Source organism: Clarias gariepinus, chromosome 18 (assembly GCF_024256425.1).
Source record: "Clarias gariepinus isolate MV-2021 ecotype Netherlands chromosome 18, CGAR_prim_01v2, whole genome shotgun sequence".
Lineage (NCBI taxonomy): Eukaryota > Metazoa > Chordata > Actinopteri > Siluriformes > Clariidae > Clarias > Clarias gariepinus.
In genome coordinates, this window is record NC_071117.1 from 13,248,848 (window position 1) to 13,825,563 (window position 576,716).

Here is a 576,716-nt window from a genome sequence, read left to right on the forward strand (position 1 = left end):
CAAGATGACTTTAAAAGTGGCATGGTTGTTGTTGCCAGACAATAAGGTATGCCGAAGAGCTGCGCTGTACACACATAGCATGTTGACCCATAAGCGAATGTCAGAAGCAGAAGAACACACTGGGTGCCAATTTGTATGAGCTCCACAAAAGAAAATAGGAAAAACATGGCCTGGTTTGATGACGTATGATTTCTGCAGCATCAGTGGAATGGTAGGGTCAGAATTTGGTATAAACACATGGATCGATCGTGCCTTATCTCATCAGATCCAGCTGATGATGGTGGTTAAATGGTGCTGGGGATTCTTTCCTAACCCTCCTGACTCTATCACCACAGCGTACCCATCTTCTGATTTCTAGTTTCTTGAATTTAACAATGAGTTCACTTCACTCAAATGGAAGGAATTACAGTTTGTGTATTTATGGAATGAGAAATATGGCACTACTGTATTCATATCTGAATCTTATGCCTGTTTAAAGTTAGATGTGAACTTGTAGTTGATGACTTGATTATGTGTGCCAAGGATGAAATTTAATCTAACACAAAAAAAAAATTTGACCGTGTGTTTTTGTGTTTTTGGTACTGTACAGGTACATTTCCAGCGTTGGAAGTGTCAATTTCTCAGGTTAAGCAGAAACAGTCACCTTATACACTTTTGGGATTGGCACTTGTTAATCTCTGTTTCTTATATTTAGCTAGCTTGAAACTATACTGTATAATAATATATACTGTTTACTTCAATATACTAATTAAATATTCTGTATAATATATACTGTATACTTATTTAATATTATACTTATATTATACAAAATACTAATTGAATATACTTTATAATAATATATACTGTATACTTCAATATACTGGGTACTATATACTACGATTAAATTTGGTGGAAATGTGGTGTATCTCACTTTAACTGTATGCCAATCTGACGTCCTGCTTTAGAAGAAATGAAATCAACATAATGAGTTAAGTGAGGAATTCATTTCATGGAGATTTAATTAATCTCCTAACTCACAAACATGCACTTTCTGCATTATATTTCAACCCCTTAATGTATTTAATTATTTCCAGCACATTTGCTGTAAATACAGGTTTTAATTGCTTGGAATTAGTATGCTGTGATGGCTGTCTAAGGTTACTAACCCTGTCCTTAAAGACTTTAAAAAGCCTTATTTACACAATAGACCTTAGCCAGCTACACTCCATGAACACCTACCTGTCTCTTCCCTGTTGTCTGACCTTTTTCAATTTCTTAAAACACACCACACACAAGTCACCCACTCCAATAGAGCTGTTTATCCACAGAAAAGCCCAGTTAGTGGTACAGCAGATAAAGGCTCTGCTGCAGCTGGCCGTCCGTCATGATGGAGCACCCTTTCCATCATTGCCGGTGACGGGTTTCACCATCCTCCCATATTTAGCCAACCATTTCTTCTTCTTCAGTACTCCACTGGGGGACACTTAATGTACCCTGAATCTGAACCCCTGAATCTGTCACCTGCTTGCTCATGGAGCTCTACAGTCTGTACTGTGAGACAGCTGAGGAAAGTCAGAGCCAGCATCAGAGGACATGTTAATGTGCAGCTTCTCTTTGTAACTCGGGCCTTTTGTGGGACAATGGAGGAGACAGGCGTGAAGAGGAAACTGAGCCGGTGTTTTTACAGAGTCAGTTCATTAAAACAAGAAGAAAGACTGTGGGATTCATCATTGTCTTATTTGTTTCAGTGTGTATGTGTGTGTGAGTACTTAATAAAGTATGGTGGGAGTGTGGTTAGGACAAAACTGGAGAGGCATTTGGGCTTTCAGGGTTTTATGAGCTCATTCATGCACAGCACATTCCTCCAAGCATAATGAGGTGTAAAAGTCTTATCATAGATAGAAAAGAAATAAGAACAATGACATCTTCATTTAACAGCCTTCTATCAGATAGAGAACTGTTAGACAGGCACAATGTGGCAAAGTGCCAACAATAAATCTGCAATAAAAGCTGTATAGCATGTAGTTCTGCAGACATCTGAAGCCGAATATACGCCCAACAAAAAGGTTAGGGGTTGCATGTCTCCTCATTTTTACTGGTTGATTATTTGTGTATTTTAACCAAACTTTGTTTCAGAATATGACTAACTGTCTTACTCGTTGTGTCAAACTGCGTTTCATTTAAAGGCCAAGTAACACCTACCAAACACATTTCTAGCATTGCTTTTTAGGTTAAACTGTTAATGTGAGTTAAAGTTATTGGCTTGGTTCAATAAATATTTGTAATAAGTATGGAAGTATGGACCTATTCCTTAAAATGCTTTTATAAAATTACTGTGTGCATGCAACAGAAACTGCCTATAACTTGAAAAAAAACTGAACTATCCTTTTAAGTCTGTCTTAAATAAAAACTAGGTTTTTATATACTGTATGTACATTACAATAGGTCTTGGTTGTTATAAATTTCCCTGCTCCGACCGTGAAATTAGTCACCCGGAGCCAACTTCTAAAACCTTCTTCTGTGGCAAAAATACATTTCAAATTTCTGTTTTTTTACCCTTATGCCAAGTTTGCCCTGGCAAAAGCCATATGTGTTCTCTTACCATTTGTTACCGAGCCTTGTTTATTGTTGTTCATATCATGGTTTTGATCTTACTCCTGTTCTCTCACTTAGATTTTGTCTTGTCCAGTTCATGTTCTGTCTTGTCCACCATTCTGACATCTATTCTTGATCTGATTGCTAAGATTCTCCAGTTCACCTCCTTTTTGTATGACTGTGTATGTGACAAATAAAATTTGAATTTGAAAAATTTGAATTTGATATCTAGTTGACCATTGCGTTCACTGAAAATGTTGTCACTTATTTAAGATATCAGCAAAACAAACTTATTTGAGATCTGAATCATAAAGTTAGGTCTAGAAAGTCAAAAATATATTTAATGGAAGGAAACAATTATGATTATGTTGATTAGAGTAACTAAGTGCTAGCCTTTGTATACAGTTCCATGAAAAAGTATTTGCCCCCTTTTTTCTGCATATTTGTCACATGGCTATGTAATTTCCCACTTAAATGATTGAGATTATCAAACAAATTGTAATATTACACAAAGATAACCCAAGTAAATACAAAATGCAATTCATTTATTAAGGGGAAAAAATGTCCAAATCTACATTACTACTTTATTTTGCACTTGTTAAATCATAAATGAACTGGGATTGTTGTAATACTTAGTCAAATCTTACTTGCCATACCCAAATTACTGCCAGACCTGTTGAATCAAAAAAGCACTTAACCAGACCATATCTGACAAAGTAAAGCACACTAAAAGATCTATTTTTAAAAAAAGCCACACGAACTAAAGACATTTAAGAACATATAAAACAAAATAATTGAAATGTATCATTCTGGAAATGATTACAAAGCCACTCACTGGAGTCTCAAAGTCTTAGAAATGGATTGTAACAATTTCCGAAACAGTAGTGAACCTTCCCAGGAGTGGCCAGTCTACGAAAATTACCCCAAGAGCACAATGACGACTCATCCAGAAGCTCATAAAAGAACCTAGAACTGCAGGCCTCACTTGCCTCACTTTGGTCAGTTTTCTTTAATCAACAATAAGAAAGAGACTGGGCAAAAATGAAATCGTTGGAAGCATTTCAAGGCGAAAGTCATTGATGACCAAAAAAAGCAAGAAGTCACATATTTTATAAGTCAAGTAGTCTCACATTTTATCCCCAAGACTTTTGGGCAAATATTCTGTGGAGTGGTAAGACAAAAATGTTACTTTTTGGATGTATGCGTTCCACTACATCTTGCAGAAAAGCTAACACAGTATTTCATACTAAAAAATAAATTTAAAAAACAGTCAAACATGGTGGTGGTAGTGTGATGGTCTGGGTCTGCGATTCAGGATCTGGACGAGTTGCCATAATTGATGGAGGAGAATGTCCAGCCATTCATGAACCTCAAGCTCAAGCAAACTTGCAGCAAGGTAATGATCTGAAACACACCAGCAAGTCCATCTCTAAACAGCTCAGATTTTGAAGTGGATTAGTACAAGTCTGGACGAGAAATCTGATAAAGCTCCTTAAACTGGCTGTTCATATTTGTGGCTGAATTAAAACAATTCTGCAAAGAGTGTGCCAAAATTCTTATAAATAAAAGACTTATTGCCAGGTATTGCAAATGCTTGACTGCAGTTGTAATTACTTTTACAAATAGGGCTAGGTAGCTTTGGACAGCTTTTTTTTTTACCCTTGATAAATTATAGATTTTGTATTTACTTATGTTATCTTTGTGTAATATTAAAATTAGTTTGATGATCTTAAGTGTGACAAATGCACAAAAAATCAGGAAGGGGGCACATACTAATACTAATACTTAGGGGATAAAAACACTACTAAAAATACTGTAGGTTCCTTCATCTGGAATCTTTTTTTCTGATACTGATTTGCTTGCCATGACATAAAAAAATTACACAAAATTGAATGCAACAAAAAAAAAAGACGGGCTTATGAGACACAACCTGAACAATTTACTCTCAATCCGATTCAATGTAAGCTTTTTTTATTCTATTATTTCACAGTATGTCCCATATAAGCTATAATCTCTATTTAAGTTATATTGGTTTATTTTCTCATTCTTCTCGTTTTAAAGCTATTCAACATGTCAGACACCGCTTGTAAAAATAGGGAAAAGAAAACTAATTAGCCAGTTCACATAGTGTTCATGGTCGAATCACAGAAATTTGGTGATCATTAGAAGTTGAAGCCACTTAATTATAATGTGTATAAATGCAAAATCACAGCAGGAAGAATTACTTGCTGAGAGGGACTCATTGCCTAGAAGGATGTGCCATAATTGCCTATAATGTGAACGATCTTTTAATTTCAGAGGTTAACAAGGCATATCAGGGCAAGAAATAAGAAGGGTTGTTTTGTAAATTAATATTTTCTATGTTAAGTTATGGGGAAGGACAATTATATGACTCAGCATATACAAATGTATTGTGTCTTGGGTGTGATTTGTGTTATTTAATGGTGCACATTTTGCTCAGAGGTTTCATTCTTTATTTGGCCGTGTAATGTGTTCTGCTGAAAGTGGCTCTGGTTTACATCACTTTCACTTTAGGGGGAAATGTCTTGTATGCCGTAATGTTCTTTGCTGCAGATCATTAAGCACTGAAAAAAAAGAACATAATATGCCCCCAGTTTTCTGTTCATCTGCCTTTGATGAGCTTTCGCCAGGAGTAATGTAACCTCCTAATTAGAATAAAATTAGAATCTAATCATTCCATAAGCATGAAGCATGGAGAAAATGTCATGTTTCAACATGCATGCAGATACCCTGTTCTTGAATGTTGTTTAGTTGATTTTAGTGATTAGGTCATTATACTGAAAGGACAAACTTATAATTAAATTTTTGTCAAATTATAGCTTCAGTTCACAATCTGGATAAGACTGCACTAGTCATTCCTGATCTTCAACCGAACACAGATTACAAGCCCAATTCTAAAAACGTTGAGACTGTATGGAGATTTACAATAAAAACAAAAAGTCATTTCACTATTTTGTATATTAAACTCTCTCTAACATCACATTATTTAATGATTTATCATGTGAATTTAATTGTTTGATTAAAATATATGCACTCTTTTCTAATATGGTGGCTGCAACATGTGACAAATAGAAATTACAAGGTGATGATCATGCTGGTAAACAGGTGAACCAATTATGTTATATTTTACAAGGAGTTTCAAAGAGTTCAATGCATTTTTAAAGGCAACTTAAGTCTTTTTTTTTTTTTGGTTTTATTGCCAAGTTCCAACTGTCCCATTGTTTATGGAATTGTGGTTGTAAAAAAATAATGTTAGGTTTAAAGTTTGATGAACCAAATGCCCTGATTATATACAGTACATATCATGTACATCTGCATGCATCAAAGATAAAAAAAATAAAAAGATAAAGACTTTATTGTCATTGTAGTGATACAACAAAATTAGTTAGGTAGTTCTTAGAGACCAACAGCAATAGGAAATGTAAGAATAAACAAAAGAATAAACACAAGATAATTGCACGAAAATATGATAAATATAACAATATATACAATGGAATGTAGGTAAAGTGGGACCTGGATCATGCAAACATGATTGTCCATGATAAGAAAATATTGGACAAGTTATATTAATAACCAGTAATGATTATCCTTCCTGAGCTTTAATAATAACACAGGCCTGGTGTAAAGTGTTTGGTGCAGTAAAGTGTCTGGTGCATTAGTAGCAGCATGGGGAAGAGGGGCGAAGAGCCTGACCCATTAATATGTTCTATAGAAATCCAGGGAAACAAAGAGGGGGAAGTTTTATATCCAGTGAACCACAGGAAGTATTGGCATGTGGACTGAGGAAGAACTCAAGGGAAAAATGAGAGACAGAAAAGCATGCAAAAGGTCTAATATAAATTTCATGATATAAATTTCATAAAACACTAACATAAAGGAGGAAAATTAATTACATTTTATTGTTTTACATTTTCAAAAGGTTTTATATTCATTTCAGTAAGTCGTTTCTGCTTACGTTTGAGTAGAGTTCATGAAACTCAAGTGTATGTTTTGGAGGTTTTACCCATCATAAGAAGATAAAACAAACTGTGAGTGTGTGAAAAGGTTTTCTTGTTCATAAAAAAATGTTTTGATTTTGTTTAAAAATAAGGCCACCATTTAGAATTTTTTTCTTTTTAGATTTTGAAAAGCAGTGTGCAACCTTAACAGCGACGTCTTAATTCTGAAATCTTTCAGACTATCTTCCTCTCTTTCTTTCTCTCTCGCTTTCAATTTTGGTCATGCTGCGTTGGGGGTGGGGGGAGGCTGCGCTCTATATTACTCTACATATGGGGTTCCCACAGTGACAAGAGAAAATAGAATTTCTTACAATGTCACGCTATTTTGCAACGGAACTCCTGCAGCTTTGACTTAAAACACAAAAGAACCAAAAGATTTGCTCATGATCACTGTATTAACACAGTGTGTAATTGTGTGGATTGGTGTTCAGGCAACTGCACAAACTGTATGACCAAAATAATTTAAATGTTTATTTAAAAAAGATAGATAGATAGATAGATAGATAGATAGATAGATAGATAGATAGATAGATAGATAGATAGATAGATAGATAGATAGAAAATTATAAGCACATGCAGTGAATTATTTAAATATATCTTTTGACATTTGTTTAATAAATTTTAAATACATTTCATTGTCAAATTGTGTAGAATTTTTGTGTGGAAAAAAATTGTGTGGAAATTCTTCTATAGGAATGTTACCAAACATTAATAAAATATTTGTAATGAACCAATGTGTTCCAGTATAAATACTGATATGAACAGGAGGCGCTTGGCATCTGGCTGAGTTTTGGTTTTGGCTGTTTTTTGTTTTCTTTTTATTTTAGCAATTTGTCAGATATGAAGCTCATGAATGATAATAAGAGGTCAGAAGACCACACTCATTAGCATTAAAAAACATTAACATGCAACATTAATTCATAACTGTGCAACATTCATAGCCTCCTTGTTACATGGTTGTTCCAATAAATAACTTAATTAGGCCTCTAGAATTTTTTGGCGGCCATAGATTTTGTGTTTTTTAATCAAACGATTTGAAAATCTAGTCACAATACTGTATGTAAATGCTGAAGGCTTCACACTTCTGTGAGTCTGGTTCTCCACCCTCAATAACCTTTACTTTCCACTGGCTATCAGGAAGGTTTTAGTTTTTTTAAAAAAGCTGTACCAGGCTAAGTGGCATCTGACCCCTTGCTAAATTAGCCATTGCAAAGGACCTTGTAAGGAAATGAAGAAATCTTTTGTAAGTGTGACTATTTGCCTTATGTTTATTAATAAGCTCACAAAAAGACAAAAAGGAGGACCGTGCCCTGTGTGTGTGTGTGTGTGTGTGTGTGTGTGTGTGTGCTGTGTGTGTGTGTGCTGTGTATGTGTTTTTGTGCGTGGGTGGGTTGTTGACCTGCTTGTCTGACCCTCTCACCATGGGATTTAAGTGGCCATCCAAGTCATATTGTCCCTGTGGTCATTCGGATCCCTTATGCAGCTCATGCTGAGCATATATTGTAGTGCATGCTGGAGTGCTGAGGTTGTGACAGTTTCCAGATTTTGCTGTGTGAGGCTGGCAGCTGCTTCTTACACAAAAAAGTCATGCTATACATATTAGATATTGCGGTTGAAAGCTACTTACATATGTATTATTATTATTGATAATAATAATAATAATAATAATAATAATAATAATAATAAAAAACATGGCTTATAGCTTCAAATGAAAACTTTTCTCCATAGAATAATTGTGATATTGTAGGACAACATATATATATATATATATATATATATATATATATATATATACTTAAATGCACACTGTCTGGTGTCACGTGTAAGGTTATATAATTTATAATCTTCACTACTGAATTAAATGATAAGACAACATAACAGGATGGAGCTTAATACCTTCCACATATGGAAAATAAGCCGGTATATTTCACATAGACATGGGAAATCCTTTGATATCCCATAGGCTACTTGAGTAATTCTGTTATACCTATTTACTGCACAACAGCATATCATACTGCTGTTATTATTGTCGTATTCTTGATGTATCAAAACACTGTAATCTTTGATTACCTACCTTTTCCCCCTGAAGGATTAATAATATTTGGTTCTATATGACAAAAAGTTAAAAGGATAAAAGAAATGAGTAAAATATTATCTGAGGTGATGCACAGTAAAGTTAATATTATCACCCCGAAGTTTATTATTTTCTTTTAACGGCGTCTCAACCAGAACACCACATAGGATTAAACTGAATGGACTTGCCTTTAGTACCTTCACACCTGTGTTGGAGCACACTACATTACACACCAGATTGCACGTTTGAACTACTGCTCATATTCTGTGCATCTCTTTTTTCAAATTTAAGAGGACAAGTTTGCACTTTAAAACATGGACAATAACATGGGCAATAACACTGCTGCTGACACACACATTACTTAATTCCATACATCATATTCCACTCTATCCTTTTTTTTAAGTCATGAACAGTTTTTCAAACACTTCATTATATATCATATTGTGTATTTTAGTGTACTGTACGTGACCAATAAAATTTGCATTTGATTTCACATTCCCTGGGAATGAGCACATTAACACAAGCCTGTGATCCACACTGCTGTCAGATCTACTGTTGTAGAAAATTAATTAATCAAGACCTCCTGACCAATCCCAACAGCGCAGTGAAGTTCCTATTGAGTGTAACTCCTCCTACTGAACGTGCCCGCTAATTAAGGAAACTCTATCTGCACCGTTTTCTCTCCAAAGTGTTCAATGAACAAGAGCGGAAAGACATCTGCATTTCCTACAACATTTATTCTTTTTTTTCCCCTTTATTATTGCTTACACCTTTGTGTGGATGACATCATCTCAAGAGGACTGCTTCTTCCTGTAGAAGGCATCCTGGCTCTGAAGTGACTTTAAAGAACAAGAACATGCAACAAACATTTTCGCATATTCGGATTAGGAAATGAACCCCGCTTTTGATATCATGCCGTCCGTCAAAGTGAACAAGAACAAGATGATCCGTGAGGGCTTCGGGCCAAACCCTTTGGAGCGACTTCCGCCTCCCGCGAGCTCTAACAAACCCCTCACGCCTTTCAGCATCGCAGACATCCTCGGCAAACCGAGTGCAGGCACGAGCGCTCACCTGAGTGCACCTGTGCGTGTAAAGCACCGCGTCACGTCTCCTGTGAGCCAGACGTCACCTCTGTGCGCGCTCCAGGAGCTGACTAGTAAAACCTTTAAAGGTCTGGAGCTGAGTGTGCTCCATGCAGCACAGGGTAAGTCCTAATAAAGCATAGGTTAATGTACTTGATGTAACTCAAGATTGTATAATAAACAGAAAACTCAGCTAATAAATTAATCACAGAAATGTTTAATTAACCTAAAGTAAACAATGCTTTAGGACAACAAAACAGTGGCAATGAAAAAAATATTATTTTAAAAAACTAAAATAATAATAATTAACAGAAGTAATATATATATATATATATATATATATATATATATATATATATATATATAATGCAATATGTTATATTTCAGCAGTATGCTTAACTATATTAGTTTATCATCATCAACAACACCAACAAAAATAGAAGCAATAATAATAATCTAATCATCATCATCATAATCACCAGCAGCACCATCATCATCATCATCATCTTTTTAGTTATGGTATACATTTGGAACATAGTTTTTACTCTGTTATCCAAACTACAACATAAAAAAATCCCAATGTTAATTCAGCAATTATAATTAACACATTTAATTCCTTTCTATATAAATACTGTATGTGTTGACACTGTGGATTCAGTTGTGTATAAATAACCTGTTATCAAACGTGTACTTTTATATGATTATTTAAAATTATTTCATTGTTTTGCAGGTAGAGGTGGACTCAGGGTCTTTGGCCAAAGAAGCACCCCAAAAAAGCGCAGAAAGTCCAGGACTGCGTTCACGCACCACCAGATCTACGAGCTTGAGAAGCGGTTCTTGAGTCAGAAGTATTTATCTCCCGTGGACCGGGACCAGGTCGCGCAGCAGCTGGCGTTAACCAACGCGCAGGTCATCACCTGGTTCCAGAACCGCCGCGCCAAACTAAAGCGCGACATGGAGGAGCTGAAAGCCGACGTGGAGTCGGCCAGATCAGTCGGAGCCGTGCCTTTAGACGAAGCAGCCGCAGTGGGTGAGCTGGAAGAAAGTGCTACGAAAAGCAGGGGACACACGGGGACACAGTGGTCCTCTCAGCTCAGACACGAGCTGCAGAGCGCGCACAAATTGCGCATGTTGCGCGCCACGTCGTCCTCCTTTTCAGACCACACAAGTCACACTGACTCTGAGGACGAGGATGTGGAAATCGACGTGGATGACTGATTGCTCACCCGGGAGGAGCAGCGAGAAAAATAAACGACAGACTCCTTTAAATCAGCATCATCTTAATTCACATTCCCGCTCTGCTTATAATATCATGGATTAGAACTCTCATACCTGTTTCTCCATGATGTGTCTTGTGAACAAGTCGTTTTTGTCTGAATTTTTTTTCCGTGGGGTTTGATTTACTGTCTTTATTGGTTTCTGATTAAACAGAACGAATGACAATTTATTACAACTCATTATAAATATTTATAACAGATGGGTTTATTCTGTTTGTACAGTGAGAGTTTTAGAATATTGTTGGATGAAAACCTGTTACCTCTAAAAGTGCCTTAAATCCAGGCATGTATTTTTTACTTTTATAGACCCATTCCGTTTTAATGTATTTGAGAATAAAAGTATTTACAAACTTTTGAAGTTGTTCCTATTCTTGTTTTTATGATGAAAATGTATTTCAAAAAACAAAAAGGATTATTTAATAACCAATCTTTATCTAAATCTTTAGAGCTTTAAAACTAATCATATGAGTTTTTAAACTCGAGAAACTTCGTAAAATACAAAACTGCAGTCGTGACAAAACCCTGCCGTATAATTCGTAGGAACGTCATGACATGTCACGCACCATTTCTACACATAAAGGTTTTACGTGATTGGTTCCATTCACTCATATATCTATAGATTACTTTTCACATATTTGCATTATTTTATCATTTTATTACCGCCCCCCCCACACACACACACGCACATATAAATAATTAATTTATTATCATACCTCCCCTTCACCTACACCCCTGCAAACACAATTCATTAATTTTTGCATCCATTACAGTTTTTTATCACGACTTTTTCTGTCCACGTATAGTGCATGCAAATATGTTTTCTCGAATTTCTATCTTGTTCCCATCATGTGTTTACAATTTATTCGCATGATGTCACATGCATTTTTATTAAATTAAAATAATATTTCACGTGGACACGTAATATTCACGTGAACAAAGATCAAACTTTTTTTAAGGGCACAAATTCGGTATAAGAAGGTTTTTTGTTTTGTTTTTTGTTTTTTGGCCAGGTGCATCTTTTCTTCATTAGACACATTTGTCATTCTAGTTAACTAAGTGTGTACAGCCGTCGAGTAAAAAGGTGGAAAAAAGACACAAAAACTTGGGCATACTCTTTAGCAAACGCTAACTGCCGCATCTCTCTTGCTTTATTCGTTTTCGAGGCATTCTTGCTATTGTTTCTATTCTGTTTGAAAGCAGTTGGCTCTGCTTTCTTCTTTCTGTTCCCTCTATAAGCGTGTCTCGGCTTTTTGACCCGGCATCGTGTGTTTTGGCCATTCGGGGCGAAATTTATGTGAGAAACACCAATCTGGGAGTCTGTTGAGAAAGGAAGTCACAAAAACCACAAAGTTTGGGTGCAGTTTTTTTCTCTCTCTTGCTTTTATGTTCACACACAGACGAGGCCGTAATTTTGGCCTAAAAAGCATGAAGGCTGATGTGACAAGTGTGAATGGCTGAGAGAGAGCCTCCTGCGGCGCGCCATACTGAAACAAGCGCGTCCCGGCGCACGGATAAAGACGCAAACGCTTGCGGGCCATATGGTTTTTAGAAATTTCCCCACAATTTCAGACAATTTGATGGATTGCGTTAACCCTTCCTTTTAAAACCGTTTAACACTGCACAGACAAAAGGCACACAGTGGCTTTTTTGGGTACAGAGGGCATCTGTACTCATGAATGTCCGCTTTTTTCTTTTCTCTTTTTAAACCCGGCATTTTTGAACAAGTCAATGAATTACAATGAAACTCTCTCTCTCTCTCTCGCTCTCTCTATGTGTGCGTATGTGTGTGTTTGAGGTAAGCTTTATATTCTGTTTAGCTTCTTTTTTTCTTTCTTTCTTTCTTTCTCACATAAGATTGGATCCTTATTTTTGTGTTTTTAAGTGTTTGAATGACGAATTATATGCGCTAAATGAGAGGCTTATACAGTGTTCGTTAAAATAAAATAAAACTGTAAAATAAAAAAATTCAAAAAACACCCAAAATTCTATTGGTAAAAAGTTTGAGTGAAATGCCAAATCCTTTATGCCTGTTTTGGAGTTAATATCATCAAGGGTAGCAGTCACGAACAAATCACTTTCATATTTGTTCATCCAGTAGACCCTACAAAAGCATCCAGGGGCACACAAATACGTTTTAAAACTATCATTTTCCAAGGCCATTTAAATTATCAATGGCAGAACTGTTTTGTACATATGCATACTGTATATCTTTTGCACATACATCATTTGCACATATAGTTTCATTATTTTACACATTTTACACTTACTATGTACGCTAACCCATATTATATTTTTACTGTAGGTTACAGTAAACTATGGTGTTTCAACTTTTTTTGTGTTATGTTTTTTGTACATTTTGCTTTTTACATACTTTTTTTCCTTTTTTATTTTCCCTGTATATATTTTGAATTTGTACATTTATGTTATTTGTTACTTACTTGCTTATTTAGTTGTACATTAATATACTCCATATGGTTAAATTTACTGTATGTGGACACCTGACCAACTCGCCCATATGTGATTTGGATACCCCTATGTGAGACTGATGACCAAAAAAAGGAACAACAGTTGTACTGACTGTATAGCATTTCTTTGTATGTTAGAGCATTACACTTTCCCTTCACATGCCCAAACACATCCACTGTTCCAGGATGACAGGAACCCTGTGCAAGAAGTGAGCTTCATAAAGACATTTTGGTTTGCCAAAGTTTATGTGAAAGAATAAACTCCACAGGGCCATCCCCTCAACCCCCTGAACACTGTTGGGATAAACCAGAGCCCCATATGCAACCCAGGCATCCTCACCCAATATGTCATAACTAAATGAGCACAAATCCCTAATCTGTGTTATGACAATGTATATGAAATAGGCTGTATGGATGTAAGGGTCATGTGGCCACATACATTTAGCCATCCAGTGAATGTTTATCACCAGTGAAGCTGACAGAATAATTTTGACGTTTTTGATGCATCATCATCAGGTTCTGTGTGCATTGAGATTGCATGTTCTCCTCATGCTTAGTGGGTTTCCTCAGGGTACTCCAGTTTCCTCCCACAGTACAAACATATGCAGACTAGGATAATTGGTGTTCCCAAATTTCCTATAGTGTGTAAATGTAAATGGTAATGAATGCAAAGATAATCACCATTGGCCTTGACAGTAGTTGTACTAAATAGATTCTTAGATGGGTAGATAGAAGTGACAAATACTTTGACATTGTGTTTTAATTCGTTCGTTTGTTTTTATGTTTCACATAAAAACTTCACATTTTAGTTAGTTTAATAAGTGGGCGACCAGCAAGCGAACCAACCCTCACTGCGCAGAAGTTGCGCCGTCACTACGCTCATGAACACACCAACAGGAAGTGCGTCACGGCAGCCCCGATGGCGGTATTTTTGTTTGGATGCGACAAAACAAGCTACAGGAGGGGAATATAAATGCTCTCAAGAGACTTCAATATTAGCTAGTGCATATTGGCGATTAAATTAAAATAATAAAAATACACACTCGCCTGGGGTAAGTATATTTGCTCTGAACTCATGGAGTAATTTGTTTTTGCTTAGCAGCAAAGCTATCTTGCTAGCCACGGTATAAGTGGTCACGTCTTGATTAGCCTTCTAGGCGCTATGTTTTGTGCACTACGTAGGGCTTAAAGAAGGACTTTGTACACACTATTTAGTGCACTTTATGTAATATAACGCGACGTTTGAGATTTATCCCAGCCACTATTCCGGTATAATAGCTGTAAGTCCAGTAAACCTTCATTTCATTATCCAAGTGAATCAGTTGTGTAAGTTAGTTAAGTTTTACTAGCTAACAACCTTGTAAAAAAACATTTTTCTTTCGTCTAATTAAATTCTTTTTTGATGTCCACAATGACTGCCACAAAATAAATAAATAAATAATATAGAATAGATGATACAATAAAAAACAATTTAAAAGCAGCATTGAAAGATATATATATGAAAAGAATATACCGTATATGTTAGTTTTAAAAGATATGCAGCATATGAAAATATATACTGTAAACAAATAGACTGTACATACTGTATGTAAACTAAATAATTTTTTACTGAGCAGCACGCATCTGTCATCTGCCATAACTATTATTTCTAAACAAACTTAGCAAAAAGTTATACCACATGAGATAAAATAAATAGTTTAGAGTGCTCAACCTGTAGGATTTTTTTAAAAAGCTATGATATTTTACTGCCTCCAAAGTGTCCAAACTCAACTTGACAGTGAGCGCACGGGTTAACTGTGAACGTGCGGGCATGTGCGACTTATAACTTAAATTCTGGTCACTTTTCTAACTTTATAAATGTAAAGTTATTTTTTAAAAAGTCGATTTTAGAGTCGGTATAGCGATACGTGAATCATCACACAAAATAATTCCGATTTATGACTGAATCGTTTTTCCCCCATCTCTACTAAATTTTGTTTAAATAATAAATAAGTAGGAAATACAAGCAAAGAAAAATCTTTCACATAAATTATGAAAAAGCTTAATGATGGGAAAGCTTTAATGAGTAAACTAATTAAATAAAAACTTGAGCAAGGTTAATATTTTGAACATCTTATCAAGTAAATGTAATAAAAACTTTTGTTTGCATGTTCAATTGATTAAAACAGCTGTCATAAACAATACGTACAAATAATATAGATGAAAAAAAAACCATTCAGTTACATATCATGATTCATTAATTAACTATTTAATGTAACTCTAAGGTACATTAAAGGATAGTAACAAAGGTAATATTTGACAGCATGTTGTAGCTCAATCACTTGAGACGAACTTAGTTGAAATATAATAAATGCTGTTATTGTTGTACAAAATGCATTTGTAAATAGTTCATTTTAGTTGCCAGGCTTATGAATGAGACCTTTGCCACATTCCTGAACTTTTTGCAGAATTGTCCTGAATTGACCTGTCCTGTGTATATAATACATGGCATGCCTCTTACACACTTCTCTGTAAGATATAGCTTTTCAGGTAATTTTAGATTTATCAGCAATTATTTTTAATTTTTTTAAATACAGACAGAGATGGAGCAGAACAGTGAAGCTGTCATGGCCGCTGAGGCTCCGGCCTTCTCATCAGGTTTCTCTGAGGCAGTGCGAGATGAGCTGCTGGACGAGTGCGAAGTACACTTTGAAGCTTTACAAAAGGTTGTTTATCCAATAATTTTTTATGTTTTTAAATATGCACATATTTACTTGACTGAGCTCGTGAATTGACATTCAGCTTAACTAATAGTGTAGTCACGCCATTAGAACAACAGATTTTGGAAGCTTTACAGTGCAAGAATGCAAAGTATTATAGTAAAGCTGCTGCTTGTTAAATGTATTCCATACTTCTTCTTTTCAGCATCAGAATGAAATCGTCTCAACAGATGTAGGGTCTGTCAATGTTGAGACAAGTGAGGTGAGGCTCCTTCAGTACCTACTGTATTAACTGTATGTAGGGAAACACAATGTATTGTAACTGTCATAAATCTTTACATGCAAATGAGACTGTAGAGAGATTATAAATCGATATAAAGCTGGGTAACAATACATACATGTAAGAAGCTTGACACCAAAACATTAATTAAAAATATTATATTGCAAAGTACTGTAGTTTATGATGAGCTTATTGAGGATTAGGATTTTACAGATCAATATCTTTAAATTGACTAGTATCAGACATTTTTTTAATTAGGGCATTGTTTTTTGTGTGTTTGTGTAAGAGTATGGTAGTTTGTTTCAGACATCAAAAGCAAATCCTGCAAGAAAGTTCGACTGTGCAGTTCACCATACACTATAAACTGTAAGCATACACAGCATACGGTAGACTTAAAATACTATGTAATGAAACTTTTTAATCCTGGCAGGCACAGAATCGTTTAAGTGCCATTATGATGGAGCTGGAACAGTGGCAAGAAATGGAACCCAAATGTAAGTCATTATTAATGTCATTTAACTTGTTGATTACATTTGACTATCAAGATCGCATCAAAGTAGCTTTAGCTTTCCAGCTGTAAATGTAGATCCTTGTTGGGCATGAACAAGAAACTCAAAAAGCTGTCCTCTAATGGATAGAGATCTGTGGGGCAGGGAAATCAGTTTCAGTTCAATTTAGCTATATATGGCAATTTTTTTTTGTTTGGCAATTCAAATTTGTGTTGAATACAATTTTTATTTAGATACCTTTAAATTTAAGGTGGTAAAATGTTGCAGTTCCTCTATAATCCTGTATTTCCTCTATAATTAACTATTCACAAGGCAGCACGGTGTTCTGTGTTAGTAGGATCAAATTATTTGTGTATTTAAATTTTTTAGAATCCAAGGTCTAAAAATAAATTTCATATTGAATCGACGCATACATACTGTATACTGACCTTATAATATCGTATCGGTGATCCCTGCTGATTCCCATCCCTACTTCACATATAAATTATTACAGTATGCAGGGTAGAGGAGTAAAGCTAAAAAGTACTATGTGTCTGGAAAGTAGGTTTAGTATGATGAGCAGATTGTGATTAAGAGTCTTGGGATGAGCCAGAGGACAGAATTTCTGATTACAGAAGCAATTCTTAGACGTAAGTACGAACCTGCACTGTCCAGGTGAAATTATCCATTTCTGCACCAATATGAACTCTTCTTTTGCTACTGCTTTTCTGTTTACCAGTACCATCAACAAACCCTGAAGTTTTATTGGCCATCGGCAGGGAAGAGGTCAGCCCATCCTCCTTCTGAAAAAAAATTATTTGTTGATTTATTAATTGATTGATTTATTGGTAACAAGCTTTTTTTTCTTTTTCTTCTCTTGACATCCAGCTGCAAAGAGTCAACAGTGAGCTGAAGATGGTTCTTTCCTGCTCCCAAGCAAGGCGAGATGCCCTGAAAGATCTTTTGCAAAGGTGACATTACAAATCAATACATTACCAAAGTGTATACCACAGTGCTGTTGCACAGCAGTGACTTGTATCATAAGTATAATAATATATGTCTAATAATAAACTAACTTAAAATATTGAAATTATAAATCATAATTGTTGATAATATTTAAGTTTTTTTGTAAGGAGACTTTATATTACAGACATTACCAACAATTAATCAGTGTTTGTTTTTAGAGAGGAGGGATGGTATGAAGAGAAGAAGGAGGTACTCAGTGCAGTGACGAATCAAGTTGAAAAGTTGCGTGAGGAAAACCAGAAGCTGTCAGAACACAGGTAAAGAATGTTACATGGTAGTGCTGCACAATGAACCGTGGAAACAATTTTACTTTTGTACAATTTTTTGTACCATTTTTTGGTTGTTCGATATAAGTAATATTAATATATAGTATTAAGTAAATATAATAAATTATATAGTAATAAGTAATATAAAATGCACTTATTAGTTATTTATAAAGGTGTTATACGCATACTTGGGAATTAATGTTGTTTGTCAACTATTTAGGTATTTGTTCTTTTTTTTCATACTTTTGAGGTTCTAAATAAATCGTCTCAATGAGTCATCGATCATTTGTGCCATCATTTGCTGTTAGTCTAGATATATACATCTGAATAAAAAATGGTACATTTAATAGTTATATAATTTTCTAAATAATTGCATTTTTTTTATCAAATCATGCAGCCCTGTTATTAGGTAAAACCAGTCATATCATGATCATATTTACATCACAGCCATAATAACATATGATTCAGTATTTTTTTCTTTGCCATTTTTTTTTCTATTTGGCTTGATGTTACATGGATAACCTTGAAATTCACCTTGGATTACGTAAATGCAGGAGGAGGAGCATACAAACTGAATATTGCACATTAGGTTGAATGCTTTTTATATGCTTTTGTAAATGCTGAGGCAGCCATGGAACTTGTTGCAGTCTTAATTCAATCCAATCCAATTCGTCCTGAATGAGGTGTAATAGTGAATTTTGTGTTTCAATCCCGTCCTATATTCTTTTCTACAGTATTCTACAGGACATGAAGAGAAAAATCACTAAAGTAAAGGATTACCACAGCACCCTCATGGAGACGCTGAGCGACATGTTAGCCGAGCATTTTCCTCTTCCTGGTCAACAAACGGTTGGCACGAAGAGAAAACAGGTGCTTGTTTTTCCCTGTGGGTGTATCCTTGACAGCACTTTGACGTAACAGGAAACTCAAATCATTGTTCTTTGTGTGTTCTCACAGAGTGCTCTTCCAGATTATGGAACAAATCTGATCTCACTAAGTGAGATCCTTGAGGTACATCTGCATGTCAGGTTTTTTTTTATATTTGTAAAGGTTCACATTGTAATAATAAGCGGTGTATCATGTGTCAATCACTGATGTATGTATTATTTTATTTGTGTCGTGCAGCAATTAACAAACAAAACCCTGGAAACTCCTCACGAGCCCTACGTGACTGTTGACGACACCTTCTGGCCGCCGTACATAGAAATGCTCCTCCGTAACGGAATTGCAGTCAGGCACCAAGAGGACTGCAATAAAATCCGTCTGGAAATGTTTTATTAATTTTTTTTTTAATCAAGTTAAATTGGACAACACATCATGAAACGTATGTACAGTCTTTTATGATCTTGCTTTATTTTCTATTTAAAAATACAAATTGGTAAATAAAATGGCTGAAAAATAAACCTGTGTTATTTGATTATTATGAAAAAAGTTTTAAAAGTATTTTTTTTTTTTTAGAAAGACTTTCAATGTTTATGGTGAGATGTGGAGTCTAAAGCTTAAACCCATAGGCTCCTGTATAGGCTCCAGGCTTCTGTATAAGCTACTGTCTGTGTTCTATGTCGCTGACCTCTAGTGGCAAGACTACAACAAGGCAGGTGGATGTTTTGTAAATACATGAGTAAATAAGATCTTACACTATGTCTACAATGATTTTTACACACACACATGGCACAACAGGTCAATAAATAGTCAGCTTTATTTGCAAAGAACAATTTTTTAATGAATAATAAAGTTCTTGACAACTGAAAACTGGTAACAGTAAAACAAAGACAGCTCAGTAGACAGGCAATGACATCATCAGCTATCTATGTATCAAATATCTACGCATAAAATGTTTTAGATGTTTTTTTTTTCCTCACAAATAAAAATGCTTTCCGGGATGTACGCCGTCATGTGGCAGCCTGCAACTGCAAACATCAGACTGAAAGCTTACTGTGATGCTCGAACTTCCAGTCAGAAGATGTTTACAGATGCCACACTACCCAGATGTCCCGCTATTTAATCCACCTACTTTGACAAGGATGTCACAGAATCTGTCAAACGAGAACGGTTTAGTAAAGTCAAAAGTGTGACAATCAAGGTCATGCATTATTTATTTATACTTCAGCTGTATAAATAAATATATTGCTGTTATTATCCATGCACTTTAAAAATGATCAAAATTTACAGGGTGCCTAAAGAAAGTCATGATTTTCAGTTAAATATCTTTTTCATTTCTTATATTATATTTTATTATATTTCATTTATTATATATATTTTTAAATGTGTTTTGAAATCATTTACAGTACACACATCATAGATTTATGTGTGTGTGTTCACTTGATGTTAACCATGGTTTCCCAGAAAACAGGAAATACTACTGGTGGTGACCTTTGGTTGATCTAATTGAAAAATATACATGCCTGTTTTTTTTTTGTTTTGTTTTTTTGCCTTAACTTAATTTCTACCTAACAAGTTTTATATGTAAAATTAGGACATATATTAGGATACATGTCTTTTTTTTCTGGAGCCGCCATATATTTGTGAAGCCATATATAATTTAATATCAAACAAAAACATTCATTGTCATCAAAAGTTTGTATTGACACCTAATGACATGCATGTTAACATATACAATTACTCCAGAACACATTGTGTTATAATCCTGATTTTAATCACACTGTGATTTTATGCCTACACAATATCTACACATTATATAACAAAGCACTTTACAAAGTAAAGCATGGTGTTGGTAGAATCACATTCATATCACATCTCAATTTGCACTGTTCTATCCACTAAATACCCATCCTCATTTAATTTATATTAGGCACTCATTTTTAAAAATAATTCTTTATATTTGATGTTTGATTTTGTCTTCTTTTAGTCATTTCTGTACAAGCACAGGTCATCTTCTTGGGTAGTGTAAGGATGTTTTTTTTTTTGGCTTTTTTGCTCTTTACGGTGCAATTTTTAAATTGTATTTGGGATCAATACACTAAATAAACTATCGATGTATATTCTGGTAATTATTTTAATCATTAGGGACTGAGAAAACAGTCACAAACAGCAAGATGGAGCCAAACGCAGGGCATCCTTTACAGTCATGCATCTATCACATTTCTGGAACTTTCTGGAAGTTATTTAGCCCCAAACCAATGATATGGGTATTATAACATGGGTATTATTCAGCATGTGTGTGAAGTACAGAAGCAAAATTCTTAATTCAGAAAACTGCTGGTTTGCTCTTAATTTTTTTTATATGGTTACCAGAATTTGTTCTGTTCTTTGTGCACCACAGAAAAGCTTTTATTAAAATACTACATTGCATTAATAACTTGATAAGACTCTGTACTTACTGTACTGTTCAAGCTGACTTTTCACCTCGTGCGTCCTTCACCGCTTTAGGAAATAAAGCCTGTATTTTTGTTATTCAGGAATAAACCAAGTTGAATTAGTTGACCCGTCATAGGATGTATTTGCGCTTCTCCAAAATCAGTTTGAAAAAATAGTCGGAATTTCGCGGTAAAGCGGCGTCACTCATGTGCTTTCATCAAAGGGTCCTGTTTTCATCAATTACTACCAACAATTTGCACGACATACTTACTATTCTATTCCAGGATTATTAAAAAAAAGAAAGAAAAAAAATTAGACTGGTCCAGACTTCTCACCTTCCGCGTCCTTTGCATCGTGAAGCCTCACGCATGCATTTCAGGTCATGTCATTGCAAGCAAACGGGACAGGACGCACTGGACTTGCGCATGCGCGGCAAGTTGACCTTCATGGCATTATTAGTTCTCTCTCGCGCGCGTGCCCCCTCATTTAGTCGACGTCACTTTTCATGTTTTCATGATATACCAGGCTAGACAGTGGATCAGCACTTCCCCTAGACCCGACCGAACCGTCCGTTTATCTCATTTCTCCGGTTTATCTCATCATCTAATCACCGATGCACAGCAAGTGCGAGGTTGCCAGATTGGACAAACCCAAATCGTTCTGTTTAACCCCAGGATAATTCACCATGATCAAGATCAGATATAAATCATGACGAGAGACAGAACTAAATACGAATTAAAAAACTTTTTTGTCATTTTAGTTTCTTTTAATTTTAATATCAAAACCAATGTAGTAAAATCAGCAACTATCATTTAGGGATTTCTTCATGATTTCTCACCAACAGAGCAAACAGGAAGCAATAACTTGTCTTTTTTATCTTTAAAAGTTTTTTTCCCAACCTTTAGAGAATGCGTTCAGTTTATTTGCTATGTCTTATCATTCTTATGCTGTCTTTAAAAGAAAAACACAACATACACTATACAGACAAGGGCATTTTAGTGCAATATGTAACTTACTGTGTGCTATATTGAATTCTATTTTTACTTCTATTTATTGTTATTTATTTTTTTTACATTTTTATTTCTTTCATTTCATTTTCTTCCAATTTCCAATCTATTTTTTTTTTAGTAAATTAATCAAAGCAACTGTATAACCAAGACAAAGCAATTTCCCTCTGGGATTAATAAATTTTTTTAAATCTTGAATTCAGCCAATCCTGTTTTATTATTGAATCAGGTGTTCCAACTTTGTGGCAATCATTTGGGGAAGGTCCTTTACTATTCCAGCATGAGTGTGCCCCAGTGCACAAAGCAAGGACTATAAAGACAGGGTTTGATGAAGAATTTGACTGGTACGCACAAAGTCCTGACCTCAACCCCATCAAGCACCTTTGGGATGAACTGAAATGGAGATTCCGAGTCAGGCCTTCTCGTTCAACATGGATGTCTGACCTCATAAATGCTCTACAGAATGAAATGGCACAAATTCCCACAGAAACACTCCAAAATCTTTTGGTCAGTCTTCCAAGAAGAGTGGCGGCTGTTATAGCCGCTGTTAAAGCACTATATTAAAGTATATGTAATTAAATGCAATGTTGAGAAATGTTTGCCCAAATTCTATTTTTGTCCATATATTATAATTTGCACTAAATGTGCACAGTTTTAATCAGTTTAAAATAAAGTAATATTCATTTACTCATCTTCTATACTGCTTTATCCTGTACAGGGCTGTTGGGGCCAATCTATTTATCACAGAGCATGCAAACATTTTGAACACTTTGGTCATGCCAATTAGTTTAATCTGCATGTCTTTGGTATGTGGGAGGAAACCAGAGTACCCAGAGAAAACCCACCAAGCATGGGGAGAACATGCAAACACCATGCACACAGACCTGAGGCATGAACCGAACCCGGACCCTGGGGGTGTGAGGCTACAGTTTTAACATCACTGTGCCATCTAAATATTAAAGTAAGTATAAACACAATATGGGTGCATTAAAAATATGTTTATGTAATATCTCTAACACAAAACTTCATCATAAGCTTTTTCATCATTCTGCCATTATTACAGAATCTTAAAAAACATTATGTTCATTAAAAACCTACAGAATGATTTAATTTTGTACTGATGTGGCAGAAACAGGATACCTCAAACTTTTCAGGCTTCACATTTCACATCTATTTGTATTGAGTACACTTATGATTTTGCATTTCTTTATTATGTTAAGAAAACACATACAACAATTACAACAAAAATGCAAAAATATGGCCTTAGTCTGAACTAAATATCTAAGCAAAATCCAGCGTGTTACTCTAACATGGTACAACAGTACAACATTAGAAAGCATCTAATGAACATTGTTCATCGAGAACCCTGATTATTTTTGCTTTCTTGCTATATTCATGTCATGACCTGCCTAGTGAATGTGAGACTTCAGGGAATGGTGTGAAGTTAAACACTAGAAACAGGTGACAAGTGATGCAATGGGAAAGATCACACATGTCCTGGTGGAATTTGGATATAGTCTTCTAAAGCTGGGTGTTCATTTACTTGTTTTTTCAAACATGTTTCTGCATGCCATACCAGATAGGTCTGGAATAACCTAAGAGATTTATGTTGATACAGAACTGTCTAGAAATTAAAGTCTTCCGTAGCTCACAGATTCTCAACCTTTGTCTTAGAGTTCCCCTGTCCTGCATATTTAACTATTTTCCATGACTTAAATCATTACCTGATGTTTTTTAACTGATTAATTGATGTGTGATAGAGCAGGGAAAAGACGGAGATAATGGGTACAGTAGAGGGTTCTCCAGGATCAGCTTTGAGAAGCTGTGCTGTATGGGAAGAGATATTCCTATACAGTGGTGTGAAAAACTATTTGCCCCCTTCCTGATTTCTTATTCTTTTGCATGTTTGTCACACTTAAATGGTTCTGCTCATCAAAAACCGTTAACTTTTAGTCAAAGATAACATAATTGAACACAAAATGCAGTTTTTAAATGATTGTTTTTATTATTTAGGAAGAAAAAAAATCCAAACCTTCATGGCCCTGTGTGAAAAAGTGATTGCCCCCCTTGTTAAAAAATAACTTAACTGTGGTTTATCACACCTGAGTTCAATTTCTGTAGTCACCCCCAGGCCTGATTACTGCCACACCTGTTTCAATCAAGAAATCACTTAAATAGGAGCTACCTGACACAGAGAAGTAGACCAAAAGCATTTCAAAAACTAGACATCATGCCAAGATCCAAAGAAATTCAGGAACAAATGAGAACAAAAGTAATTGAGATCTATCAGTCTGGTAAAGGTTATAAAGCCATTTCTAAAGCTTTGGGACTCCAGCGAACCACAGTGAGAGCCATTATCCACAAATGGCAAAAATATGGAACAGTGGTAAATCTTTCCAGGAGTGGCCGGCCGACCAAAATTACCCCAAGAGCGCAGAGACAACTCATCCGAGGGGCCACAAAAGACCCCAGGACAACATCTAAAGAACTGCAGGCCTCACTTGCCTCAATTAAGGTCAGTTTTCACGACTCCACCATAAGAAAGAGACTGGGCAAAAACGGCCTTCATGGCAGATTTCCAAGGCGCAAACCACTTTTAAGCAAAAGAACATTAAAGCTCGTCTCAATTTTGCTAAAAATCATCTCGATGATTGCCAAGACTTTTGGAAAAATACCTTGTGGACCGACGAGACAAAAGTAGAACTTTTTGGAAGGTGCATGTCCCGGTACATCTGGCGTAAAAGTAACACAGCATTTCAGAAAAAGAACATCATACCAACAGTAAAATATGGTGCTGGTAGTGTGATGGTCTGGGGTTGTTTTGCTGCTTCAGGACCTGGAAGGCTTGCTGTGATAGATGGAACCATAAATTCTACTGTCTACCAAAAAATCCTGAAGGAGAATGTCCGGCCATCTGTTCGTCAACTCAAGCTGAAGCAATCTTGGGTGCTGCAGCAGGACAATGACCCAAAACACAACAGCAAATCCACCCCTGATTGGCTGAAGAAAAACAAAATGAAGATTTTGGAGTGGCCTAGTCAAAGTCCTGACCTGAATCCTATTGAGATGTTGTGGCATGACCTTAAAAAGGCGGTTCATGCTAGAAAACCCTCAAATAAAGCTGAATTACAACAATTCTGCAAAGATGAGTGGGTCAAAATTCCTCCAAAGCGCTGTAAAAGACTCGTTGCAAGTTATCGCAAACGCTTGATTGCAGTTATTGCTGCTAAGGGTGGCCCAACCAGTTATTAGGTTCAGGGGGCAATTACTTTTTCACACAGGGCCATGTAGGTTTGGATTTTTTTTCTCCCTAAATAATAAAAACCATCATTTAAAAACTGCATTTTGTGTTTACTTGTGTTATCTTTGACTAATAGTTAAATGTGTTTGATGATCAGAAACATTTTGTGTGACAAACATGTAAGAGAATAAGAAATCAGGAAGGGGGCAAATAGTTTTTCACACCACTGTATATATTTCCAGGTGAAATATTTGCACCTTAATAAGGAATGTAGAATTTATTATAAAAAAGTAATTTTGACCTTAGTAATACATACTGTACATACATACATACATACATACAGACATACAGACAGACAGTCAGTCAGTCAGTCCTGTGCAAAACTCTTGACCGATCCTTTCATTTCTTCATGTCACCTGAAATAATGTAGATTAAATTATAAAAATGGGAACAAGGGTTTTACTGTGACAAAAAAAAAACTTAAAAATGCTTGTTTATGTAACAACCTCAGCAGCAACCTAATTTCCCCTCTTATCTGTTCCAATCTTAAGCATTCAGTATCACCGGTATACTAATAACTGGCCTGATAATCTGTCATCATATGCACCTGTTCCTCACTGGTTCATGCCTAAAGTTGGATGATTATTTTTAATGATTTTTTTCATTACTATTTAATTATCCATAGCTCACTGTGTGGCTGAACAAACAAACAAAAATTCTGAATTAATCAGGTACAGCAACTGGACTAAAAATAAGAGGCAAAACAGACTTCATGAAGCCGGGAGAACTATTCCTCAAGAATACATTAAAATACAATATGCAAAATGTGAAGAGGTCGATGGTGGCTTAAGTCTTCCATGTATAATGGGAATCATATTGTATAAACCTGCAGCATTTAATGATACTAAAATATTGTTATATGATCACAATTACACCTGATGTTGGGTAGCAGTTCCAAGGTGCAATGCATGCTTGTGGCCAGGCAAGAACGGGCTTGGAGACCTACTGTACTGTAACTATGTTCACTTGTTACAGTAGTGAACATAGTTACAGTAATCTTATATAGGAAACTATGTTGTGACTTGAGTTGACATCATAAAACCCTTGTTATTAGACGACAGAAATGCCACCGAAGCACATATGCCTTTGTATTCATGAAAAAAGTATGGCACTGTAAGTATACAATTTAAAAACCCCAAATACACACACTCATCTGAGTAAGCTGGGGTTGTGGCCTTTATCTTATTTTGTAACCAGTTACTATTTCGTACTTTTTCCAAAACTTACAAATTTTTAGATAAAACATAAAATTTAGTTGAAATAAAAAAATATCTAAAAGTTTTCTTTTGTCCCTAAAGGTTTCATATATATGTCCTCAATGTCAATAACCAAGTCGGCCTGTTAATAAGTTGGACCTAATAAGTGGAAAGTTCAGGAATATAATTTTATGGCTCTCTGTATTTCAATAACTGGGTTATAAGTGATGATGTTTATAAATTTCTTACAATTAAAAGTTTGAGATCCCCTGATCTAATGACCCTTATATGCACTCAAAGACACGCCTTCATTCCCATCCATCTTATTCCTGTGTACTTAAGACCACGCCCATTTTTAGACCCACGGACAGGGATTTTGTATTCTACAACCTACAGCTCTATAAATATGGTATGGAATAGTGTAGGGATTAATAATGTTCTTTGAATTTTGAATCTTGAAGGTATAAATATTATAAAGCGTTGGGGTTGCTATATAGTGAATTATTGATATTTTCCTTTAAAAAAGCGAGTTAAGGAATAAATAGGAGTTAAGGACGCTGTCGCTGTCCGCGGTGCTGACGGCAAACCATTCCGGTATAATAATAATAATAATAATAATAATAATAATAATAATAATAATAAACTTTTTAATTATTTAACACGTGAAATAAAAGACAAACCCACGTATGCATTATGCTACCTATATATACTGACTTATTTCACATTGCTATATCAAGTCATATCTCATTTCTCTGTCTGTTGCGCGACACGTAGTGCTTAGCAGTGTCTGGTGCAGTGGGTTATTCCCGGGCGCCTGCGCTCCAAAAAGAAAAATCATTTCAACTGGCTAAAATACGTGTATTGATTGAGTTAAAAATATCTCTCACGTTGCTGAGAGTTCGGTCTGTTTAAGTGATGCCGAAAATAGACTGACGTGTGGGCGGACACGGGCTACTCCGAGCACAAACGACTTGGAGTGTCGAGCATCGTGATTCTTTTTTCTTGAATCGATTCTTTCTAGCACAGCAGTTTGAGTAAATTGGACGTTTTTTCACAACACAAAGTGTCAACTTGTACAGAGATCAATATTTATGGAACAGTAGAAATTAGATAAATTAATAGAAATTAATAAGTAACTTCCCAGTCAGTGCTAACGTGTAGTCTTTGATGGTGATCCCATATGTAATTCCATATGTCATATCTTTTGTGTTTAAAAAGTTTGCTGATAAGTTGTCTTGCTTCCATGTAATTTATTACGTAACCAGGGCAAAGTACACAACAAAAGTTTTCTATATATAATGAAGAAATATATTTTTTAAAATTTTTATATTTAAATACAATATTTATATCATACTCGTGTGAGATGTTATTAGTCCTAAATGGGAACAATTGGAAAGGTTTCCTATGTCATATAGGTCTAAATCTAACTATTTAACAGAACATAAATACATAAATAAATATTAAATTAATTAATATATGATTATTATTAAATATTAAAATAAATATGAAACATAAATACATATAAATACATCACACAGAACATAAATAAATATTTTATGTTCTGTGTGATGTATTACTTTCAATATAGTTTGTTTGCATTAAAACAAGTGCGTCGAAAGTGTGACAAAGGCACTAATTTTCCCAAAAGACCAAGCTGGGGAGCATGAAACTGCTAAGACAATCTTTTAAAATAATACGAGGTATCTTCTACAAATCACAATCTTTCGATAAGAATACACTTGTGAATCGATTAAAGATTCAGAAGAACCGACTCGTGAAAGAATAGCCCATTAGTGATCAGTGATGCGCCACCGAGCACACACCAGGCGCGCCCGTGGATCAATCGGAAAGAACGGAAGGAGGAGGAGTGACGGACGGTTGTCTCGCTTTTTCCCGTGCCTGTGACTTGTCCATCTCTCTCAGGATCAGCTGTAAGAACTTGCGTTAGCGTTTAGAGGCCGAGATTTTCACAAAGCGATAGGGAAAGAGCTCGGAAAGCACAGTGAAGCCCCAACGCCGCTGTCCAGCAGCACAGATTCTGTAGAGTGGAACGTGAATGCCGGAGTTCCAGCATCCGCGTCGCGTAAAGAAGATGGGCTTCCCGTAACCGGAGGTGGAGGGGAGAGGCGGGGAGACGGGGGGGTGGTTGGGGTGGGGTGGGGGGGCGGAAGAAGAGTGCGAGAAGAGAGCAAGATAGAAGATAGGGGTGGGAAAGGTGGGGAAAGGCACAAGACAAAAGCTCAATGGTGTGGGCGAGCATGAGACGCTGCACGGGAGCGCCGAGCGTGGCCTGAGGCGAAACCGCCAGTAGGACACGCACCGGAGGGAGGGTAGTAGTGAGGGAGGGCGGCGGAAGGAACATGGCCGCGTCGGTAGGGCCCCAGGGTGGCCCGCGGGCTTCCGTTCCGGCTCCTATGCCTGACATACCGGACTTGAGCCACCTCACAGAGGAGGAAAGGAAAATAATCCTGGCGGTGATGGCGCGCCAGAAGGAGGAAGAGGAGAAGGAGCAAGCCATGTTGAAGTAAGGATGAATTCTCTTTACACTCACACGCCCATTCACAAGTGATCAGAGAAAGACTCACGACGTAACATATTCCTTCTTGCATGTGTGTTAAATCGCTGTTTGTATCCCTGTTATCAATGCATGGAGTCGGTATTGTATAGACAGCCTGCAGGAGTGGAGTAGCCTGTGTGTGTGTGTGTGTGTGTGTTACAGGCTGGGATGCAGACATGGTGTTAATGTTTGTTAGTGGACAGGTTATACTTCATTAACATTAAGAGATAGAAGTGTGTTTTGTGTGTAGAAGAGGGTTACAGGTGTGGGGCTATGGGGCGTGACGCACGGGGGGCTTGAGGATGAATCATAGGCTGCGTCCTAGATCTCCAAGCTAACAGTGTAATAAATAGGACAGTCAAAAGAGCAGATGTGTTCCAGATGCTGGGTTTACACACTACAGTATAGAGTATGGTAGTAAGCCGGTCCAGCATTGCTGTAGCCGGTGTGATCAGTGTGTCTCCGTCGACATAAAGAAGTATAAAACCTCGCACCGATTCTCGTGCGCCGACGTGCGCGCACATACCACAAAAACAGTGCATAAATCATGATAGCAATAATAATAATGATCATCATCATCATCATACAGAGCTCTGTCTTCAGTAGCGGCGCCGTGCGCGCGCGGGGTGTGGTTGGCCATTTCAAACCTAATCGACGGTCTCGAGACGATGCGCGCGAGGGCGCGAGCGCTCGCATTTCCCCTTCTAATCTAATGTTCCCCACGCAAGTCCCGGTGTTACTTAGGATTTACTTAAGGCTCCCATTTCTTTTGAAGTAGTCGTGACCGTGACGTTTCCTTTCGTCCTCTTAAGCTTGGAAGCTTAAAACGGAAGTGACGTTGTATGTATGTATAGGCAGGAGGAGGGGAGGCGGGGAGTGAGATGAGGCGATGGTGTGTCATTTTTCTCATCGCCAAAATAATGACGTCAAGCCTATGACGAATGAAATTTCTATCGTTTGCCGAAAGAAGACTGAGTCATAACCGATCCTGTTTCACGACCTCCTCACACTCACGAGGTCTCCATCACAAACACAATGAAAGTGTGAAAAGAAAACCTCTGACTGTCCTGCATGCTTCTTATGTCAAAATCAGGGATGGAAAGGTGTTTATGACACTAAAACAAGTTAGGCGGGGGCGGGGGGGGGGGGGGGGGGGGGGGGCAATAGATTTAGTTATGAATCACGATTCTTTTGTGTTACTGACTCCAAAATCAATTTAAAAAAAATTAAAGTTTATGATAGAGACGAACCGGTCAATTGCTTGTTTTCAGTTTGACTGGCCATGACCGGTGATTGGCCGAAATAACCGATTCTGTTCCGGGCGCAGAAGCTTCCAAGTGACGCAACAGAAACGCATTATCAAAAATTGCACACGTTAAAAGCCTCCAATCTGATTTTCTCCAAACTTCAAACTGTGAACGAGTTATTCCCAAACCCACTTATTACCCCAGGTAACCCTAAGTATTACCCTTACTACCACACTCTTACCCCAGTCTCAAAACACAGCAAGTGCAAATTAGTTATGTGCGTTAGAAGCCCCACAGGAGTGCCTTTGTGCTTACACGCATGCTCACTGTGACGTTGAGTTTTGAGACTTTGGAGGCATTTGAGGAGGTAAAACGCTGCAGTTTCTTTATAATCCTACACGTAGTGCACTTTGGACTATTGACACATTTACTTCCAGTGTGATAGGAGTGAATTATTTGGTAAGTTTGTTTGGAAATAATAATTCTACAGGATGACAGAAATACAAATTGCTCAGGAACAATATTGCTTTTTCGCCTAATTCAATTTTAAGTTAAATGTTAACCTTTTGCATTTAAAGTTTGAATTGTTTAAATGCTGCGCTTGGTGTGTAAGTGAGAAAACTAATGTTATACCTCACAGTCAAGGTTCAAGAATTTTATTTGTCAAAAACAAGAAATCCAATGCAACAAACTCCAAAGAGTGCAGATGAAAAAAATATCTGTTAACAGTCTATATATAACTACTCCTTAAACTTTTTTAAAGGTTTAAAATTGTAACAAAATCACGGGGAAAATGTAATATCGAATTGGGGTATATAAACTAGTGACACTTATAGAACCGCAATTTTAACTGAATTGGCACCGATGTATCGTGATAATATCATACAGGGAGGTGACTGGTGATTCTTATCCCTATTTGTCACACAGTATGAGAAGATCCTAAGTAAGATTTTAACAGACAGTCAATGAATATAACAGTCAGATTAGTGGTTAGTACTGTCGCCTTACACGTCTAGGTCCCGAATTCAATTCCCACGTCAGGTCTGTGTGCATGGAGTTTGCATGTTTTTCCCATGCTTGGTGGGTTTCCTCCAACAGTCCAAAGACATGCAGATTAGAGTAATTAGTTTTTTCAAATTGCCAGTAGTGTGTGAATGTACCATATGGCTGTACAGATGAGAATAAATACGATGGTCACCACTGGTCTCCACGGTCCCTAGTTGGACCACAGAGGTTTCTAGATGGATGGAAAGATAAGAGAATGAAAAGGTTGAATATTGTCTAATAAGAGGAAAATTATTCAGGACTAATAGAGATTAGCTTTTTCTTGCTTAACAGGCAATGTTTTTATTTGCTCTTTAATTTGGAAGGAAGCTACAGTAGTTACTTAAAGATACAGTGGTCAGCACATCATTGAGAAGATGTTAAGCTGGAGCATACAGTATGTAGCTGGCGGTGACTAATGGGGTGTGTCCATAAATTTCAAACACGGTAATGCTTATTGAGTTTCATGGTCGCTCAGGCTTGCATTATATTATTCAATGTGTGGAGTTGATATTATTCAGGTCTGTGTGGAGTTTGCCTCTTCTCCCTGTACTTGGTAGGTTTCATTCGGGTGCTCTGATTTCCTCACACAGTCCAAAGACATCCAGGTTAATTGGTGTTCCCAAAATGTCCATAGAGTCTAGAGTGTGTGGCCTGCAATAGATTGGGACCCTGTCCAGGGTGTAACCGGCCATGACCTAAGTCTCCAGGCTATAGGAGGATAGGCTTCAGGCCACTGCGACCCTACACACTTTAGCAGTTGTTATCTATGCTCCTTTTTACAACTCGATTGAATTATGGCAGCAATGTGTAGTATTATGTTTCCTCTCAAGATGTCAGTAGTCACACCACTGCTGATGCCTATCATGTGACCGTCAGAAGAGAGGCATATATGTGGGGCCAGAGTTAGCTCAGTGGTTAAGGCATTGGACTACAGTTCGGAAGATCCCAGATTCAAACCCCACAACCACCAAATTGCCACTGTTGGGCCCTTGAGCAAGGCCCATAACCCTCAACTGCTCAGATGTATAATGAGATAAAAATGTAAGTCGCTCCGGATAAGAGCGTCTGCCAAATGCCTAAATGTAAATATATTTTTCATGTTGAAGTGTGCATATATTTTTTGGGCCCCTTTATGTCGACAACAGCTGTTTATAGAAAACATTTAATTATAGTCTGTCATCTCCTTTGATTTACAGAGAGATGGAATTTGGTTCAATTTTCCATGGACTTGGTTCCCAAATGCAATAACAGTAAAAGCTTTTACCATAGCATCAGAAAATAGTGAGATGACCATCTGTGTGGCCAGGAGTCAGAGCATAATTGGCTCTGTTTTCTGGATGGGGGAGGATGGTATTCCTTCTCTTGCCAAATTATATATAAGAGAGTGCTGTTAGTATTCTTCTTTAAGCGTGTTCAGCTACTTGGCCAGACGAAGTATGTGTTAGTTCTCACCTTCCCGGTCTGTAATGTGACAGGGGGAACTAGCAGTAACAGCAGCTAAACTGAGGGAGGAATGGAGCATGACAAAAGATCACTCTTAGCTAAGTGCTCTAAGAGGCACTCATATGGGACACGAATATGGTGGAACCATGCTATGAAGTCTGGTGAAAAGATGCTGACTGAATGCTTGTTGATCCGTAATTCGCCGGATGTTCCACAATGGTCAGCAAATTTTCACAGGTTGGTGTTATTCCTCAGCCAATTATCTAGCCTTTAAAAGTTATTGACCTAGTCTGGCAATTTAAAATCATTTCCTCCTTTCCAAACCATTTACTTTACTGTGATCTAAACCATTAAAGTGATCTTGACACATTACATATAAGATTCTCCATGCACAAACCTTGGTTTATTCAGTCCTTTGTTAGAAAACTAAGGAAGGATGGAGGTTGATGATATAATATTTATTGGTCTCTTGGGTGTAGGCTAGAATTGTACCCATTTTTATTCGTTTGTTACTGGGAACAGACCATCTGGCAAAGATAACCTAATAAGGTCTAGGTCTGTACAGCCTTGAGCACGGTCTAAAGTCCTCTCATTAGTAATGACTGGGTGAAATAAAAGAAAACCACTGCAGTTTGATAACAGTACCTGCTCAAAGAACATGCACAAAAAAAAAGAAGGAAAAAAACATGGTTTTCATGATTATCTGAGTGGAGTAAGATTGACCATCGTTGCTCCTTAGACTAGAACAGTCTATTTTAATCTTTGGTGCAACATAGATTTCTCTGTCCCTGAATAAAGGGCTCGTTTTTGCTTTATAACTTAAATTTACTGTGTTAGAAAATGCAAGAAAATGGGTGCATTAAATCCTCTGAAATTTTCGCTGTAGAACATGACAGTGTTCATCAATCTGAAACATTCAGCCTAGCGAGCTGGATTAGGTTGTTGGGGGTGCATTACTGGATTGTAATTTTATTGCATATACCCAGCTCATTAGTCAAGCAAGCCCCATCCAAATGCATTTTATACCAAAAATCTACAGCCCATCCATATTTTTAAAGATATTATTGTAAACAGTTTCCCACCTTCATTAAAAAAAAAATCCTTTTACATAAACAGTCTTGCCAAACTGTAAATACCATATACGTCCAAAAGTTACCCATATGTAGTTCTTCCCCACAAGCTGGAGTCACAGTTTTTGTATGCTGTAGCATTACAGTTCTGGTTCACTGGAATAAGTGTCCCAAACCTGCTCCAGCATGACGATGCCCCAGTGCACAAAGTAAGTGCCATGACATCGTTTGCTAAAGTACATGGAAGAACTCGAGAGTCCTGACCTCATCCTAACTGAACACTTTTGGAATGAGACGGAATATCAACTGCACCCCAGTCCTCCTTTCCAAACATTAATGCCTGGCCTTACTAATCTTTTTGTGGTTGAAAGAAACACAAATTCCCATGGCCACATGAATATTTAGGGGAAAGTCCTTTTTATAGGCATGGAGACTAAACACAAATTTCCTAATCTCACGTTTTTTACAACGTTAAGCTTTTAAACTAAATACCTACTGTAGGTAACATATGTATGTGTGAACAGTGTAAACTATTTCCAGTGTTGGATAGACTGTATATTCAGTTGCCCTCCAAATGGCACAGCAGATAGAAAATAACATTAGAACATGAGTACAAGAGGTCTCAAACTGTGTCCAGCAGAACAAATGTAATAAACTTATATTTTTTAGCCTCTATTTTATTTGCTAATTATATATGTAAACTAACCACAACATGTTTCACCACGGCTAAAGATTTTTTTTCTTGCTATGCAGCAAGTTTGTCATGTGACTACATGTGGTTACTGTTAATGCGGCTGATTGGTCAAACAGAGTCATGTGATTATTGTTGCTACGTCTGATTGGTGAAACACAGTCACATGGTAGATTCACTGGCTGCATTTCTCTGGCAAAAATAAAGAATATCTAATGTGTAGAATAAATGGTTAGAAAAGTAACGAGTCGAATGTGTAGCCGAATGTAGCAGAGTAAAAGTAGTTTCTTCTTCGTAAAAGTACTCAAGTAAAAATAAAAAGTATGGTGCAGGAAAACTACTCACATTGTTTTCAAAAAGTTACTTAAGTAAAAGTAACGGAGTCAATGTAACTCATTACTACACACCTCTGCATTTCTTAACCGATCTTAGTGTACAGTACTATTATTGTACAGGGTAATCACTTATGGCATTGTTGTGGCATTGTTATCTTAACCCTTTCTGCTCCAGTGATGCTATAGCATGGCTGACGCTGCCCCCATCAAGCTGGTATATGTTTAACAAAACTTTCAATGTACTTTCAATGGTCATGTTAACATAAATTGTAGTGGAAACAGCAGTAGCGTTAAGTTACTCAGGTGTAGTCCATTACTTACTTACTTAAATGTGTGTGTGTATTCAACACAAAATAAAATTACTTCAAAAACAAGTTTTAATCTTAAATCTTTATTCTCCTTAAAGGCTTTAAAAACGTCTACTAGTCAGGGTTTGGAGTGTAATAGCAACAAAGTGAGGATCAAACCATTACTGGAATGTTCAAAGCACACGTCGTCCATATATTTTATCCTCATTAAGTATCGTAAAAGGGGGCAGAACCCAAGGATGTGCTGTATATCCAAAAACAGCATATGCAAAACTTAATACTGCCTGCTATGGCTTCAGTCATTAAACATACGACACCACATGTTATCGTAGTTATCACAGACGGCCTATTTTGACATTGGGCTGTAGGCCAGTTCTTTTGAATAAATTCACTCAGTGTTTGCCTTTTGTTTTTCTAATAATAGAGCACATGCTAAGACCAATAGTGCTAAGAGATCCTATTAGATCCTTTGTCATATATTTTGACGTTATATGAGCTTGAGGCTATCGCAAAAGTACAAAAGCGGATCAGTCAGCTTAGCAGTTGACACACACAGTACTGCATTTTGATCTGCAGTCAAACTTTGATAATGCAGCATAGGGCGAATCAAATAATGTCAAACTACCTGCCTATTATTGTCAATGGTAGTTATATTATAATAGATTGAAATACCCCAGTCCAGTACCAGGTTTAAAATTCGATTAAAGCTTCAATGCCTGTAAGAATAACAGCTATTCAGAGTACACAACGACCCAAAAGGTTAAGGCCTGAGGAAAGTAAAGTGATCAGAAGTCTATAAATTGTATGCTTAAAAAACAAGAAATTATCCACACACATAATGGTGAACACACACAGTGTACTGTACGTACTGGACAAAAAAAAAAGATTAAATTAGCAAAGACTTAAGAGCCTTTAATTGGATAATTACTGCAGTGATTAATATGTTCTTAACTTGAAACAATTCATTTAATTCTAACCGATGGAGTGAGGAGCTTCTTATTTCTGAATGGAAAAAAAAAAACATCAGCCGATGTATCCCATGGTTGTGGGAATTTTTTTTTTATGAATAACATTGGCCTTCATCAAGCAAAGACAATAAACAAGGAGAAGATTGCTTAAATGACTGGAACTGGAGATCACTTAAACTCTTGATGAAGTTGCATCATACAAATAGGCGGTAGAAATCATAGCGTAATTGTGAATGAGCATTTCCACACACACAGTGTGACAAGAACTCTAAACAGCTGTGAGACCATAAGAATGAAGGCATAAGGATTGGACTTTGAAGCAATGGTTTAAAAAATGTCATGTGGTCTAACGAGTGCAGATTGATCCTGTCCCAAAACGATGGGTGCATCTCTTCATGTGCGTCCCTTCTTTCCCATGATGCACCCATCGTTTTGGGAAATCAAGCATAGTGGCCACTGGACAAGCCTCTGGAGGCAGTGTACGCAACATTATGTGGCAATAAAATGAAGTCATCTGGTGATCTGATTGTACTGAACAGGTTATCACATCCGTGGAGTTTTTCCCTGATGGATGGGCATTTTCCGGAACAACGAAGAGTCATTCTGGGAGCATGAGGAACGCATTTCCATTTCCACTTAAATCGGCCACCACAGAGTCCTGAGCTTAATCCAATTGAAAGTCTTCGGGATGTGGTGGAGAAGTATTCACAAAGTGATTCGACTCTCCCATCATTGATACATGATCTCGGCCAAAAAAGAATGCAACCTTAATAGAATAGAGTTATCGAATGCACGATGTAATCAAAGCTAAAGGTGATCGAACAAAATGTTACGTTGTGCAACTTTTTTTTTTTGTATGTGTATGATTGCTGTTATCATTGTACACAAAGCAGAATTCTGCCAGCAACACAACTGACAGGAAGCGCACATCTCTGATGCTGACATGCTCCTCGTTGCCAGGGATAATCAGCGACACCATGGAAACACGGGACCAGGGTATGCTCAGAACACTTCAAATCTTTCTTTAGCTCCAGAAGCTACCGCTGGTTTGTTTGTGGAAGTGTGAATTTGACACGTATATAAATGTGAGTCTAGTTATGCTGAGGAATAATTTGGCCTTCCCAAAACCTGAGCTCTGCCCCTTTCCTCTGTCAAGTTCCTATCATTAGTGTTACAGAACTAACCGCCATCAACTGCATTCCAGGAACTTTGAAACACAAACCAAGCTAAAAACCTGTTATTTACAGTGAAGAGATCTTATTAGGCTAGTCAGTTTTTCTTTAGAAATGGGGAGAAGGTTTCATGGTTCTTGGAGAAAAATGGTCTTTCTTAAATTATGAATTGGAGCTAGAAATAGCTCACATTTGAAACCCTATCTCTTTCACCAGCTTCAGTTGACGTTCCAAAATTCTGTCCTTTCAGTTACTGGGTATGTGTTTGCAGCCATATGTGTATGTGTGTGTGTGTGTGTGTTCAGTGATGGGAACATTTACAGCTGGACTTCTTTGGTAAACATAGGAATGATGTAGTTAGTTAATTATTATATGTGTACTTTCTTTTGACCTCACAAGCATAGATAACAGGTGATACTTCTGACCCAATAATAATGCAAAGGTTGGATCCGGTATGGCTGCTGTATGATAGGGGAAAACAATTATTGTACAATATATCAACGAAGTAAACTAATTAGTACCAGTGACAGTAATTACTTATTAGTAGTCGCTCAGAGGGCTAAACCACTGAGTTACTAATCGGAAAGTCTGTCGTTTGAGTCCAAACTCTACCAGGTTGCCATTGGGCCCTTAAGCAAGGCCCTTAACTTTATCTGTTTGAGGGGTGCTGTATGATGGCTGACCCTGCGCTCTGACCCCAGTTACGGTGGGATATGCTTATCTTAGGTTATTAGCTTATCTTAACCACCTACCAACCACTAATACAACAACATGTACAGTAGGAAGGGGCCAAAGCTCTAAAAGTAGTAGTTAAAGTAGTAGTAGTTATGCCAAAGGGTGTGCATTAACTCACACAGAATGTAAAAAAAAAAAATCTGCCGTACAGTTATGACCACTGTCAGGGCACTGAACAACATTGATTACCAACTATACAGGTGACAGGATCATGGGCACCCATGCCCACGGAGAACAAAGGCCAACCCGTCTGGTCTGATCCCATAGAAATCCTATAAAGCACCTAAAAAGTAGCTGCTGGCACCAATAGAAAAGCACCAGTACACCCATTGCACCGCAGTCCACTGCGCCTGTGGCCGACCCGGCCTTCAAACCCTCTTTTTCCCAATCAAACTGAGCTGACTTATGTGTTGCACCGGACAAGCAAGTCTGATCCACGGGATGCCATCCCGCACCCAAGGACCCAAATGATCTGCTGCCAGCAACCTGGCGCCAAACACCACAGCCAACCCCAGAGGCCCTGCACACCCAAAGTCTGCCTAGGTGGTTTAAATGTTAATGTTTTTAATGTCATGGCTGATTGTGTATACTCTACATATACATGCTGTATATAAAGGAGAAAGTGCTGTGGCTGGTAGCCAGGCAAGTACTTGAAAGCATGAAAATTTAATGGAGGCATTCTGCCTTCTGTATTCCTCATTGCATTTCTGCGTGTGTGTGTGTGTGTGTGTGTGTGCGTGCGTGTGTGTGTGTATGTGTGCGTGTGTGTGTGTGTGTGTGTGTTTATTTTACTCTGTCCAGGAAATCTTTGGCTTGTTCTGTAGACATCTTGCTCAATGCACCCTAAATGTCCATCAAATACAGGGAACTACTCTAAATCTGTGTGTACTGCTGTGTGTGTACAAGTCTGTTTAATCAGACTGTTAACCACTGTCGCCTCAGATTTCTGTTCCTGGCCCCATGAGTAGACCACGATGTGGTCTTTTGCTGTTGTAGTCCGGCCACCTCAAGGTCTGGTGTGCTGTTCTTCCGAAAAGGCTACATAACGGTTGTAAAGAGAGCATATTTGGGTTAGAGTTGCCTTTCTGTCAACTTGCTCCAAACTCACCATTCTCCGCTGACCCCTCTCACTAACAGAGAATCACATTTTCCTGTAGATTACTAGATTTTCTCTAATACTTGCTCAGTAGTAATAGTAGCTCAGGGGTAAAGGTGTTGTACTACTAATTGAAAGGTCTCAGGTTCAAACCCCAACACCACCAAGTTGCCGATGTTGATCCCTTGAGCAAGGCCTTTAACTCTTAGGTGTAAAATGAGATAAAAAGTAGGTCCTCTGGAAAAGGGCTTCTCCCAAACGCCTTAAATGTAAATGTGAGGTTAAAAGGATTTCCATTAGTATTAGAAGACTGGGAGTCTTTGCTAATGCTTTGAAGGCAGTGAACTTTGTTTAAATGATGGGAAAGTGTGAGTAAGAACAACAGAGAGTGGGTAGACCTAGAGTCGGTTACGAAAAGTACTTTATTCTATAAATACTTAAACAGCAAGCAAGCACAAACGTTTATGAGCTATATTTAAAGAATATACATTAGCTCACCTGTTTTTGGTATACTTGACATAGTTAATGAGATTTACACTTAACTTATTAACTCATCATCTATACTGATTTATCCTGGTCGCGAGAGGCCTGGTGTGTGTACACCCTAGACCGGGTGCCAATCCATTGCAGGGCACACACACTACAGGCAATTTGGGAACACTGCATGTCTTTGGACTGTGGGAGGAAACCGGACTACCCGGGGGAAACCCACCAAGCACGGGGAGAACATGCACACACCATGCACACATTCATAAATCTTACACAGACTCTGGAGGTGCACGGCGACAGTGCTCCCCACTAAGCCACCATTTACATTTACATTTAGGCATTTGGCAGACGCTCTTATCCAGAGCGACTTACATTTTTATCTCATTATACATCTGAGCAGTTGAGGGTTAAGGGCCTTGCTCAAGGGCCCAACAGTGGCAACTTGGTGGTTGTGGGGTTTGAACCTGGGATCTTCTGGACCGTAGTCCAATGCCTTAACCACTAAGCTACCCCTGGCCCCCCACCATGCTGCCTGAGATTTACACATGAATTAACATTTTAAATACAGCTGTATTTATAGGGTCTGCTGTTTTCTCTAGCTGCCTCTCTTCCTCTTCTTTCATGCCTCAATCCGAATATCCATATAACTGGAAAGGTAACACTCCGGGTTTACTAGAAATCGCAAGAAATAATTTCAAAGAAAAAAAAACAAAAAAAACTTCCCAGTCGCATTAAGATCAGATTGCTCAGTCTTTCCATTCAGTTAAGTAGTTTAGCACTTCAGCAGGCAGTAGAAGAGATGTGAAAGTGGGAAACATGGTCACTATTTCCATAGATCAGATCTTGCATTTATTGTTAGGTCTGCATCATTTGAAGTAGTCTTACTGACATTTCCTTTTTTTCTCCAAACGATAAAAACACTTTTTCTACATTAAAGGTCTATTTTTAGGAATCGAAACAAATGACATTCGTCTGCTTGTGTGTGAGAGAGAGAGAAAAATCATCAAGGGACTTCCGGTTGCACTCACCTTCTCCCAAAGGGGTTGTTTAACTTTCTGGTCACTTCCCGACTCTTTATATGCATATCACTGCCTCTATTTATTTTCTCATCCCTTCCTTCTGTCTCTATAATGCTCATTTCCCTCCTGTTCACAGGCACTCCTCTTACAGGGATAAGAATAGACACTGTATTATGAAACTGCACTTGCTGATCGATAGAGTTTTCTGCCAGCTTTTGTTCTTTGTTTTCCATCTTTGAAGTAGGAAGCGCACACATCTTTTTTTTATTTTATTAATATTATTATTATTTTAAATACATCAGAATTCATATTGAGTGTTTAATTCAGTAATCCAGTAGGTGCATTTAGGACAGTCCAAAACAACAGGATGATCGTACCAAGTGCTTTCGCTTAAACATTCATAAAATGTACACAGACAATAGCTTGTGTGTTGTGTTTTTCTAACCAGCCTTACAGTACAGTATGTGTCGAGTTAAATACTTTCATCGACATAGCCTAGGGCTTCTGAAGCATATGGAATGGCTGCCATTTGAGTTGAATAGCAAAGCAAACCAAACCGGATTTAAAGAACAAAGTCTACTTTACAATGAAACTGTCAGCGATACAATATAAAAACCCTCAGCTGTTTACCTGACAGTGGTGCCCACAGGCAAGCGCCTGGTAACATGAAGCCATATTATCACCTGCTGGATGGACAGTTTTAGATAAACTGAACTCGCGCCAGTGGATACTGGCTTTGGGAATGTGGATTACAGTTTCTCTTCTGGTGGAGTTGATGCGTCAGGTAGTGTTTAAAATTAAAAGGTGTAGTCTTGCTTCCATAAACTGTAAGGGCTTCCGAGTTCCTACAAGAGATAGGTCTTAGGCGTGGTTTGGGAAACGTCTTTGAGAGATGGAATAGCTGTTTAATGTATTCAGCATTCTCGGAGATGGTGGAGGCGGCACTCTAGAGGGCACATCTTACTGACTCCATGTTGCTCGATAGGAAGCATGTTGGAGAATTTCAGGAACAAACGCTTTGTTGTTTATTAGAATACTTGGTACAAAACCATCTTGATAAGTGAATTTGGAATTCAGGGATGTATCCTTAGATTTCAGAGGTATCATGCATTGAAGACTATGAACAAGCAAGCTGTTAAATGATCACCACTTATTGAGCTGGCTTTGTCACACAGGGGTGTCTTTTTTGGAAATTACCTGCTAAACCCAAGAGGCGTTTTGATGAGAGTTTTACCACCATAACTTTTCCATGGCCATTTAGGCATTGAGGCTAAACTCACTATATTGAAGTCCTTAATTCTTGGAGCAACAACAAGAGGTCATGGTTAAAAGCCGCAATTTGGGGAAGTCCTCAATTGAGTAATCATGCTATCTCATTAGAAAACAATGTAACTGAGGATACTATGGTTCTTAGAAACCTTCATACTGGCAAAGCTGTAGGGTTGGATGAGATTTGGCAAGAGAGTAGGTTGTGTGTTTTAGTGCTCTTTAGTGTTGCATGCTGGTTTGAATTTTGCAGATGTACTCCAGGTATGGGGGATAGGCTTCTCCCACCCCGGGATTCTTTCTCAGAGTTTGAGGCTTTGTCTGACTGGCAATATGAGCAGTTTGGCAATCTGGAAAAACCTTGCAGTGGAAATGCTGCTTGTTTGAATCAAGAGGATCCAGCTGAGGAGGTTCAGGCACTTGAATATTCAGGCATGGTGTATCAGGAATTTGTCAATGGACATATCCCAGGACAGACCAATAATTATGTAACCAGTGTTATATCTTATAGTTGGATTGGGAACATCTGAGGATCCATCAGGAGCAGATGGAATCTAGAATTTTATTGTAGGCATGAATGAATGGATTCTTTTAAAACCAAAAACATCCAAGTAAATGTCAATACAAAGAATTATTTTACTCGATAGTTCATCTTGACGAAACAAACGTCTGGTGCTTAAATGACAAGCAAGGGGTAATATTATGAGGTTCATATGAATGGATTACTAGGAAAAGAAACCAGTTGGCTTGTGCAAAGTTTAAAAAGACTGTTTTAAGTTTCACAAATTTAGTCTGTCCTTTTACACAATTGGCCAGTGGTTGGTTACACCCAGGTTCTAGGAAGTAAGTTATTCAGGGATAAATCAGCTAATATTTGTTATTAATTATATCTGCACAAATAGTTTGGTTTGGGTTTATTCCCACAATCAAACTATAAAGCAGGCATTATGATATTTTGTTGATAATAAAAGTTGGTAAATGTTATCTTAGCATATGGTGCCTATACCTGAAATGGGTTTATGTGTTTGTTTTTTCAACCGTGTCTTTGTATAACCAAGAGTGCCAACAACAATGTGAGAAAAACAGCAAGGGGAAAACTGAAAGTGAGAGAGAAACCCTTCCAAGGCATCGGCCAGGAACCAGCTGGCAGGATAGAAATAGTCCCTCCTCTTCCCTCACACTGCACTTTTCCTCCCTCTCCTCTCCTCCACCCTCTTCTTCAATCTTTACACCAACCGTCTGTCCATCCTCCCATCTCCAAATCGATCTTTTGCTCCGGTGTATTCATAGAGTGATAATTACCAGCCATGCTAAGGGAGAGCGACAGTGAGAGAGGAAGGGAGAAAACCCTGTTAGACAAAGAGGTTGAAAGAGGCAAGGGAAGAAGACTGGGGAGTACAGGAAGGAAAGGAAAAGAGCGAATAGGGCTTCCCTTATTTGGGTCTACCTTCTAAACGCTCTTCTGGAATAACCCTGCCTCAGTCACAGAGCACGAGGGCACCTTGAATGATTTGAAGATGATGATGAAAATGATGGTATTTACAGTTACTTTCATCAAAGTTAAGAGATGTTTAGAAGTAACCTGTTAAAGAGCGTTGTTTATCACCATCATCAAAAGACTAACCAGGGGATCTTTAGAAGGAATAGTGTTTATCCAGTACAGCTCCAGAGATTTGTAGAGTTTAACTCTGGCAGCCTGGGATGGCCTAAATTGTTACTGAGCATGAATGTGGATAAGAATAACCAGCTCAAACACTGTATCTGGACGGCCAATGTAAAATGAAAGTATGTATTTATGTTGATATTCATTTTTACATATTTTAAACTTGTTCGTGTTTATACGAATCAAATAATATTAAAGGCAACTGGACCTCAGTCGTACTGTAATGTTGACTTTGTTTTGCCACTCACTCTAAGTGTTCATATTGTAGAACTGATTTAATATTACCCTGTGCAGGGTGTACCCCGCCTCGTCCCCAGGCCTCCAGGCCACCCGCTACCCTGAATACATGATAAAGCCCTAAAGAGGATGAGTCAGTGAGTGAGTGATTTAAGATTATAGCGCAAATTTGGTTTTCTTTAATGCTAGTAGACACGAAAGATGGCAGTGTTTTCCATGTAATCCTACATTGTGTGCCATGGGTTTTACTGCAAAACACGCTAAAGCCATTCGGTCAGTTTAAATAAATAAATAAATAAAGATTTAGCAAAATGGTAGATAATATTTTATCCATGTTTTCTTTAAGTCAGGGTATACTGAAAGCGTGCAAAAAGCAAAAACTGCATGTTAAAGTTATTCTGGTCACATCAGTATGATTTTTGTGTTTTTTGCAAAATGCTATAAATCCACTTCCCAGAGTAATGTCAAAATCATCCTGTAGTAAATGTATTTATTATTACATGTTAGTTAAGTTTTAATGAAAACCTAGCATTAAAGGCATTTGTTGTTGCTTTAAAATTCTTTAAAATTTCATCAAAGGCATTTATCCTATTCTCAGCCAATAGTTTCCCTTCACATGACAAAATAAGCAATACAAATGCTAATTTTCCAATGTTTCCCATTTTTCCTATTAAACATGGCTGTTCACTTTTGTGTTTGCCAAAACATGTTTAAAGTCCCCAAAGGGAGGATAGAATACAAGTTCCTTTGCCCAGGAAAAAAATATTTTCCAGATTAAATAAAATTTCAACAATGGTGCAGTTTATCTCATTTTGCAGTGAACCATCATAAAATTTTACTCTTAAGCTTGTGTAAAACATATTCATACCTTGTTCGGCAACGGTGCAAGAATTTTCCTTATCATCAGTAATTACATGTCTAGCTGTACACATCCGAACAGTACAAATAGCTCAGAAGCTACTGCTTGTGTCTGAAATGCACAGATTTACAGTAAAAGGGAGTCATTATGCAAAAATTGACTTTTAATTTTTTTCTGACAGACCAATGGGTCTCAAGTGTGCATATACAAATAAAAAACATTTTTTTGTCCAGATTTGCATTGGTCAGGACTTAAACAAGCCAATTAGATTTTCCCCCTTTTGTGACATCATATAAGAAGATAACCTTTTCTTGGCTTGTGCTCAGGTCCTGCTGTTTTCTGGTGGGGTGTGGCATGACATTAGCTCATTTACATGGACACTAAGGTATAAAAAGTGCATTATCCAAGATGTATTTTAGCTGGAGCATTAGCAGACACCCCTTGGGAGAGCTGTGTTACCTTGTTGAAGAAATAGTCAAATGTAGGACATTTAAGTGTTACCATCTCAGCTTGATAGCCAAAAAGCCACTAAATTAAGTATTAAGTGGGGATTGTCAAATGTCTGATACAGAAATCCACGAGTTCAACAGAAGCAGTTTGATAGTTTTAGGCAGCTGCCCTTCTCTCTCTTTCTCTCTCTCATTCTCTCTATCTATGTGTCTGTTCCCATCGACTGCTGACATGAAGTGCAGCCTCACGGTGGTGTTTCCATGACGACTGTTGCCTGGGTCTTTTGCTACCATGACAGTTCCCATGACGAGACGGCTGACCCAAGACCCCTACGATTTCCTTATGCTCTCCACTTCTACGTAACTCACACAGGTCAAAGTTCACAGCCTGTTGGTTAACTGACCTGAAATCAGTTCTGTCGTTCTGGCATAACTAATAGAACTCTGTTGCATCAAACCCAAACTGTACTGTATTGTACTGCTTCAGTGCTTTGCGGAACAAAAACCAAAAAAATGATGTGAAAGCTGTCTGAAACATCAATCACGATCCTCCATGCTTGGAGGCTGTGAGATGTCATTTGGATCGTATATTCATACTGCAGGTCTGTTACCCATCATCACTGCCCCCCCTTACCATGCTACGTCATGGTTAAATCCCCTGTGCGTAACCGCATCGTTCAGGCCAAGACGTGCCGAAGTCACTTTAAGGCTCCAGCTACCTGGGGCGGCAGTCTGCTTCCTCTTTCGGTGGAAAGGCAGTACACTGCAAACGCTACTTAAAGGGCATGGAGGAGTGTATTGCTCTCTGTGGAATGTGGATTTATATTTGTTTGCTTTGGCTTTCCGGGGAGTTGAATTGAGTCTCCAGAGGGTATGGCGGTGCGCTACAAACAGAGGTGAACTTTTATATTTGTCTTGATGTCAGGGGTTATTTATAGCTTGTGCATTCAGGAGCTTGATATGCTGGCAAACAGTTATCTGAAGATTTGTTTAAGGGATGCAGAATAGGGTCGAATCTCTATTAATCTCCGCTTAATGAGATGGATCAAAATGGTAAAGAGTTAAGACAAAAAGGACAAGGTTGGTACAATATGTACAATGCTTGTATGCCGTTCCTCTGAGAAATACTTTTCATAACATGGACATGTCTTTTTTTTTTTTTAATGAGTAATATTGCTCCTAGATAATTCATTAAACAACCCAATGACGCTGATGTAAAGGGCTTGTAATGACTGCAGCTTTATGAGGAAACACCCAGTACCCATTAAAGAAATGATCAAGAAGTGCTTTATTAGTATTCAACTCCTGGATGGATGACCTGACTTAAAGGAGGTTGTAAAGCATCTTTTCTGTTTTGTTTTGTTTTCTCTCTCTCATCGCCAGGACGCTTCATCAGCAATTCTCGAGCTATAAGGAGCAGGTAAGGCGGATCGGGGCAGAGAACAAACGACAACAGTCCATCCACAAGGACGATGCCCCGACCTGCGGGATCTGCCGCAAGACCAAGTTTGCCGACGGCTGCGGGCACCTCTGCTCCTACTGCCAGACCAAGTTCTGCGCCCGCTGTGGTGGAAGAGTGTCTCTACGCTCCAACAATGTGAGAAACATCCAATAAGCCCTCTGCTAAACCAGTCTCTGGTGCTGTCACTGATTCATCTCGTCCACATCCACCCTTCCCTTCCTTCGTTCGTTTTTTTTTTTTTTTTCATCCTGTGCTGTGATGTCTCATTGCTTGCCCTAATGCCTGGCTTTAGTCTTTGCCAACATGCTCTATGCTTAGATAGTTATTTAAATATACACACGCACACATTCTAGAAATAGATTAGGGCGAGGTTCCAGGTCAGGCACCATCCAAAATACCACAGAAATATAACCAGCCCAACACATGCCAAGAAACGGATATCGGTTTTTCATCCCAGTCCGTTCAGAGCTGCGTTTGCCGTCACATCGGTAAAGTGTTAATTGGGGTGGGCTCCAGCTTCACGGCATGGGGTGGCATATTTTCAGCTCCTGCCGCAACCTGCTGTGGCTAAAACAAGCAACGTTCCCCTCACTTTACCTGAGAATGGACTCGCCTCTGGTCATGCTGGGTACCAATCTGCCCTGGTTCCGGCTTGCCCAGTAAGGTGATGCCCCCTGTGGTCACATGATGAATAGCATAACATTTTCAATGACTGTAGCAGAGTGGAGTCGGACGACTGTGACCACATGAGTGATTACATGCATTTTTATGCACATTATTCACATATAAAAGTGAAATCTAGTTTATTTTTTTTAAATGTTTAAATTACGAACATTCCTCTTGCAGAATGCAAAATGTGGGTATATTTTATATGACGCTTAAAATGTAGCATTGTCCATACACACCACATAGCCCTGTTTCATACCATGCTGGTCTTTCTCACTGGCATCCGCTATATCTCCCCATCCGAGAGAATACAATACTCATCTTGATACATGATCAGGAATCTAATATGCCAAAGATATTTTTAAAGCGGCCAGTGATTGTATGTGATTGATGTGAAGCGATGGGATGATAGAAAGTGATCCAACGGTATGCAAACATTAATTCATTCATTCATTCCTTCATTGATCCTCAGTACCCGCTTTATCCTCATCGGGGGGTTGTGTCGGATCCGGTGCACTTCCCAGAACTCGGTCACATTGACCTTCACATGCAGTGCATTCTTATATGGTCATAAATATTGAGTAAACATTTTGAATGCCTTACTGTCAGTGTAAGGGTAGTCGTAAATGAATCTATTACCAGATCAATATCAGCAAAGTAACTGGATTACTAGAAAGTGTTTTTAGACACAGTGTAATCCCAGCGAAGTCTTATGCTGAAGGAGGTATAAAGTGTAGACAATGTCAAATTTGTGCTAGTCATCCCTCTGCAGATTTTAAACATTTATGGGCATATTCTACTTTTTTTACTAGTTAGTGGAACTGAAGAATGTAATGAAGCATTCGACAAAGGCTCTGATGCACCCCAAACCTGCACACGTTACCTGTTTTCCTCTGTTGTTGCATCCACTCCATTTGCTTATTGAAATCTTATAGGCTGTTACATCTTATGACTCAGTAGCTCTTTCCCATCACATGTTCAATGAGATTTTACAGTAGTTATGCCTTAATCCTCTAATCCAAAATGCATCTGATGAATTTACACTTAGACCAGATCACTTAGTCCTAGGAACGTTCTTTCTCTCTTTCTCTTCCTTTCTTCATTTCTTTCTCTCTTTCTTCATTTCTTTCTCTTTCTCTTCTTTTCTTTCTTTCTTTTCTTTCCTTTTCTCTTTCTTCATTTTTTTCTTCCTTTCTCTCTTTCTCTTTTTCTTTCGCTCTTTCTATCTTTCTCTTTCTCTCTTCCTTCATTTCTTTCTTTCATTCTTTTATTCTTTCTTTCTTTTTTCTTTTTTTTTCCTTTATCTCTTCATCATTACTTTCTTTATCTCTTTCTTCTTTTTTTATTCTTTCTTTCTTTCTTTCATTCATTTATTCTTTCTTTCTCTCTTTCTTTCTCTCTTCATTTTTCTTTCTTTCTCTCTTTCTTCATTTCTTTCTTTCTTTTTTTCTTTCTTTCTTTCTCTCTTTCTTCATTTCTTTTTTTCTTTCTCTCTTTCTTCCTTCCTTTCTCTTTTTCTTTCTTTCATTCTCCTTATCATTCTTCATTTTTTTCATTCTTTATTTCTTTCTTTCTTTCATTATTTCTCTCTTTCTCCACTTCTCTATTTCTGTTTCTTTCTTTCTTCCTCCCTCTTTCTTTCTTTCTTTCTTTCTTTTAGGACAACATTGTTACATAATGCACAGAACATTATAACTAAACATCATAAAAACAGTTTATAAAATCAGGGGTAACTTTTGTATTTTTCGACTCTTATTAAAATTGTATTTGTCAGATACAAACCATACTCTGTATGACCTGCACCGAAATGCTTACACTTCTGCCAGTGACCAGAAAAAAACATAAAGTGTAAGGTAGTTTCAAACAGTTGAAAAAGTTTTCCAAAAAAATAAATAAATAAATATATATATATATATATATATATATATATATATATATATATATATATATATATATATATATAATAAAAAATAAAAAAAACTTTTTCAACTGTTTGAAAAAATGTGGATTTGATTTAACTACCTTACACTTTATGTTTTTTTCTGGTCACTGGCAGAAGTGTATGCATTTCGGTGCAGGTCATACAGAGTATGGTTTGTATGTGACAAATACAATTTTAATAAGAATCTTTTACATATATATATATATATATATATATATATATATATATATACATATATATATATATATATATATACATATATATATATATATATATATATATATATATATATATATATATATATATATATATAATGTGCAAATATACATAAGAGTAAAAGTTAAAGTAAAAGTAAAATATACACTACAGTATATAGACAAAAGTATTTGGTCAAACCTGCAGTGACTTTGTATCCAGTCACATACACTTCAATATGGACTTGGTTCCCCTTTTCGTCTTGATACGCTGAAACAGAAGATTTCCCTTGACTGGGGATAAAGGGCCTGACTGAAACACCTGAATTCAATAATTAACAGGTTTAGCCAAATACTTTTTTATTCATATAGTGTATTTCAATTAAATAAATATGTCCAAGCCAAAACATAAAGCGGAAATATGTGTATATGTGTTGTACTGTTATGTTGTAATCAACAATGTAAATGTACTGTACAATGTACTCACACAGGTAATGCTATTTAAAACTACCTTGATAGAACATAAAACATAAAATAGAACATTTATAAGCAGTGCATAGATATTTTTTAAAACAATGTTGAAGAATTGGACAGATATTAACAATCTTATGTAATACATTTATTTTTTATTAACATCAACAGTGTTTTAAATGTGCATTTGAATAACAATTCACTCACTCGCTCACACACTCTCTGTGCCACTTATCCTGAACAGGGTTGCAGTGGTGCATAAAGCCTATAACGGGGGACTCGGACCACTAGACGGGGTACCAATCCAAGTACCAGGGCGTCTCTCTATTACACGGCACAAGCACACACACTCATATGGAGTATGGGCAATTTAGAAACACACATTAGAATAATCTGCATGTCTTTGGACTGTGGGAGAAAACCCACCAAACACAGGGGGAACATGCACACAGACCCGGGGTGGACTCTCTCTATATATATATTCTTTAATTTATGCATCAGTTATCAAAAATACACCTCATAAAGGTACCATTTAAATATTACATTGCAACTCTATATTTGACCTACAGGAGGCACTACAGCTACAGTAATCACCTCCTGTTAGTCATGCGTTCGACCAGATATTTATGAACGCACAACATATGACACTACATGAAGCATTAGTAATGTCGAAAAAATGACTATTTAAATACACAAAAGCCGTCTCACTTAATCTCGTCACTTTCTCCGCCCCTTTCCATGTATAGCACATACATGTGTGGAATCAGACATCTGTCTCATCGAGTCGTGTGGCTGTTTTAGTGTCGACTGCACCCCACTTGATTTCAAACCCAGCCCTCTATTGCTCTGGCTGAACCTGAACTCTGTCTTTTTGAATACACAGACGGAGACATTGTCCTTTACTAACGCTTCCTCCCTTCTCTTCCTCCCCACCTGTCTCTCTGTCGCCTTCCTTCTCTCTCTCTCTCTCTCTCCCTCTCTCTCTCACACACACATGCACCATTTCCATTTCTCACCGTTTCATTTTCGATTTCCGATTTCACACTTTGCTCTCTTTCCCACCTGCCCCCTCCTCTCCCGTTTTTCTCCTCACCTCTTCCCGTTTTTGCCCGTCTTTCACTCCTCTCTGCTTCCTGGACTGCATGCCTCAAGGAGGATAAAGTGGTTAGCATTATTCTTCTGTTTCTATATCTTTGTGTGATGATGGGATTGTTGTATGGCTGTGAATATCCAATGTTTGCTCTGTGTGTGTATGTGTGTGAGCTGAAAAGCTCAATGTCTATCAAATCACACATGGATTTCGATATAAACTGGTTTATTTCCTTTAGTATCAGCCTCTATTACTCAGTATGGTTTTTGTCTAAAGCTATAAATGTGACTAATTTTCCTCCCATTGTCTCTTGCTCCTGCAAAGTGTCTCATAGTGAAGGACAGGGTAAGGAATTTTGGGTATCCCGGTCTCTGCATGGGGTGCAGTATCCCTCCCTTAGCTGACCGAGTGCCCCTTCCCCTCCTTGTGGCCGTTGCCGTGGAGATGTGCCGCCTTTAAAGGGACAGCCAACAGGGAGAGGTCGATGGGCACGGGCTGGCATTCCGACCGGTCAGATGTTATTCTGACATTATCAGTTGGTTGCACTTTAGTTGAAAGGACGGTGAAGCTGAAGTCCTGGACATTTACACAATTACACAAGGCAGTATGAGAAAAAAACATATATTTAAATTATAAGACTTGCTATGTTACAGAGTCCCGTTCAAAAAAAGTGCCACTAACTGACAAGAGAATGTGCATGTTTGCTGCACTTTGCCTGTGCCCTGGGACTGCAATGGGCATGCCATGAGGTCAAGGGGTCATGGGTCAAGATACAGTATATAGCGCAATCCTATCATATATTGGGTAGACGAGCAAATTTACCCTGCAATCCAATGGGCACTTGCGACTCCCTGTGCACTCCGTCTGATGTTATCAATGTGTTGTTTGTGTGTGTGGGTGTGTGTGTGTGTGTGTGTGCGCGTATCAAGTTTACTTGTTGTACTGTGTGTGTGCATTGTTTTGTGTGTGTGTGTGAAAGTATTTCATTTTGATGAAAATAAATTGTTCTGTCATCTAGCATTAAAGGTCACAAACAAACTTTAGCAATAATTAATGATGCTGTGGATTTAACGACACGCTTAACGTGATGTCTGTTTCCGAGTTTGAACCGAGCAACGGGGGTTCCTAATTAGCGCTCTTGCTGTCATCGAGTTAGACATCTAGACATGAGTCAGTGCTGTAAGCCTGGTGCGCAGCCCCGCACTTAAACCGCATGTGCCACATCTACTTACACCGTAAGTGGTCAGTTATCTCGGAGATGATATCAGGAACAACACTCTGGTGGCCAATTGTTAAAAAAAATACATAACTCAATCCCTTTGAAAAAAGGTTTTTGGCTCGTTTTTCCACTGATTCAAAATACATCCTAATACTGAATACACTGTGGAATTATCTATGGGAAATAATACCTTGATTACTTTTTCTAAAAGATTTCTTTTAAAATAGTCAAAAATTTCTGTTTTAAAATACACTGTCTGGCCAATCAATCAATCAATCAATCAATCAATCAATCAATCAATCAATCAATCAGTTTATCTATCTATCTATCTATCTATCTATCTATCTATCTATCTATCTATCTATCTATCTATCTATCTATCTATCAATTGCAGTTTTAGAAAGGTCAAATTATAGGTCTGCATCAATAAAAAAAAAACATTTAAATGTCCAAAAAACTATTTTCACATGATTAAAAACCTGAAAGTGTAGTACAGTACTGAAAGTTAGCGGATTCAGGATTGGGACTAAACAGCTGTGTGGCCGTAAGACAACCACTTGTTAGTAAGGCTAAACTCTTCAGTTTGCTAGTGGGGTGTAAAAATTGAATTCTCAGTAATAGTAAAAGGCCATGTGGTCCGATGAGTACAGATTGACACTATTCCAGAGCAATGGTACACATGCACCCATCATGCATAGTGCTCACTGTACAAGCCTCTGGAGGCAGGGTTATGATCAGGGGTTGCTTCAGTTGGGCAGGTCTAGACTCAACAACGTTATGTGGCAAAAAAATGGAGTCAGCTGACGACCTGAATGTACTGAATGACCAGATTATCACATCAGAGGATTTTTTTTTTCAAGTCCATATGAGGCATATAGCAATGACACAAACTGTGAAAGCGTTCACCACTTTGCGGCAAAATCAATGCTAAAGACGGTCTAATGATATAATAAAGTCCTAAACATTTTCTGGGCCGAAAACTATGTCCAAAGTGTCAGCATTTTGTGTGAGCACCATTGTTCTTCCACTCCTCCATAATGATATCACGGAGCTGCTGGATGTTTGACACACGGCGCTTCGCCACCTTCCGCTTGTGGACGCCCCACAAGTGCTCAATAGGGCTCAGGTCTGGAGACATACAGTACTCGGCCACTGATGAACACAAACATGATGAATAGGACATGTGACTTGCATGGTTAATGATGTACAGCTGTTATCACTCACTTTTGTTGCCAGCTATTTTGGACAATAATGGCTGTATGTTGAGTTATTTTTAATGGATAGTAAATCTATACTGTTATCCCAGCTTCATTCCAACTGCTTTAAAGCTTTATTTCTATAATATTGTCCTTTGCTGAAGTTAGAGGGGTGTACTCACTTTTTTGAGTGGGTATGTATATTTGAAGGGCATTGATTGGTCAGTGGTAAGTTTTTTGGCCGGGCAAAGAGCTCAAGCCCAGGAACACTGTCTCCAAAAACTCCCCAGATCCCAATCCAAACAACAAGTCAACAAACAAGCCCAACCCATAAAGGGCCCACCCCATAACCCACAGCATTCAAGAGATCCACAGTTAATGCCCTGATGCCAGACACCACAGCACACCCCAGAGGTATTGCGGAGCCATGCACCAAGGTGGCACAAAGGGAACGCAAAAAAAAAAAAAAGTGGTTATAAAGTGAAGTGTATGTGAGAGAGAGAGACTAGTTTAAACATAGGTAGTCCAGTGATTGTCATTTGGTCATACCTTTAGTTTACGAACTCAACACATGAACCATCTTTAGCTGACAATTTTTAAGCTAGAATACTCCTTCAAGTCTCGGTCCGCTATTACAGTTGCTTTCGCTGTTTCAGTCACGGCCCAGCTGAAAATGTGCAGACGCACTCTATCGCCGCGTCTCAGGAGTATAATTCAGTAATTGTGTGTCAGCAGATCTGTCAAACTCCAAGGAGGGAGCGAGTCATTTTTATCTTGCTTATTTCCTCTCTGGGTCTCTGAACCAAGCCCTGGACGTTTTTTTTCTTCTTTTTTTCCACTGAGCCTTCATTTATACCCCCGCTCTCCTCTGCAAATCTAATATGATGCCTTCTCTGTCTCCGCGCTTCCGATTCTTCTCCCACTCGAACCTGCTGACTTGTTTTCTGTCTCTTTATTACTTCAGTTTCCAACCCCTCTGTGATAAATCAACCATCTTCCTTTCCTTCTCTCTCTCTCTCTCTCTCTCTCTGTCTATCTTATATACACTCTCTTCTATCTCTCCATTCCTGCTTCGGTTACCATGGAGAGCTGTATTGAGCTGAGCAGGAGGTGCCTGACACACTAACACACAGGGAGGAGAAACGACTAGATTCACACTCATGCTAGCATGCACACACTTGTGTATACACACACACACACACACACAAACACACAGCTCTGTGATGTGCCCTAAACATTTCATTTTTGACATATAACACCAGAGGTTGTGGTGTTGGTTATAGGTTATACTGTATGTCTGGTTGTTTCATACAATAAAAAAAAAAATCCTCAACTCTCCATAATATCTTTAAAAGTAGCGACATTACATAAATACACACGTTTCATTTGAATAATTACCTTTATAGCTTACATGTCCATTATTTCTATGTGTTTCTTAGTAGACATGATTTAATTCTTTACCGTTTTTTCCTTTTTTTCAGATATAGACAGTAATGTTCAAAAGTTAGAACACACCTACTCATTCCTTGGGGTTTTCAGTGTTGTTCTACATAAGGAAACCCCAAGGAATGAGTAGGTGTGTTATAACTTTAAAACTAAACGGAAACTGTTATAACTAAAAATTATAAAATAACACATCTGGAATCAAGTGTTCAGTCTTTCTTCTAATTGTTTATGTAGACTTGAGGAATATTTCTCCAAGCTTGCTGAATGACTCATTCACCAGAATTTTTGGCATGTTTTTTTGGCTCTTTTTTTCAGTCCAGTCCCTGTACCCGGGCAATCGCAGAGGAATGTTTTTGTTTGTTAAGCTACGCAATGACCTTGGAATCATTCACACATTAAAAGAAATAATGTATAAACCAGTGAGAAACAGGTGCAAATGTTGACAGATGATCATGCCGGGGATTTGTATACCGGTGATGCTGAACGCTGAGTGGTTGGAACAGAAGAGAGGGGAAATGAGGTCGCTGGTGAGGTTGCACAAGTGTGTATAGACTTATAGTCTATAGTCCCAAGCCCGAATACAGTAAATAAGGAGTGTAGCGTCAGGGAGGGTATCCGGCGTAAAACATGTGCCAAAATAACTGTGCGGATCATGAAAAAGAAGACTGTAACTGTAACTGATGATGCACAATAGTGGCAGCCAACGAGTGCTTCTATATACCATATTGTATATTTGGAAAATCATTATACAGTAAGTGACCACCTCATGAGTCTGACTGAGGGAATGCCAAGAGTGTGCCAAGCTGTCCTCAAAGCAAAAGGTGGCCACTTTGAAGAATGAAATGTATGTTTGCACTTTTTTTCTTATAATAGTGTTGTTTTATAGTTTAGACTTGATGCATTCAGTACTGTTCTAGAATATTAAAGTAAGTAAAATTTTCTATACAACGAATCCCCTCACATGGGAGATAAATTCAATCCTATTTAGGAATTAGAGTCAGGGTTATAACTTACAAGTTTTTCTTCAACATTACTTAGATATTGCATAGTGGCACGGCCAACTATTACTATTGTTTTACTGTAGAACCTTATTCGACCTTATTTTACACGCTTTATTCTCATATTGTTTCTGGTGCCACCAGGTTTTCCATATATGCATAAATTTGTTCTGTTTTATTCGAAACATTCATATTTGCCAATGATAGAATTAAACATTTAGCTCAGACTCCTACTCAGTTCCACGCTTGTTGATCTCGGTGCATTTAGAATAAAGGCTAGCTATAGTGCTAGGCAGCAGGATTAGCGCAGATTGCTAATCCTTCCTGTGAGTGTATCTCTGGTTGGCTGACAGCTGTGGGCCTCTGGACATCAGATTTACCTCAGATTACTCTGGAACAAGGCCAACTGGATCCAATAAGGGCACAATGTTCTGTATCTATCTCTCTTTCTCTCTCTCTCTTTCTCTCTCTCTCACTTTTCCTCCCACCCCTATGCTGTCCTAGAACAGGCTTATCTCTTTAGAGCAGCACTGAAGCACGAACAATCCACGGGAAAAAAAAAAAGATATTTATTCGATTTGAGGTCTTTGTTACCAATTCATCCGCTCGACCATGTCGAGCACGAGGCAACTAGCATGTGAGTACTCCTCTTCGTAGAACTGACCAGCGTTTAGATGGCACATACGTGTACACCACTGTTAAAGTGTGATTTAACACTCTTCCAGATTTTGAAAGTAGCAGCTGGGTTCTGCCTAAAGTTTTTTTTTTTTTTCTTGATCGCTTTTAATGAGCTCTTCCTCAGAATCCTGTTCCTTATTTTTCCACGAAAGATGCTTTCCAATCTGCCTGCGTTTTTTTTTTTTTTTCCACCTGGGTTTTGTTCTTGCTGAATTTGATATGACTGAAATAATTGTTACCGAATAACAATGGAAGATTATATTTAGCTGGATTTATGTTGTTGTTGCTGATGCAGTGTTCTTCACTTCTAAACAAGAACTTCTCATACTCAGTTTCATGTTTAAGGCATTGATGTTTAAACTGTATATTTAATAGAGAGTCTAAAGGCGAGTACTTGTGTGTGTGTTCGGTGTGTGTGTGTTTCAATTCTCAGCGTGCGTTGACCTGAACTCAAGTGTTCTCGCATTTGACAGTTTCTCTGCATGCTCACGAACACCCTGTGCTCATTTTTAATGATGATGCTCCCTGATACTGCTCTGCCCCCTCCCGCCGGCTGCCCTCTCTTCCTCTCTATGTCTAAAATACTGTTTAAACACCTTGAACGGTATAGCGCAATGAGATATTTTCACAGAGTTTGCAGTCTGTTTTGCTTTAATGATTAATAGTGTAGAACATCCAGATCTGAGCCGTTTTGCGTCACCTGTTTAGTAGCTCAAAAACATAAGCTAGACTTTACATGGTGCATTACATAGTATCTTGTGATGATATTTAATGAGCATGGTATTGTACCAATAACTGTATCACTGCCTACAAGCTTGTTTGGAAAAGGATGCGTTTGCTAGTAGGTGAAGATTCATACTAGCTGATCGCATGCCAAATGAAATTGGCTGTCTGCGAGTTAAACTCATGAGTTTTGCTTGGAAAGGAACACTATCGACAAGGAACAAGAACATATGCTCATTACTGCAGCATTCAAGCCTGTTAACTGCAGTGTGGAGCAACACTGGATTTACCGACATGATCAATAGATTAGTCCCTGCTAAGGAATCTAAAGTGAGATGGATATGTTGGAAATTTACCCTTTCTAAGCCTCAAACATTAAAAACGCAGGAGCCGTTTGATTTTGCATTAACCCTAATAGCATCTAATCAAGTTCGACTGGTCTCCACATCACAGATGGAAAAAGGCTCAGACAGAGACAGGAAGAAGAGAAATCGTCAGGGCCTAGGTATTTTAGGAAGTCACAGTCATCCATCTTGTAAATGAACCACTGGAGAGTGCTTATTAATGCTGGAAATGAGAATAGAGGGGAAAGAAGGAAAATTAAATAGAAGAAATTTAAAAGAAAAAGATGGCCAGGTTGACAGTTTTAATCAAACTTGAGTTTTACAGAGTGTGTATAGACCTATGTTCTGTATGTATGTATACATGTTTGCCAGTTGTCCGATAATGTTTGTCTCCTACACTATATCTGTTTTACATTTTCCTACAATAACAGTCTACCTTAATGTAATTGTTCTAAAATGTATCCAAAAGCACAAGTCTAACTTACATTTAAATATACATTAAAGAGCATTAGTCACCTGCATATCCTACAGATAAAGATCCCTTCAGCACCACCTACTCCGTGTTTCTCGGCAGGTGATGTGGGTGTGCAACCTGTGCAGGAAGCAGCAAGAGATTCTTACTAAATCTGGAGAATGGTTCTCACCAGGGCCAAGAGGCAGGCCTCTGAGCTTGCCCGGCCCTGAGGTCGACCGGGACGGGAAGCTGCGTTCCAGGTCGCAGGTTACATCCGGAGTTAACCACGGAAGTGTTAACGATCTCCAGCCAGTCACTGACCGGACCAAGGGAGTAGACACCATGCCAGCCTCACGAGCAAGGAGCGAACCCCCACGAGAGAAGTATAAATGATAATACACTTTTGTAACGATGATACATTATGAACTGTAATATCAGTTAAGAACAGTTTTGTCATGTGAATGTACACATGTCATATTTCTGTATCAATGAGGAAACAGAATCTGCTTTTCTAATTAGCTAAATGGTCTTCATTTTCAAGTGAGTTTTATTTGTACTGTTGTTGGCTTGTACACTGAAACGGTAAGGGCTCTGTCAAAAGGACTAACCAAAAGTTGAAGGGTGCTAGATGGTATTAAAAAGACCTTTACTTATTTAGGTAACGTTGTTTCTCAATTTAACACTGGATAAGGGTGAAAAGTCTTGTTAGTTCAACATGAAAAAAGGTTTAAAACTTTTCATGCCTGCAATCTGGCATTCAGTAGTTTACTGGTAACCTACCTTAAAAAAGGTTATGCGTTGTAGCCTAAAGTGCTTGCAAAATATGGTTGTATGTACAACTCTAAACAGGGCTTTCTCTAATAACATTTCTCTGATTATATATTTTACTCTCAGACTTTCTGTCTCCATGTCAAATAGGAAGAGGCCAGTGTCCCTACATGAGCAGAATGGCAAGGTCATTATCAGAGGTGAGAGGAGAGTGGGACCTGGAAGGCAGTTGAGCCAGGCTTCAGAAGATCGAGCTCCAGGCGAAAGGAGAGAGAGCAGACGTCTTGAGAAAGGCCATTCGCAAGAATACGACCACCCTGGCGACACTTCCCACCCCGACCAGCGGCGGAAAAAAGAAGAAGAGGAACGGGAGCGGGAGAGGCAGCGTCGAGAAGAGGAATACCAAAATCGCTATTGTAGCGATCCCAACCTGGCCCGCTACCCTGTCAAACCTCAGAAAGAAGAACAAGAGATGCGCATGCATGCCAAAGTCTCCAAAATGCGACAAGAACGCCACCACAGCGACATGGCCATCAACGAAGTAGGCCTGGCTCAAGATGGTTGTGAGACTCCAGGCAGTCGGCTAAGCAGGAGGTCAGGAGGCAATGAAAACCGCAAGGCAATCTTGGAAAACCACCGGGCGTACTCTGTGGACAGGACCGCGGGGGGTAGTGCTGGTGGGGGGCCTGTACCCCTTCAAAAACAGGGTCACAGTGGTTCTCACATGAGCCCCGGGGGCTCCCAAGACCTCAGGGATGGACAGGATCGTGGCCACAAAGGTTACTTGGAGCCTGGCTCAGCAGCGTTATTACACAAGACCAAGCGCGAGAAAGCTGCCGAAAGTTTCCGGAAAGATTCTTCACTGAGTTCAGACCAGTCGGAGTGTCTCCGACCACCTCCTCCCCGTGGTTACAGGCCCAAACGAGGCCTCAATAAGAGGCAGATGTCCATTAGCAGTTCAGAAGAGGAAGGAGGGTCTACACCCGAGTATACCAGCTGTGAAGATGTGGAGAGCATAAGCGAAAAAGGTAGAAAAATCTTTGTCTTTGGTGTTAAATAACTTAAAGAAAGGTGAAGAACCAAATCTTTTTGAGATTGCTATAGGCAAGTCATGACATACTCATCAAACCGATTGACTGATTTCTCCATTCTTATCATTTGTTCCACTTTTTATCACTTGAAAACCATGCCTATACTTGATTTATTTATTTTTTTATGGAGCAGTAGAAGGTGTTCCAGCCTCTGAAACAGATATATCTCATGGATTCTTTGGATAAATTTTTGGAATTATGTCAGTGGCCCTGTCATGTAACACAGCAAGTGACTCACAGGATTAAGCATGGGCATGAAATTTTAAGCCTAAAACTGTTCCAAATTCGCCATTGAGTATGATATTACATTTTAGGTTCATTGGGTTAAATTAAAACACCTCCCATCTGTGATTGAGTTTCGATTTATGAAAGCTCCATCTGTTAGATAAATTCTTCTGTATTTTTTGTTTTTTAGCTTTATGATTCAATGTGTACAGACAGAACATACATGAGTACGTGTGCTCAGAGTGATCTATTCATATTATATTTTTCTGTATATTAAACTCTATTATTTCCTTTTTTGTATATTTTTATTTTTAGTGTAACTTGTACTCTAATAAAAATAAAAAATGTATTTGTAGAATTATTTGAATGTAGATTTAATTAATGGTGTTTGTTTAGTTTTGTTTTTGTCGAGACAGTTGTTAAAAGCATTTCACTGCATGTCGTACTGAGTAGGGTTGTGTGTAAGAAATAGAATTTGAATGTGAATTTGATTTGAGTAAGATCGCTCTGAGCATTTTGGTTATTGCACATCTTTGTCCTTAGTGGCCTTTAGCCTCCTACTTTATTTGGATTTATGCCCCAGTGCAGCATGATGAATGGATCGTGTTGTTTCGGAAATAGGTCTTGCTACAAGCCTTCCTAATATCATTTACCATTAGGAATCTGTTGTGTATCATGTTGTTGCTTTAGGTCAGAGCTGAGTACACAATGTCTGACACTAAATGGTTGAGATCCAAAGGTCAAACTAGGTCTGTGCCATCCCCTTTTCTCATCCTCAAACAGTACATTCGGCATTGTTAAGAACTTGGGCTTTCATCACAGGTTTGGTCTCTCAAACATTATTTCAATAATATTTACATACAGCCATGACATTCAATCCACCCAGGTTTAGATTCCCCTTGTGCCACAAGGGCAGCTCTGAGCCCCTAGGATGTGGCTGTGCAGGGGCTCTGGGGAGGTAATGTGGTGTCTGTAACCAGGACGTTGGCAGCAGATCCTTTGGGTGATGTGGGTTCCGAGGTGGAGCCTCCATGGATTGGACTTGTTTGTTCTGTGTATCTCATGGGTGCTCAATTGGATTGGGAGTTTGGAAGCTCGGTAGACAGACTGCTGGGCCCATACGTAGTGGAATATGGTGATTTTTCTATCATGGCCTGCATTAACTTTTTTCAGCGATTGTGCGGCATTGACTTTTCTGTGGGATCAGACTGGACAAGCTGGTCTTTGGTCCTTGCCGACATGGTGAGCCTTGGGTGCCCATGATTATGTGACCAGTTTGCTGGTGTATAATTGGTCATCAGTGTTGTTCAGTGTTAATGTTATGGCTAGTCTGTGTATTCCAAAGTCCATATTTGAATATTCCAGTCCTGCTTTCCATGTAGCTGTTTAGTTGTTCACCAAGTATAGAAGGCGGCACGGTGGCTTAGTGGTTAGAACTGTGATTTGCACCCCGAAGGTCCAGGTTTGATTCCTGCCTTGGGTCTGTGTGCAATGAGTTTGCATGTACTCCCTGTGCTTGGTGGGTTCCCCCCAGGTACTCCAGTTTTCTCCCTCATTCGAAAGATATGCGGGTTAGGGTAATTAGCATTCTCAAAATCGACCGTTGGGTTTGAGTGAGTGTGCGTATGTGGCATTGGATTGGCATCCATTCCAGGGTTCACCCCGCCCTGTGCCCTAAGACTCCCAAGATAGGCTCCAGGTGTTTTAAGTTCTAGCCCCTTGCGACTCTGTATACAGGATAAAGATATTCTATAGACAATAAAATATAGCATGCAATATAGCAATATTGATATTAATGACTGGAAATATGTTATAACTCACTGCGCTAATAAAGTTAGTGGCTTCCTTTTCACAGCTTTTGCATCATCTTACCTTTGTCATATTTTAGTTGTTTCTCTTTCTCTAGGTGACTGGGATTGCCATCCTTTCGACCCCACTGTATTGCACGTAAGTTTTTTTTTTCAACTGTTTTTTTATATTTTATCTAAATGATGTTATTGTGCTATAAATGTAATGTATAAAAGAGCTGTGTGATTTAATCGGTTATGCGGTTCTGTTGGTCAGTTCAATTAATTGGTGGGTTAGGTTACAATTTCCAGCCGTTTCAATGATTTAAGTAAACTTAGAAAGATTTAATGCTCTAAAATCTATACACTCCTCACAAATATTCCGCAGCTTTGGCAGAAAATAGAAAACGCTTGCAAATACTCACATGTTCTGAGCTATCTCTTCTTCTTTTGACTGTTTGTCGTGGTTGGTGCAATACTGCCACCTACTAGACTGGAGTGTGAAGCATCATTCCATCACCTTGTTCAGGACAAGGCATTTAAACCATTAACAGCACAGGTTACACAGCATTAGAATGTTTATTGGACTGGACGAATTCCTTAGCAGACCCCTGGTATAGCGGATGTTTAGTCTTTGGTTATGCACAGTCCTTTTACTATTTTGCGTGCATGTCAGTAAGACTGTATCCATCATTAATGGATCTAAAAACCACTATTGGATTTCCCCTCAGCATCCTGTCACGTGGCAGCCATCAAAAGACGGAGATCAGTTGATTGGCCGCATCACTCTGAGCAAGCGCTCCGCTGTGCCTCAAGAAGCTGGCTCTTTGCTCGGGCTGAAGGTGAGATGACAGACCACTCAAGCTAAATTGTAAATCTATGTTACATCTTTATAATGTATGTGCCTAAGTACAAGGCCAAGCTCAACTTACTTTGTTTAAATGGAGGTCGGGATCACATGACTTGATAGTATCGTATATACTAGCATTAGTACCTGTTGATGACGGGGAAAGAGTTTGTAGAAATAGTTAAAAGGTTAAAGCTAAAATAAGCTGATCAGCTTTAATGTAATCAGTGATATTATTATTTTAGGTTGAACCTATTAATAGAAAGGAATCACATTTTGTAAGGTTGAGTATCCTTGTTTACGTTGGACTTCTTCTTTTATTGTCAGCCAAAAAAACTCCTTGTTCGGTAATCAGAGAGTAAATCAAAAATGGAAAATCCAAAAAGTAGATCGTATAAAGATTAATTTTAAGATTAAGTTTAGCTTTTCTAATTAATATTTATTAGTGCAGGTGTTTGTTTACATTAAGCAAGTAGCTTATTATTAACTTATCTCAAAGTAGATTATTAAATCTGGCACATATTTAATTCATGGTACAAAAGATTGATTAAATTCTGTCCAGAATGTCGATTTAAGACGCGGCCACAGTTTGACCAATGTGAAGACAAACCCTTTTGTTTATTTACATATATAGTACAGTATGCAGTATATGTTGTATCTTACCATTCGACCATTTCTTTTAACAACTTACCGAATGCATTTTTTCTTTTCATTAGGTGGTTGGTGGGAAGATGACAGAGACTGGAAGGCTTGGAGCGTTTATCACCAAAGTAAAGAAAGGAAGTCTAGCAGATGTTGTAGGCCACTTACGAGCAGGTAAGGATTGTTTAAAATGTGTATTTGTGTAACTCAAAAGGCCGGTTATGATGATGAATCTCATTAACTTGTTATTTATGTGCTAAGTTTTTGTTCCACTGTTTGACCCGCTCTGCTAGATGGTTCTGTAGTTTGGCTAAACTGTAAGCATTTTTCATTTCAGGTGATGAGGTGCTGCAGTGGAACGGAAAGGCATTGCCTGGAGCAACCAAGAAAGAGGTGTACAACATCATTTTAGAGTCGCAGTCTGCACCTCAAGTGGAAATAGTTGTTTCAAGGCCAATCAGGTAAGCATAGCATGGCATAGCTAGTTAGCTAATAGCTAACTGCTTAGTCATACCTTATCGCTGTGTATACTGTATTATATGTGAGATAAGATCCGTATTGTAATTATTGAGATGTCAAAGGATTTATTGTAAAAAGGACTCTGATTGTAGATGGATTCCTGGAATTGCTTTTTGTTGTCATAGAATCTTGTAAATAAAGTCTTGTCCTTTGTTTGTTGCTTGATTGTATTCACCTGTTTTGTGTTTCTTTTTGATTCAGGTGTCTTTTTATATGTTCATGTTTTGTTGCTCATTATACTTTTTTTATGTCACTTTTTTTCCACTTTTTTTCCATGTTTACTCTATTCCCTTAGACCTTGCTTTCAAGTATTGTTACTAAAATTGTACCTAGATTACTAAATCAAGCTACAGTAGGAAGCTGTTTTAGTCTTTATGTTCCCCCAATAATTTCCCTTTAGACTGTTCTTTGTGTAATTCTGCCTTTTACTTTATATACAAGGGCCGTTCGAGTCAAACTGGGACTTAATTTCACAAGAATGAAATTCCTTGTGAGCGAAGGTTAAAAAATAATTTCAGCATCTCAAGCACACTACGGTGATAAGTCTTTTAGCCGCAGTAAAACAGTCGAGCTCACTGCAGTTGTTCCTGTGAAATCCTTGAAAATTGACTGATAACTTGTCACCAACTTGCAGAAGTGACCCATCGGTCTGTGGGAACTCTCTCCAAGCTATGTCCACATGTTTGAACACTTAAAGGAGTTCCTGGGAGGCCGGCGTTTCAGACATGAAGCACACAGTCCAATCATGGTTCAAGCATACTGAGAAAACTTAGTGGTATCCAAGCACTAGTGAAACACTGGGATAAGTGCATTAGTGTAGCAGGGGATTATAAAGAGAAATAAAGAGAGATTTACCTCTCATAGCTGTGTTCTGTTATTGCACATAATCAAAAGTACCAGTTTAACTTAAACAATCCGGGCAGACTAAGCAAAGAATTCATATTAGCCTAAATGGAAAAGTAGTGAGCGACATGAGAATATAAGATGGAAAATGACTGAAATGATTATGACATGTAATTTTTGGTGATCTAGTTGCTTCTTTTATTTCCATTTGTTTAAAGTTGATTTGCTTTTCCACTACATGTAAAAGATGCATTCATCGTGTTTTTCCAAAAAACATCATCAGAAAGTTTGATAGAGCATATGAGTAAGTAAACCACTCAAACTGTGCTATTGTTCCCAATGCCCGTAGTGCCCGAACCCAAAGTGTCCTCAAGTAACCTTAAGTGGATTTGCTAGCGTGTCAGCATAACTAGCCCCCGTCACACTAAACCCACTATGTCTGCAGAAATTTGAGTCAACACAGTGAGTTTTAAAAAAAAGAAAATCTGGTAATACCCTATCTCACCTATGCGGTTTTGCACGGTGGCCATAAGTACGGTTCATCAAGATTTACTGCAAATTTTTGGAGCTATGATTACGTTTCATCTTATTACATCATCTATTTAATTTTGCTGGTCCTTACAGAAGCTTTAGAACTAGACCTTGCAGAACTTCGCGGAACGCATCTCATTGTGAGTCAAACTGCATATGTAAGATAGGGGTATAAGAATCTAGTCCAACGCTTGCGCGTTGCTCTAGTAGGGCCGTGCTATACAGTATATATTATAGAAGTCTGCGTTAAGTTCCTCTTACGTTCTTCTGTCACTCACCACGTTTATGATGTGCATGCAGCAGGTTATCAGTGCGTCTATGTTACAGTATGTTCATAGAATTTTGCATAAATACTGGATCCAATTCCTCAGAAAATCACTTCTTGCTGAAAAGGACTCATCCTGGTGCGATCTGAACAGACATAATAATAATAACATTGGACCTGGTGAGCACTTGATCAGGTGTGTGACAGGAAATTAGAGGGAAACATGATAGACGCATTGAGAACCTTAAGGGGGCGTGGCTAAGGAGTGTGGACTTGATAAATGCACATTTTTCCATTTTGACTCCTAAGACTGCGTTCTCCAATATTTTAAGGATGCCATGGAAAGGTCGTGGTCTTCATTAGAGTGTGACGGGGCCTTAGCTATCTGATCCTCTGATTCCAACTATTCCCTTATTATCTAATATTCAATACTCAGTGTGTATTTCAAAAGAAACACGTATCTCTTAAAATTTTCATTTTTTGTTATTCTTTTAAAGAGAAACACCGAGAATTCCAGAGAGATCACATCCTCCTCTTGAATCCAGTAAGTTTTGTAGATTGTTTTTACATCCCAATGTTTTTGTAGTTTTTTCCTACATAAGGCCACTATACTGTATTTACCAAGTATCATTAAAATGTAATTCTAAGCATACTAACTGTGTATTCGCTGTGTATTAACTCTAATTTTCTGTCATATTAGCTGGTTCCAGTTCTATAGATGAGTCTCACAAGGTGGACCGTCCCTCCATCTCCGTCATGTCCCCCACCAGTCCGGGAATGTTGAGAGACCTGCCTCAGGACCTACCAGGCCAGCTTTCAGTATGTACAGCACTAATAGAAAAGATGATTACTCATCATCTGAAAGCACAAGGATGTAATCAAATAACCAGAAACACATGCAAGATACACTAATTAAGCATTATCACATAAGAGGAAGTGCTAAATATCAGCACAGCAGTGACGTGGTCGTAGGCACGAGGACGCAGGGTTGTATCCCAATTAGTGTTAAATTGAAAGCTAATGCACTATGTAGGGTTTTAAATCTCTTGTTCCACATACCAAGTAGTGCCCATAATCTGGGATTAGAGAGGGATTTGGGATTCAGCCTGGAGTAATTAACTTTGTAGCCTGTGTTAGACGTAAACAGAGTGGTTCAGAGACAAATAAGAATGAGGAGACAAAGTGTTGTTTAAGGTAACATAACATTATCAGGTGTGTTTTGTTGCCGAAACTGCTTCCGTGACTGGTTTTGAATGTTGTCTTCACAAAGTTGTCAGCAATCGTCTAGGATCTCTTCATACACTGAACCTAAGAGGCCCAAACCTGTTCCACCATGATGTTTCTCCAGTGCATAATCATGCTCTATGAAAAGCAACAATTTTGGCGACGCCCTGAGGTATGAATCGGCTGAAGGAATGAACCAGAATGCCGACTGCCCCCCAAGATCAGTTTTGACTTCAATAATGCCCTTGTGGCTGAATCAACACAAATCTCCACAGCCACAATACAAAATCTAATGGAAAGCCTTCCCAGAAGAGTGTCCAGGGTCCACATTCCCTTGGCCACATATTAAATTGATCTTGCAGTTGATTCATTTTCAACCCCCTAGATTTCCTCTTTGACATGAATTTGACAAAAAAAAAAAATGGAGCTTATCGTTTTACCAAAAAAAACAACTATTTTTCACTGACTGTTACAAAACACTGAACCTGGGAGCTTCTTACATAAACGTTAAATGTTGTTGTTAGTGGTTTGGCCGCTCCCATCGAGGGGTCGCCACTGCAGACCATCTGATCTGCAAACAAGGTTTAACACTGGATGCCCTTTCTGACACAATCTGCCCGTTTTATCCGAGCTTGGGACTGGCACTGCATTCAGTAGCTGGTGTTTGGGCATTGGGTGGGAATTGAACCCGGGCCTCTCTTACATAAATGTCAAATAAATAGACACTTACATAAATCTTCAGCATATACATTTTTAGGCTTTGCTGATAAGTCTTTTCTTGAAGACCTTAAGGAAAATAAGAGCAAACAGTTCTCATTGTAAAGCTGAAAAGGTCCTATGGTCTTAAAAAAATTCAAAACCCCTTATTTGAGTTACTATCTTGCTAAATGTATAGGCATGCTATAAAAAATAATAATAATAATAAATTTCACCGTAAATAACATTAATTTGCCATCTGGTAATTTTGTGGGCGGTACTGCTTTATCTAATAAAAAAAAAGTAACAGTAATAGATAATGCATTTCCATGGCCCTATTGTGAGTGTTGGCCAGTGGTCCTACCACAGTTGTAATAAATACAATAGGCACTATTGTTCTCCAAAATTCACCACTGGGCTTCTGGGTCCCTAATTGGACTACAGAGGTTCCTAAATGGATGGATGGATGGATGGATGGATGGATGGATGGATGGATTAACCTTTCAGCATTGGCAGTATTCACACTGTAAACCTCCCGCTTTTTCTTTACATGTTAAATCAAAACACAATATTAATGAACGCAACGTTATTTGAAACACCTAAAACACACTGTGGTGGCACTAATCATTCACTTCCAAGGACAACTGCACGTAATCTTTACACCAAGAGCCATGCACTTATGTCTGTGGTTTATAAGTGCATCAGCTTTCAGACCTAAAACAGAATAATGGTAATAATAACCATAAGGAATCTGAGCTGTCTGGAGATCGCGTTTCCGTAATCCAGTTTTGAAATAATTGTTTACACAGCAGTTTCTCATGGCTTATTTATTTATAACACTGTTAATTTATTTAGTCTGAAGGTCCCATGTCGGTCACAAAACATTGAAGCATTGTTTTTAAAGCCTTTTTAAATTTTTGCAGTTGAGAGAGGAATATTTCCATTTCTACCGTACATTTTAAGACTTTGTGTGGTCAAAGAAGGAGAAACTATTGAAAACAAGTTTTTCTTTTAGTATTAAAACTATTGTTGTCTATACAGATCAACTATAACATTAATACCACATACATTTAACTGAATAACATTCATTACCAATTATTTACCAATAAATTGGTGACAGGTTCATGGGCACCCATGGCTCACCCATGCCCATAGAGACCAATGGTGAGCCAGTCCCTTCCCATCCATCATAATAGCCAATGCAGCAACTTGACAAAAAAGAAAGGCACCAGAACACCCAGTGCCCCATAGCCCGCTGCACACGGGGCCCAGCAAGCAAACGTTCCGACGTCCCAGCCTCAACTCTCAACTCATACTGGGGCCAGACCTGTCCCAGTTGTTCCGGGCTTAATGTTTTGTGTTGGATTGTTTTGGCTGATCGGTGTATATGTGTATTGCTCACATCCTCATACCTCCTGTCCATGTTTTCTAACAAGGTAAAACTGTGGTATGACAAAGTGGGCCATCAGCTTATCGTCAACGTATTACAAGCCATAGACCTACCCTCTCGTCCAGACGGTCGGCCACGCAACGCTTACGTCAAAATGTACTTCCTTCCTGATCGGAGGTGAGCATGATTTGTGTGCTTATATCCACATCAACGAGACCCAAAGGTACTTTTCTGACTGGTGTTTCATCATCCGTCAAAACCCTACCCAAACCCCCCACCTGCAAATGACTGCACTTATGTTGTACCCAGTTATAACTGATGTAACCAGTAACAAACTTTCAACTAACAATCACAACCTCTTTAGTGACAAGAGCAAGAGGAGGACGAAGACGGTAAAGAAGAGCTTGGAGCCAAGGTGGAACCAGACGTTCCTTTACTCGCACGTGCACCGCAGGGACTTCCGAGAGCGCATGCTGGAGATCACCGTGTGGGACCAGCCAAGAGCGCAGGAAGAGGAGAGCGATTTCCTTGGAGAGGTGTGTTTACAGTACATTATGATGGGAAATCTACTTTTGGTAAAAATTACACATCATTTGAGATTATTTGCTTTCGGGATTTTGTAATGATAAGAGTCCCGACTTTAGAGTTATGACTTTTTATTATTAAAGTCTATTCAGATTAGATAATCCAATTTTTTTTCACTTTTTTTATTGTTTATTATGAAGCAACATGTCTCATTTAAGATAGTTTACAGTAGGAATAGACTCTCCTTCATCTTTCTTTTCCTGCAGATCTTGATCGAGCTCGAAACGGCGCTGTTGGACGATCAGCCCCACTGGTACAAGCTGCAAACCCACGACGTGTCCTCTCTCCCTCTACCCCAACCCTCCCCATACCTCCCCCGCAGACACGTCCACACCGACAGCCCCAGCAAGAAGTTACAGAGTGAGTGTCGTTCATGTGTGTATATATTTGTCATCTATAAATGCAACAAAAAAAAAGTTTTTACAGTAAAATAAGGGACTTTTATGCTAAATATGAACTGAAGTATGACTAACAAATGTGTACAAATATGTATAAAATTGAATGTACTGTAAAGAAATGGCGATGTTTCTGGCTATCCGTACAGGCCATGACTGCATTATTGTATATTCTAATTATTCTCAATGAGGTCTGTTTAACAATCTAAACTCAGAGTCATATTGGGAGATCACGAAGTTAGACTAAGATCATGACGTAGACCTGAAAACCAGAGTCACTAATCAACAGCTTGAATGCTACAGCAGAGTATTAAAGGGCCTAAAAGCAGGAATACAGAATGGTCCAGTTTTATTATAAGTCCAGTGGATCACAGTAATGAACACTCTTCTGTCAGTTATTATTTATCTCCAAAAATAACATATATTCAAGGTTTACCTGCTGCAAATACAAGGGTGGTATTAAGTGTCTTACGTGAAATAAACCTGTTGCGTGCGGTCTCCAGGAAGTACAGTACATTGTGTCCTGTGTGATGCCGTATTTTATATGCTGTGTGTGTATGTCTCAGGATCTCATCGCATCATTGAGACTGATTATGATGATGCAATTACGGTAGTGTCCTCAGGTGGGTGGGGCGGGCGGGCGCATGGTCACCGTAATCACGCCGTAGCTGTCCATCACAGGATGAGAGAGAGAGAGAAAACAGACTTTCCAGAAAAAAAGGAAACATGAGATCCATAACCGAGTTGATTATTTTTAATAACCATCCTTATATATATATATACAGTATACACGTAGTGACGCAGCAAATAACCGGAAACTGAAATCACCCAATTTATGAACCAAAATCTTGCATTGACAATTGTGTATTAGCGTCTGTCAATTACAATATGAACTCCGAGATACAGTTTGGGATGCGGCATTAGTCCTTTTCTACTGTCAATATGATGATTTTATTAGTTTGTTGTATTCATGTTGGTTATTAGGCATGAGGTCGGTCTCTCTCTCCCCCTCTGCTGGGCTTTTGTAGTAAATGAAGCTGTGACCACAGAGAAAACACTCACGAGCCTGCATGAACACTAGGAATGGTGCACAGTAGTACAGTATGTACGAGTGGCACCTCCTTCATAAGGCCTAGAAGTGTTATAAAGCTGGCAAAACTCATGTTATTAAGCAGAAATAACAGATTGTGGCGGCTTAATACACTATGATATGGGCCTTATGAGAAATACGCTGATTGTGCTCATTTTCTTTCGATCTGTTGCATGCTTATAGCGTAGTTTGCTTTAGATTCAAGCTTAACGCCTATTATTCTAATTTATTTCTATAATCTTATCCCATTTAGCGATGTGCTTTAGGATTAATGGAATTATCATCCCTACAAATGATTAAGAGCGTAGGCGTTTTGTTGCTTTTTGGCATGTCGTAGGGTTCGGCAGTTGTGCTGGTAGTTCGGCACAATCCTCTCGCATGGTAGTTTATAGTTTGATCTTTTTTTTTTTTTTTTTTACTGATTCCCGTGTATTCATTCTGGTGGCAATAAATGATACAGTGTTACGAACTGCACGTGTGATATACCAGCAGCAGAAAGGAACTCCCGAGAGAAGGAGAGGGGCAGCACTCTGACGGTTCCTGAGAGGCAAGCAACCATTCAGCATCGCTCTCGCTCCGTCTCCCCACACAGAGAGGACCAGTATAAAGGGCGTTCACGCCACACCCATGTCCCCATGCAGAGGTGAACCTCTAACACACTCACACGCCTAATATATAATCAGTGGTTCATTAACCATTACCAAGTTAACTTTTAACTGTTAGGCCTTTGACTTTTACCTGCTCAGATGTCTAATAATAGGAATAATGCCCACTGCTGGAATGTAATGTACAGTCATCATATGCTTGTTAGATGAGTGGTATTTAGAATCAAGTATTTAAGTTAATCCATTTATGTTCACATATACTGTAAATTACTCACTTACTCACTCATCTTCTACACCACTTTATCCTGTATTCAGGGTCGCGGGGACCTGGAGCCTATCCCAGGAGGCTTAAGGCACAAGACACAGGGTGCCACGCTATCGCATACACACCCATTGCCACAAACAGGAAATTTTGGAAACATCAGTTAGCCTAAACTGCTTATTTTTGGACTGTTGGAGGAAACCGGAGCATCCGGAGGAAACCCACCAAGCACAGGGAGAATTGGCTTAAGGGCCTTGCTCAAGGGCCCACTGGGGCTCGGACCTTCCGATCAGTAACCGCTGACCTTCTGATCAGTTCCCTAGCGCTCTGAGCCCCCATTCCCCCTGGTATCACATATACTGTACCTTCCAGCAGAGTGAAATTCCCACTTGTTAGGAAGCTGGGGTCAGACCACAGGGTCAGGCCCCTGGAGCAGATACTGTATTAACTTAAGATAGCCATTACGGTGGTGTAGTGGTTAGCACTGTCGCCTTGCACCTCCAGGGTCTGGGTTCGATTCCCATCTCTGTGTGCATGGAGTTTGCATGTTCTCCCCATGCTTGGTGGGTTTCCTCCCACAATCCAAAGACCTGCAGGTTAGGATAATTGCCGTTCCAAATTGAGTGAGTGTGTGTGTGTGCCCTGCGATGGATTGGCCCCCTGTCCAGGGTGTACCCCGCCTCATCCCCTAAGTCTCCTGGGATAGGCTCCAGACCCTAAATACAGGACAAAGCGGTGTAGAGGATGAGTGACATAGCAAATGTGATAAAATTACCTACATGGCACAAACAGACAGTTTACACCGGCACAGACTTGTATTTATTAAGTTATATGTTAACAATCAGTGTAATGTCATGAAAATATCAATTAATAAGAATTTATAATAATCCTAATGTAATAGTCAGAATTGGCTTGCATTCAGTTTGAACTTTAGACAGATACTAATGCAGTTACATTGATCTTCAAACAGCTACAGGAAATAATTAGCTTACAGGTAATGTCATCTCTCGGTCTCTCTCGCTCTCCTTCTTTCTCCACCCTTTTCTCAGGAGTCTGGACGAAATCCGTCAGAAACGGCATCATTCCCAGTCGCCCACTCAATACTATAATCCGCAGCAGGAGCACCGATCCGGAGACTCTGACTATGATTACTCAGAGGACAGGTACTTTAGATCTTACGTTTTCTCTCTAAGCCAAGACATTACTGTACATCACAACACTTTAATGTTCTTTCACTTTACGATCTTGCACGAAACAAACAAACAAACAAAAATAATTTTTTATAAAGCGGCAGCCATATTCTGTGTACTGTAACAATATTCAGAGGAGTTTACTGTTAGACGTTATGGGCTGATTTGCATATTGTACTTAATATGCTCGAGCACATTTTCAGTCTTTCTAACCGGAAACACATTTCACTGCAAACATGGTGAAAATCTTATCAGGATGCAATCCAGATAGCAGACACATGAAACCAGGAGGTAGAAATGAAATCTGTTACGAGGGTCTGTGTTCTTATTTGATTATTGTTCTGGTGAGAGTGCTGCTCTAAAATCACATAAACACAAAAAATGCCTGAATTTGGTGGAGAAAAACACAACGCTGATGATAAAAAAAAGACGATATAAATCAGAAAACATTATGATGTATTTTAAATACAGCAGTTGTGTTTAAAATAAGTAACAATGGGATGTAAAAAATAAAAATGGCATAAATGCATCAACATCTTGGAAACATCCTTTGATGTTTAAATACAAAGCTTAGCATCCCAGTGTCGGGTGTTCGAGTCAAACCAGGACTTGTAATGAAATGTCTCATGGATGAAGGTGTAAAACCGATTGACATTTATTAAAGACTTCACGCGCTACCTTGAAGTTGTGAACATGGTGCATCCAATTTTCCAAGTTATATGGCATCTTATATAACAATACTCATTATTCGATAAAAGACAAGTTTTTATTGCCCCAATAAACTTACTTATAGACCACCGAACTTGTTTACTGTATGTGCTACTAATTGTACTAATAAGACTAACACACCATTCGGTCACATCATACTATGTTTATACAATATCAATTCAGTGTTTCCTTAAAAATGTCTGTCATTTATTTTTTTGTATTTCTGTTCTTTTGTTTGCTGTTTACATTATTATTTTTGGTTCTGTGTCACAAACATCAAGTGAGGTCCTGGAGATGCACAGATCAATCCGGGGTGGAAGCGCTGAGTGCCTGCACACTAACAGGTAAAAACTGAGGCGGAAAAATAAGAGCTAATGGTAAAGTAAATGCATTTCCAAGAACGAAGATAAAAAAGATACATCAAAAGATACAAACAATTCTACAGGACAAATTCTATTGTAGAATTAAGAAAGACAGAGAGATAGGGAGTTCTGTTGTACTGAATATCAGCACGGGTGGGATGCAACAGTTCCACAAAAAACATTTATTATCCACAGATTATGATTTGTTTGCTTATTTAACCATTTCTTTTGCTCCACCAACACATATCCTTCTGTGACTGGCAGAACTAGCTAACCGCCACTGATGAAGCTGCCGACCAACAGTTAGCATTTGACGATTAGTGTAATTAACAGGTCAAATAGTTTTAAATTCTCTTTAAAAATGTTGAAGAGATAAACCATGGAGGTCGTGGACAATCCTGAAAATCTCATACGTTTTGCTTTATATTTCCACTTATTTCACTTATTATTACAATATTAGTTCAGTTAAATTCTGATTTCTGGGGTTAAATCCTAAATAAGTGTGCTAGGGCGTACAATCCTTTGTTCCTCACACCAAGTAGGGACCTTGAGAAGGGGTTAAAGGGGGATTTGTGAATGAGCCTTGTGTTAAAAGCTAGTTAGCTTTGTAGCTTGTGTTAGCTGTGAACAGAACAACACGGATAGTTTAGAGTCAGTTTGGAACGACTTACTGCAGAAGCAGTTACTAAGGCGACACTGTGCTGTTTAACATAATGTTATCAGATTTGTTTTCTTGCTGAAAGTGTTTCCGTGACTGGTTTTGCATGTCTAAATTGATTGCATGTTTCCTGTTTACTAATGCACTTTTTTCTTTGCCCTTTGCATTGCATGGCCATTTTTGTGTATTACTTTTAGTCGGAACTTAGCTAGACACTGTAATACTTTGCCCCCAAAGATGCCTTTGTTAGTGAATGGCATTCACAAAGACATATACAGGTAAGTTCTGACTATGCAGACAGTGTTGTTTGGAATAATACCCTCATGTGCTGCCCCTTGTGATATACAGTCATATGTAAAATTTAGTTCCCCGCTTTCAATTCTATGTTTTTTTTTGTGTAAAAACATGATAGAAATCATCTGATCATAATTAAAGTGGCTTGGTGGTGTAGTGGTTACACTGTTGCCTTACACCTCCAGGGTCTGGGTTCGATTCCCGGTCAGGTTCGTTTCCAGTCTCTGTGTGCATGGAGTTTGCATGTTCTCCCCGTGCCTGGTGGGTTTCCTCCGGGTACTCCAGTTTCCTCCCGCAGTCCAAAGATATGCAGGTTAGGCTAATTGGCATTGCCAAATTGCCCGTAGTGTGTGAATGAGTGTGTGTGTGTGTGTGTGTGTGTGTGTGCGCTGCGATGGATTGGCACCCTGTCCAGTGTGTACCCTGCCTTGTGCCCTAAGCCTCCTGGGATAGGCTTCAGGTCCCCGCGACCCAAAAACAAAAGAAAACAGAAATACAAATAAACCCAAGAGCTATATCTCAGATCTTACAGGCTTCACTGAGCATGTGAAATATTAAAGTCCATGTCAGCACAATTAGAAGAAGACTGAACAGTTGGCTTAAAAGAGTTGCCAGCAGAAACTTCTGTCTAAAATGAACATGAAAGCACGACTTAAGTTTTTCCTGGTAAAGGTGGACCTACAGGCTAGTTAGTATTGCCCACATGATTTTTTTTTCATGATTTATTTATTTTTGGATTCAATAAATAATGCCACATTGAAAAAAGTTATATATTGCTGTTCGTCTCAGGTTGTATCTTCCGAATACCCAATTTTATTACAAAAAAACAGAATTAAAAGAAGAGGCACTAACCTTTTACCACCCATCTTTCTCCTTTTAGTTCTTTTACACAATTTGTGTGGTTTCTTGATGTGTTTCCTGGTTTAACACATATATTTACATAAGGAGGTCAATACTTTAATTTGCTTATGAAATTTTTTGATTCTTGTGCTTTTTCAACATTTAATTTTTGTATTTGCATTTTGGCTTTCTTGCATGCTTTTTTTTTTATTTTTATTTTTATTCCCATGTTAAGCTCCACCCTTCCCGCATGCCTAAAGAGCAAATCGACACGGCGTCTCGAAGGGGGTGGGGTCTTGCTTCGTAGCCCCACCCCACAGCGTGTCCTCAGATTTACAGATGAGGTCAGCATTAGGTAAGATAGCTTGGTTTGGAAAAACAAAAGATTTTTCCATACAAGCATAAATAAAATGTACAGTATGTACGGCTTGAATGTACACAATAACGTCGAACAATAGACTATCCACTGAAAAATGGTTATTCGTTTTATATATGTATAACCATGGCACTTAAATATTGACAGTCGTAACGACACAGGACTTTGGTCAAGGTTGTATAGCTGGTCTGTTGTAAATCCATGCAGCTCATTAGCGGAATATTTAAACCTCCCATTAGACCTAACTGCTGAAGCTCAACTAATTCATCTTCACTGCTGATTTACCTGCAACCATCTGGAGCATGTTCTTTTGTACATCGATTCCGATTGGTCTTTGGAACTTTAATCAGCATTGTTTATTAAGGGTGTCAGGTTTCAGGGTAGTACAGTCTCACGATCAGCTGGCTGCAAAACAAACAAGACTTAAGAGAGGAAAATAGAACTAAGGCTGGATGCCAGGTGTGTCAATATACTGCACCTACAGACCCAGTTTGTGTGTCGGCCAGTTGGCCAAAGATTAAGGCCCAGTCCCAAATCATTAATGAGACGTTTTGGCAGCTAGAGGCAGAAGCTCCCCCTTCAGTGAGCAACTGGCTTAGTTTTTAAAGTTCCCACAATGCAGCATTCCCAAAAAATGTGGTTTAAACATGCATTCTTTTTAATAAACAAGCAACATTTATAATGTAGTGAATTTATATGTGAATTTACTCTTATTTCTTTAAATATCCTATTTTACCTTATTCTTTATCATATGGTTTTTTTTTTATCTTTTTGTATTATTTATTTAATTTTTGCTTCCTTCCTACCTTCCTTCCTTCCTTCTTTCCACAGTGATCTTCAGCCAGCACTGGATCGGGTGCGAAGTGCCAGTACGACCTGTTTGAGGCCTGAAAGCAGTTTCCGCTCCCCTGACAGAGAAAGGTACAAAGAAATAAAAGGCAACAATAAAAAGAAAAGGAAAAAAAAAACATGCACGCACACGCACTTTATACTGCTACAGAGTGTTCCAGAAGTAATAGCACCGTTACTAAATTACCAACAGTCCATAATGTGTCATTGTTATTTTTTTATTAATTAATCGACAAAATGGAAAATAATTGTAATGTGTGCTGCGTTTTATCACAGAGCCTCTGTTTGTTTGTTTTTTTGTTGTTTTTTTCATTTTCTGTTCGAACATTATGTTCTGCACCTGCTGATATATTTTTATCAGGCTGCACATTCACCGCTCTCAGCACTATTAAAATCCTAATGTAGACGGTGTGCAGATTGATTCTAATTTGAATGCTATAATAACAGACTAGACACTGTCCTCAGGCCGAAATGAGAGACGCCCACCCCATTTTATCTTTCCATTCAACGGCTTTCTCATATCTCATCTTTTCTTTTGTCTTCTGTTCATTTATCGCCTGCCGTGTTCAGGCTGTCAGGCAGTTTGGACAGGCCTGTGTGCGCAAAAACTAACAAGAAATCCATTGATGGTGACAGGTAAGATTTTTTGAGCATCATGTTTGTTTATTTTATTCTTCTCTCTCTTTTCTCACACCTCCTTTTTTTACTTTTTGTCTCTTCACTTTTATAGATCATGGGGGTTGCCCTATAAAAAGGGTTATACTGCTAATGTAGACTCGTTTTGAAGGACAACTACTGTATGGAAAATATCAGAATACAATATTTACATAATGTCTTGATGCACTAGGTTTGGGGCGACACAGTGGTTTAGTGGTTAGTACAGTCGCCCCACGTCTCCAGGGTCTGTGTGCATGGAGTTTGCATGTTCTCCCCGTGCTTGGCGGGTTTTCTCCCGGTACTCTGGTTTCCTCCCACAGTCCAAAGACATGCAGATTAGGCAAATTTTTGTTCCCGTATTGTTCATAGTATGTGCATGTGTGCACTGCAATAGATTGGCACCCCATCCTGAAGGTACCCTCGTGCCCTTAGTCTCCTGGGTTACGCTCCAGCCCCCACGAACCCTGTACACAAGATGAAGCAGTATACAGTAGGTCTGGAGTGATTTCCTTAAATTTTTTTTTTTTTTTTTTTTAATGCTCCCTTCATAGATGAATAATTTAATTGTTGCACTGCCTCAAAAATTTCGCCCTATTAGTAAATACATAGAAGCCGAAACTGTTATAACATGTTTTTTATATCCGTATTTAAATATTTAATTTTTTGACTTATATAAACTTTATTATTGTTTTACTCTTCTTTAAACTTATCAATCCATCCATTATGGGTCAACTTCAGAGTTGTCTATTTAAGTTTTACATCAATAATTATTGTTAATTAAAGTAAACAGATTATGCATCTGGATTTGTCTCTGATGTATGCTTTTAGAACATCTGTATACTGTAATATAGAAGTAAGATACAGTTGTACTAATAATACAATGAAATACAAAGTAGGTAAAGATTCAAAACGATTTCAAATGGTAGTGATCTGATATATTATATACAGCACTGTATTTCTCAATTTAATAATATGACTTTTGATCACATTTATTGGCTAGCGGCTTATTAAATACACTAGTAAAACACTGGGATAAGTGCATTATTGTAGCAGGGGATTATATAGAGAAATAAAGGTCGTTTTTTTACTCTTATAACTGTGATTCTGCACAATCAAAAGTCCTGGTTTGACTTGAACACCCATCATATTTAATTTCATGCAGCAAAAAAAGTGCACCATTGTATAACAAAATTTATATTGAGTTCTAAACTTGACTTCCCTAAATTCTTTGCGCATCTGATGGTTTAGTTGTCTATCCTGTGTAGGGGCCCATCACAGGGACCTTAGGGCACAAGACAGGGTGCAAGCGTGATGGGGTGCCAACCCATTGCAGGCCACAAGCACACTCACACACACACACACAGCAAGCAATCATCTGTTTGGGTTAGAGCGTACTTAAAGTAGTCCTTGGTGGAGAAGTTAATTTTATTATAATAATTAACATGCCCTATAATATATAGGTAAGTAAATGTCGACAGTAAAATCCCATGTTGAATGAACACCTTCAGAGTTCACTTGAGTCTAACACAGGAGATTTTTTCCTATTATGATGAAGTCTACAGTGATAATCCATACTGTACAACTAATTCTTAAATTATACCCTCAATATGAATATGGATTAATTTTTTTTTTATGTTGCATGCCTTGTTTTATTTTTTTGGGCTCCTTCTTCATACATCTCGCCTTTTTTTTGTCATTTCATTACTGCATCCAGGATCCAGCCCACCTCCATCCTGCGGGGCAGCAGGTGGAGGACAAATGGCCCAATCCAGCCCTTTGGGCACCCCAGCCAGGACAGGTGCATTCTGGTTAATCACAAAAAAAAAAAAAAAGATAAATAAATAAATAAATACATTTCCCAATATGACATTGGTTGCCCCTCTTTTGGCTAATTTTCAGTTTTGCAACAAGATTCAGGCGTTGGGTGCAAACCCAAATTTTCCGACTATTGTAAATAAAACTTGAAGCCTTGGTTTATAGAAACCGCAACGCAGTGTGATTGAGATATAATGGTACAGTAGTAGATCAATGGGTAAGGCATATGACTGTTAATGTGACCACCACATTGCCAAGAGCAAGAGCCTGTAAGTCAGATTGGAATCTGAAAGGAGGTGGACGTACCAAAGGAGGCTGAACTAAACAGTTACATAGCCAATGATATGTCCTCTACATTACATTAGATATATAGTATATGTATCATCAATCTCTTTCTCTCTTTGTCTGTCTCTCCCAGAGCGCACCTTCATGTTGGACGTAACTCCCCTACAGAGTCTCCCTTATCAGTGCGCAGAGGAAGACAGCTCCCACAACTCCCTGCTAAGAGCAGCAGTATAGAGCAAGGTAGTCTGTCTATCTGTCTGTCTATTTATCTGTCTGTCTGTCTATCTATCCATTTATCTATCTAATTATCGTCCTCAGCTCTGGCGGTAGATGACCGGGCTCGACAGTTGAGTCAAATCCGGGTTCCGTCATATCGGCCAGGTTCGTCCGCCAGCTCAGGCCACGAACAAGACACGGATCTGAAGAACAAGAGAGATGTGAGTCAGTTGTATACACACCCAGCTTTACACTGAGACATACAGTAGTATAGGCCATTAAGAGTACCTGTACATAACACCTCTTCATTCATAAAGAAATGACAGATTAGTCTTAAGTAGGTAATGATATAGAAATATGGCAACACATACTGTACGTATCCACAGTTATCACATTATATTCAAATCCAAATTGTATTAGATTGAAGATATGTGCAGTTGTTGATATGGTGAAATTTGCTGTAATATTTTTTATTATCAGTGTCAGCAGCTCTTTTTGTCCTGACACAGGAAAGTCAAAGACTCTCTGAAACATTACTGTACAAGCTGCATCATTTGAACTTAAGCAGGGACTGATGCAGCTGTAATTTAAGTGATAACTGGCTAAATTCAATGACTTTCTACAACATTAAATGTAAATACTGTACATGTAAATAAAAAGGTATGATCTGTCATACTTACAATGAAAATTAACATTGTTAATTATCACTGTGTTGTATTTTAATTAAAGTTTAATTACATTTAAATTAAGTGCATTTAGAAGATGTCCTTATCCAGATGTGCTTTGTAGCCTTTATCAGGCTGAAGATAAAAGAAGTGTATGAGTCAAGTGCAGACCTAAACTCAATAGAAACCAGTTGGACAAATGGTGTAGAAGGCGTTAGCGGTCAAGAACCAGTATATGTATTTCGGTTCTTACATACATTTTGTATTTATATTTCGAAAATAATGTGACACATGAATTGTACAGGATGTTCAGAGCAGGCTAGATATGATGTTTTTTAATATCTAGATGTATAAGCGGAGCTGCGATAACATGTCGGCGAGGTCGTCGGACAGTGACGTGAGCGACGTGTCGGCCATCTCCCGAGCCAGCAGTGCCTCCCGTCTGAGCAGCGCTAGCTACATGTCTGTCCAATCAGAGAGGCCACATGGACGGTTCAGGTTGGAGAAACTTTTCAAGCAAAAGCAATGTCAATTATGCACATATTTTTCTGCCTAATCAGTAATCTCAGACTTATCAAGCTTTAACATTATTTCTAAAAATGTCTGCAGACACGATCATGACATCCAATTTACTGTACTAGCATGTCAAATTTCCTCAATGCAGTGTTTTGTTTAGTTTTTTCTTTTTGCACGGCTTTGCATGCTCGTCCCCCATTATGCATGTCTTGTCTCTCTATCGTCCCCTTTTTTTTTCCTCCTTTTGCATCCTCCTACTTTGCTAAACCGCCGGGTTCAAAGGTCAAAGTCACTTGAAAATTGCAAAGGGGAGGAGAAAAGGGAAAGAAGGATCTCATGGGGGGTGAGCGGACCCGAGCAGAGGAGGAGCTTGGGAAAGAGGCGCTTCTCAGAGGAACTGAAACACCGGCGCCACACTGTGGCTGGAGATGTCAGGTAACCGCGAGATAGACGGGACCTGCACTCCACTGGGATTAGAGGAACCTATAATAACTTTTGTAGTCTGTGTTCAGTCATCAAAGTTATTTATAGGTAATAACGCTCAACTGGGGCCAGCCAATCAGGGGCGTCTGTGAGCTCGTGCAAGCAGAAGGAGCGGATAGCGCTGTCCTCTGAGTGTGTTACACCACCCCCAACAGTGCATGAGCAAGCAGTTCGAAAAGATGATAGTCTGCGGCCCTCCTGACTGAGTGGTAGTAGTAGCCTTAATGTGGAGCCCCCTAGTGGCGAAGAGGAATTGGACACGACTAAATTAGGGAGAAAATTCCTAAATAATCCTAAAAAGCAAAAAAAAAAAAAATCTTAACTATAATGGAACTATAATTATTAGATCATGAAATTGATAGGAACATCACCATCACAAGGCGGAGCTCAGACCAGGTGATTATCTGAACCGCTGGTCAAGGTGTGTGTATACAACAAGAACAAACTAAATTCCACATTTTAGATTTTCCTATAATAATGCAAAATGTTTAAGAAGAATTATATGAGTCTGTGGAGAGTCACTCTATTATAAAGTCCAGACAAACGTCTGTACAAACGTCTGGTGCTCTGGAAGCCAACTGGAGCGTTATGAGATTCTGCAGCTGGAGGCTCCTGACACACATTTGGGGAGTGGGCTGAAAAGATTTTGAGACAAATGCAAGAATTTGCTCATGTTTGGCTTGAAACAGTGTCCCCCAGCCAAAGAACTCACTTTATTACAAAGATGAATGTGATGCTTTTTTTAGTCATTAGCTAATCAGAGTCTTCCATATGAAATAAAGGTTGTCCTGTCTGAATGAGGAAATGTGTTTAGTTCCAAAGATGTTCTTCTGTAGAAAAAAAAATAAAAATAACAGTTGCATGACAGACCCAGGTGTTTGCTCTATTTGCTAAATTTCTCATTTTCTCTGATTAAATCACTAATAAACTACTTGTTCTGACTAAAATCAATCATCTGACACAACTGCGGAGGCAATACGCTTGGTTTCTCATGCTTTTCATCTCTACACAGTTTACCCACATTTTACTCACACGCCTACTTTCCTGGCACACACCACGAAGCTGTTGTTCTGCATGTGCTTAGTAGTTCATTACGCTACTTCATTCTGCTCATGTGTTTTGTTTTGTTTTTCTGTGTGTGTGTGTTCGTGTACACTGTGTCTAATCTGTCTTTTAGAGCCTTCCTTGCATGCCTCCAGTCATACATCCGATGCTGGGCTGCCGCACCATCACCTGACCCCCTTCCACCAAACCCCCTAACACCCCGTCCTTCTCTTACCCCTCTACATTCCAAAGGGGAGAAGCCCACCACCTCCCTCCCTCTCCCTACACAAAGTACACAAAGTATGACGGTTATTGGAGCTGGGGAGGGAGAAGAGAGCGTGACGGGACGATCCTGCAGCACTGTGACTCCCTCAGAGCATGTTGACACACGCGAGCTCCTCCGGAGACACAGCGCTCTGCTACACTGCTGTGTGAATAGAAACGAATCGTCAAACTAAATGATTGGGAGAAATTTTTATAACATCTACATAAAAACTCTTTCTGACAACCGACATAAATATACATAAAGGTTATATTATACAAGCTTATTCCAATAGGGCCCGGTTATTATAAGGACACAATTTGTTTCGAAAAGTAAAACTCTTTTATTACACATAAGTAAAATATTTAAAACATTTGTTTAGATTTAATTTCAATGATAAGAGCATAAAACTCAGGAAAATCCAAATATTAGAATATTTTCCATACAGACAATATAAGAATGTAAAATTATGAAAAGTAGGTTAATTAAGCATTCAACTAACACTTGGTCAGGTTTCTCAAAGCATCAGGGCCAAAGGGCATGGAGGTGATCAGCCTGTGCCATGGCTGTCATTATCGAAGACCAGGTTGCTTTGATAGCAGCCTTCATCTCGTCTTTTTTATTGTGTCGGGTGTTTTTAATCGTCCTCTTCCTCATCTTTTTAATATCTCATAGATTTTCTCTCTTTCATTGTAAAAAAAAACAAAACTTTTCCCTAATATACCTTCTATACCTTTTTAAATGCACTGTACATAGTAAGGTAACATGTTTATGTTGACACAAGGTAGTGATGAAAACTTTCCCCTGAAAACTTTTAGGGTTGTCATCCATTAAGACAAAAAAAAGGCTGTGACAGTATAACACATAATCTAAATTAGGACACTATGACAGCTGACTGCAATATAATTCTTTCTCTGTGAGCCTACATTAAGATGTTATAACAGTTGACTTTGTTATACTGTACAGTAACACTTCTGGACTGACTTCTATTAAGATATCATGGCAGGGTGACCCAGTAGCTATGACTCAGTCACAGTGATATTAAGACGTTGTCATAAAATTTTATAAATGTATGAAATCAGACTTAATTTTTTTATATTTAATTCAAATTAAATGTTAAATTTATTGCACTTAGTGTTTATGAATAGTAATGAACAGACAATGGATGATTGTAATATTTATCTTTAGATTTTAGAAACATTCATTGTTTGGCTCAATTTCTTTAATAAATTAAAAAAAACTCATTTGTCAGTTGCTTTTATAAAAAAAAAATACAAACAAGTGATTCTTAGAAAAAGCAGCACTTTTAGGTAGTGAGTAACTGCATGAAAATATTCTTTTAAAAAAAGTAGTTTAGCAAGCAGGATCTGAGTGTTCAGATTTGTGCCTTTGGGTCGCTCTCTGTTCCTGTAGGCAGGTTCGGGCCTCAGTGGGCCGCTGCATGTTAAAGAGCACGAGTGTGAGCGGGGAAATCAACACGCCAGAGCGGACAGACGGCAGCCAGTCGGACACGGCGCTTGGCACAGTGGGCAGCAACAGCAGCAAGAAGCGTCGTTCCAGCCTCAATGCCCGTTTTGTAGCCATCGTGGGCAACAGGCGCAGCCGCAGCACCTCTCAGATCGGCCAGACAGGTCAGACTTTTACTTTTACAGCTTTACCATTAGTGAGCAATTACTCACTACATGCATCATTGACCGTATAATATTAATACTGTTTAAAATATTGTCACAGTATGCTTTTCTGAGATACAGTATCACTGATTTTAAGGTCTTTTTATCATTTTTGGCATAATAATAATTGTAAGTCAGTATGATGGCGTAGTGGTTAGAACTATCGCATTGCACCTCCAGGGTCAGGGTTAATTCTTGCCTTGGTTCTGTGTGCATGGAGATGTACGTTCTCACGGTGCTTGGTGGGTTTGCTCCAGGTACGCCCGTTCCCTTCCACAGTCCAAAGACATGCAAATTAAGCTAATTGCTGTTCCCAAATTGCCTGTAGTGAGTAAGAGTGTGAGTGTGAGTGTATGCCCTGTGATTGGAGTATCAACACGTCCAGAGTGTACCCCGCCTCATGCCCTAAATCTCCTGGGATAGGCTCCCTTACAGGATAAGTGGTATCGAAGATGAATAAATTAATAATAATGGTATTATTATTATTCATTTATTATTATAAATGAAGACAATATATCAAGTTCTTTCTAATTGGATCCATTTCTGAAACACCAATTAAGCTAAATTGGTCATACTAGCCAGGAGGAAGCGGTGGGAATACTTTCCAATACTAGGCAATCATGGGTGCAAGGGGGTGGGGGGTGGGGGTTCTTTTCAATTTTAGGCAGGTGGTCATAAGGTTATGGCTGATCGATGTACATATTTATACAATCATTTATTAATTCTATTTAATCTATTTTAATTTATTAATTATATATATTTATATATCACTATATTGTTTAGTTGGGAGAGATTTATATATATATATATATATATATATATATATATATATATATATAAATCTCCCCCAACAGTGTTCTCTAATAATTTCCTGCTTACCATCTCACAAAAAAAGCTGCACTTCAATCAACTTCTCTTTAATAAACGCAACCACAGCCATTTCCTTACCCTTTAAAAGTCAGGAGTGACTCGGCGTTATTCCCTGTGAGACGGCTGGCCATGCTGGGACTGAGGTGCAGAGGCTAGCGTTTGCCCCGCTGCACTTGTTCGCTTTGAAGCCGACATAAAAGCACATTAAAGATCTCACAGGCCTGGAGCGACACTCCACTCTGTTCTGACATTTTTAAGTACAAAGACTCTGGTGAAGGAGATGAAGCTTTTTACTTCTGTGGAAGGAAAAAGCAGGCAGTTAGCTCAGCGCTGCTGGCTAACGTTTCAATTAGAAGCAAAACTGCTGCTGAGATTATTTTAGCAGCTTTAAACATTTATCAAATGCTTGATGGTTTTTCTACCATGGGTGTACATGTTTGTGAAGAATACACTTCATAACTGACATAAAGTTATATCTGGTTCTAGCTACAAAAAACAATTAGCCGCCATTACATTTCTGTAAAGATTAGCATTGCAGTGCTAACTGAGGTAAATTGAGCTTTCAGTACTAATTAGCACCAGGAGACCTTTTTTTTCATGGATTGTGCTGTCTGTCTCCAGAATCTTCCAATAAAAAGGCAAAGGGGAGTGGGACAATACAGCGGAGTCAGGAGACAGGCATGGCCGTCGAGCTGCAGCGCAACATGAGTCGACAGCCGAGCCGTGAGTCCAACAACGGCAGCATGGCCAGCTACAACTCAGAGGGAAGGTCAGACATGTTTTCTACCACTTTTATACACAGACAGAAATCAGAAACAGCCCTTCGTGTATTAAACAGTACACATTTCTGTGTTTTATTAGCTTTAGTTCTTGAGTGCATTTTATACAATGTCTTGGTTTGAGTTAACACAATATAGGTATAGGTATCTTTTAAAAATGATATGTATTACAGCTTGTTTTTTGGGTATTTTTGGTTAGGACATCCACACCGAGAGAACAAAAACTGTCAGTCAAAATACAAAAAAAGGTGAAATATAGTAGTACTCCAGATGTTGCTCTCATTGATCATTTGCCTATAACAGCATATCCCAAAGTGTTTCATTCCTTTTTTTTACCACTGCAAGTTGCCCAAAAAATATGGAATTTAATTACTTATAATGGCATATCATGTTTATACCATGTACAGTATATTAAATATACAAGCTATAATTAGTTTTTACCCCACCAGCCAGAGTTAAAAATAAAGTCGAGAAGACGTTCCATATAGCAGAAATTTTACTGACTTTTATGACTGACAGTAAAGACTCTAATAAAAGTTGATCGGTTGAATCTGCTTAAAGAAAATGTCATTATATCAATGATTAAATGCATCTTTTTGATAAATAATATACCTCAGATCATTATCTGTAAATAGCTTGTTTCTATAGAAATAATAATCTTAGTTCATTACAGCCAGCATAACTGTTAAAAAAAAAAAAATCAACACCATCTAGTGTAAGAATTCACGGTTGTGGTATAAGATGACAACTCTATCAATAGCACTCTGTCTTACCGTCCGGTTGCTGCTCTTTCAGTCCGATCTTCCCAGCCGTGAGGGTGGAGACTCAGTTCAGTGACTTTCTGGACGGACTGGGTCCTGCCCAACTTGTGGGCCGACAAACTCTGGCCACTCCTGCTATTGGTGTGTTACGTCTTTTCTATTGACTCTAAAATCTGTTCATGATAAATATTGTCATATTTCAGAATGAGATCTTGATCACGTATTTCCTGTTAATGAGCATATTACTGTAGATATATTTTTAAATTAAACTAATTCTGAAGAATCGCTGTTTTTACACTCTGAACAGGAGACATCCAGATTGGCATGGTGAACAAGAAAGGTAAGCTGGAGGTGGAGGTGATCCGAGCACGTGGCCTCATCCAAAAACCAGGATCCAAATCCCTCCCAGGTCAGTCCCTTGTAATAAAATACCGTACTGGTTATTGATGTGTTTTTTTAAAGGAAGAAATGTTAAGTTATTTATAATTTAATACACAGTTAACAGTGTAAAGTTTTGCACATTTCTCCTATTTGTTATCAGTTACATTGTTGTTTTTTTCTTAGAAATGTATGAAGGTAGATTTAAAGCTGTTGCTTTTTATTTTATTGAAAATTTTAAACTTTTTTTTTGTATAGGCTTGACTCTAATTTACTTTTTAAAGGCATCTGGTTTTAATAAAGTCAAATCTTTTAGTCTTATCGGGTGTTAAGCACAGGCCATAACAAGAGCTTTAAATAAGAGGGGCCTTTAAGTCAAACTGGGACCTTTGGTGAAAATTCTCATGAATAAAGATGTAAAACTGTGTGACAAATATATTGAATAAGACAATACGTACATGAATTATGATCCTGGCCAAGCTGGCTCCTTGAAATCCTGAAAAATCTTGATTGATCCTTGAAAATCAAAAACCTGTCACAAAATTGCGAAAGAGAGATGTGTGTGTCTTCGGGAACTGTACCCACAATCATTCACCAACACCATTTGCATATTTCGGGAACTCAGCTGGAAGTAATTGCCTCATCCCTTGTACAGTACTTACCTCTCTCAAAGTCATTTTTACATGTTTGGGATTACATTAAAGGAGTTCCTGGGAGGCCAGAGTTTCAGATGTGAAGCAGGCAGTCTAATCATGGCTATAGCAGGGGAATATATAGATAGAAATAAAGATAGTTTTTGCTCTCATAACTGTGTTTACAATCAAAGTCACACCCCTCGTACATACAGTATATTATGACATTTATTGCTATTTATTTACACTCTGGTAATAATAGGGATTTAACTGTAATTACTGTGACAAACTTCACAAGAGAGTTCACAAAAGAGAGAAAAAAAAAAAGAATATTACTGACCTCAAAGCAGTGTAAGTGGAGAAATTTTTTTTTTCTTCTCAGCTCCTTATGTAAAGGTGTACCTGCTAGAAAACGGGGCATATGTGGCCAAGAAGAAAACGAAAATTGCACGGAAAACGTTGGACCCGCTGTACCAGCAGACCCTGCAGTTTGAAGAGAGCCCCCAGGGGAAAGTGTTACAGGTGGGTCATTGTTCTACCTTTCAATGTCAGTGCACAGCTCTGGAGGAAAAGGTCAGTAGACGTAGGGTTACAGACACAGACTAAATTATTGTTGCATCTTGCAATATAAAGGCACATGGATCTATTTTTCGCAGATGTAAGTGCAATTTGCTAATACAACACTGGCATAGTGGAATGAGAGTCAATTGTCAACTTCCTTCCAGGTCATCGTCTGGGGAGATTATGGACGAATGGACCACAAATCCTTCATGGGAGTAGCACAAATTCTATTGGAGGAGCTGGACCTGGCCAGCAACGTGATTGGCTGGTACAAACTGTTTCCACCGTCTTCTTTAGTAGACCCCACGCTAGCTTCGCTGACTAGACGAGCTTCCCAGACGTCTCTGGACAGTTCTTCAGGACCTGGGGTTCGATCCTAGTGCACTAACTTACAAAGCACACCCCACACTCTCCACTACAGAAAATCAACTGTGGACATGACAGGACCACAATAAGAGGCAGAGCGGGAAAAAAAATGCGATGAACAAAAGACGAAAAATGACAATCACTCCTGTCGATTACGTTGGGGTTTGTATTGTTTCTTTTTGTTTTTCCCCCCTCTGTTGTGCGTCTCCGCGAAATAAGGCCTCTATATTCTGCCGATTCTGTTTGTCCGTGACAAACCGTTAAATTAATCGCAGCGCCGGAGCTGCAGTAAAGTTCAAAAGTAAGCAGGGTGATTTTCAAATGTTATTCAATATTTAACAGAGCAGCAGAATGTATCGATCTAGAAACACAATGCGACCTCCGACCAAGAGATTGTGGCGTCTCGAAAGAGACTCCTGTATAGGCGAGCATTGAAAGTCAAAAGGTTATGATGGTGAAAGGAGCAAGGCCATTCCAAAAAGGGATGATTTGGTGCCTAAACATCAAGAACCCAGAGCTACGGTCCGATATCCGTAGAACGTCATTGTTCCAACAGAGGCTACGTTCTCCTCAATGTTTCCTCTTCGTTTATTCTTTCTTTCAGCTAATTTCTTTTTAGTACCTCTAACACTCAAGTTATGAGGTTTGTGTTGTCTACAAAAGTACAGTGTGCATGGTGACGATGCTGAGAATGAGAAAACAAAAAAAAAAACAGGACTTGAGAAAATGTGTTCCCTAAAAACATTTCCAACACTTGATTTCGCTTTCTCATGCGTATACTTTCTATTTACGCAGAACAGTTTTCCATACGCTTTCACACCGTGAACCCTTCCTGATGGTCTATGAGTGTATGATGATGATGATGATACAGTTACAGACTTTTAAAACGCCACATTGACCAAAGACTCACAGTTCTAAACATCAAGAGGACCAAAAAGGCGTATTTGCGATTCACAAGAAGGAAATCACCAAAAAAACAACAACAAAAAAAAATAGTTCAAATAATAAGTTAACATGGCTAATAGAAAAGGGAAAGTAGTGAGGACCAGCACAATTTTAATGGTTTTGTTGATAATAAATGGTCACCACTGGCTTTCATTTCTGTCAGCAATGTTGCAATCTTTGTTTTTTATTATTATTTCATTACTAAAGAGCTTCTTTATCGTCATCTTTAGACTGAAAGCACCATTCTTCCAGCAAAAGAGTATTGCTGCCATTTACACCTTGCATTAGCGTTTCAACTATTTTGTTTCCCCATTTAAAATGCAAATAACAGCTAGCTGTTGGGTCAGTAGATAAGGCTTTGGGGTACCAAGCTACTGTACGACTGAGCAAGATACTCAACCTTCAATGCATTGATTGTATTCGGCATCAAGTGTACATCACCAAGCCGAGCGTGCAAAGGTACCAATGACCTAGCTGTCACTATGAGAGTTCTTGTAACGACTGAAATGAGTTTTGTGGTATCCCTCTAGCACATGAGATATTTGGGTTATGCCAATTTGCCCAAAAAAAAAACATCTGACAAATTGGGTAATAACACAACCTGACACCAATTACTGCAAAACACCACAAGAGGAAGATCTTGAGTTCTTATGCGAGAATTTTTGTTCAAGTGCCTATAAAATGGCTTGATTTGATTACGTTGAAGTTTTGTCAAATGGCTTGATTGAATCCAACAGCAAACAAATCACACTTAATCTAACTCAATAGCAGATTAACAAACCGGCTAAACATGCAGCCAAGTGTTTAAAGGAAATTTTCAGATATGTGAAACGTTTCGCTGCCATTTAGCTCGTTGCAATATTGTAGAAAAATGAGTGCACACACATGCACGCACGCACATATACAGACTCCAAACATATTTCTATCACATAATAGACAGATGTTGTACAACTAATAAAAACTACAGAAATAATGCTAATTAAAAAAAATAAACCCAGGACATACAAAATCTGGACTGGATGCCAATTGAACGAGCACATGATGAGTCATATCAACATTTTCACCAAATGATAAGCAAGCAAATTAAAGTGAAATTATTACTTTTTTTCCTTGTAGTCAATACTATATGTTGGCTAATTTGAGTTTGCAATTTCAAAAAACTTGTACAAAAAAATCGAAGGCATCATTTTTGTGATTTTGCTTTAACAGTCACTTTGAGGTGCATTGACAAGTTGCACAGTACAGGCAATTACAGTTTGAGTGGCATTACAATACAATTGAAAAAGAGAGATTATCTGTTTTCAGCCGGCTCTGGGATTGAGATCGTCCAATTTTTTGTAGGAGAGCGAGCATCAGATTTTTTCTCCAGAAGCCTAAGCCACAATCATATTTTGACAGCAGTAGCTGCTAACACCAGGGATGCATCAGATCGAGTATATTTTTGGTACTCGTCAACACCAAATCTTATAACAAAATTTTTAAACAACTTAGTAATTCAGCAATCAGGGTTTAATGGTACATTTTACTGCTCAAGCAATGAACTTATGCTGGGGTAAGTCAAACCGGGACTTTTAATCATGCAAAAGTTCGAAGGAATGACTGCCCATTTATTGATATACAGCGAGGGGAATTTAATCCTTTCCAGAGGCGAGTTCTTAAGGTGGGAATTCGTATTGCAGAACGCATTTTCCCATAAAAAGTAATGCAAATCAAGTTTGACTTGAATGCCACTTTTTTTTTATTATTATTTCACCATGTAAACATACTCAAGATGAACATGCTTTATTAAACATATATATAGAGATATTTTATTTAAAGACTTGTGTTATGGAAGGCCTTAATTATATCTCTTCACTTTTTTTGTATAAACATCGACAACAATTGTGATATATGTCTGTTTTAGTCACACATTATCACGTAGTATCAGATGTCGGTTTTTGGCAAATAAATACCTGTATACTGATATTCCTGTCAGTATCGATGCATCCCTGGCAAACAGAATTATCGTTCTCTCATTAAAAAAAAATGTTAAAGCAAGGTATAAATGGGGCCTTTTGTTTAGAAGTGGGGGTTGTTTACATATACGGTTACATAGGACACAATATTATATCAAATTACATATTATTTATTTTATCTCCAGAAATCTACGACCAGACTGGGTGAATTTTTTAAGATGGTGTATTATGTAACACATCATATTCTAGCATATTTTTTCCATTTCCATGCGCATGGAATTGGGTATTTTTTCAATGCTTTTTTTGTTTTGTTTTGCAGCTTAAATGCAAGCACAAGAACAATGATGTTACAATATAGGAAGAAAAGACAAAAAATAGGGAAATATTTGTATTTTGTTCATATATCAGATTTTTTTATAATAATAATAATAACAATAATAATAATAATAATAATAATTATTATTATTATTATTATTATTATTGCTATTATTATTATTATTATTTAACATTCATGGAAATAATTCCCCTATGTGACGTTCGAGATGACCATTCACATTTTGTCATTGCTTCTACAAACGCCAATCATCTGCCAAGCTACTGGCCCCTCCCACCAGAGGGGGCGGAGCAGCATGACCTATTCCGAGCTGCATGCACATTTTTATAAACAAACAAAACAGTACAACAAAAAAAAAGCTACAGAAATTGATACCTGTGTTAGTTCCACATACAGTAGGCCAGCTTGTTTGTTGCATGTACTTGTACAGTTTGCTTGTACTTGATTATAACGAGATAAACTAAGAAACTAAAGCCATTCACTCTCAGATCCACGGGGGAAAAAAACCTCCAATACTTGTCCTACATTCCGGTGATGAATGTTTTATTTTTTATTTTTCTTGCATTTCTTTGTCTTTTCTTATCCCTTTTAAGGGATATGTGGTGTACTGTAAAACTGATCATATCCTAACCGCCTTCTTTTACAAATATCTCATATGTAAATGATTCTTTACCTCCGAGACACAGAGATTAGCTAGTTATACGTAAATTAGAGTGACACATAGCTACTGAACTGAACAGGTGTGAAATACAATAATACATGCACAGATTGTAAATATGAACTAACCAATAAGTCGGTTAAGCCATATTTGCAAAAAGAGGCCAAGGATTTTCTTGCAAAAGACATCTCTGTTCCAGAGGGACCGCTGACTCGCTGGAGCTGAGTCGAGATGTCAGGACCCTCCGATAACATCTCACGCTTAGCCGGCCCGACCGCTCGGCCACAACACGACCATCTCTGTGCTTTCAATACAAGCCTCTATCTCTCTTCAAGATGCATTCATTAAAGGAAAAAAAATTAGCCAAGATCGTTTTCTTTTTTACGTGAGCCTGGTTTTCGTTTGATTTTATCAGTATTACTGAGTATAGAATGAAAAGAAAACTACAAAAATGCTGATTGTTTACAACTCACTATATGTTCCAATGAAATGAGTCAAGACAAAAAATAAATAGGATACATTTAAATAAAAGTATTCACTTGCAACACTTTTGTTTGTATAAAGATGTGGCTCAAATGATGTGTATGTTTTATATTTAAAAAAAAAAGAGTTAATTTTTATTATTTCCAAATAAAAAAGTGTGTGGAAGAACTTTTTTGTATTGTTTTTATATTTGTCCGTCTATTCGTCTAGGAACCTCCGTAGTCACACTAGGCACCTTGGAGGCCAGTGGTGACCGTTGTATTTATTCCCATTTTTACGATCATGGTCGGACCTCTGGTCAACAGTCACACATGCATTCACACACTATGGGCAATTTGGGAACGTCAAGTAGCCTAATCTGCATGTCTTTGGACTGTTGGAGGAAACCAGAGTACCTGGAGGAAACCCACCAGGAAGAACATGCAGACTTCACGCACACAGACCCCGAGGCAGGACATGTGGACATGACAATCTGCTCAACAGGGGAGATTTGGCCAGTTTACTTACAGTAGAAGCTTGACACAGTCCTTGATGAAATGCATCCTTTGAGTGCTGGCTCATTCCGCCAGCTTCCAGCTGCTACAGAAAAATAATTTTAAATAATGTGAGTAATAGCAATTGATGAGGTAATGAGGCTTGATAATGGTTGACAGTGAAGACAGACTGTATACTTTAGAAATTGAAAGTGCTTGCGTCAGTCCTAACATACTTTGGCTGTAAGAGAGTGTGATGGAAGACAGGTGTGCACAGTCAGTAATCTGGTGTATGTGACCAGTTAAAAGCTTGTAATGGTCGAAAGTTCTTGTTGGCCATGTTTGGGCACCACACTGTATTCTGGAAATTGCGGCTGGATGTGAATGCCAGTATAGACACAGCATAACCACCCACCAAAACACAACCCGTAACCATTGGGTGGCTTGAGATGCTAGTATGCTTATTCCCAAACCTGTTCAGTCCTCAATAACCAGCAGTTGAGTCTGTTGGGCTTGGCGTTCTATACTGTAGCAGCAATGGTGGATGATACTCCAGGATACCCCATGATGCCCCAGGATGCACCAGATCATGCATCTTGATCATTCCAGAGGTCAAACCTACCAGAACCTGGGTAAGTACAGTATGGGTAAACTTCCAATGCCCAGGAGGACCTGACAAAACAACCAGTTGAAGGACACAGTAAAGAGACTCAGAAAACAATCAGAGATCACCACGGTTATGATTATGATGGCAAGGTGAGGCTCAAGGTGCTGAAACATTGGACGTGGTATGCAGTTACCACCTGGCAGAGTTCGAGGTACATTGGCTTGAGCACTTGCTGAACAGGAGGGGATGTACAGGTTGATGTCTCAATGCATATTCAGCCACCTTCCCTGAAGGAGCGGATAAATTTTGAGAGTTGAGACTTGAGAGGTGTAGGACCAGGTGCTGTACAACTTTCATCCCAAATGATTACAACACTTTCCTCTGGCAAGATGCATTCATCAGATACTTCTTTAAGGGAATCTGATGAAGAATAGGACCCACCTGGCTCGGTGATGTCATTTTGATTATTTTAATCTACTTCAAGTTCTCGTGGTCAGTTTAGATAACAAAAGGGTAGAAGGCTCCTTCAGACATTTCCATCACTTCTCTAATGCTGGTCTAACTGTGAGTAGATCTCTGTTGCCTACCTTATATTTACCTTCAGCTAAAGTCATCTTACGAGAGAAAAATGCTACATTTTTTTTTGTTCAGACCTTTTGTTCAGACCTTTGAGTTAGAACAGCACTGACTCCAAACTCATAATCAGGCTTTTTCTCTTCTCAAAAACTATAGGAACTGGCTTCCACAGGAGGTGCAATGTCCCATTGTTATCAGTGGGAATGCAGTTTTTTGAAGCTTTACTCTGGTCCATGAGCACACTCTCTGGTCCAGTGATGAACCCTAGAAATACTGCTTTGTGAGTGTGAAACACCCATAAACTTGGTGTTTTTTACGCTTTAATATAGACACTTCAGGAAATGGTGGGAAACTGGTTCGCGCAGGACCGTTAACTCCTTTGCAAATTGTCAAGCCATGTGGACATGTCCATCAGCTCATTGGGGGAGATTTGGTACATGGCAGTTCATTTAGCAGCTTGACACAGCCCTTGATAAAATGCATCCTTTGAGTGCTAGCTTATTCCATCAACTTCCAGCTGCCAGGGTGCAAACACTCAATGCATTTTCGGCTGCACTTTGGCCTCCTTGTTTGAGTGCAAGCAGGAGTTCAAGTTCTGTTCTCAAGGGAAAGGCTAGTTAGTGAGCATGTTAAAGAACCGAGCTATATTTGTGTCTTCAGAAACCCCCCCTCCTGGCTAGCAAAGTGGAGCATGCCTTGCAGCATAATGCTCTTATGCTCGGCTAGCTCTACTGGAGTACTTCCAATGAGCGTAGCATCCAATGAGCGTGGCTGCAGAATGAGGTGGTGACATGGGCTGTGCTGACAAGGAGGCTTAATGTGGTGATCTCCTCAATTTCTTGGTGTTGCTCTTTAACAATCTGCCTCTGAGCAAGTAATTGTTGACGGAAGTAAAAAATTACTTCATGAGATGAAGTATTGTATCATAAACGAAGGTGAAAACAAAAGTGCTAATGGATTTTATTAAATTCTGCAATGAATCAGAATTGGAAACAGGTAACAGGAAATGATCAGGCATTTAACAAACAACATGACTAAGGCAGGACAAGACCAAGCCAGGAAACAAGAAATAAGATCAAAAATGTGCTAGCAATACAGGGTAAGGCTTGGTAATGACTGGCTAATCGGGACACATACTTTGCGTATTGCATGTGGAGAGTTTCTGTATTCTAGAAATTGAAGTTTAAAATTGAATAAAATATTGTCATATGTTCATGTCATAACAATCTTTTATTACTCATCTTAAACATAAATACAGGTATTTTAAATAATCAATATTTATTGTTAGCTATAATACGTGTCATGGCCTGTCAATTTATGTAAGCTACTAGAATCTATGCTAGACTGACTTAGCAAATTAGCAAAGTTACTTTCAAATTATATGGGGTTCATGTTTTGTAGACAGACAAAGCAGACACACAATCGTTACTGCACACAGATAGCACAGATAGTGTTATATAAAGTACAGTGTGTAGGCCATAGCAGATGACAAACTGACCAAAATCTTTTTTATCTTTTTTTTACAATGATTAATTAAATTGGATGCTTGTTTTGCAAAGTAAATAGCTTTTATTTACTCTATTCAGTCTGTGTGTGGATAAGAAGAAAAATGTGTTGCATGGGAATAGTGGACATCAGTTATAGAAATCTGCCTAAAATGTACAAAAAGTTTAAACACATGACGTTAATTGCAATAGTTTGTTCTTTTAAAGCGGCACTGTGGACTAAGTGGTTAGCACAGTCGCCCTGCAACTAAAGGTTCTGGGTTTGATTCCTGCCTCAGTGTCTGTGTACATGGAGTTGGCATGTTCTCCCTGTGCTTGGTGGGTTTCCTCCAAGTGCTCCAGTTTCCTTCGACAGCCCAACGACATGCAGATTATGCTAATTGGTGTCCCCAGATTGCCTGTAAAGTGTGAATTTGTGTGTGTGTGTGTGCCCTGAGATAAATGGCACCCTGTCCAGGTTGCAACCCACCTAGTGCACTGGGATAGGCTTGAAGCCCCCCGCAACCCTGTATAAAAGGTAAAGGGGTATACACAATGAGTGAGTGAGAGTGAGTGCTATTTCATGTCTGTTTTGTTTGTGCAGATGTAAAGCAAAGTAACTTGCAATTTTAGTCACCAGCAGATGGCAGACTTTTGTCAGGATGAGTGTTAGATGACTAGTTCAGGGTTGTCAAAGCACTCTAGGGCAACCAACACTGCCTTGCAGACACCCTATGCAATCAGTTCTGCCTCTGTTTGGCAACTTTTTCTGGGTCATTCTCCAGCCGTTTCATCCACAAACGCTTATTCTGTCATGGCATCTGATGAGCCAGCATGAATGTGCTCCAGGGACTCATTAAGCTCCAAATGTGGCCAATTACTGCCTTATTACTCGTGTCTTTTTACTGAGCAGATCAAGTCCTCACAGATTACACTCCAGACTGAGAAGATAGGATGTATTTAGGAAATTGATTAGCAATTATAGGGAAATACTTTAAAGGAGTGTTCTCTGATGCTTGATTCGAGGATGTGTGGGTGTGAATAAAAAAAAAAAAGGTACAGAATCCTAAGGATCCAATTATTTTAGGAAATGTTGGTTTAAAGGCAAATGATGGAGATTCATAAGAAATGAAAAGAAATAAAATAAAAAACACATGCTGTTTATAGGAATATAATCAACAGGAGGTGATAAAAAATGGAACAAGAAAAACTATTGAACAGGTGAAATCAGGTGTGGCTTCTGCTTTGTTGGAATAAAAACTTGCACCCACACCCACAGGCCCTTTCTGGAGAAAATTGGACACCGCTGTTATAGCAGCTATAAATTCTACTGTGTTGTTCCTTTTACCATCTTCTCTCATAGTTCGTCATGTTACCAAGAAAGTAGAAAGGTTTAATATAACAGTTTTACCTTCAACCTTTGGGTTCGACATCGGACCCAACATACACCCCTTCCCCCAGGGGATTTTAATTTTTATTTTTATTAAAAAAATTTTTTTGCAAAAGGCTGTTTCACACTAATTTTAAGAGGAAGAATCATACCAAAACAGTTTTCGTTTTTTTTCTGTTGACCAATCCACAAGTTAAACATATTGGTTGGCCTTTTATTCTTCCTCTTGTCATAGTCCATGTGATTAGTTTTCCTCGGGCCTGCAGTTACTTATGCGTGCTTGAGAACATGCAAAGGATGGGTTGGATGCAACACAAGTCTCACACAGGAGTGCGGAATGGGATTCTTTGCTTGCCAGTTACATTAAATTTAAAAAGCCCACCACTTCATCATAATATAAGATGATATTTGGGTGATTAGTGTTTAATTGGCTAGTTTTAATTTCTGGGGTTTGATTGCAACTGCCAATCCACGATAAATTATGCCTATGGCTCCAACTGTTACAAACCACTGGCTGTGGATATTCTTTTCTAAAATGCTTAATAGCAAACATTCCTTTTATGTTATTAATTGAATTTTTTGTAATAAAAATCCATTTACTGGTGTTTTAGCCATACAAGTATACAAAATATAAGTTGTTACTTAACAGTAATACTTTTATTACATTTTATTGTGAATTTGTGATTTGTAAATTTAAGCACCATGGTTGAATAATTTTTAACAAATCAGTGACCATGCAGAGTTGAATGGATTTACATCAATATCATGAAAAAAGACCAAAACTTTAGCCAAGAATGTAAACTATGATAATACTGTTATTCTAAGAAGACATAATGTATTTGGTTATTTAAGGAATTTTTGGCACTCATTTCATCACCCATTTAAAAAAAAAAAAAAAGTAGCTATATACTCAAACTTGTAAAGTTATGCGAGATGTGTCTCACCACAGTACGTCAGAGGAAGTGTGTTGTTCCTGTTGAAAGAAAAACTTAAACACTCAACTTCCGCTTTATATCGAAATAACTGGGTGTGAGACACTTAAGTGAAAGTTTATTCAACTTTCTATTTTCAAACTATTTTGGAGGGCTGAGCTGAGCTGAATTTTATATTTATAGTTTATATGTTGCAAACATTAGATATGAACAGTTGAACATCAGCAAATGTTTGACGACATTTTTATTTCTAGTTTTATAGCCCCTGCAATAAGATTAAATATGAAAAATTATGGTGGTCACACTTGTAGCTTGTTGTAGCTTTACAATACCCCTCCACTGGAACTAATTGGCCAAAACCTGTTCCAGCATGATAGTATCCTTGTGCACGAAGTACGACATGAAAGGGAAAACAAGACATGGTTTTTCAAGTTTAGAACAGAAGAACTCAGGGGTCCTGCACAAAGCCCTGACCTCAACCCTACTGAACTGGAACATAAATTCTTGAGTAAATGATCAAATCCCTGTAGCCACACTCCAAAACCCTATTAGAAAGCCATTCCAGAAGAATGGAGCTTATTATACCAGGAACAGGTTCAACTCTGGAATGGGATGTTTCAGAAATAAATATAAGAGTGATGGTCATATGGATGAATGGATAAATGGATGGATAGATGGCACCAAAGGAAATTAGAGTTAGAGTTAATGCAGCAGCATTACGTAACACCATAACAAAGATATTAGAAGTAAACAGGAATAAAAGTAATAAAATATAAATACAGTATTCAAAACTTTGCATCAACACAAATATTACAAAATGTACGAAAGTGACTTAATAAAAAAAAAGTATCCAGTCTGCATAACTGTGGAAGGAAATTGTGCATATTGTGAAAGAGATTAGTGCAACATCATGCATACTGTTTATAAGGTGGTTGTGTAAAAGTCCTAGGTACATTCAAATAACCGCTGCAAAGGAAGTATGTCTTTAATATAAAAATTTCTACATAAAAAAAACTATAAAAAACAGTAAACGATAATTCATGAAACAAAGTCAATAACTGATGACCTTTTGCTTTAAAAAAGTGTAAAATTTCTGCAGTATAAGGAAATTAGCTGCTTGGTTTTACTGAACATTCTGCAGAACCAGTCACATCCATTCTAAATATATTTTTTTGTAATATTCTTTTTTTTTGTAGCTGGAATAGTAATGTTTTGAAATCACAATTGTATTTGTTTTATCTTCTTCTTCAAGGTTTTTTTTTCTTTAAATTTGTTGTTTTCAAAGTTTTATTATTTTTGACAGTGTATATTAATACTGAAGACATAGAAATTTTGACAGAACAAATATGGAATTATGTATTCAACAACAATGTGTTAAATAATCTAGAATATGTTATATTTTTGATACTTCAAAGTAGGCAACTTGTGTACTTGTTGACTGCTTTTCCTTCACTCTCCAGTCCAATTTATCTCTAACCTTCTCAATTGGATTTAGATTAAATGCCAATCAGCACTAGAGGTGTATTTGGGGTCAGTGTCTTGTTGGAAAATAAATGATGATTCCACTACGTGCAAACCATTTGGGAAGAGATATTGATGCAAAATGCTGCGGTAACCCTGCTGGTTAAGTGTGCCCTCAATTTTGACCAACTCACCCACTGGCTCTTCTACTTGTTGTTTTTCCAAAGTAATTTTTTCTTGGCTTCAATTCAACCACAAAGGCCTGACTTACACATTTTCCTCAGAACAAAAGATGTTGAAATGCAACATCTGCATCTTGAATTCTAAGAAGCATTTATGTGTGCTCTAATCAGATGTGTTCTAAGCTAGGAGTTTCTGAGACTGGTTATTCTAATAAACTTATCCTCTGCAGCAGCGGTAGCTTATAATACATAGACGTGCATAAAGTAGTAACAGTTAATTTCTTATCAGAGAAGGTCGACACTATCCAAGTGTCCCTGATGAACTGGGTCAGGGATACTCATCTGTCTCCACTGTCTCAGACACTGTTGTTAACTTGCATTCGGTGCCTGAAAAGACTTTTGGCAGCAATCTGCTTTATTTTTAATAGTCTGACTTTTACAGTCTTCTGGGGTTAAACAGATTATTGTTTTTACTGTGGAATGTAACAGAGCCTAAGCGGCACAGATATGTCCAGGCAAAAAAGCATAGATCAGTGATGTAAAAAAAAGAAAAGAAATGCTTTTATGGAAGCCTTGCCAGTGAGTGCATGTTAACATGAAGGCTCCAGACAACAAACTGTGCATTTGGGTTTTCGGATATGTCAGGTAGAACAAAAGTTATTACTTTTATATAATGTGTAAATGTTAACACTACCGAAATATGGAAATGATGTTGCAAAAAATGATTATAGACTATTAAAAAATCTTAAAATTATTGTGTTTTTATTCGTTTTTGGTCATAGAAACATAGAAACAACCAAAAAAAAAAAAAAACATGTGTACATGTGTATCTGTGCTATTTTTTTTTGCCTATGTGCCCCACTTGTAATTTTTCTTGTCATGTTTATATAGCTTACTAAAATGAAATAAAATTCCATTTATGATATTGCCTATGTTGCGCTGAAAAAGAAAAAAAACGCTATAATGCACAATCCTGAGACCTATATATGTTTAAATATATAAATGCAGCAAAGTTGAAGACTCAAGTAAAAAGTAAGAGTACTATAACTTTATTTAATCATTGTTACTGGATGCCACCAAAGTTGGTGTGAGCGGTGACCAAATTAGATAGATAGATAGATAGATAGATCTTTTTGAAGCAGATTTTTCTTTTCGCATAAATGCATTCCTTCTTATTCTGTCTGAATGCAGTAGAAGAGGTAGCACTATATTTTCACATGGTCATTTCTGACAGTGATTTTTTAAATGATAAATTTTTACATTTATTATGCATTATTTATTATTATTACAGTATTATTGACAGTTGTGGGTGACCTGTGAAAAGAGCTTTCTTTGCTAGTTTTGCAATAATTAAATAAAAGCAGAGAGACAGACAAAGAGAGAGAGAGAGAGATTGTTTAAACCACCTGTGTGATTTGACTTTCTCTGAGGTGAGATGCACCTCTACACCTCTTTACTGAATAAACCCGGAGCTCTGATTCTGGAGGATGCTGAGGAAGAAATCGCATTTCGTGCACAACCTGCAACGAGCACGATGTACCGCTTCGAAAAGGATGTAAACACGCATGAAAACGTGCGTGCATGCGTGCGCTGTTGAGACGCAGTGTTTTGCTGCTCAAAGCAGAGCTCCTACAGACGCGTTTCCTGTGCGCGCGCTTCTCACTTCAGCGTGACAGAGCGAAAGCACGCGGCATCGATGCGCACCGAGGACCCCGCGCGACCGCTCCGAGTTTATTAAACTGATCGTCAACGACTTTGGACGTTTTTGTGTGTGTTTGTGTGTGTGTGTTTTCTCACTTCGCACGTGGGGAGGAGCAACGCGAAGACGACGGGAAAAAAAGAGCTTTCCTGGGGCATGTGCGTCTGGCGGGAAACCTGTTTCGCGTCCGGTTTTCCCGTGAAGCGTCGCGTGGAAGTGTGAGCGGCGGCGGCGGCGCACGCATGAGCCGCGCGCTCGGAACGGCGCGCACTCTCCGGTGACGAAATGCCGCGCGACCGCGGCGGAGACGAAGGCGCGTCCGGCGGCGTGCGCCTTGAGACACGCGCGACGGAGGACGTGGAGCGCGGCGGAGCTGGCGCGCGGCGCTCGGGCGCGGACGGACGGCGGGGAGAGCGCGGCGCTCGCCTCAGCCTGCTCGGCAAGCCGCTGGTGTACGGCGCGCAAAGCGGCCGCAGGAACGCGCGCTACCGCCGCCTGCAGAACTGTCTGTACAACGTGCTCGAGCGACCGCGAGCCTGGGCGTTCGTCTATCACGCGCTTGTGTGAGTCCCCAAAAAGATTTTTCTTTTCTTTTTTTTTTTTTAAATGCTTTAATCGTCAACCTGTTGCAACACTGCTAAACTCATAAACTGTTCTTTTATCATTGACTTTCCCAGTGCAACATTTTAATGTGCATCAGTGGCCCCTAGGGCCACATGTGGTGCCTTAAACTGATTTACATTTTAGAAAATGACACAATTTTTTTGAACGTGTACGCCTAGAGATCTGCAGAGCTCAACTCTGAGCCTTTCCTCTCCTCAATCCTCCCTGTCACAGCAGGGGCTGAGGATGCTTTAGTGCCATTGTTGCTCAGCATCACTTCTGGGAATGCACTTCCAGACCCAGTTTCTGATTGCACTCTGATCACACTGCCCAGTGGACTAGTTATGGGGATGCACTATGGGGATTTTATATTCAGTCCAGTGCAGTTTACTATATAAAGGGAAATTGACAAGAAATTGGTAAGAATTGTAAAAAATGGTTCTGCTCCCTTCAGCAAACCTGACCAAGCTTGTGTGTGTGTGTGTTAGTGCAGTGTGAAACACAACATTGTGAAGGCAGTGGGTCTCTGAGGTTGGATCTGAGGGTTATGTTAGTGAGAATGATAGAGACAATTTATTAGAAAATACTGGAAAGTCTAGATTTTGGGTTTAAACAAGGTTATGTAGTAGAGAACAAGAAAAAGACCATAAAGTGATCAGCCACTGAAAAAGAAGTCATGTCAAGCTGGCACAAATATGCGATATATAGTAAGTGGATGTACTGTATTTCGTCACATTAGGAAAGGCATATATGCTAGAAATATACTTGTTCTACAATGCTAGAAACCCTAGGGACAAGTGGATATTGGTCAAAGCAGGACTCTTTATTTGTTTTTATTATACATTATCAGTTTGGTACAAAAGGTGTCCAAACTAAAGTTCCAAAATATGCAATTTTCTCCTTTAAATGGTCAATATTAAAATGTTTCTGCTACTTACCGTATGCTCTGTAAATCTTTCATAACGGCTCTAATCTGAGGTGCTGTTTGTTAATTGATCATTTCTGAGGCTGGTTTTGGTCTTGCGTCCCTGGAAAGGTCTTTGAGAGCCAGTTTCATCATTGTATTTAATGGGTTTTGCAAAAGCACCTGACAATACTGTTCTTGCAAGAATTGTTCCAGGACAGCTGACCTTTGAATCTTAAAGTAAGAACTGACTGTTATGATGTTGTTGGTGTTAAATAGTTACCTAATGGTACATGTGTTATTCAATGATTTAAAAAAAAAATGTATCCAGACTTGAGTGCAAACCTTTGACTGCTACATAAAACATTTGGTTAGTTGATGCTTGCTGAGAAGAACCCACATTCTAAGGAGGAGCTGAGCATCCCTGATATACTGAAGCGTGAATCGTCATGCCAGTCAGATCCACCTTAACAAGGCCTTCAGTAGTATCTAAATACGAAAGTCCAGGAGGGCTGAAACGGCTACATCACCTCAACCAGAGCTCGAAAGCCTTTATCTGCTGTATAGGAATGTGTAATTCCCAGGGGTTTCCGAAAAACCAACATGGTTTTTCATCACAGTGGAAATCATTTCTGCTTGGTCTGGAGTATTTAGGCCTTTCAAAACCTTTGCAGTGACTCATGGGAAGATTATAATGACAGACCTGTTCTGAGGACCTGATGCATGGACATATGTAAAAGATGTGAATTTCCATTCCACACACTCTTCTTTTTCTTAGTACATGAGATAGAACTCACTGGTTATTTAATATATGTTGTTCTTTGTAATCCTGGCATTGAAAAAAAAAAATCAAATTCATGAGTAAACAGAGGTTGACAAAGGACAGAATAAAGTGAAAGCTGAGAAAGTTGTTACTTCAAAGTTACCAGATTTTTTTCCGGTAAGCATATTGTTCCAAACGCAAAACCCTGAACACTTTATAGAGAAACTTTTGTGCAAGCGTGCTTAAGTTATTTCATTGTCCTTGACACAAAGGATAAGTACTTCCTCTATTGAAGTACCTTTCAGCTTCTGAAAGCCAGGTATGCTTCAAAAAAACCCTGCGCCAATTGGCTTCTTTTATGTAGAACATCTGCATTTGGCGTGATTGGACTCTTTTTTCAGGTGAATATTTATTAAGCCTTGCTGATTTTCTTGGATGTTGTTTTATTTGATACACGCATAAAGAAGAAGGAAGCTCAGGCTTGCTTGGTGTAAGACTTACAGTGGATTTATTTCATTTTTTGTCGATGGAGCAGCATGTGTGTGCGCTGATATGTTGCATAGCGGGGTGCTGCCAGACCTGCCTACCCCTCCTGTTCATCCCAGCTTCAAGGCGTTCTGCAGTATACAGGCACAGTGCAGGCTTTGAGTTTTTTTTTTTTTTGCCTTAGGATGAATAGCCAAAGTAAGAGGGGAGGAAGAAATGTAGCAGGAGGAGAGTGTAGCAAGAATACAAGGGAAAAGCTGGTAAGGAACACATACAGAAAGAGAAAGCGGGAAATGAAATGGACAGAATTAAGAATTCGAAATGTCTCCGGACAGACACTTTCCAAGCACGACGCTCGTTACAGTGAAAATACTGCAAACAGCCCATCTAATTACCACTCACATAATAAAATCTAAAAAGATATGAGATCTGAAAGATCTAAAAGATGTATGTACTATATTATACTGTACATCTCCTGCAGCTAATTGTTTTTACAACTTGGTTAAAAGTTGAGGGCTTGTTCAAGGTTGGAAGCAAAGCAACCTGCCAGATCCAGGATATGAACTGTTAAACTTTAAATCTTTAAACCTGTATCTTCAGAACCAACACCATCCTACTCAGATACACCACTGCCAGGACATTAGGTTTTTTAGGTAGGTGTCTGGTGTTAAGCAACAATACGACGTGGACCAGTTTGTCAGTACTGTTTCTTTTTGGGTAGTGATTCACATTGATGAAGATTTAGTTTAAAGATATCTATACATGCTTTAAAGTATTCATTTAGGAATTAGACAATTAAGCTGATACCAAGATTGAAGTGCGATTGCTGAGAAGAAGGGTTTTTTTTTCTTTCTAAGGAAGAGAACTTTGCACCGCTTGAGATGTTCTTGATAGCTAGCTATTTCTGAACTTCCATATTACACAATACTTGTTCCAAAGAAACATAACCTTGACTGCTATCTCTATGTCTACACCAATTATTTTTCTGTGAGCCACCATCTTGTTTTGTTTGAAAATTTGGTTCAAATCAAGAAAACGTCTGAGAATGGTAATCTACGTTTATAAATGTTTCGGGTGAGGGCGTGTACAAGGGTTGTTGAGGAATATCCTGTGTCTTAATCTGAGTGGTGTTGGATGAAGTCACTTTTCCTTGATGTTGCTTCAAACCTATATTGTCTATCACCAAACTGTCAAAGGCTGCTAAACACAAAGAGACAAAGCACTTGCTTACATTCAAGAGACTTTGTAATAGTCGAAGAACCACATTAGTCATCATGTAGTGTTGTGACTCAGTGGTGAAGGTTCGATCTGACATGAAGAAGAGATACATTACCCAGCGAGCACATGTGTGGAGATCGATGCTAACACTCTGTTATTCTTTTAATTGAATTAATGATCTTTATATGTAATGTCTCAAAAAGTTGGTTGAGGAGTTAAATGTACAGTATTTTCCCCCCTACCTGCCTTAAACGTAATGCCATCCAGCGTTTGGTTCTTCACTCTTTTACCAAATCAGCCGAATTAGTAAGACAAATTTCCATCACGTCACAAGCATCGCCATGAGTCTGCCAGTTTCCTCATTCATTGCAGGTTAAACAAGCCCCCAGATTGTTTTCTGTCGTTTCAGTGGTTTACGGCTTCATTGTAAAAGTGATCATCATTTTTCACTCAATGTCTAAAGGATTTCTTTGTTACTTCTTTGCAAATGATGATAAATGGAGATAAATGCATCCCATTTCCTCAAGGCCAGTCATGCTGCATAGGTTTTTAGATTGAGTGCTGTGTTAATCAAATAAATCTGGTTGAACAGGTATACAGCATCCTTAGCTTTCCAGCAGATGAAGCATCAGGGGCAGCACTTTGTTCCCAGAGGAATCCTTTAATTAAATATTCTGTTAGTAACTCGAGCCTGAAGAGGGAGCTACAAAGAGAGCGAGAAAGGAAAAGGGGTATTAGAGATGAATAAAGGGTTAGGATATATCAGGCATCAAAGGCATTATGACAGGAGGCAGAAGAGGCAAATGGGCACACAGCGGCCCTTATCTTCACCTCACAGCGTAAACAAGAGGAAGCTGTCTACTCTAGGGCAACTTTAGAGATCACTGTGTGATAGACGGATAAATGCGGTTAGAGCACAGCAGTCTCTCATGCAGTCTCTATTTCTCAGAAGCCAATCATTTTAGAGGCATGATCAGCCTTTGGGTCTGTCCTCTTTTTGCCGCCAGGGGTGTCTGCTATGACTCACTAAAAGCCACAAGCATGCCCTTTATAGATTCAGATTGAGTAATTTTAGTAGGGGGGTGTTGGGAAAGCACTTTTGGTCCCATGTTATGTGTGTTAGGTCTGTAGATAGTCTAGATGTTGCATAGAGGAATTAGTCTCGATTCATTTGTTTTGATAAACCATGATAAAGGTGTAGCCTTGAGGCAGGAAGAAAGGAACTGCAACTAATTTGCTTTCACTTTGTTCCTCTGAGACCGTGATTCGTCCTTGACCAAAATTTCCCCACCAACGTAGTTTCTCGTTAGATTACTTGAAATGATCAGCTTAAGCAGGAGTGGAAATAATTTTATGTAGCCAAAAGACAAGTTCACAAGTTGGTGAACAGTCCTGAAAATCTCAATTTCATCTTTATGTCTCCACTTATTTCACTTTAAAATATCATACCATACAGTGTACAATGGAAAGCTACTCCTACTGTATGTAAGGAACCTTAAAGTAAACTAAAATTCTTCAAGTAAATTTTTTTATGTTAAATCCCCAAGCAGTGCTCTTGTTTAGGTTTTGGAGAGAAATATGGGATTTAGCCTTGTGTTAGAAGCTAGTTAGCCTGCATTAACTGTGAAAAAAATCACTGAGGCGAGTCCTTACTAGCATAAATCAAAGCTCAAAACACCACACGGCCGGTTCAGAGGCAATTCGGAATCACTTAAGCAATTATTAATGAGACAGTGTTGTTTAAGATGACATAATGGAATCAGATTACTGTACAGGCCTACTAGCTTAACTGAAATGGTTAGCTTAGCTCCTACTGTAGCTTAGCTTAAAATCTTTTGGTCTGTAAAAGCCAATGTTTTGATGTAACAAAAGGTTTCACTTCCTAAACACATTATCAGTACAGTACATACTATATATTAATATACTGTATATAACCAATAACAATATTTATTAAGGAAATACTGTAAATATTAGAAAACTAAAACTCTCAGTGGAACCTTTGTTAGTGTTATGCTAATTTCTGTCCATGCTACAATCCCTGTTCTTCTTCAGGATGTCGAGTAGTGTACGCTCACAAAGAAGGTTTCGTATTCAGTGCCAGACAGTCATTTTGTTTTTTTTATTCATGAAATTAGCATTGAAGGGTGCGAAATGAGTTTTTAGGGATTTTTAAGGATTAGCATAGAAAGATTATTATTATTATAATTTTTTTTTTTTTACTGGATATCGGATAGAGAAAGTAAATACTATTTAATTCGAATCCGCTCGTCTTTGCTCATGGCAACAAGCATGAATAATTAAGACATCACGCTCTTTCGTACAACCCGTCCAAGCGTTCCTTGCACAAGAACAAAACAACTTCTCACTCATACCCAGTGGTCATGTGCATTTCGATTCAGTTTTGGAATCCACTTTGCTCGTCTGTTTGTGTCTGTTTGTGTCTGTGTGCGTGTGTACAGCGTGTCTCAGAATGCACGGCTCTCATAGTCATCACCATCATCACTATCCAGCTGCCAAAACAACCAAGCTAGCATGACGTCCAAAGTTCAGTGGCCGTTGCTACTGCTAATTCCAGCAAGCTTGATGAACTACGGTAACACTTTGTTTTTAAACCTTGCACTTGGGTTTGGTGTGTTGTACACATACAGTTGAGTATTTAGTCTCGTTTTCTTTGCCTCCCACGATCATGAGTCACTCGTTAAAGCCATGAGCAAAATGTCTGATTTCTAACCGAGGAGGTTAAAGTCAAGCGATTCTGTCATGGATTTATTCATTCTTTGGTAGTGATTACGATGCATAAACATACAGTATGTACTGTAAGTATTAATGTTTAGTAATAATGAAAGCCTTAATCATCTTTCTGGTTCAGTTACAGTTTAATGTTAAATAAAATAAATGCCATAGTTAAATATATTTCTATAAAAATAATAAACAAAATTCTATTTAGTGATGTACTGCAGCACGGTGGTGTCGTGGGTAGCACTGTCGCCTTGCAACTCCCGGTGCCTTGGGTTAATTCCCTGGCCCGGCTCTGTTTGCATGTTCTACCCGTGCTTGGTGGGTTTCCTCTGGGTACTCCGGTTTCGTTCAAAAGTTCAAAGACCCAAAGACCTGCAGATTAGGCTAATTGGCGTTCCCAAATGAGTGTGAATGAGTGTGTTTGTGTACCCTGCGATGGATTGGTACTGTACCCTGCCTTGTGCCCTAAGCCTCCTGGGATGGGTTTCAGGCCCCCCATGGCCCTAAATACAGGATAAAACGGTTTAGACGATGGGTGAGTGAGAGTAAGTGAGTGATGTACTCATTTAATGGACTGTTTCTACATTAAGTTTGTATTTAATTTAAGGTTTAAACTCCCACCAAATTCAGGACTGAATTATCATGTCCTAAATACTTCATTCACCTCAATTATATACCAGAAGTTCCGTATCAGTATTATCAAATAATCATTACTGATCTGCAGAATTTTGCTTAATTATAAGCAATATTTATAAAGAAGAATTACACAGATATAGATAATGTGCAGCTCATGTGATTACTGTCCCTCTGTGTCCATGTTCTGTCTACGGAAAAAATTCATCTCAGCGATCAAAGTTCACACCACAGCTTAACTGGGGTTATGTGAGAGTGTTTTCCCCGGGTTTTTCTAACCCACATTTAAACCCCCTCCCCCGATTATACATCATGTCAGCCGTCAGACTGAAGAGCAAAGTTGTTCTGAGATGTTGAAGCCCTCCTGAAAGTGAAATGCTTTATGCTTTATGAATACCAGCTCTTATTCCTTGACTAGTTCTCAGATTCAGCTTGAACCTTCTGTGCCCTCGTCTGTCCTTTATAACCAGTGAGAAAGAACACGTACAGACTGGAGGCTCTGGTGAGGAAGAACAGGCCCAGCTTTGGTCCCTCAGGCTAATATCAGTGCGAGCCAAACAAAACTTATGTTGTTGGTCTTATTTGTCTTTTCACAATTATGGAAAGTTTTCTCAGAATTACTGAGTAGCGTGACTGTACGCTGTGTGTCTGTGTGTGAGAGAGAGAGACTACGGAAGAACTCCTGCGTGGCTGGTCAAGAGCCAAAGTAATGTGTTGTACACAGAAGGGGGGGGGAAACAGAAAAGAGGAATGCAGCAGTAACCTAAAATGGGTCGAACAGGCAAAAAATAAACTTATTAAGTAAGAATCTTTACGCAAACGACAGTGGTAGTGCGACAGCGAGACAGACAGGACGTACAGTACGGTATATCTCCACTTAATAACCATGACGGTGGTTTGACACAAGCACAATTTATTTTCCGTGATGGCTTGTGAATGCAGTCAGTAAAGTGCACTTCATGTTAACAAAAACACTTTTCCTGTTATACAATTGCACTTTCGAGCTTATAGAACAGTAAAAAGAATTTATTTATGGCAGCGCTATCTGGTATTACCCACACGAGGCTGGCTTCTCTTTTGAGTCTGGTTCTTTAAATGTTTTTTTCCTCAAGATATAAATTTATGCATTTAATAAAGTTTTTTTCCGCCGGTGTCCATTGTTAAAAACATTATATTTATTCTGTTCATTTTCTGTACCACTTATTCTGGGGGGCCTGCTGTTTTATTAAAGGGAACTTATGGTACTGGTGGGGGTGACAATCCATAGTGCACACAGAAACACATTCATACACTATGAGCAATTTCGAGACACCAATTAAGCTCTAATGCGTGTCTTTGACCTCAAGGTATCAGGTAGCGATGTTGAATTCTTGAAGCTGAAGCCTCGTACCTACAGGGTTGCCTGTGTATGATTTAGTGGTTTGGTTTGGAGTTTGGTGGGTTTCCTCCAGGTGCTCCCACAGTTCAGGCATATTGTGGTGTGTGCATCTGTGCCCCGGCGATGGATTGGCATCCTGTCCCTGGTATTTCCTGCCTCGTGCCCCGGATTGGCTCCAGGCTTCCTGCGAACGCTCATGACAACATCTGGAAAAATGTTGTATTTTAATTAGTCAAAATGATGCCACTTGAGGTTTAAGTTTAGTTTTTGTACGTGGAAATTCAAATTCAGATTTATACAATCCTGTGTTGTCCTTTTTTTGGGGGGGGGATCTTTCTTAATTTAGTCGTGTCTAATTCCTCCTCGTCACTAGGGGGCTTCCACATTAACCTACTGCCACTCAGTCCGAAGACTATCACACGTTTCTTCCGAACCACGTGGCGGTAGCCGACCACATCTTTTTCAAACTGCTCACTCATGCACTGATTGGCTGTAGAGCCGTGATTAATGCGGGAGCACTAAGTACCTCTCACCCCTCCCCTCTGAAAGAGCTCGGCCAATTAGCTCTCTCGAGAGGTTACAGCATCACCCGGGAATCAAACTCGCGATCTCCGGATGATAGGGCGAGCACTTTACCACTCCGCCACTTTGAGTTGTACTTTATAGAAATCCATTTTCTGAAGATATTTCAGGTTGCATGTAGATTTTTTTCGATCTTAGCTTTGTTGCTGAATCTCTATAGTAGGAATCCACCTTGCATTTGGGATAACGGTGTACATTAATGTCTAGGATGGAAAAAAAAAACTTTTTAAAATACGTCTTGTGCCTATTATCTCTTTGATTTTTTATAATTTTTTGTATCCAGTAACTACTGCTAATGTTCAATCCTGCTGTAACAGTATAAAATTGATTTGATTAATATTTAAATCTATTCAAATTCAAGCGCTAAAACTTGTTAAAAGAGATTTTTTTATAGAGCCTCAGTCTCTAGGGCTGTTCATCATCGATACTGAAGTTCAGTAATATTTTAATCATTTATGCATGAGCATGGGATTCTTCGAGAGGATTGAAGGATCGATCATTTCCCCCATCCTCTATTTTCTCCTCACCTCGGCTCACACTCGGATGATTAGCCCGTAGTGTGTTTAAAAGCTGGTGTGTGTTGCTGTGCAAGCTTTGAATGATAGTCTGGCAGGGTAAGACTGTGCTGCAGCTGTGTGTGTGTGTGTGTGTGTGTATGACAAAGAGAGAGAGAGAGAGAAAGAAAGAGAGAGAGAAGCAGTAGCCAGCAGCAGCGGCGTGCTTGGATGTAAGAGCAGTGTTTGTTCTGCCAACTTTCCTGTCACCTCGGTGGAGCACTAAGGGAGTAATTGGCGCACGCTCCCTTAACATGCACGACACGATAAATCAACACAGACATTTTATGAAACAATAAAAAAACAAGCCACACATGCACAATCCAATTACAGTGCATAAGGAAAAAGTGGGGAGGCAACATTGAGCTCCTTCGAGCCGAGGACAGGAGCCAAAGCGTGTGGGACTATACACACACACACAACAGCTGTATGTGTGTGTGTGAATAACACATTGTGCTGGGTCAATGAAAACAGCAAGTGTGTATGCCCGTGTGTGTGTGTGTGTGTGTCATATTACAAGCAGCCTTTTAATAGAGCGACTCCAGGGACATGATTGCACCGTCTGGTGTAAATGTTTAGCAGGAATCTAACTTATTATTTTTTTTTTTATAGTAATATCCTATTAATATGTTAAGACCGTGTGATAAGATTAGACTATAAATTATTACGATGCTAAATACAGTAGATAGTAAAAATCATTTTATTGTAGGTAAAAAAAACAAAACAAGTTGAATCAGGATGGAGCCCAACCAGCTTTATCACATTAAATTTCAATCTCGGGTTTATATTTACCCGCTGTAAATATGGAAATAGTTATTAGTTGTTATATCCTTCTCCGTGGAGGCTCATGAACCCAAATTGGCGCTCTTGGCTTTTCAAGCGCAATTAAAATTCCGAAAGTCATTATTCGGGTTTTGCTGGAAGAGCAAATATCGCTTGTTATGAAGCGCAAGCTTATGCATTATGTAGCATGTAGAATCAGGAAATGATCAATAAGATGTTTATTAGTCACCGGCTTGTCTCAGGCGCTTTTATGAATATGGATAAAATCTTTTCAATTATTAAAGAGAGAAAAAATAAACCGAACAAAGTGTCGTGTAATGTACACAGGACTAACAAAATAATAGCAACAATGTATCACACTTATCCAGCCTTCATGTTCTATTCATAAGTTTTAAAAAAATATTTATTATTTTTTTATCATGGTGAGTCATAACCATCATCATCATCTCTACCGCTTTATCCTGTATTCAGGGTTGCGGGGACCTGGAGTCTATCCCAGGAGACTTAGGGCACAAGGTGGGGTACACCCTGGACAGGGTGCCGAACCATCACAGGGCATGAGTCATAACCAACATGGTTTATTTTTTTAGGTCATGACACAAACTTCGCGCATGATTCAGTAACGATTCAATGGCGATTTGAGCGTGACACTAAAGACACTGGTTTAGACTTAATGCACGAATGTTACACTGTATGTCGTAACGTGTTTGCTGATTTATTGAGTTCTGCTTTTTGCGGGAATGTTAAAGGTACAGGGCTTTTTTACTTAGACACTCAAAGAGAAGAAAATGTAAACAAAAAAAAATGTTGTGTGTATATACAGTACCAAAAGTTAACCTGCGATCCAGTACAAACGCCTAACCTGCATGTCTTTGGACTGGGGGAGGAAACCGGAGAACCCTGAGGAAACCCACCAAACACAGGGAAATTCCATGCACACGGACCCCGAGGCGGGAATCGAACCCACCTCCTAGAGATGGCAAGGCGACAGGACTCTTTATGAAAACTCTAAATGAACTTCTCTGTTTTGGTCTTGCTTTCCTGCGATGGTGTTCATGAGAGCCAGTTTCATCATGGTGCTTGATGGGTTTCGCAAATGCACTTGACAAAGCTGTTCTTGCTAGAACTGTTTCAGAACAGCTAACCTTCATGTCTTAATAATAACAATAACATCTGACTTTTTGTCTTGTTGATGTTACTTAATTACACAATGCCATATGGGTTATTATATCAATTTGAAATCTCAAGTATTGTTTTAAATTGTTGAAAATAAATTATTACACTCGGTCGAGTATATGCCAAAATATAAACAATGTGATACTTTCGAAATAAGCAACTGTGCAAACAGGCAAAATATATAAAAGGTTGAATCATAATATAAACTACAGTATAAGAATGATAAAAGTAATAACTATAACAAGTTAAGAATATCTTATTTGGATTTAAATGAGCTCTTTAATTAACTGGTGAAAATAACTTCCTGTAACTAGGACTGGCATGACTTGATGAAAAATTCACACTGGTAATGTTTTGACGCATATTGCTCTTGCAATTTAATTATCAATATTAATCTGCATGGGGTTTGTAACACGATTTCTATTTCTATTTCTATGCGATGAATTGTGCAGCACTACATGTAGAATATGATTATGCACATCTCCAACATGTGTTTGTGCCTTTTGTTTGTATGACACACACTGTCTTTATTCCTGATTGGTTGATTGATTGATTGATTGATTGATTGGGTTTATTTACATGTGACCTACATCATTGTGCACCTGTCAGTGTGACCTCTCTGTGGTCCGCTCCTCCAGTCCGTCCAGTCGGTGTGAATTATCCTCCGTGTCTCCGACCTGAATTAAACCCCAGCGTCAAAAGACTCGTCCTCTCCTCTATCCACCGCCTCAACATCCTCACACGCATTCGATCTGAAAGAACTGGGCTGCTGGTTGAGCGGTTACTTCCTTGGGCTCCGCTTGTGCAAGATTTATTTCCTGTTTGCTTTTGTGGTTCACTCCATCTCTGTGCTGCAGGGTCAGTCAGGATTCTCAGCTCCTGGTGGCATTGAGAAAAACAGTGACATCTGCACGCTTTCAATTTTTGCTGAAAGTTTTTTTAGACTCTTAGTTGTTTTGTTTTTAAGTGCTCCTCTGCTATGTTGTTGCTGTTTTGGAGTATGAAATATTAATAATAGAGCTATCCGCTGGCTGTAATTACATCCTGTCCAATTTCGTCATTAGAGCGTGCGCAGTGCTAGCGAAATTGCACCGTTCTACAACAGCTCTCTGATTTGGTACATGCGTGCAAGCCTCTTATCAGCAATAGACTCACACCCATATTTATTTTGCTAATAAACAGCTTTTGGTTTGGACTGGATTTGAGCTGGCTTGAGCCTGATTTGATTTATATTCAGTGCTCTTGGGTTTCTAGAGATGCTGGATCTGGATGTTTGTTGCTGTTTTTGTTTTAATCACGATATGCATGAACTTTTCATCAGGTAATATTTATTTCTATTTGCATCTACCTAAGATTTCCTACAGAATTTAATTTGTTTCATAAATCTGTTTCCCACATTAAGTACAAGCTAGAAGGACTAACACTAAAAGATTCAGTTGTAAATGGTAAATGTATGTAGATCTTAAAGATCAGAGCATTGCAGTCATTTTTTGTTTTGTACATTTTTTGTACGTATCTAAAAACTTAAATGCACAGTTTCTTTGATCCTGCATAGATCTTCACTGCTTGACTTTGAACTTTTGTTTGATATTGGGAAGGAACACATTACACAACACCATCAAATTATTAGAAAACCCAACAGGAATCATATTATATTCTATAAGAACATCAAAATGATGTCTGAAACAATAAAACCTGTCCAATCTGCCCAATGACATTAAATTCCCAGCTGTGGCTTTCTACAGCTGCTTCATTACACATTTCAAGGCAGCATAAAGTTCTAAAATTATGTCATAATGGTTTTGGTATTTTAACTTTTAAATGCATGCCCACTGTCGCCACTGTCTTTCTGGTGCACAAGTGGGCGGCAGTGGCGCAGGTGCTTGGGCCCACTCATCGTGGCTTGCGCCTAATTAATATAAGCATATAATTTATTTATTTATTTTTTTTTACCAATTTTGACCGCAGTGTATTTATGTTCAACTTACATATTCCAGATAAGTTAGGAATTCTGCCTTTAATTTAAATGTTAATACATGAGTGCAGCTATTAAGAGTAAATGAATAAAAACTATAAATACAGTGTTTGTAAATCCATTCTAGTAAAAGTGGGTTTTTTTTGTCCCACAAGTTTCACAACTGACCACACACTCGCAGCTACATAAAAAAAGTACAAACGTCCCACTCACAGAAGTTTCCCTTGCATCCTGTGGGGTCACAGCCATACACACACACACACACACACCTCCTGTCTCAGGAGGCCCTGTGAACCTTTCTCTCAAGCTTCCCGTGTGTGTACTCAGATCTGTTTTAAACATATTGTTTTAAAAACTTTTTTGTTTATTTGAACTACAGTTCCTTACATAATATCTTTGGCGGAAAGATTTTTAATGCTATATGATTGCTTTCTGGGAGAGATAAAAAAAAAAGTTCTATATTTTAAATTAAATACTGAAAAGGACAAAAGTCTATGTAAAAGGACATGAGGAAAAGAAACCCTGTGAGGAACCGGAATCAAAAGGAAACATATCCATGTCTGGTTGATTGATTTTGTTGATTTTCTGAAAAATTTGTTGAACGCAAAAGTTCCAAAACGTGCAACTCCTCAAATGACCACTAGGAGTTGGCCCCAGAAGTGAGTCAACCCCCATGTTAAAATGTCAAACTTTTCAACAGAAATAAACACATCTGCAGCCTGGTTAAAAAAAAAAAAAAAAAAAAAAAAATATATATATATATATATATATATATATATATATATATATAATTTTTTAATTTTTTTTGGTAAATAGATTTCCTTTTTATGACAGGAGGGGGCTTAATTACATTAAGTCATAAAATTATGCATAATTATGACTGTGGCCTGCACTACAAGTGTCAGTCTCTAGCTCAGTTTAGCTAACAGGCTAACTGGAATCATTGTATCTGTATATTGAATCATTTTAACTTACCACAAGGAATTTTGCAGTTTACTGGAGCTGATGTGTAAGGTTTAGTCAAGGAAAGGAACATTAGCATATAAATTAACGTTAGTCACATTAGTATTTTAGCTACGCTAATGCTAATACAGGTAGCTTGAGGTAAATGTAGTTGCCTATACAGTAGGTGAGGTCAGCTCCTGCCAAGATGTTGGATGACCAGAGAACCCACAGTTGAGCTTAAAAAACCTATGTCAAGGAGGGTTTGTTTAGGTCTTTTTATACAGTCTGTGATCTCTGACCAGGATAAATATTTGATATTCCAAATGTTGTGCTCATGTTAATTTGGCCAGAACACAGACACTGGAACAAGGTTGTTTTTGAAAGTTAGAACTACTTTGATGAAAAGACGTCAGAACAGCTTCGACAGACAATGGGATAACGTTGAATGCATGCCTTTAACACAATGTTGCCAAAACTGCTTTAAAAAACAACATTAATACCAAACTGATGGCCTGAGCAGGAGTTTGGTTGCTCCGGTGGGAGCACTGCATGATCAGCACTGGACCCCTAGGGAACATGCTGTTGATGTTAGTACTGTACCTGCATAAAAACAGCAATTTACATAATAAATTGAAAAACAGTCTAATGGATCGAAAAGCGTAACGTCTGAAAATCTGTTCTTTGAAAGTGGATATGGTGCAGTTTGGACACTTTGGAAACACTGTATTATGGTACAGATATTTCAGAAATAGGATGTACCTCAGAGTAACATTTCTAAAAGAGAATGTCCGTCCCAATGTCTGATTGGAATGCTAAACCCTGTTAGAAACCCTTTTGGACGTTGGACCACGGATGTGGTTGGACGTTGTGCAAATGTTCAAACAATTACAATGGTCATCCAATGTTGGATCCCATATGGAGACATCCTCAGCAGCAGCTGGTGGCTACTGATTTACTGTAGGAGAGCTCTAGACAGAAGTAGGACATTAAGATGGATCAAAAGGGTCTGAAAAACTGAAGGGATCAGGATCACTGGAGTACCATGTAGGAGAGAGAGAGAAATTATGCTCATTGTAACATAATGATTAAGATCAATGTTCATTATGTATTTTTATATCTTGTGCATGTTTAACAACTTAATTGCACAAAATGTATATTGTCTATTGCCCTTTCTAAATGTCTGGACATATTAAACTAAATGTACAGTGCAGTGCCACGGAATTTTATTTTCCCATTGCCACCCAGACCTGGCACTTTTATCCTTGCAACCTATAATTTACACCTGCAAATGTGTAATTCCTACCTTGACAGCCATTTGTGTCATCTCCATTACTCTAAAAGCCTATCGCTTTTCATCTGCACGTGTATACACTGGCAACATAAGCATCTGAAACCCTCACCCTCCAATTAAGTTCAACAGAGCGGCAAAATTTACACTAAAATAATATTCTGATAGACACTTTCTCCAAGGGAGACTTGATCCATATACAGTACTGTGCAAAAGTCTTAGTTACCCTCTGTTTTTTGTATAAGCTTTGTTATACGAGTACATGTTTAGTAAGTCAGCCAAAAAAAAAAAAAAAAACTTCTGATGAGGACTTAAGCAAAAAAAAAAAAAAAATCTAAATCTTACAGGAAAGTATCTGTAGGCCAGAAAAGAAAACACCATATTATGTAAAAAACACTTTCTACACACATACACATTCACAAAATAAAGAAAGAAAAAGAAACTTCTGGGTTTTGCAGAATAAAAGAAAAAAGAAGCAGATGTGCCAAAGTACTGGAGACTATATTTTAAGCAAAGGCTTGTCACATCAATTATTGACTTTGTTTAATTAATTACTGTTTACTGCTAACGAAAAAAACGTTTTAGACCTTTTTGCTCTAGAGGAGGCATGGTGGTTTAGTATTTAGCACCTCCAGGTTCTGGGTTCGATTCCTGCATTGGGTCTATGTGCATAGTTTGCATGTTCTCACGCATGGTGGGTTTCCCAAGGGTACTCCGGTTTCCTCCCACAGTCCAAAGACATGCAGATTAGGCTAATTGGTGTTCCCGAAATTGCCTGTAGTTTGTGAGTTTGTTGGTCCCCTGCGTTGGATGGGCACACCATCCAGGGTGTTTCTTAAGTCCCCTGGCATAGACTTGAGGCCCCCTGTGACTCTGTATGCAGGTCAAAGCGGCATAGACGATAAGTGAGTGAGTGAGAGTAATCTTTGCTCAGAATAAGACTTTTGCACAGTACTGTAGGTAGAGATTTATGTACTAAGTTTAGACAGTTGTTTGGAGATGGCTAAGATCGTAATAAGTCTTTTACTGTACACATAAGACAATTACTGTGTAAATAAATAAATGTCACACTGATGCAACATTATGTTTTTTCGACGCCCGGCAGGAAATGTTGGACGCCGCTGGTCTTTTTGTTCCCCGTCCCTCTGCCTTTTACGTAGGTGATGGTTTACTCTGTGTTTTTTTTTTCCATTTCGCGAACAAAATGACGACCTTGAAAAGCCGAGCCTCTCTGTTTTCTCTCTCTTTCTATCCGTCCCTCTCCGAACAGCTGCTGACAACAGGATGTTATTACGGATGGACAGCTGAGGCGCAATTTGAAACCTAAAATGTATTTCTGCTTCTCCTGCTGTCAAGCAACAGTGCACAGGGGTTCAGGAGCATTGTAGCAATGCTGACAGTCGTGTATTTATTTTATTTGGACCATTTTCGAAATTTACAATGAGGTTCAAATGTCAAATCCAGAGCTGTATCAAATCTAAAATACACTTAACACACAATGGGTCATGTTTTTTTTTTTTTTCTGATGGAATTATTCTTTTTATAAGAAGTATAACAGCAAAAACATACATTGAAGAACTATTGGCACCCCTACAGAGTTTGAAATTAAGACACAATGTCTTATCAACATTTAAATCAATTAATAAAGCCCATCCCATTTCCATTCCAACTGGCTAATACTTATGGATGTTCCATTACTTTACCAGTTTGAGTAAGACTTCCAAGTAAGACGCATCCTTAGTTTACAAATTACAGTTACAAATACCTAAAATTTCTATATTTTAAGAACTTACAAGCCTGAGCAAGACAATGTCTAAAAAACAACACCTGATTGATTTTCTCCATGGTGGTTAGCACTGCCGCCTCACACCTCCGAGGCTGGGGTTTCGAATCTCACGTCCGGTCTATGTGTGGAATTTGCATGCATGTGGGTTTCCTCCAGGTGCTTTGATTTCATTTCACAATCCAAAGATTGCCCATAGATTATGATTAAGGTGTGTGTGTGTGTGTGTGTGTGTGTGCTTGTTTCCTGCATTTGTACCCAGGATGTAAATTACAGTATTCTGCCCAATACCTTAAGTCCCTGTGTTCTACCTTTGCTAATTTACATTTAGCAAACATTTTATTCGCATTTTATCGATTCGAACAAAATTTTAAGCAAATAATATTAACAACATACCAATCCTAGGTGCATCACAAAAAACCTTCTACTAATCTTCACAGGTAAAATGTTGTGCTTGCCCAGTGCTGTGGTTAAATAGTTTTTGAGAATTAGCAAGCTTGGTGCTAAGCTAATTGCTACGTTAGTCAGCGGAAAAACTTAGCAACCAAGGAAGCCAATTTTTACTGCCAGTTATCTTTTATATTCGTTATGATTATATTTGGTTTTTTACAGTACAGTGAACAGAACATAGAACAAGTTTGGAAAGTCCATCGTTTTTGATAAAATTAGAACATAGGAAAACACAGCCACAAATATACTGTATCACTTAACAGAATCAATTCTCTTTCGTTCAAGTTGTAGCGAGTTATTAAAAATCCAATCAAATACCTAATTGCTGATCGTAGAACCCACCGTTACAGGACTCATTAAATTTAGTTTTATAATATGCAGGAAGTGACATAATTGCTTTCTTAATTGTCTTATGGTCATGTGTGTGTGTGTGTGTGTGTGCGCGCTCGTGTTCGAGTGCGTTTGTGTTCGTGTAGGACGTGTGGGAAATAATTTCCTGGAAACATATTCATAGTGTTCAGCAGCTGTTATCAGTTATTCCTATAACAGTAGCTCGAAAGCTGAGTGTTTACAGTTGCGTATGATGCCAGCTGTTGTCGTATATGGTGCAATATGCAGTGTATTTTGTCTGCAGTATTGGAAAGATAAACTGCTTGCTCAAAAAAAATGCACACTGCAAGATTGTATTCAGTCACTTTTAGCTTTGCACAACACACAGTGTGACGGCTGGTTTCTCACTCACTCACTCATCATCTACACCGCTTTATCCTGTATTCAGGCTCGTAAGGGCCAGGAGCTTATCCCAGAAGGCTTAGGGCATGAGGCAGGGTACACCCTGGACAGGGTGCCAATCCACTGCAGGGCACACACACATACACTCACTCACATGCTACAGGCGATTTGGGAACGCCAATTACCCTAATCTGCAGGTATTTGAACTGTGGGAGGAAACCAGAGGATGTGGAGGAAACCCACCAAGCACTGGGAGAACATGTAAACTCCATGCACACAGAGACGGGAACCGAGCCTGGCCAGGAATCGAACCCAGACCCTGGAGGTGCAAGGCGATCATGCTACACCACTAATGGCTGTGAATGGCACTGAATTTTCATGTGTGAAAATGATTCCTTATGCTCCCACAACAACTCTTTTACAATTTGAGTGTTGGACAATGGACGAAAAGCTCCATAGATGTGATAACCTGACTTCGTTTTATTGCCGCATAATGTTGTTAAGTCTAGACCTAACCAAGTGAAGCAACCTCAGATCAATACACTGCCTCCAGGGGCTTGTACAGTGTACACAATATTGTTCTTAACCAAGTTGCAGTAATTTTAAACCTTCTTTGGTTGTTTTCTTTGTTTGATGTAGACCAAAATTACAGACTATTGTTGTTGTTAGCCAGGCAGTGTAGGTCGTACTGTACGTGTCAAAGCAACATCTACCCAAGGTTTCCATGCGGAACATTGGCCAGAGAATCACACCGGTGCCATCTCTTCCGCGGGTAAATAAAATGCATCTGGCAATCCACATCATCAGACTAGGCCACCTTCTTCTGTTGCTTCATGATCCAGTTATAATGCTTTTATGTCTATCGTAGGTTGTTTCTGTTCTGTCACGGGTCACTCTGGCCAGTCATTTACCACATTTACCACAGCATTGACTCAATAAAATTTGTGTCATATTACAGGCTTTGACCCCCATGCACATCAGTGAGTCAGTGGGAACACCACACAAAACCTGTTTTGAAAAAGCTCAGAACCAGTCGTCTTGCAATCACAGTTTAGCCTTCATGAAAGTGGCTCAGATCCTTGTGCTTGCCCATTTTTCCTGCTTCCAACACGTCAACTTTGAGAGACGAGTGTTAAATTGCTTTGCCTTATACATCCCATATAATAAATGCTATCTTTCACCTGTCTTTTACACTGTGTTTTAGTGTGTGTGTGAATGGTCACCCCTGAGTTCCTATTTCACTGTTACCACGGGGGCCAATAATATTGGTGTTGTATAAAAAAGGCAGCATAGATCTGAGATTAATGTAATTATGTATTGTCACTGATGGTAATCATACTGCTGTTTTCAAAACAGTACAAATTATCGAAAAGAAAAATCTAAACAAAGGGTAATCATAGGGATTGTTCGGAACATTATCCTCTTTCAAAAATTTTTTTAGACTTTACGTCTCGTTTCTCTTGTTTGTTCTCTAAAGCCGTGCAATTTCATTTCATTGTTACTACGGACAGCCAGGTGTACTCGAGTACTCGCGAGCGAAGCAATTAATCACCCTGCAGAAGATGCACGCAAGAGTTAACCAGTTAAGCTTTTTGTTTCAAACATTTTAAACTTTTATGAAGTTCGTTGCCAATCCACAGAGGATAAACTCTTCCAGAAACAACAAATCTAGTTTGGGACAAAGACCATTTCGTGATTGTGCTGTACAGGTATGTTGATTGCTAATCATGGTGAATTATTCAGCTGATTTTCTCATTTTCTTAGTGATGCTGCAACCCTGCGAACAAAAAAAAAGCAAACAAAAGAAAGAAGATTTTTTTGCAATACGCGGCGTAAATTTTTCGCTAGCGTTGAATTAAGGTGCAAACCTAAGCTTTCATGCAGGTTTAATGTTGTAATCCCATCACTCATTCAACTGTGATCTGAAAGAAGTAGAGCTAGAAACTAGATGATCTTGCAAAATGTGGAAGATGTAAGAGCTTTGCACTTTTTTGTAGAGACGGTGGTACACCAATTAGCCATAGCATTATGGCCAAAAACAGTAATGATCTGTGATTTCTGAGGAAACCAGCATTAACCTTTTAATCGATTTTAGCCACCGTAGCTCTCATCAGATCAGACTACACTGACTAGGCTCCACTCCACATCAGTGAGCCTTCAGTGAGCCTTGGCCGGCCCTGGTTCACCATTTTTTTCTCCTTGGACCACTTTCTGTATCTTGACCACTGCAGACCAGGAACATCCCACAGGAGCTACAGTTTGGTGTCGCTCTCTCCCAGCTGTCTAGCCGCCACAACTTGGCCCTTGTTATAATTTCAATATCTCGTGCCAATGGCACCTGGAAGTGGTTGAATATACAGTATAAGCCAGAAAGTAAATGTTTTTTTAAGTTGATGTGTTGGAAACAGAAAAAATGGACAAGTGTAAAGATTTGACTGACTTTGACAGGGGCCAGATCGTGATGGCTAGACGACGGGGTCAGAGTAACTCCAAAACTGCAGCTCTTGTGGGATGTTCCCGGTCTGCAGTGGTAAGAACTGACCAAAAATGGCGCAAAGAATTAAACTGGCAACAGGGTCATGGTTGGCCAAGCCTCGATGCTATAGTACACGTTAAGAGCAAAGGCTGGTCCATGTACTCTGATCCAATGAGCTCTAATTGCTGATAAGGTTAACATTGGTTCCCATAAAAAGGTGTTGTTCTTATGTGTATACAGTTTACTGCATATAATTTATAAATGTATGTACAATTTATTTATGTCAGTCCTAAAGCTGCTGATACAGCATTTCCCCTTTAGACGGATAAACTGATGCCGTGGGATTTATCAATGATTCCTAACACTCTAATCTCAGGCTTAGGCCCCACTACTGCTAAAAAGCTCTGCTCATAATTGTACAGTGAGGAGCTTCTCATTATTTAATTGTGGTTGTAGAAAATATGTTACTTGGATTATTGGCCTGCATCAAGCAAAGAAAAGAACTAAGAAGATGACTGAAATGACTATGATTGGGTTGAGAACTACTTAATGTATTACTGAAACCTGGAAGCATAGTACATGCAGAAGAAATGTGGTCACAAAAAAAATCATGACGAACCATGATCGGAGACGCTTAAACGCTTGGTGCAGTTGAATTGTTAAAAAAGAAACCACATAAATCACAGTGTGATGAGAATTTGCAGCATTGGGACTAAAGAGCTGTGTGGCCAGAAGAAAACTTCTTGATAGTGGGACTAATCAGGAAAAAAAGGCTTCCGATTGCTAGGGAGCGTAAAGATTGAACTTTGGAGCATTGGAAAAAGGTCATGTTGTACAGGTTTCCAGAGCGATGCGTGCATCAGGTTTCCCATAAAAAGGGAAGTAATGCACCCATCATGCATAGTGGCCACTGGATAATCCTCTGGAGGAAGTGTTATGATCTGGGGTTGTTTCAGGTCAGGTCTAGACTCAACAACGTTATATGGCAATAATATGAACTTAGCTGACGACCTGACGGTACAGTACTGAATAACCAGGTTAGCACATCTACAGTAAGAAACCTCAAATTGTGAAGGAGTGTTTCTCATTTTCTGAGTGAACTGGCCGCCACGGCGTCCTATCCTTAACCTCATCGGAAGTCTATGGACCGATCAGAAGTCATGTGACTTTTTTCCTCTGAGGATGTGCAGTAGAGATCGCTTCAGTGATGGATTGGCAGGCAGCACAGCATCTTGAGCTAATTATCTGCTGCTAAGTTTGTAACAAAATCTGAATCAAAATCTACACAGAATCAGGATATTTATGAAATCTTATAAATACACGATAGCATTGTATGTAGTGATCCCTGGTGATTCACATCCTTAATGCATAGGGCGCTTGTTGACATCACCAGTCAGCATAAGAATTTCATAGCAATGCTAGCAACAGCTGCTAAACAGCTAAAGCGAGATGTCCTCCTTTCTTCTTCTGGACCTCAACGGATACAGTTGACTGACTGTTGGCCATCCTCCAGAGCAAAATTCCACAATTATTTTTGATTAAATCTGTTGTTTAAAATGAAACAAGTGTAGGATAGTCACACAAATACGTTGTGTTTTGATCTGGATTGTGCAAGCAAAGATGCTAATTTGTGGCCTTTTAAAGAACAGACGTTTCCACATTAGAGTCGCTTCTAATTATCAATCTGTACCGTCATGTAACGTTAATGAGAGCATTGATGGCTCAGTGATACTGTAGGTTTCTCGTCTGCCATTGGTTTAATTCCCATCCAATCCCCAAACCCCAGATACCGGATGTAGTGTCGGTCGCAAACCTGGGTAAAATGAGAGGGTTGCGACAGGAAGGGTGTCAGGTGTAAAACCTGTGGCAAGTGTTGGGACCCCTTGAGCCGGAAAACCAACAACAATCATCGTGATTTGTAAATCCGACCAAAAAAAAAAACATCTTAAGTGAAGAATGTGGCTTCAAATATGATTGTAGCCATAATGAAATCCCAGTCATGGAGAATAACGCGAGTTGTTGAGTTGTATTATATTTTGTTGTACTGTATGTTGCAGAGTTCCACAACACTGCACTACAGTAGTACCTTCAGGAACTCTAATGACTGGCATGTGATTTAATTTGTGACTACGATTGACTTTGAAAGAGAGACGACAAGAGAGAGGGTTGGAAGGAAAGAGAGGAGAGAGTACTGGGGCATTCCCCATGCATCTGCTGTAAAAAGCCTCTGGTCATTTGTTTACATGCTCACATGACCACGAAGCCGAAGCAGATGATGATCTCGGGACTATTTTTGATCTCGGCCAATCTGATGCCGTGCCCTCTGTCGGCATCTCATTTCTGTCAGTCCTTTATCCCTTTAATTAATAACACTTAATCCCTCTGCGTTTCTCTTTCCTTCTTTCCTTTCTGGCTGCGTGTTTTCTGCTCTCTACAATTTAAGCCGTTAATGAGAGCCCCTTAGTAATAGCCGCTGCTGGCCCATAAGGGTGGTCTCTGAGTCAGTGGCCTGACCCCTGTAGAGCTGCATCAGCCAACCTCTCAACAACTGGCACTACACAAAATACGGGAAATAGTCTGCGTTCGTGTACGTGTGTACATGATGCAAAGCTAAAGTTACCTGTCGGTGCTGTCAACAGTGGCACCGTAAATAACCGTACCTCTATATGTAAGCTTTGTGCCTGTGTGCACATGGTCATGCACAAGTGTGTGCCTGTCTACTGTCTATTTCAGACTGTGCGAGGAGAAGCGGGCTAACAAGCGCCGCAGCAGTACGTACAGAGAGGCCTATTCATCACTGCTATATTTACCCATGCTGCATCACCTCAGTGCAGCTGCCTTCACCATCAAGCAAACATCACCGTGTGAATGCAGAGACACACAAGCCAGTGTGACAGATGCCATTCAAATGTAGTCGGAAAAATGTACAGTATTTAGTAGAGGTGGAGTCGCTCTGGCTCTTTCGCGGATGCCTGTGACATGTGAAAAGGAAAGATGGGTTTATTCTTTATTAGAGGAACCTGTCAGAAGTATACAGTAGTTGCTTAAGCCTAAGCCTAGTTGCTTCATATATCTAGACGTCCATGGCACTGTTTTAACAAACTTGAAAACGTCATAAAAAAATTTTCCATCCAGAGCTGCAGTAACTTTTACCGAGCTCTTGATTGCTGGGGATCTTCTCTAGCACTTCCAATAGCACTTATCAAAGTCACATGACACGTATCCGATCTAGGACCACGAAAGTGACTCCGATCTAAACTGAAAAAAAAAAATCTGATTTGCGTGTTTACACACAGCTATAAAAACATCTGGTCCGTATCACATCAGGATGAAAAAAGAACCAGATTTAAGGCTGGTAATGTGAACGTAGCCAAAATTGACTTTTACGTATTTATTCTGCGTTGTACAGTATTTTAGATTAATAAATTACAATTTAAGTAGTTGTATTAGTACTCTATATTATGAATAAAACCCCTAGGTATGCCGTTACAGGGGGGAAAAATACTATATTGAGTATGTGACTGGAGATAAAGCGGCATTACTGTTGTCACTACATTGATTGTGTTGTGTTCGTACAAATGCTTTGAAGTAACGTAAAGTGAAGATGCTTTTAAAAATAACTACAGAATTCTTGCCAGCAGTAAACATTGTGAAAAAATCAAATCTACTCGAATCATTATTTGCCTTTGTGTTTAAAATGGCATCAATTCTTATTGTTCCCCAGCTCTCCATTCTCAGTACAGAGATTTTTTTTAATTTTTTTTTTTTTATGAACTATTCAAATACTCGCCTCATAATTTTAACTTGTGCAATAATATTTCGTACAGTAATCAAGCCCATGGAGCTTTTTATCTGCCATTTTCAAGTTTCTGAGCTGTTGAGGTTTGAATTAAAGACATTTGATTCGAGGCATTCATTAAATAATACAGCTTTGATAGTGATAATAATGATTTCCTGTATCGTAAAAACAGACCCCAGTGTTATGAGGAAGTGGCATGTTGGTTGTTTATGGCTCTGGAAAACTGGCTGCTGTTCTTCTAAATGTCTGGTAGAATAATAATAAGAAGAAACCTCACACACTGTACTGTATGCATTACAGATGTTTTTTTTCCCCTGTATATAATCAATCCAGAGTCGTATCTTCGAGCCATCATTAGCCAATAATACAAGAATATCTCCCTAATACTGATTTTTATTATCAAAGATTATGTTTGGAAATAAATCTGGTGTTAAAGTAATTTTTTTTTTTTAATATTACTGTATACACTGGCAGTATGTGTGAGTGTCTCCATCATGTCGGAGAAGGAAAACTCCTACACCCTGCAGAGAGGTAGTGAATAGTCACACGTTTTTTTTTTTTTTTTTCGAAACGAGTGTGTGACAGTTCCTCCCGTGGTGCAATCTGTTGCATAATCTGGAATGTGTATGTGAACGTGTTTGTCTGAATGCAATACCCGGTTCTCTGGGAACGGTGTGTATTCTCGATTTAATGAGCTGCTGTGAGGATTGCAATCTACCTGTTGGTATGTGTGGGAGTGCATGTGAGTTTGCATGGGGTGCTCGTTCTGAATGGACAACCTGTTTTAGTTTTACGGTAAGAATAAATTCATTCACCTGGATAGTAGTGAAGTTGTCGGGTCGTATGGAAATGTGAACGAAGAGATGAATAATAATAATAGTCCAAAGACATGCAGATTAGGTGAATTGGCGTTTTCAAATTGCATGTAGTGTGTGAGTGAAATGTTGAGTTTAGGTTCTACCACTGGAAGCGCAGTATATATACAGCAGTCACCATTGGCCTCCACGGTTGGACTACAGAAGCTCCTAATTGGATGGATGTTAATATTATGGATGAAAGTATTCAGTCAGTGGAGAATATTGTAGCGTCTGATATACAGTAACAGATTTTAAATACATACATTCTAATTCATTTTCTCTGAACCGCTCATTGTTTAGAGGTTTATTATTTTGTTGTGGCCATGGAAAAGACCTTCTCTTTTCTTTCTCATTTCACTAATGAAGATTATATGGCACCAATCGAGAAAAAAAAAAAAGAAAGAAAACAAAAAAACTAGACGCAGTTGCGACACCATCTGTCTCTCTATGTGTAACTGGGATGACTGGACAGAAGAAACACAAACACTTCATTTCCACCCATGCACTTGATGACTTACATCTCCAGCAGCCCCCGCTATTACTCGCATCTCTGTTTTTTTTTTTTTTTTTCTAATCCAAGCTGATTTTGTGTGTATGTTGTGTGTGTGTGCGTCTGCATGCATTTGCTTTAGGCTATGGGAAATAATTGCACCGTTTGATGGTTCATAATATTTATGTACATTTGATTAAAACCATTTTTTTTTAAAGATTTGAATCAGATCCAGCATGCTATTTTTATCTGGCTAATGAGAGTTTCGTTTAAAAACAAAAACAAAAAAACCTATGCATTCCATTCTTTAATCATCCTTAAGCTGAGAAGCAATTTCTTTAAAAAGGATCTTTGGCAGGCATTGAATTAAACGTCATAAGTTTTATCACATTAAACCCAAGCAGATCACTTTGCCCTGATTAAACAGTGTGAGAGGCAGCGATCAGTTGTGACGTTACGTCTGATTAGGTAGACGCTCTAACAGGTAGAAGGATGAGCTAAAAAAAAAAGCTGATACAGTATATCCATTAGATAAAAGTAAAAAACAAGTTATGTATATGTGATTTACAGTAGTCTCTTATCTTACAGTATAAATTATTGTGCAGTTCCATTTTCACATGTTTGGGCCATCAAAGGGAGTTCCTGGGAGGCCAGGGTTTCAGACGTGAAGCAGGCAGTCTAATCATGGTCCGGTGTACTGAGAAATCTTTCTACACTGTTGGTACCCAAGCACTATTGAAACACTGGGATAAGTGCTTTAGTGTAGCAGGGGATTATATAAAGAAATACAAAGAGCTTTTACTCTCATAACTGTGTTCTGGTATTCTGCCCAATCAATAGTCCAGGTTTGACTTGAACGCCCTTCATCAAACATTTATACATCATTTTAATGACATTTATTTCGTATCGCTCCAGCATTGCAGCCGATCAATCCACCAACTTGGTTAAATCTTTTCTCAAACCCTGGACTGGTGAAAAGATTTATGGTATTCAGTTAAGGTTTTGACAAAGAGGACAGATCTAACCGTTGCTTTTGATTTGATGGAGTAGTGCTTTGAAAATCTGTGTGGTGGTCTTGAAAAATGCATTCCATGTTGCTTTTGAAAAATAGGTAAGAAAGATGGAAAAAATCTGTCCATGAGTTTTTTTTTTTTTTTTGTTACACTTTAAGTCACGGGTGCTTTCTAATGTTGTCCAAAATAGTGCTGACACAGTGCACTGATATTAGGCTTGCTTTCTACAATCCTTCTTCAATCAACTTGAAAGCGACTACAATTTATATAGACGGTTACTACTGTATATTGCAAAAATTTTGAGCTGGGTTGTAAAAAAAAAATACACCTAGGATTTCCTCCACATGACGCGCTTCTTGGTAAAGACTGTTTGATTTTCCATGGTCTTAAAAATCACATCAGTTTAGGATCAAATCCCCCTCTATCTCTGCAACAGCTGTTAAACTTGGCTAAACTTTATTAACTTAAAAACTTTACTTTTCAGTATCTATACTAAATCAGTAATGTTAAAACTTAAAATTATCCATTCATCCTCAACCAGAGTACCCAGAGGATACCCACCAAGCACGGGAGGTGGGAATCAAACCCTAGACCCTGGAGGTGCGTGTCCACAGGATCCACCCTCATGCCGCCAGTTTAAAATCACGAATGATATAATTACAGTCTTCTAATGATTTCCTTTGTAAAATAATTCTCCTTAATGAATTATTATTATTACCATTATTTTTTGGCCAGGCTTTCAAAATGCTGACCGAGCTCCTCTTTCGTTGCTCTATGCCAGTGAATCTCAGACGCATGTACTGTACACATGTATTATTGGCTTAGCTGCATTGTGTGTCACTAGCGTAATTACGGAGCGCTTGCTTCAGCCGTTGCCTCCAGACAGCCCCGAGGACCCCCACACACGCAGTCCGTCACACTGATAGAAGAACGCTGTTAGAGCCAGAGCACACCGCTTAAAAAGAAAAAAAAAAGCACAAAAAAAAAAGGATCCATGATGATGCTGGTCTCATTTGCATACATGAGCTCTTGAGATTCGCATATCCAGCATGTAGCAATTAAATGTTTGCAGTTTATCTACTGAAAACCTGTATTACTTGATAATTAAACTGTAATCGCTACGCACTGGCGTTGAAGGATTTGTCTAGCTTTGGGGAATATTTTATGGTGACTTGTGCTGCAGGAAAAAGTACAGTATATTACGGTTATAAAATAATATTACAATTTGTTATTATTAACAAAGCTCGCTTTCAGAACAAGTAGCGCAAACCCAAATCCACCCCTCATACACACACTAGTTATTGCACAACAATCCAGGTTTATTTCATTTGTAGAAAGAATTAAACTTGTCCTTCATATATACAACGCCCTCGCGTTTTGCACTCTCAGGTAGCATGTAATCAAGTTTGCACACATTTTCACACAAAGCTAAATATGGCACTAATTATACCGTTTATTGAAGAGACTAAAGGTCTAACAGCCAAGCTAGATTAAAATGGGTAACTAGCTAAAGTTAGTGTACTGTAAGTATGGTTAAACAGGATTGATGATCCAATTTTCGTTCATTGCTTGATTGAAGCTTTAGGTTTATTATAGCATAAAAGTTATTATTCTGAACTTCCTGTTCGTCCTGTGATGATCGGGATTGAGGACTACCGAAAGCTTTGAGAAGTACAGTAATACCTTGGCATAGAAACACTTCTTCAAGGCCTAAAATTCACCTCAGCATGCCAAGAATTTTCGGCATCTAAGTGACCAAGTTGGTCGCGTGTACTTCCGGTTGCATGTATAGCCGTCGTGCATGCGTCCAGGAGCCATCAAAACTTGTTTGCATCAGTAGAAAAAAACAAGCGAAGTAAGTTTAAATATATATATAATATATATATATTTTTTCGCATTTTGTATTTTGTGCAAGATTTAGTGGACATACTGTAGTACCATGAGTCCGAAGAATGTCATCAAGGACGATAGCAAGAAGAAAATGGAGCAAGAAGAATCATAAATTAAGGTTAAGTGAGAATTAATGTCTATTTATTTCATATTTTACTTTATTTACATGTCTTTTCCTAATGTTTTGTTTTTCTATGAAAAAATATAAATATAGTGTTGGAAAATGGTAATATTGGTAACATTTTGGGTGGCTGGACAGGATTATCTGCATTTACATTATTTCGCAATCCTAAATCTCGCCGTAAGAACTCACCTCTGGATCGGATTAAATTCGCCTGCCGAGGTACCACTGTAGTTGTTTTTTAAACATGCGTGAGTAGGTCTGACGAAGAGCTCTATCGTCACTCCATCTAATGTTGTGCTCCAGCTCCAGAGGCATGTGGGTGAGCAGCATGCACTAGATGGTTCATTAGAAGCAACGCAGCGAGAAGGGAGACGGTCGGTAATCGTTGGTCACCTGCGTCATTGACACGGCGTCGGTGTTGATAATGGTGGTGGAAATGATCATGATGATGGTGGAGACAACAAGAGATGATGTTTTCGGTCACGTCTATTTCGAATCACAGCTGAGACACAGTCCTCTATAGGAAACACGTTATCTCTTGCTGTATGTTTGAAGGTATGATCCACTGGAGCTTTATCCCACTTTTGATGGGAACAGTCTCAGCTGCAGTTAACATGTAAACACTACCATGAGCCACAGCACCCGGTTATCCGGTGTGTATAATATGTGTGTGTTTGTGTGGTGTATATTTTCAGGACTAGTCGAAAATTTGGACACACCATCTAAATCTTTTCACAACATCTGTTGTTACTATAAGACATGAAGGTTAGCTGTTCTGGAATAGTTCCTGCAAGAACAGCATTGTGTCAAGTGCACTTACAAAACCCATCAAGCACCATGATGAAACTGCCTCTCGAGATGACCATCCAAGGAAAGAAAGACCAAAACCTACCTCTGCTGCAGAGGAGAAGTTCGTTTAGAGTTACCAGCCTCAGAAGTCACCAATTGGCAAACAGCACTTCAGATTATGAAGGTTATAAGTAGCAGAATCATCTCAGTATCAACTGTACAAATGAGATTATTGCATATTTCGGATGCATACAATGTAAAAAGAAATAAAAATCTGGAAAGTCCATGGAATTAGGTGTGTCCAAATTTCTATATATTGTGCATGTATACCATATATACATGTGTTTATGTACAGTATATGTGTGTTGGTGAGAGAGTGTGTGTGTGTGAAAAAGAGAGAGAAAGCACAAGAGAGAGCATGATATACAGAGAGAGAAACCAAGCATGGTTCATTTCACCGTAAACGTGTTTCACGCTTGATTTATCCCAGCATTTCCGAGGGAGTGAATAGGGATCTCACTCAGACAGGTGCTCCTTTCGGTTGAACAAGTCCACCCTCGTTTCCCACCTACTCCTCTTCCAAATGACTCACTGTGGGTTTGAATGACTGTGATACCCTTACAGAGGATTTCTCAACCTATAGACAATCTTCAGCTTAAATACGTTTTTAATGGTAAACGATTGTTTCATATTAGCGTTTGGTGCAACCTACTTTTTGTGGTTTAACAAACAAGATTTACTAACTGCTATTGTTAGTAGAGTCTACTGAAATCTGTTACATACTAACGGTATTCATGTTTGTGCAGAATAACAGGAAACAGTTATGAGAGGAAACTACCTTTGTTTTTATGTATGTATTAAGCCCCAGCACTTATCCCAGTACTTATCACTCGTGCTTAGAGATCATCTACAGTAGTTTTCTCAGTAAGCCGGACCCATTATGGAACTGCCTGATTCATGACAAAACGCTGGCCTCCCAGGAACTCCTTTAATAGCTCAAATATGTGTAAGTAGCTTACAGCGAGGTCAGGACTGTAGAAATGATATTTAATGATGTGCAACCCAATTTTTCCAAGTTTGTTCTTCTGCTTTGCGTCAAAGCTTTTAAACTTCTTCTCATTGGCTCAACAAAGTTCCTCAAGGGCCCACTGGAGAACTTTCAAGCAAAAATGTACTGTAGAGGTGGCAAACAAAGATAGTGGTGGTGGTCCTTTAAATTACTGTATTGATGCTGTTGATTTTGTTCCATTTAATTTATTTATTTATTAATTTATTTTATTTATATTACAGACTGAACTATTTTATCATGTCTTAGCAAAAAGCCTCTCAGAATACATTGTGGCTTTTTTCCCCTGGTTTGCTTTTATTTCTTGTTTTGTCTGCAGAAAATCTGATAGTGAAGGTCATGGTTTTATTAAAAAGAAAAAAAAAAAGCTTTTCTAGCAAGCTTTTTATTACGAAAAGTTGTACCTGTAATTGGTCGTCTTGAGAATTTTCACCTTAAGAAGTGACATTTTGGAAATAATTTGCCTCGGCATGCAAAGCATTTTTGGCATACGAGTGACAAAACCGAACGCTTGCACCTACTGTATGTTGTGTGTGCGCACAAGTTGTGGCGTTCAAAACTTGTTTGTGTCAGTGAAAAATATATAAAGTGAGTTTTCTTACTTTTGTGTGTTCATTTTTGCATTTTGTGCATAAAGCAAACATGCAGCCAAAAGAAATGGGGGCCAGTTTCAGGTTCAGTGCCAAGTGCCAAGAGGAATCATAAATTAGGTTAAGTGTTAAGAGTTGTCTATTTAGATATTTTACTTAATTTACACTTTTTTTAAATGTTTTAATTGTTTTTATATATAAAAATGTGGTTAAAGCTTTTGTTCGAAATTAGTAATATTGGTAATACTTTGGATAGCTGAAACGGATTATATGCATTTACATTATTTCCTATAGAAAAACATGTTTTGCAATACAAAATTTCGCCTTACAAACCTCCGGATCGGATTAATTTGTGTGCAGAAGTACTGCTGCATTGTAAAACAGTTAACACAGATAATGCACATGATTTCAGTTTAGAATATCTCTAACATACATTGTGTCTGTCTATGTGTGTGTGTGTGTGTGTATTTTTTTCCCAGGATGTTTATCAGGCTGCTAATCTCTTCCTGCTAGCATGACTCTGCATACTGACCATAAAAAAATAATACAACGGAAAACCAAGTCATAAAGCAACTCAAAACAAATGTAGAGCAGATAATTTGCTAGATTAATCACAATAACTACAACAACAAGATTATTTTGACTGGTGTATAATCGTTAGCAGCAATGCTAAGCAACTACTGAAGCACACTTGCTAGCTCTGTATAAGCTTAGCATCGAAAGCAGCACTGTTAATGCTAATTTCACTTAATTAGCCTCTTTTTAATTAGTGATTTCACCTTTATTTTTTATAATGTTGCCACAGTGGAAAGCAGCAGCCATGTGTAAACTATATTGACTATCTTAAATCATTTCTGTGGTGGAAAGTTTTTCATTCTGAATGAGGTGAGTGAGGACAGGTGAGAGTGTAAAGTGTGAATTAATAGTCGAAGGATGTCAATTTACAAAAAAAGCTGTAGCACCATGAGGGAAAGAAAATGAAGACGAGATGAATTCTGATTGAAAAAATCATTAGTTTTTATGTGCTGTTTATACCGAGGCACTGTTGGCCATGAAGCTGCTGATTCTCTAATCATGGCTTCTGTCTTTCGAATAGCCTATTATAAGCACAAATTCAAGCCATAATTATTCCATTCAGCCTTTTGTTTTCCGGATGGAAGGAGTCGGATTCTCAGTTGTAACAGCGTGCTCCATATGTCATCTTTATTCCATTTCACAGTGTATGCTAGTTGGTCTCAGATCTTTTTTTTTTTATTATTTGTTTCCTTTAAAAAGCTATTTATTGGCGACGCTGTGAAATGATAGAAGGAAGGTGAGAATTTAAGGACAGTGACAAAGTCAGCAATGACAACAAACCAACAGAAGCCTGGAGACTGAGTGGGAGAGAGAGCATTGATATTTAAAAGCAGGCAAAAGATGATGATCACACGTGTATGAACAGATGTTGCATTTTTACACTGGAATCTATGTAAAACAATCTGGTTATTATAAACTTAGAATATGTGCAGTGTCCACCATGTAAGTTTAAGTACAACTTCTGGTACAGTATTAGCACAAGCACATCGTAACCCAGGGACTGGCTGCCAGAGCACCTTTAGTGCAATCAGAATTAAACAATGATGTGGTTCAAGAAACTAAATGTTTTTACTAGAGTCTTATATTTTGATTGTGCAGAATGAGAGAACAAAGTTATAAGAGTAAAAGCTCCTAGTATTCCTCTATATAATGCCCTACACTAATCGAATTATGCGTGTTACACTAGTGTTTGGATGCCATCGAAGTAGAAGGTTTTCTGTCTTCGTGTCTGGAACACTGGCCTCCCAGGAACTTCTTTAATGGACCAAATATGTGAAAATGGCTTGGAGCGAGAACAGTGGCATGTGGCAATAACTCCCAGTCAAGTTCCTGTAATGTGCAAGTGGTGTTGATGATTGTGTTTACAGTTGCAGACAGATATATCTGTTTTGCAAGTAGACAAGAAGTTATCCCACAGTTCAAGATATCATGCATTGCATTTATTGAATGTTTATGGGAAAAATTGCTGTTGCCTTCTCAGCTGGGATAATCATTTACTGATATACAGCCTTCTTTAAAACACCTGATTGATTTTAAGTGTCATCCCAAGTCCCGGTTTGACTTGAATGCCCTTTTAGAAAAAGTGCAGATATTATATTGATTAAAATAAATAAATTCCTGTTGTAAATACTAAATTTTCTAATGCGCACATAAGCAATCCTATCCCTACCTAAAGAATCTGATAATATCCTCATTAATGTCAGGTTAGTGAGTGTTATCTATTCTAGACTGGCTTTGGACATTTTCTCCTTCTTTTCATTCCCTGCAGTACAGCATTATGAATCATTACTCCCATATATATATATATATATATATATATATATATATATATATATATATATATATATATATATATATATATATATATATATCTCGAATATAACAATCAGAACGGATCTGGGATCTGCGCTTGTGTGTGGCGCATTAGGGAGGAGTGCATCTGGAAGAGTGTTAACCTGTTCTCAGGTCAGAATGCAGCATATAGAAATAAAGGAACGCTTGGTCATGAGCCATAATTCATCCCCGTGACTAAAAGGATATTAAAAAATGAGGAAGATGAAAAAGTGAGCGAGGATAAGATGCTGAGTTGCTACAGCGCACACACACTTGTCAGTATCTTTGTGAGAATTTGGACTAAAATTATTACACCACTAATCGATATTTTACCGTATGACACACTAACCTTAACCTCAGCGATCGAGTAAGATATTTTTGCATTGTTTAGATTTTCAAGTTAAAAATCATTGTGAGGACCCCACCAAGCACTTAAAACACATCCCACACACGCGCCGCACACACACGCACACACATCTGCGCTGGCAAGAATGGTCATGTCAAATTGCGCACGCAGTCAAAGACCAAATCCTGGCATGTGCCTGCGCGTGTGTTCCTGGTATGACCCGATAACATTTCTGCTCATCATCTCATCCTTCTTATCTCCCATTCTTTGATCTCCATTTAGTCACAGAGATGAATTATAGCTCATTACTAAGTAACAAATCGTTTACAGCGTTATACTTTGTAATGCCTCGTGATCAAACGCAATTTTGTAATTCAACGCTGGTGTTTTTAGGTGAGTGGGTTCGTACTGTACACTAGCTTGCCAATTTATTAGGTACATACTACTCCATTGAGAGCTGGTTGGGCTAAAATCTGGTAGTCTTCAGCAACAAAACTTGACTTGACTCCAAAACTATTAGATATAAGTAATATTTTATTCATGATAATGTTACACAAATTACATGTTTGAATAACTGTCTACATTTAATGGGATTTTTTTTTTGGGGGGGGGGGGGGATTTTGCTATAACTTTAGCAAATTTTATATACTTTAGCAAATTTTTGTACTGGTTGGTCCACACTCCACAATATTGCTCTGTAAGTGTCACACTCTAAGTCTATTAAACTAGTACAAGTGTATAAAAGTGTGTGGTAATTACAGTATCCTCTTATTCTTCAAAAGTTTCTGAAACACACTCGGCACTATCTTCTTCTGCTCTGGCTCATCCCAGCCTACAGCTTTGCCTGATTTATCTCGGTGCGCCAGTTTTGCTCCGAGCTCCTGTACTCGTGACTCACTTTCTGCTTCCGTGCATGGTTTCTATAGATTTACGTGTCGCAAAAATAGTTTATGCTCAAGGCTTAGCCTTTTTTTCACTGGATGATTTTCCCTGGAGACTGCAGATTTATATGTATGAACTGCACATTTAATTATAATCAGTGTCCTGTGCTCATTACTGAACATCAATTTAATACACTTAGGACCGCTTGGTTTAATGAACATTAAATTCTAAATGCATAATAGATTTAAATTTTTACCAAATCATTTCCAAAGTAATTTTTCCAAATTTTTCCAAAACTTCATTGGGATTATACAGTTGTATACTATGTATTTCGAATGAAGCCAGTATTAGATCCAGGTTTTGAAAAAGATTAACTGATTTAAGTCACTTGCTAATTAATAATAGGTGGCATGGTCGTGTAGTGGTTAGCACTGTTGCCATGCACCCCCAGGGTCTGGGTTCGATTCCCGACTTGGGTCCGTGTGCATGGAGTTTGCATGGTCTTTCAGTGCTGGTGGGTTCCCTTTGGGTACTCCAGTTTCCTCCCTCATTTTAAAGACATGCAGGTTAGGCTAATTGACGTTTCCAAATTCCCTGTAGTGTGTAAAGGACAATCGGGCTTCAACCCGTCTGCCACAGAAACGATGGATATATATCCAGGGTGGGGAATATCCAGGGAGTAAAGAGATAATAATTTAATTAGCATGTTTTGTCTATAGTTGAGGTTCTAGTCCTGCTGTGTTTTGCCTCCTATGTATTGCTTTCACACATCTGTACCTGAGTACACTTTTTACTTTCAACCCACTGCATCCTACAGCAAATATCTGTACTTTCTACTTCACTACATTTCTTCACGGTGTTGTGATACATAACCACAGTGGTGTGAAGTAATTTAAGGTAGGAATATCGCCACCTTCTGACTATTATTATATCACTTGCATGATTTACCTTCCCTCTATGTAGAGATGGAGCAGTGTAACTTGAGGAGTTCTACTTTTACTTGAATAGTATTTTATCTAGGGTGTCCCTACTTTTACACTCATACAGGATCTGTGTGTTTTATCCAGCACTGGTTAATGGATACTAAAACATTTCTTCGGGCAGGTTTAAACCTTCTTCAGGATGTTCCCAGGCTCCCGGGGAAGTATATTCGGCACCACTTATCTCGAATTACAATTTACTCTTAGGTGTGTCCGTACAAGAACAAATAGATCAGTGTTGGATTTTCAATCCTTCATGTAGGGTGCACTGAATACCCTCCATATATATAATAACATACGCCGGAGTGCAAGCACAGCTCCGCTTTCTCCTCAGCTGTTTCCGGCCTTGTTAATGGCTTCTCATTAGCACAATATTAGCTTGCGTAATAGAACTTCCAGAGCGAAGAGACACCCACCCACACATATATACACACACACACATACACACACTTGCACTACGAGACCTGTGAAAAGCTGAAGCGAGACCCTGTAATGGCTTCTTGGGTCCTTGTGTTGCCTAATAAACTCCTGAGTTAATTGCACCACAATTATATCCGAGACTGTGGCCACTACGAACATTAAACAGGGCTGTAATGAATGGATTCCATTTAGTCAGGTTACAAACAGATCCTTGATTTGTTGCTATTTTTAACTGATTTATGAGATTCGGTCTCCAGTGTTTATCTCTAAGATAATTACTGTAGAGTTTTATTGAATGTTAACAATAAAGACTCATTTTTCAAAAAGTAGCGAAGTGAAAGAATACTGTAGGCGTATTGCTAATTCAATCAGGCAAAAGTAAATTTTTGATGTCTTTGTGCTGATGTGTTCTAATGAAGCAGCGCAGAAATAACTTTTTTTTAGAGCATGATCATTTTTTTGCACTGCTGTCGCTGATGAATGGGCGACACTGATTTTATGTCCCTTTTATGTCCGTGGTGAAGACAATACAGGGCGTTATATATATTTATATTTAAGAACGTGGTACAGTATGTAATATTACAGTTCTGTTTCTGAGGTTAGATGCTGATGATCCTGAGTGGCACAAGAGAAATCTTTACCCTATTTGTTGGCAAGATTGAATCTCGACCATCTATCCGTGTCCAGCATTCAAAGGGGAAAAGAATGTACACTGACATTTACTGTAATAGGAGTCCAAGTACGCTAGTACTGTATATATGCGAAGATACTTCTAAGCTTAAGCACATAGGTTTGTTAGTGTCGATGTCTGCTAGTGATGGGTCGTTCATGAACGATTCATTCTTTTTGAACGAGTCTTTAATGTGACTCAGAAGAACGAGTAGTCTCAGAGAACGAGATCGTTCATTTTCTACTGGGCGCGCATGCACAAATCATTGCAAAACCTCCCTAGGTTATGGACAGGAAGCAGAAATGAGTAGTTACCTTGGTCCGAATCGTTCGTTCTTTTGTCACATGACTCCCATAGACTCTATGCAGTGCAGTACAGAGAAAACAGAATTGAGCGATTCTTCTCAATGTGAAAAATAGATCAGTGAGTCGTTCGTTGTTTTGTCACGTGACAGATGCTATTCAGTGCAATAGATTTAAAAGAACGAACGACTCGGACCAGAAGATATGAGAGGTAAGTTACTCATTCTGTTTATCATAATATGTCCTTAGCTGTATTGTAATATTTTTATTACTGGAATTATAGCCAAAATTTGTGTATGTAGACAGGTTGGGTGTCTGTTTTTTTCAAAATACTGTATAACATTTTATTTTATTTTATTTCTGAACAAAAGAACAAAATGAACTAAAAGACACAAAACAAGATGCGTTCATTTTGATGAACGAGATTCAAAGTACAGAGTCACTAAAATGATTAAAACTCCCCATCACTATTGTCTGCTGGAATGCAAGTATTTTGGTATGCTGTTGTGCAGGTATGCAAGCATGTGGGTCATCCATGTCTTTACAGGGCCCCTATAGTCCCTCGGTTTATATTGCATATAATGCGAGTATAACAAAGGGTCCTATCTTCCCAGAGCCCTACAGTATGTTCCACAATTTTAGGGTCCTGTTAACAAGGTGCAATGTTCCCTTGGTACAAAATAATAACCTGTAAAAGATGTTTTCTGATAGTATGTGAACTATTGTATAATGCCCATTAAACAACCCCCCTCATTGCGCTTCCTGATTCCTTATATGGTAACGCTTACTATAGCCTGTGCCTAGACGGATATACATACTGTACAAATAGCTGTAGCTTGTGTCCGCTGGAATCCTTTTGTCTAACCGGAAACTGCTGATGGCGTTTCCTGTCGTCCGTCTGCATCTCTATGAGAGGTCTCTCTATGACTTGCATGTTAACGAGTTGATCATTCGCTGTAGTGACACAGGGCACCTGGCCAAAAGCTTAAATATGCCCCCTTTGCCGATAATCATGCGTGCATTTGCGTTTGTCCCTGTCCAAATTCAGTAATCGCTTCGAGATGCGACGGACACATCGATTTTTCTTCTTTCAATACATCTTAAAGCTTAACAATTTGGGCACGCGTATTAAAACCAAACAATTTGCTTAATAGGTCTTAGGCTATTATGCGAACACATCAAAGCTAGCGCATCCTTTAGTTAGTTTTAAGCATTAGTAAGAGCTTTGTTTGTAATTTTGCTTATTGTTTATACAGTTTGCTCCCTTATTGACTGTATGATGAAATCCCTTTTAGAGACCGTCAAAACTACATAAAATGAAACCATTAGTTTTGGTGTGTTGAAATAGTTGTGAATCATTGTTTCAACAAAATAAACTGGATAATGCGGTATTCGGGAAAAAGTTTATCTTAAAATGAGTCACATTTGTCTCAAACAAGATGGTTAATATGTGTTAAAGGAAAAATGAACTAGGGAACATAATGAACACATAAAGTACGCTCCCCAAGCATGCTAATACACAGGTATGTTAGGATTAACATAAAAAATGAGCATTGTGCAGGTAAGAGCTATACAGACACCTTACGCTTCACCTTTTTTATTCTTTTAAGGCAGAGATAAATTACTTTTGTTGCCATCAACAGGAAGTCAGATAACATTCAAAGTCATGTATGAAACAATAAAAAAAAATATATAGAAGAAGAAAATATACACCGGAATCAACAAGCAGGTCATTCAAGGTGGATTTTTCCTTGAATGTCACATCACGCTAAATAAATTCCATGACTACAGCCAAAAAACCGGTTCTTCTTTGAAGTCTACGCTTAATTCCACAAGCCGACCCACACGAGCCTTCTGCCATCTGTGTTGAACTGTAGAGTGTTTTTAATCCCCACTCTACAGTATACCATGAGCCGATGACAGTTTATACAGTAGCACGATGGGGACCCTTGACACGTGCAGTATTTCTGTCTGTGTGAGACTATGGCGTGTTCTTGCGTCTACAATTATTGTTTCCCATCTGAATGGCAATAAAAATGTGAAGAAAATAAATGCTGTATACTGTAAATTTTTGTGCATAATATTTTTCTCTTAGTTTTACTCTTTGTCCTTTTATTGTCCCTTGTGTACAGTTCTTAACCCAATTAATAGAAGTAGTATAACACTATATGCTAGTGTATACAAATATCCTATTGCATTCTCTCTAATTAATAGTCAGCATAGTGGTTAACACTGTGGCGTCGCACCTCCAGGATTGAGGGTTCTATTCTCACTTGGGATCTGTGTACATGTTCTCCTCGTGTTTGGTGGGTTCCTTCTAAGTACTCTGGTTTCCTTTGCGCTCCCAAATTGCCTCGTAGTGTTTGTCCGTCCAGGGTGTTCCCCGTTCTGTGCCCTACAAGTCTTCTGGGATAGGCTCCATGATAACATGTACTGTTATCATGTACAGGATAAACCAGTATGGAAGATGATTGAATTATTTCTAATTAAATAGGATTCAGTCCACATTTGCACCACTGGATAAAGGAAATTCTAAAATTCCCTCACGGGGTAGGTTTCGTCTTGCCTCGGGTGGCTTCATTTAGATGTCAAGAGGAAAATCAGTTTGTGTAAGTGATTTAGACATTAAAAGCTATAGCATTTTACTGAATTCGATCACAATGGGTGTTATTAACAATCTTTTCTGTGTAAACAGTACACGCCGTCTTTATTTTCAGCTTGCAGAGATGACGCTAGTCCATGACGTTAAAAAAGGTTTTAATAACCTTTAAAAATGCCTGCATCATTGTAATTTCATGTGGGGTACCTCGTCCAACACTCTGTGTTTTTCCAGTTTTGTGCTAATAACCAAAGCGTGTTTACAATCCAAAAAAAACGTCTCGTGCAAGATCGCATTTGTAAGACACTCACGCTTCCTACGCGAGATCGTGTCGAGGGTCCCCACTGTGTACAGTGCTAGCGCTGCCAAGCTCCGGAGACTGAGCGACGGAAATATTTCATCATCCCGGCTTCCGTTGGTCTGTTTTGAGTGGATGCACCATTTCAAGTCCTGTCCATACACCACATGCTAGTTTTCCACTGAGTTTCCTTTAATATTTTGTCCAAGCTACGCAGGTTTCGCTCTCAGTCAGGTGTATGGTGTTCTGTTCTTAAACAGTGTAATATGGAGGAAAAAAAAAAGATCTTGTTAAATAGTCTGGCATCTAACAGGAAAAACCTCTCTTACTTTAATAGACCCCATTTCCTTGGCTCCTTCCTTCCCGTTTTTTTTATTTCACATTCAGAACGACACGCAGGACAAGTAGGCAGGGTGCTGACAGGTTGGCCAACGTGTCCCTCATGTGGTACGAGTCAGATCTAGACTTTCTCATTGACTTCCACAGAAGACTTCCAGCACAGTATGCCACATCCCCCGTACAGTCCTGACTTCGCTCCAGGCCATTTCCACATGTTTGGACCATTAAAGGCGTTCCTGGGAGGCCAGTGTTTCAAACATGAAGCAGGCAAGTCTGATCATGGCTCTGACGCACTGAAAAAACTTTGCACTAGTGAAACAAGTGTAAATGTAGCAGAGGATTATATAAAGAAATAAATGTAGTTTTTATGGTAGTCATAAGTGTATTCAGTTATTCTGTACAATCAAAAGTCCTGGTTCAACATGAACGCTCATAGTAAACATATTAATTTATGATAAAGACCTTTATTGCTCGCCAGCGCAATCAGTTGATTAATACTCTATCACGACACAAGCCCTGATCACAAACCCATTTCTCACCATGTGGTCTAAATAAAGTATTTTTTTATTTACGTGGATCATACAATATTATTCATAAATTTCCTTATAACCTGATTAAAATTATATTTAATTTTAGACCCTCCCCCCCTTTTTTAAGACATTTTTTGATAATAAAGAACTACAGTAGTCTTATTCTGCTGTTGTAAAATGAAGAATAGTGTTGAGTCTGTCACTCTGTATGCAATTTAACTCCAGAAAAAGGCTTTTAATGCATTTTTTAAGCACAGGGTGGGCGGGTAAACAGAGGTTATTATGGTAGCGTGGGCGAGAAGCTACATTAGAAAAGCATGAGAGAGATGCGAAGGTTACAAGACAGAGGAAATTGCCTGAGCAAATGCTGAGCCACCTCGACGATGACATTTCACTATCTGCTTTGTGCAGAGTTTCTGAAAGGGCAGGAGTGTGAAAGACAGAGAAAAGAGAAAGAACATTCAAGAGAGTAATAGACAATAGAAAGCATGGATAGGGGACATAAGGAAGTTAGCGCAAATTGGAGAGCAAAAGACCAATTTGGGAGTTGGGGGGGGTAAATGAGTAACTGAGAAAGACACATGTCATGAGTGTGCTTTTCTGACATGAGAACGTGGGAAAAAGTGACGCATCGCCATGCTGTCATATACAGATCCATCAAAAACACATTACATAATGTAAAACACAGACTTTATTTTGAGGCATATGAGGGAAAACTAGGTGCAAGATAGCGTTAAACAAATTTCACTTAAGGGACAGTTCAGCTCTTGGCGGCATGGTGGACTGTTTCCGCCTCACAGCTCTAGGAACCCTGACTCCTAAGATTGGTTTTACTGTCTATGCATAGTTTCAAATGTGTCCTTATGGGTTACCTTGGAAATAGGTCAGGAATGTCCATACTCTCAGGGAACCAGACCAGACCAGAACCAAATACCCAGAAGACTAATCAGTGGTGAAGAGAAACTCATGTTTTAGTGACACTCTGAAATAGGTGGTCTGTGGATCTGGTAAGGATGCCACCATTACACATACAGATGGCAGGAGGCCACGGGACAGACCGAGGACTGGGTGGAGAGATTATATCTCAACACTGGCAGGGGACGCCTCGAGATCCTCCAGTTGGAGTTGCCTGAGGTGGCTGGGGAAAGAGAAGTTTGGGGTTCCCTGCTGGACCTGTTACCCCTGCGACCTGATTTTGGTTGAGGACAGATGGATGTGTGGAAGATATTAAGAGTAATGTGTCAGTTTATGCGATGAAATTGCTGTACAACAATCAGTATTTTGTATAAAATCATTTATTTTTAAAAACCTGCTGGATCCTGCTGGGCATAGAGTTATGACGGCATCTGTAGTACCCTGGTGTCACTCGCTCAATCCATGGCTGCTTGAGGGCTCTTCATGAGGGCTTCCTAAAGATCATTGTACAGAAGATGGTTTCTTGACTGCGATCTGTCATGAGAAATATTTCATGCCACTTTTTTTGATGGTTTTGAAAAAAAATCCAGTATATTTAAATATGGATATAATATGAATGAATGGGGATTTTTAATGGGAATTTTTTAATTGACATTTTTTTAAAGAGGTAAAGAGTATAAAGCTTTGATAATCCGTTCAGTAGGTCAATATTAATCATGTACACACTCAATCTGATTGTTCTGATCCCCATGTTAAAACATGGACTAATCGGATCAAGTGTGTACATGATAAATATTTAACTTTTAAATCAATTCTGGGCATTGGTGGTTCAAGTAGTTAAGGCTGTAGTTTACAGAGATTCTGATTGGAGCCTCACACTGCCAAGTTGCCATTGTTGAGCCCTTGAGCAAGACTCTTTACCCTATAAAAGGCTCTGTACCCAGGATACAGGACATACACTGTATGTGAGGGTTAGCACTGTCACCTTGCACCTTTAGGGTCTGGGTTCGATTTCTGCTTCATGGAGTTTGCATGTTCTTCCAGTACTTGGTGGGTTTTCTCCGATGCATACTGTCCTAAAACATGCAGATTAGGCTCATTGGTGTTCCCCAGTTGCCCCGTAGTGTGTGAGTGTGTGTACCCCATCTCGTGCCCTAAATCTCCTTGGATAGGCTCAAGCACTGTTTACTCTCCCCATCTGCCCATTTATGGATTAAGCAAGGTCAGCTCCTGCCTAGATGGTGACAACCAGAGCTCCTACATTTAACCTTCTAAACGATTCTTCAGAAAACCTAAGTGATGTCACAGAGGGCTTTCCAGTTGTTTTTATACAATCACCTTGCATTTCAAGGTCCTGGGTTCGAAGTCGACACAACTTGACAACTGAACTAACTGTATACAGGGTTATACTGTATCAAAAACTCTCCAGTGCTGTGTTATCTTTGTAACAGTGTGGACAAGCGTGAGTGATTTGGCCTGACACGGGGCACACACTTTTTTTCCCTTTCCTATCATCATCCTTCTAACCAGCAGTTAAACACCCAGAAAATCATGTAGATACTCTACGCACCTGAACCCGACAGTGTCCTGAAGTCAGCGTGCCGTATGCTATTAGAAAGTGTTACATTTATTACATTCTAATGCACTGCTTTTGTTTCCTCATCCGTTACAGTTGAATGACGCAATCATTATGCAGAAACTCAGTCGCTGTTCAATACTTTCACAATATTGACTGAAAATGGAAAGCCGAGACACATTTAAAAATAAGTCATGACTTATTTTAGTCATATTGAAAATGGCTCACGTCATGACACCTCAATATGGCATCAATTTTTTGGGGGGTTAATAAGTGTTATAAATCTTTGCGCTCCAAATTTCTAATAAAAACGTCAGGCCTTCAGTTCCCCCATACTTCACGCGCATTCACACTAGACTCCAGTTGTTAATAATGAGAGGTTCATTGTTCACTGTTGAAAGAGAGCTCGATCATTTTATCACTGAGCGACGCAACAAGCTGGCGTTTGATTAAACTGTCTAATACTCAGTGCAGATTATCTCATGTGAGAACTCCATGGCTACACTTTTCTTAATGAATTCTGCCACTACTTCCATCTTTATTCATCATAAACACATAGACAGGTGCTTGATTTTTTTTATGTAAGTGCTAGGCAGTTCCTATCCTTCTTTTTGGGGGGGTAGGTTTAAGTAAAGCAAACAAAAGGCTACAAGTGCTTTGCAGTTGTTAAAACCAATTTTCACCCAAACTTGGACAGTTTTGCATTGCATTTCCTTATATCTGTTATGAAGGCTATCTGGCTGGGCCTCATGCAAGAAGCAGTATACAAAAAAAAAATTTCTTATTTTTGATTATTTCTTTTCTTATTGTGTTCATTTTCATTCTATTCTGGGATTCATCCATGTTTTATTATTTGTGCCCTTCTCTTAGCCAACAAGATGTTAGTAAAATCTAATCCTAGAGAGCATAAAGACTGGATGGAAAAAGATCACGTGATCTGATGAGTTTAGATTGACCCTGTTCCAGATCGATGTGCGTGCCAGGGTAGGAAGGGAAGCGATGCCTCCATCGTGCATAGTGGCCACCTTTTGATTTACCTGTAACCCCAGAACTCAAGTCCTGAAAGATCATGTCTTTTATGGTGATTGCAAAGTACTTCCATTTCTCTTCCGCTGTACGTAGATCTTCTTCTTACTATCGTTTATTAGTGGCCTCTCTCCAATTCGAGCTCCCGATTTTCACATGGCACGACACGCAGCTGCCCTCCTCGGGTGTTTACATACAGTATGCTGATCGTATGCACCTCCTATGCACCTCCAATGTAAAATAAGTGAGATCATTCAGTTCATTCATCATTCTGTTTATCATTAACATCGTTAATGATGTTTGGTGCATCTGGCGTTAACAGAAATTAAAGAGGATGTCGCTGCATGATGCAGCATATGTATTGTAATTAAAAACCATTTCTTAACAACAAATGTACACATGGACATTAACTTCTTTACTTTTTTTTCTTACAATCAAAAGACTTTTGATTGTTGATCAAAAGACTCAAAAAAAAAAAAATCTAAAAACTTTTGATTGTTGCGTGATCATTCCAAACAACAATTATATTGGACATTATTTCAGTTCAGTTTCTTATTTGTGTAGCACTTTTAACCAGAGAACCCAGACTCACTTAGGGAAAACCTGACCTCCTCTGATCTACACCATCTAGTGGAGCTTTAATACGAAGGTCAGAGTATGATACGATATGAATTTCACAGCTTTAAGGGTTATGTAAGGCTTTAGTTACGGCTTTACCACTTCCAACTCCTGTCGGGTCCGCACAAAGACACAAAGGTCACGACCCTGTTGATCAGCGTGTTGCCATAGAGATGACGTGATGGAAAAGTGTTGCTATAGAAACTCGATCGTACCGTTAGGCGTTAGATCAAATCTGGGTGTTGTTCCCGATCTCCGTGAGCCACTTTGATAGAAATAAAAAACGCAAGCGCCGTCTATACCTTACATCGGAAATTTCCATAAACCGCCGAACGTCTGGGCGACCATGCAGCAAGGACCTTTAAGTGCTTCACACCACTTTGCTTCTCTCATTGTGCCAGTTAGTGTTTCTTTTTATATCTTTTCTTTAAAAAAGAAGGTGCAGAGAAAATGAGGTAGACCAGCGGCGCACAAACACATGGCTCTTTTTCTTTTATTATTATTATTCTTTCACATCCGTCTGCCAATCACACCAATGTTACAACAGGGAAGGAGGGAAAAAAAAGCAGCAGCGAAGTGATTTTACAGAAGTGGAATTTTTCCGGACCTCTTTCCCCCTCCTTTTATGCTGAGTTAAGGAATTTTATTAATGGAAAACCTGCAGAGGGGTGAAAGGGGGTACATTTGCCAAAGGCGTTATGGACCCTTATGTTAAAAAAAAGGGGGCGATGGTTGGGGCCCGTCGTGGATACACACACACCTGGGATATGCGTTATGTACAGCATATCCTTTGGTGCTGAATGTAGACAGAAATACACATTCATCTGTAATGTAAGTTAGAGATAATAATATGGTGAATGTGTCTGGATTAGGCCTTTAATCTTAACGTCACCTTCTCATCTTCCTTTTGAAGCTGTTGTTCTTTGCCTAATCGTCCTTAGCTAACATAAGTCATATCCAGCCATAGCACAAACACAAGGCCAATAAATCGTTTTTAAAAAGAAAGAATACATCTGTGAATGACAATCCCTTGGAGCGCACCGCAGTCATTGCTTGTACTTGTACATAGCTCTACTTGTACATTACAGGGACTCAGCTTGAAGTTATTGCCACATCCCTGTACAGTTCTGACCTCGCTCCAAGCCATTTCCACATGTTAAGGCCATTAAAGGAGTTCCTGGGAGGCCAGTGTTTTAGACACGAATCAGGCAGTCTGATCTTGTGTATTATCTACAGTACCTTTCCACCTGTCATAGTTTGTTTATGCTAAACAAAACTAATACCTGCATAAGCAGAATTCTCAAGTTAAGATTTATTCCGAACCCGAGTGACGTAGCTGAGGTCGAGGAACTGTGAGAGTTGGAATAACACACCACCCCGGGCATTTCTACCCGGTTTAGAGCCCTCCTTAGGTTTAACACTGAATACACAGTAGATCCAAGGAGTGTGTTAAGGGGTAGACCAGAAATAAGATTACTCTTAGAGAATGCAAAAAAAAAAAAAAGGGTGAACGAATTGAATTCATTCAAGACGGCATTTTTTTCCCCCCTCTGTCTTTCTTTCTTTCTGTACTCAAAGTAACATTATTCACACCAAGTGAAGATTACAGTCTTTTGCATTTAAATAGTTGAACACGCTTCTTGGAATCGAGAAAGCAGGCAGTGCCGGCGAGGGCAGAGCTCAACGAATTCATGCCACTTAGCAACGTGAAAGCTGTAAATACCGTATACGAACGAGCCGCTCCGCTCCGTGCGGGAATGTACTCGCAGGTCAGACAGAGTAGCAGAACACTCCATGGCTGGTATTTTAAAATCCAAATGTCAGCGGATTACGAGGGGAAGAGCCTGCCTTTCGGTATCGTGCAGTATGTTATGTTTAGGTTTTGCTTCTCTGCACATTTTGAATCGCAAAGCTGACGGTGAAACGGATCGGGTCTGCCCTCGGGACATTAATGTTCACTTCACGATTCCTGTATAGACTCCTAAATCTTTTTCTTTGGAAGCTAAAAATAAAGCTCTAAGTATCAGGATTATGCTAATCAGGCGACTGATGCATGCACCGCTCTGATGTTACAGTGAATCAGGACAATGGGTTTTTTCTTAATTATTTGAAGAAGACATTGCATAAATACTTTATTACTTTATTACTCCGTTGCATTTATTTAACCCGAAATGGTAGAGAGTAATTAAATGCCACCTTTGCTAGAAGTAATTATTTATTTTCTTTCTTTAATGAAGCCCAAACCTAAATAGCACACTTAAGATTTTATGCTTAAAACCGTGTCAAATGAGCTAAACCATAACTCTAACTTCTGAATTTACTCCCAGTGAGCCTAATCTGTATGTCTTTGGACTGTGGGAATAAACCCACTAAGCACGGGAAGAACATGCACACAGATCTAAGGTGAGACTTGAACCTGCAAGGCAACGGTGCTAATCGCTTAGCCACCAATCTGCCAAAAGTTGTCCCATTATCTTTCTAAGAAAAATGATAAAAAAGACAGTAATTAGATCTTAAATGATAAACAAGATTTCAGTACATTTACAAAAGATGACTGAATAAATGACTCACTGAATAAATTACTTGCTGTTCATTTATTATCATCATCATCATTATTATTATTATAAATATTATGTGAAACAGTCATCATGTTAAATAGACACTATGTTTGTATGGTCTGATTTAAATTTAGTAAGCTTTAAACACATTTAAGACAAAAAATTTGTTTAACAAAAACTTTTTAGACACATTTATCTAATGACGTTTACATTTTAATGACTGGTGTCAACCACAGTTGTTGTTGCATCACCTTGACATCATTGACTAGAGCCACAGACTCTGAGACGAGCGACGAGACACATGTTTAAGGGCGGATGCAGGGAGAAACAACACATCCTTTTTCGTCCAGTCATACGTCCCAACAGAAATCTTGGTTTTGGGCTAAAATTAGTTTGTGAAATGACATCAGAACAATGTTGACCCCATGATAAGGGGACAATGTTGATGTGTCAATGTCAATGTCAATCTTATTAGTGTCTCTTTAAATTCCAAACAACATTGAATGTTGTTGCAACACTGTTGGAACTATAATGCAATAATGTCGAGCTAACATCTAGCCCTGGAGCTAGTCTATGGTCCGATGCCCTTCCTTCAGCTGTAATGTACAGGAATGCATGTGATTGGATAAACTGCTACAGGTAATCTGTTACAGAATATAGATACATTAACCCCTGGCAGATACTTTTCCACATATGTTTCTGTGTTGCATATGTTTTTTTTTAAGTGAAATGTAGAGTGAACATTGCATCTGAACTGCCAGTAGAATACTATATCAAGTTTCTGTGCACCACTGGATGAATCATGATTTTAAGATGACATAAGATACTGTAAAATAGGATAGGGTAAAAAAAGATAAGAAAAGATAGAGTAGGATAGGATAGGATAGGATAAGATAAGATAAGATAAGATAAGATAGGATAAGATAAGATAAGATAAGATAAGATAGGATAGGATAGGATAAGATAAGATAAGATAAGAAAAGATAGAGTAGGATAGGATAAGATAAGATAAGATAAGATAGGATAAGATAAGATAGAGTGGGATAGGATAGGGTAGGATAAGATAGAAAAAGATAATATAGGATAAGATAAGATAAGATTGGGTAGGACAAGATAAGATAAGATGAGATGTAACTACTCTTGAGCTGGTCAATTGTTTAATTGTTTTATATTTTAGGGTCCAAATATGTATCTACAGGGACATATAAAAAGCATTATCTTATATCATTATACTGTATATATATATATATATATATATATATATATATATATATATATATATATATGGAGCATTAACCCATAAAGTTTAGGGGAGTAAGGTGTACTTAGTTTTACCCACCTTGTTTTTTTTTTGTTTTTTAGTGTTGGTTTACTTAAAAAAAAAAAAAAAAAAAGACTAAATACTAAAAATGTTATTTATTATTATTTGTTTATAGATCTTTTTGAGCACCATGCAATTGTTTTTAGGCCCCGAGTAATAAAAGCACAGAATTTAAGCTGGGTATCTTTTTTTTTTCCCATGACTGTATACATTGATGATTTATCTTTTGGCACTGAATGTGTGTCGTGCTTAGAGGAAAAGTGCAGGCATATTTTTATAGTCTCTGGTAGGGACTCCACTGTGACTCAGAGTCTTGTGAATCAGAACTTCTGAGCGTTTCAGTGCATTAAAGTAGATAGCATGAGATTAATAAACACACACTCATGCACACGGTTTTATTAAAAATGTTGAGCAAGGACACTGCATTAGCGGTCGGATTTGAAAACCAGACACTCCAGGCGTTATCCGCTGAACCGTGACTGCCCTGTTATAATTTTTCTCCTCTTCATAAGTTCTCAACACTTTCTCTTGGTGATAACTATTATGATGCTTACGGAATGGACAGAAGACATTCTCCATGTTGCGTATGCTTTATGGCGTAAACATTATGTCAAAGTATTGGCATGTGGACACCAGAACAGGTGACAAAAAACAACCGTCAGCTGTTTGACCCTCTTGCGACACACATACTGCATGATGAGAGAGAGAAATCGAGTGTGGATCCCACGCAGAGACAGGGGACACACATGGAAACACCTGTTCTTTTTGTTAACATGGACCAGCACATGTGTTGCAACACACTTGTTCATCTACTGTTCCACACACAGCCTTTGGCAGATTTGAGGAACTCTGTGTCAGGACACCAAATTTGGTGCTTAGGAGGCTTAGATTATGAGGAAAAGCAGAAGTGTGTGTATTAAAGCAAGTTGTCCTCGAGTTTCGTATGCATGTTGCACGAGATTTTTTTTTTAATGCAATTTCATGTTTGCCCATCCTGTGCAAGAAATCCTAGAAACTTGTCCGGAACAGGGTGCGGGGATGGTGTTGAAGCGCTTTGGACAGGGTCAGGACGGTGTTGGAAGTGTGCTGGAAAAAGATGTTTTTTTCTTGCTAGGGTTGGTCTGGGAGCAGTGTTGGGCTTTAGGAATGGTGTCAGAGCAACAGCAATAAACATAGACCAGCACACACATGCACCAGGTTGGGATGGTGTTAGACCATCTCAGGACTGGGTAGGGACAGGGTAAAATGCGATGGGATGGGATAGGGGTGGGGTTCGTACATGCATGGGTAAGATGGGATTGTGCTGAAGATAGGCCAGAGTGGGCATAAAGATTAGAGCATGCTTTAATGGGGTGTGGAACACTGGGAAGGGTGTGGACGGTTATGAAATTTGCCAGCGTAGAGTGGGGACGGTGTTGGAATGTTATGGGTTGGGGTGGAATTGGTGCTGGAGGGGGTGGAATGATACTGTCGGTGCATTCTGGGACCAGGTGGGGATGGTGCCGAGTATTATGGGATGTTGCGGAGAGAGCGTTGGATTATGAGTGTTGGAGACATGCTGTTGGATTATGCTGGGACGGTGTTGGTGCGTGTTAGGGAGGCTGTTGGTGCATACTGGGACAGTGCCGCGGCATTTTGGGACAGTGTTAGGGCATGTTAGGACAATGTTGGACCATGCTGGGACAGTGTTAGTGCATGTTAGGACAGTGCTGTAGCATACCGGGACAGTGTTGAAGCATGTTGAGACAGTGTTGGAGCATGAACCCTAGGTTTATATATCATGGCCTGTCAGTCGTTAAAGCTAACAGTTTGGATTGAACTGTATAAAACTAAGCCACGTTACAATGGACCAGAGTCTGTTTTAATCGCATCACATACTATATTGAGATGCACAGGGTATCATGTACTGTAGATAGACAGATACACACGTCTGAATGAGGTGTGTCTAATGCACCCTGTTATGGAAACAAAAACACAGTTTTAAGTTTACACCCATGCTCAGACATAAACAAGTAGAGAGTGAGGAATAAAGAAAGAGCTGTTATACGACCTATACGACCACTTGGGCAAATGCAGATGGATGATGATGGCGATGCCTTTATACAGGCCATAGATGGCAATTGAAACCTTTTCAAGTGGCTTTTTCCTGATGTGCAGCACTGTGCTGATAATTAGTGCAAAATAAGCCTCACCCAGGTAAATGAGTGGGTTCAATCATAATCAAAGAAATGCCAAACTGGAGTATCTGTTTTGAGGTTTGCATACATGTGTGTGTACAGTAGGTGTGTGTGTGTGTGAGGGTACCAGAGGTTGTCAGGGCCACTAGCAGCTAAACTGTTCTCCATGGCAACGAAAGGTCTTTGCCTGCTTTTACACATGGTGCCTGTGTGTGCTGTTGTGCAAAAGCACCTCAAGTCTGCTGTTCTTCATATTCCACACTAGAGCGAGTGACCGAATTTTAAACGGCAAATAGAATCGTTCGTCCTTTTCACGTTCTGGATCATAAGGTATGGTTTTAAAGTGATATAATGCATATAAGGACATAATATATTAGTGTAACATATTACAGTCCATTTCTGTGCAGTGCGGTAGAGATGGGGAAGAATGGATTTGTGTCGCAGTCCATGTATCACGACACAGAGACTCCAAAGTCTTTTTTTATTATATGTGTGTTTGTATATTTACATTTGAGGTGTCAAAATGTTGCAGTTCCTCTATAATCCTACAGGTGGTGCACTCTAGACTAGTCACACGATGGCATTCTTAGTAGCAGGAGCAAATTATTTGTTCAATTTCTTTACAATTGAAACAAATTCAAAGATAAAAATTATAAATATTGATTCGGGATATTTATAAAATCATGATACGCAATAGAATCCCAATGCAGATTGAATCGACACCTACAGTAGGTATTGTGATGGTATCGTATCGGGCGGTCCCCAATCCCTAATATATACGGTATGTGATAGTAACAATTTTGTAGAATTCAGCACTGGATATTAATCCAAGTAAAATAAATAAGTAATACAATAAAATTGCTTCGATTTTTATGTCTCCAAATTAAATTATTTAACATCAAACAGGATACAAATAAAAAAAAAGAATATTAATATTTCAGTTTCAAAGGTTTAAGTAAGTAAGTGTATGCAAGCATTCGCTTCTAGACGCGTCGTCACTAAAAATTTAAAATAGCACAATTGATTGTATATTTGTTTTAAGCAATGTCATGAACCGTAATGTATAAGTGTATGACCACGCTTGTCTTTGAAACAAAACAGCCGCACATAGCAAGTATGTTAGATTTGGAGATTATAGCAGATGAATTAATAAAAATTTTTTTTTACAAAAAATCAGTAACTGCGTTTACATGGACAATAATTCTTCAATCCAATTGAAATCATTCCGATTAGTGATCACAAATTAACTGTTTACAAGGATGCTGATCTGATAAAAGTGCTCAAATCATATAATCAAAAAATATCTTCTTTTTTTTAAATTCCCAAAGTGGTTCTGCCTGCTGTGAAGCTTTTAATTATCTTCTGTGTCTTACAAGTGGGTACAAGAACTCAGTCTCATCTACAGTATTATTATTAGTTAGATACTTTGCTGCATACAGTATGAAACGAAGAGCAAAATTTCCTCTCTCTTAAATTTTATTCCAGAAATATTACCATGAGGTTCGTCTTATCTCTCTGGGTTCGATTCCCGCCTCGGGGTCTGTGTGCATGGAGTGTGCATGCTCTCTCCCCGTGCTTGGTGGGTTTTCTCCGGGTGCTCCGGTTTCCTTCCACAATCTGAAGACATGCAGATTATGAGTGTGTGTGGGTGTGTGTGTTTGCACTGCATTCACGTCTGCTTTCACAGAACAGATATCAGACATTAAGTAGGGTTTGTGTGTGTGTGTGTGTGTGTGTGTGTGTGTGTGCTTACGAGGCTAATATTAACCTACTGAACAGATTCTCAAAGGTTCCTCACGCTCATTGAGAGTTCATCCTGATCTAGCTGGATTGGGTCAGACTGTCCTAAGTGAGCTGTTTATACAATTCAATTCCTATCGGGCTTATATTCCAGCTTTTTCCTTGTTCTAGCTTTCAACAGAATCAGTGCTCGAGTCAACACTGTTAATAAATGCAATTAATCAATCCCAGTCTTCATTGTACATCAATATTTAGTTTTCTTTTTATGTCAGACAGTACAAAATTAATTAGAAGCAGAATATTTAATTAAGACAATATTATTTGAGGAGTCCTATCTATTTCTAGCAGTTTAAATACATATTAAAAACCGTGCAAAATTTTCACTTCCATTTTTATTCTTTTTTTTTTTTTCGTTCCTACTCTCAGTCAAGCCCCCACACACACCGACGTTCATTGAGCAAAGCGATGAAAGTTACTGTGTCGAGGCATGAATTTTTGTCACCGAGCCAAATCCACAAACGAGTTCCATTTACAAACAGAAGGCTTTTTATGAAGGGCGTAGGCACGTGCCATTACTGCAAGAATAGGTCCAGTATAATGTTGGCGGGAACAGAACGTTAAATTCGTCCCAGGCTGCTAAGTGCGATAGCTTTCATTTATCCCATGCTAACGCGAATCCACACCGGAGGAAAGAGAATTAAAGCATATCAGAGGGATTTGGCTAATAATTGTATTCGATTCTCAGCTCCATTTCAATTTTTTTGTGTAGTGTTGCGCTTTTAACCACGTTCGCATCGTCACGAAGCAGGTTTACAGAAATCTGGAGGTAGATTTAGATCCCGCTATGTGTAGACAACGTAACAAGCTGTAATACCACACAATGCTGAACTTAATGATATACCAGTGTGCAGTCGTTCCCCAGGATCGAGCCAGAAGGGATTATTTTTTTTTAATAGTTGAAAAAGATTCTCCAGATGTCGTATGGAGCAAGAGAGACTGCACAATTGTCTGTGATAATAGACAGGAATTGAGCTCCGCACACACTTTACACTGCAGCAGGTCTACCTTTAGGCCACATGCATATGAATTAACCTTGCTGTCAGACTCCTCTTTTATTAATAAGAGAATTCTGACAGATCACAGCTTCGGACTTTATGACCGCGGTCTCTTAAAGTGCAAGGATGTGCGAACCGGATCCGCGGTAGTCTGGGCAGGTGTGTACTGTACAATATAAGCGTGCGTGTGTGAATCTGCTGTCAGAATCTCAGACGTCACTTTCGCGTTTTCAATTACTACAACCCAGACGGAGACATTCCAGAGGTCTTTGCCAAAGTGTCCATGTAACTTGAGTTTATGGAAGTGCATAAACAAATCAGATTTTAGATCTAAAATTGACCTAACGAGACCAAGTTTGAGATTGTAAAGTATGGAGATTCAGAGAGTTTTTTCAGAATCTCCTGTAGGTTATAAATTGTAGTGAGAGTGAGCGCAAAACTGATCTCCAATTGTGGACTTGATCCTGGTTTTATTTTAGCTCTTTGCCATTTGGAACTACAGTAAACACCCGGATTGTATTAACCAATGTTGACCATCTTGCATTTGCCTACGTAGTTCATGCATCATGCATGAGTCTTAAATAATCAGCTGCTGTTTCTCGCCTGGAGAAGAAGCAGCTTCCTGTTTCATTTATCACTTTCCATCCCTCAATGAAACTAAATGAATCCATCTGTATAATCAAACAACACTATCTCATCCACCTATTCATGAATCATTTCATCCATCCACCCATCCATCCATCTATCCATCAGTTGATCCATCAAACCAATGGCCAATCCATTCAATGCCCCAAGCATATACCAGCTCATTGATCCAACCATTTATTCTTCCATCAGAAATCAATGAATCTATATTAGTTTTTTGATGACCCATTCATCTATTCATCAATTCATTTAGTTATCCATTTAGTTACCCATCTATCTAACATTTAATCCATCCAGCATCAATCCAGGAGTTCTTTACCCATGTATAATCTATCTACTGTACCTATTTATTCCTTGGATGGCTCATTCATCTATCCATCCAACCAATCCATCCCTACATTCGTACAAAAATGAATCAATTTATTTAGGTGCCTATTTAGTGACCCATAAATCAATTAGTGCATTCATCCATCCATCCCTTCATGCATTAATCCAGGAATCTATCCCTCAATCTCTTCAGCCACCTATTCATACCTTTGATAAAAAAAAATTCAGCTATGCATTCCATCTATCCATCCATCCATCAATTCATCCATCCATTTGTGTTTCCATCAGAACACAGTCGTTCTATCTTATTTTCTTTCTCTCCTACGCTTGATGTGTTAACTCCAAGGTGTAATAAGTCATACCGAGACATTCAGGCAGACTTATCTCCACCTACCTGCTGTGAGAAGACAGTTCACGAAGGTTCATGGCAGAAGCTGAATTCAAAATTCCGTATGTCTTTTCTGTGATGTCCAAAAATCTCACAAAAAAAAAAAAACAGATGTCAGCACTTCCATTTGTGTATCTTTCTTTTTAAAACTTAGGCTAAGGCATGCAATATAAAAAATTGTAGTTATCAATGAGGGCACGATGATGGTATCTACAGCATCTCTTCTTTAAGGGTCAGTAACATTCATCAGAAATTCATCAGAAGTTTCCACAATATGTGGAAAAACTGGAAATTAGGATTTAAACAGTTTAAGTAACATTGTTTAACCCGTATTATAAAGCATAAAGAAAATTTATTTGGGACAGGAATCACCAGGGAACACCAGATACGATATTATCACGATACCTAGGTGCCAATTTGATCTGTCGGTATCACGATTTAATAAATATCCCAATGTATTATTAAATGTTTTTTAATTTGGTACACATCTAAAAAAAATGTAGCAAATAATTTGCACAGGATAATGTGCTGCCTGCCAATGTGTGAATAGTTTAGAGCACCACCTGTAGGTTTACAGAGGAACTGCAACATTTTACCACCACAAATGCAATAAACTATATATATAGTTTATTGTCTAAAGCTATAAGCTATTAAACTACAGGGTTTTTTTTTTAAACATTCAGTTGTTTTTTCTAATGGTAGGAAAATGTGTTTTGTTTTTTTTTCCAGTTCTGATATGTAGCCTTTTGTTATTACTGGACTTTTGCCAAGTTAGATAAGATTAATGCATTAAGTAAAAATGTGAGATTAATGAAAAAGTGGGATTAATATGTGCGGCCTGTGTGTGTGTGTGTGTGTGTGCTTACTAATGCATTAGAAATGTTCCACACAGGCTAACCAATTGGCTTCTACCCAAGCTGTTAAATTTGTCATTTCAAGATTTATATCTTTCCGTCCATTTCTTTGGTTTCTTCCACTTAGCGCTTCCAAATAAGAGAGCTTTTTTTGAATTAAGGTCTGTGTAGCAGCTGTTACATGCCTAGACAGCCTGCTTGAAAGGATTTGCCGTTCCTTTTTTTTTTTTTTCTAAACAATTAATTAAGAATTAATGATGTCGTGTTATTTAATGAACTGACCTCATTTGCGTATATCACGGACCAGAAGTGATCCGTCTACGTTTGTTTTGGTGAGCATGCCGAGCTGCTGTATTATTATTAATCCGTTATTGATTGTGATGTTTCAGGCATTTTTCATTCGTCATTTGCAAACCTTAAATCATGCAACATCCTGCGCTTTCCTCCTCCAAACCAAAGAATCATGGAACTGAAGTTTCATTCCAAGGTGTAAAACATGTTATGGCATCTTTCTTTGTTGTTGTTCTCATCAGGTTGGTCCTAAAGAGGTCTTTCCAGCAGTAAAAGACGTAAATTGACGTAAATGATTTTTCTCGCCGATATGCTTCCGCTTGGCGAGAGCTTAAACAGCAGCGTTAAGATCTACACTCATCCATCAAACACCTCTTCGAGATCTCGCTGTTTTTTTTTCTTAGAGCACACAATCATCCTTCTTTATCTTTACTACAATTCGCTCGTTTGTCTTTCTTTCAGCTTATTGGAAACGATTTACAACTTGTGTTAGTGATCTGAAGTGCCGGCCCACTTAAATCTGATGAGATACCAGCTTTTAAGACTTTCTCATGGTATTCATGCATTATGTGTGAAGATGGTCCAAGGTGCTTTGTCATGGCTCCTCAAAACGAAAACATAACCCCAAATCAATATGAAGCTCTACAAAGTCTACATGGAATCAATTGTGGGTTTTCCCGTGCCACATTCTTTCACAGTCTTTCATTGCATACTGTAGATACCCCATACCCCCCACCCCCCACTACGAGGGGCGTTCAAGTCAAACCAGGACCAAGGCTTGGAGGTATTGCCACATCCCCTGTACAGTGTTACTCACACGTTTAGGTCATTGTAGGAGTTCCTGGTAGGCCAGCGTTTCAGACGTTAAGGAGGCGAAAGTCCAGTAAAAAACCAGTAAAAGCACCGGTGAAATGCTGGGATAAGTGCATTAATGGATAAATAGCAGAGGATTATATCGAAAAAATATCCATTTCTCGATGTATTATGTAATTTTTCACAATCAAAAGTCTTATTTTTATTGTTTTATTGAATGCCTCATGTATTTCCAAAGGTTATATTTATTAATAGATATAGCTTCACATAACTACAGACTGCATATATAAAACCGTATTTCATGTTCCTATCCCCATTAAGCCTAATTTGGTACAGATAAAAGCATGATATAAGGGTTTAAATATTCACTTTGTCATCTCAGACTATGCACTCTTAAAAGAAGGCATTCTCAAGTTTTTCTGGTTAGATCCTTTCCTCAAAGGAAACTTTTCTTTTCTTTTTTTTTGCTAGGGTTCTTCAAAGTGTTCCCTGGAGAACCCTGCCAGAGTGTGCTGAGCACTGGATAAATATGCATTCCAAATACATAGTGCTGGGTATCTTTCAAGGATTTTCTATCCCTTTACTACTAATACGTTGATGTTTGGAAGCGTGTCATTGTCGTTGTATGGCCTGTTTTAGAACATAAAGAACACTTAATTAAAGAATGTCTGCCTGTTTAAGATGTCAATCCTTCCATCTAGGAATCTCTGTAGTTAAACAAGGGATTGTGGAGGCCAATGGTGGCCATTGTGTTTATTTGTATAACCAAGAACCATGTCAACATTCACACACGCATTCATGGCTTTGGACTGTGGGAGGAAACCCAGAAGAACCCGGAGGAAATCTACCAAGCACAGTGAGAATTTTTTTTATTCACAATAGTTATTTAAAGGAAGAAGAAGAAAAGAAGCATACTTATTTACTCACGTATGCTGATGAGATTTTTCCACAAAAATGGGCAAAAGTTTTTTATTGACTGACAAAGTAAAAATGTAGATATAAAAGTTCTTCTATACAAAGCTGCTAATCAAAATAGTCACAAGTGGTGCATTTGTGCCATTGTGAAAATTCCTGATTTGATGGTCTCCAACTACGCTGCAGAAGGTTTATAGTGAAGACACTACTGACAAGAGCAACGTGCACAAGAAGAAACCCACATTAAAGACAAACCACACAGCGGAAGACCATCAACTGCGACCACTGACACGAAAGTGGGTATAACGGTGCATATCTAGATTCTTTCAAAGAGCATTCGCGAGTTGGGTTCAGCGATGGTGCAAATGCGCCGCATGTGATGAAGAATATGTTGAGTAGTACCTTTTCCCAGACGTTAATTTAAACAACTTACTGTATGAAAAGGGGCCATTAATGGCTCAGTGGTAGGTTTCTCGCCTGCCATGGCCTGGGTACGATTTCCAGCCAATGCCTAAACCCTTTTTGTTTTGTTTTGTTTTTAATGCACACTTTTGCAGTTCTTTCGGTACAACCCTCGCATCAGCCCACATGTTGTCTGAGCATCACATGCTCAGTTACTCCTTGTACATTTTTGTGTGCTAAAAAGTTAGTATAGAGTTAATTTGAGGTAGTTGGTGTTGATAAACCTTGTCAGTTTTTTTCTATAGTTTTTTTATTTATTTATTTTTTACTTTTTTCCACTTAGTGATGAATTTCTGGGTCCAAATATGATCAACGAGGAGGAAATTTGTTGCTAACGGTGGGTAAGAGAATCATGTCAATGCGATTCTGACCAGAAAATGGTGCTTTAATGGGTTTGTGGGTGTAAATGCTCTAGTACTTTGAAACGATTTTATTTATAACTGTTCCCAGAAAAAAAAAATCTTTTGTAGGACAAAATAAAGGGACTATTTAAGGTTTAAAACAGTATTCATTTCCAGTGTATTATAGTCACTACAGAGTGTAGGATACTCAACATAGTCTGCCCTCGGCACAAGGGAAACTTTCATTATTATTTTTTTTTCAAACCAAAGAATTTCTGCCAAAAGTCTGTGGGAGGCAAATTTCCATCTTACTTGAGCAGTGTGGTCTATAAAACTTGCTTTACATTTCCATTAAGTTGACTTTAAGTTGAACTTTCTTTAAATTGCACCATTCTTCAGAGATTAAAAGTGCAGTGATCAATATAGTCTCATTTGTGGCTAATGTCTAGACTTTTCCAAGTCTGAAGGAATTCTATTTTAGTGCCTTAATTTGATTTTGATATCGTTCCCAAAAAGCCGTTTACTCAACCAGCTGATGTTGACCAGATGCTTCCCGTACATTAGTCGGTCCTCCAGAGACTCGCACTCGTGCCTCGGGTCACATGAAACGCGTTTCAGTATTGACTGTCCTTCTCATCCACCTTTCTAAGCCGGAACATAAAAGTGGACTAAGGGCAGTCACTCCCGGCCCTGCCATCTCGAACAGGCTAAATCTGTCCAAGCTCCCAGACTGCATTTCTGCATTATAGATATGTCTCCCTTCATGAGATTTTTAGAGAGCTTATATCCATATAGGATGTACTGTAATTCATCACCAAGTCAGAATGTCGTCCATCTTTATGCTATTCCAGGACTCTTTGCAGGATTTCGAGGTGTAGCAGTGACGTTTCACATGCACTCAGCATACCTCAGCTTTTTATTTTAATACACTGATCTGAATCTGCAGAAATGTTATTAGTTATAGGACTGGGCAGTTTGAATTAAAAACTTATAAGTGGCTTATGTGGCATGATGCAACAAACGCTTTTAATTCAACAGATACACACATCAGCACATTCGTCCAAACCAAATCGTCCAAGCGGAACAGCGGTGAATTTCTCAAATCCACACAACTTAATAAAGAAAGACTCGGCTCTGGGTGGGAAACGATTGATTTTGGATTTTGACCGATGTCCAGTAATCCTTTAACAGGAAATTTCAACAGATTTTCTCTTTTTTCTCTCTGCCGATAAACTGGCACAGCGAGTGGTGGGTAAAAAAACACAAATCCTGTACATAAGTGAAAGTAGAGGTACCCTAAGATACCCTGATCCGATATTATTTGTTTCACAACTTTAAAAATCTCTCCCCCCAAAAAACGAAACAAATAATTTGCCCCCGCCACATGAGGCGCTGTCCTGCCTGCCTATATTTAAGTAGTTTGGAGTGCACCACCTGTAGGATTATAGAGGAACTGCAACCATCTCAAATCCAAACAGGCTAATAAATCAATCAAAAAAAATGGAAATCACAGAATTCACAAAGAACCACGGTATATATCTGAAAATCCTAACCCCCCATCCCTCCCCCCATCTCTACTGTTTGCTGTTAGATTAAAAGTTATACTGATATTCTAATACTATTAGATCAAGGCCGGCACAATGGCTTATTGGTTAGCACTGTCGCGTTGCACCTCCAGGGTCTGGGTACGATTCCCAGGTATTGAAAAACGAATGGATCGCATGATGATGTATTTTATGTGAATGCAAAATATAGCAGCATAATGGTTAAGTGGCTCGCACCTGCAGAGCCTGGGTTCGAGTCTCGTCTCAGGGTCTGTGTGCATGGAGTGTGTGCATGTTCTCCCTGTGCTTAATGGGTTTCCTCGCACAGTGCACAGACATGCAGATTAGGCTAGTTGGCATGAATGTGTGTGTGCCCTGCAATGGATTGGCACCCTGACCAGGTATGCTGTTGTTACGACAACATGTTAGAACAAGTGCTTTCGTATAAACCATGCAGTCAAAACATTTTTTTCTCCAAGATATTACAAATATTACAGTATACTGTATCATGATATAAACATTTTAGAAAAAGAAAACACATTCACTGCAGCTTGTAGGAAAGATCCTAGCTTGATAAATGCTCTTGCTCTGTCTAAAAACATCATTTGTTTCACACAAAGATCTTTATGCACCACTGAAATTAGTTATATATGTTTAAAAAAAGATGAAAATTTCAGCGTGCGATGTACTGCCTTGTGCTTTGTATGTAAAATGATTTTTTTTCCGAATGTCAATAGTTCTTCTGAATTTTATTCGGGGAAAAATCCACAGTAGTTCATAGGATTTGACTAATAGGATTTAGGATGCATGTACTGTACTGTAGGGTCATACTGTACGTTTGCTATTCCAGGACGTTTATGTCCAGTATGCAGATTTGAATGTACTGTAAATAACTAAATATAGAAGAGGTGAAGAGTGTTGAAAGATGTCGCCTACTACAGTACATCCCTGACCTGTGTTTGTGCATCGTCAGCTTTGTTAACAGTGATTATTCTCGTTCTCTATCTTTTATCTATTTCTCTCATTCAGAAAGACAGCAGTGCTGATGCCAGTTTTCCCTAGGATGTTAAATTTATCCCCAGGGTGTGATGGTGGAGTCTGAAGAGTGAAAGAGAAGGAGAGAGAGTGAGTGAGAGAGAGACCCAAACTCACATATGTACATGTAGTTTTAAATAAGAAACAGGATGATAATCAAATTATCCTGTTTTCAGAGACAGAATAAAGGCTGTTAAATTTGGCTTTACCTAAAACAACTTTTAATTTGGGATTTGATTTCTCAGATGATTAATTAAGGATGAGGCAGTCATTCTGAAAGAACCCGAGTCCATCTTTTCTTTTCCTTTCTTTTTTTTTTTTATCTGCCGGATTTAGAGAGAGACACTGCACAGTGATTAATGGATAAACGGTCCATTAGCTATTTCTATATGTTATGTAAGGAAACCTTTTCACAGCAGGTTGAGAAAAAAAAAAGAAGAAAGGCTGCCACTGAGCATCTTGGTTTGATTCCTGTTCAAGGAAAGAAAAAAAAAAACAAGGGATACATGTCAGGCTTGGATGAAATGAATACCACCCACACCCATCAAAGTATGTCTGTTATTCAGTTATTTATTCATCTTTAATAGATGGCCACACACCTGAATGAGAGTAACACAACTTCCTTTATGTCTGAAAAAAAAAACCTACATAATCACATGAATAGGTGAAGCAGTGTTTGCATAAATACTGTAACTTAAGTGATTGTGGTGAAATAGAAGTATGATAGTTGTATCACGGAATTTCATTGGTGTTATAACATTATTTAAAATAGGAAAATAAATAAAAAAACGAATGGATGTCATGATGTATTTTATGTGAATGCGAAATATAGCGGCATAATAGTTTAGTGGCTCGCACCTCCAGAGCCTGGGTTCGAGTCTCGCCTCGGGGTTTGTGTGCATGAAGTGTGCATGTTCTCCCAGTGCTTGGTGGGTTTCCTCAGAGTACTCCTCATTCTCCCAAAGACATGCAGATTATGCTAATTAGCGTTCTCTACTTGTCCATAGCGTGTGAAGGTTTACGTAAATGTTGACCAGAAGTCCTACTATGGTCATAAAAATGGGGTTCTGGGTTCGATTCCCATCTCAGGTCTTCGATAGTCCATTGGACTCAGCATTCATTTCACATGTTAACTTGTAAAAAAAAAAAAAAAAATAATATATAAAAAATATAAAATAAATACATTAACTAGTTGCACACGTGTATAAAGCTCTGTAGATGCTATTGGTTAAACTCCCAGTGCAGTCACCATAAAAAGGCAAGGGAAGGTTTAACAAACGCACCATCTCAGAAGAGTAATAAAATCCACAATGAACTTCCTCTTGGCGCTCAGGTTCCATTTACGCACTCCTTGACCTTTTCCTTCTCCAGAGGTTCTGATGACGCACCGCATCAACCATAGGGCTTATTTGTTATGTTTTCTCCACCCATGCGCTCATTTTGTGCACCTTCGTAACACACTCCCTTTACTGAACTTCTCATCAGATGCTTCACAGTTGCCTGGATACCACTATGGCGCTGCTGCTGGCGCTGCTTTCATTGCATAATAAAGGCAACCAGGTAGAGGTGATGCATAATCGAGATTCCTTCAAGACTTAAAGTGCAAATAATTACACTGTATCGCTGCGGATTCTGGTGTTTAATGCTTTGCGCAGGAAGGTAATTGTCTCGTCAGAGCGACGGTGGCATTAACCGAAGCGCGCGCAACCGGACGCACAACCTATTTTGTCCAGGCGGTGTTAATATTCTTGCGCGAGGGGCACGAAGGTTGCTCTCGGGCACTTCATGAAATTGAATTCTCTACGTGCTAGTCATTAGTATGGAACCGTAACTGGCTTTTTTTCTTCTTTATACTACTCCACCATGACCTTAAAATGAAGTCGACTTCTTATGAAATTAGCAAATGTCATAATGCGCCGAAGAACAGACCGCCTGGTCCTTAGGTCAGAGTGAAGCAGCGAGAAAGTTTGGCGTCACGCGTAACATTAGCCTCATCCATCAGACTTGTTTATCTCCGTCCTTTAGAACCGCCTCGAATCGATCGCCCTCGCTCTGGCTTAACGCTCCACAAAGTAGTATTAATGAGACAAGGTCAGGGCATGATGAGGTCTCCAGACACCATCATACACTCTTCTAATCACACTGGCCCTTTTCTCATGTTTATACGCTCACGTAGTGACACGGGATCCTCCCTCGTAGGCACTACTGTTTGTACCAATTAAATAACTGCAGTGACTCACAGTCACGTATTGAGTTTTTCAACTTCATACAACTGCCAGAAGTTTTGGCGAAGTTGCTAGTGGATGGTTGGTCATAATTAAGCACTTGAAATTGCAATTTTCAGGTGTCCTTCAGGAAAAAGGGATTTTCTTAGATAAGCACACAATGAAATCTTGACATTTTCTACAGTGTATAGTCCTGAACACTCACCTGAACTGACTACATTTTGTCTCGTGCATCTGTTTTTAACCACAAGTAATGTGTTTAAAATCAGGTGACCACGAAAGTGAAAAAGGGAAATGATATCATTGTGAATATTTTGGCAGCACAGTGGCTTTGCACTTCCAAGTTCTGGGTTCGATTCCCACTTCAGGTTTGTGTGCATGGAATTTGAATGTGCTTGGTGGGTTTCCTCCAGGTAATCTGGTTTCCTTCCACAGTCCAAAGACATGCAGATTACAGTATGGTAATAATTTTTTTGTGATGGATTAGCATCCTGTCCAGGGTGTACCCTGCCTCATGCCCCAAGCCTCCTGGGATATGCTCCAAGCATTTACGTTTCAGTATTTGGCAGATGCCCTTACCCAGAGCGACTTTTATATTTAGATTTTTATATTATTATACTTCTAAACAGTTGAGGGTTAAGGGCCTTGCTGAAGGGTCCAACGGGTGCAATTTGGTGGTGGTGAGGTTTGAACCTGGAAATAAGAATTTAATTATTTGACTCAAGGAAGGAAACCGTTATTAAACTTTTTTCTAATTGAAAAACAAATTCAAAGCTTATATTGAATAAGACTAGTATAATATGTCTAATAATAGCACAAATATGAGCAGATGTGACCTCTCTGTGACCCTGCCACCTCTCCTCGTTCATCTAACACAGGTTTAAGTGGAAAGCAGCAGGACACAACAACATGACCATCTCCCCGTTCAAGTGATTAAATAGTGGCTTCATTCAGGTCTTTGTCAGTCACTTCTGAATTTGACTAGTGAGTCAGTTTCATAATTAGATTTCAGGGCACTGTGCTATTTTTGTCAAATTCAGCTACATTAACCAAATTGACAACAGCATTCAAAATGGATCCCTAATTTTTTGGACATGGATTATTGGTGGGGAAATAATCGCTTGATTTATTCGGTCAGTCTCGGTGCTGTTCTGTTGAGTACATTACTTGCTTTTAATGTCTTTCTTCATTAAGTTGTTTAAAAATTTCAAATCTTTCATCATTACTCGGCGTGTGTGAGTTTTGGCAGTGAGGGTAAGTTGTGAGAAAAGCACACTTATTGTAGGATGATAGGTTTTAGACATTTTCAGGCGGACTTGATTGCATTGACCACAATTTTAAATATCCAAGGTGGGGTTAGAAAGTAGCTTAAATAAAACGCATTGTGATAGGAAAATAATTTTTTTGTTATTTTTTTGTTTTGTTTATAAGTTAAAGTTTGACCTTTGGTAGAAATATGCTGTTTTTTTTTTTCTTTTACCTCAAACTGACACGCTTTGTATTGTTGACATGAACAGCATTCTGTCCATCTGTCTCACATACCTCTCCCCACGCATGCAACACTTTTTAAACCAGCAGACCTGAAATTGGGACAGACTTTTTCAAGGCCACTAGGTTTCAATAGAAGCAACACCCTTCTATTAAAGGAATGTTTTGGACGTCAATTGCCTGACATACATATTACTTCCTAAATATTACATTTTGATATGGCTAATTTGTGAGATCGCTATTTTTATATTGTGGATCCATTCGCAGAATACATCCATTCCATATTTGTAGTCCTTTAGCTGCAATTTTTTCTTTCCCTTTCACACCTCTGCTGCTCACATTTCTCAGAATATCACGAGAGTCTCGCATGCTTTCTTACTTGAGACTATTTTGGTTTTCCTTCTGGAAGCCAGCAGACCTCCAGCTGTTTTTTTCCTCTCTCTTTCTGTCTCTCTCCTCCTGAGCCACCGAGAAATATCATTAGGAGGGTGACGCAGGCCGTCCATCTGCTTTTCTTTAATTATGGTTTGTCACGTAAGGGAATTGGACCGGGGGAAGTGAGAGGGAGGGCGTGAGGAGCGCTGGGCGACACGCACAAATGCAGAAGCCCAGAAAGCGAAAACGCAATTTGGGGAAACGTGTAAACATGTCTGCTGGAGGCCGCTTTCACACACTCGGAAAACAAGGAGGGGTTGTTGGAATGTGCCATTCAAACGGAACGGCAAAAGCAGAATTGACCAGCCACTGTCTATGAAAAGTTCACAGTAGTCGTTTGGACTTTTTTGCATTTTGAGATCTAGTCAGATGTTCAACTATATCAGTACATGTACCAGGCTTCATTCTTTCCTGAACTTTTGTTTGAGTCGTTGCCAAGTAGGGCACTAAGGCAAGTACAGCACATTTCTATCATCCTATGACAATTCTTTATTTTGAATCAGTAAATAAAAAAAATAAAAAAAACACACCTGTGCACTGTTTCACAACAATAAACCCCCCGCAACCCCTCACTCATATGCTTGGAAGTGAGGGGATCTTTGCTTATTATGGTATTAAACGGACTGTGACCCTGTAATTGGTTCCAGCCCCCCATCACACAACATGGTTAGCCAGTGGTGCTTATGCTAGCGTGTGAATGCATGTTTCATCACTGCTAAGTGATATTAGTGACGATAATGTTTGGTAATTCGTCCAGCAAACTGAATTCAAGCCTTAAATGAACCAGGTTAAGAAAATGTATGAATAAAATTATTGAGTAAAGTGTAGCTTTTTAAGATTGCAAGCATATTTTCCTGCTGTGCAAAATAAAGGATTAGCACAAACCTGTAAAATTGCACAAACATTAGAGGTGGAGGTCTTTACGTGGTTTTTAATTTTCCTTGATGTTTGTTCACGATCCGGTGTTGGTTTAAAGGTCCTACACATTATATTTTTCATTAAATTTTAATATGATCTTTAGAGTCCTAATGAAAAGTTTGTATTATACGTTAATTAAAAATTCAAAAGGATTGTGTAAAAAAAACACTACTTTCACCTGGTAAAAACTAGCTCAACCTGTTTCAGTACATGCTAATTTAAATGCTCATGACCTCTGCTGAGCCCGCCCCCCCCGTTCTGTGGGGCGTGACACATCGGGTATAGCGACGGAAGTGTAGTCCAGTGCGGGCAATGCTTTAGACTGCATTATCCACAAAGCATTGCCACAACGCAGTGCTTTGTGGGTAATGCAGTCCAAACAGGAAAACTATGGATTATAGAGCCCGAGCCTGTTTTCTTCAGTCGTTTTTGGTTTGATTTAAGTACGGAACCTACGCAGAAGTTTGTAATATCGCCTGACAACGCAGAAATTAAAAGAATGGACATGCATCGACCCGTTTGTCTTTCTCATCACTGCATGTGCATGAATTAACGGGCTGTTACGCTGCCACGAGCAACAACAATAACAAAAGCGGAGAAACTTACCGAGAGAGATACGGACGCGATGTGTTTACTGATGTGTTTACATGACTTCTTAATCTTCGACAGACATCGTTATAAACCATCTAACGTAACAAAGGTAAGCATAATATAGTTTTCCGACTACGTACACAGTTTGCAACTAGACAATCACCTTAATGCATTGTTTATTATAAACGTGCGATTAGGGATTATATAGAGACTAATATACACAGAGAAGAAGCCACAACCATGTTCTATGAGAGTGTAAGTTAACTTACACTCAGCATTTATCGTGATTATTAGAAAAGGCGATCTGCAAAGAGTCATAGTAAAATAAATTACACTCACCGAGCCTGGTGAAGATGAAGCAGGAACAGGAAGCGTTAGTACAGATCCATTTTTAGGAGCAGCTTTCTAGTAAAACCTGCTTTATATTGACCCGCGTTTATAAAGCAGTCTGGTGAAAAATGATTATCGCAAACATGAACGCATTTAGGTAAATCGGCGGGGACGTTAGCTTTAAAAACTAAATTCAGCCACTGCGTCCTCAGTGGCTCAGATACCTAACCCTAGGTAGGTACCCTAGGTCACTAACCCTAGGTAGTGAATGACGACTGCTGTGTTCGCTATTACACCCAACAACTGTACACAACACTCGCTTAGGCGCCATTTTGCTCCAGCGGCGAAAAAACAATGGCCGACAGCGTCTTCTCACTCGGGGCGGGTCTTTGCTAAAACACCAGTGTCAATCAACTTGTGTAGGAACGCCCTCTTGTGGTGTGGCGTCACAAGGCAAGGCTTTTGCGATTGGCCTGATTTCAGAAGGGGGATGTTACTGTAATAAACGAAAAGAAAACCACTGGGCGGCTCTTTATCATCGTAGAGTGGTTGTGTACGCACTCTCCTAACACACAGTTCAGTCCAAACAGCTTAAAATAGTGCATGTAGTGCTGTATGACCCCTTTAATGTTTTTGTTTTAGTGATTAGCAGATGAAAAATGCTAATATGCTTTTTGTACACAAACTGATCAGTATTTCATGCTAATCAAACAAGCTGCCCTCATGCTAATATATATATATATATATATATATATATATATATATATATATATATATGAAAAATTCTAATATGCTTATTGTACAAAAACTGATTTTATATATATATATATATATATATATACACACAGCATATAAATTGTATTAGCATGAGGGCAGCTTGCTGCTAATCAGTTTGTGTACAATAAGCATATTAGCATTGCTCATCTGCTAATCACTAAAATAAAGACAATTAACCAACACCGGATTGTGAACAAACATATACAGTACTGTGTGTGTGTGTATATATATATATATATATATTCTTACAGCAAAAAGGTAATAGATTTGATATGACTGAGCTGAGAAATGCTTTATAGGTTATTTTTGATTGTTTACGCATTTATGAATATAGACATGTCTACTTTTTTTCTGTTTATATGAATAAGTGGGTGTTAGCATATTAGGCTAACCTATTCATCTAACTGTATGAGTTCAGGTTACTCAGAGAGAAGCAAAAGAAGAGATCCTACACCAGGTGCCATCTTTCAGTGTAGAAATGCTTTGCTGTTTCTGAGTGTCTAGGGCAGAATAAAAAGTTTGTAGTGGTGATGTTTCTGGCAGTCTGCCCACACACACTCAGCATTACTGTCAATTATGTCCTTTTCTCTTTCTTTGCTTTTTTTCTTTCTTAAATAAGAACACTGTAAAACCTGCCTTTATTTTTTTATATAACTGCCTGCTACATTAATGCACTTATCCCAGTGTTTCACTAGTGCTTGAATATCATCAAGGTAGAAAGTTTTCTTAGAACACTGGAGCCGTGGTCAGACTGCCTGCTTCACATCTGAAACGCTGGCCTCCCAGGAACTCTTTTAATGGCCCAAACATATGGAACCAGCTTGAAAGAGGTCAGGCCTGGACAGGGGATGTGGCAATAACTCCCAGCCGAGTTCCTGTAATGTTCAAATGGTGTTGGTGAATGATTGTTTGTTCAGTTCTCACAGACAGATGTGTCACTTAAAAGTTGGTGGCAATTTTAAAGTTAACTATTCATTTCAAGGATCAAATGATTGACTTGCTAAATGATCATGGGAATAACTGCAGTGGGCTCCGAGCCACCGGTGTAAGTCTCAATTATGAGGGGTGTTTAAGTCAAACCGGGACTAAATGAAGGCTTAAAACTGATTGACACATACAGAAGACTTCAAGTACAGTACGGTGGTATGACTCTTAGCTGCAGTTAAATACTTGAATGGTGAAAATGGTTTAAAGAAGGCTGCATGTCATTAACCGTATGTATGAATGCCGTATGTCTTTTTAGTTTTTTATGGACTTTCCATGTTTAGTAGTAAGTCAAGCAAACCAGATTTGTCCTATATTTTTGAAAGCAATTTTGCTGTCAAGCAAAGTCGAAGCCCCTTATAACCTAAAAATCAAACTGCCAAAGCCATTTTAAGAAACATTTCACCAAAACCAAGCAATTTATTTGTATGAGTGGAAAAAATATATATCTATGTTTTTGTGTGTGTGTGTGTGTGTGTGTGTGTGTGTGTGTGTGTGTATTGTTTAGACATGTTTTACTTCTTGACTTAGACAGCTGATTGTTACAGTGTTGTTATGTGACAGGTCTAACCACCAGATCAGGAAGTGTACGAATGGTCAGTGACTGTTGTGGCATGATTGTTACTGTATATAGTTGATTGTAAGTCAAAATAATACTGTGGAAGTGTGAACCTGGCGGTATAAGAGAGGTAAAGACTGCTTGTGACTGATTATTATCTGCTTCATGTATACTCTGAAAACTGAAGCAATATAGCAACTTTATATTTAGCAAGGTTGGATTTACTGGGGCGGCATGGTAGTGTAGTGGTTGACAATGCCACCTTGCACCTCTAGGCTCTGGGTTCGATTACCGACCAGGGTTGATTAACGTCTCTGTGTGCATGGAGTTTGCATGTTCTCCCCGTGCTTGGTGGGTTTCCTCCGTCCAGACATGCAGATTAGGCTAATTGGCGTTCCCTAATTGCCTGTAGTGTGTGAGTGTGTGTATGTGTGTGCCTTGCAATGGATTGACACCCTGTCCAGTGTGTACCCCGCCTCGTGCCCTAAGCCTCCTGGGATAGGCTCCAGGCCCCCCGCGACCCTGAATACAGGATAAAGCGATATAGAAGATGAGTGAGTGAGTGGATTTACTGAAATTTGATAGTTTTAATCATTGGATTTTATAGCCAGACAGAGTTTTAGGCAATGATTACGTTTTGAGGTTTCACAAATCCGATAAGAACCTATAAAGCATGCGTAAATTGCCTAAATGCATTTAGCTTACCAGTTGATATTGATCTACCGTAGCATGAATGAACGTTTAAATGTCAGTTCATAAGACACAGTACTCAATAGCAATAACAGCAACAATGAATATTTCTATTACCATGTTGATGCATTTTATTACCATGGGGTTGATTTACTACTAACAAAGGAGGTCTGTGTTCTGAGAAATACAATAAGCAACACAGTTGCAAAAGACTACTGCAATCAGTTGAGCTCTTATTACTTTGATCTACTTTTCATTTTTACAAAAGATTGCAAGTGAAAGAAATTCTGTTACATTGTTAGAACCATTAAACTGAAAAAGCTGTAAGAAGTACACTATGTAAAAGTTCAGGCAGTCTAAATGACGTGGGGAGATTTTAGGTAAACAGATTTAGTGGGACTCGCCAAGTGAGTAATGAACAGCAGCACCGAGTACAGCAGCTTGCTGAACTGAAAAATGTATTAATAATAAAAATGCTGCAACATAGCTCGTATTTCCTGACAGTGTGGGAATGCAAGGACCACATTCTTCTCACAGCTAAGATAGGAAGACCACACCAGCTGTAAAGGAAGACTTTACTCAATAATGCTAATGAAGCAGACTATAAATAAAAGCTAATAGGGACCAGTTGGTGTCATTGTGGTTTCTTAACATTGCGGCAGCAGATTCGTTATTAAGGTTCGTGGGAAGGATTGGGTGCAGATGGCAAATGTGAGTCCTTTGATGAGTCCTTTAATGGATCAATTGCAGAGCTTCTGTTTGCCAAAGTAGTTTTGTGGCATTCAAGCCTATTGGTAATAATACTACGTGAAAGCCATTCGCAGACAGAAGTCTTACTTTGTCAGCCTTTACACACAGAAACTTGCCAACACTGATTTATTGATTTGCATTATTTATTAATTCATTTTCTGTACCACGTTATTTATGGTCAGAACCCCAGTACATTTCATCATCATTGGTTCTTAATTAGTTTGTGTGTTCTGTGGTTGCCAAGACTTGTTGCATTGTTATTGATGTGATTATGATTTTTCTTGAGTCAGCATGGGTTTCCTGTGGGTTCTCTGATGACGTCAAACCTCCCAAAACTTGACAGCAGATTGATTGGCTATGCTGAATTGTCCATAGCTGTGTGAATGTGTTTGTGCTTGAAGCCTTCCAATGGGCTGTGGCGTATTCTACAGTAGCTTTATGTCCAGTGCTCCCAGGAGTAGCTCTACATCCACCAATGAACAGGACCTGAATTAGGGAGGTCACCAGAACGACATAAAAACTCACGTTTCAACTATTATAATATTACCTCACAGGAAAGGACGTAGACCACCACTGTCATGTTTTTTTAATAGAATTCATTCAGTTTTATTTTATGTTCAGCACCACGGACAGGTCACATTTCGCTGGTGTTGAGGACTAACTTTGTACAGTATTTAGTAGTCAGTAGACCACATAGAAACTACTGAGCCTGTATTTGTCTCTTTTTTTACTGATGTGGTAATAAAATGTTGAATTTAAGCACAGCTTCTCTCCCTGATGTTTCTAATGTACTGGCATGGCTAGAGAGATTGGCAGGCTCCAGTGTATTAGAGAAAATAGCAGCAGATTGTCTGTAGACTATTACCCTGTCTGCCTCTGTACTTTGCTGCATTTGAGGTGATGACACACAGCCCGTGGAAGTATTCCCTGTGTAGTCTGCATGTGCACTCCTATATACGGAGAGGTGTACGGCTATGCTATTATTAGGTCTAATCCTCGCACAAGACTAAGGGTGCTTTCCCACCTATTAGTCAGTTTGGTTAAAAATGTATATTTTTCGTGATTTGCATTCATATAATTAATGTTACATAAAGCCTGTGACTGTGTGTGAAACTTTTTTTGTACTGTGCTACTGTAAATGCACACAAAAGTCATACATACTGTATAACTTAAGCACAGATCACATGATTAAAGATATTTATGGATCATGATGTTAGACTTATTTTAGCAGTGCAAATACAAAAAAGAGAAATAAATTCTGCCCACAGCACAAAATACCCTGGATGTTCGGGTCACTTCCTTCACTTGGGTAAGCGTCCAAATCATTTTCTCAACCGAACCATGCTGGAGTTCGCTTGGACTAGAGCGAGAAATCTCACTCAGGGTACCCTTTTTTATTACTTTTATTTTGGAAATCCTGGGAGGGACATTTATACTTTTTGTTCTGTTCGCAGTTTGGTTTGGTTTGGTTTATTTTCATATGGTTCATTATTGAACAAGCCAAAGAAAGTTGGCCGATGGTTGTATAGGTCAGAAAACATACACAAAAACTGAATTTATTTGTCAGAAATAGAAGGATGGAAAAAGGTCATAGAAAGTGTGAATCCTACAATATTAAATCCCAAAAAATAACCCAAGTATTAGGAAAATGGACCTGGTGCTAAATAAGTGATTGAGATATTATGTAAATAATGAAAAAACAGGGATTAGCTGATATGATATTATTCTGATACCTACTGTAGGTGCTGATCTGATTTGTATTGCGATTTTGTGTATCACAATTTTATAAATATCCCGATTAAATTTTTTATCAAATTTTAGCAAACTTAGGATATATTTTGCACTTACTGTACCATGAAGGATGTTGTGCTGCCTGCCAGTGTGTAAATAGTTTAGAGTATGCTACCTAGGGAAATGGCAACATTTTACCAACTCAAATTCAAACATGAATACTTAAAAAAAAAAAAAAAAAAAAAACACGATTTTGGGCTGAGAGTGGTGATACATGAATTACCACACTAAGAAAACGTAATTTGATTCAAACGTAACTGAATTAAAGATTTTCTCCCATCTCTAATGAAATAATTATTGTAAAAACATTTAGTTTATTACATCTAACCTGCACATGTTTTTTTTTGTTTTTTTGTTTTTTATAACAAAATTTGGTCAGTCATTTATAAAGTCAACCCAAAAAAATGTATACACACTTTCCAGGAAAGGAAAAATGTGTATAAGTATTTGAATACTAAATTATCGCTATAAATTACTGTACATATTGATGTATATAATAATATTATTAATGTTATGTAAATATTAAATAAACTATACTATTTTACTTTTCCTAAAGTGTTTATACGCTTTTTGGCTGACTCTCTCTCTCTCTCTTTCTGAGATTTATAAGTTAAGTATTTGTGGGTTGTTTCCTCTTTTTTTTTTTTTTGGCTATACATGTTGCAGTTGACCGAGAAAACTATCCCAAAGAAAAGTAAACTGATATATCCTTGTATTTGGACACGCTCTTTTTCAGTCATCAGCAGCTCAATCCCTGTTTCTTGTCATAGCGGAGCCGAATACTATAACGGCTAAAGGGAAAAATTGCAAACATATGAGTAGAATGTACAATCGACAGAAGTGGCGAGAGATCGAGTGTGGCCGTTAATTGCCCGTCCTTGGTAGAGAGTGTTAAGGAAAGCCCTTTGATTATGTAAAGTGGCCCCTCCTTTCAGTGTCTGCTCGTTCTCTGTTTGGGCAAGACCACGTGATGTGTTTTCCATGGGCCGTGTTTAAAAGGTTAAGAGCCTGTCATGCCGCATCAAAGGTTATGGCACTCCACATTCAACCAGGTGTCACCCATCAGGGCAGGAAGTAACTCGCGAGCACAACAAAAGCCTGTGCAATTAGTCAAGCTTGATGAATGGCACATGGCCCTGTGATCTACACATTTTCTAGCTTTCAGTCTCTCTCTTTTTTTTTTTTCTCCTGTGAAAAAGTTGTTTGCAGCATGAAGCACTTCAACGCTAAGGAAAAAGAAAAAAGGCAGGAGAACAAAGGCTGCATCTCATTCAGGTCATTTTCCTGAGTGCGTATGATTTGCGTCATATGGATGTGCACGAGTGCCGAATCCATCTTTAAATTCACCTTTCAGTCTGCCAAGGTTTCCACGGAGTGCTCCTAAAACTTAAAACTCCCTGCGTTCTAGAGACGGTGTGACTTGTTTAAAGTTTGCACTTGTGTAATGTCTTCTACCTCAAGCCTTTAATACTGAAGGTCCAAATTTTTAAGATTACAAAAGCTTTGAGAAAGTAAGAGAACTGCTGCTCAATCTGTCTTCGAGCGCTTATCCTCGCTCGCAGAACAACTGGGACCTAGATGGTTTGTGCAGGCGAACAAAGCCGTCATGTAGAGGTCAAGGTCACGGTGAAGGGTTTAGTCACCCGTAGAGCGCCCACCACTTTCACATGCGCTGCTGGGGCTCTGGACATGACCCTTCGATCCGTTCTTAAATCCCCCGGCCACTTTCAGGGGCTTGTAAACGACACCATGTTCTCATTCGTCGGACAGCAGGATCACACGGGCCGTTGTGCTGCCAGCACAGCTGTGGAAGGTCACGGTGTTAGCGGAAGCGGTTTCGCTTCACTCACACAGAAAACAATATGATAGAAGAGTCTCATATGGCTGGCATACAATAAAAGTGTGATGTAATGGATAAAGTACAGTCTGCATTTAATATTAGAGTAAATACATCATGCATTCTGGTTTATTACAGATCAGATCCGTGTGCAGCGTGTCATCTGGCCTGCACTGGTGTTTGATCGGCTCCGTGTAAACAACCCGTTGTCGGGAGATTGCAGGTTAAAATCCCAAAGATGTCACAGTGAGAGAGCATAATTATCCTACTCCGTTGGTGGGAAGGATGGCATTTGCCTCCCCCCGCTCGGTCAAAGCGACGCTAGCTAATTGCGGATGTCTATTAGCTTATGTATACAAAATAGCACAGATAGTGCTCCCTTCCTACGCCGAAACACGAGCGGCATTTGAATAAGAAGCACTGCGGCAGCGCCCAATGAAGCACTCTGAGCGTTCGTCCTCCCAAACTGGTAGCTGTTGTGCCGTACCCGCGGAAATTAACTTAGCTAATGGGTGTTTTACATTAGCATATTTATTAATAAACATAAAAGCATAGTCACCCTTGTGTGTTTTTCAGTCTAATGATTTTTTTGATGGGATGTCGCACGATGAAATGTTTAGGAATCTGGACTGTTTTTTTAAATATTTTTTTTTTATTCTTGGCGTCTTACAAATTATTCGTAGAAAGTTTCAGAAAGAAATTTGTGCTCTCTCTCTCTCTCTCTCTCTCTATTTCAACTTTCATGGATGTTAGGACTTTGTCTAAACTTTCTGCTCTGTATGTTTAAAAGAAACCCATGTGTCCCAGATTTCTATGGACTTGATAAAGGCACGGAAACTGTTTGGGGTTTTGTTGTTCGCATCAAAAGCATCAAAAGTACCAAAATATAAGTGTAACTTGACCTGAGTGCACACATTGTCTTCTGCCTCAAGAAACTGATCCTGTTTGTAAAAAAAAATGGTATATATAGTATACTTTCGGATCGTTTTGCTTTTCTTTAACTGTAGATAAACGGTAAATTAACAGTTTTTTTTTTGTTGCATTATTTAAATGTTAAGAGAAACAGTAATTGGAGGGGAAAATTAAAAGAAAAGAAAGTTCAAAATCTACCTGTGCCATGGTTGTACTTTTTTGTTAGAGGACCTAGTTAGGCTACCAGTCAAAAGTTGGGACGAAAGTTGGGACACACCTTCTAATTCCATGGTCTTTCCTGATTTTAGTTTTTTTTCTACACTGTAAAACAGCCCTGACGACATCTAAAATATGCAATAATCTCCTTTGAACAGTTGATATTGAGATGCTTAACTGGTTGTTAATTGGTGATTTCTGAGGCTGGTAACTTCTAAGGCTTAATGAACGTCTCCTCTACAGCAGAGGTAAGTTTTGGTCTTGCTTTCCAGGGAAGGTCTTCATGAGAGACAGTTTCATCATGGTGCTTGATGGGTTTTGCAAATGCACTATACTATAGACAAAACTATTCCAGAACAGCTGACCGTCATGTCTTAAAATAACACCTGACTAAGTGTTGTTCTTGTTACTTTAATTACCGAATGCCATATGTGTCATTTCAGAGTTTTGATTTTGCGTTTCATGGTTTACCAGATTGTAGAATTTCAATCCAAACTTGTGTCAAAACTTTTGACTGGCACCGAACCTGCCGTCAGGGAAATGTAATGTAAGCTCTGCTTCCCAATAACCTGCAGTATGTGTATTCATGCCTGTGTGTGTGTGTTGCCTGTTCCCTGTAGTCCAGGGTGTCCTTCACCTTGTCCCCCTTTAGTCTCTGTGGTTGAGTAACAAAATAGAGGAGCTGTTTATATCTTACTGATTGCCGCACTATACCTGAACAAAATACTCTCTGACTTGGTCTGCTTGTATTTATTTATTTTTTTTTAGCAATGTTGGCACAGCTGAGTAGCAATTTCAGCCTGGGTGTGATGGGATTATTATGAATCAAACGGAATACCACTGGTATAGAGTTTCATTTGAATAAAGGGAACGGTTTAATTGGGAAAGATTGGCGGATATTTGCCTTTGAGCCATCATGCCTAAAGTAGGCCTTTGCAGTTGATCACTCGCAGATGTCCGCCTTCCTTATGCAAGGGTCAGCAATTTACATCTCTAACCTCATATTTCAGACGCTCTGCGGCGGTTTCCTCCCAGCCCGATTTCAGATTAGCGTAACGGAAAAATGAAGGTTGAACCATCTGAAAGGTCAGGCAATGCGTGCATCTCTTTCCAGAGGACAATTTGCGGCCGGGGGTTTGTTAAGGGATTTCGCATGATCATTTTAATCATGTTAGGAATCTAAGCTATGGTGAAATAATTCAGTCAGTTAAAGGACAGCAAGGCTAAGCTGGGTTCAGCTGCAAATCCCTAAATACTGCCATTATCCGAGTTTATCCCCGAAGGAAACTTTTTGTTTGTCTTAGTGTTCCATTGACGAATTCATTCATCTTGCAAAACATGCAGTCATTAATCAAGCCGTAATTGCTTTTTTTTTTTTTTTCTCGGACTGCCGAAACTTTTATCAGTTTGCCTGTTTGTCTTGTTCTTAGTTGCATTAATTGGGATAAATTAGTCATGCATTTCTTTCTATGTCAATCATCTATATAAATAAAGAAAAGAAAAACTACAATCATTTAATCGATGGTCCATATTTGTCTTTCTTTCTAACTAATCCTGGTTTGTTTTCTCTTGAACAGGTTTGTGTTGGTGTTTGGCTGTTTGGTGCTGTCCGTCTTCTCAACCATTCCAGATCATCAAGAAATGTCATCTCGTTCTCTGTTTATACTGGTAAGAGTTCACAACAAAAAGAGCTGTTAGATACAGTGCAGTACTGTGCAAAAGTATATAGCCCATAGCACCCATACCCACTGGTAACTTTTTAGACCATAACAACTATAACCAATGGCAACCATAACCACTGGTAACATATGGACCATAAAGCCTAAAGTAGGCATACCCACTGGTAACCTAAAGACTATACCAACCATAACCACTGGTAATCTATGGACCATACCAACCATAACCACTGGTAATCTATGGACCATACCAACCATAACCACTGGTAATCTATGGACCATACCAACCATAACCACTGGTAACTTGTAGACAATAACAACCATAACCACTGGTCACCTAGAGACCATAACAACCATAACCACTGGTAACCTATGAAACATTTAAATCATAACCACCGGTAACCTATAAACCATATCAACCATAACCACTGGTGACCTATGGACTATAGCAACCATAACCACTGGTGACCTACTGTATGGACCATAGCAACCATAACCACTGGTAACCTATGGACCATACCAACCATAACCACTGGTAATCTATGGACCATAGCAACCATAACCACTGGTAACCTATGGACCATAGCAACCATAACCACTGGTAATCTATGGACCATACCAACCATAACCACTGGTAATCTATGGACCATACCAACCATAACCACTGGTAACTTGTAGACAATAACAACCATAACCACTGGTCACCTAGAGACCATAACAACCATAACCACTGGTAACCTATGGACCATATAAATCATAACCACCGGTAACCTATAGCTTATACAAACCCTAACCACTGGTCAACTAGAGACCATAACAACCATAACCACTGGTAACCTATAAATCATAGCAAAATGTTTCCTTCTAGCATCATTAAGGGATCTTATGGATTCCTAAAATTCCTAAAACGTACATGTAGCTCACGTCAAATTATGATGATGATGATTATTATTATTATTTGTTTGATTTTTTTTTTTTTTTTTTTTAAGAAAGGGTTCCAAGGAGAAACCCTTGGGAAACGTGTCCCATTAGCCACACTTTGTAAGAGTGGACGACTCATGCACACACTGAGTACACAGATAAGGATGACAAATTAAAGGAAACACAGTGGCCATCTGTACAAATCACATGACTGTGGAACAGTTCAATCAAAATGCAGTGATAACCAAGTAAAGAGATTTGTTCTGCTGCTCAGCGTAAACGCTGTATAAAGAATATACTCTATCGCTCTTATACATTGCATAAGAACATTTAGGGCGACCTGTGGGAAAGCGTGACATCATGTCTGTTCTTACTGCATTAGAGCCCTGATCAAAGCTCTTATTGGTGTTTCTGAAGGTTGCAGATCAAAAGCTCTTTGAGGGTTATTTAGTTACTCATACGGTCTATTCCTGGCCATCTCACCGTGTCATATCCTGTTTATAACTGACAAACAAACTACCTCCCCACTAGGACAATTTACTCTTCAGGGCTGTATAGCGCAGCGCTTAAACAGAGAGAAAACATTTTAGCATGTTGCTGTGAATCCGTTTACCTTTATCACCGTATCATTTACTGCGATCGCTAAGACTAAACTCGATGACAAACAAACCCGTTTACAGCTAACTGATCAGATCGGTAAAATGAAGTGCAGTCATGGGGAAAATCAGACGTCTCTGGATGGTGAGACAACGGATCTCATCATCATCATAAGTGGGTTTTGGTCTTGTTACACGCTTCTGCAGCTGTACTAATGAAATCAGGGATTAGCAACGGCTTCGTAATCAGATTAGCTCTCTATTGTGTTCGTAAATCTGACCCGCACGCGTTTCCAGTACAAAAGCCTTAACGAGGAGAGATACTCAATCACTTCTTGCTTGTATTACCGCTTGCGCTCAGTCAACCTGACAGGGGGTTTCTCTAATCAATTATACCACCTGTGTAGATATTAGCAGCCTAAACGCAGTATTGGAGCTGATTTTTTTATTTATTTTATATACAGAAATGTGTGTGCCAAAGAAGCTACATCTGAAGTTCATGCAACATGAAAGTGACCACTCTTGCCTATCTAAAAATTTTAAGATGGTTACGTCAGCCATTTTGGAGAGATGATTTTTATGTGTCCCGAAATAGGGCATTTTTCAGCTTTAAACAATAATAATAATTTAAATTGCAAATTTGTATTTCTTTGTGAGTATTGATACTAAAATTGGTGTAAGCTTCTAGAAGTATTTGACCTGTAAAAATAGGAAAAAATTGTTTTGGTAAAAAGCAAAAAAAATCTGTAGTGTCCGTAACCAGGTCAAATTCATGTTGCAATATCTTAACAATTTTGCATTTTAGAATTTTTACAGTTTTTTAGATTGACATTTAGGCATTTGGCAGACGCTCTTATCTAGAGCGACTTACTTTTTTTTTTTTATTACACATCGGAGCAGTTGAGGGTTAAGGGCCTTGCTCAAGGGCCCGACAGTGGCAACTTGGTGGTTGTGGGGTTTGAACCTGGGATCTTCCAAACCGTAGTACAATGCCTTAACCACTGAGCTACCCCTGTCCCCTATTTATGTCTTTTAATGCAAATTCTAAATAGTCCAAGTTTCATCTAAATGACAATTAAAGGGTTCCATGTAGAACCCTTTTCCAAAGCTGAACTTTCAAAGGAGGAACCCTGTTTAATAAGAGTGAAAATATAGCTAAATACATTATGTCCTCTTAAAAAAAAAAAAAAAAGGTCTATGTCGAACAGTAAAAAAAAATTCAGAAGGAACCCTCGAAGGTTTTGCACAGAAAGCTAGAATACATTATGCATCTTCAGAACCCTTAAAGGAACCAGGTTTGTTAGGTGTAGTCAGCCTTATCTGATGTCTGTACTGTATGTAGTTTCCTGTATCTACACATGGTAACACATGCTTTGTCCTGACTGCTCTCCTCCAGGAGTTTGTGATGATTATTGTGTTTGGGATGGAGTACCTGGTGCGGATCTGGTCAGCAGGCTGTTGCTGCCGGTACCGAGGATGGCAGGGACGGCTGCGATTCGCCCGAAAGCCATTCAGCATTATAGGTAAGCGTCATGAGTCTCGTACCTTAGAGAAGTTATTGAACTGTGGAAATGCTCTTGTGAACAATTTACAAGTAAATTGATTTATCCATATATCCAGTTTCTGAGATGTCCCTTATTGTACCAGCATTGGTTTGATGTTTGCGATGTCCACGTGAAGCCTCATGCTTTCTCCTCATGACGTCAGTGCGCGTAGTTCATTCTTTCATGGCCGTCCAAGCCTTATGGTGCTAAGCTGTTCATTTTGCTCACTCCTACATGACACCTGGCCTCCAGGCCTTCAGGCTGTGTCACCTTTAGCTATAGAACCTGATACCGTTCACCTTTACCTTCCTGCTTTCAGCCTGCTGTACTATTTGCTCATCCGACGTGGCAACGCTGCAATCTGGCTACCTTTAAAACTCCAGCAAGTCATTTATCAACCAAGCATGTGTGCAACCTGGCAACCTAAATCTAGTATAAAACATTATAAAACATTAACTTCAGATCTTTTTTTGTTTGAGCCAGCCATGAGGGTCTGAGAGCCAGAAAAAAAAAACATGGCTTCTCGAATGAACACATTCACAAAACCATTCATTCAAAACCATTTTCCTGGAGTAACACGAGCAATTTAGTAGAAACATTTTCCCCTTTCTCCAGGCCTCGTCCACTCTCCCAAATTTGCATGTAAAATCAATTTTCAGCCAGACTGAATGATTTGATAACCGTGACCGAGCGTAGATGGCTTTGGTTAAGCGGCGCAGTTGCAGCCTCATTTCCTTTTGGTGTCATATTCCACAATCTGGCAACGAGGCCACCGGGAGCCCTAACTTCCTCCATAGCTCTTTCCCACTGTTCCTGGCCTCACTGTGTCTGTTTGGAGTAGAGCTTGTTAGAGATGAACTGTCTCACCTCTTGTGCACTCTTGCGTGTGTGTGTGTGTGTGTGTGTGTGTGTGTGTGTGTGTGTGTGTGTGTGTGTACATGTTTGCACAGCCAGCATTTATCCCTGGCCCTATAGTTTTGAATGGGTGGGCATCGTTAAGCTTCCTGTCTGTGACTGTGTGTGTGTGTGTGTGCTTGTGTGCGTTCGTGCGTGGAAGGGTCCTATAACCACATATAGATTGTTTTTACTCTGTTAGGTACTGTATGTAACTAGTACTCAAGTCAGGGAGTTTTTCTTTTCCAACGTTACCATCAGACTGATTATTATGATTTATACATATTTCCTCCAACACACTTTCATATATATATATATATATATATATATATATGCCAGACTTGATTCCCATCTCTGTGTGCATGGTGTTTGCATTTTCTCCCTGTGCTTGGTGGGTTTCCTCCGGGTACTCCAGTTTCTTCCCACAGTCCAAAGACATACAGGTTAGGCTAATTGGTGTTCCTGATTTGCCCGTAGTGTGTAAATAAGTGTATGTGTTTGTGTGTTTTTGTGTTTGTGTGTTTGTGTGTGTGTGTGTGTGTGTGTGTGTGTGTATGAGTGTGTGTGTGCTTGTGTGCGTTTGTGTGTATGTGTGTGCGTGTGTGTGTATGAGTGTGTGTGTATGAGTGTGTTTGTGTGTGTGTGTGTGTGTGTGTGTGTGTGTGTGTGTGTGTGTGTGTGTGCCCTGAGATAGATTGGCACCCTATCTGAGGTGAATCCCGCCTCGTGCCCTAATGTTACCCTCCCTGTTAGGCTCCAGGCCCCCGCGGCCCTAAATGGAGAGTGAATTGAATTGAAAATAAAGAATATGGCATTCTATATAATAAATAAAAATTGGTAAGTTGAAAGTAAATCAAATATTTTTTTCTAAGTCCAGCAAGTTATTGAGCCACACATATATTGCTCTAAACAAAAAAAATTGAGCCAGCACTAAAGTTCTATATTTATTTGTTCAGAAAACCATTTCTTTTTACATATTTGTACAGCTAGGTTTTCTTTAAAAAAAATGATATACTTTTTTTTCTAATATTTTATATTTTGTCTTATATATTTTCCTTTCCTTAGCTAAAGTTATTTTCTATATTTTATTTCTTATTTTATTCCATATTTATTTCCTAATAATAATCAGTTTATTTAAGGTCACAGGCAGTCGTTAAAGCATTTCACTGCATACCATGTATATGACAAATAAAATTTAAATTAGAACTTTTGAATTAGTTCCAGTTTGACTTGAACACCCCTCGTATGCATGTATATACATTACATTTACAAACATTAATGTCTCACTACAAAATTTTAAAACTGCAGAAAAATACTTTGCATACAAAAAAGAAGCAAGTGCAGCAGTCCAAGTGCTCAGAGGAACTGTTTGTGGTTCTGCAGGATGCTGAGTAAAACTTAGCTAATGTCCTTATACAACTGAAGATATACAAAAATGCATATTCATTTCTTACTCTTTTTTAGTTTACCGTTCCCTTAATTGCGTTAATGCATTAATGTCTGGACACACATGTACACATGTACATACACTCCTCGTGTTCACCCTGTTATTGCTTAAAGCAGTTCATTAAAAAAAAAAAACTCCACTCTTGTTTGTACAGAAAGCAATTGGTCCGAAGGGAGGTTTAAATCCCACCGGACACCGACAGGGAGAAAGGGTCAGTGAGACGCATGACCGTCAGCAGCGTGCGTATTTCCTCCCCGAAGTCTTTTTCCAAGAAAATAACGATTATGCAATGATTTCATAGAAGTAATATATTCAAACAAGCCCAAGGTGTGTGTGTGTTTTCCAAACGCCAGCACCAGATTGAGTGTTTATTTTGTTTTGCCAGCTTTTAATGAGCTCCATGCTCTACATGTCATTATAGAAGCTGCCGGGCCTCATTAAGCACCATTGTGGTTATCAATAAATAAATAAACAGTACCTTTTTTTTCTCAATGGACAGGAAAGATATCATGTAGATGAACAGGAGGACGTCTCAGAAGTGTTTCTGAATAAGTGTTTTATTTATAAGGCACATTTAAAAACAATTTGCATCACGGAAAGTGCTGATGAAAAGTAAATAATGCAGGCGTAGGCATCAGTATGAATGATAGCACACAACCGAGAGAGAGCTACACGTACAGTATTAAGTGTGTGTGTGTGTTATGAATGGCTCTTGAAATGCTGCAAGTGTTACGTAGGATTTTATTTTATTTTTTTTTCATTTGTAGGGAGATTTCAATAAATAGCTATTCTTTATACTCAACTTACTTTGCAGCAGTGACAAATTTGTATTGTAAATTGGGCCTCCGAGTGGTAAAGCGCTCGCCCTATCATCCGGAGAGTGCTAGTTCGATTCCCGGGTGATGCTGTAACCTCTCGCAGCTGGTAGGACCTGGAGAGAGCTGATTGGCCGAGCTCTCTCAAAGGGGAGGGGTGAGAGGTACATCAATCACGGCTCCACAGCTCTAATAGTAGCTTTGATAAGGGAATGCACCAATGATGGGTGAGAATTGGGAAGAAAAACAGGGAAAAAATTTTATTGTAAATGAACGTTTAAAAACACAGTTTAAATGTCAGAAGTATGAATACAAAAAAATGCTGAACCATCAACTTTATAGAAGAAATGGGGTCCAAAAAAAAAAAAAAACGTGTTCAGAGATCACTTGATTCCATAAGTCTTGATCTATCATCATTGGAATTTTAATTCGAAGCTCAGTCCGAGGCAGATTGGCAGCTGTAACAATGCTGTTACGTGTGTTTTTTAAATCGAGTACACGTTCTGTCTAACTAGTCCATGATTTATGAAAAGCAGAACGCTCTGCTAAATCAGCGCGTCCCTGTATTCCCTGAAGCCCCGAAACACGGCGATGAAGCATCGCCCTCATTATTTACGACACCGCGAAACAATGAATCAGGGAACATCAGAGCTCGGAGACTTCGTTTGGAGGAGCTTGAGATGGATGGGATGGGATGTGAGGAGGGGAAAACAAGGAGGGGAAAGCTAATATTATGGGTCTGTTTGAGGCTTGGAGCTGTTTGTGTTCTTTGAGGGTTTCTTAAGTGGATGTGGGTTTAGTTTGAACTTCCTTTGTCCTCTCATCTCGTCCTCACTCTTTCTCTCTCTCTGTGTTTCTCAAGTAGCGAGAAAGTACATGATTGAGGAGAAAGTGGGAAAAAAAAGAATATTTCTTTTTAACAGCAGGATCCTGTTCTCAATCTTGATTTATTGTATTTTTTTTTTTTTATTTAACCCCATCATTGCAGCATCGAGCTCTTCATGACGAAAGAGGAAGAAATGCGAAATCCGATTTATTCAAAAGAAAAACTTGCAAGCATGTTCAATGAGACCAATGTACTGTAACAGTGGAATCATCAGGATAATTATGATTAATGATCTATAGGACATAATGAACATTACAGGTTTGACTCGGTAGACAGATCTGGCCTGTTTAATGTTAAACTTGAGGTTTTGAAATGACAGCAGAGGGACGAGACAGTGGGGGGGCGGCTTTGGACAGCGCTGACAGCTCTTACAGAACATAGTGCATTGCTTCCAGGCCTTACCATCCAACAAATCAAAATTTCCTTTCTCTCTCTCTCTCTCTCTCTCTCTCTCTCTCTCTGTCTCTCTGCCAGACATCATTGTGCTGATCGCATCGGTCGCCGTGGTTTCAGCTGGTAGCCAGGGCAACATCTTTGCCGCATCGGCACTGAGGAGTCTACGCTTCCTGCAGATCTTGCGCATGGTGCGCATGGACCGCCGCGGAGGCACCTGGAAGCTTCTGGGCTCTGTCGTTTATGCACACAGCAAGGTACACTCGGATACTTTTATACTGACCTAAAGACAAATTGAGTCAGGATTAGAGATGATGAGATTAAACTGTATTTAATTGATGCCTCTGTCCGAAAAAGTTATATTAGGACACTGTTCAATCATTCACTGTCTCTCGGGTTCGATTCCCGTCTCTGGGTCTGTGCGCACGTTCTCCCTGTGTTTGGTGGGTTTCCTCCGGGAACTCCGGTTTTCCTCCCACAGTCCAAACTCATGCAGGTTAGGTGCAGTTGGTGTTCCCAAATTGCCAGTAGTGTGTGAACCAGCATGTTGGTGTGTATCTACTGTATGTATGGATTGGCACCCCATCCAGGGTATACCCTGCCTCTTGATCTAACCAACCTGGGATAGGATCCAGGCCCTCCCGCGACCCTGTATACAGGATAAAGTGGTATAAGTGAGTGATAAACTCCTAAAGCAGGGATTTTAAACTCCAGTCCCGGAAGGCCAGTGTTCACCAACACGTAAACACACTCACTGAACCTGGTAATTAACAGGTTAGTTGAATTAGTGGACGAATTACCAAATTGTGTTGGATGCTGGCCCTCCATGATCTCAGTCCTCTATGATATACTTAGATTATACAGAGTAAACACATATTTACTAGAGCTTGTCTGAGGGCTGTTATTTATTTATTTATTTCTTTATTATTATTTTTTATTCCACTCTGGGCCGCTCCCAAAGGAATTCTGACCAAGCCCGTGCAGTCCCACAGTTATTTTTATTTGTACTCACATGACAGATATTCTGATGAAATTATTCCGTTATATTTTCCCAAACCATAAAGAAATCCGTAGTTTAAACCACAGTGACCCTGCTTATGACAAACCACATTTAGACAAGGGAAAATACTCTCATGTTAATAAACGTAATGTTATCGGTAATGTTTTGAATCTTTTTCCCTGGGCTGCACAGCAAGTTAAAGTCAAATTCATTTTTTAAGCACATTTAACACAAGGCACCAAAGTGCTGTACAATCCTAAAACAGCCGATATAGCTGATCATATGTATTTAGTCAGTTCATACGCCACTCATACAGTAGGACCAGGTTTGAACAAATACATTGATGGGTGTATATGCAAAGCTTCAGTCAAGTCCTCTGAAGAACACGGCTGTCTAACATAAGGGGTGACTTACAGTGGTGGCCAAAAGTATTAGACACCATACTGTATGTCATGTAGTGTAGTTCTCTCTGAGCACAAAACAGGTGATGTCACTAATTAGTTTGAGCCTGTCTGGCTGAAGCGTTGTGCTAATTACAGTAAGCTGGTTCAGTTAATGGATTAGACAGATATTTGGCAGGAGTTTTACTTTCCGAAGCAGGGGTGCACAAACAGGGCAGAAGTGAATTGCAAGAGTACTGCAGACGTCTTTTTGACCCGGTGTTCAGGCGGATCTAGCAGGTTTCGGAAAATAAACGATTTCATACCTAATATTGATTGTTATATATAAATAAAAATACTCTTATGATTTTGATTGTCATTACTTAAAAAATGGGAATGTCATTAAAACATTGAATTTCACTTTTGTCTCAATAACTGTAGATACAAATTCCCAATTATTTAATTTGAAATTATGGTGGATTTACAGTAACAAACCTAATAGACCAAACATATTTTGAAAGATATCACATTGCATGCTCCCTGACAATTATCGGTTTGCAATTGTCTGTTACGATATTTAATTAATATTTATAAAATATGAAATGCCATTAAATCATTAGAATTGTGAAATAGGATCGTTACATCTACAGACTGCACCAGGATGGGAGATGTTAGGCGTCACTTACAGACTTCATGAGGTAAAGTCAAGGGTAAAGCCGTGGAAGGAGATTTTCAAAACATTTAAAGTGTCACCATACTGTAGGTTCTTACAGGCTACAATCATCTTGAATGAAATGATAGCTGATTTCGGAAGATTGAGCTACTGTAGGCTTTGTTATTAAACGAAGGGCAAAATAGATCGATAAAACCTGGTTACCGGCACAGTGTGCTAGGAATGTAATTTGTTTTTTAGCAAAGCAAAAATTCAATACTGTATCTGTATCCGGTTTCTTTACAGAGATGCCTTCTTAACATGCGTACAGTATAATGTTTAAAATTGCATTTTTTTTTTTTAAACCAAATAAATAGATTTTCTTTTTAAGTAAAGTGGGTTATATAATTAGAGTTCAATTCTACAACATGTGGAAAAAGTGCAACAGGGGCAAATACTTTTGCAGAACCATGAATCTGGTTTGTAGTTAGTATATATATATATATATATATATATATATATATATATATATATATATACTATAATAAGTTATATAATATATAATATATAAGATGTGTGATTGGTGTAGTATGTATATAATGTGTATAACAGTATGGGAGTGTGAAACTAAACTGGTCTTAGACTCCTAAAGACTTTTCTCCTGTTTTCCAGGAGCTTGTGACAGCCTGGTACATCGGCTTTCTGGTGCTCATCTTCGCCTCGTTCCTCGTCTACCTTGTGGAGAAGGACATGAACAAGGAGTTTTCGACATACGCCGATGCGCTCTGGTGGGGCACGGTGAGTTTATTGGTGCTTTGATGGGAATCCTGGTGTTTGAGCAAATGAGAACACAGCAATCGCTCTCATCTGTGGACCGAATGTCTGAGAGTGCCGTAGTAAAGTGGTCTTGGGGTGATCCCCAGTGAACTCGGGAAATGAGAAAGCAAATTGAATAGGAATCAACCTAACCGCAGGAAGTGAACCAACAACAAAGCGAGAGCTAAACTCCAAACCAGAGGAGAGCTGTAGAGCTGCAGAAAAATAAAGATCTAATTATCAAATTGTTTATCCTGTACATTTGGCTAAAAGATTTGCATTGGTGTTACGATGTCTTAGCCAATTATTAATTGATGTATATATATACAGTAAAACCTTGGATTGCAAGTAACGTGGTTTGCGAGTGTTCCGCGAAACGAGCAAAGCTTTTTAATATATTTTGACTTGGAAAACGAACAAGTCTTGGTTTAAGAGTACCGAGTATCATATATCACGCATATATTTTATATTTTATTTACTGTGCCGGTTCACACACTCTCTCTCTCTCTCTCTGTCTTGCCTTTAGTGTGGGTGTTTGTGTGTAAAGCAGAGAGGGGGCTCTGCTTCACACACACAAACACACACACTAAAGGCGAGAGAGAGTGTGTAGTGTGTATACCGGCAAGGTGTCAAATTACGCGTACATAACACATAACACACATACATAACCCACAACACGCCACACATAACACACACACTTTCCAGCGCAAGAGAGAGAAAAAAACACACAGCGCTTGCGCGCATAAACAGAAACTCTTATCTGTCAGGATTTATTTTTACCCCTTTTTAAGGTATCGTGCAGGTAAATTTTTTTTTTACTTTATTTTTCATTTTGTGTTAATTTTTTAATGCATTTATTTTTTTGGGCTGTGGAACAAATAATTTGAGTTCACATTATTTCCTATGGGAAGATTTACGAGTGTTTTGGAATACGAGCGCGCTTCCGGAACGAATTATGCTCGTAATCCAAGGTTCCACTGTACAGTACTATGCAAAAGTCTTGCTCCACCCCACATAATCAGGCTGATTAGTAATTGATATACTTGTAATGCTGAATGATTGGAACAGATGAGAGGGGAAACAAGGTTGCTGCTGAGGTTGTTACATAAACAAGATTTCAGATTGTATATTTAGGCAAAATATTAGTTCCTGTTTCTTTAAAATTCAACTGCTTAATGAGATTTAATTAAATTGCGGTGTCTCAAGCCGTTTGCACTGTACTGTAGCATGTAATCGATCTACATCGCAAATGAACCGAATGCGTCAGTATCTCCCTGATTCAGATCCAGGAAACAGACGACCAGGTGTAAAAGCACACGACAGCAGCCGTCTGAGCACATTTTCTTACTCAACATATGAAATGTTCATTTGTTGGTTTAAAATGCTGTCTGAAAGTCTTGATTACAGATTTTCCAGATCTTTTAAACGTATGCCACAGCTGAGTAGTTGATGCATGTGACCAGATGTTTGTAAGTTCCGATTCTAGGACTGTGCCTTCTGCTAGGCCCTTAAACATTGCTCATCAATTATATTCGACCTTACATTATATCGATATAGCTTTCTGTCAAATTTTCTCCGTTGAATAGAAGACCTGGATCCTTTATCTTTTCCCCCCTTCATTCTGTCTCGTTTGTAAAATGGGGTCCAGGTGACAGACGTTCTTTACTCTTTGGTCTGGCTGTTAAAACCAAGTCATCATGATGACCTAAAATGACAGCTTTTTTTTTTTCCTTTTTTTTTTTTTCCTTTTTTTTTTTTCCATGACTGCACATGCACGCTCATGATGGGAGCAGGACTGAAAAGGATGAATAGCTCACATATCACACTCTCGATCGATAGGAACCATTTTTATGTTTAGACAGGAAGAAAATCACAGATCGAGAGGCAGAGAAAACGAGTGGGGTCAGAAGAAAAGGTGTGACAAGGCGACAGGATGAGATTAATATGCAGACAGCGACAGGGATTCAATCATGGAATTGAAGCGCCATTGCTAACTAGCTATTTTTATCACAACTCAATTAATGAAATGATCTCTCTGATATCCGTCTCTTCATGTCGTGTATAGATTACCCTGACCACTATAGGCTACGGAGATAAGACTCCCAAGACGTGGACGGGCCGCTTGCTGTCCTCCGGCTTCGCCCTGCTCGGCATCTCCTTCTTTGCCCTGCCTGCGGTGAGACACGAACTCGTAATGCCATACACTCCAGGTGAATTCCCCATATTCGCATGAGATATGTATGTGACTGTATCTCGGTTTTGCAGGGTATACTGGGCTCGGGTTTCGCTCTGAAAGTCCAGGAGCAGCACAGACAGAAGCACTTTGAGAAGAGAAGGAATCCTGCAGCTTGCCTCATCCAGGTAAAAAAAAAAAAAAAAAAAAAACAGCTGTAATGCTTAGGATCACTTGAAAACCTCCAGCTGAGAAGAGAATCAGCTGGAGTTATGTTTTAACTAGAGATGCATTGATGCCATTTTTTCACACTGTTTTTAGTACTTATCAATATGCATGAGTAACATACTTAGACTTAAGCACTAAGCTGCATTATGGGAGATTCTACCTATTGTAGGCAGCTGATTTGATTTGTATTGCGATTATGTAATTATAATTATTATTATTATTATAAATATCCTAATCATTTATTATTTTGGGGGGATTTTGTTTCACATTTCTAAACAAATACTTTGCTCCTACCACACAGGATGCTATTCTGCTTGGCATTAGTTTAAAGTGTGCCACCTGTAGGATTATAGAAAAACTGCAACATATTATTACCTTAAATGTAAACAAATACAGATTAAAAATTATTGTAATGAAAAAAAAATGATTTGGGAGTCAATGCATTAATTTCCACACAAAATAATCGTGATATATAACTTAATAGATCTTTAACCATTCCCATACTGTAGTATCTGACCCCATTTTTTTTTCTAATTATAACCTCATGAATTTTAATCAATGTGATTCATAAATGTAATCATGATCATAATCAAACTTCACTGCATCGCGTCCATTTTCCCTGCGGTCCATTTCTGAAGCGCCTATAGCAACCATTCTTAGAGTTGTTTCCAGCTGAAGTGATGAACACCATTTGTTCTTAAAAGGTTCTCCGCAAAGGAAATGGTCATTTTAAAGAGAATAACCGACAGACACTTTTCTCCAGCCGCTATTTAGAAATGTAGGTCAAGACCAAGTATAAAACATTCTGTTCAGTAATTGTAACTAAGGAGATGAAAGCAGTCCTGTGGCAAATAACCCTAATGTAGGCTTTATATCACTGCCTCACTTTATAATGCTGTAGCTCCTGCATTTGTATTCATGTGAACAGTAGCTATACTATACTGTATAACAGCAGCTGTTGTGGTAGTTCATTATATTAATGCACTCGTCTAATAAGTTAAATAGGTGTAATTTGTGTTATTTTCCCCAAAGAAATGAGAAACATCTTTGTGGTTTCTTTGTGTAATTACGAACAACATTTTAATCTGTTTAAGTTGGACAGATGAAAAGGATGGAAATCACTTTTCATGGCTTCTATATTATAAGTAATATCAGTATGTATAAGTATAAACATTTTAATATATTGTTTAAACAAACATTTAAGAATAAAGAATGCTAAAAACACAAAGAAAAATAGGATTTTTGCACCACTGTATGCAAACATGAGGTGTGAAGGATCTACAAGAGGCGTTCAAGTCAAACTGGGACTATTCATTGTGCAGAATAACAGAAGACAGTTATGAGTGTAGAAAAAACTACCTTTATCTATTTGTCTATATAATCCCCTGCTACATTAACGCACTCACCCCAGCGTTTCACTGGTGCCTCAATATGAGCCACGATCAGACCGCCTGCTTCACTTCTGAAACACTGGCCTCCCAGGAACTCCTTTAATGGACCAAAGATCTGTAAATGGTTTGGACCGAGGTCAGGACTACTGGATGTTGACACTGGATGTTGCAATAACTCCCAGCCGAGTTCCTGTAAACGTCAGGAGGTGTTTGTGAATGATGGTGTGTCCAGTTTCCACAGACAGATACCTGCAGTGGGCTCCGAGCCCCTCTCGGTCTGGATCGTCATTCATGGACATGCAGCCTTTTTTGGAACATGTTCAAATGTTTTACTGAGTTTTCTACAAATATCAATCGTTTTTATATATACATATTTTTTTTAACACAAATCCTGGTTTGACTTGAACGGACCTCGTATGTTTGTAAGAATGTGTATGTCAGAACATAACCACCTCATCTCTCCCCACGGTCCTGTATCAGGCAGCATGGCGTTACTACTCCACCGACGATAGCCGTGTGTACCTCGAGGCCACGTGGCGTCACTATGAATCCACCATCCCTGTGCTCAGGCACGTATGGATGCCTGCTCCGACCAAAAACCCTAACATTTCTCTTTACTAATCAAAATTCTTTTTTTTTTCTTTTTTTTATCCCGTCCCGTCCCCCTCCTGGCCTTTTGTCTTTGGTCTTTTCTCTTCCCTTTGTTTCTGTATCCTTTCTCCTTTTCCTTGTTTTTGTGTGTATGTGTGTGTGTTTTTGGCATGCAGTGTGTTTGGCGTAGCTATGCGGCTGATGAGAACTCGGTTTCCATTGCTACCTGGAAGCCACATTTAAAGGCGTTGCATACCTGCAGTCCTACAAAGTAGGTATAAACCTTTGGCAGTTGCTTTTTCTTCTTAACATTTCAAATTGCACCTTGTTTATCTTTTTTAATCTGTGATTAGGAATTATTAAGTGTGATATGTTCTGCTGTTTTTTTTTGTTTTTTTTTTTGTTCTCTTTCAATTTCTGTCTGTCTGCCCTTTCCAATCTAGCACACACACACACACACACACACACACACACACATAGACGCACTTGCCTACTCTTTATTCCGGGACATTACCTTTGATTTAAGACTTGCCTCATGAAAATTGCCTTAAATGTATTTTTAAGACTAGTATTATCCCGGCTGTGTGGCTTTAGAGAAAGCTTGTGTTACAAAAAGAATTGAGGGAGGACATTATGGTTAGTGAAGCACCCAAAGGTTCCTACTAAGCATTCAAATTATAATGATGAAGCGTTTATTTAGTTATCATAATAAACAGTATCACTGGGTGCATCAGTACTAAAATACTGAACTGTATCTGGTCTTTCATTTATTTATTTATTTATTTCTACGAATCAGTCCTTAAGTAATATATTTCTACCCAAATAAGTTTTTCGTTAAACTGAGTCATGACCCCTTGAGTGACACCTAAGTAAGTCTACAGTATGACATGAATTCCGACCTGCCTATTCTCATTTAAGTCACATGATCACATTACAGTACATATATACAGTCAAGCCCGACATTATTCATACCCCTGGCAAATTCTAACTTTAAGTTACTTTTATTCAACCAGCAAGTTTTTCTTTTGACCAGAAATGACACAGGCTTCTCCCATAAGATAATACGACGATGTACATTGTGGAAAACAACTATTTGTCAGCTTTTATTTACATTTGAACAAAAAGTAGCATGTCCAAAATTATTCATACCCTTTGTCTGACTCAAGTCAGTCAGCTCTAAAAAAAAAAAAAAAAATTCAAATCTATGTCACATTAGGGTAAAAAAAAATCTGATTTAAGAATGACTTCATTGGTAATTTTAAAGTAGCCTATATTACAGTTTCTTTTCCATTGAATCAGAACAACACATGAAGAATAAAGCGCATTCGAGTATTCTAAAATTGCAGCATCATGCATGTTTTTCCGAGCCACCGTGTTGTCCTCTATTACCCTCCGTCTCTAGCTGTTTTTAGAAAGCATGTACTGTAGTGAACCATACTAGCAGTTCATCAGGCACTAATGGTGATCTTCCAACTACAGTACACTTCTTGCTAGTAGCTACCCAGTAATTGCTGTCAAGCCTGACATGACTAAGACTGCACCTATTTAAAATAAGCACTCCACCGTAGTTTTTCATTTCTTCATTGTAATATCGCTAAGATTTTAGGACTAAGCCAACTAATTTAAGACACTGGTTCGGATGCTCACAGGAACACGTTTATTATTTCTCCAGGATTAATCACACTTGATACTGATACCTTGATTTTGCTTTGTATCTTTGCTTACTCTTCCTTGACATCACTGAATGCACGCATGTTTGCCAGAATGATTTGTAGCCTTGCTTTACTCTAAAATGCACTGTTACACTTTGTTCTTAATAAATTCAGTTGTTGATTCTTAAATGTAATATTAATTTTAATGTCAAATCAGTTCAAAACCGGCTTGTCAACATTTGGTATTCAAGTTGTGTTCTTTTTTTTTCCTGTTATCTTTCAACTGCTACTAAAGGAAGGATCAAGTGGAGACCTCAACAAAGTTAGTATCATCTTTTTCTCGAAATTGAATCCATCTATCTATGTTTAATTATGTTAAAGGAAAAAGAGTTTTGTACATCCTAAAGGAGGATGCTCGTACAGTGAGTTGCAGTAAAGTGTACGATGTTTTGTAGAAACACATTTTAGGTTAGACAGTTTTAGTAATAAGATGGTCAGAAATTTTTTTTTAATGGAAAAAAAAAAGAACCAACTACTGATTATTTCCATTCCTAATTACCGCTAGGTGTGTGTGCATGATGGGAAACTAATTGCAAGGTCTTAGCGTTAGATGTTTATCACATATCTGTAAAATGTGCTTCATCGGGGACCTTGTTCTGACACTGGAGTTACTTCACTACAGTTATTAAGCTAATGGATGCTGCTGTCAAACAGATAAAAATGACATCCAACAGCCAGCTACTGTACAATACATAATTTTCCTTATAATTAGAGCATGATTTCTAGGAACCTGAGAAAATAAAGACCTTTGGCCCAACAGGAATAAATAATAATAATATCCAAGTCATGCCATGTGATATAACCAGATTACAGGCAGTCCGAAGGCTCGAAAAAAAACCTGATCACCAGAGTCCTTCAGCAGGTCCATGTGGATTCTGAACCCTTTTTATTTCTAATGAGTCCCGAATCACTTGCCTGCTGAATCACTGTTCATCAGGAACGTATGCGTATGATGTATTAACGGAGTTACTGAAAAGCACATGGGTTACACACTGCTAAGAGAAAGCAATTGAACTAACTTGACATTATGCCTGTATCTTTCCTTTGATCCTAGTAAGGGTCTTAGCGATAAGCGCGGACTTCGCAGGAAACTGAGTTTAAGGAGGTATATACTGTATACTGTACATACTGTGTATGTCGTGCCATGCATCGTGCTCTGGTAACTTCTGGAATGCTCGACTGACTCTGAAGTGTGCATGGTCGACTGGGATTGCAATCTGAGAGGAAGTGACATCTGTCTGCTGTGTGCTTATCTTCACAGTCCAGTACTATAATTTGCACTGGTGGCTCATCCATAGGGGCAGGGTGGGGCAAGAATTACGCGGCCACATGTTCACTCCATGAATGTTTTGTTCACAAGTGCCCAAAAAAAGCAGCACGGAACAACAGTTAATGCTGACATTCGTCTTACACCCTGGGTGCGTTTACATGTACCCTGTTATTCCACAAATAATACAGTAGAATAGAATTGCATCGTGTAAACACTGAACAGAACAGTCTGACCTGGATTTTTAGTGGTATAAAAGTGTAATCCTTTAATATTCCATTCAGAAAAAAAAAAAAGATAAATATTATCAATTAACACTTGATATATTGCAAGTTGTCTTGCACCTCAAGAGTCCAGGCTCAGGGATTGTGTGCATGGAGTTTTCATGTTCTCCCCGTGCTTTGTGGGTTTCCTCCGGGTACTTCGGTTTCCTGCCACAGTCCAAAGACATGCAGATCAGGCTAATAGGTGTTCCTGATTTGCCCGTAGAGTGTGAACGAGTGTGTAGGTATGTGTGTGGCCTGCGATGGATTGGCACCCTATCCCGGGGTCTGCCCCGCCTCATGCCAATAGTCTTATGGTCCCCCGTGACCCTGTACACTTGATAATTGGCATGCATACTATAATAAAGCGGTGTAGATTTTGAGTGTGTGATCGAATCTAACATATACTGTACGAAATAACAACGCCAGTTTAATCGTTAGCCTGTAAACCAATTTAACTTGGTGAGAAACAATCATATCAAGTATTTCCATCCATCCATCTATCTAGGAACCTCTGTAGTCCAACTTGGGACCATGGAGGCCAGTGGTGATCATTGTATTTATTCAAATGACAGGACATTCACACATGCATTTACACATTATGGAAAAGCTGGGAACACCAATTAGCCTAATCTGTATGTCTATGGACTGTGGGAGGAAACCGGAGTACCCTTAGGAACCCCAACTCTTTGGAAGCTGGAAACGCACGGGGAGAAAACACACTTTGTATACTCCACATATACAGACCCAAGGTGGGAATCGAACCCAGAATCTGGAAGCGCAAGGCGACTGAGACAAAATTCGATCAGCTAAGGAAATTTTATTGTTAGGGTTTTTTGTCTGTGCTGGAGTGCCTGCTTTTAGGCCACACAGCAACTTCTGGTTCTATCATGGAAAATCGCTGCACTTGTTAGTTTGTTTAAGTTCATTCAATTCAGCTCAGTCCTTACCTTTTTGTTTATGTATGTACTTATTTAATAATTTGAATCAAATCACTATTTAGTAGCATATGGCAAGTGGGATAGCCGTTCAGTTAACCTTCTGTAAAGCTACACCAGTGTTTGATGTCTTGACCCACCACGATCTATGGTCACGAGCCGCTGCTGTAAACGGATTCGGTTTGAAGAACCTTGCTTGCAAATGGAAATTTTTTTACGTCACACTCAGACAGTGCATGCTAATACTCAGAGTGATCATTTTTTTTGTATGTGTTAGTTGATATAGTTTTTCACTCTGGCTGCCTTGATTGGAATCATTAATATTATTACTCATTATTACTATTAGTATTACTGTTACTACAATTATATTATATATTGTTAGAGTTGTGCTATGTAAAACCTTTACTTTTACCGTAAATATTGGAATAGATAGATTACCGTAAATATGCTAACACTTTTGCAATTAGAATTAAAGAATTAAAGGTTCCTGCAACTGCTAGAGGATGAAAAAATATCTTGTAGTTCAGACAATATAAAAATAAAATATTGCATTGAGTTTCTCACTGTTTTGTGAGATAAGGCTGAACACTAACCAAAAACACACACAGGTTTAAGCTCCTTTAAATCAGAATCCCTTATTTGCACACTTAATTAAAAAGGAAAATGTCCCCTGGTGGCATGTAGTAATAGAGGATGTGTGTCTGGCTAAAACAGAAACTAATACAGTAAGGACCAGTGAATGAGTTTGTTTCCGACTTGGGAGCAACATGACTGATTACGGCATCATTACAGTATATAAAAAGGTATTTCATCTGCTCTTAGGTACTTGTTTTTGATATCTCTCCGTCTTTGGTCTCTTAGTCAGAAGCTGAGCTTTAAGGACCGTGTAAGGATGGCCAGTCCTCGCGGTCAGAGCGTCAAGAGCAGACAGACGTCCGTCACGGACCGGCGTTCCCCGGGTGCCGAGATCAACGCCGACGGCTCCAGTCCCGTCAAGGTGCAGAAGAGCTGGAGCTTCAATGACCGGACTCGCTTCAGACCCTCACTCCGCCTCAAGAGCCAGTCCCGCTCCACCACCACCGATGGTGAGACCTCACTGCGATCTCAAAACGTGTGATGTCGGAAAGTAAAAGAATCCCAAAAGAGTGTGAATTGAAAACCTGACACCTTTCATATTCTTCCCAAATTACTGACAGTAAACTTCTTATAGTTGTACAGCCATGACAGAAAAACCCAGTCTTGTGGGCAAAAGGGAAAGCAGGAACTGTGGTTTCTGGGATGTCCCACAGCATTAAAGCTAGCTTTAAACCATTAGTATGCATGCCGTTTATTAATAGATTTAGCACTGTAATCACACAGCAGCAGGGTAACGCACTCCACTTGAGCGCCATGCCTTGTCTCACGCCCCCTTGTGCATAGTTTTCTTAAAACTGAACATCCTGGAGTGTGTTTCCCTCAATTACTCACCGCCTTCTGATCAATCAGAGGCGATAATGTGACAGAACAGTGACTTAAAGTTATTTATGATTATGTTGATTATAGTCTCATTATTCTAACATAATTAATTTTGAGCTTGGATGCCAGAGTATAAATATATACAGTACAGTATGGACAGTTTGACAGCAAAATGGAATTAACGCCATTTTTTGCTCATTTTGGCAAATTATTGTTCTTTTGCACACAAGCAAGAAACAGTCGACGCCTTCTAACAAGCCAATCGCATTGCTTCTTCCTGTCATGTGATTAGAAAAATATTTAAAAAATACAGTATGGACTGAGCAGCAGCTGAGAATGTTAAATGCAATGTAGTCTATTCCTCCCATAATAAACATAAAAAAATCGAAGCATTAGTTTTTTATATTCATATTACGATTCTAACAAAAAACATAAAATTCACACTTATATAACCCCTAAAATTTTGGTGTTTAATTATTTGACATTTTTGCTTTTAAACCCCCTTGTGACACATGACACAGAAATGGAGTTATCTCGTTTTGCTGTCAAACTGTATGTATCTTGATGAACTTGATATGTGTGATTGGCATGTAACACATGTGCAGTTCATTTAAACACCTGACACAAATGATGTGTATATATATATATATATATTTATTTATTTATTCTTTTCTTCTCTCTGAGCTGAGTGTCTTCAGAGACAGATGGTTCTCAGTTTGTCCCCAGTAGCCTCCTGCTGAGACGGGGTCTGTCTCCCCCCCTCCTCTGTATCCCTCTCCCTACCCTCTTATCCCTCCCCCTGTGGTCTCTAGATCCTGTCTCCCCATCCTGTGTCTTTGGGAACACAGTGGTTTTGTCAGACATCCAAACCTACAAACTGTACACGCACTTCTCACATGCACGCACCGTACCCACGCACGCGTATTTTAGGCAGTGACTTCTTCCAGCGCTTTCAGCTTGAGTCTTTGACGCCCGCTGAAATTTTCAATCTCGGGTTCACCGACCCCGCCTGCGGCAAGACAAACTCGCGGCTGTAATGAACAAGCCGCGGCTGTGCATATAGTAATTCTCTACAATCGGACCGTGTTCTCATTTGTAAATCATACAAGAAGACATGCGCACTGTGACTGCAGTAACAGGATTTGCTCTGGTTATACACGCTCTCTCTAAAACATTTTTTGTGTGTTTTGTTTAATGAAAGTATTCTGTACAGAATTTAGAAACAAAAACAAATGGATGAACTTTTTGCACATACTGTACTTAAGCACAGTCACTCTTGGAGCAATATACTACAGAACATGCATATGAAAACAACACAAATACATACTAGCATGTTAAAGTACATGTACTCGCATCTATCAAATATTATCCTTACACACTTGAACATTTGCATGCTATTGCTCATATGAGTTATAACTAATTGTATTAAACATGTATACACTAAAATACTTGCATACTTTAACACTAACATACTAGAAAACATGCATACTGTAAAATCTTTGTACGTTATCCTTGTTGCACACTTCAACACTAACCTCCTAGAAAAGTATGGACTCTTCTTGCATACTATTACGTGCACAATTGCGTACTTGACAAACAGAAATGCATACTTGCATGCTTAAATGCAAGTAAATAATTGCATATTTAAATACATGCCTGCTCATATACTCACTAGCATACTATAGTGCAATACATGCACACACTAGCATACTGGCATATTTGCCTGATTGAACACTAGCATAATTGAAAGTATGCATATAAAAGTATGCATACATACCTGTACCAAAGGTATACATGCATACTTCAATACTAGTATACTAGCAAGCCAGCATACAATACTATGCCTGCATTTAGGCAGCCTTGCTTGCATACTTTAACACTAGCATATTTATGTATGCTTATATATAAGCATGCATAATAATATTCTTGCATACTCGTATACTTGACTGGCAAACAACCATAATTTAAATATTCATACACTAAAACACATGCATACTAGCAAACATGGACACACTAGTGTACTGCATGTGCAGAGTAGAATCCTAGCAAATGTTTATACTCGCATACTTCCGTACTTCAATACTAATACTAATCATGCATACTTACATTCTTCTAGGAAATAAAACCTAGCGAATGCAGTCTTTGAAGACTTTTTCCTTATAAAAGTACCGAACATAATGGAGCGTAATTAATCCCGCGGTTCCTGTAATTGCACTTTTCAATTTTTGTTGCTCTGTTGTCGTTGCTTTGTCATTTGGTACAGTATTTATTTATTTCATTTTATTCACTTTCCACACTAGTGGCTCTTTTGTTCTTAATAATTTTATAGTCTAAATGGCATTGTCTTTCCTGCTCCTCCATTTAATGTAACAGTAAACGGGGCTTGCTGACATGGATGACTAAGTGGAAGATTAACTGTACTTGACAGCAGGAGAGAGCTGACGTGTGTGTGTGTGTGTGTGTGTGTGTGTGTGTGTGTGTGTGTGTGTGTGTGTGTGTGTGTGTGTTGGAGCAGGTGAGGCTAATACGGCACCGGAAGAGGGCTTTGATGACAAAGGCTGTCACTGTGAGATCTCTGCTGAGGACCTGTTACCGGCAGTGAAGACCGTCATCCGAGCAATCCGGTAAACCTCACTCACACCATCACGCTGAGTTACGGACACAAGAAACTGTAGGGGGCTTTGGCAGTCTTAGGTTGAAACTTCCTGGTCACTAAAACAGTCTTCTAACCAACGGGCAACTTTTACTCACACTTTCATGCTTGCATACTAAATTACTAGACTTTTAGCAAACCTGGATTATAGTATAATCGGATACAAGCATATTTGCCAACATGCATACTTGCATATTTGAAGACTACCATACTATCCAGCATCCATATTAGCATATCTGAATACTTTTTTTGTTACAGCATTTATACTTGTATACTTGCTTACTAATGCAATATTTAAAGTAACAAATTTTAAATACTTAATACTAGTTTATTACATTTTTGCATACTTGCAATGTATGCTTTGGACATTTTCATCTTGGTCTATACTATCGTACCAGCATGTACATACTTATAAGTATGCTAGTACATGTATGGTGATAACTTAGACCTCAAGTCTGCATATACAGTATTAGCCAACTTGAATATGCATACTAGCATACTCGTATACTACTCTAGTAGCAAATCTGCAATAGTTGTCCTATCATACTGCAGCACTACCATACTAGAAAGAATTGATCAGACTATATTACTGTATGTAATATTTTATATTAACCAGTATGAATACTATTCCTATCAGTCAGCACCATACTATCCATAGTGCATGCATACTGTACATGTACACTCGCATAATTGGCCTACTTTACCTGTGTCTCCTCTACTGTATGTATGTGCAGCCATAATTAATATTTGGTGGTCAGACAAAGTGCATGCTTGATGACTGGTACACTAGACAACATGAATGCTAGACATAATATCCAGCACCGTACTAGACATACTGCATGCGTGCATACTAGTATACTGTACATGTGCACCAGCAACCCAGACAACATGCCTGTTTGCATACTTAAATACTATTATACTTGCACACTAGAATTCTCCATTGTTTGCACACTATCATGCTAGCTTACATGCAGTTATCCATGCTAGGCTACTTTCATACTCGAGCACTATCAGCTCATGATGAAAGGGACAAAGTACGAGAGCTACAAGAGATTACAGTATGTTGTAGCATTTGACTTTGACTACAGCACTTTGCCTGCGGCTATCTCAACTGTCCCCTGCATGTACTGTATAGGCAGCCGTAATTAATATCTGGTGGACGGCGCAGTGTCGTGATCGTGCTTTAGTGTGTATTATGTGCAAAAGTGTTTTGTTATTGTAGCTCCTCAGCCTTGAACTGCGGCTTTGTAAGATGCTGTAAGGGTGTATGTGGGAGGGCGTGTGTGTGTGGGGGTGTTAGACTAAATAAGAGGTAAACAGAATCTCTGCTCAAGGATTTCTCAGGGTATCAAATTTCCGTTTCTCTGGTTACCGCTGTGTGATATTTCCTTAAAGCAATCACTTTTATCATTGGGTAAAAAAAAAAAACACAAGGCCCATATGTAGTTTTAACAACAGCCAAATAATATTTGACAGGTTCTTTTTAAGTCATTACTGCCCCCTAGTGGTTATTATAATTCACTGTACTGCATGAAGGCCTGCTTTCCTCTTTTCTCCTTTAAATGAATTTTCTCATCATATATTATTATTATTATTTTCTCATATTATCATTATTCAGTATTCAAGATGATTCAAGATTCAAAAAACTTTATTATCATTATTTTTATGGTCTTTGTTTTAAAGGTCCAATATTAATTTATATTTAGGTCATATTGACAAAATATTTATTATTGACGTTTTTTTTTTTCAATACCGACTCGTAACATTTTAAAAATCTAATTACATTTCTTCTGATTATTTACAAGTTTACATGTATATGTAAAACACTAATCATTAAAAACCTTAAGTATAATAATTTTCAACCATTTTCATACAAAAATGTTTATAATGTTTATTTTTTTGTCCCCTAATAATGTCCGTTTTATATATTTATATGCAGGATCATGAAGTTCCACGTGGCGAAGAAGAAGTTTAAGGAGACGCTGCGTCCGTATGACGTTAAGGACGTGATCGAGCAATATTCAGCAGGACACCTGGACATGTTGTGCCGGATTAAAAGTTTACAGACGAGGTACAGTAGATCACACTTGTACAGCAATGAATAGTGGGGTTTTTTTCACACACTGGACAGGTGATTTACTAATATGTTGCTAGATTGAATAGAAAATTTGGTCTGGGTTCCCCCCCCCCCCCCCCCTTTTTTTAGAATTTCAAAATCATTTAAATTAAATGTTACATTTTAAAATTTTAAAAATTGTAACGGTCTCACGAGGGGGAGGGGGAACCACGCATACTGTAAGTACTTTGCACTGCATGCGGAGTTCTGAACAGGCAGAGGCGCGGCTAGGGAGACACGCGGTTGCCAGGCAACGCCGCCGCGAGACAATCAGCGTGAACGCGCTTCACCTGGCGACGTGTTTATTTAAGGGTCCTGATACCGCCGCACTCCGTGTAATCATTTAGGTAGCACCGGTAAGGTATCAGGGCCGAAAAACGCGAAAAGAAAAAAGATAAAGAGAGGGAAAGATAGACAGTAAAGACAAGCACGCAGAAAGTTGAGAGACAAAGGCAAAGACCCAGCCTCTGCCTCTCTAACACGCAGGGGCAAGAGAGAGGGTCACGCTACACTTTAAGCGCGCGCTCTTACACATAAAAACACGAACTCTTTCTCGCTGAGATGAACAACTCGGATCCATTTACGGATTCGACTCCTTCTGAATCACTCACTAAACCGATCCGGATCCCATGTCGTCTTCCTTTGAATCACTTGAGTCAGTAGTGATTCCAAATAAAATTTCCTATGGTCCCTCCACTAGAGGGCGCTCACCGATTCTCTAGAATCCACCGAACCCTTGAACTCACTCATGAGTCCCTCAGATCCGGCTGTTCAAATAAATCAGTCAGGACAAGTATAATATTTTGAGTCTTATTTTGTTTGTAACCATAAAATGTAAGTGACTGAAAATCAATAATTATGGTTGCCAGATATTTATTATAATGCACATAGAAATGGGTTTAGACAACAACAAATATAATAAATGAATAAAATAATTATAAATATATCTGCGGTATATGATTTTTTTTTCAAAGGGTTAAAACAGGTATGCTATCTGGTAGTTTTAAATAGTTTTTTAAAAAAGTCCAGGCGATAAAGCTGGGATTTAAAGCTTGAGTTTTCATGCATATAATACAGTTATATAATACAGTCATTGAGCTAAAGCATCGCACCGTCAGCATTACAGTTCTGGTGAAGTTGTGTTGAGTTGGAAACCGACCTGATGTGATACAAATGCCGTTATTCTATTCCAGTTTTTCTCTAATGCACATCTACACACCAGCATGTAACAGATATATTAGGTGTTTGGCATTTGTCATATTGTGGTTGTTATTTCTATTAGGTCTAAAGAACCAAAGAACATGCATACTCACAAGAATACTGGCCATCATGTGTACGTTCTAAAACAGCAGCATACTTTAACAAATGCACTAGAAAAAATACAGATCATACCTAAATACTAGCATATTTCTATACTGATACAGTATACTTGCATATATGCACTCTTGTATGCATAAACATTATAATATTAGCGAACAAGCATACTCTAGTATACCTACGAACTACCCTACATCCACAAATCCATACTAAGTTATATGCACACCTGACATATGATTTTCATTTCACTATAAATGTAAAATTCAACATAAGCAGATCAATGGGACATCATTTTTATCATTTTTATTATGATCATTCCTCATATATAGAATAATAATAATATTAATTGCTGTAAAAAACATTGTTGATCAAAAACATTATATTGGATTTCCCAGGAAATTGATTTTCTTTTTGATTTGATGCAATTTTATAATAATAATAAAAAAAAAAAAACATTAGGTTTTAAGCATTTGAAATAAATAGGGAGTTTTACTGCAAAACGCAATAAAATACATTCCTGGCAAATTGTTTTTCCTATCCATATAATACTATTATACAATAATACTCATATTATTGTGATGTTTTGTTCTTTAGAAGCGTCCCATCCCGTCTCATCACTTTTTTCTGTCACATGATCAGCAAAGTGAATTTTCCAGCTAGACGAAAAGGCTGTCATCCAGAAATAAACTCAATTTGTTCCATGAACCTTTAGAGTCACAGTCTGTTTACTGTCATTGCAGTTATGGGTTTTTATGATGAGGAGCTGTCGTAAAATAGCGAAGTGAAGAAGACACTGGTAGAAGAGGAAGCTGATGATGTTGTAAACTCATCTTTTTGTGTCGTTTCAATTTTTCTCATGATCTTCAACATTTTTGGAAATTAAAATGGTTTTGTGTGCAACAAAACTCAACACTTCTTCCCTAGTTTAAGTTTGCTCACAGTATAACCGCATATGTAGATTACCCTAAGCAAAGTTGGAGGCTTTTTAAATTTGGATGATTATTTGTTGAAAGTGGATTTATACTGTAGCATTTTCAAAAAAAATTGACTAATAGAACCAAACCAAATTGGATGGGAGATTTAAAAATCTGTGCCTTTTAACACACTTGTGATTTAAAGAAAACATGCACAATATATTTTGTATTAGTTTCTGTTACTTACTGCATCTTTTGGAAATCTGCCTGAATCAATTTATCTCATTTTGCAGTAAAACGCCTCACATAAATGCTAAATGTTGCTATACATTTTGTATTTGAATATAAAAAGGTTAATCTTGTCTCTCTAATCTGCAACAATATTTCAGGGTAGATCAGATCCTGGGGAAGGGGCAGGTTCCTGTAGATAAGAAGCTGAGGGAGAAGATGCTGTCTGACGGAGATCTGCTGGAGGACGTCAGCATTTTAGGGAGGGTGTGTAAAGTCGAGAGGCAGGTGAGTGTGTGCTGTCACTAGCAAACATTTTCTTACTGCCCTAATTTAACTATATATAATTATTTTTACTGTTCTTAACATGCACATACAGCATCTACATTGATAACCACATTTGAAGCTCAAGTTATTTCAAGCAAAAACATTATGGATCACTTAGGACAGTGGCACTGTTAAATGTTAAGTGGTCACGTTAAGTAGCTTAATATTTTTGTTTTAGATTGAACATTAGCTCACCTTGACTGTTGTTTGTGCAATTACCTGTAGATACTGTACCATCCAAACATTTCCTAGAATTCTCTATTTTATAAGTAAGGTTCCTGGGGGCAGAAAAGAAATTAATTACCCAGGCATGGTTTGGCTGCAACTATATGTATTTGTTTAATTCAGTGCTTAAGTGTTTCCATGCCTCCTTTCCAGGTACAGTCTATTGAATCTAAGTTGGACTCCTTGCTGGATGTCTACCGACAGGTCCTTCAAAAAGGCACCTCCTCAGCTCTCAGCCTGTCCTCCCTGCCCCTATTCGAACTGGCTCAATCAACAGACTACCCAAGTCCGGTCTTTGCCAAGGATCTCTCTTCTCCTTCACAGTTGAGCCAAATGAGTAGCTCCAACTTTTCCCGGGGCTTTCATCTCATCTTGGCTCCCAATGAGTTCAACTTCAACTTGAACAATGCATCAGGGTCTCCCTCTGTAGATGACACGCTAAATTCGGCCTCACCATTTAGCCCATCCCCGCTTCAGCCTCTTACAACACCCACCACAGATTGCCCACCTGTTTTCACAGCAAACAATGTTCAACCCGGTGGGGTGCATTTTCCCAGACTGGCTAACCCTCCTCCACCCCCTGTTGCATCTGCTCGGTTTCAGCTGCCCCTATTGCCACCTCTGTCAGGCCGAGTGAACAACGGTTTAACCCAATCTCAGTCCAGTCCTTCTGATCATTTCCCTCCTTCATATTTAAACAGATCCCAGCAGGACTTGGCACAAAGCGCTAGAAATCGTCCCAGCGCCAAAGAGGATGCTTCCTGGAGGAGACATATGAGCCCAGAGATGGGACTGGAAATGGACCCTCTGGTGGAGCTCTCACCCTCCTCGGTGCCAGATGGAGGGGACCAGGCTGTTTCCATGGGAAAGTCTGTCCAGGACCTCATTGGGATTCCAGAGGTTGATGGGCACCACAACCTCTCAGCCAGCAGCAGCCAGGACTCTTTGGCAGCAGAGAATGAGATAGGAGGTGGTGGCTGGGCCGAGGCCGAACTCTTCATCGCAGATGGAGACCTGGAGAAATCAGCTCAGACTCAGCCCTCAGGGTTGGGCTTCCTAGCACAGCCTGTGGCAAATTCCAATTTCTCTGAACCTTTGAGGACTGGGACAGCAACAAGGGATGGTCTTGGACTGGCGCCCAAATTGGGTGGGACAAAGCCCTTCATTATGCCACATGTTCGACTTAAACAATGAGTCATTGAGTTAATGAACTCTTATTAGACTTGATCTTACTGAAGGACACAAAGCTTTCTTGAAATCTTTGTCTTACCTTTAAGTATTTTATTTTAAAATTTGGAATGGGAGGTAAGGCAAGAATAGAGTTTGAAGTATGTTTTTTTATTTTTTACATTCGTTTAAATTTTAGATTTAATTTTTTTATATTGTTGATAAGTAATGATTTATTTAAGATAAAGAAAAAGGTTTTATACCGTGAAACATACATGAGGACTCTTCATTGCATGCATTGTGCTTTTTTTAAAGCACTGTATTAGTGGCTTAGCCTAATGAGGGAAAGTCAAAATATAATGAAAAAAAACTTTCTTACATTACTGATAGTATAATTTAATTAATTTTCTGTTGGGTTCCATTTTACATGTCATAGCAACATCAACGAAAACCCTTGTGAAGACAGATTGAATATTTACTTCACGTGTAAACTCACTGACTAGTTCAGGTAAACTGGTCAAATCAGGGTTGAATGGTGTTTTCAAGTCAATCGAACTGCACTAGGTTTTACTCACTTGGTCTCAGAATGGTCATTTCAGTTCACACTGAAAAAGTAAAAGTGGCATAATGAATTCAGTACAAAAATAATGATTGCATGTATATTACAATTAAAGTAGATTAAATCCATGAAATTAATAATGTAATAATTCTGTTGCATGTTATACTGGAACGGAAGGTTTATGAACAAGTTGGCTTGACAATGTCATTTTATCATTAGGGTACAGAATAAGAAGTTAATTAAGACATAAGGTGGAGTTATGAGAAGGGGAAGCTCTGGAGGAGGTTTATGGAAGCCATGGTGGCTATGAAGATAAAGAGTTTACACAACAAGCTCAGGTTGATTTGGATTTTGGGATTCTTCTGGATGTAACATGTAATCAATTGACAGTAAATTCCAGGAGTAGATACATGATGCTCCTTGAGGCAGCAGAAAGAAACATGAACCCATCACTGAGAGGCTTTTTAGTTTCTGGGTAGTGGTGGCTTTAACGGTTAAGGCTGTGGGTTACTGATAAAAACGTTGGGACTTCAAGCCCTAGCACTACCACTGGTGAGTTCTTAAGCAAGACCCTTAACCCTATCTGCTCCGGGGGTGCTGTACTATATACTGGCTCACCCTGCATTCTGACCCCAGATTCCAGAAGCCATATGAAATAAAAGCCTAGTGTCAGTAGCCAATTTAGGGTCAGAATTAATGGGCTATTGTTTATATACCTCAATATGAGACTATTTGGTTTTGTACAGTCCTGGAGCACATCTGGCATGGGTCCATCTATAGCAGTCTCTGAAAACAAAGGCTACGCAGAAAGAGAGAGAAGATAATAAACTCTAATCTAGTGAGCTTTTAAAATGCAATGCACATTAATATGTTTTAAACAGGCGATACTGTTTTGTGCCTCAATAATATTTATTTATACAGTATTTATTACTATTTATTTGTATTACGTATGTGGCTGATTTTTCTGATATTTGAATGAGCCACACACACATTATAGCCTCAATATGACCATCATGTTATGACTTGGTTTCCCCTCTTTGCCTCCTTTGATAAGAAATACAAGAAGCTCCCCTAAGTATAAGAAAATAGAAACTAATAAATAAATTCCAACCATTATTTGTTATATACTAAGCGAAACTGAGACTGGTACATATCCTATAAGAAGTGGAACTATATAAATACTGTAGGCTAATAACTCAACATTAAGAATTTTGCAGTATGCTATATTCATAGATATGATATTTTCTAGGCTTGTCAAGCCAACTTAAAATTTCTTTCTTGAAAAAAAACATATTTTTTTTTACATCTTTTAAGTGGTACATTACATTGTGAAGTGTTTAGATATAATAAGTCCCGGGCATATTGAAGGGTACCTTTGCTGTTGAACACTGTACAGTTTTGTTAAAAAAAATTAATAAAATAATAATAATAATTTAATATTGAGTACAACATACAATTCCAGGTTCTCTTAATGTACTGTCTTTTATCTGGAAAACAACTGAATGTTTTTGGTGAGAGTGAATTGTGAAAGGTGTGTCATCACAATTTTGCTAATGCTAACTATTAACCTCGGATTTGCAGCATAACCATGCTAACCACATGCACTTAGCCATGTTGTTAGCCATGATAATTCTATAACATTCTTCATTATTTCCAAAAGCTGCTATTTATGTCTCATATACTAAAGTAAAAGTAGCTTAAATTCCTTCTGATACTACTGTATGTAGCCAAAAGTTGAGGTAAGTTTCTCTTAATATCTCGGCTTGTTTTGCTAACTGTTCCCGAGAGAGGGATTTAGTCTAGCCATAAATAAACAACAAGGATAGTTCAGAGGCAATTCGGAACAATTTAGAAGCAATTACTAAGGAGAAAGTGTTTTACACTTAAAAAAATGTCATAACATTATCAGGTGTGTTTTATTTTTGCTGAAAGTGCTTCTCCGAATGTGGGTTTTGGCAGGAAATTGCTCTCCACTGAATCTTTTAGTGGTACGCAGTACGAGATGACCATTACCCCTTCTACAAGGTGGTATCAAAATTTTTAAGATTAGCTCTGTTTATAAGCTCAGTTTTTTCGCTGTATGTCCTCAAACGCCTTAAAAACTGGTCTTAGAATTTGCAATTGACGGTCTGGCCCCTGGGGACGAACTCTGGGTACACAATGTTGAAAAAGTCAATGGATATCCACTTAGTCAAACTGCAGACCTGTCGTGGAGATAATCAGCTCTTCCACTGTAAAGACTGTTGCTTCTTCTCAGGGTCGTACCCATACATCCACGGTTCGTCAACGGTAATGATGCTCATCCTCGACATGAAGGACAGGTCATCCACGGCATGCTGAGAGAGTTCTTGGCAAATTTTCACGTGATGTTCCTTCTGCTCCAGGACCAGCAGCCTGGGGACGAACTTAGCAGCTACACGGCACATGTACAAATCACCCGGGGGGACGTCTTTGTGGCAGGTTTGCTTAGTGTCATGCAAAATTTCACGTTCGCTTTTTGTTCTTGCTTGCTGTCCATGATGAAATAGCAGATGTTCAGAATAGCACAGCTGGCTTGTTGCAAAACTAGTCTCTTAACTTTTTGATACCACCTTGTAAATATTTCTGTACTAAACACAGCTGGAAAGATGTACTCCTTAGTGAACCACTTTATAGTTGTGCTTACAAATAAATGCATACGCTTGAGAGGTGAAGTTTCTCTCAGGAAAACCATCCTGCTAGCTTATTTTTTGTGTTAAGTTGATCAATTGTTCAGCTGTAAAACTAAGTGTTTCAAAATACGTAATCTTAAACTGCGCGCTTAAAGCAACGTTCAGTCATCAAGAGTCATGAAATGGAGTTTTAAACATGCAGCTGTTAGCAGGATAGCTTGCAAGCTAGCAGAATGTATAAGTAATGTGTATAGACTAAAGTTTGTCAAGTCTTGTGAATTTCTTCACTACACAAAAGTTTTAGCTTCCTAGCAAAGTTTTTGCATTTCTAGTAGTATTTGCGAACATGCCATGTGTATATAACTTTATAATAATAATAATTTCCAGGCAAAATTGCTAACTCCACATTTTTGCATGCAGCAACTGATACAGATGTTAGTATGCTCTGTTTCCAGATGTTAACCTAAAACAGGAACATAAAATTTGACAACAGCAACAAAAAAATGAGTGCTCAATGTTTTTTTTTTATTGTTTATCCATGTTGTATGAACTTATGTTGAATTACATATCCACATGTTAAAGTACATGAGTGCAAGTGCAAATATTTAGCTCGTGCTTTCTCAAAGTGCTAAGGGAGACTCGGTAAAGTGCGCTAGCTATGGTAGCATCATGCATACAGCCAGGAAAGACAGAGTTTTAAAGCTACGTCACGACACAGCAGCTCAACATGGACCAACATGAAAAAGAATTAATAAATAAAAAAGTCCTTAACAACAACAAGCAGAAAAATCTGATTGCGCTTGCATGCCAAATCACGCTAGCAACATTACTGTAGCTACATGGCTGGTCAGGACTGGGAAAGGCTCTCAGACTATTGCACATTAAGCACAGAAGCTAGAGACGATTACTTTTGCTTTGTTTAATCTAAACTCTAGAATAAGGTGCTGATAAAGATCCACAAAACATCAACTGACAATTCAGACTAGAAACCATAAATACAACGGTACAATATATTAATTAACATCATTGTCAAAGCGATTGTGTGTGTGTTTTTTGTTTTTTTTCCTTCGTCTACTCTTGCGATGCATTGTGATAATTTGCCAGGCTTTAACTATTGAGCTAAGGAGCGAATGGATGACGTGGATTCTGCTGTGGCTGACTCGAGAAGTTGCAGCCCTGCACAATATTCATTTGTTCTTCTGGGCCTTCTGGGCAGACTTGGTGATCTTGCCTGAAGTGGCCGTCTTCTTGTCCACACCCTTAATCACGCCCACTGCCACCGTCTGACGCATGTCACGTACAGCAAAGCGCCCTGGGAGAGAAAAACCAAATTATGTAATTTTTGTTTTTTACACTTAGGGATCAAGTCGATAAAAGAAAGAGGGAGGGTGGAGTCTTTACCGAGAGGAGGATACTCAGAAAAGCTCTCGACACACATGGGCTTGCCCGGGATCATGTCCACAATGGCGGCATCACCAGACTTGAGTGATTTGGGGTTGTCCTCTAGTTTCTTCCCTGAACGACGATCGATCTTCTCTTTTAGCTCTGCAAACTTGCAGGCGATATGGGCTGTGTGGCAGTCCAGCACTGGGGCATACCCAGCGCTAATCTGGCCAGGGTGGTTTAGGATGATGACCTTTGTGTGGATGAAAAACAGGAAATAAATATTATGGACCTAAATGTGATAGGTCCGCATTTCTCATTAGTTTATACTTGTCTGATTTTGGTGATCGAATTTGGCCTTGATTTGGCCATTTCTCATGACATCTTATAATACTTATCTATCTATCTATCTATCTATCTATCTAATTATGAGTAATCAGCAGGGAAGCTGTTATTCAACTATTTTCGTTTGCATTTAAATTTAAAATGATCTTAACTTCTAAGCCACTACCTTTACTCACCTGTGCAGTAAAGGTAGCGGCTTCCTGCGGAGGGTCGTTCTTGCTATCTCCTGCCACATTCCCGCGACGGATATCCTTAACGGACACGTTTTTCACGTTAAATCCCACGTTATCTCCAGGCAGCGCTTCAGACAAGGCCTCATGGTGCATTTCAACAGACTTGACCTCAGTGGTCACATTCACAGGAGCAAATGTCACAACCATGCCAGGTTTCAGGATGCCCGTCTCAACGCGCCCGACCGGGACAGTACCGATACCTGTGAAAGAGAAGAAACCTTAGAGTGTTATCGCTTCGGTTTGTAATATTGCCGCACAAATAGCAATTGCAATGAGTTCGGCTGGTATGATTTTCACACAGATGACTAAACATGTTAGCTTTGAGAAAAAATAAATATATAAAACAAATCCTTCTGTCTGGGCTGACAAATGCGTTTCCTCACCTCCAATCTTGTAAACATCCTGGAGTGGGAGGCGCAGTGGTTTGTCTGTTGGCCGGGTTGGAGGCTGAATAGCATCCAGAGCCTCTAATAAAGTCGTTCCTGAGGCGCTCCCTTCCTTGCGGTTGATCTTCCAGCCTTTAAACCAGGTCATCTGTGCAAAGCATAACCAGCCATACAGAATATATTATGTAACTCAACTTTATGGTACAGCTTTAATATCTGTATACAGGTTTGATCGATTATTTAATCTCAGCATTGTACTAACATTTGGGCTAGCCTCGAGCATGTTATCTCCGTTCCAGCCAGAGATTGGCACGAAGGCCACTGTTTCAGGATTGTAGCCAATTTTCTTGATGTAGGTGCTAACTTCCTTCACAATCTCCTCATAGCGCTTCTGGCTGTAATTAGGCTCTGTCGAGTCCATCTTGTTCACGCCTACGATCAGCTGCTTCACACCGAGCGTGTATGCCAGCAGGGCATGCTCTCGAGTCTGACCATTCTTCGAGATGCCGGCTTCAAATTCACCCACACCTGCTGCCACGATTAACACGGCACAGTCCGCCTGTGCTCGCGGACAAAAAAAGGAGTCATTCAATATTTTGCTAAATGCATAATCTTACACCTAGGCTTTTTACCACAAAAGTTTACTACAAAATTTACATGCATTAAATTACACATGCAAGTGCTTAAGATATCAAAAAGAGATTTTAAAAAACAGACCTGGGAAGTACCAGTGATCATGTTCTTTATAAAGTCTCTGTGTCCAGGGGCATCAATAATGGTGACATAGTACTTGCTGGTCTCAAATTTCCACAAGGAGATATCGATTGTGATACCACGCTCCCGCTCGGCCTTCAGCTTATCCAGAACCCAGGCATACTTAAAAGAACCCTTACCCATCTGAAATGTAAAAACAATACAGATATTGAGACTAAAAGCTTATTTCACCAAGCAAAATTAGATGATATTGATATAGATGCTAAACTGCACTATGCATTGTCCTAAAGACAATTTATTCTGTACAGATGATTTGCAAGACCCTAGTTAAAAAATCTTTAAAAATACTGTATACAATATCAGGTTCAAATCTGAGTGCATTACCTCAGCAGCCTCCTTCTCAAACTTTTCAATGGTCCTCTTATCGATGCCACCACACTTATAGATGAGATGCCCAGTGGTGGTGGACTTCCCGGAGTCCACATGGCCAATGACCACTATATTGATGTGTAACTTTTCCTTTCCCATAGCTTTGGGTTGGTAGGATTACAGTTGGGTAATAGATTCTACAGTAAAACAAAATCTGAATAATTAATTTCACATACTGTATAATTAATTAGTAATGTCATAATCACTCAATTAAAAAAAACAATCCATTGTTACTGTTGTTGTTAATAAGTAATGATGACAGTAAGAGAGTAAAACTACATCAAAATTGGAAATATATATATAAGGCTGTGGCTAACGCTGTCCAACTTTTCCCTGGCTCATTTATTACTTGATTAAAATGGTCAATAAATGTTAGCGATTATTTTAATGGCCCTCCTGCTGTGTTATTTTCTTGACATTATGGAAATTATGTTTTATATGGTGTTGTATGTCTGCTGTGAAGATGTGGGTCTTTATCTGTGACATTCTATATATTATTTTGGGTATAACTGGCCCGACCTACATGCCTTTGGACTATGCGAGGAAACTGGAGTACCCGGAAAAACCCACCAAGCATGGGGAGAGCATGCAAACTCCATGCACACAGACCTGAGGTGGGAATCGAACCCGGACCCTGGAGGTGCAAGGTGACAGTGCTAATCACTAAGCCTCACAAAATGAAAGAAAAATTTTATTCTTTAATTCTGTGCACTATGTTAAAACAGTAGACATCAGGCTAATCAGGACATTGTCAAGCTTATAATCTAGTTGTTGATGTCTCGTTGCTATTCTTATGATTAGAGGAACCCGATTCTGACAACCACATGCTACCATTTTACCTGTGAATAGAGTTTGTGGTCAACTCGCTGCCACTCCTTATGCTGCTCCAATATTTTGGCAGATATATTAATCTACCTCACAGTATGACCTGAAAGGTGATGATGGTGGTGTGTACTGTTGCATTAGATGACACACTATTGTTGCACGGTGAGGAACGCATTGCTACACCGCATCTTCTGTAAACATGAGCTCGCCCTGACGTACCCGTTTTCACCATAGACAACATTGCGGAACACCTGTGACACGCTCAAAGTTGATGACGATGCTGCCTACTGTGCACCTGTCCATACAACGCCCGCATTGCTTTCAAGTAGGAAATGCACACAAAAGAGACTAGATATGGTGGCACAGCTCAAAGAACTAGAGCGGGCAGAAGGCAGTGTTAAAGGTTTTATACAGTGGGCTGTCAGTGATCAGGGGCGTTCTTATTTTGATATTTAGTTTTCCTTGTGGGATTTCTCTGAGAAATTAAAACACTTAATTAAACACTTGGGACTTTTCGAGCCATGGCTTCAGAATTTATTTTTATTTATTTGTAATAAACACTGACTTTTTCTCATAACACATTCGCCTCAGGCTTTAAATAAAATAAATAAATAAAAAAAAAAGCACAAAGCTAAATAAATAAATAAATAAATAAATAAGCGGCCATGTTTTCCTCAGCCGGTGCGTTGTCTAGGTAACAAGCGCGCGCGCCACCTATGCGGCAAATCCTAATCCCAATCTAATCAGACGGGCGCGCGCTCTACAGTATGGTTAATATTTTATCCACCGAAATAGGTTTCGACGTCGCGCGCCGTGCACTTTGCTTCAGATCACACGGTAACCGCCGGTTCTAACTGCAAATCTACGTGTTGCAATGTATAAACATGTCACATGACGGTGAGCGCGCTAACGGTACTGCGCCGCGCGCGCATCATTAGGACGGCCGCAACACGGCGCGCGCGCGCGCGCAAGGACGATCACATTCTAAGGTCATGTTTTTTTTTTCTTTTAAACAAAATATATAAATAATATTAACAATTAAAAAATATATTTAAAAAAAAACATTTTTAGAATCCCTGAATCGACATCTTACATGCTGTCTTCGCAATTTCTCGCAAACACATAGACACTCATGTAGTAAAATACAGAGACAAGCCACAACAGAGCGCAAAATCGTTTCTACAGGTATAAATATGTTGTATTAATAATGATATCCAACCTGGATGACGATGCTGGAGGCCTGGCGCAGGAGCAGCGCGGACACACTGGCGGTGTTCTGTTCCCTCGGATCCTGTACCGAGGCTTGGAGACCGCGGATGACGTCTGTTAGAAGAAACAAGCTGTAATATCTGTGTCCTCCAGCAGATGGCGCGATCGAACAGCGAGAACTCCAATGCAGTGGGAGATAATTCACAACAGAATAAAGACAATGTTTTTGACAACCAAATGCTCACCTTTAAGGCATAAGCATTAAACATGCAAATGAATAATAATCACGTGTTTGTTTGTTTTTTTGGTATTTTGGTTCATGCACGTGCTATTCGACACATCGGGTGACAGATAGTCCCCAGCCTGGAGATGCACTGTATGGAAAAAAATATTCAGTTAAACCTGTTAATTATTGAAGTCAGGTGTTTTCATCAGGATAAGGGCCTTATCCCCAGTTAAGGGTAATCTTAATGCTTTAATATACCAAGACATCTTGGACAATGCTATGCTTCCAACTTTGTGGGAACAGTTTGGGGAAGGCCCTTTTTTCCTCAACATGACCGTGACCCAGTGCACAAAGCAAGGACTATAAAGACATGGTTTAATGAGTTCTGTGTGAAGAACTTGACTGGGCCGCACAGAGCCCTGTAACCTCAACCCTATGAAACACCTTTGGGATGAACTGGAACAGAAATTGTGAGCCAGGCCTTTTTGACCAACATCAGTGTGTGACCTCATAAGTACTCTACAGAATGAATCGGCAAGAATTCCCACAGAAACTCAGCAAAATCTTGTGTCTTCCACGAAGAGTATAAGCTGTTATAGATGCAAAAGGAGGATTATTGGACATATTGATGTATATTTATTTAGATACAATGTCATAGCCAGTTTGGCCAAATAGTGTACATCTTTTATTTCTGTGGCAGTTACCTATGGGGTCAGGTTGCCAGCTTGACGCCCGATCATTCACACACCACAGGCAATTTGGGAATGCCAGTTCCCTAATTGCATGTCTTTGGACTTTGAATGCATGTCTTTGGACTGTGGGGAAAAACTGGACAACCTGGTGGAAATTTCCTAAGTACGGAGAGAACATGTAACCTTCAAACACTAAGACCCGAGGTGGGAATCGAACCCTCGACCCTGGAGGTGCGAGGCGACAGAGGTGGGGTTGTAGTCAGGGCTCTGTGCAGGCCATTACGTCACCCTGCTGCTATCTGGCTGCCCAATTCTGTTTCCTTTGTCAGTTGGGTGATAATATTATCTATATGTAATTAGACCTTAAGATACTTTTTTTAAAGATTTACTCATAAAGCTTTAAGCGACAATGCTAACCATTAAGCCACTGTGCCACCTTGGTGCATTTTTTACATTACAGTTATTGCATTACAGTAAATTATATAAGCTTACAAAGAATAAAAAAAAAAAAAAGGGCTCAATGAAGAGCAAGTGATTGACCTTTCTATAAGCGTATATACACTCACCTAAAGGGTTATTAGGAACACCATACTAATACAATGTTTGAGCTCGTACAAATTGTAGCCTCTTTTTCCTATTTGTAGTGGAAATAAGTGGTACCCAGTGGGGTCTTCTGCTGTTGTAGCTTATCCGCCTCAAGGTTGTGCGTGTTGTGGCTTCACAAATGCTTTGCTGCATACCTTGGTTGTAACGAGTGGTTATTTCAGTCAAAGTTGCTCTTAAATCAGCTTGAATCAGTCGGCCCATTCTTCTCTGACCTCTAGCATCAACAAGGCATTTTCGCCCACAGGACTGCCGCATACTGGATGTTTTTCCCTTTTCACACCATTCTTTGTAAACCCTAGAAATGGTTGTGCGTGAAAATCCCAGTAACTGAGCAGATTGTGAAATACTCAGACCGGCCCGTCTGGCACCAACAATCATGCCACGCTTAAAATTGCTTAAATCAACTTTCTTTCCCATTCTGACGTTCAGTTTGGAGTTCAGGAGATTGTCTTGACCAGGACCACACCCCTAAATGCATTGAAGCAACTACCATGTGATTGGTTGATTAGATAATTGCATTAATGAGAAATTGAATAGGTGTTCCTAATAATTCTTTAGGTGAATGTATGTATATTTTATTTATATATATATATATATATATATATATATATATATATATATATATATATATATACGCTTATAGAAATGGTTTTATGTGGTATAGCAGAATCTTCTACTATTATATCAGTTTTATAAAGTTAGACTGCAGTGTACAGCATTAGCGTTTTGAGGCAGATGACAATTTGAAAGGATCCATGAACCATGTTCAGACTGTCTGCTTCACATCTGAAACACTGGCTTCTCAGGAACTCCTTTAATGGTCTAAACATGTTGAAAACACTTGGAGTGAAGTCAGGACTGAATGGGAAGTGTGGCAATAACTCCCAGCCGAGTTCCTTTAATGTGCAGGTGGTGTGGTGGGCAGAGGTCATGCACAGTCCTGCAAAAACAGAAAGCCTCCTCGGATGGGATCTTCATTCACAGAGTACTGTATGACCTTCTTTAAAATGTCTTTTATCTGTGGCTAAGAGTCTCAGCACCATACTGTGATTGAGTCCTTCTGTAAATATCTCTGTTATGGCTTTATTCATGAGATCTTGTATCAAAAATCCTGGTTTGAAATAAACATCTGTCGTATTTAGGGGGTAAAAAAATTACTGAGAATTTAGAACTAAGAACATTTCTTTAAAATACTGACAAAACATCTTAGCCCTATTTGTGGTAAGCAACATCCAACTTTTTGTACACACCACTCAAATCACACCCAGGTTACAAATCCCAAGAAGGACTCTGAGAAAGACTGTACTAAGATAACAGACATGGATTGATTGTCATGTAATGACAACAAGCTATTCATCTACTAGGTACAGAGCAGGAATGTATCCTGGATGGGGCACCAGGGGTCATTTAATGTAGCCAGCATGATTGGAGGTTGGAGGAAACCAATAACTCAGAGGAAACTCACGAACATATGAAAAAAACATGTCTGTATCCACACAAAAGGCCAGGTTGCTACCCAGGACCCTGTGAGATGATAATGCTACCCATTGCACCATCATGCCATGGTGGCTCATAGATCCTGTGTGACTGCTTATACTGTTTATAGTTCCAGCTCTCTGTGTGCTTTGCAGGACCTTTTCTAAAGGTCTGTGAAGAGTCTCAGGGGGTTTGAAATGATAAACAGAAACACAGCTGCTTTCCACTGCACCAGCCAGCTCTACACACTAACATAGACACAAGTCAAAGATGGAAAAGTATCACTTGCTCAAGGCTTGGTGTGCTTCCCGGCTTTTAAAATAGCTGGAAACCCAGATATTACAACCAGTGGGGAAAACTGAACTTGTGCCAAATATGTATTAATAAATCTTGACCACTGAATCCACTAAGTATAAGTTAATTAACTTTACTATGTATAACTATCATTCATTATTTTAAAAAAAATCAATGAGAAAAAAATGACTGTTTTTTGCAGGAATGTTTTATAAAAATGTTTCAGATGACAGTTTAAATTAGACATGTCGGGGGAGGATCTTTTGTTACCGGTGCTTCGTGTTATGCTAAAGAAGGCCTCTGTGATTAAATCTGAAGCACCCGTGGCCTGAAGCGTGTGGGAAATGGGTGAATATTGGGAGATAAAATAGATCACCATCTGCCCGGGAAGATGGTGCCAAGGAAACTTATCGGACTGCTTTTAGAAAGTTCTGGACTACGTCCCAATCCTCACACTGCCATACTGCATGTTATTATTGTATGCAAACTATTTTTACATAATATTTTGTACAGTACTCACAGTTGTCTCAACATTTCCATTGTAATGGTAAGATGAACATTATCCTAAATGGGCATTTGTCCTACAGTACAGTACAGTATGTGTGGAGAAAAGCATGTCTTGGGTAGCTTTAAGAGAGGAGTGTTCCCTTGTACATATAAACAACCATTATTGTATTACTTTATTTTACTCATTCATTGAATCATTCATTAATCTTCTATATCATTTTATTCTGGGTACAGGGTCATGGGGGCCTGGATCCTATCCCAGGAGACTTACATGAGACAGGGTATACCAATCCATCACAGGACATACACACATGGGTAATTAGGAACGTCTATTAGCCTAATCTGTATTTTTTTGGGCTGCCCCACCAAGCACAAGGAGAACATGCACACAGATTGAACTCGGATCCTGGAGGTGCGAGGCCACAGTGCTTAACACTACGCCACCGTGCTACCATTATAGTCTTATATATATATATATATATATATATATATATATATATATATATATATATATATATATATATATATACAATGGCAAAACAAAATGTGAACTTAGTAAAATTTTATGGAATTTGCTTTTGGATTCACATACTTTTTCCACTAGGACTGAGATTTATATGGTTGTTCTCAATAAAGGTATAAAACATCAGATTTTTTCATGTTATAATTTTAGGCACATTATATGTGTCAGTACTTTTGACCTAGATGATGATTAGATCACAATTTATGATGAATTAATGAAGAAAACCATGAGATTCCAAAATATTCTCATACTTTTTCTTGCCACTGTAGATACATGTATGTATTAGCATTAGTCAGATGAGATGAACCGTTAATTGATAATCAATTATATAGAAATAAACTGGTGAAAGGGTCATGGACACCCAAAGCCAGGCAGTTTAATCCAATCCTACAGAAAATCCAATGCAGCAAAAATTCCAAAAATAATTCGATGCTGGCCACAATAGAAGGGGACCAGAATAACCAGTGATTGTGCGTGCAATACAAATGAAAATGATGATTTTTAAGGAAGAAACACATATCAGCATTAAGAATTCGAATCTTCCAAATTTATCCTTCTGACAAACTTGCTCACGTTTTTTTTTTTCCTCTCGTTTCTTCACTGCCACTATGATTGGGTGATATTTTTAAAAATCTAGGTCCTGGGGCCACCTGGGGAAAACAGAACCAAATTCAGGCCATGAAACAAACCCAGGCCAAGTACAAAGGATGTCAGTAATATATTACTAACCCATAGCTCCCCACCAGTGAATAACTAGGAGGAAGGTTACTTTATTAAAAAGGAAAGAAAAGAAAGGAATATTATATTAATGGAGGCAAATCCAGTCGATTTGGAAATCGGTCCAGCTTGACAAGCATAAAGTTGGATTTTTCTTTTTCCCAAAAAAAAAGGAAAGAAAAAAGACACGGTAAGAGGCGCAATTGCTTATTTTTGCTTCTCTGTACTTTGATTTGGTTCTATTTTTAACATGGAATGTGTCTTGAGCTTACGTAACCAAAATAACAGTTAAGACATGCTTTCAAAAAAAAAAACATGTATATACACACGCACACACACACACAGTTTGGGTGTCATGGTTGTTTGCATGATTGCAGTTTGGTCAAATTCCAACAATTGTGCTAGTCACCCTTCATTTCTGATCTAAGAACAGTTTTTGTGAAGCATGAGATGAAATTTCGGGCTAAGAGAACTGAGCGACAGGGTGTGAAGTCTGTATGTGGAGCAGATTGCTTTTAGGATTTAAAGCTGTGCATAGATTATAAAGAGTCAGGATTCATTAAATGTAGTAACCTTTTTTTAAAAAGGTTGACTATAGACTTCGTAAATAATATTAATACAAGGTTGAGAATTTGTCACACGGTATTGCTCCCTCTGTAGCTGTACAGAGCGCTGATTGATTGACAGGGGCTCAGTAGAGATAATCTCCTCTCAATATGTAGAGGCTGGAAATGCCATCTGTTAGAGGATTCACTCTCTCACACTCTACAAGCCATGAGCAACAATAAGGCTAACTGACACTTCGGCTACAAAAAGATATCTCACTAATGTATGATGTTTTTCTCTCATGATTGATTAGTTGTCCAACATTCGATTTTGATCCCTTTTTTGAGATTATACAGTATTGTTGCCCAGTGTTGGGTTTCTTGCCTGCCATGTGGAAGACCCAGGTTCAATTTACACCTAATGCCCAAACCCCAGGCAAATTATGTGGAAACTCGACCATCACACCCATACAGTATGTGATGCTTCTTTAAACTGTTGCCACAAAGGTATACTGTAAGTACACAATTATATAGAATCTCTTTGTTTACTGTATTCCAGTTTTCTTAAATTGCTCCCCCTAAAACTGTACAGTTTTTTGTTTCTACAGTTTTTTATAAACAAATCTAAGTGTCTAGCAAGTCTCAAGAACATAACGTGGTTCAATGCGGATATTTACATTAAATAACTGTAACCGCCAGAAGGTTGGCAGTTCAAGCCCCAGCTCCAGCAGGTTGCCATGGTTGGGCCCTTAAGCAAGGCCCTTAACCCTATCTGGTCCAGAAAAGAAAAAAAAATCAGAAAGTAGGTAAAGCACACTCCCAACATCGCTGACACTTCTCAATCCTCTCACGTCGTCTCCTCAGCCACGACCGAAATGTGAATCAGAAAGACAAAAGTTCCTCTGTGTCAGTTCTGCTTTAACAGAGTGGCTCTCGAAAAGATTATACTTACTTCACTTGACATTGTCAATCTCATGAGGACCTTTTGGGAACCAAACATTTCATAAACAACCCACACATACTGTAATAGCACACACTCCTCTGACACTGTACAGTCATTAAAGTGAGTCTGATGTACTGCCCTGCTTCATAGAAATAATGAACAACACACTTATGAAAAGGATAAATTTAGCGCTTTTAGTGGTCCTGTATGGAAATCTACATAGCAGGCTTTTACAAAAGCTTCCAAGTATGACCTCTTCAGAATGCTAGAACTGTTAACCATACAAAGATCCTCTGAGAAAGCTTTTTTTTTTTCTTTTTTTTTTTTAAATATAAAAAAACTTCATACAGATAACAAACAGTATTTGTTAGGTTCTTCAGGGCTTCTGAGTTCAGGTCCTGGTGGAACTTCGGTGCTTTGGTTTCCTCTGGGTTCTCTGGTAACCTTCAACCTCAACAGAACACTCCAATGGACTTGTAATTAATTGTCTGGTGTTCCATCGAGCAGGGGCACCGGCAGGATTATACTTTATAATACGCATAAAATTTTTTATACAGGTAGGTGCAATGCTTGCACATACAGTAGGACTACTCAAATTAGATTTATTAAGAGAAAGTGCAATTGTTTCCATAATAGATCTTTGATTACTCCACCATATGCATTTCTAGGCTACTTGTTTGCATGATAACTCACAAGATAACCTAAATCAGGCCAGATTTCCAACACCACAAGAAATGTGCATTCACTACCAGACACAAGTGCCCGTATCCAGGGTGTATGCCCCTCTTCTCTAAACCCTAGCCATCGGTTGGTAGATGGGGTCGTCCTCTTAGCCAACGTGGTGCTGTGGGTGGCGCTGGATTCCCGAACATCCCAGTAACCGCTTGTATGGTGACATTACGGCAAAATTTTTATGAGGTCCATAACTTTATCCTGTCACTGAATCCTCCTTCATCGTCATTGTTATTTATTTTTTTTTTTGAGCTCTAAATTCTGATAAACATCAAGTTGGATCAATGTTCCATTATTTATGATTAGACTTTTCAGAAAAAGTTTAAATTGCAAAAAAAGAAGAAGAAAAAAATCAGGCAACTGGCCGACATCAGAATTAAAAAGATCAGATTCCGTGTGCTTTGAGCTGCTCAACCTGTTGTGCAAAAACAAATAAAAATATAGTTTAGCCAAAGCACTCGAGCTCTCGCCACTTGTGTAGCTTTTTAGCATTTTAAGATCTCTAAAAAACTCTGGATGCCGATGTCACTGAACATGGAATAAGTTTAAGACTTCGTCATGGTGTGTGTGTGTGTGTGTGTATTTAATAGTAATGATGTCATAAATGTGCATTTTGCAAATGACCCAAAACATCTGACCTCATGTTGGGTTGAGCCCATTATGTACAAAAAAAATACTGTGTGTGTATATATATGTATATATATATATATATATATATATATATATATATATATATATATATATATATATATAATATTAATAATAATCCTTAGAACAACTGGCCCCTCGGCATAGACATCAGCATTATTAAAACTGCATTATCAGAGTGATAATGTCATAATCCTGTTGTCATCGTGCTGATGTCATAGTGCTTGAGCCCTAAAAAATAAATCCTTAAAAGAACATCAGGGCCCTCGCATATTTATGACATTAGCACTATTAAAACAGCATTATCAGAGAAATGGCGATGACATCATAGTCAAGTCTTGGGCCCTAACATGATCCTATATATGAGCCACATATGAGGGGGAAAAATTATTTGGTTCACTTTTGCCTGCAGTGTCAATACAGTCTTGATGAAGATCAATAAATAAAAAATAAAAAAAAACTTTCTTTTATGGTTCTATAGAACCGTTGCTGTTAGTTTTTCTGCTGGTCTCGTCCATGGGTTGCCAGTGTAGGCCATCCGCACACAATATGGTAGAGGTCCATCCTGACACAACCCTCCCATTTTATCCAGGCTGAAGTTAGGGCCTTTCGCATGGCAGGTGAATAACCTTCTACCACCAATGCCTCTTCTACACGGGACCTTTTGAAGGTTTTCAAAACTAAATTTAATGTCCCCATGCTAGTTGGAAAAATGGAAAGTTTGGAAAAGCCATATTTTGAAATAGAATAGTTAAATACACTTGTACACATACATGCATCTACCTGTTGGTCTTTTGGCTGCTCCCTCATCAAGGGGTCGCCACAGCGGGCATCGACAACTTGGCCTGGGATTTATACATGATGCCCTTCCGTCTGACCCTCCCATCAAGTGCGTAGACTGAATCTTAGTATAGTTGAATACAATACGCACAATCAGCTCAGTGGTTGGTTTCTTGCCTCCCATGCGGAAGGCTCGGGTTCGATTTCAACCCAATGCCCAAACAAACCGCCAGTCTCAAGTCTGGATAAATTCAGAGGGTTACATCAGAGAGAAACAGTTTCTGGTGTAAAACATGTGCCAAAGTTGTTTATAGATCGGATGGTCCACTGTGGTGACCTCTTGATGAGGGAGCAGGTTTTAAATGTGACTTTTCCAACTTTTTATTTTTAACCAAATGTAATCATTTCTGTCTCCTGTTGCTCATACTACCACTTAGAATAATCTTGTGCCAGTTATTTCAGTGAACATGGTAGGCAAATTAGGAATATTTTCCCACGGCTTTCCAGGGAACACCCCCTTCTCCTCCTCCTTCCTACGCGCACACGTCGGCGCGCCCCCGATAAACCCTCTGTCGCGGGAGCGCGCACTCGAGGATAAGCGTTTTTTTTTATTCCGCTCGCGCGCTGTTCGCTGTAGACAGGGCGAAGGCTGCAGGCAGCGAGGCGCTGAAGGCTGGGACAAGTTTGCTCTGGTCGCTTCTGAATGTGGATCATTCGGTCAGTCCGTCCTGTGCTGATATGCCTGGAGTTACGGTGAGTTTGATCGAGTTTTCACGTCGCAGCCTGTGATATAAAGTGCGCTATCGGTATCGATTAGGAGTGAATCCTTGTCTGAATTAAAGACAGCTCGGGAACAGCGTCCTGGTTCACACACACACACACACACACACACACACACACCAGCATTGTTTTTAGTTTTAGAGAGATCTGCAAATGCGCAACATTTTATTATCAGGATTTAAAATGTTACTATGAATAAGTTTTCTTGTTTGAACTTTGTTTGTTTTGGCTAACATAAAACATTCCTAATTAATAATTAATATCTGCAAAGTTATTAACCATTGAATAGCACTAAACCAATGATCAATAGTCTAATGAGGAAATGTTTATCAGGTCATAGAGCTTGAAGAATTAATGTTTAATTTGAAAAAAAAAATATTATTAATATATATATATATATATATTAGTTATATTATTTTTAATTGACTTTTCTTTTCTTTAGATAACAGCACCTGTGGTATTCAAGAATCCAGTGCAACTAGAAAACAGACCGGTCCTGTCAAATTCTGCATAGAACATGAAAGTGAAACGCACCTAAAAGCCACAGGCTGATTTTTATCCTATACTATTTTTTTTTTTTGCCTCTTTTGCACGACTTGATTTGCACTTCCAAAATGATCAAAAGTGAACCCAAAAGTGACCGAGTCCTAAGGAGTGCCTCTCCTCACAGAAACGCGTACAAATCTGACTTCCATTCCATCAAATGCTCCTTCGAAGGACCTTCTATTGTTTACTCCTACGGAGGCAGCGAGGGTCGAGGGAGACCCTCAGGTACCCGGGTGAATGAAATCAAGAACATCTTCCTTCAAATGGATTCCCAGCAACCGCAGGACGGTGCAAACCAGACCAAACCCGGACCGGTTAAACCGCAACGAAGCACCACGTCGTACAGATCTAGCATGGGAAGTGCGTCCAGCGTGGAATCGGGCACCTCGGAAGTGGTAAGGAAATCGGAGGACATCTCGTTTAATAAAGTTGCACTGGCTGAGAAGTTCTCGGAGACCAGAAAGCTCTTTGAGAGTGGACTACCGACAGACAGAAATGTACCCGGAAGATCTCTCAGCAGATCGTCTTCGCGTAGTGTTTCGGAGGAAGGCAGGTGTGTAAAGAAGCTAACCGAAAAGACTGACCACATTCAGGAAACAGGAAAACAACCAAAGGTAGACAAGGACAGAGGAACAACTGATCGTGAAAAGCCACAACACAAGCCTGCGGTGATGATGAAAAATGCAGGACCCATATCCAGGAGACTGGAGAGCTTCATGTTAGACAGTGACAGCGAGTCCTTGTCCGGACCGTCTATTTCAACCCGTTCACAGAGTCCAAGTAGTCATTCCCAACCACCGTCGTCCCCAAACAGTGAGCATTCAGACCCTCCACTATCACCAGATAGTGACAGTTCTCCGACATCCTACTCTGTTTGGCCTGAAAGCCCTACTTGCCAGGAAGATCCTAACATATCACAAACAGAGTCCCAGTGTTCTCCCATGCCAGTGAATGGAGTCTGTGCAGAAGAAAGTCCTGATTGGAGTAACCAAAGCACCAACACCACATTGGACAACACTAATGGAACTTCAGTTTCTGTTGTCTCAACTGAACCGACTGTCCTTTTTAAAAGTGAGAAGCGCCATCGTTTGTCTCTAAGCAGTGGTTCGGTCAGTTCTTCAGTAGATGGGAATGAATCTTTGGAACTGAACGTCTCCAAAGGGAAGCAAAACAAGGAGAAGTTTAGTAGCCCGGGTCTTTCAACAGTTCGAGCTGAGTTAGTGGTGGTCCATAATGAATCATCAGAGGGTGAGAGCAATGAGGAAGACCGCAATGCAGATGATGTTTTTGAGGAAGTCATTAATGAGCAAACTACCACAAAGTTTCCTTCAGACAAGAAGCTCGCAGAAAGCAAGGAGGTCCAAATGATATATCATGAAGATGAATCAGGGAGGGACTCTAGGGTAGGGGAGGAGAAAAAGAAGGAGGGGGTGGACAAAACAATGACTGTAGGAGACCAAGATAAGGAAATGCAGGAAAAATTGCTTGAGGGTAAAAGTATGCATAAAGAGGGGCAGAAGGAGGAAAATGAGTATGAGAAGGAGGAAAATGAGTATGAGAAGGAGGAAAATGGGTATGAGAAGGTGAAAGCAGTACAGGACATGGGAAAGCAAGTTCCAGAGGAACTATGTCAGCACAGTGAGATGAAAGCTGAAAAGAAATTGATGGAAGAAGTAGAAAGCACCATACAGAAAAATCAGAGGGAGACCGAGAAGAATGGGGGAGATGAGAATGACGTGGCTTTAGAGGAGGAGGACGATGAACATGATGTTGAAGACGGGACTGTGGAAGAACGGCAACAGCAAGTGAATGAGGACTCTGCTGGGAAGAGACCTTTGATATGTGGTATTGAGAATGCTGCTTTTGTGGATGATCGGGAAAGTAAGTTGGACTATCAGCAAAATGGACAGGACAGTGAGGCAGACCATGACCAGTTGCAGAAATATGAGGAGGTTTCAGGGCTGTCCGATGAAGAAGAGCTTAGCCCAAGGAGGAAGATCAGATTCTCCACTGCTCCTATCAAGGTAGGGTTAATTTATTCAGGTTTTTGTCTTGACTCGAAAAATTCCTACCTGACCCCAACAATAGATAAATGCATAGCTAATACAATCTGTGTTACACAGAGGATTTCTGTTTTTCTGAACAATGTGTATGACCCAGTCTATTATCATAACCAAAACTGTCTCACAAGACTTTCCAAAGGCCTGCTTGTCTGTCTTGGTCACTCCCAGAACCTCCTTTTGTTGGCAAGTGTTTTTGTGTATGCACATCCTTCCTCTACATTTTTATACAAGATCTCACATGTTGGTAAAAGTGTTTTCAGTACCTCCATGTTGTGCAATATTGGCAACCCATGATCAGGCTTGCTGTTCCTCACATGTTTTTAGTAGTAACTAGTGCACTCAGGTTTGAGGAAACAATTTTTGGACGAAGGTCCTGTCTGAGCTTGCATTTAATTCAGGCATGTCGTTTTTTTTTTTTTTTTTCGTTTTTTTTTTTCGGCCTCTGACATATAATGTGGAAAGAGAAACATGGAGAAAGAAAGAGAAATAGCCTTAGGTGTAGCTTATTTTATGTGCCAAGCAGTTAGCTTGAATTGGAAAACGGTTGGAATTGGCCACAACTTTTTCACAGGTGATAACCAAATGGTGGATTAAGGTTAATTCCAGCTACTTGAGCTCATGCTTGTGAGAAAAATAAAAGGTTTCGGTGCAATAATCTTGGTCTATGGTGGAGGTACAGTAGGACCTCACACAAATCCCATCCTGCTGTATGTACTTAGGATGTTGTTTAAGGTTCCTTATGTCATCATGTTTGGTCCTGTAAGGAGAACTGTTTTCAGATTATTTTAATAAAGAGCAGTACCATGTTTACCATCATTTTTGACATCTGGTTGCAAATCTATACACGTTGACTGGCCCTGCTCCTGCTGTAAAAACAGCCTACCACAATGGGTCCATGTTGGATAATTATAAGATCTTATCTTACTTATATACTGCCTGTTGTGGTTTCTGCATGGTTTATGTAAAGGACTTCCAACTCCAGCATCAATGTTTTTCCTGCTAAGAGATAGACAAGTGCATGAAAGCTAAACCACTAGGATTCAGTGGAAGCCATGGGACAACCCAACAAGTGTTTGGAGGACAGATAGGTTTTAATGCTCATGCAGGTGTGAGTGGAATTAAATAGATATCGCAATATAAGAGGAGATCTAACGGTATTGTGATTTCCTGGATTAACTTTTCATTTCTTAACCTTGAACCAAGGTAATTCAGGAATTTGGATACAAATTCTAATAATGTTTAAAGTTGGTGGGTGTTAAGAGCATACTCTTTTCATTTTTAGGACATTTACTGTACATTCATCCTTATTATATTCTATCAAACTCCCATTACGCTTACCTAATGCTGCAATCAGTGAAAGCTTTAAGTTGAAATTTCTGAACCAGAAAAAGGAAAATCAAAAGAGATTACCTCCTCAGTCACCTGATCGTGAACAACAACTTCAAATCATTCATATTTATCGTAAACAACCGTAAAACAGTAATAGTCCCTCAGGGCTGTTTAGGAATATTTGCATTTGTTGAATAAGTATACAGTCATGCCTACCAGCGATTCCTGTTCCGCAACGTGCAGTAGCTACAGGTTATGCCCTAGTGAGTGCTTTCTCACAGGATGCTGACATGAAGATATCGGTTTCCCGATTTGTATGTGTTTCTGCAAGGTCATGCAGTTGTCTAGATGCCAAAGCATGGACATACTGAGGGGGGAGTGTAAGGACTGGTTGGCATCACACAGGAAGTGTATTGTTTATAAGGTCACGTGACTCTGTTGGACTATGAGAACGTGGAATACTTGAAAGGCACAGATTCTGTTCAGAAAAGAAAGACTCCTCTGTGTGTGTCTGACTGTCTCTGTCCGTCTTTCTTTAGCATATAACACATTCTCTTTCACAGTTAACACACTCCCATTATGTTGTATCTGTTTTCTATCGTTGTTTAGTTATATGGAGTATTTCTTATAGTGCTCATTTTGCCTTGTTGTCTATGGCACGCACTTCAATTTCTCCCTCTTGTTCCTTTCCAGGTGTAGCTGGTAAATTAATGAACTGTATTCCTCGGGGTTACACCAGGTCGAATCAGGAGTTGTTTGTTTGTTGAACATCCTGTTTTGATTGACAGAGTCAAACCGTATTTATCTCCAGCCCTATAAAACAGGTTTCTCCATGGCCCTCGTAACTGCACCGTATACAGTAAACAGTCTTTAGCATACGCTGCATCAGTCTTACAGCACCATTATTTACTGTCCGAGGTCACTTATGCGAAATATTCCCTCAAAAAGAACAAAACGCCTCACATTTTGCATTATAAGATTACGTAATCACACATACTATACGCAGAGTGAGAAGTCAAGACGTCTAGCGCTAGCAGGTGCGGCTAAATCGGGCCGCTTTCTGCGCTGTGGTGGTGAGATTTCACCCTTGACTAGTTCCACCCCGAGGTTTCGCTATGCTTATTAGCAAGCTGAATCCGAAGCCTGGGGCACGGCAGCTCCTTCCAAAAAAGCACTGAGGAATCCGAGCCTAATGTGTGACCTGATTACTGTGCTCACTCCTGTGGTTTCTCACTCTCATCTAGTCGTGCAGTTATAAATCTCATCTTTGCTTGTCTCTAAGAATAAACTGTGCGCTGTGTTTGGGAAAGAGAGAGAGAGAGCGAGATAGTGAGAGAGACTCTCTGTGTACGTCTGCTGAAGAACAGACATTGTTCAAAGGTGCACGGTTACTCCTGACAACATGAAGGACTTAAACGGAAAGAGTAATGAAACATTTTAGACACGATAAAGCGAAGGAAAACTGATCTGATAATGTTTAGTGCTGTTTTGTGATACAGGGCATTAAGAGTCCAGCTTGTAACACCAGTATCAGTTAAATATGATTCATATTAACATCTTAATCCTCATATCGAAAGTTCACTGCGATCCAACTGAGATTCTTTTATACTGTACATTTATCACTACAGTTGTTATTAAAAAGAAATGACAAAATATAATGTTTCAGATTAAAATTATAAACGTATTCCTGAACCGGGCCGCGGAGCTGCTGTGTTGTCTGGTACAGTATAAGTTTCCCTATAGCTTTAAAAATCTCCCAGTGTATGTATATATATATATATATATATATATATACTGAACATGGATTATGGACATGATACAGTAGCACTAAAAATGGTTTTGATTGATCATAAGAGACAAAAGAGCAAAGGAAAAGGGAGTGGCCTGGTTGTGCCAGTTTAGACTAGTAACTGATTTATAGTCTATATGATTCTTTTATTAGCTGTTTGTAGGCCACACTCTATCTGATCGTCTTTACTCTGCCAAATTAAACTTGGAATCAACAGTCATACTGTATGTTTAATACAGCCATCAACTCAAACACGCGGCCAGCAATGTAGTAAATTCTGAAGCTAAAATTGGCGTGGGGGATCCCTTTTTACTTGCATTTGGAACTGCCTATATCTGTGGTTCTCAAAGTGGAGTTCAGGGAGTCTGGGGGTTTCTGGTTACACTGTTGGAAACCACAAGCCACAACCATCTTATAAATAACGTTAAGTAAAAATATAAATATATATGTAATATGTACACTGATCAGCCATTATATTACCACCACATACCAGTCACACTGTTGATTATGAGTTGTGTACTGATAAACTGGTGACGGGATCATGGCACCCAAGGTTTACCCATACAGTACCTGCAGGGACCAGCTCATCTGGTCAGATCCCACAGAAAAGCCAATGCAGCACAAATCGTTGAAAAAAAGTCAATGCTTGCGACGATGGAAAGAAACCAGAGCACCCAGTACACCATAGCCTGCCAGGAGTCAAAGAGCTCAAGGCCACTGACATGGCCTTCAAACTCCCAGATCTTCAAACTCCCAATCCCATTGAGCAAAAACAAGACAAGTTCAATCTATGGATGATCGACCCTGTAACCTGCAGCACCCAAAGGACCACCTGCCAACATCCTGATGACAGACACCACAACACACCCCCAGGGCCCCTGCGGAGTCCAGAGCCACCCATGTGGCGCAAGGGGCACCCAAACCTAGGTGGTTTAAATGCTATGGCTGATCAATGCATGTATATAAATTGAATTGTTGGAATTTACTGCGTCCAGTATATAGCCGAAGAATTATGCATATTCAAATTTGAAGAGTTTAAACTATACTATTTGCAAAGGGTCGGTCCATGATTATAGGGTAGGGAACTATGCTCATGGTTAATACTATATGTTAATCAAAAACTAATTTGGGTCACATTGAACTGTCATTGTCTGCCTTAATCTTTTAAGGGATTTTAAATGAAAGTTTATTGTGTGTGCATACGTGCACACTTTCTCTGTAGGTGTTCAGTACATATTCCAACGATGAGTACGATCGTAGGAACGAAGAGGTCGACCCCGTATCCGCGTCAGCCGAGTACGAGCTGGAGAAGAGGGTGGAGAAAATGGACGTCTTCCCTGTGGAAATTCAGAAAGGTAGAAATCTAAACATATAAAAAAAATGTTGTTACTTGTTAAGGGACAGGCTGTACTTGGTTTAGTCTTTGCGGTGTGTTTTAGGTATCACGTGAAATTAGTTTTATCGGGTGCAGGGAAATATTAGCCTTGTTTGAAAAGAGGAGATAATCTAGAATTCCAGGTATGCGTTAGACCTTCACCTTCACTAGTCATTCTCTTCACTCTATATATTCTGTGCATGGTGTTTTGTCGAAACAGAAGATGAAGGTCTGGGGATCAGTATTATAGGAATGGGGGTCGGAGCCGATCAAGGTCTGGAGAAACTCGGCATCTTCGTCAAAACCATTACGGAGAAAGGAGCGGCTCAGCGCGATGGCCGGTACCTAACCCCAAGCTTCAGAAATGTTCATGTTAAGATGATGAGCCAGTTGTGCCAGCTGTTTGTTAATTCATTTTGTCCAGCTTTACATTTAATAGTCTTGGCTAAAATCTTAGTCGGTATAAGACTAAATTAAACACAATGAGTCATGAATCAGTTTTATGTGCTGTGTGTGTGTGCCAGTATTCGAGTCAACGATCAGATCGTGGAAGTGGATGGGATCAGCCTGGTAGGAGTCACCCAGCTGTTTGCTGCCACTGTCCTCAAGAACACCAGAGGACTTGTAAAGTAAGAATACACACATAAACATGCTTGATTTAAAAAAACAAATAACGTGTCAATCATTTACTGTTAAGGAATTCAAGGCGAGGTCAGTTTATCATCAGAACTTGAACTGTAGAGCTTCTTTATTAAGCAGTACCTTCTTACTGTGAACTCTTAACTGTAGTGGTCATAGATTGTAGGGCGTGCTTATGTTTGTTCAGTGATAGTGCATGCTGAGACCTGGTGATCGGTTAATGATTTATAGCACTTGTGGCTTATCTGTTTTACCTTCCTTTACTGCTTCCAGTAAAGGGACGCACACCCGAGAGCATGGCAGGATTTTATAGAAGGACCAGGGAGGATTTTACAAAGTTAAACTTATTAAAAAATAAGAGCGTTTCTACATCGGTGTGGTGCTGAACGGGTCAAAGCTAGATTTCGACACAATTCCACAGCATACAAGATCGACTTCCTTAATCGGTGTATCTGGATTCAGTTTATTACTGTACGTACATGAGATAACATGCTCTCGGTGTCCACTTGCAGGTTTCTGATTGGCCGAGAAAAGCCAGGGGTTGAGAGTGAAGTGGCTCGATTGATCAGTGAAACTCTGGAGCAAGAAAAGAGCCCGCAAAATCAGGTCCAAGATGATGACACTACCGAGCAGGAAGAAGAGGATGAAGAAAATGTTGTCCAACCTCAAGAAGAGCAAACAGCTGACCTCCTGCAGCGACACGATGAGGGCGAGCAAGACTGCCAGCTACTAGTAGAAGAACAGAGCAAGAACGCCATGGAGGAGGTAAAAGAGAGAAGGAGAGCGAAAGAGAAAGCAAAAGACATTGCTATAAATTAAGGGTTATTAAAGTGCATGTGTTTGGGTATTCGTTTGCTTTTGATCTTTATATCAGTGTCTGATTAGTCTGTATTGTTTGATGCTGTTATACAGAATAGCCCGACTCGAGTAGAAGAGAAGGAGGATGACAGAGAAGAAGACATGACTCTTGATTTGACTCAGGAGGTGTTTGCACACTTGAAGAATCAAGGCGTTATTATTCCAGAGGACACAAATTACACCGAGCTGGACCAAACTTTTAAAGAGGTATGATGGAGGAAAGTTGTAAAATTGGATGCTGGATGAAATTAAAGTCAAGATCGCTAAAGTCATAAGCTTCTACAACTGGCTTCTGAAAAAAAAAAAGTTCTAAAATGAAAATCAATGTGTATTAGTCACATAAGACTTGCAGTTTGCATGTTTTTCCTCTGTTTGGTGGGTTTCCTCTGGGTACTCCGGTTTCCTCCCACAGTCCAAAGACATGTAGGATAGGTTAATTGGCGTTCTCAAATTGTCCGTAGTGTGTGTGAGTTTGTGTATGTGTGTGTGCCCTGCGATGGGTTGCCACCCTGTCCAGGGTGTACCCCGCCTTGTGCCCTAAGCCTCCTGGGATAGGCTCCAGCCCCCCCGCGACCCTGAATACGGGATAAAGCGGTTTAGAAGATGAGTGAGTAGGTGAGTAATGACTTTTGCTGTGCAGTGCCACCATTAATATAATCTGTTAATGCTAAACAAACCATAGCCGTTTCCTTCGTCCAAAGCACCACTTTCAATGCAAGCTTTCTTAAACTATCTCTAAGCTTAACCAATCTCTCTTCCAGCTCCAAATGAAGCACAGCACAACTCTAACAGAGCTGAAGCAGATGAAAGAAAAGGTGAGCAGAATCCCAGCCGTGCTCTCTTTTGTTCATCCGTAATTGCAAATCAGTAACAGCATGTTTGTTCGTGTTTCTGTAGCTTCGAGCGTGTGAAGCCGACCGCTTAGCCTGGGAGGCTCGAGGTGCGTCTTTGGAGAAAAGCGTGAACGAGAGCAGAGAGAGAATAGAGAAGTTGGAGAAACACTGGCTCGATGCTCAGGCTCTCTGCAAGACCATCAACCAGCGACTCAGCGAGGCCCAGAGCCAGCACGAATCACTGCAGGTCAAGTACGACAAAACCAACATGCTGCTACAAGAGCACAAGGACCGGTAAGAACATACTGTACAGCACTGAGTAAGCACCCTTGATCTAGTTTGTTTAAGCAAAATATTGCTGATTGAAATAACAAATAAATGGGTATTTTAAAAAAATTGACAAGAACATTGACTACATTGTATAGCATTTTTACACTCTTAAAGGTAATTTTCGTAGACATTCTGATAGGTCTAACGTGACCTCATATAAGTTGATCAGTTCTGCTGTCCTATGGCAGGACAATGCTTCATTTACATAGATGTTATTGGGATATGTCCAGAAGAAGAGTAAAACGGGTAGTTAGAGGTATGAAATAAATTACACACTTTGTGGGACCTCAGAGAACTTTGTACCTTGTAACAAATGGTCAAATATGGGGGAAAAGTGTGCATGTTTAACAAATTAAGCAACACCCAAAATTTTCTTATTTAGCACCATTATCTAACATAGTCATCTAACTAAATACTACAGTGCGCTGACAGCAGACAGCTTAGATAATATTGTTGAACTTATTACTTATATAAATGTCTAACTTTAATAGTTAGGCATGTTTTCCAGCTAGCTAGTTAATGCTAGTCTAATCAACCAAGATCTTCGGACCCACGTAGAAAACACACCAAGACCCAAGATCTTTTTTGTTGGCTATGTTGGTCACCCACTTTACACAATTGGCCCAGTCTTGGTTTGCTACTGGACTTAAATTTTAAATATTGAATAAACATTGGCAGAGTCGTTTTAAAGGTAGCTGAAAGACTAAGAATGGGTGAACTAACATGAACGAGGTGTATTTAAAGTTAACCCAAGATTATATTGAACCAATATAGAAAATGAGGATTTAAAGTTGTTACACTAAGTACAACTTGGTGGTAAGTTTGGACTAACTGTTAAATAATAAGTAACCAAGGTAGCTAGCAGTTTTTCTAATTATAGTAAGTCCCCAAGATACGAATGAGTTCTGCTCCGAGAGCTTGTTCGTAAGTCTAATTCGTTCGTAAGTCTAATTCGTTTGTTAGTCCAACAAATATTATCTAGGTACTAGGGTGCTAACACAATTGGCTATACACAGTATAAAAATATTGTAGCATGTTACATGAACTTGTCCTTGTTCTTTAGAATCGTGCTGATTGGTTGAATGATTTACAGTGGGGCAAAAAAGTACTTGGTCAGCCACCAATTGTGCAAGTTCTCCTACTTAAAAACATGAGAGAAGCCTGTAATTTTCATCATAAGTATACCTCAACTACTGTAGGAGAGACAAAATAAGAAAAAAAAATCCAAAAAAATCACATCGTAGGATTTTTTAAAGAATTTATTTGCAGAGTATGTTGGAAAATAAGTATTGTAATTTGTAGCAAAGACACCGTTTTTTAGGACCTTACTTAATATTACGTTAGTATATTTTGTATATTAGTTGCTAGGTCCACTAAAAAGAGTTGCTGAATTGAAGTAATGATTAGCTGCAAGGTGAATATTAGCCGTAAATAAATTAGGTGCAAATTGTATAGATTTTTTTGTTGTTGTTGTTTTAATTTCAGTCGGGTGCAAATAAGCCCATGCTGTATAAATCTAACTTAAAATCTCATTTATTAACAGCGAATACAAGCTAATTAACATTCTATTTTCATAGCAGTTAGCTAATTACCATTTTTGATTCAACAGTACTTGCAAAAAATTTATCTAATTACATAAAACGTTGGCCTTTCTTCTCATCATGTTGGAAGTCACATAATATTTTTTGCATTATAGTAACATCAATTATTTAAGCATTTCTCTCTGCCTCTATCAGTGAGATTTAAACGAAACGCTGTTTGCTCAGTTTAGCTTGCTAGCCCATTTCAATCAGAAGAGACTTTTGGGTAACTTAGCAGAAAAGCATTTTAATAATTGATGGATTTGAGAGCGAGTGAGTTTAATTGTACTCCATTTGCAGGGAGGCTGAGTTTATGAAAAGAGAGGATGATCTAAAGAGACGGCTAGAGGACAGAGAGAGGGAATATAAGAAGACTCTGGGAAAGCTTCATGAACAGGTAAATCTTACACCGATGTGAAACTATCCTTAGGTATAGTGTGCAGAGAGAACGCAGCATTACCACAGATGATGATATGCTAATTTGTGATTTTATAACAGTTCTTTTTAGGCCTAGGATTAATGTTTGTCTGCAACATTTTAATAATCGTGTAGTATTTGTGACATGTGAAAGCGAACAGGGTCAAGGTCGCCGCAAGGTCAAATGTCTGAAATAGTTTTCTTTAATAATGTCCTTGATGTTTGAAGTAGATTCTGAGGGTATTTCAGGCGTACAAATGTAGAACTAGTGGATGTGCTGGTGACGAATGCATTCACATTGACCCCATTGGCTTTGCATTCTAAATGTTGTCTTACTAAGTTCAACAGAAAGGGAAAAAGTATTGACTGTGAGAGATAATGAAAGTAACAACAAGAATGGTCCAGATGGTCCAGTACACTGAATGTAACTGTAAATGGAAAAACAATGTATGACTTTTTTTATATTAATAAAAAAATGCATTTGTATGTTTTACATTTCGTCTATCGCTGCTCAGATTGCTGTTTTGGAAGGTCGAGCGAGTTCGGATCAGCCTGAGGAGTCGTGCAGTCCAGCAGTAGAGAGCCAGCAGAGCAGCCCCACCTCAGGATCCTCAGACAGGAATGACCCAGCTTTAGACTACCTTGTCCAAGGTAGCACAGAAACTCCACCATGTCTTACATCCTCATTTATCGATCATAATCACTTTTATAATGTCTCTTCCATCAACTAGACTAGCCTTTTATAATAGTTGGGTTTGCTCATTGAGAGCATTACAAGCTTATACCACACAAAATGTAAAGATTTTTTATTATTTTTTTAAAATATATACAGTATTTGACGTTTTGCTGAAATATTCTACAAATGTCCAGTTCAATGGCTTAATCCTTTAAAATGCTGAGGACCCAAGTTTGCTTCTTGTTTGTAAGTAATAAGCAGATTATGATTTTACACGTCACTCCTCAGATGCGGACTTGGGGGAGGCGGTACCCCGGACAGATTGCTTAGACTGCAGCGCTTACAGAGCCAAAGCCAGGCTCGCACAGGGAGTCCAGCGCAAAAGGCCATCTCGAAACAAACTCCGAGAGTCCGCCAAGAGCACACAGTCCACCAGTCAATCACAGGTAAATTCCAGGATAACCAGCGTTCTACCTGGTCATTTAACACTCGTATGTGATAAAAATATGTTTTCAAATTACAGTATATCTGCACAACAACTCATAGTGCTGACCAGTCCTATATGCGCAAACTTTGCTTCACCAAAATTAGTACTTAATTCAAAATTTTGTATTGAATATTTAATTTTAAGATTTTATTTAAGCATTGAAATGTTATTTTAAATTTGGGACCATAAATACAGTAATAAATGCAAAATAAAAGTATTTCTCAATTTTATTTTCTGATCGAGAAAGTGAACCTCATCTGAAACTGTGTGTTATACAATAGTTAGTTCGAACCAAGCAATCTGATTGGACAGGAGCTATTCCATGAATGCTGATAATAGAGAATAACAACACTGGGACATTTAACTATATGTATCACTCTGCATCACATACAGTAGTGCTGGTAAAAATTAAGAACTGCTTTCACCCCCGATAATAAAACTAACTGTTGGTCATAAATGGCAGTTGTACTGTAGAACGGTTGCAATAATGTTAGTCATAGTGTTTTATTTGATGGCTTTTACTGTATAGTATTATCTCAGACCTTTAATTTCCGTGATTTCTAAAATATATAAGGCTGTTTCATTTCCTTCTTTTATTTCTTTCTATAGCATGAAGAGAGTATAAGCGATAACAATAATGAAACTTACCAGAGACAATCCTACTTGGAGAGCCTCTCTATACCCGTACCTGTTGTGCAGCCAGGCAATGAGCAGAAGACTGAGTTTCAGGCCAGAATAAAGCCTGGAGCAGAACGGGGAGGTGATCTGTCCAGCTCTCCCTCTCTTCAGGGGCTTATGCCTCATGGAGAAGGCAGCACCCGGTCTAGCTTATCTCCTCCTAAAGACTCATCTACACCGCACTCTCCCGCGTCCAGCCAATCATCCACTGGCCTGCTTCACAGTCTCCGTAACAAGAGGTACAAGAAGAAGGAGAGCAGCCAAAGCAGGAAGAGCAAAGGTGCAGCTTCACTGATTTGTTGTTAATATCATGATGATTTTAGGAATACAACACTTTAGTATCTGTTATAGTATGATAGTGGTATGCATAAAATGACACTAAAGTTGATTATTTTCTTATAACAACAAATGCTGAGGTGTTTTATTTTGCTTATACCACAGCAAATGGACAACAATTAATTTTTTATAGGTGCATGCAATTATTACGTGCATTATAGCAGAATAGTCTTTTTCTTATGCAAATGTTAAACAAATGACTTTTTACAGAAAAAGCCACCGTGTAAACGATTTGTTTTTCTTCCTTAATCACCCCATACATTTTATATTTTTTATAATTGTGCAATAGCTTATTTTATAAATATTATAATGTATTAGAATGGTCAGATTAATATGAACTTGAGTTACCCTTTGATCAGTCTAAAGCTGCAGTTATGGAAATAAATCAACATCTTCTGACCAATCAAAAAGTTCAACCCACCTGCCTTCAGGGCTTTGTTTGCATGTTTGCTGGGTTCCCTCTGGTTTCCTTCTCTCTATTCCGGTTTCTTCCCACAGTTCAAAGACACACAAATCAGGCTTATTGGTGTTTCCAATTTTTTTTCTGCTGTGTATGAATGAGCGTGTGGGTGGGTGGATGGGTGAATTAGTGGGTGGATGAATGGGTGAGTAGTTCAAGCCAAATGAGAGTTAAGTGAACACTGTACAATAAATAAATCTTTTCTTATAGATGAGGAGAGTGACAGCTCAACAACAAGAACGTCCAAAAGAAGATTTCCAGATTTTGGGTAACACTCAAGCATTTCTAAACACCACATGCATTTAATATGTAATAAAAATATACTACATTTTCGTTGTGTTAATTTTAAATTTTTTTTATATTCCATTAGTGGCTTGCGCAAATCTGGTGGCAAAGGCCGCAAGCAAGAAAAGCAGACGCAGCGGGGTTCTGTAGGGAGCAGGTAGTTTGTTTTTAAACTTTTTCTCTATCTCATAAAATCTGTTCTGTTTCTTTCTTGGTAACTTTTAGTTCTACTTCATTTATACTGTTTTCTCACATCTGAACGCAGGAGCTCCAGAGAACTGGTGGACGAATCTAGCGGAAACGCTTCTCCCTCTGACTCCGTGTCCTCCATCCCATCCTGCATGCCTTTCTCCTGGTTCGGAGACCGGGATAGATCTAGAGGCAGGGAGCGAGAAAAGGAGCAGTCACTTTCTAGCTACAGTCTCCCCCACAGTCCTACGGAGGGACACACAGAGGACAAAACGGAACGAAGAAATAAGGTGAGAAATTGACAGACAGGGTTGGCTGCTTTGATTTTGCATGTGTGAAACAAGAATTCGTGTAGGAGCTGTCGTATTGGGTTGAGGTTTCAATTGGTCAGGTGGTGTCGAGTTTTTTTTCCAAAACAGTGGCTCTGACAGTAGAACAGGTTTAGAATTGTGCACTAAAATATTGTATGTTAGTATGTTAAATACAGTATGTTAACATAGCAACTTGGTTCAGTGTTCGGCCATAACTACAAACATCTCATACATCACACTGTTATACTGTTAATCCACGTGAAGTTGCTTGATGTAAGATTCTTCATAATCTAGCTCACATGTTTAATATAATCAAATAAAAAAAAATGCTCCCTTTAAACCAGGTCAGCTGACCCTGCTACATCACAAGGATTCCGAGAGTATATATTTGTGTCAAAGGTGTAATGGACTTACGAACGAACCCAATTTATGAACGTGCTCCCAGAATGGAACTCGTTCATAAGTCAGGGACTTACTGTACTTCCATTGAGACCATCACCTGATTAATGGTTAATCTGTTCGGTTCCTGAATCTATTTCTTGAAACAGAGCAACTTATCCTGGCACTTTCGCCTCTCGCGCTCCTCAGATTTGGTACAGTATGAAATCATTCTCAGTATATAATAATCATATTTGATAGACAGTAGCAAACTAATACTTCTCAGTCCCTCACTCATTTTAGAGAGGTGTGTTATGTGGAGTAGTCATAGATCATCAAAACCTCGACTACATCTTGGCTAGAGAGGTTGTTACTTAAAGATCTAGTTACATGACTAACCGAGGTCTCCGCAAGTGTGCATGTGTAGCACTGTTACCTATTGGAGTAGTGCCACTTTTTTGTAGTTTACCAGTTTTAACCAAATAGATAACTGCAAGCATACTAACATAGTAACATCACCTCAGAGGAGACCGCTATTTCTTTTTATTATTAAGAAGTGGCCACATTTTTTTATACGGACATTACAGGTTTAAAACGGGTTAAAATGTTTGTCGCAGCTTGCTGAGAAGGAATGGTATATCGTCTAATGTTGCAAACTCAGTGACTCCAGAATGCATCATTTCAAGACTTCACTGCTGGTGAAAGGATCTTAAGAAATGTAACCTCGCCTCTGAGTGGCGCAGTGGTAAAGCACTCGCCCTATCATCCGGAGATCGCTGGTTCGAACCCCGGGTGATGCTGTTTTCCTCTCACAGCCGGAGGCACAGAGAGAGCTGATTGGCCAAGCTCTCTCAGGGGGGAGGGATGAGAGGTACTTGTGCTCCCACATTAGTCACGGCTCTACAGCCAATCAGGGGCGTCTGTGAGCTCGCGCACACGGAAGGAGCGGCTAGCGCTTTCCTCCGAGTGTGTTACTCCGCCCCTAACGGTGCGTGAGCGAGCAGTTCGAAAAGATGCGGTCGGCTCGCGTCACGTGGTTCGGAGGAAACACGGGATAGCTTTCGTCCTCCCGACTGAGTGGTTGTAGTAGCCTTGCTGTGTGTGGGAGCCTCCTAGTGACGGGGAGTAATTGGCCACGACTAGATTGGGGAGAAAATCGGGGAAAAAAGAATTGGACAGGACTAAATTTATAAAAAAAAAAAATAAAAAAAAAAGAAATGTAACCTTTGATATTAACCTAAAATTTGTGGCCTTTATCTTATACTCAAATAAATATTAACCAGTTTTATTTTTGTAGGTTTTTTTTTTTTTTTGCAAAAACGAAACAATAAGAAAAATCTGTCTAATTTTTGTTATCTATTCCCTGTTTTGTTAATCTCTTACTTACACCATACTGTACTTTCTTTTTTCGGCTTCTGGGGAATAAATGTGGCATGTTGTCATTCTTATAAAACTATAAAGTTTTTTTTTTTTATTATTATTTTTATTATTATTTGGAGGAAAGGCCAATATTCTTTGCTTGTTATTCTCCTCACTTTATCCTATCCTACTCTAAGCTTATGTGTTTGTACGTTTGTACTGTATGTGTGTGTGGTGTGTGTGTGTGTGGGTATCCTGGCCGCTTCAGAGCTTCGATTTGAACGCCAGCAGTCCTCGGTCTGCCCTGGCGTCTTTACTGAGTGACCCTCGTACTCGAGGACACTCCCAGAAGCGCTTCTTCTCCTCCTGCGAGGTGAGTGACCCCAGTGGTCACACGGTCATGGCAGCTACTGTATCGATCGCTTTACTCCTTAACAATAGTCTATATACCGGCCAGCCATCACATTACTGTATGAACACCCGGCTAATATTAGGTATGTCTCCCAGTCATTGACATTACAGTTTTACTCTTGTCATAGTAGCTGCAATTATAATACCTCATTACAACTGCACCTGAAAGTGGGTGGGAACCAGCAACAGTTTCATGGGTGGCCATGGCTGACTGATGCATATGAGAATAGAAGGCTGGCTCATTTCGTCAGATCCAATAGACAAGTATCTCAAATTGCTAAGAAAAAAAAGGTAGTGCTGGTTCTGAGAAGGTGTCCGAACACACAGTTTTGGTGGCAAAGTGGGGTATGGGAGGGGACCTATTCAATAATAGGTAGGTGGTAATAATGTTGTGTGTATATCTCCATCCTACGTACAGTATAGAAATATAGATCTATTTAGGATAGAGGGATATCTTGATTTACATACAGTATTCACACACAACCACCACATTGCATGGTGTAAACCTGAAATATCAGAAGATCCAGTTTGGCCGGTGTATAACCTATAAACAGCTTTTATTGTCGAAGGATCAACGAGTTGAAGTTGTCGCTGAGACTCAAGAGCAAGTCAAGTTCTCATTGATTATATTGGGAATGTTATATATATATATATATATATTTATTTTGTATTTTTTTAAAATAGATTTAGACTGTTTTAGCGAGATACAGAAAAGCGTGTTCAGAATGCTTAAATCTTCCCTAAATCACTCTGTTCTCCTCCTCTTGCTCGCACTTTCTGTGTCCTCATTCCTGAATCTGCTCTAGATTCAACTTGTCCTAATAACTTTTTTTTTTTTATATAGCACCACAGTAACATGCTTGCAGTATTTACACAGTTCACTGTTAAATGAGCTTTTACAGAACTGCCCTTGACATCTAGACTGATTTGCTTTGCATGCACAAAAAATAATTATAATGCTTAAATGGTGCATCTAGCAGCAGTAACTGTGCAGAGAAGAGGTGATTGGTATTTGGACCGAGAGTTAGAGTTTATTCAGCAGTTATTTTGCATTGGAGCTGCTTTGGTTTCAAGAATGTGCTTGTTGGTAATGTTTTTGTTTTTTTTTAATCTCGTAAATAAGTCTTTTGTTGGTGTTTGTTTTATTTTATTTCATAAAATTCTGTGCACGGCCCTAAAATTCTAACACCTTGGTTAAATGAGATGTTAAAACATTAGTCCTGGATTTAGATTAAATAAGTCTTATACTGTAGCTAATATTTGTCTAGGGATATGATTAAATGCCTTTTGGTGTTCCACAACAAAGTTCCCCCATTGGGATTGTTACGGTTTATTAAACTTTAGGGTTAATGTTTAAATAGATAGTAACTTTAAAATAAAACTGAAGGCAGTGATGAGACATTACATAACTTATCATGTTTATTAAGCACAGGTCATATTAATTAGTAGGAATGTGAAGAACAATTGATTCAGTGATGAATCATAGATATTTTATTTGGCAATTCATGTATTGTTGCCCTGGCTCCTAAATTTTTTATTATTATTATTATTATTATTATTATTATTATTATTATTATTATTGTAGGGCATTGGTGGCTCAGTGGTAGGTTTCTCACCTGTCATGCATAAGGAGTGGGTTCAGTTCCCACCCAATGCCCAAACCCCAGCCATTGGATGCAGTGCCGATCCTAAGCCTGGACAGAATAAGAGGGAGGGCATTCAGTGTAAAAACCTCTTTAACGGGAGCAGCCTGAAAGACCAACATTTTATTTTTCATTTTATATAAGTTTGCATTTAAGGTGTTAATATGGTGTTGTTCCTCTATAATCCTACAGGTGGCACTCTCGAAACTGTTCACATATTGCGTCCACATTGCACAGGAAGGAGCAAATTATTGGCCAAGTTTGTTTACAACTGTAACAAAAAATTTGTGATATTTACTTTACAGAATCGAAATAAAAATTGAACCGACACCTAGATGATATGATGATATCTGATCGGGTTGTTTGTGATGATTCCCATCCCTACTAATTACATATACCTTTTTAATGTTGTTGCTTGAAAAACCTTGTTTAAAAATTCAAAAAATTATGATGTTTATTATAAATATATAAATGTGTGTTATCATACGTGTTGGTCTTCAGACCCTTGATGATGAGCCTACTCCGGTCACAAGGCAGCACCTGTGGCAGAACCGCCCCCTTTCTGAATGGACCAATCAGCAGGTATGTCACTGGTTGATGGGCATGAACATGGACCAGTACATAGCCGAGTTCACTGCCAAAGGCGTTGACGGCAAACGTCTGGCCGATTTGGACAGCAGTAAACTTAAGGTGGGAATTCATCATGGATATTATTTTCATTACAACATGCAGATGTAGCCACTGGTACATAAAACAGCGACCTTTGTAATAATGCTGTTTTAGGAGCTGGGGGTGACGAGTCAGAGAGATCGATCCATCATTAAGAGGAAGCTGAGGGACATGAAGAAGGCACAGGAAAAGTCGGACAAGCAGAGGACGAAGAAGGAGAAAGAGGTCCGACTGAGCGGTGGTAGTAAACCTGGTAATCTTGAATCTGCCTGCTGAATCTGAATCGCCAGTACGCTTTACAACATTTACTTCAGGGAAAAGCCCCCGAACAGGGAAACAAAGACTCAAAGACAAAGATTCCCATCTGGATGTCATAGATGTTGTGTGTGTGTGTGTGTGTGTGCATGTACTACAACTCTGGATATCATGGGAAGAGGAACACACTCAATTGGAAGTAATGAGATTCTCCTAGCACATTCTCTTGGTTAGTATGGTTAAGTAAAGACTTTTTTTTTTTTTTTTTTTTTTTTATCAGAGTTTTATATCTTAGGATTTGTCACTTTCCAAACCTGGGACTTGCACGGCTCCTGTATTAAATTGAAAGTATTTAAGTGTATACAGATCACGCAGATTTTACTCTACTGATTGATCCGAATTTAAGGATAACGTCCTGATTTGGCTAAGTGATGCTTGTCTTTGGATTAACAAGTTGAGGCATAAGTCAGCAAATCACAAGCTTAGGTATATGACATCACCATTACCTTGTTAACTCACTAATTTGTCTTGATGCTATGCTTGGCATAAAATATTACATATCATTAAAGAAGATAATGATAGGAAAACAAATGAAACTTGTAGCACTATGGCTCTGGTAGTTAGCTAAGCACCTTTTTTTTTTAGCTAAGTAAGTACAGTAGATAGCTAAATATTATAATGTGTAATTAAAACCTGGATCTGTGTTTGCTAGCAAAAAAGATACTAGAAATAACTATTTTAAAGGATAATTAAAACAATTCGCTATAAGTGACGGCTTATGAAAAATAATTTGCACTTGCAAGATGAATAATAGTGGGCCCAAAATTGAGCCCTGGGGTACGCCACATGCTTATGATGGGCATTTATTATGATGATGTCATATCCTGTGAAATATGTGGTTAGTTTATCAAATGTAACCCAAGCCGGAGCCTTGTTGAGTCATTGATGCTGGAATGTAAACCAAATCTAGAGAGGCAGTTTCTATTTATTCACACTGGAGGGCAGCAGTGTGTTACTGAAGTGACCCAGACAGAGCTTCTCATCAGGGCCGGTATTCACAAAGCTTTTTTTTTTTTTGGCTTGCTTGTGTTGGGTCTGTTTTAATGTCCATAACTGGCATAAACAGGGATTTTATGGAATCCAGTTTCTTTTCTTCTGAAGTGCTTTGTGAATGCTAGAGCGCACCCTGCACTTTAGCTTAATTTCTAAACTTTAATCCGTAGCAAGTAAATGTCTGCATTATAAAGCACATGACACGAGAGTGCTTTAGTGAGCAAACCTACTGAGTGGAACTTGAGTGTGCACGTTTAAGTGTGCACATCACCTCCCCTATTGTACACTTTGTCTTTTTACTTTTTTTAAAAAAAGAAATCTGCTTATTTTTATCGTCAGCTGTAAATAATGAAGCAATGCTGTCGATGGAACTGTGTCAGGAAAAGAGATCTTCAGTGTCTTTTATGCCACAGATGGTTTTACATGTGTAAGAATAAATAAAAAGTATTTTACATGAACGGTCAGTCTGTTTTATTCCATTTTTTTTATTTTTGGATTCATAATGATTTATTGCAATAATTATTTTTTTACAGAGCTGTTTATTTTTAAACTCTTATGGATTAGAAGTAGGACAACTGAAAATAAATATGACTTAACGTTATGAAGTTAAGGATGTAAATTCTGGGATCATTTTTGTAAAATAATATACAGTATAGAGGGAAAAATAAATAAAGTGTTGTGTGTGGAATTTTGTGGCTGATATAAATCTCACTTCCAGTAAAAAAAAAAAACAGATGAAATATTTTTATGAATGTGCCTGTTTCACTATCCTTAAATACAAACAGCAGAAACTTTCTAGATTGAGTTCTAAAGCACACCAATGCAGAATATTAGGGGTGTTTATGTCAAACTGGGACCGATAAAATTTCTCATGATGACATTTACAGACCACCTTAAGTGCAGTACAGTGATAAGACTCGGGTGCAATAAAACATTTGAATGGTGCAAACATTTTAAAGAAGTTGTACATTTGTGAGATCACTCACTGCAGTCGTTCCCATGAACATTCAGAGAGTGGAACGCTCTCAGGAAAAACTGACCTTGTTTGATCTCCAAATGCATCCTGTATTTTTTTTTTTTTTTTTTTTTTCAGGACAATGCACGACCTCATGCTGCCCACTGCGCTATTTGTAAATTACAGCAGTAATTCCCTGCCTTTTCTCCTTGTTGCAGCCATATACCCAAAACCAAAAAAAGCGAATTGACCTTTTTAAATTTATTCCGATTACTTTGTTATACTGTAAGTGTGAAATTATGATCGCATTTAACACATGCAAATTTAATCATGACAACATTACAGCCTCAGAGCAGACAAAGGGGGGCGTGGGCACTAAATTAAGAACAATAACAGGACAGGAATTCTGCTTCTACATCCCCTGAACCTTGACCTGGTTCTACATGTTTGGCAATTAAAGGAGTGCCTGGGAGGCCAGTATTACAGATGTGAAGCAGACAGTAAGATCATGGGTGCTGAAAATTAGTTCTACCATGATAAGTGCTTTATTGTAGCAGGGGATTATATAGAAAAAGAAATGTAGTTTTTACTCGTATAACTGTCTTCTCTTATTTTGTGTAGAATATAAAATATGTAATAAACTTTTTTTTGGTTGTTTAAAAAAAATCCTCTTTATTTCCTTTATTGGACATTAAAAAGTTTGCACCTAATTTATGAGTTATGTGCTAAAATGTGTTTCGCTCCTCAATAACTATTTGCGAACAGTAACAACCTCTTGGTTAATATTTCTGGCTTTCCATTATTGTTTCTGACATCTTTAAGTCAACCTACATCAATACATAATACTTTTTTTTTTTAATGGCGCCAGATTGCACAAACAAATTTCAGTCGGTCTTGTCCTTTTACCCGAAGCCCTGAAATAAATGACCTGTGTGAGTGAAGTAAACGACTGTACAGCAATGTCAATGTGAAACTTAAGTCAGTACCAATATTCGCAATTCATGATAATAATTATAAAACAAACATATTTTACAAAAAAAAAAAAACATTAAGCAGTAATTAACAGTTAAAGGGGAAAAACATATTTACATTCATCAAATGATTCTGAGTAAAAAAAATAGGGAAAAAAAAGAAACTTAGGAGTTAGAAATTTCGCCACAATAATAATAATAATAATCATGAGGAATCTTTGGCTTGCTTGTGAAAACCAGAGAATAACTACCAGTTCCCCGAACACGATTAGTCTATACAAAATGATGTGTGCGCCCATATTAGATTTCTAAAGTTTTTGCACAAACTATCACGGTTCATAATATTATCAGAATATCCAAATTTTAAACCAAATTACAGGTTTATTATCTATCGCTAGCAAAACAGAATTTCTTTACAGTGATATCTCCAAGTAGGTAAAGTTTGTTGTGAATTTGCATGTAATCTGCTTCTTCAAGAGGTAAAGCTGGGAGAACACTGTCGCTAGGCAACAGACTGCCTGGAAATGAGGCTAAGTGTATCTAGCTAGCATGTAGCCTACAAGTCTTGTGTACACCCAAATGTAAAGGCAGAAGAATAGTGTAAATAGCATAAAATTGTCAGGAACATCAACATTTACCTCAGATGTGTTGGTAAATTACTTTTAAAAAGCCTCAACACTACTAAAATTACACTGTAATTAGACGTAGCATTGATTGCTAACCGCTGTGTTGTGTAAGGAGAATATTGTGATTATACATTGTACAACAGACTATATGTAACAGTGAAGATCATTGAAGCATAGCGAAGCTGAAAAATATCCATCCCGTTTTTTCATCTTGTTTATCAGGTTTTTTTTTTGTTTTTAAGTAGTCTCTAAACATAATACAGGTTTTTATCCTTCCTTTCATTTTTGTCAGTCATACGGTATTTACAATGCAGACGTTCAGGGTGTGTGAAGAAGAAGCACTTAAAGTCTTAGAAAAAAGTGTCTTTGGTTTTTTGTTTTTTTAAAGCAGGATATCAGTGTGCATTGCCAACCGACGTAGCATAAGGCTAGGAGTAGCTCTCGTTCTCGTTCCAAGACGTCATCCACTGTTTCTTTTCCATGGAAGCTGGCTGCTCTTTCCCAGGCGGATGTGTGCGCTCGTCCTTCTTAATCCTCACGGCGATGTAACGCGGCACGCTGTCGTCATATTTGGAACGTTTGAAAAATCCGCACTGAAGGGAACGACAGAGCACAGATTAGCTACAGTACACCATGAGCCACATGTGGACTACTTTTTCTTTTTTAAGCTCGATACAAATGAAAGGCGTGCCAGACATACAGAAAGTACGATGAGCAACATTTTGTTTAAGAGAGGCAACAGGTAGGAATCTAGCACCAGAAGATCAAGAAAATATAACATGCACAAGAAAGCAGGAAAGATTTGAGTCTGCAAATTCCAAGCAACTGCAATCAAGCTGAGCATAGCTGTAAATGTGAAAATTTGATAATCACGTATATACGGTACTGTGCAAAAGTCTTGAGCAACCCCTCATTTCTTTGTATTAAAATGAATGAAATCAAGTTCATATTGTAGATTCACCTAAAACAATGTGAACAAATATTTTACTGCAAAGTCCCTAAAGATACAATTGAAAATGTATTTATTTTATTTTTTTTATGTAAAACTAATCAGTGGCCTGATCACCTGTTATTATCCGCACCCGTTTCTCACTGGTTCATGCCTTACAGTAAGTTAGATGGTTTTCATGCTTGAATGATTCATAGGTCACTGTGTGGCTTAGCAAACAACAGCTTCCTTTGAAACTGCTGCTGCAGGGACTGGACTTGAGAACTATTGCTCAAGACGACATTGTTGTTGGCCTTTGAGCTGTTCCCGTCGTGGGGTCACCACAGGTTTTACGCTGAGGCCCTTACTGACGCAATCCTCCTATTTTATCTGGGCTTGGGACCAGCACTGCATCCAGTGGCTGCGCTTTAGGCGTTGATTGGGAACTCGGCCCTTTCTGCACGGCTGGCAAAAAACCTACCGCTGAGCCACCAATGCCCCTCTTCAAGACTACATTAAAAAATACAAATGGTCTACCTCTTTGGAAGCGAAGAAGTGATGAGTAGCTCAAGACTTTCACACAGTACTATACATATACTTGTAATTGAAAAGCATTACATCAGAAAATATGACGCGTGTCCATGTATGTAACCCTTTTATCCCCAGCGCTCACACCATACATGAGAGGTTTGCATTGTACACACCATCTTAAGTCATCGCTATGCACTGAAAGTTATTATGCGAATATTTTTGAGAATAATAAAAATTGACTGCCACCATTTCCCCAGATCGAAGCAATGCAAGGCAGCTTGATGATCCGTGCTAGCGTGAGTTAGCGCAGCCTCCACTGACCACCCATGCCAACCATTGAGCTTGAATGGATCTTTAAAGTTCCGTTACCAAAAGAGAGCTGCTTGAACTTTCTTTGCCACTTCCTCTCGCTATGCATTAGAATTCAGCCTCTCTTTCTCAGGTTCATTCTTGGGCTCACTTTTGCCGAAGAAGCCACACTAAAAGAAGTAGAGTTGTTAGGTTAGGGCCTTTTTTTCCCCAACTGCACAATGTACCAGAGCTTCTGGCACCAAAAAAGAGAAAACCCAAACATTCCAGTTGTAAGATTTGGTCTATGCTCATATTAGGGAATAATAGGACTGCAATGTTGAAAGGTTTGTTGGTGCCACATTTGTAACCCATTAAAGAAACGTGTTTTTCTCAACCTTATTTCTAAAGAAATGTTCCTATCAGTAACTGAGTACCGTTATTTGGCAATTATTGACACAGGTTGTACGCTTGACCGAGCCACGTACGTGTTGTGCTCACGTTTCTGCAATTGGGCTTCTGATGATGCAGATTGTTGGACTTGATAATGGGAAGATGGACAAATCTGATATATATATTGTACTGTATGTTAGATTTTTTTTGATAAGAAGTGTTTATGATTGGTGCATCCCTAGTACTTTCGCTCCTGTGTCAGAATTATGTTATAATTTGATGCGCCGTTTGCTATCTTATCAGTGACAATTGTGTTTATTATTCATCTGACAACCGTGAGTGTCATAATGCTGAAACTGTCACTGCCGTGATCATTTCGAATCTTGCAAGCTGCTGTAAAGTCTAGTTCCTGTTTCAATGCTTTAGAATGTGCAGTGGATAAACAACTCTATAGCCATGGTCACAGCATTTATGGCTTGGTCATAGTCCATTTACAACTTTTTCAAACACACCAACACATACTGTACACACAGATACACAGGCACACATGAACAGACAGGCCAATCATAATTAATGAATGAAAGAGTTGATGTGGACAAATCTGTTAAACTGCAGCTGTACCAACTCTTACCTTCCAGAGCAGGAAGACCAATAAGCCCAGCAAGAGCAGGCCCAGTAATATAGCCACCAGTATGATCCACCAGGGTAGACCTCCGTATTGCGCTGCCTTACGTACTGGGAATACAGTCACTCGTACCTAATGCACATACACACACACACACACACAAATATAACGTGGCATAATATTAAGAAAGATGTGGTGACTCTCAGAATATAATTCCAGTTTTGTCTCAGCTTACCTGTGTATCTGTATTTGTCAGTTTTACGTTCTTGGAGGAAGAGGTCAGACTGAGGGATGCTTTCACAATAATGTCGACATAACTTAGTTCAGCGTAATCCTGCATGGAACAACAAGAAGTGTTACAGTTCAGGAGTTCAGGTCAATCGCAAAATGTTCACAAAAGTAGGTTTTGATGTATAGTAATAATTTTGTTGTAGTTGTTTTACAGGTGTGAAGGGGAATCAGGGAACGTTTTCATGGGACAAGTCTCAATTCACAAAATGTAGGCCATAATGTAAAAGGTTGCACTTTAGAAGTACCACCAGTCCAATCTGGCCCATACTCAATAGCAAGACAGCAGGACATACTACATACTGACTAAGTTTAACATCTAATAATGATTCATGCTTTGATCTGCATGGCAATAGGGTTTGGTGCTTGAATCCCTAATAATATACATTAAAACCTGAACAGTCAAAAGCTGGTCAACTACCCATCACATTTCAACACATAATTCTTCAAACCCACCTCTATAAAGGTGCCATTCCACAGGCGAGCTCTCAGCGCGATGACGGCGTTGCTGTCCAATCCCTGGAGACTACATTGAAGCTTCACGCACGATGCACCGTCACCACACGTCTGCGAACGATACAACAAATAACCGCTTACAAATAGCACTGGCGTTTAGGAACAAAAATGTTGCTGAGTAGCAAGCAGATTTTTACCAAAACTTTTGATGTCCTCTTATCAGAAAAAAGAGATGATAAAACCCCTTTGTCTCCTGTGCCGTCATCTTGATCTTTAATCTCACGTTTGGTCCTGGACTGTGATGGATCATAAAAAAAAAAAAAAGAATTAAGCAAATGACATGTTACAGTCTCAGGACTGGAAGTTAAAGTTTCTGCTCATGAGGAATCAGATACACTATATGGACAAAAGTAATCCGCCAAACCTGTTAATTATTGAAGTCAGGTGTTTCAATCAGGACCCTTATCCCCAGTTAAGGGTAATCTTAATGCTTCAGCATACCAAGACATCTTGGACAATGCTATGCTTCTAACTTTGTGGCAGCAGTTTGGGGAAGGCCCTTTTATATTCCAACATGACTCCAGTGCTTAAGCAAGGACTACAACAACATGGCTTGATGAGTTCGGTGTGGAAGAACTTGACTGGCCCTAACACAGAGCCCTGACTAGAGATGGGCCCGATCCGATATGATATCGGGCCCGATCTATATATTCCAGTTCGCAGCTTGCACTGGACCTTAAACTCGACGCAATGCACCGCTCCTTATTCCATACCATAAACCTGCGGCAACTTCGATCTGAGCAAGCGAATAACATTAGCCGTTGTTGTGAACAAAATGTCGCTCGTTTGGAGATACTTTAGTTTGGAAACGCCGAAAAGCAAGACGGATACTTGCAATGTGTGTAAAGCCAGCGTGCCGAGGGGTGGAAGTACGGTTGCGTCGTACAATACAACTAATTTAATCAAGCACCTGCAGAGATTTCACGGGAAAGAGTACCAGGAGGTTATGCTAGCAAACAGGGAAAAAGACACCAGGCAGCAGACGCTCGTTGACGTTTTCCAAAAACGGTTTTTTTTAACTGCCTTTTTTTTTACTCTGAAGATGTTTATTTCTTTGCAGTTTTATTTTAAAGCCTTATTCAGTTGGTGCTGTTGTTGGTCTGTTGCTTGACCTGTCAAATAGATGCGTCTGGGCTTATTGTTTTTAACTTACTTTTTTGATAGTTCAGATATTTATTTAAAATGTATTAATGTTTTGCACTTTTATTTTTTACACAGTTGTTGCTGCTAAAATGGACATAATACTTGAACTTATTTCAACCAAGATTGTTGTGTTTTTGATATTTACAAAATTTTACAGCTGTTGCTGCTACCTTTCCGTGAAGTGTGACATAAATTCCTTTGGAATGCCTTTAAATTCAAAGTAGTTGTGTATATTTTTTGCTCTTCTAACAAGTACTTAATAGTTAATTTATTCTGTGATGTAACCTTACAAACAGCACAATTTCAACAAAAATAATGCTAATATTAAAGTAAAAAGATGTATTATATCGGAATCTGTATCGGTATCGACAGTCGTGTATCGGAATCGGATCGGAACAGGAAAATTGTGGATCGGCCCATCACTAGCCCTGACCTCAACCCCATCCAGTACATTTGGGATGAACTGGAACAGAGATTGCGAGCCAAGCCTTCTCGTCCAACATCAGTGCCTCCATTCCACCATGGAGTATTGGATCTACTGCTCTTACTGCAACACACTCCAAGCTATCTACCCACTTCCACACACATGAGCTCACAGAAGCCTAGTCGATGTGATTGACACTGTGAACATGGACAAGCCAGTTATTTTTTTCCCCATTGTGACCAAGCTTGTTCCTCTGCTCTGATGTTCTCTGGAAGGTGTGGCTCAGCAAAAGCTCATTTACATAAACACTGAAATACCACACTTGGAGAAGGAGTGAAATAAAAGACATTTGGGATGTTTAAACAAAATGCATTTTTTCACAAGGTATGGAGCATTTTGAGGGAACTCTGAGACCTGGCTTAACTTATTAGACAAATAATACAATACAGGACCTTTAACTACATCCTTCTGTACCTTAAAGTACCTCCTATATCCTACCACCTCCATACGGTGGGGAGGTAATGTATGATTTATTGCAGTGTCACCTTTAAAAAAGTAATCTGAAGAATGTCTTACCTGACTTAAACTAAGCGGGTTGACCTTGTTTGGTGTGCAGGGGATATTATCCGTACCCGTGGTAGTGATCTTCATTAGGTAAAGCAGCCATTTATGTGTAGCTGTGTTCATAGGCCAATCGATGTTCAGAGACGCCGTGCCGAACGACTTCAGTGGCTTTCCCAAGTTTATCACCTTTAGGATTTACAATAAACACCATTTATATAAACTTATTGATTAACATGAACTGGAGGAGAAAAGGGGCTCATGCTGAAACACAGTGGTGTATAGTATTGTATTCACCCGGAATTCATAGTCAATCTGGCTGCCGATGTCACTTTCTGACTTCATAGCGCTCTCTCCTAAGACCTTTCCCGAGAACTCCAGCTGGGACGGCTTAGCCACCCTAAAACCAACACATCCATTAATGATCACTACACATTTCTATATTACTGAAAAACTTTTAATATTACTAGAAAAACCTGTTCTGATTATTATGGATTTAATGTTCTTCATGTTCATATACATTTTATTTCACCTAAATAATATTTTTAAGTATAAAAAAAAAAAAAGACTTGTAGACAGTATATTAAGTTCTGGTATTTTTTATAACTCACCCGGAAACCGACAACAGCAGCTCAATTAAAACTTTAGCTTTCTGTGTTATTAACAGTGGTGCTTGTTGACTCGTCCTACAAAGCACACAAACACACACATACTGTAGTTACTATCAATAATCTTACAAGGCATCCATGGGATGTGCTTGATAAACAAGTCTAGAAATTTTTTTTTACGTTTTAACTTCAAGTTTAACTTCCACTTCAGACGTATCCACCGAAATCCCACCGGTGCTCAGAATAATGTAAAATACTACCTAGAATATGAAAAATAAGTCATCAGCATCAGAACAGATGAATCACACAGACCTACAGTATTCCTGTTATCTCTTTGACTTACTTCTGAGTCTTTTTTAAAAGGATTTCCAAGATCGCATTCAGCTTTTGAACCGTTCTGATTAGCCACGCAGAAGATCTGCTTGTCCTGTATAAGGGGCAAAAGTTTAATTGAATATAAGCAGGTAAAAAGCAGGGCTTAAAAAAAACGTGGTGCAGACGTGAGATGTTCGACTTACAGTAGACTTGGTGCGAACTGCGGAGTAAGACAGGGAGTCGGGGAACGATGCGGTTAGAACTGACTCATACGCATCGTCTCCACCCTTATTCGTCACCTTGACCTCCAGCGCAATGTCCTTCTGGTTGCTGAGTGAAATGACCGGCAATCCATTTTCACTGAAAGCATGATAAGAGATGGTAAATAAGTTTATTTATAATTCTGATACCAATTATATTATTATATAAAGTTTTTAAAAATAAACATTTTTAAAAATATCTTTATATCTTATTTTTTTATTTGATATTTTTTATAAAATATATAAATATTTAAATAAATATATATATATATATTTTTTTTTTTTTTATATCCTATATTTTTTATTTTAGTCAGCAGCTAAGTTTTTTTTTATATTTTATTCTTATTCTATTCCATAATTTATTTCTCATGGATAATCTTGATTTTTAAAGTCATGAGCGGTTTTATACGTATTTCACTGCATACCCTACTGTGTATAACTGTGTATGTAACAAATAAAATTTGAATTTAAAATATAAAATATAGTATAAAATAAACTTTCCTAATTAAAAGTATCTCATATTTCATTCAGTAATTTACCAAACAATATATTTTCTACATACAGTACAGTACGGGCAAAATCCAATATTGGTGATGATTGTATGCTTTTTATGTTATACATATAATACAAAATATGTGTTTCTACTGTCTCAAGACAAACAATAATTATTTAAAATGCTAATTATTCATATTTCTTTGTGAGTATTGACACTGAAATTTGTGTGGACTTCTTGAAGCATATGACCTGTAAAAAGTGTTGCTTAAATTTAAACATTCTGAGTAAAATAAAAGATTTTTTTTCTAAAGAAAAAAATCTGTAGTGTCCATAACCCATTTCAAAATCTTGTGGCAATATCTTAACAAAAAACAGACTTTTTCCGGTTTATGTCTTTTTCATGTAAAATCTAAATTGGACAAGTTTCCTCTGTATAACAATTATGATTACTAAAAGATTTTCATTCAAAAAAAGTTACAGACACTACACAACAGGGCATAAAATTGTATTTAGCAAATATGTTTATTTTTAAAGCATTTTATTCTAGCATTAATTATGATGCTATTTAATTACTATGCTTTTATATGCTATAATATTATTATAAATGCTATTATTACTATTTAAAAATTTACTTTTTTCACTTAGATGAGACACTTTTCAGCACCAACACTATGTTCTGGCTGATAAGTTTGATGTGAGACAGAATAATGTTTACTTTTACTTTATGAGACAACTCACAGACTAAGTGGTTTGAAGACGTCTTGGTTTTGTTCTCGAGAGCATAATTTGCACTCCAGCTTTAAGTTACTCTGGCACTGCAGGTCGGAGCCGCAACCCTCTTTCACAAAATTGACCTGAGACAAAAAAACAATAACAACAATTAATAAAACAAAAAATAATAATATAAGCATATTCATGCATGCCATAATTAAAGCCAATCTTCCACATGTTGTTTACCTCAGAACGGAGGGGTTGGCTCGCAGCGAGGACAGGGCTCAGCTCTGAGAGAGTGCTTTGCCTCTTCTTGCGTCCTGATGGCTTTACGATCTCCACGTTCACCTCTATGGGCAGAGATCTCAGCTTATCCCTTAAGTTATCCTTCATAGCAAGACAGCGAAACAGGTTTTAGAAGACAAACATTACACTTTACGGCTGTGACAAGATACATCAACCTAGTCCAACACACAAAAGTTTGTTATGTACCAATTTCTAAGGTTGCCTCAGAAACTCTGCCTACAGTACCAGTCAAAAATTAGAACACACCTTCTGATTCTATGCTCTTTCCTGATTTTTATTTATTTCCACATTGTAAAGGAATGCTGAAGGCGTCCAAAATATGCAATTATCTCATTTGAACAGTTGATATTGAGAAGTGTCTGCTACTTATAAAGCCTTCAAAACGGCTCTAATCGCTAATTTTTGAGGCTGGTGACTCTAAATGAACTTCTCCTCTGCAGCAGAGGTAAGTTTTGGCCTTGCTTTCCTGGGAAGGTCTTCATGAGAGCCAGTTTCATCAGGGTGCTTGATGGGTTTTGCAAATGCATTTGACAATACTGTGCAAGAAGTGTTCCAACTGACAGTTTTAGTTGTTAATAAAATTACCTAAAAAATAAATCTTTTTTTTTTTTTTTAGAAGGTGGAAAATAAATCCACACTTGTGTCCAAACTTTTGACTGATACTGTACCCACGTACTTTTGTGCTAGTTATACCTGAAGTTGAAGTTTTTTGGAGACACACATTTGTTGGTTCTCCTTTATAAGATCTATTGTTCCTGTACTCTCATAGCTAGTGTCAGAGGGCGACGGTGGGACAAAAACAGCACGAGACGGAAGTCCGTCCTCCTTCCTCTTCGTCTCCACCTGGATGGAGTATTTGATTTCTGGGTAGAAATAAGAACAGAACAATCAGATGAAAATAAAAAAAAAAAACACAAAACATTTGGAGCATCTATATGTCCAGTTTCAGTGTAGTAGGAACAAAAGGTGCTTTATGTACTCACTAAGGACAGGCCTGTAGTTTTTGGAATTGGAGGTAAATTTGAAACACGCATCCACCTTAATACTGAAAAAAAATTTCATTTCATTGAAAAACAATGCACATCAGCAAAGTTTATAAAATCATTACATCATGATTGAGAAGTCCTTCTTACCAAATATTGTCACCGCAGTTCTTCTTAGTGAGGTCTATCTCTTTGGGGGTGGTTGTGACCATCTTTTCTATGTTAACCACTGGCCTTGCTCTGTGAAGTGTCAGATTAGAAGGAGTGTGAAGAGTGGAAGTTCAGCAGTCAGAATTTAGATACTTAACAAGGAGCGAAGTATGTAGAGGTTTGATCCTGATAAATATATGGATCCTGGATGTGATTGGGTAATGCACTTAAAACCTGACTTAAAAAGCTGACTCTTAGAACCTACAGTAAAATTAATAATTTCCTGTAACAATTTCTAGTACTTCAAAGAGTTACATAGCACTTAAGTTCTTTGATACAGTATGCTTTTCCTTATACCCAGTGTAATGCGCATACAGTGTATAGGAAACATTTTGTTCTGCATCATGATGGCTTAAATAATATGCCAAATAAGTCAACTTTTCAAAGTGAATAAAAAGATGGATGTCTCACCTGTACATGACCACAGTGTCTGAGAGAGATCCAATAGCCAGATCTGGATACTGGTTGTTGTCTAAATCCATGTTACCAGCTAAAGAATAACCAAACATCTTAATATTTAGGTCTTTTCCTTTCAGCACCTGGTAGAGAAAAAAAAAATGGAATTTGAGTGAGTAAAAAGGTAAATACACCAGCCAGGAACTGACACAAACGGCCTTCGACTGTATTAATCTTCATTTCCCGTTTACAATATATAAATTCTCCAAAGTCAAATAAAATCAACAATTCACAAACAGACAGACAAAGATAAATTTTTAAGCATGATGAAATGGCGTTAAACCTGAGCAGGTTCCTTATCGAGGCCGTTCTTTGAGCCGTGATAGATGTAGACATTTCCTGATCCATCATCGTCATATGGAGCTCCAATAGCCACATCTGGACAACACAAACAGCTCATGGTCATATTTAACATTGGTGAGCCTGTTCATCACCATCATAATGATCATCTTTAAACAACATATACCTTTACTGTAAATATTTTACACTTTTCCAGTTGCCCCTAACGTACACTACATTACAGTATGTGCATTATCACCTTATATGATTATTTTAGACAGATTATCAAGCACCAAGTAGGTTATTTTTTAGGCACTTTACAGTCTTACTGTAAAACTAAACTGGTGAAGAACTAAGCTCAAACTAAGCTTCCTCTGTTAAAAGCCACTGTGCATTCAGAAAGCAAAAAGGGCCTAAAGTGGAACCTAGAGGTACTCAGGAATCAAATTTGTTTTACACCAACTTCAATGACTAAAATAATTTTTTTTAGTTTTCTTTTTTATTTTTGCTGTTGTTGTCAGGATGTTTGCAATTTATTTGATGTGATACCACTAACCAGTTAACAACAAACTAGCGGGACCAATTCTAAGTTGCTATTAAAAGTGGTTAAAAAACAGCTCAGGTGTCAAAAGTAAAAAAGACAAAATATTTGTGTGGAAAAAAATATTATTCCCAAGTCACAAACCATTAAATCCATCCAGGTTAAGGTCGCCAAGGTTTTCAATAGCCAGCCCAAACATGGAGTTTTTGGCTCCGTCTATTCTAGTTGTGATCCTCTTGTCCCAGTCTCCCTTCTGATTGATGTAGACGTAAACAGCGCCGCCAATATCACCGTCCTTCACGAAGAACTGAGGAGCCCCAACTACAAGATCCTGCCATCTGTAAAAGAGTGACGAGAAGGAAGCATTCAAGCATACGCAGATTTCACAGAATCTGTTTGAAATTGCTGAATTACTCGTCGTACCCATCTCCATTCAAATCGACCACTGCAAGCTCGTAGCCGAAAGACGAGGCCAGGCCTTCTTCTTCTATGATGTACTCAGTGACAAGGTCCGTAGCAGAACCCGCCATCTTCTTCAACAGAACTACAGCTCCACTGTGATTGGCTCTTGGGGCTCCAGCGACGATGGTCAGCTCACCTTTCTTAGTCAGCATCTTACCAGAGTCGAGAGAGAATCCTGAGGAGAGACATGGCTGATCAGGGAGTCGTCAAAGTGGTTCATCAGAACAGTGACAAAATGTTCAACCAAAAATGCTTTAAAAAAAATGGACAAAATCATTTTTGGCTGTGACCATTCATAAATTAGAAACATAAGATGCATCTAGTGACATCTAATGGCTTATACATCCATACTGGACTTGATGTTCATGAGCATGCAGCTTTCTTGAATGGCAAGAACTTTGGACATATGGGAGGTCTAGGGTTGTTACGGTGCCGGATTTCATGTGTATAATAGGACGTTTTGTCCAATGACACTTTGTACTGCATGTATGAAGAACCCACAAAAACCTTAAATATTTTTTTACTTGATTTACACCACTATACCATGAATCTTTTTAAGACTAGGTCATTATATCATGAACGTTTCAAACCGTAACAACCCTAGCGTGATCACAATCATGAGCCTTTTCCAGGCATCCACTAGGTTACACCACTTTGCACAACAGTACATACTATAACTTTTTATATACATATAAACAATGTTGAAAAACAAAGACATTTAAACGATGAAAGCCCAAGCACTACATGCAATATACATGTAAGGTAAAGTATATACAGTACCAATCAGCCATAACATTAACATTACAAAACATTATGACGTTAACATTGATTATACCAGTAAACTGGTGAGAGGTTCATGGGAACCACGGGGACCAAAAGCCAGCCCGTCTAATTAGATCCCACAAGCTCGCATGGGCTTCACTGGACAAGCAAGTCTGATCCACATAGGCTTCACCCCACAATCCACAGTACCAAAGGATCCGCTGCCAGCGTCCTGGTCCGAGATACCACAGCCCTCCACACCCTCAGAGGTCTTGTGTAGTCATGTCCCGGTGTTATAATGTTAAGGTTTTTAATGTTATGGCTGATCATGTCTATTGGTTGAGGGAGATGGCTGAAATGATTGATAATAACCCCGGACGTCCCACAAACCTAAGTAGCTATTGGTGGTCAAGAGGCTTTCCACTGTAGCATCAGCTCGAGGAGGATGAGATCTATATACAAACTGATCGGGGTCACTGTCGGATACACTAGTCATAAACAGGACACCTAAAAGCCACACACATACAGTATACAGTACACACATGTACAGAAACCTGCTGCAGAAAGAGGAAATTTGACTGAGTATCTAAGCATGGACCCATGTCTGTCAAGGAAACCAAAAAAGAACCTGTGATGAAATGACGATTTAAGGAAATGTTTTTTGTGATGTGATGTGATGAACACACCTAAATAGCTATTAGCAGGGACGGCCACATCGTCAAGGCCTTCAGGCGTGATGTATTTGACCTCGTATGGCCCATCATCGTAGTACCCCATCTCCATCAGCGTGTTGTTCCTCTGCTCCAAGCGGACAACACCTGAGGCCATGTCCAAGGTGAAGGATCATCAGAGATGATGGACAGATGGATGAAAGTGCAGGAGAACAGAACACGTGGGGTAGTTGTAGGATGAGGTGAAATGCAAAAGAAAATGTAAAAAAATGTGTTAAAAGAAGAAAAAATGAAAAAATTAAAGTGAAATGAGACTGATACACCTAAAACAAATGTCCTTCTCTTTCAAATCCTGATCTTGACCTCTCACCCCTTATCTTAATCCTCCTTTAGTCTTCCCCACTTATCCATTTCCCATTGCCTTTCTTCTTCTCTTCTCTCATCTTTTCCTCTTCCCATTTCCTCCATCTACTTGCCGGCCATCTCTTTTCCTCTCTTCATTACGTACTGTCTCCTCGACAACCCCTTTACTTATATTCCTCGGCTGTCCACCCTTCTCATTTCCTCCCAATCATCTCTCCATATTCACATCCCCACAACACTTTCTTTCTTTCTAATCTATAGTCCCTTCCTTTTTTCTCCTCTCCATACCGGCATCTTTTCCTACTCATCTCTCTTCCTTCATTTTAGGCTTTTAATTTAGACTCCTCCTCTTTGTCCCCCCGTCTCCCCCTACCTTTCCAGTTGAAGCCTCCAGGTGCTCCGAACACTATGTAATGGTAGTCCTTGGTGAAGGTGACCGAGAGGCCTTGCTGGCAGGAGCCGAACCGCTCATGACCCCTGATTCGTCCCTCGCAGAAGCTCCAGTCTCCACCCTCGTCGCTTGTGCTTTCATCGATCTCCAGCTGCTCATTGAGCACGTAGCAGCGACCCGTTATGTCCCGGGACTCCTGCGGCGTGTTAGTAAACTGTCTCTTCTGGTAGCGATGCGCACAGGTCTGGTACCGGCAGAAACCAGGAGGTGCTTAGTATATAAAGCGAATACATCACACATATATACACACAAGCTAGCAATCACTGACCACAATCTTGCCCCCGGGTCCTTGACTCTGGACTGTGACTCCCATCCACTGGTTGTCTTTGCTCTCCTTTGTCAGGTCCTCTACAAACACGAAACACAAAATTAATATGAAATGACATAAATATATAAATATATACTGTATGCAGTATGTAAACGTTCCCAAATTGTTTGTGAATATGTACTGTACAGTATGTGTGTGTGCCCTGCGATGGATTGGCACCTCGTCCAGTGTTTACCCCACTACATGCCCAAAGTTCCAAAACCCATGCAACCCTGTAAAAATGAGCGGTATAAATAAATATACACACAGAGTTCAGTATATGCGTACCACTATTGTCAAAAACTATTCTGTCGCAGGCAGAGCTGGCAGGGTTCATGTCGCACTTGTACAAGCCTCCTGTTATCTTTGACTGCTGACCGGATATTTTCTTCGCCCTGGGAGCACCAACCAGCAGCCTGCATACAAAAAACAAAACAAAAGCAAACATCACATACACAAATGAAAAACAAAATTAAATGATGCAACGTTAAAGTCATTGGTTACATCTATAGATAATATTTTTTATACCGTTTCCATCTTTAATTGTCTGTCTTTTTTTAATTAAAAAAGAAAAAAATCTTATAATAGCAAATAGATTATAATCATGATACTGTATGATCTGACAACGCACATCCAACATTCTACAACCTACAAAATAAACTATAAACCATCTGTCAGTAAACAGCAACCTTCAACTAAAACCAATACTATAAGTTGCTAAAAACACATCTCAAAAAAGTTGGGACAAGGTCATGTTTAACACTGTGTGGAATCCCCTCTTTTTTTTATACCAGTCTGCAAACGTCTGGGGACTGAGGAGACAAGTTGCTCAAGTTTAGGAATAGGAATGTTGTCTAATACAGGCTTCTAGTTGTTCAACTGTCTTAGGTCTTCTTTGTCATATCTTCCTCTTTATGATGCGCCAAATGTTTTGTATGGGTAAAAGATCTGGACTGCAGGCTGGCCATCTCAGTACCCGCATCCTTCTCCTACACAGCCATGATGTTGTAGTTGATGCAGTATGTGGTCTGGCATTGTCATGTTGGAAAATGCAAGGTCTTTCCTGAAAGAGACGACGTGTGGATGGGAGCATACAGTATGTTGTTTTAAAACTTGGATATACCTTTCAGCATTGATGGTGCCTTTCCAGATGTGTAAGCTGCCCATGCCACACGCACTCATGCAACCCCATACCTTCAGAGATGCAGGCTTCTGAACTTTGCGCTGATAACAACTTGGGTTGTCCTTGTCCTCTTTAGTCCGGATGACATGGCGTCTCCGTTTCCCAAAAAGAACTTTAAATTTTTGACGGCTAACAGTCCATTTTAAATGAGCCTTTTACGCCTGCGCTTCTGGATCATGTTTAGATATGGCTTCTTTTTTGACCTATAGAGCTTTAGCCGGCAACGGCGAATGGCACGGTGGATTGTGTTCACCGACAATGTTATCTGAAAGTATTCCTGAGCCCATGTTGTGATTTCCATTACAGTAGCATTCCTGTATGTGATGCAGTACCGTCTAAGGGCCCAAAGATCACGGGCATCCAGTATGGTCCTCCGGCCTTGACCCTCACGCACAGAGATTGTTCCAGATTCTCTGTTCTTTATACCCAATCATGTTGCCAATTGACCTAATAAGTTGCAAATTGGTCCTCCAGCTGATTCTTATATGTACATTTAACTTTTCCGGCCTCTTACTGCTACCTGTCCCAACTTTTCTGAAATGTGCAGCTCTCATGAAATACAAAATGAGCCAATATTTGGCATGACATTTCAAAATGTCTCACTTTCAACATTTGATATGTTATCTATATTCTATTCTGAATAAAATGTTGAAATTCGAAACTTCCACTTCATTGCATTCTGTTTTTATTCACAATTTGTACAGTGTCCCAACTTTTTTGGAATCAGGTTTGTATACATGTACATTTTATTAGTAATTGTTTGCTATAAATTCTCACTTATCGTCTATACTGCTTTATCCTGTATACAGGTTCACAGGGTGCCAATCCATCACAGGGCACACACACCGTTCACACACTTCAGGTAATACGGGTACACCAATTAGACTAATCTGCATGTCTTTGGACTGTGGGAGGAAACCGGAGTACCCGGAGGAAACCCACTAAGACCAGAGAAAACATCTAAACTCCATGCATCTGGGAATTGAACCCGGACCCTCGTGGTGCAAGGCGACAGTGCCGACCACTACGCCACCATGCTTGCTATTAATTATGGAATTGTACTCTCTTTTAATTAACTGTCCGGTATTAACTGACATGTTGTGCATGCACTATGGTCACCGAGCAATGACATCATCTTTTCAGCAATTTCAGTGGTCAGCGGTTTGTACACACCACAGAAAGCACTCGCTCTGTTTTTAACACCGCAGCTCCACTATGTCACACATCACTCAACAGTGACTCTAACCCTTGAAGTAACGACAGAGCAGTCCTTTCTGACTTAATTTGAAAAGGAGCGCTGCAGCGCCGAGAGGACAACAGACACACACACAGGGCAGAGGCCACAGCTCTGCTTTCAGCACATTTATCTGACTCAAAGGCCCTTTTCTTCTTTTTCCGGATCAGCTGCTGAGGCGATAACATTCATCGAGACACTTCAGAGTCGACTACACAAGTTCTCTTTGTGACCACAAAACAAAAAGCGGTTCTGACCGTGGTGGAGACTACGTTACCCACAATGCAGCAGGAAAAGCCCTGGGGCAACATCAAAGCCCTTGGCAGTCACAACAGGTCTGTTTGGAGGCTTTGTTATTTCAGACATCCTTGAGACAGATATAGTTCAGGAAGGACATTTAACAACGACAACAACAAATAATAACAGATAAAATAGCGAAAGAGTTGCATTAACCAAGAAGTCACATCCAGTTAGAAACATCTGCTATAGAAACCGCAAATCAACTCTATTCCAGACTGAATGTGGAATCCTTTACACCCTTTATAAATCTACAACGCTTCTTGTTGAATTCAGTGTATACATGAGGCGAAGGCCAATGAGGTCAAATGCCATAAGGGCGAACGACAATTGCACTCATTCATAATAATTATAGCTACTAATCTGACATTTCCAGGGTTTTCTTGCTTGCTAATCTCGGACTGCCTTAAAGCAAATGCTAAACTGCATGTCATGGACATATTCATATCCAAGTAACGTATGCATGTGTTAATAATATTGTGGATACAGCCTTCAGTCTGTCTACATGGAGTTTGCATGTTGGTGGATTTCCTGGGGTTGGCTCTAGGCTTGACGCAACCCTATTCAGGATAAGCAGTCTAGAAAATGGAGTGTTGGATGGAAGGTTTTCAGTGTGATACTCGGTGCTCAAGTCAAACCAGGACTTCTGATTGTGCAGAATAACAACACAGTTTTAAGTTTTATAGTAGCTGTTACAGTAATGCACTTATCCCAGCATTTCAGTCCTGCTTGGATACCATCAAGGTAAAACGTTTTCTCAGTACCGCAGAGCCAACGCTGAAACGCTGGCCTCCCAGGAACTGCTTTTATGGCCCAATTATGTGGGAATGTCTTAGAGCGAGGTCAGGACTGTACAGGGATTTGGCAATAACTCCCAGCTTTGTTGGGAGCTGGTTGGACGTTTGCATTGAATTGAATAATTAATTTGGTCAAATGAGATACTTTTGTCGAATCATTAAATGCAAATGTCACAAAATATCTGGAATCTTCTTATGTGACTGTGAGAATAATGAAAGTGAATCCTTAAATGTAGGAGTTCACTTTTGTATTCACTGGAGCTTTAACAAGCAAACCAGATTTTTTAGGTTTTAAAAAGAGCTAAGTTAGATGTTAGCAGCATGATAATGTCCCGAACATGGACGTCTCAAGGTCACTGCATGCTGACTGGCTAGGAAAACGTACTTCTTTAAAGAGGCGTTCAGTTGCGGTTCATGTACTGTAAGACTACAGACACTGAAACAGCGTGTTTGGAAAAGGAGTGACACAGGCTAGAAAATCAAGTCAGAATGCAGGATCTGAGTTGTATTTTCAGCTTAGAAATTAACAGACACATTTTGGAGACGTCCAAGGCATATGTAAAATGGTTTAAAAACGAGTTTAATATGCGACCTGTAAAAAAAAAAGGCTACCATCAGGTTAGTTAACCAGCTTTCAGCAGCCATTTGAGAACAGCATTGAGCTTGATATGCCTGCACATCTAGAGGATCTTTATCGTTCTGGGTAACAAGAGAAGTCCCCGGGGTGACGAGAACTGGACACTTAAGGTACTATTTAAAAACAGTGCTTGGACCCCGGCGATCACCACATATGTATATGTAGCTTTATGTAACTATTAATATATCTATAATATGTTTGTACGAAACATAAACAAACAGTCTACACCTGTTTAACTCTTACTGCAGTGAAAACGTCTCAAATCTCATCCCAAGATGCTTTATTGTATATAATAAAATAGCCCTAATACATGAACAGGCTCATGACATCAAGCTCTTTTACAGAGCGTACAGAGAAATGGGTCAGATTTTCCAATGAGACAACCATCTCTTTGTGTCGCTAAATACATACTTGGCATTTGCCTCTGTCCAATTTGCGAGCTCTGGATTCCAGCGAGACATTTTTTAATGAATTTTCAATCTAATTTTAAAGCGTCCATGCCAAAAAAGTTGTGGAGCTTATATTAATAAATGCCATATATGTAAATACATTTCAATTAGTTTTTAATGACGCAAAAAAAAACATGATGAATTTTTATATTCTAAAAATAGTGCTATTTAGATTAAGACATTTTATAGATATACATATGTGTACTATTTTATTTACTAATTAATGTTGGACAACCGGTGCACTGTTTAGACAGTTACTTGTTGAACTGCACCGACAACTGACTGTACCCCTGAAATACTCCTCTAAAGTATCATCACGGTCATATATATTGTAATGCCATTTCTTTTTTAGCTTTTATCGTAGGTGTTGCCCCTCAGATCGTTCCCAAAACCTCAGAGTCAAAAGATCTGGCACAGGTTTTGCAAGGATGTCAATTAGGTTGAGTCCCTCTCATTTTCTAACCGGGCTTGGGACTGGCACTGCATGCAGGTGCTGGGTTGTATGGGGTTTAGTGTTAAGGGTCTTACCCAAGGACCCAACAATGGGTGACCAGTGACAGGGCTCAAAACCCCAACCCCAACCCAAGCGCCTCGGCCACCAACTACTGTACCAGTGGTGGCTCAAACAGTAAGGGCTCTGGGTTTGTGATCAGAAGTTTAATGGTTTGAGTCCCAGCACTGCTAAGCAGTTGGGCCCTTAACCATATACAGTATCCTCCAGGGGTGCTGCATCAGGGCTTCCTAACAAGCTGTGTAAAGTACAGTAAGTGCTGTGAAGTTTTTCACCTACTGTCCAATATTGGAATTTTAAAAAACCCTTATCATCCATCTGATGATAAGTTCTCTTATCTCCTTGTTCATGTTCTGATGTCCGCCTATAATCTCCTCCTCGCACATCTGGATACAGTGTTACTGTCTCAAGCAGACATCATCCCTAACCAACCTCAAAACCAATATCTGATCAAGTAGCTGAAAACATGATTTCCTCCCTCTCGCATTTCTCCCGGAGGACTCAGCTCGACCCTGTTAATGAATTCTGGGTAAAAGGTTAGGCATATCCATTACACCATCTATCTCTTAGCATGAAAATCTCACAACCTGCAATCTGTCAAGATTTCACCCAAACGTATTTCAATGGAGATCTGTGGTTGGGGTTACGACTTAGGGCAGGTGGTCATTTTTTAACAGCAGCATAACTCGCAAGAAATACACATCAATCAAATCGTACATGTATGAATTCTCAGTGAGTTCAGGTTACTTGGTAAAAGAAATATAGAGAGCAACTGTGTGCAAGTGAGATCGGAATCAACTTACGACTCATAGTAAGGATTATTAACATAAGAGAGATATTATAATAAAAGTAGAGTAAAAACCATGATAGTGCAGCTTCAGCCAAAATATCCTGCTCTGTCAGTCCTTGAGAGTGCAAGTGATATCGCTTTTAAAGAATGACTAGCAATAGTAATAATTAACCAGTTAGTCAGGTACATAGAATGCAACGTCACTCAATGTCAGTTCATTGATATATAATCATCTATATATTCCAGCATAATCTCTACCATCATAAAATTTCTATTTCTACGACCAAAGTACAAATACATCTACTAGGTTTAATATATCATATTTTCGAAGGTGTTTAATGTCTAATACTATTGATAACCCTAAGCAAAGTACGTATTCACAGACAGTGTAACTGACCTCACATGTACATCATATGTAGTAATTTTTTGTTTCATCCATTCGGATAGAAAATGTACTCCATGTAGACGTGGCAGCCAATAAAAACATCAAATAGTTCAAGGAATGTGAAAAAAAAACACTTTGCTGCCAGCCAAGTGAGATCAGTGTGGAAACTCAATTGCGTTGCCAGCATGAAAGATAATGTTTTTTTTATTATTATTATTTTGCTGTCAGAAAGAAAAAAACCCCAAATATTTTTATTACTTAAATTCCCATTAAAACTTATGTAAGCTTTATTCATTCATTTATCTTCTCTACCGCTTATCCTGTATACAGGGTCATAAGGGACCTGAAGCTTATCTCAGGACACCTGGGCACCAGGTGGGGTACACCATGGACAGGGGGCCAATCCATTACAGGATAGACACAACGGGAAATTTTGTTTCAGCATCTCTGTAAATAAGCTACTGCTGAGCCACGCCCCTCCAGACACCAGCAACAAGCTGGAGGAGGGGCTCTTCTTATATGAGGTCACTTTAGGGGGGAAATCTAATTGGCTTGTTTAAACCCCGGCCAATATAAAACCAAACACTGGTCACTTTTTGTTTGTATACATCAACTAGAGATCCAATGTCTGAAAAAAGTGAACCCTTGCATAATGAATCCTCTTGACGAGTTATAAAAGACGTTTCCAGTGGCAGCGCTGTAACAGTCGGGATTTCTTCCACCATGGGATGTATAGTAGGCGGGGTTGCAGCCAGCAAAACTGACTTCTATAAAGGAACTAAAGCTGGTTGCTAGGCAACGTCCTTAGACTAGCAAGCACTGCAAACGCACAACACCTATTCACGCACCTTTAATTACCTGTGGGACGCTTCACTCGTCATTTTGTCTTTAAAATGTCTACCTGAGTCTTTAATTTTACATTAGGCAAAGTTTAATTGAGGAAAAGTGCAGTTTCGTTTTGAGGAGTCCCTTAGCTCTTATGTTCTCTGCCTCTGATATTGTGAGAGTGATTTAGTGAAACAAACCCGATGCTTTGTTTACGGTCATGTCCCTGGTCTGAGTCATTCCTGACAGAGGTGACTCCTGTAGCTGAAACCTTACATTCGGTCTCATGGTCACACAAGCATGCTTAACACCTTCCCATCCAACTCAAAAGACTATTTGCCCTACCACATCTTGCACTTATTTTATCTTGCATTTATATAGCTTTATCCTGTGTACAGAGGGCCTGAGGCATGAGGTTGATGAAGGAATGACTGTTTATCCTGCTGCTGCCATGACATACATAAGTGATAACTAAAATGAATTTGTTTCACAGATGATCTGACAAGTAGATGTAAATATACCCATGCAGTTCAAGAAGGAAGGAAAGAAAGAAAGAAAGCACTGTGTAACGGCGACTGATTCATGTTGCCGGAGGCCGTTAGTGACAATCAACAGCATCGACCATCAACAGCCCTAAACCACTGCAATGTGCGAAAGACCAAATACGTCTCATCTGTAAACTATGCAAAACCTTAATCTGTATAAATAACAACAATTCACCTTTTATCTGAGGAAAGTCCTCTGACTCACACTGTGAGTGTAAACTGAACTACCAGGGGAAAAAACCTCTACTGATAATAACAGGGTGTAACATCTTATAACCATTAACTCTGCCATTGCAGTTTTTCTTTTTGTACGTTTTCAACAGTAATCATCAAAGAAAATTATTTTCTTTAATGTATTAAAACTATTGAAACTCAAGTCAGGTCAATGATGATAAAACAAAACAAAACAATACATGGAAGCCTTGCCAGTGTGTGTTCAGACATCAAACTGTATAATTTGGGGTTTCCGGATATGTCGGGTAGAAGGAGAGTTATCATTACTTTTACAACGTGTAAATGTTACCCCTACCGGAATAAGGGAATGACGTCGCAAACAATGTCGAACTCTCAAAATGAGCTTTTTTCCCCCTATTTTTTTCTTTTGGTCATAGAAACGACCAAAAACAACCAGAAAAATATGTAATCATGTGTATCTGTGCTATTTCTATCACTCAGAATACTGTATGTCACTCTATACTGCACAATCCTGAGCTCCATATACTGTACAGTATGTTTAAAAAAAGAATGCTAAGAGTTTTAAAAGCTACCAAACTCACCGTCTATAAAACCTGAACACAAGCATCTACTGTTTTATGTTCTTCCTTTTTTTTTATATACCGTGTCTGAAGAATCACAAGATGCCTTATTGGGTTGTACAGCAACAGCGCCGTGATCGTCTCAGACGTTGGAGAGAAGATAAACAGCAAATAAAATCAAAACAAAAAGAAGGACACAAAGACCGCGAGTGAGGGGATGAACTGTATAATAAATTTAAGTTTATTACCGTTCTGGATCCTGGAATTTTTTTTTTTTCCTTATAATGACCTATGAGTCACGCCCTCATTAGTCCTGGTGAAGGTTCACGGTATCCAGAGTGAGCCCAAGCAGCTCGACAGTAATGCGATAGAGGCGTCTGCGTCCAGGCCTGGCTGACCTCCGCTATTGGATAAACAGTTTTAAGGCAAGACAACAACTGGACGAGTAAAGACTGCTGGAGCGAGCAAAGACACATGCAGACATGAGACACACCGTCTACACCAGGAACTATTTTCACTTGTAAATGATCTCAGTTAAGACTAAAGTGGATGCTTCATATGAAGAGATTAAAAAAGACCTTGTGTCGACAATGTTAGAGTTTGTTTAGGATTTATGGACGTAGTCTGCAGCACGGGTGCTTTGTAACACTCAGTCAGTATGTTTACGTGACGTCGTATTGGTCTGACTAATTGTGTTAGCTCGACAAAAACTTGTTTGTCCGACTGAAATCGTACTCAATCGTTTTAACTCCTAACTGTCCAAAAAGTCCTTCAAAGTATATTTAAGCATTGATGGTAAGCGCTAAATGGTAAGCTAACGTGCTGTGTGATTAAGAGTTTCATTTGGAATTCAGCCTTGTATTAGAAGCTCGTTAGCTAGCTAGCTCAGCTCAGGTGTAAATGAAACAACACAGAATGATAGCAGCAGACAAAGTGACTGTGCTGTTTAAACTGACGTAACGTTATCAGATGTGTTTCTTCCTCAAATGCATCTGTGACTGGTTTCGCTCTCGTCTCTGAACTACTTTCACCTTGCTGTGACCGATAATGAACATCTGTTAGAACACCTGGTATGCAGAGTGGTACATAAAGTTAAACATCCCAGTGCTGTTGCCATCTATTATCACCACTCATGGGATACCACTTGTGCAATCAGATTGCTCGGTCAAAACTATCTGTTGTATAATTTACTTTATGCAGTAAATTAATGATTAGGATAAATAATGTTATACTTAGATACAAGAAAGTGAACAAAGTGTTGAACTTTATGTTGTTTTTTTCTGTTTAGGACTTAGACAGTTTCTGTTTATTTATAGTGTTAATCTGTTTTGTCTCCGCTAGTCAACTAATTAGGTTTCTTAGTTAGTTAGCTAGTTAGTTTTTTGTTAATTTATGTTATATGTAGCACCTTGGTCATGGAGGAACGTTATTTCATTTCATCTTGTACTGAACTGTATATGGTTAAAATGACAATAAAAGCCTACTTGACTAAGCAGTTAAGGGTTTAAGGGTCTAACAGTGGCAACCTTAATGGTACAAGGTTTGAACCTGTGAGTCCAACAACGTAACCAGTGAGCAACCTTTGCCCCCTAGTTCTAAGTTTAATTAAGTCCTGCTGAAGACACCAGCAGCAATCCAGAACTGGGTTATATCTTATCTTTACATCTTTAAACATAAATCTCCTAAAACGCCACTCCAGAAATACCTGACCTCTCGTGCCCTCCAGACCTGCCTGATCCAACATGATGACCTACATCTGCTTGGAGTTCTAATCACATGGAGATCACTCGCTCCTGCTGAAAACGGCCCATGTGGATCATTTAAAGACGAGTAAGGACTTAAGATATATATTTTCTTGTTTTTCCACTAAAAAAAATCACATGGAAAGTTTCAGGACTTAAATGGCCCTGAACAGTTTTCTACCCAAGTCTCCATCAGTGTAGTGACGGGACGTTTGGATCATTTTAGAATCTAGATATCATCATCTTTGAATATCGTTCATCAGAATGAATGAATCTTTTTTCACGTCATTTAGTTCATTTTGTTGTTTTTATCAGAAATAAAATAAAATTTTACATTTTTAATAAACAGGCCCCCAACATGTCTACATACACCAATTTTGGCTATAGTTCGGAATGAGCAGCTCACCTCTCATATCTTCTGGTACGAATCATTCACATGACAAAAGAATGAATGATTCGGACCAGAAGCCCCCTGAGAAGAACCGCTCAATTCTGTTTCCGGTGTTCTGCGCTGCATAGCGTCTATTGAAGTCACGTGAGAAAAGAACAAATGTTACGGACTTGAAGGGTTAAAGTAACAATTAATTTTTGTTTTCTTTACATAACCTACGGAGGACTTGCGATGATTTGCTCATGCGCCCAGTAGAAAATGAACGAATCACACTCCGAGATGACTCGTTCTTCCAAGTCACGTTAAAGAACGACCCACCACTTCATTTGTGTAAAGTTGTGAACCTCAGCAAAATAGACCGCATGTTGACTGAAACACATTTCCTGTACTGCACTTTTACACATATTCATTGTTTCGCGACCCGATGTCACACATATGATCATCAGTTCCCTTTTTGACATTGGTTCCTCATGTAATCTCAAGGAGTTGCTTCTCAAACCATAAGTTTTTTTTGTATTCATGTTGAAAAAAATAATTATTCAAAAAATGTTATTTCTACAAAGCTGCTTAGTGTCCATGTCCACTGTTCAACGTGCTATATAATATCACTGAACAACTCTGCATGCTAATATCACGTCAATAAAGAAGGGCGAAATGAAAGGCCATGAAAATGCGGTGTTTCATGGAATAACAATGATCAATACTTTTGTTTAAAAAAAATTGCTGATGTAAAGGGGCCAATTGTCTATTGACGCTGATGTATGGATAGCCTCGAGATGGAAAAACCTGATCCTGACCCAAATCAGCGTTCTTCTGTTTCATCCATGGCGAGTTCTGGTCAAGGTCTGGTCTGGTTTGTTTACGTGAAAGGCGCAATGAAGTCTCATGAAATTGAGTAGATTAGATATCGACCTGCAAAGCTCAACTTAAATCTACAGAGAAGCTCATGAACAGGAAGCTGAGAGAATCAGAGGAAGGAAGGGGAGCCTGTTTCCACAAAGACTAACCCCTTTAAACACCAGGATACAGGCCAGGTTATATATATGGTGATGTTTGGAAGATGATTAGGGGGATTTCTTCTTATATCTGTATTGTTCTCCAGGTCTGGTGCATGATTACTGTTTATTTTCTTATTTTTTTTCCTCCATTTTTTTTAAGCATGCACAAAGGAAACACCAGCGGATACACCAGATGTGCACACACACACACACACACACACACGTCCAGATCTAGTGGTCGTTTTCTTAGGAGTTACTATTGGACTGTAAATCCACCACACCTTCCTTAATAGAGTTAATCAAATCTATCAACTTTTATCCCAGGTATTAATTTGAGAAGGAAAAAAAACCTCAATCATAAAGGTTCTCGGTCCGTCCAGCGCTTCCGGACTAAAATTCCTCGTTCTGATCGTGTTAAACATTTCTTTTCTCATTAAAACAAGCACCAGCTCAAAATAATTACCTTCCGCTGCCTGCCAGGACCGGCGCAGTACAGGCAAGTCAGAACCAATCAATTATGGAGGCCGGGATGTGTACTCAGCCAGGTTTTATCTGTCCTAGCCAAGTCTTTATCCTGACTGATAGTTTCAGTGTTTCTTCACCTTCAGCTCTGTCTTTTCATGTTGCTTCAGGCTTGGAGCTGAAGGTAACCACAGCTCTGAACAAACCCTAAACAAACGTCACGGCCCATGGCAACGGTCTGCGAAGAGTCAGACTTTACCGTTAATTTGTTACTTCATGCCATGCACGATGAAAGAAGCTAATTGCCGCATGAATGGAAAGTACTCAACTGTCTTAATGCTATGATTACGTATTGTGAAACTTTATATTCAGGTCTGTGGAGGGTCACGAGGGGACTGGAGACTGTCCCAGGGAACTCGGGACATGGTGGACGACACTCGGGTCCGTCACAGGCTAGAGACACATACACTTACACATACACAGTCACTTGGATTCACTAATTAGCCAACATATCTTGGACCTCTTGGGCAAAACCCACAAAGCAGGGAGAAAACAAACTCCACAACCACAAACTGGAGGCGAAAACCAAAACCCCAGTCCTAGAAGTGGGATGTGATAGTGCTAACCACTAAGCCATCACATTACATCACAGTAATGTACTTTGTTAGATAGAGCTTTGATAGAGTACTGTAAGGTCATGCTTCCACAAGGTTTAATGACAATGCAAATGCTTTTTAGGAACTTCTTTGTTGTTTTTGGAAATGAATAAAGATATAGTTTTGAAAATATCAACATCAAAAATGAAAAAAATATGCTAAATCAATTATTATTATTATTATTGTTTATTACTCACCCACTCATCGTCTATACCGCTTTATCCTGTATACAGGTCCACAGGGGGCATTGAGCCTATCCCAGGAGACTTACAATAGGGCACGAGATTGGGTACACACTGGACAGATTGCCAATCCATCACACACACACTCACACACACACTACGGGCAAGGTGGGATCGCCAATCAGCATTACGTAATGCACATTAGAACATGCAAACTCCATGCACACAAACCCGAGGTGGGAACTGAACCCAGACTGTGGAGGTGCGAGGCGACGGTGCCAACGAGCCGACTTCTTTATTCGCTATTAGCAGGGAAATTGTCACTATGAGAACTGTTGCGAAAAAACATTTGTTTGTGACATTTATATTTGAGAAATCTACAGTTTGTTTGTTTTTGTCAATGGTTTATTTTATATTTGACATACATCGATCAGCCACAGCATTAAAGCACAGAATACTGAACCGTGTATTACAGTATGTAGGGACCCCTTTGTGGTACGGCATGCTGTGGTGCACTGAGCGTTCTGATACCTTTCTATCATTGACTTTTTTCCTCAATTTGTGCTACATTGTCTTTGCAGACCAAATTAAGCTGACCTTTGGTCTCCAGAGGCGTAGATAGATGAGCCTTGGCTGCCTGTGATCCTGTCACCAGTTTGACTGATAATCAATGTAGTTCAGTGCCGTAAGTGTCAGAGCTGATCGGTGTATATTTATTATAGATTGTATGATATCTTTGTATACTTGTATGCTGCATACGTTACATAAAGCACCACTGGTTTAATGGAGGAGTGACGGATTAAACGATTTTTCTCTTTCTCTGTACAAGCTTATAAATATCCGCAAAGCCTGGAGCAGCCAGTGTGCAGGTCTCTCTTTGCTTTGTATTCTGGTTAGCTCTGAAAAAGGAAAATCAAAGAGAGGTATTTGGTAACAGTGCGCCCAGTGCGACGTGTGTGTGTGTGTGTGTGTGTGTAGTAATTGCTGGGTTTGTTAAAAAAGTAAATGCGTACAAAAATTGTTTGTGTATGGTAAAATTCTGTTTCTTCACTGACTCACAGTCACAAAAATATGCTCACACCTGCACACACACACACACACACACACACAACTTCTCGCACTAGCCACGACAGGATAAAGAATGCTACACCCAGATCTCACACCCACCCACCCCATCCCCCTTCTTCCAACACACACACACACACACACACACACACACCTAACACTGCCCTGCCTTGGCCTGCAGGTATGTGAATCTCTCTTACACGCACACACATGCGCGCGCACACACACACACACACACACATACCTGTAGGGTACACATTTAGAACGGAGTGTGTTTAAACAAGGCAAGCCAATGCGCTGTCATCGAGGATGTGAGTCAAGACGGGCCATTCCAAACCACACACACACACACACACACACACACACAGCTATCAGACATTTATACTGTTCAAAGGTGTGTACTGCAACCGTTTTCATGCTCTTGTCAAACTTTTCTACTGTACCGATTTGAAACCGTAGCCATAGTGATAAGGAATGTTTACACAATACATAAGCAATGCAAGTTATGTGTATAAACACACACACACACACGGAAAGGTCAGAATGTCTCTGATTTACTGTATCGTACACAAGACTGACACTCCACATTTTTATACATTTTGGTTTTACATACCTACTGCATTAGTATTTAACTGAAAAATATTAATACAGTAGGTGTACAGTATAGACATATTAGTATTTTGTTGAGTAACAAACACCATGTCTAATTCATGTCTTGCATGCAACAACACATTAGGTGACAGCATTGTTGCTGATTTGAACTTGAATATTAAAAAATATAATCTACAATCTACTAGTCTGATTAACATACAGTAAGTGTGATCCACAGGTTGTCGTTTTTTGTTTTGGAAGCTATCACTGCAAGCTTGAGGTTATTCAGTGATCGCCAGGTTTATTACATCGTCAACAGGATCGCAAAATTGGAAACACGCGGCGTGTTAGGAGAAGTGAGTCGATATAAATTTGCTGCAATTAGGATTTTTCCCTGATTTCTGAAAGTTCATCCCTAACACGTCATGCTGCTCTTATATCTGAGTGAAGTCAGCTAGAGTCATCTTCTCAAGCTGAAAGTAGAGATAATGTACTGTTTGCATGGAAAGCGTTGCTATAAACAAAAAAAGCTTCATAAAAATTCAAAGCTTTTCCAAATCTAGGTCACTCTAGCGCGACACTCCATATGGTGTAGATTCCATTTTGACAGTCTATAATCACCCAAAGGACACAACCTACTCCAGTGACTTGTCCCTTCCTATAATAAACATAGGACCTGGGGTATTATTATTATTATTATCTTTTTTTCTTTTTTTACTTTTTGTTGTGACGCAAAATGAACTCTTCAGCAGTGTGTCGTGAGATTTTATTGAGGGTACTCAAAATTCTTGACTATGTCTACTATGCATCTCTGACTACAAAGAAGTGCACTATGTGGTGTAAAGGGTGTGGTGTTGGACATTCAGTCGCTCCCACAATCACTCATCTTTCCCTCAAACTCTTTTTCACACTTTCTCTTGGTGTCACACACAAATAGCCTACACATTCTCTCCGTCTCTCACACTCTTTAGGGAAAACAGCAGTCACTCTCTCTCTCTCTCTCTCTCTCATCCTGTTGTCCGTATGGGCAGGAACGTTGGCAGCGGAGGAGAATTTAGGGAATGAATCATAACCTGACTCACATACAGTACAGGAACCTCAAATATTTAACCAGTAATATTACTGTTCTTTACACATAATCATTAAAACAGACAGACAGATAGATAGATAGATAGATAGATAGATAGATAGATTCCAGATTGCAGACATCCAGTGGCAATGGAAGTTTGTAGATGTGATCGCACAATGTATATTTTACAAATAGTCAAAAGACGCGGAAAATGCAAGAGATGACTAAAGTTACTAGTGCAATACTACGAACAGAAATAACTACGGAATATAGATACATATAAAAACATATAAATAAAAGGATAAGTATATAAGACTCAGAGTCTAGTCAGAAAAATGTCAGTCTTTAGCTTTTACTGTTTTTCTTTTTCAAGCGCACGAGATGGTCAACCAACTGGTTCAAGGTGCATATGCACTTGATTAGGGTGTGGTCTCTTTACCTGAAATGAATGGACAGTAATTACCTAAAATGTGTTTCTTATGTTATTTAGCCTTTTAGTTTATTTATATGTTGTCTCAGGTGAGTATACAGTATATATATATATATATATATAGGTGACACAATGGGCAAGTTGGGAAGGCCTAATCTGTATGTCTTTGGACTGTGGGATGACACCCACAAAGAAGGGGGAGAACACGCCAACCCCATGCATACAGACCCCAAGGCGGAAATCGAACCCTGGAGCTGCATTTCGACAGTGCTAACAACTTTGCCATTGTGCCACCTACTGCAACTCTATTTAGCTAATTTATTTATTGTAATATTATATTATTATAAGAAACACAATAATAAACCTCATGGACATAAATTTATACACATAATTATGTAAAACAAGCCACCTAAAATGTTTCATAATTTTTTAAGTTATGTAAAGTCAAAATGACAACTAGGAATTCACATATGGATTGTATGATTTCTTTTCATCACGACCACTGCAAACATCTGCATGTGCATCCGCATCTGCATGCGCGTGCAACCCGCCTCCACGAGACCGACACCAGCTGCGATCACCTGTTGGTTTCACGGAAGCTGATCTGCGCACTTACATTCTTTTATCAGACGGGTTGAGTTGTCGGTGCAGGGCGAGTGAGAACCCGAACAAGCTGTCCTTTTCCCCGGTTTTCCTGATCACGTTCTCCGTGTCCAGGTTGAAGGCGGAAATCAAGACGCATTCCATTAGACACAGGAGACAGAGTGTTGTAAGAGTCCGGTAACGCGCCATGTTACTGCGGGAATAAACGGTCAGCGGGAGCTCCGGTCCGATGGCGGCTCTGCGCACCAAACCTGCTGTTTGAGATTGTTCACTGGAATCTCCAGCGGAGGCGTTTTGTGTAATGCTGTGGGAAGGATCGCTGTGACGAGCTCTCACTCCCTGCCCTCCTTCACTCGGAGCGACTCCACCCGAACAGAGGGCTGTAAAAGCCGCGCCCTGTCTTACCTGAGCGGACATCCGGTCGCATTAAAACCGGAGCCGGTGCTTACACCTTCTGTTGTTGTTGTTGTTGTTGTTGTCTAGTTATGTGGCAAAATTTCTCACACAAACACAATGATTAAATGATTATTGTTGATTAATCTGATCATTTTGATTCATTTACACACATCTCACACATTTCTAGAACATTCTTTTGACTCTGTAAAGCTGCTTTGCAACAATACCCATTATTAAATGCACTTTACAAATAAAATTAATTAAATTGAATCATTATTATTATGAAGACTGTACTACTTTTATGAGTTTTTGTGTCTTCTTATGTGTTTTTTCTTCCCAGGGTTTTTTATTTATTAATTTTTTTCCATTGGTGGCTCAGTGGTACTGTAGGTTTCTCACCTGCCATGCAGAAGGCCCGGGTTCGATTCCCTCCCACTCAATGACCAAACCTCCAGTCACCGGATGCAGCCCTGGTCCCCAGCCGGATAAAATGTAAGGGGCCCGGTTTTGATCCCCACCCAATGCCCAAACCCAGATAAAATGGGCTCGTACACATTTCCTGAATTTTCTTTTAATTCTGCAAAGCTGCTTTGAAACAATGACCCTTGTTAAAAATGCTATAAAAATTAAATTAATTGAATTGAATTGATTTATTATTAATAAGGCTGTACCACTAGTAGGAGTTCTTGTACAAATTTATTCATTTTTGTCTTAGTCCAAACCCCCTGCCCTGGATGCAGTACCGGTCCCAAGCTAGGATAAAATGAAAGGGGCGTGCTATACAAATAATATTAAATAGAATTTAAATATTATTAATAAGGCTGTACCACTTGTATAAGCTGTGTCACTTGTATAAGTTCTAGTACAAACTGTTTACCTTTTCTCCTGTGTTTTTCTTTTTTTTTTTTCATTGGTGTTTCAGTGGTAGGTTTGGTGGCTCGTCTGCCTGGGTCCCAAGGCCCGGGTTCGATTCCCTCCCACAGAATCCACAAAGACCAGGCACTAGATGCAGTGCTGGTTCCAAGCCAAAATAAAATGGGAGTGTTAGATCAGGAAGGGCATCTGTCCTTCTACTGTAACTGGCTAGATGCTTCAGCATATTATATCAGTTACGGTATAATAATGTCCTTCTTCTTTTTCTATCAATTGCTGACCTGTCAAAGCCCAGTGGCTGGGGTGGACCATTATTCTGAATTAAATCTGGGCCTCATGGTGAATCTTTAAGACCCCTAAAAGCAGATGATGTAATTTAGCATATATCATTTCTGCCGATACTTATTCAGTCTTTTAATCATCAAGTATATGTAATGGGAGGTGGGAGAAAACCAGAGAACCCAAAGGAAACTGAGACTGACATGGACAGACAATTGCAAAACTCCACACAGGCAGTGAACTGAGCTCATCATGAAATGAGGGGCGCTAGATCTGTGACGTGACAACACATCCTGCTTCACAAATATCCCCTTGTTATTAAAACTATGACACTCTAGTGTGCACTACACATTCCTCTAAAATAGTCGGACAAACTGTGCATTCCTACATGACATATATTCCAATAGCAGTATATAAAATTGTTGAAAGATTTCCATTTTTAAGCACCTGATTTACCAAGTGGTTAAGGGATACAAACAGGTTCAGTACATTCAGAATGGACTGTGGATGCATAACCAAACACACCTGATTTGAATGTGCATTGGTTTAAACAGCACTACTTAAAATAATCAAGTTGGTTATGCATGGTCGCTTTCTTCCAGGATGTGGTGTCACATGTTCTGAATTAAACAGATGCCATGCACCTCTAAAACAGCGCTGTAACTGATGCTGTTTCATTTCAAACAACTGGACAGTTAAAGAAACAACTGTTATAAAGTATCTTTGCATTTGTTTAAGGGCGGCAACTCTTCTATGAACACAGCTCTAGATGATCTATTCTGAATATAGACAATACACAGCTTGGCAGGAAATGTTTTCTAATGGAAACAGGAAATCCCAGTTGGTAGTATATTGTTGAGGACAGTCCAAACGCGACTTCGAAGTTACAGAAAAAATAACATGCAAGCATATGATAAGCAAGTAAATGGTTTTGGACGGGATTTGAATTCACAACTTCTGCACAACCCCTGGAAGCTGAGATCGACTTGCATTATTTGCTATTATAAAAAGCGTGATCCTTTTTATTTTAAAGATATCTGACAAGACATGCAAAAAACAGACATTGATTATTTTTGGTTGCACAAATTCAATGCACATACAAAATCTGAATATAAATAGAGGTAAAACTTAAGAAGAGCAATGGTAAATGAATATGCTACATATGGATCAAATATATAGTTAACCCCTTATGTTTATTATGTAAGTGTGGTAAGCATTTTGTTGTAATTAACTAATTATACAGTAATTACATGTAGTTTCCTGTACATACCTTATATGATAGATGTTTAACTATGCAGCAACTTATGTATATAGGTATATTCAATTCAATTTTATTTTATTTGTATAGCGCTTTTAACAATTGTCATTGTCTCAAAGCAGCTATACACAATATAATGTATGCCAGTTCAGGGGGCTGGGGGGTTCCCCTAATGTAATGCAGAAAAAAAACACTTTTTAAGAAAATACCAGGAATAAAAGCTTACATGTTATCTTTAAAATAAAATATAAATCTGGTAGTGCTGTATAAATCCATACGTTTTCAGATGAGTTTATATCTTCTCTACAGTCCCGTAAATAAAACAGAGGTTATGCAGTTATTATTGCATACTGTATGTACAATTTAAATATTAGATATCTTTAGTATTGTTCCATATTTATTTACTTCAATATTATATTAAATTGCCGAACACCTTGACGTGACCGTGTTCCCAGGACATGTTGTACAGTCTAACACTTAAAAGGTTTCCAGCATAGATAAGAACACAACTGCTCTCTTTAACTGACTTCATATATTCACATAGCTACTGTAGGTTCCTCGACCTCTCTATTTGACGCACAGCAACTTTATTTGCAGATAAAGAAGTATATCAGTATATTACATAACAGATTATTAACACATCAAAGATTAGATTCATGAGATAAAAGTAATTATTCAGCAGTATGTTCCCTGCAGACCTACTTGTTAGCGCTGTCATCATTTGCATTAAAACATTACTTTCAATCTGACAGCAAACCTGAAGGTTGGAGAAGAATGGATTTCATATGTCCAAAGGCTCAAAACAACAGGGGCACGGAAACAATGTGAGCTTTGTGTCCACCTCCAACAATACATCTGCGCTCCTTTTATTCCAGAAATAGAGGGGGATATAGAGTGTGAGAGAGGGAAAGAGAGAGAGAGAGAGAGAGAGAGAGAGTAATAAAGAGTGAAGGAAAGAGAAAAGGAAATGCAAACAAACAGACTTAGACATTAGGGTTATTTATGGTCGAATGAGCAAATACAAATGATCATAGAGGTTTACAGTACTGGTGGAAAGGTAAAGTTTTTTTTTAACACCGTTAAACTATTAAAGACACACACACACACACAAAAAAAAAGATAATGGGGTAAAAAGTCATGCTTATGGGGATGTGTTTTTGCGCAAATAACTCAGCAGAGCCTCAGTCACAGGTGCAAGATCACATGAGTTTCCTTTAGAATATTAATTTATATTAAACCTCGGTCGACCTTTAATCCAGCAAATGGCTGCATGGAAGCATACGTTTCAGTCATGTCAGAGATACAGTATGAGAGTGGGATGTAGCACTTATTCAGACATAGTTTTATCATAACGCATTCACTAACATTCATTGCCATTATTTTGACTCCTGTTAGTTTAAGATTGGAATAAATATTCTTAAGAAGCGAAAATTCCCAAGAAAGAGACTGGATTGAGAGTGAACATTCTCATTCTGTGACTAGACAAATTGTTGCCCTTAATAAAATCCAAGCAAAAGATCTGTGCCGGCAGCCTAGTTTAAAGATGATAAAAAAAAATACATGTGCTTATATGGAAGTGTGTTAATGTGGAGGCTTCAGACGTCTAACTGCACATTTGAGTTTTTGGAAATACTAAGCAGAACGAAATATGGGAAAGATGTTGCGAAAATGTAGAACACTCAAAATGAGCATATTATTATTATTATTATTATTATTATTATAGAAACAACCAAAAACAACCAGAAAAACATGATTATGTGTATAAAATTATGGAGGTACATTTACTTTTCTCCTGTATACAGTATTATACACACTAAGAGATAAAAGACTCTGGGAATCTATAAAACTGTAACAGCTTCATCACTATTTATTCCATAGACAAATCAACCAGTACAAAGTGACAATAAAAATCAGAAGAAAAAAATTATTATAAATGTTCCACCAAGCGATTTTATTAAATGCAGATGGACTTGGAGGGTAAATCAGTTCAGCCTATGGATTAAAAAAAAATTGAGCATATTCAGAATCTTTTGACTAGCCAGGTCTAACGTTTGTACGACCATGTTAAGCTAAAAATGTCTCACATCAAACCTTACAACAGATGAGCTACAACAGCAGAAGATCACATCTGGTTCCAGTCGTGTGAGCCAAAAGTAAGAAGGTTATTACAAGCCCAGGCTCACCAATACTGGGCAGTGGAGGAGAAATGCCAGCTGGTCTTGAGCCAAGGTTCAACTGTCTAGTTTTGTTGAGTCTGTGCCAAATTTAGGGCTATTTCAAAAAAACAAAAAAAAAGAAGATTAGGTTAATTAGTGTTCCTAAATTGCCTGTAGTGTGTGAAAGAGTGTGTGTGCGCACCCCATCCAGGGTGTTCCCTGCCTCGTGCCTCAGTCTCCTGGGATTTCCTTAGTTTCCTGTATAGCGGTATAGATGATGAATGAGTGAGTGAGATTTCTTTGTAAACCAGAAACACTGTTGTAGATCAAAACCTAAAGAGATCAGCAGTTTCTGAAACACTTAAAGTAGCACTTAAACAATATTCTGCACATAACTGGACACAGTTCTACATTATACTACATTACATTACAATTCAACTCTTCTATATTTTATTATGTATTTTTTATATTTTTATTATTTATTCTGTTCTTTATTATTGCTTGTACATTATGTACATTCAATTGTCATTGACTTTACATATAAATTTTATTTACATATTTCTAATATGTAATTTCTCTTATTTTTACACTAAAACTTTTCTTTTGAATCTTGAGGTCATCAGCAGTCGTATAAGCATTTCACTTAAATTAGAATTTATTTTGTCTGACCAATTTGATCAGATTTGTCTCTATTTTAATGTTTGATTTGACTGCTCTCACATAATGGTCTGACTGAATAATTGCATGAATGACCTGGTTGACTGGTGTTTCTATTAAAGTGTCAATTGAAATCAGGCAACCATGATTTCAAACATGATTTTAGATTACTCTTGAATCGTGAAGGACAATATATGAACAGTGTAATCATACACACACACATGCAGTAATTGCGGATTTAAAGTTTGATTTGCCGTCATGCACACGCCCTCTGTACAACACACTCATTATGCACCGACACTTTAGGTGTACTGAGCTGCTCCTTCATGTTGTTGAAATCCTAGGCTTCAGGCTAGGAATGTACAGCACACTCAAGCTGGGTGTGACCTCAATCAAAGACAAATACTCACTTATTGACATCCTCTGTCCTTCTCTTCCTCTATTCCACCCTTGTTTTCAACAGTCTTAGCATTGAGGCTTTCATCTCCATCTTCCCTTCTCACCTCTTTCTTGTTTTGTCTCTCCTGGTAAAAAAAAGTCCTGAAGGATTTTATTTAGTTCTTTTATTAAATCTTTTGATTTCTTTTATTTCCTGATTGCAATAGAACCTCTGATCATCTGATCACTGTCTTATCATTATGGGAAATATATTCCATGCAAGTGGATGATGGTGATGATGATGATGATGATGATGATGATTCGAGAAATAGAATAAATCATAAGAATTATCATTCTTGTAAACCTACAAACACCGTGCTAAATCCTCACTCCCTGCGGCACTTACACACCGTAACACTAAGCACAGTGTGACACTGAGTGCTCAGCACAAGCAACACATAATTAAGTATAATTAAAACCGCTTTATGCAGTATTGACTGTATTGATCCTGAGACTTTTCCAGTAAACAGGTTTGACTAATGCATGAGCCCTGGAGTCCTGAGTGTCATGAAAGATATCAAACCAATTCAACATTTATCAATCTTTTTACACCATGTACAAATATAAAGATGTGTGCCCTGGAAAAGACACTAAAGTCTTTATTACAGTTTAATTTATAGTCAAATTTCCTGTTGTTTCAGTAAATATTCTAAAATAATCTAGCATTATGAATGCCTTGTTTGAACTTATGTGAATGTGAATTACATAATTACTACAACATAAAAATGAACTGACATGAAGAGAAACGAAAGCAGGCGAAAATTTACATTTCCTGCTCTAATAACTTTATCTTTTTGACCTAAGCTTGACATTAGAATGGAGCTTCCCAGTTACAAAGTGTGTACAGAAGCACGTTCCAATCAGAGTATTGATCCGTTTCCCGTTCGTCTTCTCTTATCGATCACTGACAACAGATTGACATTTCCTACATGACAAATCAATGCACACATGTTCACACTCACACACTCATACTCACACTCACACACACACACATAAAGTTTTTTCGGGTCCAAATGTTGGTGTGTATACAGAGTGAAGTCCCCATAATGCGATAATTACAAACACACACACACACACACACACACACACACACTCCCCATGTGGGAAACAGAAGGAACCATTATGTATTACATCATATTAATTATCATATTAATTCTACTGACATTTTCCAAACAGTGACAAATGAACCATAAAGCAAAATTATAAAAAACGATTCATTTAAAGTAGGAAAAGGTCATTTCTGCATACTCTCAGATTCACATGCGCTCTGATCCTAATATTTCTAAAAAAAAAAAAAAAAACATAAAAAATGAATGTTTAATCGTTGGGTTTCCCAGACTCCCAAACAGGAGGGATATTGTCTCACACACAGAGCATTCAGGTAGCTGAGACGATACCTAATTTTTAGATTATACCTTTAAATCCCAAACTGTGGGATTACCAGCACTAATCCAAAGCGAGATGGAGCAAAGATCATTTACAAGTGCAAGGCAGTAAATCACTTTGGACTGTTGGAGGAAAGCGGAGAACCTGGAGGAATCCCACTTAAGTCATTGTGATATAATATTTCTCTCATATTGCTCACAATGGAACTAAAATATTTTGGTCAGATCTTCATCTATTTGCATGGAGAGTGTGTGACGCTCGCCTGGTGACATTGCTTAAGACTAAACTCTTAGTGGTATCCCGAGTGTGAGGGTGTGGCTGAGAGAGGCAGAAAGGAAAAGAGTGTGTGAGAAGGAGACAGGGAAGAGTGCAGTCGAAAACAAGTCAAGTCATGACTGGGCACACATGACTTCACACACACACACACTCACGTTTTACAGAGAAGGAGAAAACACACCGGGTCAGCACCATGGCAACGAGAAATAATACTGCGGGAATGCGTACCCACATTCTTGGCAAAGCAAAGGAGCACGCAGTAAGGTTCGTAAAGTTTTTGCCAGCAAGTGCAAAATGTTTCAGTGTTTTGCTGGAACCAGAACCATTTGTCTGTTGCAGAAAGTGAAAAAAATAAAAGGATGTTTTTTTTTTTAAAGAAAGGGTGAAATTGTACCACAGGATACTGGAGGGTGTGTATGTTGTTAAAGGCCTCCACAATTATAGGAAACAATAAAAGATGTAGCAAAAATGCAAGCATGATTTTAAATCCAGATCAAGGACACTTCAATTAAAAACAAAAAAAAGAAGAAACAGTTGGTTCATTATTTATTTAAAACACATTTTTAGATTTCATACTAATAATTAGGAAGATAATAATAATAATAATAATCATAATAATAGTGAAAGTACTTAAATAGCAACAAATTTAGAAAGTTTATTGTTCTTCCCTATTGCCAGAATATTATTATTATTATTATTATTATTATTATTATTATTATATATTGACCTTTTTTTTATTAATTAATCTTTTATATATTTGTGACCATACTAAAAACTTCACATGCTGTTTCATGTTATGTTATCTAAGAATGTTTCCTTGGTTACTGCTAATTGTGCAGTCGTAAGTTCCCATTTTCAATTTTGAGTTCGCTCTGGTGACACATAGCTTCCATGTCTTAGTTCACTCTGCTGATAAAGGAAATGAGTAACTTCACCTCAGGTTGCAGGAAATAATCCAATCCAAAATAACTTATTAGACACATTCTGTCGCCAGATCAAGATCCAAAATGATGAAGGAACATAAGCGGTGTGATTGGGTTACTCGCACCTGGTCAAAACAGCACCCCTTAGATCAACATTATAAAAACCCTTTTGTCATATTAGTCTTTACTCTATTGCTTGAACCTGTATGCAGTGGCAACTGGTGCAATTCATTTTTTATTACTAAAATTAACTTTTAATAATCGCTTGTAAATATCCATAAGAAGCTCGGCTGCGATCACTTGACTGCTGCTTAATTAGAAGATCAGGTCGATCTGGTCGGAGCTCTTTAACTTTTTTTTTCGCCCGATCACCTTGCGAAAGGGGTATTTTAGCAAAGAAATTACAGAATTTCCTCTCATATTTATCTGGCTCCACGTCAATCACTATTCAATAAATTAACTAAGAATCTGCTGACCGTTAATAAGACTCGATGAGAATGGTCCAATCGCATGAGCCCAAATATTTAAAAACAATATTGATTCGCCAAGAACAAAAGTTGAACGTTTGAACGTAATACAGTTTGGATTAAATGTTTTTAAAACAACTAATTATTATGTTAAATAATTAAATGTTAAAGTAGCATTCTTCTCTGTCTAACTTTAAGGAGGCGGTCCTTTATTGACCGGCTGCCACTGCCCGTATGTATTCATAAAGTGATTAGCATGATTGCACAACCTCTGAGCATGTGTTTTCGTCCATGTGTACTTTTGACAAAAGTCAAAGATGCTCATACATACACACACACATATACAATATATATATATATATATATATAGAAAGAGAGAGAGAGAGAGAGAGAGAGAGAGAGAGAGAGAGAAAGGTGTTCAAGTCAACCTGAAACTTTTTTTTGATTATGCAGAACAATAGAACACTACCGGTCAAAAGTTTTAGAACACTTGCAAATTTCTTTTCTTTTTTTTTTTAGTGATTTTACTACATTCTACAACAATACTGGGGATTTCAAAACCATAAAATAACACATATGGAATTAGGTAATTACATAACAAGAAAAACTACAGTTAGTTGTTATTTTAAGACACAGAGGTCAGCCTTTCTGTAATAGTTCTTGCAAGAACAGTATTGTCAAGTGCATTTGCAAAATCCGTCAAGCACCATAATGAAACTGGCTCTCATGAAGACCATCCCAGGAGGGCGAGACCAAAACCTACCTCTGCCTCAGACAAGAAGTTCATTTAGAGTTATCAGCCTGAAAAATGACCAACTAACAGCCCCTCAGATTAGAGGCGTTATGAAGTCTTTACAGAGCAGAAGTAGCAGATACATCTTAATATCAACTGTTCAAAAGAGATTAATGCATTTTTTGAGCGCCTCCAGCATTCCTTTACAATGTAGAAAGAAATAAAAATCAGGAACCATCATATACCACTTTTGAACAATAGTGTATATATATATGTATATATCCCTGCTTTTCACGGTACACTAGAGCCATGATCGGACTGACTTCTTCACTTCTGAAATGCTGGCCTCCCAGGAACTCCTTTAATGGCCCAAATGTGGAAATGTCTTGGAGCAAGGTCTGGACTGTGCGGGGGATGTGGCAATAACTTCAAGATTAATATTAGAGGCGACACCCCTGAGTTTACCAACAGCTTATTTACTGTATAAATAGGATTGTACATTTTATAGGTCACAGGCGTATAGTGCTATCTGGAGGCCTACAGAGCTGCAATACTGTGCAACTATTCCAAGTGGAAGGATTTTATAAATAACTAACCCAAACAGGGTGGAACAACGAAATCTGCATTTTTCACATAGCCTGATGATAGCCCTTCTGTTATTAATATTCCCATATCAAAGGAGTATCAGAATGGTGTCAGGCTGAAAATGAGGACGTTGACGGTAAATATTGACCCAGTTGGTGTGTGGGAAGCCACATGATAAATGTCCTGTTTTATTGCTGGATATCACACACACTTACACAAACACAAACACACACACACCCACACACACACACACATGTCCCAACCTACCATAGGTCCAAGGTTGCGTGAAAAGGATTGTCATGGGTCAGCTCAATGGGCAGGACAGCAGTCAGTCTGCCAAAGTTCTTAACATAGAAAACTCCCATCCAGGCCCTGGGGAGATTGTGTCTGTGTGTATGTGTGTATGTGTCTTTGTGTAAGTGTGTGTGTGTGTGAGAGACTCTTGTGTCTCTTTACAGACTCCCTCAGACTTCCTCATTTTAGACAGAAGCGAAGACTTCCTTCCACTTGTTTTGGAGGCGAGTGACCAAGGACCAAGGAGCCAGTGTTGTTAAAAATAAGGAGTCTGGAGGGGAAAAAAAGAGCAGACGACATGAGTCATCCAGTCAGAGACGGCACAGGACCAAACCTGACAGTCACGCATCTGGACGACTGCTGATGCCACCAACGTCTGGTTTGCATTATGTATTTACAAAATGTGAAAATGATCAGTGGGCGTGTTAGTAGTAGTAGTGTGTTCAGCACCGAATGATTTTATTACCAAACTGAGTCATTCAGTGTGTGGATTTGACTAAATGGGTTTGGATCCTAATTTATAAATAGGAATGTAGGGCAGGTTTGTGTGTTTCAACAAGAGAGTTAGAACAAAAAGTCCCGGGTCTGTCATTGTTGGGCCACGCATGCGACCTTTAACTCTTCAGCTATGTGCTATGATTTTGTAGCACAAAAGATCCAAAGTCCTGGCTGTTGTATGGTGGTGTTGCAGGTAGCTAGTTTTTTGTGGGTGCCATCGGAGTTGTCATCTCACTGAGCATATAAAACTAGTTTTTAATCATTTTTTAAATATAGATTACTGTGCAGTTTAAAAAGGGATCCCAGGGAATACAAAAAAGACATTCATTTAGATGTTTGCAAAATCACATCACACTTTAAATGTAATCAGTGTTTGAATTTAGGACTGAGGGAGTCACGCTTGTCTAACTTCATTCTTATTCAACACTCATATGTTGTAATCCCTACAAATTCTTCATTCTTCATCCGATTAAGTATGGGAGAGACACACTGTGTGTGTGTGTGGTGTGTGTGTGTGTGTGTGTGTGTGTGTGTGCTCTTGTATTTAAAGGGAAAGGGACACATCTGATCTGTGCTTCATCATGAAACCGGTTTTCTCCATAACAGAAGACAACAAAGGTATTTTACACACACACACACACACACACACACACACACACACACACACACACACACACACACACAGAGACAAACAGACTAAATGCAACCTGAGGCCACACATGCCAACTTTTAGCTCAGCTATGCCAAGGCATGTAGAGGCACATCAAATCTTATTTTTCATTTCTTACGCATTCAGAGTTTATTTATCCATGACAATCCAATTTAATCAGACGGTTGAAAAAAATTTGTTTGTTTGTTTGTTTGTTTGGGGTTTTTTTTTTTTTTTTGGTGGAAGTGTGCACTATGGTTGGAGGAGAGTGCCCTCTAAGATGCCCTTTTTGTTGAGCATAAAGTTTATGGTGCCCTTCCACCCAAGGAAACATGAGGACGTACCCTACTGCCCTTAAAGTGCCCTTGCAATGGAAAAATGAGATGTAGAAGTTCCTCTACATGAAGAAGTGCTCTTAAGAGTGAAACAAACTGCCCCCCTTGGGTTCCTCTTTCAAAGAAAAAAAAACATGAACTAATCCCCTCCATTTCACATAGCCTGTGTCTGCTACTGCTTTCAGGAATTTTAAAACCCTTATCGCTCCATTAAACCTTTGAGAAAATCTGAAAATTCCCACCTTCGTTCCCTCCCAAAAAAAAGTTCTATCTAGTAACAGATTAGTAAAGGATGTTAAAGGATTTTCCCCTATGAGTGGCTCGTAGGAGTGGATTTTACACAGAGGACAGTTTCCCTTTAAAGAATCTTCCAAAGTAGATTCCCTTTAGTAAGATAAACCCTTTATGCTTTGTACGAATCAAAATCCTATCTTGTCCCGGCTTACTGTGTTGAATAGCTCTGTCTGGGAAGCAGATGGCACAGGAACAGTGTAAAGTGCACACTCTCTGTTCAGCCTGCTGTCTCACACATGCTTTCGATCTCACACTGATTTTCACTTTCTTGTAACACTCACGGCTCACCCACTACTGCTTAAACTGCAATAAATGAGTTGTTTATGCCAGAATCATGGTTTATAAACTCAAGAAGCACTCCACACCCTGAAGCACATACACACACACACACACACACATTTATTAGCATTACTGCATCCAAACCACTGCAATGCTGTTTCTTCATCATAAAATATTCTTGAAATTCTCTCTTTCACTAACAGTCTCTCATTTACAGTCAATGCATTTCGGTAACGAGGCCTTTTTGAGCCTCCAGCTAATCAATGCTAACGAAAAAAGCCAACATTTGCATGACTTCAGCTCCAGGTTTTTCACGGAAACGCCGAGTATTTTTTTACGGAATTAAATGAAGCAATTTGTGCGCTTGGATATCAGGTCACAAAGCAGAACTGTTAGAAAACTTTAACAAGATATTAAGTTTAAGAGAACATTTATTTATTCATTTATTTTCTCTACCACTTATCCTGTAATTGTGCAGGGGCGCAGGGGCCTGGAGCCTATACCTGCGGACTCAGGGCACGGGGCGGGGTACACCCTCGACAGGGTGCCAGTCCATCACAGGGCACACAAAAATGCACGCACACACACATTTATGCACTCATTCACACAATATGGGCAATATCGGAGAACCCAGGGGAAACCAACTAGGCACGGGGAAAACTTGGGAAAACTCCGGGACTTGGACCCTCAACCCTGGAGGTGTGAGGTCACAGTACTAACCACCACAGCACCATGCTACCCTATAACATTATTAATTATTATTATTATTATAAAAAAAAGTAAAAAACATTATAAATATGTACATTATATAATATAAAGTATAAAAATGTGTATATAAAAATATACATTATATATTATATAGAAAAACAATAGAATAGCACTCAAACAAATTGCACAAGGGTAATTGCACAAACTACAGAATATTATTATCATGATTATTATAATAATTATTATTATTATCATCATCATCTAATTTTCATTACATTACTTTTTTAAAATATTATCATTAATGAGAGAAGACCGTCAGCCTATTGCTATTTCCAGCCACTAATAACTGACATGTTATGCGTTTTGCAGTCTGTGTTCCTTTTGTAAGACATAAATCCGTCCTCTTGGCCTCAGGGAACACTTTCACAAATTTCACAATCATCGCCACTCTGTAAGCTGTTTAACCAGCTCCAGTGATTATGTTAGCTTTATCTAACACAAACAATTCAACGTTAACTTCAACACCCTGTTAAGAACCTGACACCAGCTTGTGCCGTTTAATGCGTTACTAATCTTTGAATAAAAATCATATTAAATGAAAGCATTTTGAAAGGAGGAAGAGTAACAAATAAGAACTGCGTCATGTCGGGTGATGAACTGAGATGACAGGCTGAGACATACAAACCTGATTCACAGTTCAATGAGTGAGTGTGTCCCTCCTGGCTGTGTGTTTATGACTCCGGGAATATCATTAGGTTTACGTGGCATCATTCTGGGCATGTCTCTTTACCTGAAGCACAGTGGAGACATTAACCAACCATCCAATACACTTTTCCTGTTGTTAGCCAATCATAGCCTCAGGCATGAGTTTCCCATCACCATGGTAACAAATCAACTGGAACAAAATGTCACTATAAGAATGTGAGTTCAATCCTTTATGCAATCTTTACAAGCATTTAAATGCCCCCCTACCCATTGATCTGGACCCTCAGCGACAATCATGACATCAAGTTTATTTAATCTCAATCTCAGCATCGGGTGTCTATAAACTCATATATGCAGAAGAGGGTGGATAGCGCTTTCCTCATAGGGTGTTAAACTGCTACAGTATGTGCATCAGTTGAAAAAGATGCTGTTGCACCCACATATCTTGAAGGAATGCTGGATGGGTGATTAGGTGGCAATTTGCACGCAATGAAAAAGCACCTCTTATGATCTAATGGGTCAGTGATTGAATGTAACGGTGTTACATTTTTAAAAAATTATAAATACTCAGTAAGTTCAGCTCTGGTTTCTTTTTGTTACCCATCACTGATATTTTAATCACTCTTGGTGTATACAAGTGACTATTTAAGAATTATGTGCCATCCAGACACTGTACTGTAAAATGATACACATAAATAGATTATTATTTTAGAAGTCTTTTTAACGCTATAACATCCTCACAAAAAAAGGAAATGGATTTGAATTATGGAATGATAATTTTTCAACAAGCCCTAGTACTGTATAGGCCTCTTCCAAATGGTTAAGATGTTGATTAATGAAGTATTAATACACGTATTTACAAATGGTAAAAAAAAAAAAAAAAAAATTAAAGCTAAATTAATTTCTTGTGCTATGCTACAAAGCACATAAAAATAAAGAAGACTATGTAAATTTCAGTGATTTTATTTTATTTCTTTACTTCTATTGTTTTTGCGCATACAGTTCCGGTTGGCTTTAAAACTTTTAATGTTTTTTGCTGCATAATGTATTACCTTCTAATTCTAGAACACCACTGGAGACTTCAAAACTATGATTTATAACACACACGGAATTATGTCATTAAGAAACAACAGCAACGGCCAGTTGTTATTTTAGGACACAGAGGTCAGCTGTTCTGGAATAGTTCTTACCAGAACAGAATTGTCAAGTGCATTTGCAAAACCCATCAAGCACCATGATAAAACTGCCTCTAAAGAGGTCTATCTCAGAAAAGCAAGACGTTATCGATAAAGACATTAGAAGCAGAGTAGCAGACACTTATTAATATCAGCTGTTCAAAGAAGTGTATTGCATATTTTTGAATGCCTTCAGTATTGTTTTACAATGTAAAAATAAATAAAAATCAGGAATGATAATGTATTCAAAAGATGTGTCCAAACTTCTAACTGGTACTGTACATCAACCAAACGGTAGAGATGGTTCAATCAGGTTAAGTTTAACACATTGTTCAACACTACTACGATATAGTGACTTAAAATGTGTGTTGATAAAATGGTGAGCAGAACAATACGACGCTAAATTACATACGGCACTCGTAATCAGCACTGATGAGAACCCACATATAGGACTATTAATGTCTGTTTATAGGGTTTGTACTTAAGAGCTACAAATCAACCTTCATCTGAGTAGTTACAGTAAAAGCTGCGTTAATGCCCTTGAAGTCTTACCCTTGATCTCCCACATAGCTTCTTTTTCTTTTGTCCTCACTCCCACACCTTTTGTTCCAGTTTGTTCTGCATCTTCCTAAGAATCCAACTAGATTATTATTCTACAAAGCAAGCCAATATTGCTTCTTTATCTCTCCCCTATTTCATACTCTCTGGACATACTGTTTTAATATTATTTGTAGAACATGATTAGAACGAAACAGCCATCTTAAGACTGTTTAAAAAACGGTTGCCTTCAGCTGCTGTAAGGTCAGGGTGTGTATAAGCCCACTGAAAATGAAAGGTATTTGGATTTGGATTTCATGCATTTAGTCCTAACTGTTTATACCTTATGGTTTTGCTCAATAATTTTAAATACTGAGAGACTGAGGGTAAATAATGCAAGCCCAACTGGCTGCATCTTAACCCTAAAAACCACAAATGGCAAATAAAATGCATGAGCTTGGGGTTTGGATGTGTGAAGTGTGCTATATGTGTGGGAAAAAGAATGACAGAGAGAGAGAGAAGAAAAAAGAGAGAGAGAGAGTGCAGTATGTGTCGTTTCACAGATTACTGTGCAGACTGCTCATTACCCTGAGGAATTACATTTGGGCGCCAGAAAATGCAAACACACACAATGCTTAAATCATTCAACTAGAGGTTTACTAGGGGATAAAAGTCTGTCAATAAAACAAATCCATAAGAAAACTCCTAATTACTAACAGTTTTTCTCTTATAAACAAAATTAAGATGACGATTAAAGAATCTCACCATTTAACCACACTGTGGATCCGAGAGGTTGGCTTTAGTGACCCTAATCATCCTTATCCAAACACCTTAATTAAGCATTTTATATACAGACAGTGTCTAAATTGGGGCAGCAATGTGGCATAGTGGTTAGCAATGTGGCCTCCACAGTCCAGGGGCATGCGTGAAGTTTGCATGCTCTCCCACAGTCCGAAGACATTTAGAGTACACTAACTGGTGTTTTTCCTCGTAGTGGGAAAGTGTGTGTGTGCCTTGTGATGGATTGGCACCCCATTCAGGGTGTACCCTGTCTAGTGCCCTGAGCCCACTGGGATAGGCTCCAGGAAATACGGAGTGTAAGAGGGAACATGTGGAGAAGACAAGAGAGTGTGTGGAAGTGCTGGATGAAAGCAGGCAAAGAGTTCAAGACACAGAGCAAGACAAGACAAGATCAGAAAGGAAGCATTTAATCATTTTTTTTTAAGGAGGAATAGTTTGGAATAGGAAGATGAGGAAGAGTGAAACATACATTTGGCAGTAATGCAACGTACTGGATTCCAACCGCTGTTAATCAACCAAGAAGAAGAAGAAGTAGCGATTCTACGACACAATCCTAACAGACATTTTAACATTCTGTTTGACTACCATAAACAAATCAGTCAAGTAAAACCCAATGGATAAACAACAAATATAGTTCTACTGTATATAGTACATCTGTTTGTCATTGACATTCCCTAGCATTACCTTAACATAAATCAATTCATATAAAAATACTGTAGAGAAACAGTAAACAGTCAAATCTATCATTAGCAAGCTAAGACACATAAATCAGAATCAAGCATGGCATTCACTGTCTTTTGAAATAGTCTTAGCGTTAGCATGTTAAGAAGTAAAACCTCAGTGTAATCCAGAGGGTAAATTAATGATAAATATGGGAGCATGAATGAGTGCGCAAGGGTGTAAGTGCAAAACCAACTGGAATCCTTGGAGACATTCCTCATTAGACATGGTCACCCTGATACTTATTCCCATGGGCCAGGAGCAGGGTTAGCAGGTCTGAGAAAATGTCCAGTCCTGCACAACAGTAACCTGTACACAAAGTGAAAAAGAATCTTTTTAAAACGATACAGAAGTTAAACCCTTTTTCAAGTCATCGCATGGGAAAGCAAGGTCACTGTGGTGCGTATGCATTTCTGATGTCCTGTAATTATGTACTCCATGATTCCTATGGTCCTTTTCTCACCTTTGCTATATACTGTATATCCCTGTATGGCACATTTTAAGTCCCCAGACTCTTGTCTTTATGTTGTTCTATTAACACATATGATGAATAACACAAAATATTGTAACATACATGCAGGGGGCGGGGGGTAGTTTTTTTTTTTTCTCTAGCAGAGATGTTTCTTCTATAAATATGCGAAACCACAAGCACATCTGCCAACAAACTTGACTAGTGTAGTGCTCTGATGGTGTGTGTGCACGTGTGATAATATTCCTTATTGCATATCTGTGGCTTTTTAGCCATATCACAATGTAGCATAGTGTATGCTTACAGAGAGAGAGAGAGAGAGAGACGGCACCAAGACATGGAGAAGCTTCCTGATCTGAAGCCACTTGCATAAATTCTATTATGTTTTATTGTACTGTAAATTTCTATGCATAAACATATATGTGTAAATTACGTTCTGAAAGCTCTGGAATTGGTTTAAAGGACAAATCTTTCACTTTTTATTTATAATTTAATCTGGTCTAAAACTGAATGTTCGAATTAAATGAGATACTAAAGTACGAATGGTCACCATAAATTTGTGGACACCTGACACCATCAAATGCACACACGTGTTTCTTCCCGAATCTTAGATTGTCTTTGTACTGTATGCTGGAGTATTAGACTTTTCTTTCACTGGAACTAAGAGACCTTATGTGCATCATCTATGCACATAATGAGTTCCATGAATGCATGGTTGCCAAAAGAATGTAAGTGTCCTGCATAGAGCCCTGACCTTAACCCCTCTGAACACCTGGGGATGAACCGGAATGCCGACTGCACCCCAGGACTTCTTGTATGACATCAGGTTTGTATCTCGCTAAAGCTCTTGTAGCTAAATGAACACAAATCTCCACAGCCTACATTTAATATGTATGTATGTATGATCATACAGTACATTCTGACAAGGGCATACCTACAGTAGATCATACAGAGATAATTTCTTCTTGTATCTCTTATTCTGGGGAACGTACAGTATGTGTCTAAGTGCAACATCATAATGCTTCGTCTCCAAAAAGTGAAATAATGGCCTGTTGGAACTAGCCGAAAGTATGTTCCAGTCATAGAGTGTTACCTGTTCGAACACACACCCTTGCACCCTGTTCCAACACACACATATACACAGACAAACTTGTGTCCCACCCTGCTCACTCATGCACACCTTGCCCTTCCCTGTTCCCACCCAACCCTAAGGCTGTTCATTTTTCAAGATCCTGCAGATCTCCAGGTTACTAATGTTCTTACGCACTTACTGTATCCAGGGGTGTCTGATGGAGTCAAACTGAGATCATGATTTTCGCACCAGCTGTTTCAATTCCAGAGACTTGATTCTCTTTAAATGAACCACAAACACTTAGCCTTAAAGAAACACTTCAGGATTTTTACCTTTAAACTCCCTGTGCACTAATGTAGCGCGTACTGCTGGAATTTGGATAATTCCTTGTGCTGATAAAAGAAACCTGCTTGTCGAACTTTCTCAACAAATATTAATGTTATAATATTATTATTAATGGAGTATTTTTATTATAAATTCTTCAGTGTTTGTGTGAATATAATATTTTCATTGATAACTTTTTCTCTAGCTGTGTAGTTCATTCTTGCAGAGTTTAGATTAAATAGTGTAATCTATTACTATACAGTATATTACAGACAATGTTGGATTGGATAATAAAAGTTTGTAACACTTACCCTATGGAGAAACACTCTGTTTGCAGGATTTGACATATAAAACATTTAAAGGTTCTCCAGTGAGACATGCATGAACACTTAAATTAAAGTTGTAATTTTACGTAAAGTTGTTGGTTGGCTCTGATGACACTTGCACTCACTTTTTCTTTATGCCACTTAGGGTAAGACTAGAGCCTAAGACTGGAGCCTATCCCAGGAAGATTCTTGACTCTGGGCAGGGTACACCCGGGACCGGGTTCCAACCCATGAACACATTTGTATACATCTTAATTTCAGAAAAAACACTTCGCTTAATCTACATATCCTTGGACTGTGGAAGGAAACCCACCAAACATGGGCAAACTCTACACGCACATACCCAAGGCGGGATTCAAACCCGGAGCCTAGAGGTGCAAGGCCATAGTGATATACACTACACCACCATTTATTTACAATACATTTTATTTATTTATTAATTTTTATCTTGTTTCTTAGTTTAGTGCACCAGTTTTGGAGTTTCTGGAAAGTCCGTAAGATATGTTCTCATGTCCGTTTCATCTTACAGCCTAGTTAAAGTGTAGCAGATTTTACTTTTATATAGTTATGTCTATTCTTTTGTAACCTTATCCCCAAAGTTTGACCGCTGCCCTTAGACTTTTTTTGTCTCTTAGATTTTTCTGTTCTCTCTATAGTACAAAGAAATGTCAGTTTGTTTTCCGATTAGATTCACGAAACAATGAAGTCTTTCTGAAACATTAACTTGACCAAGTGTGCTTAAGCAACACTTACGTCTAGGCTCATAACTTTCACCATAAAGTAATAAAATACTGCAACAGAACCACATGGGGGCCAGCTATAACTTTCAACCACATCTAAAGCTTGGGCTCTTATCTCATCTGGAAAGAATATGCCCAAAAGCATGGATATGGACATACAGTACAGGTGTGCTCATCATATCATGGAGCCAGAGGTTGCTGGGGGAATGGTGAAGAGATAAAAAAGAAAAACAGAGACAAAGAAATTGAGCATAGGACATGAATAGAGGAGAAAGTTGTCTTGGAAAAGAGTCCACTTTCTCATGTTTCGTAATGCCACCGTACTATCTTAATGCCGAATCTTTTTAATCATGCATGAATGAAACATTGGCTAACATAAAAGGATATACTGCCTCTGCCCCACCCTGAGACCTGTGGAGTAACTGACACAAACACAGGAAGTCTGTTCAGTACAAGCTTTATTAATCATGATCAGTTGGGATTGGCAGGCAGCTCCCACAGGAAATGACACTCAGATCGAAGAGATTATGGTCAATGTGGATGATGATTCATTCCTAAATCATGCACACTCACCTTCAGATATGACTAATATTAAATATAAGATTGAATTTATGCTGAATTCATAAGTCCTAACCGCACAAATGGGTGTGATGGTCAGGTGTCAACATACTGTTGGCAATATAGTAAATACTGTATTATACAGGACAGAGCAGGCCTAATTAGAGCTGCATGCTCCTTACTGAACAGATGACATCAGATATTTTCTGTGAATGAGATTAAAGATAAAGTATAATCCATATTATAATCCATCATATCATCAGCATATTATAAGAGCTCTTTAATGAAAAATGTCAAGTCTGGAATAATGTGATCCTCTGAATGCCAATCATTGTAATCATTAAAGGTGTAACAGTTTCATTGGGAAAAATCATTTTGTCCAAGTTGTATTTTGTTTTGAAAATGTGTATTTAGTGAGTCAATTTTAGTTTCTTCTGCAAATTTTAGCTGTTTGATTGGAAATCATTCAATTCTGATGAAGTATAATGAACGTGGCAGCAACATTACCTAAAAGAAAATCTGTCCAAATCTAGAAAGTAAACCTAATGGTCATTTCGAGCTGTGTAATTAACTGTTATGTCTGCCGCTAACATGCTGCATGAATCTACAGGGTGGGTTAAAAAAAAAGATCATCCCTTATTCATCATCTCCCTTCTTATCATATTCTATATTTGTATTATGATTATATGGGGTGCCATTGGTGCCAGAAAAGGTCCAAAATAACCCACCATAAGAAAACTGCTGACAAGATATCCATGCAAAAATAAGCCAAGACTGTATGTATTATATATGTACTGTATATATATATATATATATATATATATATATATATATATATATATATATATATAGTATATATAATCATAAAAGGCACAGTGGCAAAAAAAAGAATGTAAACCTTTTTCAATTTCATGGTTTTAAAAGTCTTAAATTGAGTATAAACATACTCATTCAAACAGTACGTGAACCCTTGGAATTAATAACTGATCTTTCTTGGCAGCATTTAATAACCTTGACCAGGTGCTTCCTGTAACTGTGGATCAGACCTGCACATCGTTCATTGGGTCTCTCATGTTCTTAGGACGTCTAATTTGTAGGACCCTCTTCAAGTCATTCCATAGTATCTCTATTGGGTTGAGGTCCGAGCATTGACTTGGCCACTCCAAAAGTTGGATTTTGTTTTTTTGAAGCCGTTCTGTTGTGGACTTACTTTGGTGTTTTAGGTCAATGTCCTGTTGCATCACCCAACTTTGACAGATTTTAAGATGGCATACAGACATTCTCACATTGACATTATCCTGAAGATTTTTTTATACGCTTGGGAATTTATCTTCCCCTCATTGACTTCAAGCTGGCCAGACCCTGATGCAGCAAAGCAGGCCCAAATCATGATGCTTACTCCACCACAAAGTGTCTTCATCCATAGATTATTTGTCTAACTGTACTGTAGACTGGTGAAGTAGACTGGTTCAAGTATTTGAAAACATTTTGTAACTCTTAACAGCTTAATGTAAATCAACCATTCTTGATCGTAGATCCTCTTAAAGATCTTCCTGGCAAGGCAGGACTCACGTTAGCAAATTTTTCCCATGCGGAGCAAATTCAAAAAGTCTGATTGGTTCTTCATCAGTCAACCTCCAAACTCATTTTCTTAAAAAGACTCCAGGTATGCTAACACCTGATGCCAATTAGCTTTTTTAAGGTCATTAAATCAAGGGTACATACTTTTTCCACTAACACCATGAGGTATTTTATGGTTGTTCTCAATAAAAAACATAAAAGATCAGAATTTTTTTTGTGTTATTCTTATAGTCACATTTTATTTGTCAATACTCTTGACTTAGAGAGAATCATATTTTATGATAAATTAATGCAGAAAACCATAAAGTTCCAGAAGGTTTACATTCTTTTTCCTGCCACTGTACACCATATATAGAATATTTCTCATAGACTATCCCAGAATATAACTGATTTTATGTGTAATGTAATTTTCTACACTGTAATATTGTATAATTAAAGCATTATATTTTGTACACGCCTCAGACGAGCATACAGTATGTTTGCTCTATAGCCTGTGGCTGATTGTTTTTTTTGCTCTTACTACTGGTAAATGGTTAACATTTACATCTCCAGGTCATAAGCCGAAATAAAAATTATCCATCCAAACCAATTTTGTTGCAATAATATTACATCGGCCCTTGGGTACAATTTCACAACAGAAAAACACATTCGCCCCAATGCTCTCTTCTATCACTGACTGAGCAGGAGTACGCCCGCGAGCGCATGGACGAGATGCCTTGTTTTTTTTACAGTATTGGTATTTGTACTGATGAAAGCCAGGTGATACACTAACTTTGAAGTATATTCCAAGAATCCACACACCGGCGCTCAGTTCTCTCTCTGGCTTCCCTTTATTTGGAAATCTTCAGATAGAACTGTCTCCCGTGTGTAATGTGTGGCCTGAATGTTCTTGTCACACTGACCTCATACTATAAAGCAGAGCAAGCTTTTAGGTTCACTTGACCAGTATTCGTATTTAAAGCAAGCTGTGCGAATGTGCATGAGTTATCACCAGCCAGGCATGCGGTACTTCTGTAGCAGCAGTTCCACAGTCAGTCATCATGGGAATACCTCTTTACTGCTACTGTAAACTGAGCTAGGATTAGCAGTGTGGTTGTTCTTAACTTGAAAAGTACAGGATTTACACAGGGCAAGTTTGTAGAAAAGCAAGGCTTACTCAAAACAAACAGATATCCAGTAGCGCCATCTTGTGGTTAGGTTTCTTAAGACACCTCAAGAGACATGAAGGGAATATTTTTAGATTCTTAGGAAACAAAATATATAACAAACCAATATTTTTTTAATGACTAAAGTTTACTAGATATGATCTGGTAGAATCTTTTGTTTCCTAATACATTGTCAGAAAAAATGTGTACTTAAACATGGTATTTGTTCCTGACATGGTACTCTCTGAAGGAGACCTTTTATAATATTAGCATGTACTTTTTATTTCCCAATGAAAAGCTGTATGGAGTGTGTCTTTCCTTTGAAAGTTAATTATCAAGTCCAATTATGTAAATGAAACCTTGTTTCTGTTTTTTATTATTATTATTATTATTATTATTATTATTATTATTATTATTATAAAGCAAACTATATCCACATAACCACCAGATACTTACTAAAGGTACAGAGAATGTACCAGAGCAGTGACAATGCATTTTTACAGTCTAAGAAAACCTTTAGTGCTTTTGTTGGTTGGTTGGTTGGTTGGTTTCTTTGTTTTTTTTCAGTTTATCCCTTTTAGGTATGCCATAAAGTTCTATAGTATGTTCTTCTTGTGAATGTAAAACCTTACAGCTTGGTTTCTCTATCAGGGAAAGTATAATTCTATTTAAAGGCAGTTGGAATATTTAGTAAAAGAGCAGATGCAGTAAACATTTGTCACCTCTACGGGGCGCCATAGTTTCAGTTTTACACATTTAGAACAATGATTTCTCAAGGTCTCATCAAAATATAATTGACTCACTGGCTGAAGTTCTAGTTTAGATTATTAAGTTTGGACTAGCTTTATGCCTACTGTGCTTTCTCTTGGCAAGCATACAGTATGAATCTTTCTACATTTAATCTGTTGCGCACAGGCAAAGTGTTTGCTGGGATTAAGTAGGACTTTCTTCACTGGAGGGTCTCTTCAATTCATCCTAAAAACAATTTAAAAAAAGATTATTGAATTTTTTAAATTTTCAAATCTTAAAGGTATAAAAAAAAATTATCCTAACCATAAAAATCTTTTCAGATATTTCATTTTGGGGGTAAAACATTTTAGTATTTTTCAAATAATTCAAATGAAAACTGAAAACTTCCTGAAACCTCATGATTTTCTAGCCTACTACAAAAAAATCCTCTTTTCATTAAACTGTGACTAAGAGCATTATTATATATAATAACTTGTCCAAAAGCACATGATGACATGTATATTCATGCATGTATAATATAAATGTTGTACAATTTGTGGGGAAAAAACAGAAACACAAGAAGTATAATCATACTGTTACAGTATTTCTCTGTGCATTTAAATGGTTACAGATTGATTAGCAACTACAGTGCTATAAACTCTTTTTTTAAGCTTTAACTTTCTTGTTTTGGTGTTTGTGATTGAACTAGCTACATGTAGAAAATGTAAAATTAATTTAAATAATTTCAGCAGTTAATGGAGTGTACCATACAAACAATATTTTATTAAGTAAAAATAGCTTAATATGGGGAAATATGAGCAACTTGCAAACATGTTCAGTATTTTTCTCCTTTTATTGCCATTCTTTACCTTTTAATAAAACTATACAAATATAATTATTTGGAAAGTAATACCTTTTTTTATGTTTGCCCCTCTATGTCACTGTAATGGATGTAAAATAAATTAAAATGTTAAATGAACCTTCCTTCCTTGGGCCATTTTTGGTAGGTACCAACCACAGTAGCCCTGGACCTGCTGTTTTGGAGATGCTCTGACCTATTCATCATAATTTGGCCCTTGTAAAAGTCAGTCAGAGCCTTTCGCTTGCACGTTTTTCCTTCTTTCAAATTCATTTCCATTTAGTTTTTATCACTCACCACTCATACTCATCTATAATTTTAATGGATTTTAGTGAATTGCAAACAAGCTTTTCAAGCCACAAGGCATCATTTTTATAACAGTTGCACCACACCGATCAGCCATAACATTGAATCCACTTGCCTAATATCGCATAGGTCCTCCTTGTACCAGCAAAACAGCTTTGACCCATCGGCACATGGACCTGTGGAGGTGTGCTGAGGTAACTGGCATCTAAAATACCATTTCCAAGAAGAGGTTTATTTGGTCTGCAACAAATGTTTAGGTAGGTGGTACGTGTCAAAGTAACAGCCACATAAATGCCAGGACCCACAATTTGACCCTTGTCAACGTACCTCAAATCCTTCATTTTTCCTGCTTTCAACACACCAACTGACTGTTCACATGCTACCTATCATATTCCATCTCTTAACAATTGCCACTGTGATGAGATAATCAATGTTATTCACACTATCTGTCAGTGGTTATAATGTTATGGCTGATTAATGAAACTTAAACAAACCCTTCATTTTTTTTCTCTTCATATATATTCATTTTCACCAGTTTACAGTTACTTTTATCATTCACCCCTCATAGTCTACAATTTTAGTGGATGTGATGTTAAAAGCAAACTTTCCAAGCCACCAGGAGTCATGGACATGGCAGTCGCATTGGATATTTTTGGTTGGAGGACAGTTTCCCAACCCAGCAGTGACGCTGAGGTCTTTAAAAATTCCACAGAGACTGCTGTGTTTGAAACACTCTTAGCAGCACACACAACAATGTCAGTGCCATGGGTATGCTGAGAATTGTATCTCTGGTCATTTGAAATGTATATATAGAAGCACAAAAGTTGTCCAGTTATATATTAGATTACACTGATGAGGTCAGGTTGTCTCACTCACTCACTTATCATCTTCCTGCTTTATGTAATATACAGTGTCACTGGGGCCTGGAGCCATTAGGCATGAGGCAGCATACAATCCATCTTGTGCACACACACACACAATTTGGGAATGCAAATTAGCCTAACCTGCATGATTTTGGACTATGGGCTCAGAACCCGCACCCTGGAAGTGCAAGGCAGCAGTGCTAATCATTAAGTAAGCGTGGTTGTCACTGGATGTATACTGTAATGAAAATATGCACAGTGTGTGATTTAAAATGGCAGGATGCATCCTCACTTGCACAAGCATGGACATACGGTGAGGGGAAGAACACGGCTGTGTCACAAGGCAAAAATAAACCCAAGAAGACTTGCTGTCCTAAGAGAGTATTACAAGGCTCAAGGAGAAATCTCCTTCAAACTGTCACGCTGGCATTTTCAGCAGCCAGAGGCCTAGCCTGCTCAGCTGAGTATCCTGAAATTAGCACCTAGTCTCTCTCGACCTCACTGGTGCTGACAGAAGACTCAGAGAAAATTGCCACTTGTTGGGGCGTTTTAGGGGGGCGTTTGGCGCGACAGGGCATCAGGTGGCCTACGAGCGCTTTTTTTTTATCCCCGGTGTTTACCGGAGGTAAATTGCTGTTTTGCTCACCTGAGGAGGCTGAGGCGACTGTGTGGCGCCGTCTGCTTTTAAGCTCTGGAAGCACACAGGGTGCAGTGCCCACTCTGACCGGTAGGTGGCGAGCCGTGTTTGATAATCCCCAAGTATTATCAGCGAGTAGCTGAAGTCCAAATGGCCTTGACATATCCAAGGACATGCATGGAGTAAACAGAGACTGGTAGATTTCTGCAAAAAGACATGAACCAAAAGATGGTTGGCTTCAATATGAACAAAGAATTGACACCAGTCTAAAAGTATGCGTAGAAGTAAAAACTTCTGACTTTTGTTGGTCTGTCTGTCCCAAAGACAAATAGCTACGATACTTAAAAATCCAATTTCTACAATTAACAGATTTATAATTTAATATAAAGAAAATGGCAAAACATTGTCACATTTTATTCTGTTGAGAACAGCCATCTCACTGTATGCCTAGGTGTTGTTCTTAAAGCTGCTAAAGAAAATTTATTAACAATGTTTTAATAGCTAATCCTTACTTACTTAAAAATGTACAAATGTGCACACATTTGATCAGAAGTTATGGGAGTCTATTTACATCTTGCATTTCTGTGTACATAACTGCTTGTGGTGAGAAAATAATTATACCAAGGCTTAATTATGATTTGATTTAATTATGATATTGATCTTAATGATAGTCACAACTGCGTAACGATCCTGTGTTTGAGGAAAGCAAGGTTTGTTTGTTTTTAAAGCAGAATTCTAGTAGAAAACATTCATGCATGCCTATAGTGTTGAAAGATATTTAAAAAGAACTAGCCGATGTGGGCAACAAAATGACACAACAGATAGTGTTTTTAGGGCACAAGTTCACTGATGAGCATAGGTTACTGCTGGGTGTGTGTATCTTATTAAAACCATAAGATTCTAGGATCTTAGAAAGGTAAACAATAATTCTCACTCACTCACTCAATCGTAAATCCCTCTCTTTATTCTGTATACAGAGTCGCAGGGGGCTTGGAGCCTATTCCAGGACACTTAGGGCCTATGAGGTGGGGTATACCCTGGTCAGGATGCCTATCCATCGTAGGCCACACATATATACCCACACTCACCCGCTACAAGCAATTTGGGAACACCAATTAGTATAATCTACATGTCTTTGAGCTGTGGGAGGAAACCAGAGTACTTGGAGGTAACCCACCAAGCACAGGGAGAACATGCAAACTCCACAAACATATACCTGGGGCAGGAATCAAACCCGGGCTATGGAGGTGCAAAGCGATAGTGCTAACCACTAAGCCACTGCGGCCATGGTAAACAATATATATATATATATATATATATATATATATATATAGAGAGAGAGAGAGAGAGAGAGAGAGAGAGAGAGTCCTATTCAGTTCTAGAGTTGCCCTTTTCTCTTATGTGAATGTGGGGCAAAATGGTATCATAGCATATATGTGTTACTTGAAGTAGTAGCACTGTCAGAAATTAATGTGTTTTAATGAAATATTCATATTTTAATGGGAAAAAATGAATTAAGTTGCTGATAATGGATCTGCTTTTCAATCTATTTCTTTATACATCACTCCTTCCATCCATCCATCCATGCATCCATTGGTTCCTCACATGACGCCCCTCTTGATGTCCCCACCCACTAGACTGACTCCACCCACTTACCATCTCGAACACAGGGACTCGGAGCACCAATGCACCACCGCCTCACTAGCAGTCTATGATGAGACTTCAGCAAGGACTCCTGTGAAGCACTGCTAAACATCCCTCACGTTCCAAAAGAGATCGGATCATAACCATATACCTAAGCAGGAGTGTTGTCAGATACTATTTGTTCAGATTGCTGCTTTAATTACTGCCAAGGTAATTACCATAAGGAGAGGGAAGAGATGACAGCGGTCCTGGATAGCCTTGGTTCGGATATGCACACAACCCATCTTACCTCCAGTAACTTCAGCGCCGTGCACAAGTCTCAGGACTCTCCCACACTCCCAGTGTCCACCGTCACCGACAGCAGTTTCTACAGCGTCCCTCAGAGCGCAAACTGCGCAGGAACAGCGGCTTACGCGCAGCTCGCGTCCTACTCGTACTCCCATGGCGGAGGGGTGAGCGGTGGACCCTACAGCCCCAAACCCTACGACATGGGCTTCGGCTCTTCATACGGCGCTTATGGCGCCTACGGACCCGGTTCTCCATCACCAACTCCTACAGAGCCAGGTAAAGATCCGGTGCGCCTCCGTGTTCCAGGAAGAATCACCTTCTTGTCACCTTCATTTAGACAGTTCATTTGAAATGTGTCTTTTTAAAAGAAAGTTAATCATACCTACACCAATTTTAAGAGGGGAGAGTGAAAGTCTGGAGAATTTCATGTAAAAAGATTTTAGCCTTCTCACTGAATAACGCATGATATGTGGAAATCTGTTTTGTTAATAATAATAATAATAATAATAATAATAGACTTAAAATAATATGTAATACAAATATATTTATCTTTGCATTTACTTTACATATAATGCAGACAGAAAAAGAAATAAAATGTGAGAAGTTAGGTCACTGGGAGGAAAAAAAGCAATATCCACAATTTTGGTTGTGATTGCAGTGTAGACTTCTGGAATAAATGTAGAGGTTGGAAAATAAAAATTGTGGTACGTGACAAACTTTGACCACTTTATCTAACTAGCAAAATCTTTCCAACCTCTACAACTACATATACTGCTTATGTATGCAATGTATCAATCAAAATTTTCTGTGTGGGTCCCGGGTTAGAGAAGGACGAGAGCGAGCCTGAGGTGCGCATGGTGAACGGCAAGCCAAAGAAAGTCCGGAAACCGCGAACCATCTACTCGAGCTTCCAGCTGGCTGCTCTCCAACGCCGCTTCCAGAAGACGCAGTACTTGGCGCTACCGGAGCGCGCAGAGCTCGCAGCCTCTCTGGGCCTGACACAGACTCAGGTCAGCAGTCTTGCACTTTGTTCTTTTTTTTTTTTTCGGTTTAGCAATGCACCATTCTTAAACGTGCATGTGATCTCTTAAGCTGATGTTCTCTTCCTCCGTGCAGGTGAAGATCTGGTTTCAGAACCGCCGCTCCAAGTTCAAAAAGTTGTGGAAAAATGGGGAGATTCCGCCAGAGCAGCACGTGGGCTCAGGTGACTCTCCTCCGGCGTCTCCTCCCTCACACACCGCCTGGGATTTCCCCTCAAACCAACAAGCTACAGCAGACGGGGACTCTAATACAGAGCAGGCGGTTGGTCCCCCCAACACCACCGCACCATCGTATTTGTCCAACTATCCATGGTACTCATCCACGAACGCACATTTACAGCAAAGCGCGCTCTCGCAGCCCCATCACAACTCCGCCATGAGCGCTGGGGCAATTTTCTAGCCACGAACTCGGGCATCGGATGCACCTGTTACAGAACAGTGAACTTGTAGTGCACATACAAGAACGGAGAGAGGGAGAAACCCAAACACTAACTCCGACATGCAATTTGAATTCTTTTTGTTTCTTATTTCTTTTGCGGTGGATTTCCGTGGCGCGCTCGAGTGCGCAGAACGTGCAACAAATCGACGCACATTAAATTATTTTTCTATTTATTTATTTGTTTTGTTTGCAGTCGCAGGACAGTGGGACAAATTACAGTACATGCCAAGTTAAAAAAACGGGTAGCCTTTTATTGCGTGCATTGTACAGTACATTTTCCTATCAGACTATAGTAGGCCTGCAGAGTAATCTATCATGCTGTTTATACAACTTGTACTCACAATAAAAAAAGAAAGATGTTGATGTAGAACTGTTTCTGACTAACCTTAACTTTAAAATGTGCGTGCATTAAAAAGTTGCTATTGATTGGGGTGGAATATAACCTAAAATAATCCCTCCTGTTGAAAAAAAAAAAAGACAGAGAATTACTGGACTGGATTTTTACAAGGCCTGGACATTTTATGGAGAACCCCTGAACAACAACAACAACAACAGCAGCAACAACAAAAAAAAACATCTTAAGTACATCACACGTTTGGAAAATGTAAAATTTTATGGTTGTTTATTAAAGGTTGTTTGGTCTTCCCTCTGGAGGGAACCCTATGTAAAAATCTACAACAGAGTGATTTTCTATTTCAGGTCGAACCTCCATCAAGCTGAGAGCACTTAAATATCCAATGAGCTTTTAAAAACATACAAAAAGAGTGTATCTACAACAACATATATCCATTCGTTTTTTAAACAAAGTACACTCTTAGAAATAAAGCTGTTGGATTGTATTGGGTGATAACAATAAGGATGCATGTTCTCTACCTTTAGTATGTATGTAGTTACATACTCTGTACTAAACTGTACTTTTACCAGAAACATACATGAAGTATTTAAGTGGTCCTCAAAGTACAGTTATGTACCTTGAATCATGTAATAGTACAACACATAGAGAGAAACAAAAGGGCAGAGGTGGCTAAACAGGTACTGATCAGGCCCCAGAACCATCACATGACACCCTTGGGCCCTTAAGCAAGGCCCCTAACTCTATCTGCTCCAGGAGTGCCACTGCATTGCTCTGACCCTAGCATCCAAGCTACAATTTAGAAAGAAAAAGAAAAGATTTATCGTGGCAAATAAAGACTTCTTCCTCATTTACTTCTAAAATCTTTAGCCTGGAGGTTCCTACTAAACCCTCCAGTAACAATTAAAGTCTTTTTTAAAGAGTATATGGAAATGTGGTGCACTTTTAATCAGCTTTTAATGTCGTGGTCCTTACGGTCTGTCGTAAATTAACCTACTTTCAAAGGTTTCCAGATAACATAGATATATTATTACTGCTTCTAAAGGTATAAAACATGTGCCCTTTATGGTGCAGCTCCACCGACAAAGTACAGTTTAGCACATTTATTTTGGAGAGTACAGTATATAGGTAGTTTTATTGAAGGATGTCCTTATTTATATAGACAAACCGTGGCAGAAGTGGAAAGAGAAACGACGCCTTGAGGGCACTAAGAGGGGAAACGGCTGGACCGTTTCAAACCGCACACCTCCGGGCCAGTGAGGACGTGTACTTAATGCGCCATGTTCGTGTCCTCCAGTGCACATCATAAGTACCCGTATAGGGGGAAAGTTAACCCATAGACGGATAGTTAGGAGATGCTGAATATGTAAAACGCGCGTGCTATTGTATAACTAGTTAAAATGATTTATTTTGTCGGTTCTGCGCTATGCGCAAACGTCTATGGACGCGTCAAGGCGCACTGTGACAGCAATTTATCGCGCGAGTGTGCGGCTCAAGTATGCGTGGTAGTATGCGTTTCAGAAAGCAGCAATGTGCGGGCGCGTCTCACGTTGGCACACGGCGGAGAAACGGGGAGGGGAGGGCGTTCCGTGTGCGGCTACACGGCTCTTCCCACTGCAGACTTTCTGGAGTCATTGCGCGCCTCTCCCAAACGTTTTATGAGCAGCACTGAAGCAAAGTTAAAAAAAAAAAAAAAGTATAAGAGAGAGAGAGAGAGAGAGAGAGAGAGAGAGAATAAAACCGCCTCAAGCAGAACCGCCTCGGAAACATTATTCTCCCGAAACGCCCTGCGCCTCCAGCTCCGACTCAACCTTGGGTTATTTTTGGTACGGGGGACACGCGGATCTCTAAAGTTTCATTTCTTGAAACTCTGCCTGTATGCACAAAGTTCCGCACAATATGCAAAAAGTGCCATACTTCAGTTTAAACTTTGGGTGTGCTTCATGATTTATATAACACACCTAGACACCCCGGGACATATAGCAGGTTTTTTTGTCATAAGAAAACAAACACTGCACATACAGTATAGGTCTCTAACAAATGTAGTGTCACCTGTCTGAGGTGTGTATGTAGATGTTGGTAGCTATTATTTATGAACTTTCACAACCCGGGCACGTGACCAATTGTTTCAGGCAGTCAGGGCTGTATTGCAGTTAAAGGATAAACATATGCAAAAGCAACATTATTTGAAACATATTTTAATCATTCTAAACACAGCTCTTTATTTTGAAAAAAATAAAAAATAAACTAATTTCCAGTTCATTGAGTTAGGATCTTGTTACAAACTAATTCAAGCACTTATAAGCTACTGGCCACTTTCAGAAAGAATAAAGAGTCACAGATAGGCTCTCAGAAATAGATGTACCTGACTATGCCTTTTTTACTTGGGTGATGCTACCAAGGACGGTACATGGCACATCTTAGGCCTACATCAGTGACATTTATGATCCTACTCAAAGGCATTAAAATTCATATTAAATATAGAAAGATGTGCATTTGATTATATCACCTCAATAACAATGATCACTAAATACTTTTGTTCTTGAATTGTGCACAAGAACAGTTCCTTGATGATGTCAAAAAATCGTTCTCGACAGGACCTTATTTGAGTCACTTCTTGAATTTGGTTTGTTATGAGAAATTATTATTATTCGCTCCACAGTAACATCAATAAAACGATGTAGGTAAGCATCAGTTTTAAAACCATGCTTCTTCTATATGTTCTATATGATCTGGGTTAAATGATCCTGATTGTTAAGAGTGCTTGATGGATGGGTATTCTTTAATGATGCGAAGCCCAAAACCACGTGTCCAGTTGATGTATTTTGAATTACAGTGTAAAATCACCGTAGTTTACGGTAAAAAAATAAAATAAAATAAAAATTCTGGGGCAAGGGCGTGGGGGTGTTTACATTCCAGGGTCCATTTAAAGTAAACTGTGATCTAATCTAATATATAAATCTAATTCTATTTATACCACACACACACACACAGATAGATAGATAGATAGATAGATAGATAGATAGATAGATAGATAGATAGATAGATAACAATCTAGGTTTATATTAATTTAAAATAAAACCTTACTTCAAATTGACATACATTTACTGTGAAACTCATTATTTCTTTATTTGTTTGTTTGTTTTTCTTATCCCCTTTTATTGGCTTTTATACACCATTCTAAATCTAACCATAAACATCCCACGGGGTTGCAATGTGCACCCTCTAACCAAGATGTAGACTTAAAAAAAAATAAAAATAATAAAAATACGAAGACGAACCAGTTTTGAAATCTTTCTGTGTAAATTCCACAACTATAGAAATTTCTGCCAATGTACAGCTAGCCTTAGTATTTATGGCCTTATTGCCGCACATTGTAAGCATTTCACATCTTTGTACAGAGTTTCAGCTGGTAATGATTGAAATACCGCTCTTTATTTGCAAACCACATCATTAGGAGTCTCGGCTGATCGCATCCGCTTGCTGAGCGCTGTACATCCTATAGGCGTCCATAACAGCCCATAATACTATAGAAGCCCAGGATTTGACGCCCAGTGTGGTCACTATAATAACAATAAAACAGGACTACAAGTTTCTAATCTTACATTACAGTATACATAAAGATTTTATTTATTATTATTTTAATATATAGGTGTACATTACTAACAGGCTGAAAGTGTTTTCTTTGCATAATAAATATTTTAGATTTATTTGAGGAGAGAAATTTGTGTTGCCTTGAAGTCATTCAAGTATATTTTTAACTTTGTATATAGATTTTCCGAATTTAGTTTTGTGAGAGCAAAATTAATAAAAGATTAAATTTGCTCCAATAGCAACGAAATAAGAGCTGTTACCAGTTTTAATGTACAATTATCCATGCATTTTAAAAATATGGAAGAAAAATCCCTAAACAAAAATATCATATAATTTCAGCCATCTGTGGAGACAATATAGACCAGAATACTATTCTATATTTTTAAATATTTATAGCTAAAATGTCAAAGGCGCAGATAAGGTAAGCCTATATTAACGTGATAAAAGACTTGACTGTCTGGTGTTTTGTCCACCGGTTTGTCCTCGGCTGCATTCTCAGTGGGAGGTCATGATGATAACATGGTTGTCTTAAGCAGCTCTTTTCTCTAACAGACCCCCTGCGCGCTCTGGACCACCTGCACGCGCTTTAACAGCCGCCTCACAAGCTCACCGCGAACCGAGCCGCCTCTCCACCCAGCCAGTCCACTGCCAACCTCCTTCTCTCTCTTTCTCTCCCTCTTCCCAACACCCCCCACCTTCCTCCCATCCCATTCTTTTTGTTCCACTAAAAAGATTCGCCGAAATTACTTGTAATTGCGACACGGAAAAAGCAAATGTGCACAAAGACTGCGAAATGACTGCAATTACATTTCGATGTGAAAGTCGCGTTTAAAGGAGCCGCTATCGACCACAGCCACACACACACACACACACACACACACAAATGCAAGGGATATAGTAAGTCTTTCTTTAAAAGGGGAAAACGAAAAGAATAAATCCTTATTATTATTATTATTATTATTTTTTTATAATACAACATGCAAAATACAATAATAATGATAATAATAATAATTTATAGCATGTTATACCTAGCTTATTCATCATCTATTTATTTAACCTTTGTTTTACAATTTCACATTGAAGGCTCATCTGTTTGTTTATTTTTTTATTCTGTTTATTTTTTCATTATTTACCTTATAGTCTTGTCCCAAAATGTAGTAGTGCTTAGTAGTTCTATCTATCTATCTATCTATCTATCTATCTATCTATCTATCTATCTATCTATCTATCTATCTATCTATCTATCTATTATAAGAGCATCTTTATATCATTGAATATAGAGATATATCTTTTTGATATAAAGAACACATTATGACACAATCTGTTATAAAAATCAGGATTACTCTTATGCTCTGATGGTAAATCATTTTAAATGTAACCACTCAGTGTAAAATCATCCTTTGTTTAACAATTTTTTTTACAATCTTTTTTAAAAATATATTTACACTTTAATCTATCTATCTATCTATCTATCTATCTATCTATCTATCTATCTATCTATCTATCTTTGCTTTACAATCTCACATAGAGTCATCATGTTATATATAGTTACACTATAGTCTTGTCATTAAACATTTTATAATGATAAAAAAACAACAATGATATAAAAATAATAATAATAATAAAAGAGCTGATATGGCTGTATGAGCTGAATATTTGGTTAAACAGTAGGATGCCCATGATTGGGTCCTTAATCGCGCGGTGCCCTACACACGCCGCTAATTCAGCGGGGAATACAGGCTGTTTCAGGCTGTGTGGTGCAGCACAGAGGCGGTTTGGGACGCAGCAACTTTGCCATAAGGGAGCGAGAGAAGAAGCAGAAAGCAATATCAGTGGAAAATGGCCCTTGGGTAAAGTTTTAAAGTAGAAGAACAGCTCCAACACTTTTATTGTCGTTTTAGTAATACTATTGTGTCCATTAACCACATAAAACTCCTGAACTAGTGGCCTTTATAAACCCCCATTTCCCCTTTCTAGTGTTTATTTACCTATATTTAGAGAAGTCTTAAAACGCGTAGCCCGCTAACGCACTATAGTGACTTATGGTTCTTATTTTCATGCGGTTTGGGACGTTGCCATGGCGACTGGTACTGATGTTCATTTTCTTATTAAGCCCGCTAATGGGCGGGTTTCGTCCGTTAATCGCTCGTGCGCTTTGTTGTCGCCGCGCGACCACAGCACTAACCGGCTAACACCGGCTTTAACCAGCTCCTGTTCCTAATGGCGTGACACACCCTGTTTACAGAAGAGAGGGTTTAACAGTTACAGCCAGTTCACTATGTACAGTCACTATAATGTTCCTTACACATGGTTGTTTTTGTTGTACGACATGTACTAATTAAATGCGGAGTATCACTACAAAATGTAGATGCATGGTTTTATTTTTACACATATTTACACTGATCAGCCATAACATTAATAGCACATAACAGTAGCACATGAACATTGATTATCAATTATATATCATGGGCACCCAGGGGTCACCAACGCCCGCGGAGCCCATAGGCCAGCTCTTTCAGTCTGATCCTACAGAAATCCAATGCAGCACAAATCGCCAAAAAAAAGGCTGTACTGGCCATGATAGAACCAGAACACCCAGTGCGCAACACCCTGTCATGCATGGGGCCCACCCTAGATCCCAGTCCCATCGAGCACCCATGACATGCACTGGACAAATGGGTCTAATCAATGGAGACCCCATTCTGCAACCCCCAGCACCCAAAGGACCCGCATCCAACATCCTGGTGCCATATCACACCCCGTGTGGCCAGAGCCATCCTAAAACCTAGGTTTTAATGTTATGGTTGATCAGTGTATATACCAGCATTGATGAATTGACCTATGTTTAGGTTAAGGATCTAACACATCTACTTAACAAGATTAAAGTATAATTACAAATGTTAAAAATGTCAGCAGATGTTTATATAACATGAATAGAAATCTCTCAGATTGTTTTTACAAGTCAGTAAGATTTCCTTACCAAGAAAGCCAAGAGAATTTAAGAAAAAAGAGAGAGTCTGGCAATATAATAACTGTTTCCATATGTTTATTTATGACATGACTGATAACAGACACTCACTTGTCTCAAAGACATGTCACATTATTATGCTACAAATATATAAAACACTAATTTACCTAATCTGTACGTCTTTGGACTATGGTTGGAAACCGGGGTACCCGAAGGAAACCCAGCAAGCATGGAGAGAACATGCAAACTCCAAGGGGTGAAATTATTGGCCTGCATCAAGCAGGGAAAACAACTAAGGTAATTTAAATTAACTGGGTTAAAAAAACAACAACACAGTATCAAAACCTGGAAGGATAGTGCTGAACTGGCAACTTAGTGGAATAAATGTGGTTGGAAGAAAAAATAAATATGAATGGATATCACCTAAACCATTGGTAAAGTTTCATGGTACAAATCAACAGTAAGAACCATAGCTATGTTTAATAGTGAAAATAAAAGCGTCTTCACACACACAATGTGATGAGAACTCATTGCGACTTAACAGGTGTGTGTAAAGAAAAAAGATTTGTTAGGGAGCATAAAAATTGGACTTTGGAGCTATAGAAAAGTGGTCATGTGGTCCAGTGAGCCCAGTTTGATCCTATTCCAGAGCGATGGGGCGTCGGGGTAAGAAGGAAAGCACATGAAGTGATGTATCTATCTTGCGCTGTGGCCATTGTACAAGCCTCTGGAGGTGGTGTTATGGTACAGGTTGCTTCAGTTGGTCAGCAAGGTTATGTGGGAATAAAATAAAGTCAGCTGATGACTTGAATGTACTGAATGACCAGTACATGTCTCCCTATGCTATATTTGAGTAAGGAAATATTTTGAAATTTAGGATGAACATTTAGGGCTCAAGTTACATTGTCAATTTCTTTTAAGAAAAACATTAATATTTGATGTCAGATATAACTGAGATGTTTTCTGTATTGACTTGCACTTGATTTTGATTTGCACATGGACTTGGGCATTGTTCTCACTCAACATGGTCTGGTTGTGAAAAAATTCTATTAAATTTTATTTGTATAGGGCTTTTAACAATTGACATTGTCGCAAAACAGCTTCACAAAATCAAAAGAATTTTTTAAGTTTGTATGAAATGTGTGTGTATGAATCAAAATGATAAGATTAAAAAGGAGAGAAAAACAGAACAAATAAAAATAGTATAAAAACAGTGTTTGCATTGTCTTTATTTTTTTGCATGCACAAAGTTTCACAAGAAGTAATTTCTTCTTCTTTGAAAAAAACTTGAAAATAACAGTCTTGACGACAACACTACTTACTACTGTATAAAATTTCTGGAATTCAAGTATGATGCATGAGGTAAGAATATAGTGTATAGTTCATGATTAGAGACAGGGTAAAGATTATCATCCCTCCATTGCAAGCCTAATGTGTGTGCTTATGCAGGGTTGTTTGGCATGAAGCCTAACATTTATATCATATTCCTGTGAACACAATCTTCTATCATGCATCATCCATCAAGTACAGATCTGTCAGGGTTTTGTTAGCCTCTTAGCTCCACCTGTCCAATCTCATCATAAGCCCTAAATATGATCAGTTACTAAACTCGATTATGTAGGAAGCCCCCGATGCCAGGGAGCCCTCAGACGCCATAAATAAAATCACCTCTCTGTGGACGTGCTCTCACATAATGACGTTACTCCACTGTAATCTCATGACGCGAACAGATAGTGAGCGTGAGTCATGTTAATGAGACCTAACCACGTTTTCTTGGTCATTCCGGCGCTGATCTCGAGACAGATTGACGTTTTAGGAGTGACGTAGGAAACGTTCTGCTAATAGAGTGAAGAAATTATAAAGCAAATGCAGCTGAGTTTAATGGAAACAAACTGAAAGGTGGCTTCAAGAGCCAAAGGCACAAGTAATCAAAACTGCAAAAAATTATTATTTCTTGGCATTATACTGAATATATTTTAAATGGGATTTGCAGAAAATCCCCTGGATTTAAAAAAAAATAATCTAAATAAGGCACACTTTTAGTTTCACAAAAACTCTGATTATTTAAAATCAAGTATAGCCTTGGAACAATGTTGATTTGCGAAATCATGTTTGTCTTTACACATATTTAAACACTAGAAAATGTTTAATTTTCCCTACACACTTCACACAAACACCAAAAACACGGTTCATATTCAGTCTTCATCTGGCAGCTTGGTTAAAATCTCCACACCATCAGAGGTGATGACGACTGTGTGCTCAAACTGAGCTGATCTGGAAATCACACACACACACACACACACACACACACACACATATATATTTACATGTTAGTGCCTTGCATCTCTCCTTTCGATCCGCTTTAAACATGGAGTCCAGCTAAAGTGCTGACTAAGCAGTGTTGCCGAGTCCTAATGGACGATTAGCATCAAGCCTGAGGATACGTAGGACAGCCTAGAAATATATCTGTCTCATTAAAAAGTAAAAGAATTAGGAAAAAAAAATTCCACTTCTTATTGATTTTCTCTTGGAACTTTTGCTCATTGCTCTGCCCAGGATGATTACCTGCCCATTGTCACTTACCAGCCAGCTTCCCTTTATCATACCATGACCTTTGTTTTGTTGCGGTGGCATTTGTTATCATGATAGACACGCTCCTAATCTCGAGAAAGAATATTTCACCAAATATTTCGCAGAGTGCAAAAAATAATAACACCATTACCTGCAGCAAACAGAATGTATACAAAGTAATGTTTTTTTTTTTTTAATCCATAAAAATATCCCTTGTATAAAAGAACTACTACTATTCTTAATTGACTGACTTTGTGCATCTGGATACCAAAAAATAGGTATGTGTTTGGTAAGTAAGAAAGGTATGTGCACTCTCTTTTTTTAAGCATTCTTTGCATGTTAAGGGAATCATAGAATGTTTGTCACTGTTTACTTGGTTGGTATAAGTTTATATGTTTACAAGTTAAATTCATAATAAAGAAAATTTCTGCCTTACTTTTCACATCACTGTACCAAAAATTCCAAACAGTGACTTAAAAACGGAAGTATGTACAGAACCCATCCCCATATTATTCTATAAACACTTGAGTACAGTATGTGCAGAGCAGAGCAGAACCTTTTGTCATCCACTGAGACGGCCGTCCACTTGTCACGGAGGATCCTGAATTCAGAAGTTCCCTCCATTAGAATGGGCTCTGAAATTTTTTTTATGAGAAAACATGAAATGGATCGGTAGTCTGGATAAGATCACAAAGTTGTAAGACATAAAACTCTATATATAAAAATACACACATAAAGAGAAGTGTCCTTACGATCACATACCTATTGTGAAGGCCATGCCCTCTTCCATCAGCATGTCATTATCATTGGCTATACAAACACAAGAGAAATGTTATAGTACTGACTAAGATGGTGTTTTAAATCTTAACCATGAAGCGACCTGAAGCTTACAAGTTCAAACCTCTGAGCAGCTTGAGGTTTTTGGGTGGCCTTGATCGTGTCTTATTTGTATGGCAATTTTGAGAAATTATTAGAAATCATTATGCCAGTTTATTAGACATGTTCCTATCACAGGAAACTTGGTCTCAACCGGGTGAAACCAGGACTAATTTCTTGGTAAGTCCAGTTTCAACTTTTTGATTCGATACTTTTCTGTGGGACCAGGAAGTGCTGGGGACCTAAATAACCAACCCATTTAACATCCAATATACAAAGTAAGGAAAAAAAACAAGGGCCAATCCATTGCACTACCCATTTAATAAGTATACGCTGATGCTGCATCGGTTGGCACAGTGGCAAAGGGTTACTTTTACAAAACGGTCGCACTTCCAGAGGGTTCAATTCCCGCCTTGGAGCCCTCCGGGTTTCCTCTGGTTTCCTCCCACATGTTCCAAAACATGCAGATTAGGTTAATCGGTGTTCCCAAATTGCCTGTAGTGTGTGTGTGTGCATGCCCTGAAATGAACTGGCACCCTGTCCAGGTTGTACCCCGCCTCATGCTCAAGGCTCCTAGGATAGGATCGGGGCACCTGCGACTCTGAACAGTGTATAAAGCGGTATATACGATGAATGGATAAATGAATAAATTAAGCTGCATCCCAGTTAGATAAAACAGGCCTGCTTAAATTTGTAAGGTCTATTTTAGATTATTTAAATAGAATAGTGTTGCTAATCTAGGTCATGCTTTGTGACAGTGCAGTGCAACTCATTGGGAGCAAAGTGCTATCTGCCCTGTCCTGCATACATGAGCTCACAGACACATGGCTAGTGTTCCTCTGACTAACAGGACAGGGGATTATACCTTCAGTCCGCCCCAAAGAGCACATCCTAGTGTATTTCTTAGACTCTCCAGCCATGAATTGCCATGGAAGCATAGAAATTCAACCTTGCAACCTCCTGATTACATTTCCACACAAAAAAATGTAAGCAAGAGTGTATTTGTACACTGATGTAGATGCACACACTCACTCATTCTCTAAACTGCTTGTGAAGTACAGAGCCATGGGAGGCCTGGAGGCTGTCCCAGGGGACTCGGGGCATGAGACAAGGTGCCAATCTATTGGGGGCACAAGCATGCACACACTTACACACATACTATGGGCAATTTAAATTCGTCTAACCTGCATGTCTTTAGACTGTGGGAGGTGATAGGAGAGCCCGAAAAAAACCACCCAAGCACAAGGAGAACTTCACAGAGGCGAGAATCGAACCCTCGACCCTCAAGGTGCAAGGCCACAGTGATAACCACAATGCTACTGTTATTTAATTGATACACACTAAAATAAACTGACTGTACAATATACTTAATAAACAATGAAGCTCTTACCATGATGCCAGATCTCAGGGTGACCATGGAAGTAAGCCCCGATGCCATGGCCGATGAAGTATGGGCACACGCAGAAACCATTCGAGTGGGCGATTTCACTGTAATTCACACACACACACACACACACACACACACACACACACACACACACACACACAAAGATGACAGCACTGTATTTCACAAACAAAGTGACAACCGGCAATCGAGCATTAAGGGGACTACAGGACTTCATGCTGGGTTCATGGATGCAACTTTATTGATCTATCCGAGTCACAGGAATGACGTCTAGTTGCTATGGTCACACAGGTCAGGCCACCTCTGGCGAAAATGACTTCAAAGGTGCCAATTTGTCCATGACGGACAAAGCAGGAGAAAATAAAAAGTAGGCAGTAAAAAGAAAAAACTCCAGCAAACGAATTTAGAGAGAAACTATAAGAAAAACTAAAGAATTTAGACAAAATAGAAGAGAAGAAGGGAAAAAAAACAGACTGAAGTCTAAGTGCTCTTTCCTGAGGAGATGTAATGGGCTCCTGTGTGTGTGTAATGATAGTGTTAGTCTTTGCACACGCTCTGAACCTAGAACAAGAGAAAGGAAGGAATCGGGGTTAGAGGAAAAAAGGGTTAGAGACACAGACAGAGAAAGAGAGAAGACAAAAGCACAGCTTAGTCAGAGAGGCATGCCTATACCTGCACAGAAATTTACAGAACACACCACACACACACACGCTTCCTCACACATTAGAGCATACTGGAAAAGGATGATACGTTACTTCTGAAGTTAGCTAAAATTATCAAACAATTCATCTGCACAGCAGACTTGCGATAGATAGATAGATAGATAGATAGATAGATAGATAGATGAGAAAAAGAAAGTACACCCTCCTTCACAGTTTGCTTTTAGTTATCTGTGTCTAAGGAACACTTGATGGGTCCTCACCAACATCTACAAAAACTAACAAATAATCTCAGGTGGTGACAAGAAGGGAAAAAAAAGATTTTAACATTCACAAACCAGGTGGTAAAAAAAAATAAGTACACCCTTCTTACTTTTACATTTATTAGGAGAGTACTTAGCACCCCAGAGGTCCTAATGAAATGAAATGCACCAGAATAGATCACCACCAAGAGGTGTGACTAACTCTTTTTAAAAAGAAAAAAAGAAAGAAGCTGAACCCGTGTTGCTGTTCTGGAAAACTCAGATGTGGGTCTACAGCACACAAAGAAAAAATACATCAGGATTGTTGCTGCTCATCAATCTTGGAATGGTAATAGGGCCATTGCCAAAATAAAAATATATAAAAAAATAAAAATGACTACTGTACAGTGAAAGAGAAGTAATCTTTATAAATGAAACCTTTTACAGCACCACCTGTACAACACCACTGCTATTCCTCTGTAAATTAATAAATAGGTACTTCAATGATCATGAACGGAAAACGGCACAAACTATATCAACAACACAGCTATTACACTACGTAACACAAATTTTGTTCCAGGCTAGTATGGGTCATTCCTCAATTGCTTATGTTGCAAAAGAATAGATAAATACCAATTCAAACTTTGCTTCTGTGACCTGAATAATAGGATTTAGACACTAAGCTACTCGGAATTTTAGCAGAATTGTAGAAATGTTCTAGAAAATGGGTATATTTAGCCAAGTCACAAAAGCAAACCCACAAAAATTGGCCCTTTCCAATAACTTTAGGAATAGGCATTTGGGAAATAATGTTTTTTGACCAGGAACAAGTACAAAAGTTATCACATAGAGTTATGATTTTTAATTAACTCCAAAAAAGAAAAAGAGAGACTAGCGAGGCTGCAATAACACACCTTATAACATGTTCAGCATTAAATTTACCTACATTTTGACAACATAAGACATACAATGTGTAGTTTCGAATTAAGAAATTGCTTGCAATTGGTGAATCTCCTGTTAATCATTTTTATGTAGGATCATCTGGATAGTCAAAGGCTTTTAAAAAATTTTTTTTTTTACCTTTTGTACACTAATCATCTATAACATTAAAACTGGTTCTTCTTGTGCCCCTAGGGGAACTCTGGCCCCCTCATTGGTGGGGCCTATGTGGATCAAGCCTGTTTGTCCGGTGCATCCCATGGGTGCCTAATTAGATTGGGATCTTGGGAGGTCTTTAGAGGCTAGACTGGTGGCCTTGAGCTTCTTGCCTGGGCATACTGTATGTGCACATATGTGCCAGCAATGACCCTTTTCACCTATTTGTGCTGCATTGCCTTTCCTGTGGCCTTTGAACAGTGGGCGTGGGTGAGCCTTGGGTGCCCATAATCCTTTTACCTGTTTACTGATGTATAATTAATGATCAATGTTGTTCAGTGGTCATAATGTTACGGTGTATGGTGAAACATTAATCTGCTCAAGGATGTGCATTACATTAATTTATTAAGGATGTTCAGGCATGGTGCCCTGAGAACCCATAAAAAAAATCCTCGTAACACAAACACTTGAGTGGTTTTATTAAATGGTGACCAAAACAATACAATAAAATCTAGCATTTAATCAATATTTAGTAAAAATATTTACCATGACCCATTCCTCCACCACACAATGTTACAGTAAGTGCTCATTGCTGCACAAATACAACGAGCAAGATTCGACTATTATAAAGACAGATTAGTTGCTGACTTGTTGAAAACCTTGTGCATTAATTAAGAAACCAAATACTGTGATACTATAATAGGTGTCGGTCAAACAACTTTAAACACGGCTCAGATCTGAAACAATCCACTTTATAGATGTATGTGCATTCATAAAGGATAAAGCACACAACTTGGATGGCACACAAACATGCACACACACACTATACACACTACAAGAAACTGGGAAATGTCTAATCTGCATGCTTATGGTCTGCATGTCTTTGGACTGTGGTAGAAAATCATTGGAGTTGATCACATAGATCTGAGGTGAGAATCGAACCCTTAACCCTGGAGGTGCGAGGCCACAGTACTAATCACTACGCCACCATGCTGCATAAAAATAAAATATGTATATATTTTTTACCACCCACAGACTTTAAATGTTGCAGCTGCATCTTTTTTTGCATGCAAAACCCATCATCTTCCATTTTGCTTTTTGATCTAAAAAGTAGTTGCTTATATAATGTACTTCTTTCTTTTTTGGCATACAAATATTTTTCTGTAAATTTTAAATGTTGTTGTGAAATATGTACGGCTGTCTGAAAATGAGAAATGTGTTTTGTACTGACTCGTTATATATATAAAAAAAAATAATAATAATAAAAAAAAAATAAATAAAAAAATTAAAAAAAAAAAAATATATATATATATATATATATATATATATATATATATATATATATACATACATACACACACACACACACACACACACACACCACTTTATAAATACACACTTTTACACAATGTTTCTCCTTTTATTTCTCCACTCATATTTCCTTTTTTTTGGTTTGGTCAGTATTGTTTCTTTCTTCTATTCATTATGCATTATGTATTTTTTGTGATTTGTATATATTATAATATTTACATATATGAGAATATATACAAATTACAAACAATATATATAATGCATAATACATAAAAGAAAAAAAAACTGATGAAGTTCAAAAATAAAAAAGATTAAATATGATATATTTGGATAATAATGAATAATAATTGAATAATTTTTATGAAATGATTCTTTAATAGAGATCATAAGAAGGTTGCTTGCATTCTGTATGTTAAAAATGGGTTGCGAGGACCCCCTGCTGTAGTCAGTGTGACCCGGCAGATGCTGTTATAGTCGTGTCTTTTGTGCAACGCTACAGAAAGAGGTTTTTGTGTGTCGTCCCTTTTCTGTGTGTCCTCCTTCTCCCCGTGGCTGTGAGTGTGTCTCGGCAGGGAGCTGGACTCTGCCTGGCAGACACTGCATTTCTTCAAGACAGCACGAGCTAGTCTGTAATTTACATCTCATACACACACTCGCGCACACACTCACACACACACTTGCACACACACTTGCACACACACACATGCGCGTGTATGTACGCACAGCGAGACCAGCTAACCTGTAATTTACACCCCATTGCAGGGAGAGAACCCTGGTGCACTCTGGGTAATTGTTCGTTTCGTGCAAACCCAGAAATACATTAACTCTATGTAGTGCTGTTCAGAACGCTGCGACAGGAAATGGAGGGTTCAGGACCGCCACTCGCCATGTCCTCCCCTTTTCCCCCTCTTTCTCTCAGTCTTTCACTTTCATACCAAGATCATGTTTTTATAGCCAGGTTTTAGAGGCGATGCCTTTAAGTTTCATGTTTGTGTGTGTGTGTGTAGGCTAAATCTTTAGACAAAGGCTAGTGAGCACTAGAGAGTCCTTGAGTTAATTATAGCTAATGTGAGTGTGTGTGTGTGTGTGTGTGTGTGTGTGTGAGAGAGAGAGAGAGATAGAGAGAGAGAGTTTTATGCCATGTTAATCCATGATAAAGTAGATCTGTAAACAATGATTTTTTTCACTGACTTTCTCTCCATATCCCTTTTATATCCATCACTCACCTCTTTTCCCTTTAATTCTGACTTCCTATCATACATCTTCTCTTCTTTCTCTCTGCCTTCTTTTCTTTCCATATTGTCTTCTCATCCTTTCCTCTACTCTCCCTCCCTTCTCTGGCCCTCTGTCCTCCTCCTTCTTGTTGCTCGTCCTCTCGTCTCTTTATTTATGTTTGTCCTCTTTTTGTCTTTCCTTGCGCTTTGTCTCCTTTTCCCCCTAAACTTTGTCTCCTCACATTTTTTGTCACCAATCAACCTTGCTTCTCTTCTGCTTTTTTTCTTCTTCACTTTACTTATCTTTTCCCATGTTTTTCCCCTCATATCATTCTCTTACCCCTTATTCCTTCCCTTCCTTCCTTTCTTCCATTTCTCGTTTCGCACTTCTCTTTCTTCGCCCTCCTTCAATTTTTGTCTTGTGCCCTTCTTTATCTTCCTCTTCACATACAGTGAGCTCAATAAGTATTTGATCACTATGTGATTTTGCAAGTTCTCTTACTTAGAAATCATGGAGGGGTCTACAATTTTCAGCATAGGTGCATTTCCATTGTGAGAGACAGAATATAAAAAGAAAAATCCGGAAATCACCTTGTATGAATTTTTTATAATTTATTCGTGAATTACTGTGTCAAATAGGTATTTGATCACTTGCTTATCAGCCAGATTTCTTTGCTTTTAAATAGTCCAGCTACACTCTGCTCAGGATTCTAAATTAGTAGCACCTGTTTGAGGTCGTTATCTGTCATAAAGACACCTGTGTACCCCACCATCAGCCAAAGTCTAAGTAGATACATGGTGAATCAATGATGCTAAATATGGTGAAGAATCAGCCCAGAACTACACGGGAGGAGCTGGTCAATGCCGCGAAAAGAGCTGGGACCATCGTTTCCAAGGCTACCATCAATAATACACTAAGACGTCATGGTTTAAAATCTTCCCCTGCTTAAGTCAGCCCATGTCCAGGCCCGTCTCAAGTTTGCCAGGGACCATCTGGATGATCCAGAGGAGTCATGGGAGAAAGTCCTGTGGTCAGATGAGACCAAAGTAGAACTTTTTGGTCTTAACTCCATTCGCCGTGTTTGGAGGAAGAAGAATGATGAGTATCATCCCAATAATACCATACCTACAGTAAAGCATGGGGCTGGAAGCATCACGCTCTGGGGGTGTTTTTCTGCACAGGGGACAGTACGACTGCACTGTATTAAGGAGACGATAAACCTGGCCATGTATTGTGACATATTGGGCAAAAACCTCCTTCCCTCAGTCAGAGCATTAAAGATGGGTCGTGGCTGGGTCTTCCAACATGACAATGAACCGAAGCACACAGCCACGAAAACCAAGGAGTGGCTCTGTAAGAAGCTTATGGAATATTTAAAAGCAAAATAACAGGTCTTTGAGGGTCAGAAATCTGGCTAATAAGCAAGTGATCAAATACTTATTTGACACAGTAATTCACAAATAAATTGTTAAAAAAATAAATAAAAATGTGATTTTCAGTGTCTGTGTGTGTGTGTGTGTGTGTGTGTGTGTGTGTGTGTGTGTGTGGCTAAAGTTACTCACTGTCCATACCCTCTTTTGTCTTTCATGCACTTTTCTCTGACTCACACACTCAAACAAACATGCATAACTCATCATGTTCACCTTTTCTATTCTCTCTCACACACATACACACTCACATACATACATACACGCGCGCACGGAGTACCTGATGGTGTTACCGATGACACATAGCGGGCGTCCCGGTCCACACGCAGCAATGGCCTGGTCTCTACACTCTCTCGCCACGTCCACTAACTTCCTACCCCGCTCGTCCACCGAACCAATCAGAAATGTCTCTGATGTGTCACCATGGTAACCTTCCAGGTAAACCTACATGATACACCAAAAACACAAACTCAGGACAATTAATAAATTAATGATAACAAATCCCTTAGTAACAATAACAACAATAAGAAAAAAGAAGAAGAAGAAGATGATTTCCGTGTGGGTGTGTGTGTACATGCTTAATGTACTTACAGTAACATCTATGTTGATGATATCTCCATCGTGAAGTGGCCGACTGAAAAAAGAAATACACATACAGTATGTAATAATTTTAAGACAAATGTTTAGATTAAATTAAGTCCTAAAGCAATGACATTATTATTACAAGATAACTTCTTTCATGAAAAGTCTGAGCATTAACATTATTTTTTTTTGCTTCCACATTCTCTCCACATGCCACCAGATAGAAGAGGTGGGCAACCCTTCCAAACAAAACATACTTGTTCAGTCTTCTTCTAATTGTGTTTTTTGGGTATTTCTCTGAGCATTGCGCAGTTTCACCTTGGAGTGAATGTGCTGGGACGTCCACTCTTGAGAAGATTGGCAACTGTCTTGAATGCTTCTCATTTTGAATAATCGTTTTCACTGTAGAACTCCAAAATGTTTGCAAATTGTTTTATTACAATTTTTTTGATTGATGTGCAAAAACAATTGCTTCTCTATGACATTGCTTATGTCTTTCCCTTTTGGCAGTGTGTTAATTCATTGTTATTCATTGTTAATGGCATTGTCTGAGTTCTCCAGCAAGCAAACTGCCAAAACTTCTGTTTTTCTAGAGGTCTGCACATCTGCTGATAATCACAGAACATAAAACAGAACATAAAATAAAAGAAGGGGGGACTAACTTTTACACATGACCGTATTTCCTTAAACTTTTCAAACTTTTTCTCCTTTTTTATTTTATTTTTATTCTGCAAAGCTGCTTTGTGACAATGACTATTGTTAAAAGAACTATATAAATCAAATTTACTTCAATATTCAGTATTTAGTACATTGTAATTAGTTGAGCGAAGCATACTAGGTAGCAATAATTATAGTTAATTAGCCATTAAACAGTAACTTCCACCTCACACTTTACCAACTGAGGTAGCAAAATTTGAGCAACTTTTGTCAGGACGACTGATTAGCCAGACAGTTAGCAAGAACATACTGTGGCAAATTTAGCTAGCTAACTATTTATACTAACAGAAGGTACAGCAATGGCAAAGTGTTAATTCATTTTAAAAGTTACAAGTAGCTAAGTAAACTCAAATGTTTGAAAGCCAACAACAAGAAATAATCAGTTTAATTAAAAGTATGTTTACTTTTTTTATTAAGTTTAAAATGAATTAACATTTTGCCATTTCTGTGCTAGTCATGTTACAGTAGCTAGCATTAGGACAAGCTAGCACAAGCTCGTGCTAGTCATGTTAACTAGCATTAGGAAGAGGTGGTAGGGTAGCTAATATTAATGTTTTGTTTAAGTCATTAGCGAAAAAAAAAAATATATATATATATATATATATATATATTTTTTTTTTTTCTGTAGGATAAAGCCTTGGATGCCCATGATCCTGTCACCAGTTTACTGGTTAATATGTTAACATTGTGGCTGATCTGTGTATTTACATTGTAATCTTATCATTTTTGTTTAAATGCTGAAAATAATTTAAAAAATAATAATAAGTAATAATAAGTACTTAAGTCATTGCTCATTTAACAATGTTCAGTTGTTCTTTTTTCTCAAAAGAATGCTCAATTCAGCCAAGGGCGTTTTCACATTAGACACTATTGATTTGTATAGTGCCCCGCTGAGCGTTAACATTATTTTTTCTCTTCGTTCCCCTTAAATACTGTAGCGTTTTTACGCCGGGAAGGATGGTGGAGAGACAAGTGAGCTTATTTGCTACCCAATGCAATGGCTGGGAGTACTTTATTAAGCACACAGCAGGGCCGAAGCAGCCAACCCAAACACCTTTCCCCAATATGGTGAACACACCGACATTCCCGCAAGGCATGCTGGTCGTCAGCCGCCGCCCCGCCCACGCCACACTGCCCCCACCCGAGCTGTGACCGTCCCTGGTCACCATGACGAACTTTGCCTTGGAGGCGTGGAGGCGGTCGGCGCTGGGAACGCCGGCGTCCTTTGGCAGGTGAGGGATGAACGCGAATGTAGTCCTGAGGCGGTCCGGCCTCCACATAGTTCGATGTTTCCCCGGCTGGCGGCTGGTAAGGCGCAAGACGGTCCCGGTGGAGCAAAACTCGTGCCTGCCCTGCCAGCCGCACCCGGTAGATGACATCGGAGAGCCGAGCTGGCTGTGAGTGTCCACGCCCATTCGCCCCATAGGTGCCCCCACCCAAAAGTCTTGCAGCGGTGCCTGGCGATGAGCGGTTCACAGTTCCACAACCCGTGGGAAACAGTGGAGCCGGTGTCCACGAGCGCCCGCAGTAAGACGCCGTCCAGCCCACAGTCGATGTAAAGCCCCGCGGGGCTCCCCAATCGTCCACCCGGCGCTAGTTTAGCGGCTGCTGGTGAATGCTGTCCCTCAGGCCTGAGAACGTTACAGCGGTAGTCCGGCTGTCCCTCAGGCCTAAGAACGTTGTAGCGGTAGTCCGGCGGTCCTTGGCCTCGGCGTCGTCGTGGAATCTCGGAAGCGGTGTCGAGGCCTAGCCGCGACGGGTAGCCCTGTCCCCGGCTAGGTTCACCTACCAAGCGCCACTGAGCTGCGGGTGGTCGCTCGGCTCTTTCGCCGTGATGTGCCGCCATTATGGGCTCAGCGCGCTCGGCCTCGCGCAGCGCCCCTTACGGTCACCCGCGCCGTCGCCTCGCCGCGAAACGCCGGAGAGCTGCTCGTTGCCTAGCCGCGACGGGTAGCCCTGTCCCCGGCTAGGTTCACGAACCGAGCGCCACTGAGCCGCGGGCGTTTGCTCGGCTCTTCCGCCGCGATGTGCCGCCGATATGGGCTCAGCGCGCGCGGCCTCGCGCAGCGGCAGGTTGCTTTGCCAGCTAACAGCGCACGGAGCTGTATCTTGCTCCGGCGCCTGCGCAGCGCCAGCCTCCGCCCCGAGATCCAGCGCCGGGATTTTCTGCTTCCCGCTCCGCGTTGGTTGACGTGGTGTGCTCGCGCTAGCTCCGCCAGGAAAGCGCTTCTTCTGCGCGAGTAGTTGCTCTGCTACTCGGCGGCCCGCTTGGATTTTTAGAAGGTCCTCCTTTGTGCGCTCGAACCCGTTATTCTCCATCCCACTTCTGACACCAATGTAGCGTTTTTACGCCGGGAAGGATGGTGGAGAGACAAGTGAGCTTATTTGCTACCCAATGCAATGACTGGGAGTACTTTATTAAGCACACAGCAGGTATGGCATGAGCAGCACCTTCACTCAGGAGCCTACATCCAATTCAGCACTAGCTTGAACTGGAGCACATTTCACATGTCACACCCCCCTCACACACAACAGGGCCGAAGCCACCAACCCAAACACCTTTCCCCAATATGGTGAACACACCGACATTCCCGCAAGGCATGCTGGTCGTCAGCCGCCGCCCCGCCCACGCCACAATACCTTGAATTCCACTCTCCGATAAAGCAGGTGGTAGTATGCACCTACTTGGTTTGTGAGCCACCATTAAACACGAGAAGAAGAGAATGAGAAAGTAAACTTTTGCCCTATGCTGTATATTATTGATATTTAAGAAAAAATTTTAAGAGTAACGTTCTCGCAAGCCTTCCTACTGCAACAGCTACGCCGTGTAGGTCAAAGGATGAGATTGGTGTGTGCTACGTGCACACAGATTTCAGGTGAGACAGGTGACACTGATGATGTCATGTCTAAACAGCGAACCTCTTTCGTTCTCAGGTACAATTGGCTTTCGTATCTGATTCGATCTGTGCCTGAGCATGCTGTATCGTTGTCAAGACCACCTTTACCAGAGGACTGGGGCATGGTTTCCGAGCTCAGAACGATTGTGTTTTCATTGATCAAAATGAACCAGACTTTGTGGTCAGGTGTTCTCAGAAACAATCCCAGGCCATAATGTGAAAACGCCTAATGTGAAAGTAACACTGGGCAGTTTAGCTAGCTAGTTAGTTTGTGAATATAAGTTACTGTTGTCACTTAAACACAATTTCTCAGTTTTTCTTTTTCAAGCACATCTAAGGTTACTTTGTGTGACCTGGAAGTCATCAAGAGTAAGACTAAAACTAAAAGAAAGTACAGTTTCATGTTCCTGAATTTTCATTATTTTGCATTAGTTATATGTATTAGTCACACTTAAATGATTGTGAACATCAAAAACTAATTTTAATATTACACGAAGATAATAAAAAAAAAAACAGTTTTAAAGGATGATTTAATTTATTAAGGGAAAATGTTGTCCAAACCTGCCTGGCCCTGTGTGAAAAAGTAATTGCCCCCTAAACCTAATAACTGGTTGTGCCACCCTTGGCAGCAACAACTGCAATCAAGCGTTTGCGATAACCGACAATGAGTCTTTCATTTTGGCCCACTCTTCTTTGCAGAATTGTTTTTTAACTCAGCCACATTGGAGGGTTTAATCTGTTTAACGTCATGCCAACAGCATCTCAATTTGACTCAAGTCTATTTTCGATGCACTGTATGTTAATCAAGCTCTTACAGAAGCGTTCTCTGTTATCAGAGAATCTTGCTATGCAAGACATTTTCTTACCAGAAATGTTCTTCACTTTCTTTATAAACAAGAGAAACTGCTGAACATATATTTACAAATGAGGTACTAACAGACTAATGAAACGGCACGGCTGTGGTAACGTTACCTGTCTGGAATGCCGTGACACACCACGTTGTTTACAGACGTGCAGACAGACTTGGGAAATCCACCATAGTGCAGGGGAGAGGGGTAGGCGTTATGTCGGATTGTCTCCTGGTGCACGATGAAGTCGATTTCGTCTGTTGTCATTCCAACCTGCGATCAAAATGAGAAATTATTAAACTTAAAAAAGGTGTGTTTTTATTGACCCACATGACTAATCTGATCCTAATTTTTTATCAGATATTATGTCAGTTGGACTCTATTAAGTATGTTATTTAGAAATATACTGTATATCTGAAACAAATTAAACAAATGAAGAATCAACTCATGTATCTGGAATCAGATTAAGCAACTGGTCACTAGTGCAACTTGTGGCAACACCACAGACACCAACAATATTTAATCTGTTCTTAAAATGGCTTAAAGTTGGTTTTGCTGATCCAAGGTTCAAGCCTCAGTCAGATAAACTGAACATTCTTGAAACAGAGAACCTTAAGGCTGCGTCCAGCGAGAAGGAGAATGCGTCTAGCGAGCTGACACGCTCTCCTCAAACCCTCAATCTGCTCCTCATCCTTAACCTCAATATAGTCAGGCCACTCAGGGACAAAGCTGGAGGAGACGTAGCCTGGCTTCTGGATGTGCTGACAAACAGGCAGTGAGAGAAGGAGAGACAACGAGAAAAACAGACAGCAAGGGGGAAAACAGTCTAACTAAACACCCAAACAAAACTTTAAGGTATTCTTTTCATTCTGATTGTTTAATGTAACTATACAGTGAAGATACACATACACAACTGGGATAAACTCACAAGTAAATAACTTTATTATCAGATGATTAGAATTATAAAAACAGGATTATACCTCGGGTACCGGGTAAGGCGGGCGCACCTCGGCGGGACGAACCACGCTGTCTGAACTTGTCCATTTTCTCCAGAAGAAGTGGCGGTGTTGTTGACCCCGGGCACTGCTCAGGCATCGCTGGCACCCTGGCAACCGCACCGGTCTCTGTGACAGGCCTGGGGAGGCTGACCGCAGACAACAACCATAAGACAACTATTACACAAACCACAAACCCAATAACTGCAACACAACCAAACATCAACTTTGACTACGATGAGCAAATCAGTACACATCATACAATGTGCTGCAATATCTTGTAAAAAAATATGAACATTTTTAAACCTAATCTTTATCCACTGTATTAATAAGAGTTTAAAACTTTTTTTTTTATTTTCTCCCTGATAATTAAAGAACAAAAAATTATTGAAACTTACTAATGGTATGTAAGAGCAGCTGTTGTATTCTGTTCATAAATATTGTAAACACATGACTACATAGTACTTCCGTACAACTAAGAAGTTTAACTAAAGTGTTAAAAAAAATAATAATTCACAAAAAAAAAAATCACTCATAAATAAAAGTAGCTGTTGAACAGCAGGTGAAAGCTACTTTTATTTATGAGTGAATTTTTTTTCCCGGTCTTTTCCTACAGATACACTTGTTAAAATTCCTGTCTGTGGTAAACACACGTACACTGCAGATACTGCCGTTCTAAAAACTGCACAAACCCAGGAGTATTGCTTTAATAGGATAGTTTGTTTTTGTTTTCTGATAATAAAATGTTATTGCATGTATGAGGTGAAGCCGCTGCCATTAGTAAAAAAAAAAAAAAAAAAAAACCCGTCTATGACTATTTTAATTATAATAGGTAAATGAATATACAAAAAAATACCAAAAAATTAAGAACAACAAAAAAAGACAAACTGACAGAAGCATGAAAGAAAGAAAGAAAGAAAACACAAAATCATACAGAAAAAACAGAAAGTAAGAAGGAAGGAAAGAAAGACTATGAAGTCAAAAAAAGAAAGAAAAACAAAGAAAGTAAGACAGCACAGTCAGAAAGGTGAAAAAAGAAAGAAAGACAGCACAAATAATACAAGAAAGAAAGAAAGAAAGACACAGCACTAAGTCACAGGCAGAAAGAAATAAAGAAAAACAGCACAAACACAGAATTTTTTTAAAAAGAACACAAAGTGATAACGAAAGAAAGAAAGAAAGAAAGAAAGAAAGAAAGAAAGAAAGAAAGAAATTACACAATGTCAGACAGATGGAAAGAAAGAAAGATAAACAGCGCAAAGTAATAAAGAATAAAAGAAAGAAAGAAAGAAAACAGCACAAAGTAAATACAGAAAAAAGAAAAAAGACACAGCACAAAGAATAAAAGAAAGAAAGAAAGAAAGAAAGAAAGACAGCACTAAGTCAGAAAGATGGAAAGAATGCAAAAAAAAGAAAGAAAAACAGCACAAAATGACTAAAGAAAAAAGAAAGAAAGCAGCGGCAAAGGAATTTCAGCACAAAGGCATACAGAAAGAAAGAGAACAATCGGGGGTCAAAACTAACAGTGTTTATTTAACATTAATAAAATCCACAGAGTCCTCACATGAAAGACTTTACGTTTTTCCCTGAGCCGTACTGAAGTGTGTGAAAATACTTAAAGCATATTAGTAAAAGTGGAAGAACGTTCCGGAGCGCACGGTTTAGTCTGTTTTCTCAAAGTCACTGAGTGTTGCTTCTGGCTTTTAGTGCTCTACGTGCTTTGTTTGGAGAGGCTCACGCTCCATCTCCCTCTCTCTCTCAAGCCTTTCTGCAGTGTTTAGAATATTCGCTGCTACGTCAGCCATTTTCTTGTTCTGAAATCTCGGACTTTACTACAAGCATAATTCATCCGCGAGGGCGGCCAAAATCCAGAGCCGCCACACCGGAGCCACGCTGCACACGCTACTGTAAAACCACCCAGTGATGCAGAGGAGAAGAACCACAAAGTCAGAACAGAGCAGGGCTGAGTGACCACAGACCCAGAATAGAGCAATGAAAGAGAGAGATGGAGGGAGGGAGGGAGGGAGGGAGGGAGGGGAGGAGGAAAAACCACCGACTGATGAACAGAGCAGTGGTAAAGGAAGTGTGGAGGAGGGGAGGGGGAAGAAAGGTAAATATATAGATTATAGACAAATAGATAGAGAGGGATGAGCAGACAGACAGAGAAAGACAGACATTAAAAATAGAGCAATCATCAGAGAGAAAGGTAAAAAAAAGAAAGATAACTAGAAAAAGACAAACTGATAAAAAAAAGATAGAGAGATCCAACAAATAGATGATCAGAAGGAGAGCAGAAACCAGAAACAGAGAAAGAAAGAAAGAAAGAAAGAAAGAAAGAAAGAAAAAAAATCAAAAGTCAAAGAAATGCACGCAAAACATCGAACAATAAAGTCAGGCAACAGAAAGAAAAGAAAACATAGAAAGATGATCAAACAGGAAAAAAAGAAAGAAAAAAAGAAAGCGTTAAATTACATAAAAAAACCAAGAGAAAGAGGGAAAGAATAAGAATATAAGCAGACAAATAAAACAGCAAACGAAAAAAACAACGAAAAAAAAGAAAGCAACAAAAATTGCAAACTCGCAAGAACAAGATAGAAAGAGAAATAAAAAAGGAAATAAAGAAAAAAAGAAAGAAAGAGAGAAAGATCAATATAAAGCCAGAAAGCAAAATTTAAAAAAAAAAATTAGTCTGATCAATATAAAACAAGAAACAGATTTAAAGAAAGAAAGAAACAAAGAAAGGAAGAAAAAGTCAGATCAACACAAAGCCAGAAAACAAAATTAAAGAAAGAAAGAAAAAAAGAAAGAAAAAAGAGAAATCAACAGTCAAAAAAATGCAAACAAAACATTGAACAATAAAGTCAGACAACAGAAAGAAAAAGGACCAGACAGGGGAAAAAGCAACTAAAAATGGGCAATGAAACGTCAGAGTTAAAAAACGAAGAAGAACATGAAGAGCGTGAAAAAAAAGCATATACTGTAGGCTACCATCAAACAAAAAAGAGAAAAGAGAAAGAAAGACAAGAACAAGACAAAAAGCATTGAAAAAAGAAGGAAAAAAGGAAAGAAAGGAAGGAAGGAAACTTAGGGCTGAGCAGTGTTGTGGTGTGGGTGGTGTAATGAATAGGAGAGAGGATATGGCTGAGTGAGGATTTGGAGTAATTTAACCCTCCTCTGAAGTGTGTGTGTGTGCGTGTGTGTGTTATAAACAGTATAAACAGAATCCTGTGGTTGAATGTTAACTGGAGATCTGCACTGATGCAATGTATCTGCTACAGTAATATGAACAGAACAGAACAGAACAACTGACTGTCCTGAATTCTGACTGAAATGATTCCTGCGTGTCAGTCAGATTACGTCGTCGCTTCTTGTGTTAAAACAGGAAACCCTAGATTGCGTTCTATGGGTGTACGGACGCATGATGAATTCTGACATAATCAGACTGCATCTTTTATATAAACATTCACACCACAAACATCCAAGGATGCTGAAACATCGACCAAAGAGCAGTTATTCTGTCAAATTCTCATATTTGAATCGGGTCACATGACATTATTATTAGGTCATTGTTTTTCCTTCATTATTAATCAGAGGGTTACAATTCTCTGACAGTTCTCTATTTAGTTTTTGTTTCCACAGAAACTACTCGTACAGGGGCTTGTATAGTGGACATAAACAATTTCGTGTGAAGTATTCTGGAATTTTTGGAAATTAAAAATTTTATTACATGACTTAACAATTGAGGGTTAATTTGAACCGAAACCTTTTAATAATTAGTCCAACATCTTAAACACTGAGCTACCTCTGCCATACGAAAAGCATTTATGAAAGGAGTCTCCAGTGTCAGTGCTTTATAACAATCAGACCTAAAGCTATAACTTCAATTGTCCGGTTTTAGGATAAAAGCTCTTTCCAGTTTCTCAGTAAAATAAAATGCATTTTTGACTTTCTACATTTTCTCATGACAGAGGACAATGTTTAGCAGACATCCTACAAAATAAATAGACCTATAAACCATTAAAAAACTAAATTAGAGCAGAACAAAAAAAAAAACACGTTCACACTATTGTGAGTGCAAATCTAGACAATGCTGCAGCCATACTTGACCAGTCCAAGAAAAAAAGATCACAATTGACTGTGCTCTCAAGCCAGATTTCTGCTAAACTGTGACAGATTTTTTTTTTTTTGGTTGCATTCTCCACCGAGAACATTTCAGAAGCAGAGCAGCTTGTTTCTTTTTGTCTTTTTGAAGTCTAGCTATGCATTAAAGATATGTGGCAGTTTTAGTTGTTGTAATATTAGAGATGGGGGAAAAAATATATACTCAGTTATAAATTAGGACGATCAAATTAACAAAAATTTAACTAGGTAACTTAAAGACCTAATTAGCCGGCTAGATTAAAATTTTAAGTTAATATGGAACCATCTTTGTTTTTTTTTGTTTTTTTACAAAAGAGACAACATAAAGTTGACTATGCGACAAACATGACATTACAATTCTGCAATTCATTTCTTTATATTAAATGATGTGGATTAGATCTGTAGATAGTCTTTTAGTTAGTTTTTTTTTTTTTTTTTGTTAATTTATGTTGTAATTTATGTTAGGAATATCTGTCTTGTCTCTGCTAGCCAGCTAACTAGGCCTCCTAGCTAGCTAGTTTAGCTTCTCTGTTAATTTATGTTGTAAGTTTATGTTGCATGTAGCACCTTGGTCCTGGAGGAACGTTGTTTCGTTTCACTGTGTACTAACTGTATATGGTTGAAGTGACAATAAAGCCTACTTGAACTTGAGATGAAAGAAATAGGAACAAATGTTTTATACTGAGACAGGCTGCAAAGTGTCTAAAGAATCAATCTAATAATTGCAGCAGCAACCTCATTTCCCCTCTCGTCTAGTATACTAATAACCGGCCTGATCATCTGTCCTCACCTCCTCCTGTTTCTCACAGGGTCATTAATTCATAGGCCACTGTGCCAAAAATAAAAGCAAAAAAAAAAATCAGTAGTTAATCCTTAAAACTACATTAAAAATACAAGAAAGTCTTTGGAAACAAACAGATATAGGGTAACTGCACATCATCTTCTGTATCGTTTATATCGTACTGTACATCCTGCACTGTTATTCGCTGTGCCAAAAGAAAATAAACAAACCGGGTGTGAACACCGCCGATGAAAACAGTAATAAACCTGCAGCCACACCTAACCAAAACACGAGAGAGTCACAGGTAAACAGCAGGAAGGTCCGAGCCGAAATGAGAAAGCGGTACATTCTGCCGGTACATTCTGCATCGGAGACTACAAGAAAAAGAAACACGCGCTTCTGTACCTGAGTGAGATAACACACGCCTAAGCGCTGTCACACAGGGCGCCGCCATGTTTACTGCAGGTCACGTGACGCGCCCGCACGCGCGCTTCTGCCATGTGCACGCTGCCGTTGCCTGTCAAAAAGAGTTTATTAGTCTGGTGTTACATTAAGTTAAAAAAAAAAAAAAAAAAAAAAAAAATATATATATATATATATATATATATATATATACTAGTTATATATAGTTATAAATAAGAAATTAATATTATAAATAATAATTAATACTAATAATAATTAATAATAATACATTTCCCTCACTGTAGTTATATTCATTTCTAAGTTTTATACAGTATATGAAGTCACGTGACGTACTTGGCACTGTGTTAAAGGCAGCAAAATTAGCTATAACTCAAAATAAGCGAACAACAGGTCAGCACATTTTTATCGTAAACTGCTGTTTTGGCAAAGTGGTTAGCATGGTCGCCTTGCACCCCCAAGGTCAAGGGTTCGATTCCCACCTCGAGCTCTGTGTGCATGGAGTTTGCATGTTCTCCCTGTGCTTGATGGGTTTCCTCCAGATACTCCGGTTTCCTCCCCAAGTTAGGCTAACTGGCATTCCCAAATAGCGTGTAGTGTGTAAATGAGAGTGTGATAGATTAGCACCCTGTCCAGGGTGTACCCCGCCTTGTCCCCGAAGTGTCCTGGGATTGGCTCCAGGTCCCCTGTGAGCCAGAATACAGGATTAAGTGGTTTAGACGATGAGTGAGTGAGGTGGTGCGGTGCACTCTGTACTATTTGCACATTTTAATCCCATGTGTGGGGAGTGAATTATTTGCCAAGTTTGTTTAGAAATAATAATTATGGCAGATGACAGAGATATCTGCTGTTCAGTAACAATGTAGCTTTTTTTTAAATTTAATTATAAGGTAATTGTTAAACTCTTGTATTTGAAGTTAGTTACTCCAGTTTCCTCCTACAGTCCAAAGGCATGTTGCCTGTAGTGTGTGTGTGTGTGTGAGAGAGAGATAGAGTGTGTGCCCTGTAAAAGATGGACACCCTCTCCAGTGGGTACCCCACCTCGTGCCATAAGTCTCCTGGGATAGGCGCCAGGACCCCGTGACCCTCTACAAAACAAGCAGTATAGAAGCAGAGTTGCCCTTTCACAGTTTGCAAAGGTGGTAAAGACATTTTTTGGACCACAGTCCAAAGGCATGCAGATCAAGCTAACTGGCCATTCCAAATTGCCCTTAGTGAGTGTGTAAGGGGGTGCGTTCTTGTGCCCTGCAATGGACCACCCCCTGTCCAGGGTGTATCCTGCCTTGTGCTTATATACATATACTCTACCAGTCAAAGGTTTGGACACACCCTCTAAGTCCATGGTCTTTGATTGTAGAACTATGTTAAAGACATCCAAAATATACAATAATCTCCTTTAAACAGTTGATATTGAGATGTATCTGCCATTTATGCTCTGTATAGCCTTTGTAATGCCTCTAATCTAAGGTGTTGTTTGTTAATTGGTGATTTCTTAGGCTGGTAACTCTAAATGAACTAAGTTTTGGTCTTGCTTTCCTGAGATGGTCTTCATGAGAGTCATGATGGGTTTTGCAAATGCACTTGACAAAACTGTACTTGCGAGAACTATTCCAGAACAGTTACTTAATTGTAATCCAGTAGTGTTCTAGTATGTAGAAAAATATATCCTGGCTATCAAACAAATATGATTTTCTTCCCCAATCTGGTTTCACAAAGTTATATACACAAGATTTTTTTGACTGACTTTGTGTACCAGAGCATCAAAATTTCCCTTCACTGAGACTAAGACGGCTAATCCAGTTCCGGCATGACAATGACACTGTGCACAAAGTGGGTTCCATAAAGACAAGACCTGGAACTGAAATCTAGTGGAAACTCTTTCTAGAAAAGTGGAGGTTGTTATAACAGCAAAGGAGAATTACATCTGTAACGGGATGTTCAACAGGCATACATTGGTTTGATTGCCATGTGTCCACAAACGGTTTTCTGTAATGTATATAAACACTGAAAAATGTTTTAAGTCTTTGTACAAATCGTGGTATTGCCTTGGCAAAATGTTGTGCCAGAATGACAAATGCTGAAAACTGCCCAGCTGTAGGGAACAGGATCAACAGGGATCCCTTTGCATTTTTTCCTCTTTCCAACACAGCAAGAGGAGGATAAACACTCCAAATATAGTGCTGTGTGTGTGAGTCAGAAGGGCCGTGTACCTGTTTACTGGGTGTGGGTGGAGTTAGGTGAAGACGAAGAAAAACTCCTTTGGATGAGTAAACAGGCCAGGTCAGAGACACATCAGGGTGTAATGTGTGCGTGAGTTGTCTGTCTGGGTCTCTCTCTCTCTCACACAAACACACACACACATACACATCATGCTTTAGTGAAGTGGTTTTGTGAGGACAAGAGCATCAAACCATTACTATAGCATCTTATCAGACCATGGTGAATCAACAAGTGGCATAGTGACAGACTGTGGTCAGGCATATCCCAAACACAGGGACAAACATATTACTATAGTAACTTAGTAATAGCTTAGTGCTTAGCATTGTCGCCTTACACCTCAAGGATCCGGGTTCGATTCCCGCCTCGAGTGGAGGTTACATGTTTCCTGCAGGTGCTCTTAGGTTATCTAATTGGTGTTCCCAAAGTGTGTAAATGTTTTAGACTACCGAGGTTCCTAGATGGATGGATCGCTTTAATAACTCATTATGGTGGCTCAGTCTGTATGACTACACAAACACATAAACAAACACCCGCACATAAACCAACAAGCAAGTAATACGGACAAAAATAGAACAGTTTTCAAAAACCAACAAAAAGGAAAAAGCTAAGACAAAGGGTATATGTGGTTTAATCCACTTAAACCATATATACCCTTTTACCTGTAATACAGCTCACTACTGTATTACTCTTTTTTTTTACCACTGTTATTATATACAGTAAAAGCAGTAAATATTGTGACACCTGGCTATGTAGTGAGTATGTGCGATAACTAAAGAACAAACAATCCTATGAAGTGGATATACACAGGAATAATAATAATAAGCAGATACTGTCCATAACAATTGGCAGGATATATGAATGTGTATATAAATATGATTTATATACATTAAGTATACCAAAAGACACATAACTGTACAAAAAAAGATCAGCACTGTATTATTGTGCATTGTATATACAGGTAAATTGCATATATATATTAAGATCTTTTTGTATAATTTTGTGTCTTTTTGTGTATTTAATGTATATATATATATTGTATATACACAAATATATATTTATATAAACTCATGCATATATGCATCATGCCATTTGTTTATTGTTATGGACATGTTGCACATTATTTACTGCACTTACTATATATATATATTTTTTCTTCTATTTAACCTGCTCCTTATAACTTATAACTGTGCTTTTATTTGCACTGATGTATATACACTACTATTTGCACTTGTGACACTAGTTAAAATACTTTATTAAATGCTGTTTAATGTCTCCCTCTAGTGGTCAAATAATTTTAAAAACACTTTTTAAAAAATGTTGGCTGACTATGATTTCACGCAGAGTTTACAATTTACATTAAAATACAGACATATATACTTACACAATATATTACTTAACTGATGTTTTAGTAATATTTTTGTAAGATACAAAAAGAAATTGTGCGAGTGCAAAAAAATAAAAAAATAATAATAAATAAATACAATTCGTGACTGTTAAACCCCGGAAACGTTTGTGGTTGGCCCGGATGCTGGATAGACAAACGCACGTGGGTTTCCTGTGCCTTGTGTTTTGGCACCGTGCGGAACCATGTTAAAGTCTAAAACGTTTGTTAAAAAGACCCGCTCGGGTGGCGTGTTGAAAATAGTACGTGAGCACTACTTGCGTGATGATATCTGGTGCGGAAGTGAAGTTTGCAGCGAGTGTAAGGACGAGGCTCCGGTTCTGCAGCGTCATGCGTGTATAGAGAGTAACGTGTGCAGCTTCCCTCACTACCTCATCCCGGACACTAATGTAGTCCTACACCAGGTACCAGTTCTCACTCACTATCTCATCATCTACGTCACGTCTACTGTTATTATCAGTATTATTATTTATTTTATTAAAAAAGAGTAAGGCAATCCTACCTCTGGATAAAGCTGGTTCATATTCAGAAAATGCTAAATTGCTATTCCTATACAGTGTATTTATCAGTGCATATTAATTATATATTTAAAAATGACAAAGCTGAGCTTTAAGGGTATATTCTGCTGTAAAGTAGGCAACAAGCTGAAATACAGATGAGGTATGTTTTTTTTTTTAATACGAAGTGGTATCAAAAAGTTTTGAGACTTCTTCTGTAACCCGCCAGCAGATGGCAGCACAGTGCAGCACACACAGTCGCAAAACTGCAAAAAACTTTATAAGTCAGTGTGCCAAAAGACGACGTCCTGTACATCAGGACCCATGCAACTGGTGCTACGTCTGCAGTGGGCAGCAAGTTAGAAGAAAGAGCGAACGTAAAATTCTGCATGAAACTGGAAAAAAACTGCTACAGAAACAAACGAGCTGTTCGAGGTGTTCGGAAGAACATCACTGGAAGGTGATGAGAGATCAACGGCAACTTGTGCATGAAGATTTTCGAAGAACAATCCTCAACTTTGCTGCCGTTGTCGGTCCGTCATACCATATGGAACAGTCCAAGCATCACTCGTGTGATTTCAACATGTGTCATGTTGCTGTTTCTTGCCGGAAACAACATGATCTCATTTCTGCATCCACCCTACTCGCCAGATTTGGCTCCTTCAGACTTCGCTCTCTTCCCAAAGATAAAGATGCGTCTTAAAAGTCGCTATTTCCAGCATGAATCGCTGAAACAGCTTGACACGCTTCAATTAGAAGACTCCCAGGACATATTACAGAAGTGGCAGCATCGCTGGGAATGCTGTATTGCTGTTTAAGGGAACTATTTTGATGGTGATAGAGTGTAAACAAAGTTCTTTTTTAAACTGAGCTAGTCTCAACTTTTTGATACCATCATGTGAATTATCTAAACGATTAATTGGTGTAAGTGGGCAAGTCCATTTTGTGTATTACACTTATGTAGGTGAGATGTGTACAGTGTTTATAGTCACTATGTTTAACTTCAATAAGCATTTTTTATAAGTATGAGATGACTTTGATTTTCTCATCAGGTTCTCTCTGTTTTTAACGCGAACAGATCGACATTCTGGAGGACCCCCTGATCAGGAACGTGATCATCCTGCAGACGGTTTTACAGGAGGTCCGACACAGAAGTGCTCCAGTGTACAAACGGATTAAAGATGCCATCCACGACAAGGAGAAACATTTCTATACATTCACTAATGAACATCACAAGTAGGAAAACCTACCCTCAGTGGCTTAAAATTTATTAATAAACATTTTGATTGTGATTTTAAAAAAAAGTTAGCATTTCACAGAAAAAAATTATTGAGCACTTTAAATGACTTCTACTTAAAGGCTATAACAATCATGTAACTTCGAGAGACTGTAGATTTAATATTTCTATAGGTCTATAAAGGGATCTATAGGGGTGTGTGTGTGTAAGATGTTCATAAATCCAGATTATCACACTTGAAACGCACACTACACGTTTACTTTGTATGCTATGTCTCCGTTTAAAAAGCTATAAAAATATTGTTGAATTGTTCTTCTATTTCTTCTGTAAGAAATACTTTAAAACTGTAGCGTCTGATTTTAATACTGGCTGTTCTCAGTATTTTAAGACACTAAAATACTGTTTAAAACTAAAGAAGAGTTCAGACGATCAGTAAGTGATTTAGTAACTATAACGAGCGTGTTTAACACTTATTTACATGTTTTAATAGCAGTCATAATGACATTCATTATATTGATCTAACCTATTTTTTTTTTCCTGTTTAAGGATTGTTCTAGCTTGCTCATATTTAAAACGTACTGTAAATGTGACACCATGTCATTTGTGTTTAATCCCAGGGAGACGTTTGTAGAAAGGGAGCAGGGTGAGAGCGCCAACGACCGCAACGACCGAGCCATTCGCGTGGCGGCAAAGTGGTACTCTGAGCACCTGAGCAAATCACAAAGCAGTGCAGATGTGAAAGTGGTGCTGATCACAAACGACCGCGCGAACAAGGAAAAGGCCGAGCAGATCGGCGTGATCGCCTACAAATGTGTGTAATGACGTGTTTGGGTTTTATTTGATCTTAATTAGTTTTGGGAACGTTTAGGTACATTACTTTTTTTTTTTAAACTTCTGTGCAGGCGAGGAGTACATCAGAAGCCTGATTGGCAATCCCGAGCTGGTCGACAGACTGGCACTGACCTCTGATGATCAAGTACGGACCATGATTTTTTTGTTTGTTTGGGGTGAACAAGAAAAAGAAAACAAAGTGTTAGTGTTTAAGTGTTACTGAGTTTCTTAGTTTAATTCATTTATTTGTTCATCAGTATTCATGAATTCATGTCTTTGTGTCAGAATGAGATCAGCGGCAGTAAGGTGCTTTTCCCCGAGCATCTGCCTTTGTCCCGGATCCAGACAGGTATCAAGAGCGGCGCCTTTCTGCAGGGCTCGTTCCGGGCAAATACTGACAACTACCTGGAGGCCACCGTCTTTATCCATGGTGAAGGAGACCAAATCACAGAGGTACGAAATGTCTATGTTTTTTTTATTTATTATTTTATTTTATGGAAAACTGAACACATGATAATACATGGCTGTTCAGGGTGGTGAATTGGAGAAATTGGTCTTTCTAGGGTCCTTGTTAAACTACTAGTTTAACACTGTTAAATTAGTTATCACATAACTGTTTGTATATAGATGATATGATAATGCAAACTAAAAGAATTGTGATGGGGAGGAAAAAGAAAATGGACAAATAAAGGCAACAGTAGAAGAAGAGTATCTTCTAATTTTGCTGTTAGTGATTTGGAGGATTGTATTCGGTGTGTAAAATTGCATATATTTATTAATTTATTTTAAATTGGCATAAAGTTATCTCCTAGTTTTTATTCTTACTTAAAAAATTAAATAACATAATCCTGGGGTTCAGGACTATAATCATGTATTATGCTATTGGAAGTGGATTATGTCTGACAAGCAAATACAATGAAATGTCACTTTTCCCCCTGGAACATGGCACAGTATTGTTAATAATGAATGAAGTGCTGCATAGAATTTGCAATAAACAGTCTTCGAGCCTAATAATAGGCTAATGGGTTTATGCTACCTATATACCATAAATTTATCATTGTAAATGTCTCTGTGTGTCAGGTTCTCCTTCAGGGCCTGCAAAATCTGAACCGGGCTGTCCACCAGGACGTCGTGGCTGTTGAGCTCTTCCCCAAGGAACGCTGGGTTGCTCCTTCTTCTGTGGTGCTGCAGGACGATCGGCAGAATGACGAAGACACTGAGGAAGAGGAGGTTGAGAAGAAGGTGATAAAAGCACTGATAGACGTTATTAAAAGCTTAGTTGTATGTATTGTGTATTTACTGTAAGTGTGTACATCGTTAAAAAATAAAATCATCGAACAGTACATAGATTAGTGATCAATTCAGCTAGAAAGTAAATCTAATTATTTTTATGTATATTAATTTATTTTGGGATCAGTTGGAGAGCCCTGTACTGGATACCACTCTGCTAAAGCCCACTGGCCGTGTGGTGGGGATTATCAAGAGGAACTGGCGGCCCTTCTGCGGGATGCTCAACCAATCTCAAATCAAAGAGGTCAAGAGAAGAGTGCATTATTTCAGCTTTAAATGCAGCGCATGTTTTGATCAATAGTAATTTTAACTGTGGTAATTTACTTAATGAGGAACACAGCAATGTACAGTTAAACCTTGGATTGTGAGCATAATTTCATTCCTAAAGCGTATTTGTATAGTAAAACGCGTATATCAGTGCAAATTTCCCCATAAGAAATAATGGATAATCTAACGATTCGTTCCACAACCCATATAATATATAATATAAATAATATAAAAAAATTAACTATACCACTTTACCTTAAAAGAATAATGACGAAGCAGTGTTTCCATTAGTGTGTGTGTGTGCGCGATTACCCATAATCCTGCAGTGCACAAGAGAGAAGAACCATCGGCTCAGTCGTGATCATGTGACAGACAAAGCACATGCACATATTACTCATATGTCAAGACCTTGCTCGTTTATCAAGTTAAAATCTATTTAAAAAATTGCTTGCAGACCAAGTTACTTACAAACCAAGGTTTCACTGTATTATAAGGAAGTCCTTCCATCAGAGATCAATATACTGTAGTTTTTATAAAAAATTATTGGCACTTCCGTCTGGTCTGGTCTGTTTCTTGCTGGTACTTATGTACAGAACATACAGCTTAAATTTAAGGTCTTTTTTTTTTTTTTTTTTTTACCCACAGGCCACCAGGCATCTGTTTACTCCTGCAGACAGACGAATCCCACGGATCCGAATCGAGACACGTCAGGCCTCCACGCTCGTGGGACAGAGGATCATCGTAGCCATCGATGGTTGGCCGAGGAATTCCAGATATCCTAACGTGAGTTTGTGCTGCCAAGCTGCTCTTGTGATCTCTTATATTTTTATATAAATACAAGTGACACTTGTGTATACGTACTAGCCTCTTTAACGTGTGTCCCAGGGCCACTTTGTGAGGAACCTAGGAGGAGTAGGTGATAAGGAGACCGAGACGGAGGTTCTGCTTTTAGAGCACGATGTCCCACACCAGCCTTTCTCACAGGCCGTGCTCAGCTTCTTACCCAAAATGCCTTGGAGTATCACAGAGGAGGTAAACATTGACTGTAGTGTTTTTGTAATCAGTGCACTGTTCTTTGTTAGTTCTTTTGGCCATAGTTCTGCTCATTAGATTTAGAATTGTCGTCTTCCTTTCAGGATCTGAAAGTGAGAGCGGACCTGAGGCACCTGTGCGTGTGCAGTGTCGACCCTCCAGGCTGCACAGACATTGACGATGCGTTACACTGTCGTAAACTGGACAACGGAAACCTTGAAGTATGTATTTGTGAGTGAGGGAGATTTTGAGAAAGTTCGTGAATTTTGTTTTGAGAAGTATTTGGTAGGAAAAAGACGGTATTATTGCACAGTATGTCATCTTCTCCGGGTTTTAATGCATTCTGATCCCCAGAAGAATTTAATGGTAAAATATTTCTGATGTACTGACTATAGATGCTTACTGCCTCAGGTTGGTGTCCATATCGCAGACGTGAGCCACTTTATCCGGCCAGGAAACGCGTTAGACCAGGAGGCAGCTAGCAGAGGCACTACAGTCTATCTGTGTGGAAAGGTAAACTCGTAACATGTCCGAATGCAGTTTATACTATAATATAATTTTTTATAATTATTTCTGCTGTGTTTCTCACAGAGGATTGATATGGTTCCTGAGCTTCTGAGCTCAAATCTGTGTTCTCTACGTTCCAACGTGGAAAGGTAAGGGGGTTGATGGCACTCGGGCCTTCATCACTTGACACCAACATACACTTGTGCCACACAACGATATTATACACATTACTCTGAATCATAAATATTGACACTCTGTTACATCTCACTCACTTTTTTTCCCACTTCTGTCCCTGCAGATTGGCATTTTCTTGCATTTGGGAAATGAACCACAATGCTGAAATCATAAACACCCGCTTCACCAAGAGCGTCATCAATTCTAAGGTAGGTGCTTAAAAAAAAAAAGAAAAGATAATTTCTATGCTATTATTATTTCTTCATCTCATAGACATTCTCGATAAGCACTCTTTAATATTTTATGTTCATAAAACCTGCAGCGATCGAGTATTAACAGAATAATGTCCTTTCAGGCTTCTCTGACATACGCCGAGGCTCAGATGCGAATCGATGACTCCAACATGAACGACGACATCACCAAGAGCCTCAGGGGTCTGAACAAGCTGGCCAAGATCTTAAAGGGCCGGCGAATTGAAAAAGGGTAACAATGACATAAATCAAGCAGTTACATTTAATCAGTTTAATTCAATCGTGTATTAATTACATTTAATTTGTGTATTATTTATTATTTGCATATTGTGTGTTGTCTCCTGACTATCGATGACATCATAGAGCCCTGACGCTGTCCTCCCCTGAAGTGCGGTTCCACATGGACAGTGAGACTCACGATCCTATAGACCTTCAGACCAAAGAGCTAAAGTGAGTGCAGGATTTCGAGTTAGTTAAAAAAAAAGACTCGCCACATATTCACCGTATTGCGTGTTAAACAGTTTCTGAAAATGTTCCCAGGGAGACCAACTCCATGGTGGAGGAGTTCATGTTGCTGGCGAACATCTCTGTGGCGCAGAAGATTTTTGAGGAGTTCTCAGAGTGTGCTCTTCTCCGCAAACACCCTGCGCCTCCTCCATCTAATTACGACATCCTTATCAAGGCTGCCAAGTCAAAGGTACGTGTTAAATCTACCATACAGGATCCTTTGCTCATAGTGCATAGAGAGTGAACATTTAAGCAGTCATCTTAATTATCAAGTTGCACAGGTTACAGCTGTTGAGTGAGTAATGTCGAGTTATTAATTATTTTCCTACACCAACATGCTCCTTTTGGGGGTTATTTTTAAACAGTACTTGACTATTTTTTGTTGCTTGTGATAATGTACAGAGGCTCCTGTGTGTGTGTGTGTATATATATATATAAACTTACGAACATTCAAGCAGATATGAACGGATCGCGGTTCTAATTCCTGTTCAATCACAGAAGTAGCTCACCTGTATTTTTACAAAAAATAGACACTACAGTGCACCAGATACCAATATTTACAATTATATACAATCTTTTTAGTGTGTAAGTGAATAACTAAAAAGTCTAAAGCCTGTTATGTTTTATGTGTGGGCGTGCGGGAGAAATGAGCCGATTTCATGAATCAGTCCGGGTGCATTATGAAAATGTCTGTCCTGTAAATCCGTCCTGACAAAGAATAATCCTAATTTCGAAAATCCTCAACTGAGTTCACAGTCTAATACAGTGGAAAACAGCTCTGAGACAAAATGCCATTTGGGATTTCCCTCCTGATTTAAAGGTGCAGAGACAACACTTTGAGCTTTAAGTGCTCCTTAGGTACGATTATGTTTTTTAGCCACATGATGGCAGTGTGGGAAAAGGAGACAGATTAAGTCAAGTGGATTGGTTAGTACACTGTATATTCATGTCAAAAATGTATAAGACTCACTTTGTCAGACTTAAGAACAAATCGCACTTACGAACGTGCTCCTGGAACAGAATCTTTAAATATCTTGGCTTTTCCAGTAATATGAAAAGAAACCTTTGTACTAAACTGCCCCCTTTTTTCTTCAGGATCTAGTGATCCGAACAGATTCAGCCAAGGCTCTGGCGGATTCTCTGAACGAGGCAATTCTGGAGAATTTTCCCTACTTCAACACGCTGCTGCGTATTCTAGCCACACGCTGCATGATGCAGGCCGTTTACTTCTGCTCCGGCATGGACAGCGACTTCCACCATTACGGCCTGGCGTCTCCCATCTACACACACTTTACCTCGCCCATCAGAAGGTGAGGGAGCCTTGCCCCTACACTGCAGCAAACACATATACACCACCTCACCAAAAAAAAAAAAAAAGAGTTGCACACTAATATTTCTGTCAGCCACCTTTGGCTTTGATTACAGTGTGCAGTGTAGTGGCCAGTTCATGTGTGAAAATGATTCCCCATACTCACAGATCCACTCTTTCACGAATACAGTCCTTGAATATGCCTATGCCATCAGGGAAGAAAAACTGAAGAAAAAATCACAAACATAGATGTGATAACCTCAGGACATTCAGGTCGTCAGCTGACTTGATTTTGTTGCCACATAACATTGATGAGTCTAGACCTGACCAACTGAAGCAACCCCTAATCATAACACTGCCTCCAGAGGCTTTTCAAACAGCCAGTGCATGCTCTTACCCTGACAATCCCATCGCTCTGGAATAAAGTCAATGTGGACTAATGTAGACTACATGACTTATCCATCGATCCAATGTACAATGTCTTTATGCTCCCTAGCAAAGTGTAATCTATTTAAATAAAAAATGCAGGCAAAATCTAAATAAAAATGTTGGACAAATGAAAAGAATAAATGCAAAGCAAAAATTTTGGTCGAAAATAAATAAAGTGTTGATATTTAAAAAAAAATAAGCATAAAAGGGCGGTGTATTTAGCTGTTTTATTAAACATAGATTTTCATAACCATATTTTTCTCTGGAAAATATTAGATTTTTAGGACCACCCAGTTTTCTCCTGTGCTAGACATATGATTGCAATAATTTTGTTAAAGAAAGCAGTGCTTTGTTTTTCTCATACTTACATTTGGCCATTCTGTTGGAGTGCCAATACTTATAGAACTGATGGAAATAAAAGCAACTGAAACATTAAAAATTGCATGCTTCACCTTTGGGGTAGAACTCTAGTCAGTTAAACTAGTTAGGTGAATGGTTTATAACTGAACCAGTTTTGTGTTGTTGTTTTCTGTAGGTATTCTGATATCATAGTGCATCGACTCCTGGCTGTAGCCATCCACGCAGACAGCACCTACCCCGACCTCATGGACAAAAACAAGCAATCAGCTCTGTGCAACAACCTCAACTACAGGCACAAGATGGCGCAGTACGCCCAGAGAGCCTCAGTGGCCTTCAACACGCAGGTCAAGCAGAGCTGTTAGAATGTTGACACCAACTCACTATTCAGTGCATGTCATAATATATATCATATAAATATATTTATGGCTGCTTCCTCTTCTTAAAATTTATTAAATATAAGTATTAAAACACCAACTGTGTCACATTTTTGCCGAACAGCTTTTCTTCAAGAACAAAGGCGTCCTGAATGAAGAAGGCTTCATTCTGTTCGTGAGGAAGAACGCCATCATTGTCCTCATCCCAAAGTTCGGCTTGGAAGGCACAGTGTTTTTCGAGAACAAGGATAAACCAGGACCACGACTCAGCTTTGACTCAGAGGTTCTCGCCAAGCTTCCCATTTAAAATATGAATGGCAGAATTACCTGTTGGCTAGGTCAATGTTTATGTAGACTATTTTTATTGAGGATGATGGTTGTCTCATTGCTACAGTTAAAAAACAGTATTTCAGCCAAAATAGAGCCAGTCAGTCAACATGTCTGTCTGGTTTTTGCTCTAAAGGCTAAAATTACTAATAAGTAAAGAAAGCTTAAAGCAAACTATGCCTCTTCTTAAGGAGTTCAGTACATTCATGAGCCCTGGAGTGATTCACTGAACAGCTTAATCAGTTCTGACTGAATAGGAAAACATTTTTTAAATTGTAATAACATTAAAGCTTTTCATTTTCCTTTTCAGGGCCCAACCCTGACTGTAGAGGATGAGCACACCTTCCACATCTTCGACAAAGTCAAAGTGACCATCAGTCTGGACGCCTCCAACATCCAGCACCAGAAGATCAGGATGGCTCTGTTAGAGCCAGTGGTGAGTCTCTTCATCTTGTCATTGTCAGAGACTGTAAAAACACGAGGCAAGGTCCTAAACCGGGACTGTGAACCTTTCATTAGGTTAAGAACCGTCCAACTCGTTATTGAAACCTAGAGGGATAGTGGTGAATTATTGTCTTCAAAGACATGTGGTCAGAAGAAAACTAGTATTCGAGGGATTGGGACTAAACAGCTGTGTAGGCCTAAAAAAAACCACTTAAAGTGAAGCTAATTAGAAAAAATGTTTCAAATTGCTTGGGAGCATAAAACATGTACTATAGAGCACTGAAAAAAAGTCATGTGTCGAGATTTACCTTAGGTGAAAAGTCAGGCAGAAGAAATGATGAATCCATGATGCCTAGCGGCTGCTGTACAGGCCTGTGATCTGGGGTTGCTTCTTTTGGTCAGGTCTATATTCTGTGTTTTTGTGGCAAAAAAAAAGGCAGCTGACTGTCTGTATATACTAAATGACCATGTTTTCCCATAAGTGGACTTTTGTTCTTCACTGATGGTATGGGCGTATTCTAAGATGACAATGCCAGGATTATTCGGGCTCAAATTGTGAAAGGGTGGTTCAGGGAGTCCTGACCTTTTGAACCCCCATTGAGAATCTTTGGGATGCTCTGGAGAAGACTTTGTACAGCGGTCCAACTCTCCCATCGTTAATACAAGATCCCAGAGAGAAATTATTGCAAGTCTGTTTTGACAGTACATAAGCTCATCGATGTCACGGCCACAATCAAAGCAAAGGGCAGTCTAATGAAATATTAGTGATTGCCTTTATTTATTAATTTTTTGGGCCGTAACTCTTGAGGTGTAGGACTGTATACAGTAAGGTTTTTAAGTGTTTGAACAGCACCTATGTACACCAGCACAGATATAAAACCAAATGTAGTCTTTACACTTTGACAAAAATATACTGTATTAACATTGGGATAATATTTGCTTGGTGTTATATAGTGATTGTTTAAAGGTGTTAGTAACTTTAGTAATTTTATGAATAAAATAACAATTAGGAAATATTAGATGTAAAATCTAGTTACTTTATATTAAATATGTATTTTCTGTGTTAAATATTAATACTTTCTTCCTCTTTCAGATCCCAGGCGTGAGTGTCCTGTTACCAGAACAAGAACCCGAGGCAAAGAAACCCAAACTGGATCGCTGATATGTCCAACTGCCCTTCGGCATCACCATTTGTTTTCAGTTCCTTATTTTAATGCTCATTTTTAAATCTATGTAAATATGCATTTGTTTAGTCAGGTATGTGAAATCTGAAGATATGGAGCCATGTATGACTAATTGTAGGTCAGTTTCATGAGTGTAAGACTGGAATTCTTAGCTACATTATTCTGTTTCACTGAAGCTGAATTCCCAAAACTGGCCTTTGGTTCAGCAGCCCAACTGTTATTAATTAAAATGAGTTGTTTTATACCCACGTTTGGTCATTGCAAAATTATTATTTTTTTTAGATATTTACAGAAGGATGGGCCATGCTCTCGGTTACAACCAATTTTGTGGCGATCGCACACAAGCTCTCGAGTGGCGCAACAGAAAATACGTCGGAGATCACAAGCGGAAAAATGCACTCACATATTAATAAAAGTGCCAATATCCGGTTATCTACACTTTCCTCTCGCACACTAAGAGTGCGCGTGCAGCAGTTTTTAATCAACATTTTGGGTTGTTGTGTACACATGCAAGTGCATGCCTGTGTGTAATGGACAGAAATGTTATTAACCAGAATGGATGCTTTCATTTCTTAGGGGAAGTCTCTTACACCAAAATATTATTAAACTCTATCTGTCAAAATTTAAGGGACATTTAAGAACCTCAAACCCACATGTCAGTTCAGTTTAGTGTGCCTATTTATTTGTAATAATTTTGCATTCGCAGTTCATCTTTTTTAACTATTTTTTTTTCAGTATTTTTTGTAGATTGTAAAAAATTATTTTACATAGCACCTTTTACACAAGTCACTTAAGTTTTGCAGAATTGATCTACTTTCATACACCCCAACCCCCACACATTATTTTACACACTTATTAAAAAAAAAGTGTTTTAAAATCTTACTCCTACCAGAACTATTTCTGGCCACTTTAACCCTGCTCAGAAAAATTCAAAAGCTCTTTTCCAGAAACGTGATCGAATCTCATCTGCTTTGTTACACCAAACCTTTAAAAGTCCTTTTTTTAGGACACATAAATGTGCCCTAGATATTTCATTTAACAATTCTTACAATTCTGGGAAAAAATGAGACCATTGCAGTTTACTCCAGAAAACTTCTGGAATGTCATCCAGAGGAAGATGGATGGTCATCATGCAAACCATCATGCAAAGCTGAGCTATTTGCTTTTTTGCAGAAAAAGTGGTATAAAGTAACACAACAGCAATGTAAAAAAACTGGATATGCTGAATTGCATCAAAGCTATAATTGCAAATCACCAAATACTGATTTCTTAATGTTATTTAGCCAAAGCATTAACACAATTTGTTTATAAATTATTTGCATTTTGTTTCGAGTTATTAAAGCTCTGCAAATACTGCATAATCTTTATTTTAATAACTAAATAACAAAAGGTATACTGTATTTTGAATTTAGGAGAAATATTGTCAACGGTTCACAAAAAAAATGAACAAGACTGTTTATCTCACAATACATGCATTCTGTAAGGAAAAAAAACCCATAAGAAACACACTATTTTGCAGAGGTCTCTTTTTTCCCCCCAGAGCTGTATATACACAGCAAGTCCCCGGCTTACGAACATTCAAGTTACGAATTTCCGCAGATACAAACAAATCACAAAAGTAGCTCATATGTATTGTACAAATAACTATATAGACTAAATAGACACTGCAGTGCACCAGATATCAATATTTACAATTATATACAATATTTTTAGTGTAAGTGAATGCAAAAAATGTTTAAAGTCCGGTATATTGTATGTGTGTGTGTGTGGAGGTGCAGGAAAAATGAGTCGGGTGCACCGGTTTCAGTAAATCAGTCCAGGAGCACGATGATAGAAAATGTCTGTCCTGTAAAGCTGTCCCGATGGTAAATAATCCTCATTTCGGGAAAATCCTCAACAAAACAGAGTACACAGTCCAATACAGTGGAAAAGAGCTCTGAGACAAAATGGCATCTGTTTAAGTGCGCAGTAAACAACATATAAACATGCTTCCGGTACGGAACTTGTTCATAAGTCAGGGACTTACTGTATATATAATTTATCATTAACACAAGTAAAACGTTCAAATCTTTTATCCACAGTTCCTCCCAAACCATTTATGGGAATTGGATCAAACCTAAACAAAACCTTTTTCAGAAAATATGGATATTTTGAAATATACAAGATTTAAACCATCTAAAGATTTAGTGATGTGATTGCTTCATTTTACACTTCATGTGTAACTGACTTGTATAGTTGATGTTAATACTTTAGATGTGCACTAGCTGTTTCATTGTGTCACTTGCCTGTGAAGCATAGGTGACACATCAGAACCACTTTCCACTGTTATATCTGCGTCCTCACACTTACCCTAAACCATTCATGGGAAAATTCACCGAACTTTTGAAAAACCTTTATAAGGAACCATAGATGTGTAATAGCTATTCCATTTTAAGAACCATCACGTTCAGAGAGAAGGCATCAAGTCTTCCTTTGTAGTAATTTCCAGGCTCGTCACAGTTTATGAGTACTGGGTCACGATCAATGTGGCTGTATTTGACTTCACATGCAAGTTTAACTACAGAACCTGGACCTTAAGTGTAAAAGACGAGATAATTCATTTAGAACTTCTTTTCAATTTCATATCAAATTCATATCATATCCTTTATTGCAATTTGGGCGAAAAAAATCTAAACAAAAACACAGGTTTAATGCTGCACAGAACAACATTAAATACACTGATTATTGCTCTCATGCACTTTAGTGGTTCTGATTATGGATTCATAAATAACCAAGAGCATAAAATTAATATACAATAAACAATTGCAAAAAGGAAAAAAAAAAAAAAAAAAAAAAACTAAAATTGATTAAAAAAAATAATAAACCAATTGATGCCAGAACACAATTATATTCAGTAATTCAGATACTTAAATAAGAGTTAAAGCATTCATCTATTTATCACAATTCAAGTTTTCTTTGTTTCTGACAGAACTCCATGAGGTATGACTGTTTCATAACATTGCTTTGTTTTGTGATGGTAAAGATTAAAAAAAAAAAAAAAAGGCACCTGTGCAAGACTTCACTGTATAACAGCATGGGGATTGGGTATAAAAGCACCGGGGTAAACAGTTCTTCTGAGCTTTGGGAGAAGAGAGGAAAGACCTGAAGTCCCTGATCCGTCCCTCGTGTTCAGTGGGATGGCAATAACAGCTGGAAAAACACCACAGCTGGATTTCAACTGCCTGACTCAACAGTTCAATTATTGTGCAATAAACGGTGATTAACTTTGGTTTAACTAAATCTCTGAACAGTGAACGACTATAAATGAACCTAGTGTACACTTTGATAGGAACAGCTCTAGCAACATTCAGGCAAATATCTAATCATGTGGCAGCAGGAAAGTGCATTAAAATCGACCAAATACAGGTCAAGGGCTTTAGTTAATGATCACACCTCGCCACAACCTTGAGGTGTTTGAGCTGGAACATATGATGGTCCGATCCTGGCAGCACAAGAACAGGAATTTGAGCCACTGAACTTGGTCAGCCCGAAGCTCTAGACTTTTATGCATTGTGTGTTCCTGATTAGATAACTGCATGAACGCACAAATGTTCCTAATAAAGTGAACAGTGAATAAATCATAAAATACGTATGTGCCTTTAAATGTTTTTTTGTGTGCAGTTTAGTGAAATGAATGAAATAATAACTTGTGTGTTACCTTCGACTTAGTGTGTTTAGAGTGAGTGAGTCCCTCCTCGGTCGTGTGTGTGTCCTGCGGCTCCTTGCTCTGGCTGTCTGTACTGATGCCATCCATTAGGCTGGTGGTGCACGTGGAGTACGTGTTATAACCGCTGTCCACCTGGACACACAACACGAGGGACGGATCACACGCGGGCCAGAGAGGGGCAAAACTAACACGGTATACAGGACAGCCGAAAATGTCAAAACGTACCCAAAGTTCAAAGACATGTTTGATGGACTTATTTTTGCACAGTAGCTATGAATCTAATGTATTAATAATGGGAGTCAACTTTAATTCCATCAGCCATGCACATCTGCATGTAACTCCAATGTGATGGTAGATCATTTCTCACATACAATGTTGCATTAGGCTCCGCCTCCCAGAGTCTGAAGGCAAAATCGTTCCATAAACCTCTAAGTCATCTGAATTAAAATGTGAATTGAATTAAAACATCGAAAAATGTGCAAATACAGATTGTCCTGGATCTTAAAAAAAAAAAACCAGTAAGGGTTGTGAATCATCAGTGCAAAAGGAAAACGTAAAGGTGAAGGAAATCTGAAATCTGTATTAAACGATAAATATATATATTCTTTTATAAAAATTATCCAGCACCAATTTGAAAACATTTTTTTTTTATATGAGAAAATGAATGCATTTCATTTTGAAACTTTTCTTTTCTTATCATGTACAATAGTGCTGTTTATTTCTATGAGTTTTTTAGCTTAACGAGTCTGTTTCAAGGGTCTATAAAGGCTCGGAAGTTCATTTCAGCCATGAAGTTCATAGGCAATGATCTCATGTCTGGATGTCTTCATGACAAGGAGAACATCATCTACATTTCACTTTATATTTGTTTACGATCCTAACAGATAGCGTTATATTGATTGGTACCTTTTATACCACTACATCAGATTCCAGAGACTTTACACCAGATAATTAAACAGAACAGAATAATTAAAACTTAGACTTAAAATGATCTGCCGTGTCACTACTGCAACAATACACTTCAGTGGCAGGAATTTAAAATTATGTCCTTAAAATTAAATAAAAGCAAGATTAAAAAAAAAAAAAACAGATCATTACAGTTAATTAAGAATTAAAGCCTTGAGATCCTGGTTTAATTTGTGTAAAACTGTTTGGAGCTTGTTTGCGCTTATTATCAGCGTATTCCTGAAGAACATCTGCTCCTTCACAGCAGCTGGTGGTCACCACTCGAGCTTGGTGACAACAGATTACGTTAGCTGAAGCTGTTAGTGAAAACCACACCAGTCGAATGGTTTGATGTTAACGCTGGTGTTTTGATGTAAATCCTGAAATTATTACAGAAATACTTTGGACCTAATTTCATTAAATCCTGTTAGTCTTACTAGTTAAGGGCGCGCATACAGACCTGCATGCTAACATCATAGGGCACCATGCTCCCCTCAGCCAGCAGCGACACGAACATGCGGGTGCTCTCGGCATTGGACACGCTCCCCGTCCTCGAGCCGCTGAGGCGACAGAACTCCTCTGCGCTCGGCACTTCTTCCTCTTCCTCCTCGTCTACAGGGAATGGGAGAGGTGACTGCCGTTCCAGCTTGTCCTCGTGTGGCTTGCTCTGCTCCATCCTGTCCGAGTCGGTCGATGACCCTCGACTCTCGTCACGTGCATCAAAGACCCTGGGCGAGCAGGAGTCCAGCTCCATAGCGGGTAAAGGCTTGCTAGGGGAGATGTCCTCCTTATCCTGGAGGACGGAGGAGGATCTGCTGCTGTAGTGAGGGTGGATTGGGGAGCAGCTGCGGATGGGAGAACATCCCTCCACGTACGGGCTCTCGCCACACCGGTTTGCGGCCGCGTTCTGGCTACAGGAAGGAAGACCATCAGGAGACAAGAAGGACAGTCGCTTCCGCTCACCTAGCAAAGACACAGGGAAAAAAAAAAAGATCTTCAATCACAAGGCCCATATACACATTTATGCATATCTAATATACATTTCATATACATACGCACACACAAGTTTATTTTTCTGCTAATATCTGCCTGACGCAACAATCAGTTTTTAAAGAAGTCACACAAAATTATAGATATGTTATATGACGGGGCAACACGGTGGTGTAATGGTTAGCACTGTCGCCTTCCACCTCCGGGGTCCGGGTTCGATTCCCGGCCAGGCTCTGTCCCCGCCTCTGTGTGCATGTGTTTTCTCCCCGTGCTTGGTGGGTTTCCTCCGGGTACTCCGGTTACCTCCCACAGTCCAAAGCCATGTAGGTTAGGCTAATTGACATTCCCAAATTGCACGTAGTGTGTGAATGAGTGTGTGTCCTGCGATGGATTAGCATCCTGTCCAGGGTGCCTTCCTTCCGCCTCGGGCCCTATGTTTCCTGGGATAGGCTCCAGGCCCCCCGCGACCCTGAATACAGGATAAAGCAGTGACGACGGTGAGTGAGCGTTATATGACTTCCAATCCAACATAAATCTCCCTCTGTCAATAATTACAACATCACTGATGCAGCCTGACGCTACGGTTTCCGACATCATGTTATGTTCCAACACTTTTCCAGATACTGTACCTGACTGAGGTGTAACCGAGTGCTGCAGAACAATAGGGGACACGGTGGGGGACTTAAACAGAGGAGATGAGCGTTCTGGGAACATGGGGCTGGTCACGCTGCCCAGACTATAAGCACGACCTCGTTCCTGGATAGGACTGGATGAGAACTGACCCTGTAACAGAGAGAAGGCGAGATTACCGACACTATATGGTGATTTAAGGTACAGTGCAAGAGATTCCCACATATTATAGTCAAGGTGACATAAAAAAAGAAAAGCTGTTATAGGAGTATGCAAGATTAAGTATGCAAGAATTCAAGAACACTACATATTGTGACATATTTTTAAGTATGATAAGACCTCAGATGCAATGATAGGCTAGTGTTTTAGTAAGCTAGTATGCTACAGATAAACTACTCTTGTATACGATAGTTTGAGTTTGCTAGTATGGAAGTATGATATTGTTTTAATATGCTAATGTGCAAGTGTACAAGTTTTCTAGTATGCAAGAATCCAAGTATGCTATTTTGCTATCGGTCGAAGTACATTTTTATGATTGTATTTAAGTACCGAAGGTGTTCTAGTGCTCAAGTTTACCACCAGGAAGAGTTTTGACATGCTGTCTAGTATACTAACATGTAAAGATCTAAGCATTATGATTCTACAGTTGTTGTGCATATTCATGTCCAGCACTTACGGACGAAGGCGTTGCGGCGTTACTGATCCCACACTTTGCAGGTGACACAATGACCGATGACATCGTCTCCCTTCTCCCAGCGTGCGTCTCTCTCTCCGGGCTGGGAGGGCTGGATGAATCCGAGCCGCTGGCATGGCCATCCAGGAAAAGCTTCCGCCTCAGGGAGGAGGAGCTCAGGCTCTCCTGGACCTGGTCCGAGACCTCGTCCGTCTTATAGTAATCACCTGGAAAGGGTTGAACAACAAACACACAAATTCTAACTTTTCAGACGGACTAGTATAGAAAATATACAAAAGTAACATGAAGATATCAGATAAACTGAATAGAGATTGTTGATCTTACCTAATACTTTTTCGATATCAAAGTCCACAGGTAAAGACAGAGTCGTCTGAGAGGATGCTGCGAGTCACAAAGGAAACAAAAGACAGATTATTTAAAACCCTTTACAACACCATCAAAAGTATAATACAACATGGCTCGATCGTGAAAGACCAACCATGTGTTTTCTTAGCCGAGGGATGTTCCTCTGATGGAAGAGGCGACAACAAAGCTGAAACTGAAAGAATAAGAAAATGTCCAAATATTGTGTGCATAAAACAAAGCATATCACAAAACACTACTAATATGCCATGAGCTCATAAAAACAGCTTCCGGAAACGTTCTCAGGAAATCTGCTCTCGCCTTTGAGGAATTAATTTTTTATTTTCTGTAACAATATAGATATGGCACAATCATTAAGATTTAATTCATGCAAGTGTCATTTTTGTGGATTTATTCTTACATCATGTTTATGACCTTGAAAATATTTTTCTTCTATTGTTTTTTTTTCCTTTTCTTGGCCTCAGGTTCATGTATTAACATCTCAGTATAAAATGGTTGTTCTGGTACATTGCCCAGACTGACTGCTGAACCCTGGCTTCGAGTATCCTGATTCCCATGTCATCTAATGCTCTGGTCATATCCAGAGGGACTTATTACAATTTACAGTCTTAGACACACCTTTTACAGGCCTTATTTGTAAAGTTGTACAGCATACCAGAAGATAACATATAACTGGGTATGGATAGTTGACTTACGTTTCTCATGGCTTAGCACGATTTGCTGTTTACTCGCCACTGGTCCCCATGGCGACGGAACTATGGTACCTTTAGTGAAAAACTACAAAAGAAAGAAATTTACTGAACCTGTATTGAACAATTTTGAATCAATGCACCAAATGTTAGCGTACAATTCGAATGTGCAAGTTTGAATCTGCAAAAAAAAAAAAAAAAAATCTGCAAAAGTATTTAACTAAAGTATTTGTTAATTATATTTTTTACAAATATTTTAGAATTTCATTATATCACCCTGAAAAATCGTAAAATGATAAAATGTAAAATATCAGCAAGCGTAAAACCAAAATGTCTCACTTGTTCAATCGCATTTTGACGCTTTTGCTCAATTTCAGCATCCGTCCTTTGGGAAAGAAAAAATAAAACACAATTAAGCTGTGATGAGCCAAATTAGCCTTCATTATAGATCCCAGCTGTAAAGCATGCAGAATGTTTTACCTAGTCTGGCTCATGAATAAAGCCTGGCGGTGAATATCCTCCGGGTCTATGTGCACCGGGAGGAGGCTTGCCATTTCATCGATGGACCATTTGAACTTTGCCGGTGTCTGAAAGTGATAAATTCTGTTCAATTCCCTTAAACATCAATTAGTAATAGTGCACCAGAATGACACATTCAGAAACATAAACAAAATATTCAATTCAATTTTATTTGTATAGCGCTTTTAACAATTGCCATTGTCCCAAAGCAGCTTTACACAATCAAAAAAATTAAGTTTGTATGGAATTTGAATGTGTATAAATCAAAATGGTCAGAAAGTTTCTGGTGAGCAAGCCGAGGGCGACAGTGGCAAGAAAAAACTCCCTGAGATGGTAGTAGGACGAAACCTTGAGAGGAACCAGACTCAACAGGGAACCCATCCTCATTTGGGTAAAACAGAGAGCAGGAATTGATCTGCATTCATACTGTGTTAGTTGGCAGGCAGTTTAGCAAAACAGTTGATGTTAATTGATGTTAATATGGGGTCCAGGTAGTTATTGAAAACTCAGGTGGACTTTGATAGTTCAGGACTGGAACGTCATACAACAGTCAAGTCCTCAGAGAAAGAGCTCTGACTATATTCAATATAACATTCAAGATTAACAATCTATTTAACGATTGCCTGAGGACTAATGTAGTTTTATTTATTTTTTAATGTACTATACATGTTTGCATTTCGGGTGGTAAATATCACCATACATACACAAATACTGGGTATTTATCCTCCATAGTACATATTGCTGTCTATATTCATTTCCCTCTTTTTGATAGTCTATTATTGATATCCCTAGTCTTGAAAATATATTTTCCTAAGCGTTCGTTGATCTGAGTCCTGTGTGTTTATTGTCCTGAGTAGTCATGGTGTATGCATAGAGCCCTGACGCCCTGAAGGAGCACCTTGTTGTTTTTTACGTTATATAAGGGAAGTGCAGTAAAAACCACAGTATTTTGTGCGATTTATTTTGTAATGAAATGAGTTGCTGAAAGTTTGCAACCCTTTGATCTAAAAACATTAACATGAGATGGTGAACATTGAGATAAGGGATTGAAGACATGTTTGTGTCTGTAGGTTACTCACAGCTGAGGAGGGCCTGGAGCACTTAAACACAGAAGGACTGGGCACCAGTGACTCGTGTAGGCGGTGGTAGTCGGTAGGACTCTCAAACGGGTTAAGGAAGCCGGGTCTCGCCGGAGTTTCTGGTGTTATCTGGATCTCAGCTACATCTCCCATCGTTCCTCAGAGACTGGAACAGAACCCTGAAGCCAAGCTGCATACAACCACAACCACAACACAGGGTTAGCCAGAAATCTCTAAATATCTATTGTTCTTTTCACAAAATACAGAGCTAAGTTTAACTACAAAACATTATGATTAGTAAAAACTAATTTAAAAAACAACAACAACAAGCCATAATTACTTACACAAACACTAACGCAGACCCAGGCACCCGTTTCCTCACTGGTCTCTAAACTGGTTCAAACATTTGATTTAATTTTGCCTCAACACTCGTTCAGCCAATCACAATCCAGAACGAAAACGCGCTGGCCAATTAGAACGAGGCGCAAAAATATGACGTCGCACATCACTTCCGTTCAAACGTCCCGGAACTTTATTGATATACTGTACGTTTTTTTTTTGTTAACGTGATCAGTCATTTATTTAACCTACTTAGGAAAATATATTTATATAGGTGTGAATTTGTATTTTAAATTTTAAAGTAGCGATTAAATTACGGACCGAAGAGGAAATCCTATCCGAAGAATAAGGAAGAGGATTGTTGTTGCTAAGCTACCGGTTATGGCTAGTGCAGCGAGCACAAACATGAACGCCGTGCGGGAGACGATGGACGGTGAGAGCGCGGTCTGTCTCTGAGTGTCACTTTAGCTGCAGAATAAAATGCAGAATTAGATTCAGAATTTATTACGTGTTAGTTTGGGTTGCGTGTTGTTGATGTGTACGCTAATAACGCCGGATAACTGTTACTGGTAGAATGATAAAACGTATATTATTTTATTTTTATTATTTGTGTTCTAATAAATAAATACATTATTCATAATTGATTGTATGACATTTAAACCCGTATTCGGTATCCTGGCATGTCTAAAAAGTACCAAAAATGACCTAGGAAAAAAATAATCTATAATGAGTCGTTTTTGTGAATAGTAAGGAATATTTTATTTGGACACGCCCCCTAGCCTCCTCAAGCCACGCCCAGTAGTTTAAACGCCTAGCGTTCTAATAACGATCCAGTGATCACGTGACGTTTTGGTGTATTGCTGATATGATCTGATCATCTTTACAGGTCTGAGTGTTCGACTCACTGTGCTTCTCCAAAACACACACACACACACACACACACACTCACACTCTCACACCCCCATTCACACCTTTATTTAAAGCCTCACAGGTGTGAATAGGTCTGATGTTGCTAACTGCTTATTCCTGTTCTCTGTGATTCTAGGGCTTTAGCTATCAAATATTTTAGTAATCGAGTAATCGGATAAAATGTATTTTTGCTAATTAAACAGCAATGTAAAATATATAAGAAAAACTAGGATTAATTGGTTTTCTTTTTAGAAAAATCTACTTTTATTTTTTAAACGCATACAGCATTTTATCAAATATAAACATCGTCATTATTCACAATACAAGGAATACCTTATACCCCTATCTCACCTATTCGGTTTGACTTGCCGTTAGGAAAGATGGAAACATAATCACAACGGCAAAACTTGCGGTAAATCATGATGAACCATACTTCTGGCCACCGCACGAAGGGTTATTAAAGGTGACTGAGATTAATTAAGTGCATTACAGAGCCATACATTCTTATTTTAAAGGCTTTTCTCAGATGCGGAAACTAAAAAAAGGTAATTTAAATGACTTTAAGGATCAAAAAACTAAAGCACACATTGAAATAAATTATTATACAAAACACAAAGCATCCGGGAGCGCACTTTGTCAAAAGCGCGCTGTCAATAAATAATTGCGCTTTTAAAATTAATTAAAGGAAGCTTCGAGGCAGAAGATTTTGCCTCAATCTTTTTTTGTAATCAAATTACTCAAGGAATTGTTTCAGCCCTACTGTGATTATACCACAGCACTTTTATCAAATCTGATTGGTTGGGGAGTGTTGGGTCCACTGCGCGACTTTCTGGGTCCCACCAACTCTCATGGATTGAGAAAGATGTAGATTTAGACCTGTGGTTCAGAGTTAAAATCGAATAAGGTCCAGTCAGTAAAATTTTCAAGTTAAAATGTGAGGAGAATAAACCATGTAGGATAAAAGTCCTATAAAACACTGTTGAATACCAGTGCCCCTGATTGGGATTTGGGATTCAGCCTTGTAGCTCACCTTATGGTTAACAAACAAAATACAGAGGCGATTAGGAATTACTTAAAAACAAAAAGTGTAAGACAAAGTATTAGAGAAATTTTATTTATTAATTTTTTTTTAAGATGCTTTACTTCTGAAGGTGCATCTGTGACTGGTTTTGAATGTGAGTTTTGGCAGGTAGCCGCTCTCTCCACAGTACTGTGGATCATACAGACTTGTCATGATGTGTAATTAATGATTATTAGAACCCCTGTGACAAGGTGTGATGCGTATGGTTAAAAGGCCCAGTGATGTTACGGTCTGTTATAGTCACTCGTGGAATGCCTCTCACACAATCAGGTTGCTCGGTCGCAACTAACTGTTGTTTAATACACATTATTGAATCGTGATGTGTTAAAGACATCTATTCTCTTTTGTCAGCCTAAAGACTACAGTTCTCTCTTCTTGTCATCTAGCAGTGGAAATAAAATTAAACACAGTTCTATGAGCCTGTTGACGGGTGAGAAATACCATCAGCATTGTGGTATTGTTCCTAAGTTGTTGTTTTTTTTTTTTTTGTTTTTTTCCATTTCTGTTTTTCTCAGTTCTCCTGGAAATCTCGAGGCTCCTTAATACTGGGCTTGATATGGAGTCATTGTCCATCTGCGTGCGGCTGTGTGAGCAGGGAATTAACCCCGAAGCGCTCTCGTCAGTCATAAAGGAGCTACGCAGAGCCACAGACACACTTAAGGTAGCAGAAATATTTAATGTTAACTGCACTGCATATGATAAATTAATCAATTAGCATTTAAAAAAAAAAAGAAACACTGCATTTTTATTCTTCATTCATTATTCGTCAGAGTTTTGATTTCATACAAATGTTGTTTAATATTATGTTTTAATATTTAGCATTACATATAAAAATGTATTACATATAAATGTTTTCCTGTCTGTTCCAGGCCTCGGACAACAGCACAAGTCAAGGATAAGTCACACCAGGCTCAATGTCTTCAACTGAAACATTGCTCTAAAGGAAATTTCACCAAGAGACTGTAACATTTAATATACGTCACATTTTCCTGCATTTTCTCTTCAGTCTTGTTTTTTTTTTTTGTTTTCTTTCTTGCCTTTTGTAAAATGTCCGCCTTTTGTGTGTTCCCACAGTAAAATGTGTGCCTTCATATATCCAGTATTTTAAATGGAATCAAGTGTTTGTTATTGTTATAAACCTACATTTTTTCTATGATTATTGAAGAGTGTGTTAGGTTACACTCTGGCTTTTTGGTTTGTTTCTTATTAGATGCCATGAGATTTCAGTACACAACCAGATGAGGATGATGAAACAGGATTTGTGCTGTGTTTGGGTTTGTCCACTAGGTGGAGACAAACGCAGCTTTTGTAGCCTGTCGCAGTATCCTGTGTAGTTATGGCCAGGTCTGTCTTAACAATAGGATTAGTGGACCTGCTTGTTTACAAACCTGAAATATGTATGTGTTTAAGGTTGTCCTCATGCTACATATATGAGTGTGTAAGGTTTGCAACAGAGCAATTCTCATACATCATGTATGTGTTGGATTTCTGTATCGAAGCCCACTTACACTGTTATATGGATTTGTTCATCAAAAGAATGGTCATCAACCAAGGTGCAACTTTAAGATGCAACTTTTGAGCCTTATGGTGTTATGAATAAACGTACAAAACAAGAGGTGTGTGTATCCACAAATTCAATCCAATTTAAACCTCAATCAGTGGATTTAAGTTTTTTTTTATTTTTTATGTTTTTTGCTTTAGATGTCCTTAGAGAAATTTTAACACACTTTTTGTTAATACAATTACAGTGCTGTGTATGATTTGAAGTGGTAATTTCACCACCTGCTTACTATTATACAGAATAGCCTAATATGCCTCCAATCTCAAAAAATCATGTAGCAGGTGTTTGAAATCAAAAGTAGAGGTGGTTGCACAATCCGAGTTTAGAGAACGAGACTAAGACTTAAAGGATGTTGTATTCTAATACAAGCTTGGTACTTTTGATACTTGAGTAAATTTGCAGGTGAGTACTTTTTTATATTTTTCTTAGATAACAATGTTATAAGAAAACAGTCAACATCAATGTGGTGGCACACATTTTTTTTACACCACAGGTATTTGTCAAGGATTACAGTCTTTTATTTATGCTGTATTTTTCTTTTTCACTGAGTGCATGTGAAACGAATTATAATGTCTTGTTATAACAGTTTTAAATTGATTTCTATCTCTCTCTCTTTGAGTTATTAACACCCAACAAAAATACAGCTCGTCATAATAGTTTCTCTGGACATTTAAAGTTACAGCTTTGACACTGACAAAAATGATAAAGTTCTGACAAAAAGCATCACCACTTCAAAGTCATTGTTTTTTTATATGACTTTATTTGGTGTATCCATTATACATAAGACATTGTGGATCTATAGTGTGTATATATATATAATATATAAATACAATAAGTATAATATATAAAATATATTTATATGAAGAAGACATGAGGGGCATTTGTACTCACTGATGTTTTTCGGGAACAAGGTTTATATTGCATAATAACTAACATAACTGCTGCTAAAATGTACAATCTGTAAACTCTACAATCCTGATCCATTGAACTCTTGCACCTTTCATGCAACTGATGCAACCGTTTTTTTTTTTTTTTTTTCGTTTGTAATATAATTGTATGTCATCTCTGCCTGTACGTTTTTCCCTAAAACAGCCGGCTGTTAGGGCTTGGTTTAGCAGAAAATGCTAATCGATCAGCATGAGAGAAAACTTCTAGTCAGTGCCGTGCTCATTAGTGTCCAGCAGGGCTGGAGTTGTGAGAGGTGCTTGTGTCCTTGGCTCCTGCAGACAGAAGGTCCCCCATGGCGATGGAGAACTCATTTAGCTGATGCGTCTTTAATCGCCTTGGCCGTATGGAGACATGGCCTCTCTATTCGGAGAGAGAGCTCTCCTGGAGTATGTCCTCTGATTAAATGTGATGATTTAATTACACCAAGCGAAAGCCAAGCATTCGTCACTGTAGTGCTTTGTTTACGGAGTTAATGTATGGGACGGTTTTATGAACCTGCAGCTCGAGTGGCTTGTTAGTATGAAGTAGCTCCCTGGCATGAAGCTCTTCGTCGTGCTTTACACGCATTGAATTTGTATCTGTTTGTTAAATCAAAGGAAGTGTTTCATTTATGGATGGTTTTAATGAAGTATTAGTACACCGTGCACAAATTATTTGATGGTAGACCAGGTTTTTAGGCCAGATCTTTGGAATTCAATTGTGAATCTGGAATATCCGCTTTAAAAAAAAAAACTGACTTTCGAAGAAAGAACCAATTTGACAGACATGGTAGATAACAAACCACTAATCTCTTCCTGTAAACAAATCTCTTTAATAAATTAATTTGATTTTCCAATGAAAACTGCAAGAGAGACAATCTGATTGCATCCTGGTTCGTCATGAAGCTTCTGGCCAGAAAAGTGTACAAAAGATAACAGACAATCTGTGGCTCTTAGACTGATCAAGTATGGTCCACTTGAGAAAAAAGGTTCTTCAAGGGTTCCTAGGATGATTATGAAATCTGAATCATTAAAAGGGAATACGTTCTTAAAGAGAAACCCTCTTTTATCTGATGTAGGGTCTTGCAGAATCACTTTCTCCAAAGAAAACCTTTTTTTTGTTTGTTTGTTTGTTATTAATAGGGTAGTATCTGCCTTTAAGGTGATTGTATTTACAGAGATTGTATTTCTTTTTTAGCTACCTTTAACCTATGGCTTCAGTGTAAAATAAAAGAAACTAACAGATTAAATACATTTGGGATCAGTAGAAATTTGTATATGTGTGTGCCGTGTATTATAATTCTCCCTGTGCACAAAACAGGTGATGTCACTAATTAGCTCTCGTCTATCTGGCTGAAGAGTTGTGCTAATTAGAATCCGCTGGTTTATTTAATGGATGGAACAAATATGTGGTGAGACTTTGACTTGCTGAAATCGGGGTGACGTCCTCTGCACAAAAATAGCTCAAACTAGGGAATTCTCAAGTGAAATTTTGCAAATTTCTGTACAGGATTTTCTAGATTGAGCGAGTACTCAGTAGTAGAGTGTTGCAGGCATATTTTTGACTTTATGCCCAGGTGGATTTTGAAAAATAAAGGATTTCCTACCTAATATTGATTGTTGTAGACCAATTTCACTGCATAAAGTAACAAAGTAACAAATTTAATTCATTATAACATTGATTTTGACTTCTGTTTCAATATTTTTAGCCAACACTATTTATATTTTATATATATATATATAGGCCTATGCGTTATATATATATATATATATATATATATATATATATATATGCTATATATAAAGCATATTAAGCATATTAAGCATTTCACTATTTCGTACTGTGTATGACTGTGTATGTGACAAATAAAATTTGAATTTGAAAAAATTTGAATTTTATATATATATATATATATATATATATATATATATATATATATACGGTATATAAATCTGTCAGTGAAGATGTGGAAAAAATGCAGTAAATGGTGTATTCAGTTTTAATAATTTTTTCCCGGTCCACAAACTCTACTGACAAAAGGGGAACCAGAGTAGCAATTTTTATCATTTCCACCAATCTGCAATAGACCAAAATTTTATAATAATAAAAAAAAGAATTAAAATAATTTTATTTACTTCAGATTTATATTGTGATTAAAAATCTCAGAGTAATTCAAATGACAAACAGGAAAACTTGTCATAGGAAAAGCAGTCAATGAACTGCAATATTAGAATTTCTGTAACAGACCAGTTGCTGTTCATGAAAAGCGAGAAAGTCTATAAAATTGTTAATAGTCAATTTATTTATTGTGTCAGAAAGTTTGATTCAACTAAAAAGTCCTGAATTATTTGAAAGCAAATTTTAAGAGGATTTCAAATAACTTAAAAAGCTTTAAACATTACTATGAGCCTTTGAATTCATATATCACCTAAATGTCTTTGATCTTTTAGTGCAGTTCTCTAAACAATGTCATCTGTTATTTTCAGAATTTTTTAAAACATTATACATTTCTGTTATATTTCCATGTGTTTTGAAAACCATTGAATTTCTTCCCCCCAATAGATCATTGTAAAGACAATAACACCATACAGGGCAATCCCTAGTATTTCATTAACACTTAGTGTTTATTGTCATGCTGGACGTGTCTTTATATAATAAGATTGTGGGTGGTAATTCAGCTAGATGGCTCTCTTCCTGAGTACTAGCTATTGAAGAGGTCTACAGGAAATGATTGTGAACTAGAGGAAGACCTATCTCATTGTCACTAACATCACTTCACGTGCTAAAAGCGTGTAATATCTGTTACTCTATAACCAGGAGGACGTTAAGGTCAGGCCGAACTTGATGCTGATAAAAAATAAATAATGCTTTTAACCTGCAGAAATATTCAAAGTTAAAAGTCAGTCAGGAATCTGGGTCAAACCGGATGAGAAATACACAGAGTGCTAAAATTGCGACGCAGCCAAAAAACACTCATGATAATGGCTAATTATCATATACCTAAACACTAATGCATGTATTAATTGCTTTAATTAGTCAAGCAGTTAAATGAAAAACAATGTCAGGGCCTTTTAATAATGCATAAACCTTTAGCAAATGTTTATGTAAATTCCCCTGTGTTCTGTTTCACTTAATACAATGTTTGTAATTATATTGCATCGTTGTGTGTTCGTCAATGTAATGATTAATAGTTTCTCCATAAAGTTAATAATTTCATCTTTTACCCTTCCGTGCGAAGCAACAGGGTGGCTCGTTTCCCAGGTAGGTGGAAAACATCTGGTATTAATCTAAAGTTGATGAATTTGATTTAAAAATGAAATCCTTGTACAAGGTTAATTGGATGTTTAAAATGTAAAATACTAATTATTGTAATAATGCAGATTAACTCAGGAGTTTGTTATTTATTTTGTGTCAAGCCCTAATAAACCCAGTTAGATATCTGTTTGACCTTAAGGTCTGCATTTTTACATTGTGGATGCAAAATAAAGGTCGCTACAAATGAATAGACCCATTTTGAATGGATTTATTTTTGTTCCGTGGATTTCATGGGCATTATTGACCTTTTATGCAGAGGAGATTTTATTTCTGACCTTATAAAGAGACAGTGTAGAGCATACGATAAGGGCATCTACCTAATCATTACAAGCAGTAAAATAAAATCAGTTGATTAATTTGATGAAACACAGATTTCTTTAATTTGCGGTTACTGATTGACCCTAAGTGAGCGTTGAAATTAATTGGAAATACAGTATAAAAAATAAATAAATGTAAAAAAAAGAAAAAAACTGTATTTTTGTAAGAGGGTCTTAAAGTTTAGAATATGGTAGGATTGGATTGGATACTATGGTATTTTCCAGAGAACACTTCCAGAGTTTACATTTCGTTCGATTTCCTCAGATATTATTTATCATTTAAGTTTGATGATTAATATTTTCTTGTCATCTACATTTTAGAGATGCCCACCTGTATGTCTGAGTCCAGCCCATATCCCAAGACTTGTTTTTATCTTTGCTGATATTTTGGTTCTGTTTCACTAATATTAGCTTAGAGCGTCATTCGCCTGAGAACATAACGTACCAGGACAAAAAAAGAAAAAAGATGCATTTGGGATTTATTTCCAAATCTAGTTCCAAAATCTTGCAACGTGAGATAAATGCCTTGTAATAGTTCCTGTTTATTTTAGGCACTGGCTCTTGGCAATTCAGCTCGAGTTGGCCTTTGTTAATTTTTCACCTGAAGTTTTCTCAACAATGGACATGAAGTGATTTTGCAGTAAAAGTGCTTTAAAGTCACATTATTCTGTTTAAAACAGCTATGCACAGGATTGGCTATAATAGTAAGAATACTATTAGTATTAGTAGTAGAATAGTTTGGGTGCTGTGGTTTTGATCAGCCTTGTTTCTCCAGTGCATTCCATGGATGCTCAACAGGATTGAGATCTGGAGAATTTGGAGGGCTTCTGATTCCTTGCTATCATATCCAGTATTAATATTTTCCTCAATTTCTGCTACATTGGCTATTCTGTGGCATCAGACAAGACATGCTGGCTTTTGGTCCCCCACACGCATAAATGAACTTTGGGTGCCCATGATTCTGTCGTATCTAATTAATAATCAATGTTATTTAATTCACCTGGCAGTGGTGTTAGTGTTGTGACTGATCGATATATGTACTCTGTAGTACCCCTAGTGGCGTTCAGTATAGACAGTGCTGTATTCTATACATGTATGCATTCTCATTATAACTAATCACATTGTACCGGATTGTGAACAGATAGGATGGGAATTGAGCAGCTTGGCCCATAACCTTTATTGTCACTACTACTACAAAGTCTGTTCTAGGAAATTAATCCACAGTAATAGGCCATAACGGTGCACCATGCCACTGAAAGTGACACTCTGGTGATTAAGTACCAGAAAAACAAGCAAGGCACAGGTTTCTCATTCTGTGGCGTCTGAGATTAAGCTTTACATCACAGCTGTCCTGCTCCAACTTGAACTCTTCCTGGATGTCGGCCCTGTTTCCAACTCAATCCGTAGTGCATCAATCCCCATTACTTCCTAATGATCAGCCTTATAGAGCGCTGTCACCTGCGCGCCCATTTTCATCAGTGTCGCCACTGGAATGGTGCTTCGCTCCCATTAACCCGCGCCTGGCCCAGTCTCGCTCTTTGCTAGAAGACAAACAAAAGAAGCTGATGATGCTGCTGCTCGCCTTCGCGACAGCACTATTTATAATGATTAATGAGCTCATGGTTTTTGTTGATTACGGCTCAGCCAGGCCTCGATACTTGTTTCAATTAAGTGTTCTGAAGGTCGCTAAACCACGTCTCGCACCCCCGCACGCGCATAATCCATTCCCATTAGCAATGATACAGTGAGGAGATATGGCTTCACCAGCTTCAAGGAGGCTCACCATGATGAGGTCTCTATTGCACTCATTTAGATGCGATGACTGACTGACCCCCTGTTTCTCCCAAGGGACTCGGCACAGATCTAACATTGAATGTGTTGCTATTCGTCTAAGGGTGGATGAGTGTGGATAGACTAATGTTTGTGCTCCATCAATCTGATCAGGCAAACACCGCCCACAGCATGCTTAGATTGGTCAGACATTGTAGTTGACAGCACCGGAAGCACCCTGTCATTCTCAATCAGGCCATGTTTGCACAAAAGTGTAGTCTACAGGGAGAGTGGGGTTGATGTACCTCTGTGTTTTTTTTAAGACAGCATCCGTGGTATAGATTATTGGTTGGAAGATTGTGAGTTTTGATGTCGTTACTGCCAATATTGGTCCGTTCAGCCAATTATTTAACTCTCATCTTTATTTTTTTGGTGTTTTTGCTTCAAACCCTACTACCCTTCTACTCTAGTGTCTTCCCAAGTAGCTACCTAATTGTACTGCCTAGGAATCTATCTATCTGTCTGTCTGTCTATCTATCTATCTATCTATCTATCTATCTATCTATCTATCTATCTATCTATCTATCTATCTACAGTGTTAAACAATGAGCTATCTAACAACTTTATTAATTTATGGAAAAGCTTCTTGCAGTAATAGAAGTCCAAGTACAAGCAGACACATACCGTTTCCCTTCTCATTAATAAAATTACAGCTTGTTTTCAGTATGCTGATCTGAGATAAGTGTCTTAGTCAGGCATGACAAAATATCAAACCAAAATATCATACATTAGACTACTTCCCTGGCCTCCATTTTCAGGAAAAGCCAGCTTCATATCTTTCCCCTAACTAGGCACTTTTCCCAAAGCTCAATTTCCTTTGATGGCAGCTCCACCTTATAAAATGACTCTCCCCAAGGCTGTGTGTCAGTGGTGAGCGGTTATGTTGACAGGCCTCATGCTCTTCGCTTTGATTCATACAGCCATGATAGGATTCAAGAGGTTTTTAGTTCTCATTCCAACACTTCAACCATCTTGGATGAGATGAGTTATGGCATTCATAATCTGAATTTGTTGCAAGATAAATAAAGAGGCACCTACTGTAGATTTCCAAGCCAGGCCTTATTTTTATATCCTGCTTTCAAAAATGCTTGGTGAACTGGTTAAATTGTTCAAAGGGGCTCCACTGGAACATCAAAGTCAAACCCAACTTTGGCCTCGAAAGAAAAAAAAAGGAAGCCTAATATAAAGTGGAGACACAACGGGGGTTTAGCCAAATGCTTTTCAGTGGCAATGCTTAAGGTTAGTGGAGGGGGAAAACCTGTTTTTATACAGTACAGTGCTGCGAAAAAGTATTTGCCCTTTGCTGCTTTTTTTTTTTTTGCATATTTTTTACACTTGCATGATTGTGGTCATCAAATACATTTTAATATTTCACAAAGATATTCCAAGTAAATACAAAATGCAGCTTTTAAATAATGATTAATTTTATTTAAAAAGCTCCTCAAACATAGTAATTGTCCCCTCTGCTAAATCAGGAATGTACTGTACTTAACCATTTTTTATATGTTTTAGAAACCTAAGGTAATTTCACTTGGCCTGATTACTGACAGATCTGTTAAATCAAGAAACCCCTCAAATAGAACCTGTCTGAGAAAGCAACACATAGTTCCACGATCTAAAGAAATAACAAATAAGAAACAAAGTGATTGACACGTATCACTCTGGAAAGGGTTGCAAAGCCTTGAACGTCAGTGAACCACAGTGAGAGCCATTATCCACAAATGGAGAAAACTTGGAACAGTGGTGAACCCTCCCAGTAGTGGCCGGCCAACAGAATTACTCAAACAGCACAGCTACAACTCATCTAGGAGATTATAAAAGAACCCAAAACAACATCTACAGAACTGCATGCTTCACGTGGCTCAGTTAATGTCAGTGTTCATGGTTCAACAATAAGAAAGAGACTAGATATAAATGGCACATAAGGGAGAGTTCTAAGGCGAAAGTCACTGCTGACCAAAAAGAACACAAAGGCTTGTCTCACATTTGCCAACAAAAATCTTGAATATGACAAAGACTTTTGGATTGATAAAACTAAACGAAACTTTTTTGGAAGGTGTGTGTTATGCTTTTGGCATAAAACTATTGTTTCATAAAAAAAACATCATACCAACAGTAAAACATGGTGGTGGATGTGTAATGGCCTGGGGCATTGTTACAGCTTTAGAACCTGGTCAACTTGCCATAATTGATGAAACCATGAATTCTGCACACAGAATATCCTGAAGGAGAATGTCCAACCATTAGTTTGTGACCTCAAGCTCTTGCGCACTTGAGTTATGCAGCAGGACAACAATCCGAAACAAACCAGCAAGTTCATCTCTGAATGGCTAAAAAAGGATGTTTTAGTGTGCCCTAGTCAAAGTCTTAAATCCGATTGAGATGGGGTAACAAGAAAACCCTTCGTTGTGGCTGAATTAAAACAATGTGAAAGAGTTATCACAAATGCTTGATTGCAGTTGTTGAGGCTAAGCGTGGCACAACCAGTTATTAGGTTTAGGGGCAATTACTTTTACACATAGAACCAGTCACTTTTGGACAGCTTTTTCTTTTTTATTTAAGGAAATTATTTTAAAACTGGATTTTGTATTTACTCGGGTTACCATTGTGTAACATAAAAATTAAATTAAAAATTATTACCATAATTGGAAAATGTCTAAAAAAAAAAGGCTTAATGTGTATAAAAGAATAAAGCAAACATTTGTCTTATGTGTCCGTTAGCTAGCTAGATATGATATTTAATGTGTAATAGTATGGTTGTGTTCAGCAACAGAAATGCTGCCATGAGTTAATGCTAATTAAGGGATCTATCCTCAGATAAAGAAACCCAAAAAGTGTGACTGTGTGTCACTGAAATAAAACCAAGTCACTGTTTTAGAAAATTCAATTCCATTAACTTCGCTTATGGTTTAAAAAAAAAAAAAAAAAAAGAGAGAAGAAGCTATCTAGCTATCAATGTGTCCACATATAAGGTCTATAAATGGGGAAAGAGGGGGGTCTGTTAACACACATTAACTCTCTTAATTCAGCTTGCGACAAATGCGGCCCGTTTAAAAAATAATACATTTTTTCCTGAATATAATCCAGTTATTTTTATAGGAGCAAGCCTTGAAACTTTTTAAACAAAACTGAAATGTATTTTGTTACATAAATTAATATGTGGTTTTGGCGGTCATGAGAAATAATTAAATCAAACAAATAGAGCTGCGAGCATCTTTTTCAGGTTTCCATTATGTGCTATATACTGTAGACCAGGGGAACATAGGAACATAGGACCGGAGTCTGGGAACATGGGCCCCTTAGTCGTGCTCCCATTACATGTCATATAAATCTGGTTTCCGTAGGGCTTTGGGAACATGAAGAATAAGCCCAAATAGCCAGGCATTGTTAGTGACAACAATATATCAATAGCAATTTCTGTCAAGAATGGTAGCTTATATGGCTAGGTTGTTAGAATACTATTTAAAAAGGTATAGTAAAAATCTTTTACTGAAAAAAGGGATATTGTTCAAAGAACAATAGCTGCTGCTACTTCAGGATCTACCCTCGTGTGGGTAAAGAAAGTCAAAAGTTGTGTTAAAACAAACAATGAAAAGTTCATAATTAATATTTTTTTTTCCTTTTTAAGGACAATCAGGCTGTCACAATTAATTATGAAGGTTTCTACTGTAGCTATCAAAGAATGCTTGCTTAAATGGCCAAGTTTGTGAACCAGCCCCCGTTTATTCTCAAGTAGGGTAAAGAAATCTGTCTAAAGCTGTAGCAGATGGAAAAATAAGATAGAAAATGAAATCCCAAGTTCATTAGTTGCGAGCCATTACGGAACAATCAGACTTTAAATTAGAATTATGAAGCTAGCTAGCTTTTTTCTTTTCCAATCGTTTTATATAAGAAGATACCCAATTAAAAAACAGTCAGTATGTTAGTTTACCTTGAAAAACATGCGGACTAAAAATGATTGCCCCACAAACAGAGCAGTGCTTTTACACCTTCAAACTGTGGTAAAGATGACATGCTGCTCCTTCATACTAATGTGTTATTACTTTAAAGGTTAAGATTTGAATATGGATCAGTGTCATCTTTCCCTGTGGCTCTTGCTACATCTACTCCCCCAAGTGACTGCGCGGAAGTCTTTATTCACGTCCACTTCACTCCTTGAATGAAGGTTATTTGCCAGCTGAAGGAGCTTTCTAGTTTGTACATGATGGATGTTACGTGGAGTGAACGCACTAGGGGGCTCAGGTGTGTGTGCGTGTATGAGTGTGTGTGTGTGTGCGCATGTGCGTGTGTGTGTGTGTGTGTGAGAGAGAGAGAGAGAGAGAGAGAAAGTGTGTTAACAGAAATGAGAAAGAGCGATAGAGGGAAGATGCTCTATGATCTGTGAAGAACCCGCATGCGAGAGAGAGAGCACCTGAGAGCAAGTCCGGTACTTATGGAGCAGATCCATCAAAATCAGCATGCTGTTAAGCATTAGCAAATAGCCCTCGACCTCTCTCTGCCCCTGAACCAAAGTATAAAAAATCACACCACCACCGAGGTCGCAGGAGTTGTTATGTTTTTCTTTTGTAAGGAGCGAATAGGTGGAAATAAATCGTAGTAGAGTAGTAAGTTTGGGTTTATGTTGTAATGTGGTTCGTGTTTAGCATTAGTTTGAGAAGCTCCTTAAGCTAGCTAACACGATGCGCCTTTACACTTTGTTCCAAATGAAAGGTTGCTCCTTAATTACTGTTTGCTTCAAAAGTTGAATTTTGGCCAGATTTAAGGCAAGGATTGTTCTATAATTTCTAAAGTTTTTGACTAACATGGTGGATGCTCAAGAGTGTCTTTACATTTACATCAGTCAGATTTGTACTTGTCCTAATGGTTATAATCAACTACACTTTTTTAAAACCTGACTTTTAACCTACACTGTACAGTATGTAGCAAGCTTATGCTAATTCCCTACTTAGCTTAAGCAGCAAGCTAGCTCGCCATGTTTCTTTTTACTTAACACTTTTTACTCACTTTTTAAAAATTATTATTATTCCCATGTATTTAATTCAGTTTTACTGCCAAATTGTATTGGTTTTGCTTCTGGTCATAACTCTTTTATTTTTATTTTTATTTTTTTTTTTACATTTTATTTATTTTAGGGGTTTTTTTTGTCTTTTTTCTCCTTGTTTCTTTTTTGTCCTTCTGTTTCTCCTTCCTTCATTATCCTCCTTCAAAGAGAAAGTTTGTGGCAAGTTTGGAGGTTTTATATGAAGCATGGATTAGAAAGAAGAAATAACAATAGCTGCCATCAGTTCACGAATTGTACTTCATATTAGCGTTAGTACATTAGCACATAAGTGAGCAGTAGTAAATGAACAAATGTCATGATGTATGATGAGACTTTCAGTCAGTAGTGAGAGTGTGACAGTGTGAGTAAGAGATCATTTGCCTGTCCCTCTCGGGAATTCCATCTTTCCATGCGTAATTAACCAATTTTGATTGGAAATGAACTTGATTTCTGGAGTTGACTGTTACTGAATGCAAATCAGCCACCTTCTGTCACTAAGATTAATTTGGGCCAGATATTAAAAAAAGAAAAGCAAAACACTTGTTCAGGTGATCAGGGATGAAAACCAGGAGTTAATGTAGTGTTAATAAAGGAGTGTCCCTTACATAGAGCTCATCGTTATAGCACTCATGTCTCTCTTTGACTTTAACCAGAGGAGGGAACGGTGTTCAGGACAAAGTGCATTAAGATCCAGCACAAGTCTTATGACTCCTTTTCTTAATTTTCTTAAGTACTGTATTTAAATATAAGCAGAAATATAATTCAATTCTGTTCTCACTGCTAACTGCTCTGATTATTGACAGTACTTGACAAAATATAAATAAATAAATAAATATGTACCTTCCTCACAGTGTGACCAACACAAAGCAATATACTTCATAACTGTTTCCTAGAGAAACCTTAAATTTTCAGAAATATAGCTCTGCCCACTGTCCAGTGTGTATGTGTGTGTATTATTGTATCCTTCTGTCATAAACAATTTTTATTAGCCTTCATAACCTAAGTCACACATTTTCATTAAGGCAGGCTTTACACTTTTGTACCCTGTCATATACTGTATAATATGTGCTTTACACAGTCATAATTCAAATTTAATTGTGTAAATTAATTTAAGGATCTAAGGGTATGGTAAGATCTTTGTTTAAGGTTCACAAAAGGTTTATATCGTTGCATTGAAGGCTAATAAATGACTTGGCTTCCATGTGCTTAGGAATGTTTAATGTGAATATGTAGGTTTAAATATAGAATGTAAATTTTTGTTTCCTTTTTAGTTGGAAGTAATCAACATGTACAGATTTTTCATCTATACAAAACCACACTTACTTCTTTTATTTTAACACCCAGATTAGATCATATCCATAAACACACACAGTTCTGTGCAAAAGTCTTGAGTCAACTCTCATTTTTTGAGTCACTCCTAATTTTTTGGGCCACCTCTCATTTCTTCGTATTTTGCTTCCATTGAGACAGACTGATGATGCTGAATGCTGAGTGGTTCAAACTGATGAGAGGGGAAAAGAGGTTGCTGCCAAAGTTGTTACATAAACAACCAATTTTTAAATTGTAACTTTAAGCACTATGCAGCCTTTCACAATAAAACATTTGTTTGCCATTTTTATAAGTTAATTTAATTGAATTTAATTTGGGGGAAAATAACTGAAGACTTTTGCACAGTAGTGTGTATATTAAATAATATATAATAAATGAAAACATTTTAAATAATAATGTTAAAATGTAAACATAGAAAGTACCTCAAGTAATAACATATAAAATTATTAGTAAAAAAAAAAAAAAAAAAAGATAATTGGTATATAAATATAACTTGATGTGGTTTGTTTAATATATTTAATGGAAATGCACAGAGTATATGTAAAATAAATGTAAGTATTTGCTAAATTAATAACTATGTAATGGGTAATGTTTACTTCAGTCTGAATCCATCTCATGGCAATTCTGATTGTAATTTGTGTAATATAATATTTGTATTATGTTATATACTACGTATAATAATTCATATGCATATGATAAAAATAATTTATGCAGATTCCTTTTTTTTTAACTTGATGATTTACATGTTGCATGATCATTACATTGCATACAGACTCGAGTTAAAATGACTCCAAGGATTGTATCTATTACATATTGATTTGCTTCTATACTGTACATATATGGAGCAGGGAGTGAATATACAAATGATATGTTCAACTTGATTAAAATCAGTCCACACTACTACTATTACCTCCACAGTTGTGCTTTTTTCGTTGAGTTTCACAATACCACATCATTTGTGGGGAGAAATACATGCTTTTCAATCCAGTGAAGGACACATTTAAATCAGACCATGCCAAAACTCACATCCATCCTGTCGGGATGATACAGCGCTGACGTTTCAGCAGAGGTGAGTTATGGCACTGAGCATCAGTGACCGCGGCAAATTCCATCCTCCCCTGAAGGACCTTTGTGAAAATGGCACGATTAATCCATCAGACGAGGTGTGCGCATGGCAAGGAGAATTAAATTACCATGGACTCATATTTATCAAGATTATCATATTTATCAAGCGGGAACGCTGGTTCGGGATCAGATCCCTTCTGTTTATGTGGCTGTAGCTGTCATGGTCTGAAATGTGAAAACTGATCCAAGATCAGGTTTTTGATTAGAAAAGGTCATTTATATGACCCATTCCATGAATTTAAAACAGCTTAAGGTGTGATGGATTGAAAATGCATTTTATATTAACTCTTCTGTTTCATGTTTATTGGAGTATAAAAAAAAGGAAAAAGATTTATAACGTCATAGCTTACATTTGAACGCTCTTTTATCCCTCACACACTGTAGGGATGTACGAAGGCTTTAGGTGCACACGTGTCATTCGCATTCAGTAGAGGGGTATCGATCGGACTTGTGCTGTGATCAAGTCTGTAAAGATTTGTACTCGTGCAGTGCAAGGTACGTTTGCGTACACACATACACACATCTCTCTCTATTAGTCACTCTGTTGCTTGTATTGCCCATTTATCAGGCACTTAAGAATCAGATAGCATGTTTCACTCTCCCTCTGTCTCCCTTCCTGTCTGTCCTGTATATTCTCATTGATCGAGGATCATTCACAGGCGCTAAATGTACATTATAACAAATGTTCTCTTTGCATTACAATGGCGAGGAGCACGGTCGATGTGGAGGTCAGGGAATAGAGTCCAGCTACAGCACCTAAAGGGAAGTGAATGAAAAGATGCTGCAGTCAGTGCAGTGAATAAAAGCTCCACAGATATTACTTTAACATTTAAGACAAAACAATTTTACACTAGTTTACATCCTCCAAAACGTCACTGATCAGCTGGAAAACAGGCTAAAGATGGCTATCAAGTATTACAAATACATTTATTTTTTTGATTTCCCCTCTTATTTTTTCCCCCGAATTTGGTTGCTGGCAAATTCCTACCCACTATCCAGCTTTATCCATCATCAGACAGCTATAACCGCGCAAGGTATATGCTAAAATGCCTTTCTCTTTTTCTAAGACCAATAGACCAAATCTTTAAAAATCTTTATGCTAATGCTGTATCACGGGCCAAAGTAACACACTCAGAAGCAAGCGCTTTACTTCAGTATATTTGCCTGCTTCTGTATATACTGTACTATATGGATAGAAGAATGTGGACAGTTTACCATTATCGCCACGTTAGTTCTTTCCACCAAACTGGAAGTGTGCAATTGTTTAAACTTGTGTGCTTTAGCATTTGGAATTCCCGTTAAACTGCGGAAACTTGAAACCCATGAAGACATGGTTTGCCTGCACGGGCTCTGATCTCAATCCCATTGAACACCTTTGGGATGAACTATATGATACCTCAGACCTGTTTACCCAAACATCCGTGTCTGCAGTAATGCTCCGATAGCTGAATGAACCCTAATCTTCACCGCACTCCAAAATCTAGTGGAAAGTTGTCCCAGCAGGAGAGTGGAGATTATAATATCAGCTAAGTCTGAGCACCACATCTGGAAGGTTTGGATGTTTCATGAGCATGTATGGCTATGATGGTTTATATCATGTATATGAGCTCATATACAGTACAACAAAGATCAGCTTGATTAATTTCATCCCTCCCACCCAAACAGTACAACCAATTCTGCTCTCCTGACTCATCATCTGCTAGTTTCCAACTCACAGCACCAGTATTCCTTGTTCAATCCTTTGCTCAGATCACTCCCTGCATGGAGTTTTCTACGTTTTCCCTATTTCTGCTTGAGTTTCCTCCGGATTCATCCGGTTTTAACTAAATTAAAATGTCCCCTAGGTATGAAGGAGTCTATGAATGTGTGTTTGTTTGTGGATGCTGAGGGAGGCAGTGCTGAGGGGCTAAAATGATTCATCAGTTGGTCCCTTAGGGTCTTTTTTTTTTTTACACAGTTATTTTCCAAACTCTTTAGTCTGGAAACTCTGCAAATGACTGCATGTGAGCATTCCCCATGTTCTTCTCTCGACCCGTTCATACTGTAGATCTCCATCTAAGACGATGTATTAATGTCAATGTCCGTAGACAGTAGACATTAAATGATAAAATTCAAGCATGTTTATCCGCAGTCTGTTCTCAAGGCTATTACGTGAACTGGCGGCTCTTAAGTGTTAGGGCTACAAAAATAAATAGCCATCACACGTCGTGCAAGACCACACACAAGCCTAAGTCTTGTTTATTTCCCCCTGTTGTTTCATGAGCAAATTGTAGCACTTTAACAGACGCTGACAGCAGCAAAAAATGTTGTAAAATGTCACAGCGACGCTAAATCCAGGCGACAGGTCTTAAGTGGCGCTGAAATTGGCGACACAAGAGACTTTGTGATAATTGTATTGGATGTCATGGGCCTGGGTGTGTGGTGTGGTTTGACAGTATTAATTTAGATGAATGCCTTCTTCCTCCAGAGATACTGTTCATAATGTCTTGGGGATGAAATGATGTAGAACTGGAATGTTATTCATTAGCAAATATTATGAAGGGAAAAACAGACAATGTTCGCTTTTAGTATGATCAAGTCATCGATCTTTCATTTACTGTATACACAGTCACAAAAAATCTATCTTTGCTGTGCAGTGCCAAGTGGTATAACCCACCCCAAGCGGATTGCCTTTGTTCCTTTTACTTTGTAACTTTTACCTGGGACAGTGAATGTAGTGTTAAAATTAAGGTTACACTTGTGGATATGGATTTTTTAACGAAAGAATTGACCTTTATCAGAATTAATTTATGCTGTCAAATAATTGGCTGATTGAAGATTTGCCTTAATATACACTGTAGGTGTATACAGTAAGTGTTCCTAATAAAGCAGATGGTAAGTGTATGTGTATGCAGGTTGACATTTCAAGAAGCAATCATACAGTAAGAGCAGGTCTTCCAAAAATAATGTTAGGTTGTAGATTGATGTCTTATTAATGTGATTAAGTGAGCTATAAATAATTAGCCAGTTATTAATATGTTCATATAAAAAAGTACATTTATCAAACTTTGTCAAACTGACACTTACATGTACATGCATCACAATTTGACAAGCAAACAAGCAAACAAGCTGACTCCTAAATCAAAAGAACAGGTTTGCCAACCAATAGTGATTCATAAACTTAGGAGAATCAAGGAATGCAATGCTGGCATATCCAGTGTGCTGTTTGTCATGGAAGCATCAAATTAGCACTAGACTACAGCATCCATCAGCCACTGCAAGCCATGTAAGCTGTCATAAGTGACTCATCATATCAGGTCAGGTATAACGCCGTTAGTTTTATGCTAATAAAGTGTGCAGTACCAAATGCGCAGTACCAAATCTTCAATTTCCGAACTCGTCCTTCAACAGATTTGAGAACGTTTTAAGCATAAACATTGTTTTAAAGCAATTTAATGAACACTATCCACTTTCTGTGTCATGGAATCTTCATTTAAATGTTCGAGATGTTTGTTTTTTTCATTTTTCCTCCAAGTTTACAAATTTGCATTGGCCATATCTTAGAAACCGGACATGGTGCAGTAATAAACTTGGTATCAAAATTAAGCTAATTGAAGGAATAGGGATCTGAAAATATGCATAATTCAAATCACAGAAAAATGTGACTCAGTACTTTATTCGATGTTACAAGTTAACAAATGTATATACAGCAATCATGTGCAAATGTTTGAGCTTGTTGCACTTGAGTCTTGTTTATATGTCCTGCTATATACTCTATTTAATCTCCGGGTTTTCAGCTTTGCATCTGTTATGACTACTGTGTTTTCATGTTGTTCCTAGTTCATGTATTCATATTTCACCATTGATATCAAAGAAGGATCTGCACCGGCTTCCACTCTAATTCAATCCACTGCTGCAGGTTTCAGAACATTATAACAAATGTTCTGTACTTAACTTCTACCTTTTAGATTTTAATTGTAGATTACTGGAATTTCTCTTTTGTCCTTTTTCGGCTATGCTTTGTTCATGTGACTTGGGTTAATTATCCTAATTGTATAATCCAAATTCTTTAAACATATTCCTTAAAGAAAGTACAGGCCCTTCCATACAAAATACAGTATTTTGCATTCAATGTATGCTTCGGTTTGTTAGGAAAGGAGTTTGCATGTTCTCCCCGTGCTTGGTGGGTTTCTTCCAGGTACACCGGTTTCCTTCCACAGTCCAAAGACATGCAGGTTAGGTTAATTTGCGTTCCTAAATTGCCTGTAGTGTCTGTGTGATCCCTGTGATGGATTGGCACCCTGTCTAGGGTGTAGACCGCCTCGTGCACTACATTTCCCAGGATATGCGCAAAAAGTATTGAAATCATAATTCTGATTATGCATGTGTAGTATTTGTTTGTTCATTCGCTTCATTAATGACTTTCCATTAGGTGGCAGTATAAACATCTCTGTGTGTGTCATAGTGTCATGGACTGTGTGTATGTGTGTGTACTTGTCCTTGAGGTTAAGCTTTGGGGTTATGTGTAAGCACATTGGAAGTACCACACACATGTAGTAAAACCAACATGGGTGTCAGGATATGTGTGTGTGTGTGTCTCATAGTTCAGCATATCCCACAGTGTAACACCGAAAATGCAATTAGTCCTGTGATTAGCACTTAATAACATTTGCGCGCATTTTCTCCACCTCTTAATTAAAAACACTGTTTAAACCCATGTTTGCTTTCCAATCTCTCCTTGTCATTTTATAAAGTTCATCAATTAGATTTGATACCTCCGTAAGGGGATGATGTATAATTGCCTTAATCATTTCTTATTCAAATTTCCACCCTGCTTTCCAAAGCATATCCATTTTGCTAATACCGTGTAATTAAAACATGTCATTGCACTACAAGGCTCGAGCTATACCCTATTAATGACCATGAAAATTGTTTTAATTAAATAGCCAATTATAGTAAAGTCCAGACTATGAGGACTGACATTTAAATGAGCTTTAATTTAAATGGCCTTCAGTATTTCTTCATCAGAAGTTTTCACACAGGGAATTAATCAAAGCGAACTGGTCTGCTCTCACTGACACAACGTACCAGAAAGCCCTTATTTCTTCAACCAAACTTAGAGCGTAAATACCAAAGGGCTTCCAAATCCCACTCCATAAGATATGGAATAATAGCTGTGTAATGCACTATAGTGTATGTTGATTTGGGATTCAGCCAAATTGTGATTGATCCAAACCTTCGTCTTCCATGTCTTTATCTCGCAATAGTTAGTTCACTTAGTTTGAATGCAAAAAGAGGGTTCTGGATCATCTTAAATGCATATTAATATTTCATCTGTATATTGAACGAGTTCTAATAAAACATTCTAGTTCTAGTATTTCTGAGCGTTTGTTCTATACCAGACTGGTAGCATTAAAGATCTGTTTCATCTGTTACATTAGCTGCTGCTACAACAAAACTTACACTGAGATCTAATTAATCCATTTCATTCAAAATCTTGTGCAAATAAGCTACATGTCCTTCATAAAATTGCTTCTATTGACATTGTGTTTTGTCTCTTTATATAAAATTGCATCCCAGGGGGAAAAAAAAAAAACTTCCACATAAAGTTAACCAGATCTTCAGCTAGATGGCATTGTTTTGTTCCTATTTTATTGATTTACATTATAGCTGATGTTAGATTGTGCAACCGCAGCAATCTTTTAAGATTATAACTTGTCACATTGTATGAGATGATACCAATAAAATCCTGTCTGAATTCTATAACAGACAGTGAAGACCCTCAGAGCTGCAATTACAGAAAAGTCTGACTTTATGCTTACGTCATCATTAATTGTGATCCAGACCTGGGCGGAAAATGTGGTCAGGTCGACAGAAATGTTCTTAAAAGTTATCGTGAGGTAATAAAGATCCATTTTTATAGATTTTTATATATTAGCATGTTTTGTACATGCATATATATAAAAATCACCAGTAGCATATGCTGTTTTTGCACCTCCTCAATGTTGTCCTCTTTTGGGTGGCTTTAACTTTCTGTAATAATTCTTGCAGGAATAGTATTGTAAAGTGCATTTGCAAAATCCGTCAAGCACCTTAATAAAACTGGCTCTCATGAAGGCCATCCCAGGAGGGCGAGACCAAAACCTACCTCTGCCGCAGACGAGAAATTCATTTAGAGTTATCAGCCTGAAAAATGACCAATTAACAGCACCTCAGATTAGAGGCGGTATGAAGTCTTTACAGAGCAGAAGTAGCAGAAACATATCAATATCAACTGTTCATAGGAGATTAATGCATTTTTTGGATGCCTTCAGCATTCCTTTACAATGTAGAAAGAAATAAAAATCAGGAACCATCATGGAGTTAGAAAGTGACCCCAAACTTTTGAACGGTAGTGTATATATAATACAGATGGCCCCCTGGGCATTGGTGGGTCATTGGTAGGTTTCTCACCTGCCTTCAGCAGGCCTGGTTTTAGTTCTTACCATTCTCACTTGATGCTGTACCGATCCCAAGCCTAGATAAAATGGAAGGGTGGCGACCCCTCGATAGGCACAGCTGAAAGACCAACAACATACAGATGGCCCCTGACTTACATCGAGGTTATCTCTCGATAGACCCATGTTGAGTATGTTGTAAATATAATACAAAAACACATGCCGAAGCTTAGGCTAGTCTACCTTAAACCACTTTATTCTGTATACAGGTATTTGGGGGCTGCAATCTGCATGTCTTTGGAAACCGGAGGAGGAAACCCACCAAGCACGAGGAGAACATACAAACTCCATGCACACAGAGACGGGAATCGAACCCGGAACCTGCAGGTGCAAGTCGACAGCGCTATCCACTACGCACCCATGCTGCTACCAGCAACATAGTCCAGTGTACAGTATATTATTGGTTGTTTACCCTTGTGGTCGTATGGCTGACTGGGAGTTGGGGCTCAGTGCCGCCGCCTAGTATCACAAAAGAGTATTGCACTGCATATTTCCAGCCCTGATTTTGGGTGAGTTAATGTATCTTTTCATGTGACAGTTCAAATCTAAACAGTTAAACCTATTCATAGATCTCAATTAAGCTCCATTTGGACTGGGTGGGTATTGTGTATGTTTTATTGTTCCTTCCATTTAATTTGGATTCCTGACGGTGTGTTTTTTCTCCCCGGCCGTGCTGTTCTGTGTAGAAGTGAAGAGAAATATGCAGTAAGGTAGGAACTTGGTATATGTGTGTGCGTGTGTGTGTGTGTGTGTGTGTGTGCGCGCGCGCGTGTCTTTGGGCACAGCCTCTCCTACATCGCTTGACTCCTCCTCTCGAGCCCCGCGACGGGACAGAGACGAAGGGTCCGGGGCGCGCGCGCTGCTGTTCAGTCCTGTGCGCTGCGCTCGCGCTCTCACCGTCAGGCTTTGATCGATGCCGACGCGCTTCACTTTAGCAACAAAACGGACTTTATAGATCAACTTTGGCTTTCTTACTTTTCATATAAAAAATATTATAATAATAATAAAAAAGAAAAAGAAATAAAGAATAAAAAGTTTCACTCTGAGAGATCATGGCCACGTCGGTTCCTTTGCTTCCATCAGCGCCGCTCGCGCACCACGCGCCTCCTCCGATCTCCATCTCCGCGTCGGCCGGCGGCGGCTCCTCGAGCCCGTCGAGTCTGTCTCCGTCGCCGTCGTCGCTCGGTCCGTCGGCGGCTTCCAGCCTGTTCCGCTCGGACCTGCTGCCCTCGGCGAGTCCGGCTCTCCCGGTCGGCAGCGCGCCGCACAAGCCCGCGTACGCCACGCCGTCCCCGGTGGAGAGCACGCCGCGCAACAACGAGTGTCGCCTGGTGGAGGTGCGCGGCGCGCGCCTCGCCTCGTTCACCGTGGACGGCCGCGAGCTCATCTGCCTCCCGCAGGCGTTCGACCTCTTCCTGAAGCACCTGGTCGGCGGCCTGCACACCGTCTACACCAAGCTCAAGCGGCTGGAGATCACTCCCGTGGTGTGCAACGTGGAGCAGGTGCGCGTGTTGCGCGGGCTCGGCGCCATCCAGCCCGGGGTGAACCGCTGCAAGCTCATCTCGCGCAGAGACTTCGAGGTGCTCTACAACGACTGCACCAACGCCGGGTGGGTAGCTCTTCAACGTGCGCGTGCAGTGCAACTTGTGTTTGAGTGTTGGTGTGCCAAAAAAGAAAAAAGAAAAAAGTTTGTGCATGGTTCGTGCATCATTAGAACTACATGAGTTTATCTGTAAAGTGTGCTGTAACTTTGTGTCACGCTCGCATTAAGTGTAAATTCAGGGTGCTCGCTCCAAAAGCATCAAGTTTCCTAAAAGATATATCTTTATATTTAACTTTCAGGAATCTTGTCCAAAACGTTCTCGAGACCGGGTGAACCAGCATCTTAAGAACCTTAAGAATTCTTTAAACTTAAACTTAAATTCTTTATTAATTAGAACTTTATTAAACTTTATTCATGCATTCATCTTTATTAGCGTTAAGTGTATCCTGGGAAAGCAGTTTCTCCTGTGTGAGATAGAAATACTGTCCAGGATGAGACACCAGCCTATTGTGTTGAATTAATAATTTTCTTTCACAGGTGATTCATCACCAAGCGCTGTGGTGTGTGTATGTAATCACCCTTCTATGTGCAGGTGTATAAACTTTTTTTATATATATATATATATATATATACTACATACAAACCTCTAGGTCAGTTGGCTCTTTGTGGTAAAGCGCTGTTGATAACCCTTCTTCGGATCTTTTATTGTGGGTCATATCAGTGTGATTGATAACACCATGCCAGCTTTAGACCTGCTCTTGAATGGATTCCACTTTGCCGAGCTCGCTGCTCACCATCTGTTCCTTGTCATGGCAGCTTTTTGTCATTTGTGCATGCGGTGGGAAGTTGTGCAGTGCAGGTTGGCTTATATCAGAACTTATAGCTGATCATCAGGCATGAGCAGTATGAAAGACATTGTTGGTGCGTTAATAGGGCTGGAAGCCTCTCTCTCTCTCTCTCTCTCTCTCTTTCTGTCTCTCTCTCTCTCTCTGTATGTGTGTGTGTGTACATGATGAAGGGCGACTTGTCTATTTCCGCCTCAATCAGCTCTAATGCCTCAGTATTGATAACATGTCACGGCTTCATTCTGCTCATCTCCTCTGCTCTCAGCGCACACTGTTGTTCTTTGCACAGTGAGAGATGTTCTGTTCTTATCTCTTCTTGGAAACTGGAAAAACAACAAAACAGGACTAATTAAAGGTTTTGCCTCCACCTGTAAGCCTTCCCAAGCCTATAATGTGAATACAGTGATAATAATTTCATTATAATAACAGACAGTAATTATCTCCCTGCATGCAGTTGTAATCCAGTTTACACTATATTAGCTCTGCTGTTTTCGTTCGTTTACAAAAGTAATGAGTTCAGTCGTGGGAAAGATAGATTAGAGGTTCAGGGTCGGTAGCGCAGTGCCATGTGTACTGTAGGAGTGCAAGTTTTATTTAGTCCTGATTTCTGAATTGATTTTTTTTCTTGAGAAATTGTTTGCATTTTCTTTTGTGTGTGTGTGTATGTGTGTGTGTCAGTGGTTTGAAAAGCCAAAAGTAAGCATAATAATAGATGTATTTTTTTTCTTTCCAAGACACTTGTAGGTGAAATACCATCAATGTATGTTAATTTGCTTGATTTAGACAAAGAATAGTTTGTAACAATTTTGAGATTCCGTCCAAACAGCTCTAGTGCAGTGATGTGGTGTAGTCAGTTTACAAATATATCGAGTTCCAGCGCAGGACCATAAATGTGATTAAAAGACTAGTGCAGACTGTAAGGGGTCCAAGCACTGAAACATAAGTGTGATCGACATCACAGAGGTTTCACTGCAGTTTATGGTTCATGCACTGGGATGTAAATTCATATAACTGAATTTATCATCCATATTTGCAAAATAAAAAGGGTTCATAGTCAAAAATGTAAAATATACCTATATACACCAACTAAGCTAATCAGTTCAAGCCTTGCTATAGTCTTACTGGTGATTACATACAAATGTTATACAAATGATAAACAAAGTGTCATATTGCAGGATTTTAAAGTGATGAACAACATTATCTGAAGTCACATATCAGGATTGTGAACATGTATCTCATTGCACTACTGATTTATAGCCTGAAGAATAGCAAACAATAATAACCTTTTTGTCGTATGAGTGCACCATCAATTTAGAGTGTTGATCCAGTCGCTTATCATAAATGAACATATCATAAAACTACCAATGATTTTCAGTGCTCTATCAAAACATGTCCTCGAAACAGAAGTTAATAAGCAGTCAGTAGGTGCATGAATCGCAAACTGTATCAGGGTTAAATAAATAAATAACATGGTTAATAACTCACGAATGTAGCTGAGAATTGCGGAAGAGTTTTCAAGGTGTTTTTGTTACACTATTATGTGTACGGACTTCATATTAAATCATAAGCTACTAATTATATTTGATACGTTTATTAAAGTTTTCAATAAACTGTTGGAACACTAGTCCTTATCGTTAAAAATGAGCAAATTTGAAATGACAAACAAATCTGCATCTGAATCATGAAACTGTCGAACAGCTACAAAACAATGCTGATTATAGTGCAAATAACAAATCAGCTTCAGTTCCCACCTTCTAGTCTCTTACTTACGTGTCGTACATACTGTACAACACACCACACTGTATTTCTACCTTGTGTTATGCAGGTGGTGTAAAAAAGAACATATAATAGGAACATATCCAGCAAGGTAGAGTTAAAATAATAAATAAAAAGATATAAAACAAGACAGCAAGAAAATAATTTCAGGTTTTTATGCTTGCGAAAACAGAGAAAACACAATAAAATGTAATTTAACAACAACTTTATAAGTGTAATTAAAAAAGTAATAAATAATAAAAAAAATAAAATAAAGAAATGACAGTCCAAGGGGTTTGTCCTGTGCAGCCTTCAGGTTTCTGAAATGACTGGCAACATGGCTGCGTACTTTATATAGACAATTATTGTAGTGTGATCTATTAAATATAACTGAAGTCAGGTTCAATTATCATACACCAACCTTAACACCAATTGGTGATGGTAATGCTATTTAAACTGTAGTATGTCAGTAACAATGTAGTGAAAGTAATGGAGAAAAACATATTTAAATGTGTTAAGGCGCTTGCTGTTATTAATTTTACCTGTCACTCATAGGCACTCAGGGTGTTCACAAAGTGGAACAAGAACCGTAAAATTAAACCGAGCTGATTAAAAACCATTTGCCTACGTCCTGCATGATACAGATATCTAATTTCATCACGGTCTGTCGTTTGTGTTTGTTGGTATGATTTTGTGCAGATGCTATTTTGGTGAGATGACTGATGAAATCTCCAATAAAAGCAAAGTTTCACTCGTCATCACACAAGCATTTGGATGCTTCGAGTGCTTTTGTGCTTAACATAATATGAAAAAGAGCATTGTGTTGCACAGTTGCTAGTGAGAAGCCACCTATCTTGGGGGAGGGTGCTCTAAAGACTGGCACAGACTGTCTAGTTATCTTCATTCTCTTTCTCGCTCTCTCTTGCTCTCTCACTGCTCTTCGGTAGATGTTAAGCGACTATGACACGAGTCATCAGGAACAGACGAGAATGCCTGATAGGGTGAGATCGCACCTCCCTGCTCCTGCACATTGCAGTTACAGCTAAAATAGTCACCACGAGCACCCGGTTCTCCACAGAAAAATTAATTAACAAGGGCACGCTCGAAGTGTTTCTTTTTCCCCCCCTCTTATCCCTTCGTCTCCTTGTTGAATTACGGCCTAATTGTATTAATATTTTTCTCCCCGGGAGGATGAAAAGATCATTTGATGATTGCAGCATTTCGAAATTTGTAGCACCGCTTTACGATTAAATTATGCAAATCAGCTCGTCTCCCCAAGCCCGGATTGGCTAATTAGGACGGATATGGTGCGAGGAGTTGTTCGGAAACGTGAGCCGAGTCTTGGCCAAACGAGCAGAAAATTGAAAACGGCCAGGCGGAAAATTTTAGAGGTTTTTTTTTTCGTGGCATGATTATTTAATCCTGTCTTCACTGTTTTAGTGTGCTTGTAGTCCTCATTTTTTTGTCTTTGCGTGGCTTAGGTGGCAAAATCACAGCTGAGAGCTAAAACATGAGAAGACAGCTGCAAAGACAGTGTCAGAAATTCATCCGTTTTTTTCATCAAGAGGTGAAATTTGACCTTTACGATGGCATTTTTTCAAACCTTATAAAAAAGACAGTGCACAGCATGAGAGAAAAGCACCCCGTCACCCAGCCTTCATGTGTTTCATCATAATTTTTCTGCTATATCGCCTCACGTCTTTGCAAACAGCTGCTTAGGCAACATTATGGAGAGACCTTACATGTGTACATTTAACTTGGAAGATGTTACTGATATGAATGTGGAGAAAGAAGACAATTCTTTCAACTGTACCAAGAGACCACTGCACATTTTGAAGTCTAAATCAAGAGAATTGTTGATCAACATGGATTTGATTATGACTTACTATCCTCGCATAATTGTTACACCAAACCCATAATTTATTTTTTCCGTTATAGATTTATGAATTATTTCTTAGTTAAAAATTTAAAGTGTATAGTAATGACATTGGGACTAAAGGATAAAACATGCACCATAACTCAAATGTGCTGATAATAAACTTCTCAAAATGTTTTAGGTTAGATATAAAAAAAAATGCCTCATTAGGTAAATAATAAAAATTAATAAATTAATAATTCCATGCTAGGCGGCACAGTGATGTAATGATTTACACTGTGGCCTTACATCACCACGGTTGAGGGTTTAAGTCTTGCATCAGGTTGCTCTGGTTTCCGCCCACCGTCCAAAGACCTGCAGATTATGTTAGCTGGCCTTTCCGAATTGCCCATTGTTAGTAAGTGTATGTGTGTGCTTGTGTTCCCTGTGATGGAGTGGCATTCCGTCCAGTGTCCAGGGTGTACCCTTCCTCATTCCCAGGGTTCCATGGGATAGGCTCCATGCCTCCCCCTCCACCTCCATCGAGTAATTCTATGCTATGAGTTAAAGAATGAGACTTAAAATGCACACCGGCATTTTCCTTACACCTGGATCCAATATACAGAGATATGGACTGTTTATTTATGAGTCTGTGGTTATTTTTTGCTTCTGCATTAAAAATGTCAGAGCCCTCGCAATAAAACATTTTGTGCTTTTTGACAGCGAGTCCTTGTTCACTTATAACCCCACATTAGGCAACTCTCCTGGAGAAAAGTGAGAGAGTAACTGATCCTAGACTTCTGTGTCATGGTAACGCTGATGTGTGATGGCGACTCAAAAGTGACTCATATTGACTCAAGATGACACGCCACAGCAGATCCTTCTAACATCATGTCATCCAAACCATTCCCGAAATAGACCATAAAAGGAAAAGTACTTACAGGAAAATGCTGCAGTGATTTTAGGTGGCGTAGTAAAAAACAAATGCACACACACACCCACACACACACACACACACACACACACACACACTTTCTCACAGTTTCTTTCTCACAGTTACTTATTCACTCATCAACCCTCATTAACTCTCTCTCTCTCTCCCTCTCTTTATCTCTCTCTCTATCGTTCTCTCTCACTTACACTAGCACCTTTGACCCAGTAATATTACTGCCTAATGTGATGCCGTCCTTGCTGCAGTCTTAACTATTATGCATTAAACCCAGGCAATTACCTCAGTGTCTGTGGTGGAAAGACACATCCTCATCGTTTCATCTGCTGCTCCATCTCTGTACCTCTATCTGCCTGCATTTATCTAAACGCCCTTTGCGCTGACTCAGTCTGTCTCCAGTCATTCATCTCTCCTATATTCTTACTCTTTCACACTGACCCAGGATCAGCTCAACCTACTGAACCCATACCTTCATTTACAATATCACAATCCACACGACTGACCTCAGATCAGGCTTTTATAAACCATATCGTGCTTAAGGTTTATTGCATAAAAGATACTCAGATAAGTGGCAGAAGGCACAAGTGGTCTAAATGCAAAGAGAATTTCAGGAAAGATCAATATGATGCTGTTTCTTAAGAGTATGACGCATACCGGTTTAGGACCAGCCTAATAATTTGCCTGGATCATACTTCTTAGGATGCGAGTTAAAAACTCACACAATTTTTTAGCTTGTTCCTCTTCTAAATCATACATTACTTACATAAAGAGATTCAAGCCCCACCCCAAACAGGTTCTGATTGGATGCAAAATTTCTACATTAGAGTCCATGCCGTCAATGATGTTTACATATTTCCCTGAAAGGTGTGTTTTTGACTCGCACTAAAACGTCCTTGTGATTGCAGACTTTACGAATTGCACTATCGTAACTTTATCTGTCCAGAGTGTGCTTTTCGGGATATAATCTTCTATTCTGCACAAGCTGTTGAAGCCATTAAAGATGCATCCGCCACAATAAAGGTCTTGAATGTCCATAAAAGACATTTTGCTCTCAGCAGATTTTGCAACTCATAAGCCGTAAAAAAGCGCTTACGCCGCTCACTTACAGTTCCGCTGCGTCTTACTTACAATTGGCAGGTGCTTTCTATATGTTTATTTGTTCATCTATCTATCTATCTATCTATCTATCTATCTATCTATCTATCTATTTGTCCTCTTTTCTAAAAAAAAAAGGCACAGACTTCCAGAATGTCTTAAACGCTCGATTGAAGCATCACACATCATTAGCCCAGTTAAGTGACCTTTCTATCAACTTCCTGCACACTGCTGTGTGTGTGTGTGTGTGTGTGTGTGTATGCAGACTCCAGAGACCAGAAGAAGCTTTGCTAAAACCTTCAGTAGTACTGGAAATCTGTGTAAACCAAACAGCAACGTATCAGCAGTTAAAACTTAAAAAAAAAAAAAAAAAGAAATGTAGTAATTTTTTTCTGTTAGTGGTAACAGTTTATGTGCTAACTAATATAAGTTATAAACATTAAATAAAAAAAAAATTAAAAGCAGTAGCCAAGGTTTGTAGTAGGTTAGCTAAAGTGACTATTTTATAACATGAAAAAAATCAATTATTAAATTTGTAAGCAAATTAGGTACTGTGAGGTAAATAAAAAAAAAGGAATTAAAAGATTAAAAACAGCATCCAATGTTTGTAACAAAGCCTATGTGAGGTAAAACTATTTTATTAAAAATAATAAAAGCGCTAGTTATGTCTGGTAGCAAGCTAGACAATGTAAAGTAAAACTATTTAATTAACTAATTACATTAGCAGGTTCTGTAGCATGCTATGCTAGCTTATGTAAGGTACAACCTCTTCATTAAGAGATTTAAAGGTACAGACAAATTTGCTAGCAAGTCAGCTAATTAAAATATGTTAAAAACAAAACCAGCAGTCAGGTTTTGGAGCAAGCTAGTTTAATGTGAAGGAAAACTATGGTATTAATACAGTAGGTGAAAAGCAGTATCCATGTTTGCTAGTAAGCTAGTCAACTAATTAAAATATTAAAGCCAGTGGTCAAGTTTTGTAGCAAGTTAGCTAATGTGAGGTAAAACTATTCTGGTAAAAGATTAAAAGTAGCAGTCTAGCTTGCTAGCAATGTGTTAATATGATAAACTATTTTCATAAAATAATAAAAGCAGTAGTTAAGTTTGTTAGCAAGCTAGCTAGTTATTGTGAAATAAAGCTATTTTATTAACAAATTAAAAGAAGTGTTTTTGTAGTTATCTCCTTAATGTGCTTTATTACAAGATTAAAAGTAGCAGCCAAGTTTGCTAGCAAGTCAGCTATGGTGATGTAAAGCTATTAACAATATTAAAAGCAGGAGTGAAGTTTTTAGCTAGCTAGTTAATGTGAGGCAAAACAATGTTACTAAGAGATTAAAACCATTAGCTAAGTTTGCAAGCAAGGCAGCTAATATTAGTGATAATAGGTAAAGCATTTAACATGATATGGACATTTTATATCCCTAGGTGTGTCGTCTCTGTTCCACTTATATATAAAAATCGAAACAAATGTTATATTGCGAGTCGTGCAAACACTCAAGGATCCGATTAGTTCTGAAGGAGAAACATTGGAGACCTTGGTGGTAGGTAATAGCCAACTATTGATTGATATTGAAGTGTTTGCTTTCTCAGGGGTATTTCTCACACGCACACACATACACACATACACACACACTTTTCTGCATCTCTTTCCTGTCTTGACCTTCATGTCCACCCCTGAGGAAACATGAGCCGGCATCAGTCAGCACAGTTGATGCTCGATTCTGTGGAGCTTAAACATGCATTGAACAGAGGCTTACAGCAGGGGGGGTTGAATCGGTGTACATGTGTGTGTGTGTGTGGAGATTGTAACCCATCAAGTCTGTATTGTCCTTCCAGCCTTTAAGTTCTCCCGTGTGTTTTCCATCTGGCATCGCACACAGCCTTGGAGTTTGTGTTGAATAGACCCGGTGGAAGCAGACACCCAATGTATGTGGGTATGAGTGTGTGTGTGTGTGTGTGTGTGTGGCTGTGCGTGTGTGTGTGTGTTTTGATCTTTCTAAGCTCGTCGACTCCAGCGAAAAACCCCGCAGCAGCTGCCGAGACACCGGATAGCCCTGTATGCCACATTAGAGAAGAAAGCGTGATCGTGTTCTAGAACAACGGTTCGGTACAGATGATGTCTTAGTCACAGTGTGTGTTGTGTGTGTGTGTGTGTCTGTGTTGTGTGTGTGTGTTAGGGATGTGGGTGGACAGTAGGACTGATGAGAAGGGTGGAAAATATCACCTGACATGGAACAGTGGAACAGGCATTATTAATGTCTTTCATGTTTGTGTGTGTGTACATGTGTATATGTGTGTGTGTTACAGTCAAACAAAATTCAATAGCTTCTGTCAGTGCTCTGCATGTGGTGCAGAAATTTGCTATCCAGGAAAAAACTCCAAATGTCAGCACTCCAAGTGTATGTGTGTGTATGTGTGTGCGTGTGATTTCTAAAATAGCTCTTTCGTTAATACCATTGTCTCTTTGTCACTTAATCCTCAGTTTGCCTGTACTCACTGTCGACTATAAACAATGACAAGCAGCTGACAGATCACTTTTATCAGCTATGTGCCATTACACACAGATCCAGGATCAGATCTAAGCCCTGTTTACACCTATACGAAAACGGAGAGCGGTACTGACCTCGGATCAGCGTCGCATCAGCAAACATGAGAGCTGGTTTAGTCGAAGCCCGAGGCCGTTAAACTGCTCTCGCTTTGTTCAGCTTTCACTGTGTGAGCCACCTGCGGGAAGCAGCTGCTCCTACACTGGACATGTGTTGATATTAAATTATAACTGCTTAAAGGAATCATTTGGTAAAAAAAAAAACAAAAAAAAAACACAATATAATCTACACAATCTGTCATACCATGTTTGGGGGCTGACTTTGCTATTTTCTCACTTTTGTTCTGGAGTTATGAAACCGATTGTAATCTGTCTCAACTAAAATTTTGAACAGGGGTAAGTCTCATGTTCTTACATTTCACAGGGATATATTCTGTCTTGGCTAATCCTTTTTAGTTAAGTTGAATCTATAATATATTATTATCTGGCTCTCATACCTGCTTTCTGGCACACAAACACAGACACAAAGGAGGGCCTGGGGGACAATGATATTAAATTTCACTGAGGAAAAAAATAGTTTTATTGTAGTCCAAAATGGCAGTCGAGTCCCAGGCTTCAGTTACACGATGACGTTTTTGTTCACATTATAGATTTCTGAGGTAGGAATTATGAACATGTATGTTGATGTGTTTAAGTGCCTGTTGTCTTAATTCTACAGTTTAATATAGGTCATGCTTGGATTTCCAACCTCTGACTAGGACCAAATAACTATTCTTGGAATTCAGAAGTACTGAAGTACATTAATTCGTCCAGATGTCAACGAATGAAATATCCCTTCATTATTTATATAAATAGGTTTGGGCACTGTTGGCTCTGTTGGATGAGACTCTTGGTTGCTGATCGGAGGGTCGGATGTTTTGAGCCCCACCACCGCCAGGTCACCACTGTCCCAGTCACTGCATGCAGTGCACAAGCCCACTTAAAAAATGGGAGGGTTGTGACAGGACAGGCATCCAACGTAAAACCTGCTCCAGATCTTATACTGATCACATGATCCGATGTGGCGGCCCCTAGGATAAAAGGGACAAAGCTCAAGAAAAAGGAATGTAGGGTAGGTTTACAGATATTTTTGCGTTTGATCAATCAACATAGCCTCATTAGTTGGTGAAGTCTGTGACCAGTTTATTACTCTTGTTGTGGAAAAGAAAACGTAATGTTTGAATCCTGCAACATCAATCTGGCAGCCAGGGCTCTGGGGAGCAGTAGCGACATTAGCCGATCCTTGGCGACTGTGCTTTATTCCTGGCCCCTAACTGTGTACATGCAGCAATTCAAAAAGGCTCGGTCGTTACGTGATGATGTTACTACATGCTCTGGGCAGTAACTGGAGAAAATCCTGTAACCTCCTGCAGTTTTGGAGGATATATTCCATGTTTTATTCTTGCCGTATTCTTGCTTTTTTTTTTCTTCAAAAAGTTTGTCAATTAGAGTACTTTTTGTACTTGTAGTTTTTGTAAAATTGGAATTAGCCAAAACCAGTATTGGCAGTTCTTATTTAAAAGAAAAATGTATTTATTTATTTATTTATTTATTTATATTTACATCTTTGCTTACATTAAATGGTAAAAAAAAGACAAATCTTTAAAAAATATACCATAAAAAACAGCTTTTATATTCCACAAAGTACTTGCAAAATACTCCCATTTTACAAGACTATGGCTTATTCTTTTTTTTTTCAGTTTATAGGCATTATCGCTCTCTTACCGGACCGGAGTGTGGAGCAGACAAACAGTCATTTAACACGGCATTTCAATGTTTATTAGGTCATCTTAGTAGTCCTTAAAAACCTGTAAGAAATATAGGTGCCTGAGACAAACCAGACATCAAACATCAGTGTTAAGTGAAACGAATGAAATTGAAAATCACAATGCTCATAAATCACAGAATCGAATCGACAGGCCACATGTGATTCACAGCTTTAGTGCTGAATATTGCTAAATAATTAATTGCACATATTTGCACTTAATTTTTTTTCTCTCTTTTTCTCTCTCTCTCAAACACACTAGCGCAGGAGGCTAGCCTTTGCCCCACAGCAGTCTAGCTGAGTTTTCTTAGCCCTCTATAACACAGCTGAATGTGACCTCGGTAAAACACATGGGGCTGAGATTTAATCGAGATTCAATTTTCCATCTGGCTGCTAATGAAGCATTTTTTAGCTCCATTACATATTAGCACGGTCGCTGTTTACTGTTTAATTGCGCTCCTGTGTATTGTGTTGTAGAGACCAAACGATTATTTTGCGCTTACACTTTTGTGCTCGCTAAAGGAGTTCAAAACCTACCGATTCGAATCGACACATCGGCATCAATATTTAGGAATCAGAACCTTACGCAGTAAGGAAAAAAAGTCTGATTCTTCAGTCCCAACTTTGTCATCAGATTATTTTTGCACCAGTTTAAGTAACGGAGACATAGCATCCCAATCCTTAAAACTAAACCTGTTTTTTTTTGTATTAACATCAGACTTTTTCACTGTCTTGCTCTTAAATGTCTCTGGATTTTTATCTGTATTGTTCTGTATTTTTCATGAATTGTTGCATTGGAAGGGCATCATACTATACAGTATATAGACAGACAGATACACACCTGAGCGCTTAAGTTAATGGTTTAACAGAGACGAAAAATGGACATAGATGAAGACCTTGACTACGGGTGAGAGACGTAGTGAAGGGCACGCGGAAGATTCAACCCTCCGACCCTGTTATTCATCACGTAGAATCCTGGCCCACTGTGCGGCTCTCATATGGAGACAATGGAACAACAGAAATATGTCCTGCTAAAGACTGTGTGTGTGTGTGTGTGTGTGTGTGTGTGTGCATTCTGGCAGTCGGAAAGTGAGCCAGCATGGAGTAGAGGAGGGAAAGACGTCAGAGGGAGATTTTAATTAAAGTATGAAATGAGAGGTCACGCGTTCTGACCCCCCCCTCACACACAAGTACACACATACACAAGGACACACACACACGCGCACACACACACACACTAGTGGTCCCCTCCATCTCTCGGCTTGATGACTTTTCCATGAAAGGGTTTTTCATTATTTCCACCTCAGGGAGTCTCAGTGTTCCGGCTCCCTCTGTAGTGCACAGAAATCTGCATTGTGATTGTGATTGTGTGTGTGTGTGTGTGTTTGTTGGGTAGAGGTGATGTTTTTTACTTGGTTTGATTATTAACACACCATTCTGCTTGTTTGATCATAAAGGCACAAACCCTGGTGTGTGTGCGCGCACACACACACAATGTTGCAGAATAAGAGGTGATGAAAACGGTTCATTAATTTTCCGGGTTGTTTCTCAAACATTAACTGAGTTACAGTGCTTAGCTTCAGATTGCATTAGAGCGAAATGAAATAAAATCCTTCTCTAAACGTGTCGATGTGAAGCGTTTACATTTTCATTCATTTAGCAAAGTGATTTCCGCAAAGTTTGATTCATTTCATTCTAAGTGACTTTCAAGCGAGGCAGAATTAATTTCAGACATCACACTTTCAGACAAGACTTTTTTTCTGCTCGTCAGAACCGTACCTGTAATCTGATCTCATTTTCTTAGCAGCATGAGCTAATTCAGCTGGATTTCTGAAAGAGAGATTAAAGCGGCAGTAAGTCACTTATAGAGCAGACACGTTTTGTGTAATGTTTGGGCAGCAGACGGACGATGTGATCAAATACTGTAGTGTCACAATAGCTGAAGACATTTCTACAAAACACAAAGTACATTAGAAGATAAAGGACAGTTTTCATACTTCTAGTAAAGTAACAGTGTTAAAGCCTAAGCCGTGTCTCCTGTTGTTACTGATTTACTCAGCTGAACCTCCTGACTAAAGATTCTTTGGATCATCTTTTTGCATCTTAGTTACTTTCTTTCTTTCTATTTTTGTATCATCCCCTTTTATTTTTCCTTTTGCAGTCCTTTCTCACCTCAGTTTCTTTCTTTCTTTCTTTCTTGTATCATCCCTTCTTATCTTTTCATTTGTGTAATTATTTCTTATCCCAGCTTGTTTCTTTCTTTCTTTCTTTTTTCTCACTGTATCATCCCTTCCTCAGTTTTTTGTTTGTGTAATTCTTTCTAATCCCAGATTATTTCTTTCTTTCTTTTTTCTTTCTTGTGTCATCCTTTCTCATCCTTTCTTTGTGTAATAATTTCTTATCTCAGGATCCCTTGTATCATCCCTTCTTATTTTTCCTTTGCAATATTTTTTCTTTCTTTCTTTCTTTCTTTCTTTCTTTCTTTCTTTCTTTCATTTGTATCATCCTTTCTTATAGTTATTACCCTTTTTTATCTCAGCTTCTTTCATTCTTTCTTTCCTTTTATCATCAGTTTTCCTTTTTGTAAATCTTTCTCATCTTATCTTTTATCTCTCTTTCCTTTTCTCTTTCTCTTTCTTTTTTCTTTCTTTATATCTTTCTTTTTCTTTTTTCTTTATTTCTTCTCATTGTATCGTCTCTTTTTACATTTTCATTCATGTAATTCAGCTTCTTTCTTTCCTTCCTTCATTTGTATCATCCTTTCTTATAATTCTTTCTGTAATCCTTTTCATCTCAGTTTCTTTCTTTCTTGAATCATTCCTTCTATGTTTCCTTTGTGAATCATTTCTTTCTTTTTTTTTTTCTTCTATTGTTTCCTTCGCTCTGTCTGTTTTGCGGTCTGTCTGATCACTATTCTAGTTGACAATAAAATTAACAAAAAATTTTTTATTATAAAGATTCAGGTCTGAATTTGCATCAGCTGCTTTCAAATATATTGTTATAAAATCCACTAAAAACATTTACGGAGAGATATACTGTAAGAGAAGAGCATTGTAATGTAATTGATTCTGATGATATTATGTAACATTATATGTCAGTCATATTACTAAGCAGTTTGGAGGGAATGTGCAATATGTGAAAGCCAATTCCTCACTTGCACTTTCGCACTGAAGGATTAACAAGTTCACAAGTTAAAGCCAAGGAGACAAATTCTTAACACCAAATCTCATGAACAATTGCGTATGCTAACCTCTTTTAATACCTCATTTAGTATAAAATATAAGCCTACAATATAAAACTAATTAATACACACATGCATGCACTTCCTGGATGGAAGGAAATTAGAGTTCTGGGTGTGTTTTTTCAGCGTAACTTGGTAACGTGGCGTTTAGCCTAGTTGTGTTTTTTCGCGGGATAGAAAGTAAACTGCTGTGTGCTTGTTAAAAGGCTGTGGTAGAGTAGCCTGCGGGGTATGTGTGTGTGCATGTGTGTGTTTGTGTGTGTGTGTGTGTGTGTGTGTGTGTGGATGTATGGTCTCTGTGGGAGAATGGGCCTTAATGAGTTATGTGTAAACACACTGTGTGTGGTGTGGGAAAGGGAAAAGGGGAAGTGGGGGTTTAATGCACCGCATGCTGCAGACAGCAAGATGACAATAAAACACACACACCGAGAGGAAAGGATGGGTGTGTGTGCATGTGTGTGTGAGAGAAAGAGAGTGAGAGAGATAACAAGAATGTCGCCACAAAGCCACACACAAAGAGGAAAGCATTGTATATAAACGTTTGTATTTTCCCTCCATTAGATTTAAAAGGGAACCTGCAGACCTTAAAGACACACACACACACACACACTCACACATACACACTCACGTGCCCCATATCTGCCAGCTGCTTCAGAGGGTATGCAGTGATTTATACGAGCCGGTGTGGATCTGCCTATTTTAGCTGTGGACCCGGGCTGAGCAGAGGACAGAAGGGACACACGGCGTCTCAGTGAGGCCAAAGACACGCTGCACACTCTGGCCTACATACAGCTCTAACACACAACACTGCAGCAGGAGTCAGCTCGTCCCACTCTGTCCCACATACAGCAAGGACACACACACACACACATGGACACACACACATGCTCGGCCAAAGAAGACAGCTGAGAGACAGTGACGAGACGAGTGTGTGTCTCACTGAAACTCCTTACTCCAGGTCACTAGGGGAGAAACTTGTCTTCTTCTACTTCTTGTTTTTTTTCTCTTTCTTTCTTTCTTTCTTTCTTTCTTTAATGTCATCCTTACTCAGCTTCTTTCTTTCTTTCTTTCTTTCTTTCTTCCCTCTTCACTTTGTATTTACTTACTTCAACATTATGTCTCTTCTCTTCCTTTTTTGGATCTTTCATATCATCATTACTCAATTTAAGTTCCCTCCTTCCTTCCATTATTTCTTTCCTTCTTTTTTATGTTTGTCTTTCTTGTTAACCTCCAGCTTCTTTCTTTCTTTCTTTCTTTCTTTCCTGTGTTTGTTTTCCTTCTATCTATCTATCTATCTATCTATCTATCTATCTATCTATCTATCTATCTATCTATCTATCTATTTTTCTTACTTTTTTATTTCACGTCATCCTTAATCATTTTTTTCTTTTGTTTTTTCCCTCTTCACTTTGTCCTTACTTACTTCAACATTATTTCTCTCTTCTTTCTTTTATAGATCTTTCATGTCATCATTACTCAGTTTGTGTCTTTCTTTCTTTTTTTCTTTTTTTCTTTCTTTCTTTCTTTCTTTCTTTCTTTCTTTCTTTCTTTCTTTTCTTTCTTTCTTCTTTCTTCTGTTTGTCCTTCTTGTGTACCTCCTCACTTTATCTATCTATCTATCTATCTATCTATCTATCTATCTATCTATCTATCTATCTATCTATCTATCTTTTTTGTTTGTTTCTTCTTTCCTTTGTTCCCTCCCTTTCTCCTTACCTTTATGTAATTTTTATACAGTTTATGTCCTTTTTTTCTTGCTTTCTTTCCTTCCTTCTCTCTTCCTGCCATATGTTATAATGCATAATCCAGTAATATAACAGAGCCATTAACAGTCAGCTCTACCTGTGTGTTACAGTGAAGAGTCACATGTTTGACCTTTGACCCTGCTGTCAGCTCCCTGTCGGTTAGAGCACTAATGAGAGACAATAATAACAGCTTTAAACCGGCTTTTTAAATTAACCTTTTGACGTTCGCCCGACGCTGAACCTAACGACATATTTATAGCCGGCGATGCCGATCAGCGTGACCTGAGAACGACGAGATGATTGGAATCTAATTAAAAAGCAGGACTCTTTAATTTCGGTCTGAAGAGGGAGGGTTCGGTCCTACAGCTGAAAAAAAACCTCTAAATTCCTCCAAACAATACATTGTTCTTGTATGAGTTTCGATTATTAGGAAGTCTTCATGCCAAACCAACAGAATCCGACTGGTGTAAAGTGATTCATGTTGACATCTAAGGAAATGAGAGGTAGTTGTGTACCTCAGAGGCGGCTTTCTGGAAACCTTTTTTCAGCAGTTTCACCTCTGCGCTACCATTTCCCATAATGCTTCATTCAATCCAATTTTATTTATAAAGCACTTTCAACAATAGACATTGTGACAACACTGCTTCACAGAGTTCTGGATGTACATTTAGATCCCTAATGAGCAAAACAGAGGCAACGAGGGAAAGAAACAAAATTCCTGAAACGAAAGATGAGGATGAAACCTCATCAGGAACCAGACTCCAAAAGCAATCGGACATGTCCCGGGTTACAGTTAAAACTCATGTTTGCAAAGACAAGGGTCCAGATAAAAACAGGACAGTGCACTTTACTTATTACATCAAAACATGTTCTATTGTTTACTGTAAATCCTATTAGAATAATATGGAATGCCTGGGTTTAATATATGTACTTGTAAGTTCCTGTATCTGAAATGATTTCTTTAAACTTATTATTTCTATACACCATACTTTATTAAAGTATACATACTTTTATAAACTAATTTAGAAAAAAGACAAAAAGACGTGTGTGTGTATATATATATATATAATTTTATTTTTTTATAATTTTTTCTATCATTTTTTAATAGCCTTTCTTCCTGATAAAGTAGGCAGTAGCGCACAGGTACACTTTAAAACATTTACAAAAATTCACACACACTCACTAATAATTAATTAAAATGCAGCTTATTGCTTTTTTTATACTGTCTTTATATTAATGACAAGTTTAAATCTAAAACTAATAACTTAACAAATTCATACAAAGTATTAAAAACCTTTAATCCATATATAATAATAATAATAATAATAATAATTCACCGAAACCGAAGTAATGCAGTTGGGTAGTGCATGTTGTGTGGTTTAAACTGTCAGATATACCTATGAATTGTACAAAAAAAAAAAAAAAAAAGTAATAATAACCGCCATTTGAACCCACCATCTTGAATGAACTCTCCTTTTTCTTTCTCTTATCCTATGTTTAGATTATCTGTAGTTCATGTTGTCTTTAAGAGTCTCTTTAAGAACTATTTGATCCCGCTGATTCATGTGTTTATGTTAATCTCTTGATCTTGCTCTTCCTCTCCGTCTTTTTGTCAGTTATAACTAATCGGACTTGCTGTGTTGTGATGTTAAATAAATACATTTCTGCAAAGAAACAAGGCAAGGCGGTGGTGAGAAAAGAATAAAAAGACTGTACATGGTATATGTTTTTCACTTCACTTTAAAAACAGCATTGCTTTCTAGGAAGCACGGTTGCTTTCGCTGTTACTGGAATTTGCTTTTCTTTTTCTTTAAAAGTTTTGTAGTCAGTATACAATATTAAGGCAAACTACAGAAAAGGTGTTCTGACCTATTTTGTGACAAGTAAAAAAACAACATACTCTATATAATATTTCTTAATATAGCAGTTTTTGTAGAATCTGATAGTCCTACACGAATAATAACATTACATGACCATTAACATATAGTTGTAAAGACGTTTCGCTGACATTCATTATTGGGACAACATTATTGTTTTTGAAAGTTAGAGTGACTTTGACAAAAAGATGTTGAGATAACATTGACTGAACGACCCGAATACAAAACAACCTCAAAACAACCATTATTTGGAACATTTCTGCTGATTAACACCCATTTACACATCCATGCTCTTTTGAGTTTCTAACAGGGTTTATAATTTAGATAAATCTACACACAGCTTGTGAACCTCGTGTCACTCGCCTCTTAGTGTTGCAGTATTCCCTCTCTGTTCCCTTTTTTTTTTTTTTTTCAGAAATATTACCTGTACCATTATATGGTGTTTGACAGCGTCCAAACTGCATCACGTCTGGTTTCGTAGAACAGACATTCTCGGACATTAAGAGTTTTTTTTTTTTTTTACCCTTTTGACTGCTTTCCAATGTAATATCTCGGTAAATTGCTATTGTCCTGTATGTTTTGTTGTGCATTTACCTCCATCAACAGCATGGAAGATGCTAGCTGTACACTGGTAATTATGCAATCGGTTTGGTATTAATATTTATTTGATGACGTTTTTGCAGCGGTGTGTGAGAGACATTGTTATCCTAATTCGTTAAAGTAATTTGTCAAACTTTCCCAAAAAAAACAAAAAACAATCAAACCCTATAGTCAACATTGTCCCAACGTCATAATGCTATCAAATTAGCCCGACCACAATTTTTGAAAAGCCATAAATTCCTACTAGGTTAGTTTTTATGACATTGTAACACTTGCTTGTCCCTGTTCAACACTAATAATAAAACTTCCAATAAAATCAGAAAGACAGAAATAAAATATTTCCCCTTGGGGTGAGAGTCAAATCACAGTGAGATATGGACATCTGTGTATGCGGAAGAGGGCAGACAGCCCTCATCATTCACCAAGTGTGTCACACTGGCCAGAAGTACAACAGCAGCAGCAGCAGCAAACTCTCTTTCCGTGTCTCAGGGGAAGCACATGCTAGTCTTCATCCTTACTGTAGCACCCTGGTAGCTGTTGGATACTAGTGAAGAGCTGGAAGGGTGTGTGATAATAATAATAATAATAATAATAATAATACGTGGGGGGGGAAAATATGCCATAATAAAAAAAAAAAAATTAAATACACAGAACGCATTTTTATGAAGTTCAGGGTGACCTTAATCCTTTATGGCCCAGTTTCCCAAAAGTATCATAAAGTTCGTTTTAAACTGGTAGAGCGTGATGTTTCCTCTCCCCTTTCACAATGATCTTTGTGCTGCAGTGCTTTGGGGGAAGCTCAGCCTAGTTCCTGCATTAATCATCCAGAAGTAAAAGAGACATCCCTGCGTTAGCCCGAACACATAAAGAATGATCTCACATAGACTACAAGCTCTCTGCGATCGTACAGTAGGTTGTACTCCCTTATCAGGCACTGCGACACGTTCTCATCCTAATAAACACGTCGTGTCACGCAGCGGCTCGGACAGCTAGCCATGTGGTGATTTATACAGAGTGTTTGCTTTCCGTTTAATGTAATCATGTTGTAAATGACGCGGCTGCATGTTCACATTTGTACGTTAATAATCAGGTTGTTCCAGGAGCAGCTGTTATTCTGGAGAAGGTCAGATGGAATTGTGGGAATTACTGAAATCTCTGTAGACTCACAGCACCCGGAGGAGGTTTCGGATAGTTTATGTTTGTCCTGAAATAGTGCGTGTGTGTGTGTGTGTGTGTGTGTGTTTTGGAAAAAAGCTCTGTTTGTAAGATTGTTTGCTGTACTATTATTTCCGTTGCTGATATTTCCTGTTTTGTGTGTGTGTGTGTGTGTGTGTGTGTGCGTGTGTGATGAGAATGGGAATGTACAAGTAATGTTTGTATGTAAGACACAGATGTTTAACCCCTCTCCCTCTCTCTCTCTCTCTCTCTCTCTCTCACTCTCTCTGAAGTTCACAGCACTATTTACATAGCTTTCATTACACACTGCAGCACAGACTGCAGCATAAATAGTGGCTTATTTGGGCAGCGGCTTTCACACAGAGCCCCGATAAGGGCTCCAATTACGGCCCATCGTGAGGCAACTTCCTGTTTGAGGTCTGAATAAGGGATGTTTGTTTCTCGCCTTTCCCGCTTTGACCCTGGCGTAAACCCCCTCTGTTTCCTCAAAGGGTCATTCCACTCGAATTTGTGTGTGTGTGTGTGTGTAGTATGGATATGAAAATTAAATAATACACTTCAGGAAAGGACATTGAGAGGTTTCAATGTCTTTTGTTTGGAGCTTCCTTAAAGAAAAATGTTGTGCTTAGACGCTTACATTATTCATTTGGCTGAAGCTTTTATCCAAAGCGACTTTTAAAAATAAAGAGGAGGGGGTCTATGACCCGACCAGATGTCCAGTCTTATGAAGAGAACTGAAAAACAATTTATATAAAACTACTTTGTAAAACTAACTTTTGGGAGAATGTAACCATTCGTTATTTCATTATTATTATTATTGATACTCATATGTTCATTCACTTAGACACTTTCTAAAAAACTTCTGCCCTGCTTCTATGGGTGGGTATTGCTCAACAGTAGCAGCGAACCCAGTTCCTTAGTGTATTTTTGGCTGTGCGTCTTCTCCAAACATCCCTCGGTTGAGGAAAAAATATGACTTCCTGTTTCAAAAGGAAATATGTCAAGATACAATATCGACGAATTTCACTCAAGTTATTCATGAAGACTTTACCAAACCGATGTAAAAAAAAAAAGTAGCATGGCTATTTATTATAAGTTAAAAGAAATATCACTCCATATCACTAGGGGGCAGTGTTTTTCAGGTAAATAAAAAAATAATAATTGAAATAACCTAGCATTGTGGCAACAGGTTCTGCATCTCACATGGCATATCAGATTAGGCAAGTTCTTGAGTCTGTCGTTTGATTCACGAAATTTTAACGTTTAAACCACAGCGCCCCCTTATGGACCCAAACGATTCTCCGGGTAAAATATGCTTAAAGAGCTGAACAGCCCACTCTTTACTTATCAATGCATTTATTATATTATTAGAGACATACTTTATTTGTTTGACCCTCCCATTGAGGGTACTTTACAAGTACATCACATGACAACCAGGGAGGCCAAGGCTAGCATACTGTATGATTCATATGAGACAAATAAACCCATCATGTCTTTTTGAATGATATTTCACAAGGGAGCTAAACACACGCAAGTGTTATCTGCCATTTTCTGCATACATTAGCTGACAGATGCCCATAACTGGGGTACTGTATTGTGGCATTGCCGGATTCAAACTCGCCGTCTCCTGATGATGGCTCACCGGCTACCATTACATACAGGACAGTGGAATACTATTTTGGCCTACTTCTTATTATGGAACAGTTTACAATGGTGCAGTTTGGAATGTAAATGTTTTTTTTTTTATGTAAGAACTTCAGCAGCAACCTCATTTCCCCTCTCATCTGTTCCAACCACTTTAGCATCACCAGTCTAATAATCACCAGCCTAATCCTCTGTGCACCTGTTTCACACTGACTCGTGTGTTAATTTCTTCATGCTTGAATGATTCATAGGTCACTGTGTGGCTCAACAAACAAAAAAACATTCCTCTGAAGCTGCTCAGGTAATGGGGTTGGAGTGGTAAATGAGAGATAAAAATCCAGGTTTTTCTCTTCAAGTCTGTCTCTTTAGAAGCAGAGCATGAAGAAATTTGAGGTAAATAATATTTAGTACGACAGATTTTCAACCGTCCGGAATACTTCAGGAATACTTCTCCAGGATTCTTGAAGAACATTCCAAAGCGGTTCTTTGGACAATCCCACACTGCTGCAATAATGTTGAGATCCATGCTTTGTGAAGGCCAATTCCTGAACGGTTCCATAAGTCTTTTTTTCCCCCTTTCTGTTGAGACATGCTTTTACTGCACTGGCAGTGTGTTTGGAAGACTATATGAAAAGAATACACGAAGTTTTTGGAAGTAAAATGTAAAGAAATGAGGGGTGTCTCAAGACTTTTGCATAATGGCTTTTGTACTGTATAATCTCGCTAAAGCAGATAAAAAGCAAATGAATAAAATGCTCAACTGTCCAACATATGTTTTTTTTAAAGCCCATTACCATTAACATATATATTAAACAGGTTGATGTGGCGTCTAGGCAGGAACAGAACGCACAGAAGCTTTGTCATGAAATCTAAGAAAACTGGCACTGCACCAAACCCTACACACCCCTTCTCCATGCCTAGACAGTCTGGCTTTGGTGTGCCAAGGCGTTAAAACCAGAACAACCTTGATCTGACACGGCGACTAAATTGTTACAAAAAAGGTCAATGGAGAAATTTGTTTGTATTATTGGCAGGCAATCTGCATGATTTTTCAGGTACATAGAGAATGACCTCGGTCGCTCATTAGAAAAAAATGCAGAACAGACACCAAATTTCTAGGGTTCTAGGTTGGGTTATGGAAATTTGTGTAAATTTCATTGCTCGCCCATGGAGTTTTACATTTATTGATTTGCATTTATGTGAGGCAAGCAGAATACAACGCAGGCAAAGCGATGAGAGGCTAAGGGTGGAAGGTCCTGTCCTCTCTGTCATTCTCGAGATTTAATTCCATGACCTGCCGGTCATCACAATGTAACCTTGGTGTCTGAGCGAACACTACCCTCATTAATAAGAGTAAAGACACACTGTGTTGAGGAAAAAGTTGCGCTTTATGTAGGAATAGATGTCTAGGTATTTGGAGGATTAGAGGAATAGGAGACAGAAGAGAGCGTAAGAAAAGAGAGCTGATTAATATGCAGAGTTAATGAAGCAGTGAATTGAAGACAGGTGTGTGTGTGTGTGTGTGTGTGTGTGTGTATGTGCAATGTAGGTGGGAGGACGTGTGTTCGCGCACCAGCAGCAAACACTCAACTAGGACACATCTCTTCCATTCACACTCAGAAACAACAAATAGTATCTAAACAGGTTAAACGCTGTAACTATGTATGACACTTATTGTATCATGACGCTTTCTATACTCATTTAGGTCACTTCCTGTTCGGCTGAAAAAAAAAAAAAACAGGAAGATTCCTTTTTGTAATATGGTGAACCAGATGGGTTGTGGTGTTTTCCCTGAACATATGGAGATTGGATCAGATGCAGGGCAGGTCTCATGAAAAGAGCATTTCACTTTTTTGTCTTCTAAACAGAAACCTTACTTTAATTCTACTCACTCACTTATCATCTATACCACATCCTGTATTCATGGTGGGACTCCTAGGAGACTTGCGGCACGAGGCAGGGTACACCGTGGACAGGGTGCCAATCCATTGCAGGGCACACACTCACACACTACGGGCAATTCAGGAAAACAAATTAGTCTAACCTGCATATCTTTGGACTGTGAAAGAAAACACGAGTACGCAGAGGAAACCCACCAAGCATGGGGAGAACATGCAAACTCCATGCACACAGAGACGAGAATCAAACCTGGCTGAGAATGGAACCCGGATCCTGAAGGTGCAAGGCGACTGTGCTAACCACTACACCACCATGCCGACTATACTATATTTCTATATATATATAAAAAAAAAAAATGCTTATAAAGGAAAATAATCAGTTTGTTATGTAAAAAAAAAAAATCAGCGGCTTGGATTGTTATAAAGCACTTCTATGTGATACTCCTTCCAAAACTAAACATCTTCCACTGTAGAAAACATCATACAGTGGTACCTTGGCATACGATTAATCTGTTTCAAAGGTGAAATTTTTTATTGTGAAACGCATTTTCCTATAGTAAACAATGTAAATGCAGTTGATTCGTTCCAGCCACCCAAAAATATTATGGATATTACCAATTTCCAACATTATAATTATATTTTTGCATTTAAAAAATCCAAACCAAAACAGTCCAAATAAATAGATATTACACCTCATTTAACTTTAATTTATGATTCCTCTTGACACTGACTGCCTTAAAAATGGAACAGAAAGTGGATCCTTTTTTTAAAATCCCTATTCTTGCTACTCTCTTTGTTAACATTCTTGGGACCTATGGTGCTATGTCATTACTAAATCTTGCACAAAATGATGCGCAACTTAGCCAGTGAGTGGTTTGACTCGTACGGCCAAAATGCTTGTTTGTACGTCGAGATAAATTTCTTGCAAAATTTCAGTTGTCAGTGCGAAAATTCTTTCGGATAGCGTTCATATTAGCATTTAGAATGACAAGCCTGTCTGGAATTAATGCATAATTATAAACCTTGAAAGTCAGGCCTCCCGTCAGAGCTAGTGTTATAAAAAACAAATCGACACTTTCTGACCAATGAGGATCGAGCCCTGAATATTATAACGTGAAATCAAGCTAAATGAATACACAGATATTCATCTCGTGTCTAACGTTGACAAATGTGAGCTAGTTTACGAGCGCTTATCTAGTCATCTAGCTATTTGGCATCGCAGGAGGGTGTGTGGGCGGATCCAATTAGCATACCCATGCATATTCATCGACACTTGAATATTTAATGCGGGGAAAGGCATAGGCCGTTTTTTTTTTTTTTTTAAGGAGCGTCCCGAGCATTAAAACGTATTAAACAGTTTATTATTTTACATAAATTATTTAAAATGTTTAAAATGACGCGTTCAGGGGTTCTTTAAGATCTGTGCCATCTGTCTTGGCACTGTGACCGTACGAGGAGAGCGCGTTTGAAGTGTGAGCGATGCAGAATTGAAAGGTGCATATGGGCGACGGCAGACAGTATTTGCCAGGGGTTTCCAACACAATTAGATTAGGAAGGAACTTGACAGCCTGCTGTTCTGTCTCTCTCTCTTTTTTTCTCTCTCTCTCTCCGTTGTTTGCCAGGCAGTGGGCAGCCCACAGGGTGTTGTGCCCCTTTCATACCTTTGTAATTGATGAATTGTGCGGTATGCAAATGAGAATCCATAAATCTTATGAATGACAGCTTAATTTATGGGAGCCTTAATGAATGTGGGATTAGATTTTAATTAAATGTCCTCAAAGGCACCCTGAGTGCTAAGTTACATTTTTGTTCTCTCTCTCTCTCTCTCTCTCTCTCTCTATCTTTCTGCTGAAATCCTCTGTTTATTGCGTATTCCCATCCACGCATCAGTGAGATGAACTTTCTACTGCGGTAGCACCGATAAAGATCGTGTCCATTTTGTTAGCCAAAGGAGGCACAATTAATACTTTATATTTGCTTTTATTACGCCGCGAATTATATCATCCCTGCCGATCAGGCTTTGCGCTTCCTGGAGCTAGTCATTTGCGTGGCTCGGATTAAAGCTGCATTTAATCTGGTGCCGTCAGTATGGGTTTAATTAAAACGCTGCCCATTAGGAATGATTAAAAATGCCATTAGGTGTCCAACTCGCTTCTGAAGAGACTAGAAAGAAGTGTGTGTGTGTGTATGTGTGTGTACACATACTGTGTAGGCCCTGCGTTTTTTTATTAGCACTGATACAGTAATAACTCCTCATGATTACAGCACTAACAGAAAGTCAACCCACGTCAAGTTCTCAGTCTGAACTGATGCAGCCGATATGTTTGTGCTGCTATAATCGGTAAGTGTGGTGTGTGTTTGTGTAAGTGTGGATATGCTAAAAGGGTCGTCTTGTGAAATATTTCTGGGTTTTGGCGGTGTTTAGTCTATAATAACTTACTGTAGGGTGGTTTTCTCTGAAAACAATCCTGTCTATTTTTTACTCGCCACTCAAGAGGCTTAAAATGTCACAAAGAAAACTGATTTGCATATTATTCAAATACTCTAATGTGACTGACTGATGCACAAGAAAACAATTAAATAATAAAGCATCTTGGGTGGGAAAACTTCTACAGGCAATCGTCAGTGTAAGAAGATTTTTCCAGAAAGAACGCTAGAACCGCTTACGAACCAAAGGTGATGAGTTATGCCTGGGTTACAATTTTCAAAATTCAACAGGGAGGATGAAGGCTATCACATGCTTTCTTCAAGACATGCGCTGTACATGCAGCGAAAATAAAGCTCAGACGGACACAATCGACTAGCGGCGCATTCGGACATGTGCCCAAAACCATATACACGTCTGATCGGCCAATCAGCAGTCATGGCCAATTAACCTGAAATGATCTGAAATCAATTGGAGCATCTCGACAAAGGACCCCTTATTGATGGGTATACAACACAAATGTGGTTGAAGTATTGGGATTCAAGATATTGTTAAAACTGGAACACTAAAAGGTCAAGGCTTCTTCTTCCTCAGACGAAGCCATCGGACCATCTCCTTGAAGCTTCTACTAGAACTGGCTCCTTTAGGATTACTTTCCAAGAACATTGACTAAAAATTGCATCCAACTTAATCTTGGATTATTTTGCAAAAGCAACAAAACACTTGCCCCCTCCTTGGTGCAAAATACATGAAATGTATTTCATTTATAGTATGAAATACATAAAATATTTATGGCATGAAATTGGGTTTCTTACCTTGGGTGTGCATAATACAGTATTAGCTAGCTTATTTACTGGCCTGAGCAAACAGTATCTCGCTGATTTCTACAGTCAAGTTGCTACTGTTGGAACGTCTTAAATATTTAGTTCGTCTTCTTCTTCTTCATCATATGCTACATTAATCTCAGACTCACAGATGAAATTTTGCAAGTCAGCAAATGAATAATAATCAGCGGCAATGATCTGCCTATGAATATTAATGACTGGATAGATTTCCACTCTATAACAATTCATTTCTTTAGTGATACATGCATTTCCGGAGGAATTTTAAAGTGTTTCATTTCATAGTCACACTGGAGTTATATAAATAAAAAAATAAAAATAAAAAACACCTGAAGATTATACGATCTCTCATATTTAAAGCTTAATGTTACAAAGAAAAGGGCTCTGAGAGAAACACGGCTGTATTTGATAATCTGATCTGTTATATGAGAAAGGCACACACACGTCCCGAACAAAAGATGACCTAACTGCTCGACCTGTTACATACGCTGTGTGTGTGTGGACCTGTTGCTAAAAAATGAATCTATTTATTGCGATACTGTACAACACACTGCTCTTTGGCGACATGAGTTGTGGATGAGATGAGGTGAAAGAGCTAAACCTGTCATAATCCTTCCTTACAGTTTAAAAGGTCACTCGCTGCCATTAAGAAAAAGCCATTTTGTTCATTTATTTACTCTCTGCGGCAGACAGATAAAGAAACGGAACAATTAGGGAGCGGCGAGAGGGAGATTTTGAAAGGGCAAATGGTGGAGAGCTTAATATTTTATGAGGGATGATTGGCGCTCGCGGTGCGCGCACGCGTGTGTGTCAGGTGGCATATAAGCTACAGCACAGATGAACAGTCAGTGAATGTTCAATTTAAAGAAACAGGTTGGGCGAAAAAAATATACATACACAGACTTTCAGCTAATTCGGCTAATTTAGTTAACAAAGTAATAAAAAAAAACTCCTTACAATAGTTTTTTTTTTTTTTTTTTGGTTTGCTTGTATAATATGTTTACAGTTTAAACAGTTTAATATGTGATATTATTATTATCATCTCTTGCCACATATACAGTACATGAGCCTCCTATCTAAGCCTGAGGCTAGCATAAAAACAAACTTTGCTAAGTGAAAAAAAAACAAGGTTTTCTAAAACTCTCCTCTTGCTTTTGTATTTTTAAGCTATGTGACATCCTTTGGTTTGTTAAAGAAAATTCAGGAATGATACAAGCTACAGTAATTTAGCATACTTTATAAGCATACATTAATAAAGCATACTGAATGACTCAAGACAGTGATGACTTTAGCTACATTAGCAGATGAGCTACATTAGTTCTATAGCTGTGGTACAAAACGTAACTGTCTAAATGGACGATATTCGGCGTAAGTGAGAAATTGTGTTTCGTATATATTTGAGTATATTGTACTGTACTGTATATTAGCTAGCTATTTAGATTATTAGCGGCACGGTGGCTTAGCGGTAATCACCAGTGCCTTGCAACTCCAGGGTCCTGGTTCAATTGCCGCCTCTGTTTGTGTGCATTGGTTTTGCCTGTTCTCCAGATGCTTGGTTTCCTCTGGGTACTCCGGTTTCCTCCCACAGTCCTGCCGAAATGCAGATTAGGCTAATTGGCGTTCCCAAATTGCCCATAGTGCATGAATGCATGGGTGAATGTTGACCGTAGGAATAAATACAATGGTCACCATTGGCCCCTAGTTGGACTACAGAGGGTCCTAGATTGGTGGAGGCAGATTATTAGCTATAATTTTTTTTTTAACCACAGAAAACATGCTAAAACTGTTATTTTTTATTTTAGTATCTAAGAACATGCCAACAGGTAGAGAAAATGGCAGCGTCAATCCTTTGACATCTGAGTCAAGCGTCGTCTTGTGAGAAACTGTTAGCTAGCCAGCTAACCCAGATGTCACTTTTTATCTCATATCCAACAGGCGAGCTATAAATGAGGTGAGTGTGAGTAATGTGAGAAGAAATCCAGGTCAGTGCGTTAAGCAGAGAGCTGATCTTGCCATGTGTAAACTCGAATTCAGATGAAGTGCGTGAATGCCGAGGAGCAGGTAACGAGGCGCACGGTATCAATAATTCATGAGGGAAAAATGGCTGATTGTGGAAAAGGCAGATGAGTCTACTGTGTGATCTAATTACTGGAAAAAGAGAGAGACGGCAGAACGGTGAATGTCCTTGAGAGCATTTACTGACGCTTACTCTGCATTGTGAATCTGTCCAAGTCTCTCTCTCTCGATGTATAAATGTATATTTACACGTCAAGTCATTTACATATAAAATAAATGCATGGTCTTCTATTTATTCCTGAGACTTTGTTATGAACATTTAGATCAGGACACTTTATCCTGATCCAAATAAAAGACTCAGCCTGTGCGTGTGTGTGAAAATGTGTGTGTGAGGGACGGTATTAACGTGTTCTGCCCTTTGATACACCTGATCTCTTTTGTCCCTGCAGCACAATAGTTTCAGATCGCACTCGTATTCAGTGTAGGCAATTGAATTTGAACTAGCTCTGTGTTCTTTGCTTTTCAGCTCCAGACCTGGCCGACCTCCGAAAAGGACCCAGAGTGTGACGTCCCCCGAGAGTCCACACATCCTGCCCCACTCTGTCTCTGGACTCATGTCCTCAGGAATCATGTCTCACACAGGTAACACCAAATCTGACATGTTAACAAAAGACTTGTGCCCACAATTGGTAACGTGATATATCCTAATATTCAATGACACATTGTTACTACCGCTGCATTCCAGTCAGGACGAGGATGCCGAGACAAGCAGAGGTTCTGGGCAACGTTTGCACTTCCAGAGTCACGCTTGAACGAATTTGAAGGCAGTATCCATATGAGCAAAGGAAATTCAGTGGTGAATTCCAGTCACCTGTTGAGAGATTCTTGAAAATTGAAAAAAAAATTGTTTATATTGGTTTACAACATTACCACAACCACATTATACTATGATTTTATAAGGGGATTCCATCGCAATGTTAAAAGCTTACAGACAGTTTTTGTCCATCATTCTGCTTTAATGGAACTCCAGTCAAGAAAATTGTGGGATGATGAACACAACAAAGTACTTTAGAGGTCCTTAGGAAACTTTTTAACAAATAGGACACTAATGCTGCCCAGAAATGCTATACTCCTGCAAGTTATCCTAAAAAGTGATTATTGGCACAGGCCTACCAGATGGACCTGATGCCTCAGGTGGCGCTACTAATGATAAACCTAGTCATTTGTTCACAATGTTATGAAAGATCCTAAACCCCCTTTTGTAAAAAGTGAGTGTTTGAGCAGGAATGCCAGTGGGTATGTGGCGGAAATACACCCTAAATGGACGCCACATGCATTTACAAAATTATTCACATCTCAGGGCAATTTTTTTTTAAGAAGAAACCTGAAATTCCACACAAGCTTAAACAACCAAGAAGAGTTAAGACCTGACACAAGGATGGAAGCATAACTCGGAAATTCAGTTCATTAATGCGGCTTATACATAAAATACCAACACTGTATATTTGATCTATACAGACAATCTGTTTAAATCTAAACTAAGGAACAGGTGCAATACCAAAAACCATGACATACAGTACAGTTAAAGTCGTATGGCAAGTGATCAGGAACATAATCAGGTCAGACTTGACAGCTAGGCAATTATTATAGTATAAAAATGTAATATCAGCACACAACTAATGAACGCTCTTGGTGAAGAAAACCAAGATGGAGTCCAATTAAGACCTTCCTTCATTTCCCTTTTCCCTGCGTTTCCCAAAGGCAGTCCTCGAGGACCAAGATGTTACACTTTCTGATCTCATGCTACTAGCATGCCTTGATTAAAAATCACCTACGCTTTGATAATTAAGTCGTTGAGTTAAATGAGGTGTTTTAGTACAGAAAACATTAAACTGCACACTAAGTGCTCTATCCCATGAATCTTAAGGGGGTCCTCAGTTTTTTTTTTTTTTTTTAACAATAAAGAAATAATTTTTGAATAAGATACTTTTCATTATGCATACTTTGTTTTTGAAATAGTTCAAGTCTAGCGAAGTAATGAGCAGAAATGTACAGTGTGTAAACCGCTACCTTTCCCTCCCGGCGGGTCTGTGAAGCTAAACACTCATCTGCTGCGACATCTGAGCTGCCCTTGCCTTTGTGTGTGTATGCGTATGAGTGTGTGTGTGTGTGTGTGTGTGTGTGTGAGAATATGCTCTTTTCCCGCCACTCCTCAAAGAGAGCCCTAGAAAGAGAGGCCCATACGTTTGTACTCGTTCAGAAAGAGCAGGTGAGAGATAGCGGGTGTGAGAAAGAGAGAGAGAGAGAGAGAGGGAGAGAAAGAGCGAAAGAAAGGTGTGTTGAGGGGGTGGGATCTCTAATGCAGGCAGCCTCAAGTTTTCTTTTATCTTCAACAGAGGTCACACTATCAATGTCAACTATGGAGATGGGAACTCAAAAGCCTCTGGGGGGACGGAGGGAGGGAAAAAAGAGAGAGAGAGGAAGATGGAAAGAGGACAGTTTTTTTTTTCTTTTGAGAGGCTCAAAGAGGGAGAAAGAAGAACGCTTTGATATCGTTCTCTCTACTGGCTGAATGGGGGCTTTGGCTTTCATGCTCTGATCTTGACATTTTGTGAAAGCATTTGGAGAGCGACTGAGAAAAACACACACACATACACACATACACACAAACGGTGTCTCCTTTTAACTTCCACATAAATTGTAGACAGTTTCAGTTTGTCTAAATGCCAGGTAGCTAAAAGTAGCAGGACTCAGTTTAGGCTAGTCTGAGTGTGTGAAATGCACTTCTCTGGAGTGTTTGGGAAAGTTTTCGCCAAATATAATTTTATCTGACAGGATCATATTTTCGTGATTATATTTGTCCTCCACTAGTGCTGTTTATATGAGCGGAGTTCGAGTCTTAGAAACTTACCTTTATTTCTCTATATAATCCCCTGCTACACTAATGCACTTATCACAGTGTTTCACTAGTGCTTGCCATTAAAGGAGAAAGTTTTCTCAGTACTCAAGAGACATGGTCAGTCTGCCTAGACGGTACGGAGGATGTGGCAATAACGCCCAGCCGAGTTCCTGTAATCTGCAGGTGGTGTTGGTACACAGGAACGATTTCAGTGGGCTCCGAGCCACTTCAGCCGGGATCGTCACACATGTACGGCCTTCTTTAAAACTTTGTTTTTGAATTAGTTCAAGTCTAGCAGAAATAGTAATAAGCAGAAATGTACAATGCACAATCCAAACGTTGTACTGCGGCTAAGACACTCATCGCCGTACTGTGCTTGTGCTACAAGTTTTCTGTAAATGTCAATCATTGTTACGCCTTCATTCAATGCACAGTTTTCAGGGGTTTTACAGTAGGTTTGCTACTTAGGCAATTACATTACATTGAAAACAGAGCAACTTAAATCAGGAAATTGTCATGTAGATTTACCCCACTCCACTCGTCACTTTCCTTGACTGTTCAGGTGGATTCCTGCCAGACTTTTTTTTTTTGTCTTTATAACACATATAGCCAGTCTGTTAGTGTTTTATGGTTAAGCACAAGACCAGCAAATGCAAAAACAAAAACATATAATGATGATTCAGTGACTTGTCACATGTACCTTACAGCACAGAGAAAGGATTTTTGCGCATATCCCAGTAGCTGGGTAGGAAGCTGGGGTGAGAGCACAGGGTCAGCCAGGATACAAGCGCCCCTGAAGCAGATAATGTTAAGGGTCGTTGCTCAAAAGTTCAACTTAACGGTGTTGGGGTTGGAACCTTCAACCTTTTAATCAGTAACCCAGTAACCTGCAGTCATAACCGATTGAGCCACTATGTTTTGCATGATGGTGTAGCCAAACTACCACACTGACCTCCGGCTAAATTTTAAGCAAAGTCGTATAAAAGCTACATTTAATTTCCCCTGCTTATACATTTTTATAATGTATAATGTAGAATAGTCATGAATTTTTTATTAAGTTTTATGGATTTATTTGAATTATTGAGACATACAGTACTATTAAACTTCAAACATTTCCAAACAAATATGAAACGTTTAAGGTTTAACGAAACAGTGGAGTCTAGCGTTAGCAATTAAAGAGAATCTCTCAAATAGCAGTTTTAAATGAGCGCTTAAATGTAAATGTGAGTAATAATTTTTCTAATTTTGTTAGCAGGCTTGACCGTAAATGTAACCATAAACTATAAATGCAAAACATAAACTCAGTTCTAGCTTAAACTATTTATCATGGTCATTACTAGAGTTCTGTTTTTGAGAAGGATTGATTGAAGAAGTGTCTGGATACAAGAAAATAACGAACATATAAGTATATTTTCTTGTCCACGGTATACATATTTAGCATACATACAGTATGTCACTGGTTCTCTCAGACAGGGTAGCAACTCTAAGCAGCTTGGTTTTTGTCATGTTTGTTTTATAAATTTGGTGTTGGAATGAGACTAGAACAAGGCACTGACATGATACTAATCTGGGCCTAATTGAATTATGGCATAAGACTGACAACTCACATAAACGCACACACATTCACACAGTCAGAGCAGTTCAACAGAGACAGATGCCTAATACTCTAATACTGTGCACGGTAATTAAGAGTGTGCGATATGGGGCATGCTGCTCTGGTTCTGCTCACACGGAACCTGAATATTGCAATATATCATATAACTGATTATCCTCACACACCCAATCATTCTTAACGTCACTGGCATAATATCTGTTCTCAGAGCAGACTGTGAATTCTTGGAGGGCCAGTCATTTGACAGCGCAAGTAGATATTAATAGACTAGTCACTTTGGCATTTTAATTTGACATTGTCCACTTCTCCTGTCACTCAGCTCAGTGGAAGTGTCTTTCTCCTCATTATGTCAAACACTGACAGCATATAAAAAAACGCATTTCTTTTTGACATAAAGTGGATGATTGAGCTCACTCACTCATCTTCTATACTGCACCATCCTGTGTTCAGGGGTCGCAGGGGCCTGGAGCGTATCCCAGGAGGCTTAGGGCACGAGGCAGGGTACACCCTGGACAGGGTGCCAATCCATCGCAGGGCACGCACACATACACACACTCATACACTACAGGCAATTTGGGAATGCCAATTAGCCTAACCTGCATATCTTGGGACTGTGGGAGGACACCGGAGACAGAGACAGGAATCGAGCCTGGTCGAGAATCGAACCCGGACCCTGGGGGTGCAAGGCAACAGTGCTAACCACTACACCACCTGGATGAGCTGGGTGTTTTTTTTTTTTTTTTTTAAGAATTTGACCTGTCTAAGTCCTTAATTAGACCTTGCATAATATGTGCAAGTGTTCGAACACAAAAGTTTTATAATGAAGAATGAAGGGAAATCTTGTAATAAGGTTAATAAAAAAAAAAAATACATATTTTAAGAATCTAAAACGTCTTTATACAAGGAAACTTTTTATTTCTTTCAGTTTTGGATGAATGTAACCTTTATGACAGCGTAGAGTTTTTTTTACAAACTCTGTGAATTGTAAATATAGCTTCAGAAAGCATTACACAAAGAAATTTAAATAAACGCAAAAAGTGTACAATTGTAAAAATTTGAATTTTTTTTAAGAATAAATTATTTCGGATAATGTTGTGGACATGACATTTTTATGTTATACTGTAGATGTAACGTGATGAAAACTACAAAGAATGTATTTGAACTTGAAAAGCCGCATATGAGAAATAGTAAAATGTACTTTCTCTTTCATCTTTTTTTTCTGTCTATGTCTCTCTCTCTCTCTTTCTCTCTGTCATTCTCTTTCACTGTTTGTTACAGGTCTGACAGCTGCTACTTTAGCTGAGGCCATGAAGAAGAAGATTAAGCTGGAGGTTTTGAACAGTTACCACGCTGCTAACAACCACGGCGCAGACCATGAGAACGGAGACGTCAACTCAGGCATGGGTGAGTCTCCCAGAACTTTTCCAGACACATCCACAAATTTCATTTTTATATGTGTAAACATTCCGCAAGTGTTATTTTTAAGCATAAACTAAATCTGATCAAACTAAATCAGTCAGTGGTGCTTCAACCGTTATTTCTCAAAATACTTAATGTTTAAATAGTCCCGAATACATTCCTGAATTCCTTATTATTATTATTGTTCCCTTTTTATTAAGATCCCATAAGATATCCTGCCGTTAACCCCTGGCTCATGGCTAAATAAGGGCCAAAAGAATTTTGTATCATCCCCATTTTATCCTGCCTCGGCTTAAAAAAGGAAATATAACAGCCCTGTTTAGCAGCTAAATATAACATGCTTTATCAAAAAACGCGGCTTCCTTTCAGCCTGATCCTTTAAACAGATGTCATAGCTATATGGAAAAACAAAACAGTTTTAAAAATGGAATGAAGTCTTCTAAGGAACCACTATTACTATGGAGATTCATGCATCTCTTTGGACTCTATTATTGTGTTCAATTACCTCGGAGAGAAAAAAAGGGATGGATTTAGGAGACATTTTGAAACGTCCCTTATTTTATGATTGGTAAGCAGATTTAAGGAAGAAAATGCTCAGGAAATGAGGTCATAATCTTTAGCCGAAGAACGAATAGAAGAACGGGGCCAAGATGTCACAGCGAGAAGGATAAGTGTGAATAAGATTAGCCAGGTTTTACCTATAGATGCTAATGAGGATGGCGCTTTTTATCTTCGGCAGTTTAAAGTGAGGGTAACCTTGAGTGCCGAGTCCTCGCCCAGAGTACTAATAGAGAAAAGAGACGTGTATAAGAGGGATGAGTGGGACAGAATAGCAATTTTTTCCTTCCTCTGTCTTTGTTTCCTTCTTCTTGTTGTACTTGGGTTTCATCTTATTTCTATAGAATTGCTTAGACAGAGTTGCATAAACGTATGTGCGACAGAAAAAGTATGTATTTTACATGAAGGTTCAGAATAGATGTATTTCGTCCTTGTTTAATCATTAGTGTCAGATTCTCATGATGATGGATAGCTTTTGATGATTTACATGATGATAAATCTTTTAAATCACAGTAAGCAATACAGTAACATCTCATTAATATGCCTCCTGATTTCTATGTTTTTCTGTTAAAGAGCAAGCTGACAAATCTGTTCACCGAAATGAATGCTAATGCTAGCTATTGTAGCAAGTCACATAAGCAGTCTTCCTCGTCCTGCTGCGTTAGCTTGCTAGCTAGATTTAAACCTGCTAGATTTAGCACTTACTGATTAAGGAATACAAATGACTGTTAATTATAAGTTAGCTTACCTCTGTAAAATTTTCATCATGAATGTTGAGAGGTTGTGAGGCATGTGTCTTTGTAAGCATTGCTAATAACTGTTTTAAAGTTTTAAAGAAACAGGCAAAAACTGAAACATGCGAAAATATGAGTCGTTGCTAAACAGCCCAGACCTTTTAGAAACTCGAAACAAAATGGTTCACAGTAAAAAAACAAACTAATTTTTAAAGTGAATAATGATTGTTAGGAATGCTTTTCTTTGGAACATGCTAATGTAAACAATGCCTGCTAGCATCTATACATTACTAGCCATGCTAGTAATGCTAAATAAATACTCTTAGAATAACATTGATATTCTGTTTATGATTGAATAATGAATAGTGTTTCCTAAGCCAATGGAGTGTAAAAGGACATTTAGGTGAAAGTCATTGATTGAGTGCCTGTGTGTGTGTGTGTGTGTGTTTATACAGAAGGAGTCAAAAGTTTGGACACACCTTTGTATTTAATGACATTTCTTTATTTTTTTTGTTTTCAACATTGTAATACATTTAAATTATGACAAGAAAAAAATAAATTATTTATTTAACAAAAAATTGTTGTATAACCCAGAATATGTTTTATATATTTTTTAAGTCAAAGTAGACACCTTTTGCTTTGATGACAGCTTTGCCCACTCGTGGCATTCAGACTCATGAGTTAGTCATCTGGAACGCTTTTCCAACAATCTTGAAGGATTTCCAAAGATTTTGATTACTTGTTGGCAGCATTTCCTTCTTTCAACTGAATTTAGCTTGGTGATTGTGGAGGCCGGGTCATCTGTTGCAGCACTCCATCACTTTCCTTTTTGGACAAATAGCTCTTACATAACCTAGAGGTGTGTCTGCGATCATTGTCCGGTTGGACAATACATGATAGTCCCACTAAGTGCAAAGCAGATGGGATGGTTTCAGCACAATGCTGTGCCTTCAATTTTACCTAAGTCACCAACATCGTCACCAGCAAAGCTTCCCCACATCATCACACCTCCTCCTCCATGCTTCACAGTGGCAACCACACATTCAGGAGCATTTTGTTCCTCCTCTCTACATCTAAGAAAGACATGGGTATTAGAACCAAAAATCTCTATCTTTTGACTTATCAGATCAAAGCACAGTTTTTCCACTGATGCATTGCCCTTTGCTTGTAGTTCTTGGCCCAAGCAAATCTCTTCTGCTTGTTGTTCTTCAGAAGTAATGAAATATATCTACTATTTGAACTCCAAAAAGCATGTGTATGTGCTACGATCTGGGGTGCTGTAAATAGACAATTTCTGGGGCTGAACACTTTAATAAACTTATCCTCTACAGCAGAGGTAGCTCTTGGTCTTCTTTTAAAGGGAAGGTCCTCATGAGAGCCAGTTTCATCATAGCGGTTGATGGTTTTGCCGTTTCTTGAGAGTTTTCCTATTGATTGACCTTCATTTCCTAAAGTAACAATGAAATGTATTTTCTCTTTGCTTAACTGAGTGTTTCTTGCCATACAGTAATATGGATTTGTACAGTAGTTGTAGTAGCACTAATAGGGATATTGACTCTGTACCCACCCTTCCCTGCGCAAGTGAACTGATGGTCTAAAGCAAAAAAATGTCACAAATTAACTCAACAAGACAAACCAATCCTGTGAACTAGCTTGTATCTGAAGAGAGACTGCCATGAGTGTGCGAGCTGCCACCAGAGTCGAACACTTTTTTGTGTACTACAGCATTTCATACATACATTCTTTCATAGTATATATGTCTTTATATTAATTTACAATGTTGAAAGTAATTAAAATAAAGAAAAACAACTGAAGGAGAATGTGTGTCCAAACCTTTGACTGGTGGTCTCTGTGTGTGTGTGTGTGTGTGTGTGTGTGTGTGTGTACTAGGGTTATGGTGGATAAGATAAGAATATGACCTGTCCTGGAAACACTGGGCTTAAGGCAGGAATACACCCTGGAAAGGACACTATGCACACATATTTGCATTCTTACAATGTAGCATAGCCAACTGCCATGCTTTTCAGAGTAGCGAGGATACTGGCGACCCTTGATGAAACCTGTGCAATTAATCAAATCAAATCAGGAACCCTGGAACAAAAGTTATATTGTTCATAGTTTGAACACCATTGTTAATTGCACAAATGCACCCTTAATTATTTACTTGCATTAAGTAACATAACGAGTGATGGACTGTTTTATGATACATCCTGTACTTGCGATAAATGACTTCACAGTGGAACTTTGGCAGTGCTCCAGATATGATTGGTGCCCTGTTTTTAGCAGCCGTGATTGCCAGGATGTGAGCTCATCTTTGGTTAAATAGAGATCCCTTGAACAGCTGTGCCCTCTGAGCAGGAAGTGGAAGGCTCTGGACACTTTCAAGCTGTCCCGTCACATAGGAATGTAGAAAAGAAGTGTCCTTCTTACCCGATTGTGAAAGATGCTAAACAGACAGCTGGGTTTCAACAATGATAACTGCACCAAATTGGACTGATGTGCTGGAGGAAAAAGAGTGATAAGCTTAACACTTAGTGTTTATTTTTTGGCAGCGCTTTTATCCAAAGCGACCTGCAAGTGAAAAAGCCATTTATCATCTGTCAGAGTTTAAGCCTGACGCTTTGGTGGTCTTAATCCTTAGATATTCAAAACAATCAATTCTAAAATGTTTATGCCTGTTCTGTACCCTTGATGAAGTGTCCCCCTCTGTCGGGGTTAAAAAGTAATAGCTATTTGGGATGGATTTCAGCTTAATTTTTTTAAGACAATGCCTACTCATGCACAATTCCCAACACTCATGCCAACTAGTGCAAAGGTTCATTTATCCATTTACCTGTCTAATATCTTATTAGCAGTGGCAGCAATGGCACCAAGAGAAGATCAGACTAACCATTCTCCAGCAACAAATTCCAGCTGTTCCAAGGGGATCTCTACATTTTCCCAAGCCAATTATTCTGTATAGTCCCTGTAGCAGCTCCTGGGTCTCCCTCGAGGTCTGCATTAAGTGGAACATGCCTGAATGAGCTCTAGCAGGAGCCAAGCAAGGGGCATTCTTAAGAGCTCCTTAAATCGCCTGAGCAGGTTCCACTTGATTCAAAGGAATGGAGATGCTTTCCTGAAAGGCTGAGCTTCTCAACCTTTTACAGAGAGCAAGTCCAATCACAGTGTTAGGGCAAACTATGTCCTTAATACCCACAACATTGGACTATAAATAAGGATAGAGATTTAGATTAAGAATTATTAAAATGTATCAACTGATTACACCACAAAGAATATCAGGAGCAAAATGTTTTTCCTGTGATCCCTTCAGTAATAGTTATCCTTACAGATTTATAACATATGTTGTTTTTCAGGACGTTGGTTTGGAATAAACCTAGACTCGACTACACTGAGTGCACCCTCTTTAAAGTCCAGAGGTAGGCTTCACTTATTTAGGCTTAAATGCAAAATTGATGTCAGTGTTCACCATGGGAATTCATTGCATTGTGAGTCAGATTTTAAGGAGTTCCAAACATTTCAAAACTTTATCAACACCATGTAGACCACAACCTTTAAACCAAGTACCCACCAATAGTTTATTTGAAAATCAAGGGTAGATAATGTGGACTCATGTAGCTTTAAAATAACACCTTAATTCTGAAGGTAAATTTGAGTTCTGAATACCTACAGTAATGTGCAAAAGTTTTGAGCCACCCTTCATTTCTTTATATTTTGCCTAAAAAGAGCCAGACTTGCTTGCATTTAATGTAGTCTTGCGGTATAGTTCTCCAGGCAACCATACCAGTTTCAGACGAATGTTTTTTTTCTTAAGCCGCACAGCAACCTATGGATCTTTTAAGCATACTGTAAAAAAAATCTAACTTAAGTCATGAACCATTGAGAAACAGGTGCAGATGATGACAGATGATCGGGCCGGTGATAAGTATACTGGTAATGCTGAATGCTGAGTGGTTGGAACAGACGAGAGGGGAAATGAGGTTGCTGTTGACATTGTTACCAATTTTTAAATTGTACAGTATATACAGAAATATATTTCTATACTTAATCCTCACTACACACACCTCACTTAACTCTGAATACAGTGAAGATCTTACAACCTTTATCCGCTGCTGAAGAGCCATAACTGCTAAAATACAAGTGCTGACTATCAATGGCTAGCTATAAACTGTGCTTGTTCTGGACTTGAAAGGATTAAGGACAAAAACTGTGGTCTCTTTGTGGAGGCAAACTTTGAAAAATACCCTACAACAGAGGGCTTCTATATTAGGAGAAGGTGCAACACAAAGCTAAATCCAGTAACCATCCAGCGAGCCCTTGAAGTGTACATGAAGACTGTGCATGTCAGTGTATACTATAGAGGATCTAGGTTGCGTTTAGAGGAGAAGAACGAACAAGAGTTAGTGAGGAGTATAAAAAAGAAATAAAGTTGCGAGAAGAAAAGGGTAGGGAAGAGCAAAGAAGGCAAGGAGTTAAGTTGATCTGGATTGAGGTGTGATGTCTCCAGGGCTTCAACTTTTCACACACACACGCTCATTAGTGTGTTCCCTCTCACGGGCTTCAGGTGACAGATAAGCGTAACGTTCCTCAAAATTTATAATGGGATTTGATGGAGGGAGAAATAGGATTCCTACAGGACGCAGGGATAATGGGGAAAATCAGCTGATAATAGATGAACGCTTAATGAAGTTGAACAGCCTGGGCGCTCCCCAAACCCCACTTCTTCTCATTCTCTATTAAATCCTGTACGAGCAGCTGAGAATCAGCAGAAAAGTGGAGTGCTTGTGATGAGGATGCTCTCAGAGGAGTGCGAGGCGTAGGACGTAGATAACCTCTGAACTGAACTGTGCTTTACGGTTAAATCGTAATATTTTATGGGCAAAAGTAGTTAGAGAAGTTTACCTCGGATCAGAGATAGCGGTAACAGCTTGGTATGTGGACTGAAATTTGCTGAAGTTTTTGGGCTCGAGGTCAAAACAGATCGAGTTGAAATGGGTATTCAGTCTGCTCCCTTCTCAGAAACTTCAGACCAATTATTACTACTACTAATAATAATCATCATCATCATCATAGCAGCCTGGTGGCATAGTGGTCAGCCTACAGCGCTGAGAGTTCGATTTCCTCCTCAGGTCTGTGTGGACAGATTTTACATGTTCTCTCCATGCTTTGTGGGTTTCGTCTGGGTTCTGCGGTTTCCTCCATTAATCCAAAGCTATGCACGTTGGGCTAATTGGTGTTTCCTGATTTCCTTTAGTGTGTTTGCAGTATGTGCTTGTGCTTCGCGATGGATTAGCACCCCATCTAGGGTGTCCCTTGTCCCCGGGGGTGGGGTTCAGCCTTTTAGCGACAGGATAAAGAGAACGAGTCAGTAAAAAAAGTAATAATGATAACAATCATCATCATCATCATTCTAATCATAATTCCATTATTTGATTTAAAGCATTAAACCCTGCAATACATTTGGGTTCACACAATTAAGAGTATGTAATCTAGTATCCACTTCTGTTTAGACAAAAATAGAATGATATCTTGGTTAGCTTGTCATTTCAATAACAGACCATGAAACCCTTTCCAAAAGCTAACCTTTTACAACCCACTGTAGGAATGAACCCTAATGATAAGGGAAAGAAAAGAAAGAGATTTTTGTATACGAGTCACAAGGATTCTTGTTTAGATTATGCAATCTGAACAAATCTCCTTTTTTTTGCAAAACTCTTTTATCGAAAATGGTTTATTTACAAAAAAAAAACAGCAAGTGCATTCAGATACATTTATTTTTAATAAACATATTTTTCATAGAAGGCAAACAGGTTTCCGTCGACCACATGGGTGTGTTAATAATCTGAATATAGACTCGCTGTTCTCCGCATTAGCCTGTGTAGGTCTGAGGCTGTCATGATGAATCTGAGGCACACGAACAAGCTGACCTTTAACGAAAAGGTCCGTGCCAGGAGAGTGCCTCAATGTGCAAAGACACTAATACACTGTGTGAATGGCTGGTTATAATTAGAGCAGCAATATGATGATGATTTGTGTGTGTGTGTGTGTGTGTGTGTGTGTGTGTGTGTGTGGGTGGGTGGGTGGGTGGGTGGGAATGTATGTCCCTGTATTAGAGGAAAGGTGTGTGTTTAGACACTTTCTAAGCAAACTATTAAAGCAGGAAGGCCAGCGATACACTATCAATTGGAAACTGGTGAGTGTTTCCCCGAATCGCAGGCCAAAAAAAAAAGATTTTTTTTTTCATGACAGTATAAAGCAGGTAATGCACCCAAACACTAAATATGATAGAGCATATTGTATAATGTGCATCTATTGATTGGCGCTTGAGAAAAAGTGCTTACTGACCCTTATATACATCACTAAAGTGTATGGTTTAGGTACCAGTAGCCGGTCAGTGTATTAGTGATGTACAGTACTGTATATCCAGGTCAGTAAGCACTTGTGTTAAAGTGCAAACACACAAGTTGACAAAATTGTAATGAGGACAGGCTGTGTGTGTGTGTGTGTGTGTGTGCAAGGATGCACACAGCAGATGCCTGATGCTCATTGTAAACATGAGTAATCAGGAACAGCTGCTCAGCTACGCCGACTCTCGATGACTGTGTGTGGCAACTTCAAAGGGGAGAGCGAGGGAGAGAGCGAGGGAGAGAGAGAGAGGGAGAGAGAGAGAGAGAGAGTTTTAGGGTACGTTGTTTCGCCCAAACAAACAGAAATAATATGAGACAGAAGCCCTTTATCACACTATGACATTTTTATTTCTACCTAAACAAATGTTTTCTAAATCTATCAAAATCATCCTAAAAAAAAACAGATTTAATTTAATTTAATTTCGAACACAACAAGCTTATTAGGTGTCATTTCAGTGTCACTTCCTTATTTGGTCATGGCTCCGCCCCTATTCTGTTCTTCGCAATAAGATCATAAAGACAATTGTTTGTTTTTCGTCGCTTCTCCTTAATAAACCTTTAACCTCTTAACACAACTGTAAGAGGCAGCTGGTTAACTCGTTTTAATAGAACGCTTCCATTAATTTTTTCGTGTCCCAGTCAAAAGTTTGAATACAAGTTTGGATTTATTTTGTACATTGTAGAGCAATACTGGATTTTTTTCAAAACTACGGACTAACACATATGGAATTAGGTAATTAAGTAACAACAACAACAACAGTTACTGTCTCTCATGAGGACTATCCCGGGAAAGCAGGACCAAAACTTGCAAATTTAGAGTTACCTGTCTCAGAAATCACCAATTAACAAACAGCACCTCAGATTAGAGCCGTTATGAAGACTTTACAGAGCAGATACATCTCAATATTAACTGTTTAAATAAAATAATTGATTTATTACATATTTTAGATGTCTTCAGCATTGTTTTACAGTGTAGAAAGAAATTTAAATCAAAAACAACCGTGTAATTAGAAGGTGTGTTTTGATTGGTAGTGTGTGTGTGTGTGTGTGTGTGTGTGTGTGCGTGTGTGTGTGTGTGTGTGTGTGTGTGTGTGTGCGTGTGATAATTTTAATAATGCATATTGAAAACATCCTGGGTTGATCTTTCCCGGTCTTGACTGTATACCCTTGTGTTACAGTTTAACGCCTGCCCTTAGTTTTCCATTATTATTAAATTTCACTAAGCTGTTTTTTCACAGTTTTTTGGCCAGTACAGGTAAATGTGTTAAAATTCTTGATGTGTAATGATCACACCTATGCTACATAAATAACACTATTTACTAAAACTTCCTGACTCCTTAAGAAAAAATCTCGAGTTGTCCTGACTGATGTTCACTCTAATAAAAAGAGTAAATTGGAGTTTTTCATATCACAAAATCTCTTTTTTTCTGAATTTTGTGGTATCTCTTTGTTTTTTTCCCCCAGTTTTTTGATTCCTTGCTATTTTTTTTTGCACAGGATGTTCATATAACTACAAGAGTAAGAAATCCAAAACCAGCTCCTGAAGTGATATTTTTGAACTTCCCATGGTCCATAATGTGGCATTGTTGCCCCAAGAGCCTGTTAAGATACAAGGCGAAAAAATGAAAGTTTGTTCAGTCAAAGTGGATTTATTTTTATCCACTCCCAGGGTTAAAAAGGAAACGAGAGCCGATTTGATTGTATATCACAGCACCACATCTCACCACACCTCTTATTAATTTATTTATTTTGGTCTTTGACTCTACAGGGGGCAAACGCTTTAATTGTTATTTGCTTCCTAGATGTATTCTGTAAGCCTCAGTTCTTAAAGCTCTGCACAGAACCTTAACTTTTAACCGGACGAAGAACTGTCTTTAATACTTCAATAAAGAATGCAGCATTTAAAAAAGTATTTTTGTGTTTTTTGCACATTTTTGTGTTTAAATAGAAATGATTACCATAGACGACAATAATTGACAAAATCAAAAAGTAAAAAAAAGTCTTAAAACAATTATATATATATATATATATATATATATATATATATATATATATATATATATATATATAATTTACTTAATTTATTAATTTATTTTTTTGTGAAATCATATAAGTTAAGAAAAAGTTTTAAAGAATATTTTTTTGTGAAATCACATAAGTTAATTTGAAATGTTTAATTTCCAAGTACATTTCAATTAGTGCCTATAAATGTTCCTACCAGTGGAGCTTTGAGGGTTCTATCTTTGGTTCTTGCTAGGGACCAACTGAAGAACCCATTAAAGTTCTCGATCTAACATTGCTTTTAATGTTGAGACCGATATTTGTTTCCTGAGATACAGCTTATACTATATAAATGTACCCTTTTACACAACACATTAATACTTTAATACGTTTTAAAGATACTCTAAGTTTTTTACCGCACAATAGACGGAAACAAATAATAAGAATTAGCTTGACAGGTACACACCATATAGCGTATATCAGACATTTTGTGGAATACCATCATTTTACTGACATGAAATGCAGCTCTACCCTGTCTGTTTCACTGTCCCTCACAACCAAACCTCTTAAATAACACAAATAACCAGAGTTACACAACCGCCTTTGTTATTTTCTTTACTTTTGTCCATGCTTCCTTCGCTCCATGTAGCGTGATTATTTCCATAAGGCTAACTCGACATTAAACACACCAAGGCATCATTAATTGCAGCTTAGGGGGAAAAACACACAACACAGGGCTCCTGGTTTTCCATAAATCCCTGCGCTTTACTGTGGGGGACGTGGAAATGACTCTGGTGTGCGTCCGACCACTACAAAGCCCCCTTTACTGAACTCTCAGACTAAACACCTTCCCAACAGGCACTTACAGGCAGACACACCTTCGTCTGGGAAGTCCGTGCGTGTGTTTCTAAGGCTCGTCAGGCTGGGACAGGCTTCCAGCTTCTTTTTAAGGGGTATTAGTAGCAAACCTTGAGGATTTGCTCTGCTGCTTGTGTTGAATAGACATGTGGGAAGTCAGGATGATGACAGCGTGTCTGAAGGGCAGCTAATGTGCGCTTGCCGTGTTTGTATTGTTTCGTCGTTTTAACTTTTGTGGCGCGTACTGTTTGCTGTCTGTCTGTTTTCCTCTCCCTCATGCAGGATGGAAGTCATTAAGTTGCGATCACATCTTATCACCCGCTTACACATGCCCTAATCACCAGGTTGTCTTCTCTCTGAAGGCTGTGGATTTTCATGTGGAAGAAGGTTTTTTTTTTTTTTTTTTTAATTTACTGGCAGGAGGAAAATGACATGTGGTGGTATTTTTATGAGAAGTCACTGGTGGCCGCGTACAATCTGCTGCACCAGCTATGCCTTCATGATATCCTCCAGCGTAATGAACAATGGCATGCGAATGCGCACAGAGATGTTTGCTTCTAGGCTTAGCTTCTGTTGTGAAATTTAAAAGATCAAACCGAAGCAGGCGGAGAAATGTATTGTTTCAAGCAGTTTTAAATCCTGAGAATATTACCGTTCTAGAAATTGCTACTATTCATAAATATGGATTCATTTACTTGGTGAAAATGCCTAAATACCAAAAAACTAGCCAGCTAGGTTTTTAACTGCTTGTAAACTAGTTCGCAAGTGTAAAATCACAATAGGATTTTATTTTCCTCCTGGGCTTTTTCCATTTCTCGGGGTCGCCACAATTTAATTGCACAGTTTTTACATCAGACTCCCTTCCTGCCACCACCCATTCATTTCTCCAGGGTTTGGACTGACGCTAAATAAGGCATAGGGTTAAGATCCTTACCCAAGGGCCTAACAGTGGCAACCTGATGGTGGAGGGTCCGAACCCACGACCCTCCAAGCAGTAACCCAGAGCCTCAACCACCTGATCTACCACAGCGTCACATTTAAAAAAACAAGGCAAAGAACATAAACAATAGCACAAGAAACTATATAACTAAGTTCACAACAAGACCAAGGAACACCAGGGTAAAAATAGGAAAAATTGTGATGGTCCCCCGAGTGGCGCGGTGGTAAAGTGCTCGCCCTATCATCTGGAGATAGCAAGTTTGATTCCTGGGTGATGCTGTAACCTCCCGCAGCTGATTGGCCGAGCTCTCTCAGAGAAGAGGGATGAGAGGTACTTAGCATAAAGTACCGCTCCTGCATAAATTACGGCTCTACAGCCAATCAGGGACGTCTGTGAGCTCATGCAAGCGGAAGAAGCGGATAGCGCTGTCCTCCGAGTGTGTTACACTGCCCCCAATGGTGCGTAAGCAAGCAGTTCGATAAGATGCGGTCGGCTGACGTCATGCGGTTCGGAGGAAACACATGATAGTCTGAGTGTTAGTAGTAGGGAGAAGAAGAAAAAAACGGTGCAGCTTAACCTTAGTTTAGTGCACTTACTTTGGGTGAAAGTTACAACATACAATAAATACTTCTAATAATTTGCATATTTAGTGACATCACTAGTTTACAACCCCAACTCCAGATCCAAAAATCTCAGAATAAATCTCATGAATGTAATAAATATCAAATCGTCCATGAAAGTGGTATGTGAAAATCTGTTTTTCCTTTCAGGCCCTAGGACTGCCTGCACGCACACTAAGTGCCGTTACAAAATCTATCCACAGACCTTACAATTCAACTTGGCAGCAACCGAATTTTATTCATTGTGCTTTATTTCCTCCTGTTTGATTTCCCTCCAGGTGTTTTTGTTTTCATTGTTTTACGCGCACTGTTATTGCGACAGTTTGTGCCCTAATCAGCTCCAAGATCCCTTTTGTGTTTGGATTTAGCCAGCCGTGCTCAGCCTGGCTCCGGCCCAGCTCTGTCATTAGACTTCCTTTGTTTTCTCTCCTCGCCGTTCCGTTTGTTTTGCTTCTCCCTCTCGTTTTTTTTTTCCCTCCTCATATTCGACGCTAAATATTTATACAAATCGCAACTTCCTGTCGAAATCATTTACGATCCTATAATAGCTCCAGCGTTGGGTTGCACAATGGGAGCCATCGCGGTCGAGGCGTGGGTGTCTCTGATTTCTAAACTCTCGGGGCTCTTTTGTTTTAGGTAAATAGAGATTGAACGCTCCTCGCCTAGCATCATTGGGTGCCATGTGTTGCAGAAAAACAGGGTCTTTAGACATTAGAAGGCTGCAATGTCATTCACTTTGCAGCTGTAGCTGAGACTCTGAGGCCCCTGGAGATGTCGGAGGGAACTGCATGAGTGTGTGTGTGTGTGTGTGGTGTGTGTGTGCATGCATTTGGCCTTGTTCCAGAGGTGACTTTCTGGAAGACAGGAGGGGTTTAGTATTCCCCAGTCACTTGGTGCTGAGTTTAAATGTGTTCGTTTCTGTTGTCTGACACCTAGGAAGATTCAATTCAATCCAATTCGGTTTTATTTGTAAGGTGTCTTTGACAATGGTCATTAATGCAAAGCAGCTTTACAGAATAAAACATTTACGTAAATAGTATGAACTATAACTATTAGTCTGTTCCTGACGCCTGGGATGGGGCCATCAATCACATGATCAACTTAATCTTAGACATTTTTACTTTTATAGCTTTTCCTGCACTTAATGCTTTAGAGCAAATATTTTAACTATGAAGCTGTGACCAAAAAGCAACTCAATATGTTTGCCTTATACCATATATATATATATATATATATATATATATATATATATATATATATTGATGGCCACTCCTTAAAGTCCCACCTGCACCCCTGCCCACCATCCCCCGCCCCCCCAACCACCGCCTCCAAACTCAATCCCGCCACCCCATGTCTAAAAACCCAGACACGCCCCTGAAGCGGCCTCACAAGCCCAGCAAGTGTGTAAGGAGCGCATTTCTTTTGTCCATTGTGGATTAATTTAACCTTTAACGTAGAGGCAGCAGTTAGTTACGGGCCAAAAAAACAAAATGAAGGAACAGCTTGCGAGTGCTTTTGGCATGTGCCGGAGATCAGCCCATCCAAATAACAGCCCCCCGAAGACAAACATGCGGCCGCGCGCACACACTTTGTCCTCTTTGATCTTGCTTTCTCGTCTGCTTGAGCAGCATGACTGATCTGCGTGTCATCTGTCTCATGAAAATCAAGCACCCCCCCAAACACACACACACACACAGCCATCTTTTTCTTCATTTGCTTTCCTCTGTCTGTGAGCAAAAATGTCAGAAGGAGGGGAGTTTGGGAGAGAGAGCATGTCGCCTTTTGTTTTCTCCCACGCAAGTTTAGTCTCCGACGATGAGGAGGCACCTCTGACCTTTTGCCGAGCTTTGGCTGGTATTTCGGTTCAAAAGCAGAAAATCAGATTGCCAGGTGGCCGTGAATATGGGTGTATGTCTATCTGTCTGTGTGTGTTTCTTCTCGCTGTGAGCACCGACCTCAGAATCCGTTCGAGAGATCAGTTCGACTTCTGATGGAAAAACAGATGAGTCTTTTGAAGGAAATGAGCTACAATGTGTTTCCTTTTTCATCCTGCGTTTCAAAGAGATGGCCAGCAGCCACAGCCGAGTGACCAAATTTAATCTCGAGCACTGACCTGTCCAACACAAAGTGGATTGGATTCTTGTCACCCGCCTACACCCATACGTATACTCTAGAAGTGAGCAAGTGAACTAAGGCACACTGAGCATTAGATTAGCAAGCTAAACAAGGATTCAACCAGCGATCAGAGACGATCAGAGAAAATCAACTTTTTCCCTGCTGTTGTCGTGCAGCGTGTTGCACTCCAAATAGCATCTGCTCTAATTTATCACCGGGTGGTTATGGATGAAGACATCTGCAGCGGTTCGAGAAGGAGCTAATTGGTGTGCAGCATGGAACAGAAAACACTCTCTGCCATGCTGAGAACTAACACCACATCCTTCAGCATAAATAGATTTCATAATTAAGTTGTGTTTATCGGAAATGTTTTTTCCACTTTTTTTTTTTTAACAGAGGTGTAACCGCATGTTGGCCCATTACGGTTATTTTTTTTTATAAAAATCTCGGTTTTTACTTTGCATTACACGTATATAGGATATGATATACCATATCATATCGTTGATATACAATTTGTAGCATATCATGCAGGTGCATGAACTGCCTTCTTCGTATTAGATCTTTTGTTAGATTTAAGTTAAAATATTCTAGTTTTAAAGCAATTTGTTCTAGAATTATTATTATTCAGTGCTTATAAATAGAGAAAACTGCTTAGTTTTAAGCATGTTTGTCTAGTTTTAAGATGCAACAGCATTTTTAGTGACTAGATTTAAGTTCTAATATTCTAGTTTTAATGCAGTTTTCACTAATTTATGTACTATTCAATTCTTAAAATAAGCTAAAATGTCTAGTTTTAAGATACAGTAGCATCTATTATCGACTAGATATTAATGCTACTTTTAAGAATTCTTACCAAGTCAGTTTTGCTTACCCCATTGGCAGATTTTTTTGCTTGATTTTGGTACACTTTAACTAGATTTTTGTCATTTTTTGCTTGTTTCAAGAAGGGCATTTTTTGCAGTGTAGGATTGTTGTTTGGTTGCAGGTTAGAGTTTTATTTCTCCATTTAAGTAAATAAGGGGTGGGCAAACTTTTGCACAAGGATACAATAGGGTGCGGAAAAGTGATAGTTATGAATAACTGCACAGTGATCGCCAAAAGTAATGAGACTAAAGTGAATTTTAGTGTTTTAATGACATCGTTCATTTTTAAAGAATGACATCATAAGATCATAAGAATAACTTGTTGTTTGTCCGACAATCAATATTTAGTATGAAATCTTTCATTCTTCAAAACCTGTCGGATCCGGCTGGGCTTATAGTCAATAAGATGTCTGCAGTACTCTGGTGCCACTTGCTCAGCTCAGATGACCCAAGCCATGACTCCATTGATCCCATTGTCACATAGCCAGTTTTTCACCAGTTTATCAGTAATCACATGTTTTATGCACATGGAATATTATAATACATGGCATATCTTGTTTTTAATGCTTTTCTCCCCGACTGTAGATTGAACGTTGGTGTCGTTGATGTGTTCAGCAGGTTTGGAGCTGCCGTTCATGATGATGTCACACCCTCTGATTCCTGTAAGCCTGCCCCCTGCGTCGGTCACCATGGCGATGAATCAGATGAACCACTTGAGCACTATCGCCAGCATGGCCGCCAGCGCTCAGGTGCAGAACGACTCGAACCGCGTGGCCACCTCCGTCATTAAGGTAAGAACATCATGATAATCATTATTAAACATAATAATGTAGGAGTAAAATAAATAAAGGAGAGTATCCTTTTTTTTATTTAGATGTGTAAATAATTAAGGATTAATGAGCGGTTCAGAAGCTCCAAGCCAAAGGATAAATCAGGCAGATCCAGAGAGCGAGAAAAGCCACAGGAGTCAAAGCGTGTCAGGATGATTAGAGCTTTGATTGCCCGAGCTGTGAGTAAAGCTATCTAAACTGATGACACCGATGTGTGTGTTTAAGGAGAGAGTTCGAGACAGTCCATCCCCATCTCCCTCCCTGGAGGACGGCCGCAGGTCAGGGAGTCACGTATCCTCCAGGCAGAGCAGCAGCGTGTCAAGTTCTCCTGCTCACACCGAGAGCTCGTCTGATCGGCCGCGTACGTCCGCACACACATACACACACACACACACACACACACACACTTTATTCTTTTTTTGGGGTTTTTTGTCTCCAGATGAGGGACCACAAAATAAATAAATTAATTAATGATGACATAGTTATATAACTTCTATCTAAACACCTATATTTTAAAAAAGTGTCGGATTTGGTTATGCGTATCATACAAATACATTTTAACCATTTTTCTGCTTCGCTACACACTAGCGCACTCACACTCACGCAGCGCTCGGGATATGTGCTTTTATGATAATGTGGCGACTCAGGCGCACACTGCAGCCCCGCAAGTGTGCCAGGCTTTTAGCATTAGGTATAAGATGATACGGTATAATCTGCTGAAAGGAAAACTTTCATTGGATCTGGATCTTACTTTAGGAGATAAAACTGCACAAGCACATGTCAAGCCTTCTGCTTTTATCATCCCGACTAATACACTAATATAAAAGTTATATCTTTGGTAACTGATCCGAGAGTATGACCTCAAAACTGTGCAGCGCGTCTAGCTGTGCTTTAAATCCTATTTTTTTTTATCAGATTTCAAGTGGACAACTTTAAAGCACTTATAAGACATCCTACCCAGGTGTCTGGTTTCGTGATTGGTTTAGCGGTTGTCCGCAGTAAGATTTGATTTTGAGCTTTATTCGGGTTTAAGATGACAGATTTATGGTCAAAGTTTGTGGGGAAATTCAGAGTGATGTTCAAATTTCATGTTAAGCTTAAAAAGGTCAGGTTTTTTTTTCCTGTCTCTAGTATATAGAGTTTAAGTCTTTAGTAGATAAGTGAAGTCATACACTACATCTGGATATGACTTGGAATGCGGGATTTAGTTCCCCCTTGACTATTCTCACATTTCCTGACTACTCTTCACCATTTTACCTGCAGCCGTGCATCAAAACGGCCTTTCCTTGGGACACGCTCTATTAGGCCTGTCTCCCAATGCTCCGCCGGGGCCAAAAGAGGGGGATCTGGCAACCCAAGATGCTGTCCACGACTCGAGGAGGACGCATGCGGAAAAGGGTGAGGCTTTTTACATCGTTTTGTGTCCCAATTTATATGACCATACTCATTACCATGAGAAAGTTATTCGGGATTAAAGTGGGTAACAGGACGTTCCTGTCAAGTGGTGAAAGAGTCTCTACTGGCATCAGTAGCTTGACAGAATTGTACAGAAAGCTGTAAACGTCTTTTATGGTTAAATGATGTTTTTGCATATTTGTGCAATGCATATTGGGGATTCTCCGAGAGGCATTCAAGTCAAAATAGGACTCTCTTTCAAATGGAAGGGTAAAGCTGATTGACATTTAGAGAAGACTTCAACAACAGTACAATGATGAGACTCCAGGCCGAGGTGGCTGGGAGCTCACTGCAGTTGTTCCCGTCGATTTTTTATCTAGCCCGATCCTTGAAAGTCGACGGATAACTTGTTACCATCTTGCGGAAGAGACACATCTGTCTGTGGGAAGTGTACACACAATCGTTAACAAACATCACATGCACATTACAGGAACTCAGGTGGGAGTTATTGCCACATCCCCCATACAGTCCTGACCTTCCTCCAAGCCATTTACACATGTTTGGGTTATTAAAGGAATTCCCGGGAGGCCAGCCTCTCAGAGGTGGAGCAGGCAGTCCGATCATGGCTCCGGCGTCCCGAGGAAAATTTCTACCTTGATGGTATTCAAGCACTAGTGAGACACTGGGATAAGTGCGTTAGTGTAGCAGGGAGTTATATAGAGGGATAAAGGTCGTTTTTAACCACTCATAACTGTGTTCAGTTTTTCTACACATGCAAAATTCTCAGTTTGACTTGAACGCCTGTCATAGTAATTGGATCCGTTTTATCTTGTAAATTCTGAAAAAACTTTCTGCACTTAAGAATATGACATAAAGGACAAAAGGACAAAAAAATTTGGACAAAATGACAAAGAAATGTAATTTATTGCATATATATATATATATATATATATATACACACACAGAGTCAGTCCAACAATGTATACACACTTCAGGAAAAGTAAAGAAAAAGAAAAAAAGAAAAAATATTTTTTATATTTATATTATAAAATATTTTTATATTTTGCTACACGTTATATATTGATATATATGATAATATTATGATAATATTATGATAATATTATTAATATTATATTAATATCATATACATCATACTATTTTTCTTTTTTTTAGGTCTTTTTTTTAGATCACTCTGTATATATATATATATATATATATATATATATATATATATATTCTTTGGTTTGTTATGTTTTACAGTTAAAATTCATAGCAGAAAAAATTATATTTATTTTAAAAATAATAATAATAATTGGTACAGAATGATCTATTATTACATTTCCAAATGGCGTACGCTCTTCAAATCAGTTCTGGAATCTTAAACATATTGGCAGAACTGTGACTACTTGCTTTCGTTTTTTTTTTTTTTTTATTCTCTCTAGATGTTTGAAACAATGTTTTGTTTGTGAATATGCCTCTGTTTTATTTATTTGTAGATAAAGTGTAAAATGCAGTTCTTTCTTTTCACCCATTAAAAAAAAAAACTACTAAGGGGGTGTAAACTTCTGCATTCAATAGTACGTAATGCGCTCACGGCTGTAAAGTTGATCGAGGGCCACAATTGTGCACTTGAGCCTCACATACTTATCTATATTCTTCTCCTGATTATTCCGGCATTGTCTATGGAGCGCCGCAGCAGCCGTATGAAGAGCAGACCTGTGAACGATCCCCTGATGTGCTTTAATGTAAATTAAAATTCAGTGTGTTTTCTCTGCGCTCATGCATGGGGTCTCAGAACGTGTGTTCCGAGAACAAAGAAAATCAATGTGCTCGCTCACATTTCTATGAAAATAATCCATTAGGGTGGGAAAGAGAAGGCAGCGGGGCTAAATTAGTTAGCGATTTGCGAAGCGTGAATTAATGAACAAGCTTTTTCCCCCCCTTCCACCTCCCCCTCTTTCCTCCTCCTTTTTTTTTTTTTCCCCAGCTCTCCTGGAGGTGTAATTTTCTGTAATAACCTCCCAGAACCCTTGTTTGGTTTCTGCATTTGAAGGCTTTCATTAGCTTAATGAGGACTTTTGCAAGGGCGAGTAGTCAGCACAAATTTCTCATCGCGCCACGATACCTCCGGATCAGCTATGCTGCTGTGTGTGCTAGCAGTGTCAGTAAGCGGGCAGGACAGGCTTGTACTGTAAGTTTACGAGTTAGGAGAAGCTCCTACGGTTCGCTTTGTGCGGGTTGAGAAATGGCCGGGACCGCGGGCAAGACGCTCGAGCAGCAATATCATTTAGCGTAGACGTCGCTAAAAGAGGAGCACTAATAAAAGTCACGCCGGAATAAGGTGTAAACGATGATGAGACGGGCTGCGGTGCATTAGATTAATGAGAATCGGCATTGCTCTGTCTGTTTCTCTCTCTGTCTCTTTCTCTCTCTCTCTCTCTCTGAGTGAGATGAACGTTCTGTGATAAACAGACACTCGTCAGGCATGACTGGCTGACGAGCTGAAGCAGGTAATTGAGAAGCTGTTTCATTTGTAACCAATATCCACGATCTGCTCATCATACCTAGACCCGACGCTCTAGAAGAGCCGAGGTGTAACGAGCTGTAGCGAATAACGACAGCAAATATTAGCACGTAATTTGTTTTGATCACAAATAATTTGCACGTCTGCACCATGAACGTCTGACCGAACGGTGCACGCATATACACGACTTGTATTTTTAAAGATAGTGACGCATTTTAAGATGTCCAAAAGGGACGACTGTTCACCCTTTCAGATATATAAAAACCTGTAGTAGGCGTCAGTCTAGAAATTTAATAGAACAAGGTTAAGAACGCTTCTTTGCGAATGATCATGCTGGTTTTAAACAGCTCTATGCTCAAAGACAGTTTCAAGTCATGAAAAGTTACGAAGGTTATCTTTAGGTTAGGATAGGAATAAGCTTAACCGCTGCATGGCTTAGTGGTTAGCAGTGTTGCCCTTCACCTCCAGGGTCTGGGTTCGATTCCCGCCTCTGTGTGCATGGAGTTTGCATGTTCTCCCCGTGCTTAGAGGGGATCCTCCGGTTTCCTCCCACAGTCCAAAGATATGCTGATTGGCGTTCCCAAATTGCCTGTATTGTGTGTGCCGCGCATTGTATTGGCACCCTGTCCAGTGTGTACCCACTCCTGTAGGTTTTTAGTTAGGTAGGTAAAGTTTTTCAGAGAGTGGATCCCCCTTTCTACAAAACAAAGCTCTTAAAGTTCTGTCCAAATCCAGCAGAGCGATGGATCACCAGTCCAAGTTTAAGGTGTACCCCACCACCTAGTGTATGGACGTCTTAAACGCATCTCAAGAAAGCATGTTCAGCAGTACGGAACAGTTGAGAAGGAAAAGAAATGTCCTACACAGCGGTGAAGCCTTTTTTTCCCGTTGCCCATTTCTCATTGGTTACGTGTTTCTGCTCACAGGTCTCGTAATAACCATCTTTTAAAAATGAGGGTCGTTTCATAAAAGAAAAAAAGAAACTTTTCTACCATTCAACAGCTAGTGCGGAGAAGACAGGACCTCTTTGTCCTTGCTTTCAAATGAATCATCGGGGGGTGGGGGCGTAGAACTGAAAGCGTCAAGATCAGAAATCGAGGCGTCTTCCTCAAAGACGACTAGCCTCAAAGACGTTGTCCCTCATCCTCCTCGCTCTGCTCGCTCTCTGCCGGTCTTTCGCTCTAATGCTGACTGCGGCGGACTTTAGCACAAGTTCATTACTCTGAGGAATCTGAGCAGAGATAGAAAGAGAGCGAGGAAACGACCTTGGATTGAAGAGGACTGCTTATGATCAAACAGGCTTCTAGTTTGTGCTGCTAGAAGAAGAAAAAAATGGCACACAAAAAGATCCATCAGATTTCATAGAGGGGCGGCCGGTGCTAACTCAGCACCGATTGTCCCTGTGGGGGCACCATAGTTCAGCGGCACGACGTGAGTTTTTTTCCCGCTGAGTGCTCCAGCGGCCCACGCCGGCATTCCGCTAATCACATTCCTCCAGATGCCTGGCTTTTTTAGCCAGGAGAGCGGAAAGGGGGGGAAGAGAGATGGATGAGGGAGCAAGAGATGGATTGTTTTTCATCTTTGAAACACCTTGGATGTGACAGCAGGCTTCACTCTCCTGCCAAGATGGAGAGATCGGATAAAGATGCTTTGGTCAGCTAAGTGGGGGGAGGGGGGCGTAAATCTAATCAGCCTTTATCACGTAGCGGGCAGAAGGTGAGATTTTGAGCACCTGCTCGTTTAAATGGATTCTGTATGGCATTATATGTACTTAAAACACACCGCGGTCAAAAAGCAACACGGAGAATTTTTAACATGGTTTTTAAAGTGAAGGACGTCCAAGAATAGATGCGATAAAGTGAGTGTGCAGTGGAATGAAGAAAGAGTAAGCGACTGATACTTGAGCTGATAAAGTCTGATACGGATAGACAAATGGACAGAGAAACTAACACAGCCATAGGAATAGACAGGGGCCGTTAAATCCACTCTAAAAGGGGGAGAGAGAAAAAAACCCAGAGTGAACAAGAGAGAGAGAGAGAGAAAGTGAGACGTGCAGTTAAATCCGGTCCAGAGTTTCATTAACTGACTTCCATTAAATATTTCCTGTCACCCGCAGCCCACCCCTGTAAAAATAGCCTGTGCTCTTTATAATCACCACTCAAACAGTCCAACACAGAAGAGATAAGTGGAATATTTTTAAGCACGGAACGTCTCAGTGCAATTAAAAGTGCTCACATACTGCGCCATGCCTAATATCCCGTATGTCAAAACTGCTGCTTCGACAAAACTGTGTTGAAAGTGACTTATTCGACAAAAACTTAAATCTGACATGAAGCTGTATTTAAAGAGGTGGATACGTAGCTGCATATGGAAGCAGTCCTGCGGCTGCAGCGGCGTTGCAGATAATCCTGTCAGGAAGCCGAATTAATGAAACACTCCCCGTTTCACACATTTGTAGGACTACAAGAATGTGCACTCGCCGGCCGTTTTATTAGGAATGGCTGCAAGCTCGCACGTCTCCCAGTAGACTGAGCTTCCTGTTGCTGTTCGATAGCAGTGGATCAGTGGAGCAGTGATCCCTTAAGTTTTAACATTCTCAGAGATGCTTTCAAACTCATCACTGATGTAAAATATGAATATTTCAGTTTCTGTAGCATTTGTGTGAGTTTTGAACAAGTCTGGCCATTTCTTTCAAGTTCTGGTCTCTTTCAATGACAAAGCTTTTTAACTGAACTCTATTGAGACTGCTGTGTGTGAAAGTCCCAGGAGACACACGAAGATTTTTTTTTAATGCACTTAATGTCTTGTATTATCACATACGCCACAGTTGCAATCCCTTAGATGACATTTTTTCCCACTTTGATGTTTGATGTGAACATTAACTGAAGCTGTAGCTTTTTGTCTGTTGTTTTTATGTATTGCACTCCTGCCACGTGATTGGCTCATTGGACAACTGCATGAATGTGCAGTAAATAAAGTGGTGGATATGTGTATATTTATAATAAATACACAAATATTAATAGGTTACTTTATTAGTTACCTCATTATATAGGTATCTCATTAAATGTAGAATTGATGATTGAGACTTGGACTGTAATATAGCTTCATACAGTAAGATCATGACCAATTTCTCGGCCTTGATTTGTCTTCAGCTGTCAGGATCTGATATGACTATGAAAAATTTAACTACGGTTAGACATTTATACAAAATAATGGGAACAAAATAGTTTACAAATAAGGCATTTAAGAATTATAAGGAAAAAAAAGGAATAATGAGTAATGCAAGGTGTCTATAATTTTTTATGAAATAAACAATAGTAATAATAATAATTATTATATTTTACTAAATAAATTGCAGTAATTTAAGAAGGCAAGTCAGTTATTTAATGATAGAAGTACCACATTGTATATTTTTAGGGTTATTGGCAGTGACGGGTATATAAGAACCAAACAATTTTTTTGAGATGTTAAGTAATTGTTACCTAATACACAATTGTTTAATTATTATTATTATTATTATTATTAATAATAATAATATGTAAGTTCTGCCTCCCAATTTGAGCTTTTTATGGATTGATCCTCCGCGATTTTGTTCTCATTTCGTACTCTGCCTGTTTAACCTTTTATGGAGTTTTGTGGGTGTCTCTAAATGCAAATGATTTGTACCACGAAAACGCTTCGTACTTAACAGCTGATTCGGCAACATAAATGTGTGAGTAAGAAAAGTTTGTAAATCTGTCGGAAAGAAATTACATTTACAAACAAATAAGCTAAAAAAAAAACAAATTAGCTAAGACAATCTCAAAACTACAAAACCTACAGTAGAATCTGATTTCCCGCAAGTTCGCCCCGCCATATGGTTGTACAGTAGTTCATGCATTAGTCAGATTTGCGCCTTCCCACTTTATGATTAGCATAACAGTGAAGCACAACTTGTCGCTAGGTCTATTCTGTCCTAAACATACGGTAAAACAGCATTATTTATGCACATGGTTTGGGTGAGTGCTCGGGCCATATGGGCAGACGGGGTTATGGAAATAAAGCAGCTGTGTTTTTGAAGAGAAAGTCACCTTCCGCACCCGATCCCCCCCTCCTCCCTCTCTTAACAACACGTTTTATTAGCCTGCACAAAGTCGGTTATTACAGCTACAAACACAGCGCCATCGATGAAGAGAGCCTGTGTGCTGTGTAGCATTTACAAAGTATGAGGTTGGAAGTTTTTTTTTTTTTTTTTACTGCCATGTTGATAAATGTGCTGTACAATCTCTGGGCTGTAAAAGAAGCACTCAACAGCTTTGAAAGCATGCAGCTACGCAACAGCAGGCATGTTATTGAGATCACTGTCATCTTATGACTTATTATCATGGTGCTTTGATAGATTCAATATGCCGTGTTTGTTATAAAGACATTCTTGCGAGCTTTGTGATTATTATGTTATTGGTTTAATTATGTTTTAGGCATTATCAAGATTTTACCAAACAGAAATCAGTCAGCGAACGCACAACGCACACGCACACGCACAGGTATGAGTCCGTATTAAATATCGGCGTGCTGTATAATTAGCTACATTTGCTAAACATCAGAGAGAAGTACAATACTACGACAAATTCCTTCTCGCTACAGAGCCGTAATAACTGTTGCCCCTGGTTAACCTGCTTCATACCATAAGGCCTCATACATTAGCAGTCCCTTTGAAGTGACTGAAGTCAAGATCAAGGCTTTGGCCTGATCAAAAACAACTCATGCGAGCTGCAGTGTGTGTGTGTGTGTGTGTGCGTGCGCCTCGTCTGCTGCTTTAAGTGCAGGTCTCCGATCAGCACTGCTGTAATTATCAAGCATCCAAAACTTTACGACTGATGCAGGCATAAAGTGTGCTGCAGACGCTTTTTCAAGTCGCAGAAAACTTTTTGGAAACTCTAAATGATTACATAAACATGTAAATATACAAACCTTAATAGAAAAAAATACACAATATAAAGGTAAAGAATGCATTGTCTATATTGAAATATGATTGGTAAGTAAATGTTAGGACTGATATGTCTGATTTTGGGTATAGACAGATATATCAGCCAACATGCAGTATTACCTACATGCACACTAGACCACATACATTTAAAAGTTTTACAATTAATTTGGTCTAAAAATAAAGGAATCAGTGTTAACAAAATTTACATTCAAACTTATAGGTTTTTGGCTTTATCCGGCGAATTGGATAAAATAAGATCTCTCGAAGCAGTTTAGTCATTGCGACGTGTTTTCTAATTAAAGAACGAGCAGGAAAGCTTAGTCCTGAGGTGTTTCCATGAAAACAGTAATGGCTTTGTGCTTTTCCTGTTTTGGAATTGTTGCTAGAACCCTAAGGTTCGGCAGCGGCAGGTGTACTGCAGCCGCTCTAACAAAGACGCTATGGTCGAAGTCATAATAAGAGCAGGTCTAAGACGGCTCCGTGCAGCAGTGATGGAAATTTACAGTGTGGAGGCCAGAGGTGGAACGAACATGCTGACTCTCAGCGAACGATCGAGCTGACATTTATTCAGGCCGAGTGACACGGGCCGCATTAGAAACACAAAGTAGCTTTGATGTGCTGTAACGACCTTGGAGTGTTATTAGACCTGTCTGGCACTCGGCCATAAAGACGCACGGGCTGAAATGCTCAGCTCTGCATATAGAAACTTGCTGTTTCAGAGGATAAAGTGTTTGTAAGGTAGGTAAGTAACACTCTGCTTGTTTGTGGCTCTGGGTCCATCTACAACCAGCCTGCAATTTCTGGTTTGTGGTGTAACCCGAGCTATGCATTACTGCATCAGTTTCATGGATTAGATTCATCTGCATAGTTGTTTGGGATAAAAAGCTCTGCCAAAAAGAATCAGTGGTAAATGTCTTACCCTGAGGAACCTTGTTACAAGTATTAGCTATTCAAAAAAATAAAAAATAATAATGGTGTAGCTCGTTCACAGATAACAGTCTAAATTAATTAAATCTTAAATAAAGATGTGTTTTCAGTTTATACCTTTTTTTATATATATATGCAACCATCAGAACATAAAAGGAGCGGAGTGGAGAGATTGACGCAAGAGCGTAATCAAGACAGTAATCCTGAAGCAGGACACAAAACTACTAAAGACACGCAGATAACTTGACATAATGACACCAAGAGTTTAAAGCCAGTGGTGTGATTGCAAACAGGCTAGTGTCATGAGTAATCAGGAGACTGGGAGCAGGCCTAGGGAGCTTGACAGGAGGTCATGTGATGAGGTCATTGACTGAGGATCATAGAGGTTGTAGTCTGTAACTTTAAGGTTGTGAACATGGATGTGACACCATCCTTGAACTTCTGTTCGAGGCTAGAGGACTTTCCCAGCAGTGATGGGCAGGGTACTTTTCGAAATCTAGTTTAACTAAGCCGCGAGTCATTTTACAAAAATGTAGTTATCGGAAAAACGCAGCTTACCTACCCCGGAGCTTGTTTTTTATTTGCATGCTCATGCTCCGTCTGTGTTTATGCACTGAGTCACTGGAAGCAACTTGGAACTAGGAAAGTGTTGAGTTGGGTTTCACACAAAAAAACGTTTTTTTGTTTTTTTTTAAACACAAAGATTGTTAAAACTTAAAAAACAAGAAAAAAATAGTTTACAGCATCATCAGCCTCATCCTCTACCAGTTTCTGATTCACGTTGGTTATCACAATAAAGGGTGATATAACATCTGATCAGCCATCAACCCTGTCTGGAGCCCCACAAGGTTATAATTAAGTTTTTGTCATGCACCCATGTATGACTGCATTGTACCAGTCAATGTAAAAAAAAAAAAAAAAAGGCAATTAGCTGAGTCACACATTTTTATATAGTTGTTTTTATACAAGCTCTCATTTTCAGTCCAGTCCTTGTACCTGAGCAGTTTTAGACGCATATTTGTATTTGTTACACAGAGAAACACGTCTAACTTAAGGCAAGAACGAGTGAGAAACAGGTTCAGATGATCAAATGAATGAATGATGGTGATGCTGAATGATGGGTGGTTGGAATAGACGAGAGGGGAAAAGAGGTATCATTTCATTTAATGTGAGGAAATATGAGGTGGATCAAGACATTTGCACAGTACTTTACACCAGAAATAGGGGTTATTATTTTTCACATTTGGAAACTAAGTCTCTAAGAAAGAGCTTCATTGACTTTAGTTAAAGTTCGATAAGGTTCATGTATCCTGATATCTTCATGCCTCAGACTAAATCCCAACCCCGTCATGTACTTCACTGCTCCTCAATCATGCTCCAGGATTAAACTTTCAGCCTCAAACTGTGTATATAAAGATGTGTTATAATGAGTGTGGTTTCATTTTTGTTGCAGAAGAGAGTGTACTGTGCACGCCCACATCCCGCGAGACCTACGAGAGGGTTTCTCACACCATCCCTACGCTTCCTCCAGGCTTCCCTGCACCGCTGCTCTTTCCTGAGGGCCTGTCTTCCATAGAAACACTTCTCACTAACATCCAGGTATGTTCTGTTCCCGGGAAAACACATACTGTAGAGTAGACCAGCCGGTGCTAAGAAACGAGGACAGGATAATGTGTTTCACTTTATTGTTTATAGTTTATTATTCAGCTTATTATGTGATAAGTGTTTTCTGGAATAAATGAAGTGTTCACAGTTGAAACACTTAAGTTAAATGAATAATTATATATAATTATATATAAAAGTATGAACGTGGATTTTAAAAAGGATTTTAGTGTGATTGAAAAAATCTGTTGTTTGTTTTGGAAAAATCAGAAAATAATGCATTTGCAAATCATGGGTTAATGATTATTATTATAAAAGCATGAAATGAGTTCATATAATCATTAGTTTATTTATTTTGCTAATAGTTGAAAAATGCTTCATGCTGTGTGGGTGTGTGTGTGTGCGCGGGTATGTGTGTGTGTTCAGGGTCTGCTGAAGGTGGCCATAGATAACGCCCGGGCCCAGGAGAAGCAAGTGCAGTTGGAGAAAACAGAGCTGAAGATGGAGCTTTATCGGGAGAGGGAACTACGCGAGACACTGGAGAGACAGCTCTGTGTGGAGCAGAAAAACCGAGGTACCCATAATCTGATCTAGGTTCAGGTTGAACTTGTCCAGAACTTTTTTTTGTGTGTGTTGGGTAGGGTATGAAATCAGTCAAATATATATATTTTTTGGAGCAGTTTGGTTTAAGGGCTTGATTCCAGTTTGTATGTTCTCCCAGTGCTTGGTGGGTTTCCACCAGGTCCTCCAGTTTCCTCTCACAGTCCAAAGACATGCAGATTAGGCTAATCAACGTTTGCAAATTCCCCATAGTGTGAGAAAGTGTGTGTGCTGGTGTGCATCCTAAGATGGTTTGGCTCCCTGCCTCATACCCTTAGTCCTCTGGGATAGGCTCCAGGCTTCATCCACTCTGTACAGGATAAGGATGGCACACTTGCACGTCCACATCAATCATCGCCACACTAGTCAATCATAGCTGGCTGTGAGCTCACACAAGCGTAAGGGGCAGATAGCACGTTCCTTAGAGTGTGTTACACCACTCCCTAATGAGGTGTGAGCAGCAGTTTGAAATGATGCATTCAGTGGCTTCAAGTGTTCAAGAGCCATCCTCTTTGGGTGGTAGCTGTTGGTAGCTGTCCCTGATGGTAGAGTCTTACAAGACGATTGGACATTGGAGAAAACTAAATATAGGGGCAAAAGAGGTTTTTTAACAAATTATTAGATTTTCGTATGGATACATACAAGCTTGGTGTTGAAAGTTTGCTTCCTGAGCTACAAAGATAATGTAGCTAACAAGTAACTTAGTCCTTTTAGCTATCATCATTGTATTATCACAAACATGAACGACTAAATAAACATACAGTAAACTCATTCATATATAAAAAAATTTAATTTCTTAAACTTAAATTTAGATATACAGTACATATCTATTTATACATACGTTTATACATAAAAACAGATATTTTCTATCTGTATCACTTCAGTCACTTCCGTTTTCAAACTTTGGTTGCATTAAGAGACGGTCGTAAAGCGTCTAAATCACAGTGACAGGAAAACATGCAGCGTTAATTAATGTTGTTTAATTATGAGGCCCTTCGTCATTTGTTTTAATATCGCCCACGCTATGATCGAGCCGACAGAAATAAACTGTAGGTTCAGCATTTTTCTTTAGATGTACACGCACGAACACACACACCTAGGCAAATAGTGCATGAATAAACAAAGGCACGAATTACAGGCCCAAAAACACAAAGCACCAATATTCACATGGAAGTTGCCTTTGTAATTACATGCACTCACTTACAATGAAATTTGTATTAATGATTGATTAGGTCCGTAAACCGAAACGCCGTGTTAATTTTCACCCACACAAGATATGATAAACATAACGAATGCTGTACATTCACATTAATACATCACATTAGCATTAAGCGCTGTCTCGGGTTGGAGCACTCCATTGTAGAATAATTTGCTGTTTTATCTCTTCATGGTGAATGAAGAAGGTGGAAATGTGAGGGCTGATTCCAGATCAGTTAATAAAGGGAAAGAGGAAACCTCAACACCCATGGGAGCATTAGAGCTAATGCAAAGAAGCCCATTTTCGCTGACTCGGATGTCTTAAGTCCATTATTACAAACAGAAGAAAATGAAGGTGGTCAATTGAGAATTGAGCTCCATCGAACATTTAATACACGCATTGCGCTATATACCGAGTTGTTTCCAAACTACATCTGAGCAGCAATTATGTGCTGAGTGTTTACTCATTAAAATCATTTAGCTACAGTGTTACTTATTGCTGCTGCTAGTATTTCCTACTTTAATTAGCTGTGTGTGGATTGAACTGGATCAGGGATTTTCCTGCCATTGTGAACTGTAATGGTCCCACTGCTTAGAGCTTGTGGGCGAGTTTTATTAAGGCCGCTTTAATATTCCAGTAACCGATGCACCAAAATATCCCATATTTGTTACGTACATATCTGGGGATGTCACTATATCAGTCTGAAACAGTTACGAATTTGGACAGGATTAAAGTTTTACAGAGCATCCATTATTAAAATGAAACCTTTCCTGATTTTACGTTGCATCTCTACTTAAATTCTCATTCCTTTGTACAGGTTTGTTTACGGCTGTTGGACAGAAAAATATGCAGTAATGTGTAAAAAGACAAAAACACATGCAAATAAATGCCACAAAGCACGGATGTCTTTAAAAGAAAAAATAATAAGGGATAAGCTATAAAGCCCAGTTAAGAGTAATTATCGAAACAAAGTATTTGATGTGACTCTTAGAGGGCTCTTAGAGGGGTAAAATTTGTTCAGTTTTATTCCGAAATTAGCTTTTAGTTTTACTGAGCATTTTGCACCACCACCCATAGTTCTTTATACACCTGCTTTTTTTTGCATGCAGAACCCAGCAGCTTACAATTAGTTTTTTGTCTGAAAAGTGGTCGTTTATATGATATGCTGCTGTTTTTTCATAAATTTTTATTTTGTGGTGAAATGTTGATGTATGAAAATCAAAAATGCTTTTGTGATTACTCAATACAGTTATTAAAAGATCCATAGGAAAGTTTGTACTTAACACAGGGTGCCTAAGACTTTTGCACAGTACCATATGTTTAACTTTAAAGAATACAAGTCGACTAAAAAAGCCAGTCTCACTCATCATCTATACTGTACCACCTTATCCTGTATTCAGGGTTGCGGTGGGCCTGGAGCCCATCCCAGGAGACTTAGGGCACAAGGCGGTGTACACCCTGGACAGGGTACCAATCTATCGCAGGGCACACACACATTCATTCACACACTACAGGCAATTTGGGGAAGTCAATTAACCTAACCTACATGTCTTTAAACTGTGGGTGGACACCCACCAAACACAGGGAGAACATGCAAACTTCATGCACACAGAGACGGGAATTGAGTCTGGCCGGGAATCGAACCCGGGCCCTGGAGGCACAAGGTGACAGTGCTAACCATTACACCAACGTGCCGCCTAACAGCCAGTCTTTAATTCAATATTCTATAAAGACTAAAACATACTTTAATAAAAAGCATCTTAGAAAACAAGATGGAATACAACACCACAAGACCACATCAGGTTTGCCCTCTAGGTCTTCTACCGCTGAAGCCATCTGCCCAGAGGTTCAGCATGTTGTGTATTCTGAGATGCTTTTCTGCTCTCTGCTGTTGTAAAGACTTGAGTCTTTTTATTTAAGTTATAGTTGCCTTGCTGTCTGATCGAGTCAGTCACGCTATTCTTCTCTTATCAACAAGAATTTTCATTTCTGCGAAACTGCCACTCACTGGATAACTCATGGCTTTTGTATCATTTTGTGGAAACTTTAGACACTGATGTGGGTAAAAGTCCCAGGAGATCAGCAGTTTCTTTTCAGTAATACTGAAACCAGCCCTTTGAGCACCGACAACCATGCCACAGTTAAAAACACACAGAAACGGCATTGTTTCCTCAGTGTACTGATGCGTGACACTTGATTAATATCAACAGACTCGCTAACTTAAAAAAATATATTTTCTCATTTTAATTAACATTTCTTACATTAATACTATAGTTTAAAATTGTCATAATGCGTGGTCGTCCTCTTGGCTAGCATGTTTACCCCATAGCTAGCATTAGCGAATAACAAAACAAGCACATTCTGTAGGTCTATGATTGAAACTGGAATATATAGAATTTAGATGTATTTGTAAACGATATAATAAAGAAATTATACTTGTTTTTTTTTTTTCTTATATGAGGTTTAGAACTGTAGTTAACATCTTCCTGCTTGGCTGTGTTGTTAGTTATTGCTAACACCATTTTCTTCCTTTACCTGGCTAATGAGCTAACTCTGCTAATAATGCCCCAATTTAAATGCAACAATTAAATTCACAGTTACGACTCAAGTTTATCTCGCTAGGCTAGCACATGGCCACACACAGCTTAGTCTCTTATAATTTAGTAAAAGTTCCAAGACAGATTAACATACAGTAGGAGTGTCATTATTAGGGATAAGGCTTGATACTACTATCATTATTAACATTTCATAACCCAAGGTGTGACAGTGACACATTTTGTTTTAATCTGTGAGGAAATTTGCTAAACCCTGAGGTAATTAGCTACCTACTGTAAGCAGATGCTAATTAAAATGGCTGGCTAAAATAGATATTGCACTGTAAAAATAGACAGTGATTTAAGAAACGCTCCGAAAGAAATTGTGTATAATTGAGTCTTTCACGCACTAAAATGTCTGAAGCCTGTCACACTTGGCTTTCTGACGGGAGACGGTTTGCATGTTTTCCAACGTTTTCTACATTTCTTCCTCTGCAGCCCTGATCCAGAAGCGACTGAAGAAAGAGAAAAAGACAAAGCGGAAGCTCCAGGAAGCTCTCGAGTACGAGTCCAAGCGGCGTGACCAGGCCGAGCAGACGCTGCAGCAGACGACAGGCAGCGAGCACGCTCACACTCCAAACGGTGAGCAAACGCCCATCACACACTGCTGAGTTACACAGCTGGAACAGTAACCTGCTGGAGGAGTGGCCTCTGGTTATACCTCAGGCTGCACACACACACACACACACACACACACACACACACATACACACAGTGTTGAAAAATGCATGTCATTAGAGTGCTGATATATTGCAGAACTTTACAATTGTAGCACATGGAGTATAAATCACGGGTTTTCTTCCTCCTGTATTGTGTGCTGCCGATCCATCATTCTGTATTGATTACATTCGCAATAGCTCTTCTGTTGTTTATCGCTGCATTCGACACACACTGAACGCACAGGCTTTCTGTTATTTTTATCGAAATGTTTTTTTTTTTTCCCCTTTCTGCTGGTATTCATGAAAAAATGTTGTTGATTATTAAAAGAACAATTTAGGCAGAAATGAACAAGACTAGATAGATGTACAGTAGTCCACTAGCCAAGACACATTTAATATCTTCCTAATTTACTTTAGTTCTAAAGCTATGACTCAGACGTTGATCAGCTTAACATATGTTAAAAATCATTATAAGCTCATCCATATATGACATTGTTCCTTTAAAGTGAAACATTAAATCTAAGAGGGCTGTTCAAGTCAAACTGGGACTTGTGGGACAATCTCTTGTGAATTGAAACGTTTAGCCGCAGCAAAACATTGAAACAGTGCAAGCGTTTTTGTATAAGATTGTATATGTCCGCGAATGACGATTCCGGCCGAGGCAGCTTGGAGCTCAATGTGGTCATTCCTGAGAACGTTCTGCAAATGAAATGCCTGATGCTTAAAAATCGACACATAACTTGTGGAAGAGACGCATCTGTCTGTGGGAACTGTACACACATTCACCTTCTCATTCACCAACCCGAAAGACGTTTTGACTAGAATAAAAGATTATATTTTAATAATGTAACTAAAAAATAAATAAAACAGTCATTTAGAGATGATTTTTCCTTTCACATTAAGCTATGATGTGATTTTGATCTCTTTTTAATCAACATAAATGTACTAAAAAATAACAAATGATTGATGTTTCTTCAGAGCCTCCTGCTCCGGAAATGGAGACCGACCTGAGCAGGGACAGAACAGACACAGACAGGACGATACCAGGTAACATCCCCTTACTTTTCGTTCGAATCCTAGGCTGTTTTATGTTTACTCCTTCTACAATTTCCTTTTTTTTTTTTGCAGTTTTATAGAAGTGCGGAAGCACACAAATCATGCTTTGGATGTCAGTGCACCCATCATATCAGTGGCCCTGATCAAAAGTCTCAGCGGTGTGACCAGAAATTGTGTCACGAAGCCTTTGTTCAAAGATTAAACATCTAAAGCATTGAGAAGGAAATTAAATTGAATGTCAGCGAAGCAAAAAAGAGAGACAGAGAGGGGAAAAAAAGGCATGTGGGCAGTAATTAATGGCTCTCTTAATTGTCCTCGTGAAATATTTGCATGGGCATAATTTACATAATTTACATGTAGTAATTAATCATTCAAAGGGGTTCCTTTCTCTTTTTTGTCTGGGTCGAGAGCGCGTGGGCACTCTGTTTCGGCTGACATTTATTTTAATGCGCGTCTTCTCTCTCGACAAAACCTTTCATCTCGTTTTGAAATCTGCCCGTGTAAGAACACAACCTCGCGGACCGAGACTATTCATCGTGCATCGAGGCCCACGTCAGTCAAGTCTGGCAAATATTCAAATACATTTCGGTTCATTAGATCTTCTTTTTGTGTGTGTGTTTGTGTGTCTGTCTGCAGATGGACGGCTCTTTCTCAAGACTGCGGTGATGTACTGAAGAACCGGAGCGAGAGAACATGTAAATCAGTGCGGAGACGGAGGAAGCAGAAGTGCAAATAATCACAGAAAATCGATTGTATCGGAGGACTAGAGACATTTCAAGGACCCAAAGGGTCGGTGTCTACAAATTACTGCGAGGAGACCGTCACACGCATTGGAAATCAATGCTTTCATTGTGCCTCTCTGTGAAGTCGAGGCACCTTTTTCTTATCACAGAGGCTAAAAACACACCATGTGGACCTTCACAACATTTTTTTTCTAGGATATTTAAACCACTCACACTTTACTGACCGTGAAGAAAAAAATATTTCAGAGCTCCTCTTTTATAGCCCTGACTATCTGTAAAGCACTATTTCCATCGAAGTGGGGGAAGAGTCTGATGATTTGAGTTTATTCATCGTTTATCGAAAATCTTCATGACATTTAATGTGTTTTCGTGTAGCTGTCTTGTTATTCCCCAGAAAAAAAGATTGTCCATGTTTTTTGTTTTTTTTTGTCATTTATTATATGTTTGATGATTATAGCAGGTATTCTCAAACAAAAAAAAAATCATGAAACATGGATCGTGTACATAAAAGTGTAGAGATAATATTGTGCATTGTATGTCGTAGTGCTGTTAGGAAATCAATACAAACCTCTTTAATGAAATATCTTGCATCTAAGTTATTATTGTTATTATTATTATTATTATTATTATTATTAGGTCCATAATCCATCATCATACCTGATTAGGAGAGCATGCTGGCATGTCATTACATTTGTCGTGTCCGTCTGATATATATATATATATATAATAAAAATATTTTTTCACCTGGTACAAAGCAGGTCACACCTTACGGACACGTTTCAAACTACACATCCCTTCAGTCTCTTGGGGCAGTTTTTATTATTATTATTATTACAATTATTATTATCATGGTCTTTGTCTAGGTTTTAAATATCATTATTCACATTTTTCTCCCATATCTGGTGTTTCTTATGTATTTTTATTTTTGTATATATTTTTTAAATAACAAGAAAAACGGTAAGCATCTTATTTTTTCCATGTACAAAAAACTATTATAATTCACTTTACCACAGTTGTTTTTATTTTATTTTATTCTATTTATTCATCCTTCAAATTTAACATATGCAAACTAAACAAATGATTTTTTTATTTCAAGTGAAAACAACAACACAACAAAACAGTTCTCTGTTGACCAAAAGTCTTATGGAAATATAAGTGGAGAGGAAAAGTGAAAGTACAGTATAATGGTTTAAGTGTTAATTCCATCTGCTAAGTTTTTGTGCTTTTAAAATAAGACAGTGTGACAAGTGTTTCAAGTACTCTAAAAAAAAAAAAAAAGAAAGAAATCGTGTTTCTTAGGGGCTTTTGGATGATCGTGGAGTCTGTTTTCTTAAGGAGGACACACAATGGTGTTAAAGGTTTGTCCAAAGGCGCAGGACAATGTTCAAGTACTTTTTACGGTTAAGAGTACCTCGTAATGACTTCTTGGTTTAAACAGAGTTGCGAGATTTGTTTTCGAAGGCTCACATTTGCCAAAAACTAACTTTGCAAACTGCATTTCATTATATAATTTATCTGCTCATTGTAGTTTTTTGGGTAGTTTTATGCACCACAAACTTATATAATTATTCTTATTATATTATTTTTTAATCCTTTGATTATATTTTTTGTGGATCGAGAGTAGGATTTAGTTAGTTAGTATTTAATAAATCATAGATATCCCAAATTACCTTCATTCATTTATGGTTAGGATCCAAAGCCTGTTCTTATGTTTGTGCTTGAGAAAATCCAGCAAGCTCCTTCTTCACAAATTGTGCTCATACAAACAAAAAAATTGTCATTCAGATATATTTTTTGGTAGAAAATGACCAGAATTTCCTTGGTAATGGTTCATTCATGTAAAATTCTCATTCAAGCCTGTTTTTTTTTTCTTCTCTAAAACCTCTGTGAAGTCAGTTGTTCATGCAGCTGCAATTGACACCAATTAACACTAGGGGCAGTACACACATACCCTTTTTTTTTGGTTTTACCAGACATCAATTACCGTAACCCTCGTGCAGTGGCGTCATTAGGCATCGCTACAGACTATGTGACAAATCAGACGTGTCTTGCTGTAGCGTGCAATGCAGTTAGAGATATGTTCAGCCACAATGGAGCAGGAAGATAAGGCTAATGTAATCGAATCAGAAAGGGGATATTATGCATTAGTGTGCGTGTTAGCCGTAGCGTTCAGAGGCGTCTGGCGGCTGAGGTAAGGTTGGAGGACGTGTTATCTAAATGAGTGCGAAGAAGGGATGAGGACCGGGGTCCGCAGACGGATAATGAAAGGGCAAGAGAGGAGCGGACGGCTTTTAGCCCTTTCTCTTTTAGCCATTACTAATTCATGCTGCTCTTTCTTGCTCTTAGTGATGAGAGAAAAAGAGAGGGAGAGTGTTTAGGGAAAGGGAAAAACCGGTGTGGGGATAATGTGCCGTGAAATTGAGTCTCGTTTGCAAAGGGTTGGGCTGCTTTTGACTCCAAAAGCTCGACACAGGAAATGCTGGGAAATTGACTGCTCTCCATCTAAGAGTGTATTGTTTACTTTGATCAACCTTTACTCTCCGGGCTAAAAAGGGAGGTTAAAAGAGGGCAGGACTTAGTGCCATTCGTTGGGCTAAAGTGTGAATTCCGAGAGGGACCTTGTAATGGATGTGAAGCTTTACCACATACTTAACATTTGCTGACTTGAGGTTCTCTGAAAAAAAAGGGGAAAAAAAGAAAAGAATCTCCAGGCCAAGCTCCGGGTTTCCTGACTCCAGTGCTAATTAACTTGACAGAGACTTGCCCAATGCCACTCTGCTTTTTTCTTCTTCTTTTTTTGCTTTTTTTTTGTCAGGATTGAGTTGTCATAATTATAGGCACTCAACAGCTTGATGATTTAATGTGTTTTACATCGAATTTTTGTGCATCACTGAAGAGTCATCTTTTTAAAAAAAAAAAAAAAAAAAATCTGACTTCCTGTCCAAAAGGAAGCTGTTTGCCGCTATATATTTTCAGTAAAAACATTCTGCCTTGAGGGTTTTCCATTTGGAAAAATTTTAAAAGCTTCCTTAACTGTTTTTTTTTTTTTTTTGGAACAGAAGAAATTTCCTTTCTCAAACAGGTTCCCAGTGAGATCACTTTAGAAAGCAATAACTATCAACAATTCAAAGAACACTTAAGGAACACTTTATGTACTTAAGGTGTAAACAATTCAGATGCCGGTGGACACACACACACAAATGCTCTGCAATACAGAAGAAGAAGAAAGAGCTAAAGACCTGACCATTTTAGGTATATAATATTTTTTATAAGTATATATCTATTATTTAAATATATAAATTAACTTCTTGGGTGTGTGCATTCTTGGAAAAACTACACTTCCCAAAAATCTTTATTCCTGTTACATCACTGAAATTTACCAAAGAAATTTGGTAGCAATTCTTAATTTATTTAATCAATCACCTATCATATTTTTTATAAGTTTAATGTTGTGATCACGAACAAGTATTCATGTTGTCTTGATATCAATATAGCAAACAGCACAAATTCCCTTCCTGTGTTAGAAAGCCTAAAGTTCCAGTTTTACAGTCACTGGAGACTCCGTCCACAAATGCTACACGAACCTCCCCTCACAGCGTCGCTATTTTAATTACATATATTTAATTTAGTTTGTGTGTTCACGTTTCCACTATTCAAGTTTCTGAGCTGGCAGCTGTTATTTAACTGATAGCATAGCAAACCCCCGGAAATTAACCATCATATTGATTATAAGCAAGCAGGATTAAGAATGCTGGAATAAAAGGTTTTAAATACAAGAAGTCCCCTACATATGAACTTTCGAGTTATGAACTTTCCAAGATAGGAACATGCGTTCGCACATGTTTAATCGTGGTAGTTAGATCGCATATCTGGCGTACACTGTGGCGTACGTGCAGCGTGAATCCTGTGCAAGTGCAGTATAAGCCCAGGATATCCTGAAGCTAGCGTAAAAGCAGCTGGTACAGATAAGAAGGAGATAAGCAATAACAATGGAGACAAAATGGTGAAAATAATTGACCATTGCTCGTTCTTTTAACATGAATCGTTCAACCATAAGCACAATTCTAAAGCACGACAAGATCATAGACCATGTTGATTTTCTTCTTCTTTGTCTTTCAGCAATTTCATTTCATGAGAATCATCTACCTCCATTTAACCCTCTTCTTTGCATCCTCTTCCCTCACACCAACTAACTTTATGTCCTCTTTCACTCCATCCCTTAATCTCCTCTTTGGTCTTCCTCTAGACCTCCTGCCTGGCAGTTTCAATCCCAGCATCCTTCTACCAATATGCTCACAATCTCTCGTTTGAACATGTTCAAACCAACTCAATCTGTCCTCTCTGACTTTATCTCCAAACATCTAACATGGGTTGTCCCTCTGATGGACTTATTCTTGAATTGTGTTAGTATCTTAGTACCTAGGCAGTGTTTATTGGACTTACAAACAAACTGGACTTACGAACGAGCTCTTGGAAAGGAACTTGTTTGTATGTTGGGGACTTCGTGTACACTAAAGCCAAAGTTTTGCTAAGGTTTAGTTCTCATACTAACTTAGTTCTCTCTACTCATTTTGTGTTACACAGTGTTGAAATATGTGGAACCTTTAAATATAATATGTGTTGTCATTTTATAATGCCTGTGTTGTTGCAGTTACACAAAGTGGCACTCTAGCAGCAGAAAGTATTTAGGGACATGAAGGATGAACATGGAAAAGGGAAATCTTACCATCACTGATTAATCATATTCTCAGTAAAAAGCTTACTCGGTTTCCGTTCAAATCTATTTTGCGGCAAGTTAAATCAGACGAAATGTCCACAAAAGAAATGCTGCTGATCCAAGAGTTTGTTTATTAATAAAAATTAAAAAAAGATTTAAATCCTGCTAAGATGGGAGTGAAACGCGTACAGACTTTTACTGGGCTGGAGTATGTATCTAAGTGATTAAATCCATCGTGTTTCCTGAACATTTTCATGACTTCCTCAATTCCACTCCACTCATTTTTACACACTGTGCACATTTGACGCTGAACATATTTCTGCGTTTGAATCCGGGGAACCTGCGTACATCGAGTCGTGTTGCCGGTTTGAGATGACCATACTGTTGTAGAATTATAAACTGGCGCTACAGCTGCGGCGAGTCCTGAGGGACGACCGACAAACGCAGAAGAAAGAGAAGAAAAAAGAAACTTACGATCACTGATGGCTCATGTTCTCAGTGAAAGCTTCCACTTTCTCCACAGAAGGGAGCCATTCAGACGGATTTTGCTGCTAGTCAGCAGTACGTGAAGCAGATGTTGGTGGACACTGTTCAGACATCTCTGTCACATTCTACCATCTCTCCATTTAACTGCTCCCTAATGAGTATTTATTGTTTCCCAACACTACTGTCGCTCCTTTTTATTGGTGTGTACGTGTGCGCGTGTGGGTTTGTCCATGTGTGTCTATGTGTGTCTATGTGTGGTTGTGTGGGTTCCTGAGATGACATATCCTGGCCGCCTCTTGACAGCTGGACTGGCTTGTTTTCGCTGTCGTCCCCCGGGTATTCGCTGTCAGCTTTGTGCTTGGCCAGACTGCGAGGAGAGAGATTAATGGACAATAAGGACCCAATGGAGGGAGGGAGGGAGGGAGGAAGGGGTGGAGGGAGGGAGTAAGGGAAGAAGGAGGAAGATGGACAGAAGTGGTGTGACAGTGGGAGAAATAGAAATAGGAATTAACGAAATGAAAAGAAGAGAAGGAAAAGAGCAGACAAGCCTGAATATATATATAAAAGGACAGAATGAGGACAATTAATGGGAAAACAAGGTCAGAGATGGATATGAGACAGAATGACAGAAAAGGTTTAAAGAGAGAAGACAGGAGGGACAGAAAGACACGAAGAAGAAACAGGACTAGTTGAAGATAATGGGATGGAACAGAATGACAAAAAAAGTGAGACAGTGTGAGAGACGAAAAGAGAAAGGAAAAAAAACTACAGAAAGTTACAAGGAAGCTGTGAAACAGACATGGACAGAGACAGCTAGAAGGACAACAGAACGAGAAAGAAATAAAGAGAAAGTGACAGGCAGGGAAATAGTGAAATGGACAGAAAAGGCCCAAGAGACTAAGACGAAACAGAAAGAAAGACAAAAAGAGAAACAGTGACAGAGAGCGATAGGCAAAGAGAGAGAGAGAGAAAGTGAGAGAGGACAAGCGCAGGCCAACAACCATCTGCTCATTTCCTTCTAATGGACAAAGCAAACAGCAGGAGACACTGCTGACTACAAATCTGGCTTTTCTTCATTACTGAAAGCACACAGTAATTTGTCCCCAAGTTTAACACAGACACAGACATGCCTATTCTTTCTCCTTTCCTTTTCCCCTTGCTGCACATCTTTTTTTTCCCCCCTCCCTTTATTCTTTAATCATTAATCACGCCCGAGAGATAACCTGCCACTCTTGCTCAAAGGGGCTTTTATTTAAAAGAGATGCACAGCCTCGGACATTAACACCAGTCTCATTGTTAGTCGCGACATAACTACAATCTGTAAGCCTGATCAAACGCAGCCTGCCATTCAGAAAACTCGAAGAAGAAAAAAAGAAACGAGAAAGAAATTGTGACTGATAGTGACCTACACTGCAAAGGTTACTTGAGATACTGGGTGTGGCCCAATTGCTTTTATGAACATACAGTTGTTTTTAAAAAAGGTAAAATAAAAAGATCGTTATTAAAGGATCACGACACAAAACTTTGCAATTCTCTCTTATTGATTAGCAAGCCAGCAGCATGCAAGTGAAAAAGCGAATCATTAGCATCTTCATTAATCAGCACACTAATGACTCATTCTGGAAGGTTTCCAACTTCTGAGTGGGAAAAGGAAAGATCTCCAAATTGTAATTCCCACTCTAAAGGCTTTCTGGGAAGAAATGTATCTTTAAGCTAATCACCTATTAAGCTAACCGCTATGGTTGTCACAATCCGACGAGGACCGCAAGAATGCAGCGGGAATGGGGTCAAAATAGTGTGAAAAATGTGTACTTCTCAAGTTCATATTCCTTCCTAGCCACATCCCTGTCAGGTTCTCAATACATCTATCATAATGTCACTAGCCTCCTATCACGCACATGATCATGCTCACACCAGATCCAGATGAGATCACTCACTCAATCTCACTCATTGTCTATACTGCTTTCTCCTCTATACAGAGTCGTGGGGGAGCCTGGAGTCCATCCCAGGAGACTTTGGGCACAAGGTGGGGGTACACCATGGACAGGGTGCCAATCCATCACAGGACACACACACACACATTCACACATGTGGCAATTTGGGGACACCAATTAGCCTAATCTGCATGTCTTTGGACTGTGGGAAGAAAACCAGAGCACCCGGAGGAAACCCACCAAGGGTGCAAACTCCTCATACACAGACCCGAGGCGGGAATCAAACCCGGAATCTGGAGGTGCAAGGCGACAGTGCCAACCACTAAGCCACCGTGCCACCTCCAATGAGATCAAATCGAGTAATTACTATGCCTGAACTCTCACCGGCCACTTATTACTACATTGTCATTGCATCCAGTGGGGTGGTATCATCAGTGCTTTGCATCATGAAGTGATGGTGTAAGAAATTGCATCAAATATTTATTCGAAATTCCCTGAACATTATATAGATGCACTGATAACCAACTGTAAATGCACTATAAACATGGTAAGCATCAGGAGAATGTAATATTCCAATACAATGCCCTTACCAAGTTCTACAAGTTACTATGTTCACACAATTTAGTGGGAACATCGATAAGTGTGACGTATTAATAGCCTGATTGTGGTTGCGATATTTTAACATACAACAGTTTCATAAAAAAAGAAATGAGTTTTTTGTAACTGATAATTTAGACAAAGTGTGGACAAAACGTTCATTGATCGCACATTTCTGTTAAAGGTTCTGGACGCATGATGGCTTAGTGGATAGCACTGTCGCCTTGCAGCTCCAGGGATTGGGTTCGATTCCCACCTCGGGTCTGTGTGCATGAAGTTTGCATGTTCTCCCTCTGCTTGGTTCAGTAGGTCACCTCCCACAGTTCAAACACATGCATACTAGGTTAACTGCCATTCCCAAATTGCCCAATAGTGTGTGTCCTGTGATGGATTGGAACCCCGGCCAGGGAGCCTCATGCCTCGTGGGCTAAGTCGCCTGGAATAGGCCCCCTCCAGATCCCTGCAACCTGTACACAGTATAGACAATGAGTGAGATAAAATTTCTTCTGGTGAAATTTGCTTCCCTTCATTTTTCATCTCGATCTGACAAGCTTTCATGGTTTAAATCAAATTTTTTAATGTGGCCAACACAGACGTGTGTCACACACAGTGAAACATCTTTAGTTATACTAAATAGAAACACTCTTATAACGCTACTGGTCCAATTAAACTATCAGACAGAAACTTACTGTTGTATAATACATATTGTAGGAGGGAGTCTCCAGCATCGGTGCTTTGTAACAGTCAGAGTTAAAGCTATAACTTTTCTGACATGGGAAAGTCTTCAGGACAGATGGTTTCCTTTTCTTGGTAAGATGACAAGCAGTATTTCTTCTTTTTAGATTAACTTCAGGAAAAGGAAGAAAAAATTCAGATTGTCAAGGAACGGAGTGCTTGAACTTTTTGCTGTAGTACTATTGAAGTAATATTTTGGGAAATTTATTATTTCTTTTAATAAATAGATACAATTAAATATTTAAACACCTACTCAGGTAAATTTTTAGTTTAAAGATTATATCTTTTTTTTTACTCTTCTCACTTCTGTTTTTATTTATAAAAACCTAACACTTGATAAGAGGTGGCACAGTGGTGTAGTGGTGTCAGGGGTAGCTCCGTGGTTAAGGCATTGGACTATGCTTCAGAAAATCCCAGGTTCAAACCCCACAACCACCAAGTTGCCACTGTTGGGCCCTTGAGCAAGGCCCTTAACCCTCAACTGCTCAGATGTGTAATGAGATAAAAATGTAAGTCGCTCTGGATGAAAGTGTCTGCCAAATACCCAAATGTAAATGTATACTCTCACAGTCCAAAGACCTGCAGATGAGGCTAATTGGCGTTCCCAAACTGATCATAGTGTGTGTGTGGTCTGCAATGGATTGGCACCCTGTCCAGGGTGAACCCGGCCTCGTGCTCTTAGCCTCCTGAATAGGCTCCAGGCTCCCACTTGAATACAGGATGAGTGAGTGAGTGAGAGGAAAAGAGTGTTTGAACTTTTTTTTACTGTGGTTCTATTAAAGTATGATTTTGGAAAATGTATTAGTTCTTTTAATAAATTGTTACAATTAAATATTTATACACCTACTTAAGTCATCTTTAAGAGTATATATTTTTTTACTCTTTTCACTTCAATTTTGATTTATCACGCCTAACACTTGATAAGAGGTATCACAGTGGCTTAGTGATTTGCACTGTCACCTTGCATCTCTAGGGTCTGGGTTCGATTCCCACCTTAGGTCTTTGTGTGTGGCGTTTGCCTGTTCTCCCGTTCTCTGTTTGGTGGGTTTCCTCTGGGTACTCCGGTTTCCTCCCATAGTCCAAAGACATGCAGATTAGACTAAATGGCATTCCCAAATTGCCCATAGTGCGAGTTTGTGCGCGTGTGCCCTGTAATAGATGGCAGCCCGTCCAGAGGGTACCCTGACTAACATCTAACCAGTGAGCCAAATTCCAGATTTGCATAAATTTAGCAATCTTTTTTCCCCTTATGACAGAGAGCTTAGCAAACTAGCTGGTCATACAGGATAAAGCATGATTAGGTATTTTACCAGTTAAAACTGTTTAATTGGACTACCACCAGTTTAACACCACCAGTTAATCTTTTGTCAGGAACGAGTGAAAAAGTCTATTAACGTGATGCAGGCTAATAATATATCCGTGTCACAATGCCAGTGACTCCAAAATGTTTTTATGCTTCATTCCAAAACTGAAGTAATATATTATCATTTTATTATCTATTATCTTAGTTGTTTTCTCCATAGCCAAAAGGGGTTTAATTAAATTGATTTTTCTTTCTTATTCATTTTAAAATACTAAAGTTGCCACAAGCATTGTATTTTCCAGCCGTGAAACAGATCTTGAAATGTCCTTAATAAATTAATTTGTAGTGACACTTTATTTAAAAAAAAAAAAACCAGACAGAATGTCAGATCAGTGGCTCTGTACAGGAGTCCCTTACCTAGTCTTATTTACAAGTCTTAGCATCTGTGCCAAGCGACACTAAGGCATGACTTTGCAGTTTATATTTACAGTAAGCTTCCCTCTTATTTAATTATCAAATTGTTAAAATGTTTGCATTACTCTGCGCGACTTACTTCCCCAATAAATTCGATTCTAACGTTCATTATGATTTTCTGGAGGGAAAGGTAATTTTTATAGCTCTCTTTCCTAAAGCACATTTCATTTTCTACGATGCTTTCGGATACAATTTGAGTGCCATGTGTCTTATTTATATGACTAATAATTTACTAAGCAGGAAGCAGGAGAAGGAAAAGAAGAAGGATGTCTGGTACAGTTCCTCATTACTACCTTGCCAGGCGGATGTTTGGATATGTTTTGTGTTTAATAGAAACAATATGGATGGGGAGAAAAATGGGGCCACTGTACCAACATATGGAGAACAACCCCACATTTCACTATTTTACACAGATCTGGGATCAGTTTGCATACATCATAACCTTATAGCTGAAAAGCAATACTGGTCTTAAACCTGGGTGAAAACACTCCATAGGGTCCCTTCCTGCTCCTTCAGGGCTTTGTCGTAAAAACTAATGGTGCCGCTGTGGCTTTCATCAGAGCATCTGTATTCAGTTTCCGATCATCTCATTAACTTACGCAGACGTGAGTCACGTCCCGTCAGAAATAATCTGATCCCAGCGGCCTGTCATTGCAAACCGCTTTTATTGGGCTGATGATATGATTAAGAATATGATTACACAGCGGCAGCATATGGAATGGGATGGAAAGGGATAGAGACGTGGAATGGAGTAGAGGGACAGAGAGACATTAAGTGTACAGGGTAGGACAAACCAATAGTTGGGATGGACAGATGGAGTGGGAAGAAATGGACAGGTGAGATGTAGAGTTGGAATAACCAGGTGAGATAAAGAGTAGAGTGGAATGTAGAGATGGGATAAAGGGAATGGAAACAAAGTGTTAAGGTGTAGAGGGTTGGGGAGTTGGGATGGGCAAATGGGAGGATCGGGATGAATATGATAAAAGAGATGGGATGCAAAATGCTTGGATGAAGACGGGAAAAGGACTAAAAGGTAAAGACAGAAAGAGATGGAGTGGAGATAGATGAATAGATGAAAAACAACAGGAATGAACTGGAAAATAAATAAAAGAGTTGGAATGGAGAGAGACATGAGATGTGGTGAAGAGATGAATATTAATGGAGAGATGGAATACCAGAAAGACAAGGTAACTATGATCTGGAGATGGGATGGAAAGAAAAGTAACAGAGAGAGAGAGAGAGAGAGAGAGAGAGAGGCAAGGTGGAGTAGGGTAAAGTGAAATGATGCGAGATGGAGTAGAGAGGAGAAATAGAAACATGTGACAAAAGATGCTAAGGTGTAGAATGATGGAGTGTTTGGATGAAATAAAAAATTAAAAGAAGGAATGCGGAGATGCAATTGAAGGAGAAGTGATAGGCAGATGAGGGACGAAGAGATTAAATGGAGAGATATGGAACAAAAAGGGATTGTAAAGAAAAGAATTGGGATTAAAATGGAATGGAGAGGATTAGGGATGGAGAGATGGAGAGAACAGGACTTGTGTTTAGATGGAATAGAAAAATGAAAAGGAAAAAAGATGGATTGAGAATGATGAAGAGTTGGAATGGGAAGAAAGGAAAGGACTAGACTGATATGGAGTGGTGTGATAAGGGATGGAGGAGGGATGGAGAGATTGAATGGAAAGCTGAAATGAAAAGACATGAAGAAATGCAATAGAAAAATGGAAAAGACGAATGGGAGAAACCGATAAAAAATGGACAGGGACAGACAAAAATTTGGAAAGGAAAAAAGGATAGATTTGAGAAACGGAAAGGAAGGAAGTGTAATTGAGAGATTAAAATAAAAATAAAATAAACAGCAACGTGGGTGATCATTAAGTCCCACTAACAGTGTTCTTCCATACATCTTCTGAGTTCTTCAATTCTGTTTCCCCCCATCAGTGCTTACGTTTAAAGAAATATTTTAACAACTGTCCTTAGACTTTCATTATAAGTAATATTCTAAGTGAATAAGGGGCAGATGTGGAAAGACCCTGCCTGTAATAATCACACCGGTGATTCGAGATGAAGTTGATAAATGCTCGAGTATTCTCGTAATTATAGCAGTCGAGTGTGTCAGTGGACGTAGAGGAACTACACACAATCTGTGATTAATTGGGCTCTCACACATAAACACACACTGACACAACTTTCCCTCACACACATGTTCATATTCTGTCCACCCTTTCTGTTTCAAACTTTGGACACACATTTCCACATCAGCACTTTTCACACATACACCCTTCTTGCGTACACACCTTAGAACATCACTACACTAATCCAGTATTAAATAAGTTAACCACAGCTTAACGGCAGTTATAGTAAAGCCTGCTTCACCACTTCCAGCTGGCTGCCTTCACGTGCCTCCATTAGTCACTGACTATTGTGTCCAATTAGCCGATTAGCTTCTGCAAACCCGCAACACGTCTCACATCCCCACCAGATGGCCATTACACAAACACACTCATTTATCTCAAAGCCAGTGGTGGGGAACAAACAAAACACCTATATTATTTCATTCGCTGTAGGCAGCTTGATGTTTGGCGCTTTGCCTTCTCTCTCTCTCTCTCTCTCTCTCTCTTTTCTTTGAAGCAGCTGGTCGCTGTGGCTTTCAAAGTCAACTCCAAAAGGAGGCCATCTTGTTTTTATTGGCTTGGGCCCAAACTGCATATTTCCTCACTAAATAGTATGTCAAAGTAATACACAATGTGTGAATGTGTAGTAACTCGTAGCAGCATAGCTAAGTATCTGGACAGACAATTTTAGCATGATAATACTGTGTATGGTTTAGCCATTAAAGGGAACAAAATCTACCCAATCTATACGTCCACCCTAAACATATCTACGCAATGATTAAAATTTCTGAAGTAGGCCTTTTCTGGTTTCTGTGAAGGTTTCAATAAATTTTGCAAGACTACAATGGCTCTTGGACAGGATATTAAAGTAGACTTTTGGCACAATGTTATAGTTAGCTACCGCTAAGAATGCTGAAGGACACTCTGCTGATTGTACGTACGTTTTTACAACCATTTAAATGTGGTAAACATATAAAAGATAAATTCCTGTAAAATACTGAGCTTCAGAGATGCAATAATGCATCATATGATATTATATAACATTGAAAAAATATAAAAATAAGGCATATGGACCGGTGCAATTATTTAACCGCAGAAGGCTGCAACTTTTAAAAGGAATACTGTAGATATTGACTTACTCAGTCATTTATGTATGGTTTGTCAATAATTAAAAGATTAGCTTTTTTTCAAATAACTTTTAAGGTGCAAAATAAATATTGACAAATATCCTCTTAATATGATCATTTGTGCAATGGAATGTTAAATGGGACATTTAATACTTACATATCTTATGTAAGAATTAAATGTCCCATTTAACATTCCACTGCACAAATTTATATATATATATATATATATATATATATATAAATGTATGGCACATAATTGCCAGTATGACTGCTAATCTTTTGCTGCCACCGTGTGGACAAATACATGTAATGCAACCTTTAGTCAACGTTTGCAGTGATAGAATTGCCTTCAGGATGAAGAATTAGCTGTGATAAAAGTTTAGTGCTTATGATAATTGAACATGACTAAATACAAAAAGATGTCGTATGTTTCATGGTTTTCTGCAGTCATTTGTCATACAATTTGTCACAAAAAAGTGATCTGATCCTCATCTAAGTCTAGAGTATTGGCAAATATAATGTGCCTAAAATAATAACACAAAAAATTCTGATCTTTGGTGTTTTTTTATTGAGAACAACCATATAAACCTCATAGTGCTAGTTGGGCAAGTGTGCGAATCTTTGAGCTAATGACCTCAAAAAAGCTAACTGGAATCAGGTATTAGCATACCTGGAGTCTTGTTAAGAAAAATGAGTTTGGAGATGTGGACTAGATCTACTGTACTTTGACTGATAAAAAGCACTTTAAACTTTTTGAGTTTGTTCTGCAAAAGAAGAAGACGCTAACGTTAGCCATGTCTCGCTAACAAGAGCTTTCGTAGGATCCACAATCAAGAATTGTTGATTTACATAAAGCTGGAAAGGGTTACAAAGTAATTACAGACATTAGAAATTCACTAGTCAACAGTGACCCAAGATGACCCATGGGTTTTAAGGCATCATTGGAACTGGCTGGAATCTGTGTTCATGGGTCTACAGTACAAAGAACATTAAACAGGTAGGGTGTCCATGGCAAGACACCACAAAGGAAGCCGCTGATTACTAAAAAGAACATTGCATGCCTGAAGTCTATTGACACTCCATGGTGGTATTGGCAAAATGTTGTGTGCACTGATGAAACTAAGATTGAACTATTTGGAAAGGACACGCGAAGAGCACTACATCTGACATAAACAGGGCACTGCATAACATTATGAAAACCATTCCAACTATGATGTATGGTGAAGGAAACATCATAATTCAGGCCTGCTTTGCTGCATCAGGGCCTTGGCCACTTGCAGTCACTGAGGGGAACATGAATTGCCGAGTGTATAAAAAAAAATTTCGGGATAATATAAGAATCTCTGTATGTCATCTGAAACTCTGTAGAAGTTGGATGATGCAACACGACAATGACCCAAAAACACCAGAGCAAGTCCACAACAGAATGGCTTTAGAAAAACAAAATCCGCCTTTTCGAAGTTGGCAAATCAGAGCCCAGACCTCAAGCCAATAGTGATACTGTGGAATGACTTGAAGAGAGTCATACACACGAGCGATCCAAAGAATGACAGAGCTAAAGCAGTTCTGCAAGGAAGAATGGGCTAAAATTACTCCTGTCAACGATGTGCAGGTCTGATCCACAGCTACAGAAGGCACCTGGTTGACTGTCAGCCAGCTGTTAATTCTAAGGGTTCACTTACTTTTTCCACAACCATTTAAATGTTGAATCTATGTGTAATATAAAACATGAAATTCAGAATTTTTGGTTATTATAAAAATCTATTAATGTATTATTAATATAAAAATATTATTTTAGGCACATTATATTTGTCAATACCCTTGACTTAGATAAAGGACAAATCACATTTAATTACCAATGAATGCAGAAAACCATGAAATTCTAAAAGGTTCACATAGTTTTTTTTCTTATATATAATGTAAAAATGCAATACTCAAGTATATAGTTGAATAATTTTTATATAGCTAATTGATATAGGTAATTTTACTTTATCACTCAAATCTGACCCCTCTCCTGATGGCCGAGTTCAGTAACTGCGCATGCGCGAGGTTTTTCAGCCATTCAAAACTTCGACAAACGCGTTGTCCAAATACGACGTTTGTCCCTCACCGGCTACCATTCTGGATCCCATTTCCCTGTCTACCTCCTACATTCGGTTTTCCCTTTAACTTTTATCAAGTTTATATGAATTAAACACAGTGCCTTTGTGTAGCTCTGGTCGCTTGAGTTTCTGGTTTTATCCGCGCATGTAACCGGCACAATGTTCACCACTACCGGGTCCAGAGGGCTGTGTAAGTAGAGCTCAAACCCGCTTCATGTCGCGGACGGTTTTAGCGTGACGGCAGACGGACCTGGGTGAGACACGTTTAGGCTCCGTCCTAAACCGCACGCTAACCGGTTGTTTAGTGTGGCTAGTCGCGTGCGCCAGTCTGCGTTACCATGGTTACTGGAGCTGGGAGCTGGAGCGGGACGGGTAGTGGGACAGAGAGCGGTTTGGGACGCTGCGTGTGTGTGTGTGTGTGTGTGTGCTGTCATTCATTCTCCAACTGACACACAGGGCGCAGTGTTTAGTGTGTGTGTGTGTGTGTGTGTGTGTAAAGTCATTAGTGAACAGGTGTTAAAATGGTCTCTGATTTATGCACATTTATAAAGTTGACATGTTTTTTTTCCCTCTGAAATGTCTTGAGGTTCACGTCTGTCTGTCTGTCTGTGTGTCCTTTCATTAGCTTTCTTTCACTTTTTACTGAAATGTCCAGGGTCTGCCTGTCTCTGCCTGTCTCTCTGTGTCACTTTCTTTCTCATTCTTTCTTCCTATCTCTTCATCCATCAATTTATTCCTCCGTCACTCTTTCTTAGTTTACATATTAACTGAAATGTCCAGTGTCTCTGCCTGTCAGTCCGTCCCACTAGCTCTCTCCCTCTCCCTCCCTCCATCACTCTCACATTCTTTCTCAGTTTACACTTCACTGACATGGCCATTGTTTCTGTCTGTCTGTATGTATGTATGTCTCTGCCCCCCCATCTCTCACGCCATCCGTTCATCCCTCCTTTCCTTGGTCTTATTTTCTCATTATTTCTCAATTTACACTTCACTGAAATGTCCACGGTCGGCCCGTCTGTCTGTCTGTCTCTCTGCCTGTTCTTTCATTAGCTTTCTTTCACTTTAAACTAAGATTAGTTTTTGCCAGCCCATCCATCCATATTTTCTTCTGTCTACAGTGTCTTGTTCTCTCTAATTTCATATTTCACTGAAATGTCCAGGGTCTTTCTCTCTGCCTGTCTCTGTGCCTGTCTCTCTGTCTGTTCTTTCATTAGCTTTCTTTTACTTCAAACTGAAATTAGTGTCTGCCATCCATTCCTCTATCTATCTTATTCTCTCTTATTTCATATTTCATTAAAATGTCTCTCTATCTGTCTGCCTGTCAGCCCCCCTCTCTCCATCCATCTATCCATTCATTCCTCCTTTTTCCCATCTTATTTTGTCATTCTTTCTTAGTTCACACTCTTTAATTAAAGATCCAAATGTTCTGTCTGTCTGTCTGTCCATCTGTCTGAGTGTCCTTTCGTTATCAGTCCACATTTCACTGAGTATTTTTGTATATATCTGTCTGTATATACAGTGGGGTAAATAAGTATTTGATCCCCAACAGATTTTCTAAGTTTGCCCACTTACAAAGAAATTAAGGGTCTATAATTTTATCATAGGTTTATGGTAAAGGATTGAGACAGAATATCAACCAAAAATCCAGAAAAAGCACATGATACAAATTTTATGAATTAAGTTGCATTTCAATGAGGGAAATAAGTATTTGATCCCCAAGCAAAACATGACTTAGTACTTGGTAGAGAAACCCTTGCCAGAAAGCACAGTGGGAAGACGTTTCTTTTAGTTGCTTACCAGATTTGCACACATCTTGGGATGCATTTTGATCCACTACTCTTTACAGATTTTCTCTAGATGTTTAAGGTTTCTTGCCTCTTGCTTGGCAACTTAAAGTTACAGCTCTCTCCATGAATTTTCTATTGGATTAAGGTCTGAAGACTGGCTAGACCACTCCATGACCTTAATGTGCATATCCTTGAGCCACTCCTTAGTTTCCTCGACAGTATGGTTGGGGTCATTTTCATGCTGGAAGACCCATCCACAACCCATCTTCAGGAGGTTCTCATCCAAAATTTTACAACACATGGCCTCATCCATTGGCTCCTCAGTGCAGCAATCTGTACCTTAAGCAGAGAAACAGCCCCAAGCATAATGTTTCCACCTCCGTGCTTGACTGTAGGGACTGTGGTGTTCTTAGTGTCATAGTCAGCATTTTTCTTCCTCCGAAAACAGTTGAGTTGATGACAAAGAGCAAAATTTTGGTCTCATCTAACCACAATAGTTTATCCCAATCTTTCTCTGTTCATTGGCAAACCTCAGACGGGTCTGTACATGTGTCTTCTTGGGAAGGGGAAGCCTTGCTGCGCTGAAGGATTTCAATCCATGTAGGCGTATTGTGTTGGTTTGTTTGGTGACTGTGCTCCCAACTGCCTTGAGATCATTCACAAGCTCCTCCCATGTAGTCCTGGGCTGGTCCCTCAATTTTCTCATGATTATTCTTACTCCATAAAGTGAAATCTTGCATATAGGGCCATCAATGGTTACTTTGTATTTCTTCTATTTGTAAATAATCGCTCCAGCAGTTGTCTCCTTCTCACCAAGCTTCTAGCTGATGGTCTTGTAGCCCATTCCAGCCTTGTGCAGGTCTAAAATCTTGTTCCTAACTTGCTTTGAAAGCTCTTTGGTCTTGCCAATGGTGGTGAAGTTTGAATGGAAGATAGAGATTCTGTGGTCAGGTGGCTTTTATACACATACCAAATTGTTGTCCGGAGCACCTTCTTAAAATAATATGTGTACCACAAGAGCACATAACCAGTCTGTGAGAGGCAGAATTATTGTTGGTTGGTAGGGGATCAAATACTTATTTCCCTCATTGAAATGCAACTTAATTCATAACATTTGTATCATGTGCTTTTTCTGGATTTTTGGTTAATATTCTGTCTTAATCCTTTACCATAAACCTATGATTAAAAATTATAGACCCTTCATTTCTTTGTAAGTGGACAAACTTAGAAAATCTGTCATTTGAGCCTGACGAATCTTGACATTTGTCTTCGTGGAATATGTAAAACAGACGTGTATAACGTTTAGCACAGTTTGATGTACAGCATCAAGCCCAAGTGTAAAAGAGAACTGAAAGCACAACAGCCTCCTGCGTATTTAGACCGCACTTTTTGAACTTGTATACTGCGTCTGCCCAACAGATAAAGCTCCAGTGTCGAAAAGCCTGCTGCTGCTTCCCACTGCCTTCAGCGCGCTCCTGCTCGTGGCACTGCCTCAGTACCAGAAGCTCTTCGTTTACAGCTTGCAGGCCATCACGCAGCACAGACAGGTCAGTGTGCATTTATTTGTGTGTGTTAGCGCAAGGTTACATTCCTGAGTTGTATAAAAGTTGCAGAACTTTTCGCTATCTGAAATGCTATATCTGTGTTCTCTGTGTATCGTCTATAGTTGTGGAGGCTGCTGTGTGGGAGACTGATCTGTCTGGATGTAAAGGACATGTTCTGCAGCAGTCTGCTCATCTACAACTTTCGCATATTCGAGAGGCGGTTCGGCAGTCGCAAATTTGCTGTAAGTCGTTCTGCATTGCAGCGGGTATCAGTAGCCGTAACACTTCCTTAACCCTGCCACTTTGGTTTATGATCACGTATACAGTATTTAATAGTGCAGTTACATCAATCTATATTTCTCTGCTATTTAGACTCAAATTTGTCACATGTGACATGCTGACAAGTGTGCAGTTTGCATTAACTGTAAGATACAGGTGATTTATATATGACTGGAACTGCAGCTCTTCATTCACTTACTTACGCTCACACTCACAACTTCTGTTGGTTATTGGTAACTGTGGTGCGACCAAAAATGGACGCCCCACTTGTGATTTGCATGAAAGAAACGCAGCGTGCTGTGATTGGTTTGTTGTGGTCTGAGGGTGTACCTGGTGTCTGAAACGGCTCACGGAGTAGCATAACCAGAAGCATTTGGATATCTGTAAACGAAATTTGGACCGCTACTCTTAGGAAGGTGAAAGTTTCCCAATAAACTTTACTGGTATAACAAAATTACTGGTGACGAGACACGGATTCATCACTATGAGCCTGAGCGTAAACAGCAGAGTATGGAACAGAAACATCCTCAATCACAGACTGAGAAAAAGTAAAGTCCGAGAAAAGTGACGTTTACAGTTTTCTGGGATTCTCAAGGGCCATAAGTATTGGAACTTTATCAGGAAAAAGGTTCAACAATCAACAGTGCTTGTTCTTATTAAAGAGCTTAAGCCTAAACTCCAGATTAAACGAAGAGGACCGCTATCCAAGTGCGTTGTGAACTCGCGTGACGATGCAATGTCCACACACTTCTGTCCATGCTTTCCTGTTTGCTCCTGTGAAAGCAGCCCTATGAGGATAAAGATTCACGCCTGATGAAGAAGTAAATACAGCGGTGCATTCGTGGCATAATATGTTTGTTAGAATTATCTAAAAAATATTACGTATTTGTTTTTTCTGAAAATTAATTCAAATAAATTCCACGGCTTAGATACACTTAGATGTACTTACATATGCTCACGTACAGTATGCTTGTATTCGCTCACTTACATTTATTTGCAGTCACTCAGATACACTTACATACTTCCACAAACACTTAAATTCACTTAGATATGCTTATACACTTTTTATACAAAACACTTACATATGCTAAGATACAATGACATAACCTCCCGTACAATCGCATTTGCTCAAATACAATCATGCAAGCTTACATATGTATATATTTACTCTTATGTTTTTATACGCACATACATCTCATGCATTGATACATGTACATATATTTGCATATTATATCTCTTATATACGCTCACATATGCTCTCATTTACCATTATACATTTGCATACTCCTACACACACTGACATTTGCGCACGCAAACTTTTTATACGCTTACGTTCACTTACACACATGCATCACACGCTTGCATACAATCTCATCACGTATCTGCTAATGTAAAGTAAGCACTTTGTAAGCACAAAGTTTTTCTTTTTCCTTCTTCTCTTTCTTGTATCTTCTTATTTTTGCTTTTTTTAAAACACAGTTTGTTAGATTTAGTTTTTGTAGAAGCACAAAAAACTTTCTCTTTTTTTTCCAGTTTTGCCTGTATCTCTTTCGTTCGTTCGTTCATTCTTTCTTTCTTGTTTGTCTTTTTTCTCGCCCACATCTTTATCATTTCTATACATTTTTTTCCCTAAAGAACTGAAAGTTAGATAAGCAAGTAAGAGATCTTGTCTGTAGCAAAGATGTCATCTCTCACTGTCTCTTTCTCTGTCTGTGTCTGTTTGTCTCCCCCTCTCTCTTCCTGTGAAACCTCTTCTCAATGTTTCTTCTCCGCTTTCACGCATTTTCTTTTTTTGTTACTCAGTAATATTAAACAGTGTAACTACTGTAGTGCTGATCTATCGATAAACTTGAGATCGATTGATTATGTAACTATAAAGTGTTATTAAATAGTCATAAGATATGACAGTGTAAGAGCCAGGGAAACTGGACATGATAAATGTATTTCTTAATTGTTTTTTTAATTTTTAAAGGTTACGGGCGGTCGTATAAGCATTTCACTGCATATCGTACTGTGTAATGATTGTGTATGTAACAAATAAAATTTTTATTTGATTTGAATTTGATGAGCTGCAGGTGTTCCTCATTGGCGTATTAATTGAACACCCTAAATGTTTTAAAAAAAAAAAATCTTTATTTCATCTCAAGATATTCTTGTGGTTTTCTAACATGCACGCCTGTGCTCTTATGTGTTGATGTCAGTCCTTCCTGTTTGGGACCTGGGTTCTTTCTGGGTTTCTGGACTTCCTATTGGCCGAGGCCGTCCAGTTCCTGTTTGACCTGCAGTTGGACTTGCTGCCAGCTGGCCTGTAAGTCAACAATCTGTCCGATTCTTCTCGTTTTCTTTGAAGGATTTCATACGCATTTATTATGTAATATTTAACATCCTTATCACTCAGAAACATCAAACAGTTTTGTGTCTTCACCATGTGAGCGCGCTGTGTGCCCTGAGAAAGCAGTACCTTTCTTCTTACGTCGTTCTCAGGGTGCTGAGTGCCTAGAGGTGCCTTGCTTCTAGAAATGATCGTTTCCTTTGATAAAATTGTGGCTTATTTTTCTCTTTCATCAAAATTTGTTTTGCATACCATTTTACCTCAATGTTACCCTCAACACCTCCAGACATAACTTTTCCCATGTGTCTTATAGCTTGAACCATCTGCTATTGTCATATGAAATATGGTGACATTTACAGAAGTGCAACATTAAGCAATTAAAAGAGCAATTATGCGCAACATTAGGAGTGAGGGGTCACCAAAAGGTTCAGGTTTCATTACAATACTGGAATAATAGAAGGATTTCACGGTGGGATTGAAAACCATGTCAGAAGTAATTAAAAACAAAATGGAAGTGTTAAAACTTTAAAAAAAAAATTCTATAAAAAAAATGTTTTCTATAAAAGCTTTTGCATTTTTAATACCTTTTAAATGTTCTTCAAATTCACAAGTTTTGACACATTTCCCAATGCATGATCATTATTAAAGATGAAAAAGGTAAAACATTTCTTTGAATCTGAAGCACGGAAGTTTACCGTCGCTAGTCTTTATTTATCCGTGGTGCACTAGGTGTGAAGGGTGTTAGTCTCAGGGGACAGAAGTTTAAATCCTGCTTGACAATAAATGTTTTTCATTCTTAATCTTAAAACAAAGTAGTGAAATAAGTAAGTTGTTTAAACAAATCACTTAATAACAATTAATTTAATTTTTGTTTGTTTGTTTTTGTTTACGATAGTAATACATACTATACTAAATTTTACACACTGATTATAATTTTTTTTATTATTATTTAATCGTGTTGAGTTACTTAATCATTTGAATTTTTTTGAGTTATGGTTGTGAAATGGTTTCAATTCTCAGTATTTTTGCACAAGTATCTTGAGATGCCGTTTCTGCGTCACACACAGCTAATTACACATCCCACCCACGCCTTCGGTTGAGGTTTTTAGTCAGTGCATGAGATGCGAAACTGGCCACTATAAACCTTGATTACCTGTTATCTTAGTTATTTTCCAGTAATTCCGGTGCAGTGCTAATAAAACAAGCATGATTTGTCTGATGATTCCGTTAAAAGTATTTAGGGACAGTAAGTTTATCTCTAATACTTTAAACTTACTCCGTACAGTTTATTAGGATGTAATATGATGGATATCTTCAGTCAACATGACATTTTGAGAAATTTCCCCAAAGTAGATAATCTGTAGGTCGAGCGATTAGCGCGGTGACCTCACATCTCAAGGGTTAAAAGATGATTCATACCTCGGGGTCTGTGTACGTGGAGTTTGCATGTGCTCCATGTGTTGGTGGGTTTCCTCTGAGTACTCTGGTTTTCTCTCTCACAGTACTCTCACAGTCCAAAGACAATCAGATTAAGGTTATTTCCAAATTGCCCATAGTGTGTGTGTATGTGTGTGTGTATGTGTGTGTGTGAGATCCTGCGTGAATGTGCCCACTGATAAAATCGGCACCCCAGGAGGTACCCCGCCCAGCACCCTAAGTCCCCTGGGAAAGACCCAAGGCCTCCATAACGCATAACAGAAAAACTTTCAACTCTTTTATCTCTGAAAACATGAGACACTTGAATTTAGATTTGTATCTCCCAAATATGATATTGAGGGTCACTTGTTTTAACTGTGCTTTCTCAGAAATGCTATTTTAAAAGTCGAAATTGAAATCAATTCATGTAATATCACTTATAATAAGCTTTCTGGTCACAACCTGGACTTAGGTTTAAGCAGAACACAATGCACCTCCCATCAGAAAAGTTTTTTTAAAAATTACAATTTAATCATTGGGTTTTACTTTTGATTTTATACTTTATACACACAGAAATAAAGTATGCATATTATGTACATATTATCCACATCTGCACTACCATTTCAGGATTTCATATCAAGCAGTTCTCCTCACTCCCCTTGTGTCCTGCTTGGACAGGCACTCCTCAGAAGTTGGGTAACAAAGTCATAACCATAGTATCTGTGTGAATTTTGTCCCACTCCAGCCAGTCATGTTAAAAAGATTCACATTTACATTTAGAATCGAGAAAAAAGAACCTTCTATAAAAAGAGCAGTAAATCCACTGGTAAAGTGTGTAGGTAAATATGATGTCATGTCTTGTGGGGAAATGTTTTTTTTTTCTTTTCTTTTTTTTTCTTTTTACTCCCCCTGAATATGAAAAATCAGCAGGAAGTGGTCTTGCATCAAATCCCTGATAACCCTAAAGGTGTTATATTTATCGCTTTAGCATCTTAACACATGTCTCAGAGCTCCCGCAAAGTGTTTGTGTTAATGCTCCAACTGAAATAACTCTCAGATAATGCTTTTTGTCACACCTCAAACCCCCTTTATTTGACTCATCCTCCAAATGTCCTGTTTCAGTGTCTACGTAAATAAGCCACATATTACCAAGCAACCAAGATGAACACAAAGACAAAGGAGAGGGGGAGTCTCTGATATAAGGTCACATTATTATTATTGTTATTATTATTATTATTATTATTATTATATGATTAGATGTTTTAAGCCCTGACTAAAACAAAAAGGAAAAAAGGTCATTTTTTTGGTGGGGTGATTTTTTTTTTTTTGGCCTTGTTTTTTTCCCCCTCCTTTTTATTACACACATTGAGGTCCTTTCGGAACATGACTAAAAAGTAAATTTTGCCTAATAGTTGCCCTTTAAAACCAAATGCGATGCTGAGGTTTAAATGCGTCATTTATAGTTTCCATTAAGTGTTCTTTGAATGGCTCTGGGTTTGTTTTCCCTAAAGTGGTTCTGCTACTGTACTTCCCTTTTCACGAAGGAAAGTCTCTTTTGCATTGGCGAGAATTCTCCCCAGCAGGAGAGAGCACAAATTGGGAATTTAACAAACTTTTAGAAAAAATCTTAAAAAGACACTTTCGGTTATAAGTTTCCCTGAGAACTTGCTAAAATTAAAAAATTTTCTGGAACTTCTCCAATCAAAAGTCTCTTATACTGTGTAAACTGGTTGTGGTCATTACCGTCGTATGTCCCCAAAATATGTTCTGTCCAAAGGCTGTTTTGAGAGGTGTTGAGGATCAGCAGCCGTTCTCAATTCCTTTCATGGTCATCTGTCTTTTGCTGCGGGATAAATAGGTCTGTTGTTCGTTTGTTCCCGAGCTGTCGGGTGAACTGGGTGCTGCACTGGTGAGCGACAGGCTAACCTGGCGCTTCAGCAGGTTCAGCACTTTTTTCTTATAGCCATTGCAAGCAAAGAAGTAAACAAACGGGTCGAGGCATGCGTTGAAGTTCATGAGGCACACGGTAATGTGCAGCGAGATCTGGAAGGAGTGCAGCTCTTCGCAGTCCGGGTCATACATCAGCTTCCGGATCATGTACTGTAGTAGGTCAATGTGGTACGGGCTGAAACACACAACAAACACCAGGACCACACCAGCGATCACCGACCGTGCCTTGCGCGTCCTCCCAGATCGCTCCGTCAGATGGTTGGACTTGGCAGCTAACTGCAGTCTGCGTGAGAGCGCCGAGTAACAGATGAGGATTGTCCCCAAAGGGATCCCGTAGCCCAAAACCACAGCACCGATCAGAATATAAGGCAAGCCTTGGACAGTGAGCTCAAAATTAGGGTACTCCATGCAAGTAATGATGTCATTCTGTTCTTTGTGAGTCATGGGCATGGTCAGTAATGGCAGCGTCTGCGCCAACACCAGTGCCCACATCAACAAACAAATAAACTTTACATTCCTTATTCTCCGAAGCCACGCAAACCTTGGTTTCCGTGCTACAGCAACAAAGCGATCCACAGCAAGGCAGGTCATAAAATTAACACCTGCGTAGCAATTGACGTAGAAGAGCAATGCCGTGACCTTGCATAGTCCATCTCCCAGAGGCCAGTTGAAGCCCAGGGTGTAGTACATGGCCCGCAGTGGCAGCGCCAGGCAGAAGAGCAAGTCCGACACCGCCAGGTTGGCTGAGTACATTGTGCTGGAGTTAAGCTTGGTCCGCTTGGTGTAGATGACGTGCAACGCCAGCGCATTGCCCATTAGCCCCAGTACACAGATGATTACATAGGCAAGCGGCATGAGCACTTGTGCCACTCGATAGTGGGAGTACAGGTCGGTGCAGTTGGAAACCGCTAATGCAGACATCGTCACAAACTTGTAAATAAAGAGACTGAAACAGAAATGGAAATTTGCATTGTAAGTTCTATTTTAGCTGAAAAATAAAATCAACAACTTTTTTTTTTAACACCTGGACAACCACAAAAATTTAACACTGCAACATAATTAAGAGATTCTATGTCAATCCTACTGTGATGGGGAAACACTTTGAACAGAGTTTTTAGATAGAACCTTTAAGTGTCCTTACAGAAGAACCTGACGGAGAAACTTCTTAAGATGAATTCTTCTTTCAATTTAAAGCTTGTAAAATCGTCTACTGATGTACACTCCAGACCACTATTTTAGAAAGATAGATCTGTAAGTTTTTTTTTGCTTTTTTGTTTTTATCATAGTCTCAGCTTTCTTAAACTTAAGAAAAAATATTACAGTTGTAATCAAGCATTTATTTTTGGTTCCTGTCTCTAGATACAGCTGTCGAAGGGAATTGGATGCTGAAAAAAATTTATCCAAAACCTGAGCATAACAATATTAAAAATGGCTGTATTAGGAAAAACATCAACAATAATCGCAGTAAATAGGACTACAGTCAGAGCTTCAAGGAAAAATACTACACTTTGAACACACTTTTTTTTTTTTGAACGTCAACAACAATTTCCTGCACGCACAAACAAGTCTATCAGCACCAGATAAATAATATCTAAAAAAAAATAACTAAACAAACAAATAGTGAAAATAAAAGCTAATAAAAAGAATGGCACAAAACTACTGACAAATACTGAAAAAAATGTCTGCAAAGAAAAATAACAAAAAAACCTACAAAAAGCAGCAAGCTGAAATTAACAAAACATTTGGAAAAAATCGGTTACCTTAGTTACTTTGAATGTGTCTGTATGGATTGCTTGAACCCAAATCGCTGTGAATCACAGTGACGAGCTATTTATGCATGTTTGCTAGTAAGAATAACTAACCAAAAATGATTCTCATAATTTATAGACAGCGCCGTTGTCATTCACACATTTGCATGACCACAAACACTTTGGCATTTAAAGTGCCAAAACAGCTGAAAGGCCATTGACCGGTCAGTTTTTAAATAAAAGTTTCCTTAACGCTCTTCTTTTGATTATTTTAATTTCTATTGGTCTAATTTTCGCTTTAAAAAAAAGGTTTTTGGTTTACTGTTTTGTTTTTTGTTTGTTTGTTTTTTTTCAGCCAATTTTTGATTACATGTAACAGTAGATAGTAGAAATAGTCATTATGAACAGATATGTATTCAGTGCTACTGCTGCCTTAAAAAAAAATCAGTCCTGAAAATCACATACTCACCAAACGGTTTAACTGAGCAGCAGTTTATTTCTCTGATCGGGTAGCACAGAGTTCCTCATGCATTTTAAACAAGACACACATCACACTTTGCCTACTCTCTGTACGTATATGTATATTTTCCCCCCTCCTTTATGACAATTTTCTAGCATCAACTACCTCAGCTATCTCAAGAAAGCTTTTTAATAATGCGCAGCCCCAGAGTGGAGTGAAACTCTAAAGAAAACCACACCACTTCCTTTTCTTTTTTTGCGTTTTTTTTTCTTTTTTCTGCAGCCCCTCCATCTTTTTGTCATGAGGAAGGCCATTGGTGTAAATTTGGAGAAGTGAAACTCAGTTCTCAGACAGTTTGATGTTTGTACAGTATTTTGTATATCATCATAAATGGAGCAAGAATCTAATGTTGCTTTTTCAGGTAGCCATAGTACGCATAAGGTGTTATAATACCATTACCTTGGGTTATGACATGTATGTTTTGCAATATATTTGTAAACGGTTGCAAGGCAAATCATATTTATTTAAAATTTTTAATTTAATATGTTTGCCTATTCATGTTGAAATGAATCACAGAGGCATTTTTTTATTTTCTTTTTATGGGTTAAGGCTATATTTATGTAAGGAGTCTACATTGCCGTCACACAAGCACCGCAAAAGCACCACGAAAGCAAAGCTAAAAAAGTTTCCACCACAGGAAAGTTTTGGTTACTTGGTTAGACTAGAAGTGAGAGTGGGAAAAAAGAACTGGTTGTTTAATGTTGAATTCTGTGAAGTATTATTTGTAAATTATTTTAAAAAGACAGATTGCTATGGTGTAAGAATAAAAAGTTCTTGCTTCTGTAGGAAAGTGGGCAACGTTAGGGCAGTAAAAGCACCACAATACACTCTCATCATCCTTACGTAACAGATGTGTAGATTCCTATTCCAACTTTATACTCCCTTTACTGCTGTAATACCCCCACTCTTCTGGGAATGCTTTCCCACTCAATTTCAAAGCACCTACAAGATCATTAGTGAGGTCAGGTACTGATGTTGCAGAAGGTAGCAACAGTTCAGGGAAAACTACATCACATATGGGTGTGATGATCAGGTGTCCCCAAACTTTTGGTCATATCCTTGGTGTATTGGTATACAGCAAATTTTAGTTGATGATTAAATCATTTAAATACCCCCTTTTTTTCCGGGTAAAGTGAGCGCTCAATAATAGTAGTTGGAAAGCTGACGTTTGCATGCAGAGGGGCGTTGCTGTTGACAGACAGGTTGGTGTGGTCACGTGTGAGAAATCGAGGGGATGAATGAATCAATGCTGTGGGCGCGATTAAATCTGATTCCCCCCCCCATTTTAAAAAATGAAAAAATAGTAAACTAATATGTGGAGGTCAAGGTTGATAGTGTGGGCAGCCATGAGGGGTAAATATGTGCCTGGTCATCATTAATTATTAATAATTAATCGAACTCTGATAAATTATTAATTTTTTTCATCAGATAAAAAATGTGTAAAATTTGCTGCCCTATTATCTGTTATGGTACGAGTCATGAAATGGTTTTGCTTGACGTCATATGACGCGTTTAACACAGCTTTAATGGAACAAAATGTCCCTCCCTGTGGTTCGCCCTCTCGCGCACTCTCCTTGTGACTTCTCTTTTAACTAAAACTCACATGTCTGGGTGTTCCCCTACCATGTGTTGACACTAGTATTCTATACCCGAGTTAGGTTCACTTGACAGGAAATAAAGCAAGGGTTAGTTTAGGCCACGGTTCATTTGTCTCAAATTTCTCTAATCGAGTTCCAAAAGCATACTTTGTTTGTCAGCGGTCTTTCATTGACTACAATATTCTTTTCTTCCTCATTTTTTTGTATTTTGCAATACATATTTGCATCACCAAATTATCAAGCTTCTACTTTCATAGCGTATTTCCTCCTTGGCTGCTGTTGACTGTGAGCTGCTCTTAAACATGCAATCCCGTTACCAAGCCACAGGATCTCCTATCCAGTGCCGTTACAAAAAAGAAAGTGCTAATGTTCCCATGTGTGTGGTTTGCTCTTGCTGTTTACCTCCACTGATGGTAGTTTTACAACTAATAGTGTTGGCATGGTGTTGAAGAGGTGAAAAAAAAGCCTGTGGTTTTCTCACTTTGTACAATAAGCGTATTCGGGTATTTATAAGAAAAGCTGAGGTAAACGAGAGACTGAGTGATAAAGCCATGTTTATTCACACGTACGCCACAGGCAGGGCTGTACATCTCACGGTGAGGATGATTTTGAATAAAGTAAAGCTAAAATTAAAACGTCACATGCACCTGAAGGCGTGGTGGTGTAAATCTTAAATGAAAAAACATTTTCATGAAGCCCAATGTGTGTGAGACACTATTTTTTGGTTTGCCAACAAATGACAAGCAATAAAAAGAAGGCACATTAACAAAAATCACATCAGCATTTGTATTTATTGTTCACATTAATAAATAGTTTCTGAATTACAACAAATTAAAGATTTGTCCTGTCCTTGTTTGGTACCATTAGCTTATCTACCCAAACCCAGCACCGTTAGTCAGAAAAAGCTTTTATATTATTTTATATTATTAAAAACCAAGCCAGTTGTCCATAAACTATAATAGTGTGAAATCTAAAAGCTCAAGTTGCTACAAAATCAGATAATAGTAACTGTTATTCTGTGTAAAATTATAAAGAAGCTAATGTTGCTACTTTAGCTAAATTTAGCTACAGGACCTAAAGTGGCAGGTAAGCTAGCTATCATTAGGCTAACTGCTACACCATGGTAAACAAGTTACTCATGTCAAAAGCAAGCCCCCTCATTGTCCAACTTAGAGAAAAAAAATGATGGCATAGGCTAAAAAAAATAGCATTAGGCTAATTAATATGTTGTGTTTATAGAATAGATGAAGTACTGTGTGAACACATAGCTAACATTGCTAGAGAGTGAGAGAAAACGCTAAGCTTATCATTAAGCTGTGTCCACAAGTAACTACAGAAGCTACTCAATTTTAGGCAAACTATTACTATAAGTGTAATCTAGTGTGTTAGCTAACACAGAGTAAACTATTATTCTGTAAAATTCACATAGGTTACTAGCAAGCTTGCTAGCATTAGGATGGACTACTGTGTTTATAACCTGTGGCATTAGCTAACATTAGCATTATGTTATGTTAAATAAAAGCACTAATACTGTTGCTAGCTAAATTTTTATTTTGGGCTCTCTCTTTTTCTTTCTCTCAGACTGGGTCCAGTCTTCGCTCTCTTTGTGCCTTTCTTCTGTTCCATCCCTCGAGTTCAGGTCACTCAGCTACTGAGCTACGTCTCCATCAGCAACAAGTCTCTCGTATACCTCGTGGGTCTCCAGGTGAGCCAATTTGACCTGCTGAACAAATATTAGTATTAAAATACATCGATAGAAATAGAAAAATTTAACTGCATGTCTGATGTGCATTTTGTTTTTTTGCATACAGCTTTTGCTCACTTGCTCTTTTTCTTCTATCAGTTGCTGACATCTAGCGCTTACATGTGGATTGTGGCTCTCAGCGGATTGGTAAGTTAAAAAAAACATTCTAATTTAATGCTTTAAACTTTCACCTGGGTAAAAATTTCCACCCAAAACCACGTGTTGTGTAATCTTTAAAATGCATGGCCTTTTACCTCGTTTTGCGCTGGCAGAGTTTTGAAATTTATAATTTGTGGTTAGCATTGAACATTTTTTAACTCTTGTAAACATTTCACACATCTTATCATCAGCAAAGAGTTGTTGCTGATTTAGAAGCAAACTTCACGGTTATCGTTGTGCAAAATGGCGTAACAATTTTTTGTGTAGATTTCTGTTATTCATGTAAAGACGAAGGTCATATGGTTTAGGTTAAGGCGTTAATAGTGAATACATCAATCTAATCTGAATCTGACTGCCTCTACGCTTCTGTTTGTTTTTACAAGAAGTCACTCTTTACATTTTAAGGGCGCTCAAATCGAAATGGGCTGATGATGCCAATTATTAAAGATTGGTTGTCTCTCAATTGCCAGCTCTGGCCGATGCAGCTTAGGTTTACCATACCGCTCCATGCATGCGGAAAGACAGTTAGTGACTATTTATTGCTGCTGTACATATTGTGGGCGATGAGAGAAATAGCAGAACTCAAAACTTCAGATTTTTAGAAAGAAATGCCTGCCCTCACTGCTTTCTAAGTGTCCATGATTGACTCACTAAATACAAAGTGACTGATGTCTATGTTTACTGGAAAATGTTTAGATTTGTTTTTCATTGACGCAGCTTTGTTCCATGTGCTGCACGTTATAACGAGAGAGTGTAGTAGCACATTTCGGTGTGTGTGAGAGCCATTGATGCTTGATAAGGGTTGGAACATTTTTACTATTTAGTCAAGCATAGACTATTCTATCGGTTTCAGTTTCTTTATAATCTTTTACCCTCATTCCAGAAAAGTTGGGACGTTGAAATGAGCAATGAGCTCATTTCAAATTTGATGCCTGCTACAGGTTTCAAAAACGCTGGGACAGGGGCATGTTTACCATGTTGTAGCATCTCCTCTTCTTTTCAGAACAGTTTGTTATGGGTGTACTGTGTGTCATGGGTTTCTAGAGTTTTGGTGTCATTCTTGCCTGATATACAGTAGGTTTTCAGATTCTAGAGAGTAAGTGGTCATCTTTGACGTATTTCTCTTTTAATGATGCGGCAAATGTTCTCTATAGGTGAAAGATCTTGCAGCTAGGCCAATTCAGCACCCGGACTCTTCTACTACATTAACATTTACATTCACGCATTTGGCAGACGCTCTTATCCAGAGCGACTTACATTTTTATCTCATTACACATCTAAGCAGTGGAGGGTTAAGGGCCTTGCTCAAGGGCTCAACAGTGGCAACTTGGTGGTTGTGGGGTTTGAACCTGGGATCTTCCAAACCGTAGTCCAATGCCATGCTGTTGTAATAACTGCAGTATGTGGTTTTTGCACTGTCCTGTGGAAATACTTCAGTGCTTGGACTGGCTGGCTTTTGAACTGAACATTGATAACATGCTTAAAGGTGTCGTTCCTTTTAAGCCTGGATGACATGACATCTGTGATTTTAAACAGGAATGTCAAGTTTGGACTTCTCTAACCATAGAACACTTTTCCACTTTGAAACAGTCCACTTTAAATAAGACTTGGCCCACAGGACCCTACGGCGCTTCTGGACCATGTTCACTTATGTCTTCTTTTCTTGTATGATAGAGCTTTAGTTGGCATCTGTAGATGGCACGGCGCATTGTGCTTACCAACAGTTTCTGGAGGTATTCCTGGGCCCATTTATTAATGTCAATGACACAGTCATGCCGATAAGTGATGCAGTGTCTAACAAAGGTCTTTGGCCTTGTCCCTTACGCACAGAGATTTTTCCAGTTCCTCTGAATCTTTTGATTGTTATGCACTGTAGATGAGATTTGAAAAGCCTTTGCAAGGAACAAAAAACGTTGTTTTTAAGGTATTCCACAGTCTTTTTGCGCACTCTTTTACAGTTTGGAGAACCTCTGCCTCTCTTTTATAGCTAATCATGTTACAGATTTTATTCCTAGATGTTCTCCCAGCTAAATCTTTTCAAAATCTCTTGCTATTTCAGCCATTTGTTGCCCACCTTCGTCCCAACCTTTTTGAGACCTGTAGCAGGCATCAAATTTGATAAGAGCTCATTTAGTGGATAAAAGTGTAAACTTTCTCAGTTTACACATTTATGTTTTCTATGTTCTATTGTGAATGAAATATTGGCTCATGCTGTTTGAAAGTCTTTTAGTTTTCATTTTATTCAAATTTTAAAAACGTCTCAACTTTTCTGGAGTTCGGGTTGTACATGAAATAATAAAACAATAAAGTATGTTGCATGTGTTGCCTTCCAATAAAAAAAAGTTTTACATCTATTATAGTTTCTTAGATCTTAATTCTGTTTGTGCACTGTTGTTTAGAAAACACCAAAAACCCCTGATTGATGCACACTTTGTGTAATTGATGTGCAGGTCTCAGGCATGCTGTACTACAGTAACATGTTGGCTCTCCAGCGGGTCCTGTACGTTCCTCATTGGGTGTCATGCTGCAGCTCTTATCTCCTTGAGCCTGTGTTCTTAGGCACAGAGCCACGTGCTGAGGCTCCAGTGGGCATGGGAGCAACGTTAGACATCCAGCGACAGCAACGAATGGACATGCTGGACCAACAGCTGCTGCTCTCACAGCTGGCACAACTCAGAAGAAACGCGCAGCAGCCACCACCACAGCAGGTACTGCCTACAATCCTCTGATGTGTTACTTAAATTTACATCTATGATGGTCATTTTACTAACAGAGACAAAAAAATATGCACTTACTAAGCATTTTATTAGGAAACACATATACACCTACTCATTCATATGTCATTATCATATCGCAGCGGTGAAGAATCATAATGCAGCAGTGTAGAATCATGTAGATGTGTGTGCGTGTGCATGCTTACGTTTTGCTGACTTGGTATGCTCTTTAGTTAATTTACTGGCATTCAGATGCACGAAACACATACACATTGCACAGGAACATAACAGCTCTTGAGGAGTTGCTTCATGTCTCAGTTTGTCCTCGTTTCTCTCTGTATCTCTCCATCAGTCTACCAGCTCTTAACCACAGGGGGAAATTCCATGCTGACCACACATGAACAGAAAGTTTACCTTCATATTAACGAAAACAAAGTAACACTGATTCTGTACACATTTTTAATACCCATGTGCCCAACTAACAACACAATGTGGACTTCCAGAGAATGGACAAAAGCCATAGCCCATAAAAAAGAACATGGTTTCATAGTTATACTGTAGTTATAAAGTTACCATGGTAATGTAGGTTTAGTTCTGCTAATATGAAACATCTCCAACTGAGGCTGCATTAGGGGTGTTACAGTGACTTGATCACATTTAAGGGACTTTATATAGTTGTGGCCAAAAGTTTTGAGAATTACATAAATATTGGAAATTGGAAAAGTTGCTGCTAAGTTTTTATAATAGCAATTAGCATATACTCCAGAATGTCAGAAGAGTGATCAGATGAATTGCATAGTCCTTCTTTGCCATGAAAATTAAATTAATCCCAAAAAAACCTTTCCACTGCATTTCATTGCTGTCATTAAAGGACCTGCTGAGATCATTTCAGTAATCGTCTTGTTAACTCGTGTGAGAATGTTGACGAGCGCAAGGCTGGAGATCATTATGTCAGGCTGATTGGGTTAGAATGGCAGACTTGACATATTAAAAGTAGGGTGATGCTTGAAATCATTGATATTCCATTGTTAACCATGGTGATCTGCAAAGAAATGCGTGCAGCCATCATTGCATTGCATAAAAATGGCTTCACAGGCAAGGATATTGTGGCTACTACGATTGCACCTAAATTATCAATTTATAGGATCATCAAGAACTTCAAGGAAAGAGGTTCAATTCTTGTTAAGAAGGCTTCAGGGCGTCTAAGAAAGTCCAGCAAGCGCCAGGATCGTCTCCTAAAGAGGATTCAGCTGCGGGATCGGCGTGCCATCAGTGCAGAGCTTGCTCAGGAATGGCAGCAGGCAGGTGTGAGCGCATCTGCACGCACAGTGAGGCTTTTGGAAGATGGCCTGGTGACAAGAAGGGCAGCAAAGAAGCCACTTCTCTTTTGGGGCATCTGGAAAAAGCCTTGTACGGAGAAGAAAAGGTGAGCGCTACCATCAGTCCTGTGTCATGCCAACAGTAAAGCATCCTGAGACCATTCATGTGTGGGGTTGCTTCTCATCCAAGGGAGTGGGCTCACTCACAATTTAGCTCAAAAACACAGCCATGAATAAAGAATGGTACCAAAAAACCCTCCAACAGCAATTTCTTCCAACAATCCAACAACAGTTGCATTGTTCTTGGTCAAGAACAATGCATTTTTCAGCACAATGGAGAACCGTGCCATAAGGCAAAAGTGAAAACTAAGTGACTCTGGGACCAAAACGTTGAAATTTTGAGTCCATAGCCTGGAAATCCCATTGAGAACTTGTGGTCAATCCTCAAAAGGCAGGTGGACAAACAAAAACCCACCAAATCCAAGAATTGATGGCCAACACTGCAAATATTGACTCTTTGCATAAATGTCATGCAATTGTCAATACAACGTATGAAGTGCTTGTAATTATATTTCAGTACATCACAGAAAAAACTGAAACAAAGATCTAAAAGCAGTCTAGCAGCAAACTTTGTAAAAACTAATATTTGTGTCATTCTCAAAACTTTTGGCCACGACTGTACATTCATTTCACGTGATGGTTAAAATAATTTTGAGCAGTTGACCATCACACCCATATGCGGTTCTCTTCTAAACCAATACCACAAAGTGGCAAATACACAATTACACTTCCGCTCAAAATTTTAGGATCTCTTTCTAACTTCATAGTCATTTCTGATTTTTATTTCTTTCTACAAAACATTGCTGAAGGCGTCCAAAATATGTAATAATCTACTTTGAGCAGTTAATGTTGAGACGTATCTACTGCTCATGATTTGTAAAGTCTTCGTAACAGCTCTAAACTGAGGTGCTGTTTGTTAATTGGTGGTGTCTGAGTCTGGTAACTCTAAATGACCTTTTGGTAGCCAGTTTCATCATGGTGCTTCATGGGTTTTGGACATGCACTTGACAATACTGTTCTTGCAAGAGCTATTCTAGAAAGCCTGACCTCAGTGTCTTAAAATAACAAATGACTGCTGTTGTTGTTGTTTTTGTTACATAATGACCTAATTCCATACGTGTTATTTCACAATTTTGAAATCCCCAGAATGTGGAAAATGAAAGACTAAACAAAAACTGAGAAATTTCACATTCAAATTGTATTTGTCACATACACAGTCATACACAGGATGATATGAAGTGAAATGCTTATACGACTGCTGATGACCTAAAAAATTAAAAAAGAAAAAGAAAAAAAGGAGAGTTTTCCAATAAGAAGAAGAATATAAAAATAAACTTTAGTTATAAAAAGAATTTAAAATTAACCTTATGTACAAATAATAATAAAAAAGAAAATAATAAAATAAAGAAGAGTTGAAGTGGAATGTAGAAACCATGTCCAGTTATGGGCAAGACAATGTGCAGAATAATATAAAAGTCGCAGTTCAAAATTTCCTTTGCAAGTGATCCCAAACTTTTGAGCGGTAGTGCATGTATAAGGTCATTGTATGCTGTAGCATTATACATTACAATGCCGTGAAAAAAATGTAACGATTCTTAAACAGTCAAAAACCCTTTAATGCAGCTGAATTGAAACAATTCTACAAAGAAAAGGGGGCCAAAATTCCTCCACAGCAATGTGAAAATTTTTTGCCAGTTATCGCAAACACTTACTTGATCTGCAGTTGTTTGCTGCCATTGGTCACAATCAGTTAGGTGTGACAATCAGTTAAGAAATAATGACTTATCTCAATCAGTTAAGTGTGACAAATTAAAAACCCCAAATCCTTCCAGCCTGACAATGCCCATGTGCACAGTGTAAGACATGGCGTGTAAGATCTTGAATGTCCTGCACACCAACACATGTGGGAAGAACTGGAACTCTTACTGCACCTCGAAATCAGTGCCTGACCTCGCTAATGCTCTAGTAGTACAAATAAGTACAAATCACCAGAGCCACATTTTAAAATCTTCGCAGAAGATGTGAGATTATTGTAGCAGCAATTATATATATTATATTATATATATATTATTATGTATGTATTATAGCACGCGTTCAAGGGTTAAGTTTGGATTTAGTTTGAAATCCAGTTTGATCCAGATCTAGTACGGTGTCCATCTACTGATGATACCAATATGGGTCAGATGAGAAGAAGAATATGGCAAAAACTGATCCTGGATCAGGTTTCAGAAAGAAAGCTTGGGTATAATCTATTACATGAGGAGATGTTCAACATACAATTATCTCTATATATATTAAAGAAAGGTTTTGTCTGTACATTTCTCAGAACTCGCTCTTTCATTGATATCGTCATGTATGTACAATGGCAAAAAAAAGGATCTAAACCTTTTGGAATTTTATGGATTTTTGCATTTTTTTTGTTATAAAATGTAATCTGATCTTTATCTAAGTTAGGGGTATTAAAAAATATCATATGCCAAACATAACACGAATAAATTCTGATCCTTCATGTATTTATTAATACCCATAAAAAAACATAGTGCTAGTGGAAAAAAGTATGTAAATTCTTAAGTTAATGTCCTCAAAAAGCAAATTGGCGTCAGGTGTTAGCACACCTGGAGTCTTATTAACAAAATGAGTTTGGGGGTGTGGACTGGAGCTTCTTTGACTCATTAAAAACCACTTAGACTGCGCCGCACAAGAAGAATACACTTATGTAAGCCCTTCCTCTTAAAAAGATCTTTCAGAGAATCTATGATCAAGATCAAGATTTACATGAAGCTGGAAAGGGTTACAAAGTCATTTTAATGACTTTAGAAATTCACCAGTCTACAGCAAAAGGGGACACTTTGGGACTTTGTTGTTAAAAAGTGAGCGTTCAGTCGCAAGTGACTCAAAGAACACAACAAAGACTCATCAATGGGGTAAAGACACAACTCGGAACGACAGCCAAGGATTTGAAGGCATGTAGACTCATGAACACAGATGTTAGCCAGTTCCAATTATGCCTTCAAAACCTTGGCTGTCACTCTCACATCTTTGTTCATGAGTCTACATTACAATAAACATTGACATAGGCTGTGTCCATGGCAGGACACCACAAAGGAAGCTGCAACTTATTACAAATTAAAAAGAACCTTGCTGCACGCCATTTTTGTCACAGCATCATGCAAAACTTTTGCAGTACTTGGATATCTGCCTGAAGTTAAACCTGCACCATAAGTGAAATTAAAAGTTTAAGTAGAAAAGTTATGAACAGTTATGTGCTGGATTTAAGAATCTGCTTAAAAATAAGCAACTAATAAGCTATTTGTTCAATGTAAACAAACACCTGCAGCAATAAATATTAATTAGCAAAGCTAAACTTAATATTTTTACTGGGATTAGTACATATTTTCTAAAATGTCAGCGGTAAAGTGGTATAAGTGAAATTTAACACGCTGGAGTTTTAACACAAATCGTAATCTTTATCCGATCTGCTTTTTTCAATTTCATATCTGTGATTCACTCTCTGATTACCGGACAGGGTGTGTATTTGACTGACAACAAAAAAAGTACAATTTGGCGTAAACAAGGCGTAGGATACTCAAACTTAAACGTGTACTTCAACATGAAATAATAATATTACTTGTATACTAGCTTTAACCATTTAACTTTTTCTACAAACTCCTTTCCCCATCAGCAACAGGTACTTTTAGCAAATGTACCGTATATAAATTTGTTGTACAAGAATCTGTTTTGCGTGATTGTAAAATGCAGTAGTATTGCATGCTTTTACTTTTCACCTTCTATCAAACCAAAAGGAAGTGTGTAACTTCCTGACAACATGTGCATATGTTGCAGTTGTGGATGCTGGCGAAGTTACTAATGATGAAATATCCAGTAGTTGATCTCATATCTGATAAATCTGCTGCAATGTGCAGTGTTTTGTCTAACCGTTTCTATATGAATGTTACCTAAGTAAGCATTTTAGATGTTGAAGATGTATGATCTGTTGAAAACCACAAGAATAGATAATTGTGTGACTATTAAATAAGGGAACATCATTTGATTATAATTCCCAAGTTTTATATGAACATTCATTGATGATTTGTTTTGGTTTGCTGATGTTTTTATTTCTTATACTATGAGCAATATATAACTTGACTTATATAGTGGTTACTCTTCCCAGTTAGGCCAAACCTCAAATCACATTCTCTAAAATGTAAAAAAATCTCACATAGATGTTAACGTATCATGTAGGACTTTTGACCCCTTTTTTGACCTCCTGCTGTTTCAGCTAAAGTAGGACAAACATAAATAGAACCCACATGTTATATACCGCAGTTCACTGAAAGAAAAAGTGTCAGACTGTAGAAAATGTGCATTCATTTTGTGATAATTATATCTGTCTTTGATTTCTTGTGGAAAGTCTTAGACCTCTGAGCCCTTTAGAATAAAAGAAGTGGCGCAGCCCACATATATTGTGTTATAGGAAGTCATGCAACAACACACTAGGGAGTAAATGGCACATTACAGCTTGAGACATAACTGATGAGTAACTTCAATGCACGGGATATACTGGAAGCTGTAGCAAACATAGCCAATATACACAGTTGTGTACCTCTGCTGTGCTTCATATTGTAGCACTGCGTCCTTTTATAGAGCAGGAAACTGAATCTAATTTATTTGTCTTAATTCATAAATTTATGTTGGCTTGCTTTCTTCATTTTTATATTTTAGTTACCTTCCTTAATATGAATGTGGATATGAAATGATTGGGAACTTGATTGCAAGTTTTATTTGTGTTTTATGGGAATACATGAGCTATTTAAACCTCATAGGGAGATTCCACGTAGGTGTGGTAATTCATAAATTTGGACACAATTAGGTGCATGATTATAGGATATAAATATTTTTGTTAAATTACATTATTTTCATTAATCTTTGACTAGTGTAGACATACACTGATCAGCAATAACATTAAAACCCTTAATATTTTGGGTTCTTCATGTGCCACGGGGGCAGCTTTGCCCCCTTGAGGCATGTCTCCACATGGCTTATGGAGGTATGCCGTGGTGTCTGGCATCAGGTTCATTAGGTGCTGTGGGTTGCAGGGTCCAGTGTATCCCATGGGTGCTTACTTTAACTGGGATCTAGGGAGTTTTAAAACCAGTTAGGTAGCCTTCGACTCATCGTCTTATGGGCTGTAGTGCACTGAGTGTTCTGGTGCTTTTCTCGGATGACGTTGCATTAACTTTTAGGTGATTTGTGCTGCATTGGCTTTTCTGTGGGACCAGTGAACTGGACCAGTTAGCTGTCGGTCCCTGTGAACATACAGTATGTAAGCCTTGGGTGCCCATTATACGATCACCAGTTGGTTGGGGTATAGTATGTGATTTAATGTTTTTCACTGTCAGTGGTCATAATGTTTTGTCAAATCGGTATACAGTGTGTAGTTCACTTAATGACCAACAGAGTAGACGTCCCTTGATTTAGCTGGAGTTTTTTCATCCAGCAAGATTAATGAATCATTTATCCAAACATTTAATGTTGCATGAAAAAATGTCTTTTGCTTTTGAATGTGAACATCACTGAAGTCCCCCCCTTCCCCCCAAAAAAGTATATATATTCTAGTCCTTGCTTCACTATAATAAATCTTATTCATGAAATTGTTGAGTGCAGATATAGCAGTAGGCCACCACTAATCTGTGCTGTGCTGCATGCTGTGAGGCTGACGTTTAGTTTGTAAAAAATGCAGATCATTCCTTGACATCAGTCAGGTACAGAAAGTTGTGTATTTGTTCTGTGATGTAGATTCCTCTTTTGATGTGTAAATGCAGTACTGTAAGAATAAAAACTAAACAAGGCCTCCGTTTTAAAAGACCTCCCATTTTAATCCGAAAGCCTCATTCATGCTTGCCTAGGGAGAAACTCCTCAGCTATCCAGTTTCAGTGAGTCTGTGCCCATGATAGCCTCAGATTCCTGTTCTTGGCTAACAGGAATATAAATCAGTGTGGTCTACTCCTGATATCAGATTCTGATGGGACAGATGCTGGGATTCTGATGCTTTCCTGCTCAAAGTTGTAAAGAGTAGTGGAGCATCTGACCTACCCCATCAACAAAACTTTTCCTTCTAAAGAACGGACACTTGTTAAACGCGCAGAGGAATTGGGGGCCTTGCTCAAGACTTTCTGGAGTTATTTGAAGTTGTACTCCTAATGCTCTTTCTGAAAAACACTGTCCAGGTTTTTCCATTTTATCTTGGCTTGCTTAAAGCACACAACACAGCCTTCTGGTCTGGAGACGAGGTGGCCTACAGCGTTGCTAGGGCCAATCTGAGGAGAGTATTTTTCAAAGCCAAAAATAAACACAAACAGCCGATTGAGGAGCACTTCGACTCTGTTGACCCCGATGCATGTGGTAAGGTATTCAGGCATGACAAACCTCAAACCACCTAGCATGTTACTGCCAACCAGATTTGCCCCACTCCCTGATGAGTTCAGCTACTTCTAACCTCATTTTTAAAGGGGTACACACAGGCCAAGTTCAAGGCAAAGCTACTTCCGTCTAAGCAGCTATTCTCACTTTCCACCTCTGAGGGAGTTCCACACTTGATTGATTTGTTCCTCCTCCACGATTGATTTGTTCCTCCTTCACATTCCCCCACTGGCCACCGTTCTCATTATTATTATTTTATCTTTGTTTTTGGGTACACTTGTATATTTTCACTCTCTGACAAAGAGAAGCACAAAACACAAAGAGAAGGAAAAAAAGGAAGTCAGCCTCTGTGCTAATATTAGCATTGGCAGTGTTGTTTTATAAACAGCAGTCCACTGTCATGTTTAGGTGCAGTTGGCTTAAATATCTGATTCGAGCCCGTGCTCAAGAATACCGTACTCTGCTCCAGACCACCTTTTCTGTATGCCTGCAATAACAGTGGTCAAAATGAACCGGTCTTCGGGGTCAAGTGTACTCTTCGGGGTCAAGTGTACCGGTCTCTAATGTTAAAAAAAGGCCCTAAAGTGTGCTCTACTCTGAAGAGAGTTGATGCACAGAGGGTAGCTGACCCTGAAGGTATCCCTGGTCAGTGTTTTGAGCCTGTGCAGAGAATGACAGAGGTCCTCACAGACGTCTTTTACCTTTCGTTGGTCTAGGCTGCTGTCCCCAAATGCTTGTCCTGACTCATCTAGACAATCGTATGAGCTTATATATGCATATATACTTATGCAGAACACTTTTGCAAGGATGCTGTTTATTGGTTTTAGCTCATCATTTATGTCTCTTCTGCAATGCTGTTTAGTTTTCCTCAAATGACGCTGAGCATTAAGGCCAAGCAACTCCACTTTGGTATTAATTGTCCATAGGACATTGTTCTAAAAGTCTTGTGGTTTGTTTAAATGCAGTTGTGTACCTCTGCTGTGCTTCTGTGTCTGTTTTTAGTCAAAAGGGGTTTCTCTTGGTGACCATTCCAAACAAGCCGTACTTGTTCAGTCTTCTTGTAGTTGACTTTAATATTTAAAATTCTCAGTGAGGACTCTAAAATCTGAGATGTAGCTCATAGTTGTTGTTTTTTTCTCACTGTACAATATTGAACTCCAAATTCTTTGAAAAGGGTTTCATAACCCTTTCCAGATTCTTCTTCTTCTTCTTTGTCTTTCAGCTGTTCCCTTTCAGGGTTCGTCACAGCAAATCATCTGCCTCCATCTTACCCTATTCTCTGCATCCTCTTCTCTCACACCAACTAACTTTATGTCCTCTCTCACTAAATCAATAAATCTCCTCTTTGGTCTTCCTTTAGCCGGGCAGTTCCAACCTCAGCATCCTTCTACAATCTCTCCTCTGAACATGTCCAAACCACCTCAATCTGGCCTCTCTGACTTTATCTCGAAATACCACTTTAAAAAAAATAATAATAATGGGCACCATAAAGAAGTTATGTTATTCGTTAGAGGTTGTATATGCCCCGCTACAATTAAATGATTGGGTTTTTTTTTTCAAATCCCAGAAATGAAAGAGAAGATAGGGTACCAACATTTGAACATGACTCTATTCTGTATAAACTGTACTTCATAAACATGTATTTACTGCATGAGAGCCCCAAACCTTGATGTCAGCATTTTCTTCTTGTAAATATGCCACTTATGAATGTCTGGTTAGATGCTAACAGCATTTCATCGACTTGGTACATGTAAATTGCACAATGACAAACTTGATTCTTTTTTATAATTTTATTTAATAATTCACTCACTTTTTTTTTTTTTTATAAGGCCAAGATCACTTTTCTGACACTCACAGCATGTCTGTCACTTTTTTGGCTGATTTTAAAAAAAGGAAGGAAATGTTAGTGCTTGCGACACACTTTCCGCACTAAATGACACTATCTGAGTTGTGATGAGGTGTCATTGTGTTACAATTGTTTCACACTTTACTTTAAATGTTTGTTTGCTTCCCCTCCACAGCAAGGCGGACTTCTCAACCGATTCTTTCCGGGTTTGCGACACAGAGGTCAGAATGTGAATCACATACAGCCGCACACAGTGGACGCACCAGTGGCTGAAGAACAGGTCAAGGCAAACACAAATACACACAAAAATTTTAAACAAAGTCCTTACATTTTTACAGGCTCAAAAGTAATTGGACAACTGACTGATAAGTAGTTTGATAGACAGTTGGTTATTTTTATTAGAAGTTCAGAAGCTAAAAATCCAATGAGTTGCTAATCCATGTGAAGCAGGTCAGGAGAAATTGGTGAATAAAAACAGACTCATCAGAGAGATATCCGAAATATGGAGACGTTTTTAAAAAGGAGAAAAGCTCTCTTGAGTTCATCAGCAACCACAAGTAGCGGGCTGGAGCCTATCACACAAGACTCTAAGCAAAAGGTGGGGAACACTCTGGACAGACTGCCAACCCATCACAGAGCACGCACGCGCACACAACCGAGAATTTTGGAATGCCAATTAGACTAATCTGCATGTTTTTGGAATGTGGGAGGAAACCGGATACATAGGACCCTCGACCTTGGCGGTGCGAGGCCACATCGCTAATCATTACACACCATGCCACTTGCTGCACAATTAACCACACAAAATTAAAATCATGATATGTAATTGTGCCATTATTTAAACACTAAGGGCTTAAGTTTTAGTTATTTATAGTAGTCTAATAATTATTTTTCTGGGTTATTCTAGCGATATTTTTTCATAACTTTAACCATTTAACCTCTTTGTTTAAGCATTCTCTCATTTTAATAAAATCTATACCTTCAGACATAAAAAAAAAAATGTGTGTCAAGAAGTAATAATTCCAGAGAACATGTGGGGCACGTGCAGTGACGGAATTTAATTACTATATATATATATATATATATATATATATATATATATATATATATATATATATATATATAATCATTACACTGCCTCCACCATGTTTAATAGATAATGAGCTGTGTGTTTCTTCCAATCACAGTTACAAACAAACTTTTGATAAAATTTGCAAATTGACAAAAAAAAATACCACCATACCACAATACCATACCAAAATGAAATGTACATATATATATATTTAATTTTTTGCAAAAAGATAATCACAGTGGTATTTTTTTTGTCAATTTTATCAAAAGTTTGTTTGTAACTGTGATTGGAAGAAACACACAGCTCATTATCTATTAAACATGGTGGAGGCAGTGTAATGATATGGCCATGTACATGTATGGCTATGTCATTAGTGTGTTTGCAGATGGAAGTGGTCTTTTGAAGTGTATAGAGCTATACTTTATGCTCAAATTAAGTCAAATGCTGTTTTACAGTACAGATAATGACACAAAATGCAAAAGAAAAAAAAAACACAAGTTTCATGAGGCAAAGAAATTTTCTTACAGTGTAACCTTGGATTACGAGCACAATTTGTTCCGAAAGCGGGCTCGTATTCCAAAACACTCATAAATCAAATCGAATTTCCCAATACGAATTAATGGAAACTCAAATTATTTGTTCTACAGCCCAAAAAAATTTATACATAAAAATAATTAACACTAAATATTAAGTAAAAATAAAACAAATTAACCTGCACTTTACCTTTAAAACAGTGTCCATTGACGCGTGTGCACACAGATACAAAGAGCAGGCTAAGCCTTGAGCAGAGATAAAAAATGGATCTGTAACCTCTCTAATAAGACTTGCTTTTGCTTTACATGTGCGCTGTACCACACACGCATACAGACACAAAATAAAACATGTTTTATGCGCGCACACATGGTCACAGTGTTATAGCACGCGTGCACAGATGTTAATTATACCAGTGAGAGACGGGCACTAAGACCCAGCAGGGGAGACGATTACCCATAATACCGCAGCACAAGAGAGAGAAAAAAACGTTGGCTCAGTTATCACGTGACGCTCGGCGTCAAAACAAGAAGCGCATGCGTGATACATGATACTCGGTACTCGTAAACCAAGGCTTGTTCGTTTTCCAGCAGAATTTATTAAAAATCTTTGCTCGTCTTGTGGAACACTTGCAAACCGCGTTACTCGCAATCTGAGGTTTCACTGTACTGTAAATGAGCTGATATTTCCTGCAAAACTCAATGAAGAAAACCCACATGTGAATGAAGAAAAACCCACATGTGAATAATGTAAAAGCCTGGCTCAATGAAGAAAAACCCACACGTAAATAAAGTAAAAGCCTGGCACAGCAGCTTAGAGGAAAGTCAGCATTTTGTGATTTCTATGCCTTCCAGACTACAATCAGTTCTTGTCTGCACAGTCTTTGCAACTTTTAAATTAAAACCAATCCTAATATTCATGATTGCCAGTTTGTCCAATTACTTTTCAGCCTGTGAAAATGGAGGAATGGTGTAAAAAAAAAATGCAATACTGTTAAAAAATAAAGCCGAAAGTCTATACTTCAATCGCATTAAATAAAGCTGAAAGTCTATACTTCAATCGCATTTTGATTGCTTCATTTAAAATCCATTGTGTTGGTGTACAGGGGCAAAAATACAGCTGGGTCATTTTGCTCAATTAGATTCACAATCATGTCAGTTCAAAAGAAAGCGGTAGGGCTGGTTGTGAGAACAGGGGAAGTCTTGACAGTGTTTTGCAACTGCAGATCATTTTGTAAACACCAAAGGAGTTTAAATATTACAAACTGCTAGTGTAAATGACATTTAAAATGGTGAATAAATAAATGCCGGTATTAAAATAAAGAGAATGCAAGTGAGTCCTATCTTCTGTGACATATAGGATCCTAAAGAAGTTCCTCTTCTATATATGAGAAATTACACATAATAAATGATATTGCATGAAAATAGTACCACAATGTAAGTCATTTGTATTTATGTGTAGCAATTGTAATTTTTTTATTTATTTTTTTTAAACATTTATTGATGAACAACTATTTTAAACGCTTATACTTATTTTTCATGTTGTAGAACATTTGCTAGATAGGATGCCGTTTTTCATCTCATACTTTATACAAGCTGTACATAGAGATTTTTCTTTGACATCACTTTTTTCTTTCTGTGGAAATTAACAGGGCAAAAAACTTTTTTTTTTTAAATCAGCTTGTCATGTTACAGAGAGAAATTTTTTTTTGCCCTAAAAACTCTACTGTGGCAACTGTTACTAAGGCTGATACTGGAAACTCCTTTCATAAACGCATCCTGTAACAGACAATTTCAAAATATAGTATTACAGGTGCATCTCAATAAATTAGAATGTTGTGGAAAAGTTCATTTATTTCAGTAATTTAACTCAAATTGTGAAACTCATGTATTAAATAAATTTATTGCACACAGACCAAAGTAGATCAAGTCTTTTTTTTTTTTATTGTGATTATTTAGGCACACATTTAACAAAAAGCACCAATTCACTATCTCAACAAATTAGAATATGGTGACATGCCAATCAGCTACATTATGGCATAAAGGGGTTTAAATTATATAAAAAAAGAGAAAAATATCTAAGTATATTATTAAATCATTGTGTCTGATAGTTTTGCCGTGTTGTACGCTAAATGTACATTTAGACAGTCCCCCTATGTATATCAACTGTTGGTGTACTTTCTACTTATTGGTGCAATTTAAATTTCTCTCACTTTTCAACAAGCCGCAAACCTATGACACATTCACAGAAGGAAAAAGATAACTTTGATAAATTTTTTTTTTTGATAATGTACATCCTGTGTGGTTGCTATGATGAACTAGTATGTCATTAGTTTATTTTGTGCTATTTACCGGCATCTTTGGAGAAGTTGTGATGATAACGTGTAGTCAGGGTGATCCCTAACAGAGGGTAAAGTATATATTTAGCATATATACAGTAGAACGCATCAGGGCCACTTTAATGTCTCGCCCGAGTTTGATGCGTCAAAAAGAAAAGTGAAAGTGTTCTTAAAATGAATAATGTCTAGCAGGTTTGAAAGATATGAGTGTGAAAGTGTAGGAATTTCCCTCAAAGTCTGATTTCCATCTTACTATGTGGCAGATTTACTTCCACATTTGACTTACAAATGTCTACACATGGGCAAAAAAAAAACTATAATAACATAATCACAATTCCAGTGAAGTTTTCAGATTCTCCAGTCTCATATTTTGCATGTCGGGTTAAGAAATTACGCCGAGAGAAAGAAGTCTTGAGTCATTTGTGAGTGTGTAATGAATTATAAACTCCTGCTGCTCAATCTCTGCTCAAAGTGAAAACCAGGGTTGATTTAAATTAATAAATTTGCAGGAATTGAATGGTTTGATTAAATTAATACAGCATAGAGGACAGGGTTAATCTTCGCTCTCAGTGATTACAAAAGGTGTCCCAGTTTTATACAGGTTATAAAGCTAAATGATTAAGCTTAACTGCTTTGTTATATTTTTTAGCTACACAAATAGGTTTGCATAGCAAAATTTGTTTATACATGCAGTTAGTGTACACCCTGGATTTTAGAATCATGCAATTGTTTATCATTAAAAAAAATAAATAAATAAAAAGATATCGCCAAACAATAACACGCAAAAGGGACTAAGAATATGAAACTTCCCAGGGTTAGGTTCATTGATTTGATTTGTTTGCATATTTTTACAACACTGCTAACTCTGCTAGTGGTAAAAAAAAAATCTGAAGTTTTCCATAATTCTTCCTAAAACTTAATTTCTCTTGGTATCCAGGTGGCGAGGCTGATGGAGATGGGTTTCTCCAGAGTGGATGCTCAGGAAGCTCTCCGAGCATCTAACAACGACATTAACATGGCCACCAACTTCCTGCTCCAGCACTGAGCTTGAGCACCACAGGGCAGAGCAGAGGGTGAAGAAGACTGACACGGAACTGCAGCGACTGGGGAAAAAAATCCAAAATAAAACAAACACCACGTGGAGACCACTTTGGCAGACTTGTGAAAAAGTGAAGTACTCTCTGGAGCTTGTGCTGTCACTTCCTCTCAACCTGCTCTGTATTTGGGTGGCGAGGAGCCTCTGAAGCTGCTGACACCGTTTCCTGCCAACTTTAGCAAAATAGAGCCAAGATGGTTGCGCAAGGCGGTGCAGTGTTATCTCAGGGCTCGCGTTCTCTGGCCTCGTCATCCCTCTACAACCTCCACTGCACATTCTTAATAATAAACGCACATTGTGGCGATGATGATGATGAAAGACATGTATTTAGACATAGTTGTGGATTAATTTGTTGTTTGAATAGTTTTATTCTCATGGGACTTTACAGTTGGAGGAATAATCAAGCAAAAAAAATTAGGCTGCACAATTTTTTTGTGCAGAAGGCTAATACTGTACATGTAGATAAGTAAGGGAAGTCAAAGTCACCCAATCCATTCTGTAAATGCTTATTTAGGAGACCGAATGACTTGCAGGCATCTACTACACTCCAGAAAATACAGTAGTAGGTTTTATCGAACTACATGACAGTAGAAAGTAGAAAGCGCTATCCACCCTTTTTTGCATACACGAGGCTTCTGTCGCTCTGATTAACGGCAAGAGTATCTCTGCTATTCAAAGCCTGTTTTGTTTTTGCTTTCTTTGTCAGCCATAGTTGTTAAAGGCAGATTGGAGCATAAAAGCTGTATGTTCTGTTCTTGTCCTTGTTATACAGCCATCTAGTAAAAGTATTGCTGGGTGAACTATGTTGTCCAAAGCACTTACTGAAGGTATTGGATATATATATTTTAAAATGTAATTATGCATGGGTAAGACAGACTTCCATTATCATTTGCTACATTAGCTTTTTATAGCTCCAGCGCCAAAAAAAAGAAAGAAGAAGCCATTGAATATGTTCTGCTAAAAGGGGAAAGTATATACATTTTAATTTTTACCAGACGACCTGGTACTGCATTTGTAAAGAATTCAAAAGACAAAAACCGAAACCTTTTGAATTAATTATTTTAGCTAGAACTTGTTGTGCATGCAACATAACCAGCTTTTTAGTGTCACTGCTAATAATCAGCAGGAAGTTATTTATTAATAATTAATAACAACTTCAAGTTAGAATTGTAAATTATACGACTGTCATTAAGGAAGTACTTTGGTGAGGACTAAATTGTACACAATTTTCCATTTTTGCAATTGCAGTCGATTACCTTAGCCATACGTGTATTTGTTTTCTGATTTTCGAGTCCTCCAGTTTTGCACTGGAGCTGCAAGCGTAACTGACGAATCATTAAAAGTTCATCTCATCCACAATCTTTTCTGTAAACATCTGCCTCACATCACTTCCAGTTCTTTAGAAATGTCAGCAAGACGTTATCTTTTTTTTTTTCTATGACAGAATATAATTTTTAAACTCGTGGTCTCACTTTTTAACTTAAATGATGTATTATTCTGGATGTTCTGTAGATAATATACGCTGCCTGGCCAAAAAAAAAAAAGTTCATAAGGGTCAAATTATTGCCTTTGCATCAAGCAAAGTAAACAACTAAGGAGATTTAAAATGACTAGAACTGGGTTAAGACGGAACTTCAATACATTATCAAAACCAGGAAGGATTGTGCTGTACCATCAACCAAAAAAATCATGAACTGAAATTAATTAAACACTTTTTGAAGTTGTGCATGGTAAAAAAAAAAATCAACAGCTATGATTAATAGTGAAAGTAGGAGCATTTCCATCCTCACAATCTAATGAGAAAATAATGGATTGTGACAAAACAGCTGTGTGGTCATAAGAAAAACACTTCTTAGTAAGGCTGATCAGTAAAAAGGATTCAGTTTGTTAAAGATTGGACTTTGGAGCAATTGGAAAAATGTTAAGATCAAACTGACTTGAATCCAGATCATTGAGTGCATCATGGTAAAAAAGGAAGCACATGAAGCGATGCACCCATTATGTATATTGCACACTGTACAAGTCTCTGGAGGTAGTGTTATGATCTGGGGTTGCTAGTTGGTCAGGTCTAGACTTTAGCAACGTTAAGCAGCAATAAAACAAAGTCGGCTGATGACCCGAATGACCATAGTAATAATTTTTACGCATGAACTAGACACCAAATTATGTGTTATAAACAAAGATAAAGGTGATTGAAGGAAATCATTTTCTATTATACTTTTTTTTTCTTTTTTGGCCAGGCAGTGTAGGTCTACTTTGAACTGTGGATTTAAAGTTTAATGCCTGCTCAGATATCTAATCATACAAAACATTTTGGGTGAGATACATAATGTCTTTTATCTAGTTGAAGGTAAATAAATAAAAAAAAATAGGAACTAAAGAAGAGAACCTCAGACAGCAAATATTTCTCAACTGATCTACTACATCGACTATCCCTTTAATTCCAGCTGTCCAAAAAGGCTGCCATTGAAAATGGCACTTGGTGATAAAAAAAATAGTGACTTGGTTGTGTTTCCTGTCTTAACAAGACGATGTTGGAGATGGTGCTGTTTAACATTAAACACAAATCAAAATTTATTATTGTTTTATTTATTTTTAATTACAATAATATGGGATTATGACCAGTTGAATTTTGTTTAACAGAATTCAGCTGTGAAGTATTATTGTATAGCCACTCTCAATATTTTCTGTAAATTACTATTTAAAAGAAATAATAATAAATACCATTCTGACTCACTGGATAAACAGAAATTATAATTCACAGTAATTCAGTGTTATCTCTCTTTGAAATCTACTTCTGGACAAGATTTTCTAATGTTATTTAATGTGATGCGTGTTTGTGATTCACATTTGCAATTCATTTGTATTAAAAAAAAAATTAATAAAGATGTTTGATCTTTCACCACATTTCAGGAACAAGATGATTAACAAGTTTATTAATAGATGACAGTGGATATGCTGCTGTAACAAGCCATTAAAATCTGTGAACTTATACCTGCATATAATTTCCTACAGCTGTAAATACTCATTAATTTTATAACATTATTATACTATATTAAATATGTATTTAAATATGCACAATTGGTCTGAACTGCGATGGATTTGCACCTTGTCCAGGGTGTACCCCGCCTCGTGTCCTAAGTCTCCTGGGATGGGCTCCAGGTCCCCGCAACCCTGAATACAAAAGCGGTATAGAAGATGAGTGAGTGAGTATTGGTCTGAATACAGCGCCTATCTTTTAAATGGGAAATACTGACGCCTGGTGCTCATTTCGTTTTACATTTAGGCATTTGGCATTAGGCATTGTTTCATTGCAAAATTATAAGTGAAATCTATTATTATTGCCTTGTCAATTACATTAACTTCTGATTATTTACTAAAATGACAGCATAGATACTGAGCTCTTATCCTTTTTTATCACTTACAAATTTCCACATCTTTTAGTAACCTAATGCTGCTCTGTATTGTAAAGTACTACAATCAGTTACATTTGTAGGAAGGAAAAATGGAAGCTATGAATGAGAGAAAATTGTATGAGGAAAGAGAGGTCAAAAGGAAATAAGAAAGAATAACAGAAATAAAGGGGAAAAGGGGGAAATATTTTTAAAAAGAAAACAAAGACTGAAAAGTAAAAAATAAGTTAATATAAGTTTTAAAAAATAATGTCAAAAGTTAATACAAGTTAAAAAAAAGTTATGCAAAACAGCAGGAGGAAAATGAAAGTCAGTTAGGAAAAAAAGAGAAACAAAAAGGACTAAAGGCAGGAAGTGACCAAGGAAAAAATGGCAGATAAGAAAATAGAGGGGAAGGAAAGAGTGAGAAATAAAAGGAAGGAGGTAGGAAGAAAGTTTTGAAGAAAGTTGAGCTAGGAGAATGAAAGCGTAAGCATGAAAAAATTTGTATGAAAACTAGGAAGACAGATAAAAGTAGAACAAAAAGGAGGAGGTCAAGGAAAGGCAAGGACAAAAGAAGGTAAGCAAGGAAGGATCGACAAATGTGAAATAAAGGCGTGAGAAAGGGAAGAAAAGAAGTAAGGAAAGAAGAATGAAATAAAAAGAGAAAAGTGATCAGAAAAGGAAGGCTTTCTAATTTTATTTTATTTTATTGTATTGCATATTTGTCGCACAAAGATAACCCAAGTAAAAAAGAAGTTTTTTTGACTATTTAATTTATTAAGGGAAAAAGCTGTCTAAACCTGCTTGGCCCTATGGGAAAAAAGTAATTGCCCCTAAACCTAATAACTGATTGTGTAACCCTTGGTGGCAATAACTGCAATCAAGCATTGCTGATAATGGCAATAAGTCTTTCACATCACTGTGCAAAAATTCTGGACCACTCTTCTTTCCAGAATTGTTCAAATTTAGTCACACTGGATAACCCAAGCTTAAGGTCACAAACTGATAGCCGTGCATTCTCTTTCAGAATTTTCTAATAGAGGGTAATCATGGTTTCCTCAATTATGGCAAATCTTCCAGTTTTTGAAGCTACAAAATAGCCCCAGGCCACGTTTAACTGTTGGTGTGATGTTCTTTTTATGAAATGCAGTGTTCTTTTTTCTACCAGATGTAATGGGACGCACACTTTTCAAAAAGTTTATTTTTTGTCTCATCAGAATCTTTGTATTCTTTTTTGGTCAGCAGTGATTTCGCCTTTGGAACTCTCCTATAGATGTAGAAAAAAATGAACCTTAACTGAAGCAAGTAAAGCATGCAGTTCTTTAGATGTTGTTCTGGATTGTTTTATGAGCTCCTGGATGAGTCGTCGTTATTCTCTTGACGAAAGCCACTATTGGGCCCTTGAGCAAAGCCATTAACCCTCAACTGCTCGGATGTGTAATGAGATAAAAATGTAAGTCGCTCTGGATAAGAGCCTCTGCCAAATGCCCAAATGTTGACGAAATTTTGGTAGGTGACCTCTCCTGGGAAGGTTCACTACTGTTCTGAGTTTTCTCTATTTGTGGATAATGGCTCTCACTGTGGTTCGCTGAAGTCCCAAAGCCCAAAGTTCCAAAATGGCTTTGAAATCCTTTTCAGAGTGATTTATGTCAATCACTTTCGCATCTGTTATTTCTTTAGATTTTGTGTGGGTTTTTTTTTTTTTTATGTTTTAGCTTGTTCCAGACAAGATCTTTTTAAGTGAATTTTAATTCAACATGTCTGGCAGTAATGAGGCCCGGAAGTGGCTATGAAATGTAACTCAGCTTTCCAAAACTCTCAGTTTAGCAAGGGGAGTGCAATTCCTTCACATAGGGCCAGATAGGTTTGGACAGCTTTTTTTTTAACCTTAATAAATTAAATCACCATTTAAAAATGCATTTTGTATTTACTCAGGTTATCTTGGTGTTATTTTTTTTTTTTTAATTGTTTGCAGGACAGGGTAACTAATGTGCATTGTACACTGTGTATAATTACACCTGACCAGTAGATGGCACCGTGAATCACAAAATCCGCCATTACGTCTCTCCTCCTCTTCTTCCTCCTCCGCGCCCTTTGGATAAACCCGCCCCTGCTCTGATTGGCTCAACCTGTACAAAGCTCTGACGCAATATTGTGCGCGCGCGCAAGAGGTGGAGCTTTATCTTACGGTTAGCAGGTTGTTCGGTTTGTAGCTCGAGGCGTTTATTATATTTTCTTTTTGTTAGTTCGGTCGCAGACACACAGATCCGCCATGAGCGACAACGAGAAGGAGTTTGTGGTAAAAGTACGTAAGGATATTTTGTTTATTTTAAACAACGTATTAAGGAATACAACGTTAAATATGTTTCACAATTTGTAAGCGCGATGTTGCTAGCTAACGAACGGAATTCGTTGTGAAAGGGTTTAGCAAGCACGCTATTTAGCTACACTGAATGGCCGCGCAGTGAGCAAGGATAAAAAAAAAATCATATATATATATATATATATATATATATATATATATAAAATAGGTGTTTGTTGTAGATAAAGTTTGCTTGTTTCTGTGCTTTTTAACTTATTTCTAATTGTTAATATCCACTACCGCGTCGAGGCCTATCGGTGTAGCCTATTAGCTTAGCTTAAGTCTTTATTGCGAGGCGTGAAGCGCGCTGAAGGCCTGTAGGTGTCGCTGACTCAAGTCCCAATTTCTAAGTCAGCCGTGACGTAGTGCACTAGATAAGGCGTGGACTAAATTATTTCGCGCTCTGTGTAGGGTTCCTGTATAGGGAGACGGTCGCTGTTTGGTATTCGGTTTTGCTTCGGCTTCAATTCAGTACAGCGGCGCAGATTTAACACGAAATGTTATTGATAAAAGGTTAGGTTTATACATAATTTAAGTGTTCTTTATTTGATTATTCGTGTGTGAAGGTCAGTTATAAGCCATAAAAATGAATTGTAGTTATGAACACCACGTGCTTGCGTGGTTAAATTTAATCCGGATTTTGAAAAATGATTTGAATGTATTTAAATCGTATTTTTGCTCGGTTTTTTTTTTTGTTGTTTTGAAAATGTAAGGCTTTAGATTTAAGGTCATTTGAACTTTTCCATCAAGGAAAAGGAGGAAAGTGTGATTTTATTTATTTCATTTATAAATAAACTAAAATGCATTAACGACAATTCTTAAAGGTGCTTATTTTTGTTTTGGCCAGCCCAAAATGGTGGACACTTTGAGTTTATCCCCTGTTTAAAGGAAAACTCCACCCTGAACCACAGTACGTGAGGTTGTATTTAAACGTTTTTCAACAACTCTGGGACACATTTTGTGTTTTTCGCTATTGCACTGTGTCTCTTGGGAACATTGTTAATGCCCCCCAAGACTGGTCTAAGCAGGTAAAACTAATAAAGTAACCATGGTATATTTCAAACAAAAGTTATCTTTATTTAGTGGATTATTTGTAAATTGTAGGAAATGAGCAGCTAATCGATAAAATAAATGCAGTTTCTTTAACATGTACACAAGTTTTAATGTTTATGGTGGATTTTCCCCTTAATCAGTGGTGAATTTGGTCCGCCGATACAAAGCTGGGCTAAATTGAAACTTTCCTTGTTTAAGAAAAGTCACTCGTTTAATCTGTGATCATATTTATTTTTATGTAGTAAATTTAATTCGTAAACATTGTTTGGCCTATATCAACGTCTCTCAGTGGACTTTTTTTTTCCATATTTTATTTAAACTAATGTTACATTTTTCACCCACATGCCTACTACATGGACTTTACCTTTTTCTTGTTTTTCCTATTAAGGTTAAGATGGGAAGAATGAAAAAGGTGGCTGAAGTCGAATGTTGTTTAAATGAGGCTGAATTTTACGAGTGCATGCTAATTCTGTTTGGCCCGAAGTTCTGAGAAGTTCCCTTCATGTAGAGTGTTGTCACATTGGAAGCAATGAATGGTTCAAGATGAAGTACTGAAGTCAGAATAAGAAACAGAAGAAAGAAGAACAGAATTTGTTGAAGTTATGAAGTTAATCTGAGAAGTGTTCGAGTGGATAAGATGAAAGAGGGCTAAGTAACGTGCATTAGTCTGTTTTTGTCTGAATAACTCTCGTTCATTAAAGTTTGCATGCTACTCTTTCTGTCATAAAGACAACGCCTTTGTAAACGATATTCTAATGTTAGTCAGTGTTTTGTTAAAGAGAAAAAAATCATTCATGATGCAATGGTTTTAAAACAGACTCCAGCTTTAACAAGTCTGATTGTCAACATGATTAGCCAATAAGAGGTCTGGGGTCATGACTTGATGCATGGTAGGTTCTGGCTCTGTTTCTGTTGTGCTCATTTTGTTTGGGTTCATGCAGGAGGAGTCCCGCTCTCGGAGTGTGAGTCCCAGAGGCTCTGTGAAGTCGAACAGCAACTCTCCAGGAAGATCTAAGGATGGCTCCCACCGCTCTCGCTCCAGGTCCAAGTCCCGGTCCAGGTCCAGGTCAAAGTCGAGGTCTAGGTGAGGATTCTTCTTTACACCTAATGAGAAATGTATGCAAGATGTAAAGGATACACAGTTGAGATTCATTAGATTTATACAATTTACATTTAATCTAAACTGCAAACTTTTTTTTTTCCCCATCCTTTTCTTCACCTCCCTTTCACAAACAGGTCTCGTTCTCATCGGAGCTCTCGTCGCCATCACTCCCGTTCCCGTTCTCGAAGGCGCCACTCACGCAGTCGGTCATACAGCCGCGAGTACCGTCGCAGCCGCAGCCACTCGCCTATGTCCAATCGCAGGCGGCACGTCGGCAACCGGGTACAAAGCTCATTGAGCTCTGCGTTTGCACGAGACACAGATCATACCACACGTCCTCAGCTCTCTCACTCTGGCTCCATAAAAGTAATATTTATTTATGTACTCTAAAACTACAGATTTAAGCATCTAAGATTTGGGTGGATTAATGGATAGCCCTGCTACTTTTAACAAATAAGTGATTTAAAGATTAAAACCTTGTCCTGGCCAGAAGCGTAAAAATGTTAGAATCTGTTTCCAGACCTGCATAAAAGTATGCTGTTTATCTTGAATTAAATGCTGTTGGTGTGGCCATAACATTGGAGGGATTCCTTGTCTTCATCTCGTAGGCAAACCCTGAACCCAACTGTTGCCTGGGTGTGTTCGGCCTGAGCCTGTACACCACCGAGCGAGACCTGAGAGAAGTGTTCTCTAAATACGGCCCTCTTGCCAGCGTCACCATAGTCTACGACCAGCAGTCTCGCCGCTCACGTGGCTTTGCCTTTGTCTACTTTGAGAACAGGGAGGATTCCAAAGAGGTTTGTTTCTGTAGACTGCGTTTTTGAGGGGCAGCTTTTGCTCTCGTATATTTTTATAACTGTTCTATAAGCTAGTGTTATTTTTCACCATGTCCATCTGAAATGTTTTCAGGCTAAGGAGCAGGCTAATGGCATGGAGTTGGATGGTCGGCGTATAAGAGTGGACTTTTCCATTACAAAGAGACCACACACCCCTACACCTGGCATTTACATGGGCCGGCCCACCTAGTGAGTGTCTCATCCACACGCTTCACACTGATCTAGGACAGGATATTCTGTTTAACTGTGTCATGAGAGGCAATTTCTGCAGCAGTAGTGACATCGACTCTATTTTTAATGGAACAGTTTTGATGAGTGCTTTATTGTCTGGGGCGAACAGCAGTGGGGGAGCATGGACACCTCAGCATGTGGCTATTGTTACTGTTCTGCTATATGGAGTGCTTTTAAATAGTAACGTAGCACTTTAAAACTAGAGTGCAGTTGAATAAAGTTAATCAGGTAATGGTATTAATCCCCCCCCCCCTTTTTATTTTATACCAATGCCATCATGATTTCAAAAAAAGTTATTAGAAAAGTAATAAAATAATCTAGGATTCAGTCATGTTGACCGTCTATGATGGCAAGAATTAAGTCTGAGATACTGGTATAATAAAGCTGAATTTTATTTCTGTTGATGTTTGTGGTGGAGACCAATCTAAGAAGTGTACACACCAGACACTGTCCCCCGTGCAAAGTTTCAAAACTCAACTTGACAAGGCATGCATGTCGAGCAGCTTTTAATGAGGGCGAGTTTTGAGGCGGGTGCCCGCTTTTTATTGAGGAAGACTTTTGCGCCTCACTTTGTCCTCGCAGTTATTCGAGACTAGTGCATGCACGTGTAATGGTTGCTCTTCAAGACTAATTCACTCGTGGCTTTTTTTTTTTTTTTTTTTTTTTTTACCTGTGGAGTATCTTAACTGACTAAGCACTAGTGGCCAGAGTTTCTGATGGAATAAATGCAGTCTGAGATGTAATACTATTCAGTATGTACTTGGTTTTCTGTCCACTTCGGAGTAAGAAAATGTGCGTTTTCTTGCATATACGCAGTCTACTGCAGCCACCTCTTCAAGTCTAGTCGTTGAATAAAACGACAAAGGGATTCGTTCTCTCCTGTTGCTTAGGGCTCGCTTAAAGCAGCTCATATTAAAACCCGGTCTGGTTTCTTTCTTCACTCTCACATCAGGCACATGTCACTGTTGTCCAAATCATATAGATTTGCAGATATGCTGACATTGTACATTTTTTCAAAATTCTTGTCTGGCAAAACTAATTCCAGCTGCGGCAAAGCGATTGTATAGGAGAATGTGTTTATTGTTTTTCTATTTTAAAATGCATTTAGTTTTATGTAAATTAAAAATTAATATTTTTATATGTAGATCTAGCTTTATTCTTAAGTGAATAAATTTTTGCTTTCTTCATGTGCGAACAGTGGTGGTGGTGGAGGAGGAGGTGGTGGAGGAGGAGGAGGTGAAAGAAGACCCAGTACATCCTCCAGCCGTTCCAGAGACTATTATGATCGCGGCTATGACCGTGGCTATGATCGAGGGTATGACCGCTACGATGACCGGGAATACTACAAATCCTACAGGTCAGTGAGTGTAACTGTAGGCTGTTGACTTTTGTCTAGTATTGAAAAATCTTCTGCGTTCCTGATCTTGGTAGATTAAGAATCATACTGTATCTTAATATATCTTATTGAAAAAGTATTTGATCAGCGGTCACATGCTTTTAAAAATAGTGCATTCATTTATCAAATAAAGTGTGCTCTTGAACAGATTAAATTAAATGTCTTATTGTTTGATTTGTGATGCATATTTTGATTATATAACATGGTGTAGGTCTAATACTATGCTGACCATAAACCCCAAATCATATTCTTTTAGGCGCAGGTCTCCTTCACCCTACTACAGTCGTGGAGGATACAGATCCCGGTCCCGCTCACGATCCTACTCTCCACGTATGTACCTATGTGTGTGAAGAAATGTATTTATATTGATACGACACAATTTGTATGAAGCCATAATTTGGCAGAAGCGAGCATTGAAAAGAATGCACTGAATATTCTAAAGCAAATAGCCAGCGGTGAGTCGTCTAGTCTTGAAAATGTTTGATCCTGTAGATGTGTGCATATTCCTCACAAACTGCTGGCGCTTGTCCAGGGATATATATATATATGTGTGTGTGTGTGTATATATATATATATATATATATATATATATATATATATATATATATATATATATATATATATATATATATATAATTTTTTTTTTTTTTTTCATCTAATGTTAACATTTTTTTTTTTTTTTTTAAATAGGGCGCTACTGAGGAAGCTGGAGTGTCTCATCGATGGAGAGGATTCTGTGCTTGTGATTGAAGAATAATGGGGAAATCAAAGTTTTATGTTTTTGGTGTGTTTGGTGTTTTTTTTTTTTTTTTTTTTTTTTTTTTTTAAATGCCATGCATGTTTCATTTAATAGTCATTGTTTATGATGAGCTGTGCATCTTCTTGTTAGATTGGCCACAGGCCTCATTTGATGTTTAGCTTGTGTGAGTGTGTTATGTTGCAATATACCAGCGTGTCCCAGTCAAAATCCTTAAACTGGAACAGCTGGGGAATCCAATGTTGTCACTATTCAAGAAATAAACAGTATTTTACAACGGTCTTGTCCACTTGCCTTAACTGTAGTTTCAGAGCCTCCACAGTGACACAATGAGATCTAATATAAATCAGTAGTTTAGCGGTATAGAAGATAAGTGAGTTTAGACAATGATTAGGGCTGAGCAAATTATTTTACCACTAGGTCTTCGTAATGCCACAATAAGTGATGAGGGGTAAAACTACACACACAAGGGGAGTCAAAAATTATCTGTACTCTGACTGAATTATGTCTGAATGGATCAAATTATTCACCTTTAAAAAATAATTTAACAATCTCCCTGCTTTTCAATCCATTTGGTCAATCTGTTAATGTTTTAGGCTGACCTGCAAGGCCTGTTATTGCACTGTCTTCATTTCATCAGAAGTGAAATGTCATTCTCGTAGAGCGGTTTTCAAGAGACCAAACAGCTGAAAGTCCGATGGTGCGAGATCAGGACTATAGGGAGGATGCTTTTAACACCTCAAAACAAAAAGTTTCGACAATGTGGGTAGATGTGAGTGAATGCTTATCAGCCGTGGAAGTGGTGGCTCCTTGATGGCTAACTTCTTTCCGTTCATACACACTTCTTCGTGGCAGAGTACTACCCCCATTCTGCGCTTAAAGTCTTTAAGTAACGGCACCAGGTACACTCTTGCACCACAAAAAACAATCACTGCACGCTTCTCTTTCATACAAGTCACTAATGGGGCGTCCGTTGTTTTTACCACAGTGACAAATGAAATGATTTAACATGTTCACACCTGCATAGCAATGACTGGAGAGACAGTAGCCTTGTACAGAAAGCGCTAATGAGACAGAGCGGCCAATGGATGTTTTAATATAACCGGATTGTGTATCATTTGTGATGTCTTGGTGTATAGAAATTTTTTTGAGAAAAGGATTTTCCAGTTATTTATGGTTTGTGTATTTATTTCTTCTAATAAAGGAAATATTGTATACATGGTCTTTTTATTGGTTCCCTGTAAATGAATTTACAGTATAATAACATTTGAATAGGGCTTATGGTAGTTGTGAAAACTATGTAAACCATTACTTTCTAAAACCAATCAGCTGTGTATAAAAAAAAAATGGTAGATTGGGATGTAACACCGTATTAATACATGGTTGTGGCTTGCACTGAGAATAACTGACACGGCCCTAAAAATGTCGCTAAATATTTCTTTGCATATTGTTTGTATTGTAAGTATTGTTAGTTCTCTCCAGATTAAACTAGAAAGACCAGTAATGAACAATAGCTACATTCCATACTGACAGCTGTATTAAATGTGTCGAAGTGTAAAACACAACATACTTTCATTTATGAGAAAAAAGATCTAGTGTAACCTAGTGAGTCTAACATAGATGCATGTAAATATTTTGGATGTTTTTTTTATTTTTTATTATTGGCTTCTCCTGTAACCAAGGTGTGTCGACTAGTCCATGCCATGTTCTTCTTCCTACGCTTTCTGCACACTGTAGGCCGGACTCATCTTACTTAAGCACCCTGCATGTACTAGGGACTGGGATTAGTTTAGGTAAATAGGCAGATCCGCATACATCATATGCAGTGGACTGAACAGTGCTTTCTTCTTCATACTACCTAGAAAGCATTACGCATAAAACTACTTGATGCACTTTTCAAAAAATAAGTAAAATAAATCACAGCCCACCCTGAAAGCAAAGCTGGCGTGAGTATTTAAAAATTTGATTTACTTCCAAAGTGAATGTGCAAGGATTGTGTGAGTTTTTTTTCTTTTCTTGTTCTTTTTTTTGTTTCTCTCCCTGAAGGGCATGATGATGGTATGGGTGTGTGGTACTGCTGTTGTTTTTAGTGCCATCCCAAGCCCCACCTAGAGAAACTATTGTTATTTCAGTTGTGTATGTCTATGCAGTGTGTAGTGTTTGTTTGTTTTTTTTCTTTTTTTTTTAAACCTTTGCTACAGTATCCAGGTGTGATCCAGGTGTGGCGGAGGTGTGTCCATGAGCACACAGCACCGATCTTCTTCCTGCTCTGGTTTTATGCTCGGGTCATGATTGAATGAGTGTAACAGAGAGAAAGGCATCTGATTCTCAGCGCGCGAGCTTTTTATCCAATAGGCGGTGCTTATCCGGTGTGACGTTGGGACATTTTCTTAAAAAAAAAAAAAAAAAAACCTTTTAGTCAAGTGATTTTGCTGGTCAGGGAGAGGAGTAGATGCCGGGAGTCCTACCGACTCTCTCCATTGATCCTGATCATTCTCATTTCATTCTCTGGATTTCTTCTACACAGTGCGCGCGCGTGTGTGCGTGCGTGCGTGCGTGCGTTTGCAGCTGAGTGAGTGAGTGAGCGAGCGAGCGAGAGAGTGAGTGCGCGCGTGCGTGAGTGTTTTCCTTTCTTTCTTCCTTTCCTTTTCTCTTCTTGCCGTTGTTGTTGTTATTGTTGTTATTGGTGTTGTTGTTGGTGGTGGTGGTGTTGGTGTTCTTGTTGCCGCCGCTGCTTGTTCATTTCCGCTCCGAGTTTGGATCATGAATAAACTGTACGTGGGGAACCTGAGTCCCTCGGTCACAGTGGACGACCTGAAGCGGCTGTTCTGCGAGCGCGAGCTTCCCGTCACCGACCGCACGGTCTTACTCAAGTCCGGTTACGCTTTCGTTGATTTCCCTGACCAGAAGTGGGCCATTAAAGCCATTGAAACGCTGTCAGGTATGCCGTTAATTGTTTGTTTGCTTGCTTGCTTGTTTTAGGCTGTTTATTATTTAATAAAGGTGGCACGTGAATGAATACCTTGTCCTTATTATTATTATTAAATTAAATAATTTAATGTAACCTCATGAAGAAATCATATAGGATAAACATACACACACACACACACACACACACACACACATATATATATATATATATATATATATATATATATATATATATATATACATATATGCGTCTGTATATATGTGTATATATATATATATATATATAAAGATACAGAGAGAGAGAGAGAGAGAGACTACACACACATGCATTGGTCCTGCGCGCGCATACATATCTGGTCAGAAAATCTGACCTGATGTACACACTTCAATTGTCTCAGGATTGACACCCAGGCTTGACTGCATGACAGGACTCTCGTGCCCTGTTTACAGTTGTTGTTGTTTTTGTTTTGTTGGTGTCTTAGTTGTTTTTGTTCCTTCCTTCACGCGCTCCTCTTGGGCTAGTCCGAGTCTTCCCCTGAAGTGCTCGCGCGCCGCGTGCATGCATGGCATCGCTATTTTTTCGGTCATTTTTTGTCGCGAATTTTCTACAGCGAGCTGGCAGGGGGAAACCCCCCAGCCCCGGTATGGACCCGTAGCCCTAACGCCCAGCTAGGTTTCTACGAGGTGGCCTGGCCCTCGGTGCTCCCCAAGTGCCGGAAAGAGGCGAGAAGCGGACGGTGAGAGAGAGAGGGTTTTTATGAGGGGCGCAGCGGCGAGGGCGAGTGTCAGACTGAGCGGCGTGCTGCCTGCTGTAGGCCCATCTCAGTCAACCCTGTGCACTAATGCACTTATGTTTAAAAAAAACACACACACACATAAGCTCATTGTTAAAAAACAAAAAAAAAGATATCCTGATCACAATGTAAAGCTATTTAAAAGCTAATAAGCTAACTTGGATGTACTTCATGCTTTCTTCTGAACCAGTGAATTGACGCCCAGGAGAAGCAAAGCGTGGCCCACTCTTTCTCTCTCTTTCTCTTTTGTGATTTTTTTTATTTCTTTTTTTTTAATAGCTTTATCCTGGCGTCTCATTTCCTCCAAACAACACTAGTTATAGGATTTCAATCATTATTACCTCTTAATGTTGCCCAACCATATAAACACCAGAAATGATCCAATACCCACAGTTATATAGTTCTATATAGATAGATAGATATGCAGGTATTTACAGGCTAGTTAATGTCCAGTTAAACTACAGTGCATAAACCAAACTCCGTCTGTGTATTTTTTATTGAATTGCTTTATTATAGCAAGTCTGTTTTATTTTTCTCTCTCCCAGGGAAAGCGGAGTTGCACGGAAAGGTGATCGAGGTTGATTATTCCGTTCCCAAAAAATTAAGGTAAATGCATATTCATGCAGATATAAAGATTTCCCAATCACGTTATAATTATGTGCTCGTTTATTTTTTATTGTGTGTGCACGAGTAGGCCTGCTCGTTCTTGTTTGTCCAAAATGCTCCCATTATGTAACGGGGAAAAATGTTGTTTACGATGTTGCTTTTTCATGCATGTGGTTTAAAAAAAAGCAAAACAAAAAAAATCTGGGCTTGGCAAAATTGGTTACCTTTATACATAACCGACTAGCTTATGCAGCTGTATAACCTGGGTTCGTAACCTGGGTTACATTGTTTATGGTTTGGAAATCACACTAACACTAGTACTTAGTAACACTTCCTGTGGAAGTAGCCATCTTTCACTACAATCTACACATATAACTGGCTTGCTTGGGTGAGGTGGGGTTAGATGGAAGCCAGTCAGTCATTGATGCTTTTAGGGAAAAATAATAATAATTCGGGGTTTTTTTTTTTAAGTAGTATTCTTGATTTTTCCTTATACATGGTTGAGACTGAAGAACAAAGCCGCCTCGCTCAGCTCCAGGCCTTTTTTTTGTTTGAACGTTTGAAACGTTGTATCAAAATAATTGACACGTCTTCGCGGTCAGAACTGTGTGCAAAAATTCTTAAAAAGCGCAATCCTAATTTTGACCTTCCTGCGTATTAAAGACAAAACAAAACTAAGACACACACACACACACACACACACACACGCAGCGGCCTGAACTGTACCACGTGACAACCTTTACATTCCTCGCGCGCCCGCCCGGCCTATGGAAAAAGCCGTAGGAAAACAGAACGTTGGGATTGCCATGGCGACGTCCAAAACCGCCCAGCGCACTAGCCTACTAAACAGCGTGTCAGAAAATAGTACCTGTGGCTAGCGGAGTTGCTATAGGCTGCGTACTGTTTAGTATGCTAGTATTCCAAGGGTTTTAAAAAGCGAGTGTCTGTGTGGCCGTACCTTAAGGCCTACATATTTTTTTTACTGCGCCGTTTCTTTTTCTCGTATTAGTGTGTCGTAATTGGAGACGGGGACGCAAATATGACTGACTGCTGAAAGACAGACAGGGAAAGGGTTGCCATTTTCTGGTGTAGTCAGACGAAAATCATTAAGGCCCAAGCCGAGAACTTCCTGAAGCAGAGCCAAATCAGTTCTCGGAAAAGCTAGCATTATGAAGGAAGGAAGGTAAATTCATGGAGTTAGATTACACCTCGAGAGAGAGAGAGAAAAACAAACAAACGTTGTTTGCAATATACGTCCTTAATTGCAGTGTAGGCTAGAGTAAACTGTCAGGAACGGTTTATCATATAAAGAGAGAGAGAGAGAGAGAGAGCAGGCCTATAGCCGTGTGGAGAGCGGAGGGAGGCGACGCATAGGAAGGGGGAAAAAACCCAGCAGAGAATCCATGTTGTGTAGGCGACGGCGTTCTTAACGTATTTAACCGTCATTTGTATGTCGCTTACGTCAGCTAAGGAAAAAGAATACGCCGCGTGCGTAACGTTTATTTCCACAGACTATTAGCTTATTAGCTGAGCTGATTATTAAACACAAATTTAGTTTTACTTACGTAGCGATTTTAATAATACTCAGTGTCGCAAAGTAGCTTTACATAATCAAATATATATATTGTGTGTATGTTTGATAGATGTAAGGAAATGTGGATAAATTAAAATCATCAGTTTGTCTCCGCGTTGCTTTGTGTTTCCTCACAGAAAACACATCAAAACAAAGTATTATATTAATTAATTCTTTATCAAAGATAAACACAGAGCATTCCAACCCCAAATCTAAAGGTTTCTGAAAATTAAGTTAGATTAAATGATATTACTCAGTCCTGTGTGGACACGCTGATGTTAAATAAGCGATGAGATAAGGTAAATCTCTATTAATCTCCTGGGAATAATAAAATATTAATAAAGATTTATTTTATTGTATATATTTTTGCTTATGATGTTAAATTTAGTAAAAAATCGGTGCAAACGTAACGGCATCTTTAAAGCTTATAAATCTGTATCATCTATTCAGGATTTATTAAATTCTTGTATTTAGCGCTATATAAAGCTGGAGCAGATGTTTTATCTAAAAATAGTAAGCATTAAATTTTATTCTCAATGTTAATAATAATTAGTAGAATATCATTAAATTCATGGGAAATCCACGATGTTGTCTTTGAAAGTGTTTACATTTTTTAAAAGGTCAATATTGTATATATATATATATATATAATTCTTTCTGTAATATAAAAGTTTTTATAAATAGGTTATCAAAAAAAGGAATTTCTCAAATATAATTATAAAAATATAATAATACAGATATCTAACATTTTTAAAATATATATATACAAAAAACAATTGTCGTCTAAACCTTTAGTCATTGATCGATTTTATCGTTTCTGTTACAGCCTTTTATTTATTTTAATTACAGACAGATTTTAGTGATTCATAAAAAATACCAGGCAGGCGGCAGCGATCACTGATTTAGCATTTAGCACTTATCTAACCGTCGCATTAGTTCACCACCTGCTGTGTTTGGATCTCCTCAGAAACTCTTAAGATTATTTCAAAAAGTTCATTTTCTCCGAGTCAGAAGGTTGCTCGTTCAGCTCAGGACTTGTTTACACTGGCAGTATATTAGTTGTTTTTTATTTTCAAGGTTACACTCAAAGAGAGTAATTGCCCTATGTTGCTTTACAATGACAAATAAATGCAATTAAAACAAACCTTCAAATTAATTTTTTAAGAATTCATTGTGCTTCTTTTACTGAAACAGGGAAATAATCCTGCGGTTATTCAATTGTTGCTGCGTTAATCATTTACAAAAAACTGTTGCTAGGTGTGTACTTAAAAAGGTTAGCGGGAGATTTTTTGCATTTAAGCAGAGATGTTTATTATGGTGTAAAGCATTTTATTATATAGATATAGTTTATTATATCATAGGGTTCATCTCAAAATGTATTTTCAACCCAATCCTAAATCAGGATTAGTGATTGTTTCGTTTGTTTCTTTTTGAATGAGCCTATAAATGAAAAAAAGTACGGTTTAATCGTTCACCTTGTAGCCTTGAGAAGTCATTCTGTTTCGTTCTCTTAGGCTGTGTATCCGATTTATTATTATTTTTGGTTATGTTTTTATTTATTGATTTGGATTCTATTAGCCTTGTATACTCAGCTGAATTGAATCCATCTATTTAGTCAATTGCTATGCTTTAGTAATTTCATTTGCGCTCTGGTTTGATTTAACCGCAGCAGCGTAACGCAGAGAACCGAAATCTGAAATTGGAGTTTAAACCAGAGCGGGTGACAGAATCGTTAAGCTCGTCATTAACCGGGCGTCTCGTCCGTTCAGACACGTGGCCTCTTGGATTCTTTGGGTGCTCAGATATCTGATTGCAGTTTATTTTTATTCATCAATATATATCTGGTGCCATAAAAAAAAACTGGTTTGTTTTCTGCCAGAAAAAAAAAAAGCGTAGCCAAATTTGGGCAAATTCACCACACCTGGCTAGTTAACTGTTTAAACAAGCAACCTATAGCGCTATATTAGATAAACGCTAAAAACACTTTTTATCCTCTTAAATACAACATTGTTTCTATCTTAAATGTCAAGTATAATTTGATTACAAGAGAAGACTAATGTGACAGTGCCTTTGCTGTTTATTATCGGTAGTTCCTCCTCTTCCTTCTTTCACAGCAGCAGCCTGGCGAGCCGCTCTCTCTCAATCTGGACTATTTTAAAATTTCGACTCTTTGCTATAAAATCATCACGCCGCTGACTGACTTAAGCTTTGTCCCTCACACTTTTTTTTTTTTCATGAACTAGGAAAAATGGTATGTGTGTGGGGTGGGGGTTGTGTTTTGTTAAGAAGATTTTAGTTTTTGATGGTTTTACAGATCAGTTTTACTTTAAATCCTCGACTGGGAGAGGAGAGAGAGAGAGAAAACGAAAGAGAAAAAGAGAATGCGAAAGGAAGAGAGATAGGGAGAGAAAGAGATGCTGATAGTATAAAGAGATTGATAAAAAAAAGAGAGAGAAGGAGACAGCAGAGACACTATTATATGGAAGTCAGATTTGGAGAGAGAGAGAGATCGACAGGGGCAGCGGCAGTTGATAAGCTGTGTTAAGAAACAGTCCGCTTGGTAGAGAGAGAGAGAGAGAGAGAGAAAGCTGTTTTACAGAACGAGAAAAAGAGAGAGAGAGAGGAAGAGACATGAGCCACACTGTGCCGCTGTGTTCGGTGGATCCGGTCCAAGCTGCTCAACTCCATCTGACTGTGCCGTTTACTCTGACAGCGGGTTGCCAGATGGCACGTGGTGTGTGGTGCGCACCCAGAGTCCGTCAGTCGCTTGCTCTCTTCGCTGTCCCACCAACACCACGGCAGTGCCCGTTCGCACCGGTTTCAAAACCGACTCAGCTCCCGACCACGTGGACGGCATAGCCCAGCTACAGAGAGTGAAACGTCTCGCTTTCAGAAACCGTCACAACACCGTATAGTACGCGTACACCCGTACTTTAAGCCGAGTTCTTCATCACTCAATGATGATAACACAGCACGATCTCTAACGGCTTTCCAAACGTCAGTGGAGAATGCTTGATTTTATATGGATTAAGAAAATGTCTCTGTTACACACATACATAAAAAGAGAACACACAAATACAGCACATACAGAACAAGATAAACATTCAGTTTAGCAAACGAATAACCCTAACATCCAGAAAGAGAAAAAAAACATGTTGCGAATATGATCCTTCTTATCTTCTGTGATGAAATCAGTGGCCTTGAGTGGTTTCATGCTATTGTAAAATGTCTGTATGTCTATAAAAATTATATGATAAAAAAATAAAAATAAAAATCCAGTGATTGATAAATTGTTACATTTATTATGAATAATAACTGCAATCTTCTACCACACACAGCGTAGTCTGTTGACCGACACGAAGGATGAAAGCGAGTATATTCACAGACCAAAAAAATTGTTGAAGTATAATCGTGTCAATAGCGGTTTAATATCTAGTGCTAAATTTTGGCCATATGTACAGAATGTGTATTTTATTTAGGTTTTAATATAAATTACCCGCAGCAACAAAAGTTTACTTCTGGCTTTTAGGTAAAAGATGGGGGAAAAAATCACGTCATTTAGCACCTACTGTAGACACAGCACAGAGTTATTGTTCCAGACGAGGCTCATGCTCAAGGTGACAGATCGATCCTCTGACTGCTGTTTTACTTAAAAAAAAAATGAAAGCAAGCTTTATTTTATTTCGTCATGACAATACAGCATTAACGAAAGAACAAAAGAAATATTGTTTTTTCTTTATTATTATTATTTGGAAAAAAAAAGGTGTGATTTTAATGAGACTCATGGCGTTACAGTTTTACATTAATTCCCATCAAGTTCATTTCAAACTCTTTGCTCGTCTTTCTGTATGGAATTTAGCAGCTTCTATGCCGGTTATCTTTAAAAAAAACCTGTCGCTCTTTGTTCGCATGTGTGTATTTATTTATTTATTTTTAATGTCGCTCATGTAAATAGCCCGAGCTGCTTGAATTGCTGCCATGGCGATGGACTCATCTCTCTCTCTCTCTCTCTCAATCTCTCTTCCACCCAAGCTTCACCATCACCGTTACTTGGATCCATTCGATACAATTCTGTTTAAACAATTTTTTTAACCAGAATTGTTTCTTAAACTTCGTTAGTTTCTTATCATCAAAAAAAAGAACATTGTTTTTCCAGGATTTATTTATTAACATCATGAAAAATATATTGCTCATTGGGTCCACGCAGATGTGAACATCAGGACGCGCTATTGTTCGATATGCCGCTTTTTATGTCTTTCTGAAAAGAAGGTTATTAATGCTAGGATGGACGCAGGTCAGTTGTGTGTGTGTGTGTGTGTGTGTGTGTGTGCCCAGATGCAGCCATATCAGACTGGTGGTGTGAATGAGATCCTGGTTCCGTCATATCGTGTCATCTGATTCGTTGGAATTCTATCACTGAGCACATGGTGTATGAGGAACTGCCAGGGAGAACAGCAGATGCGTGCTTCACACACTCAGACACACACACACATGCACACATAGGGATCAATCTCAGACCCTAAGCTAAATCGTTGAACAACACAAGCTTAAAGGTGGACTCTTAAAAACCAGACGTCTATCCACTGCATCTGTAACGTGTGTGTGTGTGATTAGTGCAGGCAGAAGCGTTAATATGTTTCCCTGCGATGAAAAAAATAATAATATTAACTCGTATGTGTGCGATCACTTACAGTATAATGGATGCCTTTTTAATATTAAAATGAGTCGAATTCGTAAAACTTTCATTTCAAAGTATTACCAAGAGTTTTATCAACTACTGCAATGAAAAAAACAATCCCAGGTATTTTCATGTTCCTGACGGCCCGTGCAGCATCACCACACACAATTAACCTTATGATCATGAAATAAACTCAACACCTCATGCTTCAGAAAGCACATCCTGCGTAAAAAAAAAAGTTTGGGACATATGACCCCGTCCTCTTCTCAGTACAGAGAAGCGCATCATCACCGTCATCCGTGACGCTCACACACGTCCTGCAGATGCCCGAGACGGAGATTAGGACGGTGTATTCCTTTAACAGGGGGCAGATCCCTGCTACACCGTGTTTTCAGTTGTGTGTTCCAGCGTGCCATCAACAAATGTGTGTCGACTGATAACAGGTTTGTGCCGAGTGTGAAACGAGTGGATCTGTGTGTGTGTGTGTGTGTGTGTGGTGCATAATAGGACAGCTGTGCTTGTTTGGTTTCTTGGGGTTGAACTGGTTCCTTTTAAATACCTGTGTGAAAGAGAAAGAGAGAAATCTTCGTAGATGTGAGTCCGGCATTTGCTTCAAACGTGCTTGAAAAAGTGTTTTTGGTGGCGGAGAATGATTTCATGAGATCTCTTGTGATGGTACAAATTGTTCAATTCACGATTTAGCTCATAGGGTTTCATTCGTTCTGTTTAGATTCCAGAAGGAGATCACATTGTCTTTAGGACAGAGGAGCTCAAAGATTCAGGTTTCACAGCAACATTACAAAAAAATAAAAAATCATTTTAATTAAAGTGTATTTGAGGGAATTATGTTTAAATTTATATCTGCTATAATGTATAGGTCTGCTATAATGTACTCGTAGAAGATCTTATCTGATAAAATAAATAAATAACTTATTGATTATTCTTTAATCTTCCCAGCTTTTAACAGTTGTTAACTGTTTTCCAATAATAGCACCATACAGTGTATTTTATTCTTTACGTACGACCGTAATTCTTTCTAAACTAACGTGGAAAGCTCTATAGTCAGTCTCTCTGTCTGAGGTGAATTTCTCCGGCTCAATCTTCCATTCATATTTTCTGGCCTGAAAGACGATACTGCACTTGACTCAGGACTCGGAATCGCATCATTTCCGACCCACAAAGTGTTAGAACGCATTTTCCTTCTCATCCTAGCATTATCAAGCAAGCCAGCTATGATTGTTTACCCTCCCCGACTCAATCGATATGTCTTTATGTCACTTATTTTTCTAAATAATCGATCAAATGTCTGTACGGTATCTACGGTATAAAGTTAACAAGTGCTGCCGTGAGCAACAATGTTATCGCCGATCAGGAAGTTAAGGGGTTCTGTCCGTTCGAGTTCTGTCCTTCTAAAGGGAAAAAGGAGCGAGTTTGTGACAGATTAGTGGTTTCATTGTAGCTGCGTTTCACCTCCTAGGCAGCAGAGGGCGCTGCAGGTTTTATAATAAACTAATAAACTGTCTACCTAAGAAAAAGAATAAACAAGCCATAATGTTTTAATGTAATTTCAGTGACACCCAGAGTGCTCTCATATTATTTTAATGGCAGTACTGATCTTGTATGGTTTCACGTACAAATGTGGTCCCAGTAAGTTTCACCGTATTTATGGCTCCGCTCTCCATCTTCATGTGGTTGTGTGCCATATAAAGCAGTAGCAGTGGCAATAGCAGCGCTCCTTCCTCCTGCATATCTCCTTTGCTCACTGACGGTCAAGGCTGAATGCCATGTGCAGTTGTCTCCGCTTTAAAGCCTCCACATTTCCGCCATGAATCATTTGCCTTAAATGACCCGAACGATACTATAGCAGCCACCTGTCGCACGACGACGTGGACAAACGCACATAAAAACTTATAGGCGCACCGTTTTCCTCCCCTTGCCAGCAAACATTCAGTTTTATGATCTTTTTTTTCTTTTCTTAAGTGTAAACCTTATAAAAATAAAAATGTGGTATTTTATTTTTTGAATACACTGCATTAGGAGTAGCGGAGTGGAAAATCAATGACCATTAACGTTGTTGTGGTTGTAGGATTTGTATACTGGAGCAATGCTAAGTTCGTTAACGCTAAGGTGTTGATTAATTTCCTTTTTTACCTCAGTTTTTCATAGGAGCCGCTCGTTCATAGGGACTTGTACAGCAGACGCTTGGGACAATCAAAGACAACATTGTTATTTAATAAAGAGGAACATATAATCCATGAGATTTTCGAGTTAGGAAACATTTATTTAACATTTATGGACGAGTCTTCAGTGTAAAAGTGAGTCATTTTTCCATCACAGGGAAAAGTTTTTGAGAATCACGGACTTTGCGGCTTCGGCTTCTCAGGAGCTCAGAGACGTCTCACAATATTAAACAGAGCTAGAAACAGTTTTAAAAAAAAGGTATGAATAATCATTAAATTACAACAATAACAACAACAAAATTTTTTATTTGGAAGTCATTTGCATGCGGTTGTAGGGAAACAATCCACCACTAAAGAATTTCCTGTAACAGCAACTGTGTTTTATTGCTCACTTAGTTACCTGAGTCATTAGCCTACTTAAATTTCTTAATTTGTTATATTGCTATTAACAGGATTCGGAAGGCAGTAAGAGTAAGAACAGGTCACTTCACCGTGCATGGTGATGTACAACTCCACCAGCACAATGCTCCTATAGTCCTACTACTATCGTACTAGCTTTATACCCCGAAGTCATTGGCTTAAGAAGGGCTCTGCGGTTGCTATGGTAACCCCTTAGCCGATGCCCGATGCCGCTATGTGTGTGTATAGGTGTGTAGTGTTTTGGCAAGAGGCAGGTACAGTATCCGTGGAGCGCGTAACCCTACCAGCCTCACAAGAATACATGGCAGGGAAACTGAAAGAGGTGACGGCGCTCGTATGTGAAATTGAGGTTCGGAAAGAAAAAAAGATAATCAAGACAGGGAACGCCGTTGCTGATGAACAGCTTTCAGGGACTGGATGTGCATGCTAAGCCTGTTAGAATTTATGTAAGCATTAAAACATATTAGATTCTTTTTTTTTTACACCGGCATAGCTTGGGCTGAGACGAGGGGAAAAAAAAAAAAGACAGAATGTAAAGTGAGGAGGGGGGAAAAGGCAAAGAAAAAAGTAAAGAGGAGTGTGTGAGAAAGAAAGGAAGGCGGGTGATGGAGCACTCCTGGAGTGTGTACCTGCACCGTGCGGTTAAAGCGCCGCTGCTGATTGGTCGGTGTTCAAGCCTCAGGTGGAATTAAAAACCGACAGAATTTCAGTCTTCAGTGAAAAAAAAATTAATTTCATAAGTGAAACCTAAATATTACAATATATCCATAACATACAGATCAAAGCTGAATGTTTTCTGTTCGGGAGCCTACCAGCCCACCTAAAAATAATAATTTATACATTACTCCGGTTTAGATCTCAGAGAACCGAGCCGTGAAAATTAAATTAACCTGAAAGATTTTTTTTTTGTACGCTTAGAATGTGTCTGGTGTTGAGGGCAGAGCTGAGTCTCTTTCCCACACACACACACACAATAGACTATTATTTTTCAGAGAACTGAGTATTGAAGTCTTTGGTTATCAACACAAAATTATTTGCAAGAAAAATGGTTCATTTTTAATGCTTTTTAAAAATGTATTTTTATATGAATGATAAAACAAGGCCGTAAGAGCTGTAGCTGATGAATCATGGGCCTAGGTTAAATAAGAACAGCATTGACACCTCATTGACACACATCATACGAATAGAATAAGTGCAAGTTTCTACGATCGTAAATGTCTAAAAAAATAAAATAAAATAAAATAAAAAATGTATAGCATGAACGGCCTTCTTTCCAGTTTTCACCTGTCTAGCGTCGGATTCCCGCGGCATGGTCTTGTTGCATCACGTCCGTCTCAGACTTCTGAGATGTATTTCTGCTGATACTGTACAGTGCACATGTTCTTTGCATTACTGTAGTCGTCCTGTCAGCTCTGCTCGGACCAGTTGAACATTCTTCCCTGACCTCTCCCATCAACAAGGCGTTTCTGCCTGCAGAGCTGCTGCACACTGGATGTTGTTTTTTTTTTTCCACCAATTCCAGAGAGTGTTGTGTGTGTGCGTGTGTGTGAAAATGCCAGGAGATCAGCAGTTTCACAAGCAGGCCGCAGTCACTGAGATCCGAATGTTTTCTTTTTCTGTTTTTTATTCTACCGATTCTGATGTTTGTTGTAAAGATTAACAGAAGCTCTTGGCGTGTATCTTGCGTTGTGCCGCCGCTACACGATTGGCTGATTGGATAATTGCACGAACGAGCAGGTGTACCACAGCTCCTAATAAACCGTGTGTTTCTTTGAGCCGCTGTAAATAGAAACGTAGAGGTGGTTTGCTTGATCGTAGTAGTGCAAGTTGAGAGTTGGGGAAAAAGACGTGCGATTTTAATTCTGGTTTCCCCGATTAAATAAATGATGGCTAATATTAGGTATTACGGTCCTGAGACTCTGCTGCAGGAAATCATGAGCTGGCGGTTTGTTTTCTTAAAGTCTAGTGTGTTATATTTACAATCTGAAAAAATAACCTGATTAAGAAGCAGAAACATTTGGATTTGAAGCCTTGAAGGGATTTTTAAAAATTTATATTTAAGTAATAAATTGCAATAAATCTGGTTTATTCCTAAATTAGTTAAATGCAGTGGCGGCCGGTCAATAAGGGGCGCTGGGGCACCGCCCCCTTAAAGTTAGGCAGAGAAGAATGCTACTTTAAAATGTAATTATTTAGCATAATAATTATTTATTTTTATAATGAAATAAACTCATTTAGTCACAATATTCTGCTGTATTTCTTAATATAATTTATTTACAATAAAAAAAAAATCTAAACTCTATTATGTTCATTTGTGTTCGTGTGATTTGAGGCTGAGCTTTAATTGGATTTTTTCAAATCATCCTTGGGGTGCAGCACTGTGCACGCCGAACCCTCCAGCTTTTGTTCTTGGCAAATCAATATTGTTTTTAAATATTCTGGCTCATGTGATTGGACCATTCTCATCAAGTCTTATTAACGGTCAGCAGATTGTAAGTTAATGTATTGCACAGTGATTGACGTGGAAGTCAGCTAAATATGAGAGGAAATTCTGTAATTTCTTTGCTAAAATACATTTCGCAAGGCGATCAGACGAAGAAAGAAAAAAGGTTAAAGAGTGTGGACCAGATCGACCTGATCTTCTAATTAAGCAGCAGTCAAGTGATCGCAGCCGAGCTGAAATTCTTATGGCTATTTACAGGCGATTATTATTAAAAGTTTAATTTTAATTTTGTTTCGCCACCCGCCACTGGTTAAATATAGATTAATACTAATCTATATTAATCATGCAGCCCTGTAAATAATTATATTTATATCGCATGTGAAGAATATAAGATTTGCACAAAAATGAGTGGATAATAATAATATGACCTTTTGAATCATTTTATTTAATCATCCAAAAGATTCGCAGGATTATAGAGTTACTACGGTAATTTGGGACCGTTCCCTGGTCACAATTGTGTACTGTGCGGCCAAACGCTGACAACAACTGGTCAGAGTTCTGCAGGAGGCAAATAAAAAGAGAGGGAGATGGTCAGAAAGTGAAGGAGTGTAAGTTTCAGCCAAAGCTGTGAGGTATCAGTGGATTAAGGACACTAATCCTGGGTGGTGCTCCTCATCCTGAGGTTGTCAGCTGAGAATCAAGATTAATCAAGATCATGTATGTGTGTGTGTGTGTGTGTGTGTGTGTGTGTGTGTGTGTGTGAGTGTGTAAGAGCGTTTCAGTTTACGCCTTTTTTTAAAATGTCAACTCTCTTTGGCCAGCTGGGTAAATGAGCGTCTGACAATAATAGGACACACACGCACACACGCACACACATATGCAAGAAAGTGTACTCAACGTAGCATAAATGTGAATAGTTAAGAGTGAATAGTTAAAAGTCTGTGTGTCTTTCATGATGCACCGTTATGGGAAAATAATCAACAGTGAGATGGTGTGATGAGGCACAGCAAAACAAGCAGCAGGACATCCTGAAGTGCCCCAGTTTTTATAAAACGGATTTTACCTTTCAGGAATTGTTAGAACGAAAAGGATGAGTCTTTTTTTTTCTTCTTCAAATCTGTTTATAATTGCAGGTAATGTCGGGGAAAGCCCATGGAACAAGTTAGTTCCTGTTATCACTTGTGTCACAAGCTATACAGCTATAAACAGTCATTCCTTCATCATCCTCTTTTTTTTCCTTTTTCATTTTCTCGAAAAGCCTGGAAAGCCAGGAGAAAAAATAATCAACACCCTTCAACCAACCAGAATAAATTTTTCCCATTTTTTAACAACGCAATAATTTTATCTTTCCAAATACTGTATAAAAATAATTAAAGGATATTTTAGTAATAAACCGAAAAAAAACCCCACGAACATTTCCAGTTTAGACATCTGTATTTTTCCACCTGAGTGTCCAAATATTTATTTCCACGCTCTGAATAACCTTAAGCTACACAATCTCATTTTAAAATAAACACTTAAAAAAAACAAAAAAAAACAGGCCCAGTGTGGATTTAGACGTTTAGATTCAAAGCAGAACTATATTTATCAACGACATCACGTCCAGCTTTCCAAAAAGAAGACAGAATGACAACAAATCGCGCCGAGGGGAAAAAGTGATTCCAGTTATCCAACATGGCCGCCCCCATAATGTTCCGGTGTTCGGTTACACTGTGAAGTTCGGCTCATGGGGTTTTTTTTTTCCCTTCTTCTCTGTCTTTTTTTTTTTTTCATAAACAACAGGAAGTCACACTCTGTCCTAAACCACACCACCACTGTGTGTGCCTGCGTATAAAGAACTAGATGTTCTCTGAGGCAGATATTTACAGAAATTAATACATATATGTATATAATGGAAGCAGACTTGCTAAACTTTAGTACATTATAGTTGCAAAAATTTAATAAGGACAATTATCTATAATTGTGTTTTATCATATAGCATAGTATTTATCATGAGCAGTGCTAAAATATCATTATCACACTATTTTTTTTAAAAGCAGTGTTTCTACTCATGAGGGAGAGAGCACCTAAGGACAGCCGCCTACTATGAGTTCTAAGTTTAGATTAATCCAGAATAACAAGCCATAAATGATATTTGTGCCAATAGGATTTTGCCAATCTGCTGTTTTATGAATTAAACAAAATTTCAGAAAGTAAAAGCTACAGATTTACATTCATCATCTAAAAAATTCATTCTCACCATCAGGCCAGAAATTCTTTCTATTAAATTAATTATTACATTCGATTCTGTTATTTTGTCTTTCTACTATAATTTAAAAATACTATAAATATATAAGTAATTATTTGTACTTGTCTTTCCAAACAAAACTTTTTGTTGTTGTTGTTGTTCAATTCAGTGAAGTCGTAATGAAAGATTTTAATATAAACCTGCAATCTACGTTTTAACATGAGAATCTAATTCTCATTCAATTAAAACAAATGACAGATATGATCGTTAGTCATTTAAAAACACACAATATAAAATCATGATAATATTATAAGCCATAAGTTATGATATTAGTCAGTGGAAAGCTGATTCATATGCCAGGACGAATGCTTTAATAACACAGTGTATAACACGCCACCGTTCTGCATTTGATATCAGTGTATAAAGTGCGTCGGTGTGTTTGGTGATTATTTGAGCCGGCGTGTAAGGACATGAAGTATTCGTTAAGCCTTTATTTAAGGTTGCATATATTGAACATTACTGCACAGTGAAATTATTTCCCTGGCACGATACGGTGCCCCTGGAGCAGACGGGGTTGAGGGCGTTGCTCCAGGGACCAGCAGTGGCAGATTGGTGGAGCTGGGGCTTCTGCTACTCGTAAAGTAAAGAGACAAGTATAATATATTGCTATTACAATGTAATAAATAGTTAGATGATATATATATATATATATATATATATATATATATATATTTATATATATAAAAGAAACTGTTTAAAGTTGTGCACAAGTCTGAATTTTAATGAAAGACATAAGTAAAAATAATAAGGTTGTTTTGATACAATAAACTGGTGAACATGTAATCTGTCACAGACCACTTCTTCTTCTTCTACTTATATTAATTATTATTATTATTATTATTATTATTATTATTATTATTATTAATTATATTTATTATTATTATTATTATTATTATTATTATTATTATTATTATTATTAATTATATTTATTATTATTATTATTATTATTATTATTACTGCTACTATTATTACTACTAGTGCTACTAACCTATTTCCATTTAACACTTTATTGTGGTTAATATTACTGTGGGTTGATATTATCAGAATTCATATTAAATACAGGTGCAAGCTTCAGCTGAGTGTTTGTATATTACCGTTTATCAATTTTGCAAAGGCCAGTATTGAGCCTATTACACACACATGATCTGTCCAGCCTTAATGCCTAGTAAATACTGATTATGACTCGGGAAATAATACTTCTTTTTTTATTAATTAAAAAAATTTATTATTTGATAAGATTATGGTTATCTATTAGATAATTAGAAATTATTATTAATAATTTGATAATTAGAAATTAGATTACCTGTATAGATACTATTAGAGCACACAGTCATATGTTTCCATATTAATATAAACTCACTGCTCACTTTATTCTAAAGATTCATACAGTGACGCAACGGAAAAAATGTAAAAGAAATGTACAAATGTAATATAGAAATCTATACATATTCTAATATATATATATATATATATATATATATATATATATATATATATATATATGAAGTGTATATTTACTTCAAACAAAATGATCCATGTAGTTTGCAGTCATACACGGCTCTTTTCAGAGGTAAAAAGGGTGTCCAGAAACTTAAAAAAAAAATTAAATGTTACTTAGAAAGATCTCTTGTATTTTGAATGGCCATGATGGTGTGTGTCAGCGATTGTTGGATAGCTGCTAGCAAGCTGAGCAGATGAAATATTGCAGTTAAAGCCTGATGAGTGACTAAAATAGATCTCCACTTGCATTTTAATAGCCGGAAAAAAGTAACATTAGCAGAATAATACAGAATACAGTACGTGATTTTCCAGGTGCTGTGATTCAAGACTAGTTTAATCACCCGAAGTTTATTTTCATTTCTTTATAATCGGAAAGCAGCATGTAAAGTTGGATAACTTCACATGGAAATGTACTACGCCGGGCAAATTAGTGAATATTTAATTTTTAGTTAAACAGGTAAAGATATAAGCCAATCCTATATTGTTGAATATAATGTCATAAAAAGTGGCCTCATAAGTGTATAAAATTCAAAAATTAAGGAATAAATGAAGGTGTGAGATCGCAGTCATTAAGTAGATTTCAGTTTCACACTCTTAAAAAATATACAGTGTCGTCTGTTGAATTTTTGAGATGAACTAATTATTTTTTCCAAGGACGATTTGTTAAGCGATAAAAGGGCATTTTCCATTTCCATTTCAAATTAGTATATCTGGTGAGCTGATGCGATAAAACAAAGCCTATGTGTTACCTTAAGCTCAGACAAACACACCTGTGACGGCATAAAAATCTACAAAAATCCCCAAAACCATCTTGATTTGTTGATTATTGTTAATTGATTATTGTTGATTATTTATTTTGCGAATATCTTCAATGTACACACACACCAATTTTATACACTTTTATTACATGTACAGACGATAAAGTTGAATGTACAGTATACAGATGCCGAATACACTCATGAACCCAAGCCTTATCAATGCAAATTACTGTGTCGTAATATTTTATAATAATAACTGTCAGTGGCTTTGAACTGTGAACTGCCTGTGAGTTGTAACAGCAGCTAGAAAAGATATGGCATCGATCGTTTCTATTTTGTTCCACTACATTTTGTTGCTCAATAACAGTGTTTCTGAACTTTAGTTGCTTTGATCACTTTTCTGTGCAACGCCGTACAATGAGGGCACTCGATAAGAGCGCTGACTGCTGCCTATAATCCCAATCCCTGTCAGATTAAGGGAAGAACCACGTGGCTCCGTCTTCAGAATAGCCCTGAGGATCCTGTAAGCGTAACAACTCGGTGTGTAGAGCCACCGTTAAAGCTACAACCCAGTGGAAATTACGTCCTGCTTTTCTCCTTTTAGTCTCCCCATTCTCTCTCTCTCTCTCTCTCTCTCTCTGTCTGTCTGTCTCATGCTCGACTGGTTGTTCCGGTAGTTGTGAAGGCGTGGTCGGATCGGGTTCAGTTTGTGATCCCCATGTGCTACCGGACTGATCTCAGTTTGGCACGGATGACGAATGGGAGCTGTAGCTCATGTCTGCTTACGGCAGGAATTTACTAAACATTTCAAAGGTGCATCTGGTCTGCATCGAGCCACAGCGTAGAACAGGTACCCGACTTTCAGGTCTTGATACAGTGGGGTATTTTTGATCCGATTTCGGCTGTGCAAGCGCTAATGGAGAAAGCGTCGTGTTGTTTAATTGTTTTTTATTGAATTTGAAGTATTTATCATCGTACAGCTTTATACAGTGCTTGAAAGTTGTTACGGTTTTAATTTGATTGATCAGAAACTGTTGAACTGATCAGTATTTTTTTTTTCCCATTGGTACCGTATGGTACTGTAGATGCTGATATAATTTAGAGCTAAATATAATTTTTTTTTCCATCATATTTTGCTTCCTAAGAGCCAGACATGCTTGTATTTTTAATGAAAAATGTCTTGAGGATCTTGAAGGTCTCTAATTTTCAGTCCAGTCCCTGTACCTGAGACGTTTTTTGTTTGTTAAAGCCACACAGTGAGCTATGAATCATTCGACGTTAGACAAAAACATCTAACTTAAGGAATGAACCAGTGAGAAACAGGTGCAGTTGATGACAGATGATCAGGCTGGTGGTGATTAGCATACCGGTGATGCTGAATGCTGAGTGTTTGAAACACGGAGAGGGGAAACGAGGTTGCTGCTGAGGTTGTTACATGGACAACCGATTTTTAAACCCGATGCAGTAAAACATTCGTTCCTGTTTCTTCAATTGAATCCACATCATTCAAATAAATTTCATTTCATTTGATGAAACGAGGGGTGTCAAGACTTTTGCACAGTACTGTATGTTACATTGGACCATAAATTGTAAAATCAAGGTTGTTAGGCTGATCATTTCCTGGCATCCTTGTCTCTTGAAGAGCTCGAGGATCAGCTCGGATTTAATACCAAAAACAAACGAATCGAGTGCCACTCTAAACAAAGTCATTAGCAGTTAATACAATACGAGTACCTCTACTCATATCTGCATTAAGAGGCATTATGTATTCAACTAACCATAACGAAATGCTACAGTGCATGCTAGGCCACTTTATTAGGCACATTCATGCCAGCCAGTCATGTCGCAGCAGTGCAATGCAATAAAAGCAAAGTTGAAGAACTGCTGTTAATATTCACATCAAACATCAGAAAAGGGAAAAACTGGATCTTGGTTATTTTGTGGCATGGTTGCTTCCTCCAGATTTTTCTTTCTTTCTTTTTTTTTTTTAAAGATGTTGTTGGTGTTAGAGTTTCAGAAACTACTGCAATTTTTCTCTTGGGTTTTTAAAAAGAATGGTGCAAAAAGCAAAAAAAAAAAAAACAGAGCAGTAGTTCTGTGGGTTTGAATGCCTTGTTGATGAGAGCGGTCAGAGGGGGCTGGCCAGGATAGTTCGAGCCGACAGGAAGGCTATGGTACTGTAGCTCAAAAAAAAACACTCTTTACAACCCTGGTGAGCAGTAAAGCATCTTAACACTTCAAACCTTTAAGCCGATGAAATACAATAGCAGAAGAGTTGAACATTGGGTTCCTCTCCCATCCGAAAGCAACAGGAATCTGAGTCTGCAGTAGGGTGCAGCGTCACCCTAACTGGACAATTGAAGACCAATCCAGTCTTCAAGCTTTTCTACTTCCCATGGTTGTAAAGGGTGGTGATTTACAGTAAGTAGGTTGTGAGAATATGTTGCTTCTGTATCATTTTTTTTTTTCGATACATAACATAATAGGATGATGTCTGGCAATCCAGGGTGGTTGGGTTGGGGTTTGTCCATCTGGGACCACCCAATATTAGATTATTACCATAACTAGGTGCCACTGGTAACTCAGTGGTAGGTGTTTTGCCCACCATGCAAAAGGCCCAGGTTCGATTCCAAGCCAGTTGATACAGTGCCGGTCCCAAGCCCGGGCAAAATGGTAGGGTTGCGCCAGGAAGGGCATTCGGCGTAAAAAAAAAAACCTGTGCCAAGTTTGTTTGGCGTTTCCTTGCCGGGAGCAGCTGAAAGACCACCACCATGACTAGGTGCCAGTTATGACAATACCTAGGTGCCAAATTCATTTGTATTTTCCACCCAATCTCTACTTTCTATTAAAGCCTGCAATTTCTTTTTAGCTTTTCTGTGGGATCAAACTAGACGGGCTGGCGTTTCGTCCTCCGCGGGGAAGGGAGAGCTTTGGATGCCCCTGCTCCTGTTTACACCAGTTTCCTCGTTTATAGACGGTGATAAGTGTTCAGTTCACCTGGCAGTCTTAAGTTAATGTGAAGTGACTTACAACCTACAGTACGCACACGAGTCGCATCATCTGTATAGCGTTATCCTTTTGCATAATCTTCACTTCAGCTAAATGTCTCGGTAATAACGGCCCTTTATTAGTTCATTAAGCATTTAACCGAGCACGTAATGAGCACGCTTCTCTGTGCTCCGGCGAAGCGAAAATGTACGTGCACATTTAATTCATGTCTTATTTTGTTTTGTTAAAAGTGTTAAAGTGACCTGTAAAAAAAAAAAAAAAGTTCAATAAAAGATTAATTCCATGTCATATCAGTAAAACGTGTTTGTTTTCACAAAGCCGAGATGTCAAAATATATTATCGGCAGGAAAAAAAAAAAACTTTGGCTACAACCTTTATTTATCTTTTTTTTCTTCATTTCTGGCTGTTTTCCAATTTATATAAAATGTTCAGCACTGAAGAACCGAAGGACCCTGGCTGTTATTGTAAAATATTTCTAAAAACAGCAGACATAAGCCCCGCTGTGCAGTTGAGAACATTACAGTGCATTAACAGTAATTACTGTTTTGGAGTAAAAAAGCTGGTGACGTATAACTTCACTCTTTCTCTCTGTATATCCTGTTTTTTGGTTTTGTTTTGTTTTTATGCCGCCGCCATCTCCTCGCACCAAATCAATATGTGTAACTCTCTTGGTCAGCATATATCTCACTGTAATAACGTTACCTGTTTCCACGCAGATCTGAGATCATGTCTGATCTAAATCTCACTGGGAACGCGATCAGTCTTTGGCGTAATGTAACCTGATAAACTGACCACGGATCAGCGTTGAACCGTATGCATCCCAGCGATGTCTTCTCACTTTTTTGTTGTAATATAAATATTAAGGCTTTTTTTAAATTTTTTTTTTGGTGAGCAAACTGAGAGAAAAAAAGATCTCATGTGTAATGAACGAGAAAGTGTAATGCAGCATGGATGAGTCATACTGTACTACACTACGGTAGTGATACACAGGCATACATACTTAAAAAAAAGCTTTTTTTCTTTGCTCTTGCAAAGCTTTATCGCAAATATGTAGTCAATTTATTAGTCTCTCTCTCTTTTTTTTTTTTTTTTGTGACGGTTTGTCCATTAGTTCGTTCGTCCCCCAACATTTAGGGACATAGCAATTAGCAAGTCTCACCTGTGTAACACTGGCTAATGCTAATGGACCTCTCAGTTTATCGAATGCTAATTCACTTTACTTTCCCATGTCCTCCTGTCCAAGAATATATACATTCGTAATTGACCGATCCTGATTTTTAAGAGACACTTAATGCTAACAGGACAGTTACCTTGGTCAAACCGACGTTCATACAAATGATAATGTCGCTAACAAAAGGCTAGGAGATTCAACATGCAAATGAGGAGAGATTGTAGGCCGCTGCTTTATACGGCAGTAGAATGTTAATGGACTATAAAGTTAATAGACAAATTAGAGCGTAATCAGACACTATGCTAGCTCGCTTTTAAAAAATAATTAATAATTATAAAAAAAAAAAAAAACAAAGCCAGGATTTTGTTTAATTTGGAGTATTTCGACCTTCCGTCCGCATCTAAGTATATAAACTTTTGAGCTGTGACCAATTTCTTTGCCATTCCATCAGGGTAAAGCAATGTCCTTCGTATCACTGTTCTGTCTGAGTGAAATAGTTCATAATGGATCTGAAGCATCAAGTGGCCTTGTTAGTTACAGTGGGGAAAAAAACAGCGTCTGCTCGCGCACTCTCTATCTCTCTTGATCTCAATAGTGAGTTCGTCTGGAATGGCTTTTGCATTCACATATTCACAATATTTTAAAAAAAATATTGAACAAAATAGATCGATTGAAATTGATTCAAAAGAATAAAAAAAAAGAATAAAAAAACAACAGAAAAGATCCCAAACGAAACTTGGAATTTAAACATATATATATATATATATATATATATATATATATATATATATATATATATATATATCAAGTTCAAGTAGGCTTTATTGTCACTTCAACCATATACAGTTAGTACACAACGAAACAACGTTCCTCCAGGACCAAGGTGATACATGCAACATAAATTTACAACATAAATTAACAGACACTAAACTAGCTAACCAAGAGGCCTAGTTAGCTGGCTAGCAGAGACTATATATATATATATATATATATATATGCTGTGATGGCAGCACGGTGGTGTAGTGGTTGGCACTGTCACCTTACAGATGCCAAATACACTCATAAACCCAAGCCTTATCAATGCAAATTACTGTGTCATAATAATAACTGTATAACTGTCAGTGGGGGTGGCACGGTGGTGAAGTGGTTCGCACTGTCATCTTGCACCTCCAGGGTCCGGGGTCGTTCCCTGGCCAGACTCGATTCCCGTCTCTATGTGCATGAAGCTCGAATGTTCTCGCCATACTTGATGGGTTTCCTCTGGGTACTCCAGTTTTCTCCCACAGTCCAATAACATGCAGGTTAGGCCTATTGAAAATAAAAGGAAATAATTCACCCCTACCATACAGGATTCTGTGCAGTAGTTTTACAGCACACAACTAGCGGGATTATAGAAGAATTGCAACGTTTTACCACCTCAAACGCAAACATGCATAAATGAAAAATATATATCTTTAGATCTTTAGATATCAGAATAGATGTTGAATTGCCACATGTAAGTATCATGACATGTCACTAAAACAGATTTTCCCTCCAAATCTTATTGCAAATCCAACTGTAATTCTGTCTAACCAGCAAACATTTAAAAATGACTGAAAATTTGGCAGCTCACTGATTCTTAATTTCAATTCAAGCTTATTCTATCAACGATCTTCTGCTAGTTGAAATAATCTTAATACCATAAAGGAGAGGTAATGAGACATAAGAGATGTTCGCTCTGTTGGATTATAGAGGAACAGTAGCGTTTTGCAAACAAACAAAAAAATGTATATACACACGAATTGACACACAAATGAATCATGATACATAACTCAATCAAATTTTGTAATCTCTAATAAATCCTGTATACAGTATACAATGGTATATTTTCGCACTACTACATTCACTGTGCACCGTTGTATAGAGATGCCACCATAAGTATAACCCGGGAACATAAACCTGATCGATGCTTGACAAACGTGAGTTCTTACAGTTTCTCATGACAACGGATTATTTTTGATTACAGAAAAAAAAAAAGGTTATGTAGCTCATTTAAACCTAAACTGATAAGCACTTCCTCTCTTGAGCATCTAGCACTGGTTATAGCCTTACCAGCGAAATTCTAAGTAACTGCATAGACCTTTAAAATATAACCATAGTTGACAGCTCCCACATTCTACATATTTGTAAGGGTTAGAGAAGGTCCAATAAAGCAATATAAGCTTAAGATAATAACAAAATACAGTAAGGGAAGAAAAAACATAGTGAATGAGCAAATAGCAGAAATGAGTACAGTAATGAATACAAAAACGAAAATGAACATACAGACCAGGACAGACACAAGAACAATAATAAAAACAACAATAAGTACTACCATCGCCACTACCACTCCTACTGTATGCTCCCACTGTATGTTATGCTCCCAGTATAACCCCACAGAGGACACCATATGTCCCAAAATCTTCCAGTCTGATGTCTCTGTTTGTATGTCGGTCATTTCAAGAGGAAGAAAAATTGAGATCTGAGAGAGCCAAAAAAACTTTTCTTTTTAACACTTTAATACAAAACATCTCATTACCAATTAAAACTCAAGTAGCAGAGATCCGCACCAGCAACACAGCATAGCATGTCAATGACAATTTAAAAAATGCTTATATGGAAACCTTGCCGGTGTGCTTTAGACATCAAACTGTGTCAATTAGAACAAAAGTCATCATTACTTTTATAATGTATAAATTTGACGTTGCAAAAATGTAAAATTCTCATAATGATCATATAATTTTTTTTTTTTGGTCATACCAGAAATGTTATTTCTTTACCCATGTGACCCATAAAATTTTTTTCCCTTGTCCATGTTTGTATAATTGGTTCACAGCGTTGGGGGACGTTACCTTTTAAAGTGACTAATTACGTTACAAAGTTACTGTCTTTAAAAAGTAATCAGTTACATTACAGCGTTACCTTTTAATAAAAGTAACTAGTTCGAGTAGTTTTCCATTACAGAAAATGAAAACTCCTTTGTGATTCCTCATGCATGTTGTTTTAGTCAAGACCTTTATAATTATTCTACCATCAACACTCAGTAAAGTTTGGCCCATAATCTGTTAACTACTAATACCCCTATCTTACCTACGCGGTTTCACGCGGCTGCAGTAAATACAGTTTATCATGTACATCATTCATCGCGAGTTTTGGTGTATAACAACAGGAATAACAGCGGGGGGCGGGTTATTGGGGGCGGGGCTTGTAGGACGACTTTCACACACACACACACACACTAATAAAGTAGGACTCCTCTCTGGCTCATGGATTACATAAATTGTCTGAGTACCGGATTACATTTTTGAAACTATAACTAAATAACCGAATACTTAGATGGCGGACATAACGCATTAGATTACTCGTTACATCAATAAAGTAATCCAAGTACACGTTATATCCAACACTGTTGGTTAAAATGCAATAAAATTCAGTTCATCATCCAGTATTACCTAGTCATACAAATTCGATCCATTACCGAGGCGAGTTAAGGTGAAACTTAGCATCTAACTGCGAATAATTTATTTCTGTTTCAGACACACTAAATATTACCAATATTACCAATATTACCAATTTCCAACAGCATATTTATATTTTTGTCATATGCCGAGGTACCACTGGTACATTACTCTATGAGGTACAGTCCAGAACCCTATATATGTGTATTAACTCTAAAACAGCGATGCAAAAAAATGGCTAAAATGCTCTCGATTTTAAGAGCTACCCCGATTGGGAAATGTAAGCTTTATACAGCTTTGTTCTTTATCTTGGAGAAAAAAACACATCGATGTATTGATGTCTGTAGCTGGATCCCTCTGCAAGTAACTGGCCAGAGATGATGCAGGCCCTGTAGTGGATTTGTGTCAAAGCTGCAAATGAAAAACTGAAACTGAAATAACGGGATCAGCAAAAGTAAAGTGGAGAATTCAGTAGAGTTTGATTTGTTCAGTTCTTTTTTGTTGAGTCCTTCTTGACGTTAAAATCTAATTCCATTTTCGTTCCTCGTTGCCTTTAATCATTGGTAGCGTGAGGTTGCTTTCAGTTCCCATTGATTAACATCAATTAAAAAAAATTATGGGCGTCCACAAGTCCAATAGATGATTGACAGGCACGTTACGTAGGTAACCTCATGATCTTTGTGTTCTTCTCCTGACCTGGTCAGATGAATTTATTCCTAATCCTAATAGATTCCAAGCTTAGATGTGGAATGATATCATAGATAGGGAGAGAACAGTATAAAGTAACTTTGTAAAGTAACTCGTATGATCACCCATTCGGACTGATAGCAAAAAATGCCTTTAGTGTCGTGTGGAATCACGCAGTTGTGTAGTATGTCTTTTATTTATATATATAAATAGTTTATAACAATTTATTGTATTAGTATCACGAACCTGTGCACAATGTGAGCTCGGTAAAGACATGGTTCTTGTGAATGTTGTAGTGGAAGAACTTACATGGCCTGAACAGAGCCCTCCTGACCTCAACCCCACTAAAGACCTTTATGATGAACCGGGATGTTGATTGTGTTCGTAATGGCAATAGCAGGGTGAACGGAGTAGAACTTACATAAGGAAAGGCTTCAGTATGAAAAATGATGTCGTGAGAGAGGTCAAGTGGTCAGAGAAAGAAAAGAAAAGGCAAAATAGAGAGCGTGCAAACGATGTGAGTTAAATCATATAAATGGTCAGAGCAGGTATCAGTAAATAAGGTCTATGTCTAGACAGGATCATCGCTTCCCTGTAACTATTAGATTATTTTTGTTATTAATTTCACAGATAATGCATAAAACCTAGCTTGATATGCGTTCAAGCTGCATTATATTAGGTACCAATGTTAGCTCGGGTGATTAGATTTCCAAGCAACCTAATGGGATGATTGAATAATGAAGCTATGAGTTCACCTAGTGGTCTAGCTAATGAATAAATGCGGAAATATAATATAATAATACGGGTAAATATCCACCCAGGAGTGAACTTCAGAAAGCGTCTCGTTTGTTTGTCATTACATTATACAGAAACGTCTGAAAGCCGTGTAGGACCCTGATGGGAAGGCAGCAATCCCCGGACTTAAGTCATGAGCAGCATCTTTTACCGTATCAATGTGTGAGGATTTCAAAAATCGTGGCTTTTCTTCAGCAGTCCAACCTCCCTCGTGACACTGTTTGGGTGGCTCGGCGTTTTAAGAGCTCGCGGTTGGAAAATTGCGAGTTTAAATTCCAGGGCTGCCAGAGAGCCACTGTTAGTCCCACGAGCAAAATCCATAACTGCTCGGCTGTGAACTTTGGGTTGTAAGTCGTAATCCAATTGTAAGTCATGTGGAATAAATTCATCTGCCAAGTAAATAAAAGTAACTGTATTCGCCCCACACTTTCTTTCACCTTCAACCTCGTTTGGTTCCTGCGCAGATCTTCTGGTCTCGTATGGGCTTATGAGCATCTGACACAAAGCAGGAAACCTTTGCGGGTTAAGTCAGCTTAGAGGTGTCTCCGGACCTGTGGGTGTGGGATCCCAGAGTAGGAGTAACTTAAAGAATTTAGGAAGTTGCACAAGAATGGATTACTCCATGTGTTTATTACAAGTTCTAAAAGTCTCATCTCGATCTTTTTGGTTTCTTACTTAAGACGGGGTTTCCTACGTAGGACGCCTCCTTAGATGTTGAAGTGCAAAATTACACATTCCCCTTAATAGTGAAATCACTGCCTAATCTGTCAAACACGTCATCCCTATCTGCTCGCGTGAGCCGCAAAATGAGTGGCGTTTGAAATACAGCTTCTCAGTGGCTTAATTGGATTAGGCTTGGAGAGGTTTGTAAGCCTCGACGCAGGTCTTAGACATACTGTAGACGTTCATCCACGAGGTTTAAGCTGCCATGCCTGCGTCTTTGTTGCACGTAGAATACGGTGGGACACACAACCAGGATAAAATGCCTAGTCAGTGAAAAAATAAGGTTTATTTTCTAGCTCCTGTGGTTTCATTTTTAACTACTTGAGCGTTTAATAGTGATGCATAATAGATACAATAATAGATTTAAGAAAATACTCCCAAAACCACCATATTGGCCGTGACCGTTATAAAATCTCAGATAAACAGCATAGAAAAAGAAGAATGGCTAAAATATTCACCTACAGTGCATTATAGGGAGTATAATGAAGGCATGTGGATGTTTGCTGTAGAGTTTTGATCTCTCTTCACGCGAACTAAAAAAGAACTTCCAAACCTTCAGCTTGCAGTATGTTGATTCTAGGGCTGTAGCTATCGAATATTTTAGTAATCGAGTATTCAAAAATGTAATCGCGTAAAAGGATTAAATGTACTTTTGCTTAATTAAACAGCAATGTAAAATATATAAGAGAAACAAAAATTAATTGGTTTTCTTTTTTAAAAAATTAACTTTTATTTTTTAAATGCATACAGTTCTGCAAGGTCCGCAAGCTTCCGCGAGGATGGCAAAAAAATGTAACGTTAATTTTATTGTTTTTTTTTTCACGTGGAAAAATGGAAACGTAATCGCAGCGCCAAAACTTGCGGTGAATCATGATGAACCCTACTTCCGGCCACTGGACGAAACCGCGTACTGTAGGTGAGATAGGGGTATTAAAGCTGACTGAGATGAATTAAGTGCATTACAGTGCCATACATTCCTAATTTAAAGCCTTTTCTCATATGCAAAAAAAAAAAAAAAAAAAGGATTTCAAATGACTTTAAGTATCAAAAAAACTAAGGCACACATTGAAGTAATTCATTATACAAAAACACTACATTGTGCAACTTAACCTTCAGAACTAAAAGTTTCAAAATCTACATCTCAGGCATAACTAAAGCCTTTACTGACAGTTTCTGTCGTTTCTCTCACTGGTTTCTTCATCTCTTGGCTCTCTGATATTTTTATTCCCTCCGTTCCATTTTGCAGCCCGCAACAGAACGTACCCTCAAATCAATACACAGCTAAATGTTTCCTTCTCCTTCCGCTTTTTGGGTGACGTAAGCGCTTCTTCTTCGTTGGTGTTTACTGGCGGCTTGCATCCGCATCCGCCAAATAATTGCGCAAAAACATAACGCAAGCTTTTAAAATGAATCAAAAGAAGCATCTAGGCAGAAGATTTTGCCTCGGTCATTTTTAGTAATCGAATTACTCGAGTTATTTGAGGAATCATTTCAGCCCTAGTTGATTTACTCGTGTACAAAGCACATGATTGACTAAAGAATGGTTTGGAAGCACTCAAGTATCCTGACCTCAGCCTTACCGAACACCTACAGTAGAATGAGGAGTTTGAGGACCTCCTGCATGCCAAGGAATGTGGAAACCAACCTCTAGACTAAAAAGCCTGTTTTTATGCAGGACCTTACACAACCAAATGATCTCCTAATAGTCCATGGAGACGTCACCCAAAAAGCGGAAGGAGATGCCGATTCCTGTTAAGAGCTATGAAGTGGAGCCACTTGCTATGGTTATTTATTAACTGCTGTGCTAATAAGGATCAAAATGCTAATGAGATGTTGTTTCAACCTCAAATTCAACCTGAAGAGAACAGCGGAAGAGCATTTTAACTAGTATAGGATCGTTGATGAAAAAACAAACAAACAAAAAAATCAGTGAGTCACCAAATTTTTTGCGTTAATGTGGTAAACTTGCTGATGTGCAATTATGAGTGACAGTTTTATTTGCAATAGGGATGGGGGAATATTGATTCAGCGATGTATCATGATTCTTTTGTGTGACAATTCGTGTATTTTTATTATATATATATATATAAGTTTGTTTAGAAATGTGGTACAAATTTTACGACATGGTGACACGTAAAGAATATCGTAAATATCATATCAGGTGATTCCCATCCCTATTTTGCACTGTACTATAGAAAAAGTCAAAGTCCTAAGTTTAAGTATTGTGTGTGTGTGTGTGTGTGTTTTTTTCCCAAAAAAACTTTCTGTAAAAACTCCTAATAGAAAGATGCCTCAGTTGTTTTTGCGTGAGTCCAGTGAATAGTTTCTGTTTCTAGTAGGTGGCATTAGCACCCAGTTTCTCTTCCTGCAGTCTTGAGGTGATAGAGGAGCTGTAGTTGGCACGCGCCTGATCTCATTAAGGTGATGTAGGCCTGTGATCTCGTTACGGCCGATGATGTAATACGCTGCAGACGAACTCTTAGGCCATTTAGGGTCAGTGTGCTGGCACGTAGTTATGCACTTAGTCTGAGAAAATATGCTCTTAAATATCAGCCAGCGCTGTTTAGAAGCGAGTACACTCCTGTCTTTGGTTTCTCACTTATCGAAGTACAGAAATCAAAGTTTCAGAAAACTTTTTCCCAGTGTGGGAGAAAAAATAAAACACACACACACACACACACACACACACGCGGCAGCCATGTTTCAGACGAGACAGAACCTACTGTTGACTTACGGCTGAATTGACCCGAATAAGGAGGAGTTCGACTTCATTCCTCTGTTAATTCAATCAGCCCAGCTATGCTGAAATAAAACATTGTTGCTGCATGCGCTGTTGAAAAAGAGTCAATACAACATAAACTCTGATCTAATCTTTCAACCGCTCTCTTTCCGCAGGAGTCGTAAGATTCAGATCCGGAACATTCCCCCTCACCTGCAGTGGGAGGTGAGTCCCGCTGCGTCTCGGCAGCACACCAGCTTGATTTCAACACAAACACACACACGAAACGCAACCTGGGTTGATTGCTGTCTATTTATGAAAATCACCTTATTAATTACAATCCTGCACCTGAGAGCGAATTATAAATTATGAATGATGAATTATGGCATACAGTAAATCATATGAAAGATGAAAAGGCGAAGTCTTTTAGTTACGTCGAGACTGTAGCTGTTACAGAGCTTAGAATTGGTATTAACATCTGAGACCTCTAGTGACCACTTACAAATAAAAAAATAAATAAACAAATAAATAAACAAATAAATATATATATATATATATATATATATATATATATATATATATATATATATGTGTGTTTGGGGCAGAATTAGGGTTCAACGGCACTTCTCTAAAAAGAGGACATTGCTTTTTTCAGGGTGTTTTATTTGTGCGACACACGATTTGTAAGTTAACATCCGTACACAGGCTACAAAATCGATTTCCAGCCTCAGTGCTTTTTTTCAAGTACATTGTGAACCAAGAAAATATATAAATCAGCGTAGGGGTAGCTCAGTGGTTAAGGCGTTGGACTATGGTTCGGAAGGTCTCAGGTTCAAATCCCACGACCACCAAGTTGTCCCTGTTGAGCCCTCAACTGCTCAGATGTGTAATAAGATTAAAATGTAATGCTCTGGATAAGGGCGTCTGCTCAATAAAAATGTGCTGGCTATGTGTGTTTGAACACATAATTCCCTAATTAGGTACACCTGTTCAGGTACTCATAGATAGATTAGTTATTGATTCCCAAAAAAATTCCAGATAAATTACATCAGTGGCAGCTCCGAGACGAGAATCCAGAGCGCAAGTTTACAAGCCGGACACTCTAACCAGTCTAAGCCGATCACAAGGCTAATTAGATATGCATTAAGGCATGTCGACATGGTCTAGATGATCTACTGAAATTCAAACTGAGCCTCAGAAAGGTAATTCAAGTGACTTTGAATGTTGCATGGTTGTTGGTGCCAGACTGAGTATTTCTGAAACTGCTGATATACTGGGATTTTCAACCAACCAATCTCTAGGGTGTACAGAGAATGGAATGATCTGAGAAGGAGAAGAAAAAAAATCCAGTGAGCAGCAGTCGAAAATACCTTGTTGATGCCGGAGGTCAGAGGAGAATGGCCAGACTGGTTCGAGCTGATAGAAAGGCAACAGTAACTCAAATAACATCTTGTTACAACTGAGGTATGCAGAGCATCTCTGAATGTACAACAGCAGGAAAAGACCACAACCGAGGCTCGAGTTCGCATGCTCTCACCCAAAATTAGAGAATAGAAAATTGGAAAACGTTGCCTTGTCTAGTGAGTCTCAATTTCTGCGTCACAATTTGGCGTGAACAACATGAAACCATGGATTCATCCTGCCTTGTATCACCGTTTCAGGCTGGTATTGGTGGTGGTGTAACATCTCGTTACAACCGAGGCACGCTGAAGAGCATCTCTGAATGTACAACACATTAAGGCATCTTCTGGTGGCTACTTCTCTGGATAACATGGCACGTAACAAAGTGAAAATCGTCTGGCGCAGTGGTAAAGCACTGGCCCTATCTTCCCGAGATCGCGAGTTCGATTCCCAGGTGATGCTGTAACATCTCGCAGCCGGAGGTCTAGAGAGAGCTGATTGGCCGAGCTCTCTCAGAGGGGAGGGATGAGAGGTACTTAGTGCTCCCACATTAATCACGGCCCTACAGCCAATCAGGAGCATCTGTGAGCTCACGCACGTGGAAGGAGCGGGGGTTACGCCGCCCCTAACGGTGTGTGAGCGAGCAGTTCGAAAAGATGCGGTCAACTGGTGTCACGTGGTTTGTAAAATTGGACACGACTAAATTAGGGAGAAAATAAAAAATTGAAAAAGGGGGATGCAAAACTCAGTACTAGAAAGGTGTACCTAATGAAGTGGCCACTGAGCGTAATGACTTGGATCTAGGAGCACTTAATATTTAAGATAGAAACACAGCTGAAAAAGAAAAGACGCATACCGTAAGAGATGTAAAGTGTCACCAAAACACGTTTCATTTAAAGCCGAAAGCTTCAGCAGTACAGAATAGTTTAGCTTTATATTAAGTCTTGCTTTGAACTTATAGCTGATTATAAACGTGTATCTCTCATATATCAGTCTGTCTCTCTCTGTCTCATCCCCTCAAACTTTCTTTCTTTAATTCAGTCAATTAGACTAAAGATCTGATTAACCTTTAAATTATATATAATTACTCATAATTTCCTTTTGGGATTAATAAAGTTCTATCTATCTATCTATCTATCTATCTATCTATCTATCTATCTATCTATCTATTTGTCTATCTGTCTATAACTCAACTATGAAAGACTTTGTCTATCTGTTAGTCTCTCTGCTTGTCAAGAATGTCTACGAATGTCTAGTTTCTATCTTTTTTTTCCAATGCTATTGTGTGTGTGTGTGTGTGTGTGTGTGTGTTTAATGTGAGCTTCTCTTTTTCTCTATAGGTTTTAGACAGCTTGTTATCACAGTACGGCTCAGTAGAAAACGTGGAGCAAGGTACAGTCAAACACAGTGTTACACCGCGTGTGTGTGTGTGTGAGAGAGAGAGTGTGTGTGTGTGTGTGTGTGTGAGTGAGTGGCTAGCTGAAAGACTGCAGTTTGGCTGAAAGGAAAATTGTGCAGGTTTGTGGCACTTCTTTGAGTCTGTGTTTACTCCTGTGCTAGCTTTGTATTTGTGTGTGTGTGTGTGTGTGTGTGTGTGTTTGGGGGCGCGTGTATGTGCTGCTGGGTGGTCTGCATCACTGACTGATGTGTGTAAATCATGATAATTGCATGATGTCTGCATTTTGTGTGTGTGTGTGTGTGTGTGCGTGTGTGTGTGTGCTGTGTGTGCGTGCGTGCGTGTGTGTGTGTGTGTGTGTTTTGAGGTAGATGATGCTGCCGAACTTTTCCAAGGAGGTTGTTTGATTATTTTGGCATTGCTTAGGGGAGTGTGCCTCATGCATATACACATAGTAGTGAGTTTCCTGCTCTTACACGCACACACACGCACACACACACACACACACGTACTTAATCCACACACTTTTTAACTAATGTAATGGACCATTTAACTGCTTTTACCTTTGATTTTTTCAAATGTTGAGTGTGTGTCTGTGTGTGTTTGAATGTGTGTGTGAGCAGTAAACTCACTACGATGTGTGTATGCATGAGTCACCCTCCCCTAAGGCGTGGCCTCTGTGTGTGTCCGTCTCAGTGTAGGAGGCGTGGCCTCTGTGTGTGTCCGTCTCAGTGTAGGAGGCGTGGTCTCTGTGTGTGTCAGTCTCAGTGGAGGATTCTGTGTTGGTCTCAGTGAGGGGGCGTGGCTTTTCTGTCAGTCTCAGTGTAGGAGGCGTGGCCTCTGTGTTGGTCTCAGTGGAGGAGGCGTGGTCTCTGTGTGTGTCAGTCTCAGTGCAGGAAGCGTGGCCTCTGTGTGTGTCAGTCTCAGTGTAGGAGGCGTGGCGCCTCTGTCAGTCTAAGTGTAGGAGGCGTGGTCTCTGTGTGTGTCAGTCTCAGTGTAGGAGGCGTGGCCTCTGTGTGTGTCAGTCTAAGTGTAGGAGGCGTGGTCTCTGTGTGTCAGTCTCAGTGTAGGAGGCGTGGCCTCTGTGTGTGTCAGTCTCAGTGTAGGAGGCGTGGTCTCTGTGTGTGTCAGTCTCAGTGTAGGAGGCGTGGCCTCTCTGTCAGTCTAAGTGTAGGAGGCGTGGTCTCTGTGTGTGTCAGTCTCAGTGTAGGAGGCGTGGCCTCTCTGTCAGTCTTAGTGTAGGAGGCGTGGCCTCTCTGTCAGTCTAAGTGTAGGAGGCGTGGTCTCTGTGTGTGTCAGTCTCAGTCTAGGAGGCGTGGCCTCTGTGTGTGTCAGTCTCAGTGTAGGAGGCGTGGTCTCTGTGTGTGTCAGTCTCAGTGGAGGATTCTGTGTTGGTCTCAGTGAGGGGGCGTGGCTTTTCTGTCAGTCTCAGTGTAGGAGGCGTGGCCTCTGTGTTGGTCTCAGTGGAGGAGGCGTGGTCTCTGTGTGTGTCAGTCTCAGTGTAGGAGGCGTGGCCTCTGTGTGTGTCAGTCTCAGTGTAGGAGGCGTGGCGCCTCTGTCAGTCTAAGTGTAGGAGGCGTGGTCTCTGTGTGTGTCAGTCTCAGTGTAGGAGGCGTGGCCTCTGTGTGTGTCAGTCTAAGTGTAGGAGGCGTGGTCTCTGTGTGTCAGTCTCAGTGTAGGAGGCGTGGCCTCTGTGTGTGTCAGTCTCAGTGTAGGAGGCGTGGCCTCTCTGTCAGTCTTAGTGTAGGAGGCGTGGCCTCTCTGTCAGTCTAAGTGTAGGAGGCGTGGTCTCTGTGTGTGTCAGTCTCAGTGTAGGAGGCGTGGCCTCTCTGTCAGTCTAAGTGTAGGAGGCGTGGTCTCTGTGTGTGTCAGTCTCAGTGTAGGAGGCGTGGCCTCTCTGTCAGTCTTAGTGTAGGAGGCGTGGCCTCTCTGTCAGTCTTAGTGGAGGAGGCGTGGCCTTTCTGTCAGTCTAAGTGTAGGAGGCGTGGCCTCTGTGTGTGTCAGTCTCAGTGGAGGATTCTGTGTTGGTCTCAGTGAGGGGGCGTGGCCTCTCTGTCAGTCTAAGTGTAGGAGGCGTGGTCTCTGTGTGTGTCAGTCTCAGTGTAGGAGGCGTGGCCTCTGTGTGTGTCCGTCTCAGTGTAGGAGGCGTGGTCTCTGTGTGTGTCAGTCTCAGTGGAGGATTCTGTGTTGGTCTCAGTGAGGGGGCGTGGCTTTTCTGTCAGTCTCAGTGTAGGAGGCGTGGCCTCTGTGTTGGTCTCAGTGGAGGAGGCGTGGTCTCTGTGTGTGTCAGTCTCAATGTAGGAGGCGTGGCCTCTGTGTGTGTCAGTCTCAGTGTAGGAGGCGTGGCCTCTCTGTCAGTCTAAGTGTAGGTGGCGTGGTCTCTGTGTGTGTCAGTCTCAGTCTAGGAGGCGTGGCCTCTGTGTGTGTCAGTCTCAGTGTAGGAGGCGTGGCCTCTGTGTGTGTCAGTCTCAGTGTAGGAGGCGTGGCCTCTGTGTGTGTCAGTCTCAGTGTAGGAGGCGTGGCCTCTCTGTCAGTCTAAGTGTAGGAGGCGTGGTCTCTGTGTGTGTCAGTCTCAGTCTAGGAGGCGTGGCCTCTGTGTGTGTCAGTCTCAGTGTAGGAGGCGTGGCCTCTGTGTGTGTCAGTCTCAGTGTAGGAGGCGTGGCCTCTCTGTCAGTCTAAGTGTAGGAGGCGTGGTCTCTGTGTGTGTCAGTCTCAGTGTAGGAGGCGTGGCCTCTCTGTCAGTCTTAGTGGAGGAGGCGTGGCCTTTCTGTCAGTCTAAGTGTAGGAGGCGTGGCCTCTGTGTCAGTCTCAGTGTAGGAGGCGTGGCCTCTGTGTGTTAATCTCAGTGTAGGAGGCGTGGCCTTTGTGTGTGTCAGTCTCAGTGTAGGAGGCGTGGCCTGTCAATCTTGTAGGAAGTAGCAATTATGTACATGTTGTAACATGGATTATACAGAGATGCTGTATAACTTCAACAAAAGTTGAATTGTAGAGATTTAGTTTCAGTTGTGTGTGCGTGTGCGTGCATGTTCCCTGATTTAAAGTTTGCACATTGTAGTGTTGTCTCAACCGCCCACAGCACTCTGTGTGAATGGTGAATGTATTTGTGTCTGTTTGTCTGTGTGAATGGTGAATGTATTTGTGTGTCTGTGTGTGTGTGTGTGTGTGTGTGTGTGTGTGTGTGTGTATGTGTAAGTGCCTGCAAGTGTGATTCAGACTTTGTTGGTAAATCATGAGATAACAGTGGAGTGAAAAACTGAGCATTTTAAGCCCGAACGTGTGTGTGTGTGTGTGTGTGTGTGCGTGTGTGTGTGTGTGTGTAGTGAACGCTGACTCAGACACAGCTGTGGTGAACGTCACATACGCATCGAAGGAAGAAGCTAAAGAGTAAGAGGCCATTCATCTCTCTTTCCATCCTTCCTTCCATCCTCTTGTCTGTTTGTTCCTGATAGTGTATCTGTCCTTTGCACTTCTTCATCTCCCCTTTTATCCAGCGTTCAGGCCGATGTGCTGGTGATGTCGTCCTTTATATATGGTTTAGAGACACAAGTGAGACAGACACACACATCTGCCTCTGATTCATTAAGTACTTATAAACTGTTTAGTTACTGGAGTTTGTTTCCACTGTAGTCACCGGTCCAAAAACACAGAAAACTGCGAGTTAAAGACATGTTTAGGACGTGGGCAATTTATAATATTAACAGACAATATAGATTTTCTGATATATTATAATATAATACACTTCTGCGAGATAACTGAGATGTCCTAATTGTTTGCTGTAAAGCATTTACAAACTCCTATAGCAGTACGTGTTTTCTCTAAACGCTTCGTAATTAATTATAACTTAACTATAACGAGGCAGATATCTGAGAAAGTTGCATTTCATGTCATTACAACCTTCATACGTACATAATATCTATTTTTATTCAAAGTTAATTGATATAAAAACGTCTAAAGTGTGAAATCTGCCATGTTTTTGAAGCATGAGTGTGTAAATCTTAACTTCCTGAATGTGTAACGTCTCCCAGGGCCATAGAGAAGCTGACGGGCCACAATCTGGAAGATCACTCTTTCAGCGTGTCCTACATTCTGGACGTGGAGGGCGGCGGGAACGAGAGTGAAGCGGGACCCCAGGCCCAGCATAGGGCGTCCCGGGGAGGCAGGGGGACGCGGGAGTCTGACTCCGCCCACTCCGGGGCCATGGGGGGCCTGCAGGGTGGACACCACACGCACCATGAGCTCCCGCTGAGACTGCTCGTCCCCACACAGTTCGTAGGAGCCATCATTGGAAAAGAGGGACTCACCATCAAGAACATCACCAAGCAGAGCCAGTCCAAGTGAGTACTGAAGACACTTTGAGTCCTAAAGCCTACAGTTTAATTAGAATTGCGTTTAAGGAGAATCTGCTCTTGGTTGAGAGTTAGCAGTCGAGGACATGCTTTAGTTATGAATGAAATTCGTCCCGTACAGGGACACAGCAGCCTATCCAAGTAGACTTTGGGACGAGGCGGGGTAAAGGTTGGACAGGGTGCCAATACATCACAGGGAACACACACTACAGGCAATTTGGGAACGCCAATTAAACTGATCGGAGAAGCAGGAGGAAACCCACCAAGCTCGATAGAACATGCGAACTCCACATACACAGACGGGAATCGAACCCTTGACCCTGGAGGTGCGAGGCGACAGTGCTAACCGCTACGCCACAAATGCTTCTTTCACTCATCAGGCTGTCCATCACCTCTAAACCGTTTCACCACATCACACCAGTGCTCAGCCTAAAAATGTTCTCCCTGTGAAATACTTCAGGAAGTCTATATATATATTTTTTTTTTTTTCATTTTTAACAAACTGGTGCGTCCTATTGTGGTTCAGTTATTGAAAAAAAGCGGAAGTAGTGAATGCATTAATTATTAATTTTTAATAATGTAGAGATTAATAAGTAATGATGCAATAAAAAGCGACAGTTGTGAAGTATTCGCTCACAGCTACAGTATGAGGTGTAGACAGAATCGTCATATCACAACACTACCACCCCTCCCTTTTTCTTTTTTTGCATATGTAGCAAAAAAATCAAGTGTCTGCACAAATGCCATGGGAAAAAACAACAACAACACTTGAGCGTACTGCTGATTACACAAATTAATTAAATGAAACCGTATCCATGTAATCATATCCTTGATCTCAACACACTCTAATCCACCATTTACATTTAACACAAAGACATCCTCAGAGCTGTTGATTCAACAGTTATATTATAAATGAAGGGAGGATTCAGCATTTCACATTTTAACTCAACAGTCAAGCAAATACACCCCTCCCATATATATCGAAATCTCCGGCAAATTTAAATCGATGGACGCACTTTGCCAATGTGGTGACACCCGAGCATCCTGACCGATATTTATGATATTCCTGAGTAATAATAAACTTTTAGAAAAGACAAATACATAATCGACGAATGTGCCATCCTAATACGGTACCGCTGCTTTCAGGGAACCACACAGTTGAAAGTCTGGTAGAGCCGGATCAGGACTATACGGAGGATGCTTTAACACCTCAAAAAACCTCCGTAGGTTATGGACAGAAAACAGAAATGATTAGTTACCTTTGAGTCTTTGGTTTGAATCGTTCTTTCCTTTGTCACGTGACTCTCAAAGACACTATGTGGTGCAATAAATTCAAAAGACTAAACGACTCTGACTAGAAGATATGAGAGGTGAGCTGCTCATTCTATTTATTATAGTATGTCCTTAGCTGTATTGTAATATTTTCATTACTGGAACTATAGCCCAAATTTGTGTATGTAGACGTGTTGGCGGTCTTTTTATTGAAAATGTAACATTTTATTATATTTCTGATCAAAAGAACAAAACGAATGAAATGAGTCAAAAAAAGATCAGTTCATCTCGAACCGAGTCACTAAAATGATTTGAACTTTCCATCCCTACTGCGTTCAAACCGAAGTTTAGGCTTCTTTTTCTTTCAGCTCCTAATTGCTGACCAACTGTTGGTGGTTGAATCTTTTTCCTGATAATGTTTCAATACTGGCCCTTGTGAATCCCAGAAAACTGTAAAACATCCCTTTTTCAGCTGATGGTTGACTTTTGACTTTTTTTTTTACTCTGTCGTGATTGAGGATGTTTTCTGCTCCTTACTCTCACCCTCTCATCCACATCTCATCACCAGTAATGATTCTCTTTAAGAAACTCCCACCATCCTCAGAGTATTGCTCTAAATTTAGTTAGCAGATATCCGACCGCTTCCGCAATTAGTTTTGGCACCGGGTACACCCTCAGACCACATAAAAAGAAATCACTGCACGCTCCTCTTCTTTCGTGCAAATCACAAGTGGGGCGTCAATTACAAATAAACTGATGTAACACGTTCACACCTGCACAGCAGTGACTTGAGAGACAGCAGCCTTGAACGGAAAGCGCTGATTAGACAGTCTGAGCAACAGAAGTTTTACCATAACCGGAGTGGGGATCATTTTTAAATCTTGAATTTATAAAAAACATGATCAAGCCCACTTTTTTGTTTCTCATTTACAGAGCCCATGTCGTGTATGCACATTATAATTTTTTTTTCCTCAGCCCACACATTGAAGAACATCTAGCGCACTGTGAGGAGAGTGCTGAATTTGACAAAAAGTTTATTGGATTAGATTCGCTGACTCCTCGTTTACTGAACTACTTTAGACTTGCCGGGACATTGACCATGACTGGTACAAAGCTCTGACACTGAAGAAGAAGAAGAAATGTTAGGTGTCCCTTAACGAACCAGCTCACATCCGTGATATATATTTTTTTTTTTAGTTTTTTTTTTTTTTTTTAAATTAGATGTATATTAGATCACCAAAGTGTTTGAATGTAGTAATATTAATTTAATGTCAGAACTACAGTACAGAAATAACGCACAACTCCTAACCAATCAGGTTCAAGGTTTTAGCTGTGCTGTAGTTATTAAACTGTTTAAATCTTCATAATGTTTTCTTTTAAGGCTCTCTGATATAAATAAGTGGTTATTACTCCTCTCCAGCTCAGGGCACAAATCCCAGGCTGAATTTCAACGTTACATTTCTTTTCTTTTTTTTCCCTTTTGATTGTTTCCTTTAATGCCTCTTGTCTTATTTGTCTCGTATTTACTCCTATTTATTCTTCTGGCACTTCGGTATTTTGGCACTGAAACAGCCTTTTCTTGGACTGCACAATAAATCATGCGTTAATCACCGTCGCATATTTGCCTCTGCAGTGCGACAGTCTGAAAAGGCTAAAATTACCGTGTCCCATTCAGTATCACTCCCGCTACATCAAAATCACACGCTCCTGGTAATAACAGCACCACTCAACCAATAAGCTCGCGCGTCTACAGAAGTGCTCGGATCGCTCTGTTCGGCCGCGGCTCTCTCTGATAGAGCGGTCAGCAAAAAGGCGGGAAAAAGACTGGCAGTCGTTCTTGTGCTGAGTCCTGTAATCATCACATCTCAGGTGTTCTGAGCATCTCACTTTATCAGCGTGTGTACTGCGTACTCCAGATCTGTCCTCTCTCTCTCTCTCTTTTTTTTTCTCTCTCTCTCACATTGTCCTTCTCTTTTCTATACCTCTTGTTCTGAGACAGTGGGTACATGACTGAAAACTGAAAAGCAGGAGACACTAATTCTTATTTAATAGGTAATAGACACAAATAAATACTTTCTTAACAAAAAAAGTGTTAAATGGCTAGAAAGCAATGCAGAAAATGTCTGTACAGACTTTTTTTCCTCTTAAGCTCAATGCCCTATCTGAACAATGAAATATTTCTGAGCATTTCTGAACTTAAGAGTTTTTATTGATTTTTTAAGTATGTGGGTCACTTTAAACCCTCATAGTTATTCAAGTCAAAATTGTTCATCTTCTAAACACATCTTAGTCTTTTTTTAAAGATATAGTATTAATATATAATAAAGATATTAAGGTATTTTGAGATATAAACATTTTTAAGGTATAATATTAAAGTATAATAAAGATATTAAGATATTTTTAAGATAAAATAAAGATATTAAGATATTTTAAGATATAAATGAAGATATAATAAAGATATAATAAAGATATGAAGATATTTTAGAATATAATAATTTTGAGAGCATAATATTAAGATATACTAAACATATTAAGATATTTTTAAGATAAAATGATTTAAAAGATATAATATTAAGATATAATAAAGATATAAAGATATTTTTAAAATATAGATTAAGATATTTTTAAAATATAATATTTTTAAGGTATAATAAAGATATTGAAATATTTTTAAGATATAGTAAAGATATTAAGATATTTTAAGATTTAAATTAAGATCTTTTTAAGATATAATCATTTTGAAGGTATAATATTAAGATATCATAAAGATATTAAGATATTTTAAGATATATGATATATATTAAGATTTGTACGATTTCATAATTTTTAAGGTATAATATTAAAGTATAATAAAGATATTAAGATATTTTAAGATTACATTTTTAAAATATATAATATTAAGATATAATAAAGATATATATTTTTAAGATATAATAAAGATATTAAGATATTTTAAGATATAGCTTAAGATAATTTTAAGATATAATAATTAATAATTTATAATAGTAAAACAAAGTTGCAACAACAGAACAACAAAAATAGTTTGGAATTAATAACTGCATTTTTGTTTAAAAAACAATTTGAACATGATTTATTTATCATATTTAGTACATTTCAGTCTTTAAATATGATTTAATTAGGGTTATTTATTTTTTAAATTAAGCTTTATCTTAAAGAGAATATTAAATTGAAGTGAATGTAGAAAAATATTGCATGAGCTCATATATGTGGAAGAGGGCGGATAGCGCTTTCCTCCGAGCGTGTTACGCTGCCCCAGTCAGCAACAGTTTAATGAAATCTCTTTTGCTGGCTTTATGTGTCTTCAAGGAGAGACGGTATCATGGAGTTATATGAGGAATAAAAAAAACAAAAAATATAAACATTCCTGAAATTTTTTTAGCAAAGCTAACAGCGTGTAATCATTAAAAAAAAAAAGAAGAAAAATCTTTATTAACCTAATTATTTCCTGTGGTTAGATAACCAAAAGAAAAACCTCAAGCTGCTTGTTATTTTAAAAGCAATTCCGTGAGTATTGAGTCTTTTTTTAAAGGGCTGTTTGATTAGTGAACTGAGGGGAAGCGCTGACAGGCTCCTCTAAATTACCACCAATATAGACGTGACATTTACATCTCGAGTGCGTTTCAGAGACCAGCTAAAGTAATACACTTTTATAAACGTAACGCTGTCGGAGTTCTCTTGCTAATCCACTCTGAATCACCCCCACGTCGCAGCCTCATACGTTAATCAGGGCGATTCAGACGATCGGTTTATTTGAACACGTCTCCTGGTTTTTCCTATTTAGAGTGGACATCCATCGTAAGGAGAACGCAGGGGCTGCGGAGAAGCCCATCACCATCCACTCGTCTCCAGAGGGCTGCTCGCACGCCTGCAGGATGATCCTGGAGGTCATGGAGAAAGAAGCCACCGACACCAAGACGTCAGTATCACACGTGTTCACACTGCAGGCTAAAGCGAGCGCCAGAGTCTGTGGCACTGAGAAACCTGCAAGCGGGTTTAGATCTCGTGCTCGTCCACTGCCATGTCTGGCTTACAGTCAAAAGAGTAATGTGAAGCTTTTCAACTCGTTTTTTTGTGTTGAAGCGCGCGCGCACACACACACGCACACACACACACACAAAAACGTGAAATCATTTACTCCATATTTAACATAAGCAGCCTGACATGCATGAAATTATTACTTCATACTTAATCCCTTTATGATTACAAGTGACTTACTGAAAGAAGATTATTCTCTCTCTCTCTCTCTCTCTCTCTCTCTCTCTCTGTCATCTCTTCCTCTGTCTTCCTTTGTTTCTGTCTTTCTTCATCTCATTTTTTAAAATCTTTTTATCTCTTATTTTTGTATGTCTCTCTCTCTCTCTCTCTTTCTTATTCTCAGCCTCTTTTTCTCTTTTTCTTTTTTGCCATCTTTCTCTGTCTTTCTTTGTTTCTGTCTTTTTCCATATTATTTTTTTTTGGTCTTCTTTTTATCTGTCTCATTTTTCTATGTCAGTGTCTCTCTCCCGCCCTTTCTCAGTCTCTTTTTCTGTTTCTCCCTCTCCCTTTCTGCCATGTCTTCCACTGTCTCGCTTTGCTTCTGTCTCTCTATATAATTTGTTTGGTCTTTTTATCGCTCATTTTTGTACAGTACTGAACATTAGTGTCTTTCTCTCTCTCGGTACATATAACTCTCTCCTTCTCTTTCTTTTTCTCAGTCTCTTTTCCTCTTTGTCTACCTCTCTCGTTTTGCCATGTCTTCCACTGTCTCGCTTTGTTTCTGTCTTTCTCTCTCTCATTTTTTCAGTATGTCAGTGTCTCTCTCTCTCTCTCTGTATATAACCCTTTTTCTCTCTCTTGTTCTATTTCTCTCTGTAAATATAACACACTCACTCTCTCTCATTCTCTCTCTCTTTTTTTCTCAGTGTCTTTCTCTCTCTCTCCCTTTCTGCCATCTTTCTCTTCTTACTTTGTTTCTGTCTTTCTCGATCTCATTTTTTCTGTCTGTCTTATCTGTTTCATTTTTGTATCTCTCTCTCTCTCTCTCTCTTTCTCTCTTCTTTTTATTTTTTGAGATCCTTTATCACCAAAACAGACATAACTGGCACACAAGTGCTTTTTTTAATCCTTCATATGCATATGTGTGCATATATACATAATTAAATATTAAAATCTCTCTCTCTCTGTCTCTCCCTCATACACACACACACACACACACACACAGTGCAGAGGAGGTCCCTCTGAAGATTTTGGCCCATAACAGTCTTGTAGGACGGCTGATCGGTAAAGAAGGCAGGAACCTGAAGAAGATCGAGCAGGACACTGGGACCAAGATCACCATTTCACCGTATGTTACACACTCCAGTGCACACTACACACTCCGTTCAAATGTCTACACTATCAAATTAAACTAAGGCCATTAAATAATAATAATAACAATAATAATAATAATAATAATAAAACTCAGGTGGTTAAAATGTTTGTAGTACACCGACACTAGTTGCACTGAGGTACGTAGGTGTGATCCTTTGCTTCGCCTACTTTCTAAATTATTGACCCGTGCTTCCCACTGCAGCCTGCAGGATTTGACCATCTACAACCCGGAGCGTACCATCACAGTGCGGGGCGGGGTGGACGAGTGCTGTAACGCAGAGGTGGAAATCATGAAGAAGCTGAGAGAGGCGTACGAGAACGACGTGGCGGCCGTGAACGTGAGCACATCACACAGAGCGCCGGGGACATCTACTCACTCTCCGTTCAAGCGTTAGAGGCCTTCACACGCACTCCCGAGACGTGACGCGTGATCGGAGCGAGTAAATCAAATCATTAGATTGATATTTGGCTTCAAAAAGGAACAAGAGAGAGAGAGAGAAGGTTTGAAATATTATGATGCTAGGAAAAATTGAGGGAATTTCGAGGCTGTGGATTTAAGGTGAGAACACGACAGCGTGAACAAATGAACGAAATCAATAATTCATTCAGAACGTTCGATTTTATGTTTTGTAATCCATTTATCCATTCATTCATCTATTTTATATATATATATTTTTTAACACATATTCTGTGGAGCCTTATTCAGGGTACACACACTTACACACCCAATCATACGCTACCGACAATTCGGAAACCAAAGTACACAGGGGAGAACAGACCAGAAGCAAGATTTGAACCCCCAAACCCCGGAGGTACGAGGTGATGTGGCTAACCACTACACCGCCGTGCCGCTGCTGTGTCTAGTGATTATGTCCTCCATTCAAAGAATATGTCATGCACATTGTAGCACAATACGAGCCAAACAGTATTGCTTCATAAAAAAAATAAAATAAAAAAAAACACAAGAAGAAATCATGAAAAATGCAAGTTTATTACAGAATTTATGTTTGGCATGAAAGTAGTGTAAAAATGCATAATTTCTGGCTATTATATCAGCTGTATGGTAATTACACAAGCTTCCTGTTTGTAACTGTCTGCCAGATTGCAGGCTGTAAAACATTGCTCGCTTGGTTATATATTCGTTTGTCTGTTCGTTTGTCGAGTTCTCGCATTCCTGCAATACCGATCAGCCATAACATTATGACCACCCGCCCAACGCTCGTCTAGACGTCACAGGTTGACCCTTGTCACCGTAGCGACAGTTACAATATCTCATTACCGTGGCACCTGGAAGTGGGTGGGATATACAGTATTAGGCAGCAAGTGAACAAACAAGTCCTTAAAGTTGATGATGAAACGGGCAAAATGAAGGATTTTAGTGAACCAAATTGTAGACGACTGGGTCAGAGCAAATACAAAACTGCAGCTCTTGTGGGACGGAATGGAGGGAAAAGCAGTGATAAGGTCATGCTAGCTAAGGCTAAGGCTGGTGTGGATCAAATCGAGGAAAAGGCTTTGATAAAGCAGGTGGTCGTAATGTTATGGCTGATCTGTGTCGTGATTCATTCACTTCTTGAATATTTATTTTTCTTCTTTTTATTTACGTGTGTTTAGTCGTTTATTCCCTAGTTATATTCGTATATAAGAAAATGAAAAGATCCAGGTGATAATAGCGACTACTGCTGTGTGGGGAAGTATAAAAATGGCTGCATGACTTCTCTTATTTAAATGCTTTCATCAATTTTTATTATTTGGGCCTGTTGTTAGGATGTTTTTAAATAAAATTTGTATTTATTTATTTTTGTCCCATGATGTAGCGGATAAAAGAAAAGGTTTAAAAATAGATAAAATGCTAATAATATTAAGCTTTTGACGTCAATGTGCTGCGTTTTTTTCAGCAATATTTAAATTTACTGTTATACACACCAAGAGAACAATAATGCTATTTTTCCTGTTTATTTGGCTATTTAATGTAAATTCAGATTATTAATTAATTAATTTATTTATTTATTTATTTATTTTTAATATACCAGATTCTGACAAAACTGAATCGAGAGAAACTTGACAAAATGTTCACTCACAATCATGCCAGCGCTTTAATGATATTTTATTGATTTTTTATCCTCACCAGTACGAGTCCCGATTGTACGTGGCCACTGAGGCGTGTAAAGGACTTTTAAAAAGCAGCATTGCAAATGAGGTGTAAACAAATCAAGCCTTTTCAAATCTACGCTTGTGCCTCTAAATGGGATTACCCTTAACAGAACTGAATTCAGCCAGAGGTTCTTCTTTTTTCTTTTTCCTTTTTATTCCAGCTCTTGTGAGAAAAACAAGCAATCAGAGTGGTAAAGCTGCACCACCTTGTGTAGTAAACTGGACATAACATCTCTACTGGTTTACTCGCTGGCTTATCGTCTACACCGATTTATCCTGTACACGGGATCGCGGAGGGGGGGACTGGAGCTATTCCAGGAGACTTGGGGAATGAGGCGGGGTACACCCTGAATAAGGTGTCAATTCATCGCAGGGCACACACACACACACACACACACACTGTGGGCAATTTGGGAATTTCAGTTAGCCTACCCTGCATGTGTTTGGACTGTCGGAGGAAACCGGAGCACCCGGAGGAAACCCAGCAAGCATGAAAGGTGCAAGCGCCAGTGCTAACCACTACGCCGCCACGCCGCCCTTAAATGAAATGAACAGTTGTAAAAAGTCAAGCACACATAATTACAGAAGTGAGAGTGTGTAAGTGTGAGTTTTAACACTGTGAGATTCCCTGATTCTCACTTCTGTTTTTGGTTCTGCGTCTGTAGCTGCAGACCGCACTGATCCCCGGCCTGAACCTGAACGCTCTGGGGATTTTCGCTCCTGCTGTGCCTGTCCTGTCCTCAGCCGCCGGGCCGCGTGGAGTCGCTTCACTTCCGTCCACCTACAACCCATTACTGGTGAGCATCAACAAGCGGAATAAGCTTATTATACCGTGGGCATTGTTGTAGACACCTGATATTGTTTTGGTTAGAAAGAGAAGCCCTTAATTACAGAACGGCGAGGGTGTGGATAAAACGGAATAATTTGGATATCAGTTACTTTGCTCAAATGCATTCAGTTTCAGTAAAGAAGAACAGCGTTTGCTCTCAATAGCCTAAAGGTCGTCATGGCATTGATTCCACAAGGTGTTATTTCTTAGGAGATATTTCTTCACATCCATGTTTACATTAATAACTGTCCTGCAAATCTGGCGAACGTGCATTTTAGACTCACTCCTGGTGGCCACATCAGCCTCAGATACCAACAGCCCCGTCACTGAGATCACAGAATAGTGAGCGTGAACATGAACTGGAGCTCTCGACTGGATCTGCTTGATTTATTCATTCGCAACGCTGCCATGTGATTGGCTGTCCGGATGGATGAGTGCGCGAGTGAATAGGTGGCTGTGGGTGTATTATAAATACCGAGTCTCACACCAGGCCACTTTGTCACCTCACTGTCAGGAATGCCACCATGATTTGTGGAAACGCCTCCCGCCGGCCACAAAATGAAAAATAAACCGACGTGGAAATGTAATTAACCATTTGTTTTAAAGTAAATAAATAGCCGATCATTAAACAAACAGCTGATTCATCAATGTATTTCGCACACATCACAGGGCCGGGTTTGGGTTTTACACTTCCTACACACCACATGCTGTAGCTCGGTTCTGATCCCTCCCTTCTTATAAGTGACTTATAATGAGCAGCTAGAGCCAAACCTGCAAGTTATAAAAGAATTTATGGCGGGAGCAATAAAAATACACCGAATAAAAAACTCAGATGTTTTATAATTTCAGGCAATTTAGGAGAAATTTTTTTATATTTGTGTTCTATATTTACAAGACGAACCCTGGACTTGGGATGAACTTTTTTGACTTGAATTGAAACGAATGGAACCAAACGAGATGAGACTCGGACGCGGTAAAACCTTCAATGCGTGGGATTCCTGATCCTTGAAAATCGATGAAGGTCTCACCATCTTTCGGAAGAGGCGCATCTGCCCGTTGGAACTGTACACACGATCGTTCATAGGAACATTAATGTCATTAAAAGGAGTTCCTGGGAGGCCGGCGTGTCAGAGGTGAAGCAGGCAGTCCGATCATGGGAGAAAACTTTCTACTTTGATGGCACTAGTGAAACGCTGGTGTTGCAGGGGATTATATAGACAAATAAAAAGAGTTTTTATTCTCATACAGTAACTGCGTTCTCAGTTGGATTTGAACGCCCCTAGTAGAACAGCCTTAACAAGCATTATTGGTCCTTTTTTTTTTTTTTTTTTTTTTACAGTTTTGCAGATTAAATATTACGTCCTTGGCCATAGCAATAAGTACTATTGAGAGTTGAAGATGAGAAAAACACCACCTCACCTCACCTCACCTCACCTTAGATTCCTCTTCTTGGCTGCCTGGAGTGAACCTCGATATGGTCTTCAGCTGCTGTAGCTCATCTGTATTGAATCAGTTCAATGCGGTGATGATTCCTCAATGCTTCTCTGCTCACCACGACCATAATGAGTGGTTATTACAGTAAGACGTCCTGTAAGCTCTAACCATCCTGGTCATTCTTCTCGATAATGATATTGTAATTAGCTAGATCGTACCGACACCACTATGAGTTTATTATTGCACATCCCTAATGATCAGCCCACGACATCTTAGCCCTGACTCGCTCAGAGTGCGCAAGTCGGAAAATCCCCGTGTTTTTATGCACTAAAGCATATTTTTGTATGACCTCCCAGGGCGAAACACATTTCTCTGGTATAACTTCATGACTTCACATCAATGGAATGTGTTAAGTTGACACTGTCATATTTGTCTTTCTTTAATTTTATTAAGATTATGAAAATACTTTTCGTTTACTCTGGGCCGTAAAACTGAGAATGCATTATTTTTTTTTCCACCGGTGTAGCCTTTGAGGCTCGGGCGTTGACAAACACGCTAAAAAGAATCCTAGCAGACGAGGTTATCGAGTGTCCATGCGCTAGGTAACATGCTGATCGTTTGTCTGAGTCACCGCAATGTGTGTGTTAGTGAAGGATGTGGGCCGGGAGTGTTAGTCATTGCTGAATCATTTGGTCTGGTTTGACTTTACAGGAAGCACTGCTTCATTAATAGAAGATGAGTTTACCCAAGGGCATGTAGGGTCACGCTCCGTCCCTGGCGACTCTTCTGAATAGTCACATATCACCCCGAGTAACGCTCGACTCATCGGGGTCTAATTCATGCTTCGGAGAAACAACAACAACAAAAAAAAAAAACACAAACAGCAATGTGAAATGAAAAAAAAAAAAAAAAAACGAGTTTTTTTTTGTGTGCTGCAAAAGGTTGGTTTCTGAAGTTCACCCTGAAGCTACAAGGATAATTTAGTGTTCTGTGGAAGAAAAAAAACACGTGTTATTCCATAAATCTATTAATAATACCGCTATTAAGGAGAAAGCAGTGCATTATACTGTATCACAAGATCTCATTCGTGATCTAACGAGAGTGATGCACGGCAAAGTGCGAGGGCCGTTCGAGTCAGAACCAGGACTTTTAATTGTGCAGAATAACAGAAAGCAGTTACCAGAGTCAAAATCTCCCGGTATTTCTCTATACAATCCCCTGCTGCACTATTGCACTCATCCCAGCGTTTCTCCATCGAGGTAGAACTCAGTACGTCAGAGCCGTGATCAGATTGTCTTCTTCACATCTGAAACGCTGGCCTCCCAGGAACTCCTTTAATGGCCCGAAACTATGTGGAAATCAAGTACAGCATTCGGTACAGCATTCATTTACAGTGTGTGGTGAAGATTTGTTGGACTTTATGTATTTGTGTTTAAAACCGAAGACGTAGACGATTTCTACTGAACTGTTTAAACTCCAGTTAATGCATTTGTTACTACACTGATTAGTGTGTGTGTGTGTGTGTGTGTGTGTGTGTTATCACAGGGTCAGGCGTCAGCACTGGCTGGTTTGTACGGCTCTCCTCCTGCTTTACCTCTCCAACAAGCAGTAAGTCCGCTCAGCTTTCCTAAAATGTTTTCTGGTCCCTAAGACTTGTTAATATCGGGGGTGAGGGGGTGAGGGGGTGAGGGGGTGGGGTGACGGGGTGCAGAATGGAACAAGCCGGACGGCTTCAACCCCTCTTCATTTCAACACCCCAAATCTGTAACCATTAGAATGTGGCTGCCAAGGCGAATCACAGCATAACAGCATCTGTCATCACACAATGAAGTGCGCATGAGTGTGTTTTTATATCCTAGTGGAGACCATGGATTGGATTCAACCAGAAAAACTTTTAAATAATATATATATATATATTTTTTTTTATAATAATAAAAAGTTACATTGAACATAGGAGTCAATTTAGGTTAGTGGATTAGCGATTCTTCTATGTAAGGTCCGTACAAGGATAGTTTAAATGTGTGTGTGTGTGTGTGTGTATATACAGTCTATATGTGTGTGTGTGTGTGTGTGTGTTTGTGTGTAAGACATAAGGGAAGCATCTGTATGGGTGGGTGGGTGGGAGCAAAACATCTAAACCCTGTGTGTATAACCGTCACTTTAGTGTATTTTGGATTTCAGGTTTGTGTGTGTGTGTGTGTGTGTGTGTGTGTGTTGGAGGGGGTGAGTGTAGTTTTGCTCTCTCATGCTGGAATGACTGGCATGTGTGTCTTCAGTCCTGATGTTTTTAACCACTGATCCCATTCAGAAAAAACAAACCACTCAACACACACACACACACACACACACACACACACACACACACACACACACAAGCACCTTTTATCCATTTTCCCGGATTTCATCACGTTAGTGCTCAAGTGTGATGTGTTTGTTTTTGTCTTTGTGTGTGTGTGTGTGTGTGTGTGTGTGTGTGTGTGTGTGTGTGTGTGTGTGTGTCAGGCTCCGGAGCAGGAAGTGGTGTATCTTTTCATCCCCACACAAGCAGTCGGAGCTCTGATAGGGAAGAAAGGACAGCACATCAAGGAGCTGGCGCGGTTTGCCGGAGCTTCTATCAAAGTGAGATTCCTTTATCAGTCAGTCTGGCTGTTGGTCCGTCTTCAGTCAGTTACAGAATTATTGACACCCTTTAAGCTTTACACAGTTGGTACATTTCACTGCCAGAGAACCTCATTTTAGCTCAAAATAAAAAAAAAAAAAAAAGGAAGACCTGACAACTTGTACCATTTTTTAACATTAAAGTGTAGTGGTACCTCTGTGTACGAATTTGATCCGTTTTTGAGTCGAGTTCTCAAGGTGAAATTTCGTATTGCACAACGCGTTTTCCTATCGAAAATAATGTAAATGCAGATAATCCATTCCATCCACCCAAAAATATATACCAATTTTCTACACTATAATCATATTTTTGCATTTCAATGAAACCAATGAAAACATTTAAAAAAGGCATGTAAATAAAGTAAAAAATGAACCTTAATTTATGACCTGCTTTAAAAACGAAACTGTCTTTACTAAGTCTTGCACAACATGCAAAAAAAAAAAAAAAAGTAAACTTGCTTCGCTTGACTTTCCACTAACGCAAAAAAAGTTTTACAAGGTGTACGTGCGACCGGCACTCATATGGTGAAAATGCCAAGTTTAAGCATTTGGCTAAAAGAGTTGGCAGGTCTAAAAAACATTTGCCAAAATTATTTTACCCCAATTTAAAACAAATACCATTCTTGTCATATTCATATTTAAATAAATGATATTCATAAATCAGCCAGAACATTAAAACCACCTCCCACTGCTATTAGTGAATACTTTAGCCATACTGTATATACACTGATCAGACATAACATTTAATACTGATTATCAATTATATATCAGTAAACTGGTGACAGGATCATAGGCACCCAAGGCTCATGGATATCCATGAAAGTCCATTTTAAACCTGTCTGGTTCCGGTCCCACGGAAAAGTCAATGCAGCCGACAAAAAGTCAATACCGGCCACAATAGCAAGGCACCAGAACACCTGAAACAGCTCGCACGGCCCAGCAGGGAAAGAGGCCGAGGGCGCCGACCCGGCCTCCAAACTCCCCAGATCCCAATCTAATCGAGCACCTGGACAAACAATTCTGATTCACGGTGGCCTCAACCTGCGATTCACAGCACCGAAAGGATCCTCAGACAACATTCTCGTACCAGACACCACAGCAAAACAGCTTGGGATTTATCAGACCAGGCTTCCATCTTCTATTGCTCCATGGTTCTGATGTTCCTCTGCCAATCAGAGACACCTTTCTGTCATAAGCAGCATTCGTATCAGTTTTTAACCACTTTTGGCAGGTCCTGACCACCGCATACCAGGAAGTTCTGTTTTTGCGATGGGTCTGACCCAGTCCTCTAGCTATCACAGTTTGGCCCTAGATCTTTACACTTGCCAATTTGTCCATCATGCTTTCAGCATTTCAGCTTTAAAAAAAAATCTTGCTTTCAATTGATAGGTGCCACTGTAATGAGATAATTAATGTTATTCACTTCACCTGTCAGTGGTTTTCTCCTTCTGGCTGATCATTATATAACTTTATTCCGCTCAGTCTCCTGAAACTCTTGACCAAACATGAGGTTCCACATGTGCAATACCTTTCTTTTAAATACAATTTGCTGTTTTGAAGAGTGGCAAAGAGGAGCTTTAAAAAAATAGTTAAATATTTTAAGGTTTGAGAATCAGGTGCTCTAAAGACAATGAGGAAACTGTGTGATGGAAATCCAGTGTTTAATATTCAGTGTTTGTGCATGTCCGAGGCTTTCTGAAGTTCAGTGTGGTCTGATTACAGATCGCTCCATCAGACAGTCCTGATGCCCCTGAGAGGATGGTCATCATCACCGGCCCTCCTGAAGCCCAGTTTAAGGTCAGCTCCACATTCACACTGTGTTCTTACTTCCACCTATACAGAAAGTACCGTACACCTGGAGTCCTTTCATTTCCTTCTCTAACACCTGGTGTGAGTCGAAGCCTCAGTTGTTAGATGATGTTGAGTCTAAAGTCTTGCTCTCATCTCTCTCTCTCTCTCTCTCTCTCTCTCTCTCTATTTGTCTCTTTCTCCTTTTCAGGCTCAGGGTCGGATCTTTCGAAAGCTCAAGGAGGAGAACTTTTTCACCCCTAAGGAGGAAGTCAAGCTGGAGACGCACATCAAAGTGCCTGCTGCGGCCGCCGGCCGAGTCATAGGCAAGGGCGGGAAAACGGTGTGTGCGCAATAGAGCAGTGAAATAGTTTCTCACAAAATTGTTACCCACTTACCATCCAGCTTCCCGTCAGCTCTCTGAGACATATCACTCAGGCACATCTGTTCACACTGCCGCTCATGATCTGTCACCGTGCCCCCTAACAGACTCTGAGGAAAACTGTCCACCCTCTTCATCCCACAGCGAGCTTCACTGTAGTGGTCAAAAGAAAAAATAAATGCCATACTGCGAACCAGACTGCATGAGCAACTTTTCAAAGGAAGGATTGACATTATTTTGTTATATACTCGCTTTAGTACACGTCGTTGACGGGTAAAGACATTTTTGAAATAGTAAAAGGTTAAAGCTAAAAATCAGCTGATCATCTTTAAATCAGTGATATTATTAGGTTAAAGCCCACGTACCCGTCTGCCTGTCTTTCTGTACTCTCTGCATAACTTATTAATACTAAGAAATACATTACTGTTCATAAGATCAACATTTTTGATTTGAGCGCATAACACTGGGCTCTTAGTTCGGGTATTTTACACGCCCTCACCTCGGACTGCTGCGGATATGTTTGCTCTAAGGAACCGTGTTTTACCTCATAGTGGCGTTTAACGACTGTGTCGCCCATTCGTTGGTGTTTCGTGAGGGTTTAGGCGCTTTGTAGGTGCATTACACTCGTTTCTGGGAATTTTGTTCCGTAAACTATCGCGGTGATTGGCTCTGTTGAGTGACACATACAGTATACTGTGGTCACACCCACTTTGAATGCAAAAGCGCTGTATTCATCTGAAAAAACGATGGCTGCTGTGAGGTTATCTATCAAAAAAACTGCTCATAAGTTTCCTTCTACTATATGTTATG

General features: G+C 38.7%; 17 protein-coding genes across 36 annotated transcripts in view; 12 read left to right on the forward strand and 5 right to left on the reverse strand.

Moving 5' to 3' along the window:
- Positions 1–9,453: 9,453 nt before the first annotated feature.
- lbx1b (ladybird homeobox 1b) lies at positions 9,454–11,078 on the forward strand. Its single transcript, XM_053477500.1, has 2 exons — positions 9,454–9,871; positions 10,480–11,078. Exons 1-2 carry the CDS (start codon positions 9,559–9,561, stop codon positions 10,965–10,967), a joined length of 801 nt encoding a protein of 266 aa, XP_053333475.1. The 5' UTR covers positions 9,454–9,558; the 3' UTR covers positions 10,968–11,078.
- A 3,328-nt stretch (positions 11,079–14,406) lies between these two features.
- On the forward strand, positions 14,407–19,647 carry cenpk (centromere protein K). Its single transcript, XM_053477347.1, has 10 exons — positions 14,407–14,543; positions 16,068–16,196; positions 16,396–16,452; positions 16,901–16,964; positions 17,698–17,744; positions 17,847–17,929; positions 18,143–18,241; positions 18,985–19,120; positions 19,208–19,261; positions 19,376–19,647. Exons 2-10 carry the CDS (start codon positions 16,074–16,076, stop codon positions 19,529–19,531), a joined length of 819 nt encoding a protein of 272 aa, XP_053333322.1. The 5' UTR covers positions 14,407–14,543; positions 16,068–16,073; the 3' UTR covers positions 19,532–19,647.
- Positions 19,648–29,398: 9,751 nt separating this feature from the next.
- rims1b (regulating synaptic membrane exocytosis 1b) lies at positions 29,399–92,912 on the forward strand. 5 transcript variants are annotated; one of them, XM_053476752.1, is made up of 33 exons: positions 29,399–29,596; positions 47,107–47,320; positions 51,611–51,622; positions 51,873–51,893; positions 58,727–58,989; positions 59,525–60,402; positions 62,597–62,637; positions 63,209–63,319; positions 64,041–64,140; positions 64,304–64,427; positions 66,622–66,668; positions 66,825–66,943; positions 69,481–69,611; positions 69,799–69,970; positions 70,226–70,379; positions 70,981–71,037; positions 71,994–72,147; positions 73,421–73,534; positions 74,551–74,613; positions 77,631–77,720; positions 78,219–78,284; positions 80,020–80,103; positions 80,539–80,645; positions 80,724–80,842; positions 81,633–81,784; positions 82,085–82,237; positions 84,069–84,071; positions 85,005–85,222; positions 86,753–86,900; positions 87,706–87,812; positions 87,979–88,080; positions 89,064–89,203; positions 89,407–92,912. In XM_053476752.1, exons 1-33 carry the CDS (start codon positions 29,433–29,435, stop codon positions 89,620–89,622), a joined length of 4,644 nt encoding a protein of 1,547 aa, XP_053332727.1. In that variant the 5' UTR covers positions 29,399–29,432; the 3' UTR covers positions 89,623–92,912. The 5 variants fall into 5 exon arrangements, with proteins under 5 accessions (XP_053332727.1, XP_053332724.1, XP_053332723.1 ...); XM_053476749.1 differs by lacking the exons at positions 51,611–51,622; positions 51,873–51,893; positions 80,020–80,103; positions 82,085–82,237; positions 84,069–84,071 and adding an exon at positions 76,659–76,778; XM_053476748.1 differs by lacking the exons at positions 51,611–51,622; positions 51,873–51,893; positions 78,219–78,284; positions 82,085–82,237; positions 84,069–84,071 and adding an exon at positions 76,659–76,778.
- A 9,886-nt stretch (positions 92,913–102,798) lies between these two features.
- On the forward strand, positions 102,799–212,724 carry kcnq5b (potassium voltage-gated channel, KQT-like subfamily, member 5b). 2 transcript variants are annotated; one of them, XM_053476881.1, is made up of 15 exons: positions 102,799–103,350; positions 181,330–181,420; positions 184,342–184,468; positions 189,006–189,181; positions 191,629–191,754; positions 193,838–193,948; positions 194,038–194,133; positions 196,332–196,426; positions 198,103–198,129; positions 198,922–198,972; positions 201,197–201,420; positions 204,306–204,414; positions 206,383–206,514; positions 209,180–209,306; positions 209,724–212,724. In XM_053476881.1, exons 1-15 carry the CDS (start codon positions 103,073–103,075, stop codon positions 210,762–210,764), a joined length of 2,811 nt encoding a protein of 936 aa, XP_053332856.1. In that variant the 5' UTR covers positions 102,799–103,072; the 3' UTR covers positions 210,765–212,724. The 2 variants fall into 2 exon arrangements, with proteins under 2 accessions (XP_053332856.1, XP_053332857.1); XM_053476882.1 differs by lacking the exon at positions 198,922–198,972.
- Positions 212,725–214,451: 1,727 nt separating this feature from the next.
- On the reverse strand, positions 214,452–219,605 carry eef1a1b (eukaryotic translation elongation factor 1 alpha 1b). Its single transcript, XM_053476816.1, has 8 exons — positions 219,482–219,605; positions 217,393–217,574; positions 217,012–217,191; positions 216,557–216,853; positions 216,292–216,442; positions 215,852–216,108; positions 215,349–215,583; positions 214,452–215,259 (listed from the first exon to the last, which is right to left on the reverse strand). The coding sequence occupies exons 2-8, from the start codon at positions 217,534–217,536 to the stop codon at positions 215,135–215,137; spliced, it is 1,389 nt and encodes a 462-aa protein (XP_053332791.1). The 5' UTR covers positions 217,537–217,574; positions 219,482–219,605; the 3' UTR covers positions 214,452–215,134.
- Positions 219,606–228,802: 9,197 nt separating this feature from the next.
- ppp1r9alb (protein phosphatase 1 regulatory subunit 9A-like B) lies at positions 228,803–249,106 on the forward strand. 3 transcript variants are annotated; one of them, XM_053476584.1, is made up of 20 exons: positions 228,803–228,913; positions 229,383–231,510; positions 235,890–236,022; positions 236,263–236,383; positions 236,567–236,671; positions 237,194–237,446; positions 237,594–237,746; positions 238,301–238,354; positions 238,437–238,666; positions 240,583–240,679; positions 241,215–241,350; positions 241,664–241,821; positions 242,472–242,820; positions 243,547–243,604; positions 243,707–243,778; positions 243,887–244,100; positions 244,670–244,714; positions 246,127–246,231; positions 248,414–248,602; positions 248,696–249,106. In XM_053476584.1, the coding sequence occupies exons 2-20, from the start codon at positions 229,555–229,557 to the stop codon at positions 248,855–248,857; spliced, it is 4,590 nt and encodes a 1,529-aa protein (XP_053332559.1). In that variant the 5' UTR covers positions 228,803–228,913; positions 229,383–229,554; the 3' UTR covers positions 248,858–249,106. The 3 variants fall into 3 exon arrangements, with proteins under 3 accessions (XP_053332559.1, XP_053332560.1, XP_053332561.1); XM_053476585.1 differs by lacking the exon at positions 244,670–244,714; XM_053476586.1 differs by lacking the exons at positions 244,670–244,714; positions 246,127–246,231.
- Positions 249,107–250,367: 1,261 nt separating this feature from the next.
- On the reverse strand, positions 250,368–283,256 carry itga6b (integrin, alpha 6b). 2 transcript variants are annotated; one of them, XM_053476588.1, is made up of 26 exons: positions 282,929–283,256; positions 266,607–266,734; positions 266,280–266,359; positions 265,934–266,195; positions 265,213–265,344; positions 263,726–263,939; positions 263,447–263,640; positions 262,766–262,860; positions 262,438–262,565; positions 261,967–262,056; positions 261,817–261,878; positions 261,527–261,696; positions 260,774–260,914; positions 260,555–260,670; positions 259,265–259,421; positions 259,090–259,173; positions 258,927–259,006; positions 258,750–258,824; positions 258,436–258,538; positions 258,154–258,327; positions 256,148–256,246; positions 255,951–256,061; positions 255,442–255,540; positions 255,213–255,338; positions 254,270–254,379; positions 252,835–253,034 (listed from the first exon to the last, which is right to left on the reverse strand). In XM_053476588.1, the coding sequence occupies exons 1-25, from the start codon at positions 283,102–283,104 to the stop codon at positions 254,311–254,313; spliced, it is 3,165 nt and encodes a 1,054-aa protein (XP_053332563.1). In that variant the 5' UTR covers positions 283,105–283,256; the 3' UTR covers positions 252,835–253,034; positions 254,270–254,310. The 2 variants fall into 2 exon arrangements, with proteins under 2 accessions (XP_053332562.1, XP_053332563.1); XM_053476587.1 differs by lacking the exon at positions 254,270–254,379 and having other exon boundaries at positions 250,368–253,034.
- Positions 283,257–311,667: 28,411 nt separating this feature from the next.
- dlx2b (distal-less homeobox 2b) lies at positions 311,668–314,028 on the forward strand. The gene is made up of 3 exons (XM_053477193.1): positions 311,668–312,154; positions 312,704–312,888; positions 312,995–314,028. Exons 1-3 carry the CDS (start codon positions 311,827–311,829, stop codon positions 313,316–313,318), a joined length of 837 nt encoding a protein of 278 aa, XP_053333168.1. The 5' UTR covers positions 311,668–311,826; the 3' UTR covers positions 313,319–314,028.
- A 7,478-nt stretch (positions 314,029–321,506) lies between these two features.
- Positions 321,507–342,505, reverse strand: metap1d (methionyl aminopeptidase type 1D (mitochondrial)). 2 transcript variants are annotated; one of them, XM_053477740.1, is made up of 10 exons: positions 342,438–342,505; positions 337,097–337,260; positions 336,728–336,877; positions 336,241–336,389; positions 331,664–331,706; positions 331,353–331,516; positions 325,109–325,206; positions 323,605–323,652; positions 323,399–323,477; positions 321,507–322,545 (listed from the first exon to the last, which is right to left on the reverse strand). In XM_053477740.1, exons 1-10 carry the CDS (start codon positions 342,484–342,486, stop codon positions 322,467–322,469), a joined length of 1,023 nt encoding a protein of 340 aa, XP_053333715.1. In that variant the 5' UTR covers positions 342,487–342,505; the 3' UTR covers positions 321,507–322,466. The 2 variants fall into 2 exon arrangements, with proteins under 2 accessions (XP_053333715.1, XP_053333714.1); XM_053477739.1 differs by lacking the exon at positions 342,438–342,505 and adding an exon at positions 342,311–342,381.
- Positions 342,506–346,198: 3,693 nt separating this feature from the next.
- On the forward strand, positions 346,199–357,342 carry dis3 (DIS3 exosome endoribonuclease and 3'-5' exoribonuclease). The gene is made up of 21 exons (XM_053477743.1): positions 346,199–346,478; positions 347,650–347,807; positions 348,426–348,619; positions 348,711–348,784; positions 348,925–349,092; positions 349,720–349,881; positions 350,057–350,173; positions 350,842–350,979; positions 351,082–351,228; positions 351,333–351,449; positions 351,640–351,741; positions 351,820–351,884; positions 352,034–352,118; positions 352,265–352,392; positions 352,524–352,610; positions 352,701–352,857; positions 353,763–353,977; positions 354,941–355,109; positions 355,264–355,422; positions 355,777–355,902; positions 357,004–357,342. The coding sequence occupies exons 1-21, from the start codon at positions 346,260–346,262 to the stop codon at positions 357,070–357,072; spliced, it is 2,856 nt and encodes a 951-aa protein (XP_053333718.1). The 5' UTR covers positions 346,199–346,259; the 3' UTR covers positions 357,073–357,342.
- Positions 357,343–360,128: 2,786 nt separating this feature from the next.
- bora (bora aurora kinase A activator) lies at positions 360,129–367,106 on the reverse strand. Its single transcript, XM_053477234.1, has 12 exons — positions 367,054–367,106; positions 366,710–366,899; positions 365,592–365,698; positions 365,451–365,496; positions 365,118–365,199; positions 364,538–364,597; positions 364,384–364,440; positions 364,042–364,265; positions 363,365–363,518; positions 362,206–362,708; positions 360,792–360,932; positions 360,129–360,283 (listed from the first exon to the last, which is right to left on the reverse strand). The coding sequence occupies exons 2-12, from the start codon at positions 366,860–366,862 to the stop codon at positions 360,263–360,265; spliced, it is 1,548 nt and encodes a 515-aa protein (XP_053333209.1). The 5' UTR covers positions 366,863–366,899; positions 367,054–367,106; the 3' UTR covers positions 360,129–360,262.
- A 123-nt stretch (positions 367,107–367,229) lies between these two features.
- mzt1 (mitotic spindle organizing protein 1) lies at positions 367,230–370,653 on the forward strand. Its single transcript, XM_053477276.1, has 3 exons — positions 367,230–367,481; positions 369,554–369,699; positions 369,908–370,653. The coding sequence occupies exons 1-3, from the start codon at positions 367,430–367,432 to the stop codon at positions 369,935–369,937; spliced, it is 228 nt and encodes a 75-aa protein (XP_053333251.1). The 5' UTR covers positions 367,230–367,429; the 3' UTR covers positions 369,938–370,653.
- A 21,163-nt stretch (positions 370,654–391,816) lies between these two features.
- On the forward strand, positions 391,817–461,765 carry dachc (dachshund c). Of its 7 annotated transcripts, none has more exons than XM_053477708.1 (12): positions 391,817–392,568; positions 421,341–421,456; positions 426,604–426,729; positions 431,390–431,452; positions 442,456–442,628; positions 442,893–443,028; positions 443,931–444,065; positions 453,933–454,077; positions 454,489–454,655; positions 458,912–459,055; positions 460,111–460,179; positions 460,825–461,765. In XM_053477708.1, exons 1-12 carry the CDS (start codon positions 392,012–392,014, stop codon positions 460,860–460,862), a joined length of 1,869 nt encoding a protein of 622 aa, XP_053333683.1. In that variant the 5' UTR covers positions 391,817–392,011; the 3' UTR covers positions 460,863–461,765. The 7 variants fall into 7 exon arrangements, with proteins under 7 accessions (XP_053333683.1, XP_053333682.1, XP_053333686.1 ...); XM_053477707.1 differs by having other exon boundaries at positions 442,453–442,628; positions 460,825–461,764; XM_053477709.1 differs by having other exon boundaries at positions 391,820–392,568; positions 442,453–442,628; positions 453,933–454,078; positions 454,508–454,655; positions 460,825–461,760.
- A 14,788-nt stretch (positions 461,766–476,553) lies between these two features.
- On the forward strand, positions 476,554–511,898 carry ubac2 (UBA domain containing 2). The gene is made up of 9 exons (XM_053477135.1): positions 476,554–476,710; positions 479,727–479,854; positions 479,974–480,093; positions 482,332–482,438; positions 491,276–491,399; positions 491,538–491,585; positions 494,048–494,305; positions 504,133–504,237; positions 508,836–511,898. The coding sequence occupies exons 1-9, from the start codon at positions 476,680–476,682 to the stop codon at positions 508,941–508,943; spliced, it is 1,029 nt and encodes a 342-aa protein (XP_053333110.1). The 5' UTR covers positions 476,554–476,679; the 3' UTR covers positions 508,944–511,898.
- Positions 484,750–488,242, reverse strand: gpr183b (G protein-coupled receptor 183b). The gene is made up of 2 exons (XM_053477134.1): positions 488,046–488,242; positions 484,750–486,774 (listed from the first exon to the last, which is right to left on the reverse strand). Exon 2 carries the CDS (start codon positions 486,747–486,749, stop codon positions 485,679–485,681), a length of 1,071 nt encoding a protein of 356 aa, XP_053333109.1. The 5' UTR covers positions 486,750–486,774; positions 488,046–488,242; the 3' UTR covers positions 484,750–485,678.
- Positions 511,899–514,555: 2,657 nt separating the features above from the next.
- Positions 514,556–520,403, forward strand: LOC128506571 (transformer-2 protein homolog beta-like). 5 transcript variants are annotated; one of them, XM_053477091.1, is made up of 8 exons: positions 514,556–514,694; positions 516,193–516,888; positions 517,041–517,272; positions 517,515–517,703; positions 517,816–517,931; positions 519,172–519,330; positions 519,626–519,699; positions 520,060–520,403. In XM_053477091.1, the coding sequence occupies exons 2-8, from the start codon at positions 516,692–516,694 to the stop codon at positions 520,068–520,070; spliced, it is 978 nt and encodes a 325-aa protein (XP_053333066.1). In that variant the 5' UTR covers positions 514,556–514,694; positions 516,193–516,691; the 3' UTR covers positions 520,071–520,403. The 5 variants fall into 5 exon arrangements, with proteins under 5 accessions (XP_053333066.1, XP_053333067.1, XP_053333069.1 ...); XM_053477092.1 differs by having other exon boundaries at positions 514,560–514,694; positions 516,746–516,888; XM_053477094.1 differs by lacking the exon at positions 514,556–514,694 and having other exon boundaries at positions 514,909–516,456; positions 516,746–516,888.
- A 2,166-nt stretch (positions 520,404–522,569) lies between these two features.
- Positions 522,570–576,716, forward strand: part of igf2bp2b (insulin-like growth factor 2 mRNA binding protein 2b) — a 56,322-nt gene continuing 2,175 nt past the window's right edge. The window contains exons 1-14 of the mRNA XM_053476817.1: positions 522,570–523,067; positions 524,397–524,457; positions 553,053–553,101; positions 555,618–555,669; positions 558,994–559,057; positions 559,699–560,007; positions 565,094–565,228; positions 566,513–566,635; positions 566,864–566,999; positions 569,481–569,612; positions 572,624–572,686; positions 573,581–573,697; positions 575,459–575,533; positions 575,736–575,867. Of these exons, the coding sequence (XP_053332792.1) occupies positions 522,890–523,067; positions 524,397–524,457; positions 553,053–553,101; positions 555,618–555,669; positions 558,994–559,057; positions 559,699–560,007; positions 565,094–565,228; positions 566,513–566,635; positions 566,864–566,999; positions 569,481–569,612; positions 572,624–572,686; positions 573,581–573,697; positions 575,459–575,533; positions 575,736–575,867 (1,626 nt within the window). The 5' untranslated portion in view covers positions 522,570–522,889. The remainder of the gene's footprint in view (positions 523,068–524,396; positions 524,458–553,052; positions 553,102–555,617; positions 555,670–558,993; positions 559,058–559,698; positions 560,008–565,093; positions 565,229–566,512; positions 566,636–566,863; positions 567,000–569,480; positions 569,613–572,623; positions 572,687–573,580; positions 573,698–575,458; positions 575,534–575,735; positions 575,868–576,716) is intronic.

What these genes read in the sequence shown, in the direction of transcription:
- lbx1b (XM_053477500.1), top strand. Translation starts at nt 9,559, where the DNA reads ATGAACCCCGCTTTTGATATCATGCCGTCCGTCAAAGTGAACAAGAAC. An exon ending in TGTGCTCCATGCAGCACAGG is followed by an intron (nt 9,872 to 10,479) that starts GTAAGTCCTAAT and finishes ATTGTTTTGCAG; the next exon opens with GTAGAGGTGGACTCAGGGTC.
- eef1a1b (XM_053476816.1), bottom strand. Translation starts at nt 217,536, where the DNA reads ATGGGAAAGGAAAAGTTACACATCAATATAGTGGTCATTGGCCATGTG. An exon ending in TGATCACTGGTACTTCCCAG is followed by an intron (nt 216,854 to 217,011) that starts GTCTGTTTTTTA and finishes CCGCGAGCACAG; the next exon opens with GCGGACTGTGCCGTGTTAAT. An exon ending in CCGCTACCTTTACTGCACAG is followed by an intron (nt 215,584 to 215,851) that starts GTGAGTAAAGGT and finishes ATCCACACAAAG; the next exon opens with GTCATCATCCTAAACCACCC.
- LOC128506571 (XM_053477091.1), top strand. Translation starts at nt 516,692, where the DNA reads ATGGTAGGTTCTGGCTCTGTTTCTGTTGTGCTCATTTTGTTTGGGTTC. An exon ending in ACAGGGAGGATTCCAAAGAG is followed by an intron (nt 517,704 to 517,815) that starts GTTTGTTTCTGT and finishes AAATGTTTTCAG; the next exon opens with GCTAAGGAGCAGGCTAATGG. An exon ending in GAATACTACAAATCCTACAG is followed by an intron (nt 519,331 to 519,625) that starts GTCAGTGAGTGT and finishes ATATTCTTTTAG; the next exon opens with GCGCAGGTCTCCTTCACCCT.
- bora (XM_053477234.1), bottom strand. Translation starts at nt 366,862, where the DNA reads ATGGGAGATGTAGCTGAGATCCAGATAACACCAGAAACTCCGGCGAGA. An exon ending in ACGCCGCAACGCCTTCGTCC is followed by an intron (nt 363,519 to 364,041) that starts GTAAGTGCTGGA and finishes TCTCTGTTACAG; the next exon opens with GGTCAGTTCTCATCCAGTCC. An exon ending in CTCGGTTACACCTCAGTCAG is followed by an intron (nt 362,709 to 363,364) that starts GTACAGTATCTG and finishes TGTCTTTGCTAG; the next exon opens with GTGAGCGGAAGCGACTGTCC.
- dis3 (XM_053477743.1), top strand. Translation starts at nt 346,260, where the DNA reads ATGTTAAAGTCTAAAACGTTTGTTAAAAAGACCCGCTCGGGTGGCGTG. An exon ending in AAGGAGACCAAATCACAGAG is followed by an intron (nt 349,093 to 349,719) that starts GTACGAAATGTC and finishes TCTGTGTGTCAG; the next exon opens with GTTCTCCTTCAGGGCCTGCA. An exon ending in CAGTGGCCTTCAACACGCAG is followed by an intron (nt 355,110 to 355,263) that starts GTCAAGCAGAGC and finishes TTTGCCGAACAG; the next exon opens with CTTTTCTTCAAGAACAAAGG.
- ubac2 (XM_053477135.1), top strand. Translation starts at nt 476,680, where the DNA reads ATGTTCACCACTACCGGGTCCAGAGGGCTGT. An exon ending in GACTTGCTGCCAGCTGGCCT is followed by an intron (nt 482,439 to 491,275) that starts GTAAGTCAACAA and finishes TCTTTCTCTCAG; the next exon opens with ACTGGGTCCAGTCTTCGCTC. An exon ending in TATACCTCGTGGGTCTCCAG is followed by an intron (nt 491,400 to 491,537) that starts GTGAGCCAATTT and finishes TTCTTCTATCAG; the next exon opens with TTGCTGACATCTAGCGCTTA.
- mzt1 (XM_053477276.1), top strand. Translation starts at nt 367,430, where the DNA reads ATGGCTAGTGCAGCGAGCACAAACATGAACGCCGTGCGGGAGACGATG. An exon ending in CGTGCGGGAGACGATGGACG is followed by an intron (nt 367,482 to 369,553) that starts GTGAGAGCGCGG and finishes TGTTTTTCTCAG; the next exon opens with TTCTCCTGGAAATCTCGAGG. An exon ending in GAGCCACAGACACACTTAAG is followed by an intron (nt 369,700 to 369,907) that starts GTAGCAGAAATA and finishes TGTCTGTTCCAG; the next exon opens with GCCTCGGACAACAGCACAAG.
- cenpk (XM_053477347.1), top strand. Translation starts at nt 16,074, where the DNA reads ATGGAGCAGAACAGTGAAGCTGTCATGGCCGCTGAGGCTCCGGCCTTC. An exon ending in ACTTTGAAGCTTTACAAAAG is followed by an intron (nt 16,197 to 16,395) that starts GTTGTTTATCCA and finishes TCTTCTTTTCAG; the next exon opens with CATCAGAATGAAATCGTCTC. An exon ending in TTGGCACGAAGAGAAAACAG is followed by an intron (nt 19,121 to 19,207) that starts GTGCTTGTTTTT and finishes GTGTTCTCACAG; the next exon opens with AGTGCTCTTCCAGATTATGG.
- itga6b (XM_053476587.1), bottom strand. Translation starts at nt 283,104, where the DNA reads ATGGCGCGTTACCGGACTCTTACAACACTCTGTCTCCTGTGTCTAATG. An exon ending in TAACCTGGATGGATTTAATG is followed by an intron (nt 262,861 to 263,446) that starts GTTTGTGACTTG and finishes TGTGTTGTCCAG; the next exon opens with ATGTGGCTATTGGAGCTCCA. An exon ending in GACACTGTGGTCATGTACAG is followed by an intron (nt 262,057 to 262,437) that starts GTGAGACATCCA and finishes GACACTTCACAG; the next exon opens with AGCAAGGCCAGTGGTTAACA.
- gpr183b (XM_053477134.1), bottom strand. Translation starts at nt 486,749, where the DNA reads ATGTCTGCATTAGCGGTTTCCAACTGCACCGACCTGTACTCCCACTAT.
- dachc (XM_053477707.1), top strand. Translation starts at nt 392,012, where the DNA reads ATGGCCACGTCGGTTCCTTTGCTTCCATCAGCGCCGCTCGCGCACCAC. An exon ending in ACCCTCTTTAAAGTCCAGAG is followed by an intron (nt 431,453 to 442,452) that starts GTAGGCTTCACT and finishes TGATGTGTTCAG; the next exon opens with CAGGTTTGGAGCTGCCGTTC. An exon ending in TGTGGAGCAGAAAAACCGAG is followed by an intron (nt 454,656 to 458,911) that starts GTACCCATAATC and finishes CTTCCTCTGCAG; the next exon opens with CCCTGATCCAGAAGCGACTG.
- kcnq5b (XM_053476881.1), top strand. Translation starts at nt 103,073, where the DNA reads ATGCCGCGCGACCGCGGCGGAGACGAAGGCGCGTCCGGCGGCGTGCGC. An exon ending in CCGCTCCACCACCACCGATG is followed by an intron (nt 201,421 to 204,305) that starts GTGAGACCTCAC and finishes GTGTTGGAGCAG; the next exon opens with GTGAGGCTAATACGGCACCG. An exon ending in TGTGTAAAGTCGAGAGGCAG is followed by an intron (nt 209,307 to 209,723) that starts GTGAGTGTGTGC and finishes CCTCCTTTCCAG; the next exon opens with GTACAGTCTATTGAATCTAA.
- dlx2b (XM_053477193.1), top strand. Translation starts at nt 311,827, where the DNA reads ATGACAGCGGTCCTGGATAGCCTTGGTTCGGATATGCACACAACCCAT. An exon ending in ACCAACTCCTACAGAGCCAG is followed by an intron (nt 312,155 to 312,703) that starts GTAAAGATCCGG and finishes GTCCCGGGTTAG; the next exon opens with AGAAGGACGAGAGCGAGCCT. An exon ending in TGGGCCTGACACAGACTCAG is followed by an intron (nt 312,889 to 312,994) that starts GTCAGCAGTCTT and finishes TCCTCCGTGCAG; the next exon opens with GTGAAGATCTGGTTTCAGAA.
- rims1b (XM_053476752.1), top strand. Translation starts at nt 29,433, where the DNA reads ATGGCCGCGTCGGTAGGGCCCCAGGGTGGCCCGCGGGCTTCCGTTCCG. An exon ending in AGGATCCAAATCCCTCCCAG is followed by an intron (nt 88,081 to 89,063) that starts GTCAGTCCCTTG and finishes TTTTCTTCTCAG; the next exon opens with CTCCTTATGTAAAGGTGTAC. An exon ending in CCCAGGGGAAAGTGTTACAG is followed by an intron (nt 89,204 to 89,406) that starts GTGGGTCATTGT and finishes ACTTCCTTCCAG; the next exon opens with GTCATCGTCTGGGGAGATTA.
- metap1d (XM_053477739.1), bottom strand. Translation starts at nt 342,380, where the DNA reads ATGTACCGCTTTCTCATTTCGGCTCGGACCTTCCTGCTGTTTACCTGT. An exon ending in CTCTCTCGTGTTTTGGTTAG is followed by an intron (nt 337,261 to 342,310) that starts GTGTGGCTGCAG and finishes GTCTGCGGTCAG; the next exon opens with CCTCCCCAGGCCTGTCACAG. An exon ending in TGTCACGGCATTCCAGACAG is followed by an intron (nt 331,707 to 336,240) that starts GTAACGTTACCA and finishes TTCTTTTTTCAG; the next exon opens with TCGGCCACTTCACGATGGAG.
- ppp1r9alb (XM_053476584.1), top strand. Translation starts at nt 229,555, where the DNA reads ATGATCAAAAGTGAACCCAAAAGTGACCGAGTCCTAAGGAGTGCCTCT. An exon ending in TCTCCACTGCTCCTATCAAG is followed by an intron (nt 231,511 to 235,889) that starts GTAGGGTTAATT and finishes CTTTCTCTGTAG; the next exon opens with GTGTTCAGTACATATTCCAA. An exon ending in AGTCCACCAGTCAATCACAG is followed by an intron (nt 241,822 to 242,471) that starts GTAAATTCCAGG and finishes TTCTTTCTATAG; the next exon opens with CATGAAGAGAGTATAAGCGA.